Source organism: Saccopteryx leptura, chromosome 1 (genome assembly GCF_036850995.1).
Source record: "Saccopteryx leptura isolate mSacLep1 chromosome 1, mSacLep1_pri_phased_curated, whole genome shotgun sequence".
NCBI lineage: Eukaryota > Metazoa > Chordata > Mammalia > Chiroptera > Emballonuridae > Saccopteryx > Saccopteryx leptura.
Window position 1 is genome coordinate 93,942,404 of NC_089503.1, and position 576,716 is coordinate 94,519,119.

Below are 576,716 nucleotides of genomic sequence, written 5' to 3' on the forward strand. Positions count from 1 at the left end.
GTCAACATATAGTTGCATTGATTTACCAAAAATTATTTTCCATTTTTGTAAGACATGAGAACTTGGATGGGTGACCTTATAGATTCTCTACACCAAGTTAGTCAGATCTTGTGGGACTTTCTTGAAATTTAAACAGTATTTAATTTCAATAACAATATAAAGAGGCAGTTAAAGTATAGCAAGCAGAAAAAGCTTTAAAAATTGAACTATTATTGATGAGGTCCTTTGTGTGCCTTAGAAAAAAATTGACCTGTAATAGTTAACTCTAAGATATAACTTAGTAAAACTATTAGATTAGGTTTTTAAAAAAAGGAAAAAAAAAATCTGATCTTCCCGTCAAAACAAATTAGGTCCAAAAAGTATATATCATACCAAAATAATTTAGAAGTTTCTAGGTAATTATATAGGAACACTTGTTTTCTTATTCCAATGAAATGTCATTAAATAACAATAATTTCTCTTAAAATTTAGCAGATTTTTTTGGTATATATTATTTCAAATTTTTACAAATTCTGATATAAAATACTAAGATATTATATAACTTCTTATTAGACATTTGAAAAAAATTTAAAAGTTAATAGAATCAGAAGATAAAAAACCAGAAAGCCATTATTGAGAAAAATGAAATAATATTATTTGGATAATTGAATACATTTTTTTTTTCTGGAGAAAATATAGGGAGTACAAGAAAAAAGGTAGTCATTTCATCAGAATGTAGAACTGAGAGCAGGATGGGAATTTACTTACTTTCATGTCAACCATAACAGGTGAATTTAGAGAAAAAATTTTAAAGAGAAAAAAATTAGATACACATTTCAGGTACATGGCCATGTAACCTGAATATTAAATAATAGATCATTCTTTTTGGAAAACAACTACCACAAGGAAAAAAATCTAAAGTTTTCAGAAATAATAAATAGCACAGGTATAAGTTTTTGGAAACTGTGTTACACAAACCCTTTCAAACTGTGAAAACTTACTAGGTTCTGATTAATTTATATATTATACCTTGAAGGATTCCATTTTATTAAAAAACTGTCAATGAAAAAAAGATCAAGTTTAGAATGCAAATAGGTGAAAAGACTGGCTTTTATCACATACTCTCAGAAACCATAAGGTGATGAAAAGAGTACATCAGCCAAGTGCCAATGATTCAAAACTGAAATCTGAATGTAATTTTGGTGCTGTGGAATAGAAACGATATTTAGAGGGTAAAATATAAAACCAAATACTTAACACTATTGCAGATGTATTGAATGAAATCATTTGAACTATTTGAATATAGCACAATATGCTAAACATTGCTCAATCATTTTAGTTAAAATTTCCATATGCCCCAGGTAGAACAGAAAACAATTATTGTTAAGATTTGTGGATTTCTAAAATCCTGTACTTCTTTATGGGAACATAGCTTTTGCTGAGCAAATGACATAACTGGGGAACAATCTGATTGATTACATAGAGTAGAGTACTTATAAGCACATAACAGAAACCAAAATAATGTGAAGGGGAGAGATCTTTGTAATTTGAGATTATGCACTCCTCTCATTATATCAGTATAATATGTTGGCCACCATCTTATTCAATTACTTCTCTGCGAAGCAAAAGCAAATGCAATAAAAGATGCACTGAAGACTTAATTCAGAGTAACTGCCAAAAAAACTTCTGACAGCGGTATAAAAATTGTGCCAGTGAAAAAAAGTAATGTAAACCTGACTAAATTTTGAAATGCTACAGTTTGAGGTAAAGATAGAAAATAATCTCTTTAAGAAAGAAAAATATCTTCTTGCTCATAGATTGATTATACACTGTTTTTATTATTATTATTAATAATTCGAAGGTCAGAGATGTGACAGTGCCACAATATTGTACGTGAAAGCATAATATATTTTGACAGGATGATTCTCAAAAAGTAATACCTATTGTACCACTTTAAAAATCTTTTTTTTACATTGTTGAAAATCTTATGTCATTCAGAAACTATAAACTATCTTTTAGTTCATTGAAACAAAAGGGCATTAAAAATGTACTTAACTTTGAAATCGTAAAATATATGACATAAAAGTTCAGTTGAGGTTATTCTGCTGCTAATACTCAACTAGAGGCAGTAAGTGATGCTCTTTCATAAATTATTGGTATTTTAAAAGATAAATTATATAAAGGTTAGAATGCTAGCCAAAGGTATACTTTTGATAGCACCTATACTTAAATGTATTTTCTCAGTACTAATTGGCATGACTCTTTTGGTATGTAATTTTATATTTTAAACCATTTAAGAATATATACCACCCCCCCAAAAAAAAACTACATAAAAGGAGTAGAGAGCCTAATGAAGTATTATAGACAAACATTCTTGTAACCTAGGTCAAGAAATAGAGCTGTACCCTTTAATCCCATCATTTTCCCAGCTCACGACAGTTAAGGCTCATCCAATAATTTATCTGCCCTATCCCTGCAATTAGCTATTTTTCCAAAGATCTCTGGTTCATTTGAATAAAAAAATGGTATTTACACACTGAGATCTAGGTGAAAATTATTCTCATCATTACTGGGATATCATTGCTTCTATGCTTTCTCAAAGAAGAGAATCTTTTTAAAAAAAGTTTTAATTTACTGACAGAACATAATGGTCTTTTTAGAGTTTTAGAGACAGGTAACTTGAAGAATTATGATGAACCACCACAATTATGTAAAAATTTACATGAGAAACTAATGAATAGTATTAAATGGGATATCAGTGTGTGAGGAGCTAATATTTCATTTCCCCCCTAAATTTTAGTATGGACCCTACCCCACTGAAGTCTTGCCTTTACTTGTAGTAGCAGTGAACAAGCATATTCCAAGTCTTTTTCAGCCCTTTAGGAGCTTTATGCATGTTGGTTGATAGTGAAGAATGTGGAGTCTCAAAATTCAAATGTGTTAAAACATATTTAATGTCCTCAATGTCCCAACTGAAAGCCTATCTAGAGGTCATTTCTACAGAATATAAGGTATTGGAAAAAATAAGCATGGTAACCACCCTAAAGATGTCATTTTATACTGTCAAGATGTGAACTATTTTTATTACAAATTATTATATGTTAATGACTTTGGAATGTAATATTGAGTGTTTAATTGTGATTAGACTTTGAATTTTCTATTACAGTGGTACTTTGAGATATGAATTTAATTTGTTCTGTAACTGAGCTCGTAAGTCAGCCAACTCGTATATCAAACTGCTGATACTGGACCCGTGCGCCAATGCATCAACTAGCGGCAGCTTCCCGAATCACAACTCGTATCTCGGAATTTTGCTTGGATCTCGAACAAAAATACGGACCGAGTCACAGCTCGTATCTTAAAAAAAATGTATGTTGGTCTGTTCATATCTCAAGGTACCACTGTATTTTATGTTAAAATTTTATTTATATAACAAACAAAATTTACTTCTATTAAGAGTTCTATTATATTCTCTGAATAGTTTCCATTCATATTCATGGATATAATGCCTATCTTTCTAAAAATATTAATACTTTCTTTTGAAGATTTTATTTGCTCTCTGAATTGGTTTATTAGTTTTTTCTTCTAACTCTTAAGTTAAAGGATTTTCTGATATGCTTGGTGGTCTTTGGTTTTTCTTTTATATTTGAGTTAGGCTGATTAGAAACAAAGTGTACAGAGTGACATCAGAGAAATGGCGCCGTGAGTGGTGCTCCTGATATCTCCCCCTGAAATTTCAACAAATTCAACAACTAAAGACAGAGAAAAAAATCTCAGGAGCATCTGAAATATACACTCACCAGACAAAGGTATGATTGGGCAAAAAGATGGCTGAATATATAATCCACTCTGAAGGGAATAAGATGGAGAATGGAGTATTCCACTTTCCTCACTGATCTGAGGAAGGGCTGCTTTTGTCTGGAACCAAGAGAAACGGAGGATCTGGGGCAGAGGGAAGAAGCTGGGATAGGGTGGATGATCAAGCAGAGAAGAGAGCACATCGGCTCAGCCTAAAATCATGGACACAGGGCTAGCACAGGTGGCAGGCTCCGACGGAGGTTGCTGGAGTGGGTTGCCGGCGGAGACCAGCACTGGAGCAGCTTTGGGCTTTGTGCTCTTGCAGTCTGCAATCGTGGGCTGTGTGCAAGTGGCTCCACCTGGCGCCTCTGGCATGGACATGTGCACTCATGGGCAGAAGGGCTAGGCCGGAGATTGTCAGCGGTGGACTTCTGCGGGGGCTGTAGCCAGTGTTTCTGAGTGGTCCCGGCTACCTGACCAACAGCCCGGGAAATGCTCAAGGGCCGGGATCCCTAGGCCTGGACTTGTCCAGGCGGGGTACCTCTGTGAGCCGATGCAGGTATCAAAGCGCATTTCTGCATTTCCAGCACTGAATGAGATCATAGGCATTGTGTACCGAAATGGGTGGGAGCAGACCAAACAGGGCACAAGGGAAAAGCCTGTGGAGGTTAGACTCGCTGAGTGCTGAGGCATACTAGACATGCTCGGGGGCCCTTAGAAAGGTGCCTGATTAGCAATTGGCTCCCAGCCCTGCCTGCTTTTGCTGGCGCCTCTGGTTGGCACAGCCTTACCAGAACTATGCTTTGAGTGGTGCTGGAGGAAGGACCTGGCTGCTCTTAGAGCCTCTTGCTCTACAAGCAGTAGCTGGGACAACCTGATAGCTAAGTCCCCAGACTGCTAGCTCAGGAGGGACAGATGTGTGGAGAGGCACCTGGAAAACTGAGTCTCCCATTCCTGGAGCCTGTAAACCCTAACAAGCCCTGCCTACCAAAGGGACTGAGGCCCAGCCTACTTCATTGCCATAGTAACACAACAGCAAATCTCTACTCAAGAGCTCCACAGGGGCAAAACTTGTAGTACAGCGCCACCTGCAGGAAAAAAAAGAAGCTACCTCTCAAAACCAGAAAAAAATTTCATTTTTTATAACTTCTTTTCCTTTTTTTCCCCCCACTTAGGTCATTTTATCTTCTTTCTGTTTTATTATTTCCTTTTCCTTTTGAACTTCATTATTCAGAGTTACATTTTTTATTCATCTTTTTTATGAGGGTTACATTTCAAAAACCTTAACTTTTTTTCTTTTCTCTTTTGTTTTCTTTTTTCTCCTTTGATCATTTATCAACAAATTATTATATTCTGCATTCATATTTTTCTTTGTGGCATTTTGCATGTTTTTAACTTCATTTTTTATCTCTTTGTCATTTTCCCTCATTTCTGGCTTCCGATTCTCTGTAGCTTTTGTTCCACTTATCATAATAAAATTTTCATTTTTTCACTGTATCTTTTCAATTTTCATTTTATTTTTAAAATTATCTCTTATTAGGCTCTGGCCAGTTGGCTCAGCGGTAGAGCGTCGGCCTGGCGTGCAGGGGTCCCGGGTTCGATTCCCAGCCAGGGCACATAGAAGAAGCACCCATTTGCTTCTCCACCCCCTCCTCTCCTTCCTCTCTGTCTCTCTCTTCCCCTCCCGCAGCCAAGGCTCCATTGGAGTAAAGATGGCCCGGGCGCTGGGGATGGCTCCTTGGCCTCTGCCCCAGGCACTAGAGTGGCTCTGGTCGTGGCAAAGCGACGCCCCAGAGGGGCAGAGCATCACCCCCTGGTGGGCAGAGCGTCGCCCCTGGTGGGCGTGCCGGGTGGATCCCAGTCGGGCGCATGTGGGAGTCTGTCTGACTGTCTCTCCCCGTTTCCAGCTTCAGAAAAAAAAAAAATTATCTCTTATTAATGTTATTAACAATACCACTCTCAAATGCCGTTAAGGGAAAAGAAATCAAATATCATGTATACAAAAGACAGAGATGTAGCTCGGGTAGATGATAAAAAATCTCTAGAAAAAAAATTTCAATTGCTTGGAAACCTTGGAGTAAAATTACAGAGAATTAAAAATTGAAGTCCAAAAAATATTCAGGGAAATACATACAAGAAAGTATGGAAAGGCAATTTAAAGAGCTCAAAAAATAATTCAATGAACAAAAATAATACATCACCAAGGAAATATAAACTATTAAAAGGAATCAAACAGAGATGAAAAACTCAATACATGAACTGAAAAACGAGGTAACAAGTTTAGTTACTAGAACAGGCCAGATAGAGGAGAGAATTAGTGACATAGAAGACAGGCAACTAGAGACACTACAAAGAGAAGAGGAGAGAGACTCATGAATTTAAAAAAATGAGAAAGCCCTACAGAAATGATCTGACTCCATCAGAAAGAGCAACATAAGAATAATAGGTATATCAGAAGGAGAAGAGAGAGAAAATGCAATGGAGAACATATTCAAACAAATAATAGATAAGAACTTCCCAAACCTGTGGAAAGAATTAGAGCCTTGAATCTAAGAAGCAAACAGAACACCGAGTCACCTTAACCCAAAGAGACCTACTCCAAGGCACATCGTAATGAAATTATCACAAACCAATGACAAAGAAAAAATCTTCAAGGCAGCCAGGGAAAAGAAGAATAAAACACATAAAGGAAGGCCCATTAGGCTATCATCAGATTTCTCAGCAGAAACTCTACAAGTCAGAAGAGAGTGGACCCTAATATTTAAAGTCCTGAAAGAGAGAAACTTCCAGCCAAGAATACTATATCCATCAAAGCTATCCTTCAAATATGAAGGGGAAATAAAAATATTCACAGATATAGAAAAGATGAGGAAATTTATCACTAGGAAAATCCCACTTCAGGAAATACTAACGGGGGTTATCTGACCAGATACAAAGAACAAAACAAAACAAAATTACAAGTAAAAGCTCCAACAAGATCACAATAAAAGCAAGATTAATATGTGACAACAAAAACAAAAAAGGGTAGAGGACAAAGATTAACAGAAGCAAAGGAGGATGGAGTGCAGAAGCACTCATGAGATAATGTACCACAATAAATATGATATATATCCATTTTATTACCTAATGGTAACCACCCCTGAAAAAACCACTACAGAAACAAATCGCTTAAAAGAAGAAGAAACAGAGGAAAGAAGTATGGAATATAACCAAACAAAAACAAATGACAGAGAAACAAAAGAGAGGAACCAAACAAGATACAGAGCTATCAGAAAGCAATATATAAAATGGCAATAGAAAACCTTCAGGTGTCAATAATTACACTAAATGTAAAGGAATTGAACTCACCAATAAAAAGACACAGAGGCCCTGGCCGGTTGGCTCAGCGGTAGAGCGTCGGCCTAGCGTGCGGAGGACCCGGGTTCGATTCCCGGCCAGGGCACACAGGAGAAGCGCCCATTTGCTTCTCCACCCCTCCACCGCGCTTTCCTCTCTGTCTCTCTCTTCCCCTCCCGCAGCCAAGGCTCCATTGGAGCAAAGATGGCCCGGGCGCTGGGCATGGCTCTGTGGCCTCTGCCTCAGGCGCTAGAGTGGCTCTGGTCGCAATATGGCGACACCCAGGATGGGCAGAGCATCGCCCCCTGGGGGGCAGAGCACCGCCCCTGGTGGGCGTGCCGGGTGGATCCCGGTCGGGCGCATGCGGGAGTCTGTCTGACTGTCTCTCCCTGTTTCCAGCTTCAGAAAAATGAAAAAAAAAAAAAAAAAAAAAAGACACAGAGTAGCAGAATGGATCATAAAAGAAAATCTGCCTAACCAGGCGGTAGCACAGTGGATAGAGCGTTGGACTGGGATGTGGAAGACCCTGGTTCGAGACCCCAAGGTTGCCCCCTTGAGCATGGGCTCATCTGGTTTGAGCAAAAAGCTCACCAGCTTGGACTCAAGGTCGCTAGCTCAAGCAAGGGGGTTGCTACTCAGTCTGCTGAAGGCCCACAGTCAAGGCACATATGAGAAAACAATCAATGAACAACTAAGGTGTCACAACAAAAAACTGATGATTGATGCTTCTCATCTCTCTCTGTTCCTGTCTGTCTGTCACTATCTATCCCTCTCTCTGACTTTCTCTGTTTCTGTAAAAAAGTAAAATAAAATAAAATCCAACTGTATGCTGCTTTCAGGAAACACATCTAAGCTGTAAGAATAAAAACAAATTCAAAGTGAAAGGTTGGAAAATCGATTCTCCAAGCAAATAACATCCAAAGAAAAGCAGGTATAGCCATATTCATATCTAACAATGCTGACTACAAGACAGCAAAGGTAATCAGAGACAAAAATGGTAATTTCATAGTGATAAAGGGGACATTGAATCAAGAAGACATAACACTTCTTAATATATATGCATCAAGCCAAGGAGCACCAAAGTATATAAGACATCTACTAACTGATCTAACAATAAAAACTGACAAAAATACAATCATACTTGGAGACCTCAATACACTAATGATGGCTCTAGATCATTAATCCAAACAGAAAATCAATAAAGAAATATGGGCCTTTGAAATGTTGAATATTATACTAAATTATACTATAGCATTATATTATACTGTATATTAAAGTAAAAAATGGTAAATGGTTAACAGAGATAAACATTATTAAAACTGAAACTTTAACATTTTCAAAAATAAAAATAAAAATAAAAAATAAAAAATAAATAAAAAATAAAAAAAAAGAAATATGGGCCTTAAACAAAACACTAGAACAATAGGATATGATAGACATCTACAGGACATTTCATCCCAAAACACCAGAGTAAACATTTTTTCCAGTGTACATGGAACATTCTCAAGAATTGACCATATGTTGGGCCACAAAACTAACACCAACAAATTCAGAAAGACTGAAATGATACCAAGCATATTCTCTGAGTATAAAGCTTTGAAACTAGACTTCAACTGCAAAAAAGAAATAAACAAACCCACAAAAATGTGGAAATTAAACAACATATTTCTAAAAAATGAGTGGGTCAAAGAAGAAATAAAAGCAGAGATCAAAAGATACATAAAGACAAATGAAAATGACAATACAACATATCAGAATCTCTGGGATGCAGCAAAATCAGTAATAAGAGGAAAGTTCATATCTCTGCAGGCTTATCTGAACAAACAAGAGAGAGCCCAAGTAAACAACTTAACATCACATCTTAAGGAACTAGAAAAAGAAGAACAAAGCCTGACCAGGCGGTAGCGCAGTGGATAGAGCATCGGACTGGGATGCGGAAGGACCCAGGTTCAAGACGCCAGGGTTGCCAGCTTGAGTGCGGGCTCATCTGGCTTGAACAAAAAGCTCACTAGCATGGACCCAGGGTCCCTGGCTTGAGTGGGGGGTTACTCAGTCTGCTGAAGGCCTGCAGTCATGGCATATATGAGAAAGCAATCAATGAGCAACTATGGTGTCACAACGAAAAACTGATGATTGATGCTCTCTCTGTTCCTGTCTGTCTGTCCCTATCTATCCCTCTATCTGACTCTCTCTCTGTCCCTGTAAAAAAAAAAAAAAAAAAGAAGAAGAAGAACAAAGGCAACCCAAAACCAGCAGAAGAAAGGAAATAATAAAAATCAGAGCAGAAATAAATGAAATAAAGAACAGGAAAACTATAGAAAAAATCAATAAAACAAGGAGGTGATTCTTTGAAATGATCAACAAAATTGACAAACCCTTGGCAAGACTCACTAAGGAAAAAAGAAGGGACTCATATAAACAAAATCCAAAATGAAAGAAGAGAAATCACCACAGATATCATAGATATACAAAGAGTTATCGTAGAATGTTATGAAAAACTATATGCCACCAAATTTAACAATCTAGAAGAAATAGATAAATTCCTAGAACAATACAATCTTCCTAGACTGAGTCATGAAGAAGTAGATAGTCTAACAGACCCATAAGCAGGGAGGAAAAAGAAACAACTACCAAAAACCTCCCGAAAAATAAAAGTCCAGGGCTAGACAACTATAGTAGTGAATTCTATCAAACATTCAAAGAAGACTTGGTTCCTATTCTACCCAGAGTCTTCCAAAAATTGAAGAAGCAATACTTCCAAACACATTTTATGAGGCCTACATAACCCTCATACCAAAACCTGGCAAGGACAACACAAAAAAAGAAAACTACAGACCAATATCTTTAATGAATAGAGATGCTAAAATCCTAAACAAAATACTAGCAAATTGAATACAACAACACAGTAAAAAAATAATTCATCACGATCAAGTGGGATTCATCCCGGAATCACAAGATGGTTCAACATATGTAAAATGGTTAACGTAATACACCATGTCAACAAAACAAAGAAAAAAACCATATGATCCTGTCAATAGATGCAGAAAAGGCATTTGATAAAATACAACATCATTTTATGTTTAAAACACTCAACAAAACGGGTATAGAAGAAAAATATCTCAACATAATAAAGGCCATTTATGACAAACCATCAGCTAACATTATACTAAATGGCAAAAAACTGAGGACTTTTTCTCTAAAATCAGGAACAAGAAAAGGCTGCCAACTCTCTTCACTCTTATTTAACGTAGTACTGGAAGTTCTAGCAGCCAGGCATCCCCAAACTACGGCCCGCGGGCCGCATGTGGCCCCCTGAGCCCATTTATCTGGCTCCCGCCGCACTTCCGGAAGGGGCACCTTTTTCATTGGTGGTCAGTGAGAGGAGCACTGTATGTGGCGGCCCTCCAACGGTCTTGAGGGACAGTGAACTGGCCTTCTGTGTAAAAAGTTTGGGTACCCCTGTATCTAGCCAGAGCAATCAGATAAGAGAAGGCATTCATATTGGGAAAGAAAAAGTAAAAGTTTCACTTTTTGCAGATGATATGATCCTGTACATCGAAAACCACAAAGACTCCACAAAAAGACTATTAGAAACAATAAACCAATACAGTAAGGTTGCAGGATACAAAATTAATATACAGAAGTCTATAGCCTTCCTATATGCCAACAATGAAACATCAGAAAATGAACTAAAAAAATAATCCCTTTTACAGTTGCAACAACAAAAATATACATAACAAAGAATGTAAAGGACCTATATAATGAAAACTACAAAGTATTGTTAAGGGAAATAAAAAAAGAGACAATGAAATGGAAAAATATTCCTTGTTCTTGGATAGGAAGAATAAATATAGTCAAAATGACCATATTACCTAAAGCAATATACAAATTTAATGCAATTCCTATCAAAATTCCTATGTCATTTTTCAAAGAAATGGAACAAAAAATCATCACATTTATATGGAGCTATTAAAAACCCTGAATAGCCAAAGTAAGCCTAAGGAAAAAGAACAAAGCTGGGGGCATTACAATACCTGACTTCAAATTATATTACAGAGCCATGATCAAAACAGCATGGTATTGGCAGATAAATAGACATTCAGACCAATGGAACAGAATAGAGAGCTCAGAAATAAAACCACATATATATGGTCAAATAATCTTTGATAAAGGAGCCGGGACACACAATGGAGAAAAGAAAGCCTCTTTAATAAATGGTGCTGGGAAAACTGGAAAGCCATATGCAAAAGAATGAAACTCGACTACAGTTTGTCCCCCTGTACTAAAATTAATTCAAAATGGATCAAAGACCTAAATATAAGACCTAAAACAATAAATTACATAGAAGAAAACATAGGTACTAAACTCATGGACTTTGGTCATAAAGAGCATTTTATTAATTTGACTCCACAGGCAAGGGAAGTGAAGGCAAAGATAAATGAATGGGACTACATCAGACTAAGTTAGCTTTTGCACAGTAAGAGAAACTGACAAAACAAACAGACAACCAACTAAATGAGAGATGATATTTTCAAACAACAGCATAGATAAGGGCCTAATATCCAAAATACACAAAGAACTCACAAAACTCAACAACAAACAAGCAAACAATCCAATAAAAAAAATAGGAAGAGGACATGAACAGACACTTCTCCCAGGAAGAAATATAAATGGCCAATAGATATATGAAAAGATGTTCATCTTCACTAGCTATTAGAGAAATGCAAATCAAAACTACAATGAGATACCACCTCACACCTGTTAGATTAGCTATTATCAACAAGACAGGTAATAACATTTGTTGGAGACATTGTGGAGAAAAAGGAACCCTCATCCGCTGTTGATGGGAATGTAAAGTAGTACAACCATTATGGAAGAAAGTATGGTGGTTCCTCAAAAAAATTAAGAATAGGGCCTTGGCCGGTTGGCTCAGCGGTAGAGCTTCGGCCTAGCGTGCGGAGGACCCGGGTTTGATTCCAGGCCAGGGCACACAGGAGAAGCGCCCATTTGCTTCTCTACCCCTCTGCTGCACCTTCCTCTCTATCTCTCTCTTCCCCTCCTGCAGCCAGGGCTCCTTTGGAGCAAAGATGGCCCGGGCGCTGGGGATGGCTATGTGGCCTCTGCCCCAGGCGCTAGAGTGGCTCTGGTCGCAACATGGCGATGCCCAGGATGGGCAGAGCATCGCCTCCTGGTGGGCAGAGCATCGCCCTATGGTGGGCGTGCCGGGTGGATCCCGGTCGGGCGCATGCGGGAGTCTGTCTGACTGTCTCTCCCTGTTTCCAGCTTCAGAAATATGCAAAAAAAAAAAAAAAAAAAAAAAAAAAAATTAAGAATAGAACTACCATATGACCCAGCAATCCCTCTACTGGGCATATACTCCCAAACACAAAAACATTGGTATGTAAAGACACATGCAGCCCCATGTTCATTGCAGCTTTGTTCACAGTGGCCAAGACATGGAAACAATCAAAAAGCCCTTCAATAGAAGATTGGATAAAGAAGATGTGGTACATATATACTATGGCAGGGGTCCCCAAACTATGGCCCGTGGGCCACATGCAGCCCCCTGAGGCCATTTATCCGGCCCCCACCATACTTCCGGAAGGGGCACCTCTTTCATTGGTGGTCAGTGAGAGGAGCACATTGACCATCTCATTAGCCAAAAGCAGGTCCATAGTTCCCATTGAAATACTGGTCAGTTTGTTGATTTAAATTTACTTGTTCTTTGTGCATAGGGATTTGTTCATAGTTTTTTTTATAGTCTGGCCCTCCAACGGTCTGAGGGACAGTGAACTGGCCTTCTGTGTAAAAAGTTTGGGGGCCCCTGTACTATGGAATACTACTCAGCCATAAGAAATGATGACATCAGATCATTTACAACAACATGGATGGACCTTGATAACATTATACTGAGTGAAATAAGTAAATCAGAAAAAACTAAGAACTGTATGATTCCATACATAGGTGGGACAGAAAATTGAGACTCATGGGCATGGACAAGAGTGCAGTGGTTACTGGGGAAGGGGAAGGGAGGAGATGGTAGGAATGAGGGGAGAGGGGAGGGGAAGGGAGGGATATAAAGAAAACCATATAAAAGGTGATGGAGGACAATTTGACTTTGGGTGATGGGTATACAACATGATCAAATGTCCAAATGATTTGGAGATGTTTTCTCTGAATCTTTGTACTCTAATTGATCAATGTCACCCAGTTATAATTAATTGTCTAAATAAAAAAAAAAGAAACAATGTGTACATGGAAGGGTTTATTAACTGTAAGTGGTAGGTTTTGCTGAAAAGACAGTGGCAAGATTAGTGCCTGCCATTTGTTTGACAGCTGCTTAAATGCTATTATATTCAGGTCTTTCTCTTAGGGCGGGGGTTGAGAACCTATGGCTCGTGAGGCAGATGTGGCTCTTTTGATGGCTGCATCTGGCTCGCAGACAAATCTTTAATAAAAAAAAATGTTAAAAATATAAAACATTCTCATGTATTACAATCCATTCATTTCCTACCGCTCATGTTCATGGTTGCGGGTGGCTGGAGCCAATCACAGCTGTCCTCCGGGACAACACCAAATTTTTATTGGATAATGCCTAACGTACACAGGTCGTTGTATGGCTCTCACGGAATTATGTTTTAAAATATGTGGCGTTCATGGCTCTTTCAGCCAAAAAGTTTCCTGACCCCTGTCTTAGGGCAGTCACTTTCCCTAGAGATGAATTTTCCAGATTTTCCAGTTTTATTTTTTTGTTGTCTTTGAGGCGTATAATTGCCTGGCTGCTTCATGAGAGTCAGACTTGAGAGTTTCATTGTCGTGTGTGTGTGTGTGTGTGTGTGTGTGTGTGTGTGTGTATCACAAAAATTAAAAAACAATTTTTTTTAAAACTGTGGTAGAATACACATAAAATTTACTATTTAAACCTTGGCAAATGGCCCTGACTGGTTGGTTCAGTGGTAGAGCATCAGCCTGGCATGTTGAAGTCCCAGGTTTGATTTCCAGTCAGGGCACATAGGAGAAGTGATCCTCTGCTCTGCTTCTCCCCCATCTTCTCCTCCTGAAGCCATGGCCCTGTGGGAGCAAGTTGGTCCCAGGAGTTGTGGATGCCTCTATGGCCTCACCTCAGGCATTAAAGTAGCTCAGTTGCTGAGCAACAGAGCAATGGCCCGAGGGGGGCAGAGCATCAACCAATAGGGAGCTTGCCTGATGGATCCCTGTCAGGGCACATGCGGGAGTCTTGTCTCTCTGCCTCCTCACCTATCACTTAATAAACCTTTGTAAATGTACAATTCAGCGGCATTAAATATATTCACACTGTTGTGCAACCAATCTCCAGAACTCCTTTTATCTTACAAAATGGAAACACTATACCCATTAAAAACAGTAATTCCCCATTTCAGCTTCTTCTACTCCCTGGCAACCACCATTCTTTCTGTGTAACTTTGACTACCCTAAGTACCTCATGTAAGTGGAGTCATACAGTATTTTTTCCTTTTGCACTGATTTCTTTCACTTCACATCGTCAATATTCATTCTCGTAGTAGCACTGTCAGAATTTCTTTTCTTCTTAAGGTAGAATAATATTCCGTTGTAAGTTTATTCATCCATCATGGATGCACACAGGTTGCTTCCACCTTCTGGCAACTGTGAACTGGTGTGTAAATATATTTACCAGACCCTGCTTTTGATTCTTGTGTATATATCCAGAACTAGAATTGCTGGATCAGATGGTAGTTCTATTTTTAATTTTTTATGGGTGTATATATACATTAATATAATTTCCCCTCATTGAGCTTTATACCACAGCTAATGACTCTGAGTGTGGAGATTGCCCATTTCAGGCTGCACCGCCTCGGCACCCCCATATCCCCAAAGCCCTCCTCTGTTTAAAGAGATGGGCATGAGACTGGGAGTGACTAGTCATCCGGATTTGGAACAGTCCATGTGAATTTTTTTTAAATTTTTTATTTATTCATTTTAGAGAAGAGAGGGGGAGAGAGAGAGAGAGAGAGAGGAGAGCCAGAGAGAAAGAAGGGGGGAGGAGCTGGAAGCATCAACTCCCATATGTGCCTTGACCAGGGAAGCCCACTTGGGTTTCAAACCGGCGACCTCAGCATTTCCAGGTCAAGGCTTTATCCACTGCGCCACCACAAGTCAGGCCCCATGTGAACTCTGAGCCTAATATTCCTGTTTTCCTTTTCTTTTTCTAACCTTCCTGTTTTTCTTGCCACAGTTCTGCCCCCACCTCCACCCACTGTATTACCTGTGAACACTCTAGGTAAATGTGCCAAAGAAAGAAAAAAAAAAAATCATTGAAAGCCAATTCACTTAAATAGTTAACAATGCTTCTTTTAATTCTTTATTTTTAGAATTCTTTATTTTTATTTTGTCTTCATAATAGCAGTTTAAAGCAAATTTATTATGACTCGGCTCCAGTTACCTGCTGCTGCAGAGGCTGAGAGGCCAGAAAAAAGGGAAAAACCCTTTTATTCCTAAGGAGATAACCTCAGTGGACGAAAATCAAACTTACAAACTAGCTGTTTGACTTCGGAGCAAATCCTTTTGCGCCCTGGATAGAAATATGCAAAACAAGGCTTACAATTATAATTCACAGACTGCGCACGAGTGTGGGCGCGCTCTTTACCAGGTAGCGCTAGCGCCTGCACGAACGGCCCTTCAGTATTAACTAGTTCTGACGTCACCATAGTAACAGCAACCAGCGCCGAAGCGTTGATTTAAAGAGCCGAGGTACCCTTGGAGCCACTCGACCCCGCCCTCTTCCTCAGATCGCTCCGCCTCCATATTCCCAGGATTGCTCCGCTACGCCCTCCCTGCGGTATCCAAGTCACCAATCGTCGTCCCATTTTCCTTGACGTAATGACACGTGCCCCGGGTTCAAAAGCTTGGGGGCGGGCTTCTGGTTTCGCGCACGCGCTGTTGTCTTTTTTTTCCCACGCTGGTTCCGCGTCCTCACGTCTGAAGCGTCTCGTGTCTGAAGGCGTCTGGGCTGCCGCTACGGCAGCGATGGGCAAAACTGCCGACTCTCGGGGTTTGGGGTCCCGGTCCGATCCGGTGCGGAGCTTCAATCGCTGGAAGAAGAAACACAGCCATAAGCAGAGTCAAAAGAAACAGTTGAGGAAGCAGTTGAAGAAGCCGGAGTGGCAGGTCGAACGCGAGGTTATCAGTCGCCTCGTGCAGAACTACGCAAAGGTGAGGCCGGCGCTGGGGAGGGGGCTCGGGCCTGCGCTGAGGCGCGTGGGGTGGGCCGGCGCGTGCTGCGCGTCTCCGCGGCGCCAGGCTGCAGAGGGGAAGGGGCGGGCCGGTCCCTGGGGACCCGGCCTGGAGAGGCAGCCATTGTCCATTGGGCTGGTGAAGGGAGTGCGCTGAGAGGCGACACGGGGGCCCCTTTTGAGGTACTACAGGTGGTCGGCTGGGTGCCACAACCCAGGCCTGTTCTGTTCACTCCACTGTTCTTGATAGAATGATGGTAATACAGCGGTACTGAAGGGTAGGGGGATTAATGCTGTAATAGTCCCAGTAACATACTACATAATAATACAATAACGGTAATAATGATACTTAAATTTTAAGCCACTCACCGTGTGCTTTACATTATTTGACTTGATCTGAAATACGGGTTTTATTCCCATTTTACAAATGAAAACATCGAGGCTTTGAGAGGATAAGAGACTTGTCCTAAGCTTGGGTGGTGTGGAACTGGAACCTAGACTCCCATATCCTTCTGATTCTGAAACCTGTGCTTTTAACGTTCTGCCAGACTGACAGCCCCAGCATCATCCCTCTTCCTTCCTGTGCCTGTCTCATTTTCTCTGCTTGCTTTATGTTCCTATCCAAGAATTGACATAGAAAAACTGAATTCCTGGTTTGTTCCCAGTATCTACCATCCCACATTCTAGCTGATATTCCTAGATGAGTTTGACCTCTATCCCCTCAGGTTCCTTGGGGCTGTCAGTACCCCTTTTTTCCTTCCCCCTAATTCCTATGTCTGTTGACTGTCACCCACCTCTCAATGATTGCCTCCTTCTAGTGTAGGCTTTAACATGTGGCACATTTCTCGAGTTCAAATCACCACGTATTATGTTGGTATACTTTTTTATTTTATTTTTTTATTTTTCTGAAGCTGGAAACAGGGAGGCAGTCAGACAGACTCCCACATGCGCCAGAACCGGGATCCACCCGGCATGCCCACCAGGGGGCGATGCTATGCCCATCTGGGGCGTCGCTCTGTTACCACCAGAGCCATTCTAGCGCCTGAGGCAGAGGCCATAGAGCCATCCTCAGCGCGCGGGCCAGCTTTGCTCCAGAGGACCCTTGGCTGTGGGAGGGGAAGAGAGAGACAGAGAGGAAGGAGAGGGGGAAGGGTGGAAAAGCATATGGGCGCTTCTCCTGTGTGCCCTGTCTGGGAATTGAACCCGGGAAGCAGATGGAGGCCAGGGCCAGGGTTGGTATACTTTTACTTTAAACCCTTCTGTCAACCGTAAGGTTAGTTTTTAGACTTTGTTTTGGCTTTGGGTTAAGATGATGATAATCTAATCCTAGCTTTTGGTAATCAGATGAGTGATTTTGAGTAAGTTACTGGGTTGTATTCCCTTTTTTTGTCTTTAAAGGCATAATAATATTTATAAGTTGTTGTGAGGAGTTAAGAATGGATGCAGGCCCTGGCCGGTTGGCTCAGTGGTAGAGCGTCGGCCTGGTGTACAGAAGTCCCGGGTTTGATTCCCGGCCAGGGCACACAGGAGAGGCGCCCATCTGCTTCTCCACCCCTCCCCCTCTCCTTCCTCTCTGTCTCTCTCTCTCTTCCCCTCCCGCAGCCGAGGCTCCATTGGAGCAAAAAGATGGCCCGGGCGCTGGGGATGGCTCCTTGGCCTCTGCCCCAGGCGCTAGAGTGGCTCTGGTCTGGGCAGAGCATCGCCCCCTGGTGGGCGTGCCGGGTGGATCCCGGTCGGGCACATGCGGGTCTGTCTGACTGCCTCCCCGTTTCCAGCTTCAGAAAAATGCAAAAAAAAAAAAAAAAAAAAGTATGGATGCAATGCAATCTAAACAATATTTGACACCTAAATATTGCATATATTAGCTGTTACATTACAGTATTACTACTGCTGCTGTATACCATAGCACCTCAAGAAGTCATTGTAAAGTCAATTATTATTGAATTGTATTTTCAACTCTTCATCAACATCTATAATTGTTATGGGGTATAGCCCCAGCCCTTGCTTCTTCTCACTCTTCTCTTTCCCCTGGTATTATTCCAAGGTTTATTCTTGTGGACTAATGACTGCTTCTTGTATTTTACCTGGAGTTCTTCCGAGTTCCTATCCATTTTTTCTTATTGTACTGGATGTCTTTACCCTTGTCATAGGATACCTTAAATGTCACAAGTCCAAAACTGAGCTCATTTTCTTTTCCTTCTAAATTCACAATCCTGTGTATTAGATCCCTATTGCCACTGTAACAATTTACCATAAATTCAGTGGCTAAAAACAAATTTATTCTCTCATCATTCTGGAAGCCAGAAGTCTGAAATAATTTTCACTGGGCTGGAATCAAGGTGTGACAGGGGCACACTTTGGAGGTCCTAGAGGAGAATCGGTTTCTTACTGCTTCTAGCTTCTAGTGGCTGTTTGCATTCTTTGGTTTGTGGCTCCACTCCAATCCCCCTCTTTGGACACACTACCTTCTCTTGTTCTGTGTCAAATCTACTTCTGCCCTTTTTTATAAGTACACTTCTGGGACCACCTAGATAATTGAGGATAATCCTCACATCTCAAGGTCATTAACTACATGTGCAAAGTCACTTTTGCCATATAAGGTGACATTCACTGTTCTAGGTATAAGCATATGGACATATTTTGGGGCTATTATTTAACATTCCACATCCTAGCCTACCATCTAAGCCAGGGGTAGTCAACCTTTTTATACCTACTGCCCAATTTTGTATCTCTGTTAAGTAGTAAAATTTTCTAACTGCCCACTGGTTCCACAGTAATGGTGATTTATAAAGTAGGGAAGTAACTTTACTTTATAAAATTTATAAAGCAGAGTTACAGCAAGTTAAAGCATATAATAATAATTACTTACCAAGTAATTTATGTCGGATTTTCACTAAATTTGGCAGAATAAATCTTTATAAAACAACTTACTGTAGTTAAATCTATCTTTTTATTTATAGTTTGGTTGCTCCACTACCACCCACCATGAAAGCTGGAACGCCCACTAGTGGGAAGTAGGGACCAGGTTGACTACCACTGCTCTAAGCAGACTGCTGAGCTAGAAACCTAGGAGTAGTCCTATAGACCAGTGGACCCCAACGCTTTTTGGGCCACGGACCGGTTTAATGTCAGAAAATATTATCATGGACCGGCCTTTAGGGTGGGACGGATAAATGTATTACGTGACTGAGACAAGTGTCAAGAGTGAGTCTTAGATGGATGTAACGGAGGGAATCTGGTCACTTTTTAAAAATAAAACATCGTTTAGACTTAAATATAAATAAAACGGAAATAATGTAAGTTACTTATTCGTTCTCTGCGGACCGGTACCAGTCCGCGGCCCGGGGGTTGGGACCACTGCTATAGACTACCCTTTTACCACTCTTCTATCCAGTCAGTCACACTGGTGATTTGTTCTCCTTAAATTTCTCAAATGCTTCTTCATCCCCACTGCTCTAAGTTCAGGCCCCATCATTTCTCGCCTGGTTACTATAGTAGCTATTGCTTATATGTATTAGAGACTAGCAAACTTTCTGTAAAGGACCAGATAGTAAATGGTTTTAGCTTTGCAGGTTAGAAGGGTGGATCTAGTCAACTCTGACATTGCAACACAAAAGCTTCCATGGAAATATTTAAACAAATGGGTGTGCACTAGTTGTGTTCCAGCAAAAGTTCAATTATCAAAACAGGTAGCTGATGGAATTTGGCCTTTAGGCCTTACCCCCTCTAATCTATCCTTAAAAAATTTTTTTTATTTAAGTGAGAGCAGGGGAGATAGACTCTTGCATGCGCATCAACTGGGATCTACCTGGTGACCCCTGCCTGGGGCTGATGCTCTACCCATCTGGGGCTAATGTTTGCAACTGAGCTATTTTTAGCACCTGAGGCAGAGGCTCCATGGAGCTATTCTCAGTGCCCAGGGCCAGTGTATGGGATCAATTGAGAAATGGCTGTGGGAGGAGAAGGTGGGGAAGGGGAGGGGTGGGGAGGAGAAGTAGATGGTGGTTTCTTCTGTGTGCCCTGACTGGGAATTGAACCCAGGACTTCCACACGCTGGTTGATGCTCTACCACTCATCCAACTGGCCAGGGCCCAGTCTATCCTTTATACTGCTGCTAGAATAATTTTTCTAAGATGAAAATACAATCACTTAACTCCTGATCAGAACTTTTCCTTGGTTCATAATTACTTTTGGGAAAATGATCAAACAAATGAACATATCAACATGCTCTAGTCCAGTGATAAGAGTAAGTTATTTGTAGTCAGGTAGACCTGGTTCAAATCTCAGTTTGGGTATTGACTAGCCACATTTCTTTCTATATATATATATGTATATATAGAAGGTCTACCGGAAAGTTCTGTCCATTTCTATCACAATAAATTTCAACACGTAAGCACGTTTATTTGGCGCATGTGTGCCTCTCTATTTTTATCACTTAATGTATACATACTGACGTAGCAAATTAACTAAAACAAAGTTGATTCACGTTAGTCTTATGTGTGAAGCGATAGTGTACCCATGGCTACTGATAAAGTTCATTTATGTCACTGTAATTTTTACAAATTTCAACAAGGAAGAAATGCTACAGAAGCATGTCTGTCGCATCCACCATATTCACCGGACTTAGCACCTTCCGATTATCACTTGTTTTTGTCCTTACAAAATTTTTTGAAGGGCAAAAAAATTCAAAAATGAAGAAGATATCAAACAAGCACAGGTTCAATTTTTTGCATCAAAAGATAAAACATTTTTTTTAAAAGATTTTTTTTGTTTATTTATTCATTATAGAGAGGGAAGAGAGAGAGAGAGAGAGAAAGGGGAGGAGCAGGAAGCATCAACTCCCATATGTGCCTTGACCAGGCAAGCCCAGGGTTTTGAACCAGCAACCTCAGCGTTTCCAGGTTGACGCCTTAAAACATTTTTCAAAAATGGGATATACAGATGGCCCTCATGCTGGCAAGAAATGATTAATAATAATGGAAATTATATTATTTAATAAAGTTTATTGACAGTAAGAAAAATTTGTATTTTGTTTTATTCCAAAAACAGACAGAACTTTCCGGTAGACCATATATATATATATTCTAAAATACTAAAAATTTTTACTTATTAATTTTACAGAGAGAGGAGAGAGGTGGGGGAATGAGAAGTATCAATTCTTAGTTGCTTCACTGGAGTTCATTGATTGCTTGTTATATGTGCATTGATTGGGCAAGTGCAGGATTTTGAACCCGCGACTTCAGTGTTCCCTTGTGCCACCACAGGCCAGGCTAGCCACATTTCTTCATGTTCTGGAGCCTCAGTTTCTTTATTCAACAGAGATTATTAACTGCCTAAGGTAATGTATGTAAAGCAAGCAGTCTGTGGTAGGCATATATGAAAGAACAACTTGCAGTTTTGTGAGTTGTTTGTGCTCCTTGACACTTCCTGTCCTGGTACTTGATGTTCCCTCTGCTGTGAGAATCTCCCTACCTCCACACTGTGGACACCTACCATCTTTCCATATGTATAAGATGCTCCTGTGTGTATATGACACACCTTAATTTTGGGGCCTGAAATTTGAAAAAAAATTATTACATAAAGTTATTGAACTCAAGTTTTATTCATCATAAAATTCAAACTTTTCATCACTGTCAAAACTCCCATCCATTAGCTTGTCCTCATCTATGTCTGATGACAGATCACTGTCTTCATATATTGCCTTGTCCTAAGTTCCATCTATAGCATTTGAAATGCCACAACCACTTTATAAGATACACCCAGTTTATAGACCCCAAATTTTTCAAAAAAGGGTGTGTCTTATACATGGGGAAATACGGTACTTGTCTTCCAAGATTTAAACTTCTTTTTCTGCCCTCCCTAGGTGGAGTTAGGACTGCTGTCCTCCAGTAGCATTTTGTATACCCCTTTATTATGCTTTTATCACCAGGCTGTGATGATTGGCTTCTTTGTTGAACTTCTCTGTTAACTTGCCCACTAGACCATAAACCTCTGACAGACACCATTGATACACTCAGCTTATGCCCGGAGACTGGGCATATCTATAGTGGTTGTCCTTGAGCAGTGTTCAGTCAATGTTTAGATGTTGTTTGATGCACAATGACCTTTTCCATATGGGCTTATTGTAGTTGATAACATTAGTCCATTCTTTTTGGTCTCTGGTTTCAAAATTACTAATATTTACTAAGCTTTTATATGTTTTACCTTGTCATATCTTCACAAGAAGCAACCCTATGAGATTGTTCTCATTTTGCAGGTGAGGAAACAGAGGCACAATAAAGTTAAATAATTTGTACAATGTTAAACAGCAAGTTATAAAGTAAATGCCAAGTTCTAACCCAGATAGCCTAAGTTATCTTTTCAATCTTTTCACTAAGTTGAAAGACCGGTCACCCCCCCCAAATATTGTTCTGTTTTAGTTTTTTAAATCTTAGAAATATTTTCTTAAGACCTTGTCAAGAAAAAAAGGCAGAGTGAAATCAGTTGCCAGGGCTAGCAGGACTAGAGTACGGCAAAGCAGACTTGTTATTTTTTAGGTAACTAAGGGGCTGACGACCCTCAACATGTGGTTCCTCGAATGGTAGCATTTGTGCATAAAACTTATTACAGTGCTATAGTACATAGGTGGTGCTCAGTAGCCTCACTGAGCAATTTGATTTAGAGACATTTTGAAACAATTGGACAACTGCTTGTTGAGGTCTAGGTAAAAATAGATGGGAAAAAAACCCACAGGTGTTTTTGTGTTCCTAGGGAGGTGGGTGGAGTGCTAACATTTTGACAAATGTGCTAAACATGTAAGGTGCTGTGGTGTTTGAGGATGGTGTATTTAGGGGAAGAAAAAGGTTGTGGTTTCCTGTACAGCGTCCCCTTCTGGCTAGATGAACTGGAAAAATGTGTTTCTTCTGGGCACCCATCCTCCTGGTGGTTGCAGCCTCAGGTCTGGCTTGTGGAGCTGAATGTGGATTGGGCCTCAGTCTTACCAGAGGCCTTTGTGCAGTGTGCAAACTATCCAGTGGTTTGTGGTAGCCTGAGTTGAGTTCTTGGATGATGTGTTCTCCAGTAAAAAATATTGCCAAGGACATTGTAGGTGGAGGGAGCAACATGAGGAAATGCAAAGAGATGTGGAAATACATGGTGTTCTTTGAGTGGGGAATACTCCTTGGAGAGTGGTATGTGTTCCTGAATTGGTTTCAAATGAGGTTGGAGAAGAAGAGGGTTGGAAGTGGGCTGTGAATGATTTGGGAGGCTGTTATAGGTAGAGTAGTGACTTCTTAAAGATATCTAAATCCTAGTCCCCAGAATCTATGAATAAGTTATATGGCAAGGGGTAATTAAGGTTGCTAATCAGTTGACCTTAAAATAGGGTGATTGATCTGGATTACCCAGGTTTGCCTAATGTAATCAATCACACAGGGGTCCTTAAATGTGGAGAGGAAGGCAGAAGAGTTAGTGTCACAGTGCTGTGAAGTGATAGGGCTTTGCGCATTCATTGCTGGCTGGCTTTGAAGATGGAAAGAAGCCACAAGCCAGGGAAAGTGGGCAACCTCTAGAACAGGGGTCTCAAACTCAACTCAGCATGTGGGCCGCAGAGCAAGATCACAGCCGTTCGGCGGGCCGCACTAGGTCTACAAAAGGCAACTGTTACGCAACACTTTTCTCACTGCAGTTGAAAACAAAAAAAAAATCAGTACAACAAGCACAATCGTACATGCAGTTTACTCAGTGTCACAAAACGACCAGAAACTGTAGTTCGCATCACAACTGCTGTTAACTAAGCTAATATCTAGCTAGGATGCTAGAGAAATGAAAAATACAAGTAGGCCCCTAGGCTTACTTAATTTTATCCAAAATATTTTGAACTTCGTGGATTAGTCTGCGGGCCGCACAAAATTGTTCGGCGGGCCGCGAGTTTGAGACCCCTGCTCTAGAAGATGGAAAAAGCAAGGAAATGGATTTTCAACTAGAGCCACCAGAAAGAATGCCATATCTTCACAAGAAGTAAGCCCTGCCAACACCTTGATTTTAGCTGAGTGAGACTCTTTGAACTTCTGACTTCCGTAATTGTAAGTTAACCCATTTATGCCCCATTTTACATTATGAAATGGTAGTGACATGGGAGTTATTTACATTGTACTGCTCAAGGTCATCACTGAGGTCTTATTTTTCATACATACTTGCCTCTTGAGAGTACATATTATTACGTGGTGCACAGAGTTAGTCACTGCTGCAGATGCTGGCGTGTTGGGATCTTGTCAAAAAGTAATGTGAATTTTTGGAAAATTTTTGAAGAACTAACTGAACTTCAAAAATTTCAACCTCTGGCATAAATGAGCTAATAAATGTATGTTGGTTTAAGCCACTGTTTTTGATTATTTGTTACAGCAACAATAGGAAATTTATAGAGCCCATGCTCAGAGACTACATCTGAAATCAGTGGGGAGTTCCTGGGGTGGGGTGAGAGGGCAGTTAGAGGAACATATGTATGGTCTGGAGGCCAAGAGACCAGGTAGGAGACTGTTGGTATAGTCTAGGTGTTCGGTCCTCTGAAAGGCAGATGTCAAGATGGGATGAAATGAATTGGAGAGTTATTGGGGAGAAATGGCTGTGAAGGTGAAGAAGAGGTGTTGGGAAAACAGCTGTGTAAGGCTTGCTTGCTTGCACTTTGCATGATTACTGTGTGAGCACGTGGCAGAGCCATTGTATATAGCCTATTTAAGGCTAAGGGTGCTTTCCTTTGGGTGGATCACTTACCTGCCACTGTGAGAGGCCATTTTCTTGATCACTCCCCTGCTGCCATGAGAAGAGGTTTTCCTCTGCTTCTTTACTCCCCCACCATTGGGAGAGTCTAATAAAAGGGAATGGACCAAAGCTTTGCGGATCTGCAGTTCCTCTACCATTTGCCCAAATCTAATGTGAACCTGTCTGGCCTTGGCCACCAGCATTACATCTGGTATAGTCAGCAGGATTCAGATAAGATCAGTATGGAGCTGCCAACAGCCTTGAGGGGTGGAATAAAAGGGTGGCCATTCTCGAGCATGTGGTCCCCTGTGGCTATCCTGTTGGGGGCTGTGGGCTGGGTGTTTTTTACAGCCCTTGTGAGCAGAAACTGAAGCTCTATGAGAGGCGAGTGCCAGCAGTGGCAAGAGCTGCAGAAGGAGCGGCACGTTTGAGACCTCTAACTTGCACTAAAAGCTGAATGCTGGCAGTGGCAGTAATTAGAGGCACAGCTGTGGGTTTAAGGGCTTCCGTTTCAGCTTTAGGCTGGGAGCTAGCAGCCATAAGATCCAAAGCTGCCACTGAAGAATGAAGTGCATGCTGGTGAAGTGACTCTGAGTCAGTGATTGTAGGTGTTTCTGGCTCCTCTGAGGAAGAGGAGGAGGAGGAGATTTGGGCTGAAACTGCCATTGGTCAACTCAGCCTGGCTGGTGGTCAGCCAGAAGGTAAAAGCCCAGCAGCCAGAAGTGCCTCAGCGTCAGGCACAACCCTGTCCACAAGTGATTGAGCACTCTTTGGTCCAGCCCTACACCCAGGCAGAGCTGATGGAGTTAGGGGCAAAATTCAGGCAGAAAACCACTGAGTCCCTGGCAGCTTGGTTGCTGTGGTTGTAAGAGATGGGAGTGGATGGCATCATGTTCTCTGGAACAGAGATTGAGGAATTAGCTGTCATTACCACACACTCCTCCTTGAGGCAGTGTCTTCAGAACTGCCACGACAACCCAGGAGACCATACCCTATTAGAATGGGTAGTGGCTGCCATTTGTATGGTCTGGCAGAATGCTGGAGACTTACCGGGGGCAGTAAGTCGGTGGTAGTTGTATACCGAACTGCAGCAGGTCCCCTGGGAACTAGGTATGAGGAGTACTGCTTTCAACCTGAGGTCTAGTGGGCCAGATGAGGAAGTGTTTATGGCAGGATTGAGGGACCTTATTCTCTGTTGTGTCCGTCAGCCCTTTTTGGGTCACTAGTGGGTATCTTGAGCCCTTATGTGGGGCAGCCCATCAACACTGTCACAAGGATGGTGGCGGATTTAGGGGAGGTGGAGGCAGCACAGAACTATAAGGCTATGTGGGCTGCTGCCTGTGCTACCCCCCTCCCCTACTAACTAGAAAAACGGGCCTGTAAAGGTTACCCAAACAGATGTGGGTAGATTTGATTGAGATTGGGGCTAGTTACCTGTAATGGACCTACGGTGATTTGTACATAGTTGGACTGTCTATCGTGGACTGATCATTGAGTGGTATAATGAACTTTTGAAGCAGGGACTGCGACAGGAGGGGGGGCCACTGGCTCCCTTACTGGATGGAAATGCCGCTAGTGGACAGTATGAGAGACCCTGACGGGGGCCCGGCATCTGTAGAGGCCCTCCTGTACCGTGCAGCTGCTCCCATCCAGTTGCAGAGACACACCAACGACACTTGCATCAATGAACATGGCCCTGGACTGTACAGGCCCTCCAACTACAATGGGCGGCTTTGTCGTCACTGTGGGGTCAGCGGCTAGAGATGAGCTTCCAGTTAACTCCCTGGGCAACCAGTGCCTTGCTGCCTAAGGTGGAAGTGTGTTATCCCTTGGGTGCTCAGGAAGATGTCATTGTGAAGGGCACCTTTGTAATCATTGTCATTTTTGATATAGCTTGTGCTGTTGCTGTAGTCTTTGTTTTTGTAATGTACCTCACTTCTTGCACAGGGACCTTTGCAGAAGATACCTGTCGCATAGATTGGGAGGCGAGCAACCCTAAAGGGGTGAAGTGTTGGGAAACAGCTGTGTTAGGCTTGCTCACTTGCACTTTGCATGAGCATGTGGCATAGCCACATGTGTATAGCCTATATAAGGCTACTTGTGCTTTCCTTTGGGTGGATAAGTTGCCTACCACTGTGAGGGGCCATTTGGCAGATCACTTGCCCACCACTCACAGGGACTGTTTTCCTGATCGCTCTCTTGCTGCTGCAAGAAGAGGTCTTCCCCTGTGTGGGGCAGCTGTGTTAGGCTTGCTTGCGGGGTTACTAGCTGCAAGCACTTTACCTAATTGGTACGTGAGTGCATAGCTGCACCACGTGTGTATGGCCTATGCGCTTGAGAGAGATTGGGGATTTCCGATGCATGGGTTGCCTGCCCACCACTGTGAGGGGGGGCCATTTTGCTGTTTGTTTGCCTGAGAGGCAGTTTCACCTGTCTGTGTGCTCATCCACAGTCGTGAGACTCTATAAAACGGAATGGTCCAACCCTTTCCAGCTCCGCAGTTTTTCTACCATCTGCCCAAATCCAATGTGAACTTGCCTGGCCTCGGCCACCGACATTATTGCATCTGGTGTAGTTGGCAGGATTTGGAGAAGATTGGTATGGAGCCGCTGATACCCTTGAGGGGTGGAATAGATGAGTGGCTGTTCCTGGTGGCTCTCCTGGTGGGAACCGTGGGCTGAGTACTTTTTATATGTGAGAAGAAACCAAGAGCTCTGTGAGGAGCTGAGTGAGGTCAAAAGCTCCAGGATGAGCTGCATACTGAGCGCCAATGATGGTGTGAACTGGAGCCAGCACTGGAGAGGGAGGCTGACTGGGTCGGAGAGTTGCATTGTGAGATGCAGGCTGAGCGCTAATGGCACCTGGAACTGGAGTGGTCTCTGGAGAAGGAATTGGGGGTTTGTGAGTTGCAGTTTGCCTTGGAAACTGAACATTGGCAGCCACAGCTGTTGGAGAAACAACTGCAGGTTCAGGAGCTCAAGAATCAGTTTCAGGCCAAGAGCCAGCAGCCACAGGAGCCAAAGTGGATGTGGAAGACAGAGGTGCATTTCTGCCAGTAGTGCGGCTCTGAGTCTACAGGAGCATGCATTTCTGACTCCTCTTCTAAGGGGAAGGCTCGGGCTGCAACTGCCGTCCGCAGACTCAGAGCCCAGCCAGCGGTTGCCAGGAAGGTAAAATCCCAGCAGCAAAAAATTCCTGCAGCAATCACAGCCTCCTCCCCAGGTAGTGGAGCACTCTGTGGTCTGGCCCTACACGGAGGCAGAGCTGATAGAGTTAGGGACAAAATTCAGGCAGAAACCAATAGAGCTGCTGGCAACCTGGCTGCTGAGGTTGTGGGACATAGGGGTGGATGGCATCATGCTCTCCAGAACAGAGATGGAGAAATTGGCTGCCCTTACCACACACTCCTCCTTGAGGCAGCATCTTCAGAACTGCCATGACAACCCAGGAAACCATACCCTATTAGAATGGGTGATGGCTGCCATTCGTATGGTCTGGCAGAATGCTTGGGACTTGCTGGGGGCAGTGAGTCGGTGGCAGTGCTATAGTGAGTTAGTAAAGGTCCTTTGGGAACTAGGTATGAAGAATGCTGCTTTCCACCCGGGTTCCGAGGACCAGATGAGGAAGCGTTTGTGGCTGGGATGTGGGATCTTATCCTCTGCAGTGCCTCATCAGCCTTTTTTGGGTCACTAGTGGGTATTCTGGGCCCTTATATGGGACAGCCTATCAGTGTGGTTACACAGATGGTAGCAGATTTGGGAGAGCTGGAGGTATCAGGGAATCACAAAGCTGTGATGGCTGCTGTCCATACTGCCCCTCTGAGTAGCAAGAGGAATGGGCCTGTGAAAGTTACCCAAACACAGATATGGGTAGATTTAATTGCAGCTGGGGCAGATAGGGAGAAGTTGGATGGTAAACCTAATAAGGTTTGTTTGGAGCTTTTGCAGCAGCTTAAACCAGGACAGAGATTCCAGCTGCTGAGACGAATATCCCCCAGCAGCTACCAGTAAAACTGTTGGTGTGTGGGCAGCATAGTTACAAGATTATGTGATGGAGACTGTTGAAGGAGAGGAGGACCCTCAAGACCTGCTGTTCCAGTTTGATTAGGGGGAAGGTTGAGGGACCTGTCTAACAGGGATGGGTGGGGACCGGAGGCCACATGTGGAACTGGCTATCTATAGGTCCCCTTCTAATGTGCAGCAGGTGTTGGCATTAGAAGGTAATAGGTACTTTTTTTTTTTACAGCAACAGCAACAGCTAAGAGAACTGTTAAGGTGACACAGGCCTGAATGTGTTTGACCCCACCAGGCCCTGTGAGCTTGCTGAGGGGTCTGGATGGGGCTTGTGGCAATGGACAGCACACTATGGAAAGGTGCTGAGGTCCGTTAATAAAGAGCTGAATGACTAGTTGCCTGTAATGGACCTTTACCTTGGTGATTTGCACAGACAGCTGGGCTATCGTGGACTGATCTTGGACTGCAACCAGAGGGAGCCACTGGCTCCCTTCATGGATGGATATGCTGCTTTTGGACAGTATGAGAGACCCTGATGGGCGGGGGGAGGGGGGGACCCGCGGCATCTATGGAGGCCCACCTACACCGGGAAGTTGCAGAGATGCACCAAGGATATTTTTGGTTTCAATGGACATGGCCCTGGACTGTACAGCTCCCCCTCCCCAAGATGGGTGGTCTTGTTGGCATCGTGGGGTGGGGAGTTGAAAGTGGGCCTTCAGTTAACTCCCTTGGGCAGAGTGCTCAGAGAGACATTGTGAAGGGCACTTTTGTAATTATTGTGTAACTTTTGCTGTTGCTGTAGTCTCTGTTTCCTGTCATGTTGATTGTGAAGTGAGCATCCCTAAAGGGGTGGAATGTGGGGCTGCTCACTGGGTTACCAGATGTAAGCACTTTGCCTGATTGGTACGTGAGTGCATGGCTGCGCCATGTGTGTATGGCCCATATAAGGCTATGGGAGCTTATGCTCGAGAGATGGGGGATTGCGGATGCACGGATTGCCTGCCTGCCACTGTGAGGGGTCATTTTGCTGTTTGTTTGTCTGAGAGGCAGTTTCCCCTGCCTGTGTGCTCATCCGCGGCTGTGAGACTTTATTATTAAACGGAACAGCCCAACCCTTTCCAGCTTTGCAGTTTTTTTACCTTCTGCCCAAATCTAATGTGAACCTGCCTGGCTTTGGCCACTGGCATTACACCCTGCCTGTTTGCTGCCTCATTATTGGGAGAGTCTAATAAATAGGAATGGCTCAAGCTTTCTGGCCCTGAAGTTCCTCTACCATCTGCCCAAATCCAATGTAAACCTGCCAGGTCTTGGCCACTGGCATTACAAGAGGGAACAGAAATAGTGAGGGCAAGGAGAGAGGATGGAAGGAGGAACAGGTAGGAAGAGCCTCAGGCTGCAGCACAGTTTGCAGAAAGCTTTGGGTGGTGGGGTGTCCTTGAGCCAAGGTTGCCCATTAGAGCAGGGGTCCCCAAACTTTTTACACAGGGGGCCAGTTCACTGTCCCTCAGACCATTGGAGGGCTAGACTATAAAAAAAACTATGAGCAAATCCCTATGCATACTGCACAGATCTTATTTTAAAGTAAAAAAAAAAAAAAAAAAAACGGGAACAAATACAATATTTAAAGTAAAGAACAAGTAAATTTAAATCAACCAACTGACCAGTATTTCAATGGGAACTATGCTCCTCTCACTGACCACCAATGAAACAGGTGCTCCTTCCGGGAGTGCGGTGGGGGCCAGATAAATGGCCTCAGGGGGCCGCATGTGGCCCGAGGGCTGTAGTTTGGGGACCCCTGCATTAGAGGAATCTCCCCACCTGCTAGAGTGGGTTTCATACCGTATTTCCCCATGTATAAGACACTCCCATGTATAAGATATACCTTAATTTGGGGGCCTGAAATTTTCAAAAAAATGTATTACATTAAGTTATTGAACTCAAGTTTTATTCATCATAAAATTCATACAACTCATCACTGTCAAAACTCCCATCCATTAGCTTGTCCTCATCTGTGTCTGATGACGAATCACTGTCTTTATCTATTGCCTTGACCTCAGGTCCATCTATGGCATTTGAAATACCACACTTCTTAAATGACTTGACAAGGATCTCAATCTTGATATTATCCCAGGATCTTTTCACCCAAGTATAAACTTCTCCTATAGTTGGTTCCTTCACTTTTCCTGCTGGTGTCAAATTGTCCCCAGAAGACTTCATCTGTTGGTTCCATTTGTCTCTCTCTTATGGCAGCTTGGAAGGGTTTGTTAATGCTGACATCAAGTGGTTGGAGTTGGGATGTCAAGCCTCCAGGTATGATGGCAGGTTTTGTTTTTTGCTCTGCAGTAATCTTTGTGTTTTTTTGTTATGTGTGCCCTGAACTGATCAAGCACCATTAGGGCAGATTGCCTGGTCTCCTTTTTCAAACTTTCTCAAATCAGATCTTCATCCCATCCTGATCAACCCTTGTCATGAACATGGGCAATCACTCCTTGAGGAATGTCTTTTTTGTGCATTGTTTAGTGGTTGAAAATCAGCATAGGAGGCAGCTTGATTCTGTTGGCACACAAGCTAGAACACTGTATAATGGCTCTTTTCATGTGCACTTCTCTTCACAGTTTCAGTTTTAACACCAAGTAATAGTTCTGTTACTTGGGACATCAAATTGAAGGGGGACTTCGTCCATATTTGCAGTCTTTCCCAACTCAAACTGATGTGTCTTCCGACATTAAATGACAAAATGATGAAATTCAAAGACCTGCTTATAGCTTTAAGGCATCTTTTGGGCAAGTCTGGTGCATGTTCACATGCTTAATCCATTTCGTTTCATGAACCTGAAGTGACCAATTGTGTCCTCCTTTGAAATCAGTAACTTCTTTCTCATCAGCAATTCTTTTTGCCTCATGCTGAACCATCTTTGTAGACATAGGAATTCCAATTGCCCTTTGCTCTTCAATCCGTATCTTCAGTTCCCTCTCTAAATCAGGCCATTTTGCTGACTTGCCTCTCATGGCCTTCTTCTGCCGTGGTGTTTTCAGTAGGGTTTCTTCTTCCTGTAGCCAGTCTCGGATTGATTTCTGGGTTGGAGGAGGACCAAACTTAACGGTCAGCAGCACAATTTCCATTCACTTTTGCAAACTAGATCACTTTTAACTTGACTTCAGCACTGGACAAAAATCTTTTCTGAGCCATTTCAGGGCAGAACATGGCAAAACGTAACCTACTGTAATATACTGGTAACAAAAGCAAACCAACGAGTGCAAAAAAGCGGGAAATGCAAATAAAAAGATCTACAACAGTGAGCACAAAAACAAGCACGAAAAAGCGGGAAATGCAAGTAAAAAAATCTACAACCACTCTATAAGATGCACCAAGTTTTTAGACCTCAAATTTTTTGAAAAACGGTGCACATCCTATACATGGGGAAACACAGTACCTACTGCTGTGGTGTTCAGTTGTTGGGAGCAGACCAGGGAAGCATGGCTTTTTCAGTGGTGGATCTAGGTAGTGACTGCTGGCATTGTGAGTCAACTCCCCTGCCTCTGTGGTGGGAGATCTGGGTGGAGTATTTCTAAGGCTACCACCTAAGGGGTGTGTTCTGGAGGGGCGGATGGAGAATTGCTTTGAGAGATGTTGAGTAGCTGTTTTCACTGTTGCTGAATGACTCAAACTCTCTGCACCTGGGATTGATTTAGACTTTTATCATAATCAGCTGTGCTATGTAGGCACTCTGCATTCTCATCCAGGTTTCTTTTTCCTTAATCAGAATTTTGCCTGATGCAATTTGAGGCAGATTGCTTTTCTTCCCTTGATTTCAATAGGTGTAGGATTTTAGATTTTTACACATTTTCTGCTTCAGGATGTAAAAGCATTCATTTTTGTGAGAAAGAAGGGAGTTGTAAGAAGCATACAGGCATGCCTTGGAGACAGTGTGGCTTCATTCCAGACCATTGCAATAAAGTGAGTTTTCATCTTGTTTCTGGTGAAGGGTTTTGCTTTCTGTTGTTAAAAATGCAACATTTGTGAAGTGCAGGAAAGTGAAGCACAGAACAACGAGGTGTACCTGTGCTAGGAGAGTCGTTAGTGATACTCATCCTATTCTTCACTCTGGTTCCTCCAACTTTTTCACCAATGTTGGTAGTCTTTAACTGGTACCAACACTGAAACATCTGTTCTTTGACTTCAGAAGAATGCTACAGATTTTAGAGGGAGAGGGTAATGCTGGTGGCCGAGGCCAGGCAGGTTCACATTGGATTCGGGCAGACAGTAGAGAAACTGTGGAGCCAGAAAGTGTTCGGCAATTCCGTTTAATAAAGTCTCACAATGGTGGATGAGCACACAGACGGGGGGAAACCTTTCTCCAGTACACAAACAGCAAGAATGGCCCCCTCTCAGTGGTGGGCAGGCAATCCGCCATCCACAATCCCCAATCTCTCTAAGCGCAAGCAACCATAGCCTTATATAGGCCATGTACACGAGCCTCTGCCAGGTGCTTACGCACTAATCAAGCAAAGTGCTTGCAGCCGGCACACCAGCGAGCAAGCCTAACACAGCTGCCCCACAGAGAGGGAAGGTTGGAAAGACATGGATGATTTTCCTAAGAAAGGAGTGAAGGGAATGGGGAAGAATTATTTTGTTGATAGGAACCATAGTTATCTTGTGTGGTTTATAATATTCCTTGGAATATAATTGAGAGTTTTCTAGAATAGGGTCAGCAAATCTTTTCTGTAAAGAGCCAGACAGTCAATACAGACATATCTGTTTTATTGTACCTCACTTGTTACTCTTCATAGGTGTTACAGTTTTACAAATCGAAGGCAAGACCCTCCACCAGCAAAAAGATTACTTTGCTTTATTTTGATACCTGCTTGCAGTGTTCTGGGACTGAACCTGCAGTATCTTTGAGATATGCCTGTATTAGGCGTTATGGGCCATACCCTCTGTCATAGCTGCATAGATAATTAAAGGAATGGTTGTGGCTGTGCTCCAGAAAAACTGTATTTACAAAAATAGGCACCAAATTGGGTTGGAGCTGTGGGCCATACTTTGTTGACCCCTGTTCTAGAGCATTAGCAGAATAAAAATGTCCTATGGTTTTTGGTGACTTCTTTTTAAGACTGTGGTGTATAGCTTTACATTGTCAAGGCTGGTAGAATGTTGGAACAGTTTCATTCTTCCAGACTTTTTCTCTAGGAGGTTAACAGGCTTTAGAAAGATGTGCAGTGTTTTGTCTGAATGGCCTACTTTGCCTATGCTATGTCTCTGAGCATCATTGAAGAGTGTGTTGCCTGTCTAGCTCCCTCTCTAAGCATTCCATTCTCTGTGAAAACATATATATATATATATTTTTGTATTTTTCCGAAGCTGGAAACGGGGAGGCAGTCAGACAGACTCCCGCATGTGCCTGACCGGGATCCACCCGGCATGCCCACCAGGGGGCGATGCTCTGCCCCATCTTGGGGCGTCGCTCTGCCGCAATCAGAGCCATTCTAGCGCCTGAGGCAGAGGCCACAGAGCCATCCTCAGCACCCGGGCCAACTTTGCTCCAATGGAGCCTTGGCTGTGGGAGGGGAAGAGAGAGACAGAGAGGAAGGAGAGGGGGAGGGGTGGAGAAGCAGATGGGCGCTTCTCCTGTGTGCCCTGGCCGGAAATTGAACCCGGGACTCCTGCACGCCAGGCCGATGCTCTACCACTGAGCAACCATAGCACATGTGCCAGGGTGGACTGCATGTAATTTCAGGTCCTGTTCGGAAGATGACCTTCTAAATGAGGTAATTTTCTCCTTCTAATATACTTGTACACTGATTCCTCTGCTTTCTCTCCAATGTTATCTAGGATGACTTGTAGGAATTACGGTAATGTTTTAATATTTGTGTTGCCAGCATTGGAGGCCAGAGAGTAACATTATCTGGGCTACAGTAAAAATCTTGGAGAAGAAGATGTGTAGACTATAAAATGAAATACAGGCTATCATCCCATTACTGCCTGGAGTGTAATTTAAATAAATGAACTTTCTGAATGCAACCTTTCGCTTTGTGAATAATGAATAATATGACAGCCTATTCCCAGATATAAAGAGTAGTTTTTGCTTTCAGCATCTGTAATAAAATAATTCTTCCGAGCAGCCAAAATGAAAGTCAGAAAATTTGATTGATGCTAATGAAGACATCAATAATGCACATTTAGATAGTGTAAAATTGAAGGATAATTGTTAGTTATTGTGGCTTTAGAGTGAAACAGAGATATTTCCCCTGGTTATTAAATAACACCCTCCTTCAGGATACCCCCAAATGAACAGTTGCGAGGTCGAGTTACGCACACCACTTATTTATGGTTAAACTTCGAAAGGTCTGTGCTGACAAAATATATTTCTCCATCTAACTTAAATCTATTCTCCAAAGTGTGTAAATAGAACTAGACTCAGTATGGTCTGTAGTTTATAGGCATTTTGCCTCTTATTTTGTCCCTTATTTCTTAAACTGATATTTCTTGAAGGATGGACTGAAAGTAAGTTTTCTTCCTAAAATTTACATGGTGATGACTTACTGTGTTAACATTTTAGTGGTGAAGGATGTTCAAGGTAGCAGTATACTTGTTGAGTGAATGAAGGTATTTTTACCATTTGAAATGGTCATATACTTACATTTTTGATACAGTTTCCTGAAGGTGTACTTCCTTTCAAAAGGAATAATGGAAAAAAAAAAAAAAGGAATAATGGCTTTCAGTTGGAAGTGATGATTAAATTTAATCCTGTAGTACCAAGAGTGAGCTCACAGGCCAGTATAGTTAAAGAAAAACTGTTTTGTTGTAAAACAAATCAGTTATGTAGTATATTATTTTGTCTTATCTGACTTAGTCCCCTCTTTCTTTTCAGATAAATGTAAATGAAATTACAAGATTTTCAGATTTTCCCTTGTCTAAAAAAACATTGAAAGGTAGGTAAATGATAATCTTGGGACATGTTGAATTTCTTGATGCTTTTTATAAATAGCAGAAGGTTTAGAAAAAGTTTAACCTGAAAAATCTTATTTTGGCAAGTTATTTTGGTACCATGAAGATTTACAACAAGAAAAATATTCATTCAAGTTTTGCCAATTTGTTATTCTTGTCCTTTCTGGAGTAAAGAATAGAGAAAAAACAAGATGCTAGGGCCTCACTATAATTAAAATGAAACTGAATTACTTATGTTAAAATAAGGAAGAGAACAAACAAAAATGTGACACTTTTTGTATTGATTTTGTTAGTGCCACTGGAACAAAATACCACAGATTGGGGTGGCTTAAACAAAGAAACTTACTTTCTCTCAGTTCTGCAGTCTAGAAGCCCAGAGATCAAGGTGCTGGCAGAGTTGGTGTCTTTGGAGGGTCATGATGGTTTATAGAAGTCCACTCCTTGGCTTTCAGATGTCCATCTTCTTGCTGTCTCTTCATGGGGTTGTCCCTATGTGCACTTGTATCCCTAGTGTCTTTTTGTCTGAATTTTCCCTTCTTATGTAAGGATACCAGTCAGGTAGGATTAGGGCCCACCTTAACGGGCTAGTTTTGACTCGATAACCTCTTTAAAGGCCCTGTCTCCTAATACAGTCACATTCTAAAGTAATGAGGAGTAAGGACCTAATCATATGAGGGGGAGGAGTACACATTCAGCCCATAATTCTACAGGGAATTTCTAAAGTGTCATTCTCCTCCTCTTCACACTTGCAGGTTTGCAAGAAGCCCAGTACCGTTTAGTAACTGAGATACAGAAGCAGACCATCGGGTTGGCTTTGCAGGGTAAAGATGTTCTTGGAGCTGCCAAAACTGGATCTGGCAAGACTTTGGCTTTCCTTGTTCCAGTAAGTAGTTTATTCATATTGAAGAGACTCTCTATGTTGTGATTTTAAAATATTCTGTGCCTGGATAGAAAGAAATAATTATGTCAAGAGTTATTTCCTGTTGGATTTCCCTGATTAGAATGCAAGCTTTATCAGACAGGTATCTTCTTCCTCGCCCATGTCCTAACATAGCACCTTGTCCATGTGAGCAGTCAGTAACTTAGTACTCTGAAGGCCAGAATGTTCCTGAAGGATGTGGGATGTCCCAGGGTGGCAGGTCAGAATGGCTCTTCTCTGTGGTAAGTTTGGCAAGGGAGGCTGTGTCTGTGCTGCTTGTATACCTGCCAGTCACATTTATACTTGCCATTTGTTTAGGATAAAGCTGAAGTATGTTTACTTGAAGAATTGTTGCTCCTTGAGAATTTTCTGGGACATTGATAACTGTCCATATAGCACTAAAACAGTAATGCCTCTTAGTAATTCACTTACATGTCAGTTATGCAGTTGGTTTTCATAATTTAGTTCCCACAAAAAAATTGGCTTAGGAGAAAATCACATTTAAGTTTTTGTTCCAGGCATTGAAAAACCATTTTTTTTTAAATCCTAATTTTTATAATGATGTCATTTCACCACTAGAAAATTGTCACTGTATAACTTAGTAGCTACACAGCTGAGTGTTTATTTTAACATGATTTCTTTTTTTTTTAATTTTAATTTTAATTTTTTAACAGGGAGAGAGTCAGAGAGAGGGATAGACAGGGACAGACAGACAGGATTGGAGATGAGAAGAATCAATCATTAGTTTTTCGTTGTGACACCTTAGTTGTTCATAACATGATTTCTGTTCAGAGAATGGTGACACATAGTTTTCTGAAGTCTACAGTAGTTTATTTTATTTTATTTTTTATTTTATTTTATTTTTTGTATTTTTCTGAAGCTAGAAACCGGGAGAGACAGACAGACTCCCGCATGCACTCAACCAGGATCCACCCGGCACGCCCACCAGGGGGCGACGCTCTGCCCACCAGGGGGTGATGCTCTGCTCCTCTGGGGCATCGCTCTGCCACGACCAGAACCACTCTAGCGCCTGGGGCAGAGGCCAAGGAGCCATTCCCAGCGCCCGGGCCATCTTTGCTCCAATGGAGCCTGGGCTGCAGGAGGGGAAGAGAGACAGAGAGGAAGGAAAGGGGGAGGGGTGGAGAAGCAAATGGGTGCTTCTCTTGTGTGCCCTGGCCGGGAATTGAACCCGGGACTTCCACACGCCAGGCCGACGCTCTACCACTGAGCCAACCGGCCAGGGCCTGAAGTCTACGGTAGTTTAATGTATGTGGACTTCACATACCTTTCACTAATCGACAGAGCTATGTCTTGACACTAGTAGCAGCTCAGCTGCTGTAGGCTTTTCCCTTCTCTCTAGAACTTGGGGGAGGATGCTTCTGGTGAATAGAAGGAAAAAGACAAAGCAAACAATTTCTTTCTGATTGGATAAAACTTGTGATTGGTATGCCTTCTTGGAAGGTGCCTCTGATTTGGAGGGGCAAGGTCGACTCAAGAGTCAAAAGGTGTCTTCTCTAGTCTTACTGAACATGAATTAGCTGTCTTTATTTCAGGTGCTTGAAGCCTTATATCGTTTGCAGTGGACCTCAACAGATGGGCTGGGAGTTCTGATTATATCACCTACAAGAGAGCTGGCCTATCAGACCTTTGAGGTTCTCCGAAAAGTAGGAAAGAATCATGACTTTTCTGCTGGTCTCATCATTGGTGGAAAGGTGTGTCCTTTTGTCCTTGTTCTTTCTGTTATTCTGTGATTTATGTTGGAACACTGTGGCAGTTGACTTGGAAGAGTTGAAGACAGACTAGCCCCCTAGATAGGAGGTGGTAGCATCCTGGTGTGGTCACTGTCATTTAGAGTTTGGTTTTCAATTTCATAAGAACAGAAAGTCCATTTAGTCAGATCAAATTTTGTGATTAATTTACTTTAACTAACCTGTAAATCTATTTGTTAATCCACATAGGGAAAGTACCATTTCAGTATGTAAACTAGTTCCTTTTAATAAAGTATCTAAGAAGTTGAGTAATTCAGAACATTATTGAGTCAGCAGCAGAAGGAAGGAAGGTAAGGAAGGTATAGTTTTGAGCAATGTTTACTTTAGGTGAGGTAAAGTCAGCTGTTCAGCTCCTGCTCTACCTACTAGTATACCTGGGATGCTTGTTTCTGCTAGAGTCTCCACTAGACTGTAAGGATAAATACTTGAATTTTTAAATTTATTTATCAACATACATAAAAAGAAAAAATAGCATCATAAACCCTCATGTACATACTCATGTATCTGTCACCCAGCTTTAACCAGGAACATTTTGTGGTTCTCATTTCAAGAAGAGAATGTCTAGAACAGACGTTGTCAAACTTTTTATAAAAACCGTCCATTTTTGCAGTGCTGGTCAACCTGGTCCCTACCACCCACTAGTGGGTGTTTCAGCTTTCATAGTGGGTGGTAGCAGAGCAACCAAATGGCGCCACGATTGGCCCACCATGAAAGCTGGAGCGCCCACTAGTGGGCGGTAGGGACCAGGTTGACCAGCACTGCAAAAGTGGGTGTTTGTTTTTTTTTTTAATTTAATTTTATTCATTTTAGAGAGGAGAGAGGGGGGGGAGAGAGAGAGAGAGAGGAGAGAGAGAGATGGGGGAGGAGCTGGAAGCATCAACTCCCATATGTGCCTTGACCAGGCAAGCCCAGGGTTTCGAACCGGCGACCTCAGCATTTCCAGGTCGACGCTTTATCCACTGCGCCACCACAGGTCAGGCGAGTGGGCGGTTTTTATAAAAAGTTTGACAGCGTCTGGTCTAGAATATAGAGAGGTGAGCTGTGTTTTTTTTTTTTTTTTTTTCATTTTTCTGAAGCTGGAAACAGGGAGAAACAGTCAGACAGACTCCCGCATGCGCCCGACCGGGATCCACCCGGCACGCCCACCAGGGGGCGACGCTCTGCCCACCAGGGGGCGATGCTCTGCCCATCCTGGGCGTCGCCATGTTGCGACCAGAGCCACTCTAGCGCCTGGGCAGAGGCCACAGAGCCATCCCCAGCGCCCGGGCCATCTTTTGCTCCAATGGAGCCTTGGCTGCGGGAGGGGAAGAGAGAGACAGAGAGGAAAGCGCGGCGGAGGGGTGGAGAAGCAAATGGGCGCTTCTCCTGTGTGCCCTGGCCGGGAATCGAACCCGGGTCCTCCGCACGCTAGGCCGACGCTCTACCGCTGAGCCAACCGGCCAGGGCTGTGTTTTTGTTTTTTTGTTTTTGGTCCAAGAAGTATAGTGAGTGGTGTCAGAGAGCTTGTTCAGTGCCGATGGGTCCTGGCAATAATTACAGTTTTTAAGCTGATTCTGGCAGTCTTGAGAAGAAATCAAGACTGGGAGCATTCATGTAATATTTTTCATGGCCTCAAAATCCTGCATATGATTAAGAATCAAGAGGAATTGTGAGCTCTCTAGGCCTTCACTAAGGACCTTTATTTGGCCCAGAAATTTTGATATGCTGCAGAAATAGAAGTTACATTTATTTCTATATTATCTGCATTGCTGTGATGAAATGCCACATGCAGAGGGCTTTTCTATAGTTTTGCTGCTCAGTGTTGTGTCTGTGTAATCAAAAGAAACAACTGTTTTCAGGATCTGAAACATGAAGCTGAGAGGATCAATAACATAAATATACTGGTTTGCACACCGGGTCGGCTTCTTCAGCACATGGATGAAACAATATGTTTTCATGCTACTAATCTCCAAATGTTAGGTAAGTCTAATGAGTTTCTAAGGAAAAATCTCAAACTTAGGAGAGTGATCATAAGTTTTAATGATAGAAATGTTTTACTCAATAAATATTTGGATTTCAGACAACTTGAGAAATAACTTAAAAGTTTTTTGGCATATAGGTTTTAAACCCAGAGAATAAACCTCATTAAAAAAAAAATCACAATTAGTTGGAAGAATGTAAGTATTCGTGTATGAAATTAGATACTTCAATATGTGATACTGCTAAGATTTGTTTTCTTATCTTTCAAGTTATATTCACCGCTGATAATACCTACTATGTATTCTTTAAATCAGCTTTGGCTTTGAAATAATTCTAGATTTATAGAACAGTTGCAGTGATACTACAGAATCCCTCCATACTCTTCCCCCAGTTTCCCCTAGTACAGGGGTTGGGAACCTATGGCTCGTGAGCCAGATGTGGCTTTTTTGATGGCTGCATCTGGCTCTCAGACAAATCTTTAATAAAAAAAATAATAACGTTAAAAATATAAAACATTCTCATGTATTACAATCCATTCATTTCCTACCACTCATGTTCATGGTTGCGGGTGGCTGGAGCCAATCACAGCTGTCCTCTGGGCCAACACCAAATTTTTATTGGATTATGTGTAACATACACGGGTCATTGTGAGGTCAGGAAATAAACTTCCCTCCTTTTAATCAAGTAGTCAGCTAGCTAATTGCATACACCCTTTTGACGAAGAAGATGGCTAAAAGAAAAAAAGATGAGTATCGTACTTTTCAGCAGGAATGGACAGAGGAATTTGCCTTTGTGGAGAGAGCAGGTTCTGCAGTGTTGTCTAATATGCAATGATAAAATTGCATCGATTAACACACACCATATTACATTTGCATCGAAATATCTAGTGGGGGACAGCAGGAAGAAAGCATGTCAAGAGCTACTGTGCAAAGTGCAAGCTAGTCAGCAGCAACTCTGTGTTTGGACCCAACAAGGTGACTGGAATTCGGCTAGCTTTCCTGGTGCTTTAGCAATTGTGAGAAACGGAAAGCCATTCACAGATGGGGAGTATGCCAAAGCATTCATGCTTGATGTTGCCAGTGAACTTTTTGATGTCTTTTCGGATAAAGACAGGATAATCAAACGAATAAAAGACATGCCTCTGTTGGCAAGAACTGTACCATCATGATGGCAAATCAAATTGAGGCAACACAAGTGAAGGACGTAAATGCAGCACCATTCTTTTCTCTTGCTTTGGATGAGTCAACAGATGTAAGCCATTTATCCCAGTTCAGCGTGATTGCAAGGTATGCTGTTGGTGACACACTATGTGAGGAAAGTCTTGCTGTTTTGCCTATGAAAGAGACAACAAGAGGAGAGGATTTATTCAAGTCTTTCACTCAGTTCACTAAAGAAAAAAATCTACCGATGGATAAACTTATTTCGGTGTGTACTGATGGTGCTCCGTGCATGGTGGGGAAAAACAGAAGATTCGTAGCGCTTCTTCGTGAACATGAAAAGAGACCCATCCTAAGTTTTCACTGCATCGTACGTCAGGAGGAGCTTTGTGCTCAGATGTGTGGCGAGCAGCTTGGTGAGGTGATGTCGCTGGTCATTTGGGTGGTCAACTTTATTATTGCCCGAGCTTTAAATGATCGCCAGTTTTAAACTGCTGGATGAAGTTGAGAATAATTATCCTGGTCTGCTTCTGCATAGCATTGTGCGTTGGTTGTCAAGAGGGAAGGTGCTCAGCCATTTTGCAGCCTGTCTGAGCGAAATCCGTCAAGCATCCTGAGTTAGTTAACACTGAGTGGCTACTGAAGTTCTACTATCTTGTGGACATGACTGAACATCTGAACCAATTCAGTATGGAAATGCAAGGCGTTGGAAATACAGTCTTATCCCTTCAACAAGCAGTGTTTTCATTTGAAAACAAGCTGTAACTCTTCATTGCCCACATTGAAACAGGTCGTTTACTACACTTTGAAAAACTGGGAGAGTTTAAAGATGCATGCACAGCAAGTAATCCTGCTCAACATCTTGATCTCCAGCAGCTAGCGGACTTCACATCTAGTCTCCTGCAGTCATTCAAAGCGCGCTTTGGAGAATTTTGTGAGCGCACTTGTCTTTTTAAGTTCATCACCCATCCACACGAGTGTGCATGGACAACGCCGACCTGAGTTACATCCCCGGTGTCTCTGTCAGAGATTTTGAGCTACAAGCTGCTGACCTGAAGGCCTCAGACATGTGGGTGAATAAGTTCAAGTCACTGAATGAAGATTTGGAAAGACTTGCATGACAGCAAGCAGAGTTGGCGAGCAAACACAAGTGTGGAGAAATGAAAAAACTTCAACCCGCAGATCAGCTGATTGTCAAAACTTGGAACGTGCTTCCTGTCACATACCTCACACTGCAGCGTGTGAGTATTGCTGTACTGACAATGTTTGGCTCTATGTATGCATGTGAGCAGACTTTCTCACATCTAAAGGACGATAAGACCAACCTACGATCACGTTTAACGGATGGAAGTCTCAACGCCTGCATGAAGTTTAACCTCACCACGTATCAACCAGACTACAAAGCCATCAGCAAAACCATGCAGCACCGGAAGTTGCATTAATGGTAAGAAGTACTTTATTCATCATTGGTTAGCAACAGCATAACAACATTATTAAAAAGAATTCAGAGACTTATTGTACTTTAAAAGTGTTGGTCTTACATAAAACGCACACATATACTTGTATTTAGTGTTAAACATATTGTATGGCTCTCACGGAATTACATTTGCAAATATGTGGCCTTCATGGCTCTCTCAGCCAAAAAGGTTCCCGACCCCCGCCCTAGTATAACATCTTGTGAAACTGAGATATGTACATTATATAAATTTCAGACTTTATTTGGATTTATCAAGTTTTCCGCTAGGGTTTGTTTGTTTCTCTTTTTAATCTTACTATTTTTTTATTTAGAAAATTAAATTTAATGTGGTGACATTGCTCAATAAGAGTACATAGGTTTCAGGTAAACATTTCTATAGCAAAACTGTTGATTGTGTTGTATGCCCATTACTCAAAGTCAAATTATTTTCTGTCACTGTATATTTGTCCATTTTTACTCTCCTCCCTCTACCCCCTCCTTCTGGTAACCACTTCACTTTTATTTATGTCCATGAGTCTCATTTTTGTATCCCACCTGTGTGAAATCATGTAGTTCTTTGCTTTTTTGGATTTACTTATTTCACTTAGTATAATGTTCTCAGGGTCCACCCATATTTTCACAAATGACAATATATCGTCATTTCTCATAGCTGAGTAGAATATATGTACCACATTTTCTTTATCCAATCCTCTACTGAGAGACACTTGGGTTGGGCCATATCTTGGCAACTATGAATAATGCTGTGATGAACATGGGGGTGCATGTGTCTTTGCATGCCGATGCTTTTGAGTTTTTTGGGTAGATATCCAGTAGAGGGATTGCTGGGTCATATGGTAGTTTCATTTCTTAATTTTTTGAGTAATCACCATACTTTTTTCTATAATAGCTATAACAGTTTACATTCCCACCAGCTGTGAATGAGAGTTTCCTTTTCTTCACAGCCTCTCCAACAATTGTTATTACCTGTCTTGTTGATAATAGCCAATCTAACAGGTGTGAGGTGGTATCTTATTGTAGTTTTGATTTTCATTTTTCTAATAGCTAGTGAAGATGAGCATCTTTTTCTATCTGTTGGCCATTTGTATGTCTTCGTGGTAGACATGTATGTTCAGCTCCTCTCCCTTCATATTTTTTTGTATTTTTCTGAAGTTAGAAGCAGGGAGGCAGTCAGACTCCCACATGTGCCCGACTGGGATCCACCTGGCATGCCCACTAGGGGGCGATGCTCTGTCTATTTGGGGCGTTGCTCCGTTGCAGCTGGAGCCATTCTAGCGCCTGAGATGGAGGCCATGGAGCTGTCCTCAGCGCCCAGGCCAACTTTGCTCCAATGGAGCCTTTGCTGTGGGAAGGGAAGAGAGAGATAGAGAGGAAGGAGAGGGGGAAGGGTGGAGAAGCAGATAAGCGCTTCTCCTGTATGGTGTGCCCTGACTGAGAATCGAACCTGGGACTTCCACATACTGGGCCAACACTGTACTGCTAAGCCAATTGGCCAGGGCCTCCTCTTCCTATTTTTTAATTGGATTGTTTGCTTATATGTTGCTGAGCTTTGTGAGTTCTTTATATATTTTGGATATTAATCCCTTATCAGAGCTATTTTGTGTGTGTGTGTGTGTGTGTGTGTGTGTGTGTGTGTGACACACAGAGAGACAGATAGGGACAGACAGGAACAGAGAGGGATTAGAACTTCAATTCTTTGTGTGGCACCTTAGTTGTTCATTGATTGCTTTCTCATATGTGCCTTGACTGGGGTGGGGGGGCACTACAGCCAACCAAGTGACCCCTTGCTCAAGCCAGCGACCTTGGGCTCAAGCTGGTGAGCCTTGCTTTAATCAGATGAGCCTGTGCTCAAGCTGGCAACCTCAGGATTTCGAACCTGGGTCCTCTGCATCCCAGTCCGAAGCTCTGTCCACTGTGCCAGCACCTGGTCAGGCAAGAGCTATTTGTATATATCATCTCTCATTTGGTTGGTTGCCTTTTTGTTTTGTTTTCAGTTTCTTTTGCCAAGCAGAAGTTTTTAGTTTGATACAGTCCCATTCACTTATTTTTGCCTTTATTTTCCTTGCCTTGGGGTCAAATTCATAAAATGTTCTCTATGGCCAAAGTCTGTAAGTTTAGTGACTGTGTTTTCTTCTATGTAATTTATTGTTTTAGATCTTATATTTAGGTCTTTGATCCATTCTGAATTCATTTCTGTGCAGGGGGACAAACTATAGTCAAGTTTCATTCTTTTGCATGTTGCTTTCCAATTTTTCCAGGACTATTTATCAGAGAGGCTGGTTTTTTTTCATTGTGTGTTTTTGGCTCCTTTCTTGAAGATAATTTGTCCATATAGATGTGGTTTTGTTTCTGTACTCTCGATTCTGTTCCATTGGCCTGTGTGTGTGTTTTTCTGCCAATACCATGCTGTTTTGATTATCATGGTTCTGTAGTATAATTTGAAATCAGGTAGTGTGACACCTCTGGCTTCATTTTTTTTTCTTCTCAGGATTGCTTTGGCTCTTCAGAGTTTATTGTGGTTTCATACAAATCTAGTGATTTTTTTCCATTTGACATTGGGATTTTAATGTGGATTGCATTAAATCTGTATATTGCTTTGGGTAATGGCCATTTTAACTATGTTGATTCTTCCAATTCATGAACATGGAATATTTTTCCATTTCATTGTGTCTTTTTAAATTTCTTACAATAATGCTTTGTGGTTTTCAGTATATAGGTCCTTCAAATCCTTTGTTTAGTTTATTCCTATTTTTTTTGTTGCAGTTTTAAAGGAATTGTTTTTTTCAGTTCATTTTCTGAAGTTTCAGTGTTGGCATATGGGAAAGTATTGGATTTTTATATATTGATTATGTATCTTACAATTTTACTGTATTTATTGATTGTTTCTAATAGTTCGTTTTTTTGTTTTTGTATTTTTCTGAAGCTGGAAACGGGGAGAGACAGTCAGACAGACTCCCGCATGCGCCCGACCAGCATCCACCTGGCACGCCCACCACGGGCGACGCTCTGCCCACCAGGGGGCGATGCTCTGCCCCTCCGGGGCGTCACTCTGTTGCGACCAGAGCCACTCTAGCGCCTGGGGCAGAGGTCAAGGAGCCATCCCCAGCGCCTGGGCCATCTTTGCTCCAATGGAGCCTCGGCTGTGGGAGGGGAAGAGAGAGACAGAGAGGAAGGAGAGTGGGAGGGGTGAGAAGCAGATGGGCACTTCTCCTGTGTGCCCTGGCTGGGAATCGAACCTGGGACTTCTGCACGCCAGGCCGACGCTCTACCACTGAGCCAACCGGCCAGGGCCTGTTTCTAATAGTTTATTTATTTATTTTATTTATTTATTTTTTTTCCCTTTTTTTTTTTGCATATTTCTGAAGCTGGAAACAGGGAGAGACAGTCAGACAGACTCCCGCATGCGCCCGACCGGGATCCACCCGGCACGCCCACCAGGGGCGACGCTCTGCCCACCAGGGGGCGATGCTCTGCCCATCCTGGGCATCGCCATGTTGCGACCAGAGCCACTCTAGCGCCTGGGGCAGAGGCCACAGGGCCATCCGCAGCACCCGGGCCATCTTTGCTCCAATGGAGCCTTGGCTGCGGGAGGGGAAGAGAGAGACAGAGAGGAAGGCACGGCGGAGGGGTGAAGAAGCAAATGGGCGCTTCTCCTGTGTGCCCTGGCCGGGAATTGAACCCGGGTCCTCCGCACACTAGGCCGACGCTCTACCGCTGAGCCAACCGGCCAGGGCCTCTAATAGTTTTTTGATGGAGCCTACGGGGTGTTCTATATATAGGATCAGGTCAGGGTATAAAAAGTGATACCTTCACTTCTTTCCCGATATGGATGCCTTTTATTTTTTCTCTTGCCTGATTATTGTGGCTAAGATTTCCATTACTACGTTGAATAAGAGTAGAGAGAGTGGGTAGCTTTGTCTTTTTCTTGATTTTAGAGAAAAAGCCTTCAGTTTTTCACCATTTAGGATGATACTACCTGATGGTATGTGATATATGGCCTTTATTATGTTGTGGTACTTTCCTTCTGTACCCATTTTATTGAGTGTTTCAAACATAAATGCATACTGTATTTTATTGAATGCCTTCTCTGCATATTGATAAGATCATATGATTTTTGTCCTTTGTTTTGTTGATATGGTGCATTACACTGATTGATATATGTATTTTGAACCATCCTTGTGCTCCTGGAATGAATTCCATTTGATCATGATGTATTAATTTTTCAATGTATTGTATTTGATTTGCTAGTATTTTAAGATTTTTGTGTCTGTATCCATTAGAGATATTGGTTTGTAGTTTTCTTTCTTTGTGTTGTCCTTGCCAGGTTTTGGTATCAGGATTATGTTGGCCTCATAAAATGTGTTAGGGAGTATTGCTTCTTCTACTTTTTGGAAAACTTTCAGAAGGCTAGGTACCAAATCTTCTTTGAATATTTGGTAGAATTCACTAATGTAGCCATCTGATCCTGGACTTTTATTTTGGGGGAAGGTTTTGTTTTGTTTTTAGAGACACAGAGAGAGTGACAGGGACAAATGGACAAGAAGGGAGAGAAATCGGAAGCATCAAATCATAATTGCGGCACCTTAGCTGTTAATTGATTGCTTTCTCATATGTGCCTTGAGCACGGGCTCCAGCTGAGCTAGTAATCCTTTGCTCAAGCCAGTGACCTTGTGCTTCAAGCCAGTAACCTTAGGCTTCAAGCCAGTGGTCATGGAGTCATGTCTGTGATCCTGTGCTCAAGCTGGTGAGCCTGCGCTCACGCCAAATGAACCTGCGCTCAAGCCAGTGACGTTGGGATTTCGAACTGAGTCCTCAGTATCCCAGGCCATTGCCCTATCCACTGTGCCACCTCCTGGTCAATCTTGGGGAGGTTTTTGATAGTTGTTTCCATTTCCTTCCTGCTATGGGTCTATTTAGGTTTTTTACTTCTTCATGACTCAGTCTAGGATGACTATGTAGTTCTAGGAAGTTATCTATTTCTTTTAGATTATTGAATTTGGTGGCATATAATCTTTCATAGAATTTTATTATGACCCTTTGTGTATCTGTGATGTTTGTAGTAATTTCTTCTCTTTTATTTTGGATTTTTTTTATATGAATCATTTCTCTTTTTTCCTTAGTGAGTCTAGATAGTTTCGTCAGTTTTATTGATCTTTTCAAATAACCAGCTCTTTGTTGTTTTTTTTTTTTTTCTCATAGTTTTTTCCTCTATTTCATTTAGGTCTGGTCTAAATTTTACTATTTTCTTTCTTTTGCTGACTTTGGGTTGCTTTTGTTCTTTTTTTTCTAGTTCTTTCAGATGTTATGTTAGGTTATTTACTTGGGATCTCTTGTTTCTTGATATAAGCATATAATGATATACACGTCCCTCTTATTACTGCTTTTGCTGCATCCTAGAAGTTTTTTTTGTTTTTTTTTTTGTATTTTTCCGAAGTTGGAAACTGGGAGGCAGTCAGACAGACTCCCGCATGCACCCGACCGGGATTCACCCGGCATGCCCACCAGGGGGCGATGCTCTGCCCATCTGGGGCGTCGCTCTGTTGTAACCAGAGCCATTCTAGTGCCTGAGGCAGAGACCATAGAGCCATCCTCAGCGCCCGTGCCAACTTTGCTCCAATGGAGCCTTGGCTGCGGGAGGGGAAGGGAGAGACAGAGAGGAAGGAGAGTGGGAGGGGTAGAGAAGCAGATGGGCGCTTCTCCTGTGTGCCCTGGCTGGGAATCGAACCCGGGACTCCTGCACGCCAGGCTGATGCTCTACCACTGAGCCAACCAGCCAGGGCCTGCATCCTAGAAATTTTGATGTCATGTTGTCATTCTCGTTTGTATATATCTTTGGATCTATGCTTCTATTTCTTATTTGACCCAGTCATTTTTTAGAAATATGTTGTTTAATTTTTACATTTTTGTAGTTTTCTTTATTTCCTTTTTGCAGTTGAACTCTAATTTCAAAGCCTTATGGTCATATAATGTGCTTGGTATAATTTTAATTTTCTTGAATTAGTTGAGGTTAGATTTTGTGGCTCAGCATATTCTTGAGAATGTTCCATGTACACTGGAAAAGAATGTAGAATCTGATGTTCTAGAACAAATTGTTCTGTAAATGTCAATTATGTCCATTTGATTTTCTGTTTGGTTGATCTATCTAAAGCTGTTAGTGACATGTTGAGTCTCCAACTATGATTGTGTTTTTGTCTAATTTTAGATGTGTTAGTAGATGTCTTATGTATTTTGGTGCTCCCTGATTTGGGGCATATAAAGAAGTGTAATGTCTTCTTGATAAAGTGTCTCCTTTATCATTATGAAATGTCTGTCTTTATTTCTTGTTACCTTTGTTGTCTTGTAGTCAGCATTGTCAGGTATTACTATGGCTACACCTGCTTTTCTTTGTGTATTATTTGATTGGATAATCATTTTCCAGCCTTTAACTTTGAGTTTGCTTTTGTCCTTGCTGCTTAGATGTGTCTCCTGAAGACAGCATATAGTTGGGGTTTTTTTTGATCCAGTCTTCTCCTCTGTGCCTCTTTATTGGTGAATTTAGTCCATTTGCATTTAGGGTACTTATTGACACTTGAGAAGTTCCTGTTGCCATTTCATATTTTGTTTTCTGATAGCTCTGTGTCTTCTTTGATCCCTCTCTTTTGTGTCTGTCAGTTGTTTTTGTTTGATGAGATTTCATACCTGTTTCCTCTTTTTTAAAGCTATGTGTTTCAGTTTGGGTCTTTTTTTTTTTTTTTTTTAATTATAATTTTATTTTTTTAATGGGGTGACATCAATGAATCAGGTTACATATATTCAAAGATCAACAAGTCCAGGTTATCTTGTCTTTCAATTATGTTGCATACCCATCACCCAAAGTCAGATTGTCCTCTGTCACCTTCTATCTAGTTTTCTTTGTGCCCCTCTCCCTCCCCCTTTCCCTCTCCCTTTCCCCCCTTCCCCCGTAACCACCAAACTCTTATCAATGTCTCTTAGTTTCACTTTTATGTCCCACCTACGTATGGAATAATGCAGTTCCTGTTTTTTTCTGATTTACTTATTTCACTTCGTATAATGTTATCAAGATCCCACCATTTTGCTGTAAATGATCCGATGTCATCATTTCTTATGGCTGAGTAGTATTCCATAGTGTATATGTGCCACATCTTCTTTATCCAGTCGTCTATAGACGGGCTTTTTGGTTGTTTCCATGTCCTGGCCACTGTGAACAATGCTGCAATGAACATGGGGCTGTATGTGTCTTTACGTATCAATGTTTCTGAGTTTTTGGGGTATATACCCAGTAGAGGGATTGCTGGGTCATAAGGTAGTTCTATTTTCAGTTTTTTGAGGAACCACTATACTTTCTTCCATAATGGTTGTACTACTTTACATTCCCACCAACAGTGTATGAGGGTTCCTTTTTCTCCACAGCCTCTCCAACATTTGCTATTACCTGTCTTGTTAATAATAGCTAATCTAACAGGTGTGAGGTGGTATCTCATTGCAGTTTTGATTTGCATTTCTCTAATAACTACAGAAGATGAGCATCTTTTCATATATCTGTTGGCCATTTGTACTTCCTCCTGGGAGAAGTGTCTGTTCATGTCCTCTTCCCATTTTTTTATTGGATTGTTTGTTTGTTTGTTGTTGAGTTTTATGAGTTCTTTGTATATTTTGGATATTAGGCCCTTATCTGAGCTGTTGTTTGAAAATATCATTTCCCATTTAGTTGGCTTTCTGTTTATTTTGTTACCAGTTTCTCTTGCTGAGCAAAAACTTCTTAGTCTGATGTAGTCCCATTCATTAATTTTTGCCTTCACTTCTCACCATTGGAGTCAAATTCATAAAATGCTCTTTAAAACCCAGGTCCATGAGTTTAGTACCTATGTCTTCTTCTATGTACTTTATTGTTTCAGGTCTTATGTTTAGATCTTTGCTCCATTTTGAGTTAATTTTAGTACAGGGGGACAAACTGTAGTCCAGTTTCATTCTTTTGCATGTGGCTTTCCAGTTTTCCCAGCACCATTTATTGAAGAGGCTTTCTTTTCTCCATTGTATGTTCTTGGCCCCTTTATCAAAAATTATTTGACTATATATATGTGGTTTTATTTCTGGACTTTCTATTCTGTTCCATTGGTCTGAGTGTCTATTTTTCTGCCAATACCATGCTGTTTTGATTGTCGTGGCCCTATAATAGAGTTTGAAGTCAGGTATTGTAATGCCCCCAGCTTCATTCTTTTTCTTTAGGATTGCTTTGGCTATTCGGGGTTTTTTATAGTTCCATATAAATCTGATGATTTTTTGCTCTATTTCTTTAAAAAATGTCATTGGAATTTTGATGGGAATTGCATTAAATTTGTATATTGCTTTGGGTAATATGGCCATCTTGATTATATTTATTCTTCCTAACCAAGAACAAGGAATATTCTTCCATCTCATTATATCTTTTTCGATTTCCCTTAACAATGGTTTATAGTTTTCATTATATAAGTCCTTTACATTCTTTGTTATGTTTATTCCTAAGTATTTTTTTGTTGTTGCAATCATGAAGGAGATTATTCTTCTGAGTTTGTTCTCAAATGTTTCATTGTTGGCATATAGAAAGGCTATTGACTTCTGTATGTTAATTTTGTATCCTGCGACCTTACTGTATTGGCTTATTGTTTCTAGTAGTCTTTTTGTGGATTCTTTGGGCTTTTCGATGTATAGGATCATATCATCTGCAAAAAGTGATACCTTTACTTCTTCTTTTCCGATATGGATGCCTTTTATTTCTTTGTCTTGTCTGATTGCTCTGGCTAGAACCTCTAATACCACATTAAATAAGAGTGGAGAGAGTGGACAACCCTGTCTTGTTCCTGATTTAAGGGGGAAAGCCTTCAGTTTTGTGCCATTTAATATGATGTTAGCTGATGGTTTATCATATATGGCCTTTATCATGTTGAGATATTTTCCTTCTATACCCATTTTGTTGAGAGTCTTAAACATAAAATTGTGTTGTATTTTATCGAAAGCCTTTTCTGCGTCTATTGATAAGATCATGTGGTTTTTGTTCTTTGTTTTGTTGATATGGTGTATTATGTTAACTGTTTTATGTATGTTGAACCATCCTTGAGATTCTGGGATGAATCCCACTTGATCGTGATGTATTATTTTTTTAATATGTTGTTGTATTCGATTTGCTAGTATTTTGTTTAGTATTTTAGCATCTGTATTCATTAGAGATATTGGTCTGTAGTTTTCTTTTTTTGTGCCATCCTTGCCTGGTTTTGGTATGAGGGTTATGTTGGCCTCATAAAATGTGTTTGGAAGTGTTGCTTCTTCTTCAATTTTTTGGAAGACTTTGAGTAGAATAGGAACCAAGTCTTCTTTGAATGTTTGATAAAATTCGATGGTATAGCCGTCAGGTCCTGGACATTTATTTTTGGGGAGGTTTTTAATGGTTTTTTCTATTTCTTCTCTACTAATAGATCTGTTTAGGCTTTCTGCTTCTTCTTGACTCAGTCTAGGAAGGTTGTATTGTTCTAGGAATTTATCCATTTCTTCTAGGTTGTTGAATTTAGTGGCATAAAGTTTTTCATAGTATTCTACAATAATTCTTTGTATATCTACGGTGTCCGTGGTGATTTCTCCTCTTTCATTTTGGATTTTGTTTATATGAATTCTTTCTCTTTTTTCCTTGGTAAGTCTTGCCAAGGGTTTGTCAATTTTATTGATCTTTTCAAAGAACCAGCTCTTTGTTCTATTAATTTTTTCTATAGTTTTACTGTTCTCTATTTCATTTATTTCTGCTCTGATTTTTATTATCTCCTTTCTTCGGCTAGTTTTGGGTTGTTTTTTGTTCTTCTTTTTCTAGTTCCTTAAGGTGTGAAGTTAAGTGGTTCACTTGGGCTGTCTCTTGTTTGTTCATATATGCCTGAAGTGATGTGAACTTCCCTCTTATCACTGCTTTTGCTGCATCCCATAGATTCTGATATGTCGTATTGTCATTTTCATTAGTCTGTATATATCTTTTGATCTCTGCACTTATTTCTTCTTTGACCCATTCATTTTTTAAAAGTATGTTGATTAGTTTCCACATTTTTGTTGGATTTTTTTCCTCCTTTTTGCAGTTGAATTCTAGTTTCAAGGCTTTATGATCAGAAAATATGCTTGGTACAACTTCGATTTTTCTGAATTTGCTGATGTTGTTTTTGTGGCCCAACATATGGTCAATTCTTGAGAATGATCCATGTACACTGGAGAAAAATGTATACTCAGTCACTTTGGGATGAAATGTCCTGTAGATGTCTATCATATCCAGGTGCTCTAGTGTTTTGTTTAAGGCCACTATATCTTTGTTGATTCTCTGTTTGGATGACCGATCTAGAGCCGTCAGCGGTGTATTGAGGTCTCCAAGTATGATTGTGTTTTTGTCAGTTTTTGTTTTAAGATCAATAAGTAGCTGTCTTATATATTTTGGTGCTCCTTGGTTTGGTGCATATATATTAAGAATTGTTATGTCTTCTTGATTCAGTGTCCCCTTAGCCATTATGAAATGGCCATTTTTGTCTCTGAGTACTTTTCCTGTCTTGTCGTCAGCATTATCCGATATGAGTATTGCTACGCCTGCTTTTTTTTGGATGTTATTTGCTTGGAGTATTGTTTTCCATCCTTTCACTTTGAGTTTGTTTTTATCCTTGTTACTTAGATGAGTTTCCTGTAGGCAGCATACAGTTGGATTTTCTTTTTTAATCCATTCTGCTACTCTGTGTCTTTTTATTGGTGAGTTTAATCCGATTACATTTAGTGTAATTATTGACACTTGTGAGTTCCCTATTGCCATTTTATAGATTGCTTTCTGTTAGTTTTGTGTCTTGTTTGATCCTTCTCTTTCGTTTTTTTATCTTTTGTTTTTATTTGGTTGTATTCCATACATCTTTCCACTGTTGCTATCTTTTTTATCTCATGTGCTTCTGTGGTGGTTTTTTCAATGGTGGTTCCCTTAGGTAATGAAAAGGGTTCCTACCCTGTTCATTGTAGCGCACTATTTTGTGAGTACTTTTGCACTCCATCGTCCTTTGCTACTGTTAATCTCCATCCTCTCCCCCCTTTCTTTTTGTTGTTGTCACAGTTTAAATTTGGTTTTATTGTGTCCTTCTTGGAGCTTTTACTTGTGGCTCTGTTTATTTTTTTTCTTTGTATCTGATTGGAGAACCCCCTTTAGTAATTCCTGGAGTGGGGGTTTTCTGATGATAAATTCCCTCATCTTTTCTGTATCTGTGAATGTTTTTATGTCTCCTTCATATTTGAAGGATAGCTTTGATGGGTATAGTATTCGTGGCTGAAAGTTCCTCTCTTTCAGGACTTTAAATATTGGGGTCCACTCTCTTCTAGCTTGTAGAGCTTCTGCTGAGAAATCGGATGATAATCTAATGGGCCTTCCTTTATATGTTGTATTCTTCTTTTCCCTGGCTGCCTTGAGAATTTTTTCTTTGCCATTGGTTTGTGCCAATTTCATTATGATGTGCCTTGGAGTAGGTTTGTTGGGGTTAAGAAAACTCGGAGTTCTGTTTGCTTCATGAATTTGAGGCTTTAGTTCTTTCCACAGGCTTGGGAAGTTCTCATCTATTATTTGTTTGAGTATGTTCTCCATTCCATTTTCTCTCTCTTCTCCCTCTGATATACCTATTATTCTTATGTTATTCTTTCTGATGGAGTCAGATAATTCTTGTAGGGCTATCTCATTTTTTTAAATTTTTGAGTCTCTTTCTTCCTCTCTCTGTTGTGCCTCAAGTTGCTTGTCTTCTATTTCACTAATCCTCTCTTCTATCTGGCCTGTTCTATTAGCCAAGCTTGTTACCTCGTTTTTCAGCTCGTGAATTGAGTTTTTCATCTCTGTTTGATTTGTTTTTATAGTTTCAATTTCCTTGGACATATATTCTTTGTGTTCATTGAGTTGTTTTCTGAGCTCCCTAAATTGCCTTTCTGTGTTTTCTTGTATATCTCTGAGTATTTTTAGGATTTCTATCTTGAATTCTCTGTCATTTAACTCCAAGGTTTCCAATATATTAAATTTTTTCTCCATAGATTTTTCCTCTTCTATCTGTGTTACCTCTCTTTCTTTTGTATCCATGATATTCGATTTTCTCTTCCTTAATGGCATCTGAGGGTGGTTTTGTTGATAGTATTAATGAGATTTAATAAAAAATAAAAAGTTAAAAAAAAAATTGAAAAAAGTTTAAAAAAAAATTAATAATGAAATAAAGAAAAATAAAATAAAATAAAAATTTAAAAAAAGGAAATTATTTCCCCCCTCCTTTTTTTCTCTCCTCTCCTCTCCCCTCTTTCTTGAGAAAATCTTGTGGTGAACTGTGAATTATATTGTATTTAATAGAACAAACAATGCCTGTAATGGAGGGCCTGAATTGGGGAAAAGTAATAAAGGGGCAAGAAAAAAAAATAAATAATAAGGGGGTGGGGGTATGGACCCACAAAAAGCAAATAATGAAAAAATTTGGATCAAGAATAAAATGATTTGCGTTTAGGTGTTGGTTGACTAAGAGTTATGATGAGAGGAGTAAGAGGGAAACAGGAAAATGGGGGGACAAATTAAAAAATTACTATTGTATTTAGTGGAACAAGAGCTTGATAAAATGGAGAGCCAGGGATGGGAGCACTGCTAGTGAGTTAAAAAGGTAAAGTAAAAACCCCCCAAAATGCCACAAACATAAGTTTGAGTCCCAGATAAAATAATTTGTTTGTTATTGAGGTTTGAATGAGAGGAGATGTAAAGGAAAAAGGAAGAAACTAATATAGAGGGAGAAAAGAAGAGAAAGAGAGAGAAAAAAAAGAGGGAACCACTAAAAGAAGAAAAAAGAAGAGGGGAGAGAGAGAGAGAGAGAGAGAGAGAGAGAGTTAAGGGTTTTGGAGTGCAACCCTCATAGAAAGGAAGAGAAAAGAAAAGATAATGGGAGATGTAACAATTATGGGTAGTGTAGTTCAAGGAGAGGAGAGAGTAAGACCAGTAGGGAGTTAAACGACCAAATTGGAGGAGGAAAAAAAAAAGAAAAAAGGTAAAAAAAAATCAAGGATGAAGATAAGAGAAACAAACGAACAAATATAATAAAATGCGATAGGTTATAAAGTCTGCGGATTATTCTGATTTTGAGAGGTTATCTTCTTGCTTTTTCTTTTCTCTCCCTCTTCCTGGTCGGCGACTCTGTACCCCGGGTTCTGCCCCTTTGACACGCTCAGGTAGAGGTTTGCAGTTGATAAGTCTCTATGGCGATGTCATGTATTGTGCTTCAGTCTCGTTGGCAGTCGAGGCTCATTAGCGTTTATAGGCTCCGACAGTGAGAGAGTCTGTGTTCCAGGAGCCTCTCTCCTAGTCTTTCCTTCCTCAACCAGCAGCCTGAGAATCCAGCTATGGGGTTGCTGCTGCCTTTGCCTGGATAGTAAGAGGCTCAAAGAGCGGGCAACTCCCCACTCTTATTTCCATTCAGCACAGGGCTCTGGGTAAGGCTCAGTCAGTCAGAGCTGCTAGCATAATCAGCCGGGGCTTTCGCCTACTCAAAGACCTCTGGCTCTGTCACTCTGTCCGGTAACACGGGCGGGTCTGCGCACGCAGACCAGGATGTTAGACTGGAAGTCTCGCCTTCTGAGTGAAACCCCCCCGCCCTCACTGAAAAGTTCCAATGTTGGAATTGGCTCTCGCTCGTCCCCGTGTGCCGCTCTTTCAAGGCGCTGGGGCAGCCCGTGACTCTGCCCTCGGCCCACACAAAGGCCCCCGACTCTGCCCCTCCGTGGGACAACACGGGCTCCCACTCCGGAGGTGCTGGGAGGAGTCTCCTTCCCACTCTCCGTGCGCGCAGACCAGGATGTGAGGTCGGAGTCTCGCCCTCTGAGTGAAACCTCCCGCCTGCACTGAAAAGTTCCAGTGTTGGAATTAGCTCTCGCTCCCTCCCCGTGTGCGGCTCTCCCCGGGTGCTGGGGCAGCCCGGAGGCTTTTGGCCCACACAAAGGCCTCTGACTCTGCCTCTCTGTGGAGTAACACGGGGTACCCTCCGGGGGCTTTGGAAGGAATCTCTCGCCCACTATGCGCCTACCAGGGGATCAGGTAAAATGGCTCGGCCGCTTGTCTTTCTTTGTCTGGGTTTGGCGCGAGTGTTAGCTGTATTGCCCAGGTTGTCACAGGAACAGTTTTTCCTTGGTTTGGATCTCCGTGCCGCAGCCTGGTTCGGCCGTTTGTGCCGCGGCCTGGATCTATTCACCCCCTTTGCCTACCTTAGTTTCTATATTCTCAGTTTCCAGTGAAAATCGCCCTGTTTAGGTTAGTGAGGAAGGCGGAGCATTTCTTACTCCCTATTTCCTTCGGGGTTTGGTTATATATTTAGCCAATTTTTCGCTCGATCATACCTTTGGGTGTATTGCGAAACATCTGGAGGCTCCAAGGATAGGTTTTTCTGTTTCTGGTTGAAGATCTTGTTGAGGTTTGGGGGAGATTTATCGGTATCGCTTCCTACTCCGCCATTACTCTGACGTCATCTCCCCTTTGGGTCTTTTTGTGGGTGTTTACTGTTAGGTTAGAGAAAACTTTCATATATACAAGAGATTCTTGTCTTACGAGTGCTTCTGCACTCCAGCATCCTTGGCTATTTCTGATCTTTATCCTCTCCCCTTTATGTTATTATTGTCACAAATTATCCTTGTTTATGTTGTAATCTTGTTGGTGCTTTTACTTGTAGTTTTATTTTTTTCTTTGTCTCTGATAGAAAACCCACTTATTTCCTGCAGTGGAATTTTTCTGGTGATAAATTTCTGTAGCTTCTCTATGTCTGAAATTTTTTATTTCTTCTTTATGTTTGAAGAATGACCTTGATGGATATATATAATATTCTTCTCTGGTAGTTCCTCTCTTTTAGTACTTTGAATGTTTGGGTCCACTCTCTTCTGGCTTTTAGAGTTTCTGCTGAGAAGTTGGATAACCTGATGGGCCTTTCTTTATATACGGTCTACTGAAAAGTTCTGTTCGTTTTTGAAATAAAACAAAATACAAATTTTTCTTACCGTCAATAAACTTTATTAAATAATATAATTGCCATTATTATTAATGATTTTTTGCCAGCATGAGGGCAATTTGTATAACCCATTTTTTTTTTAAATGAAGTCCTTTTTTTTTTAAATTTTATTTATTCATTTTAGAGAGGAGAGAGAAAGGGAGAGAGAGACAGAGAGGGAGAGAGAGAGAGAGAAGGTGGGGAGGAGCTGGAAGCATCAACTCCCATATGTGCCTTGACCAGGCAAGCCCAGGGTTTTGAACCAGCGACCTCAGCATTTCCAGGTCGACACTTTATCCACTGCGCCACCACAGGTCAGGCTGTATATCCCATTTTTGAAAAATGTTTTATCTTTTGATGTGAAAAATTGAACCAGTGCTTGTTTGATATCTTCTTCATTTTTGAATTTTTTGCCCTTCAAAAAATTTTGTAAGGACAAAAACAAGTGATAGTCGGAGGGTGCTAAGTCTGGGGAATATGGTGGATGTGACAGAATTTCCCAGCGTAGTTCTGCAATTTTTTGACGAGTCCCCAAAGTAGCATGTGGCCTGGCATTATCCTGATGCAGTATGATGTTCTTTCTATTGAACATCGCCAGCCTCTTGGACTGCTGTCTTTAAATTATCCAGTTGCTGACAATACTTCTCCGAATTGAGCTTTTCGTTCAATTTTAAAAGCTCATAATGTATTGGTCCTCGAATGGCCCACCATATACACAACATTCTCTTATTCAGAGTCAAATTTGGTTTAGAAGTGGAAGGGCTAGGTTTTCTGGGTCACAGTATACCCTTTTCCTTACGATGTTTTTGTAGGTAATCCACTTTTCATCCCCAGTTATCATCCGGTTCAAGAAGGGCTCGATTTTGTTCCAAGCAAGCAGAGATGTGCATATGACAACTGGATCATCCAAATTCTTCTGACTTAATTCATGTGGCACCCATCTTGAATATTTCCACACCAATCCTATCTTCCGAATATAGTCCAAAATGGTTTGCTGAGCTGAATTAAGCCTTTCTGCTATCTCTGATGTTGTCAGAAAAGGATCTTGCTCCAACATGGTCTTAACAACATCGTCATCGATCAAAGATGGCCACCCAGAACGTGGCTTATCAGAAAGGTCGAAATCACCTGTTTTGAATTTTTCGAACCATCTTCTGCATGTCCTATCAGAAACTGTACCTTCACCAAACACTTTCAATAAATTTCTACGTGCTTCTGTAGCATTTCTTCCTTGTTGAAATTTGTAAAATACAGTGGCGTAAATGAGCTTTATCAGTAGCCATGGGTACACTATCGCTTCACACATAAGACTAACGTGAATCAACTTTGTTTTAGTTAATTTGCTACGTCAGTATGTATATATTAAGTGATAAAAATAGAGAGGCACACATGTGCCAAATAAATGTGCTTACGTGTCGAAACTTGTGATAGAAATGGACAGAACTTTCCAGTAGACCTGATATATTATATTCTTCTTTTCCCTGGCTGCCTTGCTTTGTCTTTTATTTTTGACAGTTTTATTACCGTGTGCCCTGGAGAAGGTCTGTTTGATTTGAGGTAACTCAACATTCTGTTTCTACTTGGATTTGAGGATCGAACTCTTTCTATAGGCTTGGGATGTTCTCATCAATTATTTGTTTGAAAAAGCTCTCCATTCTGTTCTCTCTCTCTCTCTTCCTCTGATATATCCATTATTGTTATTTAAAAAAAATTTTTTTTAAGAAGCAGGGAGGCAGAGAGACAGACTCCCACATGTGCCCCAGCCAGGATCTACCTGGCAAGCCCCCCATGTGGTGATGCTCTGTCCATCTGGGGCCATTGCTCCATTGCTTGGCAACCGAGCTATTTTAGTGCCTGAGGCGAGGCCATGGAGCCAACTTCAGTGCCTGGGGCCAACTTGCTCCAACCGAGCCATGGCTGTGGGCAGGTAACAGAAAGAGAGAGAGAGAGGAGGGTGGAGAAGCAGATGGTCTCTTCTCCTGTGTTTCCTGACTGGGAATTGAACCTGGGACATATGCACGCCAGGCTGACACTCTACCACTGAGCCAGTCGGCCAGGGCCCCCATTATTCTTATATTGTTCTTTCTGATGGAGCCAGACAATACTTGTAGAGCTCAGTCATTTTTTTAAATTCGTGATCTCTCTCTTCTCTCTCTAGCATCTCTAGTTGATGTCACTAATTCTCTCCTCTATCTGGCCTGTTCTATTAGGTAATCTTGCTAGCTCATTTTTCAATTCATGTATTGAGTTCTTCATCTCTGTTTTTAAACTTTTAATCTCCTTAGTGAAGTAGTCATTAAGTTGATTTCTGAGCTCATTATGCTGCCTATCAGTGTTTTCTTTTCATCTCATTGAGTATTTTCAGAACTTCAATCTTGAATTCTCTTATTTAACTCCAAGGTTTCCATGTGATTGAGATTGTTTTCTAGAGATTTTTCAGTTTCTTTCTGAACTACATCTGTTTCTTGTGGCCATGGTATTAATTTCTTCTGCCTTAATGGTATTCTTAAGAAATGGTATTTCTTAAGAATTTGAGAGTGGTATTCTTAAGAAATCACACCAAAAAACCTCAAAAAATAATAAAAAGTAAAAGAGAAAAATCACAAAAACCCTAAGAACAGAAACAATGGTACAAAACAAACAAAACACACAAAGAAAAAGAAAAATGAAATTCAAAAGAAATAGAAAGTGTTTCTGTTTCAAGAGGTTTTTATGTATTTTTCCAGTATGTGGTGCTAGATTACAAGTTTTAGGTTTTGAAATTTCTTGGCTTTTACTGAGCTTTGCTCTCATGTTGATGGAGGCTGGATTCCAGTAGCAATGATGGGTGGGGATGTATTGTGAGGGCTTTATGGCTTTAGCAATGGTGATCTCAGGCCTTAGGGCACTCCTCAGCAGACCAGGGGACCAGACACAGATGACCTCTGTTCTTCAGGGGAAAGAGTGTCTCTGTAGAACTTGCTCTGGGGTATGTTTCTGCCATTGTCTTCCCTGTGAGCGGATGGAGGAGGGATCTGGGAGTTCGGGAGGCTGTACTTTGTTTTTCTCTGTCTTAGTGCTGAGTGTGGGCTGCTGGTAGACTTTGGGAATGCTGGTGGTGACCCCTTGTTCTGCCACCACTTTGGCGGCTTATTTCCCCAACTGTCGCCCAATCAGCATTCCTCCCAGCGGAAGACCCAGTCAATCTGGGTTTCTTTTCTCTCTGGAGTCCAGGCAGACAAAAACCAGACAAAGTTTCCCTCCTCTCTGGAGTTATCTGGAGTGTCTTATCTTCCGTACCCCTTCTCAACCATTCCCTCCTTTAGTCAATTCCACATGCAGATCTTTTCAGGCAAGCCTGCTAGCCCAGCTGGGGTTCTTTTGCTGTTATAGCTGTTTAATTTGTTGAACTTTCAAGGGGAGCGATAAAGGGTATCTCTCACATGCCATTACTTTTTCCTACTAATGTTCTTTTTCTGTTCTAGGGTTCAGTCCAGGATATGGCATTGCATTTAGCCTAATGTGTATTTTATTTTTTTTAAATTTTATTTATTGATTTATTTTTAGAGAGAGAGGAAGTGGAGGGTATAGAGAGGGAGAGAGAAATGTCAGTTTGTTGTTCCATTCTTTAATGCATGCATTGGTTAATTCATATGGACTCTGATGACTGGGGATGGTGTATTGGGATGGTGCCCTGCCTGTCTGAGCTACCTGGCATAGCCTAATGTATATTTTATTTACTTATTTTTTATTTTATTTTTATTTTTGTATTTTTCTGAAGCCTAATGTATATTTTAAATATTGTGGTTCAACTTGTATTTTCACTTTTTAGTTCTTGATGAAGCAGATAGAATCTTGGATATGGGCTTTGCTGATACTATGAATGCTATTATTGAAAATCTTCCCAAGAAACGTCAGACTTTACTTTTCTCAGCAACACAAACCAAATCTGTAAAGGACCTTGCACGCTTGAGTTTGAAAAACCCTGAATATGTCTGGGTTCATGAAAAAGCAAAATACAGGTATGTACTATCTGAAACTATATTTGATGCAATCAAAACCAATGTTTTCTCTTTTAAGAATTTGACATTTCAAATTAATATTACTTTAGTAGGAAAGAAAACACCATTTTATGTATTATTAGATATGCAAACCATAGTAAATATATTAGTAAAAATTACTTAACATTCTTGATGCATTTTTATATGTGATAATACTCTTATGCAGATTTTCCAAAGATGGTCTGGAAACAAATATTTTTTTATAAGATGTTAGCAGGTATTTATTCACCAACTATCCCCCATAAAGTGGGTAGAGGGGATGCATTCCTTGATAGGTAAATAGTAAATATTGAGTTAAAGTAAAACAGTATTCTTCAAGACTTCCCAGAACCTTTAATATTTTCATAGACATTATAATTCTCTAAAGCAGTGGGAGATGAATGTAGTTTCTGCATTTAGCAAAATTATTTGGGTACAGAATCATTCTTTATAGGTGCATTATGCAGACTAATGTGCTATGGAACACATTTTATCAAATGCATTGATATTTAGCAAAGTACTTTTCCATTTAAAATGTTCCAGCAACTATTATTTTGTCTTGGTTTCACTGAAAACTGGACAGTAAGGTTTGTGTGTTTATGCGACACTAAAACGTGTAAAAGAGAGTGTGTGTAATATGTGTAAATGGTTCAAGAGAAATATGTTTTAAAGTGAATTTTGATATGATATTTGGAATAATATGTTGATTTGGTTTGAATCATTGTGGGCCGTGGACACATTTGACTTCCAGAAATGCTTTCCAATGAATATAATTTGAGTGTGTTGAAGATCTCACTATGGATTCAACCCTGCCATTATCTCTATCTGACCTCCCATTTATTTTTATGAAATGTTAGTTGAAAAAGAAACAGATTAGGAAAATGAATTGGGTTATCCTCTTGGAAAGTCTTTAAATACAGGGAAAATGGGTATTCAGTCCCACCTTGACGTTGGCCTAGCTAACATCTGTCTAGGATGAGAAAATGCCTAAGAGGCAAGGCTCTACATTTCCAGGTGAGCCTAATGGATAAATTTAGGAGAATCTGAATACTGGAATAGCAAGAGATACTTGAAGTATAGTTTCCTCCTCGGCTTACTATGAGTAGACATTGGTCTTTGTAAAGTTGTGTGTCTCGGTCTTTTGATTTTCTTCATTTTTCTTTTTGCTTTCTGTTTTCAAAACATAGTGTCTTTACCAGATACTAATTTATCAGTCATTTGATGGTCTCTAAAACCTTTTGTAATTTATATTAAGTTAATTGTACATATTATTCCTGTTCCCAATTTCTGTAGATAATAGTTGGTTATTATATGTAGTTTATAGAGTTTGTTAGAAAAACCTGAATCCAAAGACTGTTTATTTCATAAATGATTCTTGAAATGTTCCATTATTTGTAAAAAAGTATGGCTTTCAGAAGGCATTTTAGAGGGCAGGTCTTTGGTAACAATTTATAAAACTGCATAATGATAGTGACTACAGTACTTTGTAATCTCAATTTCTCCAGAAGCTCTATAAGAAGCAGATGCTGTTGTGAATTTTGTCTGTCATTATTGAATTTTCCCCTTTAGCAACTTAGCAATTTATTATACCATGAGAAACTATAGTCAGGAATATTTTAAGGCATTATATAGTATCTACTCTTAAATTGTGAAAGATCAGGAAAATAAGTTAAAAGTTTAGTTCTTTCTGAAGTTGCATGTCAGAATATACTGAGAAAATATACCAATGTGTTTTCTTTATACATTTATTCTGTAATGTGACAAAATACACTTCTACATCTTTCTAAAGAGAAAATAGTTGTCTTTGGGCCCTAGTGATTTGCTGTTTTACAGTAAATATAGGTTGGATTGTGTGGTAAGTTATAAAACATTTCAAATTTGAGATAGATATTCTGAGTTTCTGTTATTTAGTGCATACAAATTTATTATTTCATTTCCTGTTAATTTGAATCACTGATCATTATGAAATATTCCTCTTTATCTTTACTAATACTTTTTGCCTTAAACTGTAGTTTGATATTAGTCTGTCTCTAGCAACCCTCTTTTGGTTAGAATTTGCTTGATAAATTTTTTTTCTTCTTTTCCAAGTCAGAAGAGGGGAGATAGAGAGACAGACTTTTGCATGCTCCCTGACCGGGATCCACCTGGCAACCCCTATCTGGGGCCGATGCTCTGCCCATCTGGGGTAATGCTTGCAACCAAGCTATTTTTAGTGCCTGAGGTGGAGGCTCCATGGCGCCATCCTCAGTGCCCTGGGCCAATGTGCTCAAACCAGTAGAGCCATGGCTGCAGAAGAGAAAGAGGGGAGGGGGAGGGATGGAGAAGCTGATGATCGCTTCTCCTATGTGCCCTGACCAAGAGTGGAACCTGGGACATCCATACACCAGGCCAACACTCTACCATTGAGCCAACTGTCCAGGGTGCTTGGTGAATCTTTAACTTTCTACAGTGTATATGCACTTACTTTAGATTTGTCTTTGTAACAGCGTATGGTTCTAATTTAATCTGGTATGATACTTGCCTTTAAATGGAGGATTGAATTTAATTTGGATTTAATTTAGCCTATTATTTAAGTCTGTTTACCCTTTCTCCTCTGTCCTCATTGTGAAATATTTTAATTTCATTTATTTTAAGCCTCATGAGCCATTATTATTACTGTTTGAAAATTAGTATTTATTTAGACTTATCCAAGTACTTATTCTTTTCTGATGTTTTTGTTTTTTTATTTCTTGTATTGTGCCCAAAGAGTTTTGTTATGGTTCAGGTTTATAGTGAAAAAATTTGTTTTGGCTTTTCTGAAAATCTGTTTTATTTTCATTTTTGAAATGTGATGTCTGGTGCACAGGGTTGACACTTTATCCACTGAGCCACCTGGCCAGGGTCAAGTATCTTATTTTTGATGAATTTCAAAGTAAATTGAAGCCATCTGTACACTTCCCATAGGTATTTCAGTGCCCATGTCACTAACTAGAATTCAGTTATGTATAGAGATTTTCTATCTTGAGGTAATTTTTCCATACAATGAAATGCATAAATTAAGAGCACATTTGCTAAGTTTTGATAAATATGTATATCTGCATAACCCAAGCCCCTTTGTAAGATGTGGCAGATTACTATCAGCTCAGCAAGTTTCCTCATGCACCCTCAGTTGTTCCTTGACCCTGCTTTTCAGAAGTAACCACTGTGTGTGTATTTTTGATATATAATCTATAAGGGATTTTGAATATATTTTAGTTATATGTGGAGTTTATTTCCTGAGGGACAGTAGAGAAGTTCTTTTTTTGGAGTATGTGAGTGTGTGTGTGTGTGTGTGAGAGAGAGAAAGAAATTTGAAAGGCACACAACTGTTAACATTTGTATTCTTTCTTTTTCTATTCTGGTTTTCAAAGTTACCAACATGGCGTGTTTTCAGTGTTTTTTCTCCTTTTATTTCCATAAGCACCCCTGCCACTTTGGAACAGAACTACATAGTTTGTGAGCTGCAGCAAAAAATAAGTGTACTGTATTCCTTTTTGAGAAGTCATCTGAAGAAGAAAAGTATTGTATTTTTCTCCAGTTGTAAAGAGGTACTGCATAGTTATTTTTCTTAAATTATTCATGTTGGGTCATCCTTTTAAAATATCAAATTTCAGTTAGATAAGTAGCAATTTTTTTCTAGTAAATACAGTGCTAGATGTGGTGAGGGATCCATACATAGAGAATCCTCTTTGTTTATAAAGGAACTCGTGGGTGAAATTTATATATAAGTTCCATAAGGGAAGAATCTCTTTACTTCAGTATTGTTAGTACCCAGCACAATATTTAGACCATAATGGCCCTCAGCTACCAGTGAAATGAACAATGGGGTAACTACACTACCCAGAGGCCTTTATAACCCGAGACTCACCTGCCCCCCATGAATACTGAACTGAATGTGCCAGTTATTTTCTTGCTTCCGTATCTTTGTTCATGCTGATCTTTGGGATACTCTTTCTGCTCCCTTCACCCCAGTTCCGGGGGAATCGTTAACATCTTTTAAGGCTAAGCTCAAATGCTGTATTTGGAAGTCCTTTTCTGATACTCCCATTTCCTTATTACAATCAACTCCCTCTTCTCTCCTTCTCTAGTGTTTATGTCTTTATTTAATTAATAATCATTTCTTCAACACTGGCCTTGTCCTGCAAGTAAGGGATTTAGTGATGTGTAAGAAAACTGAGTTCCTTCCCTTACAGAGAAGGGACCCTGACTGATATTTGTCACTTTTCCGCATTCCCTGATGATGTTGTTGGCATACAATGGGTTGAGTCTAGATTTGTAACTTTTGGAATAGATATGAGGCTGAGCTTCCCTGCATCTTATGAAGAAGATAATAGTGGTCTCTCACTTTACCATGTAAAGAATGACTTCAGAATTTTATTTTAGGATCTATTTTAGATTTTTAGAACCTTACATCTCCTGAAGAAGGGATGTTTTTGGCATCTGTATGCAAGGAAATAAATTTAAGAGTTTATATTTAAAGCTTCTACTCTATAATACTCCGCTGTCCCTTTTATCACCATGGGTGAAGTATCTGTGCTCATCCCTCTACATGTGCTCCAGGTCCTCTTGCCTGCACAAGGCTCTGCTACTGCACATGTGCTCTGTCCTGTCTACTCTCATCTCCCTGTTATTCTTGAATATTGCCCATAGTAAGAATGACAAATATATCTCATGTCCTTTCCAGTCACTGCCTCTTTTTTCTGCTTTTCTTCACAGCAAACTCTTTTAAAGATTTATCTTTACTGGCAACATGACTGCCTCACCTCCTCTTCTGTCCTGAGTCCCCCAGACACAGCCCCTGTTAAGAGATACAGCTTCTTAAAGTCAGTGGTCAGTCATTAGTCCTTATCTTTGCTGACCTATCAGGAGCATATTAATAGAATAATAATAGAATAAGAATAGTTGACCGTTCTTTCCTTCTTGAAATACTTATTTAGACTTCTGTGACTCCGTGACTCCACACTAACATGCTTTCCATTGTCCTCTGACTACTCTGTTAACATTCCTTGCTGGTTCTCCTTAGCCTGACCATTACAGCTTGTAGAGGGCTTCAAATCTCTGTTCTCTGCCCTTTTCCCATCTATACTTTTTCTTGGCACTCTCTTCAGTTCCATGGCTTTAAATGCCATCTGTATTCTGGCAGCTGGCAAATCCATGTCTCCGACCTTGACCATTTTCCTGAGCCCCAGACTCTATTTACTAGATTACTAGGTATTTCCAGTTGAATGTCTAGAGGGCATCTCAAATTTTTTTTTTGTGTGTGTGTGTGTGTGTATTTTTCTGAAGCTAGAAACGGGGAGAGACAGACTCCCGCATGCGCCCGACCGGGATCCACCCGGCATGCCCACCAGGGGGCGACACTCTGCCCACCAGGGGGCGATGCTTTGCCCCTCCAGGGCATCGCTCTTTTGCAACCAGAGCCACCCTAGCGCCTGGGGCAGAGGCCAAGCAGCCATCCCCAGCGCCCGGGCCATCTTTGCTCCATTGGAGCCTCGCTGCGGGAGGGGAAGAGAGAGACAGGGAAGGAGAGGGGCAGGGGTGGAGAAGCAAATGGGCGCTTCTCCTGTGTGCCCTGGCCGGGAATTGAACCCGGGACTTCTGCACGCCAGGCCGACGCTCTACCACTGAGCCAACCGGCCAGGGCCAAGGGCATCTCAAATTTAACATAGGAAAAACAATTAAAAATTTTCTTTCCCTAAGATCTACTTCCTCATCTCAATAAATGACTTAATTCTTAATTCTTGTCTGTCTTTATCCATCTTTGGATAAAGATGGATAACTCTCATTAGCTCTGCCACTTCTCACCACTCCTCATGCTACACTTTACTCTGGACCAGGGATAGTCAACCTTTTTATACCTATCGCCCACTTTTGTATCTCTGTTAGTAGTAAAATTTTCTAACTGCCCACCGGTTCCACAGTAATGGTGATTTATAAAGTAGGGAAGTAACTTTATAAAATTATAAAGCAGAGTTACATCAAGTTAAAGCATATAATAATAATTACTTACCAAGTACTTTATGTCGGATTTTTGCTAAGTTTGGCAGAATAAATCTTTATAAAACAACTTACTATAGTTAAATCTTTTTATTTATACTTTGGTTGCTCCACTACCACCCACCATGAAAGCTGGAACGCCCCCTAGTGGGCGGTAGGGACCAGGTTGACTACCACTGCTCTGGATCATGCTTAACTTTCTCTTACTCCTGGTTAGTCTTCCCATTCCTTTCCTTTCTTTCCTGTAGTTACTCCACGTTAGAGCAAGGGTGATCTTTGGAAAGTAGAAACTGGAATTACATCACTGCCTTGCTGCAAACCTTCCAATGATTTTTTCTGTAAATTTTAGAATTAAATTTAAATTCCTTAGTTAGAACCTACAGGTCTTTATTTTACATATGTCTTTCGCTTCAGCCAGTGTTTTCAAGAGCACGAATCTAAAGTCAGTCTTGATTTGAGAGATGCAGATTGCAGAAAGTTTTCATTTCTGTATCTGCTTTTCTGGGATTGGCTTGCCTGAGGGACATCTGTGGTCTGCAGGTTCTCATTTCCCATCTCCTTTTCATGGTAGTTCTTTTTAAAACTTGACAAAAGAAAGGCATGTGTCCATCTATCCTTAATCTTATTAGTTCATTATCTTATGGTCAGAGCACCAGGGTAGCTGCTCACAAAGTGAATGATTCTAATAACAAGATAAGTCATTTTACAATTCAGGTGGTTTCCCATTCTTTACTTTCAACAAAATTTGAAGAGAGACTTAATGGAGTTATTAGTTGATAATTATAAATAATGGTATCATCATGATTTTGAAAAATTTTAGAGTTTTTTTATTGAATTTATTGAGGTGACATTGGTTAATAAAATTAAAGAGGTTTTAGGTGTACAATTCTATATTACATTATCTGTATGTTGTATATTCACTACCCCAAGTCAAGTCACCTTCCTGAAATATTCATAGAGTTCAGAGAGTTAAGTTCATTCATTTTCCTATATTTTTGTGAAGAGATTTTCTTAATACTTACATTAAAATGATGCTATACTCTGCCTCAGTTTAGTAATCAGAAGTATTGAATACATAAACTAAAAAAGACAAATAGTAAAACTATAATAATCAGCTCCATTTGGTCTCATAAAGTAAGAGATGTAGTAACATGCACTATTGTATATTTTCCAACATACAACAATAAAATTACTTTTTTATATCTAACAGTTTTTCAAAAATAAATTCTAGCATTTCTTGTTTTGGTCAGTTCTATACTAATAATAATTGTATTAATAATTTAATCTAGGAAGAAAATGTTTAGTGAAACTTTATGGCCACAAGAACTTTTTTTTTTGTAATTTTCTGAAGCTGGAAACAGGCAGTCAGACAGATTCCCACATGTGCCTGACCGGGATCCACCAGACATGCCCACCAGGGGGCAATGCTCTGCCTATCTGGGGAGCCGCTCTGTTGCAACCAGAGCCATTCTAGCGCCTGAGGCAGAGGTCATAGAGCCATCCTCAACGCCCGGGCCAACTTTGCTCCAGTGGAGCCTTGGCTGCGGGAGGGGAAGAGAGAGACAGAGAGGAAGGAGAGGGGGAGGGGTGGAGAAGCAGATGGGTGCCTCTCCTGTGTGCCCTGGCTGGGAATCGAACCGGGAATCCTACACGCCAGGCTGATGCTCTACCACTGAGCCAACCGGCCAGGGCCTGCCACAGGAACTTTTAAAAAGTTGAAACTGATATACATGGTTTTGTTGTAGAAAATCATAAATTTTAATATAGTAGTCAAAAGACTTTAAAGCAGTGGTTCCCAACCCCTGTGCTGCGGACTGGTACTGGTCTGTGGGCCATTTGGTACCAGTCCGCAGAAAAAGAATAAATAACTTACATTATTTCCGTTTTATTTTTATTTAAGTCTGAACGATGTTTTATTTTTAAAAAATGACCAGATTCCCTCTGTTACATCCGTCTTAAGATTCACTCTTGGCGCTTGTCTTGTAAGTTCGACAATTATATTTAAAAGTACCACAGTTTTTATGCCAGTTACATAATTTTATTTTGTGCATTTATTCGTCCCACCCTAAAGGCTGGTTCGTGAAAATATTTTCTGACATTAAACCGGTCCAGCCTGACCTGTGGTGGCGCAGTGGGATAAAGCGTCGACCTGGAACACTGAGGTTGCCAGTTTGAAACCTTGGGCTTGCCTGGTCAAGGCACATATGGGAGTTGATACTTCCTGCTCCTCCCCCTTCTCTTTCTCTAGCCTGACCTGTGGTGGCGCAGTGGATAAAGCGTCGACCTGGAAATGCTGAGGTCGTTGCTGGTTCAAAACCCTGGGCTTGCCTGGTCAAGGCACATATGGGAGTTGATGCTTCCAGCTCCTCCCCCCTTCTTTCTCTCTCTGTCTCTCCTCTCTCTCTCTCTCTCTCTCTCTCTCTGTCTCTCCCTCTCCTCTCTAAAATGAATAAAAAAAAGAAAAAGAAAAAGAAAAAAACAACAACAAAAAACTGGTCCGTGGCCCAAAAAAAGGTTTGGGACCACTGCTTTAAAGCATAAACTATGAAGTAAAATTCTGTGGGGTCAGGAAATAAGAGTTCAAGGACAAAAAGAAATGATCTAAAATTTCTTTTTTTTTTTAAGTGAAAGGAGGGTAGGATATAGTGAGACAGACTCTTGAATACACCAGTCTGGATCCACCAGGCAACCGCTGGATGAGAAGGGGGAGAAAAGGGTAGGGAAGCAGATGGTTGCTTCTCACATCTGCCCTGACCAGGGATTGAATCTGGGACGTCTGCATGCCACTAACGCTCTATCCACTGAACTACCTGGCCAGGGCCTAAAATTTCTGTTAAAGAGAGATTTCTTCACATTGTGTTTTTAACCTTTTTTTCTTAAGAATTCATTTATTTAGAGCTGCTTTTAGGTTCACAGCAGAATTGAGGGGCCCTCACATAATGCATAGTCTTCTCATTACTTTGCCATATTTAAAAATGATGATAAATGGTGATGGATGGAGACTTGACTTGGAGTGGTGAACACACAATACAGGGCACAGATGATGTGTTGTGGAATTGTGCACCTAAAACCTGTATAATTTTGTTGCCTGACCAGGTGGTGGCACAGTGGATAGAGCGTTGGACTGGGATGCCGAGGACCCAGGTTCGAGACCCTGAGGTCGCCAGCTTGAGCGCGGGCTCATCTGGTTTAAGCAAAGCTCACCAGCTTGGACCCAAGGTCACTGGTTCAAGCAAAGGGTTACTCGGTCTGCTGTAGCCCCACTGTCAAGGCACATATGAGAAAGGAATCTAAGGTGTCGCCATGCGCAACGAAAAACTAATGATTGATGCTTCTCATCTCTCCGTTCCTGTCTGTCCCTGTCTATCCCTCTCTCTGACTCTCTCTCTGTCTCTGTAAAAATAAATAAATAAATTAAAAAATTAAAACCTGTATAATTTTGTTGACTAGTGTCACCCCAATAAATTTAATAAAAAAATTGGTAGTGAATATCAGATTGCTCTGCTATTTAGAATCTATTTGGTACATCTGGAAGAAGTTTTAAGTTTTTATTTTAAAATATCAGTATTTATAATATACTAGAAATTATGGACTTTGTAACCAATTAAGTTAGAAAAAATGTCATATAAACGTAAAAATATTAGGGGTGCAAATTTTTTTCCCAGAATTGTTTTAGTAAATACTGTGAGCAAAAATGCTTTAACACCAGAACTCTACTACATATCCCTTTCTCTGCTGTACATATCTTTAATTAGTGGAACTTGTGTTCCTTAATTCATTGTTCCTGTTCATCTTATAAGCTTACATTGCTGCTGCTATCTAGATGAATTAAACTCATTTTTCTGTTAACGCTTAGGTTCAGTACCTGTATCGAGTGTTCTGCCGGTTCCGTCCTGGTATTTCTATTCTTGCCCTTCATGGTCGACAGCAGCAGATGAGAAGAATGGAAGTCTATAATGAATTTGTCCGCAAGAGAGCTGCAGTACTCTTTGCTACTGATATTGCAGCCCGGGGGCTGGGTAAGAAAACAGGAGAAAGTGTCAGTAATCGTGGGAAATAAAATTTGCTTATAAATGGGTAGATTTTGGGAATTCAGATAGTTCGAATCAAATAATTGGGCTTTCTTATATGAGAAAAACAAGTAAATTGGTAAGTGAGGTGATTAACATTAAGGATATATCAGTGAAGATTTATATAATAATTTCATCTGTGTGCTCTTACTGTTTAATAATAATAACTATATCACACTCCTGAAGAGCCTACAGAATTAAAGAAGGATTAAAAGTTTAAAGATATGAAAAAAATGTGCCTGGCCCTGGCTGGTTGGCTCAGTGGTAGAGCATCGACCTGGCGTGCAGAAGTCCCGGGTTCGATTCCTGGCCAGGGCACACAGGAGAAGCACCCATCTGCTTCTCCACCCCTCCCCCTCTCCTTCCTCTCTGTCTCCTTCTTCCCCTCCCGCAGCCGAGGCTCCATTGGAGCAAAAGATGGCCCGGGCACTGGGGATGGCTCCTTGACCTCTGCCCCAGGCGCTAGAGTGGCTCTGGTCGCGACAGAGCGACGGCCTGGATGGGCAGAGCATCGCCCCCTGGTGGGCGTGCCGGGTGGATCCCGGTCAGGCGCATGCGGGAGTCTGTCTGACTGCCTCCCCGTTTCCAGCTTCAGAAAAATACAAAAAATACAAAAAAAAAAATGTGCCTGACCAGATGGTGGCACTGTGGAGAGAGCATCAACCTGGGATGCTAAGGACCCAGGGTCAAAACCCCGAGGTTGATGGCTTGAGTGTGGGCTCATCCAGCTTGAGTGCAGGGTTGCTGGCTTGAGTGTGGGATCACAGACATGACTTCATGGTTGCTTCGCTGCGTGAGCAGGGGGTCACTGGCTCTGCTGCCTCCCTGCCTGCCATCAGGGCACATGTGGGAAGCAATCAATAAACAACAAAAGTGCCCCAACTGTGAGTTGATTCTTCTCCTCTCCCTTCCTTCTTGTCTGTCTGCCTCTCTGTCTCTGTCTCTCTCACTTAAAAAAAAAAAAAAGACATGAAAAAAAGTTTATTTGAAAATTGGAAACTTGATAAATATTACAACTCATTTAATAAGAAAAATCTTATTATTAAAAATCGGTGAAGTATATCTTTTCACCAACCATTCTAGTTTTTATTTTAAAATCATATTTAATGTATTTAAACTTTCCAAAAGCTACTGTGATATACATCTGATGACTTTGTAGAGATTGAATGAAGTATGAAAGTAATTGTAGGAATATTGGAGATAAGAGTAAATGAGATGAAAATAATTAGGTAGTAATTTGAATTCTTCAATCACTTTAATTATTTTGGCAACATTAAAACATACATAAAGAGAATAATTCTAATGTACCGTCATATACTACCCAGTTTCAGCAACTGTCTTTTTCATGATTCTTCTTCTGTATCTTTATCTCTCTGGAAATACTTTAAGCATATCTCAAGACATCATGTCAATTTATTCCCATGTAACTAGAAGTAGCAGATAAGCATGCGTGTTTTGCAAACTGTCTAGGCTATATTTTCATATCATGACTTGGTAAAAATCAACATTTTGTATTTACATTGTTTTCACTATAATTGTTTGCTAAGAGATATAGTATGCTATGATTCTTCTTTTTTGTTCTTTCATTTGTGTTTTTCTTTGAATTAGTAATTAAAATTTGCTTAGTTTTGTTTCCCAGTTCTAATGGTTATTAGATGTTCCAATAGCTGCCACATGCCTAGTTGTCTAACCATTGAAATGCAGCCTGTTTCTTTTTCCTTTGAATCTTCTGTCTCCAGCTTGAATCTAGACTGGTTGGTCCATAAGCCTGATTCTCATTTGTCATCTTGGGACTTCTCTTTCCAGATCTTTTCATTATTATTATTATTTTTTTCTTTTTAAATCTCATTCTCTAGTAGCTTCCCAAGAAAGGGTGCATGGGAAATAAATTTTTTGATTTATTGCATACTTGAGTTTTATTCTTGAATGACAGTTGGGATGGGAATAGAATTTTAGGTTGAAATAACTTTATATTACAGTTTTGCAGGTATCTTGGAATATTGTTTACCCTCTACTATTTTGATATTGTGGTTATAAGAACCACAACTAGGTTGTGTTATTTAATGTGTTAGTAAACAAGCATAGACACTACTGTGTCAAATTTTTAATAAAAATGTTTATATTTTATTTTAATTTTTCTTTTGTGGTCCTATATATTTTACTTTATACATTTAAAAAGGATTCATAGGCTTCAGCACAAAAATGTCAAGAACCTTGTTTTAGTTTATTTTTAAAACATTAATGAAAGTATTCATAAGCAAGATACAGTATTTTCTTGTGTCTAAAAATTTACAAAAATAATATACATACTGGTCTATGACTTGGTTTTTGAAGTCTTTCCATGGAGATGTGTACAGATCTAATGTATTTTGTAGAGCACTGGTCCCCAACCTTTTTTGGGCCACGGACCAGTTTAATGTCAGAAAATATTTTCACAGACCAGCCTTTAGGGTGGGACGGATAAATGTATCACGTGACTGAGACAAGCGTCAAGAGTGAGTCTTAGATGGATGTAACAGAGAGAATCTGGTCATTTTTAAAAAATAAAACATCGTTCAGACTTAAATATAAATAAAATGGAAATAATGTTATTTATTCTTTCTTTGTGGACTGGTACCAAATGGCCCACGGACCGCTACTGGTCCGTGGCCCGGGGGTTGGGACCACTGTTGTAGAGTATATCATAGTATGAATTTATTTATTCTTTGCTGGAGGAAAGGACATTTAAGTTTGTCTTTTTATTCCAAAAATGTTCATTACATATTCTGAAGCTCTATTCTTATATAAATGTTAAAAATTTTGTTTTAGAATATACCAGTATCTTTTTTAAAACTTTATTTTATTCTTAATTTTTCTCAATTATTTAATTTTTTAATGAGCAACTTAGGCATATGGGTAAAAATGAGTTATGAGACAAAGCAGTCCCTATGCTACCCCTTCTCACTCTTCAGAAACAACTACTTAAATCTGCTTTATTTTCTTTTGGTATTTAGTTCTATTTTTAAGTAATACTGCCTTTTCTTAATTTATTAAGTTTAGAAATTATCTAAAGATTTCCTTTTGTTACCTCTCTATCCTGTTATTTCTATCTTTTATTTTAAGTGCCCAGTTCTTTTCTCTATGATAGAAAGTTTTGAAAACCTCACAGCAAAATTCCTAAATGACTAAAGGTAGTAAGAGAATGAACACTAAGGAGTTGAGAGAAGGATTTCTGGAAATGAATGGAAACTTCTGTAGATAGAAATATATATGGAGTGATATTGCTAAAAAATTGGGAGAGGGACTTGAATGGAGATGGGAATAACAGGAAAATAAACCTTTATTTCAATTTAGAAACCAGTGTTATAGTTTACTAGGAGCCCATAAAAAGTGGTTCTTTCAGGTTATTAACTCTCAGTATATTTTATTATTTGTGTAACACAAGCTTCTGTCTGCTGTGTCAGATAAGATATAATTTTCACATTCAAACACTGTCATTAATTTTTAGCTTACTTTGTCAAGAAGTGTTTACTATCTCTTTGTGCGATTAATTTTATTTTTAATAGAGTTCACAGATGATATTATATCAGTTTGATGTGACAAAGTCCTGGCAAGTAATATTATAAATTAAAAATAGTACAGCAGGACAGATCTTGAAACTGATTTTCTGACTTGACATTTCTTCTGTACAGATTTCCCAGCTGTGAATTGGGTTCTTCAGTTTGATTGTCCAGAAGATGCCAACACATATATTCACCGAGCAGGTAGAACTGCCAGGTAGGTGTGCCGGCCCATTTCTTTGCGTTTGGTCCTATCTAAACAAAAAAACTGTGCTTCTTGAGTTGTAGTCAAGGAATGGAGGGATTCAGCTAAGTGAGTACTGGTTTGGCATTTTTGTGTTGTAGTTTGAGAGTAACTGTTCAGCTACTGTTCAGCTATTATAAGTCTTTATGGCTGAGATTTGATGATTACTGCTGAGAAATCCATGAAAATCTTAACATTTTTTGTTTTTGTTGTTCTAACTTTCTTTACTTACTAAACTTTTTACAAGAACTGCTCACTGAACATCATCTCACTGAATCCTCATGACCCCTCAGTGAGGTATAGGACTGTTATTTATTCAGTACCTATTTCCAGATGAGGAAACTGCATCTTTGAGCAATTAAACAATTTTTTTGAAGGTCCACAGAGCGATGATTTGAATCCTCTAGTCTGACTCCTGTAGACTAGATCTGTACTCTTACCTTCTGTAAATGGGCAAAGAGGCAAGGTAGTTTCGAATTGTAGATTTCTCTCTTTTTTTCCTCTAGTGTGGAAATTAGAGGCATAGCTGAAGTCTACTTTCAAATACTCCTTTTTCTTTATATGTCCCCACTCCCTCCCCAATAAAAGCACCCGGTATATGCTAACAAACTTAGGAAAAGAATCTGGAAAAGAATATAATAAAGTCAATTATTTGGGAGTAAATGGCATAGGAAGGTATCTGAATGAATGAAAAGAGTAACAGATGTCATTGCTGTTGAGCTTGCAGTGAGGATGGAAGCTGTATGCTGCTAGTAGAATTGTAGCAGCTAGTAGAATGGTTAGCATCTTTCTAGATAGCATTTTGTAATGCTTATCAAAAGTCTTACAGTTCTTCCTTTTGACTCAGTAACTGCACATTCAGAAATTGAACTTAAGAAAATAGAGAGATGGAAAAAGTTTCAGTGAAGATGTTCATCTTACTGATATTTACTGTATGGTTAAGAATTGGAAACAATCTAAAGAACAATCACAATAGGGTTATGGTTAGTCATGATTAGCCACAGATGTTTTTCCATTTTGTTACCGCTTTCTTTCTCATCAAAACTGGGTGACTGAGTATTTATAACATGGATGTCAATGAGACATTGATGTTTAATGATGGAAGAGATACTAACTGTAACAGCAGTTACTTCAGATTTCTAAGCTACCAGCTTCTAGTAGTTAATGATTTCCCAGAGATGGAGGGTCTTTATGCTCAAGATTTAAATTCTCATTGAAGCAGAAACTCCTTCTCCAAAAGGTTTGCTCTTCCATTGGCCTGCCTCTCTTTCAGCAAGTGGGCAAAGTGTCCTCTATCCCTTGTTTATCTATGGAGTCCCTTTGGTGTTTACTTCTAAATTTCTTTGTGTCCACAGTTCTTGGATGACATTGTCTGATTAATTTTGTTGTTTGTTTCAGCATGAAGGTTTTTCATATCCTTATACAGCCTAAGAACTAGAGCTCTTTCTTTCTTTGTTTTCTAATTATCATAAAAGGTTTGAATGTTTAAAGATTTTTAAATTGATTTAGTTTTAGCCTGTGGGCTGTTATACATAGGCTGTTTAGTCAAAGTGTACTCACTTAAATGCTTTTCTTTTAACCAACATAAAGGAAGAGAATAGTACAATAGTGAAAATAGGATTTATGTATAAATACTAGAGGGTTCAAAAGTCAGTCTTTTTATTACATTTATATAGTTTGAATAAGCAGTGGGATTAGAAATGGGTTCTGTGTGTGATATCATTCTGCATTCAGACAGACTTGCCTTTAGAATGATAACATTTTGATTTATAATGAGATCTAAGTAAATGAGACCTGGGAAGAATAGCAGCCTTGTTTTCCATTTTTTATATTAATTTATTGTGTTTACATAGATTCTAGTATATTCCCCATATTCCCTTCAACATATCCCTTGCCCCCCTCCTGATAGCACCCCCCCCCCCCGTTCCCTTCAGGTTTATTCCCCCCTATCATCCCCCTTCCCTCTGTCCTCTTTTCCTCTGGTCCCTTTGATCTCTCCACTCTCTGAATTTCGTTCCTCAGTTCATATTGTTCATTGGATTCCTCAGTGAGTGAGGTCATATGATATTTTTCTTTTTCTGCCTGGCTTATTTCACTTAACATAATAGTTTCCAGGTCCATCCATGTTGTTGCAAAAGGTAAGATTTCCTTCTTTTTCATGGCCCCATAGTATTCCATAGTGTATATGTACCAAAGCTTTTTAATCCACTCGTCCATTGACGGACACTTGGGCTGTTTCCAGATCTTCGCTATTGTGAACAATGCTGCCATAAACATGGGGTTGCATTTCTCCTTTTGGAACAGTGCTATGGTGTTCTTGGGGTATATTCCTAAAAGTGGGATAGCTGGGTCAAAAGGCATTTCGATCTTTAATTTTTTAGGAATCTACTGGTTTTCACAGTGGCTGCACCAGTCTGCATTCCCACCAGCAGTGCAGGAGGGTTCCCTTTTCTCTGCATCCTCACTAGCACTTATTCTGTGTTGTTTTGTTGATGAGCGCCATTCTGACTGGTGTGAGGTGGTATCTCATTGTGGTTTTAATTTGCATTTCTCTAATGATTAGTGATGTTGAGCATTTTTTCATATGCCTAGTGGCCATCTGTATGTCCTCTTTGGAGAAGTGTCTATTCATTATTTTTGCCCATTTTTAGATTGGATTGTTTATCTTTCTGGTGGAGTTTTACAAGTTCATTATAAATTTTGGTTATTAATCCCTTATCAGACATATTGTCGAATATGTTCTCCCATTGTATAGTTTGTCTTTTTATTCTGCTCATATTGCCTTTGGCTGTGCAAAAGCTTTTTAGTTTGCTATAGTCCCATTTATTCATCCTGTCTTTTATTTCCCTTGCCCATGGAGATAAATCAGCAAATATATCACTGCGAGAGATGTCGGAGAGCTTACTGCCTATGTTTTCTTCTAAGATGCTTATGGTTTCACGCCTTACATTTAAGTCTTTTATCCATTTTGAGTTTATTTTTGTGAATGGTGTAAGTTGGTGGTCTAGTTTCATTTTTTTGCAGGTAGCTGTTCATTAATCTATATGCCTGTTCTTATGCCAGTACCAAGCTGTTTTGAGTACAATGGCCTTGTTGTATATCTTGCTATCAGGATAGGTGATGTCTTCCACTTTATTCTTCCTTTTCAAGATTGCTGAGGCTATTCGTGTTCTTTTTTGGTTCCATATAAATTTTTGGAATATGTGTTCTATATCTTTGAAGTAGGTCATTGGTATTTTAATTGTTATTGCATTGAATTTATAAATTGCTTTGGGTAATATAGACATTTTAATGATGTTTATTCTTCCTAACCATGAGCATGGTATATGCTTCCACTTGTTTGTATCTTCCTTGTTTCCTTTTATCAATGTTTTATAATTTTCGAAGTACAAGTCTTTAATCTCCTTGGTTAAATGTACTCCTAGGCACTTTATTTTTTTGGTTGCAATAGTGAAGGGGATTGTTTCCTTGTTTCCTTAGTTTCTCTTTCTGACAGTTCATTGTTGGTGTATAAAAATGCCTCTGATTTTTGAGTATTAATTTTATACCCTGTCACCTTGCTGAATTCATTTATCAGGTCCAGTAGTTTTTTGACTGAGACTTTAGGATTTTCTATCTACAATATCATATCATCTGCAAATAACGATAGTTTTACTTTTTCTTTTGCAATTTGTATGCCTTTTATTTCTTCTTGTCTGATTGCTGTAGCTAGGACTTCCAGAACTATGTTGAATAAGAGTGGTGAAAGGGGGCACCTCTGCCTTGTTCCTGATCATAAGGGGATTGCTTTTAATTTTTGCACATTGAGTATGATGTTGGCTGTGGGTTTGTTATAGATGGCCTTTATTACGTAGAGGTATGTTCCCTGTATTCCCAGTGTGCTGAGAGTTTTGATCATGAATGGGTGCTGGATTTTATCAAATGCTTTTTCTGCATCTATTGACATTTTTTTTTTTTGGTTTTTTTTTTTTTTTTTGTATTTTTCTGAAGCTGGAAATGGGGAGAGACAGTCAGACAGACTCCCGCATGCGCCCGACTGGGATCCACCTGGCACGCCCACCAGGGGCGATGCTCTGCCCACCAGGGGGCGATGCCCTGCCCCTCCGGGGCGTCGCTTTGCCGTGACCAGAGCCACTCTAGCGCCTGGGGCAGAGGCCAAGGAGCCATCCCCAGCGGGAGGGGAAGAGAGAGACAGAGAGGAAGGGGGGGGTGGAGAAGCAAATGGGCGCTTCTCCTATGTGTCCTGGCCGGGAATCGAACCCGGGTCCCCCGCACGCCAGGCCGACGCTCTACCGCTGAGCCAACCGACCAGGGCTTTTTCTGCATCTATTGAAATTATCATGTGGTTTTTCTTCTTCTTTTTGTTTATGTGATGAATCACATTGATTGATTTATGAATATTGTACCAGCCTTGCCTCCCCAGAATAAATCCCACTTGATCATGGTGTATGATTTTTTTCATATATTGCTGGATCCGGTTTGCCAATATTTTGTTGAGAATTATGGCATCTAAATTCATCAGGGATATTGCTCTATAATTTTCTTTCTTTGTGTTGTCTTTGCCTTGTTTTGGAATCAGAATTATGCTTGCCTCATAAAAGGAGCTTGGAAGTCTTCCTTCCTCTTGAATTTTTTGAAATAGCTTGAGAAGGATAGCAGTTAGTTCTTCTTTGAATATATGGTAGAATTCACTTGTGAAACCATCTGGCCCTGGGCTTTTGTTTGTTGGGAGTTTCTTTGATAACTGTTTTATCTCATTTGTTGTAATCGGTCTATTTAGGTTTTCTGATTCTTCATGATTGATTTTTAAAAGATTATATGTTTCAAGAAATTTGTCCATTTCATCTAGGTTGTCTGATTTTTTGGCATACGGTTTTTCATAGTATTTTCTTACAATGCTTTGTATTTCTATTGTGTCTGTTGTTATTTCTCCATTCTCATTTCTAATTTTATTTATTTTAGTCCTCTTTCTTATTTTCTTGGTGAGTCTGGCTAAAGGTTTATTGATCTTGTTTACCTTTTCAAAGAACCAGCTCCTGGTTTTATTGATTCTTTGTATTGTTTTTTTTTAGCCTCTATGTCATTTATTTCTGCTCTGATCTTTATTATTTCCTTCCTTCTGCTACCTCTGGGCTTTATTTGCTGTTCTTTTTCTGGTTCTTTTAGATGCACGGTTAAGTTGTTTGAGCTTTTTCTAGCTTCTTAAGGTATGCCTGTAATGCTATGAACTTCCTTCTCAGTACTGCTTTTGCTGTGTCCCATAAATTTTGACACATTATTATATGCTCATTATTATTCATTTCTAGGAATTTTTTTATTTCGTCTTTGATCTCATTGTTAACCCACTTGTTATTTAATAACATGCTATTTAATTTCTAAGTGTTTGAGTATTTTTCAGTTTTTCTGTTGTGGTTGATTTCTAGTTTCATGCCATTGTGATTTGAGAAAATGCTTGATATAATTTCAATCTTCTTAAATTTGTTGAGACCGCTTTTGTGCTCTAACATGTGGTCTATCCTAGAGAATGTACCATGAGCATTTGAAAAGAATGTATATTCTGCTGCTTTTGGTTGAAAGGTTCTGAAAATATCTATCAAATCCAGTTAATCTGGTGTGTCTTTTAAGTCTGCTGTTTCTTAGTTAAGTTTTTTTTCTTGAGGATCTATCTAGTGATGTTAGTGGGGTATTGAAATCCCTTACTATTATAGTATTGTTGTTGATCTCGCCCTTTCTATCCATCAATGTCTGCTTTATATATTTAGGTGTTCCTATATTAGGTGCGTAGATATTTATAATGGATATGTCTTCCTGTTGGATTGCTTCCTTTCTCATTATGTAGTGACCTTCTTTATCTCTTGCTATAACCTTTGTTTTAAAGACCATTTTGTCTGATATAAGTATTGCTACCTCAGCTTTTTTTTCATTTCTATTTGCATGAAATTTTTTTTTCCATCCTTTTACCTTCAGTCTATGTGCATCTTTTGTTTTGAGGTGTGTTTCTTATAGACAGCTTATGTATGGGTTCTGTTTTCTTATGCACACAGCTACACTATGTCTTTTGATTGGATCATTTAATCCATTTACATTTAAGGTTATTATTGATATGTAGTTGTTTATTTCCATTTTATTCTTTAAAGCTGTATTCCTCTTTTGCTATATTCTTTTCCCTCCTTGATTTGTTTACAACAGGCCCCTTAACATTTCTTGCAGTATTGGTTTGGTTGTAATGAATTCCTTGAATTTTTTTTTTGTCTGGGAAGCTTTTTATTTCTCCTTCAACTTTAAACGATAGCCTTGCTGGAGAAAGTAGGCTCTTGTTCTGCATTACTTTGAATATTTCTTGCCATTCCCTGTGACCTCAAGTGTTTCTGTTGAGAAGTTGGATGTCATCCTTATGGGGGTTCTTTTGTAGGTTCCTTTGTAGCTTTCTAGTAGCTTTTAATATTTTCTCTTTATCTCTTAGCTCTGGTATTTTAATTATGATGTGCTTGGTATAGATTTCTTTGGGTTTCTCTTTAATGGAATTCTCTGTGCTTCTTGAACTTGTGTGACTTTTTTTGCATCAATTTAGGGAAGTTTTCAGTTATGATTTGATTGAACAAAGTCTCTATCCCTTGTTTTTTCTCTTCTTCTTCAGGAACCCCTATGATGCAGATGTTATTTCTCTTCATGTTGTCACAGAGCTCTCCTAGAGTTTCTTCAGATGTTTTGAGTCTCTCTTCTTTTTTTAAAAATTATCTTTATTTTTATTCATCTTTTAGAGAGGAGAGAGAGTGAGAGAGAGAATGGGGTGAGGAGCAGGAAGCATCAGTTCCCATATGTGCCTTGACCAGACAAGTGCAGGGTTTTGAACTGGCTACCTCAGCGTTCCAGGTCGATGTTTTATCCGCTGCACCACCACAGGTCAGGCTTGAGTCTCTTTTCTTTTTCCTGCTCTGCTTCCATGCTTTCGTTTATCTTGTCCTCTAACTTGCTTATTCGATCCTCAGATTCATCATCCTGCTTTTAATTCCTTCCTTTGTGGTCTTCATTTCTGATAGTGTATTTGTCATTTCTGACTAATTCTTTTTTATTATTTCAATGTCCTTTTTTATACTTGCTATCTTTTTTTAGGTGTTTGTTATGTCCATCTATTGTTCTAAGATCTTTGAGCATCCTAAGAATCATTATTTTATATGCATTCGGTAATTTGTTTATATCTGACTCATTTAAGTCCTTTTCTGGGGATTTCTCTTGATTCATTTTGGTTGCATTTCTCTGCCTTCCCATTCTGTCTGTGTATAAGAAGGGTGTGGCCACTGGAGTCCAATAGGTGTGGCCTCTATGTTGCCTAGGTGTGGTCTGTCTGCAGGCCCACCACCCCCTCTGCTGCTGCCTTGGGTGTTTGGGTATGGGTGTTGCCCATGCTGACCTGCTTCGGTTGTCGCTGTGGTTTCCACTTCTCCTCCATGGGAGGGGTTGTGTTCACGTGTCCGGTCCACAAGCCTTGGCGGGCCTTGCCTTTGCCCCACCCCGCAGGTGAGGTTGCATGCTGTGCTGGGGCCACAAGCCTCTGCACTGCAAGCAAGGCTGCACACCTATGCTTAGCCACGGGCCTCCGCCTGTTTTCTGGCTTTCACCTTTCCCCTGTGGGTGGGACTGCAGGCAGGACCACTCTTGCTCACCTGACCCGCATCTGGGTTGGATCGCTTTTGTGTGCCCCTTCTGCCCTTGTCCTGGGAGATTGAGCTCACGCCAGGCCTCAGTTGTGGCCAGCCTGGCTTTCGCTCGTTCCGATGGTACTGCACTTCCACGTCCCGCTGCTGCCCACCCTCCAGCGAGCCCTCAGCAGTGTGGGTGGGGGCGCTGCTGCTCAGACCTCAGCACTCAATACTGTATTCCTGAAGGCTCCCTCCTTCTAAGCAACTCTGCTCTGAGTGCCACGGAAGAATTTGTTTGGCTGGTGTCCTGCTTTTCTTTGCTGGTATTGCTGATTCCAGAGGAAAGGTTCACTTTAGATTTGGGGGGTGATTCAGCCCAGGGGTTAGGGTGGCTATCTCCCAAAATGTTTCTCCCTGTGCCTCCTAGATTACACTCTCTTCTGCTACTCCGGTCCTCTCCTCTCTCCCCGTCCCCTGGAGTCCCGGGTGAGTGGTTGTGAGAGAGTGTTTCTGCACAGTCCCTTTAAGAAGAATCCTGGGTCTGAGAAATCTGTCTCTTTCTCACAAACAGTATCTGACTTGTTTCACAGCTAAACACTGTCTATATGCTTCTTCTAGGCTCTGGGCAGCAGGCTGGGGCTTTGTTCCTGGGGCCCAGGACCCTCCCCTCTCCGCTAAACTCACTTCCTGCCATGCAAGTCCCTCTGGGCTGCTGTTTGCTCCTGGGAGCTGGGCAGCCCTCTCCGTGTTTCTGCTTTTCCTACAGGTCTCAGTGTGGCTTCTTCAGTGTTCCTGTTTAAAGAGTCCTCTTAGTTTAGTCCAGAGTTGGTTTTTCCAGATGTTGATTCTTAAAATTAAGTTGTAATCCACTTTGTTCTGGGAAGTAGAGGTTGGTACGTCTGCCTACTCCATCACCATCTTGCCTCCTCTTGTTTTTCGTTTTATAAGAAGGTGCATGGTGCATCAGTGGTCTTTGATGTGTTTGGTACATGTTCAGATGATCTTTCATAGTGAGATATTTAGAAATTTTAAATGGTAGTTGTCTGAATGTTTCTCCATTGTTTAATTCTAAACAAATGTTCAAAACGTATGAATTTGTACAGGTACCCATACACACACTTGCATTTTGTGGTCCTGTGGGCTTCTAGGTAGATAAAGTTGAATGTGGTCTCTGACTAGCATATCGTACCAGGGGCATACAGGCTTTTAGATGTGCCATTGGTATTGATATGGACTGGGCAAACTGATTCCTTTATAGAGTAAACGTAGCAGTATTTTAAAATTATTGTTCCTATATGAAGATTATTGGACATTCTTAGTGCTTCAGGAAAATGTCCACTAAGGGAAATATTTCGGGTTCTTAAAAAAAGTTGTTAAAAATGTTATATAGCTGAACATGCCGTGGTGAACATGAACTTGGTCTTTATGGCTGTAGATACGAAGAGGAGGTAGAACAACATCACAATTGATTGTGTTTTAAGAGAGAGAACACTAATTTGAAAAACTATTGTAATGCTGTTTCTAATGTGGTCATTAATTTTTAAAGTACAAGCTTGTTTGATCCATCATAACCAATTAAAAATACTTTGACTTGACACTTGCAGCTGTATGGTGAGTGGGGAGGTTTAGGATATGTAATGCTTATTTTCTCTTTGGCAGCTTAATAAAAAATGACCAAATTGCAGCTTAAAAGTTGCCATTGATGGGTTTTGAGATAATTAGAAAATTTTGTGGGCCATGAGCCTGGATAATTGAATTGAATAAAGGCTAAATTAAAAATTGAAATGAATTAAAAATCCTGTGTATATGCTGTAATTAAAACCAGGCTGCCAGATAGCGTTTGCTGTTCAAATTGAAATATATATGAATATAGAGAAATTAATTGAGTACTTTGTGGCAAAATAGGTAAGGTTTGGGGAAATAATTTTTTTCCCTTTCTGTATTTTAGCCAAGTGAAAATGAAGTGTGATTCAGGTACTTGCCGCCTTGAAGTACTTAAATTTATTCACCTGTTTAAAATTCTTTCCATCTTTAGCAATTGAGAAAAATTTCCCTCTGTGTTCCTTAACCATCCATACCCTCTTTGTATAGTGTTCTTTAGAAATAAATGGGGCAGAGTATCCCAATCTACTTTTATAAAGGTATATCTTGTGATACTTTCTGCCACTTAAAAGTGATTGTCCTTAGGGCTTATAGTTTTCGGTACTCACAAAATAAAGCTCTTCCGCTTCTTATAAAAATGCCCAGTTGAAAATAAAGATTTGGGAATTAAAAGTAGTTATACATCAGATACTTCTAATTTTTAAATGCTTTGGGGGGAGTGAGGGTCTGTGACTTAATGTAACTTTTGTATTATAAAAACAGTTGAGTGTTAATATATAAAGGATGTGTGTGTGTATGTGTGTGTATGTATGAAACCGTTTTGTTTTCCAGAATAGTGGTGAAATCCAGCAATATTCCAGCTGCTTTTTGTGGATCTCTGATTTCATTTGGGAGAGATTTAAGTAGCAGGATGTGATTCCACTAGGGGGCAGCAGAGGACAGCTCTTTGCATTGCACACTCAACAGCAATTTAGATCAACAGCAGCAAATATGCAGATGGAAGTGGTTTAAATTTCTAATGTGATAAGCTGTGAAGAGTTTATGAGGGTGGTTTTATGGAAAATACTTGACGGAATAGCTAATGAAGACAAAATTTTAAATGTCTTTAATTGATTTGTAAATTGAAATAGTGAAAGTGAAAAAACTATTTTCATGAGCATTAATTTATGGACACTTACAATGTGTACCTTAGGTTTCAGATAAGAACAGTCTCTGCTAGTGAAAATTCTTACTTTTTCCATTCCTTTAGCTTAGACTTATGAAGATTCTAGTTTCAGTCTCTTCCCACTGTACAGAGGCTGGTGCTTCCTGATGTGGCCTTCTGCCTTTGTCTGTTGGTATCTAGAATTTAAGGCTTTAAAAAAGGGGCAAAGTCAATCCTTTATTTTGCATCAAGGAGCATTGAGGAGCTGGGGTAGAATATGATAGTCTAGCTGTTGAGGTAGGTAAAGGGGCTGGTATTTCTTAGGAGTCTTTTATTTTCTAGGCACTTCCCCTTTGCTCTCCCGCTGTCTGTTCTCAACACAGCAGGCACAATGATCCTTTATTACTGTTTTTTTAAGATTTTAAATTTTTTTTATTCATTTGAAAGAGGGGAGAGAAAGAGAGAGTGAACGGGGTGGGAGGAGAAGAGTAGGAAGCATCAACTCCCATATGTGCCTTGACCAAGCAAGACCAGGGTTTTGAACCAGCGACCTCAGTGTTCCAGGTTGATGCTTTATCCACTGCACCACCACAAGTCAGGCCACCGTGATCCTTTTTAAAACACAGGGCAGATCATGTCAGTCCTCTGATGTCTTCCCATTTCACTTAGTAAAAGCCAGTGACCTTCTGGGCTTATGCCCTGTCACCCTCCTCCAACCCTGTCTCCTGTTATTTGCTACTTGTTTACTGTGCTGCACACTGGTCTTGATGTTTCTCCTACATGCCAGGCATGTTTTTGTCTTAAGGCCTTCATATTATCTGCTTTCTCCTTAGGTTTCTACATGGCTGTCTTTCTTACCCTGCCCCAACCGTTCCTCCTTACCTTGTTCTATATTCTTTTTTCTTCGCATTTACTTATATTTATTGTTTGCTTTTCTTTCTCTTTACTAGAATGTTCAGCTTCATAAAGCAAGGAAGGTTGTCTACTTAATTGATGTTCCCCGTGGGCTTAGAAATGGGTCTGACACAGAGGAGACACTTGAGATAACACAAATCAGTTCCTCAAATCAGATGCATGGAGATCTTACCTAATATATTAATTAGCTATTTCAGTTTTACAGATTACCGCATAATTGAGTGGCTTAAGGCAAGAACTGTATATTACAGTTTCTGTGGCTATCTGGGTGTTCTGGCTCATGATCAGTCCACATGTTCTTAATCTATTAAAACTTAGTTTAGTCTTTTTTTTTTTTTTGACAGAGACAGAGAGAGAGTCAGGGAGAGGGACAGCCAGGGACAGATAGACAGGAAGGGAGCGAGATGAGAAGCATTAATTCTTCATTGTGGCTCCTTAGTTGTTCATTGATTGCTTTCTCATATGTGCATTGATGTGGGGGGGCTACAGCAGACCGAGTGACCCCTTGCTCAAGCTGTCAACCTTGGGCTTTAAGCCAGCAACGTTTGGGCTCAAGCCAGCGACCATGGGGTCATGTCTATGATCCCACACTCAAGCCAGTGACCTGGCGCTCAAGCTGGGGAGCCCATGCTCAAGCCGGATGAGCCTGTGCTTAAGCTGGCGACCTCAGGGTTTCAAATCTTGGGCCTCCCATCCCAGTCCAGTGCTCTATCCACTGCGCCACAGCCTGGTCAAGCAGTCTTGTTTTTTTTTTTTTTTTTTTTGGTGCTACAGTCAAGGTGTCACATAGCACTCAGTTGGGGCCCTGGCCAGTTGGCTCAGTGGTAGAGCATGGGCCTGGCGTGCAGGAGTCCCAGGTTCGATTCCTGGTCAGGGCACAGAGGAGAAGCACCCATCTGCTTCTTTACCCTTCCCCCTGTCCTTCCACTCTGTCTCTCTCTTCCCCTCCTGCAGCCAGGGGTCCATTGGAGCAAAGTTGGCCCGGGCGCTGAGAACAGCTCCATGGACTACTCAGGTGATAGAATGGCTCTGGCCGCAATGGAGCAATGCCCCAGATGGGCAGAGCATCACCCCCTGGTGGGCATGCTGAGTGGATCCCAGTTGGGCGCCTGCAGCAGTCTGACTGCCTCCCGGCTTCTAACTTCAGAGAAACATACACAAAAAGAAAATATAAGATTTAGCTGGGATGGACTCCGTTCCAAGCTTACTAACATGCTTATTGCCAGGATTCATTTCCACGCTGACTGTTGGTCAGAAGTGTATCTCAGTTCCTTTCTATGTGGTCATCCTCTGCATAGGGCTTCTGGCAACATGGAAGCCAGCCTCATCAAAGAGAACAAATGAGAGGGGAACAGGAGGGAGGGGGGTGGTTACGATGGAAGCTGCAATCACTTATGAGGAGATTTGGAAGTCACACCATCTTATCTGTAGTATTCTAGTGGTTACACAAATTAGCATAATTCACTGCCAGGGGCGACTACAAGGATGTGAACACAAGGAGGCCTAGATTATTGGGAGCCATTTTAGAAGCTGCCTAATGCACCTAATATCAAATTTTAGTAATTTCGAGGATAAAGGTAATCACAAGATATATGTGAGGCAAGGAAAGGTCTGGGACTTCCAGCATGGCTGCATAGGCCCGTTCCTGTAACATCAGGTGTGCTCTGGCCTATAGTAACCTTAAAGTCTTGAAGCGATAAGTGTGGCCTGTCACTTACACAGATGGGCCAGTGGTATACTCAGTTACAAGGTTGACCGTTGTGACCTACTTCTTGAATATATAGACTATAAGCAAATTTGGTACATACTGATCTCAGGGATGAGGACTCTCATACTAGCTTGTTCCCAATGAGGCCTGTCACCAGCATGCTTATGAGATTTGACTATTGCTTTTAAAATGTTTTTAAGCTGAGGAGACCCCTTCCTTCCCCTGCACCCATACAAGGAGTGCTTGGATTGTAGCTCAGCCACTTAACACTCAGTAAATATCCGAATGAATAATTGAATGAAATCATTTAGTCTTTTAATAGCATTATGATCAAGATCTTATTAGGGAACTCTTCCTCTGAGATTGAGGTAAAATGTTTCTGAGCTCACTCAGGAAGTTCCAGGGCTAGGATTCTACTCAGGTCTTTCTGCCTCTGCAACTCCTGTTCTTGCCCGTGTACCCAAATCAGCCGTTTTAATTTAATGAGGTTTAGTGGCTGCTCCTCCCATGCAGGGCTTCTAGACTGCATGGAAGCCGCGTACTCGGAGAATGAAAGTAGGTAACTTTAGTTTGCTACCACTTGTGATCATGCATTAAAAAATATGTATTTTGAAAAAAAATATATGTATTTTGGACTGTGAGAGACAGAGATTTCCTAGATGATCAAGCACTGTTCTTAAAAGTCAAGAACTTCGGCCCTGGCCGGTTGGCTCAGCGGTAGAGCGTCGGCCTGGTGTGCGGGGGACCTGGGTTTGATTCCCGGCCAGGGCACATAGGAGAAGCGCCCATTTGTTTCTCCATCCCCACCCCCTCCTTCCTCTCTGTCTCTCTCTTCCCCTCCGGCAGCCAAGGCTCCATTGGAGCGGGGATGGCCCGGGCGCTGGGGATGGCTCCTTGGCCTCTGCCCCAGGCGCTAGAGTGGCTCTGGTCGCGGCAGAGCGAAGCCCCGGAGGGGCAGAGCATCGCCCCCTGGTGGGCGTGCCGGGTGGATCCCGGTCGGGCGCATGCGGGAGTCTGTCTGTCTCTCCCCGTTTCCAGCTTCAGAAAAATACAAAAAAAAAAAAAAAAAAAGTCAAGAACTTCGGTTTGGCTCTGTCATCTAATGGCTCTGTACCCTTGGAACAGTTATTAAACCTCTTTAAGCTTCAGTTTCTTCTCTTGTAAAATAGGGTTAATTGTAGCTAGTTAGATTCCTGAAAGTATAATTTTAGCTGGTATCAGTACTGCTTTTAAATGGGTTTTCTTTTTTGTTCTAAAGCTACTAAAAACTTAGTGTTTTAAAAACATTTTTCTGGGGACAGTTTGATGGTGTTTAATGATTTCTACCTTTACCCTGTGAATGCTGTAAGTTAGTAATTTGCTAGAAGCTTAGAATGCAGTACATATTAGCCAGCTTGGTTTCTTTTGTTATATGATGGTGAACTTCCTTTGTCTAACTGTTGAGCCTGTTGCTGTATACCAGTTCATATTTCCAAGATGTTTGGCTGCAGATTACTCTGTCTTTCCCAGAGTAGTCCCATGTCTTTTTCTTTTTTAAATCTAGTGTAGAGTTTTTAGATATGCTGTGAGTCAGAAACACCCTTTTCCCTGGAATAAGCTCTCCTTTGTACCATGTTGTGCAGGAAGAACAGAACAGTCGGACTCTGATGCCTGTGTCTGCATGGCTGACTGCACTGTTCTCCCACAGGGGCAGGAACTCAGGGCTGGCTGCCCAGCTGGGGCTGAGGCGCAGGGAGTATGGGAGATGCAGGCCAGGGAGAAGAGGGAAGAGTGTGGAAAGCAGTGTGACCAGCCTCTGGTTCGATTCCCAGCCAGGGCACACAGGAGAAGCGCCCATCTGCTTCTCCACCCCTCCCCCTCTCCTTCCTCTCTGTCTCTCTCTTCCCCTCCTGCAGCCGAGGCTCCATTGGAGCAAAGTTGGCCTGGGCGCTGGGGATGGCTCCTTGGCCTCTGCCTCAGGCGCTAGAATGGCTCTGATTGCAACAGAGCGACGCCCCAGAGGGGCAGAATGTCGCCCCCTGGTGGGCGTGCCGGGTGGATCCCGGTCGAGCGCATGCGGGAGTCTGTCTGACTGCCTCCCCGTTTCCAGCTTCGGAAAAATGAGAAATTAAAAAAAAAAAAAAAGAACAGAACTATTCTAAATATATTCTTTTATGATTTGTAACCTGGAGAACCAAGCTTGCAGAACCAAGGATGGCTGGGCATTTGTGAACACTGTCACATCATGTGGTTGCAGAAGAGGCAGGAATGAGTAGGGTTAGAGGGTAAAGACCATCCAGAATGGAGTTTGTGCTGGAAAATCTGAATTGGAGCAGTTGAGGATTAACAGTTTTTGAGTCGAAGGCAAACTATTGCCAGAATGACAAGGCTTTTTTTTCTTCCTCTGATCATAGCATCTGTCAAGGCTAGTTATTTATTTATTTATTTTTAATCAAGTGAGAGCCGAGGAGGCAGAGACAGACTCGCGCATGTGCTCCTATCGGGATCCACTTGGCAAACCTCTACCAGGCAATACTCTGCCTGGCTGGGCTGCAGCCCCGTTGCTTGACAACCAAGCTATTTTAGTGCCTGAGACTGAGGCCATGGAGCCATCCTCAGTGCCTGGGGCCAATCGAACCATTTGAGCCATAGCTGCAGGAGGGGAAGAAAGAGAGATAGAGTGGGGAGGGGTGGAGAAGCAGATGGTCACTTCTGTCTGCCCTGACCGGGAATCAAACTCGGGACTTCCACACGCCCGGTGGACACTCTACTGTTGAGCCAACTAGCCAGAGCCCCAAGGTTATTTTCAAGTAGAGAAATTAACTGTTGGAGTCCAAAAGCCAAAGATCTGGTTCTCCAATTTAGCTAGGAATCCTAGGGAGCTCTAGGAAGTAGAGGTAGTTTCTTGATAGCAGACGATTGTGATCTTCTTTATGGAGGGAATCCTAGTATAGTTGAACAAAGCAGTGAATTGGAAATTAAGTCTCTGATATATAGTGATCAGGGCCCCCTTACATATCTTCTGGGCCATTCAGGAACTTTATTTTTTGTTTCTTGCTTTTAAGTTTGGCAATTTAATATATAAAATGAAGCTCTATATGAATTCTAAAGAGCTGTATAAATGTAACATAGTAATTACTACTGATGGTGAATGTAAGGTTTTGTTGTTTTAGATTCCGGGCTCTTTATATGGTATGTAGAATATCTCTTAAAATAATTTGTCTAAGTATTTGGAGTTTCAAAAATATAGGTCTTATGAAAAACATTTATTTCTCTTTATACATATACTTAAGCCTCAGGCTTTGAATATTACTTTTTAAATGTAAAAGCTAGCTCATAGGCAAACTATTCTTGTAAGCATTAAAAAAAAGTGAAATGTGCTTATGCCTTCTTTTTAAGAGTTTTTATTTTTGAAGTAAAAGCGTATTGGAAATTTTTGGGTGTTGGTGTGTGGGAGATAATTTGTGCTTTCCATTGTTTCTGGGAAAGGCTGTGTGTGATGTAAAATTGGTAAAACGGCTAGTGGTCTTTTTATTACATGCTTGCCTTGTAGGGTTCAACTTTGGACATTTTTTTTTTTCATTTTCCTTTGGGGATCTTTATCTTCTAAATTTCAGTTTTGCAATCTGTCTTAACTTTGTGCAGCCTTTATCTGTATATTCTGTTAGGTATAGTTGAAAAGGTTTGGATATGGCCCTCTTGTGATTTGAATCGTGGCTCATTCTTCCAGAATCTTCCTGGGAGCAGAGCTGGGTAGATAAGATAGATGTAGATTATTAGACTTGCTATTCCTGCTTATGACTCAGTCTGAAGACCAGAGACCTTTAGCAGATGCCTTTGTGATATCCTAGAGCTTTCTCTTCCCTTTGCTGCAGTTCTGGTCCTGTGTGGAGTTGGGGGCCTATTTGTTTTCTCTCCATCTCTGTTATTTGTCTATAGGATGTTAAAAGGGTTGTTTATCCTCAACCCACTGATCTCCTTCTTCCTCATTTCTTTGGGCCACATAAAATAAGCCTTTTTACTGACTTTGCCTCAAGTTTAGCTGCCTTGAAGACTAATTTTAGTAAGTGTACTTACTGCACAGTGGTCAGAATTAACTGCTCTCTGTCCTCTCTGACCTTGAACCCAGTCCCTGGTGAAATCTTGGAGTCTCAGAAGTTGTGATGTGTCTTAGATATCTTGTCTGCTCAGGCTGTTGCCTCATTACTTCATACACTAATAATTTCTACCATTAGTTTAGTCCAGTACTGCTAAGGGGGATGTTTTAAATTTATATTTCTTCATAGGAAATGAAGATGAAACATTTGAGTCATATTAGTCTATTAAAATACAATGAAGAAGGTATGTGGTACTAGTTTTTCAAAAATGAAATACATGTAGTAAAAGGAGTAAATACTGTATGGTCAGCCTTACTCTTTTCTTCCTGTTTTTTTTTTTTGTTTTTTTTTTTTTTACACAGGGACAGAGAGAGGGATAGATAGGGACGGACAGACAGGAATGGAGAGAGATGAGAAGCATCAATCATCAGTTTTTCGTTGCGACACCTTAGTTGTTCATTGATTGCTTTCTCATATGTGCCTTGACCGCGGGCCTTCAGCAGACTGAGTAATTCCTTGCTCGAGCCAGCGACCTTGGGTCTAAGCTGGTGAGCTTTTTGCTCAAACCAGATGAGCCCGCGCTCAAGCTGGCAACCTCGGGGTCTCGAACCTGAGTCTTCCGCATCCCAGCCCAACGCTCTCTCCACTGTGCCACTGCCTGGTCAGGCTTCTTCCTGATTTTTTACATATGCATTTAGAAAACCTAGAAAAAGCAAGTAAGCATGAAGAAAATAAAACTTGACTCTCTCAACTGCTGCCTTTTCCCCTTGGAAAATTGACTCTCTATAATTGATTAATTTCTGATTGTTTTTTGGGGCTCAGTTCTTAGAGATCATTTCCTTAGGGCAGTTTTCTTGACTCCTACACTATATTCAGTAGAACTCTACCTTCTATGTTCTCATAGCTTCCTGTGTGTCTGTCATAACACTCACACCACCTGTTACTTACTGGTTTTCATGTCCGTTGTAGTCTGTAAGCTCTGTGACAGCCAGACTATGTCTGTTTCTTCACCCCTTATTTTAAAAAGAATTTATGAATTAAACCTTTTAACAGTTTTAATTTACTTCATACTTTCCCACATGTCTGTGTACAATGAAGATACACACGCACTCACACACTTCTATAAAAGTATTACACTGGAGTATCACCTTATGCATTGAAGTGGATCTTTGAAGTCAACATGTGAGGTAAAAATTGCCCTTCAGTCTTTATAGTACAGAACAATAAGTCTACAGTTAGTTTTTCCCTGCAGCGTTCGGTGATAAAATTCTGCTTATATATGGTGGTGGTATTCAGTCTCTCTCTACAGAGATGTCCAGGGCTTCTCCCAAACCATACTCCTAGGTACCTCTAGCACTCATTCCTGCCGTGTATTTATGTATACTGGCTTCTGTAGAGTTTCTTCTGCCTTTGGTTCTCCGTTTGCCTGGTTTCCATCCCTTTTGTTCATGCCACTCTCCCTCTTTGTAGTACCTTAATTTTTTCCCTTTTCTCTTCAGGACCCACATCAAATTCTATCTGCTGTGTTTCTCTTTTTCTCAGGCTAACACTGAGTGATCTCTTTTCACTTCTGAGTTCATGACATTTATTGCTGTGGTTGTCCTTTAAACTCATTTACCATTGTCAGGCTTTTTTGAATCCCTTGCTTTTGTGTGTGCCTGTCTTTTCTAGTCACTTGGATTGTTAGATTACACAAGACAGGGATATTCCTCTTCTATTTCCTTGTGTTCTTCAGTTTACTGTGGCACAGTTTCTCAGTGAATAGTTTATTTGGTTAACTATGAAAACTTGCCCCTCTTATTTAATGGAATAAACCCTGAAGAGAATGCTTTGAGATTACATTTTTTGTATATGTGTCTTTAAAAAATTTTCACAAATACCCAATTTCATTCTGTCTTACTGCTTGCATGTAGTAATTGACACTAAGGTAGCAGGGAAATCTGTGGTCAAGCAGCACAAGACGCGTAAGTAGCTGTGGCTTGCTTATGAAGACATTTCTTAGAGTATAGCAGGAATTAAGATCATACTAGGTCAGGGGAAGAAAGAATGTGGTTGGAGGCCTGGGTAGAGATCCATTTCTTGTTAGTCAAATTCCTGTGAAGTTGATTAGATTTCCTTAATGTATTAGGCTCTATATTTAGTAAATGAATACTTTTATTGCAACATTCTAGTGCAGTGATTTTCAACATTTTTTATCTTGTGGCACACATAAACTAATTACAAAAATTCTGCAGCACATCAAGAAATACATATTTTTTTGCCGATCTGACCAAAAAAAAAAAAAATATATATATATATGTATAATAGTATAATTTTGATTTATTTACACCAGATGGCTATTGTTGTGTTGGCTCTTGTCATTTTTTTTTTTTTAATTTGACAGTCTAAAGGAAAAAGAGGTTAGTACCCCAAATAAAGAGTCAGGTATGGCATGCTTTAAAAAAAAATCTTGCAGCACACCAGTTCAAAATCTCTGCTATAGTGGTTTGAATGAGAAATTGTCTCCTTACTGTAGGTAGGGGGGAAATTCTAATTGATTTGTTTCTTAGGATCTAGATCATTTTTTTAGTGAGAGGAGCGGAGGCAAAGAGACAGATTCCCTCATGCTCCCCAACCAGGCCCACCCAGCAAGCCCACTAGGGGGCGATACTCTGCCCACCTATTGCTCCATTGCTCAGCAACTGAGCCATTTTTTTTAGCACCTGAGGCAGAGACCATGGAGCCATCCTCAGTGCCTGGGGCCAATTCTCTCAAACCAATCTAGCCATGTCTGTGAGAGGGGAAGAGAGAGAGAAAGGAGGGCGGTGGAGAAGCAGATGGTCGCTTCTCTTGTGTGCCCTGACTGGGGAAGTGAACCTGACACTACCACTGAACTAACTGGCCAGGGCCGGATCTAGATCTATTGTGGTATATCAACAGAGTCACAGGGATTATATAACAAGTGATGAAAATTTGAAAAAGTTATTTAGAGCCCAGTTTTCTATTGCCACAGAAGTTAAAATAATGGCATTCTTAATATTTACTAATTAGGTGAAAACGCGTACATGTTACCTAGTCATCAGACTGTTAAAATATAAAATGCAGATGGCACTGATGTGGAAGGGATTTTGTTTTGTGTAGGTATAAAGAGGATGGTGAAGCTCTATTAATTTTGCTCCCTTCGGAAGAAAAAGGGATGGTGCAGCAGCTCCTCCAGAAGAAGGTGCCTGTGAAGGAAATCAAGTAAGAGCTACTTGGTGTCACAATGCTGTTGTTTGGATAATGAAGGCATGGAATTATTATGCTTCATGATATAAGCCTGAGTCTCTCCTCCCTTTAATCTAGTCTCTTGTCTGGTTTGTGACTTTTTTGTTTGTTTTTAACTTTTTCAGAAGACTCTTAGTGGAGAAAGTAAAGTGAAAAATAGAACTTGTTAACGTCAGGAGACATTGATGGTGGAAAGGATTAAACCTCTTGGATGAAACTTTTTAGGATTGTTTGTCCATTTCAGAGAATTGTGTTCCTCTGTCATTGAAGATACTTAGACTTAGATTGAGTGTTAGCAGACTTGAACAGATGCTCACTTTTATGGAGGTCCTTGAAACACCCTTGCATTTATTTGGAGGAAAATAATTGGGAAGATTGTTTAATTGAGGGCAGAAGTGGAAAAGAGTTTAGATGAAACAAGATTGGTTTTGAGCTGGTAATTGTTGAGTCTGAAAGTTGTCTACCTTTGTATGTTTTGAAATTTTCTATAATTAAAAAACAAAAACAGCTCAAACTCCCTCATCTACCACTTCCTATCATCCCCCCAGCCTTGTAGGAACAAAGTAGTTCAGTCTAAAATCAGGAAAACAGGTCTGGTTTCTTTTATGAAACCAGAATTTCATTTATTCCTGTAGTCTGCCTGGGCAGGGTTAAGTAACATCTTCTGTTTTACCTCCTGTTCAAGTAAGGAAACTGACACTAATGGTTCTTGGCTACTTGTTTATTTGAAGTTGGTTTTCTGTTATTTGACTGAAAACAGAAATATACAATGGCATTAGCTTTTATTTATTCCATTTCCTTGATGATTCTTCATCTTCCATAAAAAGCTGGGGTCTAACTTTATAGACTTAAGTTACCAATGCTAATTGTGCTATTAACCTTAGTACCTTTCATTCACTAGGCATGGGATGTTTAGACATCTCTGATTTTTCATTCTTTCCTGCATTGTTAATAATAAACAAGAGAGTCAAATTTCTGCCTACTATAATTTTACTCTAATTTGGCTCACAGGTGAGAAATAATGTTATAATTTAAAAATAATGAGGAGACCAGGAAAGTGCTGTGTATTATATTTTAAGTTTCCAAAATTGAGATGTCTTAGTTTATTTAACCTTTATCTTTTTGTTCCAAAGAGTCAACCCGGAAAAACTTATAGACGTCCAGAAAAAATTGGAATCATTTTTAGCTCAAGATCAAGATTTAAAAGAAAGAGCCCAAAGAGTAAGTCGTTTTTGAATTAGCTGTCTTCATTGGAATGGAGCATATGTGTAATACAGTTCAGTTGCATCGTTTTCTGATACTTCTGGTTGTATGGTTATGCTTCAGATAATTGGGTAGTATAATTTTCAGATAAGATTGGCTTACTCTTTTTTTTTAAAGATTTTATTTATTGATGATATAGGGAGGGGGGAATGAGAACTATCAACTCATAGTTGCTTTAATTTGTTCATTGCTTGCTTGTTACTTGCTGTACATGCTTTGACCAGGCAAGCCCAGAGATTTGAACCGGCAACCTCAGCATTCCAGTTTGATGCTCTATCCACTGTACCATCATAGGCCAGGCAATTAGCCTATTCTTTAGCATTTAAAAAATTATGTATTTCTAGGCCCTGGCCGGTTGGCTCAGTGGTAGAGCGTCGGCCTGGTGTGCGGAAGTCCCGGGTTCGATTCCCGGCCAAGGCACACAGGAGAGGTGCCCATCTGCTTCTCCACCCCTCCCCCTCTCCTTCCTCTCTGTCTCTCTCTTCCCCTTCCGCAGCCGAGGCTCCATTGGAGCAAAAGATGGCCCGGGCGCTGGGGATGGGTCCTTGGCCTCTGCCCCAGGCACTAGAGTGGCTCTGGTCGCGACAGAGTGACGCCCCAGATGGGCAGAGCATCGCCCCCTGGTGGGCATGCCGGGTGGATCCCGGTCAGGCGCATGAGGGAGTTTGTCTGACTGCCTCCCCGTTTCCAGCTTCAGAAAAAAAAAAAAATTATGTATTTCTTGCAGTAACCTGGGAAAATGTCTAGTGCTTGTCCATAGAAAATCCTCTTAAAGATGATTTTTAAGTGCATAGTGATGTGATTTCTAGTGTACTTGAAAAGTTATCAACTTCTGAATTCTTCAATAAAGTTATAACTCCTGAGTGTACCATTTTGACTATAAGATTCATATCTTATATTAGATTAAATTTCTAGAAATCATAGCACTTTTGTTAAATTGTCTTTAGGAATGAGATTTTAATCTATAATTATGAGTTAATGTTGCTAAATTACTTTTCTGGACTTAGAAATTTTCTTGATTAGCAAATATAAAAAGAAGCGTCATTTTTAGTTAAACATTTTTTAGTTCTCAGAGTTCACAGCAATAGATTCTTTTGAAAAGGAAGATGTAAAATTAATTTGCATTGTGAGTACAATAGTCTAGTCTTTGATTTGGCAAATATAAGGTCTACTGGAAAGTTCTGTCCGTTTTTGGAATAAAACAAAATACAAATTTTTCTTACTGTCAATAAACTTTATTAAATAATATATTTCCACACCAATCCTATCTTCCGAATATGGTCCAAAATGGCTTGCTGAGCTGAATTAAGCCTTTCTGCTATCTCCGATGTTGTCAGAAAAGGATCTTGCTCCAACATGGTCTTTTTCTTTTTTTTTCCTTTTCGTATTTTTCCGAAGCTGGAAACGGGGAGGCAGACAGACTTCTGCATGTGCCCGACCGGGATCCACCCGGCACACCCACCAGGGGGCGATGCTCTGCCCTCTGGGGCGTCGCTCTGTTGCAATCAGAGCCATTCTAGCGCCTGAGGCAGAGGCCACAGAGCCATCCCCAGTGCCCGGGCCAACTTTGCTCCAATGGAGCCTTGACTGCGGGAAGGGAAGAGAGGAAGGAGAGGGGGGAGAGGTAGAAAAGCAGATGGGCGCTTCTCCTGTGTGCCCTGGCCAGGAATCGAACCCGGGACTCCTGCATGCCAGGCCGCCGCTCTACCACTGAGCCAACCGGCCAGGGCTCAACATGGTCTTAACAACATCGTCATTGATCAAAGATGGTCGCCCAGAACATGGCTTATCAGAAAGGTCGAAATCACCTGTTTCGTATTTTTCAAACCATCTTCTGCATGTCCTATCAGAAACTGTACCTTCACCAAACACTTTCAATAAATTTCTACGTGCTTTTGTAGCACTTCTTCCTTGTTGAAATTCGTATACAATACAGTGGCGTAAATGAACTTTATCAGTAGCCATGGGTACACTATCACTTCACACATAAGACTAACGTGAATCAACTTTGTTGTAGTTAATTTGCTACGTCAGTATGTATACATTAAATGATAAAAATAGACACACGTGCACCAAATAAACATGTGCTTACATGTCAAAACTTGTTGTGATATAAATGGACAGAACTTTCTGGTAGACTTTATATGTGAAGCTCTTCATTTTTACTACACTTTTACTTACATACTAGTTACGGGAGCTACATATGACGTCTGCATCTGTATTTACCATAACACATCAACAGTGAGTGAGAGAGCAGGGACTCAGAGGTTGCATTTTATTTCAGCGGATAGATAAGGCAGGAGGAAGGGAGTAGAGGAGCCATAGGAAAGGCGTCCTGACAGATAGAGGAGCCCAAGCTTAAAGACAGTCAGTAGTAAGACTTTATGTTATGGTTATGAAATCATATTTTCAGCAAAGAAATTTTATTTAAAGAGCAGGTCTTAGCTTGATCAGGTGGTGGCGCAGTAGATAGAGATCAGACTGGGACACAGAAGACCCAGGTTCGAAACCCTGAGGTTGCCGGCTTGAACACGGGCTCATCCGGTTTGAACATGGGGTTGCTGACTTGAGCGTAGGATCATAGACATGACCCCATGGTCGATGGCTTGCGCCCAAAGGTTGCTAGCTTAAAGCCCAAGGTTGCTGGCTTGAGCAAGGGGTCACTCTGCTGTAGCCCCCAGAACAAGGCGTATATGAGAAAGCAATCAATGAACAATTAAGGAGCTGCAACGAAGAATTGATGCTTCTCATCTTTCTCCCTTCCTGTCTGTCCTTATCTCTCCCTCTCTCTGACTTTCTCTTTGTCTCTGTCACAAAGTAAATAAATAAATAGCAGGTCTTACATTTAAAAATATTAACTTGAATTTTATCAAATTGTCATTACTGTGCTTCAGAGACATTATGAAAGCTAAAAGTTGAATGCTTACAGTATACTAGGGACTTAGCTGTGACATGACTTCTTTGTGGCAGTTTGTGCCTAGTTTTAATTCTCCCAACAACCTATGAGGTAGGTGATACTGATTTAGTTTATGGATGAGGATATAGTACCTAGAGAAAATTAAAAATTGTCCAGGGCCACATGGCTATTAAGTGGCAGACCTGAGATTCCAATCCAGGTCTGCTTTTCTTCACAGCTTCCATGAAAATCTCAGGAGAAATTAATTCCACAATATAAGAAAACCAAATAATGAACTGTGTGAAGTTGGACTCATGTAAGCACATTTTACCTGAAATCTGATGAAAAGGCCTTTAAACACATTTTCTTCTTAGACTTTTTGGGCATGTATGTGGGAGTGTACATTTTTGTCTTGCAGACAGATATTATGTTAGGAGTTAAATTTTCTTTTAAAAGCCATGGAAATACTGGCACGTTAAAAAATACATAAATTCTGATATGTTGTGACTTAATACATGACCAGGAAATCATTCATTTATTAATCAGGAGATATGAAACCCTGGAAGGATGTTGTTTCACTGGTTTGTGTATACCACAAAATGAGCCTTCCAGAACAAAGATTATAGAATAGCACATTGAAATAAATGATGTGATTTATTGAGTTTCATGCATGGCTTAGCAGAATGGCTAAATGTCTTCCTAGTGGCAGTGAGCCATCTAGTTTCATAGAAGTGATTTTCTAGCTTTTGGTTTTAATCTGGATAGAACCAGAACAATATGCAACTGGGGTGATTTCTTGTGGATGATTGTAGGGGTAAAAATGATCCTTGAACAGGAGCCATTTATTGTTCATGCCAGTGTAGACAGGGAAGGTGGTTTGAAGAAAGATTAGTGTAAAGTTAGAGAAAATGTGAAGTTTAGAAATATACAAATAGTAATCAAATATACTTTACAAAAATTAATTTTAAAATCTAAAAATAAAAATGCCTATTTAGATGTGTTTTATAATCTTTGTTCCTGCTTATTTTACAAACTGATAAAGTCCCAGGACCATGTTTAAATTTTGGTTTGTATAGCTCTTGACATAAAGATAATTAAAAAAAAGCAGAATAAAATAATGCTTGATGACGAATTACTTGAAAGTATAATGATGATGAATTACTTGAAATTATAATAGAAAAGAAATAAACTTTCAGAATAAACTTGTTCCTGACATGATTTTATTAAGTTTAATTTAATTAGATATAGTAAAATAATATTTTGCTGGAAAACTTATGCTTTGACTACAATAATAATTATTGTTAATGAGCATTTATTGATACTTAACTGTATTTCAGAAGATAAGCATAGGCATTCTAGATGCATTTTCTCATTTAATTCGCATAGTAGAAGGTGCTGTTATCTCTGGTAGATGAGGGAACTGACAGAGAAATAAGAAACTTGCTCAGTGAGTAAAATATGGAGCTTAGATGATGATCCATATTATTCCAAGCCTTTTGTTTTTTCCCCATTATACCATACAACTGAATGATAATAACTTCTAGAATAGCTTCTTGAGACGGTGATACTCTATGTTGAGTTGGTTTGATGAAACCAAATTTAAAGTCTTTTTTACTATTACAGTTCTAATAAGGCAGGCTTATTTTTATTTATTTATTTATGAAATGGGGGTATACTCAGCTATTTTTGAAGTTTTTTATTGCTATTGAAATTTATCCTTTTGGTTTCTTTTATCTTTGTTTAAATTCATTTTCTGTTTCTTACTATTATATGTCATATATTTAAACCTCTTTTACAGTGTTTTGTCTCCTATATACGTTCGGTATATCTAATGAAGGATAAAGAAATATTTGATGTGAGCAAGTTACCAATACCTGAATATGCCCTGTAAGTATTCATATTATAGTTTTAATTGTGACTGAAGTTAGAAGGAATTTCTTTGAAAGCTGGTTCTCTGAGAGTCCTAGTTCAAGCCATTCATTAAGAGAATCTATTAATAGATCTGCAAAGAAAATGATTCTATAAACTGGAAAACTAGTTGAGAGTTCAGTTCTTGTTATCAGGAAGACATTTCTTACTTGTAAGTGTAAATTCCTTAAAGTTACACTGGCAGCTTCCTACTGTTGGTCTTAAAGGAGATAGAGAACAATGGATAAGCATTCTTCGAAATCCTTAAATGTCTGTCGTCCTCTTATTCTCTGAAACCTTGGCCTGGATTACAACAAACAGTTCTTTTTATGCTTTGGATACAAATCTCTTTGTCAGTTCTTCCCTTATTTTAGATTGGTTTTCTATAGTGCTTATTGCCTAATTATCCTTTATCTTGGTGTTTCTTACAGGTATTCAGAGTTACCATGGCAGAGTGTCCCTGTTTAGTAATTGAAGTTACTATTATATGAAAATGGAACTCTTAGTCTTGTTTTGGTTTAGTAGTTGCAAGATTTTTTTCTAACCTTTTTAGTTATAAAGGAGGACTGTCCATTTTTTCAGTGGGGTTCTACCTGTGGGAAAGTGCTGACAATATCCTATAGAAGCACCTGTGAGGTTAATCATACTTTGAATTTCAGCATGAAATTTCCTAGTCTGTGATGAAATATGTACTTTCAAGGCAAGGTCTGCATATTTGGCCTGTTGTACAGGAATTTGAGTGTCTTGACTTTTAAATTGAGTCTAATAAAAACTTACTTGTAGCTGTGTGAGATGCTGTTTCCTACTCTTCATGCTGGATTGCAAGTATAGTGTAACAGGTTGTCAGTTGTAACATTTTAGAACCATTTAAATTGCTAGATAACAGAAGGAAGGCCACTTATTGTCTAGGTCAGCAATTTTCAACCCTTTTTATCTCATGGCATACACTAACTAATTACAAAAAATTCTGTGGCATGCCAAAATACATACTTTTTGCTGATCTAACAAAAAAGTAGGTATAATTTTGATTCAGTCACATGGATGGCTATTGTGTTGGCTGCTACAATTTTTTTATTTGAAAGTCTTAAGGGAAAAGAGGTCAGTGCTCCTGATGAAATAGTCAGGTATTGCATGTTTTAAAAATTCTTGTGTGGCCCTGGCCGGTTGGCTTAGCGGTAGAGCGTCAGCCTGGCGTGCGGGGGACCCGGGTTTGATTTCTGGCCAGGGCACATAGGAGAAGCACCCATTTGCTTCTCCACCTCCCCCTCTCCTTCCTCTCTGTCTCTCTCTTCCCCGCCCGCAGCCAAGGCTCCATTGGAGCAAAGATGGCCCGGGTGCTGGGGATGGCTCCTTGGCCTCTGCCCCAGGCGCTAGAGTGGCTCTGGTCGCAGCAGAGCGCCCTGGAGGGGCAGAGCATCACCCCCTGGTGGGAGAGCATTGCCCCCTGGTGGGCGTGCCGGGTGGATCCGGGTCAGGCGCATGCGGGAGTCTGTCTGACTCTCTCTCCCCGTTTCCAGCTTCAGAAAAATACAAAAAAACCCCACAAAAAAACAAAAAACAAACAAAAAAATTCTTGTGGTCTAGGTAGTGGGTGGACAGCCACATGCCATAGACAAGATGTTTTTGTTTACCTGTTTATGTACCATTATTAAGTTTACCATTTCTGAATACAAATCATGGTTTAAGTTATTAGGTGATATTTGTGTTCCATGAAGCTCTGTCCTGGTTTTCTGAGTGACATAGCTGAGATATTATCCAGCAAGAGAGGCACAGGTCTTTAACACTGTGGAATGATATTTAGGGACATTTTATCACCACGCATGCCAATAAATCTCATCTGTTTACAGTTGAAAACCTTTCCTTTTTATTGGTGATGCTTAGGTGAAGGCAGAGAGTTAACTTTGGAGCCTAGATTATTGGTACAGTTTAATTTGGTGTTTTAGTTTATTTTTTGTGAATGTTTAGATCTATAATTTTCTTGTTCTATAATTTTCTGTGGAAGCCTTTGATACCTAAAGCAGTGCCGTGTATGCAGGATATAATACAGGTTTAAAAATCATTTTACTGAAGAAACATGTTTTGAATACCCAATTTGTACAGTTTATTATGCCAGCTGTTAAAATTATAGGTGTATAGTCTGTGCTCCTACCATAAAGGAGCTCCAAGTTTTAGGAGCTGAGAGACTTATAAATGTAATTGTAATACTTTGAGAGGCATTGATATGAGCCTGTGGTCCTAATTCATAGCCCCTATAACAGTAATAACGACAAGTTCTGAATAGTAGCTAGCTGTGCCAAGCACTATTTTAAGTGCATTGTGTCTATTAATATTTTATTCTTATAGCAACCATAGAATGTAGGTACTCTTATGCTATTTTGCAAACGAGGGAACTGAGGTATAAAGAAATTAGATAATGTCCTTTGATCACACAGTTAGTAAGTGACAGAGCCAGGATTTGAACCTTAACAGTCCCATTTTTGAACCTTCACTTTACCATTGTACCTCTCAGTTTCTATTAGTCATACTTTATGGGAAAAAGGCATATTGTAATGTTAGCTGTTTATTATTTATGGCCTTGCTTTAAGAGTTTATTTCAATCCAGTAGTAGGAACCTAGAAGCTGGGAAAGATGTGGTCATAAAGTGACTCTTACTATTAGAAGGACAAAAAAATTTCTTTTTCTTTTTTTTTGGTCTCTGGTTTAAAAATCTTTTTTATGGAAATGATGTCATATTATGTCTCTAAGAAGGGAGGACATTGATACTGTAGTTTATTCTTTTCAGAGAACTATGTTTTGTCCTTTCATGACCTTGTCTTTTCCACTTTATTATTTACATTTTACAAGGTGTTTTCATATAGTTAGTCTTGTCAGATCTCCACACAGTTGTGACATAGGTCTGGTAGTACTGTCATCCACTGTTTGAGGAAGCTGAGGATGAAGGAGTCAAATTGGAAATAGACAAATCTATTGCCTGAATCGTTTCTTTGTTTCTGCTTTTCATGCTCTTTATTTTATTACATGTTAACCTCTTAATGAAAAATGGGTTATCTTCAGTATTTTCTGACAAGTATTCATTATTTTCTGGCTTGCCTTTTGGATCATCTCATATCTCTCAGGAACATTTTTTTTTTGAAAATTCTAAAAATAGATCTCAACTCTTAAAAAAACTGTTTTCTAGTAACCATAAACCACCATCAGTGTATTAAGATCATTATCTTTATTTGCCCACATTTAAGGTCTCTTGGTCTTGCTGTGGCACCACGGGTAAGATTTCTTCAGAAAATGCAGAAACAACCCTCCAAAGAATTGGTAGAGAGCCAAGATAATAAAGTCAATGAACCAAGGGCTCCCTCCCTCACCAATGACGAAGTGGAAGAATTTAGAGCCTACTTCAATGAGAAAATGTCCATCCTTCAGAAAGGTGGGAAAAGACCAGAAGGGGCAGAGTCTGGACTGGCTAGTGGCATTAGCGATGAAGAGGAAGAAGAGAAGGAAGATGAAGAAGAAATGGAAGAGAAACTGGGAAAAACAAAAGGTTTTCAACCTCATTCTGTCCCTAGCACTGATGAGTCACAGAAGAACAAGGAGGCTCCTCTTCAGTTCTTAGACAGGCATGATGATGAGGAGGAGGAAGAGGAAGATGGGCTTGGTACTAATTTCTTTAAGGTGAAGAGGCACAATGTGTTTGGGTTGGACCTTAAAGAGAATAAAGCATTACAGGTAAGTGTACTCCCAGTGGAGGGTCTTCTGTTATTTCCTGCCACTTCTTTTTTTTCCCTTCTTTTTTCAAGTGAGAGGAGGGGAGATGGACAGACTCCCATATACACCCCAACTGGGATCCGTGGTAATCCCTGTCTGGAGGCGATGCTCTGCCCTTTTGGGGCCATGCTTGCAACAGAGCTATTTTTAGTACCTGAGCTGGAGGCTTCACAGAGCCAGCCTCAGTGCCCAGGGCCAATGTGCTTGAACCAATTGAGCCATGGCTGTGGGCGGGGGAGGGGGAGAGAAAGAGAGGGAGAAGGAGAAGGAGAAGGAGAAGGTTAGAGATGGAGAAGCAGATGGGCGCTTCTCCTGTGTGCTTTGACCAGGAATTGAATCCAGGACATCCACATGCTGGGCCAGTGCTTTGCCAGTGAACCAACTGGCCAGGGCCTCTGACCACGTCTTATTGTGTGTTACTCTGTTCTTTGGGCAAGTATGAGAAAGAAAGAACTAGGAGAAATGTGTAGAATGACTTGCTGTGCTGTAAATGCTCTCTCTCCATATTTAGAAATAGGTACTAAAGAAATCTCATTTTTATAACTCTGGGAACTATCTTAAGAGCTTTAATCTTCTCATTTACTGGTATTCTGATGCATGTTTTTAAAGTAGCCAGAGTCATGATTATAACATTAAGAAAGGTGATGGGGTTTCATGGTTTATAGCCTGAAAGATACTTCATTGTGATTTTTAACATACTACTTTCTGATTTAAATCATTACAAATGTTCCATACAACAATTTAATCTTTCTCAATATGAATTTTACTTTTTTTTATTTTTCCGAAGTGAGAGGTGGGGGCTGACAGACAGACTCCCACATAATCCTGACCGGGATCCACCCGACATGCCCACTGGGGGCGATGCTTGGCCCCTCTGAGGCATTGCTCCGCTGCAATCAGAGCCATTCCAGTGCCTGAGGTGGAGGCCATGGAACTATCCTTAGCATTTGGGCCAGCTTGGCTCCAGTGGAGCCTTGACTGCTGGAAGGGAAGAGAGATAGAGAGAAAAGAGAGGGGGAAGGGTGGAAAAGCAGATTGGTGCTTCTCCTGTGTGCCCTGGCCAAGAATCGAACTCTGGACTTCCACTTGCTAGGCTGATGTTCTACCGCTGAGCCAACTGGCCAGGGCCTGAATTTTACTTTTAATGAGACATTTGCATTTGGATAGCAATCTAATATTTTAAATAGAAAGCCAGTACTTCTTTTTAAGGACCGGTTATGAAGGTTTATGTAAAGTTTCATGTGGATTCTTTATTTCTCTGTAGGGACTCGCTGGGAGAAATAAGAGATAGCATGTTTCTGGAGTGCGTGTGGGTGCACAGTAATTGTGTTTCTCCCTTGTTTCCTATTTCCCTTCCTGTTTGTATGCTTTTTCATCTTGATCATCTTTAAGGGGAATTGAATGAAAAATGAAGTGTTGAACTCTTACTCTTTATACAATGTTTAATAAAAGTCTAAGACCCACAGTAAGAAATAGTAAATTTTGAACCATGAAACTTGGGTGTTTCTTTAAGTAAATAAACATTTTTAGAAAGGTAGCAAACATACTTATTGAGTACTTAATTATATTAGGAATTTTATAAACATTATGTCATTTGGCTTTTGACTAACCCTATGAGGTAAATACTACCTTATTATAGAGGTGAGGGGGAGAAACTGAGACAATAAAATAATGAGGTGCACAACTTGTTATGGCAAATTTGGAATATGAACCTAGATACTCTGATTTGAGTAGTTCTTGACCAATAATCTGGGTTTTGAAGTCTGGTTTAACACTTTCTTTTATAATTGATGTATTTTGTGTGATAATCTGATAAATCTGTGGTTAATCCAAAGTCACAAAGATTTTCTCCTGTGTTTTCTTCTAGAAGTTTTAGTTTATTACTTAAATTTAGGACAGGATTCACTTCAACTTAATTTTTGTTTATGGTGTGAAGTCAGGTTGAGGCTCCCCACACTTCCCACTTGTGAGCATTTAATGACCTTCTTTCCCTCCATGTAGCTTCGTGCTACCAGGAAACAGGCTCTACCGTCACCCTTAATCTTCTCCTCAACTCTTCTGCTGAGGAACTTGGCTTTCACAATGACAGGCTGTTTTAGAACTCTGTAGTGGCCCGATTGCACCACATCAATGATAGAAGCAGCTCCAGTCTTCTTTTTGACAGCATTTAGCTGTGTCTGCTCACTGACCAAGGTCCATAGTTTATTAAGGTTGACAGTTGAACAGAAGCTGTGGTTCCTCTTTCCATGGTAATGCCTCATTGCAACTTTCCCAAAGTAAGCTGGGTGATAATTGTTGAGGTTGATCCAACAGCAAGCATTACCTCGGCCTTCCAGGTACTTCCGGTGTTTGCTGAGGCAGCTGTGGCCGTGGTTCATGTGGCCCTAAAGTTTCCAGGTCTCCCTCAGTCTGGCTGGCATATCACTGGCTGAGATGCAATAGCAAGGTTTTTTGTTTGTTTGTTTTTGTTTTTTCCATACAACTGTCCAGTTGGACTAGTCCTATTTGTTAAATGCTGTGCTTTATCCATTCACTTCCCTGACCTTTTTTTGAAACTTAGTTGACCATGTATGTGTAGGTCTTTTTGTTTACTCAGTTTTGTCTATATGGCTGCTTTTTCACCACAAACACCTGTCTTGATAATGTGGCTTTACAGCAGCGGTTCTCAACCTGTGGGTCGCGACCCACAGGTTGAGAACCGCTGCTTTACAATAAATCATAAATTGGGTTAGTGTGAGTCTTCCAACTTGATATTTAAAAAATAACTTTTGGTGGTTTTTGGACCATTTCATTTCCATGTAAGTTTTTGAATCAGCTAGTTAATTTGCACAATAAAAACTCAATGATAACTTCATCAAGATTGCATTGCATCTATAAATCTAGTTGGGGAGAATTGACATCTTAATATTGAGTTTTCTAATTCATGAATGTGAAATATCTTTCCATTTATTTAGGCCTTCTTTAATGTCGTTTAGCATTGTTTTATAGCAGCAACTTTCAAGTAGTGGGACAGGACACATTGGTGTGCTGTAGGAATATTTAAAACATGCAATAACTGAGTATTTACATAGTTAGGGCACTGACCTCTTTTCCTTTAGATTGTCAGATAAAAAAATGATAATAGCCAAAACAATAGCCATTGGTGTGAATGAGTCAAAAATCATACCTATTTTTTTTTGTCAGATTGTCAAAAAATAGTTTTTGGTGTGCTGCAAATTTTTTGTGATTTGTTTATGTGTGCTGTGAGATAACTCTTTTATAGTTTCAAGCACACATATGTGACACATTTTGTAAGATTCATCTCTTACTGTTCCATAGTTGTAAATAGTATAAGGTCTACCAGAAAGTTCTGTCCATTTCTATCACAAGTTTCGACACGTAAGCACATGTTTATTTGGCGCATGTGTGCCTCTCTATTTTTATCACTTAATGTATACATACTGATGTAGCAAATTAACTAAAAACAAAGTTGATTCACGTTAGTCTTATGTGTGAAGTGATAGTGTACCCACAGCTACTGATAAAGTTCATTTACGCCACTGTAATTTTTACGAATTTCAACAAGGAAGAAATGCTTCAGAAGCATGTCTGTCGCATCCACCATATTCCCCGGATTTAGCACCCTCTGACTATCACTTGTTTTTGTCCTTACAAAATTTTTTGAAGGGCAAAAAATTCAAAAATGAAGAAGATATCAAACAAGCACTGGTTCATTTTTTCGCATCAAAAGATAAAATATTTTTCACAAATGGGATATACAAATTGCCCTCACACTGGCAAGAAATGATTAATAATAATAGCAATTATATTATTTAATAAAGTTTATTGATGGTAAGAAAAATTTGTATTTTGTTTTATTCCAAAAACGGACAGAACTTTCCGGTAGACCTTATATATTATAAATGCTACTTTAAAATTTCAATTTCTAATTCTGTTGCCAGTAAATAGAAATATAATTTAGATTTGTATACCAATAATTTAAAACTGATTTATTAGCTCTAGTGGTTTTCTTTTTTTTTTTTTTAGATTCTGTGGAATTTTCATGGTGTGTGTGAATAAAGATGATTTCATTTTTTCTTTTCTAATTTGTGTGACTTTTAGTTCGTACTTGATTATGATGTATGTTGAATAGCAGTAGTGAAAGTAGACATTGTTGTCTTGTAGTTGACCTTAGGGGAAGCATATTCAGACTTTTAACATTACATCTGATGCTAGCTGTAGATTTTTAATCAGGTCAGGAAAGTTTTAGTCTGTTAATTTGTTTAATGTTTTTATCAGAAATGGATGGTGAATTCCATCAGATGCTTTTTCTGCAACTATTAAAGGGAGTATATACTGTAGTTACTCTCTTGAAATATTGATTTCCTAACCTTGAACCAACTTTAAATTTCTGTGGTAAACTTCACTTAGTCATGAGGTAATTTCCTTTATTGAAGGGTTTCGTTTGCTAATATTTTGTTAAGGATCTTTGTTTCCATGTTCATGAGGGCTCTTGGCTTGTAGTTTTCTTGTAATAACTTAGGGAACATGACACATATTATTTTCTTTTTTATTTAGATAGTAAATTTAATGGGGTGCCATTGATCAGTAAGAGTACATAGGTTTCAGATGAACATCTGTATTGCATTTGAACTGTTGATTGCGTTGTGTGCCGGTTACCCAAAGTCACCTCATTTTCTGTCACCGTGTATTTGTCTCCCCTTATTCCCCTTTTTCTCGCCGCCCTCCCCCTGGTAACCACTTCGGTTTTATCTTTGTCCATGAGTCTCAGTTTTATCTCTCAACTATGTGTGAAATCATGTAGTTCATATCACAGGCTGTTCTGTTTGTCTTTTATTATCTTTTTCTTTGCTGTCTTGGAAAGGGAGATTTGTCAAACTCATTTGAGGCTGGTACCAGTGGGAACTCATTGGATTGCAAATTATACAGAATTTATTTAATAACAGAATTGTCATCAATAAAAATATTTATTTGGTGTTTTAGATACCAAACACTTTCCTCGTAAGTTCTCATTTTGTCCTCATGCCAGGAAAGGCAGGTATGTTTAATATTTTTCAAAGTCACAGTTGTAGAGGTAGTGCTTAAACCCATCCATGCTGCCAAATCACATTCTCTATCTACTCTGTCCTGTTGCCTACCATAACTTGTGTGTAATTTGCTTTCTGTAAATGAGCAATGTCAGTATAATTGACAACACTATAAATAATTTTGGTCTACCTGTTGTGTGCAGTCACTTGGGATACAGAATTGATGTTTACTTTTTTAGACTTGGGCATGGATGGAAAAAAGAGGGGCTGTGTGCCAGGTGCAAGGAACGTCTTCTGGAAGACTGCCTTGTCACACAGTCTCTTTCTATTTGACACAGTCAAGGAATTGACAAGGAAACATATTTCCTTAGCAATGGAGAATGAATCCTGAGTAGTGGAGCAATGAGATGGGTAGAAAAGTGATCTTACTGCACTAAGACAGTAAGAGAAGATTGGTCAGTCCACCATCATAGGGAAGAGTCATGTTTTGACTAATTTTATTGGCTATTGGATGTCAGGAAAGTTGACCTGCAGGGAAAGTGTTACACAGAAGGGCATGAATATATGATTAAAACGATTAAATTAAAAATGACTTTAGTACATTTTCTTAAATATGAGAATGAATTTTCCAAGCATATGCTTTTATCTTTCACATTTTATGATTTTTTTGAAATGAGACTGAAGTGGATTTCATTTTAGCTCAGTAAATGACCTTTTAAAGATTTTTTTTTTTAACAGGGACAGAGAGAGGGATAGACAGGGACAGACAGACAGGAACAGAGAGAGATGAGAAGCATCAATCTTCAGTTTTTCGTTGCGACACCTTAGTTGTTCATTGATTGCTTTCTCATATGTGCCTTGACCGCGGGCCTTCAGCAGACAGAGTAACCCCTTGTTCTAGCCAGCGACCTTGGGTCCAAGCTGGTGAGCTTTTGCTCAAATCAAATGAACCTGTGCTCAAGCTGGTGACCTCAAGGTCTTGAACCTGCGTCCTCTGCATCCCAGTCCAACGCTCTATCCACTGCGCCACCACCTGGTCAGGCTAAAGATTTCTTAACAGTAAACATAGGTCAGTTTTAATTAAGATTTGAATGATACTTGTAGATTATTCTTTGTAACTTAAGAGTTGATTCTGTGTTCTGTTTACATTGAGTCTTACATTTTTGCAGAAAAATTCTTAGTATTGCAAGAACTCACTGTTGGTGGTAAAGCATAGATTAGCTAACATTATTAAATTATTATTTATAAGTATTCTGTTATAAAGATATTCTAAGTTCCAAGTCAAGATTCTGATATGTGGGAGCTGGGATTTTCCTGCCTCTTATCTTTCTTTTTTTCTCTTTTCCCCTTCCCACTTTTCCTTTTTTTCTTTCCTGCAGGAGCAATTACAGAGTGCCTATTCGGTGCCAAGGAATGTGCTTGGTACTTAGTTTTAGAGGCTTATACTTTTGTAACAGATGATTAAACCAGAATTTCAGAACAGGATCTCAACTCTCTATTCATTTACTCATTTATACAACCAAATGTTTCAAAGTGTTGTAGAGAAGATGGCCTGGCAATTATACCTTAAAGAGCAGATAGGAGTTAGTAGGAATGGGGAAAAGCATTCTAAGTATAGAGAACAGAATGAGCAGAACCATGGCCACGAGAAAGTATGAGTTTAGTATGGGGAGCTATTTTTAGTACGATCTCAGTAGTTAGCCTTTCTGAGCCTTAGTGCCTGTCTCTATGAAATGAGGCCAATAACAATGTCTCTAATTCAGTGGTTCCCAACCTTTTTTGGGCCACAGACCAGTTTAACGTCAGAAAATATTTTCACGGACCGGCCTTTAGGGTGGGACGGATAAATGTATCATGTGACCGAGACAAGCGTCAAGAGTGAGTCTTAGACGGATGTAACAGAGGGAATCTGGTCATTTAAAAAAAATAAAACATTATTCAGACTTAAATATAGATAAAATGGAAATAGTGTAAGTTATTTATTCTTTCTCTGCAGACCAGTACCAAATGGCCCACGGACCGGTACTGGTCCGCGGCCCGGGGGTTGGGGACCATTGCTCTCATTGACAGAGTTATGATTAGGAATAGAAAGCACCCAGCACAGTCTGTGTATATAGAAGGAGCACAGTTAATGTTAGCTGTTATTTTCACTTGATAAAGTGTAATAGGAACATATGGGGAAGGGGATGATAAGGCTTTGCTAGTGCCATGGTGAGACAGTGTTTGAGGTAGTTGCTGAAAAATAAGATCTTTTTATTGAATCAGGACCTATTGTAGAAGGAAAAAGTGATGCATTTCATTCACTTCAGGTATAGTATTAGGAAACAAATTTGCTTTTATGATTGTAGCATAGTTGATAGAGCATTTTCCACATTCACAGTATCCTGTATTAATCTGAAGAGTTGAAGAGTGCCAAGCCATACACTGATATCACGGGTCCAATTGACATCATAGCCAGTTATTTATGGAGAGTTTATAATTTGATGTAATCATACCATATCAGTCAAGCGCAGTGCCCTGTGGGAACGAATTGCTTATAAATAGAACTAGAAATGGTTTTAACAGTAGAAATTTATTTTGTGTAGAGTCATTAAATAAGATTCATTATTATAGGGATATTTTTCTCTGGATGGAATTCCCTGTTTAGTTAACTGGGACTATCCTTGTGGTTACTAATACTGTTTAGTATATTTCTAATAAATATTATATAGAAGATACTAGGTAATGGATATTGCTTATATTTTTAATACTGATTTAAAAATGGATATTAGAGAAAGTAATGCCCTTGTTTGGGATGTGGTGAGGCATGCTGATGAACTATTTTATGTGCTGTCTTTTATCCCCATATTATTTTATTTAAAATGGGAAAGAACTGTGGTAGCTTATTTCTAGAACTTCCTATAGACAATTTTATTTTGCAAAAGAGGTATCAGGAAGTGATGAACATCTATCGGTTTTCTGTAATCTGACATGCACTTTCATGCATCTCTCACTTTTTTTTTATAGATAAATTTTTATTAATGTTAATGGGGTGGCATCAATAAATCAGGGTACATATATTCAAAGAAAACATGTCCAGATTATCTTGTCATTCAATTATGGTGCATACCCATCACCCAAAGTCAGATTGTCCTCCGTCACCTTCTATCTAGTTTTCTTTGTGCCCCTCCCCCCCCCTCCTCCTTCCCTCCCGCGCCTCCCTCCCCCCACCCCCGGTAACCACCACACTCTTGTCCATGTCTCTTAGTCTCGTTTTTATGTCCCACCAATGTATGGAATCATGTAGTTCTTGTTTTTTCTGATTTACTAATTTCACTCTGTATAATGTTATCAAGATCCCACCATTTTGTTGTAAATGATCCGATGTCATCATTTCTTATGGCTGAGTAGTATTCCATAGTGTATATGTGCCACATCTTCTTTATCCAGTTTTCTATTGATGGGCTTTTTGGTTGTTTCCATGTCTTGGCCACTGTGAACAATGCTGCAATGAACATGGGGCTACATGTGTCTTTACATATCAATGTTTCTGAGTTTTGGGGGTATATACCCAGTAGAGGGATTGCTGGGTCATAAGGTAGTTCTATTTTCAGTTTTTTGAGGAACCACCATACTTTCTTCCATAATGGTTGCACTACTTTACAGTCCCACCAACAGTGAATGAGGATTCCTTTTTCTCCACAGCCTCTCCAGCATTTGCTATTACCTGTCTTGTTGATAATAGCCAATCTAACAGGTGTGATCTCTCACTTTCTTTTTTTTTTTTTTTTTTCATTTTTCTGAAGCTGGAAACGGGGAGAGACAGTCAGAAAGACTCCCGCATGCGCCCGACCGGGATCCACCCGGCACGCCCGCCATGGGGCGACGCTCTGCCCACCAGGGGGCGATGCTCTGCCCATCCTGGGCGTCGCCATGTTGTGACCAGAGCCTCTCTAGCGCCTGAGGCAGAGGCCACAGAGCCATCCCCAGCGCCCGGGCCATCTTTGCTCCAAAGGAGCCTTGGCTGCAGGAGGGGAAGAGAGAGACAGAGAGGAAGGAGGGGGTGGGGGTGTTGAAGCAAATGGGCACTTCTCCTGTGTGCCCTGGCCGGGAATCGAACCCGGGTCCCCCGCACGCTAGGCCGACGCTCTACCGCTGAGCCAACCGGCCAGGGCTCTCACTTTCTTAAACTCTTACTGCAGTCTTTGTGCAGTTAGCCTCCATTTTGCGAGTTAAGAAATAGGTTTTGAAAGGTTTGGTTGCTTGTCTAATGTCCCACGGTTATTGAAGTGGCAGAAATGGAATTTGTACCTGGATCTGTCTGACTTGACTCAATATATGATTGTGCTTTTGTTGATTACAGGCAGTCCCTGGGTTATGAATGAGATAGATTCTCTAGGTTTGAAAATGTTTAAGTATTTATATGCATAGAAAGGTAAAAATAAATACCATGTTAAGACAAACATCTATGCAAATTGCATTTAATAGGTAAATGTACCAGTTACAACTTACATACAAATTCAACTTAACAAACCTACAGAACCCATCTTGTTCATAACTCAGGGACTGCTTGTACTGTACTGTCTTTTCTGCATTTAGCAGTGTTTTTTGGCATTCTGTTTTACTTCCCACCAACTTTGTCACTGTTCTGTCCCAGATCCTTATCACCTCAGACTTGGCATGGGATAAACCTTTTCTGAGTCATCTTCCTGTTGACCTCTGTCAGATAGTTTTTGGTCTTATTTTTGAAGTGTGGTTGACCTTCCATGCTTCCCTTTCATTCTTTCTTTTCACTTGGGCTTTATAAGCCCTATCACACTACCAGCCCATTCTTTCCAGTGTGAGTTTCCACTTAATCTTCCTAAAAATGTTCACCATACCAGCATTTCACATCTTACCTATCTTCCAAGAATTCAGTGCTGATCTTGCTCTTTCCTTGAAGCTTTTCTTTGCTTCTTCATTCTGCTGACATCTGGATTCTAATCGTCTGTTTTGCTAATGTTTTACTTTTTGACATTTCATAATATACCTACACAGATGTCTTAATTTCTGTTTCTTTTGTACCTGGTGATTTTTGAGATTGTCATAACTTTGTATGCAAGGGACTTCTCAAATGTACAGTCAAATTAAACAGAAGGGAGAGGTCTTTAAATTAAAACAAGAATCAAGATTACTGCCATCCCAATTTTTGGCTCCATGAAGTAGAACAATGGTGGGATGATCTTAAATGTTGAATAGTTGGAATAGGACATATATGCTTTCTTGTCTTCAGATAGGAGTCTTTTCTTTTTCTTGCATCCTGTGCTTAATTCTTTCATTATAATATAAACTTCATTCCAATTCAAAAGGAATAGTTATTGTGTGATTGGAAATGTAGATGTACATACTGAGTTACTACATAAATATATATACATTTTTCTTCCCTTTTAAAAAAATTTATTATAAGTTGTTAATTGTAAGATAGTTTACAAATATCTTGCTGTCCTTAGAAATTTAATCAATGGACCAATAATTTCTTCTCACCAGGACAGCAGTAAGCTAAAACACATTCAGCTGGCTTAATTTTCCTTCTTTACCTCTTCTCGGAGGATGAAACTTTTTTTATTTTTAGATTTTATTTATTCATTTTTTTTTTAGAGAGAGGAGACAGAGAGAGAGAGAGAGACAGAGAGACAGAGAGAGAAGGGAGGGAGGAGCAGAAAGCATCAACTCCCATATGTGCCTTGACCAGGAAAGCTCGGGGTTTCGAACCGGCGACCTCAGTGTTCCAGGTCAGTGCTTTTACCCACTGTGCCACCGCAGGTCAGGCATTTTCATTAATCCAGAGCTGCAGCACTGGAAATGATTTCAATCAACTCCTTTGTGATGACAGCCTGGCGGATGCGGTTGAAAGTCAAAGTCAATTTGTCAATCATCTCAGAAGCATTCTTGCTCGCATTGTCCTTGGCTGTCATCCTGGCACTCTGCTCACTCGTGGTGGATTCCTTCAGAGGGTAGTAGATGATGATGTTGGCCAGGTTGTATTCCTGGCATGTCAGCATCAACGTCATCATACTCGTGGCTCTCAGCACTTGCAATAGTATTAAGAGAAAAGATGGGCTTTTCTTCTGTCTTGTAAGAGATGACAGACCTGAATTGATTAAAGATGATGGATCCTTCATCAAATTCATATCCAGAATTTAGTAATTCCAGGGCAATGACTGAGGCATATCCAAAAGTAGGAGGTTTTCTTCCCACTTCTTTGAATGTCACCAAAAACTGGTCAGAATGCGTCCTATGAAGTATACCCGATTCCAACCATCTTCTTTCCCGGCTTCTGTGAGTGTAGCCACCTCACTTTTCATCTATTTAGCGACTGAGGAATGGATAGCACCACAAAGCCCTCTATCTGAGGACACACCAATTAGGAGATGTTTCTTCTTGTCTTCAGGCACCTTAATATCAGCCTTTTCATACAGAGCCAAGGATCCTACTCCATATATTCGAGCTGGTTTCAGCTCTCGCTCAGCTCGGGCATATTTTGCTGCTGCTGCCATTTTCATAGACTTGGTAATTTTCTGGATGTTTTTGATTGACTTCAGTCTCCTGGTAATGTCTTTCAAAGCTGCCGTATTTCGAACTTGGATCCATTGCACTGTCCAGGCCGAGACCCCAACGACGCCCACCCGAGAGAACATGGTGGTGCCTTCCTTCCCTTTTTAAGTTTTGTATGCATTTGATTTCCCGAGGATGTAAATTCCCAATGGAAAGTTAAATTTTTATTTTGATGATTATTCTTTCACTGCTGGATCACTTTTATATAAAACATATTTGACTTGTTTTTCTTCATTTCCTACTTTTTATATCCTCAATATTTAAAACTTCTGCTGACTACTGAATTTTCTAATGACCTACTTTTATAGTCTAAATTTCAGAAACTCATTTATCTGGGTTATTTATCTTTATTTTAAGATAAAGTGGAGGTAATGAAAGAAATGTGAAATAGGGATGGGTTATATTTGAGTGTCATATATGTTGCTTTTAAACTTAACTGTTAAGATATTCAGAAATAAGTAGCTTTTCAATGTCAGTAAGTGTTTATTTTTATAGCTCTAAAAAATATAGAGAATGTACTCAGTGTGGTAGGCCCTCTGCTTATGAACAAATTAGTTTCCAAAATAAAATAAGACAGTTATTCTTGTGTTTAAGCAGTTAGTGTATATAACTGAAGCTTTTTAATGGGAGGACTGCGTTTAACTTCATTTTTTTTTAAACTCATAAATTTGTCCAAATGTATTTTCATTTTGACTTTTTTTTTTTTCAGTGTTTATGTTTGAAACACAGTTTCAAAGATGCATGCAGAATCTTAAGTCTAAGCTGGCAGCTGAAGCTAGTGCCATCTCTGGTGACAGGCAGAGAGAGGTACATCATGTTCACTTTGATGTAAAGCTTTGTTCATTACCATGAAAGTTTGCATTTTAGGTGAAATGGAGACTTTTTAAATGAAGGCTTCATAAAATATTTAGAAAAATTTCCTCATTCAGAAAATATTTACTGAATGCTTATTAAGTAGATACATGGGCTATGGGAAAAATGAAGCAGGGAAGGCAGAATTCAGGGGGTGGGGTGTTGCAGTTTCAAATAGAGGGGCCAGAGGCGCTCCCTGGGCGTGTGTAAGGCACTCTTCTCCCAGTGATGGGGTTCAACCTTCAGAGGTATAAGCACTGAAAAGATTGTTATGCTCCCTCCACCCAGATGTAATTTGAAAGAAAAAGAATGTTTTACAACTATAAGGGCCCTCAATTTTTTTTTTCCCATGAGATTACCTTATTGCTTTGTTAAAATATATATTTCAAAAAATACTTTTTTCTTAAAGTACTCTAGCTTTGCTGGTGCCCTGAGCATATGTGCGATTTGCTGGTTGATTAATTGAGCATGAGAGTTGGGCCAGGGGGAGTGTAAAGAGAATTCAGACCCTCCTGGGAGTCGGTGCTTGAAAGTTAATTCGCGCTTCAGTAAAAGTTCAGTGGGATCAGGTATGCCTGCATATTAAGAAAGGCCTATTTTGGCCCTGGCCGGTTGGCTCAGCGGTAGAGCGTCGGCCTGGTGTGTGGGGGACCTGGGTTCGATTCCCAGCCAGGGCACATGGGAGAGGCACCCATTTGCTTCTCCACCCCCCCCCCCCTTCCTCTCTGTCTCTCTCTTCCCCTCCCGCAGCCAAGGCTCCATTGGAGCAAAGATGGCCCGGGCACTGGGGATGGCTCCTTGGCCTCTGCCTCAGGGGCAGAGCATCGCCCCCTGGTGGGCAGAGCGTCGCCCCTGGTGGGCATGCCGGGTGGATCCCGGTCGGGCGCATGCGGGAGTCTGTCTGACTGACTCTCCCCGTTTCCAGCTTCAGAAAAATACAAAAAAGAAAAAAAAAGAAAAAAAAAAAAAGAAAGGCCTATTTCTTTTCAGTAAAACTAAAGTCTAAGTATTGGCTATATACCGTATTTTTTGCTCCGTAAGACGCACCTGACCATAAGATACACCTAAGCTTTTAAGGAGGAAAATAAGAAAAAAAAATATTCTGAACCAAATGCTATGTTAAAATATTTAATAAAATACTGTATTTTTCACTCTATAAGATACATGGGCATTTTCCCCTCCACTTTTGGGGGGGAAAATGCATCTTACAGAGTGAAAAATACGGTACTTGTAAGAGAAGATTAGCATACCAATTTCATGATGGTTTAAGTTTTTATTTTTTTAAGAGGAAGGGAGATAGACTCCTACATGCACCCTGACCGGGATCTATCTGGCAACACCCTCTGAGGCTGATGCGCAAATCATTCGAGCTATTTTTAGCACCTGTGACTGAAGTGTTCAGACCAACTGAGCTATCCTCAGTGCTTGGGGCCAATGCTCAAACCATTCGAGCCCTGGCTGCAGAAGGGAGAGAAGGAGGAGAGGGAGGTGGGAGAGAAGCATATATAGTTGCTTCTCCTATGTGCCCTGACACTAGAATCGAACCTGAGTTGTCTGCACACTGAGCTGACGCTTTCTCCACTGAGCCCCAGTCAGCCAGGGCCTCTCTGCCTTTTTTTATTGCCTTCCTTTTCTCTCTCTAATTTGGATTGTTTCACTTTTTACCTTTTAATCATAAAACCTCCTTCTGCATATATTTTTTCTTTTTTTTTTGTATTTTTCTGAAGCTGGAAACAGGGAGAGACAGTCAGACAGACTCCCACATGCGCCCAACCCAGATCCACCCGGCACGCCCACCAAGGGCAACGCTCTGCCCACCAGGGGGCGATGCTCTGCCCGAGGGGTCGCTCTGTTGCAACCAGAGCCACTCTAGCGCCTGGGGCAGAGGCCAAGGAGCCATCCCCAGCGCCCGGGCCATCTTTGCTCCAGTGGGGCCTTGGCTGCGGGCGGGGAAGAGAGAGACAGAGAGGAAGGAGAGGGGGAGGGGTGGAGAAGCAGATGGGCGCTTCTCCTGTGTGCCCTGGCCGGGAATCGAACCTGGGACTTCTGCACGCCAGGCTGACGCTCTACCACTGAGCCAACCGGCCAGAGCCATATATTTCTTTTTTGTCTTTTCTGTTAATGTGGCTATAAGAATACAATGTTGTGGGGTGTTTGGGTGTGTATATGTTTGTAGTGAATGATGTTTAAGGAATATGGGACATTATTGTTTGTCATTTACAAAATTGTGCAGTTTCTTTTTAACCTTTCCATGTCTTTTGGATTATTTTTGATGGATGGGATCACAGTTGGATTGTGAGGGTTCCTGATCCCTTTTGATATTGGGTACTGTGTTTATATTGTGCATTTACCCTCAACAAAGGAAGGAAGATTAAGAGAGAAAATTGGTAAATAGGCTTTTGGTAGGCACATGGACAATACAAAGAAACAAGGATGTACTAAGATGAATCTCCTTGAGAGCACGTAACAAAATGTAGCTCTTTCTAAGTCATGATTAGAAACATCTGCAGGCCCTGGCCAGTTGGCTCAGTGGTAGAGCATCGGCCTGGCGTGCAAAAGTCCCGGGTTTGATTCCCGGCCAGGGCACACAGGAGAAGCGCCCATCTGCTTCTCCACCCCTCCCCCTCTCCTTCCTCTCCCTCTCTTCCCCTCCCGCCGCCGAGGCTCCATTGGAGCAAAGATGGCCCGGGCGCTGGGGATGGCTCCTTGGCCTCTGCCCCAGGTGCTAGAGTGGCTCTGGTTGCAACAGAGTGACACCCCAGAGGGGCAGAGCATTGCCCCCTGGTGGGCAGAGCATCGCCCCCTGGTGGGCGTGCTGGGTGGATCTGGGTCGGGTGCATGCGGGAGTCTGTCTGACTGTCTCTCCCCGTTTCTAGCTTCAGAAAAATATAAAAAAAAAAAAGAAAAGAAAAAAAGAAGAAGAAGTATCTGCAGTAAAGTTTTACTAAACTAAATTTTTAAACTTTTGCTTATTTTTCAAGCCAGGAATATTTTCCCATAGGACAAAACATTATCTTTATCAAGCAGGTGGCAGACCATTAATCTCTGGACATTTTTCTTCCCAGAGGGCTGTTGGTGTTTTTGGTTTGTTTTCCTTTTTTTTTTTCTTTTAGCTTGCTTTCTGCTAGACTAGAGGTGACAAACAGTCCTGATATACTGTTGGGCAGAGAAGCTGCTAGTTTATTTATTTATTTATTTATTTATTTATTTATTCATTCATTCATTCATTTATTCATTTTAGAGAAGGGGGGAGGAGCAGGAAGCATCAACTCCCATATGTGCCTTGACCGGGCAAGCCCAGGGTTTTGAACCAGCGACCTCAGTATTCCAGGTCGATGCCTGATCTACTGCGCCACTACAGGTCAGAGAAGCTGCTAGTTTTTATTTGGCATAATAAATGGTTGAAACTAGTGGTATTTTGTTACGGTTCTAATAAAGCCAACACAGTGGCGATTCTTACAGTGCATTAATTTTAAGCTCTAGAAGCAGTGTCTTAGTATATTGGGCACCAATAATGTCCCAGGAATATATGAAGAAAATCTTGACCATTAGGCAAGCATCAGATAGAAATCACGTATTGTTTTCTGAGATGCATAAAGGATATGGCTCAGATTTTCAAGGAGAATCTCTTTCGATGCAATTTTTCAACCTGTTGTTCTGTTGCCTCCTCACCACTCACATTGGTGGAATAAGTGATTCAGCCTCTTAGTGGCAGTCACTATAGAGATGGCCTGCAAATAATAATCCCTACTTGTTTGTTTTCTAAATTAAAATGGCTCATTTTCTATTATATCTTTTTAGTGATCATGATTAGAATAATTCTTCCTCCTGCATCATTTTCATATCTGCTGATTTTGTCAAAGGAAGCAACAGCTGAAGAATTCTTTCTTGCTGGGTTACCTAATTTTGGAAGGTACACTAAATTCAGAATGTTTGATGGAGGAAATGGTTGTGTATTACAGAAACACCTAGGAAGAACCTGCTAAATTTTTTTCCTGTGTTTTGGTTCAACATTGTTTTGTTTTTCTTGTATCTTTTTGGTCTGTTTGGACTGTTTTTCCTACCTGCTGACATTTCCATAAAGTAGAACTTCACAATTCCAAGAGTAGGTGAAATTCTATTATGTGCTCTATCTCTATCCACTCTTACCCAAATCTTCTGAGACTGAATTTATTTTTTAAAAAGAAGCTGAAAAACTGGCTTTTAATGAATCTTACTTTCTTCTTATTATATTCTATTAAGGGTTTTTAGGTTGACTCAATTTCAAACACACTTAATAATACATGCTTTAATAGCTATTGAGCCATTTTATTTTAATAACTTGAAAAAAGTATTGGCTTTTAATGGGTGTTTTTAGAGATATTACTGTTTCCAACTTTCTTCCTTCTACAAAAAGGAGGGAGTTGGTATTTTTTTGTCCATTATGCCATCAGTGTCCTCGAGCCCACCTATCTAGTTTCCAGCCTGTCCACTAAGTTAAGAAACCCTCTGTGTTACAAGAGGTCTGCTAGCAAACCCACCCAGACATGATCTTTATTAACCTGGTCAGGAACGAATCTGTTATCTGCCCCTAAGGGAGATACTTTCTCTGTCATCTAAGGCTGTGTGCTGTATTGACAACCTTGGAAAGGTAATTGACAGAGTGATAGAGGTAGACAGAAACATGAGACCCATGGATTGTCTCCCATGCTAGGTAGCAGTCACAAGTTTTCCATCTACCTTTCTGTTTAGGTCAGCTTCTCCCAGATCAGAATATGGGAAACCGACTTTAGTTTAAATGCCAACATGAATTCCAGAGACATGGAATTCCAGAGGCTCCTCCATGTGAAAACTGTTACTCTTGCTTGACAAGGCCATAAACTACTGGGTAGTTATGTTTGCTGGGATCAAGTCAGGTGCTCCAAAGTGTGCTTCCGGAGCAGCCTGTGCTGACCACTGTCATAGCACTGAGCACACTGCTCATAGCACACAAAACTGTCATAAAACATATGACAGTTTTCCTCCTATTCTGTAAACCTTTATGGAGGCAGAGAATGTGTATCGGTGTTTTTCAACCACCAGTTCCTGTACTGCTCCACCAGAAATTTCATGTGAAAGAGTTAACCACCTGATGTTTTAATGAAGATTATAGACCCAATGATCTTAATCGAATTTGCTTATGCTCAGGGTGATTTCTGCCTTAGTGGTCCCCAAAATAATTCTTCCTTTTTTAACTGGTCCCCAAGTGTAAAAAGGTTGAAAACCACTGATGTATATTATTCCTTTTCATGTCTTTATATCTGTCAGAGTTGCCTATTCTCAGTAGCTGTTTGTTGAATGAGATGAGTGAATGAGTAAATGAGTAGAACCTCTGTAATTAAAATCTGGTTGATTTTTTATCTGTTTATTCAGATCTGTTCATCCTTTCTTTTTCATATTGATTGCTTTGATCTCTTGGGGCCTGCTTTCTTGATGTGGGCCTCTGTGTTCTCTAGAAAAATGTTTGTTTCTTTTATTAAGTGAGAGGCAGGGAGGCATAGAGACAGACTCCCGTATCCCGCATGCATGCTGACCAGAATTCACCCATCTAGGGCTGCTGTTCCGTTGCTTTGAATGGAGCTATTTCAGCACCTGAAGTGAGGCCATGGAGCTGTCCTCAGTGCGTGGGGCCAAATTGCTTGAACCGGTGGAGCCAGGGCTGCAGGAGGGGAAGAAAGAGAGAGAAAAGCGGGAGGGGAGAGAAGAGAAGAGTATGGGCGCTTCTCCTGTGTACCCTGACTGTGAATTGAACCCCAGACTTCCACTTGCCAGGCTGATGCTCTACCACTGAACCAAATGGCCAGGGCCAGAAAAATAAAAGTTTAAGTGAAATTTTGACAACCCATCTTCTTCTCAAGTTGTTTGAGAAAATTTTTTAGAAAAACTTTGTTTTCTAGAGAGTTCACTTGTAGAGATCAGACATCCTTATTCTTTCTAATAAATGGCTTGTTTTATGACTAAATGTGTATATGGTTCTCAAAGTTGTGTCAAAGGGAGTGTATATAAACCATTGTTCCCAGAAGACTTTGCAGAACTCTTGCCTACTGCTGTGTGCCTCAGCAGCCTTAACCTTGGCAGAAGCAGAGAGGAAAATGGAAACAGGTGTCTGTTTCTCATTGCCAGCATACAGGCTCCTCCTCACATGCAGTGCTTCTTGAGTTCTGTTGTCTCCACATTTAAGGGACTTAGGGAAGCGGTCTAAAGCTACTGCGTAGTACTTCGCTATCTCTTTTGAGACATATGTATAAGATGATACTCAGAATTACTTTAAACAAGAAATGAAAGAACTGTTCTGGTGGGTCTTGGTGTTCACATTTGTGTTGGGTTTGTGTGTTGCCAAAATGTATTTAGTAGTATATAGGAGAAAAATGATTCATAAGCTTTATCAAATTCACACCTACAGCTCATTGATACTTGATTATGTTTTCCTTAATATTATTAATTTGCATGGCTTTAGGTAGTTTTCTAGGAATTCTTCAAACCAGGAGTTGAGGGGAAGGTAGTTTCGTTGCAGTTCAGAGCCTGTTTCGGTAGCATTCATGTGTTGAGTTGCACACATTGTGTGAAATGTAAAGCCTTGGCAAATGCCAAGAAATGATTATTTAATGAGTCTATTTATGTCTCTGGGTTTTTTTAGGTTGAAATATCCTGTTAGACTACTAAGAACATCAGCTTCTTTGTTATTCTTTTGAGATCTCTTTAAAAACACCCACATCAACTTCAGGGACTCATTTATTCTTCTTTTCACTGAAATAATTTATAGTGCTGTCCTAAAAATCTTTGCGGTGAGAATAAAAACATTAGCCTTTAGGTAGAATGGGTTAGCCTGAACATTTGGGATCATGTCCATTGACTTTAAATATCCTCTGCCACTTTTTCCCCCTGTAGTTTTTTTTCTTTTCCCTCAATAGACATGTTACTGGACCAAATATAAGACAATTAGACTTGTCAGCTCTCAGTAAGGTTACCTAGTTGCAGAGAGAGTATATTCATTTTGAAACATTAAGTGAAATAGCAATATAAGATAGAAAAATAATGTATAATATTTATTTGTAGTAGTAAAATGTTTTGAATTTGTGTTAGAACTTTGGACCAGAATCCTGGAGCTGTTTCTGGAGTATATGCGACTAGTGATTAGTATTGAAGGTTGTGTTGGATTTGATAGTTGGAGAAAGAGGGAAAGATTATGAGCAGAGGTGGGGGCAGTTGTTTTGGTCTTCTCTGGTAGGAGCTGAAGTCCTTTTTCAGCCAGTCCTCAGAGGCCTTGCTTGAAGAGACTGTTGAGCTCTACTGCTGGCCAGAGCCCGGGTGGGCAGTGGACTGGGTGGGCAGCATCTTAGACTGGGGTGGGGCTCAGTTCTGGGCCGGTGATGATGCCCGAGACCATTCTTTACCTTCAGCCAGAGTGTCTGTCTTGTTCCTGAAGAGGGCAGCTGCTTTGCTATTGTACTTGTCCTGCAAGGACCAGGAGGAGTTGTAGTCCTCTTGAGACTTTAGGAACTGTTAGAACTTAACATTCCAAATAGATTTCATCTTCTCGAGTCAGGTTCCTTCCATCTGTCTACAGTGACAGTGCATGAAGCTGAGCTGCATTCTGAGCCTAGGGCACTGCAGGCAGGTCCAGATGTTGTAGGTCACACTCATCCACTGAGAGCTGGATGTGCCACACTCCAAACACACATTTTCATCCTGCACTCTGACTTCCTTAAGAACTTTCATGGCTGTGAAGCGGGTGGCCTCGATCCTGTATGTTGTGGTTGGGCAGGGTCTGATGGGCTTGGTCTGGGCCAGCTGCTGCAAGCTATACCAAAGACTCTTGCCAGCCACAGCTTATCTGTTTTAAAGTAAATAACGTGATAGTGTTAGTACATTTGCAGAGTTGTCCAGCCAGCATCATAATTATAGTGTGTTTCATCACCTGTGAAAGGAACCCCGCACCTTTTGGCTCTTTATCCTAAATCCCCCATTTTCCTTTAGGCATGAACAACTGTTAATCTATCTTTATAGGTTTGCTTATATTGGATGGTTTATATCAGGGGTCCCCAAACTATGGCCCGCGGGCCACATGCGGCCCCCTGAAGCCATTTATCTGCCCCCCGCCGCACTTCTGGAAGGAGCACCTCTTTCATTGGTGGTCAGTGAGAGGAGCACAGGATCCTGGAGTACTGTTTGTGGCGGCACCGCAAAGCACGGCGTCACTCACGTACAGTACTACTTCCGGTGACGCAGGACGCACGCCTCACGGCTCTGGAAGCGCATCATATCACTTGATATGGCTAGCAGTGAAAAATATGGAACCAGACATTGACCATTTCATTAGCCAAAAGCAGGCCCATAGTTCCCAATGAAATACTGGTCAGTTTGTTGATTTAAATTTACTTGGCCTGACCAGGTGGTGGCGCAGTGGATAGAGCGTCGGACTGGGATGCGGAAGGACCCAGGTTCGAGACTCTGAGGTCGCCAGCTTGAGCGCGGGCTCATCTGGCTTGAGCAAAGAGCTCACCAGCTTGGACCCAAGGTCGCTGGCTCCAGCAGGGGGTTACTCAGTCTGCTGAAGGCCCACGGTCAAGGCACATGTGAGAAAGCAATCAATGAACAACTAAGAAGTCGCAACACGCAACAAGAAACTGATGATTGATGCTTCTCATCTCTCTCCGTTCCTGTCTGTCTGTCCCTGTCTATCTCTGCCTCTGTTAAAAAAAAAAAAAACAAGAAAAAACAAACAAACAAACAAAAAAAAACAAAAACAAAAACAAAAAAAAATTACTTGTTCTTTATTTTAAATACTGTATTTGTTCCTGTTTTGTTTTTTTTACTTTAAAATAAGATATGTGCAGTGTGCATAGGGATTTGTTCATAGTTTTTTTATAGTCCGGCCCTCCAACGGTCTGAGGGACAGTGAACTGGCCCCCTCTGTAAAAAGTTTGGGGACCCCTGGTTTATATAAATGGAATTATATGTTATCTTCTATGATTGGTTTCTTTTACTTAATAATAATATTTTTAAACTTTATCCATATTGCTTGCTGCATGTGTCAGTACTCCATTCCTTTTCATGGTCAAGTAATATTCCATTGAATGGGCATACTACATTTTGTTTATTCATCAGTTGATGGACATTTGAATTCTTTCCATCTTCTGCTAATTATGAATGATGCTGCTGTGAACATTTTTGTACGAATTTTTGAATACTTAATTTCAGTTGAGTATATATCTAGGAGTGCAGTTGCAGAGTTATGTTAATTCTGTTTATCTTTTTGAGGCATTCATTGCAAGTCTGTTTTCCAGAGTGCATACCATTTTGCATGTCCACTGCTGGTGTGTGAGGGTCCAGTTCTGCATCTTACCAGCATTCATCATCATCTGTCTTTTTGATTCTAGTCATCCAACTGTGTGTGAAGTGGTATCTCATAATGGATTTAATTTGCATTGTTCTGATGCTCAGTGACGTGCTTATATTCATGTTGTAATCTAGTTTTGGTTGAATTTAGAGAGCATAAAATTAAACGATGAGTAATAATGCCTGTAACCTTATGTATGTTACCTGGATCTCTATATTGAAACGAATGATTAACTTAGTTTGGTTCAAGGAGCCAGAGTGTGATGGTTGAATAGTGAGGCCCACTTTTAGGATGTTATGGAAGAGTTTTGACATGATCACTACTTATTTCTCATTTCTGAAGGTTAGACTGAGGTGATAGCAGTTAGTATGGGAAATGGGGAAAGAGTTAATGGCATAGTTATTTTTTGGTAGCATAAAGTACGTACTCTTGATGCTTAAATGTTGGAAAGAGAGAAACCATATACTTTTCTTATTAAACATGTACTGTAGTTTAAATAAATACTTGGCTTTTTCTCTTCATGCTTGTTAGAGGTGTCACTGCAATAATTATTTTTATTTTTTTGTAAATGTCAGTATATATATAGTGTGCAAGACATTATAAGATAAGCTGTGACTGAATCACATTTAATGTGTAATTTTTTTTTTTTTGCCAGAGACAAAGAGAGAGAGTTGGAGAGAGGGACAGCCAGGGACAGACAGACAGGAAGGAGAGAGATGAGAAGCATCAATTCTTCATTGTGGCTCCTTACTCTCCTTAGTTGTTCATTGATTGCTTTCTCATATGTGCCTTGACCGGGGGGCTACAGCAGAGTGAGTGACCCCTTGCTTACACCAGTGACCTTGAGCTCAAGCCAGCGACCATGGGGTCATGTCTGTGATCCTACTCTCAAGCCAGCGACCCCATGCTCAAGCTGGTGAGCCCGCGCTCAAGCCGGCGACCTCAGGGCTTCGAACCTTAGGTCCTCTGTGTCCCAGTCTGACGCTGTATTCACTGCACCACCACCTGGTCAGACAAGAAGATTTTTTCTTGAACTTTTTAAAATTTCTTTTTTAAAATTTATTTATTTATTTTAGAGAGCATGTAGGGAGAGAGAGAGAGACAGGAACATCAATCTGTACCTGTATGTGCCCAGACTGTGAAATTAAACCAGCAACCTCTGTACTTCAGGATGAAGCTCTAATAATCCAAGCTATCTGGCCAGGGCATAATTTCTTTAAAGATGAAAAATGTCATCAGTTTGGTCAAAGTTAAAATGAAACTGCAGATTTTGTATGAAGTACAGCTGTTGCTTTGAATGTTCTAATTGATGGAAATGGGAAGCCATATTAAGACTCTGTTATGAAAGATTCCATTTGAGAATTTGGCTGTTAGAGAGTGTCATTGTTTTCTTTTTTGGGAAACAATCTGAAAAGCTAACTTCAAAGGAATCTTTTGTTTTGGTATATTTAGCAGTGAATGGTATGACACTGCTATCAACTTGGTCTGTTCTTCTTTTGGTACTAAGCAGGTGTGACTCAGAATGAAAGTCAATTACATAGTTGACTTTAACTTCTTAAGGGTCACTTGCCATAAACAAAATGGGAGAACTGAATCTTAAGTTTTCTACTAACAAGTTTTAGGGTATTGCACTATTAGCACACCTCGTGGGTATTGTGAGTTTGGTTCCAGACCGCCACAATAGAGTGAGTCGAAATTTTTTTGCTGGTAGAGGTCTTACCTTCCATTTGTAAAACACACAACATCTCTTATTTGCAATAAAGTGAAGCACAGTAAAATGAGGTATGTTTGCCCTCACATATGGTGCTGTAATCAGTTTCCATATTGTACACGTGTTCCTAACACTTGCTGTCACTCTCACTCTCTTCTCTTTTGCCATGGGCTCTTTCACAGGGCATGTATGATAACAAAAAATTGAAGGGTGTTGGGAATGTGGTAGGTATACGATATCCAAAGAATCACAGTAAATTGTGAAGCAAGGGATTTTTAAGATGTTTTTCACTATCAAAGGAGATTTTTCATAATTTGGAATTAAAGACTTGAAGAAGTTGAAAAGTTACTAAAACTCAATATCAATATATGATTGGCCCTGGCCGGTTGGCTCAGTGGTAGAGCGTCGGCCTGGCGTGCGAAAGTCCCGGGTTCGGTTTCCGGCGAGGGCACACAGGAGAGGCGCCCATTTGCTTCTCCACCCGTACCCCTCTCCTTCCTCTCTGTCTCTCTCTTCCCCTCCCGCAGCCGAGGCTCCATTGGAGCAAAAGATGGCCCAGGCACTGGGGATGGCTCCTTGGCCTCTGCCCCAGGCACTAGAGTGGCTCTGGTTGCGACAGAGCGATGCCCCGGATGGGCAGAGCATCACCTCCTGGTGGGCGTGCCGGGTGGATCCCGGTCGGGTGCTTGCGGGAGTCTGACTGCCTTCTCGTTTCCAGCTTCAGAAAAATACTCCCCCCAAATATATATATATATGATCAAAGTCAGAGGGGCCTCATGAATGGTGTACCAAGTAATCCTGTGCATTTTATTTTGTGCATCTGAAAAGGGGACTGTAGGCATTATTAGACTGCCAAAAAAAGCCCTTGGCAAAAGAGGAAGAGGGTGAGATAAAAGGTGATTTTCTTTATGGGGCTTTAAAATGTAGGTAGGGAATTCTGTACATCAACAGCACAAGGCTTAAAGAGAGTAAGAAAGTGGTGAAAACGCACATTTGTGAGCCAGGCTGTGTATCGTGTATATATTGTGAACATGTATATTGATATACATATATATTGTGAAAGGATTCCTCCTATCGAATTAACATGTCCATCACCTCACATTTATCTTTGTGTGTGTGTGTGTGTGTGTGTGTGAGAGAGAGAGAGAGAGAGAGAGAGACCATTTATATTCTACTCTCGGCAAATTTTAATTATCCAATACAGTGTTACGAACTGTAGTCAACTGTTGTCACCATGTTAAATAATAGATCTTCAGCCCATATTCATCTTATAACTGAAAGTTTGTTCACTTCTACCAGCCTTTCTCTATATTCTCCATCTCCAACCCGTCAGCCACTTTTCTACTCTTGCAGTGACTAGTTTTCATGTGGAGATCTTAGAAATACATTTGTGCAGGGTCTTCAAGTTTAATCTGAGATTAAACCTACTGAGTTGCTTCTTACTTTTGATGTGCACTGACACAAGATAGAAAAAAAGTAGAGGTGTCTTAATATGCCTTCAGCATGTCAGTGTTTCAGGTTTCTGTCACCTATTTCTCTTGCTCTTTACTTTTTCTCCTGTGGGATGAATTGGGTAGAAGTGGATCACCAAGCAGTTTAAATAGGTCCTTGACTGAATTCACAGCTGCCACCATCCGAGAGCAAGAACGTACAGCAGTGTTTTATATGATCACCAATGTTGCATCACTGTTAAGGTTCCATCTCCATGTACTTATGAGTATTTGTTCTGAGTAGGTAGCTGATGAATATCATGATTCAGTGGGAACAATTTTGTTGTTCTGGTTCAACAGCCAGATTAGATGCCATGTGGAATGATTACAGTGAAGAAAACTTGTGATACTTACTTGGAATAGTTTTGATTTTGTCATGTTCATAATATGTATACTTTTAAAACAGAATTGGTAGAAAATGACAAAACATTGTTTTGCATAACTGAACTGTAAATGTACCATCACATTTTTGCTATTGTAAGCATTAGTAGCACCTTAATTTTTGTTATTTTCCAGAATATTCAGTGTTATTTTTTGATGCTAGATTTTGAGTTGCTACTGGCTAGTGAATGTCACAAAAGTTTCATTTTTCTCCCTTGGAGCCTGCCACATAGTAGTTGCTAAATAAACGTTTGTTGAATTGAATTCTAGTAGCCAAACTATAAGTTGGAAAAACATTTATGGAAAAGCTTCTTAACATAAACTAGAAATGTGTTCCTTATTTATTAACAGTGACTATTAGTAGTCTTTATTTCAGTCAGAAGAATTTTGTAAAGCATAATAATTTGTACAAACCAAATATGTTTGTTTTCTATAGGTGGACTAACAGCAGGACTCGAGTGCTCATTAAAAATTTATGTTTTAGTCATAAGACATAAACCCTACATAATTACTTAAATTCTTATCGTGTGTTGGAGAAAGACTTTATAATTTCACGTATGCTTGCTTTTTAGACTAAAAAAATAACAGAGCATCTTAAAATATACTATTGGTTGTTCACAAGTTTATAATAAAACCTACAAAGTGAAGTCATCTCCTCCAAAGTGGATAAACATCACAAAACAACACAGCTTTGGATTATGTACATATGGCCCTGAAAAGTATTTATGAAACCGTGAAAATACAATTTGATAAGTGTTAAAGTACTCCTAAACGGCCAGCCATTTCCCACCTGTGGGTCACATTTTCTTTGGTTACCCTTTTTATTGATCATGAACAGAAAGGATTCCCTATGCACTGATTCCTGTAAAACTTATTTTGGTTCAGAAACGATTTTGTTCTGTTAAAAGCTAGAGGAATCATTTAAGAGGTATAATTGTTATGGTGTATTCTCATTTAAAAATTGAAAAGCATAAAAATATTAGAAATAATGAACACATGACAAATAAGTAAAGGTATTTTCCTGGAATTGGCAATTTTAGTAAAATTTTATATTAATGGATTATCAAATGAGTGAGCTTAATTTTAATTTAGTATTCTGAGACACATGGTACTTGCTTTATAGGAGTATTCGCAGCTTAAGGAATTGAAATATCTTTGGCTTTTTTCCAGATGCCTTAATGTGGTAAGGTACCAAAGAATGGAAAAATTAATATTAATATTTTAGGAGAAAAAGGCAGGTTTCTTGCCCTCTCCTTTCTGTAGAGAATGAGGGGAGAGGAATGTGGGAGTTTCCTGGCTTGCAGAGACATACTGTGTAGGAAACCCCCTTTTACTAGGAAGCTTAAAGGGCATTTTATAATTTGGGCTAAGCATACAGAGAGATTTTGTAAATATGATTTTTATACTTGTGTGTAATTCGCACCAGCTCAGACTGGACGACAGCACTGTGTTGTAAATGGAGAGGTTTTGAATGGAAATGGGAAGGAGACTTGGATTCCCTTCCTGCCCCCCACCTGTGAGGAAAAAGGAAAACACCTAGCCAGGTGCAGAGGAAGGGAAGAAAGATTAAGCAAGTCCTTTCTTCTTCCCCTTTCTTTCTTTAATGGGCGATTCACAAACACTGATCCCCTGGCACCATGTAGGCTCCTCCACCCATCCTGAAGGCGTATAGTTAATGTATATACCTCTAGACCAGGGGTAGTCAACCTTTTTATACCTACCACCCACTTTTGTATCTCTGTTAGTAGTAAAATTTTCTAACTGCCACTGGTTCCACAGTAATGGTGATTTATAAAGTAGGGAAGTAACTTTACTTTATAAAATTTACAAAGCAGAGTTACAGCAAGTTAAAGCATATAATAATAATTACTTACCAAGTACTTTATGTTGGATTTTTGCTAAGTTTGGCAGAATAAATCTTTATAAAACAACTTACTATAGTTAAATCTATCTTTTTATTTATACTTTGGTTGCTCCGCTACCGCCCACCATGAAAGCTGGAATGCCCACTAGTGGGTGGTAGGGACCAGGTTGACTACCACTGCTCTAGACACAGGGATGGCAAATGAACACTAAAAGATTTGGGAATGTCTTTTAATATATAAAACAACATTTTCCGCTATTGTGTTACCTTATAAGTTTTAATATGTAGGAATGTTTTTTATGAATCCTATAGACAGATGTTATAAGCTTGATAATGATTATGTCATGCCCCTCCCCCTCTTTCCCCGCCAACCTGTGTGTAATCAAGGGTATATAGCCTACCTCAGGGCTATATTTGAGACTGCACGATTTGGGTCAGATATACCCCATGTTTGTCCTATGCAGCTAGCTGGCTTATTAATAAATCTCCTTTTAATAAAACTCCTTTAAAATTCATTTGGACTTGGTGTTTCTACGTAAACCTGGTGGAGCAGTACTTTACAACATTATGAATGTAAAATGCTGAATACAGAGTGGTATTTGTGTGTATAAAGTAACATTTATAAATTACATTTATTATTGCTGGTTTTTTCCTTTAAAAAAGTCAACGTAAGACATTAATTTTCTAATTTATCTTTTTAATTCATTGTTGACAATTATTCCCACTCATTAAATAATTTTTTTTTAGCAAAGTTAGTTTTGATGGTGATTTGTGTTGTATAGTGAAATAATAGATTCTCTGTAGTGGACATTTTGGGTCAGATTTGATGCTACTGTTTTTGCTGGATTGTAATATTTCACTGAGTTATTTACTGCCCCATTGAACAGTATGGTTTTAAAGGCCCAGCTTTAGTCTGACCTTCTCTGGTATGCTTTCCCTGGTGGGCTATCCCAGCTGAATGAATCAGATTCACGTTGGTGTTCTCTAAAGTATTTTATACAGTAATGTATGTGACTATAGCTTTCATTTTACAAGGATTATTTTGGTAGTGCCACGTTTGGGACTGTTGGGCAAATAAGTCTGTAAAATTTGTGTTATTTGATTTTGCTCAATTTTATTGTTAAAAATGGCTATTGCAGGACCTGGCCAGTTGGCTCAGTGGTAGAGCGTCGGCCTGGTGTGCAGAAGTCTCGGGTTCGATTCCCGGCCAGGGCACACAGGAGAAGCGCCCATCTGCTTCTCCACCCCTCCCCCTCTCCTTCCTCTCTGTCTCTCTCTCCCCCTCCCGCAGCCAAGACTCCATTGGAGCAAAGATGGCCTGGGCGCTGGGGATGGCTCCTTGGCCTCTGCCCCAGTCGCTAGAGTGGCTCTGGTCGGGGCAGAGCGACGCCCCAGAGGGGCAGAGCATCGCCCCCTGGTGGGCGTGCCAGGTGGATCCCGGTCGGGCACATGCGGGAGTCTGTCTGACTATCTCTCCCCGTTTCCAGCTTCAGAGGAATACAGGAAAAAAAAAAAAAGGCCATTGCCCAGATATGTGATCTGTGAAACTCCTAATTAATTACCTTCCTGTTTGGGAAGGGGATTTGTTATGCTAATGTGTGTTGGAGGAGGGGTTTTCATGCCAAAAAGGTTTTTTAAAAAAATTATTTATTTTTTACAGAGACAGAGAGTGAGAGTTAGAGAGAGGGATAGACAGGGACAGACAGATAGGAACGGAGAGAGATGAAAAGCATCAATCATTAGGGTTTCATTGCTCGTTGCAACACCTTAGTTGTTCATTGATTGCTTTCTCATGTGTGCCTTGACCACGGGCTTTCAGCAGACCGAGTAACCCCTTGCTGGAGCCAGCGACCTTGGGTTCAAGCTGGTGGGCTTTTCCTCAAACCAGATGAACCCGCACTCAAGTTGGCGACCTCGGGATCTCGAACCTGGGTCCTCTGCATCCCAGTCCGACGCTCTATCCACTGCGCCACCGCCTGGTCAGGCCGTGCCAAAAAGTTTTAAGAAGAAGAAGAGGAAGAAGAAGGAGGCCATGTTTTTGCAGAGTTTGTGCAGAGAGAAGGAGATGGGGAACCAGAGGACTGAGAAGCTTTGTGAGCTCCACTGAACTGATGGTTCCTAGAATCACTAATTGATTCTAGGAAATCCTGGGAAAGATTCCCCTGGTTGTGGAACCGGAGAATGTGTGAGTGGGTTTTGGAGCCCTCTGTGGGTTTGTGTTTACTCGCTGGCTGGGTGCAAGGCTAGAATAAAGGCATGGCCCACCAGTTTTGGGCTCCTCAGTTTTATTACCATCTGACTGAATCTAATGTGAACCTGCATGTGGTTGGCGGTGATGGCCGTGGCTGCTGGCCATACACGGACCTGTGGCCATAATCTAGTTTCCATAGAGAATGTGCTTGATGAATCATTGGCATATAGGAAAATATTAGAACTTGTATCTACGTACATGACCATTCATATTTTCTTGTACCTTAGAATTGATATATACTCACATATATTTATGCACAAATTTTATAGAAATGTATGTTGGGTGCATATGTAAACACTTTGCTAACAGGTATAAGATATTTGGAAACCAAATATGTAATAGGTGAGTGAGAGTTAAATTAGAGTGGCAGCATTACAAATATGAGAGAAAGGGGTGTAATTTAAGATGTATTGCATAGTTAGGTACAGGTGAGAGACAGGATAAGTATAAAGAGAATGATAGAAGGATCAAAGAAGATAACCATTTTCTTGTTCTTGATATCAGTTAGCCTGGGGATTTATAAGAACAGGGAGCAAACCTTGTTCATTTTTGTGTCCTCTGTGACTCACTGGGTGAGTGGCCAGGATGATGGCAGTTAGAAACTAGGAAATCAGTATTAGAAAAGCTGAATTTTCAATTCTCTAGTCCCACACCTCCCCCACACCCTTTCTCTCTGGTAACCACCATTCTGTTGTCTGTATCTGTGAGCTTGTTTTTGTTTTGTTAGCTCATTTGTTACATTTTTGTGTTACATTCCACATATGAGTAACACTTCAGATTGACACATTTATATCTTTAATTTGCATGTGCTAACTCAAGTGTGCTCCCTTATGCTTCCTGCCTGCATCATTCTAGGAAATTTGATTTTGTTGGCTGCATGTCACAACCTCCACTCCAACAAAATGGATGCTGTTGAGGGAGGTAAATGTGGGTCAGGACCAATGTATGCTGTGCAGCAGCCACGGTGCAGACTGCTGTGGCTCTTAAGACCTGTTTTTGGCAGGAGGTGCTGGCATCCCTAATCATTTAGAAAAGCCTGGAGGTGTCCGTGAGAGGCTGCAAAGGGAAAAAACTTTTCTGTTAATACTAAAATAGTGTGTTTTAACATTGTAATTAAAATAAAAATCAAGGGCACAAATAAAACCATGTGCCCTTGAAAAGGTCATGTGCGGGTTATCCTGAAATCGATTGTAACCCAGGAGGTCCAGACCTAGAAAATGAACCTGCTGTTGTTGCAGGATCCCAAAAAACTGCAAGGAGGACCAGATGGAACAGATATAACCTTTATTACTTACATACAGGGGCAGCAACAATGGCTGCTGTTTGGTTGGTGAAAGTTCTTTGCCGCGCTGGGTAGGGTTGTGGTTTAAATAGCTAAGCTCTGGTGGTTATTCAAGGGAAACTTTTTATGTGCAGGCAAGCAGGTGAGCAGGGGGATAGGGTATGTGCTGTTCTGTCTTGTCCCTCCTTGATATATATCTGATGACTCAGTTCCATTGTTCTTAGTAAAACAGTTAAGGTTTTACTCCCCTTTATCTCATGGCCTATGGTCAGGATCTGTGGCCCCTACATTGATTTATGTAGGAGTCATGAATTTTATAGTACAGGTATACTGAAAGTTAAAATCTGTTTATAGCTAGTCTTGGGTTGTCAAACTATGGTCACTGAGACAAATCAGACCTACCTATTAGGCCTGTGTTTGCAAATAAAGTTTTACTTTTTAAATAGTTTTATTCGAACCTTGCTATGCTCATTTGTTTGTTTATGGTTGCTTTCTGGCTGCAACAGCAGAGTCAAGTAGTTGTGATAGGGGAAACTCAAGAGTTTAAATTTTAGCTTGAGCTTCTCTGACCAGGCGGTGGCACAGTTGATAGTGTCGGACTGGGATGCGGGAGAACCGAGGTTCGAGACCCCGAGGTCGCCAGCTTGAGCGCGGGCTCATCTGTTTGAGCAAAAGCTCACCAGCTTGGACCCAAGGTCGCTGGCTCTAGCAAGGGGTTCCTTGGTCTGCTGAAGGCCCGCGGTCAAGGCACATATGAGAAAGCAATCAATGAACAACTAAGGTGTCGCCACAAAAAACTGATGATTGATGCTTCTCATCTCTCTCCGTTCCTGTCTGTCTGTCCCTATCTGTCCCTCTCTCTGACTCTCTCTCTCTGTCTCTGTTAAAAAAAAAAAATTTAGCTTGAGTAATGGTTTTGGTTATGGTCAGTGGACATAATGGTTTATGCAAGTAAAAGCTTTGTTCCAGGAATTGGGATACCTGAACAGGCCTATACCACTTGAGATCTGTGAGTGAGCCACCTTTGTGTTCCAGGGGACTGCAAGTAATACACTTTGATTGCTCAGGAGATCTGCGGGCAAAGCCTTTGTACTCCAAGGATGAACCTGACTATGATCCAATTAAGTTTGACTATGATCTGATTAACTCTCCCATGACATCCCAAATCATTACCGATCCTTTTCTTCCTCTTAAAAAAAGGTTGGTTGGGGATAGGGAGCGGAGATGATTTGGGTTTTCAACCTGTCTCCACAAAATGCCAGTCATCTGAATAAAGCGCCCATAAAGATTTAATCTCTGTCTCTGAATTGGTGACAGGCAGCACTAACTCTGTTACATATTTTCTTGTTTTAGTTATGGCAGAGAGCATGTAGACCTCTATAAAGTTTAAAATATTTATTATCTGGCCCTTTACAGAAAAAGCCTTGCCCTATCCTGCAGTAAGTTGAACTTGCAGATATTTTATGAATAGTTTTTTTTAAATTTCCCCAATTAGATGTTTTTCTAAATGTTTACATGAAGAAGCTTAGAGTGGAAGGGTTAATGTGAGTTCAGATCTTGCCTCAGCTGTTTGTCAGTTGATTTTATGACTTGGGGAATATAACTTCTCCTTAGTTTCCTTTTTCTTTCTGAATGGTAGGCTTACTAATACAGTAGTATTAGCTCAAAGTTATGTTCTGAGAATTAAATAAGAGATGTTTCTAGGTATGACAGGTGCTCAGTAAACAAATCTTAACTCTTTTCACTATAGAAGTTTTTTCTTTGAAATCTGAAGTAAAGGAAAAGATAAAAGGAATTGTTGGCGGAGAAACGCCACCAGTTATAATTGGCGATTGGACCTTGGTTCTTGAATTTGGCTAAGAGAAGAATTCAGAGTCATGGGACTCAAATCATAGAGGAAGTTTATTTAGAAAGTCACAGGAAAAGCTGGGTGTGGCTTTAGAAAACAAGTTAAGGAGGCAAAAGAAGGGCTCTTGGAGTTTAGGAGAAAAAGTGAGGCAAGGAAAGTGCCCTGTGGGAAGGAGGTGGGGAAAGGCCAGCCTGTGCCACAGAGCCACTTCTGGGGCCTCTGTCTGAGGGTATTCATCTGCAGGTTTAAAGGGTGAATCCTATAGAATATTCGTCAGCTTTCCAGGTGTGTCCTTTCAGGGTGGAGGTGTCCACTGGTTCCTCTTGCCAGGGGTGATTAATTAGTGCTTCTGGTCCTGAGGTCAGCCTTGGCTTTCCTTTGTCTGGTTTTGATGCTTTATGGGGCCTGGTGCTGAAACATGACCGAGGCCTAGATGCTGTCTTTGACTTGACCAAAACTGTCTCTATGATCAATAGGCCCCAGGCTCTGCTTCCAAGATTATTTGATGCTGTCAGAACCTCATTGTCCTGAGGGCTTAATGCTTAAGGGACTGATTGTGAAAGAGACTGTATGGGAATCCTATGAGGCGATTCTCGAGCCCTCTTTTTACTTCCTCTAAGGGGTCTACTGCATAACCAGCCACATGTAAGGGGAGAGTCCGAACTGCATGACCAGCTATATGAAAGGTAGGGGATCGAAACCACATGACCGGAGATAGATTAAGGAGGAAAGGTCATCCTTGGGGTGAGGTCCTTGTTTCCCAGTTTTGCCTGCTGCTAAGTAGCTGGGACTTGCAGCCCTGGTGATGTTCCCTACCTTGCCTGGCTAACTGCTTACCTCAGAATTATGCCAAGATCATGTATTATGTCATAAGTTTGCACCTTCCCTTATACTTAGCCTCTGGCTATATTGATTCCTTAGTGCTGCTACAGTTTTCTTCTTTAAAGATGTTTGTTCAAACTGCAGGAAGATTAATTTGCAGTAAACTATTGAATGTGATTTCTGTTGGTTAATTCATGTTTATATTTTTATACATTGATTTAATGAAATTCAGTACAAGGCTGTTCATTGAACTGGGTGATTCTTATATAGAAAATTTTCCAGTGCTGTGAAACCTCATGCATCTGGATGTCAGACTCGCTGAGGTCAGATTGCATTCTTCATCAGCTTTAATCAGATTGCAAGCGTAATGAAGTTCAAATTTATAGTTGTTTTGAGGCTAAGGCCACTAAATAGGTCAGAGAGAAGTTGAAATTGACCTTCTATTTTCACTCAAGTTAATTTATTCACTTTGCTGAGCTCTTTATTTAGCTCTAGTTTGCTGCATCAGGTTGGACTTGTCTTTTGATTTAAGATACTGTGAACTTTACCTGATCTTTGGTTTGCAAAGTACTGAACTAGTAAATTTGTTCCTGTTACATCTTTACAGTTTTGCTGTTAGAGCTGCCGATATGTTAGAGCTGTGAAGAATTTTGTGCAGACTTCAGGTTGGCTACTTTTGGAAGTCCTCTTCAATGTGGCCTGTCTAAAACCAATAAGGTAGTTTTCTAGTCTCACGATATTCACTCACTCATTCATTTATTCATTCAAGTGAGAGAAGGGTAGAGAAAAGGGAGAAGGAGGAGAAGAGAATCAGATGGTTGCTTTTCATGTGTGCCCTGATGGGGAATCGAACCCAGGATGTCCACATGCTGGGCTGACACTTTATCCACTGAGCCAGCCGGCTAGGGCTGTCTCATGGTATTTTCAGAGTATCTATTTGTGTGTTCTTGATGTCTTGTTATGGCCATTAGGCTTATTGGCTAGTCCTACAGTGAGAAAAATGCAGGCCTTATGTTTTAGTATATTACAGTCAACATTCAGTTGGTTATATCTTGCTTTCAGGTTCTTTTGGTCTTAATTGAAGGTTAATAAGTCGTAAAGTCATTTATTAAGTAAGTTTTTTATTTATGATTTATTATTACATCTCGTAATTCCTCAAACATCCCACACATATATTAATTCTCTTGACCTAGGAAAGATCTGAAAAACAAATACTGCAAATAGACAGCACTTGATGTTAGTCTGGGTTTGTGTTAAAATTTTTAGTGAACTAGAATCTTCTCAAGCAGTGGATGGAGGGTAAGCCTGCTGAGGAAGATGCTGTCGGGGAAGCTGGATGACCTTTGGAGCCTGTGGTCTGTGGCTTCAGGAGGTTATGTCAGGCATAATTTTAGCAACCCAGTCCCAGAACTCTTGCATTTCTCCCTGCAAAGAATTCTCCAAGCCAGACATCAGCCTGTCTGCATTCACCTTCCTCTCCATCTTTTTCTTTCCTGTCCCTATAGAAGTAATGCTTGTTCTCTTTTCCATGATTAATGCTGCATGTCAAAATAATTTGATTTCTAAAAATTCAGTTGCCACCTTTTGTGTACCTGTCTGGGTAACATAAGCTGTACCTGTTAATTATAATTTATGTAATTATCCAGTTAAAAATATTTGCTGGTAACCGTATATTTATAGTTTTGAAGACTATTTATGGGATTTGGAAGCAGGTGTATGCACACACCACTCTTTTAACTTACTATAATAATTTCCATACTTACCAAAGCTCCTGGGTCTAAATAGCCAACAGTTCTGTGGACAGTCCTCTCCAACGCCACCCCAAAGGGTTTCTTGAAAAAGTGCAGTTATCTTCCTTGAAGCTTCTATCTTCAAGCTTCTCTTTATAGTCTTGTGATTCTTTTATGCCTAGATTTGACCAAACTCTTTTGACTGTTGATTTTCTCTTGGATTTGTTACCAGAGAAGGCCCAAATCCAAGGGGCCTTCTCCGTCCTCGGTTGTCACACTTGTGAGAATGAATTCAGGCAAGAGGGTGCAGTGTTCAAGCAAAGCAAGCAGTTTATTAGGCAAAGCTATGCACTTGGCACGAGGCATAAGTGGGCAGCTCAGCTGCCTGAGCGTGCGGCCTCTTGCGGTCCTAGGAGTTACTTACTCTTAGCTTCAAGGCTTTGTTTCCCTGTTATCTGGTCTACTGTACAGGGTTTCAAGGCTCCGCTCCTTTGATATTGGACTAACATACAGGGTCTCAAGATCGTCTGGACATCTGGTGATTTTGTTTTGGCAGACCGTAAGACTGCTGACTCCCTCCTTCAGTGAATAAGATAAATCTCCCTTTTTTAACTCAAACTATGACCTGCACACCAGTGTCAGTCCATAAACTGTTAATCAGATTGCTATTTCAGTTTCTAAACAGGACTCTGAATTTCTGTTTTTATCTTACAGCAGAAAGGAGAAGGTTGGACTAGAACAGCGATTTTCAACCTTTTTTTAATCTTATGGCACATATAAACTAATTACAAAAATTCCCAGGCACACCCAAAAATACATGTTTTGCTGCTCTGACAAAAAAATTAGATATATTTTTGATTCATTTATACTGGCTGGCTATTGTTGTGTTGGCTGTTGTCTTTTTTTTTTTTTTTTGACAATCTAAGTGAAAAGAGGTCAGTGCACCTGACAATAGTCAGGTGTTGCATGTTTTAAAAATTCTTGCAGCTTACTGGTTGAAAATTGCTGGACTCTATGATCTCATAGCTCCTTTTCATGTCTCTAAATTTCTGATGCTTGGGTGTATACTTATTCCTAATGGTCCTATTTAGTCTACTTGCATTAAATGCTCAAGTTTATCAAATACCTGCATACTAGTGAGGTGGAAATATTTCAGCAGTTTCTACCTATTTAGGTAACAAAACTCAAACAGACTTGGAAGTTATTCCTCCTTGAACTACTTTCTCATTTAGGAGGGTTGTGCTGTCAGTCAAACAGTGTGGGTTCATTTATATTATATTTGTGAAAACAAATAATCAAGTGCACAAACCAGGGATTATAGAGTAATTATGGTCTCGTTGGATGGGTGAGGCACATTTTTTGGAGGTAAATAAATGATCCTCTTGTTAAAACTAGAGGAAAGTAATGTCTAGATCAGTGGTCTTTGTTTTCTCTTTTTGAGGGAAACATGTAAATAAAAATTAGGTACATTTTTACCCTCTTTTCACACATTGAGTATTGTTATGTTACACCCCTTGGAGAACACTGTCTATTTGACCAACTGTGAATATTCTTTTCCTTTTTCCCTTTTTAGAACTATGTTGATAGTAGGCTTTGCTGGCTTTCTTTCCTTATATATAGAATAAGCTGGTTCTTATTAGAGTATCTTTGAGTTTCTTTATCATGCTTCAAAAAAGTAAGTTCTATTTACAAAGCAATGGTGGTATATATGGATCCTCTTCTCTCTTATTGTTCCTTCTTTCCATTGAGTTTTTGAACAGACTTCCACCATAGTGCACGCCTCCATGCAGAGCTGGAGCTGGCTGTCCTTTGCATAGATCACTGTGACTGGCAGAGCAGGTGCTCAGTTAACAGATTCAGAGAAGGGTGTGGTGCTGTTCTTCCTCTGGTTTTAGTTTCATTGCTGAACCAGAGACTACACTGTAGCAGTAATATCAGAAGTTGATAGTTCCTCTGATGGAGGAGGTGACACTGATATGTCATTTCATAGGCCTTGCTCACTTGGCCTTTTTTTTTGTTTTGTTTAGTCTCTTTCCTCTTGGTTTAAGAAGAATTCATAGTAACACAAAACATTTTTTAAAAGTATCTTGAGGCATTTCTATTACCAGAAATAATGTGTTAATAACAATTAATTCTAAATAATCAAATTACTAGGGAAGAGGGCCGTGAACAGAGATGTGGGAAATGCTTAGTACTTAAGAATGCACATCGCCTGACCTGTGGTGGCACAGTGGATAAAGCGTCAATCTGGAAATGCTGAGGTCGCTGGTTCGAAACCCTGGGCTTGCCTGGTCAAGGCACATATGGGAGTTGATGCTTCCAGCTCCTCCCCCCTTCTCTCTCTCTCTCTCCTCTCTAAAATGAATAAATAAAAAAAAAGCTATATTATAATAAAAAATTAAAAAAAGAAGTGCACATCTATTAAGGATTTACTGTGTGAGTACCGTGCTTTTTTACTGTTGAACTTACTGGGTTTCCTTTTAAAATGGGTTTGCAAGCTTTGTATTTTTGAGATGTTTTATAGCTGTGCTTTGATAGAACCAGAGTCATTTGGTGAAAGAACAGTGGACTTTTAATATTGAATTTTTAAATTGAATTGTGATTCATTGTATAGTAGGTTCCATTTTAATGGAGGAAATAAAGTAATAAATGACAAAGAAAATGCTTGATTCTGCTCAGGATGTATGATAGGGAAAAGCAAAGCATTTCTAGTCCCAATAAACATACTTTACTTAGTAATACTGCATTAAACAGTTCAAGTTTAAGTTTTTGTATAAGAATAGTTGATATTTAAAGAGAATATGTTACGTTCTAACAGTTTTTAAATTTGCAGAAAATACAAATTGCCAAATGTTAACTATTCAAAATATGGAGCTTTTAATATTTTATTGGCCAAGTGAAAATAGAAGTGATAATTATAAGAATTGTGGTGATAGACCATTATTGTTTTGAAGGGAAAATGCCTATAACCTTTGGCAGGTTTTAAATGCAAAAAAAATCTTTGTGTTTTAGTGCATCTTTGTAACCCTGGTCTCGTGTTTGCAAACTACCTTTGCAGGGATTTATATGTTGTGTTAATCTTAGCAAAAACAAATTTTACCTCTTTCAATTTTATGAAATAATCAAACCCCACATCAAAGGAGTATTATAACTTCCAGGGAATATTAGTCTTAGCACATTAGAACACAAGATGAAGAATGGGAGAGACATTTAAGGGGGGGGGGTTATTAATTAATTTTGGTGCAGGATGTAGAAGAGAAAAGGAATTCCTAGAGTCGCTTTTAAAAAATAAAGTTTATTACAACATAGGTCAGTTTCACTGTGTTTCCAAATAGATGTTATAAATTAGGAGGGCATCCTAATGGCAAAACAACAAAAACGAAAGGAAGCTTAGGAAAAAGTCTAATTTGATGGAATATGATGGGACACGGAATGCATTTTTTTTTTTTTTTTCCTGAAGCTGGAAACGGGGAGGCAGTCAGACAGACTCCCGCATGCGCCCGACCGGGATCCACCCGGCACGCCCACCAGAGGCGATGCTCTGCCCATCCGGGGCATAGCTCTGTCGCGACCAGAGCCACTCTAGTGCCTGGGGCAGAGGCCAAGGACCCATCCCCAGCGCCCGGGCCATCTTTTGCTCCAATGGAGCCTCGGCTGCGGGAGGGGAAGAGAGAGACAGAGAGGAAGGAGAGGGGGAGGGGTGGAGAAGCAGATGGGCGCCTCTCCTGTGTGCCCTGGCGGGGAATCGAACCCAGGACTTCCGCACGCCAGGCCGATGCTCTACCACCGAGCCAACCGGCCAGGGCCCAGAATGCATTTTTTAACATTACTTTCCCTGAGTCTTTGTCTTTTAAAAATCTATAATGATTTGAAAACATGCAAATAAAATTCTACATGCATTACATTTTCAAATTTTATTTTAATTTATTTGTTTTAACTAAGATACTAATTTTTATGCAAGATTTTAAATGACCTTCAAATTAAATAAAAATATATTACAGAAGCAAAATTTCTTCATAGGCCTTGAAGAGACAGAGAAATAAACACTTAAAATACTCTGCCAATTCACATATACACTATGGAATACTACTCAGCCATAAGAAATGATGACATCGGAACATTTACAGCAAAATGGTGGGATCTTGATAACATGATACGAAGCGAAATAAGTAAATCAGAAAAAAACAGGAACTGCATTATTCCATACGTAGGTGGGACATAAAAGTGAAACTAAGAGACATTGATAAGAGTGTGGTGGATAGGGGGGGAGGGGGGAAAGGGAGAGGGAAAGGGGGAGGGGGAGGGGCACAAAGAAAACTAGATAGAAGGTGACAGAGGACAATCTGACTTTGGGTGATGGGTATGCACCATAATTGAACGACAAGATAACCTGGACTTGTTATCTTTGAATATATGTATCCTGATTTATTGATGTCACTCCATTAAAAAAATAAAATTATTAAAAAAAAAATACTCTGCCAATTCCCTGAAGCAGGTTTGTACCTTGGCTTTGAGGCAGGGAATATAACAATCTACAACTTGCTAAAAATTGATTGAAGTGTTAAAACAGCTGTGTGGTACAGAATTTAAAAAATGTTAACATTCAAGTTTTACATACTCTAGTTTTTGACAATTACTTACATTACCTTTAGAAATGTTCCTTAGGACTGGATGACAAGGTGCTATTACTTTTTCAGTAAATTAGGTGCTCTGGCTTTTAATTTGGCCCAGAAAAATATTTGTAGCTGTAGTTTCACTTCAGCTGCTGAAAGGAAATAAAATATTTTGACTGCAGTTTGAGGTATTTAACAACCTCATATTAAATCCAAGAGTTATTCTGTATTTAATATATATATCAGTTTACTTCTGTCTTCTGTCTTGTAAAGTATATTACCAAACATGATGTTTGACATTTGTTCATGCACTTCATGTTTCACGTGAGCATCACAAAATGATTTTCGATCTGTGTCTAAATTCATGAGATTTCCTATTAAGTCAGCTGTGCAATTCAGTCGTACAATTGCCCTGTACGTGCTTTGCTCATTACCGTGCTTGGAACAGTCAGAAGGTATTGAATGAGTGGAAGATTGAGTGAGGTGGTTCTGGAATGCACCTTACATTGTAGATGAATTTGATCACGTTTTAAGGACATTTACAGATTTTCTCATTAATATCAATATGTTGAAGTATTGAATCACAGATCAATTTTGTGATTTTTGCCTACAAAATGGAATGATCAACGTGAGCCACAGATGTAGTCCTAACTTCAGCAAAACCTTATTTAAATTTGATTAATGCCATATCACTTTTAAAAATGATTTTGAATTGGGTATTTTCCACAATGTAATAATTCATGTCTCTATAGTTATAGTTTGAATTGTATATTGTCATTTTGTTCCTACTTTCTCCTCCATTAGATTATAGATGTACAAGGGCAGAACTGTTTTGTTTTTCTTTATATGCCCCACAGAACCGAGCGGTTTTTCTCAGAAAGAAGTAAAATAATGTGTAGCTTTTCATATTTTCCATCCCTCTATCTCTTGGTGCCTTCTGTTTAATTTCTCAGATTTATCTTACAATTGATCTCTACTGTCTTTGTCTGTATCTAATTTACTATTTAGCCAAACCACTAAGGTTTTAATTTCAGTGCCCATTTTTCATTTCAGTAAGTTAAATTTGATTCTTTTCTAATTTTCCCTAAAAAATCTTATTCTTTCACATAAAAATTTTTTTCCTAAAATCTTTAATGAATTTTAACTTAAATATTTGAATATGTGTCACATAATTCTCTTATTTAAATTTCTTGGAAATATAAACCACTATGTGTTGTGTATGGCTACTCTTTTTTATAATGTCCCATTTTTTTGTGTTTTTATAATTTTGGATTCTGAAGTTATCTTCAGGCCTCCTTTCCCTGTGGAAATTCTGTGTGGTCTAGTTTGCAGGTGTGTTCCTTTCTACCTGTTTTGTACTAGAGGTATCGATCCCAGGCTTGTTTGAGCGTAATATTTGGGGTTGGGAGTTCTCATACCAACCAATACAAGTAAACTTTCACTTGTTATTCTTCATTTAGTTTGTCCTGAATTGGGTGTTTGTGTATATCCGTGGTTTCATTTTATTGAGATCTGGGAACTTTCAGTTAAGTGTTGGGAATTAGATTGTAATGCAGTTGGGTTATATGTGCAACTCTATGGAATACAATTTGAATGTTAACAATCTGAATGTAGATTCTTTGTCCTAACAAGTTATTGAAGCTGTTGAATAGAAAAAGAAGGGAGGTGGTTTTGAAAAGTAGGAATGGTTTAGACTGGTGATTATCAAACTTTGTGGTCATAGGAGAAGGAACCTTTAACACTTGCAGGAATTACTGGTGCGTCCTAAAGAGCTCTTGTTTCTGTGGGTTTTTTATCAATTGATATTTACTCTATTAGAAATTACCACTGAGAAATTGTTATAATAATTTAAAATATTAGCAAACTGTTTACATCCTAACATGTTTTTTAATATAAAAAAGTGCTATTTCCAAAATTTAAAAAATATTAGTGAGAAAATTGCAAATCTCTTTAACATACGGCTAAATAGAATTGAAGACAGCTGGATTCTTTTTTTTTTTTTTTCTGTATTACTCTGAAGCTGGAAACGGGGAGAGACAGTCAGACAGACTCCCGCATGTGCCCGACCGGGATCCACCCGGCACGCCCACCAGGGGCCACGCTCTGCCCACCAGGGGGCGACGCTCTGCCCCTCCAGGGCGTCGCTCTGTTGCGACCAGAGCCACTCTAGCGCCTGGGGCAGAGGCCAAGGAGCCATCCCCAGCGCCCAGGCCATCCCTGCTCCAATGGAGCCTCGGCTGCGGGAGGGGAAGAGAGACAGAGAGAGGAAGGAGGGGGCGGGGGTGGAGAAGCAGATGGGCGCTTCTCCTGTGTGCCCTGGCCGGGAATCGAACCCGGGACTTCTGCACGCCAGGCCGACGCTCTACCACTGAGCCAACCGGCCAAGGCCGACAGCTGGATTCTTATAACTGTTTCTGGGTGTAATATTTGCAACATGTTTCTTTGAAGTAAATATTCAATATATGAAGGAAATCTTGCTTTCCGGATTTTTTTTTTTTTTTAAAGAGAGGAGAGAGAGAGAGAGAAGATGGGGGGCAGGAAGCATCAACTCATAGTAGTTGCTTCTCAGATGTGCCTTGACTGGGCAAGCCTAAGGTTTCGAACCAGCGACCTCAGTGTTCCAGGTTGATGCTTTATCCATGGTATCACCACAGGTCAGGCTGGCCTCCCAGATTTATACTGGGAAGGAGTATTGTAATAGCTCTATTCAATAATTGTGGATATTCTTTGATACTGCACTGCACTTCAACCACTGATAATTTCTTAAAGATTAGTTGCAATGTAGAAAGTGAAACCACATCAGTGAATCTTTTGTTCCTTGTTATAAAATCCATTAGTCTATCTTGCACTCTGAAAAGACCTCTTTTGTATTATTTTTTAAATAAGTTTCTTATTGTTAAATAAGCTTCATGCTTTGTTTATTTGGAAAATATTTGTTCTCTGAGTTATGTAGATATTTCTAATATTAGGTGACCAATTTTATTTTATAATATCAAAACAAATTGCACACATTTGTTAATATTACCATTGTTCTCATTAAAGAAGTCTTTAAATATCGGGAAGCTGTCCAATACACAGTAGATAAAAGTTTTGTAAAAATCTAATTTTCTCTTGAAACTTGAATTTTATCGTTGTCAATAAACACTGTCATTTGTTCTCCTTGATGTAAGAGCCTCACTTTTCTCTCTCTCTCTTAAAAACAATTGTTAATATCTTGCCAGCGATCACCAGGAACATACCTGTGGTTGAACAGATTACTTGTGACAGAAATTCAATTCAATCTTATGTCTCTTTTCTTCCCACTTAAGATACTTGGCTATTTCTTTGTAAGATTTTAACTATCAAGGTAATGGCACTTATGGTTCATGTTTTGTCTTTTGATGAGAACTACCTGCATTCTTTACATACCATGATTTTTTCTTTTGGAATCATTTAAAATTTATTTTTTATTTATGCTTCTATTGTTTTACCAAATTTGTCTAGGAGATATGTGAACCTTTTCTCCTCCTTGCTTCCTAACCTGTGCACATGTGTGTGCTTACACACACACACACACACACACACAAACTTAAATGCACCTTTCACTTATCTAGTTGACTCTCAGCCTTTTTCTAGAATCTAGTTCTATCATTGCAGAATTACAAATATTGATTTCCATAGATATTAAAGGTTTGGCATTGGTTTATTTATAGCCAAACTATGGGTAACAAAATATAGTAAGAGGAATTCCCTTTTTCTATCTTAGAGTTGCCGGAAAAAAAAGGGAATTTTAAACTTACTAATATTTAAAAACTCATAATATATTCTCATTTAATTGTTTTGGAATGTGCAGTAGTGCTGAGGAGGGAGAACCATCCTGAAACTGCTAAGTTGAGGCTGTGAGTACTGGGCCCAGAGAAACATAAAAGAAGTTATGTTGCTCAATTAAATTAGACAAGACAGAGGTACTGGTACCCAGAGACAGAGAGGGTTGAGGAATGTACCATGCTTCAAGGCAGCACAAATGACATCATTTAGTGGGTGAGTGTAGTCAAGGTGTTCTCACGACAAACCACCACAACAAAAACAAACTATGATTAAACTATTACTGTGTAAGTAATTAAGGAAAGTCTGTATAAGTACTTAATGCTAACTTTTTTCATTGGCTTGGGACAAACTAGTTCACAATGAGAAATAGAAGTCGGTCTTGTTTTATTTGTATCTAGTAGTAACTGTGGACTAACTAAATTGATGCTGTAGTTTGCTGTTCGGTATGGGGGAGGATTTGCCTTAGTTTATGCACTTGGGGAGATGAAAGCCATTGATTGGCAGGGTGACTAGGCTGACATTGTGAGCATTGCCCTGTGCAGGCACGCAGGTTGCAATTTTCTTCATTTGCTGAGTTACTATCATTCATCTACTTAGCATAGTATACAGTTTTGTTAATATCTGATATTCTCTTTCTTCCTTTTTGGGGGTTTATACTTATTTCTTATATACTTTAAATTTTATTTCTTTTTGTAGGGAGCAAAGAACATATACTCATTCCATTGTCTTTAACTGGAAATTACTGCCTTTATTTATTTACCAAATCTTGAATTATACTTCAGGCATTTTCTTTTCAATTCCTAGAACCCATATGTGGTTACAATAGAAAATTCTGTTTTATATTCTCTTCTTCCCTCACCATCCAAAAAAAAGAAAAAAAGAAAAAACCAGAAGCACGCCTCTTTTTTTTCTTACACTGATTTGCTTCCCCCAGTCAAGAAGACTTTTGACCTTTTCTTTTTATAGTTTGTATTACAGAAAAATACAGGCACCTTAAATACGCTGTTTCATACTGTGCCTAGTATGTTTTGAGGAAGACTGGTTATCTGATTCCTCTCCAGTGAAACTCACGCATGGCTCACTGTTTAGAGCTCGTGGCCTCCTCTGATCAGGTTCTAACTTGCTAGAGCCAGAGATGGCTGGCAACTCTTGACTCTTGTAATTTGTTTTAACTTTCATGTCTGCTTTTCCTGAAAGAGCTCAGTACTAGTGGCTTTATGTGCGATAGGGAGAACAGAGAAATGTTTTCAAAACCTATTCCAAATTAAACACTGGCTCATTTAAATGGTTGATATTGCCAAATGCATCCAGTTCTGAAAGAAGTAAAATAAATGTGAGAGCTGTCTTTAGCTCATTAGTGAAATGAAGGAAACATTGTGAATATGAGGGTGAGCTGTCAAGGGAAATTAAATGAAAATGAAAAATGTTAATAATGTTAAATTGGTTTTACTGTGCATACCAATTTTTAAATGTGTCAGGTTACACTTGGCAGATGGGTGCTTATGAAGACTCTGACCTTCACAAGGAAGCAAACAGTTCATTTGACAACTGAGTGAATGTATCAACAAATAAATAAGTAACAAATATCATCTGTTTAATTCAGGAATTGGGGACCAGTGAACTAAAAAGAATATAAAGGAGAAATTTATGCTAAGCCTTGGTATCTGAGTTGAGTTTTGGAAACTATCATCTATCCAGTTAAATTCAGCATCTCAAAGCAGTACTTAAAGATCTTGGTTTGTTGTTCGTATAGCAAGCTGTCCCATGGAATTGGTCTTTTTTTTTTTATTTCCCTGGCCAAATATACACTATTTAATATATATATAGAGCTGTGACACCAAAATAAATGGACACTATCTCAAAATTACTTACATGGTCTATTTTTGTTTTCATCACTTTGTCAATGTAAATAATTCTGCATACTTAGTTTTAATGAAATATCATACATGTATTTTACATTTTTTATAAATAAATTTTTATTAATTTTAATGGGGTGACATCAATAAATCAGGGTACATATATTCAAAGAAAACATGTCCAGGTTATCTTGTCATTCAATTATGTTGCATACCCATCACCCAAAGTCAGATTGTCCTCCGTCACCTTCTATCTAGTTTTCTTTGTGCCCCTCCCCCTTCCCCTCTCCCTCCTTCCCTCCTTCCCTCCTTCCCTCCCCCCCATAACCACCACACTCTTGTCCATGTCTCTTAGTCTCGTTTTTATGTCCCACCAATGTATGGAATCATGCATTGGTTTTTTCTGATTTACTAATTTCACTCCGTATAATGTTATTAGGATCCCACCATTTTGTTGTAAATGATCCAATGTCATTATTTCTTATGGCTGAGTAGTATACCTTAGTGTATATGTGCCACATCTTCTTTATCCAGTCTTCTTTATTTTTTTTTTTACAGTGATTAAAGTCTTTAAGCAAACTCTTGGCCAATACAACAAGAATCCATAAAAGAGTAGTGTCCTTAACATGTTCACCAAATCCAAGTTGGCACCAACATCATTCCAAATCCTTGTGAATGCAACCCAACCCCAGTTCAGTCCGTTAGGAGCTGTCACAAGGAGCAGGAGTCCAGGAAAAGTCCACGTTCAGGAAAAGTCCTCATGGCACTGGAATTGTCACAATTCTATACTTTGCAGCTCATGTCCAAGTCCCAATGACTGCTGCTTCTAGCTGGTAATGATTCAGGTAGACTGGAAAAGCCATCTGCAGCATGTGTGGAGATGGAGCCTCTGTTCTCCTCTTCCTGGAGAGATGAGACCAGGTTGCTTTTCCCTGGAGCTCTGCGACTGTGGTGTGGTAAAGAGAACCTTGGGATACACTAAGCTGGGTGGCAAAGGTAAATTCACAATAGAAGTTGGCAAAAGGGGGAGAGAGAGCTCTAAATTAGGATTAGGTCCCAGCCTGAAATATGAGTGGGGCATTGAGGTAGGAGGAATAAAGGAAACACTATATATTAAACAAAGCAGCAAAAAATAGACTATCAACACCCACAACAGAGATCTTTGAGGGAAGAATAAAAACCCTGACTATTCAGGCAAGACATAGTTAAGTGGCTCTTGTGCAAATGAGATCAGTTTACCTGCTTCTTGGAAGAAATACCCTAGACTTGTCCACAGTGTCGTAGATGGGGCTGATGGCCCTGGGCACCTTCAGCCTTCAGTAGCAAACCACAGCATTCTGGGCAAGGTTAGGTCATAGGTGGCTGGAGCAGGGCTGGAAGAGACTGAACCCTCCCTTAGAGGAGCGAGGGGGAAGCCTACCTTCCAGTGTCCCTTTTTCCTCACAGCAAAGGCATATAAGTCTGGCAGGCTTTAGCTCAATGACCTTCCTTTTCACTATTGAAGCAGGACTCAGATGATTCTATGAGACCCCCTTGGGGCGTTGGAGCCTTTAAGGGCATATCCTAAAAGCTGGTAGTTCACCTGATCTCTATTGGGCTTTTTCTGCCTCTTGGTACTTTAAAAGCCATGCTCAGAAAATCTCACTGAGGGGTTTGAGGATCCTCATCCGCCTATATAAACCTTTTCCATATATCTGGAGCTATTTGGAAAAAGACAAAACAGTGTTATTAGCTGGATCAAATAAAAGAAGGTAGAAGTTTGCAGGAGAAGAAAATTTGGTGTCTTCATCAGCATTCAAAAGAAATTAAAAAATTTTTAAGTAAAAAGCATGATATGGGCCCTGGCCGGTTGGCTCAGCGGTAGAGCATCGGCCTGGCGTGCGGGGGACCCGGGTTCGATTCCCAGCCAGGGCACATGGGAGAGGCGCCCATTTGCTTCTCCACCCCCCCCCCTTTTTCCTCTCTGTCTCTCTCTTCCCCTCCCGCAGCCCGGGCTCCATTGGAGCGGAGATGGCCCGGGCGCTGGAGATGGCTCCTTGGCCTCTGCCCCAGGCCCTAGAGTGGCTCTGGTTGCAGCGGAGTGACGCCCGGGAGGGGCAGAGCATCGCCCCCTGGTGGGCAGAGCGTCGCCCCTGGTGGGCGTGCCAGGTGGATCCTGGTCGGGCGCATGTGGGAGTCTGTCTGACTGTCTCTCCCCGTTTCCAGCTTCAGAAAAATACAAAAAAAAAAAAAAAAAAAGAAGCATGATATGGTAGACTTGTAGGAGTTCCAGGATATGACTCCCCCCTTTTAAAATTTTTTAAATTGACCTTAAAATATTTGCTGGGTATGCTTTAATAATACCTTGACTTTAAAGATGGTAAGAAATACCCATAATTCGAAAGATTTGACAAAATACAGTAAATGCTTGTGCTACATTTGCAGAAGCCTTGTCAGTTTTAACCAGTTTAGGAAATCCAATAATATAAAAATGTATACAGACAATGAGCTATAACCTGCTTAGCAGCCTCTCCTGTTCTGGCAGAGGTTACGATGTATATAAATCCAGAATAAGTATCCACTGTAACGTGGGCATAGGGCTGGTTGCCAAACGGAGGTATATGAGTAACATCCATTTGCCAAAGTTGTCCTGGTAGGAGTCCTTGAGGGTTAACTCCAAATGAAGGGACAGATTGTAGTATAGGATACCTTGGACAGGATTTACCAATCTGCTGTGCTGCTTCCCGCGAAAGTTGAAGCTGTTTACACAGGGCTGCAGCGTTCTGGTGATGAATAGTATGAGACTGAATTGTTCGATCTGTCATGGTTGCTCCAAATAATTTTCTTTTGGGTAGCTTGGTCAACAAGGGCATTCCCTGTGCTAAAGCTCCAGGGAGCAGTGAGCTTGAGTATGTCCTATAAAACATGGAGCTCTATGTTGACATACAAGTCTTTGAAGAAGGAAGAACTACTGAAATAGTTCATCCGCAGTTGTCCCTAAGACAGCAGTATTAATAGTGGAAACAACCATAAGTAAATATTTGTTGTCTGTATATAGATTAAAGGAGGAATATGGCAAATGCTGAAAAGCCATGATAATGGCATATAATTCTAGTCTTTGAGCTGATTTTAAGTTGACTGTTTCAGTATAAAGTTGTCCATTGATTTGCAAAAGCGATTTGCCATTTAGTGGAAGTTTCCCAGAGCCATTGTTGTTGATCCTTTGAAAAAAGGAACAACAATAATTTTGAGGCTCAAAACCTGTAAGCTGTAAGGGTCACCTATGCCCCTTGATAATCAAGGAGGCGACAAGATCAAAATATGGAAGTGTATTCCATGAGCTATTAGATGGTTCAATGTGCCCAAGCTGTAGCTGCTCTTGTACCAATCGAGCAGCTGCCCTATGTTTCTCCTGAGAAAGGGGCCATTGGTCTACCCATACAAGATTATCTGATTTCCAAGTAATTGGGTCTGCACAATGCATTATTGGGGTAGCAGGAGCTACCAAGGACCCTATGCTAAATTTTGATATCCTAATCCACACCTTCTGGTATTGGGTGCCGTTTCTGTGGGGGTGAGAATTCCTCGCTGTTCTTTCCCTAGTCCCTTAGTGGGCAAAAATCCCCGATCAAGCATCTGACTACTGATAAACCATTAGGACTGACAAGCAGTGCTCCCGTATTTTTCAAAACATCTCTACCCCACAAATTAACTGGCCATCCAGGGAGCACATAAAGCTTAAAAAATCCAGAATGACCTTCTTAATCTTCCCAATGTAAAAAAACTAGAACTTTGTTGAAGGGATTTACTCTGCCCTATACCTTGTAATTCTGTGGCTGTTGCATGAGTGGGCCAGGAAGGAGGCCAATGTAGTTTAGCAATAACAGATACGTCAGCTCCAGTATCTAAAAGTCCTTTAAATTTATGCCCTTGTATTGTTAGTTCCATTTCAGGGCATTTCTGACCTATTTTTTTAAATCCAATTGGCAAAATCAGAGGAGCCAAATTGCCAATTTTCTTGGGGCCCCTTTTGCAGGATGTGGCCTGAGAAGCAGAATTAGCATCCTTATGCTATTCTTCTAACTGCCTGAATTAGCCCTGAGACAATTCTTTTTTTTTTTTTTTTATTAATTTTAATGGGGTGACATTGATAAATCAGGGTACATTTGTTCAGAGAAAATAGCTCTAGGTTATTTTGACATTTGCTTATGCTGCATTCCCATCACCCAAAGTCCAATTGTCTTCCGTCACCTTCTAACTGGTTTTCTTTGTGCCCCTCCCCTCCCCCGGCCCCCTCCCTCCTCCCCCCCACCCCGTAACCCCCACATTCTTGTCCATGTCTCTGAGTCTCATTTTTGTATTTTACATTTTTGGAGGTATAATTTACATGCAACACAGGCACAGATTTTAAACAAGTTTTCTATGCCCCCCCCCCCCCCCCAACAACTATTTCATTCACCTGGCTTAGATTTGTCTATGTTAGAACTTAATTGTATAATATGTACTCTTTTATATCTGGTTTCTTTGGTTCAGCATCATGCTGTTAAAACTCACTTGTATTGTTGGGTGTCAGTAATTATTTCACTTTTATGGCTGAGTTATATTTCATGGTATGGATATTATCTGTTCACTTGTTGACGGACATTTTAGTTATTTTTACTCTTTGAGAAGTTATTTCTACTCTTTGACAAAACTGTTGTGATTATTCATATATAAATCTTTAAGACATTTGTATTCATGTCTGTTGGGTAAATACCTAGGAAAGGAATTTCTGAGTAGATATATATATGTTTAACTTTAAAATAGTGGTTCTCAACTATTGATGGTTTTGGCAATGTTTGGGGACATTGGCAAGTGTCTGAAAACATTTTAATTATAATGACTGGGGATGAATAGAGAGGTCCAGGAGATGGCTAAACGACATACAATGCACAGAATAGGTCTTCACATAAAGAATTATTTGGTTCATAATCTATAATGCTGAGATTGAGAACTTCTACTTTAAACAAAACTTCCAAAGAGTGTTCCAAAGTGGTTGTATTATTGTATATCAGCAATATATGACATTTTGCACCTGTTCCATGTGCTCTGTAAAATTTGATATAATTAATACTAACTTTAGCCATTTAATGGTGGCATATTGTGGGTTTTTAATTTGCATTTCTTTGATAATGTGATAATTAGCATTTTTTATGTGCTTTTTGACCATTCTTGTATCTGTTTTTCTAGCTTTGAGAAATATTGACGTAATATTTTGTAAGTTTAAGGTGCACAACTTGATATGTGTATGTATTATGAAATAATTACCACAGTAAGGTGAGTAAACACAAGCCATCATCTCAAATGGTTATCTTTCTTTGTGGTGAGAACATTTAAGATTTACCCTCTCCGCAACTGTCAAATATGTAGTACGGTATTATCAACTATAGTCACTATATTTTACTTTAGCTCCCCAAGACTTAATCATCTAGAATTGGAAGCTTTGCCCTTTGACCAACATCACCCATCCCAGCCCCACCTCTACAACCACCACACTACTGTATCTATGGGTTCAACTTTTTTAGAATCCACACAGAAATAGGATCATATAGTTTTTGTCTCCTATCTGACTTATTTTACTTAGCATAATACCCTCAAGAGTCATCCATGTTGTCGCAAATGGCAGGACTTCCCTTTTTATGGCTGAATATTATTCCATTGTATATAAGTGTATTTCCTGTTTACAGGGATATAATAATCAAAACAGCCTGGTGCTGCTATAGAAGCAGGCACATGGATCAGTGGAACAGAATTGAGTGTGCTAGACATGAACTTTCCCATATGTGGTCAACTATATATAATAAATATTTGACATGGGTTGAAAATCTTCAGTGGGGAAAGGATTGACTCTTCAATAAATGATTTTGGGAAAACTGGATATCCATATGTAAAAGAATGAAACTGGAAACCTAAGTTATGCTGCTCATAAAAATGAACTTGAATGAATTAAAGATTTAAATCTAAGACCAAAAAAACTCCTTGACATTAGTCTTGGCAACGACTTTTTGGATATGACAGCACAAGCTACCAAAGCAAAAATACACAGGTGGGACTACATCAAACTAAAAAGTTTCTACACAGGACAGAAAAGAACCTACAGAATGGGTGAAATATTTGCAAAGCATATACCCGATAAGGGGATAATATTGAAACTATTCAAGGAACTTACACTCCTAAATAGCAAACAAACCAACCAACTAACCAACCAAACAATGTGATTTTAAAATGGGCAGAGGACCTGAATAGACAAAGAAAACATACAAATGGCTAGCAGGTACATGTAAAGGCATGCAATATCAGTAATCATCAGGGAAATGCAAATCAAAACCACAATGAGCTATACCTTACACATATTAGAATGGCTAGACTAAGGACAAGAGATGATAAATACTGGCAAGGATGTGACCAAAAGGGAACCTTTGTGCACCATTGGTGGGAATGTCAATATGAGAAACAGTGTAACAGTTCCTCAAAAATGAAAAATATGTAGAACTACCATATAATTCAGCAATCTGAAGGAAATGAAATTACTATCTCAAAGAGTTATCTGCATCCTGATTTTCACTGCAGCATTATTAACAATGGAAAGAAACATCTCTTTTGCAAAAGTTTCTGTTTTGACCATTGGTGGGGAAAACTGGATTGTTTTTCTTCAAAGAATGCAGTTAAATCCTTTTTCAGGCTTATTTCTTGCATATATTTCTCTTGGTCTGTGGCTTTTCTTTCATTTTTTAAATGGTATCTTTTGAAGTCCAGAAAATTTTAACTTATTTAGTAATTTTTTTTGTGCCATAGAAGGCTTTGGTTTCACCAAGTTATCACTAAGATATTTTCTTTGGTTATCATCTAGAAACTTTATAGTTTTAGGTTTTGTATTCTGTTGCAATGAATTTTTAAATATATGTTTTAGGTTGATGTTGTGAGTCAGGGGCGCAGAGAGAGAGAGATCAGCAGACGAAATCATCAAGGACTAGCAAAGGACCACCGCTCGCTCAGGCAAATGGTCCCGAGTTCACCCTGTGTCCTAATTTTATTCACAAGACTTCAAAAAGCTTGTGTACCCAGAAATTGGCATAACATTAAGTGTAACTTTTACTTAAAGATACATGGAGTGCACCTGCAAGATAGCTTTGTAACAACATAATATCAGAAGGCATTAATTGCTATTGCTTCTATGGTTCCCACAACATTCCTCTCCTTATCTGAAGGGATAACCTTGGAAGGTACAGAAATCTTATGAGAATGTTTTACTGAGAAAAAGCCCAGAAACTGCCTTCAGTCACATAGACTTGTTTCAGTGACCCGCCTTCAAGTCACAAAACAATTTTCTTGGCAAGACATTCTTTTCTTGTTGGCTGTGTTCCCATCCAAGGCCATGCAATAGGTTATTCCACTACAGGTTGAGTTCAACATGTATTTGTTTCCATGTGGATTTTTAATTCTTACAGACTATTTCTTTAAGAGGTTTCCTTTCTCCGATGAATTACTTGGTTTCTGCTTAAACTCAGTTGATCTAATTTTGTAGGTATATATTTGGACTTTCTATTCTGCTCTGTTTGATCTATATCTATTCTTATTGCTAATATCATGCTACCTTAGTTACTGTAGAATTTTAGTTAAGTCATGGAAATAGGTAATGTAAGCCCTTCAACTTCATTTTTTTGGATTTTTTTTTTTGCTTATTCTATTTTTTTTTTAAATTTCTATTGAAAATTTTGTCAGTTTCTACAAAAAACATGTTGAGATTTTAATTGCGCTGGCAATGATCAGTTTGAGAAGTGACATCTTAACAATATGGTATCTTTCAATTCTTGAATAAGAAATAGTTGTGTGTTTTTTTAGAGCTTCAGTTCCTGGAAGCAAAATTTTAGAATTTTTTGTTAAAGGCCTTAGAGTGTTTTGTGTTTTCTTTAAGTATTTTATGATTAAAATTTTTTCCCCCATTGATAGAGAGAGAGAGAGAGAGAGAGAGAGAGAGAGAGAGAGGCATCAACTCGTTCCACTTAGTTCCATTTAGTTGTGCATTCATATATTGCTTTTCATATATGCCCTAACCAGGGATTGAACCTGTGACCTTGGTATGTTGGGGTGACGCTCTATCCGTTGGGCAACCCAGCCACGGCTATGATTTGTTTTTAAGACTTTTTCTTAAAGAGAAGTTTTATGTTCACAGCAGAATTGAGAGAAAGGTAGAGATTTTCCATGTACTTTCCTGAGCTCTCACTCCTAGACTCCCCCTGAAGGATACATTTGTTAAAATTGATGAACTTCCACTGATCATCATAATTGGCCAAGTCCATACTTGCATAAAGGTGTACTCTTGGTATAATTGTGTGGATTTGGACTAATGTACGTGTATTCACCATTAGGGTACCATACATAGTGTGTGTACTGCCCCAAATATGCTCTTGTGTACTATAAATTTCTTTTTAAGTATTTTATGATTTTTTGGTGACATTTGATAACTGGTACTTGGAAAAATACTTTACCATATTTTTAAATTGTTTGTTGCTAGTATAACATAGAGTATTATTGATGTTTTTATTTTGACTTTTTGTATCCTTCAACATTGATAAATTTACTTGTTAGTTCTATTAGGTTTTCTTTCTTGGTAGATTCTTTGATTTTCTGCAAGAACAATCATGCCGTACAGAGCCTTTGGAGTGGGATGTAATGTGAGTTACTAGCTATGAGACTGATAGGTTAACCTATTTGAGTTTCATTTTCACCTTATGTGGAAAGTTAAGAAATCTATCCTTCATGGTTGTTAGAGGTTTAAATATTAATGTTTACAGAAAACACTGACAACAGAGTGGACGTAGTGGTAGATGAAGAGATAATTATTGTGACAGTAGCTATTGATGTATTTTGCTTTGTTGCTTTTGAAAAGTAAAATGCCAGTTTACATCTGGACTGCTTCTTTTAATGTAATAGGTCTTCTGTGTCACTATTGAAACAAAGAGGGACAACCATTAATAGTAGAGCACAGAGCAGGGTAGCTGAAGTTAAAAATGAGAGAACAGACTTACCACATGCATATTTGATGCTGAGTCAGGGCTCCTAAAGCTCGATTGTCCTGTTCTCCTGAGTTTGTGCATCAAAAGGAAATCTTTTTGAGATGGCTCAAAGGAGTGGTTTCTGGAATCTTCCCCCACCCACCTGCCCCCCCATCTGTACCCATACTTCCCTTTAGGTCTAGACCAGGGGTAGTCAACCTTTTTATACCTACTGCCCACTTTTGTATCTCTGTTAGTAGTAAAATTTTCTAACCGCCCACCAGTTCTACAGTAATGGTGATTTATAAAGTAGGAAAGTAACTTTACTGTATAAAATTTATAAAGCAGTTATAGCAAGTTAAAGCATATAATAATAATTACTTACCAAGTACTTTATGTTGGATTTTTGCTAAGTTTGGCAGAATAAATCTTTATAAAACAACTAAGTATAGTTAAATCTATCTTTTTATTTATACTTTGGTTGCTCCGCTACCACCCACCATGAAAGCTGGAATGGCTGCTAGTGGGCGGTAGGGACCAGGTTGACTACCACTGGTCTGGACTGTTTGTTTATACCAGCAAACTGTATCGTCTAGTTTGTTTACAGTATAGCTGCCATTTGAATAATTAGGAGATCTAACAAGCTTTGCATTAGAGGTCTTTATCAATGCTAATTGGATTTGTAATTTTTCTAGTTTACCCTGTCTTCCATAAATATACTTGTCTCTGTGTCCCAAGGGATACTATTTTATTACAAAGTATTGAAATAATAGATTCTTAGTATTCAACTTAATTTATTAATGTAGATGCCTACTGACAACTTGCTCTTTTATTTAGATAGGGCAGTAAATAAAGATACTTCATTTACATAAGCCTATTAAATATAATTCTCAAGAGGAAGGAAGATAATTTTTTTTTTTTTTTGTATTTTTCTGAAGCTAGAAACCGGGAGAGACAGTCAGACAGACTCCCGCATGCGCCCGACCAGGATCCACCCAGCACGCCCACCAGGGGGCGATGCTCTGCCCACCACGGGGCGACGCTCTGCCCCTCCGGGGCTTCGCTCTGCCGCAACCAGAGCCACTCTAGCGCCTGGGGCAGAGGCCAAGGAGCCATCCCCAGCGCCCGGGCCATCTTTGCTCCAATGGAGCCTCGGCTGCGGGAGGGGAAGAGAGAGACAGAGAGGAAGGAGAGGGGGAGGGGTGGAGAAGCAAATGGGCGCTTCTCCTGTGTGCCCTGGCCGGGAATCGAACCCGGGACTTCTACACGCCAGGCTGACGCTCTACCACTGAACCAACCGGCCAGGGTGGAAGGAAGATAATTTTAAGTGTAGTTTTACATTGTGGTGACAGCTGATTCACTTACAAAGAAACTCTTTTAGTGTACTTGGATTAGATGAAAAACACTTTAATTTCCTAACATTGTTTTTGATATATACCAAATGTTACTTATAATATTGAGCTGCATGAAGGTATTAGCTCCATTTCTTTTGAACCTTTCTCTTTCTTTTTACCCCCAAAGGGTGAATGAAGAAAGGAGGTTTTTGTTTTACTTTCCAAAATAGTTCTATCAATTTGTTACTGGAATGGCTTTCCTTTAAATGGGAAGCACAAGTTCTAAAAGTGTAGTTATGTTGCAAACCAAAGTCATCTCCCTGCATTGTTTCTTTACTTTCTTGGAAGAACAATTTACAGACTTATTTTTTTTTCTTTTTCTGGTAGAAATAAAATTTTAGCAAAAGAATATGAATAATACAACTGGATTGCTTTATTTTTAATTTCTCTTCAAAAGTTTTAAATAGCTGCTTCAGTAATTTGATTAGAACTGTTTCTCTTGGCCATTGGGAGTTAAGAGCTCAGCCATCAGAAGAGATTATTCTCACATACTCTTCTTTGACCTCCATAAGGGTGCATTTTCTCCTTGAGAAAGCCACTGGCAGATTTGGCTAATGGAGAACATGGGGTTCATTTGTTTAACAGCTTCAGCCTTAGGGCACAAATATAAGATTGATCAGTCCTTCCAATTAACTTCTGACAAGCTCAGGTGATGACTTTGATATATCAAGTGTGTATGGAAGCTCAGTGTGATGACTTTGATATATCAAGTATGTATGAGTGGGTATGGGGCTTGGTTACCTTAGAAACCACCTTTTTCTCTTGGGTTTCTGCTTAGGATTTGTAATTCTTATAGGCAATTCTGCAAAACACTGTCAAATTTGAATTTTGATGTGGAGGACCCCACATTCTTCAGAGAATTGCCTGGAATTTGTTTCCCGTCAATATGCAGTCATTTTTTAAAAAAAAGATTTTTATCTATCTATCTTTGTGACAGAGAGAGACAGAGAGAGGGATAGATAGGGACCGAGAGGAAGGGAGAGAGATGAGAAGCATTAATTCTTTATTGTGGCATCTTAGTTGTTCATTGATTGCTTTCTTATATGTGCCTTGACTGGGGGCTACAGCAGAGCAAGTGAACCCTTGCTCAAGCCAGTGACCTTGGGCTCAAGTCAGAGACTATGGGGTCATGTTTATGACCCCATGCTCAAGCCAGTGACCCCATGCTCAAGTTGGTGAGTCCACACTCAAGCTGGTGACCTTGGGGTTTTGAACCTAGATCTTCTGTGTCCCAGTCCGATGCTCTATCCACTGTGCCACAGTCTGGTCAGGCTAAAGATTTTATTTATTGATTTTACAGAGTGGGGAGAATGAGAAGTATCAACTCATAGTTGCTTTACTTTAGTTTTTTATTGCTTGCTTGTATGTGCCTTGACCTGCCATGCCCAGGGTTTTGAACTGGCAACCTCAGTGCTCCAGGTCAGTGCTCTATCCACTGTGGCACCACAGGTCAGGCCATTACACAGTCATTTTGAATACCTTTTGGATATGCTTAAAATTTATATGATCAATTTTCCTCATCAGTAATTAAATTATAGTTAGACTATTTCTAAATCACTTCATATTCTACAATTTCAGTCCCCAGTATCACTGTCTGCTTGCTTCTGTTCAGTATATTTTAATCTACTAGTAGTGTACATTAGGCCACTATTCATGCACCATATTATTCTCATAACTGCTATTTTTTAATGTTAGTTTATACATTAGTTTTGTGAAAGCAATTGATTTGGATAATTGTGTGGAAAGAACTGAATATTCTTTTGCTCAATGGTACCATCATTAAAGTTACAAATGAAAACTTTTCTTTAAAATGACCTGGTTTGTGGTGTCTCCCAGCCAGTAATAGGCTTGGATAAAATCTTCCTGAGAGCATTTAGATTTGGAGGGTATGAGGGAATAGAAAAAGAATCCAATGAAAGAGAGAGGGATAGAGGAAAGCCAGGTAGAAAGTATGGTCAGTTCTCCATATTCACAGATTCTGCCTCCATGGGTTCAACTGACCATGGATCTAAAGTACTCAAAAATGTTACATTACTGATTTTGTGTATTATGAAGTTAAGCCTACGATCGTTGGATCTGTACTGAACGCAGACTTTTTTCTTGTCATTGTTCCCTAAACACACAACTATTACATAGCATTTACATTGTATTAGGTATTATAAGTAATCTAGAGGTAGGTTTAAAGTATATGGATAATATATGTGGGTTATATCCAAATCTTACACCATTTTACATAAGGGATTGAGTGTCCCTGGATTTTGATGTCTACGGGGGTCCTGGAACCTTGAGATACAGAGGTATGACTCTATCAAGAAAGGAAGGGTAGCCAGTGATATCAAATTATGCCTGAGAGGTTAATTAATTTCTCTTAGATCCATCCCCATCTCCCTGCTCACTGCTGTTGCCTGAGCTTAGGAAATTTATTCTTCACATATATATTCTGTGTCTGGAATATTCTTTTTCAGTGTCTACAACACTGCGAATTTCTGTTAAACCTTTGAAAGTGAGATTACTCATTACTTCTTTAAAACCATTTCCCAGATCCCATTCCCAGTGTTTTTCCTCTGTCACTTAACATAGTATTAGAATTGTCTCCATCACCATTTCTCCTGACTACAAGCTTTGTAACATTGGGGCTGTTGTAATCATCTTTGAACATATAGTGCCTATCATCTAATTTGGTGTTAATGGAAGCTTAAAAATAATGAAGAAAGAAATACAAAAACTTAAAAGGGGTCATTAATTTTAGCAATGAGGCAATAATTGGTGACCTTTCCCAGAGTAATTTTAATCAAGTAGTGGAGGTGGAAGCCATATTGAAGTGGGCTGATAAATGAGTGGGCCACAGTTCAAGAAGGTTGGCTGTGAAAGGCAGGGTGGGATGCAGGCTGTAGCTGGCAGGGGAAGGACGATATGGTGCAGTTTTCTCTGCAGAGATATGAACATGGGTAAGGGCCTGAGGGAAGGAGCCCTGAACCTTGTTGATGGAGTAGGGCGATGAAGAGCAGCAGGTTCGAGAGGGGTTGGAGGGAGCAAATTCAGGATGTAGGAACAGGTGAGCCTTGCAAGTAACAAGCTGTCCATATTCCTTTGGAACCAAAATGAAGAAAGGTCTAAATAATTGATTTAGGGTTGAATTTGGGGGCAGAATCCTTTATTTATTTTGAATAAGATTAATTCACTTTATTTTACTTGTATAAAAACTAAAAAAAAAAAAAACAACAACAAAAAACCCTGGCCGGTTGGTTCAGTGGTAAAGCGTCGGCCTGGCGTGCAGAAGTCCCGGGTTCGATTCCCGGCCAGGGCACACAGGAGAAGCACCCATCTGCTTCTCCACCCCTCCCCCTCTCCTTCCTCTCTGTCTCTCTCTTCCCCTCCCGCAGCGAGGCTCCATTGGAGCAAGGATGGCCCGGGCGCTGGGGATGGCTCCTTGGCCTCTGCCCCAGGTGCTAGAGTGGCTCTGGTCGTGGCAGAGCGATGCCCTGGAGGGGCAGAGCAGCGCCCCCTGGTGGGCAGAGCGTCGCCCCTGGTGGGCGTGCCGGGTGGATCCCGGTCGGGCACATGCGGGAGTCTGTCTGACTGTCTATCCCCGTTTCCAGCTTCGGAAAAATACAAAAAACAAAAAACAAAAAACTGGTGGCCACAGCTGGAGCCTGGGTCTTCACACAGTGGTTTGTGATTTTTTTGATAGGGAGACTTTGGTGAACACAGTTTCTTTCTAGAGGCTGGGGGTGAGGTATCTGTAGGCCTTGGAGATGGCATCAAAAATGGAATTGAGGCCACCCTGGCTGAAGTGTAGCCCTCATTGATGCAGCACCTTCTTGGGCATAGGGGACTAGAGGATGCTAGTGCCCTCGAGGCAGGGGTGATGCACACCAGCACAGAGCCGAAGCAGCCAGGCACCTTGTAAGGGATGGTGTGGGGCTTGCTGTTATTGTTTCCCCAGTAGCTTCACCACATGGGAATGATGGTGAGCTTGACTAGGATATTGTCTCTTTAGATCAGCGGTTCTCAACCTGTGGGTCGCGACCCACAGGTTGAGAACCGCTGCTTTAGATGGTAGTGTCTGTAGCCTCCTTGGAATTACTGACATGTCTGTTGTAATCCTTGATTGTGAGTACCTTCAAATTGGTCACTGACCAGCAAGGTCTCCTTTTGTATGGGCCTAAGCTTTAAAACCTCACCCTTGAAGGATATCTCCAGGAAAAAGTATGCAATCTCAGATTCCTTGATGGATAGGGAGCAAAGATAGATTTCCTGCAGGGACTCCATCCTCATGTTCTTGATGAGTGGCTTAGCTTGGTCTCAGAATCCATTCCTTGGCCTTGCTTGTTCAAGCTCTGTAGCTACAACGCTATCCCTGATGTTGCCACCAAAACCTCTGCAGAAGTCACCTTGGTCTCCCATTCTGGGGCTTCCCCACTTGGTGTCTTCTGGGATAAGAAAAAGCAGAATCCGTTAAATCACATGCCTCCTGCTCATGTTATACCATAAATCAGAGTTCCTCCTTTGTTGAGGAGCACCCACCAACAACAAAGACTGGTGGCAGTTCCCTTTAGTGTGTTTAGGTAGTTTGAATCGATGAGCAGAACAAAGAAAACGATGTGTCTATTTAGTGTTTCTTTTTTTTTTTTTTTTTAATTTAATTTATTTATTTTTTATTTTTTACAGAGACAGAGTGAGTCAGAGAGAGGGATAGATAGGGACAGACAGACAGGAATGGAGAGAGATGAGAATCATCAATCATTAGTTTTTCATTGCACGTTGCAACACCGTAGTTCATTGATTGCTTTCTCATGTGCCCTGACCGCGGGCCTTCAGCAGACCAAGTAACCCCTTGCTGGAGCCAGTGACCTTGGGTTCAAGCTGGTGGGCTTTTGCTCAAACCAAATGAGCCCGCGCTCAAGCTGGTGACCTCGGGGTCTCTAACCTGGATCCTCTGCATCCCAGTCCGACGCTCTATCAACTGCGCCACTGCCTGGTCAGGCTATTTAGTGTTTCTTTTCAGTTTTTGAGACTGTCCTTATTTATTTCAGACTAATATTATAGCAGTATCTGGAAGATAGCTATCAGAACACTTGTAAAAGATGTGAGCAAGATGATACTGTCTTGTATTGTACAGTACTGTACCATTCAGTTTCAAAGAAGAACTTCTAGTCATTTGGAGAGGCGATTGAGCAGACACATACCTATTTATTTGCATATTCATATAAGCTACAGGAAGAAATCTTTTCATGTACAGTGAAAAGACATCATTCTTTGCTGACTCAGATAAAATTGGCTTGTCCTTTGTCAGCAGAATGACTGAAGTTCTGCTTCCTGTTTCTAAAGCCAAACTTTTATCCTGACACTTATATGTAGCATGTAGGATGTTTTTCACTGCCAGTAACAAAACAATCAGAAGTGGCTTAAAAACGAGGAAAATTTGTCATTTTACATGAAGAGAAATCTGAATGAAAGACAGTTCTAGCATCAGTAATTTCAACAATGTTGTCAAAATCAAGGTTCTATCCTTCTTTTTGCTGGCAATCTTAGTTCCTATTGATTTGACTTTTGTCCTTAGACTTATCCCCTAATAATCAGAAGATACTCTAACTGCAGACCAATTAAATCAGAAGGGGGGAGAATGATGTCCAGGCACCGGTATTTTAGGTACTCCCTGTTGATTCTATTGTATAGCTCCCTAAGATTGAGAACACTGAGCTAAACCAAGTTAAGGTTCATCCTGGGCATTCTAAACCCAGCTTCCCTGAAGCATGTGACTATTTAATAGCTGCTGAAAGCAGGAGTTCTTCTAACAAGGAATGAGGGAATTTAATTTATCAGTGGTGTCTGCACTGCTACAGCTGATTTATAGTGTAAAAGGACCACTATGTTTGAAATTCATGCATGATCACTATTGTGTAAAAAAGAGCTATATCAATTTTTCCTATCCCTTGCCTTAGAAACAAAGCCCTAGATAGGCAGTTTTATCAACCTAGTGAACTACAAGCAAAAGCTTTGGCTAGAAAGGAAGCAAGGTTATTAAAGCATACTTTTTAGTCATTTTGTGTGCAGATAAGCATCAGTGTTTTAGGTAATCATAATCATCTATGTTGCCTTGTCTCAGGATGTAGCCAACTCTTTTTTAATTTTACAAACTCTTATTTGTGCAAATTCAATTGTAAAAGATAACTTTTACAGGTTCCCATAGTCAACATACAAAAATGTTAAAGACTGTTCACAAATAAAACACATTAGCTCAAACTGGAAAAAATAATGGAGCAACTTAAGGTAGTGCATACTGTGACAGTTCTGCTTATAGGGACATGAAAATCACTGTGGAAATAAATAGAATGTCCTTCTGTAAAAGCAGCAATGTCATGTCTTGTTAACTTTTTTTTATATTATAGCAAAGTTTGAAATAAAATTCAAAGGGACTAGAGCTTACACTGTAGCCTCAAATGAATAAAAGCGTCTATTTCCTCAATTACTGTTGGTCCAGTTTTCCTTTTGTTTAGAGTCCAGTGTGCAGCAGGTTCTAAAATATGCTCAGTTAGGGAGTCTAATCAATTAAGTGATGAATTATAAATTTTTTTTCTGCTTTCAAATAGAAATGGGTAAATCTGTTTTACAGTAGTAGCAACAACCTTTACATTGGGCCCTGTTGTGATACTTCCTGTTGAAATCTTAAGAGATTTTATCCAGTAAGCACACAGTAGGATGAAGTTCAGGTTCATAACTGGTATAAGGTCTGTTGTTCTTTGTGAATTCTGGCAAACGATTTCAAGTGGTACATTACACACTGCTCAATGTTAACAACCTTAAAATCTGTAAATATTACCTGAAAACCTAGTTTCTGCAGTCTGTAGGCTAAACGTCTAGCACCAAATTGAACTTCCTTACTTGTTGCTCTAGTGCAAATAATTTTTCCTGAGGACCAATTGTAGCTCTAATACTAGGTTTTCTAAGTTTCATTAATACATTTCCAACATCATGCATATAAATAACATTTGCTCTCTCCAAAACAATCTTTTTTTTTTTTTTTTTTTTTTTTTTACAGAGGCAGAGATAGACAGGGACAGACAGACAGGAACGGAGAGAGATGAGAAGCATCAATCATCAGTTTCTCGTTGCGCTTTGCGACTTCTTAGTTGTTCATTGATTGCTTTCTCACATGTGCCTTGACCGCGGGCCTTCAGCAGACTGAGTAACCCCTTGCTGGAGCCAGCGACCTTGGGTCCAAGCTGGTGAGCTCTTTGCTCAAGCCAGATGAGCCCGCGCTCAAGCTGGCGACCTCGGGGTCTCGAACCTGGGTCCTTCCGCATCCCAGTCCGACGCTCTATCCACTGCGCCACCACCTGGTCAGGCCAAAACAATCTTTCTTAAGTTCAAATGACATCTTGTTCTAAAAACACAGACTACATTTGCAATTAGAATGTCCAGTGCAACATCACTGTCTGCATCCAATGGTATAGCTTAAAAACTTAGCTCCCCACCATGAACCTAAGTTTTTAAGCTACACCCACATCTATGGGAGGAGTGGATGGCAGCAGAGGATGCCGGAGCAATGTGGATGTTGGTTATGTCTAATAGGAAGGATACACTTAAGGACAAAGGTGGTGATGAGGCGGCACAATCCCTCCCTTTCCCAGGAGGCCTTGAGGCTCGGGCTCTGTCTTTCACACTTTGTTGTTCAAGGTACCTGTAGCCAACTCTTGATTAATCAGAATTGAGTCTCTCTTAATGGGTGATACAAAAATGTGCTTTTCGTTGTGGCTATCTTCCTTGTTATTTGCAAATATATTCTGCCATTACCAGCATGTGCCAAAGAGAATTTATTATGCCCCTTCTAAACTTTGTCTTGCTTAATGACACCTCATTTTCCAGAGGATCCAGGTTTACCTACATTCATTAGTTGCCAAGACATTTCACTTGTATTCATATAGTGTCTCTGGCAAGCCTGTTTCCTCATCATTCTTAACTCACAGACATTGTCACACTTGATGGTCTCTTTTGCTTTGACTCCTGAAATACCACCTTCGTAGGTTCTCCCTCTCCATCCTTCTGCCCACACAGACATACCTTTTTAGTTTATTACTAATAGTGCTGCTGGAGTTACCATCTTAAAATATAGATGAATTATATTGTTTTTGCATTGCCCTCTTGACTCCTACTTATTTATGGAATAAAAATCCAATGTATTAGATTGTCTTTCCCAGATGGTCAGAAAACTATCTCCCATCTCACACACTGTACTTAATGTGACTTTGATACTCCTCCAGTGAAGAGGTGGGGGGGTTTATGTCCCTCCACTAGAATCTGGGCAGGCTTGTGACTGTGATGGAAGGTCACTAACTGATAGGGCTTCTTATGGGACCGAAGCCACCAGGCTTTGAGAGAGAGAGCCTTCCCTGCAGCCTTAGCTATGCTAGCCAGCACCAGCTTGCTGCCGTGTGAGTGAGCTTAAAAGTGGATTCTTCAACCCCCAGTCCAGCTGCCCCAGCTGATCTGCGTGGAGCATGGATCAGCCGTCCCTGCCAAGCCCTGTCTAAATTGGAAAGTCGTGAAAAAATGTAGGATTATTTATATTTAAAATGACATTTTTCTTTTTAAAATCAGCTTTAATGAAGTATAAGGTACATAAAATAAAGTTTAGTAATGTTCAGTGTATAATTCATTGAATTTTGACAAATATTTGCAGTCTTTTCACACTAACATAATCAAAATAGAATATTTTCATTACTTCTAAAAGTTTTCAGGCATACCTTTGCAGTCAGGCTCCTGTCCCTATCCTTACCCCTTGGTAACCACTAATTTTATTACTAGAGTTTTCCCTTTTCTAGAACAGAAAATTTGTTTCTCTGCTAGTTTTGGCTATTGTAAATAAACCTGTTATGAATATTGAAATAATAGCCTTTTTTTGTAAACATTGTTTTTCATTTATCTTGAGTAAATACTAAAGTATTTAATAGTAGAGTGGTTGGGTTTTGTGGTAATGTATGCTTAATTTTTTAAACTGTCAAGCTGTTTTTCAAAGTGGCTTACCTAGCAGTGTATGAGAGGTCAGTTGCCCTGTGGTTTTACTAGTTCTTGTTATTGCCATCTTAAAAAAAAAAAGGTTTTTTAAGCCATTCTCCTAAATTAAAAGCTATCTCATTGCTGTTTTAATTTGCATATCCCTAGTGACTAATGGTATTGACATCTTCATATGTTTATTTGCCATTTGTACGTCGTCTTTGATGAAGTGGCTATTATAAAAATTATGCCATTATAAAAATTGGATTATCTGTATCAGTGGTTCTCAACCTTTCTAATGCCGTGACCCCACAATACAGTTCCTCATGTTGCAGTGACCCCCAAACCAAAAAATAATTTTGTTGGCTACTTCATAACTGTAATTTTGCTACAGTTATGATTTGTAATGTAAATACCTGATATGCATTATGTATTTTCCGATGGCTTTAGGCGACCTTGCCTGGGTCGCGACCCACAGGTTGAGAACCGCTGATCTGTATAATACTGTTTTAATATTCTTTATATATTTTGGAATGTGCTTTCCATCCAATACATAGTTTGTAAATATTTCTTCCCATTCTGTGGGTTTTTTCCACTTTTTTGATGGAAATGAAGCACAGGTGTTTTTTTTTTTATTTTGATGGAAGTCCAATTTATCAGTGTTCTATTTTGTGGCTCATTTCCTTTTATTTTTGTATTTTTCTGAAGTGAGAAGCTGGGATACAGAGAGACAGACTCCTGCATGTGCCCAACTGGGATCCACCTGGCATGCCCACTAGGGGGTGATGCTCTGCCCATCTGGGGTGTTACTCTGTTGCGACTGGAGTCATTGTAGTGCCTGAGGCGGAGGTCATGGAGCCATCCTCAGTGCCTGGACCAACTTTGCTCTAGTGGAGCCTTGGTTGTGGGAGGGGAAGAGAGAGAGAGAGATAGAGAGAGAGAGAGAGAGAGAGAGAGAGGAGAGAGGGAAGGGTAGAGAAGCAGCTGGGTGCTTCTCCTATGTGCCCTGACCAGGAATTGAACCTGGGACTTCCACATGCTGGGCCAATGCTCTACTACTGAGCCAACTGGCCAGGGCCTGTGGTTCATTTCTTTCATGTCTTCTTTATCTTTTGGTAGTCAAACAATGTCTCAAAGATTTTCTCCTATGTTTTCTTCTGGAAGTTTTATATTTTTGTATTTTTATAATTTTATATTTCTGGAAGCTTTTGCATTAGGTGTATGACTCATACTGAGTTAATTTTTGTACATAGTGCGCAGGAAATTTCAAAGTTCATTTGTTTGCATGTGGATATCAAATTGTTTCAACAGCATTTGTTGAAAAGTCTGTCTTCTCCCCATTGAATTATATTGGCAACTTTCTTGGAAATCAATTGACCATATGTATGTAGGTTTACTTCTGGAGGGTGTATTCTGTTCTCCCTTGATTATCTGTTTATTCTGTGCAGATATTATTTTCTTGGTTACTGTAACTTTTTAGTCAATCTTGAAATAAGTTAGTGTAAGTCCTCTAGTATTTTTTATTTTTTCAAAGTTCTAACTACACTTGGTTCTTTGCATTTTTGTATGTGTTTTATAATTTTTAATTGCTATGAGAAAGATTTCTATAATTTTGATGATTGTCTTGATCAATTTGCTAACAACATCTTGAAAATTGTTTTTAATGGTTCTATATATCCATTTTAGTTCTTCAAGCAGTATTTAGTATTTGTTAAGCCTAATCTGGAGGGACCCGAAACATTGAAGACACGAACAAGGTCCGTCGATTACACACCAAAGCTTTATTGTCTAGCTTGACCAAGTGGCGGCAACTCCGATAGAAATCTGAGGGAGAGCGCGCCGGCCCTTTGTTCTACCTAGTTTTTATAGTTTTGTAAGTGGGAAGTACAGAAGCAAAAATTGTAATTAGGAGCCCTTTACCACTATTGGTTATAGTCATATGTCCTTTAACATGATAGGACCATGTTCAATTTGCAAGCCATACATCATTTTGGAGAAAACAAAATTTACAAGCCAACACAATGGTAGAAAGATGTCTCTTTACATATTAAAAGGCATTCCTATATTTTCTAGTGCTTATCTGCCATCTCTCTGTCCAGAGTCACACGTGTTAACCACACGCATTTACATTGGAGAGGTCGTTTCCGTGGGGACAAATACCCGCAAATACTTCATTGCTATAAGAAAAGGTTTATTTTGGCTTTTCTCTTCCTGCACCTGGCTAGCCATTCACCCCTTTCCCCACAGGTGTGGTGGAATGTCTGGGGATCCATGTTTTCCTCCCCTTTGCATTTACAGTACAATGCCAAGGGCCATCCTGGTTATGTCAGTCACACAGTACAGAGACTATTTCTCACAATTTCTCTGCACACCTTAACCCAAATTAATAAAATGTTCTTCAAGCCTCTTAAAATATTAATATTAATTCTGTAGTTTTTGGTACCTTACAACACCTGTGGGTGAAGTGGCGCAGTGGCTCCTCAGGGCTCCTCAGTATTCAGTGTACAAGTTTTGCACACATTTCATTAAATTTATTTTTTGCACTAATGATGGCAGGCCAGTTACTAAGGAAGACTCAAAGGTTCCAAATGGCAAGGCTTACATATTTGTTGCAGGGAAAGAATCCAATATAGCAACAGGATTAGAACTTTATAGATAGGCAGTACAGCCAGAGGCTCCCTCCATCCACCTGACACATACTATTCACCCTGCCCTGCTGATCTCCTGAAGCCCTAACCCACCAACTTTTCAGGGCCATCCAAGCTGTTTCCAGTGGCTTTTCCATATGAATGGTATGGCCTATTTTGGTGCATGGTTCAGATTCTCCTAAAATTTCTCATGGAAGCAGCATTTGGCCTCAGGGAGCCCTATACCTTTCACTAAGTGGCCCCAGACCCAGCACTAGCTGCAGCCAACTTTGATTCATAGCTTGGCCTCACCTGGGCACCTCTAAGCCCAACACAGGTAGCAGCCATCTGTGGGTCACCTTGTAGCTCATTATAGGTGGCCCCAGGCAGTACACAGCCAGTGGCTGACCTTGGCCTGCACCTCCTGGGACGCCCCAGAGCTAGTGCACCTGGTAGATAGCTTCAGACCACATTGAAGCACCACCCAACCACCTTTACAAGCCACACACTCAAGGGGCAGACTCAGCGGGCAAAAGAGCCCTGCTGAACTAAGTCCTGCTCTGTGGGGTAGGCCCTGCACCGCTGACCCTCCGCAGTGGTCAGAGGTCGGTGGTCACTGGGCACAGCCAGTTCTTACAGCTATTGGTCTTGGAGGTAAATCCCTCCCATTGATGTGCCAACAACAATCAGGGTTCAATTATAAGATGAGGGTGTTCACAGCCCACACAGGGGTCGCACCTGGAGTGCCCAGCTTGAGCGATCGGGGAGGCTGTGCCACTGGACCCTCCAGAACACCTACTACAGAAGACCACTCTACCAAGCCTGGGAGATTTAACAGTTCCATATAATACTTAGAAACAAACACAGGGAGGCTACCAAAATGAGAAAAAGAAACATGTCCCAAATGAAAGAGCAGAACAGTGGAAAACAGCTAAACAAAATGGAGACTAGCAATCCGCTAGATGCAGAGTTCAAGACACTGGTTATAAGGATACTCAGCGAACATAGGGGAAGGGTAGATGAACTTAGAACTTCAACAGCGCAAAAAAAAGATGTGGAGACCATAAAAAAGAGCCAGTCAGAAATTGAAGGATACTCTAACTAAAATGAATACTAATTTATAGGAAACCAACAATAGAGTAGATGAGACCAAGAATTAAATCAGCAATTTGAAATATAAGAAGCAAAAAATACCCAATCAAAACAGCAAAAAGAAAATAATTAAAAAAGTGAGAGTAGTGTAAGGAGCTTTTGGGACATCTTTAGGCATTCCAACATTCCCATCATGGGGGTGCTGGAAGAAGAAAAAAAAATTGAAAACTGATTTGAAAAAATAATGACAAAATATTTCCCTGACCTTCTCTGAAGGAAATAGACATACAAGTTTGGGAAGGGTAGAGAGTTCCAAAGAAGATGAACACAAAGAGTCCTACACGAGGACACATCCTAATTAAAATCCCAGAGGTCAAAGAGAGAGACTTTTAAAAGCAGCAAGAGAAAGCAGCTAGTTACCTAACTGCTCAAGATTACTTACTTTACCCAGAAAAGCTGTCATTTAGAATTAAAGGACAGATAAAGAGCTTCCCAGACAAGAAAAAGCTAAAGGAGTTCATCACCACCAAATCAGTATTATATGAAATGTTAAATGGTTTTCTTTAAGAAAAAGAAAAAGAAGATAAAAGATTTGAACAGTAAAATGACAGTGAATACGTTATCCAAAACAATTGAATCTAAAAAACAAAATAATTGAACAAGCAGAACAGACTCATAGATTCAGAGATTTTGAGAGTTGCCAGATGGGAGGGGAGTTAGAGGGATGGGTGAAAAGGTGAAGGGATTAGAAGTACAAATTGATTGTCACAGGATAGTCATGGGAATGTAAAATACATTATAGGGAATATAGTCGACACTCTAATAACTATGTGGTGTCAGATGGGTGCGAGATTTATTCGGAGTAAGTTATTTAGTGTCTAATCATTGAATTGTACACCTGAAACTAATATAATGAATGTCAACTGTAATTGAAAATAAAAAAATGGTAACAAAGATTTAGGAGATAGAGCTCATCTAGTAAATAGGGCTTAGCAAGTACATTTAATATGTGATGGAGTTAGCACAATTTTATTTTTAAAATCTTTCAGAATTGCATCTATTATGTGATTTGTAAGGAGAGCTATGTCATTATCACAGCAGCCCAAGATTCTGGAGGAGTTTAAGTACTCCCATTATGCTTGGCCAACAGCTAGTAACAGAAGAGTGGTTATTTGTTGACCTTTTCAGATCTTTTTAGATGAGGAAAGGTATAAATAAATAAAGCAATTCTTTGATTCCTGATAAATGGCCTAGAGGCCGAAAAGCAGTAGGAAGGACAGCATTCTGCCTCTTGTGCAGTTTACAGCCCCCTTACCTACTTGTCAGCCACCCTTTAATTATCTCCAGGGAGAAGACTGAGACTGCTGCATTCTTCCTCTTCTGCATCCTAGAAACCTTATCCCTTTCATTTTTTATTTCTTTCCATTTTTCTGAACTGTTGACTCCCTATTTCCTGCTCTCTCACTCCCATGTAATCCATTAATCTTGCTTAAAAAAACATTTCATTTACAGTTGACCCTTGAAAAATGCAGGGGTTACGTAGTGGCACCAATTCTCTGCCCAGTTAAAAATCTGCATGTTACTTTTGACTTCCCCAAAACTTAGATACTGATAGACTACTGTTAATGGGAAGTCTTACCAATAACATTTATAACATTTTTATATGTATTATAGTAGTCTTACAATAAATTTAGAAAAAAATTATTAAGAAAATTATGAGAAAGAAAAATACATTTACAATATTTATTGAAAAAAATTTGCATATAAGTGGACCTGTGTAGTTCAGACTCGTGGTGATCAACTGTATATCACTGTTTTGCCCCCAAACTTTCAATGCTCATAGAATAAAAAACTCTTATTCTTCAAAAAAGATTTTTTGGTTTCTCCTTCTTGGGACATGGATTCAATTTCAGTTATTCACCACATCAGTCTTAATGAATTACCTTCTCAAAATTTGTATCATTGCCTGGCCTGTGGTAGCACAGTGGATAAAGAGTCGACCTGAAATGCTGAGGCCACTGGCTTGAAACCTTGGGCTTACCATCAAGGTACAGACAATAAGCAATCAGTGAACAACTAAAGTGGATCAACTATGAGTTGATAGTTCTCGTTCCTCTCCCCTTGCTTTTTCTGTAAAATCAACAAAATAAAATCTTAAAATTTTTTTTTATTGTTTATTGTGGTAAAAGTCACATAAAAATTTCCACGTTAACCATTTTCATTATAGTCAAGTATATTCACATTGTTGTGCAACCAGTTTCCCTTTTTTTCTTCTTGAAAAATTGCAACTTTATACTCATACAATAACTCCCCTTCCCATTTTTTTTTCTGTCTAGGCAGTTAGCAACCACTATTCTGTTTTGTTACTTTGAATTTGATTACTCTAGATAGCTCATATAAGTGGAATCATACAATATGTCTTTTTTTTGTGTGTGTGTGGCAGAGTCAGAGAGAGGGACAGATAGGGACAGACGGACAGGAAGGGAGAAAGATAAGAAACATTAATTCTTTGTTGTGGCTCCTTAGTTGTTCATTGATTGCTTTCTCATATGTGCCTTAACTGGGGGCTACAGCAGACTGAGTGACCGCTTGCTCAAGCCAGCGACCTTGGGCCCAAGTTGGTGAGCTTTGCTCTCAAACCAGATGAGCCCGCGCTCAAGCTGGCAACCTTAGGGTCTTAAACCTGGGTCTTCCACATTTCATTCCGATGCTGTATCCGCTGCACCACCACCTGGACAGGCCAATATGTCTTTTTGAGACTGGCTTATTTCACTTAGTATAATGTCCTGAAAACTCACCTGTGTTGTAGCATGTCAGAATTTCCCTTTTTTTAAGGCTGAGTATCAGTTCTTATTTTAAGAATAGGTTCTTTATGGGAAGAGGATTGAGTATATTAGAATATGAGATAGCTGAGAAGAATTACTATAGTTTTCAGGTAGGGTGGGGGGAAAACCCCAGATCCTGAAGTTTCGACTTTGCTTGGCTTTGCTCGTGTAGGATATCGCCATTTTGACATAAGGATTATTTTGAGTTAAAGGCACAGAAAAAAAAACAACAGATGCAAAGGCAGCTTTTCTATAGCTTTCCATGGTTTCAGTTACTCATGGTCAATCATGGTCTGAAAATATTAAATGAAAAATTTTATAAATAAATATTCATAAATTTAAATTGCATGTCTTTCTCAGTAGTATGATTAAATTTTACGCCATGCCTCTCCATCGTGCCTGAACTATGAACGATCCTTTCCTCCAGTGTGTCCATGCTGTGAATGCTGCCTGTCCCTTAGTCACTCAGTAGCCGTTTTGGTTATGAGGTCAACTGTTATAGTGTCATAGTGCTGGTAACCCTTATTTTACATGCTAATGGCCCCAAAGCCATTTACATAACTTTAGAGGATATTGCTATAATTCTATTTTGTTATTAGTTGTTGTTAATCTCTTACTGTGCCTAATTTATAAGTTAAACTTTATCATAGGTATGTGTGTGTAGGAAACAACACGGTATATGTATATATAGTGTTCAGTACTGTGTGTGATTTCAGGCATCCACTGGGGGTCTTGGAGCATATCCTCTGTGCATAAGAGTGGAGTACTCGTTGTCCAACCTAATATGTAAGCTTTTGTCCCTGACTTCTTTAATCTTCATTTTCCTTGTGAAGATTCCCATGTACATAAAAAATTACTAAGTAAAATGTGTATGTTTTTCTTCTGTTCATCTTTCTTTATTCTTATGCTCACCTGGAGACCCTGAAATAGTAGAGGAGAAATTTTACCTCCATTATACTTGTTTTTCACTTACTGAGTTGCCTCTAAATATTAGTAGTGCCTGAGTTTTCATGCTTTTCCTTTAAGTAAAATTCCATCTCAGATCCACTTTGTTTCCAGTTAATTTGCATACTGATTCATTAACTGAATCTACTATTTTAGGAATAGCCTTTTATTTGAAGTCTTTTGTGACATCTGTTTTTTCACTGAATAGCTATTTAAATGGTAATGTAATGTCTTTTTGGACTCAAGATAAGATGATCTGAAAAATATTTATTTGGAGTTCTTTTAGTCATTGATAGGAATGTGGATGACAAATTACTTAAATAGTAAAAAATAGTTTCAGTGAAAAAGAGTTCAGGCTTCAATTTGGACAGAACTTTTTCCCTCTATTTACTGCGTGGTAGTTATGAGAGTTTTCTGAAAGGGTGAGTTCTTGGCCTCTGTGAACCAGATCCATCCTAAGAAGCTCTTTAGGATAAATCAGATCACTTCACACCTCCAGAGTGTGCCCTTGTTCTTTCTTAAGTGAATTCTGAAGTCCTTAGTTTACCAAACTAAGTGCTTTGCAATCTGATCAAAACTAAATCTTTGTTCTATCTTTTGCCAGACTAATTCTTACTCCACTCCTTTTTTTATTTATTTATTTATTTTTATTTTTTTCTGAAGCTGGAAACGGGGAGAGACAGTCAGACAGACTCCCGCATGCCCCTGACCGGGATCCACCCGGCACGCCCACCAGGGGCGAGCTCTGCCCACCAGGGGACGATGCTCTGCCCCTCCCGGGCGTCGCTTTGCCGCTACCAGAGCCACTCTAGCGCCTGGGGCAGAGGCCAAGGAGCCATCCCCAGCGCCCGGGCCATCTTTGCTCCAATGGAGCCTTGGCTGCGGGAGGGGAAGAGAGAGACAGAGAGGGAAGGGGGGGGGGCGTGGAGAAGCAAATGGGCGCTTCTCCTATGTGCCCTGGCTGGGAATCGAACCCGGGTCCTCCGCACGCCAGGCCGACGCTCTACCGCTGAGCCAACCGGCCAGGGCCACTCCACTCCTTTTTACCATTGCCATCGTCTTTACCAAAGGACTCAGGATTTTCTGATACAGCATGCTCTGCCCTTGTCCAAGCAAATATGATTCTCTGCCAGGACACCCTTTTCTTGTTTCTCTGAATCTGGTGAAATTTTACTATTTGACTATAGCTTTTATCTGCCAGGGGTCCCTATCCAAACCTCAGACCTCAGTGATTTGAGTGACTGTTTCTTAATTTTCCCAAGGATGATATATAAATATTACTGTTCTAAATGTGAATTCATCACTTTCAGTGGATGCTTTAGGGGATTAGGGATTGATTTTCTTTTGAGACTCCCACTGAGTGAAGTCTAGTCTGAGTTTGTTTCCTTCTGTGGCCCTTGCCAGAGGGTTTGTCACATAATTATTTGTTTGTATAATCAACATCTCCTTTTGTCTGGGCTTCTAAAGAACAGATATGATATCTGTGTTATACATTCCCACACCCAGGACTTGGCACAATTACTAATACAGAGTTGATGTTCACTAAATATTAGTGGAATAATAGAGGTAGAAATACTGAGAGGATTATATTGACTTTCTTTTTTTTTTTCTTTTCTTTTCATTTTTCTGAAGCTGGAAATGGGGAGGCAGACAGACAGACTCCCGCATGCGCCCGACCGGGATCCACCCGGCATGCCCACCAGGGGCGATGTTCTGCCCCTCTGGAGCGTCGCTCTGTTGCATCCAGAGCCATTCTAGCGCCTGAGGCAGAGGCCACAGAGCCATCCCCAGCGCTCGGGCCATCTTTGCTCCAATGGAGCCTCTGCTGCGGGAGGGGAAGAGAGTACTAGAGAGGAAGGAGAGGGGGAGGGATGGAGAAGCAGATGGGCGCTTCTCCTGTGTGCCCTGGCCGGGAATCGAACCCAGGACTCCTGCATGCCAGGCCGACGCTCTACAGCTGAGCCAACCGGCCAGGGCCTATATTGACTTTCTAAAAGTAGTATACCTTCACTTTTTTTTTTTTTTTTGGTATGACTGTAGTCCATTTTTGATAGGAATTTTTAGAATCTCTAGTGTCAGATATAAAAGAAATTAAATTTTTGTTGATTAATTGACAGACATGGAAAATTGTATGAGGTGGTGGTTTTGCCTAGTTTATTGGGCAAATATAGTTGAACCATTTTGAATAATGTTTCTGTAGTATTTATAGTTTGTTATCTATTTCTTTTTCTCAGCTGATAATTTTTACTATCTGATACAAGAATTATCCTTTGAGTGTTTATATATTGATTTCTCATCTAGATGATAACAGAATTTTTTCATTTCCTTTGCATCCTTATTTGTTCGGTATGTCGAGATGGGGATGGATACTGATTGTTGTTTGATGTCATTTTGTCAAGTATATGCTTATGTTTTTAACGAGTGAATGCTTTGAGATGGTAGAACCACTGATGGTGCTGAAGCACCAGTATACTTTCAGATATATAAAATAAAAGCTGTTGCACCTCCTAACCACCTCTTCCAGACTTTGCAAAATTATTTTAGTGTATCTTTTCTTTATAGAAAAGCCCCTGCAGTTGTTAGATTATGTACTTTATGGACTGTCAGAATCGATAGGTACTTTGAATGCCAGAGTTATTTTTTCTTTCTTTTTTTTAAGTGAGAGGAGGGGAGATAGACTCTCACATGTGCTTCTACCAGGATCCACCCAGCAGCCTCCATCTGGGGCCTATGCTTGAATCAATCGAGTTAGTTTTAGCAGCTGGGGCTGATGCTTGAACCATTCGGTCCACTGGCTGTGGGAGGGGAAAGGAAGCAGATGGTCACTTCTCATGTGTGCCCTGACCGGGATTGAACCTGGATGTCCTCATGCCGGGCCAACACTATCCACTGAACCAATCAGTGAGAGCTAATTGTTTCAAAGTTAAGAAAATATTTAACTAGATTGTAGTTTTCTAACAATATTAGAATTCAGAAAATATTTTGTCTTCACTTCTCCTTACCTGCCTAAACTATGAAGAGAAAGGGACAGATTGACTATTTTGTAAACTGCCTTAGAATCAGCAGTAGGTTTCTGTTTTGTTGGCTTGTCTTTCCTCTCCTAAAAGCTTGCAGTAAGTGTGTGTTTTGAATATTTTTAGAACCATGTTTTAAAAGTGTCTGAACTTGTAAAATGTTAACCAATTTCAGGTTGGAAGTAGCTTGGTGTGTGTAGGAAGAACTGCTCAACTAGATAGTATCTGAACCTGGTGAATTTGGAATATACAATGTTCTGTTTTCTAGCCACAGGCAAGTGTCTTAACTACTTTTAATAGACTAAATTTTCTCCTGAAACCTGCTATTCAAATCAAGTAAAAGCACAAAGGGGTACATTGTTAGCTTGAATGAAAAACGTGAAGCACCGTTAGTTTCTGCGTTTGCTTAGTATTATATTATTAAGTCAGCTCCCATTTCTCTTGCATGAATACATTCTCCACGTGTTCTTCCCACCTTTATAAGGTACCCACCCACTAAAAACAGTAGCTACCTCCCCATTTTCTGATAAAAATTTGAGTGGTTTTATGTTTGTTTGTTTTGCTAGACACGGCTAAATAAAAACACAACTAGTAACCAGCATTAGAATTCAAATCCAGGTCCTTTGACACCTAAGCCTGTGCCATTAACCAACATATATGCTGCCAACTATCAACACTCTTTTACCACCATTAACATTAGGTGATCTTGAGAATCTTATTGTTCAGAGATACGTTTTAACAGGGAGCTGTGGGAAGGTTGTAAAAGAAAAAATATAGAGGTGGGTTTATTTGTAGTCAACACTGCCCCCCCTAAGAAAAACTGCCCCTAGAATTGTTGTGTGCTGTGTACAGTGTGATCTGTTGTGCATCAAGTGGAACCCAACACTGCTCTATTCAGTAAACTCAAATGTATGTGTGTTGGTAAGTCCTGGAATATCCAGTGAGTACTGCCTTTATATGATTTAAAATGTACTAAAGCCAATAGTACTGTAACTCGAAAAATGCTATGTGTGTTGTTTTTTCTTTTAAACCTAATTTGAAATATTTGTTAGTCCTCTTTTGTTTATGTATAAGACAGAAGAAGCATCTGATTTCTTTTACAAAATTTATGGTTACGAGATAGCAGCGTATTATTTCCCTTCAGGGATATGTCATTCTCTCAAGTCTGGTTTAGTCATGCTTAGAATAAATTACCTTTTTTTGTAATTGTATGAAACTTTATTATTGAGGAGATTTAAAAAAGATAATTAAAAGATTCCATGTAAAGTACAGCATAGGGAATATAGTCAATAATATTGTAAAAACTATGTATGCTGTCAGGTAGGTACTTGAAATACCAGGGGGAATCCTTTTGTAAATTACATGATGGTCTAACCATCATGCTATACACCTGAAACTAATAGAAAATAATACTGAGAGTCAGCTGTAATTGAGAAAAAAGGGTTCCTTGAGTTAGTTGCTTATATTGCATGGAGACATATATGTACTTTTTAAATATGCAAAATTTAGTGAAATCCCTTCCCCTCACCCCCTATTATAACAAAGAGAATTTTTGAATGAGAAAGTTCTAGCACAAAATACTTGTATTTATCTCTCCAGACTTTAAATTTAATTATATCTATCATTCAGACCTGGATATAGATACAACTCCTAACTATTATCAGAAGGATCTGGCTGTAAAAATTAATGTCTGCATCTATCATTTAAAAAATAATTCTATTGTAGGAAAAAAGGAAAAAAGAGTTCGTAGAAGAGGCCATCAGATTCAAATTTATGCCATAGACCTGAAACTTTGTGTTACTACAAACACACGCTGTCTCCAGCACTTTTTTATTTATTTTTTATTTTTTTGTATTTTTCTGAAGCTGGAAACGGGGAGGCAGTCAGACAGACTCCTGCATGCGCCCGACCGGGATCCACCCGGCACGCCCACCAGGGGTGATGCTCTGCCCACCAGGGGGTGATGCTCTGCCCCTCCTGGGCATTGCTCTGTTGCGACCAGAGCCACTCTAGCTCCTGGGGCCGAGGCCAAGGAGCCATCCCCAGCGCCCGGGCCATCTTTGCTCCAATGGAGCCCCGGCTGCGGGAGGGGAAGAGAGAGACAGAGAGGAAGGATCGGGGGAGGGGTGGAGAAGCAGATGGGTGCCCCCCCGTGTGCCCTTGCCGGGAATCGAACCCGGGACTTCTGCATGCCAGGCCGACGCTCTACCACTGAGCCAACCAGCCAGGGCCTCCAGCACTTTTTTAAATGTTTCTTTTTTTAATTTAAATTTAATTTTTTAACTGCAGTTTACATTCAGTATTATTTTGTATTAGTTTCAAGTGTACAGCTTAGTGATTACCCAAACTTTTTACACAGGGGGCCAGTTCACTGTCCCTCAGACCGTTGGAAGGCCGGACTATAAAAAAAACTATGAACAAATCCCTATGCACACTGCACATATCTTATTTTAAAGTAAAAAAACAAAACGGGAACAAATACAATATTTAAAATAAAGAACAAGTAAATTTAAATCAACAAACTGACCAGTATTTCAATGGAAACTATGGGCCTTCTTTTGGCTAACGAGATGGTCAATGTGCGCCTCTCACTGACCACCAATGAAAGAGGTGCCCCTTCTGGAAGTGCAGTGGGGTCAGATAAATGGCCTCGGGGCTACATGCGGCCCGGGGCCGTAGTTTGGGGACCCCTGGATTAGACGATCCACCGATATTTCCAGTACTCACCTGGCTTCATACATTGTTATTACATTATATTGACTGTACTTCCTATGCTGTACTTTTTTTTTTTTTAATTCAGTGAGAGGCGGGGAGGCAGAGACAAACTTCTGCATGTGCGCCAACCGAGATCCACTCAGCAAGCCCACTAGGGGACAGGGCTGTGCTCATCTGGGGCTTTGCTCTGTTGCCCTAACTGAGCTTTTCTTAGTGCCTGAGGTGGAGGCCATGGAGTCATCCTCAGAACCTGGGGCCAATTTGCTCCAGTTGAGCCATGGCTGCAGGAGGGGAAGAGAGAGAGAGAAAGAGAGAGAGAGAGAAGCGAGAGGGGGAGGCATGGAGAAGCGGATGAGTGCTTCTCCTGTGTGCCCTGATTGGGAATTGAACCCGGGACATCCACACTACAAGCTGATGCTCAACCACTGAACGAACTAGTCAGGGTCTCTATGCTGTACTTTAATATTCTGTGAGTATTTTGTAACTATCAATTTGTACTTTGTAATTCCTTTACCTTTTTCTTTTCTATCCCCTCTCATTTTTTAAATAGAATTTATTGGGGTGACATTGGTTAATAAAATGATATAGATTAAGTGTACAATTCTATATCATCTATATAATGTATTGTGTCCACCACCCCAAGTCAAGTCTCCTTCCATTATTTATTGCCCTTAATCCCCTCTACCTCCCTCACCCCCTTTTTCCTCTTGTAATCCATACTGTTGTCTGTGTATGAGATTTTTTTTTTCTTTGCTCAATACCTTACCTTTTTCACTCATTTCCCTAAATTCTTTCCCAAGCCTGTCCTCTTATCTGAGTCCAGCAATTTTTTCTTTTCCCTCTTTTTGGCTGCTTGCTTCAGTTTCCTTTACTTTTTATTTTTTACTTTTGAAACAAATGATTCCTTGCCAGCAGCTTTCTCTTGTTATATCTAACTTGGTTTTAATATTGCAAGCTTTTGCTGCCTTTGTTGCTCAGGATCATTTTCACTCAGATGAATGATATTAACCAGGAACAGTATTTTAGAGCCTGTTCAAGGGTTTTGTTTTTCTATATTTCTCAGTGCTGTTCTCCTGTTAGTTCTCTGAGGCATACGTTATGTAAATCAAAGTTATCCTTTTCAGGTCAATGTAAAATATACTTAATATGTAGTTTTATATTTTCATTCTTTTATATTTTTTGGTATATATATTTCAGATATTAATTTCATCAGAATGTCAAGATTTTGAGTATTCTTTTGTTTTATAAAGAAATCTCTAGGTAACAAACTAAGAAAATAATTGCTCATATGTTGGAAATATCTTTGATTATTACCTGTGAACTGTGTTTTCCTTTTGCTAACCTGTGAGGAATCACAGGAAATAATCACATTCCTTTGATTTTTTTCTTACTTGCAGGTTCTATAGCTTCTTATCCTTTTGTAGGATAAGGTACTGCTAACGAGTCTCTTTTCAAAGCAATTTCCAACTTCTCTTATCTGTGAAAAAAATTTTTTTTTGCATGTTTGTTATTATAGAATGGAAATCTAAGTAGGCCAGAAAGATCAGACTGATTCTCACAGTTAATTTAATAAGCATTTATTTAGGGAATTGTATATTGTGTTAGTCCAAGCACATCAAAGAAATAAAAAAAAAATCTAGAGAGCCATTCTAGGCAATGTTTAGTTTTCTATTGCTGCAGAACAAATTTCCACAAACATAGCAGCTTAAATCACACAGTATGGCATATAGAAGATGTGTTGTAGAATTTGCACATGAAACCTGTGTGCTCTTGTTAACCAGTATCACTCCAATAAATTCAATTAAAGTAAGGAGAAGAAAAAAAATAAGGCAGTTGTCCAAAATGCCATAAGTAAACCTTTACTCTGTTTTACCTTTCCCAGTTACTATCTAGGAGGGAAATGGCATCACTGTGACATTTTTATTTACATTTCTCCTATTTTGACTAAGCCATTTGTATTGCCTATTCTGGGAATAGGCAGTAGATCCCTTTTACCCTGTTGGGCTGTTTCTTTACTCTTTGTATCAGCAATTTATATTGGGATAGTTGGACCTTTGCTTTCAATCTGTTGAATTGCAAGTAGTTTGCTTTTTGTTCTTGGTCTGTTTTTATTTTCCAGCCTGTCCCTCCCTCACTGCCATCCTCCCTCCCTGTCTTCCTCCCTGCCTTCCTGCCTTCCTTGCACCCTCCCTCCTGCCTTCTCTCCCTTCATTCCTTTTTTTATTTTAATGAAATTTTTTTCTATTTATTTTTTATTTATTTAAAAAAATTTTTTTTTTTTTTTTTACAGAGACAGAGAGTGAGTCAGAGAGAGGGATAGACAAGGACAGACAGACAGGAACGGAGAGAGATGAGAAGCATCAATTATCAGTTTTTCATTGCATGTTGCAACATCGTTCATTGATTGCTCTCTCATATGTGCCTTGACCGCGGGCCTTCAGCAGACCGAGTAGCCCATTGCTGGAGCCGGCAACCTTGAGTTCAAGCTGGTGGGCTTTTGCTCAAACCAGATGAGCCTGCGCTCAAGCTGGCGACCTCGGGGTCTCGAACCTGGGTCCTCCACATCCCAGTCCGACGCTCCATCCACTGCACCACCGCCTGGTCAGGCCCTTCATTCCTTTTTTGAAAGAGAGAAGACAGGAAGGGAGAGAGATGAGAAGCATCAGCTCATAGTTGTGGCACTTTAGTTGTTCATTGATTGCTCCTCACGCTTGCCTTGACTAGGAGTTCTCCAGCCGAGCCAGTAACCCCTTACTCAAGCCAGTAACCATGGGATCATGTCATTGATCTCACCACTCGTGCTGGCGACCCTGCTCTCAAGCTGGTGATCCTGTACTTTAGCCGGAGTCCTCAGGTTTTCCAACCTCAGACCTCAGTAGTCCAGGTCAGTGCTCTATCTACTGTGCCACCACTGGTCAGGCCAGATTGTCTTTTCTTTGGATCATGTTTTAAAAAATTTTATGTAGTTGAATTTGCCAATTTGGTCTTTTGTGACTTCTGAGTTTCATGTCAAAATTGAAAAAAATCTTCACTATTCCAAGGTTATAAAGTAATTGTCCCATGGTTTGCGCTAGTACTTTTTTTTTTATTTTTTTTTATTTTTCTGAAGTTGGAAATGGGGAGGCAGTCAGACAGACTCCTGCATGCGCCTGACCGGGATCCACCCGGCACGCCCACCAGGGGGCGATGCTCTGCCCATCTGGGGTGTTGCTCTATTGCAACCAGAGCCATTCTAGCACCTGAGGCAGAGGCCATGGAACCATCCTCAGCGCCTGGGCCAACTTTGCTCCAATGGAGCCTCGGCTGCAGGAGGGGAAGAGAGAGACAGAGAGGAAGGAGAGGGGGAGGGGTGGAGAAGCAGATGGGCGCTTCTCCTGTGTGCCCTGGCCGGGAATCGAACCCGGGACTCTCGCACGCCAAGCCGACGCTCTACCACTGAGCCAACCGGCCAGGGCTTTGCACTGGTACTTTTATGGTTTAATTTTGTGTATGTAAGTTTTGATCCATTTGGAATTTATTCTTTTGTAAAGTGTTAAGTGTGGAAAAACTAAAAACTTTGTTTTTCTAGACCCCTACCCAGGTGTTCCAACCCTGTTTATTAAAGTCTGTCCTCACTGTTTAATGTGCCGCTTTTATCCTCTGTGAACACCTTTAAATAATTTGGGCCTATTTTTTGATTTTCTGTTCCATTTCATTAATATGTTTGTATTTCTTTATAACATGTTTATATATTTCATAGATCTATGCATCACTTACTCTTTTTTACAATTTCCTAAAATTCTGAACTTAAACAGTTTTTATGTTTATTTTCTTAACTTGGAGATTTTTGCTGGTATTGTATAATATAAAACACCTTGGGTTTTTAACTTTATTCTGGGATTTTCTCCCTCATCTTCTTTCCCTCACTCTTTCCTTTACCCTGAACTCAGAACCTGAATTGGACTTTCTTTGCTGACCTTTTAGGTCGTGAGGCATAATTTTTCTGGTCTTTTTTCATGGGCAGTACAGCACTTGAAGAGTTTCACAGAAAATTGTCTTAATTTCCTGCATCTTCCCAGTCATGAACATAATATCCAACCCCATAGCATTTATGGTATGTTTCTGGCTTGATAACATACATTAGAGCTATCTAGTTTCCTTTTCTGACTGTGGGAAACCTTTCTTGCTAAATTAGCAATATTTTAATTAATGAAAAGCTGTTCAGTTGTATTTTAGCAGATTCTAAATGTTTGTGGTGTGAGAGGTTTCACCATGTTGCCAGAAATGGATATTACATATTTCAAACCACATTTTCTATCTTGGCAGTGAATGTATAGTGATTTATAATTTTCTTTTATGCCTCAATTAGATAATGGGTAGAAATGTTGAACAACTTTCAGCTAGTATTTCTATATTTATATTCATCTTTTGGTTACATGTACTGGATAAGCCAGGGTTTATGAAAAATAAAAATTACATGTTTGTCAATGTTTTTAAGTAATTATTGTACATAAATTATTTTCTCTGTTTTCTTGAGTGCACTCATGAATGTTAGTAGAGGTTTATTTTTCAATCTTGGAACTCTTTTATTTTGAGCCAGACTTCTGGTTGCTGACTTTGTGCTCAAGGGAACTAACATGGAAGATAGCGGCTAGGTAGTGTATAGAAGAGAGAGAGTGGAGGGAGCAGGACAGTAAAGTGCAGGAGAAAGAGTAACAGGTCAAGGTCAGATGACCAAGGTTTGATGCCCCTTTCAGTAGGATGGTAGAGTGGAAGTAGTAATTCAGAGTATAAGGACACATCTGTGATCAGAACTGGTTGGTGGCTTTTGGGGTTGTAGATTAGATGAGTGGAAATAAAGATTCTGGAGCCTACTCCCTTTCTCTGCTGGTCTCTGCTGCTCTCTGTTTCTGGCTTATTCTGCCTTGGTGGTGGTGATAGCAAGAAAGGAACCATTTATTGTGCTAGGCAGTTTGATAAGCACTTCCCTTATATTTTCTAATTAATCATTACAATAACCCTGTTAAAAATATATTTATCTTTGCTGTTTTACAGATGAAGAACTTGAAGATTTGGAGGTTAAAATATCTTGAGTTACTCAACGGCAGAGCTAGGGTTTGGACATAGTAATGAGTAGTTCCAAAACTTGTGTGCTTAATCTCTGTTCTGCCAACTCATTAATGAAGCAGGTCTTTTGAGTTAATTTTCATTTTCTATTAATTTGTTAACCTTAATTGTAACAGAATTGCATCCTTTTAACACACTCATGGAAATGCTGGCTGGGTTTAACCTGGGTCACATAACAACTTAATTATAAAGTCTTCGTATTAGTGTTCCAGAGTCTCTTCCTCCTTCTATGTTTATTAACAACCAAAAATTAACAAACCATCTCTGAATAGGCACCTTCTTTTTAGCCCAGTATTTTCTTCATTATATCTGCAAACTATTTTCTTTTTATATTTGTGATTTTAAAACTACAAAACTGTTATTAAAACAAAACAGTGGCGCAGTGGATAGAGCGTCGGACTGGGATGCAGAGGATCCAGGTTCGAAACCCCGAGATCACCAGCTTGAGCGTGGGCTCATCTGGCTTGAGCAAAAAAAAGCTCACCAGCTTGGACCCAAGGTCGCTGGCTCGAGCAAGGGGTTACTCGGTCTGCTGAAGGCCCATGGTCAAGGCACATATGAGAAAGCAATCAATGAACAACTAAGGTGTCGCAATGAAAAACTGATGATTGATGCTTCTGATCTCTCTCCGTTCCTGTCTGTCCCTATCTATCACTCTCTCTGACTCTCTCTCTGTTCCTGTAAAACAAAACAAAACAAAAACAACAAACTGTTCACTTCATGAATAACAAAACATTCATATTGTTTTCTTCCCATGCTCTGCCTACCCCACTAGATTTAGAGGCAAAATCCCATTTGACATTAGGAAATTCTGTGACTAATCATCAGATAAATTACACTGGGGAACAAAATTTTTGTTGCATCCACAAAAACACTTGTTCTTACTTAATTCAAGTGTGCTGATCTTAAATCTGACATTAGTTTTTCTCTGTAAGCTACAGGTTTTTTGCAATTCAAGATTTTAGGTTTTTATCTACTGTAAAATTTTCAACATTTAGTTTAACATAATGAAGTATAATAGAATCTTTTTGGGCATCATCTTTGTGAAAATATAATAATTTAGGCCTGACCTGTGGTGGCGCAGTGGATAAAGCGTCGACCTGGAAATGCTGAGGTCGCTGGTTCGAAACCCTGGGCTTGCCTGGTCAAGGCACATATGGGAGTTGATGCTTCCAGCTCCTCCCCCTCTTCTCTCTCTCTGTCTCTCCTTTCTCTCTCTCCCTCTGTCTCTCCCTCTCCTCTCTAAAATGAATAAATAAAAAAAAAGAAAATATAATAATTTATATAATGCAGTAAATACACTAATACACTAAAATATATGATTGCATCAGAATTTGTCTACAATTTCAAAATAGAACATATTAAAAAACTTACTTTAATCATAAAATTTGCACAAAACTTACTTAAATTGAATTCAGGCAAAAATTGCGTTTGTAGCTCTTGTGTTTGTGTATTTGTTGAGGACAATCTCGTTTGCTGCTCCATCAGTAGTCTGCTCATCACTAACAGCTCCAAGATTTTTGGGAAACTTAATCAAGGTGACTGTTCAGGAAGTGAATCTTAACGCTCATATTAGCTCATGTTACATCCAATGTCGTGGAAAGCCAACAGCATCCTTTGAACCAGAAATTCATAGTTTTCTGCTTTTTTGTTGCCAAGGAAGTTCTTTGTAACTGCCACAAAAGACTGCCATGCTGCTTTCTCCTCCTTATTCATCTTCCTGGCAAATTCTTTGTCACGTATGAGGGTTCGAATTTGAGGTTCATCGAATACACCTGCTTTTATCTTCTCGAAAGACAAGGCAGGAAAAGCAGAAATAATGCATTGAAAGCATTCACTTTCTGTATTCAAAGCCTGAACAAACTACTTCATTAAGCCTAGTTTGATGTGAAGTGGGGGAAAAATGATCCTGTCTCGATTAACTACAGGTTCATTCACAATATTTTGCATCCCTACTTCTGAAAGAGCTTCACGTTTCAGCCACTCCCTCTGTGTCCAGTGTTTCTTCTGAGCTCGGCTGTCCCACAAACACAGAAAGCAAGGATACTTCGTGAAACCTCTCTGTTGTCCTAGCAGGAAATCTACCATTTTAGGATCCACACAAATGATCCAGTTATGCTCCTCATACTTTAGAAAGCCGAGGACAATTTATGTCATTCTTATTAAGTCATTCAATTCGGGTTGGCTAAACTGCTGAGGGGTTAATGACTGCTTGGCATCAGAAGAAGACCCTTCAGATTCTACAACCATTTCCTCATGCATCTTATCAAAATACACTTGATCACCATGTTCACTTTCTTCATCCTTAGAAGAAATAAAACCATTGAAAACTGGAACCGGGAGTGTCTCAGAGTGTGGGATAGGTCATATTGCTGAAGGAAAATTAGTATATACAATCATACGCCATTTTTTCTTGCCGATGCCCTTTGTATGGATCAGACAGAAATAACAGTCAATGCTGTGGTCCTTAGGTTCACACCAAACCATGGGAATAGCAAAAGGAATTTCTTTGCGTTTTTCTTTTGTCCAGTCACAAAGCATTTTCTCACAATTATGACACACAATATGAGGAGCCCAATTCTTGTCTTGGTCGCCAAGGGGAACTTGAAAATAGGCAATATATGCACGTGTCACAAATGATGAAATATTGCACCTTTGACATTGAAGTGTGTAACAGCCACATATATAACAGAAGGAGTCAGGACTATTCTTACATTTACACCTACCCGAAGAAGCCATGATTCAATCTTAAAATAAGAGGGTGTTTTTATCAGATAATAATTTTTTACATTTAAAAACAACTACAATTATGTAAAAGTGATGTTTGTAAAACATTAATTGCCTTGTGGTTATGTTCAATCTAAGAGTCGTTGCCTTTTAACTCCAATTTAAAAACCAATGCATGCCATTAACTGTAACAAAAAGAAATTAAAATTGCATAAAAACAAGAGCATGCATCAAAAACAGATTTCAGATTTGGAATCAGCGATGCAGAAATATATAGAAGCAGTTCTAAAATCTCATGCAACAGAAAATGAAAAATAAATTGTTCCCCAGTGTTATGATTCTGGGAGGTAGTTTAAAATAGCAGACAAGGTAAGCAGGATGGAAGCTTACCATGATTTTTGGATAAACTAGATTTTAAAAATGAACAAATGCTATAAATGATTCAAAAGCTTCCTTATCAGGTTCAGAAGATCTGGATGTCCTTCTGTAAAATGGGCTTAATTGCATTCATGATTGTACAGTTGGGACCATCAATCAAGTGACTTTTGAAATAATGAGATTTCTTTGGGCTTCGTTAATTTTGTTCCTTTTTCTTATTAACTGAAATTGAATGTTGATAAGTTGCTTTTCATTTTCTCCATCACAGCTTAAGATGAGGTCAAAAGGAATAAGCATTTACATTTCCTTTAAAGTTCAAAAAAATTTTTTTTTCCTACAGACAAACTGGGTTTAAAGTGAAACAACAGCATGATTGGACAATTAATTAAATTCCTGTGTATTTAGAATTTAATATTGTCTTTAAAATAATTTTTAATATATTTCTGTTTTTGAAGTACCTTTGTTATTAAGGGATCTGTTCTTCCATGCTGTAATTTACCTACCTTCTTTAGATCATTTCACACAAGTTTAATGAAATCTACTTTATTACTTCTCTTTTTCTAAACAGACACTTGTCATGAATTGTGTCTTCCTGAAAGATTCATCTGGAAGTATAGAATAATATATGTGCCAGAAAGGTTCTGTGTTTCTAAGCTAGTTAGGTGGGGTAGACATAAAATAAATGGTGGCTTTGTCTTTGTATTGTAGATGAAACATGACTTCATCTAATTTTTAATTTTGTTTTTTTATATAAGCCATTCTTATTTGAGGGCTATTCTAGAAGTGAAGTTTTCCTTTCCTTTGACTATTATTCCCTAATTGTAAACATAACATGTATCATTTTTAACTAATGAAATTTATGAAATGCTGATTTTGTTATAGATCCTAAATCAGATGTGATTATTACCTTATATCCTTATAATTAAATGAGCTGCAGGTGTTGGGAATTCACTCTTAGCTCTCATCTCCAACAGTTTAAGGTGATGCATCATCACACCATGGTCTGCACTTTTCTGCCTGCATCATAAATTACCATATCGTACTGAACAATCAAAATGTAAAATGACTTTGTAAAAATACTAATAGAGCATGAAACTACTAATAGAGCATCAGATTTTCTGATTCATAAAATCAAACTTTTCTAGAGTACAAAAACCTTTCAGATTTTTGAATCAGTTTAAAACACCACTTTAAAAAAATGATTTCTTTTGTAGTCAATTGTAAGTTAACATTAGGAAACAATTTGCAGTATAGCAATAGGTTATACCAATGAATGAAACCAACAAATACTTACTGATTAGTTGGTTTCATTTAGCTTGATTTATGGAGTTTATGCCATTGGTTTTAGTAATGTGGTGAATTATAGAGTTAGAAAAATTGATTGTTCTAATATAGTTTCTGGAAGCATAGAGGGGAGCACCTCAACTAACCTGTATGGATGAGGAAGGAAATGGGCATCAGGACAGACTGTAACTGACATTAAAGAGCACACTTAGAAGGAGAAGTAAGAATTTTGTTACCATTTTTATATTTTTTTAACAAATAAACTTTATTATGATGAGTAATTTTTCTTAGTCATTTTCTCTGTTGAAAATTTGGGAAATAAGGAAATACATAATAAAAAAATCAACTATAATCTAAGGTTCTTTGATAGAACCACTATTACTCTTTTGGTTTGTGTACCTCTGGTTTTTCTTCCCCCTGTGTATATGCATATACACACACATTCCTCCTTCCCCAATACATTTATTTATTTACTTACTTATTTAAGGTTTTTATTTTATTTATTTTTAACTGAATTTATTGGGATCACATTGGTTCACCAAAACCAAACAGATTTCAGGTACACAATTCCAACAAACCACCATCTGCCCACTGCACTGTGCACCGTTGCCCCTAGCAATGTCTCTTTCTGTCTCCCCTTTCCCCACTTCTAGCCCCCATCCCCCTTTCCTTCTGGTCATCACCACACTGTTAACTGTGTGACTAATCCCTTCACCTTTTTTTCATCCAAAGTCCCCAAACTCCATCCTGAGAGCTGTCAGTCTGTTTCATGTGACTCTGCCTCTGTTTCTATTTTGTTGATTAGATTCTACATATAAGTGAGATAATATGGTATTTGTCTTTCCCTAACTGGTTTATTTCACTTAGCATAATAATCTCCCTGTCCATCCCTGCTGTTGCAAATGGTAAGACCTCTTTTTTTTTTTTTTTTGCAGTTGTGTAGTATTCCATTGTGTAGATATATCACAGCTGTTTTATTTACTCATTTGCTGATGGGCACTTGTGCTGTTTCCAGATCTTGGCTGTTGTAAATAACAGTACAGTGAACATAGGTATGCATAAATGTTTTTGAATTAGTCTTTCAGGATCCGTAGGATATATTCCCAGGAGTGGGATCTCTGGTCAAAAGGCAGTTCTATTTTTGATTTTTTGAGGAACCATACTGTTTTCCATAGTGGTTGCACCAGTCTACATTCCCATCAACAGTGCACTGGGTTTCCTTTTTACTGCATCCTTGCCAACACTTGTTTATTGATTTGTTGATGAAAAACATTTTGGCAGATGTGAGGTGACATCTCATGTGGTTTTAATTTTCATCTCTCTGATGATTAGTAATGATGAGCATTCTTCCATATGTCTGTTAGCCATCTGTATGTCCTCTTTGGGGAAGTGTCTTTTTAGGTCGTTTGCCCACTTTTTTTTGTGGAGGTGGGGTGGGAGACAGAGAGAGATAGATAGGGACAGACAGAGGAAGGAGAAAGATGAGAAGCATCAGTTATTTATTGCGGCACCTTAGTTGTTCCTTGATTGCTTTCTCATAGGTGCCTTGACCGGGAGGCTACAGCAGACCGAGTGACCCCTTGCTCAAGCCAGCGACCTTGGGTCCAAGCTGGTTAGCCTTGCTCAAACCAGATGAACCTGCACTCAAGCTGGCGACCTTGGGGTTTCAAACCTGGGTCCTCTGCATCACAGTCTGACGCTCTATCCACTGCGCCACCGCCTGGTCAGGCCCTTTGCCCACTTTCTAATTAGATTGTCTTCCTAGTGTTGAATTGTTTGAGTTCTTATAAATTTTATATAACCCCTTGTTGGATATATTGGTGAATATGTTTTCTCATTCAGTGAGTAAAGTTACATACAAATATAGTAGTATATTCTGATTTATAACCTTTTTTTTTTAAAAAAAATGAATAGTATTGAGAAAAGTTTTCATGTCAGTAAATATGTCATAAATAATAGCTATATTATGTTTTTTTTGTATAAATGGTTATTTTACTCATGTAACACTTATTATAATGTTGTTGGTTTCCTTCTGATTTTTCTCTGATAAACACAATGTTGTGAGCATTCTTTATTTATAATCCTTAACTGTTTTCTGGGAAATGTAACAATTGATTTCAATGTAGCATATTAAAAAAGTAACCCATTACGTATCTGAACTCTAGTTCCAGTAACACTGAAGTTGAATTCTAGATGTTTATCATTTGCGAGTTGGGATGATGAAGAGAATTCCTTGAAAGTGTAACCTGTACTTACTGTTTTCACTACCTGACCTCGTATTTCCTCTTCTCCTCAGATTTGTGTCCCTGCCACTAGTGAAAATTCTCTTGCTCAGATGAACAGCAATGCCTATTTTGCCAAGTTCAAGACCCAGCTATTAGAACTCATCTTAATCACAATCTCAGCAACATTTTCCCTTTGTTTACTGTTCCTTTTTGGAATGCCTTTACTAGTCTTCTGGTACATCACACTTTCTGGTTTTACTCCTACCTTAAGTGATTGTTCCCTCTTGGTTTTCTTTGCTGGTTTCTCCTTCTTTCCATTTTTAAATGAAGGAGGATCCCAGAGCTCTTCCTTAAACTGGTCTTCATCTACATATGTTTCCTAGGCAAATCGAGACATTGGATTTGTCAGTGAATCCATATATATGTTCTAAACCCTTCTGCTAACCTTAACTCATTTTAAGTAACTGTATGTCTCATGAATATTTAACACCATTCAGTAACTCAGTCTAAAAATCTAGGAGTTATTCCTGAATTCTTTTCACTCCTACTTCCACTCTTCTTTTTTTATCTTTAACTTTTTATTGAATTTATTGGCGTGACTCTGGTTAATAAATTATATAGGTTTCAAGTGTACAGTTCTATAATACATCATCTGTATACTGTATTGTGTGCTCACCACCCAAAGTCACGTTTCCTGTCACCATTTATCCCCCTCTTCTACTCTTCTGTTAAATTTTGTTATTCTTCCTTCAAAGTATATCCCGACTCTGCCATGTTTCCTCCCTTACTATTCTGATTCAGGCTATCATCTTGCATGTAGATCAGTAGATTAATTAGTTTTTTAATTGGTTTTCTTTTTTGTCTTTTGCTTCATACAATTGAATTGTCTTACAGAAGGGGGGGGGGGAAGTAAACCAGATCATGTTGTTTTTTAAAACTGGTATTCATTTTGTCATATTTGGGGTAAAATCACATTCTTTATTGTGTCTACAAGGCCTTAACAGTGCAAAATTTTCCTATGTCTCTGACTTCCTCCTCTTCCACCTGCTACCTTGCTCATTTTTGTCTAGTCACTGAATTTCTTTTCTTGAAAACAACAAGCTCATTTCCACTTTTGGGTCTTTGGTGCTTACTGTTTACGTTGTAGATTAGTGATAACTTACTTTTTTATATCATTTAGACCTCTGCTCAAGTGAACCTTCTTCAGAGAGGCCTCTCTCACTGTCTAAAACAGGGGTCCCCAAACTACGGCCCGCGGGCCACATCCGGCCCCCTGAGGCCATTTATCTGGCCCGTGCCACACTTCTGGAAGGGGCACCTCTTTCATTGGTGGTCAGTGAGAGGAGCATAGTTCCCATTGAAATACTGGTCAGTTTGTTGATTTAAATTTACTTGTTCTTTATTTTATTTATTTTATTTATTTATTTATTTTTTTTCATTTTTCTGAAGCTGGAAACAGGGAGAGACAGTCAGACAGACTCCCGCATGCGCCCGACCGGGATCCACCCGGCATGCCCACCATGGGGCGACGCTCTGCCCACCAGGGGGCGATGCTCTGCCCATCCTGGGCGTCGCCATGTTGCGACCAGAGCCACTCTAGCGCCTGAGGCAGAGGCCAAGGAGCCATCCCTAGCGCCCGGGCCATGTTTGCTCCAATGGAGCCTTGGCTGCGGGAGGGGAAGAGAGAGACAGAGAGGAAAGCGCGGCGGAGGGGTGGAGAAGCAAATGGGCGCTTCTCCTGTGTGCCCTGGCCGGGAATCGAACCCGGGTCCCCCGCACGCTAGGCCGACGCTCTACCGCTAAGCCAACTGGCCAGGGCTGTTCTTTATTTTAAATATTGTATTTGTTCCCGTTTTGCTTTTTTACTTTAAAATAAGATATGTGCAGTGTGCATAGGGATTTGTTCATAGTTTCTTTTATAGTCTGGCCCTCCAACGGTCTGAGGGACAGTGAACTGGCCCCCTGTGTAAAAAGTTTGGGGACCCCTGGTCTAAAAGTTCTTCATTCCACCTAGTTACTCCCGAGCCCCTTACTCTGGCTTTATTTGTTTCTAGTACTTAAAACTTCTTGGTGTACAGTAGTGTTATGTGTATGTGTGTTTTCCTACTAGAATGCAAGCTCTACAGTATCTTCAGTGTCTAGGATAGGACTAGGAGTGTAGTAGATGTCCAGTATAGTGTTTGCTGAGTAAATAGCAGAGCTTCCTTTATTCATTTTAATTTTATTTATCCCTTCTGATCCCACAAGGAATTTGAAGTAGCCTAAAAAATACTTGTAAATGTAATGAAATGGAAAATATCAGGCATGCAAAATATAGATTAAAAATGAATGGTGGGAAATTTAGTACACAGGTTATGTAAGGTTTTGGTTCTTAAATATGGATTAGGAATTTGGCTCTGAGATCTTAACTGCTAAAATGAAAAGAACACCTTTTCCATAAGGGGAAAACATTCTTCTCCTCCAAAGAAGCACAGCTTCTTCTTGCAATTCAGCAACTGTTTGATAAGACATAAAATAATACATTTTATATGGCAGTGGTTAATACTTATCCTTACAGTAAACTGGAGAGATGATGCCAGGGTAAAGTTCAGGGAGAGCGAATCTTTGGAAACTGACAGGTAAAGATACTCATACACCTCTCTATTTCCTCCTTTTCCCTTCCACCCCCCCCCCCCATATGCGTGCATGCTTCTCTGAGTAAGATAGAGCTTATTTTAACACGATTTTCAAGGCACAGCTCTTTTCTGACAGAGCATTGAGATACAGTTCACTCATTAGTCTTCAAATGTGTAGCTTATTCCAAAGCAAGCTGAAAATTAGCCAGATATTATGCCTTTAGTTGAATGAGGCTTCCTCTATATGCTCAAACTAGAAAGCCCGGCGGTCATACAAAATGACCGCTGTTCTAGATATTTTAAATTGTAATTAAAATGATTTGTGCAAAGGTGTCTGCTAATTCAAACTGAATTATCCAGGGCAGGTGGCGAAGACGCCCCTTTGCTTACTGCCCCACGGGGTTTCCCCCTTCTACTTGCTTAATCGCTTAAAGTAGAGTGCAGTGAATGAAACCACTGGCGGTACATTTCTTAAGAGCCACCGCTAGCTCAATAAATAAAGGTGATTTAAATAATAAAATGTTAATTCACATGTCAAAGATCTCTTTGTACACAACATTTCTTGTGTAGATCTTTCCATCATTTTTAAGCTCGCCTTGCAGAGAACCATCAATTATTTTTAATTTTACGTCTGTTCTTTCACGAACTCTTGAACAGGCAACATAAAGTTGACCGTGTCCAAATGCAGGCTCAAGTAAAAAAATGCCAACACGCTTAAGCGTTTGGCCCTGAGACTTATTGATGGTCATAGCAAAGGCAAGTTTTACAGGAAATTGTCTATGTCTCAATTGAAACGGCAACCCTGTTTGAGATGGAGCCAAATCAATTCTTGGAATGACATGTATTTCACCTTTAGAAGAACCAGTCAAAGACTTAGCTATTATGACATTATTTTTCAATTGGAGAACCTCTAGTCTTGTACCATTGCAAAGACCCCTTCTGGTGTTAAGATTTCTTAACAGCATAATAATTGCTCCAATCTTTAACCTCAATTTGTGAGGTGGCATGCCAGAAGGCGGGACTATTTGAATGCCGTGGCAACTTCACCCCATTGGCTAGTACAGTTACGCAAGCAACCAATAAGCTATTGGCGACAAACAGACACTTAAGCCGCATATAATAAAGATAAATAGCTATAATAGTATTACTTTATCAAGTTACTCTATGATAGTTTATAGTCTTTATTAGGAAATTTTCACATCCACCATCTTGGATTCAGAACTAATGAGGCAAATTATAAGGTCTACTGGAAAGTTCTGTCCATTTCTATCACAACAAGTTTCAACACGTAAGCACGTTTATATGGCACATGTGTGCCTCTCTATTTTTATCACTTAATGTATACATACTGACGTAGCAAATTAACTAAAACAAAGTTGATTCACGTTAGTCTTATGTGTGAAGCGATAGTGTACCCATGGCTACTGATAAAGTTTATTTACGCCACAGTATTGTATACAAATTTCAACAAGTTAGAAATGCTACAGAAGCATGTAGAAATTTATTGAAAGTATTTGGTGACGGTACAGTTTCTGATAGGACATGCGGAAGATGGTTCGAAAAATTTGAAACAGATGATTTCTACCTTTCTGATAAGCCACATTCTGGGCGACCATCTTTGATCGATGACGATGTTGTTAAGACCATATTGGAGCAAGATCCTTTTCTGACAACATCGGAGATCACAGAAAGGCTTAATTCAGCTCAGCAAACTATTTCAGACCATATTCGGAAGATAGGATTGGAAATATGTTATTTAATAAAGTTTATTGACGGTAAGAAAAATTTGTATTTTGTTTTATTCCAAAAACGGACAGAACTTTCCGGTAGACCTTATATTAGTGAGTTTCATAATATCATAACTCCAGAAATCTTAATATACCTAATGGAGAATTACATTTTAATAGAGAAAATTCCTATCAGTTCAACCTGTTTACTTGATTAAATTGGAATTGAATGTGTTTAAAGTTAATTTGAGGTAGATCTTTTATTAAGTTATTTATTGCTTTCATTTATTAATGATTTAACTAAATCTTTCAAATTATTATATGGTTTAAATAATTCAAGTGTTTTTGAAATAGCCTAGAATATGATGTAAATAATACTTGTCACTGATAACATACTAACTTGAAAATGACCACACTGAGTTTCAAAGATTTATTTCATGTTCCAATATATTCTTTTCTTTTAGACTTACCACTTCCAGTCTTATATCTCAGGCATTCTTTTGGTGTAAGGGAGAGAATATTTGGGAGATGGAAGACTGTTATTGCATATCCTGTCAGGTGGATAAGAAATTCTCAGTTTCCTGGTTTTGGTTTGTTTTCTGATTTAGAGTTGACTAATTGGTTGGATGTCTGTTGCGGGGATATGATTTGGCAGTGTGGTGCAGTGTTATTGCAGTGCCTCACTATGAGGGGGATTTGTTTTCATAGTGCTTTTACTGAATGACTAGTTCCTTTCTTGTGATTTTGTTTTCAGATTGTTTCCTTCTTTTACTGTAACTGTCTTTACACCAAACGGCTGTCCTTTCCCACCTGTTTTGTTCTGTACACCCTGTCCTTTTGCCCCATTGTTTTCCCTGAAGCTTGTCACAGAAATCTTATTACCTTTTCAGTCCCCCCAACTTTATTTCACCTTTGTTTATGATTACTATTGTCTTTTTCCTACAATGACATGAGAAAAAATACAGTTTGTCTTTGTTTGCAGTCCCAGCATAGACCTCTCAAGGGTAACACTGGACCTTAAAAAGAAAACATTTTGGTGAGATTTTTGAATAATGTTAATTGTTTACTGCTTATTTGGCTTGGAAACTACATGAATTTTTTAGTGAAAAGAGTAATTTTCCTCATTTTCTGTTGATGTAATTTAGTCTTTAAAATATATACAGGAAAGATAACAATAGGTGTCTTTGTGTAGTGCATACTTTATTTAGTGAATTCTCTCTCAAAGGATTTGTTCATGTAGAAACTGTACGTCTATATCCGAGGGAGGTTATGGGCACCTGCATTTGGGGAGTGGACTAAACCTTCCTACAAACAGTGTTTACAGAGTTTATTTTAATCTGTGACATTGTGGAGTCCTGAGAAGAGCACTTACTTTTAAATTTGAGAGTATACAAATTTTGAAATGTGATGGGCTGGTGTTTAGAGGCTGCCTCTGCCTGACCTGTGGTGGCGCAGTGGATAAAGTATTGACCTGGAAACACTGAGGTCGCCGGTTCGAAACCCTGGGCTTGCCTGGTCAAGGCACATGTGGGAGTTGATGCTTCCTGCTCCTCCTTTCTATCTGTCTGTCTGTCTCTCTCTCTCCTCTCTAAAATGAATAAATAAAAAATATTTGAAAAAAAAAGAAAAAAATAGAGGCTGTCTCTGTCTCTTTTAGCTGGATAATTGTTTAATTTGTTTTATTGTCAGTTTCATCACCTGAAAGATGCAGGCAGTACCTCAGAAGGGAAATTGTGAGAAACAAATCAAATATTAAACATCTAGCATGGTGTCTGGCAGATGGCATTTTTAATTACTGATCTGTCAACTCAGAGAAAAGTTTAATGTCCTTAGATTTGCAAGGTGAATCCATCTAGCTTGTAACTTGTCATGCATCAGAGCTTAGGACAAATTCAACAATATCATGGCATGGATTAAGGAATACAATTTATTGGGAAAGGGGGCATTTTATGGGAAAAAGCCAGGATCAGCAAGACTTGAGGTGTGAATTCCCAATTCCTTCTTCTACACAGAGGGATGCCAGAGTTTTGACAGTTTGCTCAATACATAGAACATAGATGTTCATTCCAGTGAAGGTATCCTGTCCTATATTATTCCCTCATATTCTAGAATAAGCCAAGATTCAACCTTATCAGTAAATAGTCACACAAACTAGTTGGGAACCAGACAGTATAGTATGGATGCCTGTAGTCATCTGAGAAATTCACCTGTTCAGCATGTGGAGACCTGAGGCCCATAGGAAACTGGGTCAGCCCTGCTAAGGGATGACAGTGTGGTCCTGTCTGAAGCTGAGTGTGAGCACGGCCTCTCCTGCTCGGAGGAAGGGATGAAGGAGTGATTTCAGATCTTTGGGTCGGTACCCAGAGTGACTCCTGACAGCGTTTTCAGACAGTTCTACTTCTTGTATCACACTTTATTGCCCAGGATCACTAATCTGTTTTCTCAACGAATTAGTGTTAAATTAGATGTGAAATAGTAGATGTTTGTTTATTTCTATGCTATTAATAAGTTGATGTCTTTGAATGGCTCATAAGCAAGTTCAGAGTCTTTGAATGAGTGTTGTTCCCAATGAAAATTGGTCTTGATTTGCCTAGGCTCATTTCAGTGTCAAAAACAATTATTGATTTGTTCAGGCACAGAATAGGCACTTACCTGAGGAATTGATCAGTAGACAAAGTCCTTGTCCACAGGAAAGTTAGTGTCTAAGAAGGGTAAAATAGAAGAAATTCTTAAAAATAGAGTAGAGAGTATAAGAAGTGTCACTAGAGATATCACTGAAATGGCTGAGAGTAGAAAGGGAGTGAAAATCTCAGAAGATAGCTAATGTTGACTTTTACTTACTCAACTTAAAGAATTTCAAACATGTTGATACCTTCAACATTTTCTAGTCTGTGGAAGGAAAGTAAGAAGGAGAGTGATTTATTTTTTAATTGATTTTGAGAGAGAGAGAAAGGAAGGGAGAAGAGAGTGAGAAGCATCAGCTCATAATTGATTCACTTCAGTTGTTCATTGATTGCTTCTTGTTTGTGCCTGGATGGGTGGGTAGGGGCTCAAGCCAAGCCAAGCCAGTGCAGTAACCCCTCGCTCAAGCCAGTGACCTTGGGATCATGACGATCTTGCTCTTAAGCTGGTGAACCTGTGCTCAAGCCCATGAGCCTGCGTTCAAGCTGATGACCTCTGGATTTCAAACCTGGGACCTCAGTGTTCCAGGTTGACACTATATCCACTGCGTCATCTCTAGTCAGGCAAGATGGTGAGTGACTTAAAGAAAATGTCGCTTGGCTATATAGCTTACAGAGTTTGAGGCCTAGCAAAAATCTCATTTTAATTCTTTGGGAATTTTGGTTTATAGTAGTTTTTAATAAGTTGTGATTCAAAGTATTAGATTTTAGTGTTTATAGCCTTACTAATGAAACAGCAGGGGCTCATCCCAAGGTGAAGAAAAAATAAGCATATGAGCAAGAATCTGTTAACAGCTTTTAATGCCTGTCAAATTTTTTTTAATTTTTAAGTGCTAAGGAGGGCAGATGGAAATTGTATTAATCACTGCATGCTTAACCTGCAATTTGCCAGGAATTAAAAGAAAAGACAAACAGCAGAACGTTTAGGGACAGAATTCTTTTTCTTGATGTTATGCTTTTGAGAGATAAAATTTGAGGTAAGATTTAGTGATAGCCATATATGGCCCTTCTATGAATAAAGAACACTTTTAAAAGAATGCCTTGAAGGGAGTCTTTCCATTTCAAAACTATGTATTTGCCATTGACCAGCTCTTAATTTCCATTTTATGAGGTCTGTTAGTGTTTGTTGTTCAGAAAAAATTACAATTCATAAAGGAAAATGTAGTCTTTGAGGTGTTTCTGACTAAGATACCCTTGTTATATGTGGTATCAAGGAGAGCACAAATTAGGTTTCTTTTTGAGGATTTAGAGGGTTAGTCCTAACTTTGTGGTATTGACTGATCTTGAAATTCTCTTAACCTCTCTGCCTGTGCATGTGCATGCAGTTTTTCTCTAGGTGATCTTGTAGTGCCTTTATCTCTGTAAGTGCTGTATTTAATAATGCCAGTATTTTAGATCACCATTATATGGTTTTGCATACCACTATTCTATAAATAGTGTATTTTTAAAAATATCCCATTTTAAATGACTAAACATCATCCAGCCACATCTTATTGAAATGTGGTACTATAGGCTGGCCATTGGCCTTAGGCGACCCCTGTGTTTTGGTAGTTAGATCCCCGCCGGGGTCGCGACCCACAGGTTGAGAACCGCTAGTTAAGATACACCCCCATGCATATCTTGTGATACTGTAATGCCAGCGTGTTTAGAAACATGTCAGATGCTGGAACCATGGATAACCAAGTAGCAGTGATTACTTTGTCTTTTAGGGGTCTGGGAAGTTGGCATAGAGTATCAAAAATGGCTTAACTAACCAGGTACCAAGTCTAGTTTGAGTTCAGTGTATATCTTAGTTCAATGATTGTAATTTTTTGTGAAGGCTTTAAATCATATAGCTATTCTTGTTTTTTTAATTTAGAGTACAGATCCATGTTCATGTGTGTTTGCATATAATATTTTAAATTGGTTTACTGAACAACTGTGTTATGTTGCATTTGCTTATTAGACACTCATGGTAAATTAATTTTTAGGAACTCTGCTTTAGATCACACTAACTAAACTGCCAAATAATTTGTTATTATTTTAGGTGCTGGAGCCAGCTATGTAATTCTCAGTCAAAACTATAATCACATATTTTTGAATGATTTTTTGATGCTATCTCTTTTTGGTCAAACCAGTTCTGATTAAATTAACTTCTGGTACATTATTGCTGAGTCTCTGGTATCCCTTGCAAGAAAAGTGTTAGAGGGTGGAGATAGCTGAGATGCTCCCCAAGAGAAGCAGACCTTAGTGTCATATTGCTTATTGTAGTTTCAGAAATGTTCCCCAGGTCTTTCAGCTTAGTTCATTACCACAACATTGCCTCACTTACATACATAGTCAGTCTCCCTTACCCTGTCAACTCAATGGCCATATGACACAATTAGCTTTCCTTTTTATACTATTGTTTTTTATAAAATATATGTATCTTATAATATTTCTAAGTTCTAGAAGAATCCTAAAAGTAAGAGAAAACAGAAGTTGATGCAGCCAATTTGGACACAAATTAGGAATAAATTCATACTGTAGTTTTTTGAAGTCTAAATAAAAGGGCCAAGAAGAATGTATCAAGCTCCATTTCTTTAAATTGCTTCCAGCTGCCTGCTTCCTAATATAGAAATATTTATTAAAAGTGACAGGTTAAAAATTAGTTTCCTAAGGCAAAATGTAACTGGTTCCATAATTTTGTTAAAGAACAGGTACTACCTGGCTTTTTATTTATTTTTTTTGAGGGGCATGGTGTGGAGCAAATAATACATATTATCTGGCTAGCAAAACAGAACAGTAAACAGTAATTTAAACAGTAAACTGGACAATGTCAGTGAACCAAAGGAAATTTCCTAAGGTAGTAAAAGAGGAATATGAAATTATCCTTGATGCATTCTAACAGTATAAATGCTCAAAAAGGGAGCAGGAACCATTTAAAATAATAAAAGACAAGGACAATGATGGATTTCGCTGTCCATAAAATAATTGGGAATGAGCCTAAAAGTAAGAAAATAAGCAAAGTAAAATATGGTGCAGGTGGAGAAAAGACATTTAAATCTTATTTAGACTAATTTGGGGCAATGAAAGTTTTAAAGAGTTATTAGACTAAAATGCTATAAAGAGGCTTTTTAAAATCAAGGTGAATTTTATGTTAATTACAACAAGAAATTGATGAGGAAAAGAAGACCAATATGTTGAAAAAAAAACACTGGAGTTTGAGAATTTGTTGGAGGAACTCATCTGAAAAATGAGATAAGGAATAGAGGGAAATAGAAACTGTTTCAGAGATCTGACAGGTACTGTTCTGAAAATATTCAGTAGTTAAGGTGGCAGTTACACACTCTCAGGAAGAATTTATTAGATTATAAAGCAGCTTCTGGAAAGTATTCCAAGTTAATTTCTGAAGGAGGAATATAGCAATCAAAACACACTGAACCCTGGCCAGATAGCTCAGTTGGTTAGAATGTCGTCCTGATATGCCAAGGTTGTGGGTTCAATCGCCAGTCAGGGCACATATAAGAAAAGATTGATGTTTCTGTCTGTCTCTCTACCTTCCTCTCTCTCTAAAATCAATTAAAAAAGAATAAATATACTACTTAGAATGGTAGTGCCTTATGATCCTCCATTACTAGGAGAAAGGAAGTCAAAACAAAGCTGAGATCACTACATATCTGTGTAGTGTTTTGTCTGGGGGGCAAAATATACAAGCAATTATCAATTGTCTGTTTTCCCATTAATGTTGACTTGTTAAGATGATTTAAAAAATCATGACTATTTTATAATAAATATTTTGTTATTGTTGCTTAATATGTTGTGTCCATTAACAGTTTTCATCACTTTATACATTGGAATTGCAGTTCACAGAATACAAAGAAAATAGTGATGTATGGCTTTTTTGACCATGTGGAATAGATAAAGAGATTAACATTTACTTCTGGCTTGTTTCTTTATACAATCACAAGACTAATCTAGCCTTGAAAAATGAGAAACTTTCAGGATATGTAGGTTCTCACCCATGATTTTGTATTTGGGATAAATACATGTTATCTATAAAATATTCTTAAATTTGAAAGGATTTTTGGAATGGATTTGTAGGCTAACTTCTAGATAAAATTTATAAAATGTCAATATCAAGTAATGAGACAAGTACCGCATTTCCCCATGTGTACAATGCTCCCATGTATAAGACGCGCCTTAATTTTGGGGCCTGAAATTTGAAAAAAAATGTATTACATAAAATTATTGAACTCAAGTTTTATTCATCATAAAATTCATACAACTCCTCATCACTGTCAAAACTTCCATCCATTAGCTTGTCCTTATCTGTGTCTGATGACGAATCACTGTCTTCAAGTATTGCCTCATCCTCAGTTCCATCTATGGCATTTGAAATGTCACAGCCACTGTATAAGATGTACCCCGTTTTTAGACCTCAAATTTTTCAAAAAAGTGTGCATCTTATACATGGGGAATATGGTATCTTATACAGATAAATTCTTTACTAGCTGTGATTCTCATCTGAGAGGAAGTAGGGTTGGGGCCTTTTAATTTGAAATATCATATTCAGTATTTTTTTTTTTTTTCAAGTGAGAGGAGGGGAGATAATGAGACATACTCCTGCTACATCCCCACTGGGATCCACCCAGCAACTCCCACTTTGGGCCGATGCTTGTATCAACCAAGCTATCCTCAGTGCCTGAGGCCCACACTTGGATCAGCTGAACTATCCTCTATGCCTGGGGCTGATACTCAAACCAGTTGAGCCATTGGCTGCAAGAGGGGAAGGGAGAGAGGAGGGGGAAGTGGGAAGGAAAGAGAAACAGATGGTTATTTCTCATGTGTGCCCTGACCAGGGATTGAACCTGGGACGTTTGCATGCTGGCTGACACTGTCAGGGTGCATATTCAGTATTTAAAACTTATATTTGGGCCTGACCAGGCAGCGGTGCAATGGATAGAACATTGGACTGGGATGCAGAGGACATAGGTTTGAAATCCCAAGGTCGCTGGCTTGAGCATTGGCTCATCTGGCTTGAGTATACGCTCACCAGCTTAAGTGCCGGGTTGTTGGCTTGAGAATGGGATCATAGACAGGACCCTGTGGTTGCTGGCTTGAGCCCAAGGTTGTTGGCTTGAGCAAGGGGTCATTCCCTCTGTTTTTAGCCCCCTGGTCAAGGCACATGTGGGAAAGCAATCAGTGAACAACTAAGGAGCCGCAACGAAGAATTGATGCTTCTCATCTCTCTCTCTTCCTTCCTATCTGTCTGTCTGTCTCTCTCTCTCTCTGTCTCTATCACAAAAATACAAAAACAAAAAAACACATATTTGGATATGAAAACAATTATTTAAAAAATGAATACAGATACTGCATCAGAAAGTAGAACCTGAAAAAAACTTTTATTCAAGGCAATGAACTAAAAAATTGAAAAAAGGTGTAATTTCTCAAAATAGAAATTTTCAAACATTATTTCAAAGCTGATCGACATTTAAAAGGCAAATAATGAGTTAAATTATAATCCTGTAACCCAAGGCAGTTTGAACAAAAATTGAGCATTGTAGGACATGAACCACAACGTCAAACACCTTTGGGTTTAAGTTATGCAGCCTTTAACAAAGTGCTAAGTTTAAGATTTGGTTTTCTAATTTAAATTATCAGGGACAAGATTTGACTCATGGTTGTTATGCACAGTAAATGAAGTAATGCTTTATTCAAGTGAGGATTTATTCACTAATTCTTCTTTCAAGAAATAATTATTGAATGCTTCCTATATGCTAGCCTCTCAGTGATGCCCTGGGGACACAAATACAATACAACTGGTCTTAGCCCTCATGAAGATTACAATTCATTAGGAAAAATAAAACAAGAAAACAAGTAATTACTAGGGCTTACTATGATGGGAACAAGAATGAATGCGAAATCTGTTTTACAGGCTGATATCATCAACTCCAGAGATAATGATAACTGAGATGTGGCTAGAAACCTCACTGGCTTTCATCATTCTCTTGAATTCATTTGTTCCTGGTTTTCTGATTATGACCAAATTTATGCAAATAAACAAAGTTTATGATAGCTTGCCTTTTCTTAAACTTTAAACAGTGAGATTAGTAAATGAACATTTGAAGAAACCCTATGTGATTTATTATATCATTATAAGATTATTTCTATAATTTATAGTTTTTAAGCACTTTGGTATTATATCATTTTAGTTGATCAGTGTTTGAAGGTCTTTTGCCTTTACTGCCCACCCTGCTTCCCATGTCCAGCTGCTGGGCAATGTTAGAACTATTGCTTTGTTTTAAGTTTACATTTGTGTAGGGATTCGGAAGAGACAAACTTTGTTTCTGTAATAACATTTTAAACTGAAGTCCAATTATATTCTAGATGACTCTTAATTTTATTTATTTATTTATTTATTTATTTTTTCTTTATTAACAGAGACAGAGAGAGAGAGTCAGAGAGAGGGATAGGCAGGGACAGACAGACAGGAATGGATCATTAGTTTTTCATTGCGCATTGCGACACATAGTTGTTCACTGATTGCTTTCTCATATGTGCCTTGACCGTGGGCCTTCAGCAGACTGAGTAACCCCTTGCTCGAGCCAGCAACCCTGGGTCCAAGTTGGTGAGCTTTTGCTCAAACCAGATGAGCCCACGTTCAAGCTGACACCCCGGGGTCCCAAACCTGGGTCCTCGGCATCCCAGTTCAACTCTCTATCCACTGCGCCACCGCCTGGTCAGGCTAATTTTATTTTTAATTGTGGTAAAATACATATAACGTAAATTTACCACTTTACCTTTTATAAGTTCACTTAATTAAGTACATTCACATTGTTGGGCAGCCAGTCCCAGACCTCTTCTCATCTTACAAAACTAAAATTCTCTACCCTTTAGGTGGACCTTAATTTTAAGACTACAGTTTTTGCAAAGATTTCACAAACATGGTTTTTCTACTTGTGGTGATGTTCATTCTTTTTCTTTTTTTTCCAGCTTTATTGAGGAATATTGACAGATATACTTGTATATATTTAAAGTGTACAGCATGATGTTTCCATATACATATATAGAGTGAAATGATTGCCATGTCAAGATCAAGATAATTAACATATCACCTCACAGTTAACTCCTTTTTTGGTGTGATAAGAATGCTTAAGTTCTACTTAAGCAAATTTCAAGTATATAATACAGTATTGTTAACTATGCTCAGTGCTCTACATTAGAACTTGAGAACTTATAATTGAAAGGTTTTTCCTTTGACCTGTACCTCTTTTTTTTTTTTTGTATTTTTCTGAAGTGAGAAGTGGGGAGGCAGAGAGACAGACTACTGAATGCATCCAACTGGGATTCGCCTGTCATGCCCACTAGGGGGCGATGCTCTGCTTATCTGGGGCATTGCTCTATTGCAACTGGAGCCATTGTAATACCTGAGGCAGAGGCCACAGAGCCATCCTCAGTGCCTGGGTGAACTTTGCTCCAGCGAAGCCTTGGCTGCTCAGTGCCTGAGTGAACTTTGCTTCAATGAAGCCTTGGTTGTGGGAGGGGAAGAGAGAGACAGAGAGAAAGGAGAGGGGGAAGGGGAAGAAGCAGATGGGCACTTCTTCTGTGTGCCCTGGTCGGGAATTGAACCTGGGACTTCCACTGGCCAGGGCCTACCTGCATCTTTTCATTTCTTATTCTTTTTCTTCCCAGACCCTGGCAACCACTGTTCTATTTATATAAAAAGAGTCTTTTTTTCTTTTTCTTTTTTGTATTTTTCCGAAGCTGGAGACGGGGAGAGACAGACTCCCGCATGCGCCCGACCAGGATCCACCTGGCACGCCCACCAGGGGGCGATGCTCTGCCCCTCCGTGGCGTCTGCCCCTCATGGACCTCTCCGGAGTGGGGGTGATGGGGTATCCCATGGCAAGAAGAAACCTAAAAGAAACTCAATCTAGTAAAAATTGTGCCAGATGTAGGTATAGAGATTGTAGCATATTGATTTTTCTGTCTGATGTCATAAGAATTAGTTACTTCAGAGGAGATGAATCTTTTCATAAATGTTTTATAGATTTAAAATCCTAGCAGATCCTTAAGTGGTCTGATACTATAATTTGCATATACTCACTAAGAACCAGAAATACAAAAGTAGTGTCATTAATGCCGACATAAAAGAACCATCATTGTCAAACTTTTCATGTACTTGTGATGTTATTGCAGAGATGCTAGCTCATTTTCATAATAGCTATTATCATTATCTAGAAATTTAATTTTTTTAAATAACATTTCAGAAACCTGTTTTAGTAGATTTGTAGTTTTTGATTTTATGGTGTTTTATTTCTTTTATTTTTATTAATTTTAATTTATTGTGTTTACACAGATTCAAGTGTCCCACTGAATATAACTCCCTCACCCCGTACCCCTGTGTCCCTTTTTATACCCCCTTTGCCCCCTCCTCCTAACTACCTCCCCCCTTCCCTCTAGGATTTGCTGTCCTGTTATCTATACCTCTGTGTTATGTATATATAATTTCACTAATCCCTTCACCTTCTCTGATCCCATCCCCTCTCCCCCTTCCTTCTGACTGCTGTCCCTCTGGCCCCTGTATGGTGTTATATTTCTAAGCATTTTTGTATTCATCAGTAATATTTGTTAAATAAATTGTGGTTTTTTGGGTGAATATTTATTACCATAATTAACAGTTGTAGTTGATGTTCATCTTGAAGTTTCTGATAATTCTTGTGTCTTAGATCAGTCCTCTTGTTCTTAGCATTTTCTTGGGTGGTTCCCTTTGGTTCAGAGTTTAAAAAAAAATCAACTAGGAAGTTCAGAGTTTGGGATTTTGCAAATTAAATGTCTAAGTAGTTGCTATAATTTCTTTAGGTAGCATGCAATCAACATAAAATAGTGGTATTTGAGGTTTATCTAACAGTTATAGTTAGTATGTTACATTTATTGTTAAACTCTCCCAATGACCCTATGTCATAGGTACTGTTATTTTTAAAAAGATTTTGTTTATTGATTTTAGAGAGAGGAGAGAGAGAGAGAAGGAAGGTGGGGGAAGAGCAGGAAGCATTAACTTGTAGTAGTTGCTTCTCGTATGTGCCTTGACTGGGCCAGCCTGGGGTTTCAAACCTGTGACCTCAACATTGCAGGTTGACACTATCCACTGTACCACCATGAGTCAAGCAGATGCTGTTCTTATCCTCAATTTACCTAAAGCTCAGAGGTTCAGTATTTCCAGAGTTAAATTGTTAATATAATTTACTTTATATTAATCATCTGGTTTTTTTTCACACAGAAGAAAGAATCTTCTAAATCCAGTATCAAGAAAAAAGTGACCAAGGTTGCAGAAGCGAAAAAAATAATGAAGAGGAATTTTAAAGTGAATAAGAAAATAACATTTACTGATGAAGGGGAGGTAAGATTCTTAAATGTTTCATTTCTGAGGTACAACAGGTCCTCAAATAACGTCCTTTCTTTGCAATACTGATGAGATGATGTGGGAACCTAATTCTTGTTTGTATCAGTTATCCTATGGTGAAATCGGTTCCATCATGGGTCGTTTTATTTAATATTGCAGAACTTGTCGAGGATGTTAAGTGGGGACTTACTGTATGTCCAAGTATTATAAAGAGTTGGACTGTCTACTAAGATTCACTAATGAGAAAAAAATGTTTCTGTAAAATATGCTGAGCAGTTCCTTTAACTGTTACTGTACGTATTCCAGCAGCTAGATAGCTGTAGGCAAGACCGTTTTATTGACCATAAGCTGAGACACTCCTTGGTGATAACAACAGAGTTGGTTTTGAACTTCCTAAATTCTGCTTTTATAGATTAGATTTTCTTGTCATGATATCCACCCTGTTCTATGGGAACAAACACAAGTAGTAGCACAACTACTTGCCACATCTGAAAAGCCTCTGCTTTGCTGTTCCTCAATTTTCGATGCTGTATTGGCATGTTTCTTACTTGCTGGTCTGCTATGGGAAGGAATTCTCTGCTTTAAAATAATTTCAGACACATGGATGCCTAATTGTCCTCTCATTATTACCTTGGTCTTAGTTATAAATATATACCCATAGTGTAGGGAAGGGTTACTGCTCACAGATTGCTCATGAAAGGTTACTCTATTACATACCAACATTATGTTTGCTTTTTAAGGAGGAAGGACATCTAGAAAGTCAAGTGACCACCTAAGGAGTAATGGCTAGAAGTTAATGGTCCTTGCAGGGTCTTCTGAAAATCATTTCTTGGTTTCACTCTCACCAAGCTACAGGTTTTCCTGTTCATCCTAACACAGCACACACATTCCACATTTACCATAATCTCGCTTCCCTTTCCCTGTCTTTTATTCACCCTGTCTTCTTTTTCTATATTTATTTGGTTGTCTGTCTTACACAGTGGAAGACATGGAGGGAAGGTATTTACTCACTTTGCTCACTACTCTGTCCTTAGCACTTAGAACAGTGGCTAACATATAATAAACCCTCAAAAAAGTGTATTGTACGAGTGGACTGTTGTCTGATACCCCAATAAAATAACAGAGCTTTTTATACCGAATGTAATATGTCACATTAGATATTTCATCATTATTAATACAAGTGCAACCTAAGCAGTCTATACTGAGTGACATATATTTTCTTTTAATTTTGAAGTTTAGAAAGATCTGATTGTTTCTTTGGGGAAGGGGGCTTTTATTCAGAAACCTAGATTTGCACTAATAATATGGAGTGAAATGATATGTGAATCATATGAAAACTAACAAAATGAAGTGCAATTCCAAGTTCTTGGTAGTTACAGAGGCATCTACCTATATAATTGATAAGTAATGAACCTTTATGAAATTACTATAAAGAGGTCAGCATCTATGACTCAGGCTGAACTAGAATGTAGTTGTATTACCTCAGATGCTTACTGTAAAACAAGATTAGTGTTGTTTGCATAATGAGGTTCCTTACTATTTCACTAAGTTTAATGGCACATTATACAAATAGCTCCAAGGTAACTAAATCCTCAACTATATAATGTTATGATGTAAACTTATTGCTGATAAGAGCTCTGTATGGTGTGAGCCACATTGAAAATTCTGATCTAAAACTGAAAGAAATACTGCTATTTGTTCAGCCCACAGAGGGCTGGACTTTTTTTCACTTTGATAGAAAAAGGTGAAGAGTTAGAGCAGTCGTTGGGAATCTATGGCTCGAGAGCCAGATGTGGCTCTTTTGATGGCTGCATCTGGCTCGCAGACAAATCTTTAATAAAAAAAATGTTAAAAATATAAAACATTCTTATGTATTACAATCCATTCATTTCCTACCGCTCATGTTCATGGTTGCAGGTGGCTGGAGCCAATCATAGCTGTCCTCCAGGACAACACCAAATTTTTATTGGATAATGTGTAATGTACACGGGTCGTTGTATGGCTCTCATGGAATTACATTTTAAAATATGTGGCGTTCATGGCTCTCTCAGCCAAAAAGGTTCCCGACCCCTGAGTTAGAGCAATGGATGACATGTTACTGCCACCGCTGGTCCCCTCACTGCATCTTCATTCAGCATCAGTAACTGCTGACCTGGCTGCTCATGTGGTGAGCATGTGACCCCATTTGTTGCCACATGTTGAAACTCCGTAGGAATCTCATCTTGAATGACCCGTAGCTACATTAATACCTGTGCTGTGTGTGCCTAACAGCTTCCATTTGCCTGCCGGTTCATTAGCAATCTTTCAAAACAGTGGCAGCTACTTAAATCCTTCCAGGTAAAATAAGAGAATCACGTTTGTCTAAATTGTCTAGAGCTTTACAGTGTTAGGCCTAGAAGATTATTGAGTCAAATCAACCTTATTTTTCAGACAAGGATGCAGATGCCCAGAGATTAAATAATATGTTCAGGATTGTGCAGTGGGCTGGTGAGAAAACCAAGATATCAAGCCAGGTCTCCCAGTTTCCAGATCAGTGCCATGACTTATATTTCACCTTGTTCCTAACCATATACTGTATTTGTAAAACCATGTAAACCTGAACAGGCCTGTATACCCAAACTAGTTTTCTCCTTCACACTTAGTTATTTCAGTCTTTCTGTGTTGTACCAGCTGGTATGGATCCATGGATCCATTCTGAGCACGTAAGTGTGCCAGAGCCTGGGTCGGGCTCTGAAAATACACAAGTAAGACATGACTGCCCTCAAGGAGATTCATTCTGGTCAGAAAACCAGGAAGTAAAACAACCCAGTACAGTGAGGAAAGTATTTGAGGTCCACTCAGTGCTATGGTAGCTGGCAGGGAGGGAGCGCTCTGGGCAGCCTGGCAGTGGCCCCCGTGCAGGTCATGTGGAGTCGTGTTGGTGGAATGTAGCAGACTAAGATGCTGAGGGACTGACTACCTTCTACTTTAAGTGAATTTATGAAATTGCCCCTTAATCTTGCTCTCGTTGGGTTAGGTAGCATTGCTTTATCCTAACTAGGACAATCTTTTCTGTGGCTTGTTCACTTTAATTTTAAAGTTTGTTAGAAAGTTTAAGAAATATAGGTAGTAAGACAGAAAGTGTGTGTATGCACTGTTTGAAAATCATCATACAAAGGGAAGTGGTTTTCTGTTGATGTTCCCTGTCTCCCGTCTCATACTTGAATCTTTTTCCTGTCCGCACCACAGTTGGTTCAGCAGTGGCCACAGGTGCAGAAATCCGTCTCCAAGGACACTGAGGAAGAGGACAACCCTGGTGGTATCAACTTAGATAAAGCAAAGGAAAGACTTCAAGAAGAGGACAAATTTGACAAAGAAGAATACAGGAAGAAAATTAAGGCAAAACATCGGGTAATTTGTCCATCATGATTACTACTTAGTGAAATTTAATATGTTCCTATATATAGCTAAACATTCATTAGATATTTATTAACAATCATATTACTGTCTTTATTGTATTCTCTAGCAGTTCTTTTTCTGTGGCTCTTTTTGTCATTTTATCTATTCCTTCTTTTGATTGGTAGAAGCTTTGTATACTGACTGGTTTCTGAGACTGTCACTTTAATCCGCTTTTGGTTGAGGTGACCCAAATAATATTAATGATGATTTTAAATTGAAGATTTAATTTTGAGATAATTGTAGTTGTACTCTAGTTACTAGAAGTAATGCGGAGAGATTCCATGTGCTCCATATCCATAGTTTGTCACTTTAGGAATGTTATATAAATGCAAGTAGGTATATGTATACTTTTGGGATTGGCTTTTTTCACTCAGCATAATTCGCTGTTGATTCGTCCAAGCTGTGCGTATCAGTACTTCATTCTCTCTGTTACTGAGTAGTATTCCATGTAATGGATGTATACAGTTTGTTTCACCAGTTACCAATCTGAGTGACATTGGTGTTGTGTTAAGCTTCAGTTTAATATTTTCATTTTTTCCCATAGCAATTACTTGGTAATGGATATAAAATTAAACTTACTATATTAAAAAAGAAATCTTGAAAGAGTGCTTCTGTATAAGCACGTGCACTGTTAGTTTTAAACTTGGCAGTTTCCTCTGATCCTTGAAATGGGTTATTCCATTCTGATTACACATGATATTGCTGTTCTTTCACACTACTTAATTTCTATAAAAGTAGACATTTTGCTAGATAAATGAATTATTTAATGAAATAAAACAGATTTACATTTTTAAAAGATATTTCTGCAGGATGCCCCTGAGGTATTGAATGATTTCAGGGTAATACAACATCATATCCAAGAATCATTGATATAATATTAAGTTCTGTATTAAGAAACTTTTAAACCTTTTCATGAGGACATTATTAAATATATCCTAAGAAGGGTTCTTGGAGTTTTTGACTCCTACTTGACCTTGTAACTAATAGCACAGTAAAACATTTTTAAAAGATCAGCAGTTCTCATTTTTTTAAGAATTGATGCAACTTCACAGTCTCATTTGATGAATAAGAAAAAGTAGATATTGAAGATAGCTTCAGGGATAGAAATGAATTGTGAGAAAGACATTTCAGAAATAGGGAGAACTAATGAACCTGAAAACACTGGTTACAGTTGTTGGGCATTTATGTTATTGAGATAACGAAACATTTCCTGCTTTGTTGCTTTTAGTATAGTACTTCAAATGAAAATTTGATGTTAATAATTTATGTTTATTATTTTTAATATTTAATACTAAAATTTTTAATATTAAAAGTGTCGGTAGCTTGTGATGTTTCAGTTCATAGTCTACTTTTGAGTATCCAGTGGAAGATTGATTATAAGAACGTTTTATCCTTTATTTTTAAATTGTATCCAGCAGTAAAAGAAATACGGAGAATTTATGTAAAACAATATTTCCTTTTTGTTTTCCCTTTCACAACCCCCACCCCCCACCATGTGTGGAAGTTACTGCTGTATCCAAAGTGATGGAATACTGTTTCTGAATCCTTTAGAAACTTCTTATCAATTGACTAATTGTACATTTATTACACATTTGTGTGCTAGGCGCTACCCTAGGCTGTGAAGATAGAATACTTCAAGTACCTAGATTCCTCTGTCCTCGGGAAGATTATAATTAACTTATACGTACTTAATTATGGACAGTCTGTCACTGCATATACTTTGGGAACCTTTTTTTACATTAAAATTTTTGAAACGACTAGTATATTCATATTGTTACAAAATCAGGATCACAAAAATGGCTGGCTTCTGCCATACCTCTTACTCTTATTCATACCTCTTTTTAGGTCACTCTGTTTATTAATTACTGATGCATCCTTCCATTCTCTGTGTATGAATAGGAGTAAGGAGAAATATATATTCTTATTTTCTCCTTTTGTTATGTGAAAGATGCTATATTGTATATAAATTGTTCTGCACATTTCCATTTCCACTTATTTTTAAGCTTTTAAATAATCGTTTTCTTTTGTTTGTACCATTCTTAAAATGTAGCATATGATTTTAAAACTATCACTGTGATTATCTCATAGTGAGGTTGAACAGCAGTTTTGAAATGGCGTAATTGTGAGAGAAATTGCAAGAACTTTACATACTGGTAGTTTTGAAGTCAGTACCTTTGTAATTAAATTAGATAGTAGGTCTTAAATAAATCAAATGTTATTTTATATAAATTAAGTATATTCTGCACAAGTTTGTAAAGTATTTTTCCATGCCAAGAAGGAAGGAAGGGGCCTGGAGCCTCAAAGTGTGGAATAACAAAAGGCTTTATTGAGTACAGAGCAGCATCCCGGCAAAGTTCCCTGGCCCGGAGGAAAGATGGAGGAGATGGAGGCCAGGGAAGTCACAAGGATTAAACTGCATGGGAGATATTTAAAGGGTCCCTCTAGGGAAGTCGAGCTAATATGACGTGGTGAAATCTCACTGGCTGGCAGACGGTCGCTTTTTTCCAAAGGGTTCCTGTGAAGCCTCTTTTGGCGTGCTTGGTTGTGGGCGGTCCTAGCCAAAGTTTGCAGGTCTGGGTTCCCCATGTGACCATCCCCCATTATCCACCGACCTTTCAAAGGTAACCCATGGCCTACCCTCCATATTGGAGGTTGAAAATATGTAGCATGAAAAAAACAAGGAAATAACTAAAATAGTCTTCTATTATTTTAGTATAAATGCTTCTTGTCACAAACATGATTATATGATTATTTTATTGGTATTTTTATCAGTAAATTTGTTATTTACCCATATATGAAGCTTTATTTATGTATTGAATTAGAGAACCTTTCACATTTATGAGCGCTTTCGAATTAGAATATCTATTACACTAACATATGTAAGACACAATACAGGTGCTAAAATAGGTGATATTCCAAGCTTCCATGGACTGGATTTACGCCTAGAAGACATATAAAGTATTTTCTTAAATGGCAAGTTTTAACATTTGATGTAATGTTTGGTAGAAAGTATGGTGGAATACTTACATTTGAATTCTGAGTCTGGCATTACCTAGTTCAACCTGGGATTACTGGTAACCAGTTTGCACTGCATTTTCCTATTCTGAAAACCGAGGGAGCCCTGGCCGGTTGGCTCAGCGGTAGAGCATCGGCCTAGCGTGCGGAGGACCCGGGTTCAATTCCCGGCCAGGGCACACAGGAGAAGCGCCCATTTGCTTCTCCACCCCTCCGCCGCGCTTTCCTCTCTGTCTCTCTCTTCCCCTCCTGCAGCCAAGGATCCATTGGAGCAAAGATGGCCTGGGTGCTGGGGATGGCTCTGTGGCCTCTGCCTCAGGCGCTAGAGTGGCTCTGGTCGCAACATGGCGACGCCCAGGATGGGCAGAGCATCGCCCCCTGGTGGGCAGAGCGTCGCCCCTGGTGGGCGTGCCGGGTGGATCCCGGTCGGGTGCATGCGGGAGTCTGTCTGACTGTCTCTCCCTGTTTCCAGCTTCAGAAAAATGAAAAAAAAAAAAAAAAAGAAAACCGAGGAAGTAGGAATGGAAGTTAATGGCAGATGATCAGAAAGATAGCATCTGGCTCTGTGTGTAATGGAAAGACATGAGAAGAAAATTATTCCTTCTTTGATAAATGGGATTTAATTTGTAATTTTCCTTGCTGACACAAGTTGAGTTCTTTGCTTAATGATAAGGCTTGTTTCTTTCACCAGTAGAAATGAGTTCTTCCACGGAGTCACAAGAAAAGCATTTCGGGGACTCGCACATGGAAGGATGAGGTAGTGGTAAGATTATTGGAGTAGCTGTAAGGGACTGTCTCCAGGTGCCCAGTATCTCCTCATTCATGACCAGGTGGTTTAGCTGTCTCACAGTGGAATAAGTCTTAGGCCTGGTGAACTTCATTGACCACCAGGTGAGTCAGGATCCAGAACTATAACAGTCTCACCCTGCGCTCAGTGGTCCAGCATAGTCTCTGATCCTGGCTGTCCTCCAGCCACACTACGCTGCTGCATCCAAGCCTGTGCTTGAAGCTTGTCCAAGCTTGGGCCCATGGCTGGTGAGCTTGCATGGCCACTAATGAGCAAGAATGAGTGAACAAATGAATGGCCGAGCTCGTGAAGAAACATGTGCTACCTAGACAGGTGTGGGGCTAGTGGCCGCCACCATCATGGTCATGCAAGTTCTCATTGGATTTGGGCAGACAGTAAAGAAACAGTGGAGCCAAAAAATGGTGGGCCATTCCATTTATTAAAGTCTCGCACTGGCCAGCAAGCCAACAGGCAGGGAAAACCCTTCTCTTTCATTCAGGGCTCCCAAAGCCCTGACACATATTCCGGTTCCACAACCAGGAGAATCTTCTCCAGTTCCTCCTGGAATCAAAGGCCCACCAGTCTTAGTGGAGCTCCCAAAGCCCCTCAGCTCTGGTCCCCATCTGCACAACTTTCATTCTCTCTGCCAAACTGGCTTCTTCTTCAGCATTCTGCATTCTCTCTGCTCTCCCTGCAAAACTGGCTGGGCCCACAAAGACCGCTCCTCCAGCAAACATTAGCAAAACAATGGCCCCTCCCAAGCAGGATGCAATTCATAATTTGCAATCAACTGCCCTGCTCTGAGGGCAAGCACACATATGGCTGCCCTGCACCATATTGTAACAATAAATGTAAGCAAACTCAAAATATACAATTTTTTTTTTTTTGCGCCACCACCTGGTCAGGCAAAATATACAAATTTTATAAACTCATTTGCTGAACAACAGGCTTTTGTTAAACTTTGATAATGTTACTTTAGGCTTGGGAGAGAGAGGCTTTTCTTTTTTTTTTTTTTTTCTTTTTCATTTTTCTGAAGCTGGAAACGGGGAGAGACAGTCAGACAGACTCCCGCATGCGCCCGACCGGGATCCACCCGGCACGCCCACCAGGGGCGATGCTCTGCCCACCAGGGGGTGATGCTCTGCCCATCCTGGGCGTCGCCATGTTGCGACCAGAGCCACTCTAGCGCCTGGGGCAGAGGTCACAGAGCCATCCCCAGCGCCCGGGCCATCTTTGCTCCAATGGATCCTTGGCTGCGGGAGGGGAAGAGAGAGACAGTGAGGAAAGCGCGGCGGAGGGGTGGAGAAGCAAATGGGCGCTTCTCCTGTGTGCCCTGGCCGGGAATCGAACCCGGGTCCTCTGCACGCTAGGCCGACGCTCTACTGCTGAGCCAACCGGCCAGGGCGAGGCTTTTCTTTTAAACTAACCAATCTCTGTTCTGGCTCTTTGGGTTTGTGCTGGATCCTCCCTCTATCCCAGGGGTCTGGAACCTTTTTGGCTGAGAGCCATGAACGCCACCTATTTTAAAATGTAATTCCGTGAGAGCCACACAACGACCCATGTACATACGTTACGCATTATCCAATAAAAATTTGGTGTTGTCTCGGAGGACAGCTGTGATTAGCTCCAGCCACCCACATCCATGAACATGTACAGTAGGAAATGAATGGATTGTAATACATGAGAATGTTTTATATTTTTAACATTATTATTTTTATTAAAGATTTGTCTGCGAGCCAGATGCAGCCATCAAAAGAGCCACATCTGGCTCACGAGCCATAGGTTCCCAACCCCTGCTCTATCCAATTCCTTTCCTAGATCTTCTGGGGTTCTGTGTCCTTATCTCATCTTATCCTTTTCCCAGACTAGACTTCTTCCCCTTACAGTGCCATCTTGGTTCTTAGTGCACATGTGCCCAGTTAAGCATTTCTCCTTAGTTATTTTAGTTCTCCCTGCGTAATCTGGGTATGGCCAGGTTGTCTCCCCAGTGATCCTGCTTTGGGACTTAAGTGTTCTCTCAGGAGGATGCGGAGGTCTCCTGTGGAGCTGTTAATGCTATAGCTTTCTAGAAAGTCAGTCTTAATGTCTGACTCAGCTCCCTAGTTTATTTGGCTTAATGTCTGATTTCGTTTGCTCCATTCTTTTATTAATATTAACTAGCTACCTGTGCTAACACTTCTAGTTCACTTATTTTCCAATGGTTACTAAACTTTTACTTCAAAATCTAAATATATTATTAATCTTGCACAGATTATTTTATTTTAATTGCTCTAACTGAACACATTATTGGTTTTGATGTTGTCATTTTTTCCCCCTAATTGAGTAGATTACTTGCTATAATGACAATACTTAGTTCTTCTAGCATAAGGTTTTATCTTGGGCAACTATAATTATGTTTCCCTTGAAGCTGTCACTTCTAATTTTATTATTTCTATGAAAGTATATGGAGAAGAATTGTATTTCCCTAAAGAATACTTGAATTACTCACTTTACAGTCTAGGAATAAGCTTTACATCATGAAGATAGAAAAGGTAAAGAAACATTTGACACAAAATTATGAATGAGCAATGTGCCTGAAAGAATTTAACATTTGAAAAGAAAATTCTATAAAAATCTATACTATAAGCTCATATTTGACATACACTGTATTTTTTAAACTGTGTATATTTTCAGTTTTTATAAATTTAGGAATATTCTTTTAGCATGTTCAAAATATAAAATATTTCGTGATTATCTTCTATTAAAAGTATAAGATATTTAATATATAAGTGAACTTAGTCTTAGTAACTGTTTGAAAGTAGTTGTTTGCTCCCACTGTTTAAAATTAACAGCCTTTCACCATAGTGTTGAATACGTACTCAGTCTTTGTAATGTAGGACTCAGACATTCTTTTTTTCCTGCCTCTTTTTCTTCCATGTTGTAACATCTCTCCTTGCTCATAATTTCATCTACCAAATTCTGAAAGCTTTGTAATTTGTTCTGTGACTCCAGTAAATCTTTCTTACTAAGGATTTAGAAAGTAAGCAATAAGAATTTTAACTAGTTTATAGCAAAAAATAAAAATAAATAAATTACAGCATCAGTAGGAGTACAGTCTTAGCTGTCTGCTTGTTGGAATGGATAGCTACCCACCTGGTGGACTTCAGGGGCCCTGTGTGACTGCTTTGGGTTACTTAGCTGCTTTATTTCTCTTCATGAGGCTTCATTGTAGCCATTAAGCATCATTATTTTCTGAGACTATTCTGGTCTTTAGCTTCCCCTATCAATTCATAAGTAACTGTACTTAACTAGGCCTATTACTGTTTTCTCTGCTGAACTTCTTTTTTATTTATTTATTTTTTTTGTATTTTTCTGAAGCTGGAAATGGGGAGAGACAGTCAGACAGACTCCTGCATATGCCCGACCGGGATCCACCTGGCACGCCCACCAGGGGGCGATGCTCTGCCCCTCCGGGGCGTCGCTCTGTTGCAACCAGAGCCACTCTAGCGCCTGGGGCAGAGGCCAAGGAGCCATCCCCAGCGCCTGGGCCATCTTTGCTTCAATGGAGCCTCACTGCGGGAGGGGAAGAGAGAGACAGAGAGGAAGGAGAGGAGGAGGGGTGGAGAAGCAGATGGGCGCTTCTCCTGTGTGCCCTGGCCGGGAATCAAACCCGGGACCTCTGCACGCCAGGCCAACGCTCTACCACTGAGCCAACCGGCCAGGGCTCTGCTGAACTTCTTGAAACCATTCATCAGAAGTAAAATTATAGCATAAGGTATAATTTTTGCATATAAAGCCATCAGTAAATTATAAAGGCAAAGACATTACTTTTTCATGGAAATGATGTGTTTGTGTGTGTGTGTTTTTCTTTAGTGAGGAAAAGGGAGGCAGAGTGACAGACTCCCACATGTGCCCTGACCGACATCCACCTGGCAAGTCTCCTACCAGGGGAAGCTCTGCACATCTGGGCTGTTGCTCTGTTGCTCAGCAACCAAGCTATTTTAGCGTGTGAGGCTAGGCCATGGAACGATCCTCAGTGCCCGGGACCAACTTGCTCCAACTGAGCCATAGCTGCTGGAGGAGAAGAAAGAGATAGAGACAAAGGAAAGGGAGAGGGTTGGAGAAGCAGATGGTTGCTTCTCCTATGTGCCCTGACTGGGAATTGAACCCAGGACTTCCACATGCCAGGCCGATGATCTCCATTAAGTCAACCAGCCAGGGCCCATATTATATAATTTTTAATAATTCAGTCAGAGCTGTGAAAGATGGGTCATGGATCACATTACTGAAAGGATTTTGATTTAGTGGAGTGAAAATCTGCTCTGTTGTCTGTCATCATTCTTAGTTCTGAAAGATTACTTGTATTTAGGGTGATAATATCTACTATAACAGCTAAGAGTTGAGAGAAGCAGTTCATTACAAAGTTCTCTTTCATCCCTAGACATTTACTTTGAGGGCTCTATTCCTTTTGTATTGTGTTTTTAGGTAGCATGGCCATGTCTAAAGACGTGGCTTTGGGCTGCTTGCACACATGAAACATCATTGTTCTGGGTTCCATTTATTACTAGCATGAACATTAGTAGGTTAGGAAAGAATTAAAGGGACTCTTTAGAAAATCTGTTTTGTTGACACAGAATTCAGTTGGCATGCAATCCAGGTATCTTAAACATAAATTTATATGGTAGTTAAGAATGAGGGAAGTGGTAATTATGCGTCTTAGGGATACTAATAACAAGGACATTAAGTATAACAAGCATTAGTAGCTGTTAGTTACTTGGGCCCTGCACTACATGCTTTATATATATTATTGTATTAAATTTAGAAAATTAATTTCTGAAATGAGCTACCTCATTTTACAGATGATAAGTTAAGACTTAGACAGTTTGAGTAATTTGTCCAAGACCCCACAGCTTACAAATAGCAGCTTTGGGACTCTTACAAGGTCTTTCTTACTGGACAGACTTTGGTTTTAACTATTTAGCAATGTTGCTACCTGTCTCAAACCATTAGGCATTCTCTCACAAAGGAGCGCTCTGAAGCAAATAGTAAAGTGGTGGATGGTAACAAGAGGGGAGGATTTTAAAGAAGAAATGACAAGTGATAGAAATTGTTCATGTTTCTAGAGCAAGGAATAAAAAAATTGTGGTTAATAGTTTATAGTTTAGGATCTCATACTAATATCATCTTTCCCTGAATGTTCATTGCATAGATACTTTATATGAAGTTACTAGTATCAGAATCTGTTTTATTGAATTTATTGGGGTGACACTGGTTCACAAAACCATATAGGTCTCAAGTGTACAACTCAACAAAGGGTCATCTGCACAGTGCATTGAGTGCCCATTTCATATGGTCTTACAAAATTTTGTGAATGTCAGAAATGTCATCATGAGGGCCAAGGACCAAACATCTCATGCTTGTTCTAAAATGGATTTTATGAATAAAGCTTATTACAGGGGAGGAAAAGAGATCCTCTTTCTCTATAATCCTGTCTCTCCTACTTTCAGTTCTTCCTACTTACCATCACAACTGTGTTTATTATAAAAAAGGAGCCAGCCTATTACTGCACTACTTTTGCCTATTGGATATGCCTGCTTATGAGGTTTCTGTTCTTATTCTCATGAGCTTTTAGCATCTTGTGATACTGTTTGGCATCTTAGTACTTGAGCCCTTCTTCATTCCAGCTTTTAAAATGAGATGAATACTCAAAACTGCATAAATATTATCAACTGTGTAGCAAGTCCTTGAGTTTTTATTATCTCTATTTTTATTAAATTCTTTGTTTTATGGAATTTTTAAAAATACCACATGGTGTTTGAGAGGTGTGGTTATTATATTGATGGTCAATCATTGGAGTCTGGGGTTAAGAAGCAGGGGTAGAATCTGGTGCCAGTGGAATTGAAGGGTCTGACAAGATTAAGTCATAGACTACGAAGACTGTTATTTTTGCCTATTCATATATACCTAGAGCTTGCCATGGGGCCTGGTGCCTAGCAGCCTAGCAAATATTTGAAAGAATTGATTACTGAATCAGTGTCTTCATGTAAGTTTTTGTACTTGTCTTCATATCCTTGTTGTAGTTGATACAGATTTGTGTATTGAAAACTAACTTTTTATGTTGTTTAAATGAAATGATGTTGAATAGATAACAAGTCAGAGAACCTCGTTGTGTTCCAAGTTCCTGGGAGGGTTTTAGATTTATAAGGTTTTGTTTTTGGAGGGGTGGGAGTATATTTCAGGTCAAAAATCTTTGTAATCCTTTTATTCACTTTTGTTGACCACATTTTTATTTATTTATTTTTTATTTTTAGAGGAGAAGAGGCAGAGAAAGACTCCCACATGTGCCTTGACTGGGATCCACCTGGCAAGACCACTTGGGGTGATGCTCTGCCCATCTAGGGCATTGCTCTTTTGCAACTGGAACCATTTTTTAGTGCCTGAGGCGGAGGCCATGGAGCCATCCTCAGCCTCCAAGGCCAACTTGCTCCAATCAAACCATGGCTACAGGAAGGGAGGAGAAGAGAGAGAGAGAGAGAGAGAGAGAGAGAGAGAGAGAGAGAAGTGAGAGGGGCAAAGGTGGAGAAGCAGATGTGCACTTCTTCTGTGTGCCCTGACTGGGAATCGAACCCTGGACATCCACACGCCGGGCCAACACTCTATCACTGAGCCAACTGGCCAGGGCCCATTTAAATTTTTTTTCTGAAAAAGTGGTTCCTGTAAAACTGAAGTAAAGATACCATAGATCAAGCATGGCCAACAGTTTTTGCCCCCGGGCCAGATTAGAAAGAAAACTTTTTTCATGGGCTGGACGAAATATTAATATTAAAAAATGTTAAATACAAAAATGATTCGTTTAAGTAAACAAAATTTTATTATGTAATTTGTTTATGAATAAATTGAGTGAAAAAGAATTTAATATACAATATTATTTTAATAAAAATATATTTTAGTAAAAATATAATTATATACCATATAAATATCCAAACTATATCTCAATCAATCAAAACAATATTTAATTAATAGAATGAGCTTGAAGGGGTTATATCGCAAGTAAAACAATTATTTCGTTTTACAAACAGCCTGGATATGTTTTCAGTTATCAACTGTAGCTATTGTCTATGCTACAATGCCACTTGATTCAGCACACTTGACCACAAAAATAACAAATTGTTTGACCTTGGGTGCGCACTGGCAAACTCCACCTAAAAGAGTGTGGGTTTCACATCGCCGTTAAACATCAAACAGTTCATATCGAGTACAGACGAGTTCAAAAGTTGTAAATCTTTATAATGGAATTTTTTAAAAAAAATAAGTATCGCAAATCCATTCAACCAATTATTGGAAGTTAACCTTAGATTAATCACATGCGGAATTCTTTTCCACATATCACTATCTTCTTAAGTATCTCTATTTCCAATAATCAAAGACGCTTCTTCTTCTGAGTAGCTGAGATTTTAAAGTAGCGGAGAATATTAAAAATTTAATCACGGGCTGCATAAACTCATTATGTTGGCCATGCCTGCCATAGATGTTCCCTCCTTCTCTGTGTGTCAGCTGGAAACCCAGTTCCTTACCGCACTAACAGAGTTGCTTGAGACTCATTCAAATAGAGTATGGTTCTAACACTTTCTGAAGTATGAGTTATATTTCCAAATCTACAAATTTGAAATATTGCTAAGGAATGAAAATTGTTTAAATACATAATCCTGACTGCTGATTAAATTTATATTTCATGGCACTTTCTTTTCTGGAACAAAGGACGACAGTGTGTGAGAAGCCACAAGAAGTATAATAACATCTATAAGGGAAACATTTTGTATCTTGAAATGTGATTTTTCTGTTCTCCTGTCCTATGTGAATTTTATTTTATTATTGAATTTTATGCTGTTATACTTGATCATTTATAGTATGGCAGAATTAAAGATAAAATGGTGCCTTCTTTTTGTATGGCCTAAAATAAATAGCTTTTGGTGCTAATCTGTTCTCAAAATGAAATAGAGTATTAAAGGATTTAAAGTATTTGAACTGCATAAAATTAAGGCAGGTGGGGGGAAACCTCAATTACTGAATCTAATAAAAATCAATTATATTTTCCCCTCAAGTCATTGTACTCCAACCTTTTATCATTATGTCTTGTTATTTATAGCATCTATAATTCAGATACTTATTTTTTAAATTCTTTCCTCACTTAATAAAGGGAAAAAAATTATACTTTCTTTCCTAAATCCATTTCCCAAATTTTGGATCACCATAATTGTACTTCCTGTTCTCCTCTCTTTAGAGACTAATTTTACTCTTGCCTCTGTTCAGGTAGAGTGTTAACTTTTAAAAATAATAATGAGAAGTTTTCTAATATTCCTTTTGTTTTACCCAATATTGAAGTTTGATTCTTATTTCTATTCAGTTTCATGTCCAAGTCATGTTCAATTCATATTTTAAAGGTTTTGGATATCTCTCATTTGTCTGAGTCTTATGGCAGAACTCTTAAAAGAAAAGCATTGAATGCATATGTGAATTCTGATAGCCACTTGTCATCTAAAATTTAAAGTATCCATAATGGACTGTAATAATTAATACTGGAGTTCGATAGCACTGGAAAATTGTCAGTGTAATTTTTTGTGCTGTGATTAAATTGGCTGGATGGAAAGCCACAGAATGGAGATTATATTTACTTGGATAGAATTTCTTTTTTTTTCCTGATGCGAGCATATTGAGGTTATTCTTTGGAACTTTGAAGTGCCATTTTTGAATAGTCTAATGTTTGTGGAGAAGGCCAGCCACTGAATAATTGCAGCAAAAAATTTGTTGAGTGTTCAACATAGTTAGTTATCTGTTAAGACAGGAAAAAATTAATATCCACAAAATGCTAGCAGAAAAAACAATGCTATCAGGATGAAAAGACCAATATGATAATATACCATTATTGACAGTAAAAGGAAATGCAACATTTATCTAAAACATGTTGGAAGATAGAATCACTAGCATCTACAAAACTAAACACACTTTTCTATGGAGGAGTGAAGGGTGCCTGGACCTACACCTGTGCTGGGGCTGAGGTAGTCGGAGACATTGGCTCCACAGACACAGTCATAGTCTCAGGTCATCACTTACTGGCTGTGTGACAAAGACAAGCTACTTACTCATTTTGGTCTTCAATTTTTTCATATATAAAATGGGAATAACAATACCGCACAGTTTTGTTAGCAGATTTAAAAATATATGTAAATTACCTAGCACACTGCTGATGTCTATTAATTCAGAGCTATTACTGTTATTTGGAAAGTAACAATAGGCATGTGCTACTGAGCATATACATTCTTACAAAAATAAAATTTTATTACTTTCTAATTATTTGATGTTTTTTATGTTTAAGCAGCGCAATGCTTGAAAGTCACTGTGATCTTTGTGGACTAACATAAAATACTCCTCTGCTTAATTTTACCTTCCAAAATGTGAAAACTTTTTTTTTTTGTAGAAGATAGAATTAAATTGTGTGTGTGTGTGTGAAAAAGAGAAGAGATAAAATTACAAATACATGCACCCACACACTAGAGCTCTCTCTCAAACTAAGCACAGTTATAATCGTTTTTAATGCTTTAATATTTTGCTACTTTCATTTATTTTGTAGTGTGCTAATGACCATAGAAAATCAGTAATTGGTACCGTCTTTTATGAAAAATTTGGGTACAAATGTTTGGAAACTGCCATCCATTACTTTTTTCCTCCCACAAATCAAGGAAACATTGAGATCCTTTTACTTTAGAAGCAGAATGACTTGTCATTTCTTTAGAGAACCAGTTATTAAAGTCACATCTGTTAAAGCTTCAAACCCCAATGTTTTGATTTTTATTAGAATGTATTGGAAAAAGAACTAGACTTGGCATATAGAGACTCAGGTTTGACTGACAATGAATAAGTCATGTTCTGAGTTTTTGTTTCTTCATCTTTCCTTTTCCTCTGACCTTGGTCCTAGAACTTTCAGGTAACCTTTAGAATGTACTACTGTATAATTAATTGTACATTTTTAAAGTTTGACCTGCCCTATTAGTTGTATGTTTTATTTTTATTTATTCATTTAATTTTTTAAAGTGAGAGGCGGGGAGGCAGAGACAAACTCTCACATTTGCTTCAGTCAGATCCACCCAACAAGCCCCCCACCAGGGTGCTTTGCCTGTCTGGGGCCACTGCTCTGTTGTGCGGCATCCGAACTACTTTAGCACCTGAGGGGAGGCAGTAGAGCCATCCTCAGTGTGTGGGGCCAGCTTTGCTTGAACTATTCGAGCTATGGCTGCAGTAGGAGAAGAGAGAGAGAAAAGGAGAAAGGGTGGAAAAGCAGATGGTCACTTCTTCTGTGTGCCCGGACCGGGAATTGAACCTGGGACTTCCACATGCCGGGCTGATGCTCTGCCACTGAGCTAACCAGCCAGGGCCAGTTGTATGTTTTATTAGAAAGTCAAAGTGACACTGATTTTCCTCAGAACTGGGGTAGAGAAAGAATAATAAGCACAAAAAGTCATAAATTAACATTAGGCATTAGGGTGTGACACATTCACAGTTGCCATTTGAATTTAATATTTGTTAGTTTCACTTAGAATTTAGCTTTTTTACTGTGTAGTCTGAAACTATAGGAAGTGAGTCTCAAGTCTGTGAACTCTCCTCTTCTTTGTGACTTTCAACATTTATGTTCTGACTTTGTTATAAGGGAGTCTAAACCTAGATAAGGTAGTTAGTAGCAATTACCTGTTCTTCTCAATGCCATAAGCACAGAGCAACCTCAGGTCTGTTCAGAGTGTGTATTAGAATTGGCTTTTGAATCTGGAGAAAGCTATGTATATATAAAGCATAATGGTAATGATAGACTACCCAAATTTAGAAAACTTGTTAATTCTCATGTTAATGGATGTTTAATGTAATGGTGAATCATGGTTGCAGTTTCATATTACTTCATTAAAAGAAAATTTAAAAAACCCCACAAATTGTTAGTTATGAACTATGGATTGAGAATAGCCTTTTTATTATGCTAAGACTTTATTCATAAAGAGGAAAAGAGGTTTAGCTGGGTCAGTTTGTTTTAGATTTTACTATTGTACATATTTTTTACTTATTTTAAAAATGTATTGTATTTTTTATTTTATGATCATTGGAAAACTAATGGGGGAATTACAAAGCAATTTAATAAAATAATATGCTTTATAAGAATGATCTTTTATTGTTTTTTTGTTGGAGAAAATATTGCCACTTTTCTGAGAACCTGAAAGTTCAAGATTTCATATTCTTATAAATTCTATGTTTAGATAGAAGAAAAGGGAACTAGTAAATATTGCATTTTTTAAAATTTTAATAGCCAACATTGATAGTATACTTACATATATTCCTAATTTTGCTAAATACTTTTGTATGTTATTTTATATAATGCCTTTACCAATTTTATGGAATATGCGTTCCTATTATCTCCATGTTTAGGTGAGAAAATGAGACAGAATAATGATAGCTTGCTCAGAATTGCACAGCTAGTAGTGGTAGAAATGAGATTTGATTCCAGATCTGTCTGACACATACTTAATGATTACAAATATGTACACCAATCTTACAAATATTTATTCAGTAATGAATGAAAAATAAATATCACAACATTTGGCTTAAAAAAAGCTATTATGATTCTGTAGTCTGTTTTATACCTAATGGACGGAAGTTTGTATGGTGCTAATTTTCCCCCTCTTCTTGTAGGAAAAAAGACTGAAAGAAAGGGAAGCCAGAAGAGAGGCCAGTAAGAGACAAGCAACGGTAAGGGTTTATATAAATATATATATATTTATTTATTATTTAGAAATTACATTTAATGCGGTGACATTAGTCCACAGGAACAACTAGGTTTCAGGTGTACATTTCCATAGTATGTGAAATATTCATTGCATTGTGTGCCCATCACCCAAAGTTAAACCACTATGCATCACTGTATACACTGCTCACAAAAATTAGGGGGTCAGGGAATGTGCAGATACTCCAGTACTTTCAGCCTTTTGTATAGTGCATCTTCACCAATCAAGTAAAAGTTGGTTTTGCATATCATTTGCATAATCAAACAACTTTCTCTGAGTTGTTTGCTTTTCTGATGTTCTTGTTTAATAAAAATAGACAAATGCTTCTTTTTTTTTATTGCTTCATATTCACTTTGAAATATCCCCAATTTTTGTGAGCAGTATATTTGGCCCCCTTTACTACCCTACCCCCGACACCCCTTCCTCTGGTAACCACCTCACTTTTGTCTATGTCTGTGAGTCTCAGTTTTCTATCCCACCTAAGTATGAAATCATATAGTTCTTAGCTTTTTCTGATTTACTTATTTTGCTTAGCATAATATTCTCAAGGTCCATCCATATTGTTGCAAATGGTGATATGTCATCATTTCTTATGGCTGAGTAGTATTCCATTGTATATATGTACCACATATACTTTATCCAGTCCTCTGTCCAGGGACACTTTGATTGTTTCCATATCTTGGCTACTATGAATAATGCTGCTATGAACATGGGGTGCATGTGTTATTTTGTACCAACGTTGTCGAGTTTTAGATACTCAGTAGAAGGATTGCTGGGTCATGTGCTAGCTCTGTTCTTAATTTTTTTGAGGAATTGCCATACTGTCTTCTATAATGGCTGCACCAGTTTACATTCCCACCAACAGTGGATGAGGGTTCCTTTTTCTCCACAACCTCTCCAACACTTGTTATCACCTGTCTTGTTGATAACAGCCAATCCAACAGGTGTGAGGTGGTATCTCATTATATGATAGTTTTGATTTGAATTTCTCTAATAGCTAGTGAAGATGAGCATGTTTTCATATATCTGTTGGCCATTTGTATGTTTTATTGGGAGATGTGTCTGTTCAGGTCCTCTTCTCATTTTTTAATTGGATATTTTGCTAATTTGTTGCTGAGCTTTGTGAGTTCTTTATGTATTTTGGATAGTAACCCTTGATCAGAGCTGTTTGTAAATATCTCCCATTTGGTTCACTGCTTTTTGTTTGGTTTTCAGTTTCTTTTGCTGTGCAGAAGCTTCTTAGTGTATATCATCCTATTCATTTATTTTTGCTTTTACTTGCCTTGCCATTGGGGTCAATTCATAAAGTGTTCTCTACAACCAATATCCATAAGTTTAGGGTTTATATTTTAATAAGGAAGTGTTTATAACTGAATGGAATTTAAATACTCTTCTTTTCTATCTCCTTTTTATATTTATTTATCTATCATGACATTCTAATTGGATTTAAGTCTGTGTGTGCCTGTCATTTACTTTTTTACATTAATTTGTTTTCCTCTGTGATACAGGATTAAAAGTGCTTAAGGTTGTTTATTGGCCTTTGCCCTACTACTCCACAACCTTTTTTCCTTATATATTGTGCGTATTAAATATAGGAGATGGTTAGTGTGGGCCAGGCCTGATAGGGTTTTAAGCTATATCATCTTTAGACTTGGTAGAAGGCCTACGTGAGCCCAACCTGATAATAGATAACTGAATTATTGGTTGCTTCAGCTCGACTGCTAGAATCTAGAGGAAAAGCTGTCTGTATCGCCCACCTTCACTATATGTAAACAAGTTTTAGCAAGTATATATGTACAGTTCCCCTCAATATATATGTACAACAGTAAACACCACCCATGTGCAGCAATAATTTTTATCTGGTATGTTTAACACCAAGAAATGTTCAGCTTCTACATTCTGAGGACATTTTGGAGAAATGATTTTCTAGAACCAGGGCCCAGTAACGTAGGTCATTTCTCGTGTTGTACCTCTTTGTGCTGTGCCTGTCTAGCCATGGTTTCTCTTGGGCGGTTAGCAGAGATCTGACTCCCTTGCATGAGCCATAGCACACAGGGAGCAAGTCAGAGGTAAGTCATGTTATAGTTTTGGAGTGGGAAGTAATCACTCTACAGTGTAAGATGAAAAGACTGCTTATGTTCAGTATTTAATTTAACTGTGTCTTCAAAGGTGCCTGAAAGCGAAGCTATAGTGTGTACAGCCTGACTACTAAATCAAGTGTGGATTCTGCATGTGGTTTTACAGTGCACACATGAACTGTTGTGGCATGGACAGGAGATCTTAGGGCTGTAGTGGGGAAAACCTAAATTTAAGAAGGAAACCTTAAGTCTAATGAAAGCATTTGATATTTATGAATGAATATTGCATGCACACACAAAAACACCTATATTTCACTAAGAAGCTCTCATTTTTGCATATAAAGTTATAAAATGAAAGTTATACTCTGAGGCCAAAAGAAAACCCTGTTACTGTATTTCCATTGTGTGTGTATTACTAAATATGTTTTGATTTTTTAAGATTTGTTGATACTGTATGCCTTATCTTTCATAGTGTTTAAGCCATAAGAAGTTGCTCTCACCCTTGAGCCTGCTGTGCCTCTTTTATTTCCTCACACATCAGTGTGCGCATTTGGTTTTGGTACTGTGTACTGTGCCAGCTGGGGACTACCCAGATGAGAACTGTGATGGCCAGCAGTGTTTGCTCTTTCCACTGCGGCAGATCTCTGTGAACTCCCGGCCAAACCCCCACCCTTATACTTGCTGGGTGTGTTTGTTTTCTGACATTTAAGGAAGGAGGACTTGACTGTCATGAGGATGTCTCATTTCTGTATACCCACCAAGGATTGTACTGGGAACAAATAGAAGAGGCTGTCTCGGCATGGCTTTGCTGCTCAGCAGAAGCCGCCCATAGACAAAGGCTGTATGTTACTCTCTCTCAGAATAGTTGAGCTGCCTCCATCTCACAACCTGTCTGAGTGCTCAAGGACAGCAGCCTCTTGTAAGAGTGCTATTAGCAGAGGGATGAGTGGATGGGTTGTAGCCGGGACTCAAACGTTACTTGAGACACCACGGACGGCAGCAGTGGCAGCTTCAGGCTGACTGACAGAGCCCTAGGAATTAGCTTAGAATCAGCCTTTTTACACCAAGCTTCTTTTCAAGTGAAAGTGACAGGGGATAAAGGTCCCCATGGTTTTTCAGGTGCCTGTTTAGAAATAGACCCAGAAATTATTATTTGGAGAGACCCTGTAGAAGTTCTGTGGTATTGAAGAAGAATTAAATGATGTCAATGATAAAGTTTCCTGTTGTTGTGTGTGTGTGCTTTAAATGATGGATGTGGTAGTTTTAGAGTATACTTTGTCCTCTCTTTAATATATATATATTAAAACATAATCATGTGTGATGTGAGGCTTTGCCTTCTGAGGCCCTTTGGTCAGCTTCAATCTAAAATATCCTTCAGTCATTGAACATGTAAGATTTCCAAATGGTGCTTTAGTGGTGAAAGAAAGTGGTATTTATAGACTTTTTATACCAGGAAGTGTAGTCCTACCCATTTATAGCTATTTTTAGAAATCAGTGTATACAAATGAAAGTGGGAGAAAGGGACTCACACAGCTGTCTTTGTGCCCTGTTTTGTGCTTCTGTCAGCAAATATGTTTATAAAAAGGACACAATATATATTTTTTAATTGGAAAAAGTGTTTGGATAAAAATTAATGGAGTTATATTTATTTCCAAGAAAAGAGATAATGATGAGTTTTCAATTTTATAAATGATGGTTGGTGGTTATCTTTTCCCTGACATAGAAAATATTCCTAAGAAAATTGCTTTAAAGTCTGAACACAGCAAAATGAAGTTGTAATGAACCTCTCAGGAGTTAGATACAATTTTTGTTAAAAAGTAGATCTAAGATCTGCCAAGAATATATAATATGCAGTGTCAGGAGTAGGAGAGAAATACGAATTTTAAACTTTGGGTTTTCTGGATATCCAGTGTTCAGTGGTTTGGGAGATAGATGTCTTTTGGGTATCAAAACTGTAGCAGAGAAGTATTTGAACTACACAGTAGACTTTTACTCTAGCTGACAGGATGTTTTGTATGTTCTTATAACTTAGAAATTTTAAAGTGAGATATGAAAAAATAGGTGTAGCAGTGATCAATAGACTGCATTGCTTTTTGGTTTTAGGGCGGTTATGTCATCCTGGAAATACAGCTTTATCTCATTATCCAGCTAGATTTCCTCCTGTTACTTTTTTGATGGTCGTAAGTGCTTGTACCAGCCTCTGGTGGCTGGAAGGATTTTGCGGAAATGTAAAGAAAGGAACAACAGTGCTTGAAACTTGAGGAAATAGATCCCCAGAAATATCTCAATGCTATGTTACTTTTGAAAAGAAAGTAGAACTTATTTTTTAAAAATATGAGATAAAACTGAACACTGAGCATGAAGGAAAGTATGTCTAAGTGCTTAGAGACACTTAAACACTAGAAAATTAAGCATTGCTTTGAATATATTACAGATGATCCTTATGATTCTGATTTTGCAGGTGTGGGAAAATGATATTAAAATTACTAAGATTATGCCATACATTTAAGGTTGACGTTTTATAGTTGTACATTTTAACTTTTTTTTTTTCTGTTTGGTTTCAACTGCATTTTTATTTTAGTGATCCTGGGGTACTACTGACAATAGTAGTTTTAGAAAATAGTGTTTGGGTTACCTAAGGTGGTCTACCTAAGGATAGGAGATACAAAGAAATAGAAATTGTATAGTTTTAGAACATGAATAGGCCTGAGAGGGATGGTCTGGAGTAGTTTCCTAATGTCCCAGTCTATAACTTCTGGCTTACCAGTAGTTTCATAAAGCAAAGCTAAATTTATTCATTTTGTGATAGAACTTTCTATTTTTTTTGGCTCTGGAATGTCCTTTTAATAATGATTTTAAAAATAATCATGACTTGATAAAGTAAAAGCTCTATCCTTTTAAATCTTTTTTGAAATTTTTTGGTCCATAAAATTTAAGATTAGTGGGGCGGGGCCTCTACTAATCTATTCTTATAGTTTTAGGATAGTACTTCGAGTGATTTAGGGGTTTTGTGAGGATACTTTGGGGCACACCTTCTCTCTCCCCCCAGGAGACAGTAGGGTTTTTGGGGCAAGGTTCTATGCTCCCATTTTGTTATTAAACAGAGAAACTATTTTTTGTCTATGTATACTGAGCTTCCAGAGAAGCTTTTATTTGAAACAATGTTTCTACTTAAATCTATACATACAAGCTTAATATTTTAAGAGTACCCAAATAAATTAAGGCTACAAGCAAGTAAATGACTTATTCATTGTCCCTGGTTTCTGGTGGCAGAACTGGCTTGTGTACTTGGGCTCCCTGAATCTTCATCCCCTGTTATTGGCATTGCCTCGTGCTGTTTATGTTTGTAACTTTTTACCTCTTCTGTTTTCTTTCTTAAAAACCAAACCTGATCTACGCTACATGGGCTAACAACTACTCAGAAAAGTACCAATAGCAAATATGTTGAGTAAGGAGAGAACTCGGAACTGGGACTAGAAAGCAGGCTGGATCTAGATTGCTGGGTGACCTTGGGCATGTCCTTTTCCTTTCTGAGCTTTGGATGGTATATGTGGCATGGTCATCTTTAATCACATTTATATTGTGACTCCACACAATCTTGATCTGAGCCAAGTTGTATAACAGAAAGTAGGAATTATACTCTATGCAATTCTCAATGTAAGTCCTCAGCCTTTTTCAGTATTTGTGAATCACTATTTTTTCTTACTGTAGGCTTATTTGCTTAAAGGATTCTCTCTTGTCATAGAGCTACAAATGGACATTGATAAATGTTGGTTATGGTCACATCTAACTTTTCTAGATCTTAAGCCTTCTGTTTTTTATTGGGAGTATTTTATTGACTAACATCATGGAAATGTTTTCCATTTTGGAAGGAAAGTTTTCCTCCCCCCTTCCTTCCTTCCTTCCTTCCTTCCTTCCTTCCTTCCTTCCTTCCTTCCTTCCTTCCTTCCTTCCTTCCTTCCTTCCTTCCTTCCTTCCTTCCTTCCTTCCTTCCTTCCTTCCTTCCTCCCTCCCTCCCTCCCTCCCTCCCTCCCTCCCTCCCTCCCTCCCTCCCTCCCTCCCTCCCTCCCTCCCTCCCTCCCTCCCTCCCTCCCTCCCTCCCTCCCTCCCTCCCTCCCTTCCTCCCTTCCTCCCTCCCTCCCTTCCTCCCTTCCTCCCTTCCTCCCTTCCTCCCTCCCTGGTCTCTTTCTTTGTTCTTAGTACAGTTAGGATTCCAAAGGCTCTAGAGCAGTGTTTCCCAACCTTTTTTGTGCCATGCCCCACCTTAACCTTTCTAAAATTTTTATGTCCCCCCCTATGTAACATACATAATTTCTAACATTAAAAAATTGTTCACTTAATAAACATAAATGATAGGAAGAAATCACTATGAAATTGTTAACAAAACACAGTAAGTAAAATTTCAAAACATATAATAAAAAACAGAAATTTAAATTCCAAGTAATTTTAATACAGATTTTTCTATATTAATTTATTATTTTAATTTAGTGTGATCCTTGCGCTTGATGCTTGCTGCACAGAGATTTTATATTAGGTTCCAATTTGGTTAGCTTTAGTCTCAAGTCTCCACGTTGTGTTATATCCAGCCGATTTCTTTTTTTTTACCAGTAAATCATTTACAGCACTAAATCCACATTCAGCTAAAAATGAAGATGGAAACGGTAGCAATAGTTTTCTTGCACATTTGGTTGACTTTGGGTTTTTGATTTCTGTTTCCTCACAAAGCCATGCCATCGCTTCTTTGATATTAAATAAAGCTTTAACTGACTCATCATTTTGCAATTCTGTGAGTTCTTCTTGATACTGCATACTTGATATATCAGCAAATCCACTAACATTGGCTGCATCATCCATGTTGGGAAATCAATTTGCTTTAAATCAGAAAATCTTTCTTTTAAATCAGCCTATAGATTATTCAAATGATTGACAATAACAAGTAAAGCGGTATCAGTTACTTCACATTTTTGGAGCCAATGAATCTGTTTAAAGTTTTTGTTGTTAATATGTTTCTAACATAACTCAATATTGCTAATGACACCAAATATCTTTGCTTTTGCATCGACAAGAGTTTTATTTGTTCCTTGAAGTTGCTTATTTAATATATTTAGTTTTTCAAAGATATCGGCTAAATAACTCACAAATGCTTTACCATCTATTGTTAACAGATACTTCATTTCAGGTTTGTCGCTTAAAAAATCACTAAGAGTATCAAACAGTTCCATAAATCTTTTCAAACAGTTTCCTTTAGATAGCCATCTTACTTCAGTATGAAGTAAAAGTATCACATGGTCTTCATTTTGTTCTTCACAAAATAGCTTGAAAAGACGCTCACATTTGGCACTAGCTTTAATAGCATTAACACACTTTATTACTGTATGTAATACTTCATTCAGAACAGGCGAGATGTTTTTAGCTACCAAGTTTTCCCTATGAATAACAATGCACAAGAATCATTTCTGGATTCGCATCTTTCATCAATTTTAAGCAGCCATTTTTCTTGCCCATCATATTAGGAGCACCATCTGCAGCACAAGATGTTATCTTTTTCATTGGTATATCATTGACATCTAAGTAGTTTTTTAGCTTATTATATATATCTTTGGAGGTAGTGGTGCTTTCTAATCTTTTACAGAACAACATTTCTTCAGCAAAATGTCCTTTATCAATATATCTTACGTATGTTATCAATACTGCCTCACTGTCTCTCAAAATTGATTCATCCATTTGCAAGGAGAATTTTCTTGTTTTCAGCTTTTCAATAAGTTGTTTTTCAATATCCTCACTCATTTCGTCTATTCTTCTGCTAACAGAATTGTTACTGAGTGGCATAGCTTTTACACCTTTGTCATCTTTTTCAAGAACCTTTTAAGAAATGCTGATATTGACGGTTTTATTAAATTCTCTCCTATAGTGTGATTTTCTCCAGTTTTAGCGATGAATAAAGAAATTTGATAACTAGCCTCAAGAACACGGTTATTAGTTGAAGTATGAGCAGTAAATAGAGACTTTAATGTTGTTCTTTTTTTGTTTTTTTTGTTTTTTTTTGTTTTTTTTTTTTTTTTTTTGAAGCTGGAAACAGGGAGAGACAGTCAGACAGACTCCCGCATGCGCCCGACCGGGATCCACCCGGCACGCCCACCAGGGGCGACGCTCTGCCCACCAGGGGGCGATGCTCTGCCCATTCTGGGCGTCGCCATGTTGCGACCAGAGCCACTCTAGCGCCTGAGGCAGAGGCCACAGAGCCATCCCCAGCACCCAGGCCATCTTTGCTCCAATGGATCCTTGGCTGCAGGAGGGGAAGAGAGAGACAGAGAGGAAAGCGCGGCGGAGGGGTGGAGAAGCAAATGGGCGCTTTTCCTGTGTGCCCTGGCCGGGAATCGAACCCGGGTCCTCCGCATGCTAGGCCGATGCTCTACCGCTGAGCCAACCGGCCAGGGCTTGTTCTTTTTTCAAAATTATTCTTTAAAGTTTTAAAGTAACTCAAATCTGAATTAATATGAGCACTATGTTTCGCCTTCAAATGCGCCTCAAGATGACCTCGTTTCATTGATTCGTTGGTCAAGCATTGCTGGCATAAAAGACAAAAAGGAATCCGCTCATCGTGAATAGCGGTTAATTTGTATGAATGCAAATTTTAAATATTCCTCCGAATATTGACGAGTTTTTTTCTTGCTTGCACCACTCATTTTACTATGGGCTATAATAAAAATAAGATCAATTAAAAACTAATATTAAAGTATGTGTTAAAATATATTCAATGTGACATAAACGTATACTAAAAATTCATATTTATTTAAATGTATATAACACATTTACTACACTACGATCGCAAATCAAAAGATATCTATATTTTTTCCACTTGACAAAATTTTCTGGAAAGTTATGCTTCTAAAATTAAAATTGTCATGCATGCACTATTATAGCCCCAATAATATTTATAAAATATTATTGCTTTCTAGCCCCGATGCAAGAAGTACTTAATAAAGAGTTTAATATTGATAAAAATAAAATCAAATACCAATTATATCTATGCAATATATATATGTATATTTATTAAATCAACGAGCTTTTACAACAGTTTTGACTGACACTTATTTCAAATTAACACCAACTGAATGATGTGAAACACTACAGAGGTTGCGATGGGCCAATTAGGTGAGAATAACTGCGTTGTTTAGCGAGTCTTTAAAACGTCTGGGGTTCCCCGCGGCAGACGGCACGCTCCGCGGTGAACCCAGGACGAAGTTTACTTGACGATGCCAATCACCCAGTTGACATTTTGGTCTCGTCAAATGAAATTATACTTAATAATTATTTACCGCAATTATTTAAGAATTGCATTTTTTGTTAAATTTGGCACCGATATCTAGCATTGCATTTAAATGGCCCGGGGCGAAAGAGTTCAAGTCGTGTCGAGTCCATTTTCAAATTGCCCCCCTTAACTATCGAATTGCCCCCCTGTGGGGCGTGGTCCCCACGTTGGGAAACACTGCTCTAGAGGATCAGTTTGTTTTAAACAGCTTTTGATAAAATTAAAAACAAGATAACAGAAACATAAGTTTGTTTATAGTCCCAATTCCCAGGGAGGCAAAGGTGCTCCCTAAAAGTAAATTGCTCTCTCATTTGAAGAGACTGAACTCTGCCAGGGCACCTTTTGCTGCCTTGACACAATCACTTATTTAATAGTGCTCTAAATGAGCCATTCAGTTTCTCTGAACAAACAGCTCAAATAATACCTTTCTTTAGTACTAAAATAAGACCCATTATGCTGCCCTTGTACATTTTAAATAAACAACACTGGGCCTTTTTGATGATGTGCTTTTTTCCCTTTAATATCTACCTAAGTTAGCAATGAAAATACAAGCAAGTTTAGCTTTTACTGTATTTGAGTTGTTGGTTTGGTTTGCTTGAAGGTGTGTAGTAGTTTCTTTCTTTCTCTCCTCACCCAACCCTCTTTATAATGAAGAAGGGGATTATGAATTTGAACTTTTAACAATCTTGGGTTATTTAAGAGGTACTTTCAGTGTTCCCGTCAGAAAATTGTCCTTCTCTAGTCAAGAAGGTAAAGGTAACTGTGGGAGAAGGGATAGTGCCTTTCATGGTATCATCTGCATGCAAATACATGCTGTTCTCTTAAGGCTCAGCTTACTGAGCTCTCCCTGCAGTATTTTTCTGACGTTCTCAGACATAGTGGACTCCTGCTTTTATAAATCCTATTCCAGTATCCTGTATAAAGCATCTGATAGCACTTATCTGGGTAGTGTCTGTCTTCCCTGCGCAGCTCTAAGTCTTGTTTTTCATATCCCTGTCACAGTGCTTGCTAAGTAATAAGCACTTCATAAATACATATTTGAATGAAGGGGTGAATGAATGGCTTAAAGAGATACAGAACACAGACTTAAAATTGAAAAGTATTTTTCATTGGGTAAAATATACATAGCATAAAATTGACTATTTTAACCATTTTAAGTGTATTATTTGGCATTAATTACAGAAACATTGTTGTACAACTACCACCACTACCCATTTCCAGAATTTTCTCATTATCCTAAACTGAAGCTCTATGCTTATTAAACAGTAATTCTCTATTCCCACCTCTCCCCAAGTACAAACTTTTAAAAGAGAACACTTTTATATCCCAAACAATTATCCAGCAGTGCAGAAATGAAGACCCACGATGAATAGATGATTCTTACAAGGTGTCACAGTTAAATAAGAGCAAAACTGGGCTAGCCCGGGTCTTTGAGTGGTCTTCATTCTACCTTAACTCTTCCATGTAATAACATAGGAAATGCCAAAGAGCACTAAATGTAGTTTAAAGTTTTTTTAGATTTATTTTACTTAAGGTGTCACATGTAAAACAATTTTAAATTTATACCACTTTCAGTCAATCTCAACACTTACTAAAGGCTGTATCCCAAGTAACACTGAAAGTTTCAGTAGAATCAAGGTTAAATTTACCAAAAGATTTTATAGGTTTTTCTTTCTTTTTTGTTTGTTTGTTTTGTCTAGAATAGAAATTGTAATAGCAGCATTAGTTTGGGGTATGATTTCCATTGCCAGTGTAAAGCATAGTAGTAATTAGTAGCTGCTATCGTTCATTGACTGCCTACTACAATATGTTGCAAGTGCTGTGATTGAAAGCTTTGCCTGCACTATTGCTTTAATTCTCACAAACAGCACTGTGACGTAACTGGTATTATTTTTAGTGTTTAGATGAGGAAATTAGCCTTGGAAGTTTATGCAACTTTCTCAAGATCACATAGCTAAGCTATGGCAGAGCCCAGACATGAATCTACTTTTCAGGACTCTGAAACCTTGACATTTAAGCATTAGGCCGTAATGTCACCTCATTTCCAAGGCAGTCAAGAGTATTTACATTTGAGAATCTTAAAAGTTAAAACAGAAAATTCAAGTAAACCTTTTTTTTCTCATGAAATTGCTCTACTTATCTACAGTTAATTCCATTTTTATAGTAAGTATATTAAGAAACAGTTGCATAATCATTGGTAAATACAGAGTATTGTTTATGTCCTATTAGTTTCTGTAAAAGCTCACCCTAATCCCAGTAATTTCTTTTTCTTATGAGTGAAATATTATGAAACAATTTACCATTTCCAGTCCATGGGGAGCAGTTAAACATATTATATTCTCTATACTTCTTTACTTTTACACGAGCTTCCTTCTGCCTAAGCTGTCTTCTCCATACCTCCTCCCTCCCAGCACTATTCCTTTTTGAAGCCTTGCCTGCATACTCGGACAGATGTAGACATTTCATTCTTTTTGTTCCACTTTACTCTTTTTTTTTTAAGTGAGAGGAAGGGAGATAGACAGACTCCCACATGTGACCTTACTGGGATCCACACAGTAACCCCCATCTGGGGTCAGTGGTAGAATCAACCGAGCTAGCCTCAGCACTCAGGGTCGACACTCAAAACAATTGAGCCACTGGCTACGAGAGGGAAATGAGAGAGAAGAAGGAGAGGAAGGGGAAGATAAGCAAATAGTCACTTCTCCTGTGTGCCTTGACTGGGGATAGGGCCCGAGACGTCTGCATGCTGGGCCAATGCTCTATCCACTGAGCAAACCGGCCAGGGCCCCACTATACTTTTTTTATTTTTTATTTTTTTTTGGTATTTTTCTGAAGTTGGAAACAGGTAGGTAGTCAGACAGACTCCTGCATGCGCCCGACCAGGATCCACTCGGCATGCCCACCAGGGGGCAATGCTCTGCCCATCTAGGGCATTGTTCTGTTGAGACCAGAGCCATTCTAGCACCTGAGGCAGAGGCCACAGAGCCATCCTCAGTGCCCGGGCCAACTTTGCTCCAGTGGAGCCTTGGCTGCGGGAGGGGAAGAGAGAGACAGGAAGGACAGGGGGAGGAGTAGAGAAGCAGATGGGCACTTCTCCTGTGTGCCCTGGCCGGGAATCAAACCTGGGACTCCTGCACGCCAGGCTGACGCTCTACCATTGAGCCAGCCGTCCAGGGCCCCACTATACTTTTTGTACATTATTTTTCCATGATACTTAATGATCATCTCATTGTTTAACTCCTTAGAGCAGCAACTGAGGTTTTTTATAGTTGGCACTAGTAAATGCTCATAAGTATTGAACGAGTCAGTGAAATACCAGTATATTTATTCTTTAAATTAACACACTTATATGTCAACACTATGTTAATTAGAGTCTCTTTGAAATCCAGTAATTAGGCCTATAGAATATGATGGGGTTGCACCATTTGTATTTAAATTTCTGCCAAACTGTGGGTGTCTCCAACACACCCAGAGGTTTCCAAAATTGCTGTTCCTCTCCAACCCCATCTTACTTGTTCAACATAATTTCAAACAAATCCATTAACTTATATTAAGGTTATATTTCCTTGATATTAAAACAGAATGTATTAAACTCTGTAGGCAATCAGGAACCTTTTAGAGTATTTGACCTTATAGTCTATTTGCTAAGAATTCAGTAAATTATCTTAAAGGTCGAAATGTCCTAATATGTACATAATGATTTTTCCTTTTCTTCTCTCCTTTTATATGATTTAGAGGTCCTCAAACTTTAGTGGAGGTGATTGTACAAAACTGTGTGGACTGTACTTTATGGGTGATAGAAGGGATACCTAGTAGTTTCACCGTGTTAATTTTTTACCTTGCTAGCTGACTTTGGAACCTAACTACATACTTTGAAGGAGTGACCTAACTTTGTCATCCAGTATATTGCCCATAAATATTTGTTTACTGACCCAAACAGAGGATTCTGTTAAAACTTATGTTTGAGGGATATCATCACATTGAACATATGTTGCCTGAATCTGAATAATTGCAACCTGTTCAGATGTGGTTAGACCATGGGAAAGCTAGCACTGAGATTCAAATATGTCTCTGTTTTCTGGCTAATGGCCGCTGAGGATTGCAGTATGTGTTAAGGTTAAGGTTAAGGTTAGGGGTGGTCCTAAACTAGTCCTGTGCAAGCCATTAACCCTGAGAACAGGAAGAAATGTTTCAGAAAACAAGTTCAGACTTATTGCTTTCAAACCTGCAATGCAATACCAAATTAATTTGAAACAGAGTTTTAAAGACTATTTTAGGAGATGTTTCTTCTAATACTTTGTAAATAATGTTGTTTCTTTTATAAAATTTGCAAAATAAAATGTTCTAACCATATGAAATTGGAGGAAAATGGATCCAAAGCACATTTGAATAAGGTGCCTAAAAAGTGTTTATGTGTTCATGTTCTCTCCATCTCTCTCATTCAACTTGTGTGTGTGTATAAAGTCCCTTTGTATATGTTCTAGACAATAATTATGTTATTAAATGTTCTGATGGACTGTTCAGTTGGCTGGTCATTTAGGTCCATTCCAATTAATTAGAACTTGGAGTTCAAATTGGACCAAAACAGAATAAATCAATCTCTGTAATGCCCTTTACAGTCAATTTTGGTTTATTCTGCTTGTCTCAAATTAGAGATAATTTGACATTTATATGCTTCAGTTGGTGGTTCATGGAAAAATTATTTTTTTTTAAGATTTTATTTATTGATTTTTTTAGAGAGAGAGAGGGACAGAAATGGGTGGTAGGAGCGGGAAGCATCACTTTGTAGAAGTTGCTTCTTGTATGTGCCTTGACCGGGCAAGCCCAGGGTTTCAAACCAGCAACCTCAGCATTCCAAGTTGATGCTTTATCTACTGCACCTCCACAGGTCAGGCTGGACAGCTATCTAACAGAACAAATTAACTTTATTTGAATTATTGTGGTCAGTTTATAATTACATGGTTAAGTGTGTGTATTCTAATGGTACATACTTTACATTGGTAGAAGCTTATATAGGCAATATGTGAATATGTCTGTGACTGTCATGATTGAGAAGACCGATACTTAAAATCATTGACCCATATTTTTATATGTGTTAGCATTCATTAATGGTCTGCATGATGAGGTAACTTTGTTTGACTATTAGTAAAGCTATTGTTGGCTGTTAGGAGATTATACCATTGTGATTTCTGACACAGTATGGGGGGAGTACATGTTTTTCCTTTCTTAAGATTTTTGCTTTGCAACTCAGAATCATTTCATTTATACTAAGAAACAGAGACATGCCTAGAGAATCACCATAAAACTTGATTTTAATGATTCTCAGACTATGGTACAGCAATCTGTGTGGTTCTTCCATGTTATTACTAGAGATTTTTTCAAATTTTCAAAATCACTCAACATTTAGCTATACTGGGAATAAATGATCTATATTGTACACTCATATTACTATTGTTTAAAAGTGTGTAAAGGCTATCAAGATTATCAAAATAGAAATTTGTACTGCTAAATTTATAGAATCATTTTAGTCTCTTTGTTAAGACACATATCAAATGTTATTGTTATCTTGTAAATAGTTTTGTGTTAAATGTCTTTTACCAGAAGAGTTGGAAGTCACTGTCATGTGGTATATAAACAAGAGTAGTCATGCATGTAACACTTAGAATCTAAGACAATAGGTAGCAAAGAAGAAAGTGGGGAAGAGAATGCCACCATTTCTTTTTTTTATTTTTATTTATTGATTGATTTTAGAGAAAGAGAAACATTGATTTCTTGTTTCACTTATTTATGCATTCATTGGTTGTTTCTTGTATGTGCCCTGACTGGGGATCCAGCCCAGAACTTGGGCATATTGGGACAGCGCTTTCACCAACTGAGCTACCTGGCCAGGGCAAGAATGCCACTATTTTTTGGAGAGAGCTATGCCCACAGTCTTTTAAAGAAGACCAAGTTGATGGAAAAAAGAAATAAGAGAAACTAAAAAGAAATAGAACATATTGGGTTGGCAAGAAAGTATTTTCAATTGTCACACATAGCATTGTAATTGTTTTGAAGGACTTCTGTCAGTGTTATGGTTTTTTCCTTTTGACATTTGATATCATTGATATCAGTCACATTTGGGTTTTACTTTAGAATCAAGTTGTCCGTAATTTTATTTGTAATGTTAGTTTAGGGTCAATTTTAACATGGAGTGCAGAAATGAACATTTTCGGCATATTTTACTTTTTTATTTTCATGAAGGAAAGGAAGCTGCGGAGGCTCACAGAAAGATATGTGAAATTACAGTGTCAATTGTATAACAGAATGCACGTGTCAGAATTGGTTTAAAAAATTCTGTTCTGGAGATTTTTCACTCAAAGATGACCAGCATTCTGGTCGACCTACTGAAGTTGATGACCAAATCAAAGCCATAATTGAAGAGAATCATTTGAGAGATTGCAGAGAGGTTAAATGTATTGCACACAACAATTGAAAATTACTTAAAATGTCTTGGACTTGCTAAGAAGCTTGATATTTGGGTTCTGCATGAACTGAAAGAGATTCACTTAACACGGCGTATCAATATTTGCAATATGCATCTCAAGCGCAATGAAACTGACCCTTTTTTGAAAAGAATCATCACTGGTGATGAAAAGTGGGTCATCTACAGTAACATCATTCAAAAATGTTCATGGTCCAAGTGTGATGAACCAGCACAAACCATATCTGAAGCTGAATTGCATCAAAAAAAGGTCATGCTGTCAATTTGGTGGGACTACAAAGGTGTTGTGTATTTTTGTTTGTTTGTTTTTACAGAGAGAGAGGCAGAGAGAGGGATAGACAGGGACAGACAGGAACGGAGAGATGAGAAGCATCAGTCATTAGTTTTTCATTGCGCATTGCAACACCTTAGTTGTTCATTGATTGCTTTCTCATACGTGCCTTGACCACGGGCCTTCAGCAGACCGAGTAACCCCTTGCTCAAGCCAGAGACCTTGGGCTCAAGCTGGTGACCTCGGGGTCTCGAACCTGGGTCTTCCGCATCCCAGTCTGACGCTCTATCCATTGCACCACCGCCCGGTCAGGCAGGTGTTGTGTATTTTGAGCTGCTTCCAAGAAACCAGATGATCAATTCAGACGTTTACTGTCCTAATGAAACTAGATGAAGCAATTAAAGAAAAAGGCCAGAATTGGCAAATTGCCAAGGAATTATGTTCCACCATGATAATGCAAAGCCTCACACATCTTTAGTAACTCATGGGAAATTATTGGAGCTTGGTTGGGAAGTGATGTCACATCCCCCATACATCCCTGACCTGGCACCATCTGATTACCATTTATTTTGAAGTTTGCAAAACGCATTGAATGCTAAAACTTTCACAAATGATGATCTTAAATCACACTTGGTTCAGTTTTTTGCTGATAAGGACCAAAATTTCTATGAGCGCAGAATCATGAAGCTGCAAGAAAGATGGCAAAAGGTCATTGAACAAAATGGAAAATATATAATTGATTAAAGTTTATTCTTTGTTTAAAAAAATGTTTTATTTCACACTACAAAACCAAAATTACTTTCTTGTCAACCCAATATATAGAAAAAGGACAATAGAGTTACAAGTTTTGTACCAGTTCCTATAAGTCATTTCTGATTTTGGAAATGAGTGATAGAATAAAGCTGATTCTTAATTTCTAAGTATTAATGATATTCATTACTCCTGTAAAATACTTTTTTTGTGAATAAGGAAAGCCCTTTTAGGGGATGAACTTTACTCACTGACATCTTGTATATGGGCTATAGAGTGCCTCCTTTAAAGACTTCTCTTGGAGAGCACCATAAGCCAGTGTTCTAAAAAGAAAAGTTAGTGGTGGCTAGAAGAATTTGTTACTGGAGGTGATCAGTGGTACTGAAAATATCATTGAGAAGAACTTGTTTTCCCTCACTGACTTTTTTTTATCCTCTAAAGAGTTATATATGAAGTGTTTTGTAACTATAAAGCTCTATTTAGCTAATCTTATTACTGTTATTACTAGTTATTGTTAGCAGCAACATTAAATTATTACTGTTTGCAATATTTTCTTGCTTTGGGTAAAGATGTAGATAGTTGTCTGCAGTGTTTTATATGGGAATATTTTTTTCTTTGCCTATTAAGTCTTTATTATTGATCTATATTACAGGATTCAGAGGTCTCTTTTTCTTTTTTTTTTTTTTTTTTTTAATAAATTTTTATTGATGTTAATGGGATGACATTAATAATTCAGGGTACATATATTCAAAGAAAACATGTCTAGGTTATTTTGTCATTAAATTATGTTGCATACCCCTCACCCAGAGTCAGATTGTCCTCCGTCATCCTCTGTCTAGTTTTCTCTGTGCCCCTCCCCCTCCCCCTAACTCTCCCTCCCTCCCTCCTGCGTCCTCCCTCCCCCCACCCCTGGTAACCACCACTCTCTTGTCCATGTCTCTTAGTCTCGTTTTTATGTTCCACCAATGTATGGAATCATGTAGTTCTTGTTTTTTTCTGATTTACTTATTTCACTCCGTATAATGTTATCAAGATCCCACCATTTTGCTGTAAATGATCTGATGTCATCATTTCTTATGGCTGAGTAGTATTCCATAGTGTATATGTGCCACATCTTCTTTATCCAGTCTTCTATTGAAGGGCTTTTTGGTTGTTTCCATGTCTTGGCCACTGTGAACAGTGCTGCAATGAACATGGGGCTACATGTGTCTTTACGTATCAATGATTCTGAGGTTTTGGGGTATATACCCAGTAGAGGGATTGCTGGGTCATAAGGTAGTTCTATTTGCAGTTTTTTGAGGAACCACCATACTTTCCTCCATAATGGTTGTACTACTTTACAGTCCCACCAACAGTGTATGAGGGTTCCTTTTTCTCCACAGCCTCTCCAACATTTGCTATTGTCCGTCTTGTTGATAATAGCTAATCTAACAGGGGTGAGGTGGTATCTCATTGTAGTTTTGATTTGCATTTCTCTAATAACTAATGAAGCTGAGCATCTTTTCATATATCTGTTGGCCATTTGTATTTCTTCCTGGGAGAAGTGTCTGTTCATGTCTTCTTCCCATTTTTTTATTGGATTGTTTGTTTGTTTGTTGTTGAGTTTTATGAGTTCTTTGTAAATTTTGGATATTAGGCCCTTATCTGAGCTATTGTTTGAAAATATCAGTTCCCATTTAGTTGGCTTTCTGTTTATTTTGATATCAGTTTCTCTTGCTGAGCAAAAACTTTTTATTCTGATGTAGTCCCATTCATTTATCTTTGCCTTCACTTCTCTTGCCATTGGAGTCAAGTTCATAAAATGTTCTTTAAAACCCAGGTCCATGAGTTGAGTACCTATGTCTTCTTCTATGTACTTTATTGTTTCAGATCTTATATTTAGGTCTTTGATCCATTTTGAATTAATTTTAGTACACGGGGACAGGCTGTAGTCGAGTTTCATTCTTTTGCATGTGGCTTTCCAGTTTTCCCAACACCATTTGTTGAAGAGGCTTTCTTTTCTCCATTTTGTGTTGTTGGCCCCCTTATCAAAGATTATTTGACCATATATATGTGGTTTTATTTCTGGGCTTTCTATTCTGTTCCATTGGTCTGAGTGTCTATTTTTCTGCCAATACCATACAGTTTTGATTATTGTGGCTCTATAATATAGTTTAAAGTCAGGTATTGTAATGCCCCCAGCTTCATTCTTTTTCCTTAGGATTGCTTTAGCTATTCGGGGTTTTTTATAGTTCCATATAAATCTTATGATTTTTTGTTCCATTTCTTTAAAAAATGTCATAGGAATTTTGATGGGAATTGCATTAAATTTATATATTACTTTGGGTAATATGGCCATTTTAATTATATTTATTCTTCCTATCCAAGAACAAGGAATATTTTTCCATCTCATTGTGTCTTTTTCTATTTCTCTTAGCAATGCCTTGTAGTTTTCATTATATAGGTCCTTTACATTCTTTGTTATGTTTATTCCTAGGTATTTTATTTTTTTTGTTGCAATCGTGAAGGGGATTATTTTTTTGAGTTCGTTTTCTAATATTTCATTGTTGGCATATAGAAAGGCTATGGACTTTTGTATGTTGATTTTGTATCCTGCGACCTTACTGTATTGGTTTATTGTTTCGAGTAATCTTTTTGTGGAGTCCTTTGCGTTTTCGATGTATAGGATCATATCATCAGCAAAAAGTGATACCTTTACTTCTTCTTTTCCGATGTGGATGCCTTTTATTTCTTTGTCTTGTCTGATTGCTCTGGCCAGAACTTCTAGCACCACGTTAAATAAGAGTGGAGAGAGTGGACAACCCTGTCTTGTTCCTGATTTAAGGTGGAAAGTCCTCAGTTTTACGCCATTTAATATGATGTTGGCTGATGGTTTATCATATATGGCCTTTATCATGTTGAGATATTTTCCTTCTATACCCATTTTGTTGAGAGTCTTAAACATAAAATTGTGTTGTATTTTATCGAAAGCCTTTTCTGCGTCTATTGATAAGATCATGTGGTTTTTGTTCTTTGTTTTGTTGATATGGTGTATTACGTTAACCGTTTTACGTATGTTGAACCATCCTTGAGATTCTGGGATGAATCCCACTTGATCATGATGTATTATTTTTTTTATATGTTGTTGTATTCGATTTGCCAGTATTTTGTTTAGTATTTTAGCATCTGTATTCATTAGAGATATTGGTCTGTAGTTTTCTTTCTTTGTGCCATCCTTGCCTGGTTTTGGTATGAGGGTTATGTTGGCCTCATAAAATGTGTTTGGAAGTATTGCTTCTTCTTCAATTTTTTGGAAGACTTTGAGTAGAATAGGAACCAAGTCTTCTTTGAATGTTTGATAGAATTCACTAGTATAACCGTCTGGGCCTGGACTTTTATTTTTGGGGAGGTTTTTAATAGTTTTTTCTATTTCCTCCCTGCTGATTGGTCTGTTTAGGCTTTCTGCTTCTTCATGACTCAGTTTAGGAAGGTTGTATTGTTCTAGGAATTTATCCATTTCTTCTAGATTGTTGTATTTGGTGGCATATAGTTTTTCATAGTATTCTACAATAATTCTTTGTATATCTATGATGTCTGTGGTGATTTCTCCTCTTTCATTTTGGATTTTATTTATTTGAGTCCTGCGTCTTTTTTCCTTAGTGAGTCTTGCCAAGGGTTTGTCAATTTTGTTGATCTTTTCAAAGAACCAGCTCCTTGTTTTATTGATTTTTTCTATAGTTTTTCTGTTCTCTATTTCATTTATTTCTGCTCTGATTTTTATTATCTCCTTTCTTCGGCTGGTTTTGGGTTGTCTTTGTTCTTCTTTTTCTAGTTCCTTAAGGTGTGAAGTTAAGTGGCTTACTTCGGCTCTCTCTTGTTTGTTCATATAGGCCTGAAGTGATATGAACTTTCCTCTTATTACTGCTTTTGCTGCATCCCAGAGATTCTGATATGTCGTATTTTCATTTTCATTTGTCTGTATATATCTTTTGATCTCTGCACTTATTTCTTCTTTGACCCATTCATTTTTTAGAAGTATGTTGTTTAGTTTCCATAATTTTGTGGGTTTTTCCCCCTCTTTTTTACAGTTGAATTCTAGTTTCAAGGCTTTATGATCAGAGAATATGCTTGGTACAATTTCAATTTTTCTAAATTTGCTGATATTGTCTTTATGGCCCAACATATGGTCAATTCTTGAGAATGTTCCATGTACACTAGAGAAAAATGTATACTCTGTCGCTTTGGGATGAAGTGTCCTGTAGATGTCTATCATATCCAGGTGTTGTAATATTTCGTTTAAGGCCACTATATCTTTATTGATTCTCTGTTTGGATGACCGATCTAGAGCCGTCAGCGGTGTATTGAGGTCTCCAAGTATGATTGTATTTTTGTCAGTTTTTGTTTTAAGGTCAATAAGTAGCTGTCTTATATATTTTGGTGCTCCTTGGTTTGGTGCATATATATTAAGGATTGTTATGTCTTCTTGATTCAGTGTCCCCTTAATCATTATGAAATGACCATTTTTGTCTCTGAGTACTTTTTCTGTCTTGTAGTCAGCATTATCAGATATGAGTATTGCTACACCTGCTTTTTTTTGGGTGTTGTTTGCTTGGAGTATTGTTTTCCAGCCTTTCACTTTGAATTTGTTTTTATCCTTGTTGCTTAGATGAGTTTCTTGTAGGCAGCATACAGTTGGATTTTCTTTTTTAATCCATTCTGCTACTCTGTGTCTTTTTATTGGTAAGTTTAATCCATTTACATTTAGTGTAATTATTGACACTTGTGGGTTCCCTATTGCCATTTTATAAATTGCTTTCTGTTAGTTTTGTATCTTGTTTGATTCTTCTCTTTTGTTTTTCTATCATTTGTTTTTGTTTGTTTGTATTCCATACTTCTTTCCTCTGTTGCTACCTTTTTTAAGTCAAGTGTTTTTGTGGTGGTTTTTTCAAGGGCAGTTACCATTAAGTAATGAAAAGGGTACCTACCATATTCATTGTAGTACCCTTTCTTATGAGTATTTCTGCGCTTCATCGTCCTTTGCTACTGTTAATCTTCATCCTTTCTCCCCTTTTTTTTCTTTTGTTGTCACAGTTTAAGTTTGGTTTTATTGTTTTCTTGGTGGAGCTGTTACTTGGGGTTCTGTTTTCTTTTGTTCTTTGAATCTGGTTGGAAAACCCCCTTTAGTATTTCCTGGAGTGGGGGCTTTCTGCTGATAAATTCTCTCATCTTTTCTGTATTTGTGAATGTTTTTATATCTCCTTCGTACTTGAAGGATAGCTTTGATGGGTATAGTATTCTTGGCTGAAAGTTCCTCTCTTTCAGGGCTTTGAATATTGGGGTCCACTCTCTTCTAGCTTGTAGAGTTTCTGCTGAGAAGTCTGATGATAATCTAATAGGTCTTCCTTTATATGTTGTATTCTTCTTTTCCCTGGCTGCCTTGAGAATTTTTTCTTTGTCATTGGTTTGTGTCATCTTCATTATGATGTGCCTTGGAGTGGGTTTGTTGGGGTTAAGAAAACTCGGTGTTCTGTTTGCTTCTTGAATTTGAGGCTTTAGTTCTTTCCACAGGCTTGGGAAGTTCTCATCTATTATTTGTTTAAGTATATTCTCCATTCCATTTTCTCTCTCTTCTCCCTCTGATATACCTATTATTCTTATGTTATTCTTTCTGATGGAGTCAGACAATTCCTGTAGGGTTTTCTCGTTTTTTATTATTTTTGAGTCTCTTTCTTCTTCTCTCTGTTGTGCCTCAAGTTGCTTGTCTTCTATTTCACTAATCCTATCTTCTATCTGGGCTGTTCTATTAGCTAAGCTTGTTATCTCGTTTTTCAGTTCGTGAATTGAGTTTTTCATTTCTGTTTGATTTGTTTTTATAGTTTCAATTTCCTTGGTAATATATTCTTTGTGATCGCTGAGTTGTTTTCTGATTTCCCTAAATTGCCTTTCTGTGTTTTCTTGTATATCTCTGAGTATTTTTAAGATTTCTATTTTAAATTCTCTGTCATTTGGCTCCAAGGCTTCCAGTAAGCTAAATCTTTTCTCCATAGATTTTTCCACATCTATTTGTGTTACCTCTCTATCTTTTGTATCCATAATATTCGATTTCCTTTTTCTTATTGGCATCTGAAGGTGGTCTTGTTGATATTCTTAATTAAAATTAATAAAGAATAAAAAGGGAAAAAAAAGAAAAAAAAATAATAAAAAAATAAAAAACAAAAAAACAAAAAACACTCCACACACACAAAAAGTAATGATGTATTATTTCCCCCTTTTTTCTTTCTTCTCCTTCCCTCCTCTCACCTCTTTAGGTAAATATCGTGATGACCTGTGAATTATATTATGCTAAATGGAACAAAAATTGCCTATAATGGAGGGCCTGATTTGGGGTGAAGAGTTCAAGGTGCAAAAAAGGGAGTAGGGACCTACTAAATGCAAAAAAAAAAAAAAAAAAAGGAGGATATCTTAGACAAGCATCAAATGATTTGCTTGTAAGTGATGGTCGACTAAAAGATATAATGAGAGGGATAAGAGGGAAACAGAAAAAAGGAGAGAAAAAATAATATTTAAAGAAGAAAAAAAATAAAAATAAGTAAAAATTTGTTGTATTAAGTGGAGTGAAGACTAAATACAATGGAGACTTTGGGTTGGGAGGAATGCTAGTGAGTTAAAAAGCAATGTAAAAAGTACCCAAAATGCCACAAAAACAAACAAATAAAGGAAAACCAAGAACAAAAGCAGAAAAAAAAAAAAAAAAAAAAGAACAAACAACAAAAACAAAAAAAACTTTAGTCCCAAATTAAATAATTTGTTCGTAATTGAGGATTAAATGAGAGGAAAAGTAAAAGGAGAAAAGAAGGAACGAATAGAAAGGAAAAAATAAGAAAAAGAGAGAAACAAAGGAAGAAAAAAAGGAAAGGGAGAAAAAACAAAAAGAAAACAAAAGGGGAGAGAGTGAGAGTTAAGGGTTTTGGAGTGTAACCCTAAGGGAGAGTAAGGATGAAGAAAAGAAATAAAATGTAACACTTATGGGTAGTGTAGTTCAAGAAAAGGGTAGCATAAGATGGGCAGAGAATAAATGGACCGAGGTGGAGGAAATACAAATAAAGACAATAAGAAAGAAGAGAGAAACACAACAACAAAGAATTAGTGGAACAAGTTATAAAGTCTGTGGATTTTTCTTGATTTTGAGAGGTTAACTTCTTCCTTTTTCTTTTCTCTCCCTCTTCCTGGTCGGTTACTCTGTACCCCAGGTTCTGCCCCTGTGTCACGCTTAGGTAGGGATTTGCAGTTGATGGGATTCTATGGCAATGTCATATAATTGGCTTTAGTCTCACTGGTAGTCAAGGCTTGTTGGCGTTTGTAGAAGAAGATGCACTATTCGCTGCTTGCTATATAGATCTTAATATCTGCCAAGTCCCTCTTGTTAGGTATATCCCTGAATATAGAGGCTCTGTCAATCAGAAGTTGCCCCCGCCCCTTTAGCGAAAGGCAGTGAAAAATATTATGCCTCTTGTCTTGGATCGCTGAACTGGGAGAGATCTTATCAATTAGAGCCCTGTGGGTGCGTAGATTTTGTGGGTTTAGCTAATTTCAGTGATTGGATCCGCAGCTGAGCTCCAGAGAGTATTTCAGGCTGCCTGCGCGCCCCTATCCCAACGCTTGATTGTTAGCTCGAATGGCTGGGTGAGGTGCCCCGTCCACGGAGAGAATCTCCTGACTAGGAAAGACAGGTTTGGCGCCCCTCCTGGACTGCGTCACGGGGCGCGCGCGTGCACGGCTTCTCAGAACACGCCAGTGGTGGCCGGCACTCCCGGGGACGCGGGGCTCGCGCACGCGGCTTCTCAGAGCACGCCGGTGGTGGCCGCTACTCCCCGGGACGGGACGGGGCTCGGGGAGCGGGCGCGCGGCTTCCCAGAGCACGCCGGTGGTGGCCTGCACTCCCCGGGATGCGGCTTGGGGCGCGAGCACGCGGCTTCTCCGAGCACGCCGGTGGTTGCTGGCACTCCCCGGGGCGCGCGGGGCGCGCGGCTTCCCAGAGCACGCCGGTGGTGGCCGGCACTCCCCGGGATGCGGCTCGGGGCGCGAGCACGCGGCTTCTCCGAGCACGCCGGTGGTTGCTGGCACTCCCCGGGGCGCGCGGGCGCGCGGCTTCTCAGAGCACGCCGTTGGTTGCTGGCACTCCCTGGGACGTGGGTCGGGGCGCGCACGCGGTTTCTCAGAGCACGCCGGTGGTTGCGGGCACTCCCCGGGACGCGGGGCGCGGGCGCGCGGCTTCTCAGAGCACAGAGCACGCCGGTGGTTGCCGGCACTCCCTGGGACGTGGATGGGGCGCGCCTGTGGCTCCTCAGAGCACAGAGCACGCCGGTGGTTGCCGGCACTCCCTGGGACGTGGCTCGGGGCGCTGGGACGCGGCTCGGGGCGCTGGGACGCGGCTCGGGGCGCGCGCGCGCGCCGGGCTTTTCAGAGCACGCCGGTGGTTGCCGGCACTCCCCGGGACGCGGCGGGGGCAGCTGCACGTGTGGGTTTACTCACCCCAGGCGTATTCCCTCCTGGGCAACAGTCCCTCTGCTTTCAGTGTGGATGCTCCGAGGATAAATTTTTCTGCTTCTAGTTGACAAATTTGTTGAGATTTTGGGGAGGTCTGTCGGACGTGCTGCTCACGGCGCCATTTCCGTGACGTCACTAGGTCTCTTTTTCTTGATGAGAACTCCAGAATTTGTTGTTTATGAACTCTGTTGGTATAGATTTTCTGTAACATCACATAGTGTTTTATCCTTTTCAAATCCCTTTCATTAAGATTATTCTACTTGATTGAGTTTACATAATAAGTGAAAGCATTATTATAGTCATCTGACAGCTGAAAAAGCCTCACTACAGAGAAGTTAGGTAAGTGACTTGGTTAAGGTCATATACCTAATTAGTAGATTAAAAACCTCACACTTTTATCTCGGGACATAATGTGCAGAGGTCTTTTGGCATTAGTTTAAGAGTTGATCTGCTTTCTATCATCTAGATTTTTCATTAGTAAATCTTTTCATCCCAGTTGCCTTGAGCACATTATCTGAAATGTTCATGAGGGTAATCTAAACTATGAGACCTAAACTATGAGAGCTATTAGGAATTTATCTCTGGTTCTTTTCCAAAATCACTGCATATTTAGAGATAAAATCACTGTAACTCAGTAAGCTTTACTTTTCCTTATTAATAATGTAATTACTTGGGGAAAATGTTTGGCAGTGTTCTAGGCTGAACACATACATGCCTATCCTGTGTTCTACACTTCTTCTCCTAGGTACATACTCAAGAGAAAGACAAACGTGTCTACCAAAGGTGATTATATAGCAGCACTGTTTATGATCATCAAATACTGGAAATAACTTAGATTATAGGTTAGATAAATTGTGGGTATTGATATAATAAAATATTATAATTAAGAAAGATATAGTATTACATGAATAATAATGACAAATTCCAGAAAAATTGAGCAAAATAAGCCAGACACAAAAGAGTAAATACTTAATATGCCATTTATATAAAGTATTTTTTATAATGTAAGTGCTAAAGCTTTTATAGTATGTATATAAAGTAGTTTTTACAGCCAAACTGCCATTTGGGGTTAGAGTCAGAATGATGGGTTACTTTTTGGGAAAAGAGTGGTTTATTACTGAGAATGAGCGTGGGGGTGCTGCTAGAAAGCTTGGGTGTGTTCTGCGTCCTTATTTGGCTGATGTGAACCTTAGCATGTGAGCTGATAAAAATTCATCAAGTGACGTGGTTATTGTGCATTTTTCTGAATATTTCAGTTAAAAAGATTATTTTTAAAGATGAAGCAGTAGACTAGATCTCTGCATGTGCTTTCAGCCTAGATGTTTTAACCTATGGATTCAGGAAATATATAGTGTGTTACGGATAACTCTTGTAACTCTAGAAGTATTAGGGTCTTAGTACCTAACTAAAATCATCCATGTTTTATGAAAGCTATGAAAGAAAATTAAAATTTATATTTCTCAAGTGCACATATCTTTCTAAATACCCTTGCTTCAAGAGGTATGATGTTTTACTTCCTAAAACTTATAAAAATGGTTTCTCTCAAATGAGAAAATAAATATTCCCATGCAAATTAAAAAGAATGTGTATTTCCTAAAAAGGGCACAGTAGTTATTGTATCAGTCGGAGACTTTCCCACCTCAGTGAGTTTTCCAGTTTCCACACTGAATTTGAGGTGGTTTGATGACCCTGGAATGTGGTGCAGGTCTCTGCTGTTCATGTAATTGGAGAGAACCCTGAGAGCTATTGGGACTGTGTTTTGAATAAGTAATACAAGGGTGATGAAATGGACATGTGGTGAAATGAAATGGGATGTGAAAGATCTTTCTGATTGCTGTAGCCTCATAAGTTAAAATATATATATATATATATATGATAACTGACCACAAAAATTGGGAAAGATACAGAATTTGAAGGATTATGTAATCAAAGAAGTGATTACCTTCCCACGAGTAGACTTTTTTCATTGGTTTACCTAGTTCTTGCCCCATAGACTCTTATTAATTCAAATATGCTCTGTGCATATCTTGTGTGAATTAAGTATGCACTCTCTTACTGTTGCTACCTACAGATAAACATTGATTTGACAGGTACTTACTGAGCATCTGTCATGTCCCTGTTCCAGCCCTAAGAATTTACAGTATCAGGGAGGAAGAAGCTCTTTTTTTTAATGTAGCTTCATTTTATCTTTACTGGAAGAAGTAAATCTTTTGCGATTCCAGATCAGATTTAAAGCTTGGAATATGCAGAAATAGTTTATACATGATTGAGAAGATTCTTTATCAAGAATCAAATTGCTCGTCTGTCTTTGGACTATAAGATGATTAGTGTGAGAATTAAGTCTAGTTATTTTACCCATCTTGATTTTTCAGCTGTGCACATTTCTCCCTTATTGCAGACGCATTTGATTTTTATTTTATAAAGTCATTTCATTTTCTTCAGTTAGAAATGATATACACTCTCAAGCTTATCCATTTATTTATATTAGTGCAGCTTCCTTTGGAAACTGGAAAGTATGCTTCGTAGGGCTTCAGTCTCATTGAATTGCTTTTTACACGAGTCTCATCTAAATGCTAAACACAACTGCTATTGATCGCTGCCTCTTAGCATCCATCCACTCCTAAAATTTTTGCCCTTCTCAGTACAGCTGGTACATGGCATTTTTGTAGTGTTCCTTTGAGGATGACAGAAAGTGAAATAAAAGGAAGAAAAAATAAATTATCTCTTAAGTAAAAGAGAAAATTAAGATCGAATGATATCCCAGTCTGACTTAATGTTAGATCATGGATTTTCAGCTTAAGGTCAGCTTTTATAACTAACTTCCAGGTTGTTAGCACTCTCCCAAAAGAGCATGAGATTTGGAAATGGAAGACCAAGGTTCAATTCTTGCCAGTAAGTTTTGGAATCCTGAGCAGTCATGTTTCCTCTTCTATAGGATAATGGTAGTGATACATTGTCAGCTTTCCAGGTCTCTCTGACTATAATAAATGTGTAAGGTCTTGGTGAACTATGAATCACTATAAAAAATGTTAACCGTTATTAGTATTAATATATGTATTGCCTGCTTACCCAGGCTTGTTCTGAATTACACAGGCTCTAAATCAGTGGTTCAATTAGGACTGGAGTATATTGAATCCACATCACTGAAAGATGTCTTAAAAAGCACATATCTACTTCCCTCCATCCTCACCCTCCTTTAAGTAGAATATCTGGGGAGGAGGGCTTGTTTATATGCATTCATACATTATATGTGTATATAATGACCGTACTGTCAACACCCCATTAACAGCCTGTGGCCTAAATATGCATGTGCACTTTGTTACTTGCTTACAACGCCGAGGTGCTACATCCTTTCCATTTTTGGTTTGGCTTATGTTACTGTGGCAGAATGACTACTGGAAGTATGTGGATAAATGCAAGCTCAATCTCTTGAATCAGTTTGTAAGAGGTATGACTGGCTCTAGCTCTCCCTCAGTGTGCCTGCTTGCATGCAGGTTGGCATTAGAGAAATATCTCTTTATGTTCTTTTCCTGAAACCCTACGAATTACCTTTGAACTAATGCTGGGGTATAAGGGAATAAAAATATGAGAAGTATGTTGTCCAGAGGCTTGTAAAAAAATGATAAGGACCATCAGGATTTGGCTCTTCCATGGCATATGCAAATTTAAGCCCTGTGTTTGCCCAACTCAGTGTTAAGGAAATGAGAGAGCCCTGTGAGTGACCACATTAAAAGAAAGAGGCCCGGTTGGCTCAGCGGTAGCGTGTCGGCCAAGCGTGTAGAAGTCTCGAGTTTGATTCCCGGCCAGGGCACACAGGAGAAGCACCCATCTGCTTCTTCACCCTTCACCCTCTCCTTTTTCTCTGTCTCTCTCTTCCCCTCCCACAGCCAAGGCTCCACTGGAGCAAAGTTGGCCCAGGCACTGAGGACGGCTCCATGGCCTCTGCCTCAGGCACTAGAATGGCTCCGGTTGCAGTGGAGCAACACCCCAGATGGGCAGAGCATTGCCCCTGGTGGGCATACTGGGTAGATCCCAGTTGGGCGCATGTGGGAGTGTGTCTGACTGCCTCCCTGCTTCCAACTTTGGAAAAATACACGCACAAAAAAAGAGGCCCTGGTTTGTGCAGTGGAACCAGTGCTGACTTAGAGGATCCGATGGCCTGGGAGCCTGATTTCTGTGCTGCCAGTAGATCACTATGTGGCCTTAAGCACATTCTCAACTGCTTTAAAGTGTTCTGGACAAGAAGTTCTGTATGACCTTTCAACTCTAAAATTCATGTTTCCCTTTATTGAGGAGCTGATAAAATATTTACTACCACAGTTATGACCTTTCTAACCTTCCCACATAATACTTGTAGATATGTATTTGGTCTCTTCTTTGTCGTATCTTCACCATTGATAGAAATATAGCAAAAGACGTTAACCATTTCAGTATAAGGGGTTTACTGGCATTCTCAGGGCTTTTGGAAAGCATACAATTGGTAGGGTCTATCAGTTTTTACTGGAATACAAGAGGAATAACAGGAGCAAGAGCTGGAGAAGTTTAGTGGATTATAGAGGGTCTTGATTGCCTACTTAAAAATTGGGGCTGATTCAGGAGAGTGGGAATACAGTTAAGATTTTGAGGAGGGGTGCAGCATCAGTGGTAGGATGATCCTAGAAGGAATTATTCATCTTTCCACATGCATTTCTTGATTGCCTGATATGTGTTAGCCTTCATAATTCCAAGATAGAATTAACCTGCTTTATTTTTTAATGCACCCCAACTAAGATCTACCTGGCATTCCCCATCTTGGGCCAGTGCTGGAATCAACTGAGCTATCCTCAGTGCCTGAGGCCAACACTCGAACCAATCAAGCCACTGGCTGTGAGAGGGGAAAAGAGAGAGGAGAAGGAGAGGGAGGGGAAGAGAAACAGATGGTCGCTTCTCATGTGTTCCCTGACTGGAGATTGAATCTGGGACGTCCACATGTTGGGGCGATGCTCTATCCACTGTGCCAACCAGCCGGTATCAAGTTATCTGTATATATAATGGTTGAAGCCAAAGAGAAAAAAATGAAACATTCATATGATACTCTCCATGTGTCAGATAAGTGCTTTCCATGAATTAAAAAAACGTTATTTTAGTGTATAAGCTTCAGCCCTTAACATTATAGGTAACAATATTATAATTTTTATTTAACAGATAAGGAAATTTCAGCTTGGAAAGGTTGCACACCTCTTTGTCTATAGTGATTCAGGATTCCAGTCTAGATTCTCTGACTCCAGAGAGTGGCTGAGCTCACAAATACTGAGCAACATTTAAGGGGCAGGCAGATGAAACATGGTTAGGACAATTAAGTTTGTTTTCATTGTGTGATTGAATTGGAGGGCTAGGACAGCTAGGGAAATCAGGTAAGAGACCATTTTAGTAGTTTATGTGTTAAATAGTGATGTCATTGGTAGGACAGTGAGTGTGAGAGTAGTGAGGAAAGGACATTGTATTCAGTGTGTTCAAGAAATACAGCTGTCAAAGATTGGTGACTGAATGGGGAATGTGGAGACAGAGTAGAAGATGGCCCTGAGGTTTCTCAAGCTTGGCCCCTGTCATATGCTGACTGCTTTATGCAGTGCCGAAATCTCTAATAGAGGGCCATTTTCTAGTAGTCAAATATTAAACTACTACATACCATACACTGTGTAGACATTTTATTAGTAATCACATGAAAGTATTCTCAATGCAGTTTGACAGCTGAGGGACCTGGAACTTAAAGGAATTAAATAAATTTGCCCAAGGACTGATATTCAGTAAGTGATTATCTGAGTCCAAAATTTTGTATTTAACTTCTATAAGGCAGAGCTAGTAAAAAAAAAAAAAGTACAATAGTGGACATTATTATAGTAGCAGCACCACACATGAGTGATACAAAGTACAAACAATTGGGAGTTTGGAGAGGTTATATTTGGCTTGTAGGATTAAAAAAAGAGAACATTCCAGGAAGGGAGGCCATTTGAGTCAGGCCTTAAAGCATAAATTAAGATAAATATTCCTGAAAGTACTTAATTTTAATGGGCTATAGAAATAGTATATTGATGATAAGTGAGGTTAAATGTACAAAGTTGACATCAAGCAGAAGTAAGGGAGCATTAAGTTATGAGTTATTACCAGGAATTTTTTTTCTGGGGGATAGATGTTCTCAAGTGGATCAATACAAATTGAGGCTGGAAATAGAGGATCTTGAACATTATAATAAATAGAATGTGCTTTATTAGGGGGTGGTAGAGAGCCATGAAGAGTTGTGAGCAGAAGTGGGGTTGTGTATTTATTTATGTGTACAGCTCATGTTTTAGTATTTTTGCATATACATAAATTGAGTAGTTTGAATAGAAAGGTGGAACTTTGAAGAATATGTCAAAACTTCACTTGAGCCTTCAACTTAGGAGATTGACACAATACTTCACTTATTTGAAAGTTGACTACCATAGTCAAGAACCAGGAAGTGACCAAAAAGCCTCTGACTAGTCAATGTAGAAGTTACAATAATACCTGGGCACTGAGCTCGTGGTCTGCCTCCAGGAAGGTCTACACATCAATTTACATCTTAGTCACATTCCTCTCAATCGTGATTTTATGGGTTATGAGGGTACAGAAGGTATATAGCAAATTAGAACAGGTAGTTTGTTAAAGGCCACTCCCCTGTCCTCAGTGAATGAGCTAAGTCACAGAAAGGGAAAGTTATAGAAAAACTATTCATAAAATAAACCTCATGATTGAAAAGCATAGTAGTATAGGGACAGAAAGCCCTCAGGAGTCTCGGTAGACCCAGGGGGCACCGATTTGTTACAGTACTGATGGTGGCTAATTTTTGTCTTCAAGCAGCAAGGAAATATTCTGTCTTCAGGCTGTCCTCCATACATGGCTCTGACTTAAAGGCCTCTTTCATACGAATAGTAATTTAGGACTCAAGGTAATAGGCAACTCCTAATTTTACAGGTATTACAGCTTGGTATCCAGTGCTCAAGTCTACTGACATTACTTCTTTACCTTGTTATACGGGTGTGCAGCCAGGAAAGAAGAAAGGGAAGAGAAAATCTCTTGGTGCCTTATCTCTTTTAATGACTAATAACAAATGACTTTGATCTGCTGTTCATAGCTGTACTGTGTGAGGGCTATTTGTGTTACCACCGTTCTTCAGATGAGGAGAGGAGACCCAGAAAGTTTAGGTACAGGGGTCATTGGGTTCAAGGAAAATGATCAGTATGACTAGATAATGGAAGATTATGAAGGTGTGATTGTAGAAGAATAAGCAGTTCACCATAGGGTTTGCCACGCTTTTTTGCCTGGACCCAAGAATAAGAAGCACTTTTTATACTCCTTCCCAGTAACAAGTACATACAACAAATAAACTTCACAAAACAACACTTACCCTCCCTATGTTTTATATAGTCAGAATTTTCTATTTTGTTTCCTTTCAGAAAGTGATTATCACAGCACTCAGTGATTTCTTTATTTACCAATGAGTTAAGATGTGCAATCAGATAAACACTAATTTAATGGACCTTGAAAGTGCATTTTTTTATGAGGAGGGGGATATACTGTGGTTATATTGCAGATGTTCTTGGATGCCATGCCAAGGAACTTGTAATCTAACGGGCAACAAAAAATCCTTGAAGAATTTGTGTCATGGTGATAACATGATATGATATGTCTTTTTGCCAGGAATATGATGTGAATACCCTAACAGAGTTCCTTATATAAATAACTTTACTAAATAACTTTACATACATCATTTAACTTGTTTCCCATAATAACCTTGAGAAATATTGATTTCCTTCATGCAAGTGAAGAAACTGAGGTTTAAAGAAGTCAAGTCGTGGTGTCAAGTTTAAAGCCACAACTTGGAATTAAGCTCAATTTTTGTTACTGCCAGATCAGTGAATAGGAGGAAGAGTTTCGCTAAGTGGCCTGTTTCTTCTTTCCTTTTCTTAAAAGATTTTATTTATTGATTTTAGAGAGGAGAGAGAGAGATAAGGGCAGGGGTGGGGGAGGCAAGCAACAACTCCTAGTTGCTTCTTGTATGTGCCTTGACCACTGGGGTAAGCCCAGGATTTGGAATTGATGATCTCAGCACTCCAGGTCGATGCTTTATCCAGTGCACCACCACAGGTCAGGTACTAAGTGCCCTTTTCAAAAGTCTAGGCTACAGTTACTGACAGTGATGGAAATGAAAGGGAGGGGTCAGATGCAGAATTAAAGGAAAATCTAAATAGTTGCTTGAAAATGTAAATTTTATGTTGAAAGTCATGTGCATGCATCTAAGCTATGATTCTTTTTTTTTTTAAAGATAGTTTCTTGGGGCCTGACCTGTGGTGGCGCAGTGGGATAAAGCGTCGACCTGGAACACTGAGGTCGCCGGTTCCAAACCTTGGGCTTGCCTGGTCAAGGCACATATGGGAGTTGATGCTTCCTGCTCCTCCCCCTTCTCTCTCTCTCTCTCTGTCTCTCTCTCTCTCTCACTCCTCTCTCTCTAAAAAAATCAATAAATAAGATATTTAAAAAAAAAAAAAAAAAAAAAAGATAGTTTCTTGGTTATATTGTAAAATTCCAGCCAATTTACCCAGTAAGGCCAGGGTATGAAATTGCCATTATGCTTTGTCATGACCTATCATAGTTTTCATCACTCATTTTCTCTTTGGAAGGAATTTTTCATTGTTTAATGTTCAAATCTGAAAATACTGATATTTAAACTTGAGACACATGTCATTTGGAATAAGACATGTCACCAGGTCTTTTGTCAAATGTAAATTGTTATAGGTGTGCCTGAATTCTTTTTTGTTACTGGTTATTCTGTATTTTCATTGATAAGCTGGTATTAACATCTGTTTTTTTATTTCTTTCCCCTCTGTAAGTCATTAAAAGAATAACTTGCACCAGATTTCACTATGCAGACTTTAGATCATCAGTGTTAGTGTGAAATGCCAGAATTCTTAAATATATTTGTATACAGGTAAACTTTACAAACTCAATTTTCTACTTTTCTGATCTCTTATAATTTTGCCAAAAGAATTTTTCTTTTATGAAGAAATGTTTGATATATTTGATACATTTCCTGCTTTTTTAAAAGTAATACTTTCTGCAAAATGTGTTAATTTTTTAAAGGTTATTACTAAAATTTTGACAGTTGAGATTTATAGCTTCATAATAGAGAATTATGGTAAATTTGGGTATTAGTTAAGAGAAGGCTAAAATTGAAAAATTTCTCTAACATTATTTACCTGGTTTATTTTGCCTAGAAACCTGGGAGTCATTTTTAGCTTCTTTCATACTAATCTTCCATATGCAATTAAGTGTCAAGTTCCTGCAATTCTATTTTTAAAAATCTCTCTCAAACTAGTATGTACTCTTTCTTGAAACTTGTGCTCATAAAACCAACTGCCACTTGGATTTTTAATAAGAGTCTCACTGATAGCCAAATTCAAACTTGGTCTTCAAACATGGTCTTTCTTGTCCCAGGAAATGACAAATCCATCCTTCTGCTCAGGCAGACCTAAGAGTTACCCTTGACCTATTATTTTTATATTCCCATCACAATTAATTCATCAGTATATCCAGTTAACTTTGCCTTAAAAATTATCCAGAAAAATGAATGAAGTCCAGATGAAGTCTAGAGTTTAGTTAATTGTAATGTGCCAATGTTGGTTGCTTAGGTGTGACAAATATACCATAAGATGTTAACAGTTGGGGAAACCTAGGTGAGGATTACATGGGAACTCTATACTACCTTAGCAAATTTCTGTAAATCTAAAATTATTTAAAAATAAAATAATTCTTAGTAAATCCAGAAGCTAGCCATTTTTAATGCTCTCCTCTGACTGTCACTTTGACCCAGATCACTGTCCTTTCTAGCATGGATTGTTAATTATAATAGCCTTCTAACTAGCCTTCTCTTACTCTTCCTGCCCCCTCACCCCCTGCTCCAGTTTATTCTTAATACAGTAGGCAAGCATAGCCATTAAAGGTAATTGACATTATATCTCTCCAATGCTCAGTACTCAACCTTCAAAGGGTATCTCTATCTTATAAGTAAAACTATATAAAGTCTTGCTTACATGATCTCGCTCCGAGTTCTTTCTCTCTGATCTTATCTGCCATTTACTAAATGAACATTAGTCTACTCTGCTGATTCTGTTTTCTGCCCTTCAACCCTCAGGTAGCTGTGTGATTTGCTTTCTTCTCCCTTCTCCTCCTCCCACTCTGTACTCTCTTACTCTGATTTATTTTTCTCCATAGTACTTACCTCTCCCAGACGTATATGAATATCCACGTCTATGAACTCCACGACAGGTGATCACCAGTGTCTAGACTAGTACCCAGCATAGTAGGCACTAAGTACCTAATGTGTGAGTGAGTGAAGCAGGAACTTTTTCTAAAATTTATTTTATTGATTTTAGAGAGAGAGGAACGGGGAGAGAGAGAGAGGGAGAAACAGAAACATTGATCTGTTCCTGTATGTGCCCTGACTGGGGATCAAACCTTCTACCTTTGTGTATCGGGACAATACTGTAACCAGCCAAAGCTATTTGTCCAGGGCTGAAGCACTAACTTTTAATGCAGTTATTTATTTTCACTGTGACTCTTCCAAAACAATGATATAACACAATTATAGCATGCTATTTATTGGAAGACACAATAACTTTGGGGATATTTTAGGGTCATTTCAGAGGAAGAACAATAAAATAAAACAGAAAAGTTTGGAGGAGCTCGAAGCAGTGTTGCTGGGCCTAAATAGGAATTATTAAGTATAAGCAATCTCTAATTGTACATTTTATGTCTCCATGTTCAGTTGTCAGCTGGAGACTTTTTTCCCATAGGGAAGATGTTATACACTGTGGTTGATTTCCATTATTACATCAAGTGACTCTCTAAAGTACCATGCAAACAGGACTTTTTTGTTTTTTTGTTGTTTTTTTTTTGTATTTTACTGAAGTTGGAAACAGGGAGGCAGTCAGACAGACTCCCGCATGCGCCCAACCGGGATCCACCCGGCATGCCCACCAGGGGGTGATGCTCTGCCCATCTGGGGCGTTGCTCTGTTGCAACCAGAGCCATTCTAGCACCTGAGGCAGAGGCCACAGAGCCATCCTCAGCACCCGGGCCAATTTTGCTACAATGGAGCCTTGGCTGCGGGAGGGGAAGAGAGAGACAGAGAGGAAGGACAGGGGGAGGGGTGGAGAAGCAGATGGGTGCTTCTCCTGTGTGCCCTGGCTGGGAATCGAACCTGGGAATCCTGCACGCCAGGTCGACGCTCTACCACTGAGCCAACCCGCCAGGGCTTCAAACAGGACATTATAGAGAGTGACAATGGGTGAAATGAATGATTATACCCAGGCAACTGGTTTTGCACAATCTTAAGACTGTCCTTGGCAAACTCAAGTCATATGGTCATCATCATTGTAACTAAGTCATGCATTTACCCTGACCTGTGATATTCCTGAGCTCTCCTGGAGGCTTGGGAGTCTGGAAACAAAGCTTTTGCTGGTGGAAAATCTGAGTTGTTAATGTAAGGCCACATTTTGTTTGCTGTTTTCTCTCTCTTCAACCAAGCATCATCTTAGCACTGGTCAGGGGAAGGGAAAGATCTTTTTCCTCTGCTGGTCTAGAATTTAGAACAAATTTCAGCATCCCTTTCTCTATATCCATCTACTTACCCACATCCAAACTCCATTCATCCTCTTTTCCAGTCCCAAGAATTTTTTTTAAAAGATTGAACTCTTATAATAAGTGAATGTCAAATAAACTCTAAAGCAGCGGTTCTCAAGCTGTGGGTCGCGACCCCGGCGGGGGTCGAACGACCAAAACACAGGGATCGCCTAAAGCCATCGGAAAATACATATGTATTGTATAATAAGGGTCACTTTAGGCATAGGGGACAGAGAAATGGGAGTATAGCCTATAAAAAGTATTTGAGTTGCACAAAACCAGGGATAGTTTGAGATAATATTCTCTCCAGCTTTAGACAGCCTTGGTTTACAAAACAAACTTGTTTTGACAGCAAAAATATGAATCCATTTTGATTCACTGTGCTAGCTACTCAACTGACTTCTTTTATTTCTGGCACTATTACCATTCTGTTTTTTTTTTTTTAAGAACTTCTATGTGGTAACCAGTGGTGTCTGGTAGGGTGTGTGTGTGTGTGTGTGTGTGTGTGTGTGTGTGTGTGAATTTGTGGAAATCCTTGATGATATTTCCCTTCAGCAGTGTTTTCTAGTGCAAATATAAGTGCACTGTGTATTGCAAAACTAAGGATGCTCATTTTTCCTGTCTACTCCCACACACTCATTTCTCTTTCTCAGTTCTGTTTTCTCTCATTCTCCTTTCCATTCAGATTCTTTTTCTTTCTTCCCTATTGCCTCTGTATTGTAAAGGCTTCTGAAAAATAGGAATTGCCCTCATTAAATATGAGATAGGCTGTGATTTGAGACCAGGAGTCACTGCCCAAAAGGAAGCCTAGAATGAATTCTGTGAGTAAATGTATGTAGAATATAAGCTTTCTGGGCAAAATTATCCTGAATATTTACATTATTCTTTATAACTGTCTCAGGAATAAGTATTATAGAAGGTTATCATGAGATTGAGCATTGTCATCTGTGGTAGCATGAATATGGTATTTGATACAATATTGTGGTATTTGTTTCAGTTGGAAAATTGAGCCATTGTATATTGTTCTTTGTAACTATACAAAGATGTCTTAATTATCTAGAGGTCATATTTGAGGAAAATATGACACTGACCCTAAAGAGCATAAAAATTTATTGGGAATGAGTGTGTTGTCTCAATCCTCATGGAAAAAGATGTACAGTCTCTTTCCTTTCCTCCTTTTCTCTGTCAGCTTTAGATTTCCAGACTGTCTGATTATTCAGGCAGATATGCTTTTTTTATCTTCAAGATTGATCAAAGTCCTTTTTATATAGGAGTGCATCACTGTAGGACTTTTTCTTCTAATCTGGTTGCCTTTTCTTACAACATTGTCTTGGGTTTTCCAACCAAGAACTTTTTATTTACCTGAGAACACCTTTTTGGGGGCAAATTTGTTAAGGGTCTGGATCTGCTTTTCTTTTTCCCTTTTTAACAAACTTAAATTCCTTGCATAAAACCTCTTCCAGAGATTGATTGTCCAGGGTACAAAAACTGCCTCACATGAAAGTTTGAATGTCATAGTTTCACCCAAATGATTATATAGCACCAAACTTAAATAAATTATTTTATTAATCTTTTGTCTTTCTTGGTATTAGACTAAGTTGGATCAAACAGTGCCTGAGCTGTTTCATCCAGGTAACTCCAAGGGCCCTAGACAGCTTCCCCACAGGACGTGGCCATACCCGACCTCCTGAAGGAGGGCACATTCTATTTGCAAGACTGCTAAGAGTCAGAAAAGATGTTGTGCTAGGTGATAATATTGTATGTTCACAGTAACATAATAAATAGTTTCACAGCTATCAAGAGTGCAGCAGAATTGGTAATTACTTCAAGATGACATGGCTTATGAAAAAGAAACAACTTAATAAATACTATATGTGATGGAGAATAAAAGTTGCATTGTGTAAGAACTTCAGGACAGTTAGAACTGTTGAGAAATGGAAGGAGCTCTCCTTGAGGGAAGTGTTGTGCCCTCCACTTTTCAGACACCCTTATCATTGCAGCAGTGGGCCCCTGCCCTCCTTAGGAATGAATGAGACAGCTTCTAAGCCTGTCACCACACTTAGAAAGAAGCTCATAATTCTGTTCATTCTACTTTGAGAATAGTCAGAGGAGGCCAACAACATGGGGAGAGCTATCTAGTAGAGTGGTTGTTACTGTAAGAATAGGTACTCTGAGGTCGTTAAAGGTACCTAGATAGTTTCCTCTGTTTAGTAGCTCTCACCATTCTAACATCCTAACAAATCCAGCTTTATCTGATAGGTCAACAGTTAATTTCATCTGTACTTTTTTTTTGTCAGTGCCAACTGATGGGGCTTAACTTAATGAAGCATTGCAGTTTTCCTGGCCTCTTTATTGGTGGCAGTGGAGCAGAGTGGTAAAAGAGGGCTGGCCCTGGAATCAGAGTGCCTGGGTTTGATATCTTAGGAAGGTTATTGAAAAATCCTTAGAGCAGTTTCCTCATTTCCAAAATGAAGATAACAGTTTTACCTATTTCACAGTACCGTTTGGGGGATTAAATGAGGTAACGCATGTAAAGTTACCATAAGTGAAGTTAGACAATCAACAAAAAGTTGTTGAGCTATGAATAGGTTTTAGGGCAAATAGTTAAGGATATAAAATTTCTGTGAAGACTTTTTACTATCTACAACAATTGAATTGTTTTAAAGGAAAGTAGGCTGGTCAATAGTCAAATCTGTGCTGGTTGTCCCTTGGCACACAGATGTTTTCTAAAGTTTTAATATGTATATTTTTAAAATTAGCCTTCTTGTGTCATAGGCCTGTACCATGGTTTGAAAGTACAGATCCTGCTGCAAACCAGAGGGGCTGATGTCTTACAAGATTTAGAAAAATTTGCGGTTATTTGTAATCCTGTTTTTAGAACTCCCGGTGGCCCTTTTTCTGTCCTTATAGAAGAACAGGTTTTAGTGGTTGTCATTTCAGAAGGGTCTCAGCAAGATATGTGTTGTTCCAGTGTGTAAGCTCACATCATAGAGTGCCTTTTGCAACTGCTGTGTTAAGGGCACAGGCACAGAATAGTGCTCCTAACATTTGTTTGTCCACCCAGAATAAAGGACCAGGGAGCCAGGAGAGCAGTTAGAAATAAGGAGAGTCTTTATGTCCACAGGGAGGGTCTGGAGCTAACCTCCTGCCGGACGTCAGTGTGACAACAGTGGCTGAGGCTGCACTGGCTCTCCAGTCCTGGACCATTTTCACACGACCTGTTCCTGTTGGCTAGCTTCTCACTGCTGGCTTTGGCCGTAGCATAGGTAGGGGTTATAGTTGTATTCGTAGGGACTGAAGGTGGGCTCTGTGAGGCTGGAGAGACCAAATGATTGATTTCCAGAGGCACCTGAGATTTACTGTTTATTTTCATGTAAGTAACTCATAGCCTGTTAGATTAGGGGAATCTGACACAGAGACTAAAGTCGTTATGTGCACTATATTATAAAATGTTTTTAACAGACCTATGATGTAGATACCTTAATTTGACATAGTTACACCTGTAGTTTACTCTGTGATTGATGCTCACTAGACATGTCTATCTCTGTTCTGATTTATTTAATTTTTGTTATTTGACCTTTGGAAGACTATCTTATTTTCACTTTTTAAGTCCCTTCCTGTTGTCACTGTATCTTCCTTGACATTTATTTATTTTCTTTCATGAAATGAGGAGCCTGAAGATCAGAAAGTTGAAGTGATTTGTCTAAAGTCACACGGGTTATGTTCCAGGAAAATGCTTGTACTCCAAACCTCATTTCCTTTTATGCCACATCAGTGGACCGCATGGTGATGGGACTTTGGTGCTATGAGATATGAGGAACAGCTACAGAGTAACTGTGTATATGTAACTTGTTGAGAAAATATGCTCACTTGGATTGAAACCTGTCTCATTATTTACTAGCCATGTAATCATGAACAAGTTTCTTAAACTCTCTGAGCTGAAGATTTTTTAAAAAATCTGTCAAATGAGACTGTTGACACCTAAATCCTAGGGTTGGTGAGGAAAATAAATAAGGTAACATTGTGAAGTACCTGTTAATGTTTGGCACTGAGAGCTTCTCCACAAATCAGTTCTCTTTCATACCACACTTCTTCAGAAGAGAGAAATGCATCCTTTTTTTCAAACTTACTGTGGAAAGTCACATTAAAGATCATTTTACGGATGTTAAAATGTTTCAGGTTTCATTGCAAATAAAAGTCAGAAGTGTCCTTTGTTACAGGGGATTCTTGGTTCAATAAAGGTTAGCCTAATTGACTTCCAAAAACTTTCCTAGGTTCTTTGGAAAGAGAGGCATAAACATAGAGAACAAAAGGCCAACACTTGATACATGTTCATAAACTATCAAAGTATTCTGGACCACTAAAATATTTGATATACTTTTTAAATTAAATTTATCTGTTAAACAAAATGATACAGGTTTCAGGCGCACAGTTCTACAACACATCTTCTGTACACTGTATTGTGTGTTCACCCCCAAGTCAAGTCTCTGTCCATCACTGTTTATCCCATCTCTACCCTCCTCCTCCTCCCCCGCTCCCCCCCCATCACTACACAACTGATACATTTCCAAGATAGTTTTTCCCCATAAAAATGGAGAATATCTAGCAATCCATTGTGGAACACCTAAGTGGATGAAGTCGCCTTGTGACTATTTTTACGTACTATATTTAAGTTTTCAAAAGAGTGTTCTCGACTTAAAGCATGGTGCAAACTTGAATATAAAAAATTTTTGTGGTGTTTTATTTTCATGATTCTTTGAAAGTCATCAGCACAATCGGTCTTTTTTATGATCTAGAAGTTGTTTGGGAGACAAAAGTCTAGTAGTTTATGTGTATTTATGGTTCTTTTTTTTTTTTTTCTTTTTGTATCTTTCTGAAGCTGGAAACGGGGAGAGACAGTCAGACAGACTCCCGCATGCACCCGACCGGGATCCACCCGGCACGCCCACCAGGGGGCGATGCTCTGCCCCTCCGGGGCGTCGCTCTGCCGCGACCAAAGCCACTCTAGCGCCTGAGGCAGAGGCCAAGGAGCCATCCCCAGCGCCCGGGCCATCCCCGCGCCAATGGAGCCCCGGCTGCGGGAGGGGAAGAGAGAGACAGAGAGGAAGGAGAGGAGGAGGGGTGGAGAAGCAAATGGGCACCTCTCCTATGTGCCCTGACCGGGAATCGAACCTGGGTCCCCCACACGCCAGGCCGACGCTCCACTGCTGAGCCAACCGGCCAGGGCCTTTTTTTTTTTTTTTTTTTTTTTACAGAGGAGAGGGAGAGACAGAGAGAGGAGAGACAGAGAGAGAGAAGGGGGGAGGAGCTGGAAGCATCAACTCCCATATGTGCCTTGACCAGGAAAGCCCAGGGTTTCGAACCGGCGACCTCAGCATTTCCAGGTCGACGCTTTATCCACTGTGCCACCACAGGTCAGGCATATGGTTCTTATATTTATGTGACTCTGGGTATAGATAGCACAGGTGAAACGTCATTTTAGTGACCTGATGAGATTCTACAGTGTTGTGTGTCATATCCAAATCTCAGTCACATTTTGAAGCCTATTGTTGTATTGTTGTAGCTATGAAAAATGTTATTTTCTCAAATAGTTGTCTAAAACAAACTTGTTTATTGTGTTACTAACAACCGAGGGTGCTTGGTTATGCATGTCTGGTTTGAAGGAAGCAGGGGGTGCCTTCTGAAGGTAAATTTACACTGTCCACATTTAATATATAAAAGATGTACATTTGATAATCTAAACTCATGGACCTGGGTAAACATAAACATGATCATGAAAATCCTGTGGAAGATACAGTACTTGTATAGATTCCTGGCTTGGAGAGTTTTGTCTTGATAACTGCAAAGTAGAAAAACTTAGCTTTCATTTATTTGTAAGTCACATTGACCTCAGTTTATAAACTAATTTTTGAATTTTTAAGGCATAGATATATTTCTTTAGCAGTCATACAATGAAAGGGAGTCTAAAATTATTGTTAAAGATGCCATTGATTAAAGGTGTCATTCTAAGCTTCACGTGAGCTGGAAAGAGGCATGAGTTGGTTGTCATAGAAATTAGGAAATGATTCAGATTCATAAAGAAGCTTGATTGGAATATGGAATTGACTTGCAATTCAGTATATTTTTAGTTGATGTTGAAGTTAGATTCAAAATTAAATCTTCTATCAGTTAATTGTTCAGAAGAATGTTTAATTAATTTTATCAAAAGCACTGCTGTGATGAAATAATAGTATTCTGTTTAGCACACTTGCTTCAAATGTCTTGCCTTAGACTCCAATTCTATTCCAACTTTTCCTTTTTGTAGCTTCCCAAATATGACAGTCTGTCTGATCATTTGAAGTGAGACAGTCTAGTGCAAGGAAAGTTAATTTCACATCCAGAAAGCTTATTAAGGCACAGCTGGATGATGCTAAAATATGTTTCTTTTTCCTTATCTTGCTTCAATTTGTACCTTGGTGATTTTTTTTCACATCTTACCCCCTTTTGCTTCCTCGTCCTTTCCTTCCTTTCCTTCAGAAGAAGGAAGATATTTAAAGGAAAGCTTTTAAAATTTTATTTGTTATTTGAAATAATACCCAAGGCAAATGACCAGATTTGACTGTTATTGAACCTCCCATTATTCAAAATTAGGCATGTTGAATTTGGTCAGGAATTTTCTTGTTGCTGTAGGAGACAGTGTAATGACTTTTTTATTTCTAAATATGAAAAAATTTTAAAGCAAAAAAAAAAAAGAACAAGAAGAAAAGGTAGATTGGACTACGTCCTTTTCCTTCCTTCCTTCCTTCCTTCCTTCCTTCCTTCCTTCCTTCCTTCCTTCCTTCCTTCCTTCCTTCCTTCCTTCCTTCCTTCCTTCCTTCCTTTTCTTTCTTCTCTTTCTCCCCTCCTTCCCTCACTTCCCTTCCTCTTTCCCTCCCTTCCCTTCCCTTCCCTTCCCTTCCCTTCCCTTCCCTTCCCTTCCACTTTCTTCCCTTCCTTTGCCAACTCTCTCCCCTCCCCTCCCCTCCTATTCTATCCCCTCCCCTCCCCTCCCTTCCCATCCCATCCCATCCCTTCCCTCCCTTCCCCTCCCCTCCCCTCCCTTCCCATCCCATCCCATCCCATCCCATCCCATCCCATCCCATCCCATCCCTTCCCTCCCTTCCCCTCCCCTCCCCTCCCCATTCCCTCCCATCCCTTCCCTTCCCAACTCCCTTACCTTACCTCACCTTTCCTTCCCAACTCCCTTCCCTTCCTTTCCCTTTCCCTTCCCTTCCCTTCCTTCCAACTTTCTTTCCAACTTCCCCCTTTCCCTTTCACTTCCCTCTCCCCTTTCCCTTCCCCTTCCCCTTCCCTTCCCTCCTTGCCAACCAAGCTGAGATGCATGGAAACATCCTCTCATAAAGAACTCATTGTCTCAGTGAACTTTAGATTACATGTCAAACACTTTATATAAAATGCTTTTGTGAATATACCTATAGATGTATATCACACTGCTGCTAAAGAAAGTTTTATATCTTTTCTTTTAACCCTCGATTCTGGCCAGCTACTAGTCTTTCACTGAAGTATGAACTCCACACTGGTTCTCTTTTCTTGCCTTTCCCCCGATATGATATTCCAGTTTTCCTTTTGGAGTGAAATTATGATTACTTGAAAATTGTTCTCACTTTTTTCCACAATTGCCCATCAAGTCTCAGGACAGAGCTTCCTATAATAGTTTGCTTTGCTTCCATCTGATAAAGGAATTTATGTGACATATTTCTATAATGGGATTCTCTATCTTGAGAACCTCTTGGGTTTATTGCAGCATTAACTACTATGGGAAAAGACAGTTGAACCTTGAACACAGATTTAGACTGCATGAGTCCACTTCCATGGGAATATTTTCAGTAAACATTTTCTCTTCTTTAGGATTTTCTTAACTTTTTTTTTGTCTCTAGCTTACTTTATTGTAAAATACAAAATATAATACATATAACATACAAAATATGTGTTAATCGATTTATGTATTGTAAGGTGAACTGTAGGCTATTATTAGTTAAGTTTTGGGGGAGTCAAAAGTTATACAGGGTCAGTGCCCTTAAACCCTCAGTGTTCAAGGGTAAACTGTATAATCATCCTGAAATAGTAGCTTCTGCAGGGCTCCTACCAGTGAGCCATCATGGGATGAGAGTCTCAGTATGCTTCAGAAGCAGTTATAACATATCGTTTTGTTACATTTGGCTTGGCTATTTTGATGCAGATACATGCTGAAGTACAAAAAAGACAAAAATCTATTTTCACCTGTTTTTTAAATTGAGTTAATAGCAAAAAAGAAATAGGTAACCATGTACCTAACCTGACTACTCTTGGCAGCTCTGGATAGGTGACAGGCAGGAATAGATTGAGTGATCGCTCTCTCTGCATATATATAGTACTTGTTAATTCAAAAAGAAATTGACTTTGCCTTCTAATGTGGTCATTCTGACATGACTTCATCAAATTAGGCTTGTCAGACTGACCTTTATTTCAGCGTGTCCACATCAAATGTTTTGCTGCTGTTTGCACATGGGAAGACCAGGCTTTTATATGCGTGATTGCATACTTTTCCAACTTTAAGATGTTGTTTAAAAAATGTACAAATAATTGAAGAAAAATTTACTAATTTGTAGACTTTTTAAGACTGGCTTTGAAAAACACTGTACTTGACATAGTACTTTCTTGGCATTTGCAATAGTCAGCACAGGCTGCCATAACAAAATATTGCAGAGCGATGGCAAACAACAGAATTTTATTTTCTCACAGTTCTGGAAGCTGGGAGCCCAAGATCAAGGTGCTGTCAGTCTTGGTTTCTTTCTTTTGGGTTTGGACAGTTGCCTTTTCCCTGTGTCCTCACACGACCTTTCCTCTGTGTGACCCTTTGCAGGAGAGAGATTTCTGGGTTGTCTTCCTCATGTGAGGACAGAAGTCTTGATAGATTTGGGCCCCACCCTTATGACCTTGTTTAATTTTAATTACCTCATTAAAGACCCTGCATGGCCCTGGCCAGTTGGTTCAGTGGATAGAGCCTCAGCCTGGTATATGAACATCTTGGGTTTGATTCCCAATCAGGGCACACAAGAGAAGTGACCATCTGCTCTCTACCCCATCCTTTCCTCTTTCTCTCCCTTTTCCCCTCCCACAGCCAGTGGCTTGATTGGTCCGAGCATTATTCTCAGGCGCTAAAAAAAGCTCATTTGATTTGAGCATTAGCCCTAGACAGGGGTTGCTAGATGAAACCCAGTTAGGGCGCATGTGGGAGTCTGTCTCACTATCTTTCCTCCTCTCAGTTAAAAAAAACCACAAAAAACCTGTCTCCAAATACAGTTCGTTAGGGCTTTATAATATGAATTTGGGAGGGGGAGAATTCAGTCCATGACAGCATTGCTGCATTAAGCTCTGGATATGTTAACATTAATTGGACCTCATTTATATTAATCTTCAAGGGGCTCATTCTCTAATGTGTAAGCTCAACATACAAAAATTATCAAAAATATAATCTAGTAAATATAATGGCTGATAATGAGAAAATTGTAGGCTTTGCTATGAACAAAGAAATTATAGACATTTTGGGAAAAGGAAGCACCATCACATTCTAGGGTTGAGCTGTAGAAAACAGTGAACCCAGAGTTTTAAACAGGAAAGTGATATAATCCGATTTATAATTTAGAAAGGTAGCCTTGGTATTCTGGCTCAGTCTCCAGACAGAATGCAGAACTGCCTAATTCTTGAAGTATTTAAAGCTATTCCCAAGTAGTAATTTCTGGGAGGAGCTTTCTTTTACCATGCTGTTTTGGAGTGTTTCCTAATGTTGACTTGAATTTTTCTTCATAGCTTAAATCATTTTTATATTGCTTTTTTCTTTGACCTTAAAAAAACCCCTTTATTTTTATCATTACCATTATATTTATAGATTCTTACTCATCTTTTTGCTTTATCTGAACTAAGCCATAGGTATTAAGTGTTTAAAACTTCTCCTTAATCATTTTTGAAATGCTCTTTAAACTCTTCCTTTCTTGATGTACCACATGAACTGTGAGCACATATGCATGTGATATAGCATCAAAAAGTACTATTTTCATCCTGTATAAATGTCTGTGACTAGTCAAACTGGTATCTCAATGGTAGTTTTCCCCTCTCCTACAAGATAACGAGACTGTTAGCTTTTATTACTACTTTCCATAGGAAGATTGGCTTTGTGGAAGGTTTTTTTGTTTGTTTTTTTGGGTTGATCAATTTGGTGATGTCAAAACCTTAGGTATGAATTAAAGATGAATAAGCACAGGGTTATAATGGCAAGCCTTATATTTGAGGTAAAACAGTCTGGAGAAATATACCTTATAAAACAAGGTTAAAGAAATTAATAGTGTCTACCCAGAAGTAGAAAAACTTTGAGAAGATTTAAAACCAATAAGAACTATATAAAAGTATATTTTTAAGATGATTGTGATTACTTTTTTTTTTTTAGTATAGGACAGAAATTTGTGAACCTAAAGTATTGTCGGGAGCAATTAGGTTAGACACTTTGAAATGGCTTACTTACCACAAAAGCCACTGAGTCTGGAAATACCACGGGAAGGGGAGGCTAGGCACCATCTTTTCTCGCAAAGGGTTGAATAGATGTGTTTTTAAGAGCCCTTTAAATTATATGTGAATGTGTTATTTTAAGATATTGTGGGCATTACAGAATCATAATTTATATTCTGAATAAAACCTGTGCTTGATGGAAAGGATGAAAGGTTATTTTTACTGATTAGAGGGCAGAACTATAAATGATTACCTTCTTGTTGCTACCTTTTTTTCTGCTGCTTTTAAGTGGGGTAATTTTTCTAGGATAGTTTAAAAATTTTCTCAATCTTACCATTAATTATGGTTTAAAAACATAATGGATGTTAGAAACAAGGATTCTATGGCTACTTTCAGGCATAGAGAACATTCCATTAACTTTACTCTCAAGGAATTAGTCAAAACCACCCAGCTTCCTTAAGTATATTGGACATTTCCTTTTCAGTCATCTTTCCCATTTACATCCACTCCAGCTTGACATTTCTCTTGCATCAGACTGCTAAAAAGGCTTTCTAAATGGCTCCAAACTCTTAGAATTATTTTCTAGAGGATATAATTGACATACAGTATAATGTAAGTGATGCATTTTGAGATTATGCAACTCGTGCCCCTAGCTACCTTCCTTACTGGTCTTGCATCGCTCATAAAATTAACCCTAGAGAGTGCTGCTCTTACTGTGCTAGTCTACTGTTTAATGATCTTCATATTTTCCTTTGCTTGTTTGGCTAAAATTAAAGCTCCTGTTTAGAAATCTAGCTACATCTCTTATGGATTATTTTTATTTCACTTTTTGCCCCCTCCTTCCTAATCTAAGGGCTGTTCATTTTTCTCAATGTTTCAGACCCTGGACTTCATTTCAAACAAAGATCTACCTGGTCTGTAAAGAGCCATACATACACATACATACACACACCACATTTTAAATGTGGTGGGGAGGGAGAGAAAGGGAACTAAAATGTGTGTACATATGGGCCAAGGGCTCTCTACCCTCATTTAATCCTGACTAAATGTATGGCTTCCAAGGAAACATTCCAATTTGACAGAGGAGAGAATAGTTTCAGAGAAATTAAATCATTTAACTGGACTTATGCAACTATGAGAAGTGGGACTTGAAGTTGGGTTTGCCTAATTCCAGAACTTCTCTATTTATCATTTTAGCCCTTACTGTATTTGCTTTTATTTAGCAGTATGTCAGGTTATATTTTCCCCAGTTTTATTTAGGTTATAAGAAAATGGGGTCTAGGACAGCCCCCAAACAATAGGCTTCCTGCTTTCTCATTTAGGTTATTGAGAACATTTCTCTCTTTGTCTCACAGCCAGGTTACAGTTTGAACAGTGTTAACCCTTTCAGTTCAGTAATATAAGTTGTCCTTTTGTAATAATCAGAAATGTATCTTAGATAAAGTATGTACAATTCCCACATGTTGTTTTATTCTGTGGTAAAATACCCTGCCTCAGGCGCTAGAGTGGCTCTGGTCGCAACATGGCGACGCCCAGGATGGGCAGAGCATCGCCCCCTGGTGGGCAGAGCATCGCCCCATGGTGGGCGTGCCGGGTGGATCCCGGTCAGGTGCATGCGGGAGTCTGTCTGACTGTCTCTCCCTGTTTCCAGCTTCAGAAAAATGAAAAAAAAAAAAAATGGGGGAAAAAAAAAAAAAAAAAAGAACAAACCATTAGGATAGTCACTAACAAGTGGTTGAAATTGTCAGGTCTAAAATTAATTTATGTTTATTAACTTTACTTCCTGGTGGAGAACTGATTATTTTGAGGGTTGCCCGACCTTGGAGTAATTATGAATTGTGCATCAACAAGAAAACTAAAAGCATCTTGCCCTCTTAAACTAGATGAAAAAATCCAAATTACTCTACAGTTCTCTGAGGTCATATTTTGGCTTTTCTATATTTTGCTTTGTGAAGAAGTATTTGCTCAAAATCGGTTCCCTCCAGTTGTTTAAAATCTGGGGACAGGCATAAATGGTTCTATTTTTTTGTTTTAATTTAAATAACTAATTCTCAATCATTATGCCTCAGGGTGTTCCCATTCATGTTCTAATTCTGCATCGAACTCTGAAATGGAGGCAGTGGTTAGGAAAGACCAGCTCCCAGTCCAGGGGAATCAGGGTGAACCAGGAGCACAGCAGTCTGTTTTCCTGGACTGTGATTTTACTGAGAGGAAGCACATTTTAGAACCTCACTGTAATTTCATGGAATCGTCTATAATGGAAGCAAGCAGTTAATCCTCAGTTGTGTAATTAATAAGGTGATTTTGAAACATTCTCTAAAGCTATTGTATAAAGTGCAAAATTTGTGGCTTTTCATTGATGAATGGGAGGTCAGTTTTTTTTTCTCCTACCTTTGGTTTCTAGTTCACTTAATACTTTAGAAAATTACAGAAAAGTGTATTTTAGTTAATATTGTCCGAAAGCATTTTAACAAAAGGATTCCAAGCAGTAGGCTGGCATTAGGACACCGTGCATTGTGCTTGTTCCAGATCAAGCAGTGACAGGATCTTTAACTAATTTTTAAAATTTCTAGGTCTTTAACATTTTCTCATTTATTTTTAAAATGTTGCTTTTACACCAGAAGTTGTGTGATTCATTCCTCTTCTTTGCACTTACCATTTAAAATGATTATCATTAAAATCATTAAACATGATTAAAAAACTGAGTGGATATATTGTATATGTGTGTTTTCCTGATGTGCTCTCTTTTTAAAGTCACTTGTACTAGTTTTATTAAAACTTGAGTTGTAGCTCAGCAGCTTGCTAATTGTGTTTGGTTGGAGCACCAAAGAAAATTGAACATACTCTTTTTACCTATATGATTCCTAAGAGCACTGATCATATTTCAAGTCTTTTTTTTTCTTTTCTTTTTTTTCTTTTCTAAATTTTTCTGAAGCTGGAAACGGGGAGAGACAGTCAGACAGACTCCCACATGCGCCCGACCGGGATCCACCCGGCATGCCCACCAGGGGCGATGCTCTGCCCACCAGGGGGCGATGCTCTGCCCCTCCAGGGCGTCGCTCTGCCGCGACCAGAGCCACTCTAGCGCCTGGGGCAGAGGCCAAGGAGCCATCCCCAGCGCCCGGGCCATCTTTGCTCCAATGGAGTCTTGGCTGGCTGCGGGAAGGGAAGAGAGAGACAGAGAGGAAGGGGGGGGGGAGGTGGAGAAGCAAATGGGCGCTTCTCCTATGTGCCCTGGCCGGGAATCGAACGGTCCCCCGCACGCCAGGCCGACGCTCTATCGCTGAGCCAACCGGCCAAGGCCTATTTCAAGTCTTTATTTTTCTCTGTAATACAGTAATTATGAAATCTTTGGAAAAGGTTTTTTGCCTTCGGACAAGTCTATAATAGAATGAAATTTAAGATTTCATACACACTGTTTTTTTCTTTACTTTTCAGGGAATATATAGACTTGGAGGATAACATGATATGAATAATTTTGTAGTTTTTCACTTCTGTAGTAATATATGCGGATCATGCCTTCAGTACTACGGCTTGCTTTATTCAAACCAGGTACTGTCTAGAAGAACAAGCACTGAAGAAATAAATGTTCCAACTCTGTAGTGGTGAGCTGTGTGACTGTGCCATTAGGGAAGTCTCCCCCCCGCCCCCAACACTTTGACCACCTCAGTATTAGGAGGCCGAGCCAGATTATTTTTGATAACAATCACAATTGCTAACATTTTTTGAGTACTTGCACAAATGTGCAATCTGATGAGGCAGTTATGCTATCACCTTACCCCATTGAAAGGCAAAGAAACAGGTCTAGTAGAGATGAAATAATTAGCTTTATAGTGACTCATGGGAATGATACTCAGCCAACAGGCACCCATACTTCACCACCTGCCTCCAAAACTCATAATTTGACCACTTCAGTTACACTGCCTTTAAACTTAAACAGTCCATGATCCTGTGAATTTTTAATTCAAAGTATTTATCTTAAATAGTATTTCAAATTTCAAGGTACTATTCATATCAGTTGCTAAGTATCCAGATGTAAGTTCTCTACAGCCCACACCATATCACTATGTGTATTTCTTAGTTACTGCTGATTCTAAATAACTTTAAAATAGTTTGTACTTGCCTTCACAGCATCCCGTAAGGCAGCGGTTCTCAACCTGTGGGTCACGACCCCGGCAGGGGTCCAACAACCAAAACACAGGGGTCGCCTAAAGCCTTCTGACATTTCCGACCCTTGTGTTTTGGTCGTTAGACCCCCGCCGCCGCCGGGGTTGCGACCCACAGGTTGAGAACCGCTGCCCTAAGGGAAACTGGGCAACTGAGGTATTATAATACAGATGAGAAAGGAAATTTGGCTGGTAGTATTTGGGTGGTGAAGTAAACTTCCTGGAACCCACTTCCTGACTGGTCCTGTTTTCTGTAAGCCATATACCTTCAGTGATTGCTTTTAAAGGTTTGCAAAAAAAGATCATCAGTTACTGAAAGAATCTCTCAGATTGCTACGGAGAAAATAATGATCCAAGAGACAATTTTTTATTTTTATTTTTTTATTATTATTATTATTTTTTTCTGAAGCTGGAAACGGGGAGAGACAGTCAGACAGACTCCCACATGCGCCCGACCAGGATCCACCCACCCGCACGCCCACCATGGGGCGACGCTCTGCCCACCAGGGGGCGATGCTCTGCCCCTCCCAGGCGTCACTCTGCCGTGACCAGAGCCACTCTAGCGCCTGGGGCAGAGGCCAAGGAGCCATCCCCAGCGCACGGGCCATCTTTGTTCCAGTGGAGCCTTGGCTGCGGGAGGGGAAGAGAGAGACAGAGAGGAAGGATGGGGGGGGGTGGAGAAGCAAATGGGCGCTTCTCCTGTGTGCCCTGGCCAGGAATCGAACCCGGGTACCCCGCACGCCAGGCCGACGCTCTACCGCTGAGCCAACCGGCCAGGGCCAAGAGACAATTTTTATATGTTATAATATTCCTTCTTGCATCTGTGCCTTTCCATCTATCACCATGAATAAATCGCCTCAGCTTCCATCCAAGGCCAACCCCTCTACTTGGGCTCTGGATCCCATCTCTTCCCTTCTACTCAGGAACTTTGCTCTTGAATTTTCCCATGTCTTTTCTGTAATATCAATTTCTTCCTCTTTACCAGATCGTTCTTATTAGCATGCTAATATGTGGTATCTCATCATAAGGAAGTCACTTCCTAGCTTCTACTTTCTCCCTTAGTTTTGTCACATTTATTGATTTTCCTTGATATTAAGTTTACCAGATTTTTTCTACACTGCTGTTACCACCCTAACCATCCTCATCTCTTCAAGACTACTTGCTTAGATGTTATACTTCCATTTCACTGAAACGTTTCATTGCACAACCATCAGCAGCTTCTATTTTATCAAGTGGCTGGTTCCAAGCCTTTATTTTACTGCATTTGACTCAGTTGTTCATTCATTTCTACTTGAAATCTTTCAGAAAATCACATTTTGAAAATCTCTTTGGAAACCTCTCCATCTCTTTTACTAACTTCTCTTCTACTTCTAGGGGTCTGATTGTTGTAATGCTTCTGGGTTCAGTACTTGGACCTCTTTTCTTTGTCTTCACTCATCCCCAGGTGATCTCATCCATTTTCAGTACTTTATATATCTTTTTAATGTTGATGAATCCTAAATTTCTATCTTTAGCCTTCATCTCTCTCCTGAGCTTCTACTTCATATATTTAACTGCCTACTTAATATTTTCACTTGCGTGACTGTTAGACATTTAAGATTTATTGTGGTTAAGCAAACTTTTTCCCATGCTGAGCAAAGAAATTTATATGCTTTTAAGATCAACAAACCAAAGGGAATGATAAGAATTTAAATGATCTCTATTCTTGGGAAAGCACAAGTGGATGTTATGTAATAGGTAGCTTGTTAATTCATCTTCATTTATGAGCGATTCCTAAGGTATTCTGTCTATTCTTTCCCCGGTGGTTTGTGAGTCATTTTCAAAACAGACTTAGTGACAGAGAGAATCCACTGTTTTTAACAATTTAGAAGCATACTGTACCTTTCAATGATGCCACCCAGTACAAGTTAGATACTGAAAAGGCAAGGCATACTGAGTGGAAAATTCAAGCTAAACAAATAGTTGTTTTACAAATCTGTCTCCCCATTTCTGCTACATCTGTACCTCTCCAAGTCTTCCCCATCATAGTTTATAGCATCATCATTTACTCATTTGATTGGTTTAAACTGTGTAGGAGTTCCTTGCAAGAAACAACCTCATTGCTACCTCTAGGCCTTTATACTTGTTGGTCTATCTCTGGGAATGCTCTTTCCCTAGATCCAATTTAGTTTTTTTCCCTATCTCTCCCCCTCTAATCCTCTCCTTCCCATCTTTTCTCCTCTTTATTCCCTGTCTTTCTCTCTCTTTTATCTTATTTCCCCTCTCTGTTCATCCTTTCTCTCCCTGTCTCCCCAATCTCCCTCTCTTTGTCTTTTGTCTTCTTCCTGTTCTAGTGATGAGCCCTCTGAAAAATTACATAAAAATTCTTGAAAATAAAATCATTCTTTATTACCAGGTTTTTGCTAAGAAGGAAGTGAAAAGCCTCCATCTATCTCCTTAAAATCTGGGTTCTTCTGAAAGCACTACTAAATTTTACCAAGGAAAATCCATTCTCATTTGAATGCTACTTCTGTAGCATTGCTTTCACATCTAAATATTTCAGTGGCATCAGGATATCAGACACCAAAAACAAAGTAGCTTTTATTTATTTGGAATGAAACAAAACCACAAGATAGCAGTTAAGAGCTATGACAAATCAAACAAACATTTTCAGTTGTTCAGCTACCAAGTTATTACCATGGTCTTTCTTTGAATCTGTGTTCTTATTTTTGTTATTGTTATTGTTTACTAGCAAACATATTTCATTAGCCACATAAAACTAATCTCAGTAGATGAGCATGTGCATACTATCCTGTACATTTGAAGGCTATCCCTTTTATTACCACTGCTTTAGCTTAAACATTTCTATTTTTTGTCTTGTAGTTTACCCTTAACATCTTTTTTTCTTTCATTGAATATATAACTTCTAGAAGATGATACATTGCTTAGAAACATTAGAAATAATTAGTTATTTACATTGTTATAGTTTTGGAACAATCTACAAATTAGCAATTTTTATATTTATAGCAAAATGGAAGGTTAATTTCTTTTCTGAATGTGGGAATATGTTACTGTCATATTATATATAGATAGGCAATATAAGTATCATGTATTATATTGCTTTTCCAAGTACAGAAGTAAAGGCTCTTAATCACCAAACAATTAATTGATTTTTAGAATTAAGTAATTATTTCCCAAAAAGAAAAATGTCAAAGCATTTCTTAAAATCTTAGAGGTATTTTGTTTCCTCATATTTGTCTCTGTAGCAAATAAGTTGCTTGGAAAAGGTTGTTCTTTTTTTTTTTTGTCCTAGTTTTGTTATTTTTTTTCCTTTAAGAAAAACTGTGATACAGGAAGTTTGTCAGGCTTTGAGTAGATCACTAGTGAATTTTCTTGCTGGTGCAAATAATGAACTCACATCTGAAATAACCTGAAAATCAGTCTGCTAATGACATTGTTAGAAATATTAAAGTTTTTTTCCTCCTTTTTAGTTAGTAAATCAGTCTTGGTTTTGCTAACTTTTTAGATCAAAGGAAATGCATAGCACTTTGTTTGAAATAGTGTTTTTAGTGCTTATAAGCCTTATTTTTAAGATGAGATAAGTCACGGATTTCAATAACCTTGTCAGTCACTTCATAAATCTGTTTTCTCACAAAGGGATAATGATTAGAATGAAAATAAAGGTACCAAACCATTTATGTTTTAGACCCTGAACTATAATAATTACCTGTCCATATGAAATGTCAAATTTAATTCAAGTAGGGGGTGATGATACTACCAGATACAATTCGTGGCTTTAATTATCTTAAAGTACACATATTCAATATGTATTCACTTTCTTAGCGTTGTAAGTTATATTGGCCAAATGAACTCCTTTCTTTATACAAAAGTAAGTAAAATATACTATCTTCTGGTTATAAAGGTAATATGCCATTTGCTTTCTGTAGTCAAATATAGTTGAATATTTCCATGTCCTGACTATTTCAGTGCATGCTCTGCAGATCTGCAGTCTGCACACAGGTTCTTGAGGCTGTACAGCTGCACCTTTACTCCTGACTAGAGTTGATGCTGTAAAATCTGTTTACTTTACTAATGTAGTAAAATCTGCTTGAACAAAACATTTTATTACAGAAGTTTTGGACATGCTGTGCCGGTCATATACTACTAGAAATGAGATGTAGATGTTGATATATCTGACAAGATGTGTCAGATCCAGCCTCCCTTTAAGAAACTTATTTTGAAGCATAACCAGATTTTCTTGGTGTTCATTTCTATGGTTAAAATATAGTTTTCTGCAACATAAGATAATGTGATTTAGTGATAAGAACATAGAGTTTGCATTTAGAAGACTCAATTCCAATTTAGACCCTGCCATTTACCAACATTGTGGCCTTAGGCCAAGATATTTAAGATCGAAGCTGGGTTTTTTGTTGTTTTTGTTTTTTGTCTATAAAATAGAAATAATTATCCATCAAATAGATTTGAGAATTAAGAGTTAACATAGTAAAAATGTGCTTTGAAATCCTGGAGGGAAGGGGGGAGGGCGTTACGGGGAGGGAGACAGGGGGGATGTACCGGGGAACATGGGTGACATTAGAATCTATGTAAACACAATAAATTGAAAAAAAAAAAAGACCAAGATATGTCAGATGGGACATTGGTGGGTTAATAAACTAGACACTTCGATCTGGTCTTCATGATAACTCAGAGAGGGGTGGGGAAGTGAAGCAGGTAAGGGAGCTCTTCCATCTACACACACGCACACCTCATTGTTCTTTTAGACTCATAAAGGTCAGATGACAAAAGAACCTGACATGCAAGGATATATTATGGGTAAAGTATATATTCTTCATTATAAGAATGTTCCTTTACTACTTCAGAAGACTGACCTAGAGTGTCAAAAAAAAAAAGTGCTTTGTAAACTATATTGGTTATAGAAATATCAGAATTCTTATCGATACTATCTTTCCTTATTAATTCTGTATCTTTAAATGTTTCCAGGTTACCTTCCTCAGCTTTTATAATAATTACATGATTTGTAGATGTCAGTATGACAGGAGATGGAGCCAAATCTGTATGACCCATACCCCATACCACATAGTGTGTTTTTCACTAAATGTTTACTGTTATCCAGTTTTTACTTCACTGCAGATTACAGTTGTGTTTGAACAATGGAGTTTTAGTTTATTTATGACCTTAAAGTACCTACAGCTTATCAAACTTGAGCCAGAGCAGAGTTAACCATACAAAAGATGCTAAATTCTGTACTCCATATTAGACTAACTTGAATTTTGGCAGAATATAAAGAAACCTTGAGAAGCTTATTTAGTTATAGCAACAGTAATTTACTGTTTACTTTTTTGATTGCTGTGAAATAAGTAAACCGTAATAAAGAGCAGCTCACAATTTCTGCAGAGCCAAAAATGAGAATGAAGGAGAAGCCTGGGAAAAAAGAATGTTGTTTCTTAGAAGTTTGGTTTGAATGGTCATATCATAAATATAAGTGATTATCTCCTTAACAAATAAAAGTTTTAATTATTAATAGATAACCTTTTCAATAATTAAAAAGGTTAAGGAATAGTAATATGATTTCTTCTGTAGCAGAAATTTTTTTAAAGGCATATTAAATCTCCTTAAAAAGATAAAAATACATATATGACATTTGACATAGGATTAGATATTACAGAACAGACAGATAGCTCTTAGGTACTTGTTAAAATGTAGGTGCATGGCTGCCTAAGACAAACTCCTTTGAGAATTTGACTTTTCTGAGTATTTGGTAAATTTATAAGTCTTTTACAAGGGTAAATATAATTTGATGCAAATGTCTTACATAATTTACTGTAAGAATGAGGAAAGAACAGATTTATGTGGTACCCACATTCTGTGCTTGGAAGATAATAGCCTATAAATAGGCCATTAATTGAGGAACTATCAATTCATATCACTTGTAAACTGCAGCCAAGAGAGAGACTTCTTCCACCTACCAGGAGCTTGTTGGGAGTGACAGGTGGGCCTGTGTGGGATCTACAGACAATATGTTGCAAATGTCCTCCGCTATTCTAGACCTGCTGCTTTGTTCTCTGTCTCTGATTGTCACCCGGAACCTGTGACACTGAAGCATCGTCTCCAACTACTGCTTTAAAAAAAAAAATTAAAACAAATGTCATCACTTCATCATGGTGCTTACTGCTAGAATGAATTTTTCACATACACTTTTTAATTCCACTTCCCTGCCTGAGAGCCTGTGTAGACCTCATTTGTTAAACTCCTTTTTCCACACTTTGAGTCCTCCATAAACGGACGTCACCCTAGGATCCCACCACAAATTTGTTTACTTGTTCATTATACCAAGTTTCTTTCTGCAGAGGATTGGGGGATTCCATGAGAATACTTACCGTGAAATAATGGCATAATATATTTAGAAGTGAGGGGGGAAACATGGAAATACAGAAAAAAGAGCAGAAGATTAAGACTAGGAAAGAAAACTCCGATGTACATACAGATCATACCTGCTGTAACTGAGGTTAAGATGTAGCTCTGAACTGCTAGCTATCACCTGTTCTGTCCCCTCCAACACGCATCCACTCTAGTATAAACTCTCCACTATGCCATGTTCAGTACCATTTCTGTGTGTGTATGTGTGTGCGTGTTTGTATTCATTTACCATCTTTCTACATATCGCCCATTATTCAGATTTCATCTCACATACATTTCCCACTTTTCATGAAGCCTTCCTGGCATGTCCCAGCCCTCTTGGAACTCCTTTGATTCCTGTAGCAGCTATATTCATGGTGTATACAGTAGTGTGAGCTTTTTCATGACCCATCTTTTGTGGTAGTTAGGAATTATGTTGTAGGCAAGCTTTCCCAAATAGAGTTTAAGTATTCTGAAAGATTTTGTATATCTAAACTTGTCTGTAGGTGGCTTCCTTCATCGCATTGTCATCCTGTAGTGGTGCCTGTGCCACCAGCATTCTTCCAGGCCCTAGAGAGATCATGTTTTACTCTTCTGAGTCCTTCAGATTTCCTTAGTGTGCCTTCAAGGTCCTTCTCAAACTAGTGCATGTGCACTCTTCTAGCCTGGCCTCCTACTGTTGTCCCTTTCTTGGTTGTACTGAAAACCCCCTTTTTTTGGCCTCGCTACCTTTCCCTGTTCTCTAAACCAGGGGTCTCAAACTCGCGGCCCGCGGGCCGCATGCAGCCCGCCGAACAACTTTGTGCGGCCCGCAGACTAATCCACGAAGTTCAAAATATTTTGGATAAAATTAAGTAAGCCTAGGGGCCTACTTGTATTTTTCATTTCTCTAGCATCTTGCTCTGCGGCCCACATGCTGAGTTGAGTTTGAGACCCCTGACATTCTAACTCATCCTCAAGACTATTTTGAATCTTTTCTTGAAGTCTTCACTGTCCTCTTTGATTTCTTTTGTGTATGTTCGTGTGCACTAATAAAGTAATCCTATTAGCAGGTGTTTTACAATATGGAAATCTTATGTCAATTAAACTGGCATATACCAGGCTATAAATAAATACTTGCTGAAGGAAGGAAGAAAAAGATGTACACTTGAGAGTTCATAAATTTGTATGGTAGCTTCTTGGTATAGTGATGGTTTAGGATTCATATTGATATTTAAAGATTATTGTTATAAACATCATTGACTTAGTAGTTTCTCTTGTGGATGAAGGTAAGCAGTATTTTTAACCAAATACTCTCTTTTGTGTTAATTTTGTATTACAACCCAAAGATTTGGGTTCTAGCTCTACCACTAACTATACTTATATTTTCTAATCCTATTTCCTTATCTGTAAAGTATGAAATTCTAACATATTTTCATCCATTTGTTCATTAAACAGATATATTCTAGACATTATTTTTATGTTTAAATTTAAATTTTAAATAATTATAGTGGTCTTTCCATGTGTTGCCTAAACCTTTAGAAAATGCACCAAAATGTTTGTTTTATTATTTTTTCTGTTACTTTGCCTACCTTTTACTTTTGGAAAACTGCACAAAATAAACTGTCTTTCAAATATATGGTTAGTAGGGATTGTAGTCTCAATTCTTTATCTCTAATTACATGTGAACAGTGATTTAATATTAACCCGACACCTGAATGATGTACAGAAATTGCTTTTTGTCAATGTCTTACTAGGGAAGCATTGGTTGCTAAATAGACTTTTAAAGAGATTGATATGCAAGATTAGCTGTATTTTTCCAAAGAGAGGACGTAATAGAAGATAAGAAATTTCAAGTAAATTTATTCAGTGGACAAGTTAGCTATGATTTCCAGGTATTCACCTTCTCAAAATATGCTTCTGCTGTGTAAACAAAACATTTCTTCGCTTTTTCTGAATGGAAAATTGATCATCTTAACTTACCTCCATTCAAACCCACTTATAAAGGACTGTACAGCGAACTGAAAGGAAAATAGTTTCAGCATTTGAAGATTTTTCACAAGTGAATTTATGAAAATCTAACTTGAATATTAAAATCAGGAAGCATTTAATTGATTTCTTGGTAAAAAGTAAAAGAAAAGCTTGGAGAACACGAGGTTAATATGCCTTGACTGCGCGTGTCATGTTTTAGCAGAGGAGGAACTAGGTTGGTGCTACGAAGTTTTACAGATAGCAGGAAGAATGAGAAGTAGGAACTAGTAAGTGCACTTGAAGTGTCCTAATTCATTCTTATTGTCTTTATTCAAGGTGAAGATGGCAAAGATGTAGTAGGAAATTGATAGTAACTGAAATTTTTATCCTTTCTGTAATATAACCCACCTTCACTTAAGGTGAAGATTCTAATGCAGAATTTTAAAAGATGTATTTATACAGTTTAAAATGAGCATTACTAGTTTTTTTTTCATAAGCTATTGCTTATTATGTGCTCCGGATCAATATTTTTCTAATGTTAATTTGAAATTCATTTTAAATAAACTTGAAAATAGAAACCTAAAATGAATAATAGAGCAAATTTAACAAGTATTATCATGGCTTATCTTAAAGCTCATTTACTGAATTTGGTAAATAAAAACTTAATTTTGTTACCAAAGTGTCATTTAGGATATAAAATACTTAATGATTCAAAATGCAGAACTTCTTAGAAAGTGGTGTTTTGCTCATTTAGGTATACTCTTGAGTAAAATACTTTGTCTTTAAAAATATTTTTTAAGCTGAATTTCTTTTTATTTATTTAAATTTTTATTAATTTTAATTTATTGTGCTAACATGGACTCAAGTGTTCCACTCAATATTAACACCCTCACTCCCCTACCCTGTGCCCCCCCATACCTCTTTTGTCCCCCTCCCCCTAATTTCCTGCCCCCTTTCCTCTGGGATTTCTTGTCCTATTATCTGTAGCTATGTGTTATGTATATATACTTTCACTAATCCCTTTACCTTCTCTGATACCATCACCTCACTTAAGGTGAAGATTCTAATCCCTCTGACTGCTGTCCCTCTGCTCCCTGTGACCCTGCCTCTATTTTGTTCCTCAGTTCACTTTGTTCATTAGATTCCACAGATAAGTGAGATCACATGATATTTTTCTTTCTCTGCCTGGCTTATTTCACTTAGCATAATAATCCCCAGGGCCATCCATGCCCTCACAGAAGGTCAGATTTACTTCTTTTTCACGGCCGCCTAGTATTCCATTGTGTATATGCACCACAGCTTTTTAATCCACTCATCCACTGATAGACACTTGGGCCATTTCCAGATCTTTGCTATTGTAAACAATACTGCAGTAAACATGGGGTGCATATCTTTTTTTGAATAGGTGATTTAGTATTCTTAGAATATATTCCTACAAGTGGGATAGCTGGGTCAAAAGGCAGTTCCATTTTTATTTTTTTGAGGAAACCCCATGCTGTTATTCACAGTGGGTGCACAAGTTGACATTCCCACCAGCAGTGCAAGAGGGTTCCCTTTTCTCCACATCCTCGCCAGCACTTACTGTGTGTTGTTTTGTTAATGAGCACCATTCTGACAGGTGTGAGGTGGTCTCTCACTGTGGTTTTAATTTGCATTTCTTGGTGATTAGTGAAGTTGAATATTTTTTCATATGCTTATTTGCCATCTGTATGTCTTTTTTGGAGAAGTGTCTATTCGGTTCTTTTGCCCATTTTTTAATCGGATTGTTTACCTTCTTGGTGTTGAGTTTCAGAAGTGCTTTATAAATTTTGATTATTAACGCCTTATCAGATGTATTGGTGAATATGTTTTCCCACTATGTGGGTTGTCTTTTTATTTTGGTAATAGTATCTTTTGCTGTGCAAAGGCTTTTTAGTTTGATATAGACCCATTTGTTTATTTTGTCCTTTATTTCACTTGCATGTGGAAATAAATCAGCAAAAATAATGCTACAAAAGATATCAGAGAGTTTACTCCTATGTTTTCTTCCAAGATGTTTATGGTTTCATGACTTACATTTAAGTCTTTTATCCTTTTTGAGTTTATTTTTGTGAATGGTGTAAGTTGGTGGTCTATAATTTTATTTTTTTTCATGTACCTGTCCAGTTTTCCCAACACCATTTGTTAAAAAGATTGTCTTTACTCCATTGTTGCTCTTACCTCCTTTGTCAAATATCAATTGACCATAAAGGTATGGGTTCTCTATTCGATTGATTTGTGTGCCTGTCCTTATGCCAGCCAGTACCATGCTGCTTTGATTACAATGGCCTTGTAGTATAACTTGATATCAGGAAGTGTGATACCTCCTACTTTATTTCTCATTTTCAAGATTGCTGAGGCTATTCGTGTTCTTTTTTGGTTCCATATAAGTTTTTGGAATATTTGTTCTATATCTTTGAGGTATGCCATTAGTATTTTAATAGGAATTGCATTGAATTTATAGATTGCTTTGGGTAGTATAGACATTTGAATGATATTTACTCTTCCTATCCATGATCATGGTATAATCTTCCACTTGTTTTTATCTTCCTTGATTTCTTTTTTCAATTTCTTATCATTTTTCAAGTACAAGTCTTTTACTTCCTCAGTTAAATTTACTCTTAGAGATACTTAATTTTTTTTGTTGTAATAGTGAAGGGAATTGTTTCCTTATTTTTCTTTTTGACAGTTTATTGTTGGTGTATAAAAATGCCACTGATTTCTGAATATTAATTTTAAATTCTGCCACTTTGCTGAATTCATTTTATCAGGTCAAGTAGTTTTTTGACTGAGACTTTAGGGTTTTCTATGTACAGTATCATGTCATCAGCAAATAATGATAGTTTTACTTCTTTTACAATTTGGATGCCTTTTATTTTTTCTTCTTGTCTGATTGCTGTGGCTAGAACTTCGAGAACTATGTTGAATAAGGGTGGTAAAAGGAGACAACCCTGCCTTGTTCCTGATCTTAAGGGGTTTGCTTTTTTCTTTTCTTTTTTTTTGTATTTTTCTGAAGCTGGAAACGGGGAGAGACAGACAGACTCCCGCATGCGCCCGACTGGGATCCACCCGGCACGCCCACCAGGGGGCGACGCTCTGCCCACCAGGGGGCGATGTTCTGCCCCTCTGGGACGTCGCTCTGTTGCGACCAGAGCCACTCTAGTGCCTGGGGCAGAGGCCAAGGAGCCATCCCCAGCGCCCGGGCCATCTTTGCTCCAATGGAGCCTCGCTGCTGGAGGGGAAGAGAGAGACAGAGAGGAAGGAGAGGGGGAGGGGTGGAGAAGCAGATGGGCGCTTCTCCTGTGTGCCCTGGCCGGGAATTGAACCCGGGACTTCTGCACGCCAGGCCGGCGCTCTACCACTGAGCCAACCGGCCAGGGCCAAGGGAATTGCTTTTAAATTTTGCCCATTGAGTATAATGTTGACTGTGGGTTTATCATAGATGACCTTTATCATGTTGAGATATGTTCCCTGTTTTCCCACTTTGCTGAGAGTTTTGATCATAAATGGGTGCTGGATTTTATCACATGCTTTTTCAGCATCTATTGATATAATCATGTGATTTTTATTCTTCCTTTTGTTTATGTGATGAGTCACATTTATCTATTTGTGAATGTTGTACCAGTCTTGCCTCCCCAGAATAAATCCTACTTGATCCTGATGTATTATTTGTTTTAATGTATTACTAGTTTGTTTGCTAATACTTTGTTGAGAATTTTAGCATCTACGTTCATTAGAGATATTGTACTATAGCTTTCTTTCTTTCTAGTGTCCTTAACTGGTTTTGGAATGAGGATAATGATTGCTTCATTAAAGCAGCTTGGAAGTCTTCCCTCCTCTTGAATTTTTTGAAATAGCTTGAGAAGGATAGGTGTTAGTTCTTTGAATGTTTAGTAAAATTCACCTGTGAAGCCATCTGTTCCAGGACTTTTGTTCGCTGGGAGTTTTTTTGATAACTTTCAATTTCATTTGTTTTAATCAGTCTGTTTAGGTTTTCTGATTCTTCCAGATTGAGTTTTGGAAAATTGTATGTTTCTAGGAATTTATCCATTTAACCTAGGTGTCCAAATTTTTTGCATATACATCTCCATAGTGTTTTAAAATTGTTTGTATTTCTGCAGTGGCAGTTGTTATTTCTCCACTTTCATTCGTAATTTTATTTGAGTCCTCTCTCTTTTATTCTTGATGAGTCTGGTTAAAGATTCGTCAATCTTGTTTACCTTTTCAAAGAACCAGCTCTTGGTTTATTAATCTTTTGTATTATTTTTTTTAGCCTCTATGTCATTTATTTCCACTGTGATCTTTATTATTTTCTTTCTTCTACTTTCTCTGGGCTTTATTTGTTGTTCTTTTTCTGGTTCTTTTAAATGGGGGTTAGTTGTTTAATTGAGCTTTTTCTTCTTAAGGTTTGCCTGTAATGCTATGAACTTCTCTCTCAGGACTGCTTTTGCTATGTCCCATAAATTTTGACTTGTATGTTTATTTTCTTTTGTTTCAAGGAAATTTTTTATTTCTTTCTTATCTCATTGTTAATGCATTCATTATTTAATAGCATGCTATCTAGCCTCCAGGTGTTTGTTTTTTGATTTTTCCATTGTAGTTGATTTCTAGTTTCATGCCATTGTGATTAAAGAAGATGCTTGATATCATTTCGATTCTCTTAAATTTATTGAGACTTGTTTTGTGTCCTAACGTGGTCTATCCTAGAAAATGTACTATGAACACTTGAAAAGAATGTATATTCTGCTGCTTTGGGGTGAAAGGTCCTAAAGATATCAATTAAATCCAGTTGATCTAGTGTGTCATTTAAGGCTGCTGTTTCTTTGTTAATTTTCTGTCTGGAGGATCTGTCCAATGATGTTAGTTGGGTATTAAAATCCCCTATTATTATAGTATTGCTTTCCATCTTGCCCTTTTGTCTATCAGAATCTTCTTTATATATTTATGTGCGCCTATATTAGGCACATAAATATTTACTATGGTTATATCCTTTTGTTGGATCAGTCCCTTTATCATTATGTAGTGACCTTCTTTATCCCTTACTATAGCCTTTCTTTTAAGGCTATTTTGTCAGATATAAGTATTGCTACCTCAACTTTTATTTTGTTTTTATGAAATACTTTTTTCCATCCCTTCACTTTCAATCTATGCGTATCTTTTGTTCTGAGGTGGTTCTCTTGTAGACAGCATATGTATGGGTCCTGTTTTCCTATCCATGCAGCTACCCTATGTCTTTTGATTGGAGTGTTTAATCTATTTATATTTAAGGTTATTATTGATATGTACTTATTTATTGCCAATTTATTCTATAAATCTAGAATACTCTTTTTTTTCCATTCCTGTTTTTACAGCAGGCCCCTTAACATTTCTTGCAGTACTGGCTTGGTTTTAATGAATTCCTTGAGGGTTTTTTTTGTTTTTTTTTTTTCTGCAAAGCTTTTAATTTCTCCTTCAATTTTAAATGATAGCCTTGTTGGATAAAGTAATCTTGGGTGTACGTTTCTGATTTTCATCACATTGAATATTTCTTGCCAATCCCTTCTGGCCTCAAGTGTTTCTGTTGAGAAGTCAGATGTTATCCTTATGGAGGCTCCTCTGTGGGTATTTAACTGCCTTTCTCTTGCAGCTTTTAGTATATTTTTACTTTGGTATTTTAATTATGATGTGTTTTGGTGTAGGCCTCCTTGGGTTCCTCTTTAATAAGACTCTCAGTGCTTCTTGAACTTGTGTGACTTTTTCATTATTTCAGGCAAAATTTCAACTATGATTTCTTCAAAGAGGTTCTCTACCCCTTGTTCATTCTCTTCTCCTTCAGGAACCCCTATGATGTGGATGTTGTTTCTCTTCATGTTGTCACAGAGCTCTCTTAGAGTTTCCTTAGTCTTCTTATGCCTCTTTTCATTTTACTGCTTTGCTTCTGTGCTTTTTACCTTGTCTTCTAACTGCTGATTCGATCCTCTGTTTCATCGAGCCTGCTGTTGATTCCTTCTAGTGCAGTCTTCATTTCTGATACTGTGTCATTTCGGACTGGTTTTTTTTTATGATTTCAATGTCCTTTTTGATGTTTGCTATCTCTTTATTTAGGTTCTCATTATGACCATACATTGTTGCTCTAAGATCCTTGAACATCCTAAAAATCATTATTTTAAACTCTGCATGTGGTAGTTTAGTTACTTTTATTTCATTTAGTTTTTTTGGTTTTTTTTTGGTGATTTCTCTTGTTTATTCATTTGGGTCTCATTTCTTTTTGTCTGTGTATTGGGGAGTGCTGTCTAACTTTGAAGTTTTTTTTTTGAGAGAGAGTCAGAGGGATAGATAGGGACAGGCAGACAGGAATGGAGAGAGATGAGAAGCATCAATCATCAGTTTTTCGTTGCAACACCTTAGTTGTTCCTTGATTGCTTTCTCATATGTGCCTTGACCACGGGCCTTCAACAGACCAAGTAACCCCTTGCTCAAGCCAGTGACCTTGGGTCCAAACTGGTGAGCTTTTGCTCAAACCAGATGAACCCGTGCTGAAGCCAGCGACCTCAGGAGACTGGCCTGGGTCCTCTGCATCCCAGTCCGATGCTCTATCCACTGTGCCACCGCCTGGTCAGGAGACTTTGAAATTTTTGTGGTGTCTTTATGAGGAAGATGGGCTCAGTGGTACTGACCTGAGGCCACCTGTTTTCCTTGCTCTTGGAATACTTCTTGAGGGTACTGTTTTTTCCTCCTGTTGTATGTGAGTACTGAATGCAGTTGGTTCTTTCGTGGGTGTGGTTATCCCTTCAGGCTGGCTGGCTGTAAGGGTCAACCTTAATCATGTGTATTAAACACTGTGCAGTGTCTGTCCTGTCTGGTGTATTTATTCTTCACAGTGCCTGGTGCCCTCTAGACTTTTCCTTTAGTTGTGCTGCTTGTGTAGCTAGCTGGGTCTAGGGTTGATGCTGTCTGCCACCCACTACCAGTTGTGTTGGTTCTAGATCTTAGATTAGCGTCAGCTGTTGTTTCAAACTGCTGTGGGCTACCCTATTTGTGTCAGCGTTTCCTGTACCTGGGTAGTGAGAGGGGCAAACCTGTGTATAAGGATCAGCTTCCTCCTGCTGAGAGATGACAGCTGTTCTGTAAAAGCCTCAAGCTCTGTAAGATTTGCCTCCACTTTACAGCTGCTGTACCTCCTCTTACAGCTGCCTGGTCTTCCAACAGAGTCTTTGGTAGAAAGACTGTAATGTAGGTTCAGACTAGCCTCACCCAACCAACCCCTCTACAGGATGAAAGTTTGTTGGGTTAGGGCAGCTGAGGTTGGGAATACAACGTTAGTTGGACCCCCTACTTAAGGAGTCTCTTGGTTAGAAGTTCAGTACAGGGAATGTGGCCCCTACTCCAGAGCCTAATCCCTCAGCCACTGCTGGATACCCAAATTTTATTTCTCCCCAACAAGGTGAGCAGCAGGTTCAGATCGATTGGGTTTGACACTCCCCTCTGCAGAAGTTTTTACAGCTGGTAAGACCTTGGTCCTCAGAGAGAAAAACTAAGACAGTCCTCTCCTGGGGCTGACTGTGTCCACCAAGAAAGTGGCTAAGCCCCTCGACCAGATCTAACAATAGACTCACAGGGCCCCACACTTTAAATGTCCATGCTCCAAGCCTCCCTCCTTTCCCCCTGTGGAATCTAGCCCAGCAGGGTAGGATATCCAGCATCCAGGCTGGCTATGAAGCTCTACCCTCTCCAATGCACATGAGCCACTGTGCTGGTGCTAATCACAGACAACAGAACTCACTTCAGCTGGGCCAGGTGTGAGGAGCCTTTCCTTAGGCTACCACTCTAGCAAGGGTTGTTAGGTCCTGAACCGATACTCTCTGCAGCTGGCTACTGGATATGCCAGCCCTGGGCCTCCCTAGCAGGAACCTGGTGCAGACCAGTAGAAGACACTGCGTGTGACTGGCCTTCAGCAACCTTCTTGGAGCTACAAGCAATCCGGAGTTTGTGGCTGCCTCTCCTAGGCCCAGGTACACATGGAAATACCAAGCTGCACTCCTAAATTGGATTTTTTCCACTCTGGGCCTTGGGAAAGGTCCGCTTAAAAGGCCGAGGTTTCCTCAGTCCTGCCTCTTGCAGCCTCTGTCTGCTGGCTGCTTGTTGGGCTTGGCCACTGAAAGACTCTCTGGTAGAGTCTAGAGCAGCGGTTCTCAACCTATGGGTCGCGACCACGGCGGGGGTTGAACGACCAAAACACAGGGGTCGCCTAAAGCCATCGGAAATACATATTTGGGTCACGACCCCGGCGGGGGTCGAACGACCAAAACACAGGGGGCGTCTAAAGCCATCGGAAAGACATATTTTATTTAAAAATGTATAATAAATATGTATTTTCCGATGGCTCCACCAGAGCCCCTGTGTTTTGGTTGTTCGACCCCTGCCGGGGTCGTGACCCACAGGTTGAGAACTGCTGGTCTAGAGCCTGAGGCAATTCGTGGATTAGGAAGGGTGGTGGGTGTGACTCCTCAGTCCCAGGTGTCAGTCTGTCCAGACTTTTTTCACAGATGTAAGTAGGGTATGGCCCCAGGAGTCCAGTGGGTGTGACCTCTGGGACAATGGGTGTGGTCTGCCAACAGTCCAGACAGTTTCTACTGAGTCTTTTTGGGGGTGGAGGCACCAGTCTTAGACTTGGAAGTGTGTAGGGGAAAGCTCCAGCCTCAACAGCAGAAAACTGAGTCACTGATATGCCCCCTGCTTCCTGGCTTCTCAGAAAGACCCAGTCACCATGGGTGGAGCAGAAGAGACTCCCGAGGGCAGAGCAGTTGCTTTTCTCCAGGCTGATGCCACTTAGAGGGGACTGCTCCTCCCAAGAACGATGGCGACTGCAGTATTAAAGAGTGACTCAGCACAGGGGTTCCGCTGGCCGTCCCCCACAGTGTCTCTTTGTGGGCCTGCAACTTTACACTCTCCTCATACAACTCTAGTCCTCTTAGCTCTCCCTCCACCAGAGCCCCAGGTAAGTGGCTGTGTATAAGATTTTCTGCTCTGGCCCTTTAAAATGGAGCCTGCATCTCAAGAGCTTCGTCTCTTTCTCACAGACAGAAACCCCAGCTCTTTTTACCGCCAAATGCTGCCTTGGCACCTCTTGTGGCTCTGGGGCTCCTGGCCTGGAGCTGAGGACCTACACCTCTTAGGGTGACCCTCCCCGCAGTGAGAGTCCTTCTGGACCCTCAGCCGCTACTTGCTCCTGAGAATGGGGCAGCCCTTTCTGCATCTCTGCTCTTCCTACCAGTCATGGTGTGGCCTCTTGTGTCATCCTTGGTTGTAGATTCCTCTTCGTTTAGTCCAAAGTTGGTTTTTCAAGATGATTGTTCTTAAGTTGTGTAATGCCAGTGGCTGTGGCCAGTCAGGTTCACATTGGATTCAGGAAGATGGTAAAGAAACTGTGGAAACGGAAAGCATTAGGGCCATTCCATTTAATAAAGTCTCACAATGGCAGACAAGCACACAGGCAGGAGATAACCTCTTTTCCAGCACCCAAACAACAAGAAGGGCCTCTCACAGTGGCGGGCAGGCAATCTGCCATCCCCCTTCTCTCCCCAGCGCAAGCACCCATAGCCTTACATAGGCTATGCACATGTACCTCTCCCACGTGCTCATGCACTAATGAAGCAAAGTGCTTGCAGCTAGTAACCTGCAAGGAAGCCTAACACAGCTGCCCCACATTCCACCCCTTTAGGGTTGCTCACCTCACAATAGGTACATTACATAAATTCCAAAAATTTCCATTACAACGGTGTCCTTCAGAATGTCTCACTGAGCACCCTGCCCAGGGAGTTAACTGGAGGCCCACCTCCAACTCCCCATACCACGGTGTCAGTAAGGCCATCCATCATAGGTCTGGGCCTGTACAGTCCAGGGCTGTAAGGCCAGTAGCCACGGCCACCATTGCTGCCGCCTGGCCCATGCAGGTTTGCATTAGATTCGGACGGTAATGAAACAACGGAGCCAAAAACTGGTGGGCCATTAGTTTTAATCCTAGCTTGCACCTGGAGGGCAAGAAATACACACAGTGGGAAAACACTTCCCTTTCCATTCAGGGCTCCCAAAGCCACTGACTCGTCCGAGTTTCCTAGAATGAAAGGTTTTTACCTCACCAGCCTTATTCACCTCTGTTCCCCATCTCCTTCTCTCTGCACAAACTGACAAGTCTCCTTCAGCACTCTGCCACCTTGGCTGCTTCTCTTCTCCTCCACCTAGCCTTTCTCTGCTCTCCTCCCAGCAGAGGCCCCTCTGCCCCATTTTATAGTGTAGAAATAAAAACCTTTAATCCGGCCCTGGCCAATTAAAAAAAGAGATTTTTCTTAAGCAAATGTAGTACTCTTTAGAAAACTTTCCAGAGTAGTGAGTACCATCACTGAGCAAATAATCTATGAATTAATTAATTAATTATTGCTTGGTGTGAAGGCATGACTCTTTCTTCAGTAGCTCCTGTGCAGAGCGCATGCATCTCATAATCGCGTCTCGCCTCACTGTACTGATCCTTGATGAACTGTCATGTCAAATACAAATACATCACATCACACGCAAGGGATCGACTCTGCATTGGTCGAATACGGACATTTACAGATTAGTCTTCCAATATCAAAAAGGAGGACATGTAGGAGGACACTTTTTGAGGGAGGACAGAACTTACAAAAGGACTGTCTTCCCTAAAGGAGGATGGTTGGTCACCTCACTATATAGCATCAGAATGGGAGCTGGTCACCAGAAACATTGAACAATTAGAGGATGGGAAATTTTAGTACCACCTCCCTCCTCTTGGGAGGAAGTTGGGGCTGGAAATTCAATTACAAGAACTTTCATGTTGGTGAATGCCTTGATGTGCTGGGAAGGTGGTTCACATGGGGGGAGGCATGGAAGCTCTGTACCCCATCTCTACTCCATACCTTGCCCTATGCATCTTTGTTTAGCTGTTCCTGAGTTGTAGCCTTTAATAACTGCACCAGTAGTCATAACTTTATGACTACTGGTTCTGTGAGTCATTCTAGAGAATTATCACATCTGAGGACAGGGTTGTGAGAATCCCTGACTTTTTAGTCAGCCAGGCAGATGTGCAGGTAGGTAGTAGCTTGGAGACCCTGTTTACAGGGGGCACCTGAAGTCTGGATATTCTTGTGGGCAGAGCCCTTTTACCCACGGTTCTATGTCAACTCTGCATAGTGTCAGAATTGAGTTGAATTGTTGGAGCTCATTGGTCCTGGAGGATTGATGTTGAAAAGACACCACGTGTTTTGGTGTCAAGAAAACACCCCAGACCAGGGAAGAGAAAGTAGAGGAGGATTTCAGTAGAGAAACAGCCGGTGTGAAGATTCCAAGGTGGGAAGGGGCTTGACTCATTCCAACACCTGAAAGAGAGTGAGGCTTAAAAGGTTGGTGTTAAGCCTAATCCGGAGGGACCCAAAACATTGAAGACACGAACAAAGTCCATCGATTACACACCAAAGCTTTATTGTCTAGCTTGGCCAAGCAGCGCAACTCCAACAGTGGTCTGAGGGAGCGCACGCGCCGGTCCTTTGTTCTACTTAGTTTTTATAGTTTTGTAAGTGGGAAGTACAGAAGCAAAAATTGTAATTAGGAGCCCCTTACCACTATTGGTTATAGTCCTTTAACATGATAGGACCATGTTCAATTTGCAAGCCATACATTATTTTGGAGAAAACAAAATTTACAAGTCAACATAATGGCAGAAAGAGATCTTTTTACATATTAAAAGGCATTCCCTGCCTGACCAGGCGGTGGCGCAGTGGGTAAAGCGTCGGACTGGGATGCGGAACACCCAGGTTCCAGACCCTGAGGTCGCCAGCTTGTGCGCGGGCTCATCTGGTTTGAGCAAAAGCTCACCAGCTTGAGCCCAAGGTCGCTGGCTCGAGCAAGGAGTTACTCGGTCTGCTGAAGGCCCACGGTCAGGCACATATGAGAAAGCAATCAGTGAACAAGTAAGGTGTTGCAATGCGCAATGAAAAAAAACTAATGATTGATGCTTCTCATCTCTCCGTTCTTATCTGTCCCTGTCTATCCCTCTCTCTGACTCTCTCTCTCTGTAAAAAAAAAAAAAAAAAAAAAAAAAAAAAAAAAGGCATTCCCATATTATCTAGTGTTCATCTGCTATCTCTCTGTCCAGAGTCACAGGTGTTAACTACACGCATTTACATTGGAGAGGTAGTTTCCGTGGGGACAAATATCCGCAAATGGTTCATTGCTTTAAGAAAAGGTTTATTTTGGCTTTTCTCTCCCTGCACCTGGCTAGCCATTCACCCCCTTCCCCACAGGTGTGGTGGAATGTCTGGGGATCCATGTTTTCCTCTCCTTTGCATTTACAATACAATGCCAAGGGCCATCCTGGTTATGCCAGTCACACAGTACAGAGGCTATTCTCACAATTTCTCTGCACACCTTAACCCAAATTAATAAAATGTTCTCCAAGCCTCCTAAAATATTAATATTAATTCTGTAGTTTTTGGTACCTTACAACACCTGCGGGTGAAGTGGGTCAGTGGCTCCTCAGTTGGAAACAGGTGACAGACACAATTAGAATTGAAACATTTTAAAAATACAAAACTAACCTTCTAATAACAGCAGAGGATTGGAGTGATCAGAAGGAGGGAAGAATGGTTACAAGGGAGGCTCATTAGGAAGCTGGTACAATATTCACACAAGAGGAAATAGAAGCTTGGGATACCTGGGAAGTGAAAATGGGGAAGAGCACAAAGGTTGACATAGAAAGCACTGATAAATGTTTTAGGAAGTTTATAAAATATGCTGGATTCTGAGTAGTAGAAGCAGGAATTCAAAGCTTTCATAGTAAAAGTTGAGATTCAGGGTGATAAGGAGAAGACGTGGCATATGTCCAGGTTTGCATGACCTTGGTTAAGTTATTTGGTCATCTAAATCAGTTTCTTAATTTTGAAAATGGAAACAATAATTATTTTTCTTCCTACTTTATAGGGTTTGAAGATCAACTGAGATATAATGTGTGTCAGCGTTTACATATAGAGTAAATTTGTTATAGGAGAATGCTGTAACAGATGAGAACGTCTGTTTCTTCCCATCATGAAAAGTGAACACTGGCTTGGTTACATTTCTTTTTCAGATATTTTCATCAGCTCTGCTTATAATTGAATTTTTCAAATAACTATTTTAGGAAAATTTATCTTTTTTTTTTTTAGATGAAATATTTTCCCCAGAAGTTCTGAAAGTATATTTTAGGAATAGCCAGTGACACACATAGAGGTGACCCTGATCTCTGTGTGTGTGTGACCTATTTTTTTTTTTTTTTTAATTTCTCAGGGCCTTGAGAGGCAGGAGTGTGGGTGTGAAAGTAAGGATTCTTGGCTCTTGTTTTGTTTTGGGCTGAGAGGGTGGAGAGATGGGAGAATGATTAGCCAGAGACTGGCTGCAGCTTCCACCCTGAAATGCCTGAAGAGGAGACATACTGATAGGGAGGATCCATAATCAGCCATGTGAGGGGACCCATACATTGAAGAATATTACATCAGGTGTGGCATTTAGCAGGGCCAGTGGAGTCAATGCACTCTTACTTAGTGCACTCTTTCTGTTCCTCAGAAATAGCAAAACATGGCTTTCATTTATTTTAGTGCTATGTGGGTGGCTGTCCTAGAACAGTTTATCATCAGGGCAGGGACTTTTTCTTATTCATGGCTGCTTCTCCAAAATCTAGTAGTGTGTCTGGGACTATAATAGCTCCCTGTTGAATAACGGCATTTTTGTAAGGCATCTCCACAATATATACCAAACTGCTCTCTTAGACCATATTTAACATGTACATTTATGCTTCTGTGCATTTGATTCCCTGGACTATATGATGAACCCACATAGTCTAGTGGACTCTCCTTCCTTAACATCTCTCATACCTCCTCCATCTCCACTGCCACATTCTTCATCAAATCCCCTGCCTCTCCTGGATTATTGTGGTTACAAAATGATCAGAATCATCAGGCAAAAGGTTATATAGTGATCAAAATCATCTCTCTTCTGGCCTATTTTTATCTAATATTGAGGTAGTTTTGAAATTTACATGTGTGTGGACAGGAGCACTAAAACAACATTATTCCTTTTTCTCTGCTAGCTGAATTATAAGTAATAAAATGACAATTTCCCCCCACATTACCATATTTTCTCATGTGTAAGACGCACCCCTTTTCAAAAAATTAGGGGTCTAAAAACTGGGTGCGTCTTATACAGTGGTCATAGATTTATTTTTTAAATTTGCATTTCCTACTTTTTCATGCAGATGAGCAGTTGTATGAATTTTATGATGAATAAAACTTGAGTTCAATAATTTTATATAATTTTTTTTCTCAAATTTTGGGCACCAAAATTAAGGTGCGTCTTATACATGGCAGCATCTTAAACATGGGGGAGTACGTTACATTTCAGAGACTTAATAGTGATCTACTTTCAGAACCATATTTCATTTCATTTTATTTCTGAAGTAGCATGAATGTTCTTTCGTTTGAGGCATTTTTTTTTTTGTCTTTTCATTTTGGTGACTTCTTTGTGCTTGTTTCTGTGTGATAGATCTGCTATGCCACCCAGTCTTGGTAGGGTGGCCTTAGGTAGTTGTACTGTGGGACACCATGGCACAGTGTCCTTGATATCTTGCACTGGGTGCTCCAGGCATGTCCCTTGTATGGGTTATGTGGGCTCTCCTGTTGTAATTGAGTTTTGATTGCTACTGGCCCATGTGTGTGTGGGCTCAACCCTCTGGCAGGCTGACTATGAGGATCGAGGTGCTGACCACACAAAGCAGAATTCACCTCAGTAGGGTCAGGTGCCTGTCAATACAGTATCTCCCTTTGGATGTACCACTTGTAAAGCTAATTGGATCCTGCTCTGATGTCTGAACCTGGCCACTGGGTGTATTGGTTCTGGGGCCTCTTGGGAAGGACTCTGGTGCAGGTCAGTATCAGTTGCTGCCCGTGACTGTCCCTGGGTAACCTGTTTGGAGCTACAAAGAGATCTACAGTTTGTGGCCTCTTGTCCTGGGCCTGGGTGTGTGCCGGAAAGATCAAGCTGCACACCAAGGCTGGCTTTCATCAGCGCCTGGTGCACACGCTGTTAAACCCGCCTCTGTACAAGACTCAACCAATGAATTCATAAATAAGTGGGTTGACATACTGATGTTTCTCTCTCTCCCCCCTCTCTAAAATCAATAAATGAAATTATTTTTTAGAAAAGAGGCACCCATCAGCTGTTTTTATTTGTTTGTTTTTTTGTGGGGTTTTTTTGTTGTGTTTTGTTTTTGTTTTTGTTTTTGAGAGTGGCAAGGAGAGAGAGAGACAGGAACATCGAGCTGCTCCTGTATATGCCGTGACCGGGGAATTAAACCAGCAACCTCCATGCTCCAGGATGACACTTGAACCAAACACTCTAATCCCCAGCGAGGGATTAGTTTTTATTGACTTTTTTAGAGAGACAGAGAGAGGAAGGGAGAAAGAGGGGAGGGGAAAGGGAAGCATTAATTTGTTGTTTCACTCAGTTGTGCATTCTTTGGTTGCTTCCTCTGTATGCCCTGACCAGGGATTGAACTTGCAACCTTGTCGTTTTGGGACGATGCTCTTAACCAACTGAGCTAACTGGCCAGGGCCTCTATCACCTATTTTCTTAAACCACAATTTCCCTGTGTTTTCTTAGTCCAAAGATGAAGAAGAAGCCTTTCTGGATTGGAGTGATGATGATGATGATGGATTTGATCCAAGCACACTTCCAGATCCAGATAAGTACAGAAGCTCTGAAGAATCAGACAGTGAAGATACGGAAAATAAAATTAGGTATGTTTTTACCATTGGTAACATGAAATATCTGAATCTTCTCTTTTTAATTAAAAAGATGTTGTGGAGACAAATGTCTCATCCATTTTCTTATTGTTTCTATAATCCCTGTTAACAGGTATGAGTATTATAAATGCTGTTGTTTTTTTTTCTTTCATTATTCTTTTTTTCCCTTGTCTCTTTCTTCATATTCCTTTATTCTTAAGAATTTGATGCATTGGGGATTAGGGTATACTTAATACAGACAGAGGGAGGACTTTATTTTGATTCACTGTTAAAGGACTATATTGAGAGTGTTGTTAAAAATTGTCTCTGAATTTTAAAAAAGAGCCATTATACTTTTGTATTCTGTGATATAAAATTAAGTAACAAATTCATAATACAATGGAAAGCTTATACATAAACAACCCTCAACAAATTCTGTCAATTTAAAATCTGTTCATTTGTAGTGTGGATTTACTTGCTACCATGTCCAAAGCAGATGAAATGTGATGAATTGAATAATAGTATAACTTGTTCATCATTTGTTTTCAGAGTACTATGTATTAGATTACATTGAGATTCTGTTGATTTAAAAGTTGAGGTCATTGAGCTTCATGGACATTTTTAACCAATGTGCCTGTGTAGTCAGAATGTAGGTACTAATGAAAGATGAAGTTAATATGATCAAAGGGAAGAGGAAGTTGATGCAAACCCTCCCTATGGGCTAGCCCAAGTGGAGTTGGAGAAATGGGCCACAGACAGTTATTATTTTAAGTAAGAACAATAAATAAAAAGGTCATAAAAAGATTATCCCCTTATGAGAAAATACTGTGGGGAGATTATTTCAGTTATTTTTCATTTTAATCTATGCTCATTTAAATATAGAATTATTTTATAATAGTGAAAATGCTGTCCAGAATGCAGTCTACCCAAGTGATGCCAGAATCTTGAGACATTTGCTATTGTACATGCTTAGATAGTGGATAGAATAGCTTTCTAGCGTATTTGCCGACAAGGTAGTGGGTGTCAGCTTTACTACTATAAGAGTCGCCACAGATGAAAATATGATAATTTCATTAGGATTTAGAAAAATATATAAATGTATGCCATAAGGGTTAAGTAATTTAGGTTCAGGGCATTTCTAATCTTTAGAAATTGACTTTAACTATCAGTATGGTTAAGTTTGCTGCCCCTTCTGTTCTTACATAAATGTTTCTTTTTGAGAATGGCTATGGGATCCGTTTTGATAGATGTAATCTAATGACAAGTATGACTTTATATCATTAATTTCCAAATGTTTCTGTGTAATTTTACTTTCTGGTGGGAACAATAGTCAGTTCTTACAGTTTGTTGTGCAGCCATTTTTGCACATCTGTCTAGCATACCTTTGACACAGAACCAGCCTTTGTGTGTGTGTGTGTGTGTGTGTGTGTGTGTATGTGTGTGTATTTTTCAAAAGTTAGAAGCAGGGAGGCAGACAGACTCCTGCATGCGCCTGACTGGGATCCACCTGGCATGCCCACCGGGGGGCAATGCTCTGCCCATCCGGGGCGTTGCTCCATTGCAGCCAAAGCCATTCTAGTACCTGAGGCAGAGGCCATGGAGCCATCCTCAGCGCCCAGGCCAACTTTGTTCCAGTGGAGCCTTGACTGCAGGAGGAGAAGAGAGAGACAGAGAGGAAGGAGAAGGGGAAGGGTGGAGAAGGAGATGGGTGCTTCTCCTGTGTGCCCTGGCCAGGAATCGAACCCAGGACTTCCACACTCTGGGCCAACGCTATGCCGCTGAACCAACCGGCCAGGGCCTCAGCTTTTATTTATATATATATATATATATATATATATATATATATATATATATATATATATATATATATATATATAATTGAATTTTTAGAGAGAGAGAGAGGAAGGGAGACAGAGAGAGAAACACTGACTTGTTGCTCCACCTATTTATGCATTTATTGGTTGATTCTTATATGTGCCCTGACTGGGGATTGAACCCACAACCTTGGCATGTTGGGATGATGCTGTAACCAAGGCCAAGAATCAGCCTTTTATAGTCATTGTCCAGATGTTAGTATTCCTTCTATATCTGATTCATAAGGATTTTTTCCTAACATTTTTATGGTAGTTTCTGGGTCATCCTTAATTTGTTTTTAGCAGACATTTCATGTCATAGTTCTGGCATTTCTTACCCTTAGAGTGGCACTTCCTTGCTACCACCTAGTTAATTTGGTTTGTTGTCTAATAGCTTCATGTGTGTTAGCCTCTTAATTAGCCAGTAAATGCTTTGTAGCTAGAAACTCAGTTTTTTTGTTCCAGTACCTCCGGCACCAGCTTCTGCTCCTATCCCCGACATTAATGTCAGGCACTAAGAAGACCCTGAAATATTTGAATTGATTGATTGGTAAAAGATTTATAGAGTTAAAATGAAAACTCTAATGATAAGCAGCTATGCAGTTGGTCCTAAAAGCTTAAGTGATACAAGAGATGACAGAATGATGGGTGGAGAATTGAAAGAAGCCAAGTTGAGATAGTATAATAGTGGTGGACATGGAGGTAAAAGTACTTTGAGATGCCAGAACATTCTAACTTAAAGATAAAGTTTCAGATGGAAAATATTTAACCATTAGTTAAAAATTAAAATACTTTTAATTTTAAGCATAGCTAGTAGTAACTCTGCATCAGTGGCAATTGAAAAGAATAGGTAAACTTAACCTTTAGCTGAAGAAAAATTCTTTTGTTGAAGAAAATATCAACAAGGACTTTATTCCTTTAGCCATTTAAAAGGCTTCCTTAGTTAGTTGCCTTTGGTTTACCAACAGTGATTGTCTAGTCAAACTCCTCCTTATTAGATGAAGAAACCAAGGCATCACCGGATAAAATAGTGATTTGTTTGTGTTCACAACACAAGTTAGGGACATTGTGAACTGCCCAGATCAAATTGATTCCCTACGTCTAATACATACTCCAGTCAGGTTAGTGGAGTTACTCTAGCATTAGGAGAGGTAGCTTCAGAAAACTTCCTAAAGACAAATTTGTTGTCATTTGGCTGAAGGACTACAGGATAGATTTGAGTAGACCATGGTTTCCCAGCTTTAACATACTGAGATTCTGGCCCAGATAATTCTTTGGTTGGGGGAGTCGGGGGTGGAAGAATGCTTGGGAATGATTGTTGGCTGTTTAGCATCATCCCTGGCCTCTTCCACTAGCACCTCCGTGGTTGGGCAAACCACAAATATCTGGCAGCAGATATTGCCAGATATCCCTCAGGGAGCAAATCTCCCACAGTTGAGAACCACTGGACTAAACCCAGAATGGCAGGTGCATATTACTGGTATTTAATTTTCCCATCCCATAGTCAGGGTAGGCTTTGTCTATATTCCTTTCCATTTAGCCCAAGTAGTTCTCCTCAATACAGTATTTATTAACCTATTGGGATTGGTACAGAAGATAAAACCTATATGCCATTCTTGGACTAGAATGCTGGATTTAGGGTAAGTTACAAGTAGTAGTCTACATGTGAAATTTCTGTTTGTGCTCTAATTTTCATTTTCCTTCTTTTTTCCCTGCTCTCTTAAGATCACCTCAATGGCAATGAATAAATATATATGTAAACTAAATCCAAATTTGTTTTGTATAAGAGAAAGTATTCACAAGTAAATCCATATATACTATAGGCCCTAGCTGGTTAGCTCAGTCAGTTAGAGCATTGTCCCAAAACACCAAGGTTGTGGGTTCGATCCCTGCTCAGAGCACATATAAGAAGTGACCAATGAATGCACAATTAACTGGAACAACAAATGAATCCTTTTCTCCTTCCCCCCTTCTCTGTCTCTCTGAAATCAAATTAAAAAATAAATACATAAACATTAGAAATTTGACAGTAGTGATTGCTGCTAATTATAATTAATAGCTCTAATATAATTTTTCTGTATTGTTACAGTTTGGCTATATTTTTTTCCTTTGCCTCTCTTATATGACTAGATGCTAAGATTTAAAAAAAATTATTGATTGTATTTAGAGAGAGGGAGGAAGTGAGAGAAACACTGATTTGTTGTTTCACTTATCCATGTATTATTCATTGGTTGATTCTTTTATGTACCCTGACCGGGGATTGAACCCACAACCATAGCATGTCAGGACGACACTGTAACCAGCTGAACTACTTAACCAGGGCTCTAAATACCAGATTTTATGACACTGCTTTAGATGGTCCTCATGGTATAGTCACAGGTATTATTTATTGCATTGTTTTTAGTTGCCACTCAGTAATTGTAGGAACAGCTAGTGTTCCGGCCTCTTGGTCATCTTCTCTAACCCCGTAGGTTATTCTCTGGGTGTTGACTTTGCATTTTCAGAAATAAATTTACTCTTATGGGACTAGATACACCAATTAAAAAATGGCTATTTGTACCAAAGTCACTAGCATAAGCTAACTTCTTTGGAAATTTTTTCTGGGTTTGTCTTTCTTTTCTCTTCCCTTCCCTTCCCTTCCCTTCCCTTCCCTTCCCTTCCCTTCCCTTCCCTTCCCTTCCCTTCCCTTCCCTTCCCTTCCCTTCCCTTCCCTTTCCTTTCCTTCCTTTCCCTCTCTCTCTCTCTCTCTCTCTCTCTCTCTCTTTCTTTCTTGTTTCTAATTTTTATTAATTTTAATTTATTGTGTTAACATGGATTCAAGTGTCCCACTCAATAAAACACTCTTTCCCCCTACACTCGTGTTCCCCATTACACCTCTCTTAACCTCCATTCCCTTAATCCCTTCCTCCTTCCCTCTGGGATTTGTTATCCTGTTACCTGTATCTGTGTGTTATGTATTTATAATTTCACTAATCCCTTCACCTTTTCTGATCCCATCCCCTCATCCCCCTTCCCTCTGACTGCTGTCCCTCTGGTCCCTGTGACCCTGCTTCTGTCTCTATTCCGTTCCTCAGTTCACTTTGTTTGTTAGATTCCACGTGTAAATGAAATCATATGATATTTTTTCTTTCTCTGCCTGGCTTATTTCACTTAACATAATAATCTCCAGGTCCATCCATGTCATCGCAAAAGTAAGATTTCCTTCTTTTTCACAGCCGCCTAGTATTCCATTGTTTATATGCACCACAGCTTTTTAATCCACTCATCCACTGACGTACACGTGGGCTGTTTCCAGATCTTGGCTGTTGTAAACAATGCTGCAATATACATGGGGTGCATATCTTTTTTTGAATATATTCTTAAAAGTGGGACAGCTGAGTCAAAAGGCAGTACCATTTTTAATTTTTTGAGGAATCTCCATACTGTTTTCCACAGTGGCTGCACAAGTCTGCGTTCCTACCAGCAGTGCAGGAGGGTTCCCTTTTCTCCACACCCTCAACAGCACTTATTTTGTGTTAATTTGTTAATGACCATCATTCTGACAAGTGTGAGGTGATATCTCACTGTGGTTTTAATTTGCATTTCTCTGATGATTAGTGATGTTGAATATTTTTTCATATGCCTATTGGCCATTTGTGTGTCTATTCAGTTCTTTTGCCCTTTTTTTTATTTTTGTATTTTTCCGAAGTTAGAAGTGGGGAGGCAGTTGGACGGACACCTGCATGCGTCAGACCAGGATCCACCCATCATGCCCACCAGGGGGCGATGCTCTGCCCTTCTGCAGCCTTGCTCCATTGCAGCCGGAGCCATTCTAGCACATGAGGTGGAGGCCATGGAACCATCCTCAGTGCCCCCACAAACTGCTCCAGTGGAGCCTTGGCTATGGGACGGGAAGAGAGAGAGAGGAAGGGGAAGGGGAAGGGTGGAGAAGCAGATAAGCACTTCTCCTATGTGCCCTGGTTCGGAATTGAACCCAGATCTTCTGCACACTGGGCTGATGCTCTACTGCTGAGCCAACTGGCCAGGGCTTCCTTTGCCCAATTTTTAATTGTATTGTTTACCTTCCTGATGTTGAGTTTTATCGATAGAAGTTCTTTATAAATTTTGGATATTAACCCCTTATTAGATGTATTGACAAATATGTTCCCCCATTGTGTGGGTTGTCTTTTTAATTTGTTAATACTTTTGCTGTGCAAAAGCTTTTTGGTTTAATATAGTCTCATTTTTTATTTTGTTCTTTATTTCACTTGCCCATAGAGATAAATCAGCAAGTACATTGCTATGAGAGATAATCAGAGTTTACTGCCTGTTTTCTTCCAAGATGTTTATAATTTCATGACTTACATTTAAGTCTTTTATCCATTTTGAGTTTATTTTTGTGAATGGTATAAGTTGGTGGTCTAGTTTCATTTTTTATTTTTTTGCATGTACCTGTCCAATTTTCCCAACACCATTTTTTTAAAAATAATTTTATTTTTTTAATGGGGCGACATCAATAAATCAGGATACATATATTCAAAGATAACAAGTCCAGGTTATGTTGTCATTCAATTATGTTGCATACCCATCACCCAAAGTCAGATTGTCCTCTGTCACCTTCTATCTAGTTTTCTTTGTGCCCCTCCCCCCCCTTTTCCCTCTCCTTTCCCCCCTCCCCCCGTAACCACCACACTCTTATCAATGTCTCTTAGTTTCACTTTTATGTCCCACCTACGTATGGAATAATGCAGTTCCTGGTTTTTTCTGATTTACTTATTTCACTTCGTATCATGTTATCAAGATCCCACCATTTTGCTGTAAATGATCCGATGTCATCATTTCTTATGGCTGAGTAGTATTCCATAGTGTATATGTGCCACATCTTCTTTATCCAGTCATCTATTGACGGGCTTTTTGGTTGTTTCCATGTCTTGGCCACTGTGAACAATGCTGCAATGAACATGGGGCTGCATGTGTCTTTACGTATCATTGTTTCTGAGTTTTGGGGGTATATACCCAGTAGAGTTCCCAACACCATTTATTAAAGAGACTGTCTTTACTCCATTGTATATTCTTACCTCCTTTGTCGAATATCAATTGACCGTAAAGGCATGGGTTTATTTTTGAGTTCTCTGTTCTGTTTTATTGATCTGTATGCCTGTTCTTATGCCAGTACCAAGCTGTTTTTGATTACAATGGCCTTGTAGTATAACTTGATATCAGGAAGTGTGATACCTCCCACTTTATTCCTCATTTTAAAAAAATGCTTTGGCTATTCGTGTTTTTTGGTTTCATATAAATTTTTGGAATATTTGTTCTATATCTTTGAAGTATGCCATTGGTATTTTAATAGGAATTGCGTTGAATTTATAGATTGCTTTGGCTAGTATAGACATTTTAATGATGTTTATTCTTCCTAGCCATGAGCATGGTATATGCTTCTACTGGTTTGTGTCTTCCTTGATATCTTTTTTCAATGTCTTATTATTTTCTGAGTACAAGTCTTTTACCTCCCTGGTTAAATTTGCTCTGAGGTACATTATTTCTTTTGTTGCAGCAGTGAAGGGGGTTGTTTCCTTAATTTCTCTCTCTGACAGTTTATTGTTGGTATATAAAAACGCCACTCATTTCTGAATATTAATTTTATACCCTGCCACCTTGCCGAATTCATTTATCAGGCCTAGTAGTTTTTTAACTGACACTTAAAAGTTTTCTATGTACAGTATCATGTCATCAGCAAATAATGATAGTTTTACTTCTTCTTTTCCAATTTGGATGTGTTTTACCTCTTCTTCTTGTCTGAGTGCTGTGGATAGGACTTCCAGAACTATGTTGAATAAGAGTGGTCAAAGGGGGCACCCCTGACTTGTTCCTGATCTTAAGGGAATTTGCTTTTAATTTTTGCCCATTGAGTGTGATGTTGGCTGTGGGTTTGTCATAGATGGCCTTTATTAGGTTGAGTATGTTCCCTGTATTCCCACTTTGCTGAGAATTTTGATCATAAATGGGTGCTGAATTTTATCACATGCTTTTTCTGCATCTATTGATATAATCATGTGATTTTTATCCTTCCTTTTGTTTACCTGATGAATCACATTTATTGATTTGTAAATATTGTACCAGTCTTGCCTTCCTGGAATAAATCCCACTTGATCTTGATGTATGATTTTTCTATGTATTGCTGGATTCGGCTTGCTAATATTTTGTTGAGAATTTTAGCATCTACGTTCATCAGGGATATTGGCCTATAGTTTTCTTTTTTTTATAGTGTTTTTACCTAGTTTTAGAAGGAGGATAATGTTTGCCTCATAAAAGGAGCTTGGAAGTCTTTCCCCCTCTTGAATTTTTTGAAATAGCTTGAGAAGGATAGGTGTTAGTTCTTCTGAATGTTTGGTAAAATGCACCTGTGAAGCCATCTGTTCCAGGACTTTTATTTGTTGGGAGTTTTTTGATAACTGTTTCAATTTCATTTGTTGTAATCTGTCTGTTTAGGTTTTCTGATTCTTCCAGATTGAGTTTTGAAAGACTGTATATTTCTAGGAATTTATCCATTTCACCAAGGTTGTCCAATTTTTTTGCATATACGTCTTCATAGTGTTTTCTTACAATCCTTTTGTATTTCTGAGGTGTCAGTTACTTCTCCACTTTCATTTCTAATTTTATTTATTTGAGTCCTCTTTTTTTCTTGATGAGTCTGGTTAAAGGTTTGTCAATCTTGTTTACCTTTTCAAAGAACTAGCTCTTGGTTCCATGGGTCTTTTGTATTATTTTTTAGCTTCTATGTCATTTATTTTCACTCTGATCTTTATTATTTTCTTTCTTCTACTTCCTCTGGCCTTTATTGTTCTTTTTCTAGTCCTCTTAGGTGCAGGATTAAGTTGTTCATTTGAGCTTTCTCTTGCCTCTTAAGGTATGCCTGTAATGCTATGAACTTCCCTCTGAGGACTGCTTTTGCTGTGTCCTATAAATTTCGACTTGTTGTATTCTCATTATCATTTGTTTCAAGGAAACTTTTTATTTCTTCTTTGATCTCCTTGTGAACCCATTCGTTATTTAATAACATGCTATTTAACTTCCAAGTGTTTCAATGTTTTTCAGTTTTTCTGTTGTTGTTGATTTCTAGTTTCATGCCATTGTGATCAGAGAAGATACTTGATATGATTTTCATCTTAAATTTATTGAGACTTGTTTTGTGTCCTAACATGTTGTCTATCCTAGAGAATGTAACATGAGCACTTGAAAAAAATGTATATTCTGCTGCTTTGGAGTGAATGGTTCTGAAGATAGCAATTAAATCCAGTTGCTGTGGTGTGTCATTTAAATGTTTCTTTGTTAATTTTCTGTCTGGAGGATCTATCCATTGATGTTAGTGGGGTATTAAAATCCCCCTACTAGTATGGTATTGCTGTTAATCTCGCCCTTTACATCTATCAAAATCTGCTTTATATTGAATATTTAGGTACTCATATTAGGCATATAAATATTTACAGTAGTTATATTCTGTTGGATTGCTCCCTTTATCATTATGTAGTGACCTTCTTTATCCCTCAGATAAAAGTATTACTACCCCAGTTTTTTTTTTCATTTATATTTGCATGAAATACTTTATTTCATCCCTTCACTTTCAGAGTATGTGTATCTTTTATTCTGAGGTGGTTCTGTTGTAGACAGCATTTGTATGGGTCCTGTTTTCTTATACATGCAGCTATTATATGTCTTGATTGGAGCATTTAATTCATTTTCATTTAAGGTTATTATTGATATGTACTTATATATTGCCATTGTATTCTTTAAATCTAAACCTCTTTTTCTCGATTTCTTTTTTTTTTTTTCTTTCTCTTTTTACAGCAGGCCCCTTAACATTTCTTGCAGTACTGGTTTGGTTGTAATGAATTCCTTCGGTCTTTTTCTTTTTCTTTTTGTCTAGGAAGCTCTTTATTTCTCCTTCAATTTTAAACAGCCTTGCTTGATCATGTAGTCTTGTTTGTAGGTTCCTGTTTTGCATCACTTTCAATGTTTCTTGCCAATCCCTTTTGGCCTCAAGTGTTTCTGTTGAGAAGTCGAATGTCATCCTTATGTGGGCTCCTATGTAGGTAATTAACTGCCTTTCTCTTGCAACTTTTAGTATTCTTTCTTTGTTTCCCAACTTTGGTGAGTATTTCTTTTTTCTTCACTATGGTGACATTCATAAATATTGGGTAACACATTTGTTTCTCTACATGGGAAGATACTTAGTTGATAGAAAATAGGCAAAAGAGAGCTGGACTTAATGGGGAATGACTGACTCTGAGGTCAGTAATTGTACTTCTGCCCTCCTCTGCTCAGTGCATAGCCATGGTAGATTGAAAGTCCCCTGCACCCTCCTTAGAATTATCAGAATTAACCTCTCTAACACAGACTCCAAAGGGATTCTGATATGCAAGATCCAAGTCCTTTAAGTTAGCGTGACAAAAAGAGACCTCTTGCTTATATGGTGGTCCCAGGGACAATTACAGTGACGTGACCATGAGTTCCTTTTAGGGAGTTTTAAGAATGTTGGCATTTAAAGTTTCGTTTACTCTCAGTGAGTAATCTACCACCCTGCCCCCCCTACGGAGGATGTCAGCTGGTTAGTCAGCAGCACAAACTTTAAGCTTTTGTGTGTGTGTGCTATTTTGCAAAACAAGTATAGAAGGTGGAGCTTGCTCTGATGGTTTCTTGTTTCTTCCCATATCTTCATGTTTCAGATTGGTCCTGGATATGTGTTACCCTGTGGCTTTCATTTCTGGTCCCTCCTTTGGAACTATGGAATTAGCATAGGTAGAATCAATACAAAGTATTAGGATTTGTTGTTACTAAAATATAGAGAAAAATTTGGTAGAAGCCTAGCTCTGTGCTGCAGTGGACTTTGTAAGGTCATAGAATTTAGTGTTTTGCTAGGAATACACACAACTATGTATTCTTATCTCCATTGAGCTTTTGTATAGACTTTATACCTTTTGAGGAAAAAAAAGATCTCAAATGCTGCAATGGTCTTTTTGCTCATAAATGATTTCTCCTTTCTCTACCAAATACTGCATATAATATAGTTGTACTGCTTTCACAAAAAAAAATATTTAGACAAGTTTCTCTATGTGGTTCCAAGAACTGGAGTAAGGACCTTCAGCATTGTTTAAATCACATTCTACTTAAAAGTTTAAAATATCCTCTTGATCTGTTAGTTCCTAGCTTGTTGTAGTATTTCCTCCATCATTGTTTCAAGGAAGAATTTTTTTTTTAACGACTCATGTGCCAGGTGTAGTGATGCAGGTTCAGAGAATAAAACATTAAGCAAGAAAAATACTTTTCCTGCATGGAGGTTACAGATAGCCAAGCATAGAATTACAACAGTGTGATGGGTGAGGCCATGGGGAGGGTGAATGTAGGGAATGAACAAATGGTGGAGGGAACCTGGGCTTGATGAATCCAAAGGAGCTTCCCACAGGAAGGTGGCATCAAAGGTAAACCTGAAGTAAGTTTGTCTTTCTGAGCAAGGAGAAGGGTAAATTAGCTTCTGAAGAGTGTGACCACTGAAGTGAGCCAAGAATGCCTTTAACCATATTCCAATTAAACCCTTCTTTCAATTAAATGGGTCCTTTTAGCTGTGCCTCACAGCTGAGAGATTGGGTTCTGAGCATGTAATATAAGATTAATTTTTGTGTATCTAGTAGTGTTCATCATGTTTGGTTTGTGGCCATCTTCATGTGAATTGCTAATGGTGTGAAAATTCACAGAGTATTGAATTTGATGAAATAGAAGCAGCTGGATGTTTCAGATATTCATTATCCAGTCACATTAAGTTTTTAATATTTATAATCTTAACCTTTCTTTTTCTAACAAAAAAGGAAAAAGAAAAAGGTTGTGGCTAGACTCTACTGACTTCCATCAATCTTTTCTTTACAGACCATGATCTCTAGCTAAGACAATTTGCTTTATAAAGAACTTGTTATATTGTGGGGTGTTTGATAGGTGGCATTAATTAATGACCAATTAATTAGATCTATAATTTGTACTGAGACTATTGGCTTAATTTAGCAGTGATAAATTCTGTAAGGCTTGATACCTTTTTCTGTTCAGAGTAAAGGTTTCACATCTAATATATATATATTTAGCTGTTCTTTTTGCCTACTCTGTCTGACACAGCTCTGAATCAAAAGACTGATCAAGGATTTTTGTCTGTTCTATTATTTTTCATTTGTCTGAGGTTCTTGTTTTGTTTTGTTTCTAAAATATGTTCCTTATGAGTTTTCTGTGTTGGGTGAAATTGCCCATCTTTAGGAGGGTATCTCTTCCATGAAGGAGATGAGCCACTTTTTTAATCTCTGTGGTTTCTCCTCATGTTAATGTAAATAAATTACTGCCCAGTGACTACTCTTCCAAGACTTTACAATTAGCTCTGTAATATATGAAAGGCTTTTCACTGGAAAAGAAATGTCTCGTCTTAAAGATGAATTTCTGGGGAAGGATATTTCCAGAAAGCATTTTAATTTTCTTCTTAACTATTTTTGGGTCTGGATATATTACATTTTATAGTTTCTATAAATTTTAGTGGTATTACTAGTATCAAATTATAGGCGATGATTTTTAAAGGGATTTTTCTTATTCAAAGTCTAGCTAATTTTTTTTTTTTATCTTATTGACTGTCGTTTCTACTTACTCAAATCCCTGTTTTTTGGCGAATGTAGTTGTGGGTGGCAGATGTTGGAAGATCGACTTTAATGGTATATCAACTTTATTGTATGCCTGCCATTCTTTCCTTTTACTCTCCTTAACTTCCTGATTCCAGAATGCCTAGCTGCTTTCAGGATAAAAATCTCTATCACTCTTCTTATTTGTGAAATACAAAGTTCCATGAACTATCGAATTTCATAGAGCTATTATAAGAACTTCATGAATTATAGGTGATAGGAGTTAATTTACTTGACTTTCTTTAAATCATGTTCCTTTTGTCTTTCTTCCTTTTGCTATTGCCCTAAAAATAAAACAAGAATATTCTGTGTGATATATAGCATGAGTGGAGAAATTTCCAAGGTAGATTGTTAGATGGGTTAGGGAAAGGCAGTATTATATTGTCTGGGAAAAGATTGCTACCCATTGAGGGAAAGTATTTCCTGGAGTGAGGGTTGGGAAAGGGAAGTCATATTTTGAGAAGTTAGGGTTTTGGAATCTTGCATATTGACTTGACTTGGAATCTCCATTTTTATTTATTTATTTATTATTCATCTATTTTTTTGTGACAGACAGAGAGGGACAGATAGGGACAGACAGACAGGAAGGAGCGAGATGAGAAGCATCAATTCTTTGTTGCGACTCCTTAGTCTCTTTAGTTGTTCGTTGATTGCTTTTTCATATGTGCCTTGACCAGGAGGCTACAGCAGAGAGAGTGACCCCTTGCTCAAGCCAGCGACCCCACACTCAAGCTGGTGAGCCTGCACTCAAGCTGGATGAGCCTGCGCTCAAGCTGGCAACCTCAGGGTTTGGAACCTGGGTCCTCTGCATCCCAGTCCAATGCTCTATCCACTGCGCCACTGCCTGGTTAGGCTGGAGTCTGAGTTTTTAGAATATACTCTCTATTCCTGTGTTATTTAGTGACCCACTGAATGACTGTCATTCAGTGATAGTTATGAGTTATGTTTCAGAAGTGCTAGGGTCTCTAAGAAGATGGATGAATGGCTTGGATGCCATGAGGCAAGATGAACATTTAGCAAGGGTGCTGGACCACCCACTAGTGTTCTCTTGCTGCTGCCCTGGTTCTAGTGCATTGTAACTTTGTTTTCACTGATAAGACCATTGAGGAAGACACTCTCTTAGGACCATCCTTTTTTCATTTCACTTTCCTTCCTGTAGAATGCATTCACACCAAATGACTGTGTAACATTTCCACCACTTAGTTACACCATAATTTCCTTATCCACTCTCCTTTTTAGAGTTTTAGGTTGTACTCAAGCTTAGGTTTTTGGTACTGTTGTTTGTTTTTGTTTTTGCCATTTTAACTAATTCTTTAATGGACTCCTATTTTGAAGATTGGGTTATCCTTCTCGACATCATTCACAGGACTAATAAAGAGTAAGACTAAAGTATAAAACTTAATTCTTCAGATAGCTGGAACACTGGGGACATGCTTGGTTTGGTGATGATATTGAGTATTGAAAACTATGATCTTGAGTATTAAAAACTAATCAGTGAAAGCTGATTTGCTTCTGGGGAACACAGATATTCTACATACAGATTAGTAACAAGAAAAAGATGCAGTACAACCCAGTTGGGTGTTTATGTGTTTTGTTTTGTTTTGTTTTGAATGGAGAGAAGGAAAATAATTATGTTTTCTGTATTGCTGCAGAGCAGGGATTCTTAACCTGGGGTCTGTGGATGAGCTTTAGGGGGATCACAAACGTCTTGAAATTGTTTCTAAAATGATGGTGTGGGTGTGCGTGCAGCATGGACACTCCCATGCACTTACCTGGAAAGGGGGTCTTGAATTTTTATCCAATTCTCGTTTGTGAACAACAACAACAAAAAGATTGGGGACCAAAACTGTTTGCATTCCCAAATGATGTGTGCGTGTTTTAGAAGGGGACATGTACATGGATCTGTGGTGGGGTGCCGTCCTCAGCCTGCTGTCTCCCTCTCACCACACCCAGCCTTTTCTGACTATTAGAATTCTGATCTAAGAGGACATCTTCTGCTCTTGCAGCTATGTTTGTAATGAACTCTGAGCCAATAAATCTCTTCTTTGACTGAATTGTTTTTAGTACTGAGCTGCTAGAAAAGAGACATTAAAGGACACGATACATTTTCAGTTCCATTTCTGTATGCAGTAGCCTTCACCCTCAGAAGGAAGCTGGGCACATTTTGTGGAATGTACTGCAGTAATTAATCTTCGTGAAGACTGTTGCCATAGCCTTGTAAATTAAAATTTATGACGAGGGGAAAAGTCTCTGGCACAGCATATTTGAATACCAGAATGTCAATACTTAAGGATAGGTGTAAAGATTTCTGAGAATTTTTTAATGGTCTCAAGCTCATTTATTATTAGCTTAAAATTCTTTAGGAAGAAGTCTGAGCATTTATTGATATGAATGAAAGAGGGAGAGTTTTATACAAATATGGGCACAGAATGGACTTTAGATTGCTGAGTTATTGGTAGCTTTTCACACACAATTTGGCAGCATGTTGTAGAAGGACACCCAGAGGTCTCTGTGTGAGTGACTCTTCACAGGGCTCCACCTCAGTTCCCAGCTAGTCTGCAGCTAGATCATTCCTCAACTTCACCTGATTTTCTTTTTCTGGCATTCTAAAAAAGAAAAGGAATAGGTTGAAAAAGCCTCATTCTATAGTGAAGGGACTGCACTGTCCTGACTTTTGTTAGATTTCTGAATAGGCTTGTGCAGAGATGTTGCTCTTCCATTTATGGTGTAATATAAACTCACACACTTTAATTGTACATGAATGAATGCAGCCTCCACAGAAGTTAGGCGCCCTGACGCGAGGCAGCATGAATGACCCTCTCTGGCTGCATGGCTCTTGTTCAGTGTCAGGCTTATAGAGTCCCTAGTGATTTTGTTGCCACTTTATAACTTAATTATTGGGACTGCTTGCCCAGCGTCCTTGGAAGTTTAGTGCTCATCACTACACTGTGTTTCTGTAAACCTCTGCATACACCAGGGGAGAAGTTGAGGTTTTCCCATAGATATTTTCTTCTATGGTGCCTTGGCCACAATCATACCAGACAGTGCTTGGAACATTCTAGAAGCTTGAAATAGTGGTTCTAAGTGCAGCATTGTTGTAACCCAGGAAATGTGGTTTCCAGGTTACAGAGAATGTTCTGATCTCTTTTTATTAGAGTTAATTCACACATTATTTATTTAACATATGCTGTTTATCAATAGGCCATATTCCTATTCATGGCAGGTACTAATGATTATATTCTTCTTGATGCATCGTATTATCCATTCCACCCCTTCCCACATCTGCAAGTCTGTTAGCTAAAGCTTTCTAAGGATCAGCGAGAGAATTTAAAAACACCAAGTGGAATAAGAACTAGTAGTTTCCTCTATGTGGAAAAATATGATGTCAGTGTAACAGTCTCCCTCCTTTGCCTTTCTTTATCAATACAGAGGAATCTAAGCTGTGTCGGCTCCTGGCAGAATGATCTCAGGAGCATCTGTGTTACAAAAAATAGTTGCTACAGCATATATAATATATGAGTTACCTAGTTTCTGTGAACCAACAGACCAAATACCTTGCCCACATGCATCACTGCATATATATTGTAGTTTGGAAATATTGATCTATATGCCATTATCATAAACCTTGCAATATGGGGAGAAGAAGGAGTTTTGGGAAATTAAGTCTGTTAAAACAAAGGCAGGCTATTTGGCCTTGTGGGAAAACTGTGGCTTTGGGGATTACATAAACAAAGTTGAATCTTAAGATCTAAATTTTTCAAAGAAAAGAATCTTACTTTCTTTTGCAAGATGTGGACCATGGACAAGTTACTTAATCTCTTGACTTTCAGTTTTAATCATCAGTCAAGTGAAGATAGTTCTTATGGTTCACAGTTATCTTGAAGATATAAAGAGGGTGAAAAGAGATACTAATTGGGTCACTAATCTATGGTAATCATTTTAACTAAAAGCAAAACAGTGTTATGAGTTTTTTAAATGAGTGTATACATTTACAAGAATAGAATTTAATGTCCTCTAAGAAATCTCCTTGAGTGACATCATAGAAATGGCGCCGTGAGGACACGGACCGAAAAATCTCCCCAAAATTTCAACAAGTTCAACCACCAGAGACAGAAAAACCTATTCTTAGAGCATCCGAGAGTTTCACACCCTGAAGGCAAACCTATCAACAAGACCACCCTCAGATGCCATTAAGAAAAAGGAAATCAAATATCATGGATACAAAAGAAAGAGAAGTAACACAGATAGATGTGGAAAAATCTATGGAGAAAAAAATTTAATATATTGGAAACCTTGGAGCTAAATGACAGAGAATTTAAAATAGAAATCCTAAAAATACTCAGAGATATACAAGAAAACACAGAAAGGCAATTTAGGGAGCTCAGAAAACAACTCAACAAACACAAAGAATATATTAGCAAGGAAATTGAAACTATAAAAACAAATCAAACAGAAATGAAAAACTCAATTCATGAACTGAAAAATGAGGTAACAAGCTTAGCTAATAGAACAGGCCAGATAGAAGATAGGATTAGTGACATAGAAGACAAGCAATTTGAGGCACAACAGAGAGAAGAAGAGAGAGACTCAAAAATTTAAAAAAATGAGAAAGCCATACAGGAATTGTCTGACTCCATCAAAAAGAAGAACATAAGAATAATAGGTATATCAGAGGGAGAAGAGAGAGAAAATGGAATGGAGAATTTATTCAAACAATTAATAGATGAGAACTTCCCAAGCCTGTGGAAAGAACTAAAGCCTCAAATTCAAGAAGCAAACAAAACACCGAGTTTTCTTAACCCCAACAAACCTACTCCAAGGCACATCATAATGAAAATGGCACAAACCAACGACAAAGAAAAAATTCTCAAGGCAGCCAGGGAAAAGAAGAATACAACATATAAAGGAAGGCCTATTAGATTATCATCAGATTTTTCAGCAGAAACTCTACAAGCTAGAAGAGAGTGGACTCCAATATTTAAAGTCATGAAAGAGAGGAACTTTCAGCCACGAATACTATACCCATCAAAGTTATCCTTCAAGTACGAAGGAGAAATAAAAACATTCACAAATACAGAAAAGATGAGGGGATTTATCATCAGAAAACCCCCACTCCAGGAAATACTAAAGGGGGTTTTCCAACCAGATCCAAAGAACAAAACAAAACAAAACCACACGTAAAAGCTCCACCAAGAACACAATAAAACCAAATTTAAACTGTGACAACAAAAGCAAAAAAAAAAAAGGAGAGAGGACAGAGATTAACAGTAGCAAAAGATGATGAAGTGCAGAAACATTCGCAAGATATGGTACTACAATGAATATGGTAGGTACCCTTTTCATTACTTAATAGTAACCACCCTTGAAAAAACCACCACAAAAGCACATAACTTTAAAAAGGTAGCAACAGAGGAAAGAAGTATGGAATACAGACAAACAAAAACAAATGATAGAAAAACAAAAGAGAAGAATCAAGATACAAAAGTAACAGAAAGCAATTTATAAAATGGCAATAGGGAATCCACAAGTGTCAATAATTACACTAAACGTAAATGGAGTAAACTCACCAATAAAAAGACACAGAATAGCAGAATGGATTAAAAAAGAAAATCCAACCGTATGCTGCCTACTAGAAACACATTTAAGCAACAAGGATAAAAACAAATTCAAAGTGAAAGGCTGGAAAACAATACTCCAAGCAAATAACATCCAAAAAAAGCAGGCGTAGCAATACTCATATCTAATAATGCTGACTACAAGACAGCAAAAGTACTCAGAGACAAAAATGGTCATTTCATAATGATTAAGGGGATGCTGAATCAAGAAGACATAACAACCCTTAATATATATGCACCAAACCAAGGAGCACCAAAATATATAAGACAGCTATTTATTGACCTTAAAACAAAAACTGACAAAAAAACAATCACACTTGGAGACCTCAATATACCGCTGACAGCTCTAGATAGGTTATCCAAACAGAAAATCAATAAAGATATAGTGGTCTTAAACGAAACACTTGAGAACCTGGATATGATAGACATCTACAAGACACTTCATCCCAAAGCGACAGAGTATACATTTTTCTCTAGTGTACATGGAACATTCTCAAGAATTGACCATATGTTGGGCCATAAAAATAATATCAGCAAATTCAGAAAAATTGAAATTGTACCAAGCATATTTTCTGATCATAAAGCCTTGAAACTAGAATTCAACTGAAAAAAGAGGGAAAACCCCCCACAAAGATGTGGAAACTAAACAACATACTTTTAAAAAATGAATGGGTCAAAGAAGAAATAAGTGCAGAGATCAAAAGATATATACAGACAAATGAAAATGACAATACGACATATCAGAATCTCTGGGATGCAGCAAAAGCAGTGATAAGAGGGAAGTTCATATCACTTCAGGCGTATATGAACAAACAAGAGAGAGCCTAAGTGAACCACTTAACTTCACACCTTAAGGAACTGGAAAAAGAAGAACAAAGACAACCCAAAACCAGCCGAAGAAAGGAGATAATAAAAATCAGAGCAGAAATAAATGAAATAGAGAACAGAAAAACTATAGAAAAAATTAATAGAACAAGGAGCTGGTTCTTTGAAAAGATCAACAAAATTGACAAACCCCTTGCAAGACTTACCAAGGAAAAAAGAGAAAGAACTCATATAAACAAAATCCAAAATGAGAGAGGAGAAATCACCACAGACATCGTAGATATACAAAGAATTATTGTAGAATACTATGAAAAACTTTATGCCACTAAATTCAACAACCTAGAAGAAATGGATAAATTCCTAGAACAATACAACTTTCCTAGACTGAGTCATGAAGAAGCAGAAAGCCTAAATAGACCTATTAGTAGAGAAGAAATAGAAAAAACCATTAAAAACCTCCCCCAAAATAAAAGTCCAGGCCCAGACTGCTATACTAGTGAATTCTATCAAACATTCAAAGAAGACTTGGTCTCTAGTCTACAGAAGGTCTTCCAAAAACTTGAAGAAGAAGCAATACTTCCAAACACATTTTATGAGACCAACATAACCCTCATACCGAAACTTGGCGAGAATGGCACAAAAAAAGAAAACTACAGACCAATATCTCTAATGAATACAGATGCTAAAATACTAAACAAAATTCTGGCAAATCGAAAACAACAACATATTAAAAAATAATACATCATAATCAAGTGGGATTCATCCCAGAATCTCAAGGATGGTTCTACATACGTAAAACGGTTAACATAATACACCACATCAAGAAAACAAAGAACAAAAACCACATGATCTTATCATTAGATGCAGAAAAGGCATTCGATAAAATACAACACAGCTTTATGTTTAAGACTCTCAACAAAATGGGTATAGAAGAAAAATATCTCAACATGATAAAGGCCATATATGATAAACCATCAGCCTACATCATATTAAATGGCATAAAACTGAGGACTTTCCACCTTAAATCAGGAACAAGACAGGGTTGTCCACTCTCTCCACTCTTATTTAACGTGGTGCTAGAAGTTCTGGCTAGAGCAATCAGACAAGAGAAAGAAATAAAAGGCATCCATATCGGAAAAGAAGAAGTAAAGGTATCACTTTTTGCAGATGATATGATCCTATACATCGAAAACCTGAAAGACTCTACAAAAAGATTACTAGAAACATTAAACCAATACAGTAAGGTCGCAGGATACAAAATTAACATACAAAAGTCCATAGCCTTTCTCTATGCCAACAATGAAATATTAGAAAACGAACTCAAAAAAATAATCCCCTTCACGATTGCAACAAAAAAATAAAATACCTAGGAATAAACATAACAAAGAATGTAAAGGACCTATATAACGAAAACTACAAAACATTGTTAAGGGAAATCGAGAAAGATACAATGAGATGGAAAAATATTCCTTGTTTGTGGGTAGGAAGAATAAATATAATCAAAATGGCCATATTACCCAAAGCAATATATATTTAGTGCAATTCCCATCAAAATTCCTATGACATTCTTTAAAGAAATGGAACAAAAAATCATCAGATTTATATGGAACTATAAAAAACCCCGAATAGCCAAAGCAATCCTAAGGAAAAAGAATGAAGCTGGGGGCATCACAATACCTGACTTCAAACTATATTATAGGGCCACGACACTCAAAACAGCATGGTATTGGCAGAAAAATAGACACTCAGACCAATGGAGCAGAATAGAAAGCCCAGAAATAAATCCACATATATATAGTCAAATAATTTTTGATAAAGGGGCCAACAACACACAATGGAGAAAAGAAAGCCTCTTCAACAAATGGTGCTGGGAAAACTGGAAAGCCACATGCAAAAGAATGAAACTCGACTACAGCTTGTCCCCTTGTACTAAAATTAATTCAAAATGGATCAAAAACCTAAATATAAGACTTGAAACATAAAGTACATAGAAGAAGACATAGGTACTAAACTCATGGACCTGGGTTTTAAAGGGCATTTCATGAATTTGACTGCAAAGGAAAGAGAAGTGAAGGCAAAGATAAATGAATGGGACTACATCAGACTAAAAAGTTTTTGCTCAGCAAGGGAAACTGACAACAAAATAAACAGACAGCCAACTAAATGGGAAATGATATTTTCAAACAACAGCTCAGATAAGGGCCTAATATCCAAAATTTACAAAGAACTTATAAAACTCAACAACAAACAAACAAGCAATCCAGTAAAAAAAATGGGAAGAGGACATGAACAGATACTTCTCCCAGGAAGAAATACAAATGGCCAACAGATATATGAAGAGATGCTCATCTTCCTTAGTTATTAGAGAAATGCAAATCAAAACTACAATGCGATACCACCTCACACCTGTTAGACTAGCTATTATCAACAAGACAGGTAATAGCAAATGCTGGAGAGGCTGTGGAGAAAAAGGAACCCTCATTCACTGTTGGTGGGACTATAAAGTAGTGCAACCCTTATGGAAGAAAGTATGGTGGTTCCTCAAAAAACTGAAAATAGAACTACCTTATGACCCAGCAATCCCTCTACTGGGTATATACCCGAAAAACTCAGAAACATTGATATGTAAAGACACATGCAGCCCCATGTTCATTGCAGCATTGTCACCTTGGCCAAAACATGGAAAGAACCAAAAAGCCCTTCAATAGAAGACTGGATAAAGAAGATGTGGCACATATACACTATGGAATACTACTCAAGCCATAAGAAATGATGACATCGGATCATTTACAGCAAAATGTTGGGATCTTGATAACATTATACGGAGTGAAATTAGTAAATCAGAAAAAACCAAGAACTACATGATTCCATACATTGTTGGGACATAAAAACGAGACTAAGAGACACGGACAAGAGTGTGGTGGTTAGCGGGGGTGGGGGGGAGGGGTGCGCTGGAGGGAAGGAGGAGAGAGGGAGGAGGAGGGGCACAAAGAAAACCAGATAAAAGGTGACGGTAGACAATCTGACTTTGGATGATGGGTATGCAACATAAGTGAATGACAAGATAATCTGGACATGTTTTCTTTGAATATATGTACCCTGATTTATTGATGTCACCCCATTAACATTAATAAAAATTTATAAAAAAAAAAGAAATCTCCTTTCCATTGTCTTCCTCATTAGAATCATTCATTAAGTCTTAGACATGCCACCTGACAGGCCTTCTATTTAAAAGTCTGCCGACACATCTTACAGAGTAGGTGGTAATGATGAATGATATAGTTAAATTAACATCATGTAATATATCCTATTCAAAATATGAGTGGAGAGTCCATATCACCAAATTGAAATGTGGAATATGCCTTTCCCCATCTGTTCCCCTTCAGCAGTCCTGACTTCAGGCATTCAGTAAACAGAAGGCTCTGTGTGCCTGGCATGGAGCAAAAGAGAGACTAGGTCCAAGCCCTCTTCAGGCTCACGCTCTGCTGAGGGAGACTGACCAGAAAGAAAGAAAACAAGTAGAAAAGAGGTGGTGATAAGTGCCATGAACTGCGTAAGTGTAGGATCATGAGAGGAATTGGCAGAGTTCACTTTATATGAGGTGGTTAGTAAAACCTCTTTGAGTTGAAATCTGAAGAATTATTGAAAGCCTTTTTAAGTAAAGAAGGAAAAATTTATCCTAATGTTCTAACCATGAAATTCTTTCACATTTATTGAAATTTACAGATTTGCCCTAACAGCATAATCATGACTATACAATTATGTATACTCCTGCCAGAAGCGATTTCTTAGTTCTTTGTCATCCCATCATCCTTTAATCATTTGTCTATCCGATGGTGATGCTAGCTGGCTTCATGGAAGGTGACAAGGGTAAGAAACAGCTGCTATTCCAGTCTACAAGTGACAACTCATTAGAAAGGCATATACCAGCATGAAGTTTATGAGAACAGGAGAGTGAAGTTGAGATGCTTTGAGTCCTCCAATTGAAAGCTGGAGACATAATTTAGGTTATGAATTAAAGTAGCATGTCGCATGACCAGGTGGTGGCACAGTGGATAGAACGTTGACCTGGCATGCTGAGGACCCAGGTTCAAAACCTGAGGTCACAGGCTTGAGTTCGGACTCATCTAGCTTGAGTGCAGGCTCACCAGCTTTAGCACGTCTTGCCAGCTTGAGCATGGAATCATAGACTTGACCCCGTGGTCACTGGCTTGAGTCCAGAGGTGGCTGGCTTGAAGCGCAAGGTCACTGGCGTGAGCCCAGGATAGCTGGTTTGAGCCCAAAGGTTGCTGGCTTGAGCAAGGGGTCGCTGGCTCAGGTTGAAGCCCCACGGTCAAGGCAGATATGAGAAAGCAATCAATGAACAACTGAAGTGCCGCAACTACAAGTTGATGCTTCTTATCTCTCTCCTTTCCTGTCTGTATTTGAATCTCTGTCTCTCTCTCTTGCTAAAAAATAAATAATAAAATAATAAAAGAGATAGTCTTTGAGGATAAGAGGAGAAAACACTAATGTATTTTTATGCTTAATAGTTATAATTTGTTGACAGTATATCAACCCTTCTGAACTCCATAAATCTTTTTATTAATAGACTTTTTTAAAGCAATTTTAGATTTCACAGTGAAAATTGAATGAAAAATAGAGTTTCCATATACTCTTTACCCCACCTCCAGCCTTTCCTGTTTCAACATGTTGCTACCATTTGTTACCGTTAATGAACCCACACTGACATATAATTATTAGTCAGTCTATAGTTTATATTAGGGTTTATTCTTTATATTGTATATTTTATGAGTTTTGACACATTTACAATATGTATCTGCCATTACAATATCATACAGAATAATTTGAGTGCCCTAAAAATCTCCTGTGGCCATCCATTTATCCCTCCCTCCTTTTCTCCCCACCCTTTCCTCTCCCTGCCACCCAACCCCTGGCAAGCACTGTCTTTCTACTATAGTCATAGTTTTGCTTTTCTAGAATATACTATAGTTGGAATTACATAGATTGTAGCCTTTTCAGGTTGGCTTCTTTCACTTAGCAATATGCTTTCAAAGTTCCTCTCTGTCTTTTCATGTCCAGAAAGCTCATTTCTTTTTATCACTGAATAATATTTCATTGTGTGAATGTGCTACAGTTTGTTTATCCATTCATCTGTTGAAAGACATCTTATGGGTAAAGCTGCTGTAAACATTCATGTGCAGGTTTTTCTGTTAGACAGAAGTTTTTAGCTTCTTTGGGTAAATATAGTATAAGGAGTATGATTGCTGGATTGTATGAAAAGAATATATGATATTTAGTTTTATAAGAAACTGCGAAACTATCTTCCAAAGTGGCTGCACCATTTTGCATTCCCACCAGCAATGAATGAGAGTTCTTTTTGCTCCACATGCTTGCTAGTATTCGGTGTTGCCAGTGTTTTAGATTTTAGCCATTGTTAGAATTTTTATAGTTTTAAGAAAGCTGTTTTTTAATTTTTTAAATACAGTAGACCCTGACAATAAAATAGGTGGTTTTTAAAATTTTGATTGTATATGGGGTAAAATCCTGTTCTATCAAATATGAAATTCCAATTTAGCAGAGCCTTTCCTTATAAATGGGGCTGCCCTTTGAGGAATTTTCTTCCAATCTCTCAAAGCTAGGGTTTCTTGTCTGAAGACTAATAATAATATACTTAATTTTAATAAAAGCTCCACAGACAATTGTTGTGGAGAACCTTCACCTACCAGAGATTTTGCTAATTATATAAATCTAGTTGCTGGCATTTGTTGATCTGGTGGTGAGGAAGGAACTCTAGGCTAAAGATGCCAGTTTTTAAAGTCATTAGCATAATGGAAGATGCTTGAAATACTGAACTGCAGGAGAATACTCAGAATGAATATGTAAAATGAGAATAGTAGAGGGTCAAGGATGCAACCTAGAAACATGGACACTTGAGTAATGGACAGAAGAAGAGGAAGCTAAGATGATATAATCAAGGAAATGTAGCCAACATTCAGGTACTTAAAATTTAGATGACTTTCCATTACATCTTGTTGGGAAGCTATGTTAATGGTAAGATTTTAACTGTCTCCTGGCTGGGTGTTAACTCAGTAGAAGTCATTTGTTGGGGAAAATGAGTACTGAATTTAGCCATAATATGACCATTTATATAATTTTGAAAAACATATGCAAAGCCAAAATTTAGAACCCCAGGAACTTATCCTATTGAAAACAGAGGATTGGTTAGCAGACAGGAGCCTGCGTACTCACAGACTGGACTGTGCTAGGGCGGGGTGGCAGAGTAATGTTCTCTCGGTGATTTGTTGGAAATAGAATTAGAAGCAAAGTTTGTTGAAACATTGCCTTCCTCATTGCAGTAGCAGTGGTTCTTAGGGCTGAGAGCAACCCCAGCAGGGTCATGATTTCTACCACTCAGATAAGCAGACATTCATTGAATGACTTATTCAGCTTATCTTTATAGCTGAAGATGACAAACAGCCCCAGACATCTAAAAGCTAAAGACAAGGCACAAGGAGGAGCTCTATTCTGCGATAGCATTCAGAATGAGTGCCATGGAACAAGCACAGTTTAGAAAGTGGTGGATCGTGTAAGATAGACTCCTTGAGAATGAAGTGATGGTTGAACTGGGGTCTGAAGGATAGGGAGGATTTAGATAGTTGTAAAATAGAAAGAGGGATTTCCAAATAAAGAGATTATCTTTTTCACCATTGAATATTCTTGGCTCCCCTGTCAAATATTATTTGACTATATATGCGAGAGTTTATTTCTGGGCTTTCAATTCTGTCCTTTTGGTCTGTGTGTCTGCTTTTATACCAGCATCATATTGTTCATGATATTGTTTTTACTAATGCAACTATAATGTAGTTTGAGATCAGGATGTGTGATGCCTTCAGCTTTTTTCTTCTTTCTCAGAATCACTTTGGCTATATGGGATCTTTTGTGGCTACATACAAGTTTTAGGATTTAAAAAAATATATTTCTCTGCAAATGTTGGAATTTTGATAGAGATTGCATTGACTCTATAGATGACTTTGGGTAGTATTGCCATTTTAACTATTCTTCTGATTCATGAACATAGGATATCTATTTGTGTCTTTTTCAGTTTCTATTATCAAAGTATAATAGTTGTAAGTGTACAGATCTTTCACCTCTGTGGTTAATTTCTAAGGATTTTACTGCTTTTGTTGCTTTGTGAATAAGATTATTTATTTATTTATTTATTTATTTCAGATAAGTCACTGTTAGTATATACCCGTGATGGTGAACCTTTTTATAAAAACCTCCCACTTTTGCAGTGCTGGTCAACCTGCTCCCTCCCGCCCACTAGTGGGTGTTCCAGCTTTCATAGTGGGCCAATCGTGGTGCTGTCTGGTGGCCCACCATGAAAGCTGGAACACCCACTAGTGAGCGGGAGGGAGCAGGTTGACCAGCACTGCAAAAGTGGGCGGTTTTTATAAAAAGGTTCGCCATCACAGGTATATAGAAACACTACCAATTTTTATATCCTGCAATTTTTCTTAATTCATATATTCTAACAGATTTTGGTGGAATCTTTAGGATGTTCTGTATCTAAGAATCTTATCAGCAAAGAATGACAATTTTACTTCTTCCTTTCTGATATGAATGCCCCTTATTTTTTTTTCTTGCCTGTTTGTCTGGGATATTCATTACTATGTTTAATGGGAGTAGTATCTTTTCTTGTTCCTGATCTTGCCATTGAGTATAATGTTAATTGTGGGCTTGTCATATAAGACATTTATTATGTTGTAGCAGGTTCCCTCTATACTCGGTTTATTGATTTTTAATCACAGATGGGTTTTCTACATCCACTGAGATGATCATATTATTTTAAACTTTTATTTTTATTAATGTGGTGAATCAGATTTATTGATTTGGGTATATTGAACAGTTCTTACATCCTACGGCTAAATCCCACTTGATCATGATGTAGGGTCCTTTTAATGTGCAATTGAATTTAGGTTGCTAGTATTTTGATGTGAATTTTTACATTTATATTTATCAGGGATATTGGCCTGTAGTTTTCTTTTCTTATAGTCTTCTTATATGACTTTAGTAGTAGGGTAAAGTTGTCCTTGACAAGATTGACAAGGAATGGTGTTAATTTTATTCTTAAGTGTTTAGTAGAATTTACCAGTGAAGCCATCTCTGGTTCTGGGCTTTTGTTTGTTAGGACATTTTGATTACTGATTCAGTGACCTTATTTATTATGGGTCTCTCTAGATTTTTTATTTCTTCATGATTAAGTCTTTGTAGGTTGTAAGTTTCTAGGAATTTATCCATTTTTTTCTAGTTTTTTCATATTTGTTGGCGTAGTTCATAATAGTGTCTTACAATCTTTTGTATATCTGTGTAATCAGTTGCAATGTTTCCTCTCTCATATCTGAATTCATTTGAGTCTTCTCTCTCTCTCTCTTTTCTTTTCTTTTTTTTAGTCTAGCTAAAGGCTTGTCAACTCTGTTTATCTTTTGGATAAACTAGTTTGTTGACCTTTTCTATTATTTTTCTGGTCCCTATTTCATTTATTTCTACTCTGATCTTTGTCATTTTCTTCCTGCTGGTAATTTTAGGCTTAGTTTATTCTTTTTGTTTTCCTTGAAATGTAAAGTGAGGTTACATTGGGATTTTTTTTCTTACTGTGGGCATTTATCACTATAAATGGCCTTATTAGAACTCCTTAGATGCATCCAATATATCTTGGTATATTATGATTTCTTTATCATTTGTTTCAAAATATTTTTTATTTCACTTTTGATTCCATTTTGAACCCATTGATTGCTCAGGACTGTGTTGTTTAATTCTCACATTATTTAAATTTTCAAGTTTCTTACTGTTATTTTTTTAAATTTAATTTATTGTGTTTACATAGATTCTATATTGCCCCAATTGCATCCCCACTCCCCCATATTTCCCTCAACATAACCCTTGTCCCCATCCCACCAGCTCTGTCCTCCCCTTCAGGTATAATTCCGTTCTCAGTTCACATAGTTCCTTGGATTCCTCAAATGAGTGAGGTCATATGATATTTTTCTTTCTCTGCCTGGCTTATTTCACTTAACATAATAGTTTCTAGGTCCATCCATGTTGTTGCAAAAGGTAATAATTTTTTTTATGGCCCCATAGTATTCCATTGTATTATATATATGTATCACTGCTTTTTAATCCACCTGTCCACTGATGGACACTTGGGCTGTTTCCAGATCTTCACTAATGTGAACAATGCTGTCATAAACATGGGGGTGCATTTCTTTTTTTGAATCAGTGAAATGGTGTTCTTGGTATATGTTCCTAAAAGTGGGATGGCTGGGTCAAAAGGCAGTTCCATTTTTAATTTTTTGAGGAATCTCCATACTGTTTTTCACAGTGGCTGCACCAGTCTGCATGCTCACCAGCAGTGCAGGAGGGTTCCCCTTTCTCCACATCCTCGGTAGCACCTATCATGTGTTGTTTTGTTAATGAGAGCCATTCTGACTGGTGTGAGGTAGTATCTCATTGTGGTTTTAATTTGCATTTTTCTAATGATTAGTGATGTTGAACATTTTTACATCTGTCTATTGGCCATCTGTAAGTCCTCTTTGGAGAAGTGTCTATTCATTTTGTTTTCCCATTTTTTGATTGGATTGTTTATCTTCCTGGTGTTGAGTTTTACAAGTTCTTTATAAATTTTGGTTATTAACCCCCTTCAGACGTATTGTCAAATATGTTCTCCCATTTTATGGTTTGTCTTTTTATTCTGTTCATATTGTCTTTAGCTGTACAAAAGTTTTTTAGTTTGATATAGTCCCATTTGTTTATCCTGTCTTTTATTTCACTTGCCCGTGGAGATAAATCAGCAAATATATTGCTGCAAGAGATGTCAGAGAGCTTACAGCCTACGTTTTCTTCTAAGATGCTTATGGTTTCACGACTTACATTTAAGTCTTTTATCCATTTTGAGTTTATTTTTGTGACTGGTGTAAGTTGGTGGTCTAGTTTCATTTTTTTGCAGGTAGCTATCCAATTTTCCCAACACCATTTGTTAAAGAGACTCTCTTTATTCCATTGTATGCTCTTGCCTCCTTTGTCAAATATCAATTGTCCATAAAAGTGTGGGTTTATTTCTGGGTTCTCTGTTCTGTTCCATTGATCTATATGCCTATTCTTATGCCAGTACCAAGCTGTTTTGAGTACAGTGGCCTTGTAGTATAACTTGTTATCAGGAAGTGTGATACCTCCCCCTTTATTCTTCTTTTTCAAGATTGCTGAGGCTATTCGTGTTCTCTTTTGGTTTTGTATAAATTTTTGGAATGTATGTTCTATATCTTTGAAGTATGTCATTGGTATTTTAATTGGTATTACATTGAATTTATAAATTGCTTTGGGTAGTATAGACATTTTGATGCTCTTCCTAACCATGAGCACGGTATATGCTTCCACTTGTTTGTGTCTTCCTTGATTTCTTTTATCAATGTTTTGTAATTTCTGAGTACAAGTTTTTAACCTCCTTGGTTAAATTTACTCCTAGGTACTTCATTTTTTTTGTTGCAATAGTTAAAGGGGATTGTTTCTTTAATTTTTCTTTCTGACAGTTTATTGTTGGTGTATAAAAATGCCTCTGATTTCTGTGTATTAATTTTATATCCTGCCACCTTGCTGAATTCATTTATCAGGTCCAGTAGCTTTTTGACTGAGAATTTAGGGTTTTCTCTGTACAGTATCATATCATATGCAAATAATGATAGTTTTACTTCTTTATTTCCAATTTGGATGCTTTTATTTCTTCTTCTTGTCTGATTGCTGTAGCTAGGATTTCCAGTACTATGTTGATTAAGAGTGGTGAAAGGGGGCACCCCTGTCTTGTTCCTGATCTTAGGGGGATTGCTTTTAATTTTTGCACAGTAATTATGATGTTGGCTGTGGGTTTTTCATAGATGGCCTTTATCATGTTGAGGTATGTTTCCTGTATTCCCACTTTGCTGAGAGTTTTGATCATGAATGGGTGCTTGGTTTTATCAAATGCTTTTTCTGCATCTATTGAAATTATCATGTGGTTTTTCTCCTTCCTTTTGTTTATGTGATGAATCAGATTGATTGGTTTACGAATATTGTACCATCCTTGCCTCCCAGAATAAATCCTACTTGATCATGATGTATGATTTTTTTCATGTACTGCTGGATCCGCTTTGCTAATACTTTGTTGAGGATGTTAGCATCTAAATTCATCAGGGATATTGGCCTATAATTTTCTTTCTTTGTGTTGTGTTTGCCTGGTTTTGGAATCAGAATTATGCTCGCCTCATAAAAGGAGCTTCGAAGTCTTATTTTTCTCTTGAATTTTTTGAAAAAGGTTGAGAAGGATAAGAGTTAGTTCTTCTTTGAATATTTGGTAGAATTCACCAGTGAAGCCATTTGGCACCAGGCTTTTGTTTTTTGGGAGTATTTTGATAACTGTTTCGATCTCATTTGTTGAAATCGGTCTGTTTAGGTTTTCTGATTCTTCCTGATTGAGTTTTAAAAGATTATATGTTTCAAGGAATTTGTCCATTTCCTCTAGGTTGTCTAAGTTTTTGGCATAAGTTTCTTCATAGTATTTTCTTACATTCCTTTGTATTTCTGTTGTGTCCATTGTTACATCTTCCCTCTCATTTCTAATTTTATTTATTTGAGTCCTGTCTCTTTTTTCTTGGTGAGTCTGGTTAAAGGTTCATTGATCCTGTTTACCTTTTCAAAGAACCAGCTCCTGGTTTCATTGATCCTCTGTATTGTTTCTTTAGCCTCTATGTCAGTTATTTCTGCTCTGAGCTTTATTATTTCCTTCCTTCTATACCTCTGGGCTTTAGTTGTTTTTCTTTTTCTAGTTCTTTTAGATGCAGGATTAAGTTGTTTATTTGAGCTTTTTCTAGCTTCTTAAGGTATGCCTGTAATGCTATGAACTTTCCTCTCAGAACTGCTTTTGCTGTGTCCCATGTATTTTGAGTTCTATGCTCATAATCTTTTGTTTCTACGAAGTTCTTTATTTCTTCTTTGATCTCATTGTTAACCCATTCATTATTTAATAACATCCTATTTAGTTTCCAAGTGTTTGAGTGTTTTTCAGTTTTTCTGTTGTGTTTGATTTTTAGTTTTATGCCATTGTGATCAGAGAAAATGCTTAATATGATTTCAGTCTCCTTAAATTTGTTGAGACCACTTTTGTGCCCTAACATGTGGTCTATCCTAGAGAATGTACTATGAGCACTTGAAAAGAATGTATATTCTGCTGCTTTAGGGTGAAAAGTTCTGAAGATATCTATTAAATCAAGTTGATCCAGTGTGTCCTTTAAGTCTACTCTTTCTTTGTTAATTTTTTTTCTTGAGGATCTATCTAGTGATGTTAGTGGGGTATTGAAATCCCCTACTATTATAGTATTGATGTTGATCTTGCCCTTTATAACATCAAAGTCTGCTTTATATATTTAGGTGCTCCTATATTAGGTGCGTAGATATTTATAATGGTTACATCTTCCTGTTGGATTGCTCCCTTTATCATTATGTAGTGACCTTCTTTATCTCTTATTATAGCCTTTGCTTTAAAGTCCATTTTGTCTGATATAAGTATTGCTACCCCAGCTTTTTTTTCATTTCCATTTGCAGGAAATATTTTTTTCCATCCTTTTACCTTTAGTCTATGTGTATCTTTTATTTTGAGATGTGTCTCTTGTAGACAACTTATGTGTGGGTCCTGTTTTCTTATTCACACAGCTACCCTATGTCTTCTGATTGGGTCATTTAATCCATTTACATTTAAGATTATTATTGATATATAGTTGTTCATTGCCATTTTATTATTCAAAGGTATCTTCCTCTTTTACTTTATTCTTTTTACAACAGGCCGCCTTAACATTTCTTGCAGCATTGGTTTGGTTGTAGTGAATTCTTTGAGTTTTTGTCTGGGAAACTTTTTATTTCTCCTTCAATTTTAAACGATAGCCTTGCTGGATAAAGTTGTCTTGGTTGTAGGCTCTTGTTCTGCATTACTTTAAATATTTCTGGCTATTCCCTTCTGGCCTGAAGTGTTTCTGTTGAGAAGTCAGATATCATCCTTATGGGGGCTCCTTTGTAGGTGATAGTCTTTTTTTCTCTAGCAGCTTTTAATATTTTCTCTTTATCTCATAGCTTTGATATTTTAATTATGATGTGTCATGGTGTGGATTTCTTTGGGTTTTTCTTTAATGGAGTTCTCTGTGCTTCTTGAACTTGTCTGACTTTTTTCTGCATCAGTTTAGGGAAGTTTTCATCTATGATTTGATTGAACAAAATCTCTATCCCTTGTTCTTTCTCTTCTTCAGGAACCCCTATGATGCAGATGTTATTTCTCTTCATGTTGTCACAGAGCTCCATTAGAGTTTTCTTACACTTTTTGAGTCTCTTTACTTTTTGTTGCTCTGCTTCTGTGCCGCCTTTATCTTGTCTTCTAACTTGCTGATTTGATCCTCAGCTTCATCCATCCTGTTTTTAATTCCTTCCATTGTAGTCTTCATTTCTGATATTGTATTTGTCATTTCTGACTGATTCTTATTATTTCAATGTCCTTTTTTATATTTGCTGTTTCTTTATTTAGGTGCTTGTTATGTCCATCTATTGCTGTTCTAAGATCTTTGAGCATGCTAATAATCATTATTTTAAACTCTGCATCTGTTAATTTGTTTATATCTGACTCGTTTAAGTCCTTTTCTGGGGATTTCTCTTGATTCATTTGGGTTGCATTTCTCTGCCTTCCCATTCTGTCTGTGTATAAGAAGGGTGTGGCCACTGGAGTCCAATGGGTGTGGCCTCTGTGTTCCCTAGGTGTGGTCTGTCTGCAGGCCCACCACCCCCTCTGCTGCTGCCAAAGGCATTTGGGTATGGGCATTGCCAGTGCTGGCTCACTGCTGCATTTGCTGTGGTTTCCGCCTCTTCACAGGCGGGCCTGTGTTCATGTGCCAAGGCTACAAGTCTTGGCTGGCCTCGCCTTCACCTTGCTCCCTCAGGTGGGACTGTGCTCCGCGCTGGGGCCGCAAGCCTTGGCACCATGGTGGGGCTGCATACCTATGCTCAGCCATGGGTCTCCGCCCATTTCCAGGTTTCACCCCACCCTGCAGGCTAGGCTGTGCTCATGCACCGGAGAACCCCGCTTCAGGGGCGGTACTGCGCACCCTCACTCAACTGTGTGTCTCTGCCTGTTTCCCGGCTTTTGCCCTGCCCCCAGTGGTGGGGCTGCCCTTGCGGGCCAGGCTACAAGCACCGGCTCCCAGGTGGAGCTGCACACCCCTGCTCAGCTGCGGCCTAACACCAATTCTCCGGCATTTGCCTGGGTTTCGCCTTGCCCCTGTGGGCGGCATTGCAGGCAGGACCGCTCTTGCTCACCCAGTGGGTAGCCGGGTGGGACTGCTTTCATGCGTCAGTTCTGCCCCCGCCGGGTGGCACTGAGCTCATGCTGGATCTCAGTCGTGGCCCGCCAGGCTTCCACCCCTGCCAATGGGACCTCACTTACGTGTCCCACTTCCACCTTTCTTCCTCCTAGCCCGCAGCAGTGTGGGTGGGGGCAATGCATCTCAGACCTCAGCACTCAATACTGTATTTCTGATGGCTCCCTCCTTCTAAGTGACTCTGCTCTGAGTGCTGTGGGAGAGCTTGTTTGTCTGGTGTCCTGCTTCCCTTTGCTGGTATTGCTGTTTCCAGGGGAAATACTCACTTTAGATTTGGGGGGTGACTCAGCCCAGGGGTTAGGGTGGCTGTCCCTCAAAGTTTTTCTCCTTGTGCCTCCTAGATTACACTCTCTTCCCACCGCTCCGGTCCTCTCATCTCTCCTTGTCCCCTGGAGTCCCAGGTGAATGGTTGTGAAAGAGGTTTTCTGCGCAGTCCCTTATAGAAGAATACTGGGTCTGAGAAATCTTTCTCTCACAAACAGTATCCTAGCTTGTTTTGCAGCTAAATACTGTCCGTACGCCTCTTCTAGGCGCTGGGGCTTTTTTTCTGGGGCCTAGGACCCTCTTCTCTTTGCTAAACTCACTTCCCGCCACACAAGTCTCTCGGGCTGCCGTTGGCTCCTGGAAGCTGGGCAGCCCTCTCCACGTTTCCACTTTTCCTACCAGTCTCAGTGTGGCTTCTTCAGTGTTATTGATTAAAGAGTCCTCTTAGTTTAGTCCAAAGTTGGTTTTTCCAGATGTTGGTTCTTTTTTTTTTTTTTTAATTTATTTATTTATTTATTTATTTTGTATTTTTCTGAAGCTGGAAACGGGGAGGCAGTCAGACAGACTCCTGCATGCGCCTGACCGGGATCCACCCGGCACGCCCACCAGGGGGCGATGCTCTGCCCATCCGGGGCGTCGCTCTGTCGCGACCAGAGCCACTCTAGCGCCTGGGGAAGAGGCCAAGGAGCCATTCCCAGCGCCCAGGCCATTTTTTGCTCCAATGGAGCCTTGGCTGCGGGAGGGGAAGAGAGAGACAGAGAGGAAGGAGAGGGGGAGGGGTGGAGAAGCAGATGGGCTCTTCTCTTATGTGCCCTGGCCAGGAATCGAACACAGGACTCCTGCACGCCAGGCCGACACTCTACCACTGAGCCAACCGGCCAGGGCCAGATGTTGGTTCTTAAAATTAAGTTGTAATTCACTTTGGTTCTGGGAGGTGGAAGTTGGTACATCCACCTACTCCATCACCATCTTGCTGCTCCTCTAACTGTTATTAATATCTAGTTTTATACCCTGTGGTCAGAAAAGATACTTGGTATGATTTCAGTCTTCAGTTATCTAACACTTATTAGTGACATATCATATGCTCTATTCTGAAGACTGTTTCATATGTACTTGAGAAAATATTTATTCTGGTGCTGTTGGGTGGAATTTTCTGTATATGTCTATTAGGTCCATACTTCCTGTCCCCTCTTATGCAAGAATATTTAAGCTCATATGCTTTCTCTCAATTATGCAACACACCAGGCTGAGTCTCAACCCCTTCCCTTTTGCTTTCCCAAGGGTAACACTAAAGCTGAAAGTTTTTTCTCTCCTTGGTGTACAGATTTGGGTTGGCTATCTTCACATGCTCATTGGTCATCTGCCAAAGCTCACTCTCACCACAGCTTTCAGAATACCACACAGGGAGCTGGCCACTGGGGATGGGGAGGTGTAGGCGAGGCATCCAGAGTGCTAGGGGTGCCCACAGGCCAGTTGGAGGGATCCATGAGTGAGGCATCTTCAGTGGTTCATGGGTGGGCTTCTTGTTGGATGCAGTTAATAGGGTCCTCAATCTTTCAGTTCCCTCAGAGAAGTCTATTTGCTGCTCTTCTAGCCTCATTCTCACTCCATCATCTGCTCAGGATTTAGTACTGTGGCTGGGGTGAGAGAGAAATGGACCTCTGGTAGCATTATACTGTACAGCTAGGGAAGCTGGGCACTCACTTACATGCTCTTACTTTTCTCCATAGGAAAAATTACAGGCCAAGAAAACCTCTCTTGGCCCTGAACTGCGCTGCCTTGGGGAGTGGGGGGTATAAGTAAAGTCGCACTGTTCCTCTTCCTCTCTCCAATGAATCCAAACACATATTTTTGCTCCATGTTGCTGGCGCTTCTCCACTGGAAACCAGAACTACCACAAAGACTTTCTTGTTCGTGGGTGATTGTCTAAGACGGTGGTCTCCCACAGCCAAGAGAGGCTGGAGCCAGTTCATGGGACATTGCAGGACTCAGTTAGGACCAAGGTTTTGGGTGTTTATTACCCAACACACATCTGAATAGAACTCCTTCCAGGTCCCTAGACATATAGTCTGGATCCCCCATCTCCCAGAAAGGCTCAGTTGTCTGGATAGATGCCAGTTGTTGTTGGGAGGGGGAATGAGCGGGAAACGTGTTGTTCACATGTTGTTGCAGTCACTCTCTTGTGCTGCACCATTTAGAAGAGGTCTGTTCTGAATAGACCAAGACATGACCGTATTTTGCTCTCTGCTTACTAGATGTTCTCTAGATTCATTACATCATCCCCCCTTTTGGGTGAATTATCCATAAGATGTATTTTTTTTCTTAATAATTTTGTTATGGAAATCACCACTTATTTTCTGTGTAAAGAAGTATAAAATACCTTTCTAGAATTTGAACTGGTCCACAAAGCAGCAAAGCTGCTAATTATGGAGATATTTGGGCTACATTAATTTCCCATCTTCCTTTTATTATCTGAACCACCTATTTTCTGCAGGAAATATAATGTGCAGGAGCATGCTAATAAAGGATGCATTAGAAAGCCCACTAATTAGAATTCTTCTGATGAGATGCTCTGAACTGCACTTGAGGTACAGGCAAGGCAAAAATATTACAAGTCCTGGCACTCTAGACCAGTAGACGTGGCACAGAACTGGCCATAGTCAAGCAGATTTGCTGCCACCCGCGTGACAAGTCTATTCCAGGGTCTCAAGCAGGAAATGATACGAAATTGAATGAAAAATAGAGACTTAAAGATACATACAGATGGGTTCTGGAGGGTGCCACAGCTCCTTGCCAACAGTCACTATTGTCCTGGCCGCACCACAAAACCATGGCCGCCCCCCAGAAAGACATCTGTCTTTATTTTCTGGGGAAGGTGGGCCATTAGCAATTCAATCACGTTTCCAAGGCAACACAAGAAACCACCAGGTGCAGAAAACCCCCCACCATCTTAACTTTAAACAAAGAAGTAACTAGTTTCCAGTCCTTCTGGGAAACATGGGCAGGCAGGATGAGTACTGGAGTACTGAAGCACAGCCCTTTGTAACTTAATTAGGCAGGTGAGGTGAGGGTTGGGCCCAACACCTCTGTCCCCTAGATATCCAAACTGCAAAATACCCTATTGGCTTATTTGGTCCCCAACACAGATTAAGGCTCAATACTTTTTATGAAAGCCCTTTTCCACTAAGAATTACTTTGCTGACTGAAGTCCCACTACAGGGAGCACTTTCATGCTCATCTTTCCAGGTACTATTTAAAAATGCAGTTATTTGTAGGTGACCTCATAGTGTTGTCCAGTTTGTCTTTCCTCTAGTAGTGAGAAGTAACGCTGCTGAGCAGAGCATTGGACATTTATGGGAGTGAATGTAGACATTATTTACAGTTTTGCTTCAAGCTGGTCATAAATAGATGTGCTTGTTAGGCAGATTCTCTTTGATATCCAGTTGTCTTCCTAAGGAATAACAGAGTCCATTGAAACTTGAGCAGTTTTCGTTTGGAATACACCATATTCTTGGGTCATAGTATAATTCTGTGATGATTTTTTCCCCCTTGTTTATTATGTAACATCAATGTAAGAGTTTATTTGAAAGGGTGGAGTTTATAGGCAGCTAACATGTATTGAGAACTAGTATGTTCTTGCAGTTATATAACTTTATTTAATTCTTATAGCAGTTCTGCTAAATAAATGATATAATCCCCATCTTTCAGATAAAGAAACTGAAGCTTAGAAGTATTAGTTCACTGGCCAAGATGTGACTGCGTCGATGTCAAACCAGTGCTCTTTCCACAGCTAATTCTTTCCATGACTATCCTCCACATGTTGACTGAAGCCAGTCAACTCAAACTCAAACTTTTACTAGCCTGGCTCTGGGCTGAATTCAGAGCCATTCAGATCTGGATGTGAATCCCATGTGTGTAATGTGGGTCCAATTACTCAACCTCTCTAACTTCATTGTAGAATGAGGTTAATGCTTCCCATACCAAGGATTTTCATGAAGATAAATGTAAGCTGTGTAGAAGATGGAGCATAGTGCCAGACCCTTAGTGAGCCTTTAATAAACGGTTGCTACTGCCATTGCTAATAGATGGTATTTTTATTTTGTTTTAACTTTGTATAATTAATTGGGTCATCTTTGAACGTGATGATGGTATCTTAAAATGCTTTGAGGATGTTTTGCTTTTTTATTTTTACTGTGTCAAGTGATTGCTGCTGTCTTCAGAAATTAGCTTGATTTTATAGTCTATGTACCAGGTGTATATGGAATATGGCAATAATATTTATGCTTTCTTAAGACCATGTTTGGGCCTTAGATACAGATTTTAAATGGGGAATTCATTTGCTATCTTAACTAATTTGTAATTTAACATTTCAAATTCTGTTTTACTCATGATCTGTATATATCACAAGTTAATGCAACAGATAATAGAATTAGTGCCTGGTACCCTGCTATCTGTTACCCACTGACTAAAGGGGAATCTGACTTGAAATAGAGGCAGTATGATGAGGCAGCACAAGCACAGCTTGGAGCGGTCTGCACCATACCGTGGACCTCTCGGGGTCCTCAAGCTGTGGCTAAGGCATGGCTATCTTCCTGGAATTACTGTGAAGATTGAGTGAGACAGTGTGTAGACTCCCCTGCACGGTGCCCAGGGCATGATGGGCTCTCTATTCCCATCCCCTGATGGGAAGTACTTACTTATGTAATAGGTATCCTGAAGTTGTTAACAGTTTCTTTCCTTCCTAAATAATAATACCACTTTACCAACTGTCTGTTATTGGTAACTTTATTCTGTTTTAAGTATGTGATTTCATAGTAATGAATTTATTTATTTATAAAGTAAACCTGGGTTTGTTCTTACCAGTGATACCAAGAAGAAGCAGGGAATGAGGAAAAGGAACAACAGTGACGTGGAGGACACGGGACTCACAAGTCGTAACAGAAAGAAGGTCAAGTGGGAAGTCTTAGAGCCTTTGGATACGGGCCTGTCTTTAGCAGAGGATGAAGAGCTGGTGTTGCATCTGCTCAAAAGTCAAAGCTAAATACTTCCTGCTCTTATCTTCTACTGGAAACCTCTGGTCATAGTTATGTGGACAAGAAATTTAAAAAGCAGTAGGTTTGGGGGAATTTAGGTAACGTGACTCCCAAAGGACCCATCTGCAGGCGGAGTGAAAGTGTCTGTCAGCCCCTCTCACAGAGCGTGCTGGTGCCATCCCAGCGGAACCTCAGAGTGAGGGTGGGTCCGAGAACTTCTTACCCATGTTCCAGTATGTGCTCTGTTAGGTTTTATCCATGGGTGCCTACAGCTTGTCATTGGAAATGCTTTCTCTGTTTTAATAGCAAGTTCTGGAGACCATGTTTCGTTGTTAGGAACTCCTTCTTGTTTGTCTCACAGAAGTGTCTGTGTACTATTATTAAAAATGTTGCTCACAGTTTTGATTATTTAATGTCTTTAAAGAGACAAAATACAATGGACCAGCCCTAAGAAAGAATGAGTATTTTTGAATTGAGATGATCAATAATAAATGTGTTTCCTATAAAATTAATTGTTTTCATTGTGTCCTGTAATATGTAAACACTCTCAAGAGAAAGTTCTTAAGATTAAAATGCTTGGCTAATTCCGGATTCAGTGAGTTTTCCATATTCTTAAATTAGCCTTCTCAAAGATATCATTTAACTTACACTTGCCAGATTTGCTAGCTGTCCTTTATGAAATCTGTAGAAGTCCTGAACCCACGATGTGATCTGAAACCTCTCTCAGCATGTAGTAGCTTGTAGGCCCGCAAGTGCCCTCCATGCCGTCTCTCCAGAAGGAGAGCAGTCCGACCACAGCGGGGCCAGGCGGGTGAACAGGTGGAGAGAGCCTCCAGGCTCCAGCGGAATCCACCTCTCATACTTCCCAGTTACATCGTGGGTAGTACTTTGCTTTTAATTTAAAAATTTTAATTTCTGTTTTCACATTTTTTCTTTGTTTTGCTTCCAAAAGTAAAGGAAAGTATAACTCTGCCACTTATAGGTCATCCACAGCACTTGGGCCTGCTCAGTTTCCACCCTGTTGGCTGCCGGCTGCCTCTGGGGCATGGGAGCGGGAGTGGTGGGAGGGCTCTCACACAGCCCCCCCGGGCTGGAGTTTATATTTCTTCTTGGCATAAACTACTTTGAGTTATATTCTCCCTGAAACCTAATGGATCTTTACTTTAATATATATATATGCTCTAGGCCCTAGAGTCTAGGGGATTTTAGTTTGCTGATTTGAAAACATCCGAACAGTACTGGTAGAAAGCCTGGCAAACAACACACGGTAGATTATATTCTTTTTTCTTTTTTTCTTTTTTTTTTTTTGTATTTTTCTGAAGCTAGAAACAGGGAGAGACAGTCAGTCAGACTCCCGCATGTGCCCGACCGGGATCCACCCGGCACGCCCACCAGGGGGCGACGCTTTGCCCATCAGGGGGCGATGCTCTGCCCCTCTGGGGCATAGCTCTGTTGCGACCAGAGCCACTCTAGCGCCTGGGGCAGAGGCCAAGGAGCCATCCCCAGCGCCCGGGCCATCTTCGCTCCAATGGAGCCTCGGCTGCGGGAGGGGAAGAGAGAAACAGAGAGGAAGGGGAGGGGGAAGGGTGGAGAAGCAGATGGGTGCCTCTCCTGTGTGCCCTGGCCGGGAATCGAACCCAGGACCTGTGCAAGCCAGGCCGACGCTCTACCACTGAGCCAACCGGCCAGGGCCGGTAGATTATATTCTTTTTAGCAAAGTCTCTCCTGTCCCTTCCCTCCCTTTGGGAAGAGTATTCTTTTCCATGCTGCTGATACTGGACTTGACCATTGCTTTAGCCTTTGGAACGTGTGCTGGTTTAAGCAGAGGCTTTAAGATGTGTTGATGTTTCCATCAGCTTTCTTGTACTTCTGCCTTCCATCCTGAGACCAGCATGGACCAAAGAGTACACTGCTTCCATCTGGGCGCAGGTGAAAACGTGTGGCATAGACCTGCAGCTGCCATAGTTACCTTGCAAACCTGCGAAGCAAGAAAGCCATGGAGACCTGGGGAGCTATCACAGAAGAACCTGATTAGTACACAAGGTAAGAGAAGCATGTAGCCAGTGATCAAGGGCATTCATCCATTCAATAACTGTTATTACATTCAGCAGCTACCATATACCCGGCCCTGTACTTGTAAGAAACACAAACAGTTCCCTCTCCTGCTAACATATAGTGGAGGAAAACGAAAAGCAAATTCATAATTTTAGTGTATTATGAAGACACAGAAAAAGGAAGATTATTGTCTGAGTAAGAAATCTGTTGCTAGAACGCAGGAAGGAGGAAGGACGTAGGTAGTTGCTTGACCTGAGACCCAGAGTTGAATTCTTGCCTAGTGCTTCACTGAGACTGAGGCCATTCATCAGATTCGCACGTGTAAGGTGATCTCTAAAACTGCCTGTGTCACTAAGAGCCCTTTGGAGGACTGCCATCTCATAAGCTTAACTCGGCACTTTTTATTTGGGGCTATAAAAAGTGGATATGTCTAATTGAATGTAATTAATTTTGCTACACAGCATTTGGAATACCCTGAACATGAAATACCATCTCTGTAAGTATTGGAGTCTACCATAGGGTGCAGATGTTCCCGGGAATTGTGGGGATGGTGAGGGGGGTGGTAGTGGAGGTCAAGGATAAAGAGCCTGCAGCTAAGATTTCAAAAACCTATTTTATATCTTTTAAGACCATTTTAACTAGATGTGGAATCATTGTGTGATTTTCTGCCTTAGCTGCTCCTGATCAGACGGCCCGGGGCAGACATGTTTTGTACCATATTCCCCGGCAGCAGCTCACCTAAGGGCTAGCCATTGGCCTTTGAGAGAGGCCTGTGCAAAAACTCTGCCCAGATAGGGATGAATTGGGCAAATAATGTTCTTAACTCTCAGGGACGGAAATTTAGGTAGTCAGCAGAATAAGGTTGGGAGACAGACCAGGGAGCACATGATAAGCAAAAAGTGAGTTCAGGTTCAGAATTAGGCAAACTATATGTGAACAAAAACTGGCAAAAAGATAGAAGAGTCAATGGTGAGGGGTTCAATTGGACATAGAATGTGTGTCCGGTCCCTGCAGAGTAACAGAGACAGGGTGGAGCTGCCAAGGCCTCCCATGCTTCTGATAGGTCCCAGATCCACACTGACCCACTGGGACTTCATCAGGCTTCCCTTCCACTTGGTCCTGTTTGGGGGTTTCTGTGCAAATTGGTCTCCTTCACTGCTTGAGGTATAAGACCCCATTGCCTGAGCTCATCTGAGTGAGTCTGGGTTTTTTGCACCCATGAGAGCTTCGGTGAAACTCAGATGCTCCAATGCTGTGCTGCTTCAACTGTAGCATGAATAAGCATTACCAGGGGGTCTTTTTAAAGTGCTGATCTCAAAGTGTTTGGTCTGAGGCGGGGCCTAGGATTCTGGATTTCTTACAAGCTCTCCAGTAGTGGCATGCTACAGGCCCCTGGCCACATTTGAGTAGCAAGGCACTAATGGAATTCAGAGAGTTATTAAAATCATTATTCACAGGGATTCTGTCAGAGTCCCAGCAGGAAGCAGATGGCTCACACAAATTAGGATCATTTTAAGGGGATTTAATAAAAGGATTGTTTATATAGGCCAGAGCTAGGTAAGGAAACCACAAAGGTCTAAGGCTAGTCACAGAAGTGTTACCACTTCCCCCTGAGGGGAGGAGGGCAGAGAGCACAGGAGAGACCAGCAGTTGTTGACCTTCAGTTGACATCTGCAGTTAGCCTGACGTGACCACGGGGAACCATCTAGAAAATAGATTCTGTGACCTCCCAGTTCTGCTGCTCTGGACTCCTGCCAAGAGTTCCTATTGGCCCCAACCAGAGCCAGAAAGCAAACTGCCTGTGGGTGTAATCTGTGCAGTCTCCCGGGACACAGACAGGGTGGAGAAGGGGAAGGGGTCAGCGGAAGAAATTGGGGTAGAGACGGGGGGGTAAACAGGTGGGATCCTTTTGTGGGTGAAGAGGAGAGGCCCTCAGGCTTTGTTTCTTTAATACCTGCTGTGTACCAGCCACTGTTTTAAGTACTAGACACACAGCAAGGCTGGGCAACAAGCACACCAGCATGTAAAGCACTGTTGGGCAGGGATAAATGGTATGAAAGAAAAGAGCAAGGTAAGGGAATGGAGCCCAGAGGGCTGGGGGGCAGGGGGGCAGGGGCTGTTTGGATGGAGCCAGCAGGCCTCCTATCGCAGGAAGGCTGAAGCAGAGCGCCCGCTGTCCCAAGCACAGTAGCAGCACTTGGCGCCAGGATGCGAATGAAGGACACTGCTCTCCTCCGAAAGAACTGTCTCACACACTTTCCTCTCATCTTAAATCTCAAAAACCTCTTATGCTTCACTCTTGGCCGATGACCTTACTTTCCACTTTACTGAGAAAATAGAATTAATTATTAAAAGAGACCAACCTAGCAGCCTCTACCCTCACGCTGTCTTCCCTCCTGCCTCTGGAGAGGAACTGCCCACACTCCTGCCTCGGCCAGAGCCCAGCTGTGCTCTGGGTCCCATCTCCTTGGCCCTCTCAAGGATATCACTTCTGAATTGTCTCCTGTCTTTGCAGTACTATTAATTTTCTTTTCCTGCTGAGATATTCCCATTAGTGAACAAATAAGCTATATCATCTCCCATCTTAAAACAAAACTTTGCCTCCTCCCTCCGCCATTGTCTTTTTTTCCCCTTTACAATAGAACTGTGCAAAAGGGTTGTCTATACTTTATCCCTTCCAAGTCTTTTTTAAAAAGTTTTTTGAAGTATAATTGGTATTGAATAAACTGACATGTTTAAAGTACTGTTTACAATTTCATAACTGCTGACGTGCATATATTCATGAAACTATCATTACAGTCAATGATGAACAAATTCATCAGCCCTAGAAACGTTCTCAAGTAGCTTTGTAATCCTTGCCACCCTTCTGGCCCTCCCGTTTCCCAATCCCTGGTCTCTTTTCTGTCACGATAGTTTGCATTTCCTAGAACTTTATATAAATGGGATCGATCATACAGAATGTGTTCATCTCTACCTGGCTCCTTGCACTCAGGCTCACTGAGATTCATCCACGTTGCAGCATGTATCAATAGTTCATTCCTTTTCATTGTAGAGTAATAACCCATTGTATGGCTCATACCACAGTTTGTTTATCCATTTACTATTAACCAACAGGTAAAATAGACTTACAGTTTTTGGCAATTACAAATAAAACTGCTATGCACATTCCTGTACAAGCCTTTGTGTGGTTATATTGTTTCATTTCTTTCAGGAAAACACCTGGGAGTGGGAATAACTAACTCATGTGGTAGTTGTATGTTTAACTTTTTAAGAAACCACTAAATGGTCTTTAGAAGTGGCACCATTTTATATTTCTACCAGTAATGTCTGAGGATTCCAGCTTCTCCACACCTTCATCAACACTTGAAATGATCAGTCTTTATTTTTATTGAGGTATAATCCACATATACTGTTAGTTTCAGGTGTACAACATGATTTGATAATCTGTATATGTTGTGACATGATCAACCACAGTAAGTCTCGCTAACATTTTTTGTCACCATAGTTACAAAAATTTTTTGTGTGTTTTGAGAACTTTTATGATCTAATCTCTTTGCAACTTTCAACTCTGCAATGCAGTATTAGCTAAAGTCGTGCTGTATATTGCATCCCTGTAACATTTATTTTATAACTGGAAGTTTATACCTTTTGACTCTTCATCCACTTCGTAAATCCCACTCTCCACCTCCTGCCTCTGGTAACAACCAGTCTGTTTCTGTCTCTGAGCTCATTTTTGTTCATCTTTTGAATTTTTGCCATTTCAATGGGTGTGTAGTGGTATCTCGTGATTTTAATTTAGATTTCCCTAATGGATAAAGATACCGAGCATCTTTTCATGTGCTTATCTGACATCCATGTATCTTCACTGATGAAGTGTCGGTGCAAATATTTTGTCCATTTTTTTACTTGTTGCTTGTTTTCTTACTGAAAAATACAAATTCTTCAGATATTCTGCATACAAATCCTTTATCAGATACATGATTTGCAAGTATTTGCTCCTAGTCTGTGGTTTATCTTTCCATTCTCATCTCCTGATTTTCTTTGAAGAATAAAGCTTTGATATTGATGTTGCTCAGTTTATTTTTATTGATTTTATATTATTGGTGTCTAAGAGGTTTTTGCCTATCTCAAGGTCACAAAGTGACCGGACTTATGTTTTCCTAAATTTTGAAAAATAGATTTTTCATTCAGACTATGCCCCACTTTAAATGTTTTAAAATTTACTTATTGATTTTTAGAGAGAGAGAGAGAGAGACAGGAAAACCAATCTGTTCCAGTATGTGCCCTGACCAGAGATTAAACCGGCAACCTCTGTGCTTCTGGATAACACTCCAACTAACCAAGCTATCTGGCCAGGGCAGATAATGCCCCATTTTGAATTCTTGTATATGATGCAAGTTGTGGACTGAACTTACATTTTTTTGCATAGAGATAATCCAGTTAATCTAACGTCATTTGTTGAGAAGTTGATTCTTTTCCCACTGAATTGCCTTTTCAGTTTTTTTTTTTTTTTAATTCTTTTTCTGAAGTTGGAAACGGGCAGGCAGGCAGTCAGACTCCCACATGCGCCTGACCGGGATCCACCCCGCATGCCCACCAGGGGGCGATGCTCTGCCGCAATTAGAGCCATTCTAGTGCCTGAGGCAGAGGCCACAGAGCCATCCTCAGCGCCCAGGCAAACTCTGCTCCAATGGAGCCTTGGCTGCGGGAGGGGAAGAGAGAGACAGAGAGGAAGGAGAGGGGGAGGGGTGGAGAAGCAGATGGGTGCTTCTCCTGTGTGCCCTGCTCGGGAATCGAACCCAGGACTCCTGCACGTCAGGCCGACGCTTTACCACTGAGCCAACCGACCAGGGCCCCTTTTCAGGTTTTTAAAGATACAAAATCTCATACAGTGTTCAACCAAGACCTTCACATGTTAGCTGCCGTGCTGCCCACCTGAGCGCATTCTCATGCAAGTTCTCTGACAGGTCCAGGCCATTCCCTCACATATTCGTGTTGGGCCTTTCACTGAAGCAAGGCTCACAGCTAGCATTCATTCTGTCTCAGTATGATCGATGATCTCCATCTCCCCAGGAGTGGCAACAGCCTTAGTGATCTTCTTTGCAGCACCTGCTTCGGATGTTAAGTGACACATTCTCCCCCACAAACAGGAATTTCAGCACATCTGAGCATTATGCCATCAGGTTGCCATGGGAAGGTGGGTGCTGGCAGTTTAAACCACGCTAATCAAGCCTTTGTTCTGTTACTCCACCCAAATAGCTCTTCAAGTCCCAATTTGCGTCCAATTCTGGGAGCTCATCCTGATCAACATTTCAGGAGAGTTTGACTTTCCCACCTTGACTCACTTTTTTCGCTGAGCATTCAGGGAAGCTTTTTTTTTCTCTTTGTTCTTCTTGTTGAGTACTTCCTTTTAGGCTCCTTTTCTGGTGCTCCTTATGTTCCTGACTTCTAAACACAAGACCTTCAGGGCTCAACTCTTGGACTTTTCTGTCTAAGTCATTCCCTGATTTCATCCAGTCCCATGGTATAAAATACTACCATCTCTATACTGATAGCTCTCAAAATGTATGTCTGTAGTCTAGCTTCTCTCATATCCAGTTGTACTCTTGTCCTCAACATTCTCCCTGGATGTCTAATAAGCATCTCAAACTTAATATGTCCCAAGGGAAACTCTTAATTTTCCCCAAATCTTCCTCTCTTTTTCCTTTTCTATCTTGGTAAATATTGTATCTCCTGTTCTGGTTTCTCAGGCCAGAAACCTTGGAGACATTCTTAACTTGCCTCTCTCAAGTCTCACATCCCACATCCATTCAATTAACAAATTCAGTCAGCTCTTCTTTTGAAATATATCTACAACCAACTTCTTATTGCCATTCACACTGCAATTTCCACTCCATTTCAAGCCATCATGCCCAGGAATATTGGAATAACTTCTTAACTGGTCTCGCTTCTACCCTTTCCCTCAACACAGCAGCTGAAATGAGCCTTTTGAGTCACAAACTGGATCATGTGACTTCTCAAAATTCAATGGCTTCCTATCTCGCTTCCAATAAAATCTAGTGTCTTTTCTATGGTCTCTGAGACTCCATATTTTTTTTCCTATTTCTGATTTCATCTATAACCAGCTCTACCTCCTACTGATGGTTAATTGGTCTCTGCTACTTAGCTGGTGAATGTGGACATGCCATTGTCCTTGCTGAGCCTCCTCCTAATCTCTAAAATCTAATGTTAATGCTACCTACAACCACTCTTTCGAGTATTCACTGAGACAGTACATGCGGGGCAGAGTAAGTGCTCAAGAAACAGTGATCACTAATAACATCAAATACTACTCTTGAGATGCAGCTGGAGTACTGAGTCTCCAGACAGCACATGCAGAAAGGTGCTCAGCCACTCCCAGCCACTCCAGCCACCTCAGCTGAGGCACCGAGGCGAAAAGCCATCCAGGATGTTCCAAGCCCGGCCAAGCTCCCAGCTGAATGTGGCCAGATAAGTAACCCTGGTCAACATCACCTGCAACTGAAGAACTGTTCGGCTCAACACATCAAACCCACAAAATTGTGAGAATAATTATTTAGTTTGCTAGCCTTTAAGTTTTGTCATAGTTTGTCATGTAGCAGTAGAAAACTAAAAAAGTAATTATACCACAATTAGTTTATTCATTTTTTCCTGTGAATGGACATTTGAGTTGTTTCCAGGTAGAGGCTATTAAGAATAGAGTTGCCATAAACATCCTTGTATAGATAGATGGATGTACTATAAATAAACAACAAATATACAAATAAAACCAACTACTGCATAAACTCCTACAAAGAGAGCTTACTCTATAAATTGTCAAACTGGGAGTTACTATCTAGAGAATTTGCTTCCTCTTTAGTGCAGGGAGATGTTCATTGATTTGTTGTAACTAATCTAATAGGAACAATGGAATATCCAGTGTGACTTTCAGCTATAAAACCAATAACACAATTCTGTCATTCTGTAGCAAGAAAAGCCTGTGGGCATAGGTCCTGGAGAAGCACCTTTGGAGACCTTCTATCTGAATTCTACAGAAAACGGGATAATTTCCAGCAGTTGTGATGAACAGTGTAGCCTCCGTGGGACTGACTACCTAAGGCCTTGCTATTCAGAACTTTTCTCTGCAGGTGGGAGGAGTCAGGAGCACAGCTGGCAGCTGAGGGAAGACGCTGCCTGCCCAGCGCCCAGCCTGTGATGTAGTACTTAATGTTTGCACTGCCGTACAATGGCAGTTTCTAAAATATGTGGAAGATTTGGATTCAATGGACTTTTAGCATTTTGCAATTTTAAAAAATCAAAAAATTTTTGGCCCTGGATGGTTGGCTCAGTGGTAGAGTGTCGGCCTGACGTGTGGAAGTCCCGGGTTCAATTCCCAGCCAGGGTACACAGGAGAAGCGCCCATCTGCTTATCCACCCTCTCCCCTCTCCTTCCTCTCTCTCTCTTTCCTTCACGCAGCCAAGGCTCCATGGGAGCAAAGTTGGCCCGGGCGCTGAGGATGGCTCCATGGCCTCTGCCTCAGGCGCTAGAATATCTCCGTGGCAACAGAGCAAGGCCCCAGATGAGCAGAGCATCGGCCCCTGTGGGCATGCCAGGTGGATCCCGGTCAGGCGCATGTGGGAGTCTGACTGCCTCCTTGTTTCTAACTTCAGAAAAATACAAAAATATAAAAAATAAATAAAAAATCAAAAATTTTTAAATAACATAAAACTTAAAAAATATTTTTTATGTATTTTTTAAAATTTTTATTGATTTTAGAGCAAGGCGAGAGGGAGAAAGAAGGGTTCTGAGGTGGAGGAGTGGGAAGCATGAACTCCCATAGGTGCCTTGACCAGGCAAGCACAGGGTCTGAACTGGCAACCTCAGCGTTCAGGTTGATGCTTTATCTACTGTGCCGCCGCAGGCCAGGCTTGTGTACGTTTTGTTTTTGTTTTTTGTTTTTTTGTTTTTTTTACTGATGGATTTTTTAGAGAAAGGAAGGGAGAGACAGAAACGTCTGTTTCTCTATGTGTCATGACCAGGGATCAAACCTGCAACCTCTGTGCATCCAGATGACACTAACCAGGTGAACTATCCAGCCAGGGCAAAAAATTCTGAACATTTTTATTTAGCATACATATAAATTTTGCTTTTCACAATTTGGAATTGTTTTTATTTTTTATTTATTTGAAGAAGGGAGATTACACCACAATTTTTTTGGTGGTAAGTGCTGTCAAAGGTCTCAATCCAACTCTTTCAGAGTGAGACAACACCTCATTCAGCATGTGTCTGCTCCTGGCCTGCCCTCAGCTACATCCTTCAAGCTCCATGCTGGGCCTTCGTGGGGTGACGCTGGTGCAGTGGGGCAGGGCTGGGGCAGGGTCTCCTGACTTCAGACTCTACTCTGGCCCTGTCCATAAGTAGCTCTGTGACTTTCAGTGAGTCACGCATAGGAGCTTTCTTTACAAGCTCATTTCTTCCTGTGTCATTAATGAGTAATGTCTGTTGTAGAAACTTTAAAATTACATTTGTGCAAAATGAGAAAATAAAAATGACCTAGCACTGAATGTTCAGAGATAACCATTGTTAATATATTAATGAATTTTCTTTCACATATATAAAACAATATATGGAATTATACTGTTTTTTAAGCTATATTTTTCTCTTAACATTTAGCAGATATTTAAATATCCTTTTACAACAAATTTCAATCATATATTAAAATCTCATTGAACTCCCTGATAGCAATGAGCTCACCTAGCACCCAGATCTTGGTTTCTAGTAGAAACAAGGGTTCCTTGGAGAGAGGTGACTGATTTTAGGACTGGGGCAGAAAATATACAAGATGAGCCTGGAACATCTGATCATGCCAGAAAGTAAAAACAACTACTCAGAAAAAAAGAAAGGAAAGAGAAGAAAAACCCCACAATGTGGGGATATTCCAAAGGGATACACGAGCCAACTGCAGGGGTTCCCAGTGGCCAAAGCTGAGCACGCTTGAGCAAGAAAATAAAGTGGTATTAATTATAACCCAGTATCTTTAATAAGTAAGTCCATGTTGACATAAATAAATGATTGAATAAATACATAAATGTGGGAGAGGAGACAAATCTCCTGTGCAGAAGGATTCCAAATAATTGATGTAGATATTCTGCCCTCGAGAAGCTGGAACGTAGTTTCCTACTCCTTCAGTGCAGTGCCTTTCTTCCAAAGAGGGTAGTGTGAAAGACGGAAGGGGAGTGATTTTACTGTGGAAAAACCTGACAACACTATCTCAGCCAGATGATCAAGGTCAATATCAACAGCTGAGTCATGGTGTATATACTCTTAATACGATGTGATGAGAATGGCACTTTCTCTGAGATCTTCCTCCCCGAGATGTATAACCCCAGTCTATTAATGAGAAAAACAGGCAAATCCAAGTTGAGAGGGAAGTCTGAAAAACAGTCACAGCCAAGAGGAGCTTAAGAAGACCTTATGACAAAATGTAATGCAATGTCCTAGTTGGGATCCTAGAACAAACATTAAAAAATAGATAAAAACTAAAGAAATCTGAGTCAAGTGTAGGGTTTAGTAAATATTTATCAGTATTGGTTCATTAAGTGTGAGAAATGAATCATAATAATGTAAGATATTAATAATAAGAGACCTGGGTGCAGGGTACATGGGAACTCTCTGTACTACCTTAACAGTGATTCTGTAAGTCTAACAGTTCAAAATAGAAAAAATTATTTTAAAAATGACACACAACAACAGATGCAACATATTTAATCTAATCTTTTATAATCGGACATTTAAGTAGTTTCTAAGTTTTTGCTTTTAAACACATTTAGAAAGAACATTCTTGCAATTAAATCTTTGTACACATCTGTTACTATTTCCTTTAGAATGTTTGTAGAAGTGAAAAATGCAGATTATAATCCTATTAAGGGTTTGTATACAAGATACCTAATAAGGCACTCTCAGATGAAGAATTTTAGCTCCAAATTGCAGTCTATGATGAGGGCTGGTCACATTGGGAAAGGACTGTAATATTTTTCCTGTTTAAGACAGTCACATCAAATGCCATGAAGTAGTTTTACCAATTCCACTTGCCAACGTTAGGCCTATGTTCAGGGGTGAATCTTTTTTTTTTGAAAGGTAAACTTTTAATAACTGCTTTTATCACCAGGTTAAGTCATGCAGTTACAGAATAGTTAGAAATTTCTGAAAGGATATTATTGGAAAAAAAGCAAAAGAAGCTCATTCTTACATAAATAATATCTAGCACTTCATTGAGACACTACAGCACAACCCCAGGCTGTTTTCAGGCCGCTGTTAACAAAGCTCTGTACAGAATGTGAGACTCGGACAGGACACAAAGGCAGGGCGAGCTGGGCCTTAATTGGGCATGCTCAGAGCTGCCAGCCAGACTGCAAAGAGGGAGCCCAAATGGATTTATTTCTGGGACACAAAATAATTGTTCAATCAGCAAACAATAGATTTTCAAAAGAGAAGAACAATTAACATGATGAGTTACTGCATTCTTTGGACTATATATCATATTGTGGTTAGTCAATTCCAACAGTCTTAACAAAAATAGCCTTTATCATTTACTATTGAATGATATATATGGAGATAACTCTCAGTTGGGCTGTTTGTTTTGTTGGACAATGCACTATTGATAAGCTATAACTGATACTGTTTTATGTTATAAAAATGCTAGCTTTTTTATTCATTATGTTCATAGGTATTCACTGCTTGAGTCAAGGTTAGGCTTATTAAGTGATTGAAGGCAATTTTATTATAGCAGCATCTATTTATTTTATTCTAAAATAATAAAATTTTTATTATATATTAAAATTTTTAATAGCTTTATTAAGATATAATTCACATACCACACAATTCACTCATTTAAAGTATACAACTCAAAAGTTTTTAGTATTTTCACAGTCTTATACCACCATCACCCAAACAATTTTAAAACATTTTTATTACCTCAAAAGAAACCTTGCATCCTTGAGCTATTACATCCTATCCCCCCAGCCCTGCACAGCTACAAATCTACTTTCTATCTATAGATTTGCCTGTTCATATAAATGAAAGCATGTAATAGGTAGCATTTTCTGTCTGGCTTTTTTTTTTTTTTACAGAGACAGAGAATTAGAGAGAGGGATAGATAGGTACAGACAGACAGGAATGGAGAGAGATATGAGAAGCATCAATATTTCATTGTGGCGCTTTAGTTGTTCATTGATTACTTTCTCATATGTGCCTTGAACGTGGGGCTACAGCAGACCGAGTAACCCCTTGCTCAAGTGAGCGACCTTGGGTCCAAGCTGGTGAACTTTGTTCAAACCAGATGAGCCTGCGCTCAAGCTGGCAACCTCGGGGTCTTGAACCTGGGTCCTCCGCATCCCAGTCCAACGCTCTATCCACTGCACCACCACCTGGGCAGGCTCTGTCTGGCTTTTTTCACTTAGCATGTTTTCAAAGTTCACCTATGCATGTGTCAGAACTACATTTTGTTTATGTGTTCATGGGTTGATGGACAGTTAAGTTATTTCTACCTTTTAGTTATTGTGAATAGTGTTTTCATGAGCTCTTCAGTTGATTCCAATGCATGCTATAGTTTGAGAACCCCCACCATAGATGGGGCAGGGGGTCAAGAGCTAATAGAAGATAGTTCTTTTAATAAGTAGAGAACACTTTATTTTTTAGGATGTATAGAAAAGGAAGAACTGATAAAAGAAAGAGAATGGGGAAAATGCACTGTATAGGCAGTGAGATCTGATGGTGTGTGGCCCCTGGACAGCTGTTCCTATCTCTAGAGATGCAGGGACAAGTTGAGTTGAGATAGTGGAAGGAAAGGATGCCCTGGTTATAATGGAATTGCTCACTTTTTGGCCACGAGGCTGCCCCTCATCAATTTACCAGCATGTCATTGTGTTCCAGTGGTCACCTGGGCTTTTTAAAAGACTTGCAGCTTCTCTTTAGAAGGAATGACTCATCAGTACCTCAAGTTTCCGTAGTGCTTGAAATTTTGTCAATCTTTTCTCTCTGCATTCTCTCTAATTTACCTTTGCACTATCAGCATCCTCTGGTACAGCCAAAGATCTTCATTTTAGAGATAAGGCCCCTGGGGCATAGTGAGAGTAAATGACCCGCCTGAAGCCATAGAGCAGGATGTGATCAACTGGGGACCAGCCTCAGTTCACCTGCCCCTAGCCTCACTCAAGCAGTGGCTCCCAATCCTAGCTACACATTAAACTCACTGGCAGGGGGAAAGCTTTTTAAAATAATTCTGATTTTCAGGCTCTATACCCTGAGATTTGATCTGAGGCGGGACCCAAGCTTTGGTATTTCTTAAAGGCATCCTGGGAAATTTTTTTCCAATTCCTTTCTTTTTCTTATTTTTAAAAAAACTTTTTCTTTGTAAATAACTTCAGACTTGACAAAAAGAAGCTGCAGAATAGTACAAAGAAGTACTGTACATCCTTCCCCAGCTTGCCTAAATGTTAACGCCTTATGTAACCACCATGTAGTTGTCAAAGCCAGGATATTAATACTGTTCACTAATCTACAGACGTTATTCAAATTTCATCAGTTGCAATTTTGGATGATTTTAGTTGCTCCATCTCCTTGGTGTCCTTTAATATTTTCCCGGTGATTTTAATGTGTATCTGGGGTGAGGACAGTCGAGCCCCACAGTGAGTATTTTATATGTAGACTTAATTGGCTATACAGTGCATTTCCCCCATTCTATGACATGTAAGAGTTGTGGCTGAAAAGCCAGTGTATTTCTAAGCGATTGCTATGCTGCTGTTGGGATGAATCATTTGAAGATTTCTGACTGTTTTTTGGGGTGTTTTTTTTTACAGAGACAGAGAGAGAGTCAGAGAGAGGGATAGATAGGGACAGACAGATAGGAACGGAGAGAAATGAGAAGCATCAATCATTAGTTTCTCATTGTGACATCCTAGTTGTTCACTGATTGCTTTTTCATATATGCCTTGACCATGGGCCTTCAGCAGACCGAGTAAGCCCTTGCTCGAGCCAGCGACCTTGGGTCCAAGCTGGTGAGCTTTGCTCAAACCAGATGAGCCTGAGCCCACGCTCAAGCTGGCGACCTTGGGGTCTTGAACCTGGGTCCTTCGCATCCCAGTCTGATGCTCTATCCACTGCGCCACTGCCTGGTCAGGCTCTATTTTTTATGAAGTGTCAGTTGTTATTTCTGCCAAGAGGAGAAATGAGGCTAGTGATATTCATAGCAAGGTTACTGACACCCCAGTGAAAATGGAAAATGGCACATTGGGGAAGGAAGGGTTAAAGAGCTTTCAAATATTAACTCACAGTTCAGTGGTCTAGGTCTTTGCTGAACAGAATGGCATTCTTTGGATATAAATGTCTTGAATGGAATTTAGATTTTAATTAGAGATGTGCTGGACCTTAAGGTAGAAGTATTTATACAGGGAGGCCAAAGACACTAAACTGAAAACCTTGCATTTCTTGCAGATGGTTCATTAAATTAAAAAGTGTCTCTCAACCTCTAGCCTTGACCCTGCTGTTGCAAAGATGAGTCATTGTTCCAATCAGCTTGTCAGTTATCATGAGTGATTGGCCAGGTGCTCCAGCCGTACGCATTGCCCTACAACCTGTTAAGTTGGGTAATTCATAAGGGCTTTTATTTTTATTTTCTCCATCAATCTACCTTTATACAATTAGAATTTTCATCCTCATCTATTTATTATCTTCTGCTCTGAATAAAAAACAAACCTGTGTGTCTGCTGTGTGTAAATTAGCCTGACTCTGAAGGACCCAGTACATAACAGAAACCCATCCACCAGTAAATAAAAATGTTATTCAATTTAAAACCTCATCCCCATCACCGGCACTGGATACCTCTAAGCCACAGATGTTCCCTGTTAGCAAATACTTCCTCTGTGAGGCAACATTCGGAAGCATCTGAACCTAATAGCATTACATGTGTGTTCATATCAGAAATCGTGTGCACAGATGCTTCATGGAGAAGGCAGCTGGCGGCAGTGATGAAAGACAGCTGCCAGGGCTCATGGCCTCGTGGGGCCCCACACAGCAGGCCCTTGTCCCCCGGCCTTTCGCATATGCTGCTTCCTTGGCCTAGAATGCCCTTTCCCCCAACAGTCCTCACTCCTCTTCCTGGCTCATTGCTGCCACCTCCTCTCTGAGCATTCCTTGATTTTCTCCCCTAATCTGAGTCAGAAGTCCTCTATGCACCCAATGCTTGCATGTGCTCTATTTAGTGTAAGTAATTGTTTACATGGGAGATCCTCCATATTCTAGCACCTAGCCCAGTGCCTGCTACATAGTCAGTGCCTAGGGCAGGTTTGTGTGTTTGAATGGGTGAATGATGCGTGAGGGCCTGTTTATTGAGCCTGTGTGCAGAGCACTATGCTAATCCATTTGCATCCATCATCTCCTCTAATCCATGCAACAGCTCTGAGGGCAGGCGATTGTCTTTCCAGTTCCACAGGCAAGGAAACGGCTGAGAGGTTAAGTGACTGACTTTCACCACGCAGCACCAGGATTTGAACCTGGCCCATCAAATTCCAAGGCTCGGCCTCCACCACTGCACTGCACTGCCTCAGCTGAATGTTGGCGTGGCTGGGAACTGCCTCTCTGGCAAAGGTCGTACCAAAGGGATGAGGGAGAGGAGGGCTGGTTTTCAGGCTGCCTCCCCATTAGCAAGCACTCCTGTGGAAATTCCTGTGGGGACGGATGTAAGCCCTGATGTCAGCCTCCTGCGCGCAAGGCTTGCCAGGCAGTTCTCCAGGTGAGTCATGCTCTGATCCACCCTCCTCCCAGGCACACACCTCCACATGTTCTGGAAGACAACCCAGGGGACAGGTAAGAGGGGGATGGAGGTTACCAGTAGGGAGCCTGCTCTTTCTTCCCGGCTTCTCAGATGAATAGGTTGTTCATTGTGGAACTGGTCCAACACTTTTGAGGTTTTAAAGACTCAAAACAGGAATTCCTTTTGGAGGGGGGGAGGGGGTGTTCTCTTGTTTCCTTAAACTTTCCTTTTTAAACCTTCCTCCACCTTCTCTTTTTGTGCCTCCTACACCTCACAACCAGAACTCATGTGGGATGGCTCAGGATTAAGCATGGGCTGTCTGGGTTATTCAAACGTCCTTTCCTCTCCTCCCTGTCAGAATATTAATCCATGTATGGAGGTCTCTCTGGCACCACAAGCACCATCCTCACAGTCTTCCAACTGGAGACTCCCACACAGTGTGGACCTCTGCTTCCTCCTACGAAATGGCCCTACTGACCTGCCCAAAGGCGAGGCCCAGCCTCAGGCCAGCAAAACTCTGGCTTGGCAGATATGAGAGAAAATAAATGAGCTGGGTCAACCAGAGGGTCTTGCAAAGAAATTTAAATCAGGAGCCACAGGGCTGTGGTAGAGCTACTGGGAGTGGTTGCCAACGCCAGCAGCCTGTGGTGTGGAGACCCAAGCAGCCACAGCGGACACGTCGAGCCGACTGTGAGGAGCCACCAGCACAGGCAGCCGCAGAAGTAACAATTGAGCGATGTTTCTCCTACGGCATTGTACCTCCTCTAAAGTCCTACACAATAAGAGCCACATTTCCCCCCCCCCTTTTTTTTTGTAGCAGAGACAGAATCAGAGAGAGGGACAGACAGACAGACAGGAAGGGAGAGAGATGAGAAACATCAATTCTTAGTAGCGGCTCCTTAGTTGTTCATTGATTGACTTCTCAAATGTGCCTTGACCGTGCAGCTACAGCAGACCGAGTGACCCCTTGCTCAAGCCAGCGACCTTGGGTACAAGCTGGTGAGCTTTTGCTCAAACCAGATGAGCCTGCGCTCAAGCTGGTGACCTCAAGGTCTTGAACCTGGGTCCTCGGCATCCCAGTCGATGGTCTATTCACTGTGCCACCACCCGGTCAGGCTCCCTTTATAATATAAAAATATTCAAATTGCTGTTCCCTGCAGCGTGATGTATATCCGTGCTCCTCGGAGCCCCGTGACAATCTGTGGGTTCACCGTCAGCCCCATCCCTTTTCATGTGTTTCCCCCTCGGCGGGAAGTAAACACATTTCAGCGTTACTGAGGCAGCTCAAGGTCTACTGGGAGTCATTCTCTTGCCTGAGATCCATGGCGATGCTGGATCTATGGTGGACTTGTGGACACACGTCCACTGGGCTGCCTAGGAAATGAGGCTGGATGGGACAAGCACGGTCCACGCTGTCACAGTGTTGTGGCCTTCTGAGCACCCCCAAATAACAGCTACCATAGACCTTATAGGTGGCTTCCGGGGATGTGAAGGAATGTAGAGAAAGTATTAGGAATCTGTGGGTCTAGCATTAAGAGAAAGTTAGTAAAAGAAGGATGAGCCGATTCTAAGAAGAAACATCATTTTCAAAACTGTGAAGCCTCACCTGTGGTGGCATGTGGATAGAATGTTGACCTGGAACGCTGAGGTTGCTGGTTCAAAACCCTGGGCTTGCCTGGTCAAGGTACATATGGGAGTTGATGCTTCCTGTTCCTCTTCCCTTCTCTCTAAAATGAATAAATTCTTAAAAAAACAACTGTGATCACTGGGCTTCAGAATGGAGATCAATGCAAACACAAAATCTTCACTATTGTGTCTTAAGTGAGGATACCCATTAACATTCATTATATTTGGACAAAGTTGCTTTTCTTCAACTTTGTGACTATGTGAGCAATTGGGGGGGGGGGGAGGAAAGCCAACAGCACTGTCCCCAAAGGGAGCTCCTGTGCTTGTTTGGACAGATGCAATGGTTTCACCACTTCACATGAGGAAAACACACGTGTGCTGAGTGGCTAAGCTGTTGAAGTGCTTTCAGATCTTGCTTTTTCTATGCCATTCAATCTTCGCAGAGATCTGAGAAGAGACCCCTAAGGACTTTGTATTTTGGTTTGATTTTTTTCTCTGTGTTAGAGAAGGTTATTGAATTCTCAGAAAATGGAAATGAGCCCTGTTCAGAGAGTCTCAAGAAACTGCCTTTAAAATGTAACAGGGCTTATGGGTTTTTCCTGCCTTCCCAATTTTTATTCTAGACCAGGGACAAGCAGCTGCATTAGTGGAATTGCTGCCTGGGCACCCGGAGGAGGGAGGCTTGCCACCTCCCGGGAAGTGTTATGACTTCAGCTGCGGCAAAGGGCGTGAGGAACTGAGGATTTTCACGCTCACAGTACAATATAGCATAGCAATAATTAGAATACCAACCTATCTTAAACTTGTTTGCTAATAATTTTAGAGGACAGGTTGGTGATATATATCCAAGACTGAATTATGTGTTTCTTTTACCCAACAATTCCACTTCCAGCAATGCATGCCAAGGAAATAAGAAAGGATATGTCAGGGTCTCCATTTCAGCCTTGTCCTTGCCACCCCCAACCCATTATCCACTCCACAGCCAGAGAGACCTTCTAAAACCAAGTAAAAGCATGCCATTTCCCTGCCTTCCAGTGTTCTTAAGGTAAGGTTTAAAACCTTAGTCAATTCACAGTGACCTCTGCAATACGGCTGAAGCTCCATGGCTTTGCCATTTCCTGGCCGCACTGCTTGTCCCAGTCCTTGAGTATAAAGAACCTTTCTCTCCCACTTCATGGCCTTTGAACATGCTATTCTCCTATTCTTCTGCCTAGAGCACTCTTTTATTTTTTTAATTTTGTTATTAATTATTAAATTTATTATGTTAACATGGATTCAAGTGTCTCACTCAATATCACAACCTCAGCCCCCAACAACATGCCCCACATCACACCCCTCTCCTCCTAACTCCTTCCCCCTCTTCCTTCTTGGATTTGCTGTCCTGTTATCTGTATCTGTGTGTTATGTATATATAATTTCACTAATTCCCTCACCTTCTCTGATTCCATCCCCTCATCCCCCTTCCCTCTGACTGCTGTCCCTCTGGTTCCTGTGAACCTGCCTCTGCCTCTATTCCGTTCCTCGGTTCACTTTGTTCATTAGATTCCACATATAAGTGAGATAATATGATATTTGTTTTTCTCTGCCTGGCTTATTTCACTAAACATAATAATCTCCAGGTCCATCCATGCCATTGCAAAAGGTAAGATTTCCTTCTTTTTCATGACCACCTAGTATTCCATTGTGTATATGTACCACTGTTTTTTAATCCATTTGTCCACTGATGGACATTTGGGCCGTTTCCAGATCTTGGCTATTGTAAGCAATGCTTCAATAAACATGGGAATGCATATCTTCTTTTTTCTTTTTTTTTTTTTTTGTATTTTTCTGAAGCTGGAAACGGGGAGAGACAGTCAGACAGACTCCCACATGCACCCGACCGGGATCCACCCGGCACACCCACCAGGGGGCGATGCTCTGTCCCTCCGGGGCTTCGCTCTGTTGCGACCAGAGCCACTCTAGCGCCTGGGGCAGAGGCCACAGAGCCATCCCCAGCGCCCGGGCCATCTTTGCTCCAATGGAGCCTCAGCTGCGGGAGGGGAAGAGATAGACAGAGAGGAAGGAGAGGGGGAGGGGTGGAGAAGCAGATGGGTGCTTCTCCTGTGTGCCCTGGCCGGGAATCAAACCCGGGACTTCTGCATGCCAGGCCGACTCTCTACCACTGAGCCAACCGGCCAGGGCCCATATCTTCTTTTGAATTAGTGATTTGGTATTCTTAGGATATATTCCTAAAAGTGGGATAGCTGAGTCAAAAGACAGTTTTATTCTTAATTTTTTGAGGAAACACCATATTGTTCTCTACAGTGGCTGCACAAGTCTGCATTCCCACCAGCAGGGCAGGAGGGTTCCCTTTTCTCCACACCCTTTGTCAGCACTTATTGTGTGTTGTTTTGTTAATGAGCCCCATTCTGACAGGTGTGAGGTGATATCTCATTGTGGGTAATTTGCATTTCTCTGATGATTAATGAGATTAAATATTTTTTCATATGCGTATATCCTCTTTAGAAAAGTGTCTGTGCAGGTCCTTTGCCATTTTTTAAATTGGATTGTTTACTTTCCTGGTGTTGAGTTTTAGAAGTTCTTTATAAATTTGGGTTGTTAACCCCTTATCAGACATATTGGTGAATATGTTCTCCCATTGTGTGGGTTGTCTTTTTATTTTGTTAATGGTGTCTTTTGCTGTACAGCACTCTTTTTTAGAATTTAATTTGTTAGGGTGACATTGGTTAATAAAATTATATATATAGATTTCAGGGGTATAATTCTGTGATTCATTATCTGTATATTGTATTGAGTGTTGACCACCCCAAATAAATCTCCTTCCATTACCATTTATTTCCACTTCCCTCTTCTACTTCACCCCACTCTCCATTCCCTCTGGTGATCACCATGCTGTTGTCTCTCTATGAGGTTTTTCCTTTCTTGCTTAATCTTAATCCCTTCACCTTCCTCACCTAGGCCCCCTCCACTCTCCCCTCTGAGAACTGTCAGTCTGTTCTCCGTATCTATGAGTCTGTTTCTATTTTGTTTTTTAGTTTATTTTGTTCATTAGATTCCACATATAAGTGAGATCATATGGTATTCATCTTTCTCTGACTGACTTATTTCACTTAGCATAATGCTCTCCAGGTCCATCCATGCTGTCACAAAAGGTAATATTTCTTTCTTTTCTTTTTTCATTGTGTAAATGTACCACAACTTTTTTATCCACTCATCTACTGATGAACACTTGAGCTGCTTCCAAATTCTGGCTATCATAAAAAGTGCTGCAGTGAATATGGTGGTGTATACATTCTTTTGAACTAGTGTTTTGGGTTTCTTCAGATATAGGGCCAGAAGTGGAACCCCTGGGTCATGTAGCAGTTCCATTTTTAATTTTTGAAGTAATTTCATACTGCTTTGAACAGTGGCTGCATCAGTCTGCATTCCCACCAAGGGTGCACAAGGGTTCCATTTTCTCCACATCCTCACCAGCACTTGTTTGTTGATTTATTAATAACCATTCTGAAAGTTGGTTTCTCGTAGATATCTCATTGTAGTTTTAATTTGCATTTCTCTGATGATTATTGACATTGAGTATCTTTTCATACGTCTCTTGGCCATCTGTATGTCCCTTTGCCTATTTTTAAGTTGGAAGATTTTTTGGTGTTGAGTTTTGTTAATTCTTTTTAAATTTTGGATATTAACCCATTATATGTATCAGCAAATATGTTTTTCTGTTTAGTGTTTTGTCTTTTCATTTTGTTGATGTTTTCTTTGCTGTGGAAAAACTTTTTAGTTTGATGTGGTCCCATTTGTTTATTTTCTCTTTTATTACCCTTGCCCCATAGGATGTATCAGAGAAAATACTGCTAAAAGGAATGTTCGAGATATTACTACCTCTGTTTTATTCCAGGATTTTTTATGTTTTTGAGTCTAACAATTAAGTCTTTAATCCATTTTGAGTTTATTTTTGTGTATAGTGTAAGAAGGTGTTCCAGCTTTACATTTTTTCATGTGTCTGTCCAATTTTCCCAACGCCGTTTATTGAATCACCCCATTATATGTTCTTGCCTCCTTTGTCAGATTGATTGTCCATAAAGGTGTGGGTTTATTTCTGGGTTCTCTGTTCTGTTCCATTGATCTGTATGCCTGTTCTTATGCCCCTAGAGCACTCTTATTCTTGCTCTTCCTGACAATTCCTCCTCGTCCTTCAAGAGCTTGGAGTAAATATCACTTTCTCACAAGGTCTTCCTTTGTCTCCCAAATCAGGTAACACACTTGTAATCATTCTCATACCCCCTTAGACAATCAAATTTCCCATAAAACATGTAACTTTCATGTAATAATACCTCCCTCACTCAACAAAGTGAACTCTGGTGACAGGGCCCAGATCAGTTTGTCTTGTTAGACTCCATGTTAAATTGGGTGACTCACTAAAGAATTTGGACTCTTTGGGCATGGTGTCATTGTTTCAAATGAAGCAATTTAGAACCAGGTTGGATTATCTTGGGGGAGCACTGCCAGCCTAAGGAGAAAGGCTTTCCATGAAAATGGTAAAAGGTGAGTAAAGCGTTAACTAACCTTGAGGGAGACACCCGGGTTTTAGGTATCGAAGAAGCTGAAATAGGTGGGAATCAGATATTTTAGAAGGTGCAAAAAATAAATGTGTCTGACCTTGTCTTCAGAGCATTCATGGCCTCTGGGATATATTTGTATGCAGCTGTCATCTCCTATTTATACATTAGCTGGTAAGGGTTGTGGGTAAGCAGGTGGACTGAAGGACAATGGAGAGTCTCTGTGGGGTTGAGCAAGAGGAGGGGAAAGAATGGAAAGCAGCGTCTGCTATTCAGTATTTTGTACATCCATTTAACAAATAGTTTTTGATGACTTACCAATGTGCCAGGTACTGTGTTAGAAACTTTTGGAGACAGGAGGGCAGGTAATAGGGAGATGGAAGATTGAAAGCTAAAAGTCTGCAGCAGCTCAAAGGAGAAAACAATAATTTTCCAAAGTCAGGTGAGAGAATGTGTCACATAGAGGGTGAATTTGATCTTGGCTTTATAGAAAAATTGGTATTTTTCAGTCGAGAGAGAGAGAGAGAGAGAGAGAGAGAGAGAGAAAGGAATTTCAGAAGTGAGAATAACACGAGCTTGAGAAAACTCAGAGTGTTTAGACAACAGTGAGAAACTAGAGTGCGGTGTGCATCAGGGACCTGGGCTGGAAAGCAGTGATGATGATAATAGCCAACGTCTAGCAGCTACCTCATATGAGCCAGACGCCTCTTAAGAGTGTTACCCACATTACTCAGCTTGTAAGTGGCAGAGCCAGGGTTTTGGGCCAAGGCAGTCTGAACTCCAGAGCCCACACTTGTAAGCACGGGGCAATTCCACATTGTCCAGGAGACTGGATGCCATGCTAAGCTCTCAAGATGGCACGAGGGTTTAGCAAAGACTTTTTCATTTGGGAATGACCCATTCTGATAGTGCTTTAGAACGTCCATTCTGAGAGCTGTGTGCAGACTGGGTGGACAAGATGTCATGAGAGGCAGAAACTGGGATACTGCCCACTATCAGGACATGTGAAGTCTCCTTAACAAGCAAAATTCATGAGTGAGCCAATGAAATGTGAGAGCTGTTGCTGGAATGAAAATGACAACGAGTTCAGTTCTGGGAGATTTTAGCGACAGCAGAGCCAACCAAGTGCATCAATTTTAACTTGAAAGAAGGTCGAGTTGATGTGTCCAAATGTAGATTTTCTTTGCCACTTGCAGTGAAACGATCATGCCTTTGTCCCCAGGTGTACTGCTTTGTGTCACCTTAAACCTCATGAACATCCGAACCTCAGTGTGACCTTATTTGGGAGTAGAGCCTTACAGATGCACTTAGTTATGATGAGATCATTCTGGAGTACAGTGGGTTGTAAATGCAACATGACTGGTGTCCTCATAGTAAGAGGAAAATAGACAGACTCGTGCTCAGAGGACACAGAAACATGGGGAGAAGTCCCCAGGAAGGTAGCAGCAAGATTGGGGTGAGGCATCTACGAGCCAAAGGACACCCAGGATTGCTGACAATCACCAGAAACTGGAAGAGGCACTGAGGAGTCTTCCCTACAGGCTTCAGAGGAAGTGGTCCTGCCTGCCAACACTCTGATAGAACAGTCAGCCTCCAGAGCTGTGAGAGAATATATTTCTATTATCTTAATCCACTCAATCTGTGTTCATTTTTATGGAAGCCCTAAGAATCAAGTATCCCAGGAAGGCTAAGAATTCAGCAGCTACAGTCCTCTCCACTTCTCTGATTTTGTGGCCGGAGTCCTCAGGCTAAAGACAGACAGGTCATGGACTAGGAACCACCCCCCCTTACCACTCACTCGCGGCAAGTTACTCAGTTGCCATGTGCCTTGGATTACTTACCTGTAAGATGTGGTTCATACACGTCCCTACTTCATAGGGTTGTTTTGTGCATCAGCTGAATTGATGTACATTAACATTTAGAGTGGTATCTGCTGTTACCACTGTTGTCACTGAAGGCATCATTCATTCAGGTTTGGGTTGGGAACAGGATGCCCTAGCCCTTCACTACTTATCCCTTGCTCTAACTAAGCATGCCCCTGCTTCTGTGCGTGGCACACTCAGTGCTCTACACCCATGCTGCCATGCACATGACCTTGACCTTGGTGATGAGGGTTATGGGGTTGGGGGTGGGGGCTCCATGCATAGATATACTGGCCCTGAGGCTGATTAAATACTTGTGTGCATCTCAGATTCAGGTCTGCATGCACCACTGCAGGGCTCTGCTGCCCCAGAGCCATCTGTGGTTTGGATGGTGCAGTGTCCCAAGGGCTTGCAGACTAGGCCTGCCTCCAGGTTGTTTGCTTCAGAAAAGGTTGTGCAAGTTGCCAAGCAATGCAGAGAGGCTGTAACTGTTGAATCCCAGGAATCACACCTCCAGGTCCCACAGGCCCATTTCAAATGCAAGGTTCTGGGAAGAACTCCAAAGGCATCATTTGGAGCTCTCTTTCCCAGGCCTGGCCTATCTCACAGATCACAGGATAGCAACTGCTGAGCACACCAATGCTGAGGTTCATGTTGGCAGCAGAGAAGAGTTGAGGAGAAATTGAAGTGTTCCCTAGGCTTCTGAGCCTCTTACCTACCCAGGTTGCATAAGACTCTTGGCTTCTCTAATCCTAGGCTCTTCTAGGTCTGGGTAGGCAAACATCCCTTCTACTCTCCGGGGTTCTGGCTTATGGAATATAAACACAAAGAACTGGGCCACGCAGGGTCCACATGTTGCCTTTATTTCCCAAAATAAGGGCTTCCCACTAAAACATGTAACCTTGAGGTAATGAATGGTATTTTTGTCTCTTCTCCCACCTAAAAATTAGATCTCCACTTGGTAGAAAAAGATGGCTGCAAATTCTTTGACCCTCCCTCATTGCAAGTAGGATCTATGGCTTCTACTCTTAAATTTGGTTAGAATCTTTGACCAATAGAAGAATATGCGTAGAAGTGACACTGTGCCAATTTTTTTTTTTTTTTTTTAGGTAAGAGGAGGATAGACGTGTGCCCAACTGGGATCCACCCAGCAATCTACACCAATGGCTGATGCTCAAATCAACTGAGCTATTTTTAGTGCCTGAGGCTGATTCAGTGTCCAGGACAGACACTTGAACCAATTGAACCACTGGCTGTGAAGGAGAAGAAGGTGAGAAGGGAGAGAGGGAAAGGGAGAGAAGCAGATAGTCACTTCTCTTGTGTGCCCTGACTGGGAATCAAACCTGGGATATCTATCCACTGAGCCAATCAGCCAGGGCAAACACTGTGCCAATTTCTCAGCTGCTCTTGTTTTGGTCTTTGGAACACTCACTCATAGAGTCATGAGTCCCATGTGAGATGTCCCATGAACCTGCTGGAGAGAGCAGTGAGGCTCTGGGACTCCATGAAGAGGAAGTGCCTAGCCTTCCAGCTGTCTCAGCTTTTGTGCCAGGCATGTGAATGAAGCTTTTTGGAAACCCGCTAACCCAGTCCAGCCACCAACAAAATATAGTGGAGTAACCCCCATCAGTGCTGGGTAAAGCAGAATTGCCTAAATTCCTGATCTACACATTGTGATAAATTGGCTGTTGTTTTAAGCCACTGAACTTTGGAGTGGTTTGTTACTCAGTAATAGCTAATTCCCAGATGGAGACTCTGGGACTCTAAGAGCAGAGGCCGGACTTGGCAGGACAGGCAGGCACTTTCTGATTGCGCTAATACAATGAGGCTGAGAGCCCAAAGAGAGCCCAAGACACTCGAGTCCAGGGGCCAGGAGAGCAAGAGCTGAGCAATGAGCCCGTGACCCTGCCAGGGCCCAGACCTGCCCCTGAAGCAGACCCAGCAGTGTCAGCCTCTCCCCACTTTCACCCGTCAAATAAACCTGTCTTTGGAAAACTTCTTGAGGGGGTGGAAGTTTTACAGAAGTTTCTTCTGTGAAAACCTGAGAGTTCAGGAAGAAATATCATGTGCTTACAGAGAGAACTGGAAATGGATGATCTGATTTGATTTTGCAAGGTGTATGGCCAGCAGCCGCGGCAGTCGTGGCCACTCACATGCAGGTTCTGGTTGAATTCGGGCAGACGGTAATGAAACAACAGAGCTGGAGGATGGTGGGCCATTCTGTTTACTGGTGTCTTACCAAGACAGGCAAGCCACAGGAAAGCCAGGGGTCAGGGAGGAAAAAGAAATCCTACCGCACCTCTCAGTGGTGGGGGCAGAATCTCTCTTCCCCTTCTGCTCTTTCCTTTCAAAACTTTCTGGCTCAAAAACCTCTCCTCCAGCAAACACTAGCAAAACAATGGCCCTTCCCAAGAAGGAAGGTAATTTGCAGTTCACAGACCACATATACCTGGTGCTGCCCAGCCCCCAATGCAAACTGTAAGCGAGCAAACATAAAAATCATATTTTACAAACTTAGTTGACCAACACAAAGCAAAGACATGCTTGGAACTGGTAAGCTAGAAACTGGCAAGTTACTAGATTTTTCCTTCTCAGTTTGTCTTTAATACAGAGCAGGCTGGGTCTCATCATATGTTCTCGGCATCTTTTTGAAATTTGTCCCTTGGAGCCCTTTCCACAATGATAATAATTTGTTCATAGGTTTATCTGTTTAACATCTGTGTTTTCCTATCATGAAGGCTCCATGATGGCACAGAGTGTTTTGTCACTGAATCGTGGGCCTACTATGGTGTCTTGCTCATCACAGATGCCCAGTGAGTGCTTACTGAATGATAAATAGGCACACAGGCATTTCTAGCACTGGATTTGTGGAGCCCTGCACTCACCGACTCCTTAGGCCTCACCCTACGAGCCAGCACCTCAGCCCTCCTGTTCCTCATTCCGTGGGAAGGCCTTGCCACAAGGCCCCCATTCCTGGCCTGGCCACAAGACCCACCAGCACGGCATTGGCTCCTGTGTAGTTTGCACTCGGTCCAACCATGTCAACATGAGGAGGAGAGAACTCTGAGCACCAGGAGGCAGATTGTCCAGTTCCCCCTTCTACTGTCACGCTGGCTGTGTGACCCTACGCAAGTCACCTAACGGATTGGACCCAGTCTTCTGTTAACGAGCATAAGCTTTTCTGCTCTGCCAACCTCACATGGTAGTTGTGGGAATTCAGTCAGAAAATGAGGCCAAGACATTTTGTAAAGCTCGTTTCCAAATCATGAGCAGTGTTGTTAGTACATTCAGAGATTAAAATAACACACAGCTGTGGCATGGCTCAGGCTTAAGAAAATAATAATAACTTATTGACATATGCTAAACATGCCATAAAATTCACCATTTTAAAGTTACAATTCAATGGCTTTTAGTGTGTTCACAGGGTTGTGTAACCATTAATACAATCAGGTTTTGAACATTTTCATCTCCCCAAAAGGAAGCCTCACCCACATTTCTCTTCTTAACTTCCCCAGCCCTAGGAAACTCAGTCTACTTTCTGTCTCTATAACTTTGCCTATTCTGCATATTTCAAATAAATGGAATTGTACAGTTATGACCTTTTATGTCTGGCTTCTATCACTCAGCATGGTGTTTTCAAGGTTCAGCCACACTATGGCATCTACCAGTACTTAATTCCTTTTTAGTACCTGATGATATTCCATTGTATGAAGATGCTACATTTTGTTTGTCCACTCATCAGTTCTTGGACATTTGGGTTATTTTTATCTTTTGGCTATATGGTAATGTTGCTGTGAACACTCACTCATTTACAAGTTTTGGTGTGAACATTTGTTTCCATTTCTCTTTTTTATTTTATTTTACTTTATTTTATTATTTTTGTGACAGAGAGAGAGTCAGAGAGAGGGACAAACAAGGACAGACAGGAAGGGAGAGAGATGAGAAGCATTAATTCTTCGTTGTGGCACCTTAGTTGTTCATTGGCTGCTTTCTCATATGTGCCTTGACCAGGGGGGCTACAGCAGAGCGAGTGACCCCTTGCTCAAGCCAGCAACCTTGGGCTCAAGCCAGTGACCTTGGGCTTCAAGCCAGAGACCTTTGGGCTCAAGCCAGTGACCACTGGGTCATGTCTATGATCCCATTCTCTCTCTCTCTTTTTTTTTCTTTTTTGAATAACGCTGCTGCATCGCCAGTCGGCATCGTTTATGGTCGGAACTACGACGGTATCTGATCGTCTTCGAACCTCCAACTTTCGTTCTTGATTAATGAAAACATTCTTGGCAAATGCTTTCACTCTGGTCCGTCTTGAGCCGGTCTGAGAATTTCACCTCTAGCGGCGCAAGACGAATGCCCCTGGCCGTCCCTCTTAATCATGGCCTCAGTTCCGAAAACCAACAAAATAGAACCGCGGTCCTATTCCATTATTCCTAGCTGCGGTATCCAGGCGGCTAGGGCCTGCTTTGAACACTCTAATTTTTTCAAAGTAAATGCTTCAGGCCCCGCGGGACACTCAGCTAAGAGCATCGAGGGGGCGCCCGAGAGGCAAGGGGCGGGGCCAAGATCCAACTACAGTTTTTTAACTGCAGCAACTTTAATATACGCTATTGGAGCTGGAATTACCACAGCTGCTGGCACCAGACTTGCCCTCCAATGGATCCTTGTTAAAGGATTTAAAGTGGACTCATTCCAATTACAGGGCCTCGGTATGATCCCATTCTCAAACCAGTTACCCTGTGCTCAAGCTGGTGAGCCCGTGCTCAAGTTGAATGAGCCCACACTCAAGCTGGCAACCTCCAGGCCTCAATCCTGGGTGCTCTGCATTCCAGTTTGTCACTCCATCCACTGTGCCACCGCCTGGTCGGCTGTTTCCCTTTCTCTTGAGAATGTACCTAGGAGTGGAATGGCTAGCTCCTGTTTAACATCGTGGCTAAGGAATTTGCTGTTTTAGGAGTAGAAAAGTGAAGTTGTTCTCAATGGCAAATACGTGTGTGTGTGTGTGTGTGTGTGTGTGTGTGTGTGTGTGTGTGAGAGAGAGAGAGAGAGAGAGAGAGAGAGAGAGAGAGATGCTCAGATGTGTGTGGGAACAGAGCTTCTAAGGTCAGAGCCACTTTTGAGTACCATTTTGTATTCAAAATGATTCTTGGCTGACCCATCCCTAAAATTTCTGCTTGTCTGCTCCTTCGTCTAAGTGCTGTCCCTGTGTGGTGATGATCCTTGAAATAGTTATTTCATCAATGAGAGGACTGTGATAAAAAAGACTAACAAGAATCAATTAGTTATATGACATTTACAATAGAGAGTGTTATAAATGTTATTATTAGTTGTCACTTGTATGTTACATACCTTTAGATCCATATAATTTATAATCAGTGTATGGACATATACATGTATATACATCTCTGCCCCCAAACAGCTGTTGTTAAATTAAACATGTACCAGCACACACAGCCAGTGACAGGATCGGCATTAGCGGTTTATCTGTCAGTGATGGAGCAGCTGGACTAGGAGATTTGGCGGAGGGAGGGAGTAGAGAGGGAAGGTGTGCTTTTAAATTTCCAGGACAAAACCAGGTAATCACCGATTATAGATGGTAATCCTTTCAGATCTGTGTGTGCCCTGCCCCTCTGCAGCAATCCCCGGTAGCCCCGTTTAGGGCTGGCTTCTTCTGGGCTTGAACTTCCCCCAATAACTTTGTATCCCTCTGCTCCCTTAAAAGAGCTCCATTTAAGTCACCTCCTGCTTGTATACTTGCCTGAGCCCAGGAGAGGAAAGGCCTGATTTCTTATCCTGGAACCCCAGGCCATGCATCCTGCAAGCGCAAGGTGTCCGTGACAAACACCCATGAAGATGGCCCTGGTGTGCTTCTCTGTTGGCACAATTGGTCCCTTGGGGGAGAGAGAGATTGAGTTTCCACACTTTGATTGCACAGGCTTTTCATGAGTTGCCTTTTAATACAAGAGCAGGTGCAAAAGGCCTGCTGATTTCACTGGAATCAGCTGCTGTCGTGTCTCCTGACTTGAGGAATATTAGTTCCCAGTTGATAACAGTCTCTGATAACATTCTTAGCATTTTCCTCCCAAGCCATTTCCCCAGGGCTGATTCAGTATGGCATGATCTGGTGGCTGTTTTTTTGGGGAGGGTTTTTGGTAAGGAAGGACTCAGTCCTCAGTTTGCCTATTTATTTTTCCTTTAAACAAGGGTGCTCTTGAAAGGACTCTGGTACAATGATGTTTCTGCCTTGCCTAGCCGAGCCTCTGGCTCCCAGGTAGGCATTCTATTTTCTGTCCTCGCCTGCCGCCTCCCCCAGGCACCTGTCAGTCAGCCACCTACCTGACTCAGAAGGAGTGCGATGGCACAGGGGACCAGGGTGTCGAGCACCGTGGGGGTGGGGACGAGAAGCCACATGTTTTGTCTCTGATCCCAGGTCTGACAGGGAATGCTCATGCTGCCCCCAGCTTCCCAGAGCTTTAGCAGCGTTGTCTGAGATCTGAGTGCCCCTGGGGGAACCAGGGCCTCCTGGGACTGCCACCGCTTCCTAGTCACTGTCTCTACGGCTGCATACCACAGGTCGGCCTGAGTGTCCCGGTGTCTAATCTGCAGATGAAGAAGTCTCGCTGTGACAATTTTGAGAGAGAAAACCCTGTTACTAAAGTATAAAGATTTCTTCAGAACCAGTAAGTGTTACCTAATGATTAGTGCCATTTTAGAAATTGGCATGTTGATTCCTTGCCAGGGAAATAAATAGGTCAGGTGCTCACATCATGCTGTTGGCTCAATTGCCCGGTACCTGAGGGGCTGAGAACATTCTTCACTGAATAGTGTGTTAGCACCCTAATTGACATATTCTGGATTGCTTCTGGGGATAACAATTCTTTTTATTTGCAGGAGGACATGTAGTATTTCTCAAAAGTGATTAGAACCGAGACACATGTGAGGTCAACTGGAAACACCTCTGACATCTGGATGCAAAAGAGACAGCCCCTGAGCACTGTGGCTTCTGTGCAGCTCCCATGGGAGTAAGCATCTGCACAGGCACATGGGGAAAGGCCCAGCAAGAACGAGATACTCATAGGTGATAACTGTGATTGGTTTATGTGATTGAGTTACAGTGAGTTAGATTCTGGTCCTGTTTCCTATGAACAGTCACCAGCAACTGAATCACCACTTCCTCTGCCTAGTTTGCTTTCCCAGTGTCAGTGAGGAGACTTGGAGCTGTCTAGGATGCGGGGAACTAGGGCAGACCCGTTTCCCCTGGAGGCACCTCTCTAAGCAGTTCAGGCAGCACTCACTGTGCCCCAGGACTGACACGGAAGGCTGGCCTACCCTAACCTCTCTCCCAGCCCTTCATGCCAATGCCATTCAAACCTTGCCCAAATATTTGCAGGCACTCACCAATCCTGAACAAATAATTGCCAACAGAGTAAATTTCTTTGTAGAGTTTAGTGTGCTGTGCTACTGGCGTCTCTTAAACATTTTATGATTTTTAAGTGTGACCAGCAGTGAGCATGTCTGGGAGGGTGCCCATAGCTGAGGAGCAGAGCGAAAGCATATAGAACTTTTGGTCCGGGCCAGCCCTACCCCCACTCTCTCTACCCAGCACCTGATGTGATTGTTCCATGCTAAAAATAGGATTGTTATCACAGCCCTTCTGCAGGTGGAAGCTTTGTGGTAAGAGACTGTCTTTGTTTTTTCCAGCTCCCTTCCCAGTGCTTGAGTGCCAGATGGACAGACGCTGTCTGATTATACAGTGTGCAGGGTGGGCCAGGCAGGTGGCAGCCACACTCCACTTGTGCCCACAGTCAGGGCTGAGGCCAGGGCAGAAGGACTTTCCTGCCCAATTCTCCCACTCCCATGATCATCTCAAACTGTAGCATTATAAACAGTACTTGTGGGTTAAAAAATGCTCTTAGAAAACAATTTTGCTCTTTGACTGCCATAGTTAAGATTATACTGGGGGAAAAAATGAGGATTAGGGAATATTAGATGTAAACGTGAGAAGAATAAATTCTTAAATATTTATTCACTTCTTACTCGATACAAAGCAAGAAAGGTTTCCCCAGCTGTGTACCACAGGAACCACCTCATAATGAGGGATTTTGGAGACATCAAGAAGTTTCATGTTGAGTCCAGGAGTCAAGGTACAAACATAAAAGTTGTGATGCAATTATAGCTATTTAGCATTTATAAGATTTTCTTTTATTTCTTTTTGAATAACTCTCCTAGTAATGCTGGAATATGCTGCAATAACTCTCTTAGGAAAGTCACTGGAGCTGTTGGTTATGCAAATATAAGTAATTAACCCTATAGCCTCTGTTCCAGGAAGAATGAATGAGTGGGAGGGGGTGGGGGCAGTTGGGTAAGAAATTGAGGTGCAGGTGGTTGGATTTTCCAGGAAGCAAAAAAAGTGAGCCTTGGAAGAACAGCTCTACCCATCTGCCCCATCCACGAGTGGTAGGGAAGACTGTCTGCACTGGGAACGTGGGGAAGTGAGCACTGTGCTGGAGAAATTTTGCCCCAGCACGTTGTCATTTCTCCTGAATACACCGCCACAGACTGGATGACATGTCTGTGCTGGAGGGGGTGTGTCTGTGACTAAAGCAATGCCGGGTCCTTAAGCTCAAGGTAGGCTCTGCTGCTGTAACTAACAAGGAAGCCCCCACATCCACTTGATGGACACTGTATTTATTTCTCACTCACGTAACAGCCCAAAGTCACTCCCTTCCATGTAGTCACTCAGGAATTTAGACTGATGGCTGACTCGGCAAGGGTGGGAGTCTTAGCCCGGGTTTTCCAGTTAGAAAACAGAGACTGGGACAAGGGCTTGGTATAGGTGCTTTATTTGAGGACTTAATTTTGGAACCCTAGGAACTATGAGAAGGTTGCAGAGAAAACTAAAATAGGGATTTAGGTGAACCCAATGCAAGGGAGGGTTGTCAAGCGATTCCTCACTGTGGGAAACTGAGGCACCATCTCACTATGATATTTGGAGGGTCTGTGTGTTAGTTTCTTAGGGCAGGTGTAACAAAATACAACAAATTGGCGGCTTAAACAACAGAACTTTATTATCTCACATATCTGGAGGCTGAAAGTCTGAGATCAAGGTGCTGGAAGGGTTGGATCTCTCTGTAGACTGAGCAAGAATCTGTTCTAGGCCTCTCTCCCAGCCATGGCTTGTAGAAGCAGCACCCAATCTCTGCATTCATGTTCACATGCCATTCTGCGTATGTGTGTCTGTCGGTCTCCATGTCCAAATTTCCTTATTTTATGAGGACACCAGTCATATTGGATTAGGACCATCTCTAATTACTTCATCTTAACATGATATTCTACAAAGACTGTTTTGAAATAAGGTCACATTCACAGGTACTAAGGGTTAGGACTTCACCACCTTTTTGGAGGACACAATTTACCCCATAATACATATATCTTAAGAAGACTTCATTGTCTGCCCAAGGAGCCGAGAAGGAAGCATTGACTCTTAACTTCCTGCCAGTGCCCTAAGGGGTTGTCAACCACCTGGTCATTGGCACCAATTCAGCGCCAACAAGAATCCCCAGTTTGGGGTGTGGTGAAGAAGGAAACTTTATTTGTTGCAAAACAGCACAGTTGTGATACGGCATGGTTGTGGAAATAGCTCTGCGGCCACACGGCCCTTGCACCAGACCCCTCTCGGGCTAGACAGCTCTGCTCTGCTCTGGGGAGATATTTTCAGTGTTTAGTGGAAAGGGAAAGTGCACTCTCTGAGCCAGAGGGGAGTGGCTTATATAGACAGAAGTCCCTGTCCCTGGTCCCTGATTAGTCCATAGTCATGTAAATGAGGACTCTACATCCTCACAGTTTGATTGGTCCAAAAGACACGGTCATGATTCGGCAGAATAGAGTCACTTTGTTGGCTAGAGCTGTGCAGCTCTGATTGAATGGGGAAAGCCTCAGTCCTATTGGATGAAACAGAAGTCCAGGAACTTCTTTATATGGGCTGGTTCAGGTGGCAGAAACACAGTGCAGGTGGCAGTCCAGTGGCAGGCTTCTCTGTGAAGGGCAGTTTGCATGAGGAGCCTCTGTGCAGAAGTGGCTGTTAGGTCTGTTTTTAAAAATTTGAGCCCAGTTAGCCACCAGGAGCCCTTCTTAGTAGGTGTCTTCTTTCTCAGGGTTCACAGGGTATAAACTTTCCTTTTCTTCCAGATTATACCTGTGTGAATGCCCAGTGGGTCCTGCTGACATCCCACACAGCAGCTGCAGAGACTCTCCAGGACAGAAAGTGACAGATATGTCGAGCAGCTGTCATAGTGCAGCTGTGGGAAGCTGCGGGGTAAAGGCTGGACAGGATATGAAATGAGGCCTAGAGGCATCTGACATGGTGGGTGAGATGTCGCCATCCCCTACTCATACCGTGGTGTTGATCCTGTTTGTCTGCCTCCCTTCCTAGACTGGGAATTCACGAGGGCAAGCACATTCACTGTTGTATCCCTCTTGCCCAACAGAATGCCTGGTACATTAAAGCAATTAATTCATACGGAAAGGACAAAGGGACATGGGGGTTTGCATCTAGTCCCAGTATCTCTAGCATGTCTGGGTGTTTTGGAGACTTGAAGTAGCTACAGTAGGCTGCTTAAGTGAATTGGGGAGATAGGATTCTCCCTTGTGCCTCTTCCACATACAGATAAACCACTGGGAAGTTCACCAAGCATCATCTGCCTGTTCCTCTCCCCATCCTACTGCCCACCCTAACTTCTGAGGAATGGAGGTAGAACAAGGCATTTAATTTTTTAAAAAAGTGATATATCTCAACTGTCTTTTTGGTGAAACTACCTTATAATGCATCTTTTAAATATTTTAATGACCAAATTCCTTTGGACAGAACCCAGGAGAGAACCTCAGTAGAACAAATAGGGCTATTGCGTATCACCATTCTTTCAACATGGGCTTCGCAGAGAAAGGAAAAAGGTCATGTGTAAAATGCTCATTTAGAAGTAATTTCTAAGCATCTGTCTGCACTGAATGCCACATTAGGTACTGCGTGTGTGATGCATGTTCAATTGGATCCTAATGAGGTTGTGCTGAAGCACTTACCCAGTTGGTTCAGACTGGGTAGACGAAGACACTGTGACCTGCTTTTGGGAGTCACTTGTTAAGAAAACCAGAAAAAATAAATCTATTTTGTTTTGACATCAAAGCACTAGTCAGGCTCCATACCTGCAACGTGGGCTAGGCTCATGCTCACTGTTCCCTGTCCCCCTTCTCCACAGGCACGTCCCAGGTACCTCTCCACCCTCGAGTTGTCTCCGGGATCATCTATGTACCTGGGGCTGAACAGCCTGCTCCAGGATTTGTGAAGACCTGGCTGGCTGTGAGCTATCCCTTCCCCTCCTCATGACGTAAAAATCAGGGGACATTTCCACAAATTATCACATCAAGATTGCGATGGGACAAATATCCCACACCTCTTCCCCTCTTCTCTCTGAAGCTTGGCTGATGATTTGCAGGGCATCTATGGGGGGTAGCAGGACGAATGCTTGTTGTATTATACTAACCTATAGTGCATTTTCTCTATTCTGGGGATAAAAATTTGGGGGGCCTCTGGCGAGAGGTCTTCACCCCAGAGATGATGACCCTCTCTGCTCCTGACTTGTCTAATAAAAGGTATAAGTTTCTCCAGACTGGAACACTCTTCCTCAATCTCTCTGGAAGACTTCAAATCAGACCCAGAGACCTTTGTACCCATTTGTTGCATCTATGCCTTGTCTACACCCTGAGTTCACGAGCTCCTGTGTCTTTCCTTGTCAAGGCCCTGTACCTGAGCGGAGCTGTGTCTGACAAGGGCAGTGAAATAGTTGGGATGGAAAAATGAAGGGCTCTCTTAAGCCAGCAGCAATCACGTGGAGGGAGACAATAAGACAATAGAAAAATGGCTAGACAATAGAACGGACAGGAGGTGTTGCTCACTGTTTAGGTGAGACAAGTGAAGGCAATAGAGGGTCAGGGGTGTTCCCAGGTTTTTGCCTTGGGCTACTGTGTAGGCAGCCTGTGCAGGGAAGGACCAGCCTTAAGAGATAGTTATGAAGGAAGCTTGGACTCATCTATACCACCTTGTCTTGAGATGTTACACAACTTCATGGAGGCTTGTCTGGGTCACATCACCAGGAGGCAGTTTGCATAGCCCTCAGGACCCTTTACTGATTTTTAACTAATTATACTGTAAAAATTAAAGGATGGTTTGGTTCTTTTTTTTTTTTTTTTTTTTTTGGTGAGAGAGCGAGACAGGAAGGAAGAGAGATGAGAATCATTAACTTGTAGTTTCATCACTTTAGTTGTTCATTGATTGCTTCTCAACCATCTCTTGACCAGAATTGGGGAGGTGGTCAAGTCAAGCCTGTGACCCCTTGCACAAACCAGTGACATTGGCTCAAGCCAGTGACCTTGGGCTTCAAGGCAGCAATCATGTGATCATTTTGATGTTCTCACACTCAAGCTAGTGACCCTGTACTCAAGCCAGCAACTCAGGGTTTTGAACCTGGGACATCAGTATCCACTGCGCCACCAACGGTCAGGCTGGTTTGATACATTTTTCCATCACACAATGTATTCGTGTTTTACAAAGCTCACTTATGGTAATGTATAACTTTGCTGGCTTCCATGGGTGTTTTTCTTCTATGAATATTGTTTCCTTCCATATTTATATTTATTTTATCACATCTATACAAGCCATTCTAAATAGCTTTTTCTTTTAAAGAAAATCAGAGGCACAATTTAAAATGAAATTGAATTTATTTTAGATTTTACTTTTGTATATAACGGGACTAACTTTTTGGGGGCCCTGATTGTTTAAGCTAGTGGTTAAATATATGTTGATAAGCATATACAACTAACTGCTCATCAATTTTGCCTGAGATGCTTTCAATAGATATAGCTTCTTGCCATGACCCTGTCTTCCATGGGGTTCTGATTCACTGGCATTGAGGCAACAGCATTTTAAGTTCAGCAGAAAATTCTGACGACCACCCAGGTACGGGACTCAGTCATCAGAGTCATATTTTCCAGATTTATAATCCCAGCTTTGGTTACATGCGTATTTTATTTTTGTTGAAGAAAAGATAGACATTTTAGTATTGAATTAATAATGTTTTGTTAACCAAAATTAAAACTCAATTACTGACTACTTACTATGGCCAGACACTGGGATAGGGACTTTTTAAGAATTACTGTATTTTGCTTAGTCCTCGTGGATGAGTCGTAGAACATCCTCATGTACTAAAGTCAAGGAGAGTGAAATTATTTAAGTAACTAGTTCAAGTGAGGAATACGTTAGGACCCAGCTATCTCTGACTATTTTGAACCACTACCTTCGGTTGCCAGTTTATGAGATTAGTGATGATTCCAGAATTTCTCAGCTACTTTTTGCTTTTTGGAGATAATACTTGTTCCTTTGTGGGAGGTTCAGTAGTCAAAGTTGACATATCCCACAAATGCCAAGCACTTTTAGTAAAGAAAAATCTTGCTATTTCTCTGCCAAAAGAACATGAGAGAGAAGGCTCCTTTAGGAAAGACAAACAAACCAAAGCAAAGATTATGAAAACAAAAAACTATACTTTCTTAATTATTTGAACCAGTTAAGATCTTTTATTCTTGTCTTTGTTTTTTAAAGAGTCAGGATTGCTTTATGTTTATTACTTAGAAATGCTATTTCTTAATTCACAGTTAATGTATCCAGTTAACTACACTCATAAGGTGCTTCTTCTGTTTGCCAGTTCCTAAATCATTGAGAGACTGTTAATAGTAACACTGACTTGATCACTCTGATGCCTCTTGTTGCTAATGGGGATTATAAAAATAGATGGACGTGTGAAGAAATGTGTTTCCTGAAATCTGCTGGGCTTGAAGGGAGCAGAAGCGTGCACCTGGAAAGGGAAGCCATAAAAGCCTTTGGGATAACAATGATAATGATAACCATTGCATCACCTCATTTTTGCTTGGCTTGCCTTTACTTACGGAGAGCCTGGGGAGGTAGACATTTGGGCCTATTCCTTCAGGTGAGAAAACCTGTCTGTGCCGTTTTCTGGTCCAGAACTTTCTCCTCCCATCACAGCCTCTTTCTAGGTCCAGACGGACACGTGCCTAACTTTGGCTCATTCACACCTGGTTCTTGCAGCCCCGATGATGCTTCCCAAGACCTCCGGAGCCTGCGATTTTCTCACATGCTTGACTTGCGAGAATTAGGCTGAGATTCAGGAGCAGCGTCAGGCTGCAAGAACACACTGCAAGTCATCGGCAGAAAGGGAACAGAGAAGCTGAATGGTCATTAGGCTCCTCAGAGGGGAGTTTCGCTGTAAATTCTCAGCCTTTTCAATAACTCCATTTTATCAAGGCATGAGCCAGTGATATTTTTCTTCAGTCCTAATAGTGCTCACACAAGGATTATTGCTCTGTTATATTTAGTTTTCTTGACATTGCAGCTGAATTAAATGGAGACCAGTGGGAGCCAGAAGGGAGGGAAAGGGCATCATATCCTCTGCTTAGGCTCTGCCCCTTGGCCCAGTTTCCTGTGTTTAACAACACAGTGGTGAACATCAGAATTGACCTAAGGGCTGTGGGCCTCCACAGAATTAGGGTAGGCCATACAGAAATGAGGGAAACTTTCACCTAAAGTGTTTCTGAAATTGGATTGCTCCTTTTCTTTAATATATGTTTTTTTCAGCAGACCTGTGTAGTAGGCACTTGTGCTCTTTTCTGGTTGGAACAAGGCTGAGGGAAGAGGAGAGATGTGTGATATATACATATACATATATATATATATATATATACATGTGACTATATATACATACATATATATGTGTATATATATATTTGTGTGTGCGTTTTATTAACCTGTGAGTAGGTTAACTTTATTGCACTCCCAATTTCAATTTCTGTGTTTCTGGGTCCAAAGGGCAGCTGGAGTCAAAGGGCGCTGGGTTCAGGTGGGGTGGTAGGCTGTGTGGAGATGGAGAACTCTGCCAGGGATTATTGTCAGAACAGGACACAGGCTTGGCAAGAGTTCTGGGACAACCATCAGCATTCTGTGGAAATCGGAAGATGATTCTGCCAAGAGCCTGGCCCAGTGAAAGCTCAGTAGCACAATAAAGAAGGATGACACCAGCCTGTGGGTACTGCTCATCTCCCTTGGTGTCTAAGAGGCCAAGAAAGAGCTGAAGGGGTGGGCCTCTATCTTTTGTGGCTGATGGGGTGGGTGTTGGGTACCTTCCTCCTGCAGCCTCAGAGGAAACTGTTTTTGTACTGTCAGCCTTGGAGGAAGAGACCCCTTCTTGTCTACCAACAACCAGACCTGACCCCACTGAGCCCACAGAGGTAAGGACCATGCAGGTGGGAGATCCCAGCAGCTAGGAGAAGAGATGAGTTAGAACCAACAGAAGACAACTCAGCAAAATAGAGCTCATGGTGGAAATAGGCAGAGATACATAAATGTATATTATATATGTATTTATATACACAAATACAATATAAGAGACCTAGAGAGAGTTAAATGAAATACAAAAAATAATTTCTAATAGAAAAAAAACACTTCATTAATCAATTCAGTAGATGCTGAGTTAACTGTCAGTATTGAGACCAATACTGAGATGCATGTTGGTGGCTTGGGAGACCAAAGCACAAAGAACAAAATCACAAGGAGATAAAAATCATAAGGAAAAAAAAGAAAGGAATGTGTGGGAGGATAGAGCCAAGAGACCTAATTTTCAAGAAATGGAATTTATAGACAGAGAAGAAGGAACAGCTAAAGATGAAGAAATAATTAAATATATAGTAGAAGAAAAATTTCTGGAGAGATCTGACTCTATGTACTGAAGGGATGAGTCAAATTCCAGGTTAGATTAACGAGAAAACTGAGAACCAACATATTCTGGTAAAAATTCCTGAATGCTAAGAATTAAATCTTGTAAGTTTTAGACAGGAAGAACAAGTTATTTATAAGGGGATAAGAGTAAGATTGGCATCAAACGTCTCATCTGGAAGCAGAGGATATTGAAACAAAATGTACGGAAAATACCAAGAACTCTATTTGCCGCCAAGATATCATTCACCTGTCAAAGCAGGGGGAAAAAGTGATTTGGCAATATGTAATACTCTGGAGTATTTCACTTACATTTTCACTGTCTCAGCAAAATATTTGAAAAGGACTCAAAACAAAGGGGAAATGAATTAAGCCAGAAGACTATGAAATGGAAAGGAAATAGTATTGAGCTAAAAATGCTTTGCTCTCTCTGTTTGAAGGTGCTGAAAGCCAACCCACTCTCCAGCCCCAGGCCCCTCAGTGTAAAAAGCCCAGAGGGGAGCAAGGCTTGATGAAAGAATTCCCAGTGAACTCAAGCCCTGAGCCTAATGGGCTCCTGACTCCCATTTACCTTATATTTAAAGAAAGATTGTTACAGTGTTATTTAAACTGTTCAAGCCCATAGAAGAATAAAGAGTTGAATTCACTTAATGTGGCCAATCTAATTTTAATATTCAACTCTAATAAAGGAGGTATATTTGGAAATTTAAAATTATAATCCAATATAACTTATGAATATTGATGCAAAAAAAATAAGTAGCAGTTAGAATCTAGTAAAGTATTAAAATACAACACTATGACCAAGTAAGATTTATTTTGGGGATGGCAAGAATAGATAGAAAAAAGAATATCTATCAATATAACTCATTACATCAGCAAATTAAAAGAAAAAATCATACCATTAGATTAATAGATTTTTAAAATGCATTATATAAAATTTTTATAGAAGGAAGCTAAGTAACAGAGAAATAAAAATTAATAATTTAAATACAATAAAGACCACTCACCAAAACCCACCATCAAATAAATCTTAAGTAGGCCCTGGCCGGTTGGCTCAGTGGTAGAGAGTCGGCCTGGTGTGCAGGAGTCCTGGGTTCGATTCCCGGCCAGGGCACACAGGAGAAGTGCCCATCTGTTCTCCACCCCTCCCCCTCTCCTTCCTCTCTGTCTCTCTCTTCCCCTCCTGCAGCCACGGCTCCATTGGAGCAAAGTTGGCCCAGGCGCTGAGAATGGCTCCATGGCCTCTGCCTCAGGCGCTAGAATGGCTCTGGTTGCAACAGAGCAATGCCCCAGATGGGCAGAGCATCGCCCCCTGGTGGGCATGCTGGGTGGATCCCGGTCGGGCGCATGCGGGAGTCTGTCTGACCACCTCCCTGTTTCCAACTTCAGAAAAATACAAAAATATAAAAAATAAAAAATAAATCTTAAGTAGCAAAACACTAAGCCAGGTGTTTTGTTAAAATTAGGGACTAAAAAGGAATCATTGTTTATGGCTGAGTGATATTCCATTGTATATATGTACCACATCTTCATTATCCAGTCTTCTCTCAAGAGGCACTTTGGTTGTTTTCCATGTCTTGGCCACTATGACGAGATTGGGCGCGTTCAGGGTGGTAAGGCCGTAGATGTCTTGGCCACTATGAATATGCTGTGATAAACATAGGGATGCATGTGTCTTTATGTATCAATGTTGAGTTTTTCGGGTAGATACCCAGTGGAAGGATTGCTGGGTCATATGGTAATTCTAGTCTAAAGTTTTTGAGGAATCGCCATAATTTCTTGCATGGTGGCTGTACCAGTTTACATTCCCACCTGCAGTAAAGCAGGGTTCTTTTTTCTCCACAGCCTCCCCAACACTTGTTATCACCTGTCTTGTTGATAACAGCCAATTTAACAGGTGTGAAGTGGTATCTCATTGTAGTTTTGATTTGCATTTCTCTAATAGTTGCTGAAGATGAGCATCTTTTTATATATCTGTTGGCCATTTATATGCCTTTTTGGGAGAAGTGTCTGTTTAGGTTCTCACCCCATTTTATTTATTTATATATTTATTTATTTATTTATTTATTTATTTATTTATTTATTTATGACAGAGAGAGCAACAGATAGGGACAGACAGGGAGAGAGATGAGAAGTATCAGTTCTTCATTGCGGCACCTTAGTTGTTCATTGATTGCTTTCTCATATGTACCTTGACCTAGGGGCTCCAGTAGAGCAAAAGTCCCCTTGCTCAAGCCAGCAACCTTGGGCTCAAGCTGGTGAGCCTTGCTCAAACCAGATGAGGCCGTGCTCAAGGCGGTGACCTGGGGGATTTGAACCTGGGTCCTCCACGTCCCAATCTGATGCTCTATCCACTGCACCACCACCTGGTCAGGCTCTCCTCACTTTTTTTTTTTAATAATTTTATTTTTTTAATGGGGCAACATCAATAAATCAGGATACATATATTCAAAGATAACATGTCCAGGTTATCTTGTCGTTCAATTATGTTGCATACCCATCACCCAAAGTCAGATTGTCCTCTGTCACCTTCTATCTAGTTTTCTTTGTGCCCCTCCCCCTCTCCCTTTCCCTTTCCCTTTCCCTCTCCTCACCCCCCCCCCCCCCGTAACCACCACACTCTTATCAATGTCTCTTAGTCTCACTTTTATGTCCAACCTACGTATGGAATAATGCAGTTCCTGTTTTTTTCTGATTTACTTATTTCACCTCGTATAATGTTATCAAGATCCCACCATTTTGCTGTAAATGATCCGATGTCATAATTTCTTATGGCTGAGTAGTATTCCATAGTGTATATGTGCATATGTGCCACATCTTCTTTATCCAGTCATCTATTGACGGGCTTTTTGGTTGTTTCCATGTCCTGGCCACTGTGAACAATGCTGCAATAAACATGGGGCTGCATGTGTCTTTATGTATCAATGTTTCTGAGTTTCTGGGGTATATACCCAGTAGAGGGATTGCTGGGTCATAAGGTAGTTCTATTTTCAGTTTTCTGAGGAACCACCATACTTTCTTCCATAATGGTTGTACTACTTTACATTTCCACCAACAGTGTATGAGGGTTCCTTTTTCTCCACAGCCTCTCCAACATTTGCTATTACCTGTCTTGTTAATAATAGCTAATCTAACAGGTGTGAGGTGGTATCTCATTGCAGTTTTGATTTGCATTTCTCTAATAACTAAAGAAGATGAGCATCTTTTCATATATCTGTTGGCCATTTGTATTTCTTCCTGGGAGAAGTGTCTGTTGATGTCCTCTTCCCATTTTTTTATTGGATTGTTTGTTTGTTGTTGAGTTTTATGAGTTCTTTGTATATTTTGGATATTAGGCCCTTATCTGAGCTGTTGTTTGAAAATATCATTTCCCATTTAGTTGACTGTCTGTTTATTTTGTTATCAGTTTCTCTTGCTGAGCAAAAACTTCTTAGTCTGATGTAGTCCCATTCATTAATTTTTTCCTTCACTTCTCTTGCCTTTGGAGTCAAATTCATAAAATGCTCTTTAAAGCCCAGGTCCATGAGTTTAGTACCTATGTCTTCTTCTATGTACTTAATTGTTTCAGGTCTTATGTTTAGATCTTTGATCCATTTTGAGTTAATTTTAGTACAGGGGGACAAACTGTAGTCCAGTTTCATTCTTTTGCATGTGGCTTTCCAGTTTTCCCAGCACCATTTATTGAAGAGGCTTTCTTTTCTCCATTGTGTGTTGTTGGCCCCTTTATCAAAAATTATTTGACTATATATATGTGGTTTCATTTCTGGGTTTTCTATTCTGTTCCATTGGTCTGAGTGTCTATTTTCTGCCAATACCATGCTGTTTTGATTGTCGTGGCCCTATAATATAGTTTGAAGTCAGGTATTGTAATGCCCCCAGCTTCATTCTTTTTCTTTAGGATTGCTTTGGCTATTCGGGGTTTTTTATAGTTCCATATAAATCTGATGATTTTTTGCTCCATTTCTTTAAAAAATGTCATTGGAATTTTGATGGGAATTGCATTAAATTTGTATACTGCTTTGGGTAATATGGCCATCTTGATTATATTTATTCTTCCTAACCAAGAACAAGGAATATTCTTCCATCTCATTATATCTTTTTCGATTTCCCTTAACAATAGTTTATAGTTTTCATTATATAAGTCCTTTACATTCTTTGTTATGTTTATTCCTAAGTATTTTTTTGTTGTTGCAATCATGAAGGGGATTATTCTTCTGAGTTTGTTCTCAAATGTTTCATTGTTGGCATATAGAAAGGCTATTGACTTCTGTATGTTAATTTTGTATCCTGCGACCTTACTGTATTGGCTTATTGTTTCTAGTAGTCTTTTTGTGGATTCTTTGGGTTTTCGATGTATAGGATCATATCATCTGCAAAAAGTGATACCTTTACTTCTTCTTTTCCGATATGGATGCCTTTTATTTCTTTGTCTTGTCTGATTGCTCTGGATAGAACCTCTAGCACCACATTAAATAAGAGTGGAGAGAGTGGACAACCCTGTCTTGTTCCTTATTTAAGAGGGAAAGCCTTCAGTTTTGTGCCATTTAATATGATGTTAGCTGATGGTTTATCACATATGGCCTTTATCATGTTGAGATATTTTCCTTCTATACCCATTTTGTTGAGAGTCTTAAACATAAAATTGTGTTGTATTTTATCGAAAGCCTTTTCTGCAACTATTGATAAGATCATGTGGTTTTTGTTCTTTGTTTTGTTAATATGGTGTATTATGTTAACCGTTTTACGTATGTTGAACCATCCTTGAGATTCTGGGATGAATCCCACTTGATCATGATGTATTATCTTTTTAATATGTTGTTGTATTCGATTTGCTAGTATTTTGTTTAGTATTTTAGCATCTGTATTCATTAGAGATATTGGTCTGTAGTTTTCTTTTTTTGTGCCATCCTTGCCTGGTTTTGGTAAGAGGGTTATGTTGGCCTCATAAAATGTGTTTGGAAGAATTGCTTCTTCTTCAATTTTTTGGAAGACTTTCAGTAGAATAGGAAGCAAGTCTTCTTTGAATGTTTGATAAAATTCGCTGGTATAGCCGTCTGGGCCTGGACTTTTATTTTTGGGGAGATTTTTAATGGTTTTTTCTATTTCTTCTCTACTAATGGGTTGGTTTAGGCTTTCTGCTTCTTCTTGACTCAGTCTAGGAAGGTTGTATTGTTCTAGGAATTTATCCATTTCTTCTAGGTTGTTGAATTTAGTGGCATAAAGTTTTTCATAGTATTCTACAATAATTCTTTGTATATCTATGGTGTCCGTGGTGATTTCTCCTCTTTCATTTTGGATTTTGTTTATATGAGTTCTTTCTCGTTTTTCCTTGGTAAGTCTTGCCAAGGGTTTGTCAATTTTGTTGATCTTTTCAAAGAACCAGCTCCTTGTTCTATTAATTTTTTCTATAGTTTTTCTGTTCTCTATTTCATTTATTTCTGCTCTGATTTTTATTATCTCCTTTCTTCGGCTGGTTTGGGTTTTCTTTGTTCTTCTTTTTCTAGTTCCTTAAGGTGTGAAGTTAAGTGGTTCACTTGGGTTCTCTCTTGTTTGTTCATATATGCCTGAAGTGATATGAACTTCCCTCTTATCACTATTTTTGCTGCATCCCATAGATTCTGATATGTTATATTGTCATTTTCATTAGTCTGTATATATATCTTTTGATCTCTGCACTTATTTCTTCTTTGACCCATTCATTTTTTAAAAGTATGTTGTTTAGTTTCCACATTTTTGTGGGATTTTTTCCTCTTTTTTGCAGTTGAATTCTAGTTTCAAGACTTTATGATCAGAAAATATGCTTGGTACAACTTCAATTTTTCTAAATTTGCTGATTTGTTTTTGTGGCCCAACATATGTTCAATTCTTGAGAATGATCCATGTACACTGGAGAAAAATGTATACTCAGTCACTTTGGGATGAAATGTCCTGTAGATGTCTATCATATCCAGGTGCTCTAGTGTTTTGTTTAAGGCCACTATATCTTTGTTGATTCTCTGTTTGGATGAGCGATCTAGAGCCGTCAGCGGTGTATTGAGGTCTCCAAGTGTGATTGTATTTTTGTCAGTTTTTGTTTTAAAGTCAATAAGTAGCTGTCTTATATATTTTGGTGCTCCTTGGTTTGGTGCATATATATTAAGAATTGTTATGTCTTCTTGATTCATTGTCCCCTTAGCCATTATGAAATGGCCATTTTTGTCTCTGAGTACTTTTGCTGTCTTGTAGTCAGCATTATCAGATATGAGTATTGCTACGCCCGCTTTTTTTTTGGATGTAATTTGCTTGGAGTATTGTTTTCCAGCCTTTCACTTAGAATTTGTTTTTATCCTTGTTACTTAGATGAGTTTCCTGTAGGCAGCATACAATTGGATTTTCTTTTTTAATCCATTCGGCTACTCTGTGCCTTTTTATTGGTGAGTTTAATCCATTTAAATTTAGTGTAATTATTGACACTTGTGAGTTTCCTATTGCCATTTTATAGATTGCTTTCTGTTAGTTTTGTGTCTTGTTTGATCCTTCTCTTTTGTTTTTCTATCTTTTGTTTTTATTTGGTTGTATTCCATACATCTTTCCTCTGTTGCTATCTTTTTTAAATCATGTGCTTCTGTGGTGGTTTTTTTAATGGTGGTTACCTTTAAGTAATGAAAAGGGTTCCTACCCTGTTCATGGTAGTGCACTATTTTAGGAGTACTTTTGCACTCCATCGTCCTTTGCTACTGTTAATCTCCATCCTCTCCCCCCCTTTCTTTTTGTTGTTGTCACAGTTTAAATTTGGTTTTATTGTGTTCTTCTTGGAGCTTTTACTTGTGTTTTTTTTGTTGTTGTTGTTCTTTGTATCAAATTGGAGAACCCCCTTTAGTAATTCCTGGAGTGGGGGTTTTCTGATGAAAAATTCCCTCATCTTTTCTGTATCTGTGAATGTTTTTATTTCTCCTTCATATTTGAAGGATAGCTTTGATGGGTATAGTATTCATGGCTGAAAGTTTCTCTCTTTCAGGACTTTAAATATTGGGGTCCACTCTCTTCTAGCTTGTAGAGCTTCTGTTGAGAAATTGGATGATAATCTAATGGGCCTTCCTTTATATGTTGTATTCTTCTTTTCCCTGGCTGCCTTGAGAATTTTTTCTTTGCCGTTGGTTTGTGCCAATTTCATTATGATGTGCCTTGGAGTAGGTTTGTTGGGGTTAAGAAAACTCGGAGTTCTGTTTGCTTCTTGAATTTGAGGCTTTAGTTCTTTCCACAGGCTTGGGAAGTTCTCAACTATTAATTGTTTGAGTATGTTCTTCATTCCATTTTCTCTCTCTTCTCCCTCTGATATACCTATTATTCTTATGTTATTCTTTTTGATGGAGTCAGATAATTCCTGTAGGGCTATCTCATTTTTTAAAATTTTTGAGTTTCTTTCTTATTCTCTCTGTTGTGCCTCACGTTGCTTGTCTTCTATTTCACTAATCCTACCTTCTATCTGGCCTGTTCTATTAGCTAAGCTTGTTACCTCGTTTTTCAGCTCGTGAATTAAGTTTGTCATCTCTGTTTGATTTGTTTTTATACTTTCAATTTCCTTGGAAATATATTCTTTGTGTTCATTGAGTTGTTTTCTGAGCTCCCTAAATTGCCTTTCTGTGTTTTTTTGTATATCTCTGAGTATTTTTAGGATTTCTATTTTAAATTCTCTGTTGTTTAACTCCAAGGTTTCCAATATATTAAATTTTTTCTCCATAGATTTTTCCTCATCTATCTATGTTACCTCTCTTTCTTTTGTATCCATGATATTCAATATTCTCTTCCTTAATGGCATCTGAGGGTGGTTTTGTTGATAGTATTAATGAGATTTAATAAAGAATAAAACGTTAAAAAAATAAAAAATCGAAGTTGTTGTTTTTTAAAAAAATTAATAATGAAATAAAGAAAAATAAAATAAAAATTTTAATAAAAGGAAATTATTCCCCCCTCCTTTTTTCCTCTCCTCTCCTCTCCTCTCCTCTCCTCTCCTCTCCTCTCCTCTCCTCTCCTCTCCTCTTCTCCTCTCCTCTCCCCTCTTTATTGAGAAAACCTTGTGGTCAACTGTGAATTATATTGTATTTAATAGAACAAACAATGCCCATAATGGAGGACCTGAATTGGGGAGAAGTAATAAAGGGGCAAAAAAAAAAAAAAAAAAAAAAAAAAGAAAAGGGGGGATATGGACCCACAAATAAGGAAAAAAATTGGGTCAAGAATAAAATGATTTGCTTTTAGGTGTTGGTTGACTAAGAGTTATGATGAGAGGAATAAGAGGGAAACAGAAAAATGGGGGGACAAATTAAAAAATTACTATTGTATTTAGTGGAACAAGAACTAGATAAAATGGAGAGCCAGGGATGGGAGCACTGCTAGTGAGTTAAAAAGGTGAAGTAAAAACCCCCAGAATGCCACAAATATAAGTTTGAGTCCCAGATAAGATAATTTGTTCGTTATTGAGGTTTGAATGAGAGGAGACATAAAGGAGAAAGGAAGAAACTAATTTAGAGGGAGAAAAGAAAGAGAGAGAGAGAGAGAGAAAAAAAGAAGGAACCACTAAAAGAAGAAAAAAGAAAAAAGAGGAGAGAGAGAGAGAGAGTTAAGGGTTTTGGAATGCAACCCTCATAGAGAGAAAGGAAGAGGAAAGAAAAGATAATGGGAGATGTAACACTTATGGGTAGTGTAGTTCAAGGAGAGGAGAGAGTAAGACCGGCAGAGAGTTAAATGACCAAATTGGAGAAGGAAAAAAATAAATCAAGAATGAAGATAAGAGAAACAAACGAACAAATATAATAAAATGGGATAGGCTATAAAGTCTGCGGATTATTCTTGATTTTGAGAGATTATCTTCTTGCTTTTTCTTTTCTCTCCCTCTTCCTGTTCGGTGACTCTGTACCTCGGGTTCTGCCCCTTTGGCACACTCAGGTAGAGGTTTGCAGTTGATAAATCTCTATGGCGATGTCCTGTATTGTGCTTCAGTCTCGTTGGCATTTGAGGCTCATTAGCATTTATAGGCTCTGACAGTGAGAGAGTCCATGTTCCTGGAACCTCTCTCCTAGTCTTTCCTTCCTTAATTAGTAGCCTGATAATCCAGCTATGGGGTTGCTGCTGCCTCTGCCTGGATAGTAAGAGGCTCAAAGAGCTGGTCACTCCCCACTCTATTCCTACTCAGCACAGGGCCCTGGGTAAGGCTCAGTCAGTCAGAGCTGCTAGCATAATCAGTTGGGGCTTCTGCCCACTCAAAGACCTCTGGCTCTGCCACTCTAACTGGTAACACGGGCGGGCGCCCACTCCTGGGGCGCTTGGAGGAAACCCTTGCTCACTATCTGTGCGCAGACCAGGATATCAGGCTGGCAGTCTCACACTCTGAGTGAAACCCCCGCCTGCACGGAAAAGTTCCAGCGTTGGAATTGGCTCTCGCTCCCTCCCCGTGCAGCTTTTTCAGGGTGCTGGGGTGGCCCAAGATTCCGCTTTTGGCCCACACAGAGGCCTCTGCCTCTGCCTCTCTGTGGGATAACATGGGCTCCCACTCCCGGGGCTTTCAAAGGAATCTCTCGCCCACTATCTGCACGCACCGACTAGGAGATCGGGGAAAATGGATGGCTGCCCCACTTGTCTTTCTTTGTCTGGGTTTGGTGCGAGTGTTAGCTTGTATTGACTGGGTTGCCACAGGCACAGTTTTTCCTTGGCTTGGATCTCCGTGCCACAGCCTGGTTTGGCTGTTTGTGCCGTGGCCTGGATCTATTCACCCCCTTTGCCTGCCTTAGTTTCTATATTCTCAGTTCCCAGTGAAAGCAGCCCTATTTAGGTTAGTGAGGAAGGCGGAGCATTTCTTACTCCCTATTTCCTTCGGGGTTTGATTATATATTTAGCCAATTTTTCGCTCGACCATACCTTCGAGTGTATTGCAAAACATCTGGAGGCTCCAAGGATAGGTTTTTCTGTTTCTGGTTGAAGATCTTGTTGAGTTTTGGGGGAGATTTATCGGTATTGCTTCCTACCACGCCATTACTCTGATGTCATCTCTCTCCTCATTTTTTAATTGGATTGTTTGCTTGATTATTGCTGAGCTTTGTTAGTTCTTTATATATTTTGGATATTAACACTTTATCAGAGCTGTTGTTTGTTGAGCTCCCATTTGGTTGGCTGCCTGTTTGTTTTGTTGTTGCTTTCTTTTGCTGTGCAGAAGCTTCTTAGTTTGATATAGTCCCATTCATTTATTTTTTTCCTTCTCTTGTCTTTGGGGTCAAATTCATAAATTGTTCTCTACATCCAAAGTCCATATAGTTAGGACCTGTGTTTTCTTCTATATGATTTATTGTATCAGATTTTATATTTAGGTCTTTTATTTATTTTCAATTAATTTTTGTGCATGGGGACAAACTGTAGTAAAGTTTTATTCCTTTTCATGTGGGTTTCCAATTTTCCCAGCACCATTTATTGAAGAGGCTTTCTTTTATTTTTTATTTTTTATTTTTCCGAAGCTGGAAACGGGGAGGCAGTCAGACAGACTCCCACATGCGCCCAACCGGGATCCACCCGGCATGCCCACCAGGGGGCGATGTTCTGCCCCTCTGGGGCGTTGCTCTGTTGCATACAGAGCCATTCTAGCACCTGAGGCAGAGGCCACAGAGCCATCCCCAGTGCCCGGGCCATCTGTGCTCCAATAGAGCCTCAGCTGCGGGAGGGGAAAAGAGAGACAGAGAGGAAGAAGAGGGGGAGGGGTGGAGAACAGATGAGCACTTCTCCTGTGTGCCCTGGCCAGCAATCGAACCCGGGACTCCTGCACACCAGGCCGATGCTCTACCACTGAGCCAACTGGCCAGGGCTATGCTTTCTTTTTTCAATTGTGTGTTTTTGCCTCTTTTGTCAAAGATTATTTGTTCATATATATGTAGTTTTATTTCTATGTTCTCAATTCTGCTCCATTGGACTGTCTGTTTTTTCTGCCAATACCACAATGGTGTGGCTCTGTAGTATAATTTGAAATTAGGTAGTGTGATACATCTGCTATCATTCTGTTTTTCTCAAGATTGCTTTGGCTATTTTAGGTTTTTTTTATGGTTCCGCACCCACCTAGTTATTTTTTTTTGTTCTATTTCTTTAAAAAATGACATTGGGATTTTAATGGGGATTGCATTAAATTTGTATATTGCTTTGGGCAACATGACCATTTTAACTATGTTGATTCTTCTGATCCATGAACAGGGAATACTTTTTCATTTCATTGTCTTTTTCAATTTCTCTTAATAATGCTTTGTAGTTTTCAGTATATATGTCTTTCACATCCTTTGTTAGGTTTATTGCTAGGTATTTTATTTTATTTTTTGTTGCTATTGTAGAAGAAATTGGTTTTTTTTTTCATTTCTGAAGTTTCATTGTTGACATATAAGAAAGCAGTAGTTTTGCCCTGGCCGGTTGGCTCAGCGGTAGAGCGTCGACCTAGCGTGCGGAGGACCCCGGTTCAATTCCCAGCCAGGGCACATAGGAGAAGCGCCCATTTGCTTCTCCACCCCTCCGCCGCGCTTTCCTCTCTGTCTCTCTCTTCCCCTCCTGCAGCCGAGGCTCCATTGGAGCAAAGATGGCCCGGGCACTGGGGATGGCTCTGTGGCCTCTGCCTCAGGCGCTAGAGTGGCTCTGGTCGCAATATGGCGACGCCCAGGATGGGCAGAGCATCGCCCCATGGTGGGCAGAGCGTCGCCCCTGGTGGGCGTGCCGGGTGGATCCCGGTCGGGCGCATGCTGGAGTCTGTCTGACTGTCTCTCCCTGTTTCCAGCTTCAGAAAAATGGAAAAAAAAAAAAAAAAAAAAGAAAGCAGTAGTTTTTGTATATTGATTATGTATCCTGCAACTTTGTTTATTGTTTCTAATAGCATTTCAGTGCAGTCTTTGGGGTTTTCTACATACAGGATCATGTCATCTGCAAAAAGTGATACCTTTACTTCTTCTTTACCAATATGGATACCTTTTATTTCTTTTGCATGATTGCTTTGGCTAAGACTCCCAGTACTATGTTGAATAAGAGTGGAGAGAGTGGGTAACCTTGTCTTCTTCCTGATTTTGGAGGAAAAACTTTCATTTTTTTTATCATTTAGTATAATATTGGGTGATGGTTTGTCATATATGGCCTTTATTATGTTGAGGTACTTTCTTTCTATACCCATTTTATTGAGTGTTTTAAACATAAATGGGTGTTTTATTTATCAAATGCTATTTCTGATATTGATGTAATCATGTAATTTTTGTTCTTTGTTTTGTTAATGCAGTGTATTACATTGATCAATTTACTTACATTCAACCATGCTTGTGCTCCTGGAATGAATCCCTCCTGATTATGATGTATTATTTTTTTAATGTATTGTTATATTTGATTTGCTAGTTTTTTGTTTAGAATTTTTGCATTCATATTCATCAGAGATATTGGTCTATAATTTTGGTTTTTGTGTATGTGTTTTCCTTGCCAGGTTTTGGTATCAGGGTTATGTTGGTCTCATAAAATGTGTTAAGCAATATTGCTTCTTCTACTTTTTGGAAGACTTTGAGAAGGATAGGTACTAAATATTCTTTGCATGTTTGGTAGAATTCACTACTGTAACCATCTGGTCCTGGACTTTTATTTTTGGGGAGGTTTTTGATAGTTGTTTTTATTTGTCCCTGCTTATGAGTCTACTTAGGTTTTCCAATTCTTCGTGACTTGGCCTAGGAATATTGTATACATCTAAGAACTTATTCATTTTTTTCCAGATTGTTGAATACATATAATCTTTCTTAGTATTCTAGTATGATCCTTTGTATATGTATAATGTCTGTGGTAATTTCTCTTCTTTCATTTTGCTTTGTTTATGAGTCATTTCTTTTTTTCCTTTAGTTAAGTCTAGCCAGGGGTTTGTCAATTTTATTGGTTTTTTCAAAGAACCAGCTCTTTATTGTATTAATTTTTAAATAGTTTTTTTGTTCTCTATTTCATTTAGTTCTGCTCTGATTTTTTACTATTTTCTTTCTTCTGCTGACTTTGTGTTGCCTGTTCTTCTTTTTCTAGTTTTTTAAGATGTGATGTTAGGTTATTTGGGCTCTCTCTTGTTTCTTGATATATGCTTATAATGCTGTAAACTTTCCTCTTACTACTACTCTTGTTGCATCCCAAAAGTTTTGATATGTTGTGTTGTCATTTCTCATTTGTCTGTATGTATCTTTTGATTTTTGCTTTATTTCTTCTTTGACCAGTCATTTTTTAGAAATATGTTGTTTAATTTCCACTTTTTTTGTGAGTTTTCTTCCTTTTTGCAATTGAATTTTACTTTTATCTCTTTTTTTGAAATTTCAACCTCCTTGGTGAAGTACTTGTTTTGTTTTCTGCACTCATTGAATTGTCTGTCAGTGTTTTCTTGCAGCTCACTGAGTATTTTCAGAAGTTCAATTTTGAATTCTCTATCATTTAACTCCATAATTTTCATGTGATTGAAATTGCTTTCTGGAGATTTTTCATCTTCTTTCTGGACTGTGTCTCTTTCTTGGGTCATCATGGTATTAGTTTTCTCTGCCTTGATGTCATTTGAGAGTGGTATTGTTAGGAAATCAAGCAAAAAGGATTAAAAAGAAATAAATAAAATTAAATAAAAATAAAACCCACAAAACAAAACCCAAAACACAATAATAAAAAACAAACAAAACAGAAGAAATACAAAAGTAGAAAAAAAACCCCAAATCTAAACTGACAAAAAGGTGTGGTATTGTACTTGCAAGAGGTTTTTCCTATTTTTTCCATTAGGTGGCACTACATTGCAAGCTTTAGCTCTGTAAAACCCCCTGATTGACTTCTTATAAGATGTTGCAGTTGTGATGATGGGGTGGGGCATGCTTTGAGGGCCTTATGGTTTTAGCAATGGCGATCTCAAGCCTTCTTACATCGCAACAGATGGGGACCAAACACAGAGCAGCTCTGTTCCTCAGGGAAAAGAGTGGCTCTGGAGAACTAGCTATGGGGTATGTCCCTGCCACTCTCCTTACCCTGCGAGGGGAGGAAGTCAGGTTCTAGGAGGCTGGTGGGGCTACACTTTGTATTTCTGTGTCTCCATCCTGAGTGCGGGCTGCCAGCAGACCACAGAAACACTGGAGTGAACTCATGCTCTGCTGCCACTTTCATTCAGTATTTCTCAAGATGTTTTCCAATCTCTCTGCTCTTCCTAGCAGGAGATGACTCAGACACTCTGGGTTTCTCCCCTCTCTGGATCCCAGGAATATGAAAGCCCAGACAGTCCTGGCCTCTCCCCTCTCTACAGCCCCACCGTGAGTGCTTCTTATCTTCCACCTCGCTTTTTTTATCCTTCCTACCTTTAGTCGATTTGACATGCAGATCTTTTCAGGCAAGCCTGCGAATCCAACTATTTTTTTGTTTTTGTTTTATTTTGTTTTTGCTGAGTTTTGACTGTTCAGTTTGTTGAAATTTCAAGGGGAGAGATCAAGGGTATTTCTCACACCACTATTACTCTGATGTCATCCTGACTACCCACTTTTAAGACAGATTATATTAATATATATTGGCATGATAGACAAAGAATTTAACAGAACAGAATAATCTAGAAATAAAGCTTGATTTATGTGAGAATTTAATGTAGTCTAGAAATGACATTTTAATGCAGCAGAGAGAGGCTAGATTCATAATATGGTCTGGGGATTCCTGCTCTCCCTGCTAGAGGAAAGTAAAATTGGATCACTTTCATATGCACACAATAATGCAAATCTTACTCCCCTAACCAAATGGGTTTTACTCACCTGTGCAATCTGGTGGCAGGAGAAATTTTACCAAGACTAGAAATTTACAAGCTATTAAAAAAAAAAGATTTCACTAAATATAATGAAACAAAAATAAGTACATGATAATTATAGAAGAAATTAATGAAAAAAATAAATAAATCAGGATCAATAGCCATACATCTAATAATACAGTTTTTGTAAATTGTCAAAAAGGGACAAACTATTTAGTAGAGAAATGGACAAGTAATATGCAGACACTGTTGGCATAAGAACATTTCCAAACGGTTAAAACTTCATGAGAAGATATTAAAAGTCACTGGTAATCAGAGGATCTAATTATTTAAAAAATTATTTTGATTTTATTTATTTTTTTAGAGAGAGGAAAGGAAAGAGAGAGAGAAACATCAATTTGTTGTTCTACTTATTTATGCATTGACTGGTTGATCCTTGTAGGTGTCCTAAATGGGGGTTGAAACCACAGCTGTGGTGTACTGGGATAACACTCTAACCAACTGAGCTACTGGGCCAAGGCCTAGGATATCCAATTTTAAATAACAGTGAGATATAAAATCGCCAAACTTTAAAAGAGCAATAACATCCATTGCTGGGGGTGAGGGGCGATGCGAAGGGATATGGACAAGGGTCCTCTTATACAGTGCTGGCAAAATGTAAATTTTTAGTCTGTGGAAAGCAAACTGTTAAAACTATTAAAATTAACACTACATATATCTTTAAGTTTAGTAATCTCAGTACTGAGCCTTTATTATATATATATATATATATATATATATATATATATATATATATATATAGATATAAAACCCCCAAACAATAATAAAACCAACTGGTATATAGAGATTGTGATGGTTAATTTTATGTGTCAACTTCACTGGGCCATGAGATGCCCAGATATTTTAGTCAAACATTATTCAGGTTTGTGAAATTGACATTTGAATCAGGCTGAGCAAAGCAGATTGCTCTCCCTAATGTGGTAGGCCTCATTTAATTGAAGAATAAAAGAAAAAGGCTGACCTTTCTGAGAATAAAAGGGAACTTCTCCTGCCTGACTGCCTCGAACTGGACATTGATTTTTTTCTGACTTCAGACTCAAACTGAAACATCAGTTCTCCTTGGGTCTTGAACTTGCTGGCTTTTGGACTAGAACTTAAACCACTACATAGGCTGTCCTGATCCTCAGGCCTTATGCTTGGACTGAAACTACATCACTGGGTCTCCAGTCTGATGACTGCAGGTCTTGGGACTCAGCTTCCTTACTGCACAAGCCAATTCTGTATAATAAATCTCTTTCTCTCTACACATGTACCTCCTATTGTCCTGTTTCTTCAGAGAACCTTGACCAATGCAGGTAGAAAACAAAGGAAATGTTTATTGAGAGGAGTGGTTTCATCAATTGTGTTTTCATCCATACCTAGGTATCTTGTGCGGGTATTTAAAAAGTAAAAGTAGAACAAAATGCACCTATCACTCCATTGCCTGATGTGGAAGTAGTTCCATGAGGTGGGTGGTAGTAAGGAAAGCAAGATGGAAAACAGTGTTTAAAATAGAATTCCAATTCTGTAAAAACAAGCAAGGCCATATCTCTTCTATATGTATGTGTTTATGTGTATATGTGTTTGTACATTATTGTATGAACACAGGGGAAAATACAGAAGGACACATGTGAGGCTGTTACTAGGAGATTCCTGGCTGGGGAAAGAAGCTGTGTTAGAGCCATGAGGGAGACTGCAAAACAAACCAAAATAACCAACATGGCTGATAATGATATATCGTGTGTGTAATTATACATGTTTATCTATGATTGAGCTACAAAATAAAATATACAAAAGGAAGAAAAAGTCCTGGTGAATGGGGCAGTTAGAGGCTCTGCAGATCTAGCATAATTGACAATATAGAGTTGATGCTGCTCTGAACTACAGCTCCATGGCCCCACTTGACCAGCTCCGTCACTGGTGGCTATATTTAATATACAAGATAAGCTACTTGATGCTTCTGGCTTCACCCAAACCATAAGCTATTTTGGGGTCAGATTTAAAGCCAAATATGGAGTTGGATATCTCAGATGTGAATAGGCCAGATTAGTATACTAGAGGACTGTGTATTAAGAACTGATAGGATAGGTCTGAAAGTGTTTGTAAATGTTTACAAAAACTAAAAATGCCTAGAAAGCTTCTCTTCTTCCATGCCCCAGGCTAGAGTATACATTCCTGAGTTGTTCTGGTGTTACCATTCACATTAACTTATATTTAAAAGTGCCTTGAAGTTGTCTTCTGTTTAAGCACCAAATAACTCTAATATAATGCCACAGCTTTCTTGGTGAATAAAGGGGAATGAGATGTGTTTATTGCACCTGTATGATTTTAAAAATAGAATCCCAGAACAGATTTTTATGTTTATTTATAGAAAGAGAACCATCCCTTTGTCTCGGTTATGCTTCCCGTGTGAAATGTTGTCTTAGTCAGGAGGGGAAGCGCCTCTCCGCTTCCTATGTTCCCTGCTGCCTGCCCTGAGCACTTGCAGGATGGGCTGCTTTGGTGGGGCTGCTCAGGAGGAAGGAAGTTCTGAAGCAGAGGTTAAGGGGCTTCTGCTACATTGTTAGTGAATTGACTCAGCTTTCTCTAGCACAGGGACTATGGGGCCAGGATGGTGCAACTGCAGAATCACCTTTTTGACCTCTGATAAGGAGGTGGTGGCAGGAAGATATCAGAATGAGCATCACTCAGACATCTTACCACAGGTGTCCAGCACACTGCATCTGCCTCAGGGGAGCACTAGGTTGCCTCAAGGTAAATTTCTCACTTGGCTTCTGCCAAGTGCATTAGTGTAGACTGTGGTTGATTTTCTCCCCTACTGTGATCTTGTTTCTGTCATGATATTTTATAAAACATAAAGGTTTTGAAATATCTCTTATTCAATACATGCAAAAAAATTAAACTAAACCAGCCTCTTATATCATACACAAGAATTAACTCTAAATGTATTAAAGACTTAAGTGTACGATTCAGAACCATAAAAATTCTAGAAGAAAATTTAGGCAGGAAAAATCTCATTTTTTGTGACAATATTTTTTCTGATATATCTCCTTGGGAAAGGGAAACAAAAGAAAAAATAAACAAATGGGATTACATCAGACTAAAAAGTTTTTGCACAGCAATGGAAACCATCAACAAAATATTAAGACCATCCACTGAATGGGGAACATATTTACCAATGATACATCTGATAGGAGTTATTTTCCATAATTTATAGAGAATTTATACAACTCAATACCAAAAAGCAAACAACCCAATTAAAAAAAATGGGCAAAGGACCGGAATAAATACTGCTACAAAGAGGACATACAGATGGCCAATAGACATATGAAAAGATGCTCAACATCACTAATCATCAGAGAAATGCCAATTAAAAGCACAGTGAGATATCACCTCACACCTGTCAGAATGGCGCTCATCAATAAATCAACACACAACAGTATTGGCGAGGATGTGGAGAAAAGGGAACCCTTGCGCACTGTTGGTGGGACTGCAAATTGGTGCAGCCACTGTGGAAAGCAGTATGGAGTTACCTCTCCCCCAAAATTGAACTGCCGTATGACCCAGTAATTTCACTTTTGCAAATATATTCGAAGAGCCCTAAAACACTAATTTGAAAGAATATATGCACTCCTATGTTCACTGAAGTGTTATTTACAATAGCCAAAATTTGGAAGCAGCCCAGGTGCCCATCAGCAGCTGAGTGGATGAAAAATCTGTGTTATATTTAGACAATGGAATGCTACTTGGTTGTAAAAAAGAAAGAAATCTTACCATTTGTGACAGCATGGATGGACCTGGAGAGCATTATGCTAAGTGAAATAAGCCAGGCAGAGAAAGACAAATACCATATGACTTCATTTATATGTGGAATCTAATGAACAAAATAAACTAACAAACAAAATAGAAACAGAGTCATAGATACATAGAATAGACAGACAGCTGTCAGAGGGGTCAGCAGATTGGGTGGAAAAGTGAAGGGATTAAGCAAAACAAACAAACAAACAAACAAACAAACAAAAACCCTTATAGACACAGACAACAGTAGGGTGATTACAGGAGGGAAAGGGGTGTGGGAGGAGGTAGAAGAGGGTCAAAGAGTGATAAACAGCGACCAAATGAGACTTGACTTTGGGTGGTGAGCATGTAATACAATATCCAGATGACATATTATAGAATTATACGCCTGAAACCTATATAATTTTGCTATCCGATATCACCCCAATAAATTCAATTAAAAAATAACTTCTGTTCAAGATAAACTTCATCACTCTGTTCTCTTTTTCCCTTTTTCATCTTGCATCTTTGTGTCTGGTCTCCTCCCCCTCCCTCCATACTGCAGTGTTTAACATTGCTAGACAGGACATTTATTTAACTCCCAAGCAGATGTTTGCTTCTATACCAGTAATATACATCTCAGGCTGACTCGTGGAGACAAAATAAATTCTGATAGTTTTTGAGTGTTATTGATTTGAAGAAATCTTTTGACCAAAACCAAATTGGTGTGTTGGGTTTTGTACATTTTATTTGAAGAAATGCAGGCTATTTGATTGGTTCCAGCCTGGATAAAAGAAGTGAGAGCAAGAAAGAGCATGTATGTGCATAGAGGACAGATTATGGTAGACCTAGTCTTTAGGATATCTAATTTTTCAAGCTACCAATTGGAACAATTGTCAGGCAAATATATTTTAATAGTGTAGGCAATAAGGCAGATGGTTTTCTGTTTGACTCTCCCAGAACTGAGAAGACCACAAGAACTCCATTTCGGTGTATAAAATAAAGAACTTAGAGAGGACGGTGCCATTTAGATCTCAAGAAAAACAAATTTTTAGTTTCATTGCTGTCTCTGAAATTTTTAGATTTCAGAGGTCAGAGCTTCACTCTGCTGAAGCATTATTTAGGGGAGTCACATCATGGTGTAAGTTCTGCCTATTTTTCAAGTAAATGATTAGAAAATGATTTGGAATAATTCCCAACTGGTTTTATGGACCGAGCCTCCAGATTGCTAATGTTTGAAGAATCCTGGGAAAGAAGTAATTAAGGACATTTACTGTTGAGTCTTGCTTCTGGGCACATTCTGCACTTGAAAATGAAATGGGAATTTTAAAAACACAATCAACATCACTGCTATTTTATAGTTTCTGCTTAACTCCTGGGTTTCTGTCTTTAGTACACTTGGAAACGAAAATGAACTTTTTGGTTACTTATGGCCCCGAGTTGTTGCTCGTGTCCCTGCTGACAGACAGTGATTGCTCTTACAGAATGGAAAATGAGCCACCAGGATTTTTCAGGAAAAGTGCCAAATTGTTGTTAATGTAGGATTTCTCAAAATCATTCATAATAGACTGAAATAATCTATTTAAATTTGGAATCCAGGAAGCAATTATTTTAATGGATTGAATTTCAGCTCTTCTGACAAACTATTTTTATTGAGTTTGGTTCTTTCAGAAATTTGAGGTAAATCATGCCACTTTTAGGTGTACATACTATTTCATGGTTAAAAAAAATAGGCACTATTCTTTCATTGTCTTTAATGAGGGACATTTCATTAACTACATGAAGTCCAAGAGCTAGATGGGACCCAGTAATCATGTTATTCATCTCATTTTACTTTATTTTAGTATTAAATTTTTTATTTAAATAATGCTTTATTTTTCAATTAGAATTGACATACACTATGATGTTAGTTTCAGGTGAACACCCCAGTGATTCGACATTATGCAACTTACTAAGTGATTATCCTGGTAAATTTCACACCCATGGAATACCCTACATCAGGGGTCCCCAAACTTTTTACACAGGGGGCCAGTTCACTGTCACTCAGACCATTGGAGGGCCGGACTATAAAAAAAACTATGAACAAATCCCTATGCACACTGCACATATCTTATTTTAAAGTAAAAAAACCAAAACGGGAACAAATACAATATTTAAAATAAAGAACAAGTAAATTTAAATCAACAAACTGACCAGTATTTCAATGGGAACTATGCTCCTCTCACTGACCACCAATGAAAGAGGTACCCCTTCTGGAAGTGCGGTGGGGGCCGGATAAATGGCCTCAGGGGGCCACATGTGGCCCGCGGGCCGTAGTTTGGGGACCCCTGCTACATAATTATCAGAATATTATTGACCATAGTCCCTATACTGTACTATTACCAGAAAGAAGACCTAGCCCTTTTTCAGTCTTTCTAGGGCTGGCCAGCAGAGTGTGAGTTCTTGACTTCATGTAGGAAAGTTTTCACATGAGTCCAGGTAATTTTTTTTTTTTTTAATTTTTATTTTATTTATTCATTTTAGAGGAGGGAGAGAGAGGGAGAGAGAGAGAGACAGAGAGGAGAGAGAGACAAGGGGGAGGAGCTGGAAGCATCAACTCCCATATGTGCCTTGACCAGGCAAGCCCAGGGTTTCGAACCGGTGACCTCAGCATTTCCAGGCCGACGCTTTATCCACTGCGCCACCACAGGTCAGGCCGAGTCCAGGTAATTTTGAGAGTACGTTTATTAAAGCTGGGGACAGTAAAACAAAGAAGGGCCTAGAATGGAAGAAGCGACAGGGAGAGCCTAGGCTGACTCTCTAGATATGGGAAAGAAATGAGCCTACACTAGGAAGTCGGAGAGAAGGGGGCCTTGGAGACAGGTTCCGGGTATTAGCCTAGGACAAGTTGCCCCTGCACATTGCTCCCCTGGCTGCGAGTCTTGTGGAGTGTCTTAGAGTTTGGGAGATGCATGCCTGGGGGGGGGGGCAGAAAAGGGGTGGGGAAAGGGGTGCGGTGTTCTCTTGAGAGGGAGGGCACATGCTGAGAACTTCACTTTGAGGGTTTTTAAAGACTAGGGTTTGAGAAGGTCTTAGGGGAGGATCTCAATAAAATATTCATTATTTTATTCTCTTAACCTTACCTTCATGCTGATGTGCCCAAATGAGATTTATTCTCTTAACCTTACCTACCCTTGGGTGTGGCATAAATAGTACTAATTGAATTTTGCTATCTAGCTCACTAAGTAGGGTGATTTAAGCTATTTACCCTCTGATTGAGAAGTATAAACCATTTACTCTTAAGTGTCTTTGGTTATAGAAGATAGGATTTTGCAACTTACTAGATGATGGTAAACTGCTTGGCTGTTAAACGATCTGTCTCCGTTTCCCTATTCCACTTGTCCAGGCTTACTGGCCTGTCTCAGTACTTCACACCCCCATTACTATTCTGTAACAACACATTTGTACTTCTTTTATTTATTTATTTTTTACAGAGACAGAGTCAGAGAGAGGGATAGATAGGGACAGACAGACAGGAACAAAGAGAGATGAGAAGCATCAATCATCAGTTTTTCGTTGAGACACCTTAGTTGTTCATTGATTGCTTTCTCATATGTGCCTTGACTGCAGGCCTTCAGCAGACTGAGTAACCCCTTGCTCGAGCCAGCAACCTTGGGTCCAAGCTGGTGAGCTTTGCTTAAACCAGATGAGCTCGCGCTCAAGCTGGCGAACTTGGGGTCTCGAACCTGGGTCCTTCGCATCCCAGTCCGATCCTCTATCTACTGCATCACCACCTGGTCAGGCACATTTGTACTTCTTATTCACCTTTTTCACTCATCCTCCTAAAATGCCTCTCCCATCTAGCACCCTTCAAAACGTTCTCTGTATCCATGAGTCTGTTTCTGTTCTGCTTGTTTATTTTGTTTTTTAGATTTAATTGTTGATAGATATGTATATTTATTGCCATTTTTTTGCTCATGTCTTTTTTATCTTTTTATTTTTATTTTTTTTTACTTTTTAAAGAAGACTTTTTTACATTTCATTTAATACTGGTTTGGTGCTGATGAACTTTTTTAGCTTTTTTGTTTCTGGGAAGTTCTTTATATGTCCTTCAACTATAAATGATGGCATTGCTGCGTAGAGTAATCTTGGTTGTAGGTCCTTGCTTTTCATCACTTTGAATATTCTTTGCCAATCCCTTCTGGCCTTCAGAGTTTCTGTTGAGGAATTACCTAACAGTCTTATGGGAGCTCCCTATAGGTAACTAACTGTTTTTTCTCTCTCTGCTTTGAAGATTCTCTCTTTGCCTTTGACCTTTGGCATTTCAATTACGGTGTGTGTTGGTGTGGGCCTCTTTGAGTTCATCTTGTTTGGGACTCTGTGCTTCCTGGACTTGTATGTCTATTTCCTTCTCTAGGTTAGCGAAGTTTTCTATCATTATTTTTCAAATAGGTTTTCTAAGCTTTGCTCTCTTTGTTCTCCCTCCAGCAGCCTCATGTTGTGAATGTTGGCATTCCTGAAGTTGTCCCAAAAGCTCTGTACACTATTCTTATTTTTTTAAATTCTTTTTGCTGTTCTGATTGGGTGATTTTTTTGTGTGTGTGTTTTTTTTGCTTCCTTATATTGTAAACTGCTGATTTGATTCTTGGCTTCATCTACTCTACTGTTGATTTCTTGTTAATTGTGTAGTGTGGTGTTTTTCAACAACTGACCCATAGACTGATGTCAGCCCACCAGAAATTGTAGACTCCATAATCTTCATACAACATCAGGCTGATCCTTATAACCAGTGTTTTTAACTCTGCATCCAGTGGATTGCTTGTTTCCATTTTGTTTGGTTCTTTTTCTGAACTTTTGTTTTGTTCTTTTATTTGGTACATGTTTCTTTGTCCCCTCATTTTGGACACCTCCCTGTATTTGCTTCTATGTGTTAGTTAAAGCTGCTATGTCTTCTGAGCCTTGTGTAGTGGCTCAGGTAGTAGGTATTCTGTAGGGCCCAGTGCCACAGACTCCCCAGTCATCCAAGCTGGGTGCTACAGAGCTTCTCCCCCCCATGTGGGCAATGTACACCCTTCTGTTGTAGTTGAGCATTGATTGCTGTTGGCATGTCAATGGGAGGGATTTACCCCCAGACTGACTGTAGGGACTGGCTGCAATCATCAAATACCTTGAAGGATCAGCTGTGCAGAGGCCCACCTCACAGAGTAAGGTTTACCTCAGTGGGCTTCTGGAGCCTGGTGAGTCCACTCCTTCAGTGTGTTGTGGTAGAGGTGGTTGGATGTTGCTTTGTCATGGTCTGAAGCTGTCCACCAGGTGAGCTAGCTCTGGGGCCTCCCAGGAGATGCAGACCAAAGTCAGCCACTACCTGTGTTCTGCCTGAGGCCACCCAGCATGAACAACAAAATAATCTGCAGATGTCTGCAAACTGTGCTAGGCTTGGAAGTACCTGGCTGAGGCCAAGCTACAAAATAAGGCTGGCTGCTGCTAGTGCTTGGCCTGGGGCCACTTAGTGAGAGAGCATGCTGAGGCCAGATACTGCTTGTTGGAGATATTTTAGGGAAGTCTGAATCATGAGCCAAGGCATGCCATTCATATGGAAAAGCCACTCAAAATAGCTTGGGTGAGCCCACAAATTTGGTGGGGCCAGGTCTCAGGGAATCACCAGAGTGGGATAAACAGTGTGAGCCAGGTTGATGGAGACTCAGATATTGCATCCTCCTGCCTGCTCTGTGGGGGTGGAGGTCTCAGAAGAGGAACACCAGCACTTTTGTGTTGCAGAAAGCTACCCATCCAGTTCTTTTTTTACTGCCAAACTATTCAGTTCTTCCTCATATGTCCCTGGTTTCTTTCAAGAAGCTGCCCTAGCACTGGAGCTCAGAGGGCCTTGAGTCTAGAGTAAGTCCATGTGTAGGCCTTGTAAGAGGAATGCCTGGGATTCCAGCAGCCCTCCATCTCATTCAGCATAATCCCTGATGGTTTTTTGTTTTTTTTTAAATAATTTTTTTTATTTATTCATTTTAGAAAGGAGAGAAAGAAGGGAAGAGAGAGAGAGGAGGGAGAGAAGGGGGGGAGGAGCAGGAAGCATCAACTCCCATATATGCCTTGACTAGGCAAGCCCAGGGTTTCGAACTGGCGACCTCAGCATTTCCAGGTCGACACTTTATCCACTGCGCCACCACAGGTCAGGCCTCCCTGATGGTTTTAACAGCTGGAAGTTATGGGGACTTCTCTTCCTGGCACTGGGTGGCCTGGTATGGAGCTGGGTCCCCTCTCTTTCCAGGGAGACCTCTACAGCTGAGATATTATTCTCAGTTTTTATGTGTCACATGTGGGTGTTGACGAGTTCATTCTGGGTCTCTGTCCCTCCATGTGGCTTCTTCTTTATGGTCTTAGTTGTAGGACTTCCATTTAGCTAGATTGTAGGCAGTTCTGAACAATGGTTGCTCTGTAATTTAGTTGTAGTTTTGATGTGGTGGTGGGAGGATAGGAGTGCTGCATTTAATCATTTTATAGATGAGGCACATATAAAATGTTCAGAGAGGTTGTGCCAGCCCCAGGTCTCACAGCTGGTTGAAGTAAAACGGTATTCAAGCCTGAGTTTCCTCATTGTCCGGTACTCTTTCCACTTTGCTTTACTCTACTTAAGAGCACACTGACCAATGCAATTTCACCTTGAAGACCATGGTTTCCAGTACAGTCAAGAGTTACTGTGGCACTTCTCTATCTGTGTTATCTTCTAAGGACTCCACATTTTGACCTTTATGTTCATTTGCCTAGGAAAATGTCATTACTTATATACGTAAATTTCAATTGATTTAAGTACAGATTGAACTGGAACTAGAAAATTGATTATTCTTGGTAACACCTTAGGGATCATCTAGGTAAACTTCTCAATAGTCTCACTACAAGTAGAGTGATTCTTCTCTTTCCCTCTTGGGGCAGTGTTACCTGAGGCAGGCATGATCAGGTGTTTTTTTTTTTCCTTTTGGTAAAAAGACCAATAAGCTCAAGCCATTTCTATGAAAGGAAAAGACCAGAAATGCACCGAATGAGAACAAAGGCTTTGTCTCCATGCTTTCTTAAATGGCTTTAGGAAACATGAGCAGAGATCTTGAGGTGGGGACATCTTGTAGATAGCCTACCTTCAAGAGCTGGTTTAGGTTTTTTCTAGAGGATGACCTGGGTCCTTTTTCTTCTATGATGATATGGAGTTAGGTACTTGTTTGGTGGTTTTGTAGTAGGAATTGGTTGTTGAACTCTCCCATCCATTTCTCTTTCCTTTGAAATTTCTTCTAAAGAATCTATACACACAAAAGAGAGGACCAACCACATGGGAAACACATTACCAGCATCAGTAGTAGTGACAGAACTTGGCAAAGACATAGTCACCAGCCACTGTTCTACCCCTGACCCCCAGGCTGGCTTCTCTGGGAGAATTGGATTGGGCAGGACACATGCTTTAAACTTGAGTTAAAATATCATCTTCCACTTCCTTACCTCTGGATATCTGCCTATTCTCAGCCCCCGCCCCCACCCCCACCCCCAACCTAAAAAAAGGATCTTGTGAATAAAGGATAAACTAATCCAAAGCACACCTATTAATGCCAGGAGAGGAGAAGCTAGACATTAACAAGGGACATACCACATTTGTTGCCAATGTGTAGCCCAAAGTGGGTGTGGCTCAAGGATGGGTCAACAGTCTGAGTTGGACTGCCCAGTGGGAGAGGATAGGAGGTGGGTGGGCATTTTCCCAGGTGGCAAATTGATGAGTGCTAGGTAGTTCAAAGGTCAGTGAGCTGAGCCTACTGCTTGTGGTGCAGGAAGTAAAAATACATAAGTAGTGTCATTCTTGTTTATGGCACAGTAACATATCATATGGCAAAAGTGGCCTAATGAACATCTGGCTCACACCAATTAGAGAGACAACCCCTTCTCTTGAGGATAGCACTAAGAAGAAAGTGGAGAGAAGGCCAGAGTATGAGTTCAAAACCTTTTTTCTGTGGTATGGGCCAAGACCAAAATGCAAGGAAATCAATTGAGTGTATCCCTTCTTTTTTTTTTTTTTTTTTTTTTAAATTTTTATTTTATTTTATTTTTTTTATTTATTCATTTTAGAGAGGAGACAGAGAGAGAGAGAGAGGAGAGAGAGAGACAGGGGGGAGGAGCTGGAAGCATCAACTCCCATATGTGCCTTGACCAGGCAAACCCAGGGTTTCAAACCGGCGACCTCAGCATTTCCAGGTCGACGCTTTATCCACTACGCCACCACAGGTCAGGCGAGAGTATCCCTTCTTAACATTTATAGGATAAAGGCTTGTGGGTTCACAGATTAAGGAGAAAGCTCACATAAGTTAATGTGAAGCCTAAAGTAGAAAAGAAATTAATGTCATTTTATTGTTTTCTAATACAACAAGAACTAGTAAGCTAATAGCCATCGTTTTGCCTAGTGAATTTCCATATTTCTTAACAATACTATCAAGAAGACATATGTTACTGTGGGCAAGTTATTTCACCTCCCCAGAACTTGTTTTCCTCAGCTATAAAATGAAAGTTCTTGACTGGATGCTGTCCTTTCTGATGCTGAGATTTAATGACACTACAACTTGGAATTATTGATGGCTGCATAAGCCACGGTGAGTTAAGGAGGATTCACTGCATTTTGTATTCTAGTTCTCTGGGGAAGTATGCACATGACCTACTTTTGTGTGTAAAGGGTCAGAGGGAGACGTAGGAGACTCCTGAGGAGAGGAGTGGGATAAGGCAGCATTGGGAAGAGATGACAGGCATTTCTGCTTCAAGTTCAAACATTTAGAAGAACATTTCAGCAATTATCCAGAGGTTAATGGATCAGTCATTTGATAAATGTAGATTTCAAGCAAACCAATGATATCAAGAATTCCAAGTTGGGGACAAAAGAAGCCTTTCACATTTCTCCCCATTCCAAAAAGAGATAATCTAAAGGACACGGTAGCAGTATTGAGATTTGGCAACACTCTGTCTTCATATGTAAAAAAGCAGACTATATTTTATTATATATGTAAAGGTACTACTATATTTTTTTCTTTCAATAACCTTTTGTCTGTAATCTTTTTTCTTTTTTTTTTTTAAGTGAGCAGAGGGGAGATAGTGAGACAGGTTCCCACATGTGCCCTGACTGGGATCCACCCAGCAACCCCTGTCTGGGGCTGATGATTGAATCAACTGAGCTACTGGCTGCCGGAGGGGAAGAGGGAGAGAAGGGGGAGCCCCTGGGCGGTTGACTCAGTGGTAGAGCATTGGCCTGGCGTGTGGAAGTCCTGGGTTCGATGATTCCCGGTCAAGGCACACAGGAGAAGCGCCCATCTGCTTCTCCACCCCTCCCCCTCTCCTTCCTCTCTCTCTCTCTCTCTCCCTCCTGTAGCCAAGGCTCCACTGGAGCAAAGTTGGCCCGGGTGCTGAGGATGGCTCTGTGGCTTCTGCCTCAGGCACTAGAATGGCTCTGGTTGCAATGGAGCAACGCCCCAGCTAGGCAGAGCATCGCCCCCTAGTGGGCATGCTGGGTGGATCCCATTTGGGCGCATGTGATAGTCTGTCTCTCTGCCTCTCTGCTTCTCCTTCAGAAAAAAAAAAAGGAGAGAAGGGGAGAAGAAGGGGGAGAGAGGCAGACGGTCGCTTGTCTTTTGTGCCATGACTGAGAATTGAACCTGGGACGTCCACACGCAGGACAGATGCTCTACCCACTGATCCAACTGGCCAGGGCTTCTGTAACCTTTTAATAAGAGTATTTCCAAGCAGGGAAAGGAAAAAAGTTATTACCTTTTAGAAGGGTGTGTTTTTCCAGATATTTTAAATGGAAGTACATCAAAAATTATTTTTAATTGATGACCAGGTATAATCTACAATAGCATATAAAACGTTTTTAAATTCTGGCTTTTAAAACCCTAAAGACTCTTAAAAATAGGATTTAAAAGCTTCTTCTTGGCACAATTGAATTTATAACAACAGTTTGCTAAGTAATTATGCTTTTATGGGTATTACAAAGATAAGCATGGCAAAGTTTACATTAATGAAGTCTGAATTCATGAGCTTTTTTTCTATTCACTATTATCCATTATTTTCTACTTCATTTCATGCCAGATTATGAGTGAAGTTTAAACTCTTCTAACCAAACTTGGACTCTATCACTGAAATTTTCAAATTTTCACATGAGAAACACTACATTATGGTAGGGAGCTTTAATTTGTCTCTATATAATTTCTAATTTGTATTGCTATTTCAGTGTGAGGATAATGACATAAAGTAGAAATTGTCCTTTAATAGACAGATGAAGGTAATTACAGTGATTTTAAAAGATGTTGGGAAATATTGCAATATATCAACTTAGTGCACATTACAGACACTACTAAAACTGAAGCAGTAAATCCTGCATGCAATATATTTTAAAGCACAAAGTACAAATATCTTTAAATTGGTCATTTTAATGAAACCCTCTCCATCTTTATTGACCTAAAGTTATGACTTTTGTTCACAAATCAATATCGTCTAAAAGTTAGAACCCAATGACATATTTTTCTTTATACTTTCTATCTCTCCCTCATTTTCTCTTTCTTTCTTTCTTTCTTTCTTTCTTTCTTTCTTTCTTTCTTTCTTTCTTTCTTTCTTTCTTTTTCTTTCTTTCTTTCTTTCTCTTTTTCCCTTCCTCCTTTCTTTCCAGAGACCTTTAAGAGCTTGTCTCTCTCCATGGGTATTTATACCTGAGACATTATATGCCCAAACCCTTTGCCTTGATAGGGTAGAGGCACTAAGAAATGTCCACATATCTTCTCATTTTCAAAACATCTTGGTCCATAAACCTTCTAATGCTGCTCCACTTCCTGGAGATAAAGGGCACTGGATAATGCCATGGATAAAAGAGACATCATATCAGAGCCGGGGTCATCCTGTCTACTTAGATGGCTACTTTTTTAAAATTGAATTTATTGGGGTGACACTGGTTAACAAAATTATACAGGTTTCTGATGCACCATTCTACAGCACATCTTCTTAACACCATATTGTGACTTGAGGGTAGGGGAGCATTGAACACACAATACGGAGATGTTAATTCTTTTTTTTTTTTTCCTAGCTACTTTTTAACTTGCAAAATTTCTTCTGGCTGGGTCTATCTGGAAAGTTTTCATTTTCAGTTCCTGACTCGACATTGGTTTCATCTGGAGAGGCCGGCCTGGTTAGCCTTTGCTCTCTTTCTACTTCCTTCTCCGAAGGATTGCTACTTTTCAGCAATTCTTGCAAATGCTTTTTCTAAAAATGTTCTCAGCAAACCCAGAATCCTAATTATCCTTTCTGAAACAGATGGCCTACTGCCACCTGCTCCCCCTCTTTTCTTCTTTTCCAAAATAAATTTTCCTCTTGACCAAACTCCCTTGATTTTGCATTGGCATTTTATAGCATTGTACAAATTATGCAGCATATAAATCACACCTAATTACCATCCCTGCCAGCAGGGCTTGCTACCCAGAATGGAAATGGGAGAGCCCGAAAGAAACCAGAAAAGAATCAGCCCTTTGAAAGGAGAAGCAAGTTCTAGCAGTTTGCTGTCTTCTGTTAGAAAAACTGGTAACTCAAGACTATCAGTTCTTAACCACCCCTCCCCCAGCCTAGTGAGTAATTACAAAGCCTTATTTTGACTGGGTTGTTCAAGTAATACCCTGTGATTATACATGAAGATCTGGCAGGAAGAACTAACTCTTCAGCTCTTTGAAAAGATTCCTGGAACAGGAAAATGAATATGTCTGTGGAAGAGGCTTTGGGCAAGAAAGGCCACAGCAAAGGTCTTGCCAAGCCACCTATTTTCAGAGGAGGCTGATGGTGTAATTCCAGAGAATGTCTGATGACCTGGGTTTTTGTTATGGCTTCATTTGAAAAATTTCCAACTCTGCATTAGTTTGCTTTTATGCTTTAAGTGGTTTGAGCCACAGTTTTTCCTTTAGTTTGCAGAATGCTCAGATGTACAAAATCTTGAACATTGATCAAAGTCAGATATAATTAGGTATTAAGTCTTGCAGAGCAAATTTCAAATAATTTTTAATATAACCTGTACATCTCCAGTTCTAACAGTTAGGGGGCCGCAGTTAAGGATGGGTGGATACATTCGTGAAATTCTCAAAATTCCTGGTCTGCTCCAGTTCCTCTTCTTGTTCCCACGCTATGTAATTTTCTTGTTTTAAAGGGATTTGAGGATAGTTTAGAAATTAAATGCACTAATATGCCAATTAGTACTACCACATTGAGATGTACTGTATGTCTAGCCACATGCTGCCTCTTCTCCCTAAAATGTCTTTTTATTCACCTTTAGAAGTCTTTTTTAATTCACCATGCACCTCGCTGATTTCTTGTGCTCCTTTGACATGGTGCACTCGTGCTTGCTCATCAGCACGGGAAGTGTGTTCCTGGAGACCAGCAGCTGCGTCCTTTTGGTTTAGTTTTCCTTGTATCCTCAGTGCCCGTCACAATGCTGGGCACATAGCAGGCACCAACTCTATGTCAGCAAGTTGCGGGGAATAGCAAACCTGCTCTATAGCTGGCCACGATCTCTTCCATCGCTTCCTTGAAAGAAAGCATCGCCTGGAACAATGTTGAGCTGTGAGGAGTTATGCTTTTAGGCACAGGTTTGGCACCGGCTGTCTTTAGGATCACCGCGACCATCTGGGCTGGAAAATAATCTTTTTAAAGATGTCTCAAGGGTCTGACATAGAGATTGATGTTCATTTTCTCCTAAGTGGTAAAAGGATTGAGTATATTACCGTTACGCTTCTTCAAGCTAGTGCTTTTGGTTTCCTATTTGAAAGACTAAAAATGGTTGTTGAAATATTGATGAAGGACTGCGAAAAGAAGTCAAATTTTGTAAAAAGTAAAAGATAAAATAGTTAACATTAACTTGTCACTTAAGACCAATAAAACTGAGAGAAATTGATTTTTTCTATTCTGCAACATTTGATATGTAAAATATGTAACATATGTTATAAAACATATTAATAAAATAAACATCATGAACTCATCACTCAGCTTACAAACTAAAATATGAAACATACAGTTGACTCTTGAACAAGGAGGGATATTAGGTGTGTCCCAACAAGTTGAAAATCTGCGTTTGACTTTAAAAGCTTTTCAAAGCTGCAGATTCAACCATCCAAAGGTTGAAAACACTACTTCACATGGGGCTGGGAACCCATGGCTGGGAAACTATGGTTGGGAATTAAAAAATACTGTTTTTGATTCTTAGTGTTGAATCTGTGGATGCAAAACCTAGGGATGGAAGGCCTCACTGCATGTGTTGAGAAAAACCTGCCTACGTGTGGGGGTTGGAGCAGCTCAAACCCGTGTTGCTCACGAGTCAACGGCAGTTTTATCCATGTGTTCTTTCTTCAGTCCAAGCCCCTGTCTCTGCCTCTGAGGTAAGTGCCCTTGTGAGTTTTGAATTTATCCTTGCTATATTAAGTAATAAGGAGAGAGATATGCCATAATATGATTAATATTAATAGTATGGTTCATGTCATCTCTACATATCTTCACTTGAACTTATCTGATAAGCAGTTGTTTCTATGGCTTGTTAATCCACTCATTCATTTTATACCTGCCTGATATCCATGTGCCAGACATTGCACTCAGTCCTGGGGATAGAACTAGGAACAAGCTGCAGTTCCAGCCTTCACAGAACTAGGAACAAGCTGCAGTTCCAGCCTTCACAGAACTAGGAACAAGCTGCAGTTCCAGCCTTCACAGAGCTCATGATCTAGTGGAGGACACAGCACCTAGTGTGGTGGGCGCAGCAGAAGAATGCCGAGGCAGCTCCTGGGAGGGCAGCCTGCTGGGCCTGCAGGTCAGACAAGGTGAAGAACAGGGAGTTTAAGCTGATTCCCAGGGAATCATGGTGTGCAAAGGCCTGGGAACTTGTAAAACCTGGAGCATTTCAGGGGAATTGCATGGAGCTCAGTGGAAATGAACTGTAAAGGGCAGGACGGGAATGGGAGTGTTGAGTCTGGAAAGGAAAGCCGGACAAAGTCATAGAGAACCATGTACGACATTATTAACCAACATATGTTTTTTTTTTTTTTTTTTTTTTTCTGAAGCTGGAAACAGGGAGAGACAGTCAGACAGATTCCCGCATGCGCCCGGGTGACCGGGATCCACCCGGCACACCCACCAGGGGTGACGCTCTGCCTACCAGGGGGCAATGCTCTGCCCCTCCGGGGCGTCGCTCTGCCGCGACCAGAGCCACTCTAGCGCCTGGGGCAGAGGCCAAGGAGCCATCCCCAGTGCCCGGGCCATCTTTGCTCCAATGGAACCTTGGCTGCGGGAGGGGAAGAGAGAGACAGAGAGGAAGGAGGGGGGGGGGTGGAGAAGCAAATGGGCGCTTCTCCTTCTCCTATGTGCCCTGGCTAGGAATCGAACCCGGGTCCATCGCACGTCAGGCCGACGCTTTACCTCTGAGCCAACTGGCCAGGGCCCCAACATATGTTTTTAAAAGCATATCCTGTGTACAAAAAATTGGGCTTGGCAACAGGGACATGAAAAGTTAAAAGAACAAATCCTTGCATTTAAGGAACTTTAAATCTTGCGAGAGGGGACATATGTATGGGTTTGTGCACACACACAAAAAGCACAGTAACATCAACAATACAGAGATGGCTAGCTTCTAAATAACAGTTCATTTACCAAGGGCCGCACGAAAACTTGAAAAAATATTTGAGACTGAAATGTTAATAAGATGGTCTAAATGAAGTCCTCAGAGTGTTTAGGTGCTTTGTCGGCAAAGGCAAAAATAATGGTACACTGAATAAATTAGTGTAATGCTTCTGATGTCTAACTTCCCTAAGTAATAGTTATGGAATTGCTTTGTGTCAAACCTGTCCCAGACCCATCAGCTGTCTTGGATAATATTCTCTAAGACAGTATTGTCCAATAGAAATTTCTGTAGTGATGGAAATGTTCCAGGAAGCCTTTCAACAGGCAGTTTGCAGGCAAAGCCTAGAAAAACAAGCAGTAAATGGAAAGGGAGATGGGGACCAGCATTCGATGAGAAAGGTAGATGGAGGAGCTTGGTCTCTGCACACCTGCAGTGAGGCTTGTCCCTGGAAGTTAAGGAATCCCAAGTAGGTGGTGTTTGTGATTTCCCATCTCTTCTCTCACCACTCCCTGCACTGTCCCTAATGATATTACTTTTATTTCCTTGAACATTGTCACGCCCCTGTCCCTTTTGCTTATACTATTTACTGTGTTGTGCAGGTCTTTATGCCCACTTTGCTACTTATATCCTCATCCTTCAGAGCTCACCTCAAATGCAGCCTTCCCCAAATCACCAGTCACAACCCTGGCCTCCCCTGTGGTCCCAAGCAGTGTGGTTACCATTCTTCCAGCATTTACACACCTTCTTATTGTTAATTGTGAGGGGAGTTTTGCCCCACTAAGCTTTCAGCCCCCTTTAAGAACTTGCTTATTAATTGTACATTTTCTTCATTTCCCACCTCTGAGCAGAGATATGCACATGTAGGTTCTAAGAAAATGTTTGTTGACTCAGTGAGGGCACTCCACTTCTGTGATGGGAACAAGAGATTCCATTGACTCTGGTGCAGCTGCAGAGTCTGCTTACTCTGGTAAAGCAGGCAACCAGACACCCGCCAATGACAAACACCCAACATATCAGAGCAGAGTGTTGCTTGTCTTTACATATTCCTCCTCATCGTGAATTTCTAGCAGGTCTGGGGTCTGCTTTGTGAGCTGATTAACTATGGCGAGACTAAGTAGGCTTGGAGAAGAAGAACCACTTGAACACTTTCATCTCCCAAGGATTAGCTTAAGCCTTTCTTTATTGTTTCCAGTGAGAACAAGAAAAACAAAGAGAAAAATTCATTGCTCTCCATTCAGCCTTTACAAAGGGACCTACAAGAGCATGCAAACTCATTTGATACATACAAGCAGAGGCCTTAAGTACTCAAGGGCCTACATGAGAAGAGCAAACTGGCTGAGGCTTCTGTGAGGTGAATGGGTGTTTGTCCCCAGATTTGTGGCTGACCGGTTGTGGTCAGATGCACTGTGGTTTGAAGAGTATCCTCAGTTAGTTGTCCCTTGGGGGTACTGTCAATGATGCTTTGGGTAAGTCCAACAGATTCCCACCCAGGCTGGGCTAGTAATTAGCTAGGGTGCCTAATTAGCTAGGGTGCCTAGTGGTTCAATTAATAATAATAATCACCAATATTTACTCAGAATTTACTTGTGCCAGGTACTATTCTAAGCCCTTCACCTGTATGAACCCATTTAATTGTCATGGCAACCCTATATTATGAGACTGTTATAATCACCTCCATTTGGCATCTGAGGAACTGTGACTCAGAGAGGACAAGTAACAGCTAAGGCCTCACAGTTTGTGTCTGGATAGGCCATTGTGGGGATTCCAGCCGTCTGATTAGAGTCCGTATGTGTGAAAACAGTGCTGGTCTGACCCCTTGCCAGGGTCAGAGAAGTTTGGAAGAAACACACACACTCCCCACTTGTTCCTGTGGATGGTGTCATGGGCTTAATTGTGCCCCCTCAAACCCACATGTTGAAGTCCTAAACTGTAGTTTCTCAGAATGTGACTGCATTAGAAGATAGGGTCTTTGAAGAGGTGATTAGATTAAAATGAGGTCATTAGGGTGGATTCTAATCCAATATGATGGCATCCTTAGAAGAGGAGGAAAAAGACAGCCATATACAAGTCAACCAGAGAGGCCTCAGAAAGAACCAACCCTGCCAGCACCTTGGTCTTGGACTCTAGCCTTCAGAACTATGTAAAAATAAAATTCTGTTGTTTAAGCCACACAGTCTATGGTACTTTCTATGGCAGCCCTAGCAAACTAAGATAGATGGTCAGCGGTGGTTAGTGTTGTGCCCACCCTTGTTTGCCTAGATGGCATTCCTAAGGAGCCTGGCATCTGGTCTGCCTTGTCTGGGCAGACAGTCGGGGATTCCTGTGGTGACGTGCCCTGTGTTGGGTGTCCAGCTGCTGGTGAGCAGAGCCCTCTGCCCTTCTAGTCTGCAACCCACTGACCTCTGGCTGCTGTTGGATTTGTAGATCCTTGTTAAATCATCAGCAAGGGCGACATAGTAAAAGGCATGGAGCGCTCTGAGGGAGTTGTTTGCTGAAGGGCTTTGGACCTTTCTTTCATAAGATATGGCTCCCTGGAAACGAAAACTCTTGGACAGGTACCTACTGTGTGCAGGCTGGGAAATTCCCGCAGGTGCTCAACATTCACGCTAAGTTACTCCTCACCCTAACTTTCCAGCAGAGCGACCCAAGGAGAATCACACTCTCGGATCATCTTCACAGAGGCTGTGTCCTAAACACTGATGATCCTCCCCACCCCAGCTCATTAGAATATAGGGAAGATTAGAAAATCCAATTAAAACAAGATCCCAAATAGTGTTCTCGTAATGTGTCTGAGCTTGGTATCAGGTAGGTCTGGGAAGATGCCATCTAAATTTGATTCTGTTTGCATTCTTATGCAAATATCACCACTTTATTTCATGGACCAAAATATCTTTTTTAATAGGCTTCCAGCATGGAAAACTGTATACTGTGAAAATGGCCAATGAGAAAATGCGCACACACTTGGATGTGTGCATGCACATATTGTAAATGCGCAGAGTAAATTGTTTCACATAAATATCTATTTAAACCACCCAGTTTAAACCCGTTCCTACTTGAGACTCTGATTCTGGAACAGAATTATTTGTTTGGCCTTGTCACTTGAATGCTAGTTTTAGGGTGTTTCCATGAAGTAATTAGCTTATGTTAAAGGCAGACTCTTTTCTCAGGCAATCAAACAAAAAGCACTCAAAGTCTCTGATGTGCTGTACTAAGGAAGACATAAAAGGGGAGAGAGGTAAGGTTGGTTGCTGTCCTGATCCTCAATTGGCTGACAGGACTTACTGACTTGAAATAAGCTGCGGGATGCTAATCTGTGGGGTCCTAACTGCAGATAAAGTGGCAGTGCCCCAGAGGGAGCCAGCAGCGTGGACTGGCAGAGGACACTTCTCAGGAGGTCTGCTCTGCTCTCAGCAGCTCCCCCATTTCTGGGAACCATGACCTCCATCCATGGGGTTGCAAGGTGATTCCACAGGTGAACCCTGGAACCCACAGGCCAGCCCTAGCTGTCACAACAAGAATGGGTGCCTAAGCCTAAATGAGCCACTTGGCTTCTCTGCAGCTAGTCTGTGGGATCGACCTTGGGGCTGTGAACTTGGAGCCATCTTCTGTTGTGGCGTAGAGAAGCAGACAGCCAGTCTGTGGAGACATAGGAATGGAGCTGCTGGTGGGGCAGAAGCTGCCTGTGGCCCTTGTTGGTCCTGTACGTGTGAGAGACACCTTTTATCTTTCTGGTCATCTTGTTTCTACATATGCTTCTCCATTTGGTTTTTGTAATCAGCACCTCATTCATGAGATAAGTAAGTACGTTAGGACTAGACTGGTTGCGGTGGTCAATGGGGAACTCCATCAAATGCAAACCCAATATTTTAGGGCAAGAAAAAATTGTGCAGATTCTCCTGATGTGAGTAGATCCAGAGTCTAGAGAATTTTCTTATGGGGCTTGTGAAGAAGGATTAATCTTTTCTGTGACTGGTCTACAGGGAATATTAATCATTATTTCTGGCTTATTGTAGTCCTGGCCCTTGCCTGTGAAGTTTAGGTAGAAATATTACTTTTATAAGAACCCAAGACACCTTCTTCAGTTTATTCTAAAGAACCACAAACAAAAAATGGCATTTTTTTCTATTACAAGTGAAAAAACAGAAAATTGGAAATATACAGAAAAGTATAAGAAAAAGAAAAGACAACACCTGAAATTCAACCATATAAAGCCAACCGTTTTAGACATGTTCTTAATAAAAAACCTAGCTGCAGCTATCTGTCTAGATGACGCTATGTATCTAAGTATCTAGCTATATTTAACAAACTAGCCAGCCACCTACCTCTATCTAGCTATCTAGTTAGTCGACTCCATTTATATTTTATGTTTTCTTAAAAATGAGATCATATGGTACTTGCTGCCTGCTGATCTTACCTTTTCTTTCTGTGCAACATACCATTAACTTTTCATGTTATAAAAATATTCTACTAATGCCTGCATTGTGTTTCTTTACAAAGATACACCATTAGTTACACTTTACAAAGTTACACCATTGCTCCACTCCAAATTATAAGTAGTGGTTATTAACCATCATTATTGAAAAATCTTTGTTCATAGTGAGTTCAAAGAAAATAATATGCTTGAAATACTATGGTAGCCAGTGGTAAACTGCAGAAGCCAATGACATTTGACAAATTGCCTCCAGCGATGGTAATGCGATTTAACTGTCACTAGTATATGAAAGTGCCTGTTTTCCCAAACTCTTACCAACACTGGGGACAGGCTTTTGTGAAAACCAACCTAGTTCTATTGTTTACTAGTTATTAATTTAGCTAAGTTTCTTAGTTCCTCTTAGTCTCAGTTTTGTAGGACTAGTTTTGTTAGTCTGTAAAGTGAAAAAAATAAAAATTAAATCTTTTATAGGGCTATTATGAAGGTCAGATGATTTATGCTCACACTTAGCATTGTACTTGGCAAATAGAAACATCTAATAAATATTTAGTCTTCTAGAGGAAACATAAAGGTAAAATAGTCAAGGGCATGGTTTTGGAACCCAAGTATCTGAATTAAAATTCTGTCTTTAGCATTATCTATGACCTGGGTAAGTGAACCCCTCTGCATCTTATTCCCTTACCTGTAAAATGTATGGCAGGGGATAATAACAGTAACTTCATTTCAGGCTTGATGTGAAGATTAAATGAATGAATTAATGTATAGTACTTAGAACCTGTATCATAGCAAATAATAAATATTAGCTATTGTTAATGTTTCATCTTTGCCTGGTTCATATATTTAAAAATATATTTAATTAAATTTGCATTTATTTGGTTAATAATAATATTAAAGAGTTTTAAAAATTATGTATATTAGCCACTTCTATTTCTTTTGCAAAATGTGTATTCATGTTCATTGGCCATTTTTCTATTGGGGTGTTTGTTTTATTTTGGATTTATGAGAGCTCTTTATATAAAGTGTACATAAGACCTGTTTTGTTATATATGCTGCAAATATTTCTTGATTTATCTCTTGCCTTTTATTTTTCTAGCTTGTTAAGGAACTGAGGCATGGCATGACTCAATAGAAAAAGATCAAGAACTCCTTCATCTGAAATGTTTCCCTCAAGAAAATGACAGCTTAATAGAGAAAATGAGTCATACAAATGGAAATAAAACAAGTAATGAGAGGCAACAGAATAAATACAAAGTAAGTGGTACCAACAGTAATGGTGAGAATTGTCTACTTTGCAAGTAGCTTGTTTCATTGTTGTGTAAGTCAGATGAGTTGTTCTTGCATCTTGAGTTGGTGAGCAGTATTTACCGTTGAAGTGTCTGTTATGAAGTGATCTGTACACTTGAAGTGGTGTGAAGGTTAGATTAGAAGATGATTTGAAACCATATGACCATCCAGGAGAATGTTAGCTGGTCTGAGAATAAAGAGGTGAGAAACTGGGTTAAGATATAACTTTGGGCCTGACCTGTGGCTGCGCAGTGGATAGAGCCTTGACTTGGAACACTGAGGTCACTGGTTCGAGGCCCTGGGTTCGCCTGGTCAAGGCACATATGGGAGTTGATGCTTTCTGCTCCTACCCCTTCTCTTTTGCTCTCTCCTCTCTAAAATGAATAAATAAAGTCTTAAAAACTTGTTAAAATTTTTGTAAAAAAAAAAAGATATAACCTTGGAACCTTAATTACATGGTTAGTCTGGAAAACGTAGTTCCCAGTCTTACAGTCCTGTGATACAAGTGAGAGTGAGATGGGAGGAACTATCAATACTAACAGACAGTCCAACACAGCTGTTATTTAGGGTAGAGTGATGAAAACAATCCTTTCTGGGGAGATGGGCCCTGTAATACCCCCATATTCTGCTCACATCTTTCTGTCCCACTAGCATATGTTATTATTCCTTACCATTATCTTTGAAACAACCACTTTAAAGATTTTTCTTCCTCCAATCGTGCACTCCTAAAATTCATTCCCTACCCTGTATAAAGAATGATCTTTCTAAAATATAAATCTAATCATCAATGTTACAAGGGCCATCAGGACGAAGTCCTGAGCCATTGCCTGACCTTGAGGTGTTGCATGTCCCAGCCCTGCCTGCCTTTTCCACGTCACCTATCCCATGGTCCCTTCTGATTCTTCCAGCTCCACTTGCCAATTCTTAAACAAACCCTGCAGTCTCTTACCTCATATAAGTGATTCCTTCTGCATCTATTGTTTTTCCTTCTCTACTTCCTGAGTCTTTGCCAACTCTCATTTGTTTTTTCCGTGGTATTAAACCACTTAACTTCCTCATCTTCCTTGTAGTTGGCTGTGGGCAATATGTTTTTGGCAGAAGTCACTACAGGAAGCATTCATTTCCAAATAAAAAAGCTGAGTCTGTCAAAGGAGTCCTTTGTTCCTTCATTCTTGTCCATTTCTCCTTTCTGGAAAGTATAAAAGTGATCTGGAGTAGCCACCTTACAACCCTGCAGTGAGACTGTGGAACTGAAGGTCATGTGAGGATGATGAGGCAGGAAGATGGAAAGAGCCTGGGTCCTTGATGACACTGGCGGGTTGTCATGCCTACCCGGGATTGCCTTTCCTGGGCTTCTGATTGGACCTAAAAGAAATGGTGTCTGGGGAATGTATTGATCAGTTATCTTTGATTTCTGTAGAACATATTCCTAACTGACTCAGACTAAGCTCAGGTGTCTTTCATCTGTTATCCTACATAATCCTGTACTTATTTCTTGCCTAGAATTTATCTTCATTTATCTGTGTCTCATCCTGGAATTTGAGCTCCTCAAGAGTGGGAGTAACCCCATTTCTCTCTGTCTCTCTAGCATCAAACACAGTGCCCGTCTTGTGATGGTCATTAGTGGCTCCTGAGTGTACACATGGCCCTTCCAGAAGTGCAGATTTAGCCTAGGAAGACCATATTGTTTGTGGACATAGTACAAAGGAAGCACATAGTGGAGGGAAGGATGGAAGGAGAGACAAACCACAGATAAAATGAGGTGCTGGAGGAGATAAGAGTAAATGGAACGAAGCACAGGTGGATGTGGTAGTTTTGGCAAAGAAGCAGGATGCTTCTCAGATAAGAAAGGGAAAGGAGTTCTGAGACATTTTAAGGAGAGAGTGAGATTGCTGAGGGAATTAAATCACATTACATTGTTAACAATCTCCCCAGTGAAAGTAAAATGAACTATAACAAGTGAGGTGGCATGTTTGGAATTGAGGCTAAGGGAAACAGGAGGTGGTTGTTATGAAAAGTGCCAGTCCAGGGAGAGAGGGCTGAGACCCGAGTGGAAGGGTTCTCAGCAGAAATGGGGACCCTGCTGGAGTTGGTATAATATGTGCTTGATTTACCTTGAAACTGGCTCACGGTCATTTTGTTAATCTAGCCCTACTTTGCAAACTGTCAGTATATTCTGGAGAAAGTCTTGGGAAAGAGGGGGTTGCTTAGCTGTGGAAGGGCTGTGTTTGGATGGCTGATGGAATCCTAGAATGGAAGTGAGTGCATTGTTGAAGTGACTCCCTGTGGGATATGGCTGAATGGACCTTGCGAGGCACTGGCAGACTCGGAAGCTAGTATAGGCGGGGAAATGGAGGTCACAAGGGGCTAGAAGGTGAAGTAAAGGACCAGGAAAGGGGACAGTACAGGCTTATACACATGGAGGGATGCTTTACAGCTGTTAGGAGGGATAAGAAGTCTAAGGCAGTGGTCGGCAAACTCACTAGTCAACAGGGCCACATATCAACAGGAAGTTGCTGCCGGGTTCTTTGGCAGCAGTGGGTTTAGGCCAGCAGAAGTGACAGAGATGCGCATGTGTGGACTTCCCGAGGCTCCTCGTCCAGGGCTGCGATTTAGCTGATGCGGAGCTGCGCATCTCCCGCGTGTGGCTCTCGAGCCGTGGTTTGCTGACCACTGGGCTATGGAATTCATAGGTCCTCGAAGGTTCCTGTGGTTGAGAAGAGATGGAGGTCACTAGCTTTGTAGAGAAACTCAGAGGCTAAGGAATGAGGAGTTATTGTCAGCAGGGATGTTGGAAACCTTGGGGACGATGAGAGAGGATGTCACAGAGGAAGGTAGGCTGTGATGAAGTTCAGAGGAAATGTGTCAGCTGACAGTCTTGACACCACGTGTTGAGGGAATGAAGTTAAAGATTGACCCAAAATGAAGAACGAGAAATTGAAGTGCCTTCATCCTATGTCTGGGTATGAGGAGAAATCCTTTTACCGATTAGGACAGGGAGGAAAGTAGAGTCAGAAAAATAGCGTTTTAATTATGAGAACTTCGATGGTGGAGTGGAACTCGGACTCTGGAGTTAGACTGATCTGCTTTGAATCCTGACTCCTACAAATACTAACTAGGAATTCAGCCTTCTGGACCTTGATTTTTTTTCCAAAAGTTTTCACTTGAAAAATAGGAATACTGGTTTTGACTTATAGCTTAAGTTAAGAAAAGAAAGAAAGAAAAGAAAAAGAAAAGGAAAGAAAAAAAAAACCTATAGTGCAAATTCTACTATGAGAAAAAAAAAAAAAAATCTATATATATATGTGCCTGATGTCTAATAGATGTTCAATAGTGATGCTACTATTCTTTTTTTCCAGAGAGAAATTTATATCAGAATGATGGTGCTGAAGAGCTCAGGGCAGAAAGCATGGGTTGATATGAGTTCAATGGAGTCTGGCCCATCTGGACACATTCATGAGCATAGGCAGAGTGACCAGGGGAGGGATGTGTGGTCTCTGAGGCAGTTGTGGGGGTGGCAAGGGTAGGGAGGACGAATAGGGAGACATTAGCAAAAGAAGGGCTGGCACGTCTAGGCAGGTCTTGGAGACACTAGGAAGGGAAGCACAGGGTGGGCACCAGGCTGGTGTGGATAGGAGCCATCTCCAAGACATCTCAAATGCAGCACGGTGGAAGGAGTGGGGGCCTGGGGCTGACTGCGGCTGCTCCTGCCACCGGAACCTGCCAAGAATTGTGTGACCTGAGGAAGCCACAGGAAGAGGCCTGTGAAGAGAGTCCATAGCCTGTTCAGTGATGTGCAGTTTTGGCATGGGGACAATGAGGGACCGCTCTGGGCCTGTCAGACATGAGTGCATGCACACAGAGAGAGCATTTCATGCTAACTTGCTAATGAGCTTGGTGACCCTAACTTTGGCTTCTTCTTCTTCTTTTTTTTTGATAAACTTTATTTTTAGAGCAGTTTTAAGTTCACAACAAAATAGAAGAAAAACACAGTGACTTCCCTTATATTTGCTTTCCTTACCCACACACAACCTTTACTCACACACAACCTCCTTCATCATCTGTAGTACTCCAGCCCGCTGGGAACTACCAGTATCACGTGGAAGAAACCTCCTCAAGACACAAACTTAGGTATGTCAAGACGAAGAGGGGGAGGCTTGCCAAGGGAGGCAAAGAAGACCTCCTGAATTTCCTTCTCCCTCAGCTTTTATTGTTCAGAAGCAGAACAGAAATAACAAGATTATAAGGGAGGGAGATCAGGTGACAAGGGGAAGAATGACTAACAGCCATTTGGCTGACATGGAGAAAGGACTAATTTAGTCAGTACATTCTTTTTCTTTTGCTAATTAACAAGCACAAAGGAAGGGGTAATCTAGAACCTCTAGGCTAATTTTCTAAAGCCCTTCACATGCATTCCTTTGTGTCTGCACAAAGGTTACTCACACAGTTTCTTGGTGTTTGCATCCAAGAGGCATTCACTCAGGGCTTTTAACTAAAGTTCCCCAATCCAAGTCATAGAGGGCTCAAGATTAGATGGGTGATTCCCTACAATCATCCACACCCCTCACCAGAGTGGTGCATTTCTTACAATCGATGAACAGACACTGGTACATCTTTACCACTCAAAGTACATAGTGTACGTTAGGGTTCACTCTTGGTGGTGTACATTCCGTGGGTTTGGACAAACGTTCAATATATATAGCCACTATTATAGCATCATACAGTATAGTTTCACTGCCTTAACAATCCTTTGTGTTCCACCTGTTCACTTCTTCACCCTCCCTTCCCTCAACCTCTGGCAACTACTGTTGATCTTTTTACTGTTTCTACAGTTTGCCTCTTTGAGAATATTACATAGTTGGAATGATACAGTAGATAGTGGCCATGCTTTTTTGTTTTTTTTTTTGTATTTTTCTGAAGCTGGAAACGGGGAGAGACAGACAGACTCCTGCATGCGCCCGACTGGGATCCACCCGGCACGCCCACCAGGGGCGACGCTCTGCCCACCAGGGGGCGATGCTCTGCCCCTCCAGGGTGTCGCTCTGTTGCGACCAGAGCCACTCTAGCGCCTGGGGCAGAGGCCAAGGAACCATCCCCAGCGCCCAGGCCATCTTTGCTCCAATGGAGCCTTGGCTGCGGGAGGGGAAGAGAGAGAGAGGAAGGAGGGGGGGGGTAGAGAAGCAGATGGGCGCTTCTCCTATGTGCCCTGGCCGGGAATCGAACCCGGGTCCCCCGCACACCAGGCCGACACTCTACCACTGAGCCAACCGGCCAGGGCCAGTGGCCTTGCTTTTTAGAGATTACAGCTACCCAGTGAGGCAGGTATTATTATTCCTATTTTATAGTCAAGACACTGAGCTTAGCAAGTGTAAGGTTGTCACAGGTGGTCACACAGCAGGTGAGGGCACTCCTGGGTCCGTGGTGCAGAAGGGGAAAAGGCTCTTATGATGGTGACTCGTTGTTGACCTGTTTTGCTAGGCTTTTCTCTGTCCTTTTCCCCAAGGATTCTCTCTTCTTTTAGGGAAAACATATTCCAAAGATGCAGTTTTTCTGCCTCTGTTTTAGCCAGAAAGCTGATTTTTTATTTGCTCTAAAGCTCTTATCGAAATATGGCTGTCTTTTTTTCTGCCAAATCAGCCCTGAGAGATGCACTCCTGCCTTGTCCATCTCCTCATGTCTCCCCTGGGCCACTCACTCTCTGCTGTCCCTGTCCCGTATCTGTCAGTGACGGGTTCCCATCGTGGCCGCGGCACGCTGCCTGCCCAGAAAAGTGACATTCTCTGCCCTGTCATCACTTACATTTCTGTCTGAACACCCAGCTCCCCTCTGCATCCCTTTAGATGTGTTACCACATGATTCATTACATTAAGCCAGGCTGTTATTTCATAAATGGATTCTCTAATGGGACAGATGGTCCTATGAAAACCCTAGTTCCATTATGTGACCCTGCACAGCTGACGGAGGGGCGGGGGTGTGGTGGTCTGAACTGGGGTTCCGGGAGGGGAGCACCCGTGTTAGGAGCCTGTCTGTACATAAAAGGGCAGGAGGTTTGCTCTTTTTCAGAGTCCGTGACCCACTAGGCGAGGAAGAGTCAGGGCCTGCCTTCAGCAAAAAGAGAGGAGGGTTGCCGTGGCAAGCACTAGGTGTTTGGTGGCTCCCTGTGTGGAACAATGACCAGAGTCCAGGGGGAGCCCTTTCTATGCATCAGTTTTGCAGAAGACCCTGGGATGTTTGCATAATCCCCAAATCTACTGAGACTGAATTTTCTGTCACCATTTAAAGGGGGGGAGGGGGCTTCAACACTGGATTTAAATTGATTTAAAGTCCCTGCAGAAGTGTGATATTCATGCATATCATGAGTTGTACACTGAAATTCATCCCTGCTTATCCCAAACCTGAACACAACCTCCCCCGCCCCAGGGCCTGGCCAGTCTCATCCCTAAATAGTCCTTCTTCCTGCTGTACTTTCCAGCATGGCCAGGCAGCTTGCAGAACTAAGCAAACTGCTTTGCACCCCAGTGCCTTTGCTCAGGCTCTGAGGAAGAGCACCTGAACAAACCTGTTTGTGTGTAGTGTGCTTTATCTACGTGACCCCACCACTCTGCATGCAGATGACTTCCTCAGGAACAGGCAGCTGACACACATTCACCACTGACAAGCAGCCTCACTGTGACCTGGCACAAGCACAAGAGCTGCTCTATATTGGGCGGGGGCTGGCTAATAGAATTTCACTCCCAGTTAGTTTGAATGCAACAAACGGAGAATCAGCAGACACTGGCATGATAAGAAGTCAAGGAGAAGGTGGTGGACAGAAGCTCAGTGGCACAAGAGAGAGAGAGAGAGAGAGAGAGAGAGAGAGAGAGAGAGAGAATCACCAGTGTAATGGTGCATCAGAATAATGGGCAATGGAGCCAATTCTAAGAGAACACAGGATAACTGAGCATAAAGAATTGTGTTGATTCTTGAATGTTCCAAATGAGGTCTGACTATCTTTCCATAGAGATGCTTTCATGTCTCTTATTTTTCTGTGTATCTTTATATTAACTTACCACTAACAATCTTCTAGTCTTCCAATACGTACAGATTTAACACAGTTCTGAGGTCCCTTCTGACTAGATGCTCTTCCCTGCTTCTCCCCTGGCTCATTGCTATTACTACCTAAACCTCTGTTCAGGCACCCATCCTCCTTCTCTGCCCTCAGGTTCCAGCCTCTGTGTTCCTTAGGCTGCAACTGTGTCCAGCACTGGGCTTGCTTCACTGTGCAGTAATCATCTATTTAGTACCTGTTATTACCTGTTTATTACCTTCCTGTTGGATGTCTGTCTCTTGTTGATAGGGATTCTATCTTACTCTTTGTTTTCTTTAGTGAGAGAGAGAAAGAGAGAGAGTCAGACAGACAGGAAGGGAGAGAGATGAGAAGTGTTAACTCATAGTTGCGTCACTTTAGTTGTTCATTGATTGTTTCTCATACATGGCTTGACTGGGGGGCTCAAGCTGAGCCAGTGACCCCTTGCTCAAGCCAGTGACCTTGGGCCTAAGCCAGTGACCTTGGGCTCAAGCCAGCAACTAAGGGGTCATGTTTATAATCCCACACTCAAGCTGGCAACCTTGCACTCAAGCTGGTGACCTTGGGGTTTCAAACTTGGGTTCTCCAGCATCCCAGGTTGATGCTCTATCCACTGCGCTACCACCTGGTCAGCCTTACTCATTTTTTAATCTAATTAGCAAATGCTGGAATTTGAAATTGAACTGACATTTTTACTATTAAATTCTACTACTGCTTTATCCTGCCTCCCAGATTTTTTTCTTCCAGAAAGATTGTTCCTAGCATTTTTAAACTCAAAGATGTATACCTATCTTTATTTGTTGAAACCTGTCTACACCTCAGAGTACAACATGGTTATTCATTACTCTCAGGTTTGTTTGCTAATTTCTTAGTGAAAGATACAATAGACAGTAATCTCTTTTTTACAAAAGAGCAGTAAGGTTGATAATTTTATGGTAAAACAAACCTTTAAGATCTACTCTCAGGTCCCAACTATGTCAAAATACACCTCACACATATGTGGAAACAAGGGCCCAGAGTGGGCTGTGAATGAATTGAAGGAACGGATTCTGGGAGCTTGGCTACAGAACACTAAACATAGTCCAGGAGAGAACAAGAAAGCTAGCAAAAGGGAGGGGAATCTACCGTCAAGATGAGCAAGGTGCTCAGTGTTTGAATTTACAGTGGTACCTTGAGATACGAATTTAATTCGTTCTGTAACAGAGCTCATAAGTCAGTCAACTCATATATCAAACTGCCAATACTGGACCCATGCACCAATGTACCAGCTAGCGGCAGCTTCCCGAATCACACAACTCGTATCTCGGACTTTCGCTCAGATCTCAAACAAAAATACGGACCGAGTCACAGTTCGTATCTTAAAAAATTTGTATGTTGGTCTATTTGTACCTCAAGGTACCACTGTACAGGGGATGTACATCAAGGTCAGGCCTGAGAACCTGAGAGTGACACCTCCTTAAACTTTGTACCCTGGCTGCCTTACTTCCCTCACCCTAGTCTGGTTCAGAACATAAATAAAAACCTTCCTATATTTTTGTGCTTTTGTGAGTAGGACGTTTTGAGAGATGAGGTTGTACCTGTCCTGGGTCCTGCCATATCCCCAACACTCAGCACAGTGCCTGGCACACTGCCAGCACCTAATGCGTGTTTAAGGAATGAATTACTTAGGATCTGGGGAAACCAAAGCAGATTGGACAATAAGTAATGACCACCATGTCTTTTAAAGCAGATGAGCTGAGAGAGACTTGCATCTTGAATTGATATATTAGGTGAAAGGTCATTGTATCTGTAAAGCAAGGATAATTTTCATTTCTTCTTCCCTAATGGATTTTTACAAAGAAAACAATAACACTTAGATGAACCAGTTTAGGCTAGTCGTAGGGGATGAGATGAGATGGACTTTGGAAAAACCTCCAAATCCTATTCTGTTATTATTCATTAGTCCAGTAATCATTTATTCCTCCAGCAGTCTTTTATTGAATAACTATTGCATGTCATAATTGGTATAGCCTAACTGCTGTGGCATAATTGAAGGTCAGCATCTAATTATAAAAGCCTCTTGACCCAACTGCAGTAACTCGGAAAAGCTGGTGGTCTTACCTGAGGGAGGTCAGGGCCACTGTGCAGGACCCAGCGCAGGTGCACATCCTACACGTTCAAGACCAACAGCTGACTGAAAAAGTGATGAAACTGAGGCAGCATACGATATGATTCATAGGTTTCCTTGCAACATGCAAATGTGAATTTATTTGCTGATTTTTTGACACAAAAACCAAAGCTTTTGAGTCTGAGTACATCATTCTGGAATTAAGCGCTGTCTTTCTTGTATAACCATACCCACAGTGAGTCATCTGTGACTTCCACTTTTAATTTCTGTGAAATGGACACAGTCTGTGTGTAGAACACTTCTAAATTTTTTTTTTTTTTTTTTTTTTTTTTTTTTTTTTTTTTTGCATTTTTCTGAAGCTGGAAACAGGGAGAGACAGTCAGACAGACTCCCGCATGCGCCCGACCGGGATCCACCCGGCACGCCCACCATGGGGCGATGCTCTGCCCACCAGGGGGCGATGCTCTGCCCATCCTGGGCGTCGCCATGTTGCGACCAGAGCCACTCTAGCGCCTGAGGCAGAGGCTACAGAGCCATCCCCAGCGCCTGGGCCATCTTTGCTCCAATGGAGCCTTGGCTGCAGGAGGGGAAGAGAGAGACAGAGAGGAAGGCGCGGCGGAGGGGTGGAGAAGCAAATGGGCGCTTCTCCTGTGTGCCCTGGCCGGGAATCGAACCCGGGTCCTCCGCACGCTAGGCCGACGCTCTACCACTGAGCCAACCGGCCAGGGCTACACTTCTAAATTTTTATAATCCCCCTCCAACCTTTTAAAAATTCCTCATCTATGTCCAACTCACCAGAAATTTTTTTTTTTTGTGAGAGAGACAGAGACAGGAGAGAGAGATAGAGAGAGGGACAGATAGGGACAAACAGATAAGAAGGGAGAGAAATGAGAAGCATCAACTTGTAGTTGAGGCACTTTAGTTGTTTACTGATTGCTTTCTCATATGTGCTTTGACCTGGGGCTGCAGCCAAACCAGTGACCCCTTTCTCAATCCCAGCGACCTTGGGCTCAAGCCAGCGACCTTGGGCTTCAAGCCAACAACCTTTGGGCTCAAGCCAGCAACCATGGGGTCACGTCTATGATCCCACACTCAAGCCAGTGACCCCACACTCAAGCCAGATTAGCCCATGCTCAAGCTGGCAACCTTGGGTTTTTGTGTTTTTTTTGTATTTTTCTGAAGCTGGAAATGGGGAGAGACAGTCAGACAGACTCCCGTATGCGCCCGACCGGGATCCACCTGGCACGCCCACCAGGGGCGACGCTCTGCCCACCAGGGGGCGATGCTCTGCCCCTCCAGGGTGTCGCTCTGTTGCGACCAGAGCCACTCTAGCGCCTGGGGCAGAGGCCAAGGAGCCATCCCCAGCGCCAGGGCCATGCTTGCTCTAACGGAGTCTTGGCTGCGGGAGGGGAAGAGAGAGACAGAGAGGAAGGAGGGGGGAGTGGAGAAACAAATGGGCGCCTCTCCTATGTGCCCTGGCCGGGAATCGAACCCGGGTCCCCTGCATGCCAGGCCGACGCTCTACTGCTGAGCCAACTGGCCAGGGCCACCTTGGGGTTTTGAAACTGGGTCCTCTGCATCCCAAGCTGACACTCTATCCACTGCACCACCACCAGGTCAGGCCACTAGCAATTTTTAATAACTCAACTTTATGATATTTTTCTAAAGTATTTGAGTTCATTTTAAGAAACTAATTTCATATTCATATTTAATCAATTTATAATATAAAAGTATAAGTATGTATATACATGCTTATATAAAATATGTAAAATAATGTTTAATTAAAATATGTAAACAGTTGCTTGTGTTTTATGCAAAACATAATTATATAGTTAACTGGGAGAGTGTGTATTAATGAGACTGGGCTAAGAGCTTCATTGACAACGTTCAGCGGGCTGTGGCCAATAGTCAGTATGTTTTACAGGAGGACCAGACAACATTTGTCTGTCATTCATCTACTGAAAGTTGATTGAGAGAATAACTACTAAATACATATTATATACTACCAGTTCCGGAATTTGATCTTTCACTTTGGGAAGCCAGAAAATCATTCTTGGTAGAGACAGAAGGGAGTCAGACGTAAGATACTATCTCAGACTAATGAATTCACTGAAGGCTAAGATCTACAGCAGTTTGTTAACGGCTCATTTACAACGAAGGATGACTGTCAAAGGACCCAGGCTACTGGGAGTCTACACGATGTGCACATTCTCTCTGTTATCTCAGTCCATCTTATTTTTTATTCTTTCATAACATAGCCAGTCAAAATCTGTAATTATTTTAATGCCTGGCTTATCTGTTAATTGCAAATGAGGGTTCAACGAGGATATTAAAAACACTTTTAATAGGGTTTATTTTTTAAAGCGATTTTACGGCCACAGTAAAACTGAGGGGAGGTACAGGGATTTACCATGTACCCCCTGCCAGCCCATGCGCATACTCTCCGCATCGTCATCATCCCGCACCAGAGTAGCACATTTGTCACAGTTGATAAACCTGCACTGACACATCATCATCACCCACAGTCTGTCATTTCCACGATGATTCATTCTGATGTACCTCCTCTGGGCTTGGGCAAATGTATGACTTGTATCTGTCATTATGGTATCGTAAAGAGTGTTTTAATTGCTTTTAGAATCCTCTGTGTTCTGCCTGTTCATCTCTCTTTCCCCTATCCCTTGGCAACCAATGATCTTTCTGTTTCCATAGTTTTGTCTTTTCCAGAATGTCATATAGTTGGAACCATATAGTATGTAGCCTTTTCAGATTGGCTTCTTCCTCTTAGTAATATGCATTTAAGGTCCCTTAATATCATTACATGAATTGATAGTTTATTTCATTTTGGCACTGGAACAATATTCCGTTGTCTGGATGTACCACAGTGTATTAACCCTTTCACCCATAGAAGGACATTTTGATTGCTTCCAAGGTTTGGCTGTTATGAATAAACCAGCCGTAAACATCCATGTGCAGGTTTTGTGTGGACATAAGTTTTTAATGTATCTGGGTAAAAACCAAGGTGAATGGGGATTTTTGTTGGTTTGTCTGTGTTGTTATTATTATTATTTTTTTAATGATGAAGGCAACTTGATGAGACTACAGGCCATTAGGAATGACCCATTGAAACATGAGAAGCAGAGGTTTCGAGGATGTTACAGATAATAGAGATACCGAGCTTCTGAAGAAGGGGCCAGGGCTTAGTGCAGTGATTAGTTTCAGATAGAAGAGGGATTTCCTCTTGACTGTAATGAGATGGTGTTGGGCAGATAAAATATATTATGCTCACTTTGTTAAAGATGGTGCTGCCCACAAGGAGGCCGTTACCCAGGTGATATTAATGTGTGTTGGGGGCTGGCTGTGGGCAGGCCGAATCCCTGTAGCCTGGGGCTTGGTTTTGGGATTAAGCCTTTCCCACCCTTTTTGATGTGGGGTGGTACAATCCAATCATGCCTCAGAAGAGTGACTTTGTATTAGAGACTTCCCTGTTTTGTATATTGGACTAAGGGTTTGGATTTCTACTCTATAGAATGGGGGCAGAATGAGAGCTTGCCCTCTTGGTTCCTGGGATGATTAGCATGAGAGAGCAGAGGGAGCAGAGCAGAGAGCAGAAAGAGGCCATGTGGCCAGAAGAAGCCAGCCAAGATGGCGGAGTGTTGAGTGAGAAGCCAGTTTGTGCAGAGTTTGTATCTGGGATAAGGAAGGAGATGGGGAACTGAGGAGAATAAGTCTGGTGAGTTAGAAACCTTTGATTCTAGGAAACTTGGATAAGTCAGTGGCTTTGTGAGCACTGAATGTGAGTGGGTTTTGGAGCCCACTGTATGTTTTTACTTGCCCACCGGGTGCAAACTAGGATTAAAGACTATGGCCCACCAGTTTTTGGCTCCGTTGTTTCTTTACCGACTGTCCGAATCCAATGCGAACCTGCATGGGCTGGGCTGCTCTGATGGTGGCCCTGGCCGTGGCCACTGGCCTTACAGAGGGAAAGAGGAAGGGAAAGATGTGAGTAAAGATTAGTTAGTTGGCAAGAAGTTGAGAAAGTTCTCCTCAAAAGCTTCTAGTTTCTTGGTGCAATGAGACATAATGTTCTAAGAGTTTCAGAAGTGTGGAGGAGGGGGCTTGGAAGAGCAGGTCCAGAGAAGAGGCTTCTCACCAGGGAAATCTAAGCCGCTGGCTCTTCTTTGGGCCTCGTTGGAGCTGGAAGCCATGACCGGTTGTGGCCTTGGTCTCTGATAGCCCCCAGAGCTCAGAGCTGTAGGCATGAGAAGGTTGAAGCTGAATTATTCTAGGCAGCTCTGCCAGGTGGGTTCATGGAGCTTATATTATTAACAAGAATGTGCTTGAGGGGATGACTTTTTTGAGGTCTTCTTTGCCCTCTTTCTTGCTTCCTGACTGTTTCTTCCTGACTTTTCTTGCTTCCTGACTGTTTCTCCACAAGGGGGCCACTGACTGGGTGAATGAAGAGAGGCTGGTGAGAAGCTAAGACAAATCTAAAAGTATCTTAGGGGCAGTTTGTCAATTCAACGGTTTTAACTGAGAGGTTTCTGTGGGCCAGTGCCAGTGCCTGCAGACATAAACATGAGTATTAAGAGGCCCCTGTATTCTAGGAGTCTACAGTCTAGTGGGAGAGACAGATGAGTAATTACATGAAAAATTTAAAATGTGTTAGGTCCAAAGATAAGACGCTTATTGGGATGTGGTTTCCCAGGGCAGATGTACTCTGATCCAGCGCCCCCCGCTGGAGTAGCAATGGGCAGAAGGACCTTAGCCTGGCTTCTCCGGTTGGAAGAGATGCCTATAGGGCGGTGGGTCTGGGTGTGCTGCTGCAGCACTGGCTTCCTGTGTGGAAGGAAGCTGGGGCCACGTTTTCAGGAGAGACGCCAGGCGCTCTCTGGGGCTGAGGTAACAGGAAGGGTGAAGCTTGCCTTGGCTGTGTGTCCTCAGGCACCTCTGCCACCTGCTCCGCAGTGTGGCTTCTCCATGGCATGGAGCCTAGGAGGAGCAACGCTGAGCCTTGGACGGTCGTCTTCTGTAGCAGAGCACAGGGATTTGTAAAACCCCCTCAGCAAGGGATCTGATGGGGCAGTGTTGGTCAGGAAGGGGCTTCTGGATGCTGGTCTCATCAACTGTAAGGCTTTGGAATCATCCTCACACCTCACATCTCCGTAGAGTCTTCAGAGGCATGTGACATTTTGGAATGAACACTAAGGTAAGGTTGGGAGGCAGTACATGCTGAGGATTTCTGTGGGGTTCAGTCTTGCTAGCTGACTAGGGAATGGGCATTTTTCTCTTTTATCTGTGTTTTTGTTTTTTTGTTTCTTATTAAGAAACAAAATACAAGTTTTTTAGAACAATCTTAGGCTCACAGCAAAATTAAACGAAAGGTACAGAGACTTCCCTGACCCACATGCTTGGCCTCTCCCCCATTATTAGTGTTACTCAACAGAGTGGTGCATTTGTTATAATTGATGAACTTCCATTAACATGTTATTACGCAAAGACCATAGTTCTCATTACAGTTCACTCTTAGTGTTGTACATTTTTGGTTTTGGACAAATGTATGATGACAAGTATCAGTATTATGGTGTCATATAGAGCATTTTCCCTGCCGTAAAAGTCCTTTGTGCTCTGCCTAGTCACTCCTTCCCTTCCCTCCCCAATTCCTGACAAGCACTGGTCTTTTTACTGTCTCTGTAGTTTTGCCTTCTTCCAGAATGTTATATAGTTGGAACCATAGAGTGTGTAATCTTTTCAAATTGCCTTTTTTCACTTAGTGATATACATTTAAAGTTTCTTTGTATCTTTCATAAATTGATAGCTCTGTCTTTTTAGTGCTGAATACTATTCCGTTATCTGGGTTTACCACAGCTTATTTATATATTAACTTACTATAGGACATCTTGGTTGTTCCCAAATTTGAACAATTATGAAGAAAGATGCTAATAAACATTTGTGTGCAGGCTTCTATGTGGATATAAGTTTTCAATTCCTTTGAGTAAACACCAAGGAGTATAATTGCTTGATCATATAAAAAAAGTATGGTTAGTTGTGTAAGAAACTGCCCAACTGCCTTCCAAAGTGTCTGTACCATTGTGGATTCCCGCCGGTGAGTGAGAGTTCCTGTTGCTCCACATCCTCATCAGCATTTGATGTCAGTGTTCTGGATTTTGGCCATTCTAATAGGCATGTAATGGTATGTCATTATTGTTTTAATTTGCATTTCCCTGATGACATATAATGTGAAGCATCTTTTTTTTTTTTTTTATATATTTTTCTGAAGCTGGAAACGGGGAGAGACAGTCAGACAGACTCCCGCATGTGCCCGACCGGGATCCACCCGGCACGCCCACCAGGGGTGAAGCTCTGCCCACCAGGAGGCGATGCTCTGCCCCTCTGGGGCGTCGCTCTGTTGCGACCAGAGCCACTCTAGCACCTGGGGCAGAGGCCAAGGAGCCACCCCCAGGGCCCGGGCCATCTTTGCTCCAATGGAGCCTTGGCTGTGGGAGGGGAAGAGAGAGACAGAGAAGAAGGAGGGGGGTGGGTGGAGAAGCAAATGGGCGCTTCTCCTGTGTGCCCTGGCCCGGAATCAAACCCGGGTCCCCTGCACGCCAGGCCGACGCTCTACCGCTGAGCCAACCGGCCAGGGCCAGTGAAGCATCTTTTATATGTGTATTTGCCATTTATATATCTTCTTCGGTGAGGTGTATTTTAAGGTCTTAGGCCTATTTTAAAATTAAATCTCTTTTTTTATCATCGAGTTTTAAGAGTTGTTTTGTATATTTTGATAACAGTTCTTTATCAGATTGTCTCTGTTTTTCAGAGATGAAATTCTTATCCAGAATGCCTCCAGCTGATGTTCCCACATATCTCATAGGACCCTGACCACAAAGAAGGCTAGGAAGTGTGAATTCAGCATTTGTAGCCTCTGTACTTGGAGACTATCAGAGAGAAGGTGGATGAAAAAGCCTGCTGGGTGACCAATCTGAAGTCATGTAGCTCACAGGAGCTGGGACTATAATCTACACTTTCAGCTGGGTATCCAAAATGGGCAAGTGAGTGTGTGGAGGGGGAGGATTTTGGTATCAGTGCCTCTTTTCTTCCCATCTGATCCACAGAGATCACATGGTCCATTATGCTGATCAAGATCTCAAAGCTGTAATTTGGAGTTTGATTCTTTATGGATTAAGTTGGCCTTGGTGGCCAAGGAACTATCAGTTTTTTTCTTTTGTCTCTTAGCTACCAGGTTAGTTATCTGGTCATCATAGCAAGGGCTGGTGATTTTTCTGTCAGAATTCATCTTTTGCAAGGTGTTAGTAACTTATTTTTATCGGTCCAAGGACAAAAGAAAAGTACTTGAGTCACTAATTTCCCTAAGGTGAGCTATTTCAGAATTCTTTAAAAAGCCAGGTAGGAAAAGATCACAGCCCAGATCAATAACTGCATCCTGGACTGAGAGCAGAAGATGGTTTATTTATGTGCCTGGGATGTTGTTGAGTGTGTGCTCAATACTCAGGTCTTTGGTCACATGGGTGTAGATAACACTAAGCAGTGAATTATTAAAACAAGAGAGGCTTGCTTGATTCACTTCTTCTGTATGGATGTTGCAAAAGGCAACTTCTATTTTCTTGACTTCCTTGAAAAAGTTCCCAGTGATGTTATTTGGAATTACTTTTGTAAAAGATCTTAAGTTCAATATAGGTCAGACCCATCAAATGCAGTAATTGTATTCCTAGGAGGGTGTGTTTAAGGGCTGTTTCAGAAAATCACATCATGTTTTAATTGCACGGGAGAAGCAGGCAAGTTCAAGGAACCTTGAAGCCCAATCCTTTGAAAAGAGAAAGCTCAGTTTGTAATGCTATTTGTAATGCTAATAAACTCTACCCTACATATCTATTAGTGAGTTGGAGCTTCTAGAAGCAGGCCCACACTGTGCTTCCATAGCATGAACGGGTAGGATGACATTGAGATGCTTCTTTTCCTGTATCTTGGTGCATGGTGCTCAGTAAACAGACAAGGGGCTGAAAAAATATATATCTAGAGCTACCTTAATGACTTCCGGCACAATTAAGGAGGCTCAGAAGAACATGCTGGAAAATAAATATTTGTAGGAAGAATGGAGGGGTGCATATAGGTAAATTCTCATCCATATGCATAGATACATGTGACTCTAATGCAGAATGTCCTGCACAGACAAACTATTGTTCCAGGGCCTGTGACCATTGCGTTTCGTTGTAAATGAACAAAAGTTGTCATACTCTGGTTTATTAGTCTCTCTTCAGTCTGACACCTAGTCCCTGTTCCTACTGCCCATTTCAAGTTTTAATACTTTATTTGTCCCCAAAGCTTATGTAGTACAGGACCCTGGAAGGTTTTTACTTATACTTTACCCGATGGAACTTGAACCCTGCTTTCAGACTTTTTGACCATGATTCCTAAGCATGTTGAAAATGTAGGAATTTCCAGAATTAGATAGATCCATTTCCACTAAATCTGGTTCCTTTTTTCTTGAGATTTTCCTAGGATCCCAAGACCCTGTTTCTTTGTCTAAACTAATGGAGAACATACTCTTTCCTTCGTTCTTCAAGCAGCCGAGCCTTCGGAGCTCAGTTTTTGTTTATGCTAAGCCTCTGTCTGAAATTCTCCCATCCCAACTTCACTGTCATTGGATAAAATATTTTGAATGTTAAAGACCAGAAACCAAGCAAAACTGGCTTAAATAAAAAAGAGAACATCTACTAGAAAGACAAATGGGAAGCTCAAAGAACCCAAAGGCAGTAACAAAACAGGGCCCCCAAAACCAGCAACTGGGAGGCAGTAGAAATTTAGGTAGTATTTCCTGTCTTGCAATTCTCCTTGATGATCATTTCTGCTTTTCTTTGCCCAAACACTTCATTCTTTGCTCTTTGTGGACTGGCTTCATTGCTCTCTGTTCACATGGTGGAAGACATGGACTTTGCCCAGCTCCCAAGTTTCATAAGCTATAGACTCAGCTGCTCAGAGAGGCTAATGCTCTCTTTCTTTCTGGGTCCCAATTCCAATTCTAAGGTATTCTGATTGGTCCAATTTGTGTCAATGGCCCATTTCTGGACCAATTATTTATGTCTAGGATCCAGGATCAAGTGATAAAAATCTAATATACTCTTCACACAATGCCCATGGGTAAGATGGGCAGATTCTAGAGGACAGAGGTGGGCAAGTCTGAGGATGTGTGCTATACTCCTTCTCTATACCTGTGAAATAAATAGCCTTCCTTCCTTCCTTCCTTCCTTCCTTCCTTCCTTCCTTCCTTCCTTCCTTCCTTCCTTCCTTCTTTCCTTCCTTCCTTCCTCCCTTCCTTCCTTCCTTCCTTCCTTCCTTCCTTCCTTCCTTCCTTCCTTCCTTCCTTCTTTTCTTTCTTCCTTCCTTCCCACATTTAGCAAATGTCTCAGGTATATGCTAGTTGCTAGAAATACAGCTCTGAACAAAGCCTGATCACTGTCTCAGAGACTGTATAGAAGAGCAGAGAATGCAAGTATAGGAAAACTCCTGCTTATCCTTTATCATGCAGTTCAAATATCATTAACATTAGTGAAAAAGTCCCTCTTTCTGTCTCCAGTTGTCACAACTTGGTTGGTATTAACCTCTTTCTCTTTATTTCCTGTGGGTCCATTGTAATATTCATATACTATTCACAAAAATATTATTGCTTCATATTCATTTTGAAATATCCCCAAGTTTTTTGGAGCAGTATATTTCATTTCCATGCTGTCTCAGTAGTCTGTAAGTTCCTGGAGAAAGAAATGGCCTTCAAATCCAAAGTAGTTGGCCAGAGATATGTGCTCAGTGAATTTCTGTTGATTGAAAAAGCTTCTCTCCTTTAGGGCAGAATGAGGCTCACAGGCCTCTATTCCTTCCAAGATGTAAAGCTGATGAGGGAACACTGCATAGCAGTGTAGATGGCCTGGCATCTCTTGGTAGGATATGGTTACCATGGACACACAAACTATTAATTTTGAATAGGAGTTGGAAGAATTAGTTGGCTGTCCATGAAAGCAGTAATTGATGGCCTTCAAGAGTACCAGTGGAAAATTCTTCACATCTGTTTTTATTGCACAAAAGACACACCAGATCATTAGTTTGACAGCTTTGTCGAATCTTTGTGTTTTCTTTCCTAGAAGGGAGGCTGAAGACAGAGGTGTCTCCCTTCTGATTACTCCATTGTTCATTATTTCCCTCCTCAACAAACCCCTATCTGTGGCAGGCTTCAAATGATGGAATCAAGATTCTTAGTTTATTGAGATGGAAAATAAGTGAAATAAAATTTGCCAAAAGTGCAGTTTGAGTGAGTCACGGAACAATAAACAGTACTCAGATTTGATTTAAATGATAATATTTTTCAAATTAGAAAGTTTTAAAAAGTAATTAGCCAGGGCCTCTTACGCTGACTCATGGTCCTTTTGGATATTTGAGTAAATGCCATTGTTAATTTACAGTTTTCAAAATGTATGATTGGCACCCAAGAACTCCACATTTTTCCTTTTTTCCCTGTGAGTCAGTTGTAACTGGAGGAACACTTCTCTGGGGTGGGGTCTGTGCTTCCATTTTCCCAATGAGTCTGATAGACGCTGGCTGCTCATTCCTTGCCCTCCTCACTTGATTGTACACTCTGAGATGCTGGCTGCTTAGGACATTTGGTAAGGGAACTTCTATTGTATTTGCTCAGGCCTTCTTCTCCTTTACATTTTCTCCTTGTTCCACATTTGGAAGAGAAAATCAGGGGAAATAATTGCCTTCCAAATAACTCTCTTCTCTTTCTCCCTCCCCCAGCCCCATTTTTTTAGGGGGAGAGGATGCTTCAAATAGTGATCATGTTAGTTATCAGAGTTTTCTCTAATCAAGATGCCTTTGGTTTCCTCCTCTATAAAATGAGGTTAACTCTGAAGTAGAACATACTTTATAACAGGGGTCCCCAAACTAAGGCCCGCGGGCCGCATGCGGCCCCCTGAGGCCATTTATCTGGCCCTCACCGCAGTTCCAGAAGAGGCACCTCTTTCATTGGTGGTCAGTGAGAGGAGCACAGTTCCCATTGAAATACTGGTCGGTTTGTTGATTTAAATTTACTTGTTCTTTATTTTAAATATTGTATTTGTTCCCGTTTTGTTTTTTACTTTAAAATAAGATATGTGCAGTGTGCATAGGGATTTGTTCATAGTTTTTTTTATAGTCTGGCCCTCCAACAGTCTGAAGGACAGTGAACTGGCCCCCTGTGTAAAAAGTTTGGGGACCCCTGCTTTATAAGGTTGTTGTAAGGAATAAATAAGAAAGTAAATAAGAAATATATAGAGCTCTTAGAATACTGCGTGACTTAATAAGTGTTCAGTGAATGTTGAGCTATTACTAATTTTTGTAAGACTCTCCAGATACTCGTCACTGTCTTTATGTAGAGAAAGGCAAATGAGCAAATGAGTCAGGACTCATCCTTCTACTCCCGCTGGTTTTCTCGTGCCATTGTCCTCCAGGGCACTCAGAACCCTGTAAGAACTCACTAGCAATGGCTGAGACACTGCTGCTGTTTGATCTCCCATCCTCCTGACTAAAAGTGCTCTTTCTCCAAACTTAATATGTAAAAATAAATAGAAATCCTCCATACAGCCGTGGTTTTAGCCCATGCCAGTGGGTTTTTGCTTCTATTTTTCTCTCACTTAAAGTGATATTTCAAGTTAAACAGTGAGCAATTGCTAAAGGAGAACAGTGAAAAAAAATCAAAATTTTAATTATCTTTATCTCTAATTGTAATGGAGCTCTGAGTCACTCTTTTTGGTAAACAAGGGTAAGAACTACAAAAATTAATAAAGGTTGTCAAGACTGGGAAAGGGCAAAACTGAAAATTTTCATAATGGTATCTTACGAATCTAATACTTTGCTTCATTTGATTGCATAAAGCCTGACAAAGGTTGAACAGTAATTTATGTTTCGATGTGTTAAGAAAACTGACGCACAGTGGAACAGAGTCTCTTTCACATGGCTTGGTGTTGATATTCCTTCCTGTGCTTAAATCTTCTTTTTGCCTTGTAATGTAGTTTGCTTTTCTTGTGTCCTTCCACCAGACTGAAATCTTAGGGATAGAAACTCATCTTGTTTATCTTTGTGTCTCTAGCGTTAATTTCAAAGCCTGGCACATAGTACACGCCCAATAATGCAGAACGAATGAACGAATGAATGAAAGGAGAGCCAGGACCAAGGACTTAAACCTATGATTCTTCAGCAGATGCTTATTTTACTCCTTTTACACTGCTCTTCCCAACCCACAGTGACTATGAAAGCATCAGAAGAAAAGGAGAAATGGCAATTTATGAAGATATAACCAAGAAGCAAGAATATATATATTTTTTGTTACTTGATTTTTTAAATGGGACATTCAAAGAAGCATCTAATCTGACAACATTAATCAGTTACCATAGATTTATTGAGGATTTTCTCTGTTGGGCACTAAACTAAGTGATGCAGTCTTGTATCTTGTTTGGAGGAATGAATGAGAACAGGTTTTCCATAGTCAACAGTGAGAACTGAGAGTTCTAAGAGCTAAGAGAGGGAGTTGGGGATGACCTCATATAAGAGGCTGATTTGAGCCCTGGCTGGTTGGCTCAGTGGTAGAGCGTCGGCCTGGCGTGCAGGAGTCCCGGGTTCGATTCCTGGCCAGGGCACACAGGAGAAGTGCCCATCTGCTTCTCCACTCCTTCCCCTCTCCTTCCTCTCTGTCTCTCTCTTCCCCTCCTGCAGCCAAGGCTCCATTGGAGCAAAGTTTGCCCGGGCGCTGAGGATGGCTCTGTGGCCTCTGCCTTAAGTGCTAGAATGGCTCTGGTCGCAACAGAGCGATGCCCCAAGATGGGCAGAGCATCGCCCCCTGGTGGGCATGACAGGTGGATATCGGTCGGGCACATGTGAGAGTCTGTCTGACTGCCTCCCTGTTTCCAGCTTCGGAAAAATACAAAAAAAAAAAAAAAAAAAAGAGGCTGATTTGGCCTGGGCCAAAAAGGATCACAGAGGTGTAGGTAGAGGATGAGAATAGCAGAGGATATCTTAAGAGAGGGAAGCACCAGAGTAGAAAGTGCCAGTGTGCTTGTGGAGTTCTGGGGATGGGTGCTCTGCAGGATCTTTCGGGGGATTAGAAATTCTGTTTTTCATTCCAAGCTGGTTCTGTTGCTCTGTGTAATGGTTTTAAGATGTGGTCCTTTAATCACTTGAATTACCTAGCAGAGATGTTCCTTTGCCAGAAGAGTCAACATTAAAGGTACCATGGGCAGGAAAGAAGTAAGTTGTTTCATCAAACAAAATGGTAAATTGAAACATTCTAAAATGTCTCTGAAAATACCCCATGCACTTCCCAGCATGGACATTTGAGTCAGATACAAAAGGTTTAGGGTTTATTTTTTTTTAAATCTGCCACTTTCTAGACAAACTTAACAAGTTATTCACTTCTTTGAACCTTACTTTACTCAATTATACTACAGAGTAAAAAAAAGCGATCTTGCATTATTATTGTGAGAATAAAGTGAGAAAAATGTAGGAAAAGTGCTTCGTATGCAGTGAGTGCACAGTAAATGGCTCATTAGAAGCATTAGGTTTCAACTAAAATGCCCACAGGGACTAGGCAAATGATGTGAATGAACAATGGAGACTAAATATTAAATGTGTATAAGGGCCTGATGAGGCCATGACAAAAGAGATGTCGCATGTTCTCTCTAAAAGAAACATCTGCTATTCAGAGCTACCTAATTATTGTTACACTGGAACTTTATCCTTCTGCTGTCAGATATTTACTTATTTATTTAAAAAAGAAACCCATAATCTAGAATTTTATATGAAATCCTTTGATTTCAAATGTAGCAACTGTGGCAGAGGCTGCTAATTGCCCCTACTCTAGGATTTTCTATTCCTTGTATCTCTTTGTATTAGAACCTTGGGTTTTAGTTAGGCACATGTCCTGTCTCTCTCTCTCTCTCTCTCTCTCTCTCTCTCTCTCTCTCTCTCTCTCCAGCAGCTAGACAATATATTTTCCAGCTTCCCTTGCAGCTAAGTGTAGCCATTGACCAAGTTCTATTCAATTAGAGCATTAAGGTAAGTGATATGTGCATGTTTATTGACTTGTCTTTAAAAAGAAGCTACTTGGATTCCACTTCTTTCTTTTCTTCTTCCTACTGGTGGTGAGTCTGTTTCAACCACACAAATGGATTCATTGTTTTCAGGGACAGCTGGGAGCAACCGGATAGAAATAGAATTTTATACACTCCTGACTGCCTACCAGTTTACATCTTTAATAAGAAAGAATTAAATGTCTATCTCATTTAAACCACTGTTATATGGTCTCTAAAAAAGCAGCAGGACCAATATTCTAAATAATATAATCAATTTACAATAAAAAAGCAAAGGAAACACTATATGTGTGTGTGTATGTATATATATATACATACACACACACATGTATACATACACACACACATTCCCTCTCTTAGCTCTTAGTGTATATGTATGTGGGCTACATATATAACAAATATATGTAGGGGCTGAAATTGCTATTGAGATGTCAATTTTCTAAGGGGATGAAACAGTATTAAGACTCAGTCCATACTGGCTAGAAACTAGTCCCACTGGAAAACTCAGACATATACACAGTAATTAGCCTAAGATACAAAACATAGTATATAGACTCTGAGTGTGGTAAGAATTCTGATAAATCAGGTGCCAACTATAGACTTATCACATCCTTTGCTCAGGCACTGACAGTGCATTTGCCACTGCCAGGAGCCCTACTGTGGCCACAGTCAAGGTGGTACAAGTTGGCCTTGGAGAGGTGCATTCTATACTTGTGAAAGGTGCAATCTGTGTTTCCTGATCCTAGTCACCCTCCAGGAGACAGAGGTGCGAGGAGACCTGGGCAGGTGGTACTCCCATGAATAAGCACCCATATTTTATATCTACTGTGTCATTTAGACCATTCTACCCCCATTTTATGGGTGAGGAAACTGTGACTGAGAAAGATAACTATCCTGTAATTGATAGAAACCGGGATTCAAACCCATGACTGTTTGATCCAAGCTCCTTGCTTTTTTCTGTTGCCCAGCTATATAATATCGCCTCCTTGGTGTGCTGTGGTAGGCTGAAGCACATTGTGAATCATATCAAGGAAAATGAGGAGAAAAAAAATAAACTCTGTGATCTCTGTTTTACATTATAGTCATTGCTTGAAATGAATTTATGAGTAAGAAATTCAAGCCAGGGAGAAGGATGAAATGAAAGAAAGAAATGTTTTGTTTTGTTTTTTTTTTAGATTTCATAACACTGAATAAACCTAGAAGTAACAAATGGGTATTTGTAGCATCATTTTCTTGAAGTTCCTGCAATGATGCATTATTTTGATCTCTAAGAAGAGAGGATCATTAAACAGGAAGATTATTTGCTTATTTGGGATGACAAATCTATCCTACTCATGGCTGCAGATATTTGGGAGCCTGATCATAAGCACATTTTCTTAATCCTTGCAAAGATTAATGAATGATAATTACTTTATTCAATGGCAAAAACTTCGGAGTACGTGTCATATTAGCAATTTCAGCTATTCATATTCTAAAATGAATCAATATAGCGCATTATTTGTAATTCTTGTTTTTTCTTCCTCTCTTCTTATTTACTAGTAGATTCCCTTCATTTTATAGTATGAAATAACTTGGCTACTTCATGACTGTTAGTTACTGCTGTAAAAATATCACACTGTTGTTTTCAGTTCTCTGGTGAGCTAGGGCTATTCCTCAGTATTTGCTGACATTGTGATGTGAGGGCCTTTATTTCTTTCCAGTCAAATGAACTCCCATTTCAATACTGAAGTGTCGGGAACACCAATGAGCAGTTCTGAAGTTACACAGTTGATGCTCTTAATTGCAATGTAGGGCCTGGAGACCACAGCTGAGTTGCAAATTAATAAAAATCCTTCTGTAGTAGAAAGGTCATAGTCAAAGAGGTTGTAGGATTTAAGCTATAAAAACCTGGGAAAGCACCTCCATTTGCACAGGAAAGGATTTACCATGATGTGGCCCTTACAATCAGTGAAGAATAAAAACAAGAGTGTTCTGCACAGCAAGACAGGGTTAGCCATGGGAGAAGCTGAAGGTGGGGGTGTTCAGCAGAAATGTGGGTGAGGGACTCCATGCCACATTCGTCCCATTTCTTTCCTCCATGCCTCAAGGTGACAGAGACAGGAGAGCTTCTTTTCATGAAAACTGCAAATTTCTCTAACCTTACTTCTCAGCTGCAAAGTCTAGAGGCCATGGAAATAGAATTGGATTTCCTGTCCAACCTCTCAATTCTCTTTTCTTTTAGCTACAAATTCACATTTCTTCCTGGAATTAAAACTCATTTCTACAGATCTTACAAAAGATGTTATTCAAGATATTTATGTAGAATAGGTTCTGACAATTCATTCTAACGGCTAAGTAACCTCTGGTTTCCTACTCTGGATTTCAGCTCACACCTTCTTTCAGCTTCTTGGCCCATAGCGCCTATGAGTTCCATTCCTTTCCCTCTTTTTGGCTTTTCCACTTTTCTGTGGTGATTTACTTCAGTATTCCTGCTTCACAGACTTAGTGTGGCAGGATCATAAATCTTCTTCCTTTTTTATTTCTTTCTTGATACAAGGACCCAGAAATACTTCCTAACAGCCCTTTGCTCATATGATCTGCTTCTATGGCCTTAGCCTTCTGACTCCCAAATATTTCATTTTTGGAGTTAGCACAGCCTCTGGCAAGTGTGACCTTTTCAGCATGTGACTGAAACCATGTCCTTAACTCCCTAAGAAACAAAGACAGTTCTCTGGTCTCTCAACATTTTTGTATCTCAAAAGGGGGCTTTTAGCTCAATATCTTTACACCCAGGTTTTCCTATTTTTATTCTAAAAACAGATGCTCATTCTTCTTCTCATCAGTTGTACGTACTATATCCAGCACTTTTTCAGCTTTGAGGCAAAATTAAGCTTCTTGATTAGTTTCCACAAGAAATTCATGTAGGTTTATTGAATATGAGGTCACAGGGAGAGGTCCCCTCAGGAAGTGCACAGCCTGTCTCCCAGGAAATCTTTGTCTTATTTCTACAAAGTTCGGCTGTTCTTACTTTATTCTTTGAAACTTTCTTGGCATCCACTGTCTCCTGTCTTTATTATGTAAAATAGCTCTTTGCTCCTCTGAAGGAAACCCTGTGCCAGACCAGTACCCTTGCTGACTCTTCTAGACATGGATGAGTGTCGACAGCTTTACAGCTGTTCAACAAATATTGCTTTTTCCTTATGGAAGGATTCTCTGACCAGCTGCTGTTAATAAAAAAGATACACACACCTGTATCTCTACTCATAAAATGGGGTTATTAATACTTCCATAAGGTTGTAAAAAAGATGAAAGGAAATAGTGAACAGAGAACTGAGTGCCGAATTGTCATCATCCTCACTGAATGAAATCAGATTACACAATTTGTATCTCCTCTCTCTGGGTCTGTGTGGTCACCTCCATTCTGACACTTTCATTTGAGTTGTCTGAGGTTGCTTCTAGCTTTGAGCTCCAAGAGCAAGCACTTGATCTTACCCACCCTTGTATCTCCATAAGTTGCTGTGGTATCCATTGCAGAGTGATTCACAATAAATATTTGTTGAACAATTGAATCTTCTTGGTTGAAGGACCTTCTGGTATATTCGAAAAAGGCACTATGTGTAGGAAAAAAAGACAGATCTGGGGAGAAATGAAAACTATGGTGGGGCCATTACTGGAATCAAGCACTGAAAACAGCTTGCAGGGAGGGGCCAGGAGCAGCTGTGCTCTGTGGGTCCCCAGAGCCAACACCATGGTGCACACAGAGAAGATGCCAGGGCTTCCCGCTTCTCACATTCATTTTATGTTTCAGCAGCTTTGTGTTTAATATTTTAGACTTGGTGAATTATTTATGTTTTAATAAGTAACTTTTAATGGCAATGAATGATGTTGTAACTATATGAACTATTTATCATAAGTCCCTCAAAGCAAAACAGAACAGATTTAACTCTTAAGAACCTCCAAGCTTTCACCAAGTTCTCACTGCAGGTTAGCCCTCTTTGTATGGTCTGAGCAGTCACTCGCTTAACAGAATGGGAGGAGGAAGAAATCTGCTTGGCTGCCTGGGATCTAATTTTGTGTGGTTCCTTCCCTGTACACTCTGCTTCTCCCAGACCCAGGAGAAGTCTGTGTGGGGTGAGGGCTAGGCTAAAGCATGAGAGTATCCCACCAATATGCTAATTGTATGATGTCTTATCAATCTGAGAGTCTTAAACGTTTGTTCATCAGAGGCCAAGGACCTATTTCATGAGGAAAGGATGCAGATTGCAGATGGTGGGAAGAGGCAGATATGGCTCTTAGTGATTTATATCAGCCCCAAACTTGTGTTCCCAATTGAGGAAAAAGAAATCTCTGCATTGATCCAACCAAGGCAGCTCAAGAACGTGCCGTCTCGTGCTACTTGAACAAGTTTCTAGAGTGGGTGAGGGACTCATCCAACCCCAAGCAGTTTTAAAAAATATTTCTTCCAACTATCTAGACAAGCACCTTGAGAAGAGCTCTTATAAAAGACACCGTTCCACCTCATGAAATTTTCAATGATGTCTTAGCATACATTATTGATTGACACTGTTGCTGCACACTAGAACATCCAAGAAGCCAAGCGACCCTCGGAGAGCTGGAGAACCAGTTTATTACCCCAGCAGGCCCAGGGGAGTTTACACTCCAAAGTCTGAGCCCTGACTGGCAGGGTCTTTGGGGTTTTAAGGTCACATGGTTGGGCGGGGTCACAAGGTATGCGGAATGTGGATGTGCATTTACAGAAGCTAAAATGGTGGAATTAGTAAAAGCAGAACACAGAAGCAGTAACAGCCATGTCAAGGTGAAGCATTTTGTTTTGTCATCATGAGGTCATAGCCATATCAACACCCCACCTGATGTCACCTTAATACTGATCCATATTTAGTTTCACCATGTCACAGTCTAATAAATACAAAATTCACTGCTTCTTCCTCTGTATTCTCTTGGTATTTCCATAGAGTGTTTATTGTGACACGAGTTGGACTTACAACAAATCTTTTAGTTTGGGGAGTAGTTGAACTTTGGCCCAAGAAAATTATCTTACAAATGTATGATTCTACCTATGTATATATATAGGAATATATAATCTGAATCTTGATAGGATTTATTAAGTTTGATCTCCACGGATTTATTGGTATATGGGATTGTTTTTATTATTTTAGCAATTGGTGACTGTTAACTATGATGTTCTGAAATGGCCTCCTAGGTTTTGTCTCTAATAGGAGGTTCTGGAATAGCACTGTGGACATTCCCACCAAAGTAGCCCTGGTAATTATGGTCTGGCTGACTGAATAAATACATGGCTAAAACACCAGCTGGCTGGCGAAAGGTGCTGTTTTTATGTTGGGCTCTCAAACCTTGAACTGCTGCTCAGATTTACACAACTGTAAAATGGGAATAATGATTGCTGCCATGCTTCTTAATAATGGATGAACTTAGCTGATAACCAATCTCATTCTTATACACCACAAAATTTTGGTGCTGAAAAGGACCATAGATATCTATGCCAAGCACTTCCTTTTACAGAAGACGTGCCTGAGGCCAGAGATTAAAAGTCTTGCCTAGGCTATCTGTCTTACTGTAAGAGGCTCTTTCTACATAGCCAGTGACAGCTCCTGTTCCTCTTCTTCATTGTCAACATTTTGTCAGGTTTTCTCCAGAGGCACACTGTGCCTGAGAAGTCTACCTCAAGCCCAGGCCAGTCTTTGTGTAATTAAGCTAGCCATTGAAAGCAAGGAAAATTAATAAATTCCATCTCTTGTAGAAAATTAGTGAACTGATGAACTCATTGGCTGTAGGGGTTTCTGAGATCCAGATGGGCACCTGACAGAATGACATAAAGTTTTTATGGAGGCAATTAGTTCCCTCCATTTAGGGCCATTCAATTATAAGCTAATAATTAACCCCCCACCTACAACATTAAAATGTGGTTAGTCCTTCCCTAATAATATGTAAAAAGCATCAAGGTGATTAGGGGGAGGGGTGAGAAAGTTTGGAATATAGGAGGATTCATTTCAGAATAGTTGTTCAGCACTCACTCTCAGTGGCTGAGATGGCAGCATTTCTTTGGTGAGACCCATAGGCCATTTCTTTTGTTGATGAGAATGGGGAGTTCTGGAACTCATTTCTTTGACAGCTGCCAAGGACTTTCTAAAATGTAATGTGCTATTCTGGTTTAGATACCAGTTAAAAAAGACTTTTCAAGCAATGCTTGAAAAGGTTGAAACAACTGGGACTATTCAGCTTGAAGAAGAAAGAGCTGAAGAGTCCTTGAGACTTTCCCGCCACATGTGGTCTTCCAGGTAAGCCTGCCATAAGCTGTTCTTTACTTCTACTGAAGCCAGACAGAAACTGGATTAAATTTTAGTGGATTCCGGGTTAAAAATTAATTATTAATTTAGGGCAATATTATTCAGAATTCTTGGTTGAAGTAGAGAAACCCAACTCAGATTTACTCAAATGAAAAAATAATTTTGGGGGTTTTTAACCGACAATATCATGGGTTATCCAGTTCAGGAAACTTGATCCAAGGTCTCAGTCATGTTATTAGAACCAGGATTCTTCCTTCTCTATCTGCTGGTCTGCCATCCCTTCCTTCCTTTTTTTTCTCTCCTTCCCTCCTAAATTAATGTATTGAATTGAAATTAATATAATCTAATATTAACCATTTTTAAGTGAACAATCTCAGTACATTCACAAGGTTGTGCAATCACTACCCTATCTAGTTTCAAACCATCTCAATCATGCTGAAGGAAAAGTGTATGTCCATTAAATAGCTTCTCTCTATTCTCTCCTCCTCCCAGTCACTGGCACCCACCAATCTGTGTTTTGTCTCTATTGATGTATCTATTCTGGGTATTTCATATAAATGAAATCCTACAGTGTGTGACCTTTTATGTCTGTTTTCACTTAGCATCATGTTTTGGAGGTCTATTCATATTGTAGCACAGTGGTAGTCAACCTGGTCCCTACCACCCACTAGTGGGCGTTCCCGCTTTCATGGTGGGTGGTAGCAGAGCAACCAAAGTATAAAGAAAAAGATAGATTTAACTATAGGAAGTTGTTTTATAAAGATTTATTCTACCAAACTTAGCGAAAATCTGACATAAATTACTTGGTAAGTAATTATTATTATATGCTTTAACTTGCTGTAACTCTGCTTTATAAATTTTGTAAAGTAAAGTTACTTCCCTACTTTATAAATCACCATTACTGTGGAACTGGTGGGCGGTTAGAAAATTTTACTACTAACAGAGATACAAAAGTGGGCGGTAGGTATAAAAAGGTTGACTACCCCAGTTGTAGCATATATCAATACTTCATTTTTTATGGCAGAATAATATTCCATTGTATGTATAGACCACGATTTGTTTAACTATTCATCCACTGATGGATATTTGGACTGTTTCCACTTTTCAGCTATTGTGAATAGTGCTGCTATGAGCCTGTATGTACATGCACTTGTTTAAATACCTGTTTTTAATTCTTTTTTACATACCTTGGAATAGAATCGCAGGATCAAAGGGTAATTCTATTTTAGTGTTTTGACAAACTACCAAACTGATTTCCACAGTGGCTAACCCATTTACATTTTCACTAGCAATATACAGTGGTCCAGCTTCCTCCACATCCTCACCAACACTTATAATTTCCCTTTAAAATAATTACAGCAGCCTCGTGGGTATGAAGTGTCACTTCATTGTGATTTTGATTTGCATTACTTCCTCTTATAAGGGCTACATTGTTCTTCAGGCTTTCACCATGGTGGGGTGACCAGCTCAATTTGCCAAGAAAGTTCCAGGCAAGCGAGGGTAAGTTGGTAGCCCAAGTGGAGGGAAAGGTGGCTCCTGTAATCTTGGGATTGTATGATAAGCAAGAGATAGCATAATTTCCCCATAATCCTAGAATAGTTGTGATGACTGTTCAGCCATTCTGATTGGCCTGACTTGAAATACATGTCGATCCCTGGACTCTCTGTGGTCAGAGAAATGAATTATTTTTATGTGTTTAAGCATATGTTCACCTTGAGTTGAAGGATTCGGTTATTTTTTTAAAAAATAGGGTGGGACTAGGATTATTATAGAATTGAGGAGGTGATTTTACAAATAAAGGAACGCTCTATTTTTATTACAAGTATCTGTGGGCACCAGCTATTGTGCTTACACATAGATTATTCCATTTAGTTCTCAAAATAACCCTACTGCATAGATATTGATTCCCCAGTATTAGACACAACAAAATTGAGTTTTTAGAAAAGTTAATTATACGCTAAGTCACGTAAGTAAGTGCTGGAGACAGAATAAGCAATTGTTTTAAATTAAGATATAATTAACATGTAATATCGTATTCATTCTAGGTATACAACATAATGATTTGATACATATATCAAATATATGTAAATTATTTATATTAGCTTTTAATATGACATAGTATAAAAATGAATTTCAGGCAGCAAGGAGAATTGAACTTCAGAAAAAGGTTTAAGAACCTTCCCTCAGGACTTTGCATGAGTCAGGACCCATTCAGGAAAGTGAGCCACACCAGTTATTTCAATATAGAATTTAATAAGAGGAATTTGTTAAACAGATATTTAACCCTTTGAGTAGTACGACTGTTCATGTACATCCTCGTGCCTCCTGACCATCCAGAGTATGATCGATTTATTTTAAAAATGTGTAAGGCAAAATTAAAAAAAGGAAAATGTATGTTCTTTTTTTTCTCCATAAATTGGTTATCAAACAAACATGATTTTAAGTTAATAAAATTGTAACTAGAACTAATTTTATTTATTGAAAAAAAACTCACTGCTGGGGGTCAGCGAGCATGAAAAACTCACTACTCAAAGGGTTAAATAGTTAAAGGCAAAAGTAACACTGAGGTAACATAAGTATAGCAGTTTCAGGAAGAAGCTACTACTTCTACAGCTGCTAGGGGAACAGAGACAAGAGGTTAAGGTTATTAGAATCTAGAATCTAGGAGAAGAGGCCCCAGACAACTGGTTGGTGCTGGTATCTCTGAAGAGGTGTAATTACGCTGGTCTGGGAGTGTGGTAATATTTGAAACTGGGACCTACGATAGTACTGCTGTAGGTACAGAAAGCATAAATGGAGACAGGATCCCCTTTGCAGCTTTCCAACCTCCCTAGGTACAGGGCACCGTGGGCAAAACAGTAATACTGTTTGCAGGTCCTGGCTTCAGCATCATGAAGATTATATAGCAGGGTGGGTTGGGAGCTGAGAGACCATAGCTTAATCACCAACACTACTGCCTTTATTTATTTATTTTTTTAATTGAAATAATAGCTTTTTATTTTAAAAATGTTTTCATTAAATTTATTGGAGTGACATTGGTTAATAAAATTATATAGGTTTCAAGTATACATTTCTATAATACATCATCTGTATATTGTGCTGTGTCTTCGCCATCCAAAGTTAAGCCTCTTTCTGTCACCATTTATCTGTCTTTTACCCTCTTCTGCTTCCCACTCTCCTTTTCTCCCCCTTTTTTGCTTAATCCCTTCACCTTTTCCATCCAGCCCCCAACCCTGCCTCCTCTGACAGCTGTCAGTGTTCAGTATCTATAAGTCTGTTCCTATTTTGTTTATTTTGTTCATTAGATTCCATATATCAGTGAAATCATATGGTATTTATCTTTCTCTGTCTGGCTTATTTCACTTAGCATACCAATGGCACATTTCACAGAACTAAAACAAATACTTAAAAAAAATTGATATGGAAACACAAAAGACCCTGAATAGCCACAGCAATCTTAAAAGAAAGAACAAAGTTGGAGGAATCATGCTACAAACTCTACTACAAGGCCATAGTGATCAAACAGTGTGGTACGAGTAGGCATAAAAACAGACATAGAGATCAATGAGTAAAAAACAGAATAAAGAGCCCAGAAATCAACCCATACTTTTATGCTCAATTAATATTTGACAAAGGAGGACAGAACATACAGTGGGACAAACACAGTCTATTCAATAAATGGTGTTGGGAAAATTGGGCAAATATGTGCAGAAAATGAAACTACATCACCTTCTTACACTATGCACAAGAATAAACTCAAAATGGATTCAAGACTTAAAAAAGACTTGAAACACTACTGCCTTTAAGAGGGGGAAGCGCTTATCTTTCAGAGTCCACAGTAAGACTGATTATACAAAAATTGGAAAGATGGCTAGATGCATTTTAAAAAAATAATCCCAGAAGCTTTTTATTTTTCTGAATTTAGATTTACTTTTGTAGACTTAAGGAATTAGCATATTAACATCTGTCTTCCTTTGTACAGATGACTGCCAGCCCTCTCCCAGTCCTTTCCTAGATAACATTATTTTTGAAACTTTCAAACCATCTCAAATTCATTTACATTCTGTAATTTACCCATTGAAGTATTGTTAGGAGCTGGTGAGAAAAGACAAGGGCTTTGAAATCAGAAGGGTGCGGGCTTAATCTTGCCTCTTCCACTTTGCTTGTGGTGTAACCTTGGGCAAGTTAATTAGTCTTAATTGCCTCATCTTTTAAAGGAACATGGATAATGCATATTAATATTGTAGAGTTTTTATATTAGGTTTCCATGGCATAATGTATAAAAGCAGCTGGAATGCTGTGTGGCACAGCAACAAAGATTTTAAAAAACTAATTCCATTCCTGTTCCTTTTACTCAGCCCTTCTACTTCCGATCAAACTAGAGCTTCAGACGTATTACCTCTGTGAGTGCAGAATCTTACTTTGCAGCAACAAACAAAAATTGGGCAGGCACTAATTTCCCTTGCATAATTTCCAATAGTTCTCTTTTAAAGCACCCCGAAATAATCCAGCAATATAAACTGGATTGCAAAATCACAGCCAAGAGAGATTCCCTATTTTTTCTTTCCAACTAGATAGCCAGCCGTCTCTGGTTCCCCACCCCTAAGTTTGGACCTCAAAACTGGTTGTTGTTTTTACCTTGTTTCCCTGAACTGCCCTAAGATTTTTTTATTGAAAACTGGGACAAAGACCTATCTTCAGGATAGGCAGGATAGAGGTTGGTGAATTGTGCATTTCAAGGACATACTTCCAAGGTTTGGGAAATGGTACTTCTGAATTAACAGAAGCCTCCTCTCTTGGGAAGTATGGGTTAGGAGAAGTAATGCTGACAAAAGTGCCAGGTACTCTTTGGGCTGCTTTATAATGAAATTATAACTGGATAGTTACAGATGGGTAGAAGTCTTGGGTGCCTGCCTCAAAATACAGTCTAACATAGTAAGGGTAACAGAGAGAGACATAGAGAACTGTTTCATTTTCAGGAAATGAGTAATTGGATCATAATTTGCCTTTACCTCATCAGAGAGTAAAAGCATACTGAGCATCTCCTGTACCCTCCCTGACTTTTACTGAGCCACTGAAGATTTGATACATGTTGTCAAGAGTTTTTCTGAATACGGTCCTTGCTGGGTGGCATTGCTCCCCCGTAGAGCAAGGGTTAACACAGGCTGCTACCACAGCATTTCAGATCGGCAAACACATCATGGAGCTAACTGAATTTGGCTTCAGTGTCCTAATAGGTCTCTTTGCACATGGGAGTTAATAACCTGTGAAAACTCAAATTTAAAAGCAAACGCATCTTTAAATCACATGAGGACTGAAAAGCAGGGCAACGCTCTAGCTTTCTTCTTTTTAAACAACGTGTTTCCTTTTTTCCTGCTTCTGTTTGCTTGTTTCATCTTAACTTTTTATCCTTTGTTTGAATCAAAGTGCTTCCTGGACTGCAAACTCATGATGCTGCTTTTCAGCCTCGACTGAATTTTTACAGCAAGTCATAAACCCTTGGAAATGGGATTTATAATGGAAACGCTGATCCAGCCCTAGCTAGTGTGGCCAAAGAGGTGTTCTAATAATACTGGAGAGTAATATTCTCTAAATCTAATGCTCTATAGATTTTCTTTTTCTTGCTATGATTCATACTGACCCAATTCTTTCTCTAACTTCTTCAGTGCCAAAGTGGTCTGCCATGACTGGCAAAGTCAAGTGCCCTTTTAGCCTGTCTGGGTTACACTGGGATCTGGCAGAACATGACCCAGGAAATTCCTATAGGCACAGACACAGCAAACAAGTGATTTAACCTTTCAATTTCTGTTTCCCACCTGTAAAATGGGCATAACATATCTGTTAGTTGGTTGCAGACTCTCTTTTTTATAACTGTTATGTAGTAGATAATCAAAAATATTTGTACACTGAATGAGTGAAGCAGTGTGTAAGTAGTATATAATCCACACAGGGACTCAGACCCAGGGGACAAATGAGGAGCTTGCTATGCATTTGGGGTACATAGTCAAGGTGAGAGCCACAAGGTCCTATGTATGTGTACACAGCCACCCAGATGCCTTTACCACCTCTGGTCTGAATGAGGATTTGGTCTGGATTCTTTGAAGCCTGCAGGTAAAGGTTAGGAGACTCCAGTTATGGGGACAGAAGGCTGTAGGAGCTGGGACATGGGAAGGGCCTGGCTTACACAGTGTAGTAGAAGAACAGAGAGTGCAGGCTCTGTCCTCAAACTGCCACGTTCTGATCCTAATTCTGCTTACTAGCTGTGTGACATCAGGTGAATTGACTTCTCTGACTTCCAGTTTCATCTTCGATTAAGTGGGGTTAAGAGCAGTTTGACCTCATATGCTACGGTGAGGATTTCACCAGGGAGCTCCCCAGGGGAAATCTGAAACTGGGCTCCTGCACAGAGGGCAGGGAGAGACTGAGGAAAGAGGCAGGCCACTACGGATTGTTAGGTGGAAGGTTTGATAGCATGGGAGCTTACACAGGAGGCTGGTCTTCAGCAACCACAACATAAATCTCTACGTGTGCCCGATGGAATCTTAAGAACTTACATAGAGGCCTGAACTGGGCTCAGGCATGCATACCGTTCAGGTGGGGTCAACAACACCTGTCTCAAGGGTGCATCCTTGAAATGGCTTTGGCTACAGACTGTGGGCAGAACTTCCATTCCAAAGAAATGGGGGAGCGGTGAGGAACTTCCAATTGCCTGAGTCCAGCTCTTGTGTTAACTAGTGGTCACGTCCTCCAAAAACAGCTTAAGAATATATCAGGCATATGTCTGAAACATGAGCATTGATTGATCAGTGTTATGGATTATTTCGCATTTATTACTATTTTGGATGAGAGAGCGAGTTTAATTGCTAGGAGGTGGCATTGTCACAGAAAAAGCAGAGGTGGGGTGGGAATTCCAGAAACATCCTTAGAATCTTCCAGGAAAACAAGAGCCCAGGAAGGCAGACGAAAAGAGCAGACATTTTGGTGGAGCATCTCCAATTCTTCCCAAACTGAGTGGAAAATTTAACACAGGGTAGTCAACCTGGTCCCTACCGCCCACTAGTGGGCGTTCCAGCTTTCATGGTGGGCGATAGCGGAGCAACCAAAGTATAAATAAAAAGATAGATTTAACTATAGTAAGTTGTTTTATAAAGATTTATTCTGCCAAACTTAGCGAAAATCCGACATAAAGTATTTGGTAAGTAATTATTATTATATGCTTTAACTTGCTGTAACTCTGCTTTATAAATTTTATAAAGTTACTTCCCTACTTTATAAATCACCATTACTGTGGAACTGGTGGGCAGTTAGAAAATTTTACTACTAACAGAGCTACAAAAGTGGGCGGTAGGTATAAAAAGGTTGACTACCCCTGATTTAACAGGTAGGGCCTGAGACAGCTTCTCAGAACCTGAAAGCACGATTTCTTCCTGCTGTGGTTCTATCCATTTTCCTCTTGGCAAATTGCAGTCGGCTCGGCTCTGCCCCCAGGTTGAAGAGCTGGTCAAAGAGCCCAGAGCCTCGTTAACTCCTGTTTGAACATAAAGGGTTGGGGTTGGGAATTGGGGATGGGGGGTGTGTGTGTGGGGGTTATGGCAACAATTCCAGGGTGAGTTGAGGTAAGGTGAAAAGCATCTTTTTTGCTTGCTTGTCCTTTGAAGAGCTTCACTGAGAGGTCTTACTGTGCCAAAGAAGGGGAAAGAAGATTGATTCAGCTCTATAGATACTCTCAGATTGATAGACATTGATTTACCTCTTTACATGTAGTTTGGTGGCCCTGGCCCATTGGCTCTTTGGTAGAGCATTGGCCTGGGGTGTGGATGTCTCAGATTCAATTCCCAGTCAGGGCACACAGGAGAAGCCACCATCTGCTTCTCTATCCCTCCCCCTTTATTCTCACTCTCTCTCTTCCCCTCCTTCAGCCATGGCTCTATTGGTTCGAGCACATTGGTCCCAAGGGCTGAGAATGGCTTCACGGAGCCTCCACTACAGGTGCTAAAAATAGCTCAGTTGTGAGCATGGCCCAAGATGGGCAGAGCATAGGTCCCAGGGTTGCTGGGTGGATCCCGGTCAGGCACATGCGGGATTCAGTCCCTCTATCTCCCCTCCTCTCACTTGGAAGAAGAAGAAGAAAAAATTACATGTAGTTAGGCACCTGATGCTTAGCAAAGGCCATTAAAAATGGTCTTTTTGAAGAAACGCTAAGCGAGACAATGCGAAAAGCAGGTGTCTGACTTTCTTCCTGTTTTGCCTGCCTTTGGAAAGCTTCTTAAGAAACATAGGGACTTAGCCTGACTTGTGGTGGCGCAGTGGATAAAGCGTCGACCTGGAATGCTGAGGTCACCAGTTCAAAACTCTGGGACTGCCTGGTCAAGGCACATATGGGAGTTGAAGCTTCCTGCTCCTACCCCCCCCCCCTTCTCTCTCTCTCTCTCTTCTAAAAATGAATAATTAAATAAAAATAATTTTAAAAAAACACCATAGGGCCTTGCCTCCATCAAATAAGAACCATGACAGGCTTTGTGCAGCTTACCCTGGAAAGATGCTGAGAGAACTACAAAGATCCAGACATAGAATGCAGGGTCAGCGCTGGACGGAATCCTAGGTAGCGCCAAGCAATCCCGCGGTCTTCAGGTGAAGAACCTGAGGCCCCAAGAGGAGTGACTTGCCCAAGTTTGCCTAGCTAATTAACATTATAGTTTACAACACTGTTAGGAGAATTCACCTGCTGACACAGTTGTCCTCATACAGGCTCTTAATGAAAATTTTGCTGACATTGTTTTTGAACAAAATAGGTCACAGGTAGTCTCCTGTGGACAGTGAATAGCCAACTCGCGAGGGCGGCAGGATGCCCGGGGGCGAGGTGGGGGCTGAGGGAAGCTGTGGACTCTCTTTGGAAGCAGATTTCTCAGGTGCTGACTGGGCTGGGGCACAGCTACCTCTGATTGGGGTTTTTTCCTCCTGTGGGCCTTTGTAGGATTCAGGGGAAAACCTGTTTTTATTTTTCCTACTTTGGCGTTTCTTTTAGATTCTCTGTAGAAGGAAGAGCAACAGTTGAAGGCTGGTTGTTTTTCTCCTTGTTTAGCCTGAAGGCTCTGTGCAGTTCTGGCAGTTAACCTTTTAAATGAAGGCCTTTGAAGAACACGCCTGTTTTGTCAAACTTGGCAAGTCTTGAGAGTCAGCATTCCCCGGGAGGCTTCACTCAGTGTGCAGTGAGGGAGACTGAGGTCTGGGAGCGCTCTGTCTTCTCCTTCTGGAGATTTATTTTGGCCTCCGCAGAACTCAGGGTGTCACATATGGCCTCCCAGGCTGTGCACCGCACACTTCCAGGGTCACCAGCCTAAGATGGGAATGGAGCCCGGTGTCAGGCTCTGGTCCTGATCGTCACTGAGATGCTGCAGTTGTAGAAGTCTCTGACGTTCACTAATGACTAAGAAGATGCCCCACCTGTCTCTGCTTCTGTTGGAGTTTTAGCTTCCCCGGTGCCCCCCTCTTATGTGGGCTGTTGCTATCTTCTGGCTTCCAGGGAACCCCAAACCAGGGCTCCCCCATTCTGGTAGCAGTCATGATGAGCTGCACGGTCCTCTACCCCTTGCCCTATCACAACGCTCTTGTGTTGTCCTGGATGTGCATGCCTACCAGGACTGTTGGCGTTCATAAAGGTCTATCTGGAGACAAACCAACGACCTGAAGGGAAAATTCTTCCACGGTTTTGGGAGTAGGAGCATTTTGGGAGCAGAGGGGCCTTTAGAGGAAGTCCCCAGACTCCCTCCGCATCGCCCCGCCCCCGCCAGCGTGCTTTCCCGTAGGATCATTTGTTGCCCAGTTAGTCCTCAAGCATCCTTCTCTGTTTCTGCGTTCTCCCACACGAGGGCAGGGCCTCTCCGTTAATTACCCCTGACACCACCCACCCCTGGGTTAGGACCCTGCCCTTGGAAGATTAGCTGGGACACAGACCCTTTCCCTTTTCACCCTCCAGGACAGCTGAGAAAAGATGGCTTTTTCAAAAAGAGCTTTTGTTTATGCTGGCGAGCCTTTAATAAAAGACACAGGAACCCTGTATTTCTTTCCTAACATTTTCTAAATGGGCAAAATTTTTTTAAACCCAGGAATGAAGAGGACTAATAAGGTAGGTTAAGGAGAAAAGTTACTTAGAAAATATTAAAAAAAAAATAAAATAAAAAAATAAAAGGGGCCTGACCTGTGGTGGCGCAGTGGATAAAAGCGCTGACCTGGAAATGCTGAGGTCACCGGTTCGAAACCCTGGGCTTGCCTGGTCAAGGCACATATGGGAGTTGATGCTTCCTGCTCCTCACCCCTTCTCTCTCTCTGTCTCTCTCTCCTCTCCCTCTCTCTCTCCTCTCTAAAATGAATAAATTACAAAAATAATAAAATAAAAACAAATAAACATTTTTCCCAATGCCTCCCCCCAAATTCCGTGGCCAATCACTTGGTCTTGACTGTGTTTCTCAAATGTGCTCACTTTGTCCTGTTGGCCACAATCAATTCTTTTAATGAAAAAAAAAAGGAAAAAGGAATCTAAAGTCAAATCTAAAGTCAATTCAATGTCAGGTCAAAAGAGGCAGCACTATGACTCTTTAGCTATAATTGAAGGGAGAAAATGCATTTGTTTGGAGAGAAAAATTTTCCCCCTACACTTCCAATGGTGAAAATAATGCATCTAATGGAGTATAATGTTGAAAATATGTATATCTATATATGTATGTGTATATATGTGTGTATATATGTATATATATATATTTTGCCTCTCTGAGTACAACCGATCTGGGGTTCTGGTCACCTGCCCCCACAATAGCCAATAAGCAGATACTAAGTCTGAGAGGGAAACAGGTGTCTTTAATCAAGATTGTCAGCAACCTGAGAAGACGGGGGCATATTCTAGCCCAAAGCCTGCCTTACAATCTCAGTTGTAAAGGCTGATTGTATAATCTCTCAGGGGGAGGTTGTACAATGGACTGCATACAGTTAATCCTGTAGGAGTCATGAAGCAGGATGGCCAGCTCTCAGAATCGTAATCTCTTTTCTGGGATGTCAAGGTCATTCTTATCTAATCACAGTCTTATTGCTTCTTGGGCACCAGTCATCCTCCTCAGGGGCCAAGACAATATCCCGCTTCAGTAGTTTTCCTGCATTCCTGGATGGGAGGCAAAAGACAATCTGGGAAGTAGGTTACATACTAGAAATCATAGGCATATATTTTATTATTGATTATATATTGATACCCTGTCATGAATTTATGATTTCTCTTAGCTCAGGATATCCATCTGCCTGCCAGTATGTTAGAAATAGCACAGAAGGAATGAAAAGACAAAGCACAGGATGATATTCAGATTCTGGCATGCAAAATAGCGTCAGTAAGCCTGAACAGGTGGTGGCGCAGTGGATAGAAAGTTGGACTGGGTCGCGGAGGACCCAGGTTCAAGACCCCGAGGTCCCCAGCTTGAACACGGGCTCATCTGGTTTGAGCAAGGCTCTCCAGCTTGAGCCCAAGGTCGCTGGCTTAAGCAAGGGGTCACTCAGTCTGCTGTAGCTCCCTGGTCAAAGCACATATGAGAAAGCAATCAATGAACAGCTAAGGTGCCACAACGAAGAATAGATGGTTTTCATCTCTCTCCCTTCCTGTCTGTCTGTCCCTATCTGTCCCTTTCTCTGACTCTCTCTGTCTCTGTGACAAAGAAAAAAAAAAGAAGTCAGTAAGACTTGGAAACCAGGCATTTTAGAACGATAAAGGATTTTACTATATTAATCTAGGATTCTAGGTGCTATCTAACAAGTCAAGGACTAAGCCTGTAGGATTCATATTAATAGATGTCTCTTATAATGTAGAGAAAGCACCTTTATTCAAGAGAAGATTCAGATCATAGGGTTCTTTCAATGTGCAGAAAAAATTCCTTTGTTTGCAATAAAGTTTAGCCACAGGATTAGAGGGTAAGAATGAGTTACAGTATTGGTTCTCAAAGTGTGGCCAGATCAGCAACAGTACCCGCATCATTTGGGAACTTGTTAGAAGTGCAAATTTCCTGGTCCCACCTCAGATTTACTATACCGAAACTGTAGGGATAGGGCTCAACAATTTTTTTAGCAAGACTTCTGGGCATTTCTGATGCACACTAAGATCTGAGAAGCACTGGTAGAGAGAAGACTCCACTCTTTTCATCAGGGCATTTGGGAGGATGGAGGAAAGTAGCATAGGTGGTGTATTTATATGTTTGTTTTTCTTTTCTCAAAGCTTCAGCCCAGAAACGGGAGGCATTTAGAGAAGTAAGAATGACACAAAGGGCACAGGGTCCCCCCCCACACACACACACACCCCTGTTTGCAATTCTGTGTGGTGGCCATCTCTTAGGTTGTCCTACAGCAACTGAAAGAGAAGTTGCTATTGCTATATGGCTAGGATGAGAAGCTTTGAACTTTTAGTTTTTCTAAGCATTCCGTAAGTCCCCTGTGGCATAGATAGTCCCAGACTTAGATGAAAATCCAGCTAGGGGGTTATCCATAGGAGTGGGTCTATTAGGGGGTGAAGTGATTTTGAGCAAGGGTTGCAAAGTAGGTTTCTTAGGCCAAGGCAATGGGAGGCACAATCATCTCTCAGAGGATTCTATAGAATCAGAAAGATCCCCGCTTAACCAGGTTCGTATAGGGCTTTCTCTTGTCAAACTGAGAGACAATGACACCAGCCACAGAGTGGACAAGGAACATTATTCAAAAGTCCAAGACCAAGTCCCCCCTCTCTTTCCCAGTTACATAAGTTAAATATATTCCTTTTACTCTAGTTAGTTTGAATGGGTTTCTATCACTTGCAATGAAATAATGTCTGGAAAATATGCATCTTAAACTCAGTAATGCAAAATGAAACTCATCTTTCCCCAGTCTGGTCCTGTTCTGTATGCCATTTCCACGCATGATACCACCTTGGGTCCCATCATCCAGGTCAAACCTGGTTTCAACATGAACTCTTTTATCTCCTTCCTCCTCTCCTCCCTACTTTTTTTTTCTCTTGGACCTGATTACTTTTTTTGTTTTATTCCACTGTAGCTCAGGTTGCTGGAATCCCCCTGGATTATTGCATTAGCTTCTTAACTAGAGTACCCACCATCATTCTTGTCTCTTCCCTTCTCCACAGTCCAGCAAGAGGGATTTTCCAAGGTGGCATTTTACCATGTGACTCACTGACTTCTGTCCCAGACACCTGGCCTTTGTTATGCATTGTGACTCTCTAGGAGGCTTTATAAGACACATTTTTAAAATAAATTTGACCATAAGACTTTTATTTATGAAATATATTATGGGGATAATGTTCTGCTGAACACAATTTGGGAAACAATATTCTAGAAGAATTTAAGGGCATGAATTACAAATTCTTCCCTCCACTATTAAAAGACTTTATATTTGATTCTTATAAAATATGACATTTTACTAACAGTAATTACAGTGATGCCTCGGTTTTCGTTGAATTAGGTTATCGACGATTTCGGTTTTTGTTGATTTTTCTGCGAAAAATTCGTCTCGGTTTTCATTGGTTGCCTCAGATTTTGTTGGCGTGCCCACGTGACCTTGCTGCTAATTTTGCAAAAACAAAGGGCAACCCACATGTTCTCCTGCTCAGTGTGGCATTGTTTCTCATTGTGTGAGTATCACCCTGCACGTCTAGCCAAACAATTCCATTGCTTTCCAGTGTTTTTGTGTTTCTTTTATTGATTGTGAGTGCAAATACTACAGTTACATGTAAGTGATTACTGCATATACAGTATTTGGTGTAATAATGTGTTTATTTGCGTTTTTCAGTTTCAAAATGTATTTAATATACGTAAGATAAAATCACATGTGCTCAAATCTTATTGTCCCTGTTAAGTGTTTTCCTTGTAATAAGTTAACCCTTTCCTTTTAGCTCCATTATGGGACCAAAGTTTCCAGAGCCAGCAGCGCTTTGAAGAATAAGGCCGGGAACACGATCTAGTTGAAGAAGGAAATCATTGAAAAATATGAGAGCAGCTTCAAGATTGCTAAAATCAGCCCTGGCCAGTTGGTTCAGTGGTAGAGCGTCAGCCTGGTGTGCCGGAGTCCCGGGTTTGATTCCCGGCCAGGGCACACAGGAGAAGCGCCCATCTACTTCTCCACCCCTCCCCTTCTCCTTCCTCTCTGTCTCTCTCTTCCCCTCCTGCAGCCAAGGCTCCATTGGAACAAAGTTGGCCCGGGTGCTGAGGATGGCTCTGTGGCCTCTGCCTTAGGCGCTAGAATGGCTCTGGTTGCAACAGAGCAACGCCCCAGAGGGGCAGAGCATCGCCCCCTGGTGGGCGTGCTGGGTGGATTCCGGTCGGGCGCATGCGTGAGTCTGTCTGACTGCCTCCTTGTTTCCAACTTCAGAAAAATACAAAAAAAAAAAAAAAAAAAAAAAAAAAAGATTGCTGAAATCAGCCGCATGTATGGGGAAGTCCCCATCCATGATAACTTCCATTGTGGTGAAAAAGAAATCAATAAAAGAGGCTAATGTAGCAAAAGGAGTGGATGTGTTAACAAAACAGAGATCACAAACAATTGAAGATGTCAAACAGTTATTATTAATTTGGATCAATCAGAAACAGTTAGATGGTGATTCTGTTTCGGAGGTCATCATATGTGAAAAGGCCAGACTGTTGTATGCTGATCTCATTAAGAAAATGCCTGGGATGAGTGCTAGTGTACTTAGTGATTTTAAGGCCAGCAGAGGCTGGTTCGAAAAATTCAAGAGGCACACTGGCATGCACAGTGTTAGTGTTACTAGGCATGGTGAAAGTGTGAATTTGGCCGAAAAATTTGTGTCCAAATTCAAAGATTACGTAGAGGCTGAAGGATTCATCCCCCAACAAGTTTTCAACTATGATGAAACTGGCCTCTTTTGGAAGAAAATGCCAAAGAGGACGTTCATTACACAAGAGGAAAAGGCACTGCCAGGACATCAGCCTAGGAAAGATAGGCTAATTCTTTCATTGTGTGGTAATGCCAGTGGTGATTGTAAAGTGAAGCCCTTACAACTGGTGTACCATTTAGAAAATCCTAGAGTGTTTAGCAGAAACAATGTGATTAAAAGTACAGTAAATTGTGTGTGATGTGGATGGCAAACAAGAAAACAGGATCACAAGGCCAGTTTTCATTGAGTAGATGAATGAAGTATGAAAAAATAGCTCCAGGATAATCAGTTGCCCCTTAAGTGCCTCCTGGTAATGGACAATGTTCCTGCACATCCTCCAGGTTTGGAAGACACACTGTTGGAGGCATTCAGTTTTATCACAGTGAAGTTCTTGCCCCCTAATACCACACCACTCATCTAGTCCATGGACCAGAATGTCATTTCAAATTTCAAGAAACTATACACAAAAGCAATGTTTCAAAGTGCTTTGAGGTGACATCAGATACAGAATTGTTTTTAAGAGAGTTCTGGAAAAAACATTTCAACATTCTCAACTGCATTAGCCTCATAGATAAGGCTTGGCAGGCAGTGACATCCAGGGTGATGAACTCTGCCTGGAAGAAATTATGGCCAGGATGTGTGCATGAGAGAGATTTTGAAGGGTTTGAGCCTTCCCCGATGACCCTACACATGTGGTGCAGTCAATTGTTGATTTAGGGAAGTCCATGGGTCTGAAGGTGAGTGGTGAGGATGTGGAAGAGTTGGTGGATGACCTCAGTGAAGAACTCACCACTGAAGAGCTACAAGACCTTTACCTAGAGGTGCAGCAGATGGCAGATGAAGAAGCTGCTTCAGATGAGGAGGAAGAGACAGGGGAGAATGTGCCTTCTTCAGAGATTAAGGACATCTTCTCCATGTGGAGTAAGGTACAGGGGTTTGTGGAGAAAAATCACCCAGACAAAGCTGTTGCAGGCTGTGTCTGCAACTTGTTTAATGATCATGTCTTGCTCCATTTTAGGCAAATCTTAAAGAAGTGGCAGAAACAGACCTCTTTGGACAGCTCTCTTGTGCGACATGGGTCCACTGACTCTGAAGCTGGTCCTAGTGCCAAAAGACCAAGAAGGGAAGTGACCCCAGATAGTGCCTTGATACCTAAGGTCCTTATGGAGGAGAATCCCCTTCCAAACAATAATATCTGCACCTGTCTCTCCCCTCCTCGCCGTCTTCCATTCGCTAAGAAGAGTCTTCAGAAAGGTAAATGCCATGTTAAATGTTCATTTATTCTTTACATTAGTCCTTTATATTAATTTTCTATTAATTTCTTATTGTTTTTAGTATTAAACACTACATTTATTCTCTATAAAATGTGTTTTTGGTATGTATTTTGGAGTGTCTAGAACAAATTAATTGGATTTACATTGATTCATATGGAAATAATTGCCTCGTTTTTCATCAATTTCAGGTTTCACTGATTCTTTTTGGACAGATTATCGACAAAAACGGAGGCATCACTCTATCTGACATTTATTGAATTCTTATTATAGACAGGCAATACTAAGTATTTTATATGTATAATTTTATGTAACCTCCAAAACAGCCTTTGAGGTTACTATTATATCTGCATTTTATAGTTGAGGAATTCATATATTGAAGTTTGGTTAATTTGCTCAAATTCACATGGGTGATAAATGGGAGAATTAGGATTTGGAACTAGGATCTCTTGATTCTAAAGGCTGTGTGTTTAACCAGTAGTGAATATATTTTGAATCATGTTCTATATAGCCCTGAGATTCTGCAGTTGTGTCTCAGAAGCAACTGCAAAGGAAGGAACAGGAGGAGAAGGTGATAGGGAGGATCAACTCTGTGAAATTGTGAGTCCCTGGTGGCTACTTCAACCAGAATGTCTGTGCCTTTATCTCTTTTATAAATGGAGACTCTATGGAAGACTTTTTCTTGTGCAAGTGGTTGGAACATGTTAGAAACTACTGAATTACTTGAAACTGATATTCAAGGGAAATATTTTTGGTCAAAAATCCTTTCTTTCCCATTTCTTCTGATTCTTGATACTGCATTTCCATGAAGATACTGAAGGATTATTTGACTGACGTCCAGAGTTAGCTGGTTCAGCTTATATCATTGGCAGTTTCTGCTTATGAAATCAAAGACTGTGCAAAGTTTCCTCCTTATCTCAGATATTACATTTAGGGAGTTGCAATTTATTTTAGTGGAAAGCTGGCACAGGATAGTGAGAGATAGTCAGGAGACTGTTGGTTCTAAGGAACTTGAAAATATAAAAGAAAAAGTGAGCCCTGGCCGGTTGGCTCAGCGGTAGAGCGTTGGCCTGGCATGCGGGGGACCCGGGTTCGATTCCCGGCCAGGGCACATAGGAGAAGTGCCCATTTGCTTCTCCACACCCCCTCTTTCCTCTCTGTGTCTCTCTTTCCCTCCCGCAGCCAAGGCTCCATTGGAGCAAAGATGGCTCGGGCACTGGGGATGGCTCCTTGGCCTCTGCCCCAGGCGCTAGAGTGGCTCTGGTTGCGCGGCAGAGCGATGCCCCGGAGGGGCAGAGCATCGCCCCCTGGTGGGCAGAGCTTCGCCCCTGGTGGGCATGCCGGGTGGATCCCGGTCGGGCGCATGCGGGAGTCTGTCTGACTGTCTCTCCCCGTTTCCAGCTTCAGAAAAATACAAAAAAAAAAAAAAAAAGTGAAACAGTGATAAAAACTACAAACTGAGGAGAAGAGTTTTCAAAGGGCAGGTTCCTCAAACATCTCAATAAAATTAGTTGGGAATTTTACTTAGCATAAAATCCCTTTCATCTCAGGTATTTATTCTCAAGCTGTAGACTGGTTGGCATAGATCTCTACCATTTGGCTTGAATTCTTCTCTTCCTATCCTGTTGTCTTCTTCACTTAGACACTACTTTGTTTCCTGTTAGTCAGGAGCAATTTGCCTAAACATGTAGTTATGCATTGACTTCAGCACCTTTTCTCCCAGATGTAAATGTATTGTACTTCTGGAGATTTCTTCTTCATTTCTATTTCCTCTCTGGAGGTTGAGCCTAAGCCAGACTCATTTTCCTAATGATGGTGGTTAACACTATTGCACTTCTGTGAAGACTCAGATGTTCCCAGCTTTGATCATCTTGGTACAGTAGTCCCCCCTTATTGGTGGTTTCACTCTCTGTGATTTCAATTACCCATGATCCAAACATATTAAACAGAAAATTTGTGAAATAAACACTTCATAAGTTTTAAATTGCGTATTGTTCTAAATAGCATGATGATATCACACTGTCCCACACGTTCCTGCCCAAGACGCAAATCATCCCTCTGTCCAGAATATCCATGATGTGCATGCTACCTTCCCATTAGTCACTTAGTGGCTGTCTCAGTTATAAGATTACTTACCCAAAGAGAGAGAGAGAGAGAAAGAGAGAGCTCACATTCACATAACTTTTATTACAGTATGTTGTTATAATTGTTCTATTTTATTACTAGATTTTGTTGTTAACCAATTAGAGTGCCTAATTTATAAACTTTGTAATAGGTATGTATGTATAGGAAAAAACATAATACATATGTACTGCCCAGGGTTTCAGGCATCCACTGGGGGTCTTGGAAGGTATCCTCTGAGGATGAGGGAGGACCACTATAATCGCATAAATTCCAAGGGACCTGTTCTCTAGTAATATGCTTTTAATTGTGGCCTTGGAGAAGCCACTCTGATTTGTCTTTTTTTTTTTTTTTTTTTGTATTTTTCTGAAGCTGGAAACGGGGAGGCAGTCAGACTACAGCATGCGCCCGACCAGGATCCACCTGGCACGCCCACCAGGGGGCGATGCTCTGCCCATCCGGGGCGTTGCTCTGTCACGACCAGAGCCATTCTAGCGCCTGAGGCAGAGGCCAAGGAGCCATCCCCAGCGCCTGGGCCATCTTTTGCTCCAATGGAGCCTCGGCTGCGGGAGGGGAAGAGAGAGACAGAGAGGAAGGAGAGGGGGAGGGGTGGAGAAGTAGATGGGCGCCTCTCCTGTGTGCCCTGGCCGGGAATCAAACCCGGGACCTCCGCACGCCAGGCCGACGCTCTACCGCTGAGCCAACCGGCCAGGACCCTGATTTGTCATTTTTAACTGGTTGTTAAATTAATTAATGCTTCTACTAAATTAGATGTGTTTGGTTGGAGGTATTTTGTATATAAGTCCCTTTAATGTGGGTGCATTATACAGTAGATTCAAATCTTAAGAAGTAGATTATATTAGATGACCTCCTATATCTTCTGATCGATTCATTTATTTTGCAACTCTTTTGATCTATACAATTCTTCATTTTAAGCTACATAGGAGGGCCACTATTGGCACGAGTACCCTTTAATTCAGAGACAGTATGTTAAAGGAGACTTAAATGCAGGGTAACCTGTAGTCATAGTTACAGATTTGGATGCCAGTTAGAGAGATATTAAGGGAGGACATGGGTGAGAGAGGTGTTGCCAGGTTAACCCCCTTCCCATGTGCTTATGCATGGACTAAAATATTCCTGTGATGTCTTAGCTGTTTGGTTGTGGTACAAAGATAAAAGACATTGGTGATGGAAATTGCTTATTATTGCTGTTGTTCTTTTCATTTAGGCACTTTTATAAAGAACAGTTTCTCAAAGGCCCTGAGGGGATTAGAGGAACAAGCATGTCTAATGAGTGGTGGTGGCTCTGTAATCTTGATGCCTTTCTCATCTAGATTAATATTAAAGAATGTCATACACCCAAAAGCATGACACAAAGTTAATCAAACTTAGCATCTCTTTTCCTCAATGATTCCTAAGTCATAAATTTCAGTCTCTTGAAAGTTATTGCAAAGATCATAAGGGATAAAAATGGTCATATTAAAACTCATGGAAGAGTATTAATTTAAATTATGATAATATGACCTATTAAAGAGATACACTCTGGTCTCCCACCAGACCAGGCTAACATCAATCAATTTTTGTTAATTTTTTGGGAAGAAAATAGAAATTACTTACACTAGTGGTCAGAAATTTTTTTTTAAATATTTCTTTTATTTTAATTTTTATTGATTTTTAGAGAGGGGGGAGAGAGAGAGAGAAAGGGGAGGAGCAGGAAGCATCAACTCCCATATGTGCCTTGGCCAGGCAAGCCCAAGGTTTCTAACCAGCAACCTCAGTGTTTCAGGTTGACGCTTCATCCCACTGCGCCACTACAGGTCAGGCACTGGTCAGAAATTTAAAATAAGTGAAACCTTTCTCTTTAATGCTATTTATATAGGGAATGACCATTTCTGCCATTTTCTCAAGCTTCCTACACTTCATTTAAGCTCTTTACTTAAGTACAAAATGATCAAAAACATACATTCAGAGACATGTCAAGTAGATTCCTACCCTCATCAGGAAAAAGCAGATAGAACTTGCCAAAGTTGTTCATCTACTTGCTACACTGTTTATAAAGGAATATAATCCCCATTAAACCCCTCCCATCTTGCCTTTTGAGTTCAATAGGCAAACAAAGTCATGACATTTTAGATGGGAAACTTATGACCAGGATTGGAATAGCTTTATCTAACATGCTGAAAAAAATTGTATCAAAGATTTGGGTAGAATTTGAAGCAAAAACTAAACAAGCAAGCAAACAAACAACCAAAAGCAAAAAATCTTTAGTTACTGGAGAAAGAGTAAATGTATGCATATCACAAAGTGCTAAGATGACTTAGAAATAATCGATAACACCTTAAAGATGTAATTAGTATATTGAAGAGCCTTGACTAGTTGGTAAAAATGCAAAATATTTTGTTTCTAATGTTGCAGTCAACTGAACTCTATCAAATTTACTTTTTATTTACTCACTAATTCTACAAATTTTGACTGAGTCTGGGGCTACAATGATAAAGAAAATAAAATTTTTGCCCTCATGGGTCTCATACTCTTGAGATAATAGTTCCTATTATTGTAGTCTGATCCACATATATATTTTTTCAGATACTTTGGTTTATTTTAAAGCCACTGTGATCTACTAAGGATCTCTTTGTTTTGGGTTATACTTAATACTAGGTACAGTGTGTAAAGTGCAAGTCAGTCAATACTAGTACAAACAGATCTAGAGGTAAATTTTTGTCTCTAGAATGTTGGCAGCAGGGCAAGAAAGTAGGACAGAGACTGGGTGTAGGATATACAGGTGTAAAAAAAACAGATAAAAAACACAAGATAACAGGCTAGTAGTGATTTGAGGTGAGTGCCAGAAAGTGGAAGCTGGGACTAAGTGAGGCATCTAGAGTTGGTGGGGGAGAGGCTTGATACTGCAGACCCCTGAAGAAGTCCCTGAATCAGACTTGGGTGGGGAAGCAGAAGAGGCATAAATAATGAATGAAACTCAGGTGTGTATGTCAGCAGCAAGTGTAAGTAAACAACATGGTATGGAACCAGGTCAAGTGTCCTGGGAAAACAGTCAGAGATTAGTAGAAACTGGACAAGAAGAGTAAAGCTGAGGCCCAAGGTAGCTGAATTGAGTGGGCTGTATCTGGGAGTGTGGACTAGGTGCCTGGATATGTGAGATGACATTTATAGGAACCAGCAATCCATTCAGAAGGAGGTTACACGTGGGAAGACAGGAAAACCTCAGCTGGAAGTCACAAGCGCTGAGTCAAACAGTTTCAGTATTGAGATGGGCAAATCTGAAGTAAACACAGAGAACTGTAGTATTAGAAGGAAGGCGAAACTGTGGGTCCAGATGTGGACAAGAAGTTCATGGGTCTCTTAAGAGGAATAGGTTAGGCTAGTTTGAGGAAGGCTAGTGGATTGGGTATCAAAGGGTTGGAAAATCCTGGTTGACAATAGGAAGGTGACAAGCAAGAACAGTTTCTTGGGGGTATCTCAGAGCATATGGGGCCTTCTCACTGGCTGACAGTCCTCCTTGCAAAGGACCCAGTTCTTGAGAAAGGAAGCTAACATTTATTAACACTGCTGTGCAGCAAGCTGTATTAAAGACATTGCATATATAGATAATAATGATGGAAAATTTTAAATATAGAGTTTACTGCTTTTACTTTTTTCTTATTCTCCACACAGGAGGGAAAAGAATTATTTAAAAATATGAATTAGAGTTGGGACTTCTGGAGTGGTGGTATAAGGAGTTTGGAAGACACTTTCTCCAGCAAAACAATTATTTACCTATATAAAAAAGCTACTTAAAGCCTCTGGAAATTGTCCTTAGAATATACAACTATTGGAGAAACATTTATTCAAGAAAACCTACCAAATCTCAGTAAGAATGAGTCTGTGGCATTTGAACCAGAGCCTACACCCATCTCTCTCTCGTCCAGCCCATGTGACAGAAGCTCTGATATGGGTGCTCTACTTTGAGCAGTGCAGCCAAGAGGAAGGGGGCTTTCCCTCCTGCCAGCAACTAGGATGACTGGTTCATTCCAGTAGGAGCAGGCCAGTGTCTCTTACCTACCTCCCAACCCTCACAGCCGGTGTCACAAAAGCACTAATTCAGGCAGGTGCAGCTGAGATGATAGGTGTCCCCTCTCTCCCATTTGTATGGCAAAGGCTGTCACTGCCCCTAGTTCCTCTGGAGGGGTACATAAGTTTTGCCCAGACAAAGATTTAGTCTTTAAAGATAGAGAGCCCCACAACCTGGCCTGAGGGGGCTGAATTTATCTGTAACAGAATATGGAAAAGTTTATACCTAGAGTTTTGTTGAAAATAATACACACCTTGATGATGAGCATTTAAGAGGACCTGGTGGTTTTGTGATATTAGGAGGAAAGAAATAGATTAAGAGACACAAGGAGAGCTTTTCTGAGTCACTCTCACTGCCGGGAATCTAGAAGGCTATGCACATGTGTTTGCACCCATTCAGGGCAAAGCAGAATGTGGCTAAGACTTGAAAGCATGACCTGAGCCGCAGATAGATCTATGAACGAAATATGGGAAGCCCTACTGGCTCGAGGAGAGTAAGCACGACCTCTGCCTAAACACTGGCTGAACAAGAAGCTACTCTGACCTAGGGATGACTCCTTGGAAGTCAAGCTTCAAAGTAAAATTACTCTTTCCTAGTAGTCTGTAAGACTGTATGTATGCACAAGGCTGTGCCTCAGAGTGAATGGGGAGGAAAACTGAGCAGGCCAAATATGGGACAAAACTGGAAACCACTGAACTATGAGAGCAGACTCTAAGCCACATATATCTAATGGTAAGAGTATATATCTAATTTGCTAAGAGGGATTGGACACAAATATTGACCAAAAAGTGGTTCACACAGACCCAAAAGTGACCTCTAGAAACCAGGAAGAAAGAAAAATCAAGGGAAAAATATCTAAGTAAGCTATACACTGTGGGAAATGGGCTTCAAGAATTAGTCCAGCCAAGTCACTAAAAAAATAAACACATGATGGCCCCGGCTGATTGCCTCAGTGGTAGAGCATTGGCCTGGTGTGTATATGTCCTGGGTTTGATTCTCAACCAGGGCACACAGGAGAAGAGACCATCTGCTTCTCTACCCTTCCCCCTTCTTTTTCTCTCTCTTCCCTTCCCCCAGCCATAGCTCAGTTGGTTGGAGTGAGTTGGCCTCTGGTGCTGAGGATAGCTCCATGGCCTCTGCTTCAGATGCCAAAAAAAAAAAAAAAAGACTCCGATTGCTGAGCAATGGAGCAAAACCCCAGATGAGCAGAGAATCGCCCCCTGGTGGGCTTGCTGGGTGGATCCCAATCAGGGTGAATGTGGGAATCTGTCTCTCTGCCTTCCCTCCTCTCACTGAATAAACGTAAATAAATAAAAAAAGTAAACACATGATGAATCAAACAGGTTCCCAAACACTTCCCAAGAAGAGAGGGATCAATATTGAATTATTATAATATATTCTCTCAAACCTAAAACTAGTTTTCAACAAAAAATTATGACGCATTCAAAGACACAGGAAAGTGTGATACATACAGGACAAAAGAACAGAAATAGGAAGTAACTTTGAGAAGACCCAGATGATGAACTTAGCTAACAGAAACTTTAAGGCAGCTATTATAAGTACGTTCAAAGAAATAAAGGAAACCATGTTTAAAGATTTAAAGGAAAGTATGATAATAATGACTCATCAAATAGACTATAAAAAGGGTCAGAAAGAAAACAAATGTAAATTCTGGAGTTGAAAAGTATGATAATTGGAAGGAAATATTTACTAAAGGGATTCAACTACATTTGAAAGGGGAAAAAATCAGAGAATTTGAGAACAAATCAATTGAGATTATACAATCTGAAGAAGAAACATAAGAAGAATAAAGAAAAAAACCCCAGAGTATTAGGAAAATGTGAAACACCATATTATGCACCAATATATATGTATAGTGGTAGAACCAGAAAGAGAGGAGAGAAAGGTGCAGAAAAAATATTTAAAAAATCATCTGAAAACTTTCCATATTTAGTGAAAAATGGTAATATACACATCTAAGCAGCTGAACAGACTCTTAGCAGGATAAATACAAAAAGATCCACACTCAGAAACATCATACTCAAAATAATGGAAGCCAAAGATAAAGAGAAAAATCTGGAAAGTAGTAAGAAGAATGACTTAATCACAATAAGATTGACAGCTTTCTTCACATCAAAAGCAATGGAAGCCAGAAGACAGTGTGACAATATATTCAAAGTTCTGAAAAGAAAGAAAAACTATTAACCAAGAATCCTATATTCAGTAAATTGAATTTCAGAAATTAAAGTGAAATAAAGACAGTCTCACATAAATAAAAACTGAATTTATTGTTGGTAGATTATAAAAAATACTAAAGGAAGTTCTTCGGTTTGAATGGAAGTAACAACAGGCAGTAATTTGAATCTACATAAAAAAACAAAGAACTCTGGTAAAAATAATTATAGATAACAGTAAAAGATGGTATCATTACATAGTTTTCTAATTTAAAATAAAGCAATAGCTATTAAATTGTATCATTGGACATAGAACATATAGAAATATAACATATTTGATAATAACATCATAAAGGAGGGAGTGGGAATAAAACTATATTGACCTGAGAAAGTGATACCAGATGATACTCAAATTCATAAGAAGAAATAAAGATAACCACAAGTGGTAAATAAAATGAATATATTTAAAAAATACTATGAATATATTTGAGCTCTCTTATGTCTTACATAAAAGACAATATTATAAAAAGCAGTGATTACAATGATGTATTGTTGGGTTTGTGACATATATAGGCATTTATATGTATAAATATAATAGCACATAAAAGGGAGAGGGAATGGAATAATATAAGAGTAAGTTTTAATGTCTTACTAGAATTAAAAGAGTATAAATGTAAAGTAGATTCTAATAGGTTAAGATGTTCACTTTATGCCCTAGAGCAGCAGTTCTCAACCTGTGGGTCGTGGCCCCCGCCGGGGTCGTGACCCACAGATTGAGAACCGCTGCCCTAGAGCAACCACTAAAACAATTGCTGAAAAGAGACCCTGGCTGGTGGACTCAGTGGTAGAGCATTGGCCTGGTGTATGGATTTCCTGGGTTCGATTCCTGGTCAGGACACACAGAAGCCACCATCTGCTTCTTCACCCCTCCCCTTCTCTGTATCTGTCTCTTCCCCTCCCGCAGCTGGAACAAGTTGGCCCGGGTGCTGGGGATGGCACCATAGCCTTGCCTCAGGTGCTAAAATGGCTCTGGTTACAACAGAGTAAGGGCCTCAGATGAGCAGAGCATTGCCCCCTAGTGGGCTTGCCAGGTGGATCCTGGTCGGACACATCAGGAGTCTATGTCTCTGCCTCCCTGCTTCTCATTTAAGAAATATACAAAAAAAAAATTGCTAAAAAAGAGTTAAAAATCATTAAAGAAATTTAAATGCCATGTTAGGAACAATACACTTAAATCAAAGGAGTAGTAAAGGAGGAACATATGAACAATACAGCTTTGAGACATATAAAAAACAAAAAGCAGGATAGTAATTGACTTTTCAATCATAAGAATAATAATATGAAATGTAACTGTATTAAACAGTCTAATCAAAGGGATTGTCAGACTGGATTAAAAAATAACAAACATGCTCCCACTATGTGTTGTCTACAGGAGACACGTTAGATTCAAAGACACAAACTGGTTGAAAGTAAAAGAATGGAGAAAGATATGGCACAAACAGCAGCCGTAAGATCTATAGATTGATTAAAAAAATCAGCTAAATAGACTGTAAGAGCTAATATTACATAAAATAGACTGTAAGATCAAACATAAATCAGATCATGCCACTATTCTGGTCAGAATTCTCTAGTGACTTTTTGTTTATGAGAATAAAATCTAAATGTTTAAATCAGCAACTGTTCCTCTCCTCCCAATCTCATTCATCCTTCCCCGAAATTGCTTTTAATTTATCCTGGCTTTTGATCTTAGTTTGGATAAGTATAGAATTCTTGGTTGGAAATAATTTTCCTCAGAATTTCAAAAGTGCTGCTCCATTTTCTCTTTGGAAGCTGTATGAATATTTAGTGTATTCCTCTTCAATCCCAGTTATCTGAAATGTCATGAAAATGTGCCTAAGTATGGGTCACTTTTCTTTCATTGCACTGGACATTCACTGGGCCTTTTGTGAATTTGTGGGTGTATGATTTCTCTTTCTTTTCCTGTTTGTTCCTGGAACACATTTATGAGCTGCTTCCCAGGTGAACCACTTCTGTACATGACTATCACCACTCTTCATGTGCTGAGTTTTATACGTTTTGGTTTTTTTTTTTTTCCTCTATGCAGTGTTAGTTGATTTTTATTTTATTTTATTTTTTAATTTTATTTAGAAAATTTACTGCAACCCGAAGTGCGCCAAACCTATTCTCTTGATCATCATTTGACACACAGTTGTGCTGAATAACTATCCCATTGACACAATGAAACCAAGTTATTAGGAGTGACTAGAAGACAAATCAAAATAGGACGGGTTATAGGTCAGTTGAATGACCTCTCACCCTGTCTCCATTTCTTTTATTGGTCTCTTGAAGGTTCCTGACTCTGATTCCCATAGATCAGGTATTAGTTTCACTTGTGTCCTGATTCTGCCTTTATTCACCAATTTACCCAAACTCTCTCCAGCTCAGCCCCTGATATCTCTGTCTGGCTCCAGAGTCATGCACTTAACCATTCAGTTCTTCTAGCTCTAAAAATTATAAAAATTAATAACCACCTAAAATAATATTAGTTTATTTTTATTGAGCACAGATAGATATCATGATTCTTATTTTTCATATGAGGCAACTGAAGAAAAAGAATGTTCCTGGAAGAAAAGAGTGAGGCTTTCAATCCAGGTGACACCAAGGCTTCGTGCTTTCTCAGTCTTCCATGCTGCCTCTCAGTCCCTACGGTGCTGTCTTAAGGATCAAATGAGGCAAGCAATGCTATCAGTATAGAATCTGCACAGAACTCGGTTATGTTAATGGGCATGCAAATTCTCCCCAAAGTTTCCTCATTTTAAAAGATGATTTCTGGGGAAGGTGAGAGAGGTGGGCTGGGTTATTGGGGGGATGGGAGGCCTTTTGGCATTGACCTTAAAGAACTGCATCAGGCACTGCCGGGACAAACAGAACTGAGTGATAATATCAGGGATTTTGTTGGCATTGCTTCTTCCATGGATACAAAGCCAAGGACAGTGTGTTCCAGCCTCGGGGGGAAGCAAGCTGTGCATTGGAGGTAAATCTCTGGTTTGCAAAAGGTCGAATAAGGTGCTCTTTAAAAAGCTCACCAGTTGACTAAATTTAGGGTGGTGAACATCGTCAGGCCAAAAATATTCTTTGGCCTTGGGCCCTTAGCATTTTGATTTGACTCGGAATTGGATGCACTTCATTTCCTGTAAGCTTTTCTCTTGACTCTCAGTCTCTTTGTTTTTGGAGGCAAGAGACTATGTGCTGATCATTGGGTGGAGCCCTGTGGCTATGACTAATGCCTCTGTTGATAATGACTTTGTTTTGGAAATACATTTTCTGTCAGTGGTTGGGTGTGCATGGTGATGTTTTGGTATGATTTTAGTATTCATCAATCTAGAGCCTTTTATGACACTTCTCTGCTCTTTTTTCTCCTGTACATTCTCTTCTCTGATCTGAAACTATTTTCAAAGACAAGATGATCTTTGGCAACTTGAGCTCTTTGCTGGGTCTGAATGCCGCCTGTTCATCTGCTTATTGATTCAATGCTACCATTCAGGGATACCCAGCTTCCTAGCCATCATTTTGCTAACTTGAATGTGAAAATCAACATTTAAACCTATCAAATTTGAGAAGTATCAAGAGTGAAAAAGTGTGGACTTTGGAGTCAGCACATCTAACTTCTAATACCATTATTGCTATTTACTGGACTCATTATTTGATTCTCTGAGCATTGGTTTTGTTGTCTGTAGGAAGATGGTTATAATACTTCCCTTGCAAGCTTTTATTTGTCTTGTGAGGGATGTATTCAGGTGCTCCATAGTAGCTATTCTTTGCCCTCTTTCCTTACAAGGAGCAGCTGTTTTGGCCTTGTTCATCTTCCTTTTACCCTGTGGCATTGCCCATTCAGCAGCATCAATCCCTGGCTCAGCCACAGCTAATTTATTGTGAACTCTTGGGAGAGTACTCAGTTTGCATGCCTAGGGACTTCCCTTTCTTTTACCCGGCAGTATTGGTCTGTCCTCAGTAGACCTAAGCAGTTTTTTTTTAAATTACAACTATTAATATGGTTCAGATTCATTCATTCATTCAATAAATATTTATTGAGCACTTGAATATGCCAACACTGTGTTAAGTACTACTAGAGATATAATCTCTGTTCTCAAGAGATCCAGAGTTTAGTGGAGAAGAAAGACAAGTTGATTTATAATTGCAGTAGAGCCAGCTAATGTTAAGATACGTGAAGATGCACATAGAAAGGGCACCTAAGCCAACTCTGGGGTCATTAGGGGCTTTTTGGAGAAGAGGATATCTATAGTGAGACCTAAGAATGAGCCAGAATTGGCCAGGCAGGAGCATACAACAGTAGAGTGGATACAAAGGGTGGTGAAAGTGAAGACAGTCATTCTGTGCAGCATAGAATGGCCTGGGTTTTGGAAGACACTTGGTACGTACTCTGTACCTAGAAGCTCCTGAGAGGCTATGGGACTTGGAGGTATTTCGGAGAGGCAGAGGGTCAAGGGTGACTAATGAGAATTGTATTTTTGTGGAGTGTTTTAGAAGATACTTTATTACTCACAGATACTATTCTGAAGTAGTCCCAGTGTGATATTTTTGTTGGTTAATGGATAGTTTTTTGTGTGTATTTATGTGTGGAGTGGTGAAAGGTGTGAGGGAATGTCACTTCTCTCTGCAGTTTTATGGTGCACTGTTAAATGTGTTTTCTTTTAAGTTGTTTATTCTTTCAGCTCTGGCAGGTTGGAGAGAATGCTGTGACTCCTTTAGCCCCACCAGCTTCTCATCCCCACCTGAGTTTCTCGTGAAACTCATAGACCCTCCATGAGATGCTGCTGCTTTAGACGGGGTTGGGCTGCCTGACAGAGGCTGACGGAAGGGTGGGATACGTAATACTAGAAACTGAGCCCCTGCCCAGACATGAGGAGCATAGAAGTGTGTGTGTGTGTGTATTGAAGGTGGGAGAAAGGCCAACACACCTCAAAATGTGGCTGCCACTTTTTATTTTCCTTCTCCAATGCTTCTACCCCACCCATCTGTTGCATGTGGGGAATACCTATGAGCTCCATGATAGAGTCTGACCTGCAATTGCCAGCTAGGGTCAACGTGGCTCGGTAGTTTCAAGTCTGTCTTGGCAGGGCAAGAGGCTCTTCCTCCTGAAACCTGCAGTCATGATTTCAGGGGAGGAGGAGATTGTTTCTTCTTTTCTGCTCTCCAACCTAACTCCCCACCCCCACTCCAACCACCTTTGAGTGTAATACAAGGTAGTTCTGTTTGACCCAGAATCTTTAGATCCTGAGATAGTCAGCAATTCTGATCCTGTTTAGTAATTCTGGAGGATCCTGTGTTTCACTATAAACCTAGATGACACTTTTTTCTAACACTTCCTATTCCTAATTTTTTTAGAGAGAGAAAGGAGAGAGAGAAAATGGGGTGGGTGGGAGTGTGAAGTATCAACTCATAGTAGTTGCTTCTTATATGTGCCTTGATCGGGAAAGCCGAGGGTTTCGAACCAGTGACCTCAGCATTCTAGGTCGATGCTTTATCCACTGTGCCACCATAGGTCATGCTATTCCCATCTTTGAATCAGAACTTCTGTGTTGCCAGGAAAGATCTCAGAAGTTATCTAGTCAATTTCACATGTAACTAAGCTGATACATCAGGAAGTGAGGTGACTAGTCCAAAGTCACAAAGCTAGATGGCATGAGAATCAGGTAACTACTTCTTAGCCTAGTACTCTTCCCCCTAAATATCAACAACTTTATCTGCCTTCCCAATATACAGTCTTAAGCATTGGTTTCAGAGGAGAGAGAGAGAACCAACATGTGAACATTGGACTTATACATATTTACCTCATTGACCCATTATCCTAGCCCTTTAGATGAGATCACCTGCACTGGCAGCCAAAGAACGGAACAGAGTCAGCAAGTAAAGCAGCTTAGCCAGATGGAGTTGGGGTTCAGAACAAGGCCCAAAGCCATGTTCCTTTTTCCAGACAATTTTACCTAAACCTACAGCACTTGAACCAAAGAATTGATGGGCTTTGGGCTGGGGTCAGGAGTTACTATCTTTTGCTATTAACACTATGCAGAAATTCTAACCTGGGTCTGTCTGCCTTTGCATTTTTATTGTTGCCTTACATCAAAGCCTTTAGGCTTAATCTCTCCGATGGGTCCCATTGGCTCTGATGGGACCACAATTCTGATTGAGTCTAATGTTTTCCCTAACTAGCTCTTGGAGAGTATGTTATTTTTCTACTCAGCCATCTTGATTCTACCCAGATTAATTCTTTGCTTTTGGATTGATTAAAGAATATTTGTTGTCTATGGGAGGAATAACTTAAAAATGCAAAGCTCATTAACATCAGAAATAGATTTCAAATTCTTTCAAGTAGCCTTTCATAATGCCTTACTGAAAAGACCTCTTGACTTGTAGGCTTGTAGATAACACATTTGATTGACACCTGGAGTTCTTATATTACTAGCAGAGGCACTTGGGAAAGGTGGGTGTGACTAAAATAGTGAATTCTCTTTATTTTCAGATAAAAGTTCTCTCTCCAGTTTCTGAATTAATAACAGCTGATTTAGAATCTTGTAGACATGCATTCAATGTGCATGTCCTTTAATGTGCATCAAGCACCCACAGGATGCAGGTTACCACAGTGAAGACAGGCCGGGGTATTGCAACCTGTCTTTGACTCTTAGAAGCTGGAGAGTTGGAATGTAGAATTTAAAGGGTCCAGGATGGAGCTTGAGAATATTTCTTGTCTTTGATTCAAGTTATTTATATCAGGCTTGGGCCTCTTTGTGAGTTTTGAGTTTGATGTGCTAGGCTGTTCTCACAAGGCCCTACAATATTCCTGGTTTTCCTGAAGTCATCATCCATTTCTTCAACACTCTCTTTCTTTCATGTCTTTCATGACAGCTTTTTGAGGAAGTCCCAAAATTTCAGTACTTTCCTACGTGGTATGTAGAGCCCACGAGGAGGCTCCATCTTGAGGACTGGGTCCCATAGTTGCTGAGGTTGTATTATTTTTGCTTGTGCACACACCTCTCTCACTCCCCAACCATCCGGGCTCTCTGGCTTCTACTGAATTCCTGATGCACTGCAGCTCTCACATCATCTCTTTCTTCCAGACCTGCGATGGACCAACTTTGCTCAGGAGAGAAGCCCTAAGACACACAAGGGCTTGGAAAGGCTCTGAGAAAGAGTACAGCATATTAGCCCTCGTGATTCCTCTGGAGGGGACTGGGAGATGAGGCGCGGGGAGAAGATAGAGAGGAAGGCAATGCTGATTTTGGACACTGACCCTTTTCTCTTTTCAGCATGAGACCTGTTCTTTATAGACCTTGTGCAGCTCTTCTGAATCTCTCTAGATTATGGCATAATCTAGAGATTATTCCATACAACGGTAAGAAGCTATAAACATACAAACAAGGAAAGTGTTAAAGGAACTTTTTAGTGCGTAAGCATGCCCCGGTGGACAGTGACTTTGCACTTTGCTTTATGGAAATGTCTTTCTGTCCCCCTCCCCCCATACATTTTGTTTTCTTTCTTTCACTTTGCTGGCTTTATCTAGTGCTTCTTCCTCCTTTCTGCCTTATTTGATAACTTGCCTCTACCTGAAACTGGTTAGATTCTCAGTGCAATGTGTTCTATGATGATTTTCAGCTGTGGGCTTCAGTACACCTCTGGGGACCTTATTCTTGAGTATCTAAAGACCTGCAACATAGAAGTTATCTTGGGCTGGGGCTTAAATTAAGCCTCTATTTTAAAGATCAAAATGTCCCGAGAACTTTGCAGCCTATCTTTGTGAAGTAATGCCTGATAAATTGTAGTGTATAGTTGTGACTGGTCTGTGAGGGTATTTGTTATTTGTCTTATATAGGCAAACACTGGCCTAGTACAAAATGCCAAGGATGAGGTGAGAGGCTCCTGAGGTGAAATGACAGAGGATGTTATCTGTCTCTGATGGCATCGGCCTAAATTATTGAGATGGAAAGCCTGGCAGGATTGGCTAGACAGTCTCCATCTTCCATCTCACCTCTTGCAGCCGCTTAGTACATGGCAAGACTGAGGAGAAAATATAGATGCAGTCTTACTTATCTGGGATCCATTTATTTAGTAGAAAGGATTCTAAAATTAGATGGTTTCTCTCCTCTTTGTTTTTCCTAACAGATTTGCTCTCCTGTTATGTTGTAAGATTGATTTCTATCTTCAAAATGTGTTCATGGGGATGAGGGCTTTTAAGGAAAGCATTAGAAATCACTCACAAGCATCAGGCAGCTATAGGAGAGGTGAAGCTGTTTCTGCAATGCTCACTTTCACAGAGAGCAGTACCACCTGCCATGTTCCTGGTTTCCAGTTTCAGATTATCCCTGTCAGTTTGAAGCTTGGGTATGTAAATTCCAGATGAGTCTGTGCAGGCTTTTAACATTTGCATAGTTTGAGGGGAAGGAGCAGTGGCAGCTGACTGACACGGGAATGGCTAAGGAAGCCAGGCTGCGTCAGAAGCCCTGATTCCCATGAAGCCCCCTGCTTTCCTGAGTGCTGGCCTGCCACCAATGAGACCACATTTCAGAATGATTAGTTCATTCATTAGTTCATAGGTACTGTATTAGTTCACTGACTCCTCCAGCATCTTGTGAAAGAGGCAGAGGAGAAGAGATTAAGTCCACATGGCAGAAGCCGAAGCTGAGAGCTTGAATGCTTTGGTGGCTTAAGCTAAGTTAGTGTCAGAGCTCGGATAAGAACCCAGTTCTTCTCCCACTGTATTTGGAGGAACCATGGCCTTAGGTTGTATAGTAGCAGGGAATTCAGGTGTGATCAGAGAACTAACCACAGAAGATCTGGATTTTTAAGTAGCAATCAATGTGCCTTTATATTAAGTATTTGACTTATAGTAGGTACTTAGTAAATACTTGTTGAAATAATGGATAAGATCTCATCCCCAAGCCCCCAATTCTGAGAAAATAGAGCTCTGTATTAAGTAGGGGATATACGAGGATGTGAGGGCACACCTACAGAGGTACAGCCCAGGGGCTTTGAAAAAGACCTCAAAGGCTACAAAACCTGTGGTCCAAAATGAGCCTCAGGATGCCTGCGTCTCAGACACAGGTCTCCGTCCCTTTGATCCTATAGGTTTTGAACTGGCTGTTCTACGATTTAAAAAAAAAATTTATTTGGAAAATTAAATTTAACAGGGCGACATTGATCAATAAGAGTACATAGGTTTCAGGTGAATGTTTCTATGGCATTTAAAGTGTTGATTATGTTGTATACCTGTCACCCAAAATCAAATCATTTTCTAACACTGTATATTTGTCCCTCTTTACTCCCTTTCCCCCACCCCCTGTCCCACATCCTTTGCCTCCAGTAACCACTTGACTTTTATTTATGTCCATGAGTCTCAGTTTTATATCTCACCTATTTGTGAAATCATGCAATTCTTAGCTTTTTCTGATTTACTTATTTCACTCAGTATAATGTCCTCAGGGTTCATCCATGTTGTTGTAAATGGCATATGTCCTCATTTCTTATGGCTGAGTAGTATTCCATTGTATATATGTACCAATCTTCTGTATCCAATCCTCTATCGAGGGACTCTATAATTTTTTTTTGTGTGTGACAGAGACCGAGAGAGACAGAAAGAGGGACAGATAGGGACAGACAGACAGAAAGGGAGAGAGATGAGAAGCATCAATTCCTTGTTGCGCCACCTTAGTTGTTCATTGATTGCTTTCTCATATGTGCCTTGACCAGGGGCCTACAGCAGACCGAGTGACCCCTTGCTGAAGCCAGCGACCTTGGGTTCAAGCTAGTGAGCCTTGCTCAAATCAGATGAGCCTGCGCTCAAGCTGGCAACTTCAGAGTTCAAACCTGGGTCCTCCGCATCCCAGTCCAACACTTTATCCACCGCGCCACCGTCTGGTCAGGCTGATGATTTTTTTTTTTTTTTTGCATTGTCCACTTAACTTCTGGGTACCTGAATCTAAAAAAGAACCAATATTTTCCATCAGATATTTTTTCAGAACTTCTATAGTGGCCTGTGACGTGCATGGTCTGAAATACATTATATGAAGTGTTTTAGTAGAGAAGGTGTTGGGATTTCATTTTTTCTTGATGTTTCTCAACTTTCCAATCTCTCACTGGTTTTTGACTCATGATTTTCTGACTTGGAATAGACATATTCTAGTCCATCATGTCACTTAGATATAATTTCTTGTTGTAAAGTAACTAAAGCCACAAATCCATTGGTGTTCATAGAGGCACATAGTCCAATTAAGTTTTTGAAAAGTTTTATTAAAGGAGGAAATTTATTAATTATGCCGGCTGCATGTGGCTGACACAGGGTGACAGACCCAAATTGTGCAGCAGCCTCGAATATAGCCCTGAGGCAGGTTATATACCCTTGATCACACACAGGTTGGCGGGAACAGGAGCAGGGGCATGGCACAATTATTATCAAGCTTATAATATTTGTCTATAGGATTTATAAAAAACATTCCTACATATTAAAACTTATAAGGAAACACAATAGTGAAAAATGTTTTTCATATTAAAAGACATTCCCAAATCTTTTAGTGTTTATTTGTCATCCCTTTGTTTAGAGGTATATACATTAATCACACGTTTTCAGGATGGGAGGGGGAGTTTACATGGTGCCAGGGGATAAGTGTTTGTGAATGGCCCATTAAAGAAAGAAAGAGGGGAGAGGAAAGGGCCTGCTTAATCCTCCCTTTCCCTGCACCTGGCTAGCTATTCACCTCTCCTCCCATAGGTGTGGGGGAAGGTCAGGGAATCCAAATCTCCTTCCTCTTCTGCATTTACAACACAATGCCATTGGCCACCTTAGTTTTGATGTTAATCACACAAGCATAGAAATCACACTTACAAAATCTTTTTGCATGCCTAGCCCAAACTAAGAAAATGTTCTTTAAACTTCCTAAAATATTAATGTTAATTCTGTAGCTTTTGGCACTTTACAACACTCTTGCTTTAGACTTCCTGGACGTCCTTGTGCTTTGGCCACGGGATCCTCTCACTGAATATCTGGATATGCAATCCTGGGCTCCTTGACAACTGACCGCTTGCCTGACTTCAGACCCCAAACCTTATATCAATTTTAGATTTTTGGCTTCTTTACCCTCTGGCTCTCTGACCTGAATCATTTTCAATCTTGCTATTTTTTTTCCTATCTTTTCAACTGACCACTCTTACCATTGTCCATGGAGGGGAGAAGTTATTTTGTAAATCGAAAGCAGAACAAATTATCAAAATGTCAGCTGATGGAATTTTGAAAAAAAAAATTTTATTAAACTCTTCAATTTATTGATAAGGAATCAGGTTAAAAAATTTTTAATGACTTGTCTGAGCTCATAGGGAAGGTTGGTAGCTGAGTCAAGTGTAGAACCCAAGTTCCGTTCCCCACTGTGGAACTGTGGTGTCTTCAAATTTTTCTTTTTAATTTAAAAAAAGATCTATACTCCACTGGCAAAGGAAAGAAGCAGCAGAAATATCTTTGAAACGGGACGGGTGCAAATGCCTTTCTTGTGTACATTGCCCTCTTTACCAGTATTTAAGCTCCTAGGGAAGGGAAGGAATTTCAAACACAAGGGCTCTGATTGCCTCATGCTTCTGGTCTCCCAATAGTCAAGGCTAGGGGCCATTAGCAAAACCATTATGGTTGGTTCCTACGAAGAAGCATAAGGTGATCCCCATGGTAACCATGACCAGAATGGATATGGCAGTTTGTATTGCATTTTGCAGCTAATTGTTGACTATAGAAGACCACATAGCATAGATATAATGAGCTCCAGGGTCCCAGGCTGGTGACTTGGATGCCAGCCAAAGTTTGTAAGTGAATGAGCTTGAGTAAAGTTGATGTGTTAGCTATATAGAGGAGAATCAGAATCAGAAATTCAGATTTGAGATTTGGTATGAATTTTGTCCTGGAGCTAGTTATCTATGCCAAACTTGGTGCTGGCTACGATAGGGATGCTCTCTCGATAGCTGAGGAGGAGGGCTGTGCTCTGGGACACCTAACCTGGGCAGGCCAGACTTGCTTTTCCTGCTGTCTCTTCTCTAAATCATGTAATGCCTTCTTGAGTCCCATCTTAGGGCAGAGCCCGTACTTTCTAAGACTTCTACTTGGCCTTCTAGTCCTGATGTAGGGACATTTGGGTCCCAGGTACAACGTGGGGTAAAGGTCATTTAAAGGTGTGATGATTTTGGAAGTGGAAGCTGCCATGGCCCAAGTTCACTTCGTAAGCCCTCTGCTTTTTGCTGGGATGACTGCAAACCTAGAAACCCTAGGCTAAGGGGCAGGATGCTAAAAATGACGAGAAAAGAAACTGTCTTTTGGAATAGGCCAGACATGTGTTTACATTATCTAGGCTGGTTCCCGCCCCAAGTACTGCTTTGTCATTTCTCTGCCCACATCATCCTGTCTCCTCCATTGCTACGTTTTCCTATTTTTACTTCCTTTTTTCTCTGTTAGAAAGGGAAGTCTACATTTTTTTTTCGTCTTTTCCAAGTAAGAGGAGGAGAGATAGAGAGACAGACTCCTGCATGCGCCCCGACTGGGGTCCACCTGGCACCCTCCATTCAGGGCAATGCTCTCTCTGCCCATGTGGAGCCATCCTCACAACCAATTTATTTTTAGAGCCTGAGGTGGAGGCTTCATGGAGCTATCATCAGTTCCTGGGGCCGATGGAGAGCAAGAGAGAGATAAGAGAAAGGGGGAAAGTGGAGAAGCAGATGATCGCTTCTCATGTGTGCTCTGACTGGCAATCAAATTGGGACATCCACATGCTGGGCCAGTGCTCTACCACTGAGCCAACTGGCCAGCGCCAGGAAGCCTACATTTTCTAGTAGAAATTTTCATAGCTTCAATGATGGCCTATGACAGACATGGCCTGATTTGCATGCCCTTAAGTGCTGATAGAGGAGATGTTGTTGAGAAGGCTGCAATAGGTTAGGGTTGGAAAAGGGGGAACTCTGGTATTGAGTTACAGAGAAGCCACTCTTCCATCCAACATTAAGCACTCAATACACCTTCACTGAGGCCTATGATGGGTCAGGATACAAGGATAAATAAGGAAAAGATTCCTGGAGGAAGTGGTGAGGAGCCACTGCGCCACTTCAGCTGCAGGTGTTGTAAAGTACCAAAAGCTGCAGAGTTAATATTAATATTTTAAGAGGCTTGAAGAACATTTTATTAATTTGGGTTAAGGTGTGCAGAGAAATTTTGAGAATAGTCTCTGTACTGTTTGATTGGCCTAAAACCAGGATGGACCTTGGCATTGTATTATAAATGCAAAAGGGAAGACAAACATGGATTCCCTGACATTCCACCACACCTGTGGGGAAAGGGGTGAATGGCTAGCCAGGTGCAGGAAGAGAAAAGCCAAAATAAACCTTTTCTTATAGTAATGAGCCATTTGCGGGTATTTGTCCCCATGGAAACTACCTCTCCTATGTGAATGCATGTGATTAATGTGTGTGACTCTGGACAGAGAGATGGCGGATAAACATTAGAGAATATAGGAATGCCTTTTAATATGTAAAGAGATATCTTTCTACCATTGTGTTGACTTGTAAATTTTGTTTTCTCCAAAATGATGTATGGCTTGCAAATTGAACATGGTCCTATCATGTTAAAGGACATATGACTATAACCAATAGTGGTAAAGGGCACCTAATTGCAATTTTTGCTTCTGTACGTCCCACTTGCAAAACCATAAAAACTAGGTAGGACAAAGGGCTGGCACGCTCTCCCTCAGATATCTGTCGGAGTTGCCGCTGCTTGGCCAAGCTAGACGATAAAGCTCTGGTGTGGAATCGACGGATTTTGTTCGTGTCTTCAATGTTTTGAGTCCCTCCGGATTAGGCTTAACAGTGGTGCCTGAGCTCTATATCTTAAAGGATGAATACGTCAAGGAAAGAGCAAAAGGAAATTCCAGCCAGCAGGGTGAGCAGGAACGAGTGCATAGAAGCGAGGAGAGGGGTGTGCAAGGATGTCACAGGCATTTGGATGTTCCTGGATGAGGTGAATCAAAGCAGGGGATGAGACAGGAATAGAAGAATCATTTTTTATCACATGCTGGCGGCATAAGTTCTTTTATTACTATTGCTATTCGAAGGACCTTAATGCAAGCTATTGTTTTATTATTTATGTTAATAGACATTACAAAATAATGGATAATTCTCAAGTCACTTAAACTTGGCCAGGGCAAGTGGTCAGGAGACCATTTGCTTTCCTTCCCTGTGCCAGAGAGCATGTTGGGAGATTTGGGATCTTCCTGTGGCATTGTCCTTGCCCCTGACTCTGTGCAGCTCTCTCTCAGTTCTTCTCTGGAGCCTCTGAGGGTCCTGCCTTCCTCCCTCTAGTTACTGATGCCAGGGAGTGGGTGGGGAAGGGACTGGGCTGGGAATACCTCCAAATATACCCTGACATTTGGACTGGGGGCCCTGAGACAAGTCACTTCCCCTCTCTGAGCTCGTTTCCTCACTTGTAAACTAAATGGATTAATTCTTTGAATCCTGGTGGCAACTTTGCTTTGGAGATGACTCAGCTCTTGTTTTCCTGAATATTTCATTAAAAAAATACCTGAGTACATTTCAAATTTTGAAATAAAAATTCAATGATAAACTATAATATTATGAATATGTATTTTAAATATTAAACAAAAATATAATGATATCTATAATATATATTATTATCTGTTTATATGAAATTTTATATATATTTATATATCTGTATCTATATCTAGATCTATCTATATATATATATACACACACATGCACACATACATACACATTTCAGGGTATTAGTACTGCTGTATTGTGTTTCTTAGTTCAGATTTTAAAGTCATCTTTGGATTTTGGGAATTTTTTGGCATCATTTCAGATAAAGTAAGAAAACCTAAAGAGAAAGCCAGAATAAAAACTGTCCTCTCTCACCCCATCCTCTTTCTTTATAGTACAGGCTAATTGGAATCTATATTAATGGTGTCTTCTGGGTGTACAGGGTAGGAAAGGGAGCTTTTCAGAAGGAAATAGGTTAGTGTGAAACGGAGCATGGCCTGAAGACATTCCCAGGGCCAACGGTGCTTTAGCTCTTTGAGGTTGTGAGGGAGCCATTCAAATGAATAATTCAATAGTGACCATGTATCAGGCATAGTGCTCCATATGTATATGATATCTAAACTTTCTACAACCTTGCAAAGTCTGTATTATTTTCCACATTTTTCAGGTGGGGAAACTGTGACTCAGAGAGGTTCAGCAATGTGCCACAGTAACACAGCTAGTGCACAGGTAATTGGAATGTGAACTAAATCTGTCAGAGAGCTGGTTCTTTCTTCTTGATTACCCTGCCTCCCAACTAGGGTAACCTTAGCGTGTATGGCATGAACTACATATCCTCACCTGCCTGAGAGTTCTGGGGAGAGACTTAGAAACTGAGGAGTATAGCAGCTTCCTTTTCTTCTGGGAGAAGGAGATGCAGTGATTCTTATAGAAGGTTATATAAAGAACATGATGCTTATAGTTAGGGAGAGCTGAGTCTTTATTCTGGCCCTAATAAAACATTGTGCTATTAACCCAGTAACTGTAATATGTGTAATACATGGCTAATGTACTTTGTTTGGTGGATACTTACTGTTTATATTCTTAGCATCTGCTGCTTCTGGAAATGGCAGCCCCCAACTTTATCTTTTTGGTTTCTACCTGAATGGCCATATTTTTTTCATGACTTTATTCCTTTGACCACCATTGACTATGACGGGGTTGGACACCTGCTCCAACTAGGGCCAAAGTAGCCTGCCATCTTGGACACAGTGGACTGGCTTACGTTTGAGAATCTGGCTGGATCTGGGCCACAAAGTTCCTTCTCCACTGAGATCAGAGAAAGCAATAAGTCTCTGAGGGCTGGAGCTTTAAGACCTACAACTCTAAGGTTGTTGGTCCCCACTGAGAGGAGAGAATGTAGCAGGGGTGTTGAGAGAAGCAGAGACTAGGGAATGAGAGGAATCCTGGTGGTTCATGTATTCTTGCTTTGAGTTCTTATTCAGGTCCAAATATTCCTGGCTCAAGTTCCATGATGCACACATCCTTATACTTTATTTGCCTTAACTATTTTTGGTTGAGTTTCTGCCACATATAAACAAAACAGCCCTCATGATCTCACTGTGTAATTTAATTTTTAAAATAACCCTAATAATTGTTGATGAACTGTGTTCCACAGAAGCCTGCTTGGTGTAAGGGTCTAGAGCACTATACTAATGGAGCCAAGGGTGCACGTTGTATTATTTAGGCACTCTGTTCTACACTGGTCTATTTCACTCTGTTTCTCAGCTCACTGCTTTATAAATTGTTAGTCTTGTTTTTCTGATACATTTCAGCTTTGGGTCCATCCCTTTAAAGACAGGGGAGGTAGGATGCTTTCGGACCAGAATTCCAAACTCTCAAGCCATAAAATCAAAGATGTTCTTGGTAAATCTCTGGACATAACAGAAATGTCCTTTGCACCGGTTCTGCTTCTTCCTCTTCCAGCGTCAGTTTGGTACCCTGACTGACTAGATCTGTCTGCTGAGCTCTGAGCTTGGCCTCTGGCTGTAGCTCTCAACCAGCTCCACAATTACTGTGGTTGTACTCCATTGGTCATATCTGCCCCCATAAGTCCCACTTATTGGTCAGATTCTGAGTTCTCTACGCCATTTCTGGGCCTTGAGTCAACTGGGGCTTTGTTGAGGTAAGACTCAGCTGTGTGCACCTTTGAAATAGGAGAAAACATTTTAAAGCACATGGTTGGATTAGTTAAAATTCATCATCACTCTTTTTGATCATAGGTCAAGAACATCATCTTTCTTACAAAGAGCAGCCTCCATATTCATGTTTAGAGGAGTTCACCTTGCTATAAAAATCTTCTAGATGGAAAATAGAGATAGAAAGGAAAACCAAGCCTCCCCCACCAGCTTCCTGGAAATAAGTAGAGTTTTTCTTTCAAGTCACATTATGCAAAATATATTTTCTCTGTTCTTTTTAAATGTAGGGAAAGAATAAAGGGAAAGTTATTTTTTAAAAAAGTACCAATTGATATTATGTCAATGATGTTTTTTTTGGTGTGTTTGTGTGTGTGTGTGTACATCTCAAACATCACTTTGAACAACAAACTATTTTCAACACAATAAAGACTATTTTACTCACTACAGTGCTCATTTGGTTTTAAAAAGCATTAGTGCTTGAGTGAACACTGAAAGGCTGCTCTGAAAAATGAAAATAAGTAGCTAATCACTTCTGGATTGTGTCTAACACTTGGCTATTACCACTGAAAACTACCTTTGGGATGGAGAAGTAAGACTGGCTGCAGGGCTTCATGAAGACCCTACTCCTGTTGGCTTTAAGTGCTCAGTAAATATGTGTGGAGTGAATAGAGATGAAAAACACAGTGTTTGTTATTGAGCTGTATCCCAAAGTAGGTATGCATGTGAGAATCCTTGCTCAAGGCACATACACCTAGGTACACACAGGGTCCTTCTCTTGGTGGATTGATTCAAAGTTTCAGGGATTTGCTGAATGCTTTGAGCCAGGGCAGGCTTTTTCTATCCAGGTTATTTGTGTTCTTCCACATTCATTTGGAAGTGGTGCTGTTCGTTATAATGTGGCATCTCTGCTGTTACTTTCAAGTGATGGGAATAGGAGTGGTGTGGGAAAGGAGCAGATGGGGGACTTGGGAGAAGGTGAGAGGGTCTGGCTCACAGGACAGAGTGCTGTTTAAGGGGGGAGAAAAGAACAGGGATCCCTTAAATATAGAAAACAAGGACCTTTGGTTCCCTAGCCCCAGTCTGTCTCTGTTCTACCCTTATATCTGCTCTTATAATTTCCCATGACACACTGTATTTTTCAGTTACATTGTTTTCTGGAGAATGGAACCTCTGTACCATTGCTCAGACTGTTTCTCATCCTGTGCTGAGTTCACATATATTTGATCCTCTCTGTCTCTTTCTAGAAACTGTTTCTGTTGCTCAAAGTCCAGTTCAAATGTTATTCCTTGTGATGTTTTTCCTGATTCCCATAGGCGGAAGTTCTTCCTCAGAACTTCCATGACACTTTGTATATTTATTACAGCTTTCTATTTCGATGGCTGATATCATACTGTATGTATTTTTCTGTGACTCTCTTCCCCTCACTATTCTGCTTTGACATTCATCCATGTTGATGTATGTAACTGTAGTCCATTTACTTCACTACTGTAGAATATTCTGTAGTATTAATTTGCCACAATTTTTTCCATTTCCTTGGTGATATACATTTGTTTTCATTTGGTTGTTCTTTATTCCTATAAATGCTCTGTCTTCTAGTTTATATGTGCAAGTATTTCTATGATATGCAGTTGACTCTTGAACAACACGATTTGAACTGCATATTCACTTACATGTAAATATATATTTTTTCAATAAATACAATTGGCCCTTGGTATTAACGTGCTTTTCAGCCTCTGATTCAACCAACTGTGGATTGAAAACAGTATTTTCACATTTCTAATGTGGTTTTCCAAACATGGGTAGAAAAAAAAATTTTCATCCAAGGTTGGTTGAATTCGCAGATGTGAAGGAATGATTACTGAATTAAAAGTTATACACAAGTTTTCAACTGTGCAGGGCACTGTTAGACACCTGTGTTGTTCAGGGATCCACTGTATACCTAAAAGTGGAATTGCAGTTCATAGTCTTTCCAGATTGAAAGGTAACGTTAAATTTTTTTTTTTTTTTGTATTTTTCTGAAGCTGGAAACGGGGAGAGACAGTCAGACAGACTCCCGCATGCGCCCGACCGGGATCCACCCGGCACGCCCACCAGGGGCAACGCTCTGCCCACCAGGGGGTGATGCTCTGCTCCTCCGGGGCGTCGCTCTGCCGACCAGAGCCACTCTAGCGCCTGGGGCAGAGGCCAAGGAGCCATCCCCAGCGCCTGGGCCATCTTTGCTCCAATGGAGCCTTGGCTGCAGGAGGGGAAGAGAGAAACAGAGAGGAAGGAGGGGGGGGGTGGAGAAGCAAATGGGCGCTTCGCCCTGGCCGGGAATGGAACCCGGGTCCCCCGCACGCCAGGCCGACGCTCTACCGCTGAGCCAACCGGCCAGGGCCGTTAAATTATTTTGTAAAGGAACTAGATCAGATTCAGTTATAGTTCTGTCCATTAACGCATAAAGGTTCCCTTTGTCCTTATCCTCACCAAAAATTGGTACCATCAAAGTTAAATTTATGCGCATCTGATGATGTAAAGTTACTTTTTATTGCAGATAAAACATGTATTTTCCTGATTACTGACAATGTTGACAACATTTTCATATGTCTATGATCAGTTTTTTCTTTTGTAACAGGACTACACAGACTTTTGTCCACTTTTCTTAGTGAAATGTATGAGTTTATTATAAATTCAGGATACGAATCCTTTGTCAGCTACATTTGTTGCATCTTTTCCTTTCCTAGCTTGTTTATTTATTTTTTAAATAGTGTCTTTTGCTTAACAAAAAGTGTTACATTTGTCATAATGAAATAGCAATCATTTTCTTTGTGATTTTTGTCTTGCCTAAATTCATGGAGATATTATTTCTCCTTTTGCTATGAACCAGGAAGCAGTTTCTCACCAGACACTAGATCTTTTGGCTTCTTGATCTTGGACTTCCAGTCTCAAGAACTGTGAGACATAAATGTCTGTTGTTTATAAGCCACCCAGGCTATGTTATATTTGTTATGGTACTCTGAATGGGCTGAGACAAAAGGTATCAAAATACTAAAAATCAAATGTGTAATATATTAATATACATGTTTCTTTATGCATTAAATAGTAATGCTATCTAGTGATTAGTCTAGTAACTACCTTAATTGCAAAACAGTCATCATGAACATATACATCACTTTAAGTTATCTGCAACACTCTGATGGGATATGAAATATTTCTGATTTCTTTTGGAGGCAAAAACATAGTTATTACCCAAACTACTATGAATTGCTGCTTAAATTTTGTAATTAAAGGACATTTTAATTTGAGATATACATATGAAAATAAAGATGTAATTTTCCCCTTTGAAGTCCATGAAGTCTTTGAATTCTCTCCCAAATAACTGGAGAACCCACAGATCCTACGTTTGGAACCCCTGGGAAGGGTTCCTTTTTCTTCTCACTAATCTCAATGCCCTAAGCTCCTGGTTTTAGTCCTTTCCCCCTCTAGATATCCCTGGCTCCCGCTTCACATACCGTGCTATGATTTAAACCCCATGCTCTTTTTCCCCTCTATAGGATACTGTCAGTTTCTAAGAGATCAATAGTCTGTTTCAAAGTTTGCATTTATTACTTCTTTTTTTAATTGATTTTAATTTATTGTGTTTATATAGATTCTAGTGTTGCCCCGAATGCATCCCTCCTACTCCATATTTCCCTCAACATCTCCCTTGTCCCCCTCCTCATAGCGCCCTCCCACTTCCCTTCAGGCCTATCCCATCCTATCATCCCCTTTCCCTCTGTTCTCTTTTCCTCTGGTCCCTTTGATCTCTCCTCTGTCTCAATTCCATTCCTCAGTTCACATTGTTCATTGGATTCCTCAAATGAGTGAGGTCATATGATATTTTTCTTTCTCTGCCTGGCTTATTTCACTTAACATAATAGTTTCCAGGTCCGTCCATGTTGTTGCAAAAGGTAATATTTCCTTCTTTATCACGGCTCCATAGTATTCCATTGTATACTATATGTACCACAACTTTTTAATCCACTTGTCCATTGATGGACACTTGGGCTGTTTCCATATCTTTGGTATTGTGAACAATGCTGCCATAAACATGGGGGTGCATTTCTCCTTTTGACAGATGGCCAATAGGCAGATGAAAAAATACTTAATTCAACATCACTAATCATTAGAAAAATGCAAATTAAAACCACAATGAGACACCACCTCACACCTGTCAGAAGGCGTTCATTAACAAAACAACACAGAGTAAGTGCTGGCGAGGATGTGGAGAAAAGGGAACCTCCCTGCACTGCTGGTGGGAATGCAGACTGGTGCAACCACTTGGAAAAACAGTATAGAGAGTCCTCAAAAAATTAAAAATTGAACTGCCTTTTGACTCAGCTATTCCACTTTTGGGAATATATCCCAAGAACACCATAGCTTTTGTTACTTCTGCAGAAGCTGCTTATATTATATCAGAAGGATTCTTTTTCTTATATAAATACAGTATAGTTACCCACAATGCCAAAAGTTGAATTGTTATACGCTTCTCCCCTTATTATAAGATCTTAGAGAACAGAGACTTTTTCTTTTTGTTGTTGTTGTAAGCCCACAGCAATGGACAAAAGTGTTTGCATGTAGATACTCAGTAAATATTTGTTGAATGAATGTGTATATATATGTATATATATAAATCTATAGATAGGTAGATATATAAATACCTCTGATTTCTCACTTCCCAGGGCCAAATCCTATTCAAGGCATTCAAGGCATGTTATAGTTTTAAGGTTTTAAGATGCAATCCTCCTGTGAATACAGTGTGACCTGTGTTCACAGTGAATATTCTATCTACAGATCTATATATAGAGATAATGAGTGAGGCACATAACCAGGAATGGCTATACATAGATTTATCTAGCTCCGGCAAGCAAGGAAGATTAGAATAGATCTCTTACACAACTTTTGAAATATGGCACCATATTCTACATTTTTAATTGCTCTAATAAAACCATTTTTAACGAGAAACATTTTACAAAATTGTCTCTCAACCACTCAACTTTAAGTACCACATTTCTGTCTGAAGATAGATTAGTTTTCATTTTTGTTTAATATCTTCACCTCAAGGGCAAAATCTGCCAGACTTCTCACTACTGCTGATTTCTTCTATGCTGCTGCCAAATGAAGGATCACTGACTATAAATCAAACTCTGGGACGACTTTAGTACAGATATAAGTTCCCCAACTGTTGTTATTTCAAGCTACTATTAAGAAAAAGCAAAAAACACCCAGATATATTAATGACATTTTGTATTATGAAAGATTAAAATTTGGGTTTTTGCTATGTTTGGTTTCCACTGTAATTCATCTTTCCTTTATAAAAACATTATCACCCCATTACTCCTCTGCCATTTGTTAGAAGCAAATTATATATTACTTTTAGCATTTCATTCACCTCTTATCTACCAGAATGTGGTGCTGAATAAGAAAAGGACATTTTGTTCAGAATGTGCAATGTTCTAGAGTACCAAGTCTCTACAGAAAGATGAAAAATGAGAGTGCAAATAGAGCAGCCACAATAGAGCCACTGCAGACATATATATTATGCTCAAGCGCAGCACACTCGGATACACACACCCACACCCACGCTGGAGTGGGGAACAGGAGCTCACACAGCCCTTCAGCTAACAGGTCAGAAGAGAATCTTTTCCTTTTTGTTTATTGCCAAACGCATAATTCCTCCATGGTTTTGGGAGATAATCAAGAACTCAGGATAAAAAAGGAAGATAAAAGGGGGAGATAGCAACATGTGCTCGGATTGAATTTCAGGAGATGAATAACTGATCTTTTAGTAAACAGTTAATGGTTGAAAAGTGAGCAAGGTTAGCAAGTATTTGTTGTGTGTTGATAGTGTGCTCTAAAAACATGTTGAAGTTTAACCCCCAGACCCTGTAACTACAACCTTATTTATAAACAGAGTCTTTAAAGATGTGATAAGTAAGGTGAGGTCATACTGGATTAGGGTAGGCCTTAGTTTAATGGCTGGTGTCCTTACCAGAAGCGGGAAATTTGGATGCTGGGACGCAGACACACAGGGCAGAGAGCCATGTGAGGGTAGAGGCAGAGATTAGAGTGACGCATCGGGACAGAAGCTAGGGATCAGCAGGGATGCCAGCAACTGCCAGATGCCGGGAGACAGGAACAGATTCCTCTTAAGAACCTCCAAAAAAGGAACCAACCTGCTGACACCTGTTGTTTTAAGTCACCCACTTTGTGGTACTTTGTTACAGCTGCCCTAAGACACTAAAAACAGTATTATTCACCAAAAAAGTGAATTTCTAAATTTCAATGAATTAAAAAAATATTCTGTTTATTTATTAGTATAAGATGGTAGTATATACATTAAATAGTCAAATAAAAGAGATCTTTACTCTTTCTGAATTTTGGAAAGTTTCTACTTTTTTTTTTTTTTTTAGATATAATTGACATATAACATTATATTAGTTTAGGTGTACAACATATTGATTTGATGAATTTATATACTACGAACTGTTCACCACAGTAAATTTAGTTTTATCTATCACCACACATGGTTATAAAGTGGAATTTTCAAATATATAATCTGGTATTGTTGACTACATTATGTCCCCATGACTAACTCATAACTGAATGCTTATCCCTTTCTATCACCTTTACACCTTTGCCTCCCGCAACTGCCCACCCCTAGCACCCTGCAGTCTGTGCTCTGTACCTAGCAGTTCTTTTTTTCCCTTTTTGTTGATTCCACATATAAATGAGATTATATATGGCATTTGTTTTTCTCTTTCTGACATTTCACTTAGTGTAATGTCCTTAAGATTCATCCATATTTCCACAAATGGCAGAATTTTAATGATTTTTGATAATTCTTTGTATTATTTATTTGTTTGTTTGGCCTAAAACCTGGAAGGCCAACTTCAAGCCCTATTGAGTTTTTTGGGTTGTAGCCATATGTACTTTCTTTGTCTTTTTATTATTATTATTATAAAAAAATAAGTTCTTTTTAAAAGAGCACTATATTCTTACCTTGATGGATTGAAAACCAGCTCTCCTCACTCCTGCTTGCTTCCGGTGCCCCTCCCCTTTCAAACTCCCCACAGTTGCCTCACACAGAATCTACATATTGAAAAAGATATTTGTTGTGAACAAATAAGAAATAGAAAAAGTAAAGTTGGGCCCTGGCTGGTGGCTCAGTGGATAGACCATTGGCCTGGAGTATGGACTTTCCAGGTTTGATTCTGGGTCAGGGCACACAGGAGAAGTAACCATCTGCTTCTTCCTCTTCTCTCCCTCTTCCCCTCCCACAGCCAGTGGCTCAATTGGTTTAAGTGTGACCCCAGGTGCTGAGGATAGCTCATCCCTCAGGCACTAAAAGTGGCTCAGTTGATTTGAGCATTGGCCCCAGATGGGGGTTACTAGGTAGATCCGGTTGGAGTGCATATGGGAGTCTGCCTCGCTATCTCCCCTCCTCTCACCTAAAAAAAATAAAATAAAAAAGTTGCATGGTTTAAAATGTTGCTCCATTCATAAAAATTATGGCTACACAGTGAATTTCTGAGGAGAGGCCTTTGGGTAGCCCATGCATTGGCCTGTGAGCTGAGGCCTCATTTCTTTCCACAGCCATTCTGGGATCAGGGCCTGCCAGGGTTCTCCTCTCTGTCCTAGAATGCTCTGGGCTTGCTTCTTTCAATCACCATACTTCAGTGCAGTGGTCTTTCTTTCAGCTAACTTCCAATCTCAGTCTGGTCTCTCTCTCTCCCCAGCTAGATGCCAAGGACCTGGGGGCAGGGTGCCTTTTGCATTCCATCTTTGTATTTCTGGGTTTCAGCTCTCTGCCCAGCAAAGAGCAGGTTCTCAGCCCTGGAACAGCAGAGTCTCTGCTGTTGATAATTCTTTGTATTATTTATTTGTTTGTTTGGCCTAAAATCTGGAAGGCCAACTTCAAGCCTTCGAGGGCCCTGTAGTGCATGCAACCTGGCACCTTTATATTGGAGCAACATTAACAAGTGGCAATGGCTTTGTACCATTGCTTTTAACCAGAGGTTCCAGCTTGCCACAATGACACATACACCACCATAAAAACAAAGCAAAGTCATTTACACAGAATGAGGGTTATCCTGAGATAAGCCCCTGTGTTGGGGGGGGGGCAAGAGAGAGGAGTCAAAATGTCTATGGGTATGTTGAGGACACAGGAGATAGCCTCAAATTTCTGGTTGCTTATGTTCTACCCATGTCTCTCTCTAGCAGTGATTTTCATCAGCTGTGGATGCCCTGGTTTTAAATTAGTAACGGTGCTGCTATGAACTTTTGGGAGCAAATCTAAGCTACTCCATATTTTAGCTGATCTATTAGGAGTTGCCAGCAGCTGAAAATTAATCCGGCCCTCTCTACCCTACTGTACTCACTGGCTGGGGTTTGCTGGTTTCAGCAGTTCTGTTAACACACTGCTTGGAGTGGGACTGTCCTGACAGGGACTATCTATTTTCAGGAGGTGGCCTTCTCACAGGAGCCTATCCATCCCTGTGTCAAGGCAGCCTTTCCACCAGCTGCTGTGGCGGCCACGGGCATCATGCCAGCCAGCCCACTGCTGCAGGCTGAGTGGTGTTCTCTGCTTCCTCTAATTCCCCGTTCCCTTCCCTGCCATGTGCATTTCCATGATAAATCACCCAAGAAAGATTTTCAATGCATTCTGACAGGATGAAATTGTGTGATTCGGCTTGATCCTGTTAAGAGCCCCATAGCCAAATCCCTCCAAAACACAAAAAGACAAGGAGAACGTACAAGCTTTGGATGGCTTGTTTTCTAGCTGAGACAGACACTGGAAAAATGCAGCTGACGTGCTGACTTTCTGCCCTTGACCTAAAGGAGAGAGAGAGATTTACTGCATGTTTTCTTTCGCAAGTTCCTGTGTTAGTGGAGGCATTCCTGTAAGGGGCAAGCACCCAGGCTTCTGAAGAATGTACTAACCCCAGTCCTTCTTTCTCTCTCCCCTCTCCTTCCCTCCCGTCCACCTCCCCTCCCCTCCCCTCCCGTCCACCTTTCTCCCTCCCTCCCTCCCTCCCTCCCTCCCTCCCTCCCTTCCTTCCTTCCTTCCTTCCTTCCTTCCTTCCTTCCTTCCTTCCTTCCCACAAATAATGTGAGTGCTAAATGTAATAGGCACTGTGCTAAATTATAAATAAGACAAAAATCTATGCTCTCAATTAGCTCACAGTGTGGTGGGGAAGAAAGATATGCAGATAGATAATTACATACCAACATTGGTAATGCAGTGGTATAACAAAGCAGCTGGGATTATAAGAACGGTCATCAAACTTCATCTGGAAGAGATGACAATGAGGATAAACTTCCTGGTGAAGGTGATGTTGAAACTTGTTTCATAGCATGACTAGGAGTACGGTGGACTTGGGTTGGAGAGGTGGGCTGTTTTAGGCAGAGAGGGCAGCTATGAGCAAGGCCTCATGCCAATTCCTGTTGCCTTAGTCTCAAGATTTGCTAATGAACTGTGATTCTCATATTTGCTCCTTTTGTGTCTGCCATCTTCAGATTTGTGTTAACTGATTATTTCAACCAGTCTGCCCTGACTCCATGTGGATTTCATTGCATGGACCAGGGTTTAGCAGCCCGATAAAATGATTTTGACCATCTCCAGTCTACTTCTTGATTTGAGATTCACCAATCTCTTTGAGATTGACACTGTGTCTTATGGAATATACCAACAGTTAAAAGATCAAACACATATCCTGAGAAATGAGGTGGCTCTGCCCTCTGTCTAGTCATTAGGACATTTACATTGGGTTTGTGTCTTCTCCATCTTTTTATTTCCAACTGCCTTATGCATAGGAGGGTTCAGTGTGTATTTGGTGAGGGAATGAACAAATGGGTGGACCAACTAACACGTACCCAAAGTATTTACTGTCTTTTATTATTCTGGCTTTTCAAAGAACAGAGAAGATGCTACCCATACTTTTTTTTTAAATGAAAATTCAACTTCTTTGTATAGTAGAAGGAGGCTGTAGAAAGGATTTGGGGAATATGCAATTAGATGACCATTGTTGTGCATGACATGTTAGCAGTACACAGAATGGAGAGGACCCAACTTAAGTAAATGCAAGCAGCTTGAGCACAGAGACTGCAGCCTGAAAAACCAGAGTGGAAATGATAATGGAGATGGATTCATCTTGATCTTGCTGTCAGTGGCTCATATTTAGGACTGTACCTTGGCTAGACAGAAAGATACTTACATTTTGCATATGAGAGAGGCAGTAATGATTTTTTTCCAAGCAATTAGCTTAAAAAGAGTGAAGTTTCTTAAGTTTACAACAATGCCAGAGAAGATTATAAAGTCTCTAAAAATCAGGAAAAAAGCCAGGGTGGTACATGACATTTTGTTCATTAGGATGGATATCCAAGTATTCTGTGATTCTAAGAATGCCTTTTCCTTTGTACACTGGGATCATTAGTCATAATAACAGCAATAAAACCACTTTACATTCCATGGTACTTTGCAGTTGAAATGTGCTCTTATATATGTAATTTAAATTATAGCAGGAACTTCTTGTGGCAGGGAGGGTGGAGGAGGAGGCTGTCAAAGGAAGATTGATTGTTTCTGTCCTTCAGGAAATTTAACAATCGGCTAAGTCTTTGTCTCTGGAATGTGACTCAGGCTCGGGAAACAGTTCAGTGGGTAGGGCTTCATAATAAGAAGCATGAGATTTCTTAGTTCTCCCCACACCCTGTGCTCCAGTTACAGCCCAAGGAGAGTCCTGATCCCCAAATCCTTCCCAGGAAACCCTGAAACTCTCCCAGCCAACCCCACTCAGAGTGGCATGGGCTTCTTGTAGTCTTGCCTCCTTCCCCTCATGGCTCGGTTTCTAGAAACTGTATGCTGGAGCGCAGATCTTCATAACATCACTGGTTACTTGTGATGCAGGTATTCTGGGGGTTCAGGGACTTGAGACTTTGCACTCTACTGTGTGTTCGTGGCTACATGCAGAAAAGAATTAAAATGCAAGCTAGTATAGAGTTCAAAGTGAAAGTGAGTTTATTAGTTGAAGCAGTGAGACAGAGAGTGGGCTACTCTGCAGACAGAGCAGCCCCCACCTTTAGCGGAATTTGCTTACTTTATTGTGGTTCATTTCATTGAAGGGTAGGGTATTCAATGGGGGGGCAGGGTAATATATAGTAGGATCTTCCTGGGGAAGGAGTGGAGATTTCTCAGTAGAGCACCATTGCCATTTTGTGTCCTTATATGTGCTGTTTCCAATCATGGTAGCCTGGTATGTGTTGTATAGCATACTGATGCATTAAAATAATCAGATAATGAGGCTAGGTGTTACCATTAGGTGAAATTAGTCACCATGATGGATCTAGCTGGTCTCTGCCAGTTTTAAACCATAAACCCAGTGTGTGTGTGGGGGTGGGGTGGGGGGGTGAGGGGGGTAGGGAAAGTGACAGGCAGAAGGGACAGGCACTGCTCCACCTTTGCCTCCACCAACATACCCTTGATGGAGAACTTAGTTAACCCAAGAAGATCTAGGACAAATTTTAGTTATAAACTCTTTCAATACAAGAATAATATGTTTAGAGTTTCACTTTCTGGTCTTACTAGCGAAAGGGAATATCAATAGCTGCCTCCAAAGGGTGAGGCAAATAATATGCATTTTTATCCTAACACTCACCACCAGCCTACAAAGAGATTGTTCCTGTGTTATCGATGAAGCTATGGAGGCCCAGAGAGGCAATGTCATTTGCCCGGAGTCAGATTGATGGTAAGGGCTGGAGCTGGACTGTACTCAGATCGGTCTGGCTTCCAAAACCATGCTCCTTCCAGTCCTGAGCTTGCCCACTGCCCTTTCTTTTTAAAGTCACCTGAGACCAAGCCTCAAAAGTGGTTTCCAACACACGAGCACATCCAAAGCTATGTGATTTTTTATGTTCTTAGTAATTTTTAGTTAATTTTAATAAATACTCATTATCTTATTTGAGTCTCATTAAACCTTCAGAAGGTTGATAAGGGAATAATTATTAAAATAGTAATTGTAAATTGAGGAAACTGGAGCTTAGAAAGATTAAGTGATTTCCCCAAAGTTACAAAGCTAAGAGGTGACAGAGAACAGGCTTCCTTCTGGGTTCTCTGGATCAAATCCCGGTGCATTTTAAATTAGTCCTCATTTTAAATCTGATTATAAAAATAACATATTTCCGATGAAAAAATTTAAAAAAGAATCCTGCATAAATCTGACTTCCAAAGATCCCACGTTCTTCCATCTGTCTGTGTCAGCAGGATAGACACTTTGCTGTTTACATGTGCGGTGACCACTCCCTACTCTGGGACATGAACCATCCAGCTATGACATGACTGGGCTGGATGCAGTGCTGAGAACGGTGAGCATAAATTACCCACCTTTCCTCTCTGTGACCCTCACGAATCTCTTCACAGACTTGACCCTGCATCCTTACCTCTTCATCAGTCCCCTCACTCACCTAGAACTGCACAGGATTTGTGATTGCTGTGACACTTGTCACCTTAGTGCTTAACTGAGACTTCCATGGTTTATGCTCACTTGAAGATATCAGGAGTTGCCTCAGATAGAAGAGATAAAAGAAACAAGCTATTCACCTGCCTTAAAACAAACTGAATGGTCAAGAATGTTTTTAAATATTGTAACCAATGCTGCAATGAATATGGGGGTGCATTTCTTCTTTTGAATCAGTGATTTGGTATTCATAGAATATATTCCTAAAAGTGAGATAGCTGGGCAGTTCCATTTTTAATTTTTTGAGGAATCTCCCTACTGTTTTCCACAGTGGCTGCACCAGTCTGCATTCCCACCAGCACTGCAGGAGGGTTTCTTTTTCTCCACACCCTCGCCAGCACTTGTTAATGTTAATAAGCACCATTCTGACAGGTGTGAAGTGGTATCTCATTGTGGTTTTAATTTGCATTTCTCTAATGATTAGTGATGTTGAACATTTTTTCATATGCCAATTGGCCATCTGTATGTCCTCTTTGAAGAAGTGTCTATTCATTTCTTTTGCCCATTTTTTGATTTGATTGTTTATCTTCCTGGTGTTGAGTTTTACAAGTTCTTTATAAATTTTGGTTATTAACCCCTTATCAGACGTATTGGCAAATATATTCTCCCATTGTGTGGGTTGTCTTTTTATTTTGTTAATGGTGTCTTTAGCTGTGCAAAAGCTTGTTAGTTTGATATAGTCCCATTTGTTCATCCTGTCCTTTATTTCACTTGTCTGTGGAGATAAATCAGCAGAAATATTGCTACGAGAGATAATGGAGAGTTTACTGCCTGTTTTCTTCCAAGATGTTTATGGTTTCATGACTTACATTTAAGTTTTTTATCCATTTTGAGTTTATTTTTGTGAATGGTATAATTTGGTGATCCAGTTTTATTTTTTTGCAAGTACTTGTCCAATTTTACCAACACCATTTGTTAAAGAGACTCTCTTTACTCCATTGTATGCTCTTACCTCCTTTGTCAAATATCAATTGTCCATAAGGCATGGGTTTATTTCTGGTTTCTCTGTTCTGTTCCATTGATCTATATGCCTGTTCTAATGCCAGTACCAAGCTGTTTTGAGTATGATGGCCTTGTATTATAACCTGATATCAGGAAGTGTGATCCCCCCCCCCTCACTTTATTCTTCTTTTTCAGGATTGCTGAGGCTATTCATGTTCTTTTTTGGTTCCATGTAAATTTTTGGAAAATTTGTTCTATATCTTTGACGTATGTCATTGGTATTTTAATAGGAACTGCATTGAATTTATAGATTACTTTGGGTAATACAGACATTTTAATGATGTTTATTCTTCCTATCCATAAACATGGTATATGCTTCCACTTATTTGTATCTTCCTTGATTTCCTTTATCAATGTTTTATAATTTTCAGAGTACAAGTCTTTAACCTCTTTGGTTAAATTTATTCCTAGGTACTTTTTTTTTTGTTGTTGCAATAGTGAAGGGATTATTTTCTTAATTTCTCTTTCAGACAGTTCATTGTTGGTGTATAAAAATGCCACTGATTTCTGTGTATTAATTTTATATCCTGCTACCTTGCTGAAATCACTTATCAGGTCCACTGGTTTTTTGACTGAGACTTAAGGGTTTTCTATGTACAGTATCATATCATAAGCAAATAATGATAGTTTTACTTCTTCTTTTCTAATTTGAATGCCTTTTATTTCTTCTTCTTGTCTGATTGCTATGGCTAGGACTTCCAGAACTATGTTGACTAAGAGTGGTGGAAGAGGGCACCCCTGCCTTTTTCCTGATCTTAAGGGGATTTCTTTTAATTTTTTCCCCTTGATTATGATGTTGGCTGTGGGTTTGTCATAGATGGCCTTTGTCATGTTGAGGTATGATCTCTGTATCCCCACTTTGCTGAGAGTCTTGTTCATAAATGGGTGCTGGATTTTATCAAATGCCTTTTCTGCATCTATTGATATTATCATGTGATTTTTATCTTTTCTTTTGTTTATGTGTTGAATCACATTGATTGATTTGCAGATATTGTACTAGCCTTGTCTCCCTAGAATAAATCCCACCTGATCATGATGTATGATTTTTTTTCAAGTATTGCTGGATTGGGTTTGCTAATATTTTATTGAGGATTTTAGCATCTATGTTTATCAGGGATATTGGTCTATAGTTTTCTCTCTTTGTATTGTCTTTGCCTGGTTTTGGAATCAGTATTATGCTCCCCTCATAAAAAAAAGTTTGGAAGTCTTCCCTCCTCTTGAAGTTTTTGAAATAACTTGAGAAGGACAGGATTTAGTTCTTCTTTGAATATTTGGTAAAATTCATCTGTAAAGTTATCTGGCCCAGGATTTTTGTTTGTTGGGAGTTTTTTGATAACTTTTTCAATCTCATTTGTTTACAATAGCCAAGATCTAGAAACAGCCCAAATGTTCGTCAGTGGACAAGTGGATTAAAAAGCTGTGGTTCATATACACAATGGAATACTATGTGGCTGTGAGGAAGAAGGAAATCTTACCTTTTGTGACAACATGGATGGATTTGGAAACTATCATGCTAAGTGAAATAAGCCAGGCAGAGAAAGAAAAATATATGACCTCAGTCATTTGAGGAATCCAATAAACAATGTGAACTGAGCAACGAAACAGAGGCAGAGGCAGGATCAAAGGGACCACAGGGAAAGTGGTCAGAGGGAAAGTAGGAGAGAAGATGGGATCAGAGAAGGGAAAGAGATTAATGAAATTATATATACATAACACAGCATTATAGAGAACAGGACAGCAAATCATGGGGGGAAGGGGGGAAGGCATTTGGGGGACCAAGGGGGAATAAGGGCGTGGGGGGAGATATATTTGGTGGGATACTTGAATCTATGTAAACACAAATTAAAATCATAAAAAAAAGAATGTCTTCAAATATGTAGTTGTCTCACTGAGGAAAGAAACATCTTTATGTGTGATCTAGATTGTGAGGCGCCAAATGGAGCATCAGTTCTTGATTATGATTAATTAATTGATTGTTTTACTGGACGGCAGTGATCTATGTGTCCTCAGCTCAGTTGTGAAAGAATGAAGATTGGGGACCCACTCAGGGTCACTGAGGCAATGCGGGAGGTGGGAGAGCAGCCTGAGGTGCCAGATGAGGGTGTCCTGAGCAGGTTCTATAGGATGAAAATCTGATTTTTGATTTGCTTTGCTTATTGATATCCCAGAGTCACTTTTTTTTTTTTTTTACTTGTACCTGTTTGGCTTCCTAGAAGGTAGTAAATATTTTGATTACTGCCTAGAAATCCTAGCTTATCAAATACACACAAAGACTTAGGAACTCATTGATCAAAAATGAAAATTTCTGAGATACAGCATCTGATCCAAAGAAAGCTTTATGTTCTTGCAGCCCTTCTGAGAAGCTGTCCGATTTTATGTCTGGACCTTCTATCTCCATTTCTCTTGTAGCTTTTTCTTTTGTTCTTCCTTGCTCTTCACCCATGTTATTCATGAGTCTTCCCTGACTAGGCATTCCAGCAGCCATGGGCAGGGGCAGATATAAGAACTGCTTTACTTCCCTGTTTTCTCTTCCTGGCCTGGTTTCATGTAATGAGAGAATGACTTTCCTCTCGTTCTATGAACACAAGGTCAGTGTCAACATGACAGTTTCAAATGTACCAGGAGTTGGAACAAACATGGTGAAATCAGTGATGTTGCGATCATTAAGCTGCTCTTATGTTAGGTTTGATGTTGACTGGCTTCACTGTTTGTCAACACTCAGAGACAAGCTCCTTTGATGACTTTTTTACCCCCTTGTACCCTATTCTTCCAGTCTTATTACCTGACTGTGACTGGACAACTTTGGTATAATCTAACTTGGGCAGCCTTCTGTGATAAAGTGAATTGCTGTGTAAATGTGGTTTTAAACTTATTATCCTTAAGCAACATGGGTACCCTTTTGATGACCTGTTTTACTAAATTTCCTGGAAGCCAGACACTGGTTTTCCAATTCAGAGGGCCAGATTTTAATACTTGTCCTTGAAAAATATTGCTGCCATGTACTTGGGTCCTAAAATAATTTTTGACCAAATTGTTTACGTTATACGTAAATTTGAATGGAGACAGCTCCTGTGCCAGAAGGATGACATATTTTGGGGGGTTCTCTGAGAAATTCTGAGTAGGATGGAGCAAAGTGTGGTCTATGGTAGGATATTCAGAAGGCAGGGAGGAGATGACTGTGTTGGTTGTCATGGCCTTTGGTGAAGGACAGGGACCCAACCTGACTCTGTGGTGACAGTTCAGAGTTGGTAGGAGAATGGACTCCTGAAGCATTGAGAACATTAGGAAAAGGCCTCCTCTGAGGAGTGCACAGTGACCAATGTCCCTGGCGAAAGGTGCCAGGGAGGGGCTGACACTTGATATGGAGGGGGGATCAGTTTAGGCCGGCTAGGAATGGAGTCAGGAGCAACGGGGATAGGACTACGCCTCCTGCAGAAGTTAGGTCACTTGGACATCTGGGCAGGTCTAATGGTTACCCTTCTACAGACCTTGCCCTAGGTACCTGTCGTAGGTACCAGAAACCTCAGCCATATGTTCCCTTTTCTTTCTTGTTGGCTCAGGGGTGGATACCTGAGCCAAAGGTAGTAATCCATAATCTGACAAATGGCTGTTGACATGTTCTAGGGTGAAGCTCTAAGCAGAAGTGAATGGGTTAGTCAGAGATGAGTTAGGTGAGCAAGGTTCTCTTTCTGGTTGGCTTCTTTCTTGTAGGAAGTAAGGTGGTAGTTTGGGTCTGGAACTGTTAGCCATGTTTATCCATATCTAAGAAATGTAGCTGTTTGGAGAGAACGTTCCTCCTATTTCCATGTGGACAGATTTCATACAATGACACTCATGGGCTTTTTTTTACCCCCCACCCACTCCTTTAAGAGGAGGGAAAGTGACTTATTGACTGGAATCTGATCTTCCCTTTGCCACAGAGTCACAGGTAAGCTTAAAGGCCTTGACTTTGTAAGTGATTCCACTATAAATGGTGGCTAAATATTTAATTCAAGGGTAAAACCTAATGGAGCTCACTTGGCTCTAACCTAAGCCACTTTTGCCAACAGATTTATTAGTTATGAAGATAATATCTATTTTAATCTCTATCTGCTTAATCCCTATGTGTATGCCTCCATAAATTCTGAATTTGACAGAATAACAGATGACAATTTGTTGATCTCCAAACCCTAACAATAGATGGTCCAGAGACTGTGAAGAAGATAGAGTATAGAATTAGGGGATAAAAGTCACTAGCTCATCCTGGCTGGCTGCTCTAGTCATTGAGTGTTAATAGGTGGAGCCATGTGGTTTTTCCACTTTGGTATTAGGCAGTGACCTGCATTTTGCTGTGTGGCTAGCTTTAAAAGATGAGTTGTTGGTTTCTAATAAGCCTTATACATGGTTTTAGTTCCTGGGTTTAATAAGTGAGCCATGTGGGAAAATGATATTGGTGGGTCACTTCAGATCATGGCAGCTTTGTCCACAAGCAAGGGAAGGATTTTATACAGGAAAGTGGTTGCTTCTACAAAGGCAGGGCTGGAGCAAGTGAGAAAAGGAAGGAATGAAAGTAATACAGAAAGTGTTATGGAGCTGGTTTCCAGTATGAGCCATGGTGCTCTCTGGGGATTAAGGAGAATAAACTAAGATTGTCTCCTGGCAGCATGCGAGGATGGGCTATCGATCCACCACCTCCTGTTCCCCATAGTTCTGAGATCAGTCCCCTCACCCTTTTGAATACATCTGATGAAGGACTGAGTGCCTTTCTGAGGTTTTGGAGAGACTCCTGAAACACAGAAACATTGGGAAGTGCTAGAGGGAAAACATAGGGAACATGCCAGAACTGTCCACTGCAGCCGTGCTGAGAGCGGATGGGCTTGGTGGGTTAAGCCAGTGGCCCCAACCTTTTTTGGGCCATGGATTGGTTTATAATGTCAGAAAATATTTTCACAGACTGGCCTTTAGGGTGGGATGGATAAATATATCACGTGACCGAGACAAGCGTTAAGAGTAAGTCTTAGATGAATGTAGCAGAGGGAATCTGGTCATTTTTTAAAAATAAAACATTGTTCAGACTTAAATATAAATAAAATGGAAATAATGTAAGTAATTTATTCTTTCTCTGCGGACTGGTACCAAATGGCCCACAGACCAGTACCAGTCCGTGGTCCGGGGGTTGGGGACCACTGGGTTAAGCAATGTGACCTGGGGCCCCCAGAGCTTCTGCTAGACATCACATTAACCTGAGGAAATCAAGGAGGAATAAAAGTAGTTGGAGAAATGTATTTTAGTTTTACAATAAGAACAGAAGCAAGGGAAAAATAAAATAGTGGAAAAATGTATGGTTAAGCTGTGATAGAGATTTCTCCAGAAGATGTATGGCAATGTAGAGGCCAAACTAGATGATATAAAATGGAAATTTAGATATTTGAAAACGGAGAGAGGCAGATATGGAAGGGAAAATGAGATAGGCTTGGGTGTTGCTATTAAAAAGGACTTAGAAAAGAAGAAAATATTTTGCATGTTATTAAATCAGATAGTGACCAGGGTCCAATAAAAGCAAAAAGAGAAGCAATGTTTTAGGGATAAAACTGGGATGACTCTTCAGAAGATGCTAGAACCTAGAACACGATTGCAGACACTCTTCCAGAGCTTCAAATAGAGACTCCATAGTAAGAGCAGTGGGCACCATCCTTGCACTTTGGGACGGCTATACCAAGGGGTATGGGAAAGTTACAGAAGGCTATCAGAAAGAGGAATGATTTGGAAAGCTCCCCTATGACACAGACATCACGTATCCCTTGAGGGGACGTACTTAGTAAATGTATGGAATTAATATGTTAACAGAAAGCACAGAAAAAAAAGGGAATATTAAATGGGAGCTGGCAGATAATAGATGAAGTTCAGGCCTGGCTTGAGCTGGTGGCAGAACATGTAAATCAAACTATGCAACTTGATGAGGTTTTGAAGGTGGGAAGGTTTGCATAGCGGGGATTGTTGTAGACCCAGATTATTTCGGTTTTATATTTTTTTGCTCTAGAAGAATGTAGAAGACTAAATTTGAAGGAATATTTTCTAAAATCATACATCTGAGCCAGAAGGGAAAGTAAAAGAGAAGAAGACAGGCAGATTCTAGGCACAGTTTGGTACTACCTGTGTTAGAACAGAAAGGGATGTCTTTAAGAAGCAGCGCAAACAGTTTAAAACTCAAATGAGCCTTCCTGAAAGGAATAGGGAGCAACTTGTGGGGCTAGAATATGAAACTGGCTAGATCTTCTCTACTCATTCCTGCCCTCCCAGGACCTGCTCTGTTCTTCCAGAGGCAGATCTCTCTCACGCTGCTTCACCCTAAGGTCTGGTGGAGTGTGGCCAATGGAAGGTCCAGCAGGGACCAGAGAGCAGGATTGGAGAGAGGCTGAGCTATTTATTCACTGGCTCCCTGCTGGACAAGCTACAGCTTCCCTCTCCTCTAGCTCCTTTGCCTTATCCCTTAGCCTGGGTAGTAATAGCTTCTTTGGATGCTTCCCTTGTAGGTTACCTTTACCTGCCCACAAATCCAAACAAAGTGCTCACAGGAAAAGTGAAAATTCTAGAGGTTTTTAGGTTTGCAGATAAACAAAGAAAGTCACCTCAACTAAGATCCATTGACTGATGCTGTCAGCATTGCAAATCTCTAAACTCGGCAGTAATAGTCATTCCTTGCTAGAATCTCCCGAATGTCATTTTCAAGAGGAAGACAGTGCAAGGTGGGATTTCCTTTCAGGAATCATAAATACATGATATCAAAATTAACCTTCCACTTGGAGGCTAATCCTCCCCACTGAGTTGAAGGGCACCAATGAGGACCTCCTAAAAATGGCTGAGACTGTCTGTTGTCTTTGTGAGGCTGAACTCAGAGATCTATGCCATCTGCTGTTTTCCCTTCATAGCACTGAATCGGTGCTATAGTCTGTGGTAACACTAGATGCTCAGATCTGGGGATATAGAAATGCAGCCATTAACTGTTTTAAGGTCTATATTTTGTCACTATGGGACCAGTGCTATGATGATATGTGTTCTACTTAAAATTTTTTTTTTATTGATTGATTTTAGAGAGAAAGAAAGGGGAGGGGAGAATCTCTTGTTCCACCTACCATGCACGTATGTGCCCTAGAGGGATGGAACCCACAACACTGGTGCATGGGACCAATGTTCTAGCCAATTGAGCCACCTGGCTAGGGCTTATGTGTTCTATTAACTCTTTTAATTCTTTAAAAGTAAGACATATGCAAGACTTGCCATTTAATTCAACTCGGAGGGTTTGAGAAAATTAAACCCATTCTGTGAATAGGAACACAGACAACAGTTACTGGAAAATCCAGAGTCCACCCAGGGATCACGAACCTTCCAACCTATGATTGAGCAAAATTAAAAATTCAGAGGGATTATACTATAGCAATTATATAGATTTGAAATTCTTTGGACTTTGAAGAGATAAGAGAATTTGATTTTGGACTTTAACTTGCAAAAAGATTAGTTTTTGAACATTAATTTCTCCCTGGAAAATTTATAACTGGAGATGACTTATTCTCAAACTTGGTGACACTTACTGATGGCATTAATGGACCACAGTATTTATGTTGTAATTTAATAGCATTGTAGAACCTCTGATGAGCTGTATTAGATTTCATGACTGGGAAAATTTGGGATAGGAAATGGAATAGAGAGTAAATCTTTCAGCTTTGAAGTTAATTGAATTAATGAACCACAGCCATCCATTTCAGAACCCTTGGAGAGTAGAATGCTAAACTTGCCCCCAGTGGCCCCAGAAGAACCCACAAAGAGGCACTGGTTGGCATTAGGGGACTGACTTCAGGGAGATGGGTAGACTGCTGACCTCCTCCCCACTCATTTTTTTGAACATGGGATGAATGCAGAGGTTCTCAACTAAGGCTGCTCATTAGTATATTCTAGAAAGATTTAGAAAAATTAGTTCAATACCCAGGCTACTTCCCAGACTAACCTAGTCTTTGGAGGATGGGATCCAGGCATCTGTATTTTTAAAGTTCTTCCAGTGTTTGCAATGTTGGCTAAAGTTGAGACCACTTGATTAAAGGTCAAGAAAAGAAAGGAAGGCAGGAAGAAGGAAGAAAGAAAGAAGGAAGGAAGGTAGGAAGGAAGGAAGGAAGGAAGGAAGGAAGGAAGGAAGGAAGGAAGGAAGGAAGAAACCTCAATGAGTGTTAGGTTGAAAAGACTATTTCTTCCTCTTCTTTTTTCTAGGTGGGATAACTTTGAAGATTAATAATTCTGGCTACCTTCTGATCTCACTCACTGCCCCTCCCTCCCAAGATTAGAAAACCAAATTCTTCTCTTTCTCTCCCTTGAATTCTCCACTAAAAGAAGTATCTACTCTCTTCTGGTTAAGAGGTGAATTTAGTGTCAAACACCTTTTGGTTTTAAGCAAGTCCATCTCTGCAGGTGACTGGGTTAATTCAAGGCTTAGATGTGAGAAAGGCCACTTGGTTGAGAATATAATTATGTTCTCTAAATAACTTTATCAGTTAAAAAAAAAAGTTGATACTCTTTACCTTCATGCTTCTGACTGCTCTATTTTTCTCTCAGTTCTTTTAGCCTTGAGAGAGGAAATCAATAAGCCAGGACACCAGATGTATTGATGCATATGGATTCAATAAGCAGACTAACAATTTGGCCATTCTCTAAATCAATATTTTAAAAATATTTGTTCTACACAAATAAGGAAAGGGGACAAATTTATATTTTGCTAATAAAATTTTTATGCCTCTACCTTTATATCCAAAATTACATGCACTATATCAAATGAACCTAATGTTTTAATTATTTGGATTATCTTTCATTTCTAGGGTTCTGTAGCCCTCATGATTAGATAGCTTTAGTCACTCAGACTCACTAAGGATAAAAATCATTTAAGTAGAAATACTTGCTAAGTATTATTCAAAAAATCTTGAAAGTTATTTTTTCCTTGTCTTATATGTAGGCAACTTGTTGGTTATTCCTACTTTATCTTAATTTTCTTTTGTTTGGAATTTTCTGAACCAGACAACTTCTTCAAAGTTATACTGCAATGTTTATAAGATAGGTAGTAGTAACTCACTCATTTGAAGCAAAAGGCGTTACACAGTGTTGACTGAGACTTCCAGCTTCAGATTGCTCTAGTTGCATCATGAAATGTGCGTTTGTATCTTTTGGAAATAGTCAACACAGGAAGATTGGCACCTGCGGATAACGCTTTTTGAAATTTTGATGTGAGGGTACTGCCTTCCTCTATGTGAGCTGGACTACATTATGCTTGTGATGTAGTCATGTATGGAAACTGACACCACAATTCTGGCATACTCCTTGATGCTTTAATATCCCTTATAGACTGATCACACTGGGTACCCACCTTTCTGGCTTCTCTCTTAATCAGGGGCTGATCAGGATGCAAGAGGAGAGGCTGACAGCCAAAATGCCATAGAGAGGCCAGGCTTCAAGTTACAGGTGTTTGGGTTATTCAGTAGAGTTGCAAGTTCTGATGATGGTGGCTGAGTTAGAAATGGTAGGCTAGGGCTTGTGTGTGTGCCTTCTAATTAAAGTTCCAGAGGGCTGACCAGGTGGATAAATATGGAGTGAATTCTGACGATGAGACGTTTATATAATGAGATGATTTTTTTTTACATTATTAATGGAGGCATTAAAATATTATGTATCTAGGTTTCTTAGAGCAAATTAGTACAGTTGAAGTAAAGTAAAATATTTTCCATCGCTGAGATATAATGAACTACAGTAGGCTTTAATGAAGTAACTGAAAACTATGTTTATGGCCTATTGATATTGTTTTATCAATTGTATTATATAAACTTTATTGAAATTTTGTATTAATATATAACTGAATTATTAGTAATAAAACTCTCTTTTTATGTCCAGTTTCTCTAGGGAAAATCAGAAATCAACATCTGCATAGATAAGTGAAAAAACACTGGGTTATTTGAGTCACTTAGAAACCAACTGAGTTAACCACTTTATAATCTCTTAGTCCTCATAGTAAAACCAATTACTGCTTTTAAAATCTCATCTCTAATCAGGTACAAAAATGAATCTAAAAGTATTTTAAAATTTAGCTATGCTTAAGTCATAGGTCAAACCCTGTCTGACCTATAATTAACTACAAGGCTCCTTCTCAATCTAGAGCAGGGGTAGTCAACCTTTTTATACCTACTGCCCACTTTTGTATCTCTGTTAGTAGTAAAATTTTCTAAACACCCACCAGTTCCACAGTAATGGTGATTTATAAAGTAGGGAAATAACTTTACTTTATAAAATTTATAAAGCAGAGTTACAGCAAGTTAAAGCATATAATAATAATTACTTACCAAGTACTTTTTTTCAGATTTTCGCTAAGTTTGGCAGAATAAATCTTTATAAAACAACTTACTATAGTTAAGTCTATTTTTTTATTTATACTTTGGTTGCTCTTCTACCACCCACCATGAAAGCTGGAATGCCCACTAGTAGGCGGTAGGGACCAGGTTGACTACCACTGATCTAGAGCATTCTTCCTAATGAAATTTATATTACTCTTTTTATTGGTGGTACTTTGTGCAACTTACCTTCTTCCTCAACCTTGAAAGATGAACAGGAGCAGAATATTATTATTTCATTCCTAGTGGTTCATCAAATTAGGGAATTTACTTATTAAAATAATTAAGGATCATGTCTACTTCATGTCTATATCCCCAGTATAATTTCTAAGATAAAGTATATATTTAATGAATGCTTGTTGAATAAAGAAATATTTTCTTTTTCTAAAAAACTTCTACCCACCAACATGTTTCATTGAAACACATTAAGATGTTCAGCTTGATGACAATATATCAGCTCCCATCTCATTTTAAAATGCAGAATGACCTCATAAATCAAATCAATAGTACTTTGAAAATCTTTAGAAGGATTCCACATTTGATGAAAATTTGACATCATTTTTGAGTGTGACTGTGATTGATAATGTAAAATTAAAAGTGGTTAAATAGGCTGAGATTTTATTTTGTTCAGCAAATCAGCTTTCTAGTCATTATGAGTTGGCAGTATTTGAATATATAAAAAAAGACACTTAGCAGGTCCTGTCTGGTTTACACACTGGAAATTAGACTAGTTTAGCAAAGAATAATTAATGTTAAATATTAAGAAAAGACAGGAAGTGTGAATACTCACATTTGTTATGAATATTTTTTTCCCCCACTGTGTTTTTTAGGTTGAGTTAACTTCCAGGGATCTGTATTCAAGTTTACTGACCTAGTCTCTTGTCATTTCCAATCCGTTTTTTAGACTATTGAGTGAATATTTTATAACAGGTATTGTAATTTAGAATTGTAGACTTTTCTTTTATTCTTTTTTTATACTTCCCATTTTTTCTGCTAAAAATCTTTTTTTATTTTTTAATTTATTATTTTTTTTGGTGACAAAGACAGAGAGAGAGTCAGAGAGAGGAACAGATAAGGACAGACAGACAGGAAGGGAGAGAGATGAGAAGCATCAATTCCTCGTTGCGGCACCTTAGTTGTTCATTGATTGCTTTCTCATATGTGCCTTGACCAGAGGGCTATAGCAGACCGAGTGACCCCTTGCTCAAGCCAGCGACCTTGGGCTCAAGCTGGTAAGCCTTGCTCAAACCAGATGAGCCCATGCTCAAGCCAGAGACCTCAGGGTCTCGAGCCTGGGTCCTCTGCATCCCAGTCTGACACTCTATCCACTGTGCCACTGCCTGGTCAGGCTCTGCTATGAATCTCTATTTTCTGATGAATGTCATATTTAAATCATTGAAAATATTTATTATAATAGTTATTGTAAAGCCATTGTATGAAAATTCCAACATATATATCATCTCAGGGTCTGTTTCCATTCATATTTTTTTTCTTGATCATGGTCCACATTTTCTTGCTTCCTCGTATGTCTATATAGAATTATTACTTTTTAATTTATTGATTTATTTGGTTAACATGCTTCTCCAAACCATACATGTTTCAAGTATACAACTCTGTAACACTCTCTACAGACTGCATCATGCCATACCTCTAGCAAAGTCTCTTTCTGCCCACCTTCCCCCTCCTTCCACATACCCCTTTTCCCTCTGGCTATTGCCACTCTGTTGTTTGTATCAATGTGTATATATGTAATATATGTTTTTTGGCTAATCTTGTCACCTTCTTTCATTGAGTCCTTCACCCTCTTTCCCTCTGATATCTGTCCATCTGTTCCCTGTGACCCTGCCTCTGTTTTTATTTTGTTTCTCAGTTTAATGTATTCATTAGAGTCCACATATAAGTGAGATCATACAGTATTCGTCTTTGTCTGCCTGGCTTATTTCACTTAGCATAATAATCTCCAGGTTTATCCATGATGCTGCAAAAGGTAAGATTTCCTTCTTTTATATGGCTGCATAGTGTAAATGTACCACAGCTTTTTTTTTTATCATCTCATCCACTGACGAATACTTGGGCTGTTTCCAGATCTTGGCTATTATAAATAATGCTGCAATGAACATGGGGGTGCATGTCTTCTTTTGAATTAGTATTTTGAGATATTCCTAGAAGTGGGATAGCTGGGTCAAAAGGCAATTCCAATTTTAATTTTTTGAGGAAACTTTATACTGTTTTCCACAGTGGCTATATTAGTCTTCATTTTAAACAGTAGTGCACGAGAGTTCTCTTTCTCCACATCCTCACCAACACTTGTTTATCTGTTGATGATATCTATTCTGGCAGGTATGAGGTGACATCTCACTGTGGTTTTAATTTGTAGTTCTCTGAAGATTAGTGACATTGAGCATTTTTTCATAGGTCTACTGGCCATCTGTATGTCCTCTTTGGAGAAGTGTCCATTTAGGGCCTTTGCCCATTTCTTTCTTTCTTTTTTTTTTTTTTTCTGTATTTTTCTGAAGCCGGAAACGGGGAGAGACAGACAGACTCCCGCATGCGCCCGACCGGGATCCACCCAGCATGCCCACCAGGGGGCAATGCTCTTCCCACCAGGGGGCGATGCTCTGCCCCTCCAGGGCGTTGCTCTGTTGCGACCAGAGCCACTCTAGCGCCTGGGGCAGAGGCCGAGAAGCCATCCCCAGCGCCCGGGCCATCTTTGCTCCAGTGGAGCCTCGGCTGCGGGAGGGGAAGAGAGAGACTGAGAGGAAGGAGAGGGGGAGGGGTGGAGAAGCAGATGGGCGCTTCTCCTGTGTGCCCTGGCCGGGAATCGAACCCGGGACTTCTGCACGCCAGGCCGACGCTCTACCACTGAGCCAACCGGCCAGGGCCCTTTGCCCATTTCTTAAATTGGATTGTCTTTTTGGTGTTGATTTTATAAATTCTTTATACATTTTGGTTATTAACCTCTTATCAGATGTATGGGTGAATATGTTCTCCCATTGTATGGATTGTCTTTTCATTTTGTTGATGGTTTCTTTTGCTATGCAAAAGCTTTTTAGTTAGATGTAGCCCCATATGTTTATTTTTTCAACTGTTTTACTTGCTGAAAGAAATTATTAACAAAAATATTATTCCAAGAGATGTCTGAGAGTCAACTACTTATGTTTTCTTCTGGATTTTTATGGTTTTACAACTTACATTGAAGTCTTTTATCCATTTTTGAGTTTATTTTTGTGAATGGTGTAAGTTGGTGGTCTGATTTCAGTTTTTTTGCATGTGCCTGTCCAATTTTCTCAACATCATTTATTTTTTTATTTTATTTTATTTTTTTTAAATGAAGGATTTTTTTTAATTTACTCATTTTTAGAGAGGAGAGGGAGAGAGAGAGAAAGAGAGAGAGAGGAGAGACAGAGAGAGAGAAGGGGGGAGGAGCTGGAAGCATTAACTCCCATATGTGCCTTGACCAGGCAAGTCCAGGGTTTCGAACCGGCGACCTCAGCATTTCCAGGTCGACGCTTTATCCACTGCGCCACCACAGGTCAGGCCTCAACATCATTTATTAAAGAGACTGTCTTTACTCATTATATAGTCTTGCCTCCTTTGTCAAATATCAATCCACAGTAAAGGCATGGGTTTATTTCTGGGTTCTTTGTTCCGTTCCAGTGATCTGTGTGCTGTTCTTATGTCAGTACCAAGCTGTTTTGATTACCATGGCCCTGTAGTATAGCTGGATGTCAGGTAGTGTAATACCTCTCACTTGTTCTATATTTTCAAAATTGCCGAAGCTATTTGTGTTCTTTCTTGGTTTCATATAAATTTTTGAAATATTTTTTCTAGATCTGTGAAGTATGCTATTGGCATTTTAATAGTAATTACATTGAATGTATAGATTGCTTTGGGTAGGATGGACATTTTAATGATGTTAATTCTTCCCATCCATAAACATGGAATATACTTCCACTGCTTTATATCTTTCTCAATTTGTTTATTCAATGTCTTATAGTTTTCTAAGTAAAAGTTTTTTTGTCACCTTGGTTAAATTTATTCCTAAGTATTTTTTGGTCATTGTTGCAATAGTAAATGGGGTTGCTTCCCTGATTTATCTTTTTTTTTTTTTTTTGTATTTTTCTGAAGCTGGAAATGGGGAGAGACAGTCAGACAGACTCCTGCATGCGCCCCCCGGGATCCACCTGGCACACTCACCAGGAGCGACGCTCTGCCCACCAGGGGGCAATGCTCTGCCCCTCCGGGGCATCGCTCTGCTGCGACCAGAGCCACTCTAGCACCTGGGGCAGAGGCCAAGAAGCCATCCCCAGTGCCCGGGCCATCTTTGCTCAATGGAGCCTTGGCTGTGGGAGGGGAAGAGAGAGACAGAGAGGAAGGAGGGGGGTGGGGGTGGAGAAGCAAATGGGCGCTTCTCCTATGTGCCCTTGCCGGGAATCGAACCCGGGTCCCCCGCACACCAGGCCGACGCTCTACCGCTGAGCCAACTGGCCAGGGCCTGATTTATCTTTTTGATAGTTCATTATTTGAGTATAAAAATGCCATTGATTTCTTTCTTTTCTTCTTTTTTTGGGGGAGGGGTGAGAAGAGGGGAGATAGTGAGGTAGACTTCCCATGAACTCTGATTAGGATCCACCTGGCAACCCCTTCTAAGACCGATGCTAGAGTAGCAACCTATTTTTAGCACCTGAGGCTGATGCGCTCTAATGGAGCCACCCTCAGCACCCAGGGCCCACCTGAACCAGTTGAGCCACTGGCTGAAGGGGAGGAAGAGGGAGAGAAGAGAGAGAGAGGGAAGGGAAAGAATCAAATGGTTGCTTCTTCTGTGTGTCTTGACCAGGAATTGAACTTGGGACATTCATTCACTGGGCCAATGGCCAGGGCCATAAATGCCACAGATTTCTAAATATTAATTTTATATTCTGCCACTTTCCTGAATTTACTTATTAGATCTAGTAGTTTTTGGTGGAGACTTCAGGATTTCCTTTTCTTTTTTTAAATTTTTTATTTTTCTTAAGTGAGAAGTGGAGAGTCAGAGAGACAGATTCCTGCATGTGCCCTGACCAGGATCCACACAGCAACCTTCCTACTGGGTGATGCTGTGCCCATATGGTACTGTTGCTCTGTTGCTTGGCAACTGAGCTATTTTAGTGCCTGAGGTGAAGCCATGGAGCCATCCTCAGTACTTGGGGCCAACTTGTTCCAACTAAGCCATGGCTACAGGAGAGGAAGAGAGATATAAAGAAAAGCAAGAGAGGGAGGGCTGGAGAAGAAGATGGTCAATTCTCCTGTGTGCCCTGGCCAGGAATTAACCCAGGACATCCATATGCCAGGTTGACACTCTACCACTGAGCCAACTGGCCAGGGCTAACTTCAGGCTTTCTATGTAAGTACTATGTCATCAGCAAATAATGACAGTTTTACTTTTTTTTTTCCAACTTGGATGCCTTTTATTTCATCCTGTCTGGTTGCTATGTCTAGGACTTCCAGTACTATGTTGAATAAGAGTGGTGAGAGTGGATACTCATGACTTGTTTCTGATATTAAGGGGATTTCTTTTAGTTTTTGCCCATTGGGCATGATATTGGCTGTAGGTTTGTCATGTATGGCCTGTATTATGTTGAGGTATGTGCCCTATCTTTCCACTTTGCTGAGAGTTTTGATCATAAATGGGTGCTGAATTTTCTCAAATGCTTTTTCTGTATTTATTGATATGATCATGTGATTTTTAGCCTTAATTTTATTTATATGCTATGTATCATGTTTATTTGATTTGCAAATATTGTACCAGCAGTGCTTCCCTGGAATAAGTCTTATTTGATCAAAGTATATGATCTTTTTAATGTATTGCTGTATCTGGTTTGCTAATATGTTGTTGAGAATTTTAGCATCTATATTTATCAGGGATATTGGCGTATAGTTTTCTTTCTTTGTAGTGTATTTACCTAGTTTTGCAATTAGAATAATGCTTGCCTTGTAAAAAGGAAGTCTTCTCTCCTTTTAAATTTTTTGGAATAGCTTAGAAAGAGAGGTGTTAGTTCTTCTTTAAATGTTTGGTAAAACTTACCTGTGAAGCCATCTGGTCCAGGACTTTTGTTTGCTGGGAGTGTTTTGATTACTGCTTTCATTTCATTAGTTGTAATTGGTCTGCTCAGGTTTTCTGACTCTTCCAGATTCAGTTTTGGAAGGTTGCATGTTTCTAGGAATTTATCCATTTTCCTCAGGTTGTACAATTTTTTGGTATATAGTTCTTCTTAGCACTTTCTTACAATCCTTTGTATTTTGGTGATATAAGTTGTTACTTCTCTTTCATTTCTAATTTCTAATTTATTTTGGTCCTCTCTCTTTTTTCCTTGACAGGTCTGGTTAAAGGTTCATCAACGTTATTTATCTTTTCAAAGAATCAGCTCTTGGTTTCATAGATCTTTTGTATTTTTTTTTCTTTTAGTCTGTTAGTCATATATTTCTGCTCTGATCTTTATTATTTCCTTCCTTCTACTTCCTCTGGTCTTTGTTTGTTGTTGTTTTTCTAGTTCTTTTAGGTGCAGGGTTAGATTGTTTATTTGAGATTTTTCTTGCTTTTTTAGGCATGCCTTTAATGCTATGCACTTCCTTCTCAGGATTGCTTTTACTGTGTCCCATAGATTTGGGATTGCTGTATGTTTATTTTCATTTAAGTTTTTGATTTCTTCCTTGATCTCATTGTTAATTCATTTGTTATTTAATAACAGGCTATTTAGCCTTCAAGTGTTTGTTTTCAATTTCTTTTTTTTTTTTTTTTGTATTTTTTCCTGAAGCTGGAAACGGGGAGAGACAGTCAGACAGACTCCCGCATGCGCCCGACCGGGATCCACCCGGCATGCCCACCAGGGGGCAATGCTCTGCCCACCAGGGAGCGTCGCTCTGTTGCGACCAGAGTCATTCTAGCGCCTGGGGCAGAGGCCAAGGAGCCATCCCCAGCGCCCGGGCCATCTTTGCTCCAATGGAGCCTTGCTATGGGAGGGGAAGAGAGAGACAGAGAGGAAGGAGAGGGGGAGGGGTGGAGAAGCAGATGGGCGCTTCTCCTGTGTGCCCTGACCGGGAATTGAACCTGGGACTTCTGCATGCCAGGCCGATGCTCTACCAGTGAGCCAACCGGCCAGGGCCTCAATTTCTTTTAATTGTAGTTGATTTCTAGTTTTATACCATTTGTAGTTAGAGAAGATGCTTGATATGATTTCAACCTACTGAAATTTATCAAGATTTGCTTTGTGTCCTAACATATGGTCTATCCTAGAAAATGTACCATGTGCATTTCAAAAGAATGTATATGCTGCTGCTTTGGCATGAAATGCTCTGAAGATATCAATTAAGTCCAGCTGATCTAGTGTGTCATTTAAGGTTGCAGTTTCATTGTCAATTTTCTGTCTGGAGGATCTATCCATTGAATTCAGTTGGGGTATTAAAATCCCCTACTATTATTGTATTGCTGTCAATCTCTTCTTTTATGTCCATCAAAATCTGTTTGAATTTTTTAAAAAAAGTTTATTAATTTTAGTGAGAGAGGAAGGGAGATAGAGAGAAAGAGACAGAAACATCCATTCCTATATGTGCCAGGACTGGGAATCGAACCTTTGCTTCAGGACAATGCTCTAACCAGCCAAGCTCTCTGGCCAGGGTTTAAAAAAAAATTGTTTTTAATTTTTTATTTGTTGCATCAAAATCTGCTTTATATATTTAGATGAGCCTATACTTGGTGAATTAATGTTTACAATGGTTGTTTCCTCCTGTTTGATGGTTCCCTTTATTATTATGTAGTGACCTTATTTGTCTCTTACAAATAAGGGCCTTTGTTTTAAAGACTATTTTTCCAGATATAATTATTACTATCCCAAGAGTTTTTTTTTTAATTTCATTTATGTAGAATATTTTTTTTATCTCATCACTTTTAGTCTGTGTGTATCTTTTGTTCTGAGATGGGTCCCTTGTACACAGCATATATATGGGTGATTTTTAAATCCATTGAGCTATGCTATGTCTTTTGATTGGAGCAGTTAATACATTTACATGTATGATTATTATAAATATGTACTTATGTATTGACACTTTATTTTTTAAACCTATAATCCTCTTTATTTTGATTTCTTTTTTCCTTTCCTCTTCTTATAGCATGCCCTTTAATATTTCTTGCAATACTGGTTTGGTGGTAATGAACTCCTTGAGACTTTTTTTTTTTTTTGTCAAGGAAGCTCTTTATTTTTCCTTCAATTTAAAATGATAGCTTTGGCCTGACTAGGAGGTGGTGCAGTGGGTAGAGTGTTGGACTAGGACCCAGAAGACCCAGGTTTGAAACCCCGAGGTTGCTGGCTTGAGCACTGGCTCACCAGCTTGAGCGTGGGATCATAGACATGACCCTGTAGTCACTGGCTTGAAGCCCAAGGTCGCTGGCTTGAGCCCAAGGTCTTTGGCTTGAGCAAGGGGTCACTTGCTCTGCTATTGCCCCCCGTTCAAGGCACATATGAGACAGCAATCAATGAACAAGTAAGGAGACAAAAGAGCTGCAACAAAGAATTGATGCTTTTCATCTCTCCCTTCCTGTCTGTCTGTCCCTATATGTCTCTCTCTCTCTGTCTCTGTCACAAAAAGTAAATAAAATCAAATCAAATCATAGTTTTGTAGGATAGAGTCATCTTGGTTTTAGGGCCTTATTTTTCATCACTTTGAATATTTCCTGCCAATCCCTTCTGGCCTGTAGTATTTCTGTTGACAAATCAGATAATAGTCTTATGGGGGATCTTTTGTAGGTAATCAATTCCTTTTCTCTTGAAGCTTTTAGTATTCTTTCTTTGTTTCTTAACTTTGGCATTTTCATTATACTGTGTCTTGGTGTGACCCTCTTTGGATTTATCTTCATTAGGACTCTTTGTGCTTCCTAAATGTGCGTGACCTTTTCCTTTGCCATGTTAGGGAAATTCAGCTTATAATTTTTTTCAAATCAGTTTTCTATCTCTTGTTTGCTCTCTTCAGTTACCCCCATGATGCTGATGTTGTTTTCCTTGATGTTGTCCCAGAGGTTTCTTAGACTTTCTTTAGCCTTCTTAAGTCTTTTTACTTCACTGCTTTCCCTGCTCTGCTTGTGTGCTTACTGTTATTTTGTCCTCTAAATTGCTTATTTCATCCTCTGCTTCATCTAATCTGCTGTTGATTCTTTCTAGTGCAGTCTTCATTTCAGATATTGTATTTGTCATTTCTGACTGGTTCTTTTTTATGGTTTCTATGTTATTTTTAATGCCTACTATCTCTTTGTTTAAATTCTCATTTAGATAATCTATTCTTACCCTAAGATCCTTGAGCATCCTTACAATCATTGATTTAAACTCCACATTTGGTTGCTTCCATCTCATTTACTTCTTTATCTGGGGATTTCTCTGGTTGTTTCATTTGGGTCATATTTCTTTTACCATTTTATCTATGTATTAGGTAGCTCAGCTCTGACTCTTAAACTTGTTGTGATGACTTTATGAGGAAGGAGTCTTGGGTTCAAACCTCCAGGCCACTTGAGCTCCTTGTTCGAGATATGTTTCTTGTGCATTATTTGCTCTCTGTTATACATGAGTCTTGTATGCTGTTGGCCCTTTTGTGGATGAAGCTTTAGGCTGGCTGACTCTAAGGGTCAACCTTGATCACTGTGTATAAAATGCTGTGCAGTGGCTGTCCCCTGGTGTTGAGTTATCCCTGGTAGGGTCTGGTGCTTACTGGGTTCCCCCTTTGGGTGTGCCACTTGTATGGCTAGTTGGGTCTAGCACTGGTATGGTCTGAAACCCACTACTGTTTTTGAGTCTTCTTAGGTGGGGTTCAGGTATGGGTCAATGTCATGTTGTTTGTAACCAGCATGGGCTCCCTGTCTGGGGATACCATTCTGTTCAGTGTTTGTGACTGTGCCTAAGTAAGTATGGGAGGGATTAACCTATATATAAGGGTTGACTTCTTCCTGCTTATAGTTGAGGGCAGCTCTGTAAAAGCTCCCAAGCTCTTTAAGACTTGTCTGCACTTGTCAGCTACCCACTTCCACTTGTGGTTGCCTGCTTTCCCCCTGAGCTTCCTACAGAAAGATTATAGAGTGGGTCCTGACTGGCCTCACCCCACAGACCCTTCCACCGGTTATGAGCTTGGTAGGGCAGGGCAGTTGAGGTTGGGAGAACAACGTTAGTGAGACTCCTACTTAGAGGGATCTTTTGGAGTGTGTGGGGGAAAGTGACCTCCACTTCAAAGCTTAATCTCTTAGCCACTGTTGGATACTCCACTTCTGTTTCCCTTTGAATACGTGAGCAGCAGGTTCAGGTTGGGTGGGGCTGGAAGTCTCCACTGCAGAATATTTTTCAACTCAGGAGCTATAGGTCTCATGGGAGAAGATTGTGAGTCTCTTACTGGGGCTGCTTGTGGCCCCTCCCACAGGGAGGGGCTAAGTACTTCATCTGCACCACTACAATAGGCTCCAAGGAATTCATACTTTGAATGTCTGAGCTCTAAGCCTCTTGCCTTTTCCCCCTGTGGACCTGAGCCCAGTGGGACAGGGTTTTGGGATTTGGCAGGGGTAATCCTAACAGCTTCCCTTTGGGAATGATGCCTGAAGTCCTGTAGAAAGAGGTGGGTAACTTTTTTGCTTTATTGGGGTATCTTGGACTTAGCTTGCAGGGGAGACAGGAGTCATGACCCACACTGTGCAGTTTCTACACACTTCTACAGCTGCCTATCTAGCTCCCAGACCAAAGCTTTCCTGGAGTGACAGGCTTTGAAAGTCCTGGCTCTCTGTACTGTACTGTGATCTCCTAGCACTATGTAAGTGCAGCCAGATCCCAAACAAGTCCTGGCTCTCTGTGCAGTTTTCTGCTTTCTTAGCACTTTGTGTACTCACTGTGTGCAGGGCTGGGCCCCAAAGTCCCGACTCTGCACAGCACTCTGCTCTCCCAGTGCTGCACTCTCTTTCCAAGGCCCTGCCAACTCTCCCCCTTTGGGGATGATGCACACCAGCCAATGGAAGGGGAGCTGGGTCCTCCTCCCCTCTCCAAGGTAGTAGGGGCTGTGCTTATGATAGGAATTGTGCCTCCATGATGACTCCAAACACCCCTGCTCCCACCTATCTGGTTCCCAAACAAAAACTCCTCTGGAGACAGTTGTGCTCTGGTTGTGGGGGAGGCTGGCCGTCTTTTCAGGGCCCCACAGTTTAATCACTGTCTGTGTCTCTACCCAAAGCTTCCCCAGAAGAAGAAAATATACTAATATTGTCAAAATTTATTGTTACATAAGATAATTGGGTAAAACAATCATGTAAATTAACCATATTACAAGTATGGAAACCAAAGTACATAGGTTAACTGACTTCCTCAAGCCCTTAACTATTCACTTGTCCATCCATCCATCCATCCATCCATCCATCCATCCATCCAGTATTTATCAAGTACCTACTTTGTTCCAGAAACTGTGCTTAGATCTTAGGGATCTCTGTAAATAAGAAACTATCCTTGCTTTCATGGAGCTGTTGATTCAGTGGTGGAAACAACCCCGTAGAACTAATGACCATCTAATATACTGTATAATGTGGGTTGGTTTTGTTCTTGTTTGTTTGTTTTCCTCTATTACAGTGGAGGCAGATGTATATATTTCTGTTTGCCTCACTTCTATGTCTGCAGCTCAGGTAGGTCTAAATTTTTGGGGTGGGGGCCTAAAGTTTATATAATTTTAAAGCCTTCCATTGAAAAAAAGAATTACAAGATTATTAACTTAAAATTAGTTTTAAATGAATATTTTTTGGAAAAAGAAAGCAAATCACAAAAAATGCACATTTATAAAAGCTGACAACATAAAGATCTTAAATTCCAGAAGAACAACATGATATTCTCATAAGTTAAATTTCTGTCACTGCTGCCAGACTTATATAATTTTCACTACATAGTCTTACTGAAATAATTTTACAATTTATCCTATTTAAGACAATAGAATTGTACTTCATTCTTTCCTAGTTGGTCAAATTTGTTTTTTATTTTTGTAAGTTTAGAAAAGCTTCTTTCAGCTTCAAAGTTTGTTATTTTGATATCATCTGAGCATTTGTAGACATACTTGCTGTTTGTAGTATACTTCCAGGTTTGTGCCTTGTATGCCCAGGCTTTCTGAGAATTTCTATTTTGCATGATTCCTTTCTAAGAAATAATTTCTTATAAAAAAGAAAATAAGCATATAATACATTTCTAATTTCACGTATTTCATCGTTGGATATATGTTGGACAGGAGAAGATATTTGTTTTGACTGACTATTGATGAGGACCAAATCGCCAGTTTACAATGTTCCATATTTGATTTTGGAGAGACTGGTTTCTGGTTAGTATGTTTAAAGAGTGCATCTCCTCCACATACACACTCCTGATTCTGGGCACTGCAGGATATGTGCATGTTGTTAGACCACATCTGGTCTAGCACCTCTGTGTCACAGGGGCCGGTGAGTTGGCATGGTGCAAAGTAAGAGTACTCCTGGAAACCATTCCTATTTCAGGAAGGCTGATATATGTAGCTTAGCTGTATACAAAAGTGACCATGAACTGCATAATACTCTACTAAACCCAAACTAATCATGTCCCACTTTGTCTTCCCCTTGGCCAGATCCCTTGAATGCTTACTGTGATTCCAACATCTCCTGAGGGGAGGTGAGAGTGGAGAGGGAGAGTGATTTTAACTGAGTATTTGTACAGATCTGGCAGAAACATAGGACCATATGATGTTAGGTCCCCTCCCAGGATTGTAGCAGGGATACATGTAAGTGAGGGGCTGTGAAGCTTAATCTTTAATCACTTTATGGTAAATCTAGGTAGCTGGTGCCTAGAATAAGTGCTTGGGACTGTATAAATTCTGTGATGAATGAGTGAATGATAATACAAAGAGCTCAGAGTCGTAACAAAACTTTGAGAACATCTTGTGGGGGTTAAGTGTGGTGTGAAGTGTGGGCATGGTGGTGTCAGGGAAGCTTTTCCCACTGCATTTGGAGGAGAAGAGGCAGTGGCAGCCCTGGCAGCAGGGCAGTAGCCCAAGGTGAGACCGGCACTCAGGGCAGGCTTGAGGATTCGAGAGTCGGTGGCAGAGGCTGGACTTCACAGAACTGTGTTGTCTTCCTCCAGTGGTTCTTCCACATACTCGACAGCTGTTCATTTGTTTTGAACTTGGTATTTCTTCAGTCTATCTCTTAGAAACTACTAGGAGAAGAAACTGTTGCAGCAGGTTGTGTTCTCCAAGATAGCCACAGTAGGCTTTCTTATCCTGGCTGCTTTTTTTAGTGTGATGTTGACATTCTGCTCACTGAGGAGTGGGTGACAGGATGGGGCATGGTTAGCTCCTCCAATATGTTTACATGGTGACACTGAATATTGTTGTGGACTGTAAATGCAAAAGGCCTTTGTAGATTGGAGGCTTAGCAAAAGACTAAGTTCTCCCCCTACCACCTCCATATTGGCTATGATGCTGAGTATTTGCACCCACTTCACTTGCTTGCTTAAGTTGCTGGAAGCAATTTACATGCCCTTCCTCTTACTCTGTTTGTTCAGATGTTGGTTGATTTCACTTATGCATGGTAGGCGGATTCCTGTTTATGCCTTGGGAGAGTTCCTGTTTTTGCCTCAGATGTGTAACTTTGTATCAAGGACTTCCTTGATTTGTATATGGCTATATAATAAAGCAAACTGGGGCTATGGGGCACTGCGATATTGCCATAAGCATTGAAGAGGCCTCCTGATCCCATCCTTTTTCCTTAATGAATCTGTTTTCTTAATTCCACACTGTTCTCACTCAAGACCCAGAATTATGAACCGTGCTGGTCTGTGGCAGAATATAGCAAAATTTTTCTTCACAGACAGGGTCATATTAATAAGTATACAAGTTTGTGGTTTCTGTTTTTAGGCATTTCTTCTATTGTTTTTGTGAACTCATTATTTTCTCACCTGTGTAGTCACAGATGCAGATACTACCAGCTTTGCTTTTACTGATTCAACAAATATTTATTGAGGGTCTGCTAGGTTTCAGGCACTGTTCTAGGCACAGGTGACATGACTATGAATAAAACTAACAGTCTCTGCACACATAGAGCTTATATAACAGTAGAAGGCAATAAAGACACACACACACACAGACAGACAGACACACATGTTATAGAGTAGAGATGTTCCAAAGAAAAAACAAAGCAGAGTAAGGAGGTAGAATGGGACAGGGGTTCTTTTAAATAGGATGATCTCAAATGGCTCTTCTTAGGAGGAGATAATTGAGTATAGAATAGAATTGAGTGATTAAAAAAACCATGAAAATATCTAGGGGAATAGTATTCCAGGCACAGAGAACATGTGTAAAAAACCTAAAAAAGATTGCATGCATTTTCATTCTTCCCAAGCAAAGGTTGTATTAAACGCTCCAAGGAGGGGATCTGGGTTCAGCTGCTCTGTTACTGTGACCATTTGCCAGCTGAGACCTCTTTATCTTCTCAAAGGAAGATACAGAGCTGTCTGCTGTGAAACAATGGGTCCCAGGGGTTTTCATCATTCAACTCACAGCCACAGCAGGACCATCGCAGCAAGAGGTTTCTTAAGTGAAGTTCTTTGTGACACAGGGGCCAGAATTTGTCTCTAAATAGGTTGCTGAGTTTCCTGCTCTACTGAAGCTCAGCCCCAGCTGTTAGAATCTTACTTTTTAGCAATATTACCATTTAATTGCAAATATAGGGTTTTATTTGTATGTATTACTGGCCCTAGAAACAGATAGTCTCTGTTGTAATTACCTGTTGACTGCATCTGCTTGCTGAGATGTGTAGCCGGAGACAGTCTGGGCATTCTGGAACAAGTGTGGGCTCACTGGGGTCAAACTCACCTACCACTCAACAGCAAGCAATATGGCCTCACACAAATGATGCCTCGCTGGGTCTCAGCTCACTCACTTGTTAAGTGGCTACAGGTCCTTCTTCTTCTTTTTTTTTTTTTTTTGTATTTTTCTGAAGCTGGAAACGGGGAGAGACAGTCAGACAGACTCCTGCATGCGCCCAACCAGGATCCACCCGGCACGCCCACCAGGGGGCGACGCTCTGCCCCTCTGGGGCATCGCTCTGTTGTGACCAGAGCCACTCTAGTGCCTGGGGCAGAGGCCAAGGAGCCATCCCCAGTGCCCGGGCCATCCTTGCTCCAATGGAGCCTCGGCTGTGGGAGGGGAAGAGAGAGACAGAGAGGAAGGAGAGGGGGAGCGGTGGAGAAGCAGATGGGTGCTTCTCCTGTGTGCCCTGGCTGGGAATCGAACCCGGGACTTCTGCATGCCAGGCCGACGCTCTACCACTGAGCCAACCGGCCAGGGCCTACAGGTCCTTCTTGATGCTAACTAAGCCTCTTTTAATTCCCTCCACCAAATCCACATCAACTCTTCGATGTGGTAGTGTTAAACTCCCTTAACTTACCTGAAAGATAGAGTAAGAGACAGTTATGTGCACAGTGAGCTGCTCCCTGGATGGAGGCACTCTGCTGGCAGGCACTAATTTAAGGATCACTCACTCAGTTTTCCTCTCGGCGATCAGATACTAGTTACTTGCTCTTGAGAGAGTCATCAATCCTGTTATTAGGTACAGAGGTTGGGAGAATAAACAGATTGACCAGACTCTAACAAATGGCTCTCAAAACTACTTATTAAGCAATATTATATGGGTGGATCCTAGGCACTTGGAGGCTTGGATACCTGAGCTAGAGGGTATTGTTTTATTTTCTACAGTTTGAGGTCTAGTGCTCATGTGGTGACAGCCTCAGTGAATAATTGTGGACGGCTCATAGGAATAGCATTGTGTTTCTAAGGGATAGCAACAGACTTGTGGTTGACATTTAAAATTTTTTCACATCTAATATTTCAATTTTTCTTCCTAAAACCTTTGTGAGCCAACAGGCCTTAAATTATTGCAGGCAAAGCCTATCTTTACTGAACACTGAAATGCCTCTAATGAGAAAAGCTGTCCTTCAGAGTGGATGGCCTAGGCCATTATTACTGCCTTGTGCTGTATCCAAACAGGATGCTGTAATGAGTCTGCTTATGTACCATCCCTATTAAATTACAGGACAACACAAATAAAAACCCTAAATGGCCTGGCCCCCAGCTTTGGGACTCAATAAATCAGTGGTTTTGGTCCTGGGGCTCTTTGTTCAAAGAAGTGTCACTTATTTTGGAAATTGTCATCTTACTCTGTGTTTTTTCTTGCGTGTGCCTATCTTGTTACTGTGGTAGCTGCCTCCAATGCAACCAGATAGCTGCCAAACAGGCCACCTCCATGCTAGTGAAACCCCTTGCTGATTGCTCAGGGCACATTGAAGAAAAGAACATGAGAGACTGAAAGAACCTGGGCCATTGGTGGCTCCTCACTCTTGCCCCTGTCCTGAGAATGTACGTTCTACCAACTGTTCCCACAGTGGAAGCCATTTTCTAGGATGCAGTCTTGAGAGAGCAATGTGTTATAAAAATAATATGGGTTAATATATGACCAAACCCAGTTAAGACCTTTTAAAAGTCTAGTGCAGAGATCTACTTGTTTTGAGGCACCCCAAGGCAAGCCTCATATGTAAACTGAACCTACCAATTACCAAAAGCACAAACCAACAACTTTGTGAGCAAAGCAAAACAGATATTATTCTTTTCATTCATTCATTCATTCATTCATTCATTCATTCATTCAGCTGTCATTTATGAAATACCATATTTCCCCATATTTAGGACACTTCCATGTATAAGATGCACCTTAATTTGGGGGCCTGAAATTTGAAAAAAATATATATTACATTAAGTTATTAAACTAAAGTTTTATTCATGATAAAATTCCTACAACTCCTTATCACTGTCTAAACTCCCATCCATTAGCTTGTCCTCATCTATATCTGATGACGAATCCCTGTCTTCGACAATGAGTGCAAAAGCAAGCATGAAAAAGCGGGAAATGCAAGTAAAAAAAATCTACAACCACTGTATAAGACGCACCCAGTTTTTAGACCCCAAATTTTTCGAAAAACAGTGCGTCTTATACATGGAGAAATACAGTACCTACTGTGTTTCAAGCAAGAATAGGCTTTCTCTTTCATATACATTATTTCCTTCAATTCTCAAGATACCTTGCAAGGCGTTCTCAGAGTTCCCATTTCCCATTTGAGACAGCCGCAGCCTAGGAGGGATCAAAGCAGGGTTGATACTCAACCAGTACGCATCAAAGTCCCTATGCTTTTGTTAAAACATCAAAATATTTTCAAATCTTTGAGAAATAGTGCTTGAAGCTCCTGAGGTGCCCTATTCCTTTTCTCTGGCCTCTCCCTCCCAAAGCCTCTCCACCATTTAATAACTAACTGATCAGTGCTTGGCGCAGCAGCGAGCTGCCAGGACCCTGCTTCACTGTGACAGCCAGTGCTGGTTCTGACTAGGCAGTGACTCTGCCATACTGGCCAGCAAGTATTTAAATACCACCCCTGGACAAACGAGATATTAAAGTTCAAGAAGATTAAGTAGGTTGTCCAGCGTCCCAGGGAGGACCTAAATCCAGGTCTTTTGACTCTAAGTTGTGTTTTCTTTGTTGGTTTCACAATATTACCCTGTATCTTAGTGAATTGAATTGGAAATATTAGGTCTACAGATTTTACATTTTTCTCTCTAAATGAAATTTTCAACTTTATACGGCTTATTTTTCAATGAGTAATTTAATATATACTCCCAGCTTGACTGGTGAAAACTTGAATGCTTTTACCAGACAGAAGCATTTCTGGGAAGCATCATGTGCAAACAGTTTGGTTCTGATATTCTTGGAATTCGTGGGGCATCCACTACAGTGGAAAATAGCACATTCTTTATAAAGATATGCTTCTGTTCTCAATGCCACTCTGTGGGCAGAATCTCCCCCTGGCAGGAGTGTCCCTGCAACTTCTGAGCATTTGTGGTAGTATTGCTGCTGCAGGCAGGGACTTTTCTACGTGCAGAGTTCAGGATTGGAAGAAGGAGTTTCAAGTCTGGACAAAGGAAATGCCTACCCACAAGGCTTCATAGTTACTGAATATCAGAGCGGAAAGGCTTTAAAAATTTCCCAGTTCATCAGTCAAAATGTTTTAACTAGCAACTATGAACTAGGCTTTAAAAGACTCTGAGGTTATAGAACTAGAAATCAGTTTCTACTCACAATGAACTCAAGGCTCACTAAAAAACAGACCAGTAGAAAGATATAACTACACACTCTCACGCAGTCGTTCTGGGATCTGGAAGAGGGAGCTGACTATGGAAGTAAACATATTGCCAGGCAGCCTAAGCACCTTCCATGGTTGGAGCGATCCTCTTGTTTTTCAGCAGAAAAGACCAACACTGAATTGAACCAGGGTAGGGGGTTACTAGATGGATATGGGAGGAGGATAAAGGGCAAATATTTCGAGTACTAGCCAAAGAGTGGTTTAAATGATGGATCACATCTAGGCTGATTATGGAAGAATTGAAGCTGACAGTTTGGGAAAAAGAGGAGGATCCATTGCCTGAATGTCTTAATGAGGTAAAAGTGTAGGAGCAGAAGTGATAAGTGTGGTGTTCAGGAGTGCAATGGAGCACAGGTCTAGGGTGTGACCACGTCAGGCAGCTGAGGGGTGGTAGCATAGAGAAGCAGCATAGAGAGGCAGCAGCACTTTTGTGGACAAGCCTGGCTTCAATCAAGGCATGCTGGAGAAGGCTGTGTTCTGCGAAGAGGTTGAAAATATTGTGGGATTTAGAAGAGGATCAGGAGGAGGGAGCTTGTAGGAGGATTGGAATATTGGGTTGCAATTGGAGTAAGGAAAGCACAGAGACTAAAGGTATGTGTGTGGGGATAAATGATGGTTGGTGGCATTTTGGGCAGGAGTCAAGGGTGGGACAGAGACAACACTGGCATGCTTTCCTGTCGCAAGCCAGCGCGACTCGTAATTATGCAGGTTTCGAGTGGGAACAGTGGAGGATTAGAAAATAAACACAGAGAAAAAGGTGGGGATCAGGAGGTCTCATTGCCAAGACTGATGGTCTGCAAGAGTGAGCCTGTACCCCCAAAACATTTTATTTATAGTGCAGACAGAAAAACCATTTGCAAAACAAAAAGAGCTCAGAAACAAAGTCACATTTCTGAAGCAAACTAAGAGTTCTCCCAAGTGCAGAAAATCCCTACCATGCATAACATCTTAACTTCACAAAACAAAGGGTAAAAAGAAAACTGCCTTTATTCTCTTCCAGGGACATGTGGGATGCAACGACAAGTAGAAACCATCAGCATCACAGCTAACATGGAGGTGTGGGGAAGTGCATGTAAATTGCTTTACCTACTTAAACAATTAGAGGTTGTGGGGAAGAGCTTAGCTCTTTGGCATAAGCCATAAACTACGAGGACTTTGTCAGCTTGCAGTCTCCCATACTTTCCACGTGAAATACTCATGGAGGTTGTCTCAGTACTGCAGGGGCTGAGTTTCTAGATTGAGTCAGGGACTCGGCACATGCTAGAAGTTGTGCTTTTGTTTCAGGTTCCACACGGGACATAAGAGAGAGCACCAGTGTGCCTTCTTATACACCCTTGACCACCTGAGCAAAAGATAGGCTTGCTCTGTTCTCAGAATTGTCACTTTCATTTGGAGAACTCATATTTCTGGGAGGAGCCAACTGAGGTCTGGGTAGATTCTGTCCTAGAGGGGATGCCAGCCCAACTGTGCAGACAGTGGCATTGGGCAGTTCCCAGGGTCTGGCCCTCATGCAGTTAAGTATCATTAACCATCAGCTGTCATAAATGTGTTATGTATTAAATTTGAAATTCCCCCCATTGAAAAGATATGGTTTCTTTGAAAGTTAGTTATATTCAGACAGATTTTATTCTGATGTACTTCAAAAATCTAAAAGCTGAAAAAATGGCATCTTTGTTGTTAAGAACCTATGCCTTTAGAGGAGGACATTCTATTGACTGGAACTCTAGTGTTAAAGACTTCAGTTTTTTTCAGACAGACTAGAGTCAGTCTCTCTCATTAAATGCTGAGCTCTTGAAAGTTGGTTCACAAAGGGTATTCAATAAATGCTTGTAGAGTTAATAGCAAGTATTTGACCATATCTTGGTAGGAAAGGACAGTTGTTTCTTCTGTAAAAATGCTTCTTTCAACAGGCCTTTCTTTTCCAATGTTGCTGTCTCCAAACCCCATTATAGTGCAGGTTCTAATATCTCACACCATTATTTCTCCAAAATCTGCCTTCTCAAATCCATCTTGAGGATTACTATCTAATACTGACTTAAAAAATTATGTATGCCATGCCAATGGCAAAATGATTATATGTGGAATTCAGAGTGTGGCATTCAATGTCTTCCATGATAATGACCAACACCTTCCCAATTCGGTCTTTCATTTCTCCCTTATAGGAACCTACCTTTCTAGTCAAACTGATTTACTGAGTATATTTTGTTTAGGCCTTGGCCTTTCTCACCCTTATTTCATATTTTATGTTCCCTTTGCTTGGAATAGCAACCCCTTCCACTTATTTTCTGCTTTCTAAAACCAGTGCGTGTTAATGAAGTTTTGTGGTATTGGCTATAAATGCAATGAGAGCTCACTGAAGGTGAATTCAGTCATTCAGTCACTCAGTCAACATTGGTTAATCTTATACTATGTGTTAGCCAAAGTTTTAGGTACTCTTAGGCAACAACCACAATAATAGCTAAAACAGATGTGCTAGGCACTATTCTAAGTGTTTTATACATAATTGCTCATTTAACCCACATAATTAATTTAACTCAAATAATTTTACTTTAAGTGAACCAGATACAGCCTGCTTTCATTAGAGTCTTTTGGGGAAAACAGAAGGTTAAAGGTAATCTTGATACAGTTTGGTAACAGTTAATCACATGATGCTATGAGATTGCATATGGTAAGGTATTAATTTTATATTGCTGTGTAACAAATTGTGACAAACTTAGTGGCTTAAAAGAACACAAAGTTATCTCGTAATTTTTGTAGGTCAAAGCTATGGGTATAGCATAGCCATATTCTTTTTTTTTTTTTGATAGAGACAGAAAGAGACAGAGAGAGGGACAGATAGGGACAGACAGACAGGAAGGAAGAGAGATGAGAAGTGTCAATTCTTTGGTGCAACGCCTTAGTTGTTCATTGATTGTTTTCTCATATGTGCCTTGACCAGGGGCTACAGCAGACTGAGTGATCCCTTGCTCAAGCCAGTGACCTTGGGCTCAAGCTGATGAGCCTCGCTCAAACCAGATGAGCTATGCTCAAGCCGGTGACCTCAGGGTTTCAAACCTGGGTCCTCTGTGTCCCAGTCTGACACTCTATCCACTGTGCCACTGCCTGGTCAGGCGGCATAGCCATATTCTTTCCTCGTGGTCTTATGTGGAACAAATCATGGTGTCAGTTAGGTTAGCCTCATCGAGGGCTTGAGGTTTTCTTCTAAGATCTTGGTTGTTGACAGAATTTATTTCCTTAAGGTTGTAGGACTGAGGTCCCTATTTTCTTGCTGGTTCCTGGCTATAATTCTCTTTTATCCTCTAGGGACCTTTAAAAGGTTCTTTTCATGTGCCTCCCTCCATCTTTAAGCCAACAATGGCACATCAAAACTCCTTCATAATTAAAATTCTTATTTCCTCTTCTGCTACCAGCCAAAGAACACTCTGCTTTTAAAGGGCTCATCTGATTATCTCAGGTGGATGGATATCGCTCTTCTGATGAAATTAAAGTCTAATGATTAGCAACTTTAATTACGTTGGCAATATCCTCTATGCTGTGCAATGTGACATCATCACAGTAGCGATGTCCTGTCATATTCACAAGGGAGGGATTTTTACATGTGAGAGGGTCCCTGGCTGTCACCTTGGATTCTGCCTGTGTACACATAGGATGAACACTTCAGCTAATTTGGGGATTGGAATGGGATAGGTAGAGCAAGAGAAAGCTTTTCAAAGTATGTGATATCTAAGCAGAGAACCTAAGGGTTTAAAGAAATCAGTCAGGTAAAAAAGGGCAGAAGTGAAAATGGGAAGAAGGGGTTCCTGACCAATGTGGTAGGGGTGATATTTGATATCAACCAATGTCCTTTTTGCTTCAGACATTTTCTGCACTGAAGTCTTCCATTTATGTTGTGCTTTTGTTCCTGATATGTTCTCTGCACTGTGTAACCCATCTACTTATTTTAGGTGTCATCCAAGGGCAGGCTGAACTCATAGCTTCAGGGAAAGGATGGGTCAGTACTTAGCTTTTGTGTTCTGTAGCAGACTTAAAACTCACGATAGAGCCTGTAGATAAAGTACAATAGATTTTTCCATCTTAAAAGTCAAAGCCCTGAAGAACTCAGACATAGAATTTTGAATTGAGAGACTGAGAATCTGTCAGAACCAGTTTTTCTCAATGAGAAGTAAATTCTTCCTGGGAGAAGAGAGGATAATCAAGAAGAATGACAGTGTTAAAACTGGTATGGATGTCTGATAAGGGGAAATGTACCCTATACCAGTGGTCCCCAACTATTTTTGGGCCACGGACCAGTTTAATGTCAGAAAATATTTTTATGGACCCGCCGTTTAGGGTGGGATGGATAAATGTATCACATGACCGAGACAAGCATCAAGAGTGAGTCTTAGATGGATGTAACAGAGGGAATCTGGTCATTTTTTAAAAATAAAACATCATTCAGACTTAAATATATAAAAATAAAATGGAAATAATGTAAGTTATTTATTCTTTCTCTGCGGACCGGTACCAAATGGCCCATGGACCAGTACCGGTCCGCGGCCCGGGGGTTGGGGACCACTGCCCTATACAGTACTGTACTTGTTCTGAGCTCTGTTTGGGTGAGGACAATAGAACCACCATATAGATTGGAGGGTCTGAGAGCAGAGGGAATCTGAGTTCTGTTTCCCTATTTGGAGTCTTGGGGGACCATCAATCATATCAGAGTTTCCTTGCCTCCAGGGCATGAGGGTATTAGGGAAGAGATGGCTGTGATGGAAGTCTAGACAAGGAAGCCTGAGATAGCCTCTGTTGGTTTTCTACTATCCCAGAGATGCTGATAGTATGAACCATCAGACCTGATCAGGTTTTGTGACAAGACAAGATGCAGCAGAAGATTCTGGGTTAGTCCGTGGAACTATATACCACATGGGACCTCACATCCTAAAGCAGACATTAGTAGGGAATGACTGACGATGGGTCAGTGGGGTGGGGGAAACATATCTTAGAAGGTGCCAGAGAAAGGAAAAGTTGATAATGCCAAGGTGATAATTGTCTCCTCATCCATACCCCAACTTGAGCATTATGTAAGCCTCCTTGAAATTTAGATGCAATCCTAGGAAAAAGAGAAAGCTGAAACCCAGAAATGACTGAGAAAGTATTGATCTGAGCAAGAAAAACCAAAACCAAATATTACTAAAGTTAAATTACTAACCCTAGTTGGAATGGGGGCTTGAGCTAGAAATCACATTTAACTACAGAAAACTAAAAAGAATTACATTCCCAGATGTCTGAGCTTGTAGCCTGGGAAACTTGTACCCACTGCAAACTTCTGAAAATGGTAAAATTATTGTTAATAAGGAGTCTGGGGGTGGAGGGACTTGAGCTGCATTTGAAAGGTTTTGCAGGACAGGAAAACGGGTGGTGGGAAAGCAGAAACGGACATGGAGCAGAAGCAAAGGAAGAGAGGTATAAGCTGGGGGAAAAGGGGTGGGAGCCTGACTAGGGCAAAGAATTCTCTCAGGGGACACACATGGTTGAGCACTGAGGATGGCATCAGATTACAAAGGGTCTTGGTGGGTCTGGAAGACCCGGTGCTGATTAGGGTCGTAAGATCTCAATCTTAGTAGAGAGCAGAAACTGAAGGGACATGTACTGAATGCTTTCTGAGGGCCAGGAAGTTTGCACATTATGTACCATGTGTCTGTAATAATTTTCAAGGCATGCATGATTTCTTTTTTGCAAATGAGTACACTGAGGCTCAGGGGTGTTAAATTCCTTTTATAAATTCAAACAGCTATGGTTGGTGGAGCAGGGATTTAAGCCTTTATCCTTGACTCCAAAAACCCTGGCATTTCCTACTGCACCTGAGTCTCCCTGTGGCAGACTGCTGAATGGGAGAGAGCCTTGAAAAATTAGCAGTCTTTGAAAGATTCATTTGGCATGATTGTGAGCGATGGAGTAGCGAGGAAAGAAACCAGAGAGCAGAAACCAGAGCCTTCATTTCGAGAGCAGGTGATGTGGGGCCAGATTTGGGAGATGCTGATAAGGAAGGGTTTATCCAAGAAATGACTGGAAGGATGAAGCTGCTTAAGATGGATGGGTCTGATAGATGAGGCAGCTCTTAAAATATTATTTTTAAATGATTCCCCTTCTCTGTTTCCAATGGTTTTAACTGCATTCTCCATGAACCTGAAGCTACTGAAAAAAATGAAACATTAAAAAGAAGTAATAACCCAAGGCTTTTTTACTTTTTGCAGGTTTATTCAAGGATATCTAATTCTCATAATTAGTTTCCAAAGGTATGAGCTCTACCTGCAGTGTTTCTAAGAAGCATTTTAACTTTTTCTAGGCTTTTTGATAGGAAAATTCCTTTAGCCGCTGTTGTAGCTTTCCACACATCCAGAGCTACACAGAATGTTCTTTTGTAACATATGGGATGAGAACAATGAAAACACAGTCCTCTGAGAGGTCTGAAATTTATGTAATTTTATGCCCACGTTTTCATGGCATTTCTGGTAACAGGACATCTGTAAGCTTGTTATCAGCAGTCTGCCACCAGCAACTGGTCCTTATTTCTGAAGCAGGTCTACATATCAGGGCTGCGAATGTTTGGTGGTAAGTTCATTTTCTTTTCCTGAGGCCTTGCCATCAACTACAGTATCACTGATGATGATATGAAAGTCCAGGTACTGGGTAATACATCAGGTTCATTGGTTGCAATAAAAACAGATGCTGGCTAGCTTAAACCAAAAAGAAGGAAGGTTCCTGGGGTATTTTATGAGATGAAGACTGAAAGAAGTTGATGACCTAGGACAGCAGAATGTGGGGGACCTCTCTAGAGTCCTGAAATTAATGCATTCTAAGTCAGTGACTTAGATCTCTCTCATTCTAATTTCAAAAGTTCAAAGTCCCAGGAGAGAATTTGATGGCCCACTTAGATGTGTGGCTCCACTTGTATATCATTCCAAAAGGAATATCATGTATGTTATCTCCAGAAAAGGGACTTAGTCTGAGTCAGGCAGGCATCCTATGATATGTTTACAACAATGGCCTTATAGTCAGATCTGGGTTAAAACACAGCTTCATTCATTCAAAATATTACTGAGAATTTATTGTGTCTTATATGCCTATACATTTAACACTTAGAGGTGTTCAATAAATATGGATTTCCATTTTCTGGAGAAGAAATATAAAGAAAGTCCCTGGTGTGTAAGTTCTGATAGTCACGTTTATTAATAAAGTAAGAAAGGTTTATAGATAAGCAACTCCCCTTTATCAAGAACTAAGGTAAACTATAGAGGACCCTTGATACCCAGAGATATTTAGGAATCAAAATACCTAGCCATTATTATCATGTTGTAAAGACTATTTATTGATATGAAAGATGCCATATAATGCAAGGAACTTGCATAACTGTGTTATTCCCATGTTTTCTTTAGATAAAAAAACAACAGGGAAAAACATGCATATATGAAAATGTTTAGAGAAAACAGTACTTCTGTCTGAATACTAATATTATAGGCATTTACAGTTTTTACTCTCTATTTCTTGTATACATTTTCAATTTTTTCTACAGTAAAAGTATTATTTTTGTTATTTTTAAAAAAAGCAATAAAGTATATATTTTTAAATTCCAATATATCAATCTGTTACTTTGAACAACTGTCAGGCTTCCTATTTTAATTAACCAATCAGATTCTACCTCCTCTGCTACTGTCAGAATCGGTGAGGAAAATTGACCATTCCTTTTTTCTGCCTCTTCATAATAGAACCAGCTTTTCCATAGTTTGTCCTCCCCACTCTTGGAACTCTACACTTGGGGGCCAGGCAAGAGGAGGCTTAGAAGGACCTTCAGATAAAAGTTAACAAATGAAGTGAGGCACTGCTGGGTGTGCTGGAGCCACAGGGGCCTTCTTCCTCCCTGTCCTTCAGTGAGGAAGGCAGTCGAAACCTGGGACTTAGTCTCTGCTCTCTGTGTCCTTTACATTGAGTGGATCAGGGAGTAGTAGATCATGCCTCTTCCTGAGCCAGTAAAGCAGGACAACAACTTTAGTCAAGTTCATTCTCTGGATTGTTTTAACTTTATCTTAAAGGGTTTTTTAAAAGGGCAGAAAACAATGAACTCCCTCAGAATATCTACCAAATGCCCCCCCCAAAGATAAACTCTTAATTTTCGCTGTCGACTTTGAAGTAATAATAAAAGGCTATTAAACTCTTACTAGTCATTATGTTGGAAGAAATGATGCATTTCTTAACTCTCCAAGCCCATGTTTAGTTGCCTCAAATGCTGATGTAGTTTTGTTGGTTGGCAGGGCTTTCCTGAGTGAAAGGGTTTATGGAGGAAGAGCCAGCTCTGTGTTTGAGTGTCAATTTTCTGACCACTCAATATCTCTGTATCTTGTTCTACTCCTCTGTTAAAGAGAGGTCATAATACCTATTTTAGTATTTAGAGTTTAGATATGTACGCAGAGCACTGAGGATGTTCTCTGGTATATTCGCAAGCACTAAAATATGATAAGAAGACTGTCAATCAGGACCATATGTTGCAGCCAGGGAAAATTCAACTCAAAATGACTATGTCCTACAGGAAATCTGGAGGCTGACTTATCTGAAAAGATCAGGGATAGATGCAGCTTCAGATGAGGTTTGATCTATCTTCTTCATAGTGGCGCTGAGGAGAATTTGCTTCTCTCTCTCATCCTCTCCCCTTCCCCACCTTCACCATAAGCATGTTCCCTTGAGGTTCTAGGCTCTCCTCTTCTGACTAGAGTCAAAATCTCAGTTTGTCACTTTCAGTCCTACAGGGAAAAAAGAAGGAAAAGTTTTTTTTCCTGTTATTTCTAGTTGAAGAAAAAATTTTCCTTTACTTGAAACTTACTGCACCTTCCAGTTGCAGAGACATGTTTCACTGTCTCTCATTGGGTTTTGTGTTCATACCAAACATGGTGGGGGAAACGGGACGTGTTAATGAGCTGCACTCAGTCACATCCCTACAGTTAAGGCTGAGTTGAATCCCGCTCAAGCTACATGGCTAAGAATGGAGAAGAGATTTTATTTATTTATTTATTTTAATTTATTGTGTTAACATAGATTCTAGTGTTGCCTTGAATGCATCCCCCCTCCCCCGTATTCCCCTCAACATCTCCTTTACTCCCCTCCCCAATAGCGCCCTCCCCCCTTCCCTTCAGGTTTATCCCATCCTATCAATCCCTTTCCTCTGTCCTCTTTTCCTCTGGTCTCTTTGGAGAAGAGATTATTTTAAAAGGAAATTTGATTATAAAGAATACTTGATACTCCCAGAAGGTCAAGGAATAGATGTTAAATGCAAAGAAGGGATGTTTATCACTGTGGTTTCAGTTTGCTTTTCTCTGATAAATGATGGTGAGCAATTTTAATATGCTTATTGGCTTCTCCTCTTTCATGAAGTGATTGTTCAGTTCTTCTGCTCATTTTAAAAAATTGTGTTGCCTTTCCCCTCTTGATTTGTACAAGTTCTTTTTGTATTTTAGAGATGAATATTTTGCCAGTGATATGTGTTGCAAATATTTTTTCCCATCTGTGGCTTGCCTTTTCATTCTCTTAAAGTAATCTTCTGCTGAACAGAATTATCATAACTTGAATAAAGTCCAATTTATTAACATAATTCTTATGATTGGTACTTTTAATGTCCTGGTTAAAAATTCTTTTCTAACACCCACTATCCTCTGATGTTATCTTTGTTGTTTATCTTACCCTTCACATTTAGGTCTGCAATCAACCTGAAATTAAGTTATTATAAAAAAAACAGTTGAACCTGTTTTTTTTGGGGGGAGGAGGACTTTTAAATTATAAATTTAATGTCTAATTGATATTTACATATTTTATTTCTTGTGTCAGTTTTGAGAAGCTGTGTTTTTCTAGAGATGTGTTGATTTCAACTAAATCGTTGAATGTATTGGCATAAAGTTTTAGGTAATATTTTGTAATTATCCTTTCAATATTTATGGTCAGGGTTGCAAACCTTTTCTGTAGTGGGCCAGGTAGTAAATCTTGAAGATTTTATTAGCCACGTAGTCTTTATTATAAGAACTCAGCTCTGCTGTTGTATGTGAAAGCAGCCATAGATAATATATTAACAAATGAACTTGGCTCAATAAAACCATTTGACTAAAATTTAAATTTTATGTAACTTTTTATATATCATAAAATATTGTTCTTTTTTGACATTTTTCTCAACCATTTAAAAATGTAAAGACCATTCAAAACTTTCAAGCTGCACAAAAACAGGTGGTGCCTGATTTGACCCAGGGTTCATGGTTTGCTGACCCAGATCAACAGCATCTTCAGCTCTGGCCTCTCTTTCATTTCCAAATTGATAATTTGTGTTTCCTTTCTTCTTCTCTTTATTTTTTCTCCTCCCCCCTCCCCCTCCCCTCCCCCCCTCCCCTCCCCCTCCCCCTCCCCCTCCCCCTCCCCCTCCCCCTCCCCCCTCCCCCCTCCCCCTCCCCCTCCCCCTCCCACTTTTAATCTATGTATAACTTCATACATACACTAACTGGGCCCTGTGAAGAAGGCATAGTCTGTCTATCATATCTGTACACACTAGATTAGTTCCCACTCAGAGGGCATAGCTTTATTCACTTGCCTTAATGGCTTTGAATATTATATCCTAACTTATTTCTATATATCTCTATATATTTACATATTTCTATATATTTAATTACTATAGTATTATATTACTGTAACACTTTATATTTTAATAAGAACAAGAAACAGCATAAAATGTAATCTACTTTTAAGTACAGCTGGTGTCAAATTAACTGCATTTCTTGAGTGTTGGCTTACTGTCATAGCTGTTCTGTACTCTCCATGGTGCACATGTTGGTTGTATTACATTAAATTAAATTCATCAAACAGTTATTGAGAGCCTATTGAGTGCCAGGCATATAGTCTATTGGATACAAAATAGATCTGGAAAACTGACTTTAAGAAGAGTGTTGGTTTACCTGCAATGGTAGCATGACTTAACTCCATGTGGTACTTTTGGAATCAGCAGATTTAAGCATTGAAGATATAATTCCTATGGATGTTACCATTTGAACATTTGTAAGCCAAAGAAAATGAATGCTTTTTTGGTACAAACATACCTTACAATTCATTTGTGAAATTTTAGTCAAAGACCTTGAAGACTGACAATTGTCTGCCATTTTTCCTATTTGCAAGAAACTTGGTGTTCTCTTTCTCTTTCTAAACTTTAAGCAGTGATGTAAACATAGTCACTATGGCATCTACATGGTCTGGAGTATATTGCAGGCAACAGAATATTCTGTAAAGCACAAACAGAGAAGTGGCAATTGAAGAATGAAAAGGTTAGTCTGGATTCTTCTGATTGAAAGGAATTTCCAAATGTGCCCGTTTCTGCTTTGCAGTGTTGTCACTGGTAATATAGAGCAAGCTGCTATGGATAGAGAATGCCTTTTGTCATCTGTAACTGTCAATGGTTTATGCTAGAGCAGTACTGATGGCTTCTGAAGGGATAGCTTTCTTCAACTTATAAAAATGCCATTTGGAGAGTACCTATTGATAGAATGGAGAGGAGAATAAACTAGATAGATACTGGTTTTGTTCTGGGTTTCTATGCGCTGTATGTGCATTTTTATTTTTTAAGATTTTTATTTATTGATTTTAGAGAGAGGAGAGAGAGAAAGAGGGTGGGGCAAGAAGTGGAAAGCATTAACTCATAGTAGTTGCTTCTCATATGTGCCTTGACCGGGCAAGCCTAGAGTTTCCAGCCGGCAACCTCAGCATTCTAAGTTGATGCTTTATCCACTGTGTCACCACAGGTCAAGCTGTGCTGGACTTTTTTTTTTTTCTTTCTCTAATTGAGAGAGGCTGGGAGAGAGACAGGAACATTGAGCTGCTTCTGTGTGTGCCCTGTCTGGGGAATTGAACCAGCAAACTCCATGCTCCAGAACAATGTTCCAACTATCTGGCCAGTGCTTAATTTTTTATTGATTTTTAGAGAGACAGAGAGAGGAAAGAGAGAGGGGGAAGGGAAGCATTTGTTGTTCTACTCAGTTGTGCATTTTATTTTTTTGGTTGGTTCCTGTATATGCTGACTAGGGATCAAACCCACAACCTTGTTGTTTCAGGATGATGCTCTTAATCAACTGAACTAATCGGCCAGGGCCTGTGCTGTACATTTTAAAAACATGTCCATATAATTCTTCATCTAACATGTTAACTTTATTAGACCTGTTGTCATCCATAGGTCAGTAATGTGAAAGTTTTTATTTTCATATTGCTGATGACAAATATTTCTCTTGTAAACAATTCTACCTTATTATAATTTTTTTTAGACTTTAGCTACCTATGCTTGTATTTTTCTGATATAAAGTAGCTAATCTATTATTGACCAGTGTGAAATAAAACTATTCTAAACTATTACATATATTAGCATTACTTAGAACCAAGATTCTTAGATACTTTAGCTAAATAAAATATACGTTTCTTTCTTGCTCAAAAATAGAAGAGTGTTGGTTTCGTTTAACTTTTCTGTTATTACAAAATCAAAGGTTTCTTACAGTTCACACACCCAGAATAACAGAGAAAAGTGTACGTTTCTGATGATTACATATCACTATCAGAAAAAAATTATCTTAACAGTTGGCATCAGAATTTCTCTGAAGGAAAAGATTGTCTGGAGAGATAGTTTAATCTGGAGTTTAAACAAAAAGTGAGACACTGTTTAGGAGGAAGTAACAAAAGGTTTAGCAAGCTTGTTGTCAGCTAGGAGGAGAACACTGCTGGAATGAGGGAGCTAAGAAGGCAGGAACATGTGTACAGTGCCCAGAGCCGTTCAGAGCAGGGATGTGTAGTATTCAATTTTAAGTTTCTGTGTTGTGGTGGGGTAAACTTCCTTTACGTTCCTCTCACAAACCTTCAATAAACTACACACAAATGCTCTGTCTGTGTGCATTTATATTTGTATGTGTGTGTGTAGAGGGCGGGGAGTATGAAAGAGAGAGAGAGAGAAAGAAAGAATTATGAAAAAGGGCTGAATTTTATGTCTGTGCTGAAATTCAGGGTGGAAAAGGGATGGAACCATTAGGAGAATCAATCTCTAAACTGAATGAATTTGGCAAATCTGTGGTAGGGGTGACCTAAAGGATTTGGGATACCCCCTCCTTGAACCTTGAACTTACAGATACCTTTAGGGAAGCCATTGGACATTGGAGTTAGTCTTCTCTAGTGTCCTATTATTCTGTTTTGTTGCCTCCACAGCACTTGATATTGCCTGAACTAATCTTATCTGTCCCTTTCATATTTATTTTCTATCTCTCTATCTTCTCCATACTCCCCAGCCCCACCCCTTAAATATAAAGCTCTCTAATGTGGGCGTTTGCCTGTCTTGTTCGCTGCTGCTATCCAGTGCCTGGCACAGTGCCTAGTATAATAGTAGGCACTCAATGAGTATTTGTTGAACGAAGGGATCTTTGAACTACCTGGGTTACATACAGCTTTCACTGGTGTTGTTCTTTAAAAGTTTACTCTGCTTGTAGATAGTATCATACAGTTTTGCCTGGATTTAGACTTTATTTTTCTTCAAATGTGTTAGTTAGTGATTATTATTATTATTATTATTATTTTTACAGAGACAGAAAGAGAGTCAGAGAGAGGGATAGATAGGGACAGACAGACAGGAACAGAGAGAGATGAGAAGCATCAATCATCAGTTTTTTATTGCGACACCTTAGTTGTTCATTGATTGCTTTCTCATATGTGCCTTGACTAGGATGGCTTCAGCAGATCGAGAAACCCCTTGCTCGAGCCAGCGACCTTGGGTCCAAGCTGGTGAGCTTTGCCCAAACCAGATGAGCCCACGGTCAAGCTGGCGACCTTGGGGTCTTGAACCTGGGTCCTCCGCATCCCAGTCTGACGCCCTATCCACTGTGCCACTGCCTGGTCAGGCAGTGATTATTTCTTGTACATGTAGTTTTAAGTCATTTAAAGTAAAAAATGAGGCACTGATACTTTTATCTTTATTATTAGAAAATGCCCTTTCTACCTCTCTCTATCCTTTCACCACTCAGTATTTCTGTGTCAGCATCAGCCTGTGCATTTGTCCTTTCATTAAGATAGTGGGGGAGTTGGAAATGGTTAATTTATTTAAGTGGATCAGGGTCTCATCCTGAAGAGTTATGTGTCAGTTGGTGGGGTGGGTGTGGGTGTAGACTATGTCAAGAGAGTGCTGCCCACTTTACCTTTGCCTCTCCCTCTGGTTACATCCTTATTGAAAAGACTCTTGGCAGCTGGAGACACTCAGGGACCCTCCACAAGGCTCAGATCCACACAGCAGTGAGATAGCTCACCACTTTGCCATTTTGATCTGGACGTGAAGGCTCATATTTGAGGGTTCCCATGGCTGTTTCTTTCGTAGTGTTGACCATTCTCCTGTCAAAGATTCATATTCTTGTATGAAGCTTGATCTTCCAGTTTTATATAGTGGCATACAATTCACTGAACCTGTACTTCTACGGTCTCTCCTTGGCATTACTTGCTGTTTCAAATCTTCCTTTGAGAATAGGGTTGTCAGATAAAATACAGAACACCGAGTTAAACTTGAATTTCACATAAGCAGTGAATAATTTTTTAATATAAGTATGTCCCATGCAACATTTGGGACACGCCTGCACTAAATGACTTAATGTTTGTCTAAATTTCAAATGTATCTGAGAATCCTGTTTTTATTTGCTGAATTTGACAATGCAGAGAGAAAAGCCCCTTGGGGCTGAAACTTACAGTTTAGGACATCTGTAGGATACAAGCCCCGTCAGCCTGTCTCAAGCCGGAGAGGGAACACGAACCCACCGCAGTGTATCACTCTGGCAAGAACTGGACTTCTTTTTTAGCATTTTCTTTTCAAAACACGTGCCAAAGTAATTTCCTAGATTGGGGTAATGAATTCCAGATCTTTTAATACCATGTACTGTAATTAGCTGGATAATAATCTATAATTATTCAAGGAAAGTGAGCCCATGTATAAATTATTAGTTGTAAACTGCTCCTTCAGCGGAGGAGCTTTCGGCCTTTTCTCAGGAGTGGTGGCAGTTAGAACCCTCAGATGAGGGTGGCTTCTCTGCTGGGCTGTCAGCCTCCTGTCCTCACCGTCCTCCTGGACCCCTCTCACTGTCTTTGGCAAGGCCAGGCAGGTGGTGCTGGATCTGCCGTGTCAGTAGATGGCACAGAGTCCAGAACAGGCACACAGAGAGCCACGTGAGTTCTGTGAAGCAGAAGGGTAGGTGGGCACTTCTATAGGAGCTGGAGATGCTGGTTCCCACAGCCATCTAGCCTAGACATCGGGAACTGGTCAGGTAGAAAGTAGAGGATATTATGTGGGGAAGGTCCTTTGGCCCAGGTCACCTTCCAAAGATATCACCCATGGGATATGCTTTCTACAAACAGCACCTCCATCCAGGTACAGAAATTGTCAGAACTCTGGGGTTAATAAAAGTGTATCATTAGAGTCCACTAGTTTCCCCCGATTATCTTCTCATTCTGGTGTCCCTATCTGCTTCATCACTGTTCTAACTCTCTAAAGAATTTGGAATCTTAATCTGTTTTTTTTTTTGTTTTTGTTTTTTAGAATGAAGAAGTAAATCTCTAACAGTGAAATTTCAAACATTGTGGGGAATCTTAGGAAGATACCCTAACAACTAGGAATTTTCTGATGGTCCTTGTCGTATGAAAAACTGATATAAGGCAAGACATGTCTTAATCTTGGTGGGTGTTGAATATCTCAGAAGGAATATAAGGAGGGCCTAACTTAGTGACAAACTGTCCCAGCACTTATGCCCCCAAGTGCCATCATGGTGAATTATTAGTTCTCTGAATGAAGGGTCCTCTGACATCCAGGAGTCTGACTCTTTCTGATCTCGGCTACTGACATATTTTTGTATGTTCACTGTTGGTTATTTTATATATCATGCATAGCAGGGGGTATGAGAGGAAAAATAATCTCAATAAGGTTTATGTTTATTGAATACCAAGTATGTGCTAGTAACTTATTTTTTAAGTACCCACAACGTCCCTATAAAAGTATCATTGGACTCCTACATTTTAGCAGAACGAGGTTCATTGAGCTTAATGATTTGCCTAAATTTAGTGAGTGGTAGAGTCAGAATTTGAACCCTGGTTCATCTACCTCCACTTTGTCTGGGGACTCTCATCATTACAGTATTTTGTTAAGGGTGGCTGTAGGGTGGTATTGGCAAAGAACCTGCCTCTGTTTAAACTTTAGAGCTTGGAGGAAGCTTAGTGATCATCTAGCACAAATTCTTATATTTTGAAAGTTAAGAATCTGAGGCCAGGGCTCCTAAGTGACGTGTATGGTGTCCCTCAGGTGTGTAGGAATATGCTCACTGAGAACCCGCATTTCCTGTCAGTGTTATTTCCACTCACTCCATGGCTCTGTGCCCCATGTTTGAGTCACGAGATAGGTTTGGCTACTTGTGCATCCTTGTAGTAAGTGCTCCCACCAGAATGCCTGCTTTGGTGACCTCTGGAGGGGACAGGAATCAGGTCCGCTGTGTTTTCTCTTCACGGCCCCCAAGCACGACCCAGGAACAATGAGGAACTTCATATTACTGTTATTGATAATGATTATGATGATGATCTACTTTAGGAGCTGTTGATGAAAGACATATAAATGCATTCTCCAGACAATACATAGAGCAAGGAGAAACAACTCCTTGCTCTATAAATCATTCCTGATACCCGATAGGTCAGATAGTTGGGTAGAAATAAAAACTACATATCAAATATTTGTTAATGATTTTTTTCTTGGCTTGTAACCTGATTTCTTTTGACCCTGAGTTTTTCTTGATATGTATTGACTAGGGATATTTTCACAAATATCATTTTAACTAGACCACACAACTGTTAGGATGGACAGGAGGAGTCTTTTCTTTCTGTTTTTAAGGCTCTATCAAGTCCTGTTACCCAGTTCAGCCATTAAAAAGTCTAACAGAAATACTGAAATAGGAAGCATTCTCATTGATTCATATCAACACATAGTTACTGACTTCCTGCTACAGTTGTAAGTTGATTAGGAAGCAAGGGAAATACAAAATTCAGTCTTTCCCTGAAATGTATTTATAATATAATTGGCAAATTTGTCTGACAATCTACACAATAAAATGAGACCAAATATATGACAAATGAGTAGTGTGTGTATTAAGATCACAGGAGAAGGTCACTTTGAGCTTGTGTGGCGGCAGTTAAGGCTTCATGAACCAGGCAGAATATAAGCTCAATCCAGTGTTGGGATTCAAATAGTTTAACAACTGGTTCTCTGCCTTAATGACTGTGTTAAGTATTACAAAAGGATATACTGAAAGGTAGTTTATTATTTCATGCATTTAATACTTAAATAAGAATAATAAAAAAGGTACACAAATTAGATTATGTTATAAGAAAGAGATTTAAAATATTAATGAAAAAAATATTAAATAATACCTGGCAAAAAACAATAAAACTGTTATTTAAGGTATTCCAATGACAGCCTGTCCCCCCCTGGTTGTTTGGCACTTTTTCTCTTTATGTTTACTGTATGTTTGTTTACTGAGGTAGCAAACGCAAGGGAATTGAAATGTAGTATTTCATCAAAGGTATAATGAGTTTTATGAAATGAATAAATAAATATTATAAACATAACTCCATCAGATTATTTCACCTGTGGATGGAATGAACATTATTACAGACACTTAGAATACGCTGTTGCACAGATGAGCATTAAAAAAGAGTAAGGAATGTAAATGTGTGATTTCCACATTGAGCAGCTGCCCAGGCACCCACCTTAGAGAGAACCATGATTACAAGTGCCATTTTAACAACCAGTTCACCAAACTCAACAGAAATTTAGGTATCGGTTCTGCCCAACCGGTGGGAACCACCTGAATCCCTCAGCTGGGTGGATCTGAAGTTCTGTTTGAATATTAGGTGACTCTGGGAATGACTACTGTGTTTGTCACGCTCTGAACAAGTGTGGAATTCAAAATGGACAAGGTGGGTTAGAGAAAAGGTCAGAACTTGACAAACCAGAGTCCAGGAAGGTAGTGCCCATTCCTTTACAAAGGTAGACAAAAAGAGAGGGTGTGGTTATGTTTATTCCTTCCACAATTTTTTGTTATGCATCTACTAGGTGCAGGAGATACAGTTGTGAACAGGAGCAGATACTGTATCCTGCCAGAGGTATTGGAAGGAGCCCTACATTTTGGTGTTCTGTACATATCTAAGTCTCTTATTTAAGTTCTAGGTAATGAAGGGTTCAAGGATTGAACCTCCTAGAAACAGAAAAAAGTGGGAAGAGAGTGGTTGGTGCTTTTGGACAGAGAGAAGGCCCTGGATTAGAGTGGAGTAGCTGACAAGTCAGTAATATGGCCCTATATTATTATTATTGTTTTAAAAGCAAGCCTAACACTGGCCTTGCAGAAAACATGTCTCACTAAGTAAGCAAGTAATCTCATTATATGAAGGCAAATAATTTTTTTTTTCCAGAGATATTTTTTCTTCCATGGATTCAGACCACACATAGGAAAGAAAAACAAAACAAAAGCATCCACTCCTATCCTAGTCTTATTCCACTTGCCTTTGACTTCTGGCCCCTCCTCCTCCATTCTTCTCTAAGCAATAAATTAAAATACAGAGACCTGTAAAATGCCCTCTAATAAAAGGCCTGAACCTATTCAGATTCTCCACACTTTATTCTGCTATAACTTCAAGCTGTCATTTTCCTGAATTTGACCAGCACAACACCTTAAATATTAGTTCCTTCCTGACTTTCAGGCTGAGAGCTGTTCTGTTGTAACAGTGGCTGCCATATTTATGTTGAAGAGTTGAAGCTGGAGCTCATTGTCTATGCAGACAGGGGAATTCACAGAACAATTACTGTGGAAAGTGATTGTTCACAGCTTGGTGAAAAATAGCCTTGCTGACTTATATGCACTGCAAGATACCTTAGCTCTGAAGTACAGGCAATAGTAACCAAATCCTTTTTTTGTTTTTGACAGTAAAACCATTTCTGCTTTAATTTTTGTTTCAAAATATATGTCAGCTGGCTTTCTTTTTATTTAGAAAATTAAATTTAACGGGGTGACATTGATCAATAAGAGTACATAGATTTCAGGTAAACATCACATCATTTGAACAGTTGGTTATGTTGTATACTCATTACCAAAAGTCAAATCATCCTCTGTCACCTTATATTTTGTCCTTCTTTATACCCTTCCCCAACCCTCTCCCCCACATTTTCCTCCCCCAGATAACCATTGCTCTCAAGTCCTTTCTTGAGGACTGCTTACATGAAAGCCACGGCCATAGCTGCTGAGTTCAGAAAATGCCACTGAAGGCAGCTTTTAACCTTTGAGAAACTGTTACAAAAGCCTTGTCGATGTGCTATTTTACATTGTTTTTCTTCTTGCTGTACAGGTACACAGGCCCATCCTTCCTTTGCCTGTTCAGTTTACTATTTAGGAGAGATCCTGTCAGAGAGCCCAGTCCCCTCCTACTTTTATGGCTAATGCATTTTAGGTATGGAAACATGTCATTGAGCTAATTCATAATAGTGTTTGTAAGTTAGTCACTAGCTGGCTGAAAAAGAATCTTACCAGAGAAAGTTTCTTCTCCTTCCTTCCTTCTTCCTTCTTCCTTCCCTCCTCCTCCTCCTCCTCCTCCTCCTCCTCCTCCTCCTCCTCCTCCTCCTCCTCCTCCTCCTCCTTCTTCTCCTCCTCCTCCTTCTTTTCTTTCTCTTCCTCCTCTCCTCCTTCTTCTTCCTCTTCCTTTCCCTCTACCTCTTCATTTGATAAATACATCACTTCTCATTAATTTTACATAAATTTTAAAAATAATAAAGTATTTTGATCTTTGAAAAATCTCTGTTACATTTTATCAGAAAGTTGATACTCTTTAGATAGGGATTTAAGGGGCATCAGTTCGAATGCCAGCTTTGTCACTAATGATCTTTGTTACCTTGACCTCCTTAGTGATAAGTGGGGGTCAGTTTCCTCATTTTATGTAGCTGCTGGGTGGCCCTTGGCTGAGCCTCAACTAAGCATAGATTGGGCTGGTGGTCCTGGTAACCCAAGGCCACTTTTCACTCATTCTAGTCTCATGAAATGACATTTATGAGAACCTCTCCCACCTCTCAGTCATGAGAGAAAGGAAGGACAGTTCTGTGAATGTACAAGGTGGTACAAAAAGAGAATAAGACAGTAAAGGGGCAAATAATTTGGATTCATTTTGAGTCTCTATAGAAAGAAGAGTTAGAATCAGAAGCTGAACAGATTATTTTCAGGAGAGTCTTGGTGCGCTTTCAAGCACAGGAAAAGCCCCTTAAGGGCTCAGTTGGCACAATACAGCCCAGATTGGAAAGGGGCTCTGCCATTCCATTAATCACATGTAACAGTGGAGAATACTAACAAAAGCCTTTTTTTTTGGGGGGGGGGGCGGTGAGGTTGACTGCTCTTTAAGAGTGTTACCAGGAAGAGTGGTGCCAGGTAGGGATCTCTAGCTCTGTTTGGGCACTGAGTGTCCAAAAAGGCACTGTTTCTAAGGAGAAAGATTAGACCATATCAGCCCTGGCTAAACTCCTTCGCTGTAAGGTATCACTTCTACAGTCCTGAGCCTTGGCAAGCCATCAGAAAAATACATTTTTTTATAGTGGGAAATATGGTGAAAAAATTTGATCAGCTTCCTAAAAAGGAATGAGATCAGAAGACAAAAGGTTTTCTTGGAGAGTTCTAGTTCAGCTTTAACGAAAACCTTTGAACTTTGGTTGGCTGAAACATGCCTCTTGAGAGGCATGTTCTGGGAGGAAATGAAAAAGGATGTTGACATTTTACATGGATTTTCACTGAAGTGACTTTATCTGGTCTGGCAGTGCTGGCATTGCTGTGATGGAGAGCTTGGGTATATTTAACAGTTACTCAGAAATATGAAAAAATCTAGAACTGTGCAGGATAAGTTTCTTAAGCCTGGCCTACTGGTAATTAATGGATACTGTTTTTATATACATCATTGTTCTTGCAGAAAGCCATAGTCCATTAGTTTAAAAATTGTGTTCCACAGAACCTTAAAGTTTCTTTAGTGCCCACTTAGAGGACACCCCAGTGGAATGAGAGAGTAGGAAAAGTGATGGTAGAGGAGAGAGGCCAAGGGGACGGGATTGCTGCTCTCCTACCTACACTTCAACTAGAGCAGCTCTGCTTTGAGTATTGGACCACTGCTTATGGCTTTGTTTACATACAGCACTCCTTGGCTGAGCCATGACCATTGTGACAGAGGCTGTGGCTAGAAGGAAGTAGTTAGTTCACAAGTGCCTCAAAAACTCATTGCTAGGAAAACCTTAATGCAGGCTGTAAGGCCAGTGGCCCCTGCCATGGCCATGCGGATTCACGATGAATTCGGGCAGACAGTAAAGGAACAGTGGAGCTGGAAGATGGTGGGCCATTCCAGTTTATTGGAGGCTCACCAAGACAGGCAAGCCAAAAGAAGACAAAGGGAAAAGGAAAAACCTGCTTTCCGTAGTGGAGGGCAAGGGAACAGGAAATAAACCTCCAACCCAACCGCACCTTTCACTGGCAGGGCTTGATCTCTTTCCCCGAAGTATTTCCATCCTTACAATAGTGCTGTCACGTGCTCCTGTACTATTTGCACAAAGGGCTTGCAACGCATAAACCTACGAGACGGCCTATCACAGCCATTTTCCCTACACAGGCCTTAAGCTGCAGTGACATGAGTAGCCATCTAGTTCTCTGGTTTTCTCATGGGCTTCAAGAGAAGAGGAACTCCTAATCAATTGCGATAACCAGTGAGACCCTTGCCAGGGTTGAGGAGACAATACAATCAGTGACTTCACGTTTCAGACCATTGTCTACGTAAATTGCAAATGTCACCAAGACTGTAGAGAGAGCATCATCTAACTCTGAAGTGTTACTGTTTCCAAAATAAGGGCCTGTGACTTCTGAAGCAGAAAATTCACCATTATGTTATTGTTAGACAAAAGATAGACATTTTCTAGAAGAAGTTTAAGAAACCTATAATCAATGATTCAGAAGTAAATGTACTTAAGAGCATGGGAACTATATATCCTGATCTTCCTTCCTACCGTCCAATCCTGTAATTCCCCACATTTCCAATTCCTATGTAATAGAGCATGTTTTTCCATTGCCTCATACATTTGTGGGCTGATGGAGCTCTTGAAGAAGAGAGATTGAGATCAGCTCCATTCTCAGTTGCTCAGGCTATAAACCTTGAAATCTTCCTTGACTCTCACATCTTACATCCAGTCCATTGGTTAGTTTTATTGGCTCTATACTCTATACGGATTCAGAATTCCATCATGACTCACCTCTCCCCTGATACATTCTGGTCTCAATTTTTGTTTCCTCTGGATTCCTGCAATAGTTTCCTAATTCACATCCCACTTCTATCATCTATTCTTAGTGGAGAAACCAGAGTGATGCTATTAAAATGGGAGGAATCCCTGACCTGTGGTGGCGCAGTGGAGAAAGCATCAACCTGGAATCGCTGAGGTCGCCAGTTCAAAAAACCCTGGGCTAGTCTGGTCAAGGCACATGTGGGAGTTGATGCTTTCTGCTCCTACCTTCTTCTCTCTCTCCCCTCTCTAAAAGTGAATAAAGGCTTAAAAAAATGGGAGGAATGTGGGTCAGTGTACATCTCTGCTTAAAGTCCCATTTTAGCTATAGTAAAAGTCAATGTTTTCCTAATGGCCTATAGAGTCCTCGACTTGATCTGGATCTTTCATAATTTCTCTGAAATCATCTCCTATTCCCTCCATATACAATAGCCTCCTTACTGTATCTTGAACATTCAGGATTCATACCTGTTTTGGGTCTTTGCACCATCTGTTCCTCCTGCTTGAAATGTTCTTCCCACAGATGTCTACAGGGCTGATTTATTCATCTCCTTCAGGCTTTTGTTCAGATGATATTTTCTCAATGAAGTCTTCCCTGACTACTATATCTAAAATTGTTCCTATCCCTAATATACACACTTGCTACTCCTCTTTACTTGGTTCTACATTTTCTTTTTCTCAGATATGTTTTAGTGACCTGTATGGTTCACTTACTTGTTATGTTTATTTTGTATCTTTCTCTGAAAGAATGTAAGCTCATGACAGGAAGTCAGTTTGGCTCATTACTATATCCAAAGTGCCTACACTCGTGCCTGGCTCAATTAGGTGCTTAATAACAAATTTTTAAATGAATTAATGAGTAGGGAAGTTAGCCAAGATTCCTTTAGTCTCCGTTCTACTTTAACACAGTGTGATTCTGTGATAAGAGTAAGAAGCGGGGGATTCCAAGATGGCAATGAAGTAGGCTGTTGTTCCAACTACCAATTGGATTACAAATTAATTTAAGAAAAATCCTTGAAAAACCAACTTTGGACTAAACATAGAAGAGTGTATAACCAAGCATCACAGAAGAAGCCACCTCAAGACTTGTAGGAAGGGTGGAGATGCAGAAAGTGCTGCCCTGCTTCCAGGAATGAGTGGCGGCTGAGGGTCCACAGGGACTTTACTGCAGGGAGGGTCATCCTGAGAGGTGTGGGTGCTCAGCCCCAGGCCTGGCGCCCCAGCTTAGAGCCCCAGAGCCTAGAAGAGGTGCCCACACACCATTTGGCAGTAAAAAGAGCCAGGGTTTCTGTCTGCAAAAAAGAGACAGAGCTCTCAGAGAGATGCAGGCTCTGTCTTAAGGGACCAGTACAGAAAATCTCATTCACAGCCACTTACCTGGGGCTCTGGTGGAGGGAGAGCTGAGAGGACTAGAGTTATGTGAGGAGAGTGTGAAGTGTGAGGCCCAGGGAGAAATACTATGGGGGACAGCCACTAGAACTCCTGTGCTGAGTCATTCTCCAATATTGCAGTTGCCATCTCTCTTGGGTGGAGCAGTCCCTTCTGAGTGGCATCAGCCTGGGGAAAAGCAACTGCTCTGCTCTTGGGAGTCTCTCCTGGCCCAATCATAAAAACAGGGTCGTTCTAAGGAGCCAGGAAGTAGGGGGCATGTCAGTGACTCAGTTTTCTGGTGTTGAGGCCGGAGCTTTCCCCCACATGCTCCTGAGTCTAAGACTGGTAATTCTGCCTCATGGGAGACTCAGTAGAAACTGTCCAGACTGTGGGAAGACTACACCTGTGGGTCTCAAAGACTACACTGTGGGCAGCCACACTCACTAGACTCCTGGGGCCACATCCTACTGAGGTCTGTGAAAAAAGTCTGGATAGACTGACACCTGGGGACAAGGGACAGAGCCATACCCACCATCCTTCATAGTCCATGAATTGCCCCAGGCTTTAGACTCTATCAAAGGATTTTTTAGTGGCCAAGCCAAACAAGCAGCCAGAAGACAGAAGCTATAGGAGATGGAACTCAGGGAATATTGGTCTTTTAAGTGGACCTTCCCCCAGGCTCAGTGTGGGTAAAAGCCAGCAAGGTGTGTATCTTGGTATTTCCATGAGCACCTGAGCCCATCAGAGTCAGCCACAACCTCTGGATTGCTTGTAGCTCTAAGAAGGTTGCTGAGGGCCAGTCTTGGGCAGTGTTTCCCACTGGTTTGTGCCACATTTCTGCTAGGAAGACCCAGGGCTGGCATCCAGTGGCCAGCTTCAGAGAGCATTGGTTCAGGATCTAACAAACCTTGCTAGAGTGCTATCCTAAGGAAGGGCTCTTCACACGTGGCCCAGCTGAGGCGATTTCTGCTATCTGTGATCAGCACTGGCACAGTGGCTCATGTGCATTGGATAGGGTGGAGCTTCACAGTAAGCCTGCCTGGGTGCTGAATACCCTGCCATGCTGGGCTAGATTCCACAGGGGGAAAGGAGAGAGGTTTAGAGCATGGACATTTAAAGTGTGGGGCCCTATGAGTCTACTGATGGATCTGGTCAAGGGGCTTAGCCACTTTCTTGTGAGCATAATCAGCCCCAGGAGAGGACTCCCTCAGTTTTCCTCTCTGAGACCAAGGTCTCACCAGCTGTAAGAACTTCTGCAGAGGGGACTGTCAGCCCCAATTGATCTGAACCTACTGCTTGCCTTGTTGGGGAGAAATAAAATTTGGGTATCCAGCAGTGGCTGAGGAATTAGGCTCTGGAGTAGGGGCCACATTCCCTGTACTGAGGTCCTGACCAAGAGAACCCTGAAGTAGGGGTCCCACTAATGTTTTATTCCCAACCTCAGCTGCCCTAACCCAACAAGTTTTCAACCTGTAGAGGGGTTGGTTGGGTGAGGCTAGTCTGAGCTTATACTACAGTCTTTGTACAGAAGACTATGTGGAAAGACCAGGCAGCTTTAAGAAGAGATGAAACAGCTTGAAAGTGGTGAAAAATCTTACAGAGCTTGGGGCTTATAGAGCTGTTGTTATCTCTAAGCAGGAAGAAGCTGACCCTTATACATAGGCTGGCCCTCCCAGACTACCCAGGTACAAAAAACAAACACAAATAGGAAACAGAGAAGTAGCTGCAGACAGGTAGTCCACAGTGGGTTGCAAACAATGGCTGACACCGACTCAAGAAGATCTAGAACCAACACAATTGGTAGTAGATGGCAGACAGCAACAACCCTAGACTCAGCTAACTCTAGAAGCAGCACACCCAAAAAAGGAGTCTAGCAGGCACCAGACACTGTGGAGAATAAATATGCCCAACAGGACAGACATTGCACGGTGTGTATTAATCATGATCTAGGTTAACCCTTAGAACCAGCTAGCCTTAAGGAATAGCCATACCCACAAAAGGACCAACTGCAGTCAATACTCACATACAGAGAAGACAAGATGGTGCTGGAGTAGGCAAACGTACCAACAACCACCTCCCAGAACCAAAGGGGATTACAAACTAATTTTAAGAACTATCATCTGGAAAAACCAACTTTGGACTAAACTAAGAGGACTCTTCAACCAAGGAACACTGAAGAAACCACACCGAGACTCATAGGAAAAGCGGAAACGTGGAGAGGGCTGCCCAGCTCCCCAGAGCGAATGGCAGCCAGGAGAGACTTGTGTGGCAGGAAGTGAGTTTAGCAGAGAGGGAAGGGTCCTGAATCCCAGGAACAAAGCCCCAGCCTGCAACCCCAGAGCCTAGAAGAGGTGTATGGACAGTATTTAGCTGGAAACAAGTCAGGATACTGTTTGTGAGAAAGAGACTGATTTCTCAGACCCAGGATTCTTCTTAAAGGGACTATGCAGAACACCTCTCTCACAACCACTCACCCGGGGCTCCGGGGGACAAGGAGAGAGTAGGCACAGGAAGAATCATTTTGGGAGACAGCCACCCTAACCCCTGGGCTGAGTCCCTCCCCAAATCTGAAGTGAATATTTCCCCTGGAAATAGAAATACCGGCAAAGGGTAACAGGACACCAGCCAAACAAGCTCTCCCGTGGCACTCAGAGAAAAGTCTATTAGAAGGTGGGAGCTTTCGGGTCTACAGTAGAGAGTCTTAGGGTCAGAACTGCAGCCTCTGCGCCCCACACGGCTGAGGGTCGCCAGAAGGTGGGTGGCAGCAGGATGCGGAGGCACAGTTCTGTCAGCAGGGGCGGAAGCCAGCTGGCTGCCACTGGGTTTAGGTGTGAGTTCAGTCTTGCCTGGCTGGGGAGGAGGGGGCGTGCAAAAGCGGTCAAGCCCAACTGCCTGCAGCCTGCAATCCAGCCTGTGGGAGAAGGACGGGAATCCCAGAAGGTGTGGAGACCAGCCCTTGAGCAAGGGCACAGGAGCATAGCCTTGCTCCGCCCGCAGAACTGAGGCTTGTGGCCTGACTTGGGAGCCGGCTCCTCTCGGGGGGTGGAGGGTAGAGCCAAAACCCAGAATAGGCAGAGTCCCACTACTGAGAGTGGGCACACAGTCCCGCCTGGCCTGTGGAGCCAAGGCTAGCAGCCATTCCACGAGCGGACTCCTCCTGCAAGGGTGGGGTGAAAGCCTGGAAACAGACAGAGACCCGCAGCTGATCAAAGGTGCTCGGCACTGCCCTCAGGGCCGAGCATAATGCCACCCATGGGGGCGGGGCAAAGGCCAAGTCCACCAAGGCTTGTACACCTGAACACGTGATCACAGCCACTCCCCGTGAAGGAGAGGTGGGAACCACAGCACTGGCAATGCCCAAACCCAAAAGCCCTAGGCAGTAGCAGAAGAAGGGGTGGTGGGCCTGCAGACAGACCATACCTAGGGAACAGAGGTCATACCCAGTGGACTCCAGAGGCCAAAACCTTCCTTTACACAGAGAAAATGCGAAGACAGAGAAATGCAACACAAATGAACCAAGAGAAATCCCCAGAAAAGGACCTGAATGAATCAGATATAACCAAATTACTAGATGCAGAGCTTAAAATAACGATTGTTAGGATGCTCAGAGATATTAGAACAACAATAAATGGTCATTACAAACACCTAAATAAAGAGATAGCAAATATAAAAAAGGACATTGAAATAATAAAAAAGAATCAGTCAGAAATGACAAATACAATATCTGAAATAAAGAACACAATGGAAGGAATTAAAAGCAGGATGGATGAAGCAGAGAATCAAATCAGCAAGTTAGAGGACACGATAAATAAAGGCATGGAAGCAGAGCAGAAAAAAGAAAAGAGACTCAAAAAGTCTGAGGAAACTCTAAGAGAGCTCTGTGACAACATGAAGAGAAATAACATCCACAACATAGGGGATCCTGAAGAAGAAGAGAAAGAACAAGGGATAGAGACTTTGTTCAAGAATATCATAGCTGAAAACTTTTCTCAATTAAGGCAGAAAAACATCTCACATATTCAAGAAGCACAGAGAACTCCATTAAAGAGAAACCCAAAGAAACCAAAACCAAGACACATCATAATTAAAATACCAAAGCTAAGTGATAAGGAGAAAATATTAAAAGCTGCTAGAGAAAAAAAGACTATCACCTACAAAGGAGCCCCCATAAGGATGACTTCTGACTTCTCAACAGAAACACTTGAGGCCAGAAGGGAATGGCAAGAAATATTCAAAATAATGCAGAACAAGAGCCTACAACCAAGACAACTTTATCCAGCAAGGCTATCATTTAAAATTGAAGGAGAAATAAAAAGCTTTCCAGACAAAAAAAAAAAAAAAAAAACTCAAGGAATTCACTACAACCAAACCAAGGCTGCAAGAAATGCTAAGGGGCCTGTTGTAAATAGATCAAAGGAGAAAAAGAATATAGCAAAAGAGGAATACAGTTTTAAAGAATAAAATAGCAATAAACAATTACATATCAATAATAACCTTAAATGTAAATGGATTAAATGATCTGATCAAAAGACATAGGGTAGCTGTGTGGATAAGAAAACAGGACCCATACATATGCTGTCTACAAGAGACACACCTTAAATCAAAAGATGCACATAGACTGAAGATAAAAGGATGGAAAAAAAATATTTCACGCAAATGGAAATGAAAAAAAAGCTGGGGTAGCAATACTTATATCAGACAAAATGGACTTTAAAACAAAGACTATAGTTTGAGATAAAGAAGGTCACTACATAACAATAAAGGGAGCAATCCAACAGGAAGATATAACCATTATAAATATCACGCACCTAATATAGGAGCAGCTAAATATATAAAGCAGACTTTGATGGATTTAAAGGGCAAGATCAACAGCAACACTATAATAGTAGGGGATTTCAATACCCCACTAACATCACTAGATAGATCCTCAAAAAAGAAGATTAACAAAGAAACAGCAGACTTAAAGGACATACTAGATCAACTCGATTTAATAGATATCTTCAGAACCTTTCACCCTAAAACAACAGAATATACATTCTTTTCAAGTGCTCATGGTACATTCCCTAGAATAGACCACATGTTAAGGCACAAAAGCAGTCTCAACAAATTTAAGAAGATTGAAATCATATCTAGCACTTTCTCTGATCACAATGGCATTAAACTAAAAATCAACCACAACAGAAAAACTAAAAAATACTCAAACACTTGGAAACTAAATAGCATATTATTAAATAATGAATGGGTAAACAATGAGATCAAAAAGGAAATTTAAAAATTTCTAGAAACAAACGATAATGAGCATACATCAACTCAAAATTTATGGGACACAGCAAAAGCAGTCCTGAGAGGGAAGTTCATAGCATTACAGGCATACCTCAAGAAGCTAGAAAAAGCTCAAATAAAAAACTTAATCCTACATCTAAAAGAACTAGAAAAAGAAGAGCAAGTAAAGCCCAGAGCTAGTAGAAGGAAGGAAATAATAAAGATCAGAGCAGAAATAAATGACATAGAGGCTAAAGAAACAATAGAGAGGGTCAATGAAACTAGACGCTGTTTTTTTAAAAAGGTAAACAAGATCGATGAACCTTTAACCAGACTCACCAAGAAAAAAAGAGAGAGGACTCAAATAAATAAAATTAGAAACAAGAGTGGAGAAATAACCACTGATACAACAGAAATACAAAATATTGTAAGAAATACTATGAAGAACTGTATGCCAAAAAACTAGACAACCTAGATGAAATGGACAAATTCCTTGAAACATATAATCTTCCAAAAATTAATCTGGAAGAATTAGAAAACCTAAACAGATCAATTACAGCAAATGAGATTGAAACAGTCATCAAAAAACTCCCAAATTGCCCTGGCCATTTGGCTCAGTGGTAGAGCGTCGGCCTGGTGTGCAGAAGTCCTGGGTTCGATTCCCGGCCAGGGCACACAGGAGAAGCGCCCATCTGCTTCTCCACCCCTCCCCCTCTCCTTCCTCTCTGTCTCTCTCTTCCCCTCCCGCAGCCAAGGCTCCATTGGAGCAAAGATGGCCCGGGTGCTGGGGATGGCTTCTTGGCCTCTGCCCCAGGCGCTAGAGTGGATCTGGTCACGGCAGAGCGATGCCCCAGAGAGGCAGAGCATCGCCCCCTGGTGGGCAGAGCGTCGCCCCTGGTGGGCGTGCCAGGTGGATCCCGGTTGCGCATGCGGGAATCTGTCTGACTGTCTCTCCCTGTTTCCAGCTTCAGAAAAATACAAAAAACAAAACAAAACAAAACAAAAATCCCAAAAAAGAATAGTCCTGGGCCTGATGGCTTCACAAGTGAATTCTACCAAATATTCAAAGAAGAACTAATTTCTATCCTTCTCAAGCTATTTCAAAAAATTCAAGAGGAAGGAAGACTTCCAAGCTCCTTTTATGAGGCGAACATAATTCTGATTCCAAAACCAGGCAAAGACAACACAAAGAAAGAAAACTATAGGCCAATATCCCTGGTGAACTTAGATGCTAAAATTCTCAACAAAATATTAGCAAACCGGATCCAGCAATATATGAAAAAATTCATACACCACGATCAAGTGGGATTTATTCTTGGGAGGCAAGGCTGGTACAATATTTGCAAATTAATCAATGTGATTCATCACATAAACAAAAGAAAGGAGAAAAACCACATGATAATTTCAATAGATGCAGAAAAAGCATTTGATGAAATCCAGCACCCATTCATGATCAAAACTCTCAGCAAAGTGGAAATACAGGGAACATACCTCAACATGATAAAGACCATCTATGACAAACCTACAGCCAACATCATTCTCAATGGGAAAAAATTAAAAGCAATCTCCTTAGGATCAGGAACAAGGCAGGGGTGCCCCCTTTCACCACTCTTATTTAATGTAGTTAAATAAGAAGTCCTAGCCACAGCAATCAGACAAGAAAAAGAAATAAAAGGCATCCAAATTGGAAAAAAAGAAGTAAAACTATCATTATTTGCAGATGATATGGTATTGTATATAGAAAACCCTAAAGTCACAGTAAAAAACTACTAGACCTGATAAATGAATTCAGCAAGGTGGCAGGATATAAAATTAATACTCAGAAATCAGAGGCATTTTTATACACTAACAATGAACTGTCAGAAAGAGAAATTAAGGGAGCAATTCCCTTTACCATTGCAACCAAAAAAATAAAGTACCTAGGAATAAATTTAACCAGGGAGATTAAAGACTTGTACTCAGAAAATTATAAAACATTGATAAAAGAAATCAGGGAAGATACAAACAAGTGGAGGCATATACCATGCTCATGGTTTGGAAGAATAAACATCATTAAAATGTCTATATTACCTAAAGCGATTTATAATTCAATGCAATACCAATTAAAATACCAATGACATACTTCAAAGATATAGAACACATATTCCGAAAATATATATGGAACCAAAAGAGAACACAAATAGCCTTTGCAATCTTGAAAAGGAACAATAAAATGGAAGGTATCACACTTCTGGATATCAAGTTATATTATAAGGCCATTGTACTCAAAACAGCCTGGTACTGGCATAAGAACAGGCATATAGACCAATGAAACAGAACTGAGAACCCAGAAATGAACCCACTCTTTTATGGAAAACTCATATTTGACAAAGGAGGTAAGAGCATACATTGGAGTAAAGACAGCCTCTTCAAAAAATGGTGTTGGGAAAATTGGACAGCTACCTGCAAAAAAGTGAAACTAGACCACCAACTTACACCATTCACAAAAATAAACTCAAAATGGATAAAAGACTTAAATGTAAGCCGTAAAACCATAAGCATCTTAGAAGAAAACATAGGCAGTAAGCTCTCCGACATCTCTCTCAGCGATATATTTGCTGATTTATCTCCACAGGCAAGAGAAATAAAAGACAGGATAAACAAATGGGACTGTAGACTGAATCAAACTAAAAAGCTTTTGCTCAGCCAAAGACAATAAGAACAGAATAAAAAGACAAACTACACAATGGGAGAATATATTTGACAGTATGTCTGATAAGGGGTTAATAACCAAAGTTTACAAAGAACTTGTAAATCTCAACACCAGAAAGACAAACATTCCAATCAAAAAATGGGCAAAAGAAATGAATAGACACTTCTCCAAAGAAGATATACAGATGGCCAATAGGCATATGAAAAAATGCTCAACATCACTAATCATTAGAGAAATGCAAATGAAAACCACTATGAGATATCACCTCACAACAGTCAGAATGACGCTCATCAACAAAACAACACAGAATAAGTGCTGGCGAGGATGTGGAGAAAAGGGAACCCTCCTGCACTGCTGGTGGGAATGCAGACTGGTGCAGCCACTGTAGAGAATAGTATGGAGATTCCTCAAGAAATTAAAAATTGAACTGCCTTTTGACCCAGCTATCCCAATTTTAGGAATGTACCCTGAGAACACCATAGCACTGTTAGAAAAGAAAAAATGCACCCCCATGTTTATGGCAGCATTGTTCACAATAGCAAAGATCTGGAAACAGCCCAAGTGTCCATCAGAGGACGAGTGGATTAAAAAGTCTTGGTACATATATACTATGGAATACTACTCAGCCATAAGAAATGATGACATCGGTTCTTTACAACAACATGGATGGACCTTGATAACATTATACTGAGTGAAATAAGTAAATCAGAAAAAACTAAGAAATATATGATTCCATACATAGGTGGGACATAAAAATTAGACTCAGAGACATGGACAACAGTATTGGGGTTACAGGGTGGGGTGCAGGAGAGGGAGGGGGTTGGTGGAGGGGAGGGGCACAAAGAAAACCAGTTAGAAGGTAACGGAAGACAATTTTATCAATGTCCCTCCATTAAAATAATAATAATAATAAAAAAAGAATGTGTCTCACAGCTAATACAGGCAGTTACAAGAATAGTATAAGGATGCTAATTCTGCTTCTCAGGCCACATCCTGCAAAAGCGGCCCCAAGAAAATAGGTGATTTGGCTCCTCTGATTTTGCCAATTGGATTTAAAAAAATAGATCAGGTACGCCCTGAAATGGAACTAACAATACATGGGCATAAATTTAAAGGTCTTTTAGATACTGGAGCTCATGTATCTGTTATTTCTAAGCTACATTAGCCTCCTTCCTTGCCCACTCATGCAGCAGCCACAGAATTACAAGGTATAGGGCAGAGTAAATCACCTCAACAAAGTTCTAGTTTTCTCATTGGGAAGATTAAGAAGGTCATTCTGGATTTTTTAAGCCTTATGTGCTCCCTGGATGGCCAGTTAATTTGTGGGGTAGAGATGTTTTGAAAAATATGGGATTGTTGGTGGTTACAGGGGGTGGGGGGAGGGAAGGAGGAAGAGGGGGAGGGGGAGGGGTACAGAGAGAACTGGATGGAGGGTGGCGGAGGACGATCTCTCTTCGGGTGATGGGTATGCAACAGAACTAAATGACAAGATAACCTGGAAATGTTTTTTTTGAATGTATGTACCCTGATTTATTGATGTCACCCCATTAAAATAAAAATTTATTTATAAAAAAGAAAAGAAAAGAAAAGAAAAATACGGGAGCATTGCTTGTCAGTCATAATGGTTTAGTCAGTACTCAGATGCTTGATTGGGGATTTCAAAGACTTGTATGTCAACATAGAGCTCCATGTTTTATAGGACATACTCAAGCTCACTCCATGCTCCCTGGAGCTTTAGCACAAGGGAATGCCCTTGTTGATCAAGCTACCCAAAAGAAAATTATTTGGAGCAACCATGACAGATTGAGCAATTCAGTCTCATACTATTCATCACCAGAACGCTGCAGCCCTGTGTAAACATTTCCAACTTTCTCGGGAAGCAGAATGGCAGATTGGGAAACCCTGTCCAAGGGGTCCTATACTACAATCTGTCCCTTCATTGGGAGTTAACCCTCAAGGACCCCTACCAGGACAACTTTGGCAAATGGAAGTTACTCATATACCTTCATTTGGCAAACAGCTCTATGTCCAAGTTACAGTGGATACCTATTCTGGATTTATAGTAACCTTTGTCAGAACAGGAGAGGCTGCTAAGCATGTTATAGATCATTGTCTGTATGTGTTTTTCTATTATTGGATTTCCTAAACTGGTTAAACTGACAATGCTCCTGCATATGTAGCAAAAGCATTTACTATATTTTGTCAAACCTTTCAAATTATGGGTATTTATTACGATTGTTATAGTCAAGGTATTATTAAAGTGTACCCAGAAAATATTTTAAGGTCAATTTAAAAAAACTTAAAAAGGGGGAGTCATATCCTGGAACTCCTATGGGTCTACCACATCATGCTTTTTACTTAAAAAATTTTACATTTCTTTTGAATGCTGATGAACAGGAGACACCAAATCCTTTTCTCCTGCAAACTTCTACCTTCTTTTATTTGATCCAGCTAATAACACTGTTTTGTCTTTTTCCAAATAGCTCCAGATATACGGAAAAGTTTTATATAGGCGTATGGGGATCCTCAAACCCTAGCGAGATCTTCTGAGCATGGCTTTTAAGATACCAAGAGGCAGAAAAAACCCAATAGAGATCAGGGGAACTAACATCTTTTAGAATACACCCTTAAAGGCTCCAATGCCCCAAAGGGGTCTCATAGGATGCCATCTGGGTCCTGCTTCAATGGTGGAAAGGAAGGTCATTAAGCTAAAGCCTGCCAGACTTACATGCCTTTGCTGTGAGGAAAAAGGAACACTGGAAGGTAGGCTTTCCATTCGCTCCTCTAAGGGAGGGTTTAGTCTCTTCCAGCCCTGCTCCAGCCACCTATGTCCTAACCTTGCCCAGAAAACTGGGGTTTGCCACTGAAGGCTGAAGGTGCCCAGGGCTGTCGGCTCCATCTACGACACTGTGGACGAGCTTAGGGTATTTATTCCAAGAAGCAGGTAAACTGATCTCATTTGCACAAGGGCCACTTAACTATGTTTTTCCTGAATAGTCAGGTTTTTTATTCTTCCCTCGAAGATCTCTGTTGTGGGTGTTGATATTTCTATTTTCTGCTGCTTTGTTTAATATATAGTGTTTCCTTTATTCCTCCTACCTCAATGCCCCACTCATATTTCAGGCTGGGACCTACTCCTACTTTAGAGCTCTCTTTCCCCCTTTTGCCAACTTCTAGTATGAATCTACCTTTGCCACCCAGCTTAGTGTATCCCAAGGTTCTCTTTACCATGTCATAGTCGCAGAGCTCCAGGGAAAAGCAACCTGGTCTCATCTCTCCAGGCAGAGGAGAACAGAAGCTCCATATCCACACATGCTGCAGATGACTTTTCCAGTCTACCTGAATCATACCAGCTAGAAGCAGCGGTCATTGGGACTTGGACATGAGCTGCAAAGTATAGAATTGTGACAACAATTCCAGTGCCATGTGGACTTTTCCTGGATGTGGACTTTTCCTGGACTCCTGCTCCTTGTGACAGCTCCTAACAGACTGAACTAGCGTTGTGTTTCATTTGCAGAGATTTGGCATGGTGATGGGGCCAACTTGGACTTGGTGAACATGCTAAGGACACTGCTCTTTTATGGATTCTTGCTGTATTGGCCAAGAGTTTGCTTAAAGGCTTTAATCAGTGTAAAAAAAAATAGAACACTGGATGGAGAGGACGTGGCACATGTTCACCGTAGTGTACTGTTCAGCCATAAGAAATGATGACATCGAATCATTTACAACAAAATGGTGGGATCTTGATAACATTGTATGGAGTGAGGTGGGTGGGTCGGAAAAAACCGGGAACTGTAGGATTCTATACATTGGTGGGACATAAGGATGAGACAAGAGACATGGATGGGAGTGTGGTGGTTATGGGGGGGGAGGCAAGGAGGGAGAGGGGGAGGGGGAGGGGGGCACAAAGAAAACTAGATAGAAGGTGATGGAGGACAATCTGACTTTGGGTGATGGGTACGCAACATAATTGAATGACAAGATAACCTGGACATGTTTTCTTTGAATATATGTACCCTGATTTATTGATGTCACCCCATTAAAAGTAATAAAAATTTATTTAGAAAAAAAAAAACATACAGCAGGAGGGAAAATTGTACTTTTAAGAAACATTCCTAGAACAAGAAAAACAGGTGGCCTGGAGTCCATCTTCCTCAGAAAAACTCACAAAAAATTCAAAGTCAGACAGCACTACTTAATACACAGACAAATGGACAGACAAAGAAATGTGGCCTAAATGAATCAGCAAGAAAATACTAAGAATAAAGAACTAAATAAAATGGAACTAACCAAACTACTAGATGCAGAGTTTAAAATAATGATTTTTGGGATGCTCAAGGATCTTAGAGAAACATAACGAGCACAAATAAAGAGATAGCAAGAATCGAAAAGGACATTGAAATCATAGAAAAGAACCAGTTAGAAATGACAAATACAAATCATAAGTGAAGGTGGCACTAGAAGGAATTAACAGCAGGAGGAATGAAGCAGAGGATTGAATTAGTGATTTAGAAGACAAGATAAACATAAGCACAAAAGTAGAGCAGCAAAACAAAAAGAGGTTCAAAAAGACTGAGGAAAGTCTAAGACAACATTAAGAGAAACAGCATCTGCATTATAGAAGTTACTGAAGGAGAAGAGAACAAACAAAGGATAGAGAACCTGTTTGAAGAAATTATATCTGAAAATCTCCCTAAATGGATGAGGAAAACATCATACAAGTTCAAGAAGCACAGAGAGTTCCATTAAATAGGAACCCAAGGAGGTCTACACCAAAACATATCATAATTAAAATGCCAAAGTTAAGAGACAAAGAATACTAAGAGCTGCAAGAGAAAAGCAGTCAATTACCAACAGAGGAACCCCCATAAGGATGACATCCGACTTCTCAACAGAAACACTTGACAATAGAAGGGATTGGCAAAAATTATTCAGTGTAATGCAGAACAGGAGCCTACAATCAAGACTATTTTATTCAGCAAGGCTATTGTTTAAAATTGAAGGAGAAAAAGAAAGCTTCCTAGACAAAACAACAAACAAACAAACAACTCAAGGAATTCATTATAGCCAAACCAGTATTGCAAGAAATGTTAAGGGGCCTGTTGTAAAAAGAGCAAAGGAAAAAATGAAATAGAGAAAAAGAGGATTCTAGATTTAAAGAATAAAATGGTAATAAATAAGTACATATCAATAATAACCTTAAATGTAAAAGGATTAAATGCTCCTATCAAAAGACATAGGGTAGCTGCATGGATAAGAAAACAGAACCCATACATATGCAGTCTTCAAGGGACCTGTCTCAGAACCAAAGGTACACATAGACTGAAAGTGAAGGGATGGAAAAAACTATTTCATGCAAATGAAAATGAAAAAAAAGCTGAGGTAACAATACTTATATCTGACAAAATAGCTCTGAAAACTAAGGCTATAATAAGGGAGAAAGAAGATCCCTACATAATGATAAGGGGAACAATCCAACAGGAGGATATAACCATTGTAAATATTTATGCGCCTAATATAGGAGCATGTAAATATATAAAGCAGATTTTTTTTTGTATTTTTCTGAAGTTAGGAAATGGGGAGACAGTCAGACAGACTCCCGCATGCGCCCGACCGGGATCCACCCGGCCTGCCCACCAGGGGGCGATGCTCTGCCCATCTGGGGCGTTGCTCTGTTGCAACCAGAGCCATTCTAGTGCCTGAGGCAGAGGCCACAGAGCCATCCTCAGCACCTGGGCCAACTTTGCTCCAATGGAGCCTTGGCTGTGGGAGGGGAAGAGAGAGACAGAGAGGAAGGAGAGGGGGAGGGGTGGAGAAGCAGATGGGCACCTCTCCTGTGTGCCCTGGCCGGGAATCGAACCTGGGACTCCTGCATGCCAGGCTAACACTCTACCACTGGGCCAACCGGCCAGAGCTATAACGCAGATTTTGATGAACATAAAGGGTGAGATCT

The 576,716-nt window shown here is 40.1% G+C and overlaps 1 protein-coding gene and 3 pseudogenes across 1 annotated transcript; 1 reads left to right on the forward strand and 3 right to left on the reverse strand.

Moving 5' to 3' along the window:
- The first annotated feature begins 16,063 nt into the window (after positions 1 to 16,063).
- Positions 16,064 to 346,798, forward strand: DDX10 (DEAD-box helicase 10). Its single transcript, XM_066371626.1, has 18 exons — positions 16,064 to 16,323; positions 35,967 to 36,027; positions 36,796 to 36,926; positions 38,516 to 38,674; positions 40,570 to 40,690; positions 62,150 to 62,339; positions 65,797 to 65,923; positions 72,229 to 72,391; positions 76,114 to 76,198; positions 96,431 to 96,532; positions 97,690 to 97,777; positions 102,514 to 102,602; positions 105,860 to 106,343; positions 212,456 to 212,575; positions 215,807 to 215,968; positions 231,525 to 231,581; positions 307,443 to 307,579; positions 346,117 to 346,798. Exons 1-18 carry the CDS (start codon positions 16,138 to 16,140, stop codon positions 346,292 to 346,294), a joined length of 2,640 nt encoding a protein of 879 aa, XP_066227723.1. The 5' UTR covers positions 16,064 to 16,137; the 3' UTR covers positions 346,295 to 346,798.
- On the reverse strand, positions 108,290 to 108,802 carry LOC136389711 (large ribosomal subunit protein uL15-like; annotated as a pseudogene).
- LOC136388960 (ATP synthase subunit gamma, mitochondrial-like) lies at positions 117,204 to 118,067 on the reverse strand (annotated as a pseudogene).
- Positions 168,805 to 170,318, reverse strand: LOC136389712 (TATA box-binding protein-like 1 pseudogene; annotated as a pseudogene).
- Positions 346,799 to 576,716: the final 229,918 nt, after the last annotated feature.

What these genes read in the sequence shown, in the direction of transcription:
- DDX10 (XM_066371626.1), top strand. Translation starts at nt 16,138, where the DNA reads ATGGGCAAAACTGCCGACTCTCGGGGTTTGGGGTCCCGGTCCGATCCG. An exon ending in GTCTCATCATTGGTGGAAAG is followed by an intron (nt 38,675 to 40,569) that starts GTGTGTCCTTTT and finishes AACTGTTTTCAG; the next exon opens with GATCTGAAACATGAAGCTGA. An exon ending in CCAATACCTGAATATGCCCT is followed by an intron (nt 102,603 to 105,859) that starts GTAAGTATTCAT and finishes CCCACATTTAAG; the next exon opens with GTCTCTTGGTCTTGCTGTGG.